Source organism: Anthonomus grandis, chromosome 2 (assembly GCF_022605725.1).
Source record: "Anthonomus grandis grandis chromosome 2, icAntGran1.3, whole genome shotgun sequence".
Lineage (NCBI taxonomy): Eukaryota > Metazoa > Arthropoda > Insecta > Coleoptera > Curculionidae > Anthonomus > Anthonomus grandis.
In genome coordinates, this window is record NC_065547.1 from 35,710,797 (window position 1) to 36,205,531 (window position 494,735).

A 494,735-nucleotide genomic window follows, 5' to 3' on the forward strand; every position below is an offset into this window, starting at 1 on the left:
TTTGAATAAAAGTTTCAAGAGTTTTTGAAACTTTTTTGAAAAAGATTTTCCTTCTGTAATAACTGTAAAATGGTATAGGCATCCATTGGAAGCACATTTAAAATCAAGACTATGGATCACATGGGCAATATGTCTTTCTATGGAAGACATATATAAGTCTTTCTATGGAAAAGGCACCAAACTGTCCAGAAACAGTTATTTATCTTCATTTATTTTATAATGGATTTTTCCGGCAAAACATTTACCTCACACAAAGACATACCGAACGCCCCCAGAAAGTTAATGTTTAGGCAAGTATATGCATTGAAATTTTATTATTGATTCTATTTATATTATAACCAAATATGTTTACAGATTTTCACCTTCAATGGACCTCAAAAAAGTTTGAAGTTGATGTTTTGAGAAATCGATCGCCGCAGTTCGTCGTAGGACAGCATGTATAACCTTTACCTAATAATAAAACTAATCTTTATTAGCAGCATTATAATACCATATTCGATTTTCTATTTCAATTCTTCTATTTTTTCTATATCTCCACTTTTTTTTACAATCAATCTTTATACCATCAGTAATGCTGGTATTCAATACTACTTATTATACTAATGTTCAATAGTATGCAAAAATCCAGTAGAGTATATTTAAACATATTTTACGGCCAAGTATTTTTTTTTTTTGCGGGTTATTGCTCCTAATAATTTCTTTTGTACCTCTATTTTTTAGCAATATTCACAACACCATATTCACTTTTATTTATTTACATATTCTTATTCTCACTCCTTCTCTTGATCACCTTCAAGCAGTGACACAAGTGTGTTAACTTTCTCGAACCAGACGATTCAATTGTTGTATTTCCTGCGCTTGAGTTTTTTGTGAATGGTGAAAATAACGTGGTATCAAGTTTTTATTTTATTTTTACTGATTTGTGTTGAAGCTTTGGATGACCGATGGAAAGGATATGTATATAAATAACTGATATGTTTCTAGAGTTTTCGTTTAAATTCGTAAAATGAAGTTTTTGTAAGTAAATTTCTTAAATTTAATATTTTTATATATATTAAGAATTCTATTTATTTATTCAAAATAGCAAAGTGCATATAGAAATTATGAATAAAATGATAAATTAAAACCACTTTAAAACTCGACAACCATTAGTAAATAATATATTCTATAACGTGTCAACTTATTAATTAGACAGTATTAAGAAGAGAAGGTTTGTAGCTGAAGCAAAATAAAACATATTGCCTTTAAGTTTAAAAAAATGGATTTCTATGAGTAACTAATTTTTTTCTTATTACAAGTATATAAAAGAAAGTACATGTAATGAACGTTACCGCTTAATATTAATTGGTAATACTTTCACCAAATATTACGTCAATATGTTGAAGATTTTTAGTAATATGCGAATGATGTAATTTTTAAAATCGATATATTGTGATAAGTATACTTTTTACAATATAGTATTTTTGACAATCAATATTATTGATATTAATTAAATCAGCTTATTAGATAATAGTTTCGTTAAATAATAGCTACACGGCAGGCCATATTAATCAATTCATAATAAATATTTTAACTGTTTTAAGATAAATCAAGATTTTTTAAGTCAAAACTTTATTGGAATTTATGTTGCTAAATTGTAACAAACATATTCGACAACATCTATGTCCAGTTATAGACTCCTGCAATATGAAGTCAGTTAGTTAATTAATCAGAAGTTAATTAATTACATATATATTTATAAATACATCAACATATTATTGAGGATATATTGGCATTTGGCGTGATTTTTCTTTTAGATATTTGATTAATCTGCTATTTTCTTCGCTTGATGCTATAGTTTTAATATTGTGTTTATTCATGGTTTTTCTGTTATATATTATTGGATTATTAAAAATCTTTTTTGATGTGGCCAATGTTTTTTATGACTCAGTTATGGGAGCCAAGACAATAACTGACGAACATTATAATCTTTGCTGAAGTCTATCAATAATAAAATTATCAATACTTAAACATAAAAAAATACTTAAATATATAACTTGTGAAGCAGGTTTTTAATGTTTTGATCTTAGGTCTTTTTTAGTGTGCAACAATATGATCTAAGACTGAGTAAGTGCTTTCCTACATTAGTTTGATTTTGTGCAGGTTTTTCTCTTAGAACATTGAAAGGCTTTCAATGTTCTAAGGTTTTTCTCGTCAGTCGCTAGTCTTCAAGTATTATTTACAGGCTGTGGGTCACCTTTGTCTTTTATAAAACCTGGCAGACCTCGCTAGGCTTTCATAAAATTATAGCGGGGTTTTCTTCTTAGTATTCCTGGGTCTTGTTATCAAACTCGTTGGAGAGCGATTACCTTCTGGGGTAGAAATTGTATATAGAATCGAAAATCTAGTCTGCCTCAGTGGTCGAAATTCCATATGATGATGATAAAGTCTTGAAAAACATTTAGAAAGATTTGTTCATTTACAGATAATTCTTAATGGACTTAAGTAGGCATATTATGACAGCAGAGAGAACACCGACTCGTTACCTCCTACGTTAACTGTCAATGGCCAATTTTTAAAACATATCGAACACTTCTCATATCTTTGAAGTTAATTCTCATCAAAGAATACACTTGCCTATCTGAAAAAATGTCAAATTGATAACTCTGACTGGGAAACAACGCCTCTCAATCATTGTTTATGGCGAGGACACGTAAGGAGGATCTTCGGTAATTTGAAGAAGCACCACGAAGACTTGAAAATGAAAAGCGGAATCTCAGAAAACTAAAAGACCAAAAGAATTTCTTGCCAACTGGTTTTGCCAGTTCTGCGTCCGTATTGGCGAATCCCGTATCGGACTTTTCAGCTATGAAAGAACCCAAAATTTCTTATCAACTATGAAAGAAAAATAAACTCGCTCGCGGGTATATTTGTCTTCGCGTAAACCTAATAATGGTGATAATTTCTTTGTGCTCCAAATCGAAATCCATTAGGTTGTCTCGGTCAACATAAACAATATATAAACAAATTCGGTCAACATAAACAATATAAAAAAAGAAAATCAAATTGATCATTAAATCAGTATATTGGTGGATAATTTCGTTCGACAAATATTGTAACGAAATTGTAAACGCCGAAAAAACTGCTGATTCTCCGTCATTCCGGAATGACACAAGTGGCACACCGCACGACGTCTCGAAAGTTTGCGAGAATCTTCTGAAAGGGCATTCTGCCGAGTATCGTAGTAGCATCGCCGATGAAAGTCGGTTGTCGGTTTAATGGAGTAAAGTTCGGAATATTGTGGTGCAAAATTGAAATCAAACATAAAACGTTGTAAACAAATATGAGAAAAATAAATATTTGAAGTAGTAGTAATTGAACGTGTTTCGTACTATAATTTAAAATTCATGTAAATAAAGTAAAAACGCTAAAATATAATGAGTAATTTGATTTCCTTTTATTTTCGTTTTTGTTAGGAATTTTTTATTTTATACAAGTAATGAAAATGTATTTTTTTTTTTAGAAATACGTTACAAATTATTTTAAGAAACCATCTTCTGGAAAGGAAATTTACCACTAAAGATGAAAGTAACGATAAAGGAAATAGAATAGTTCCTTGGTTTAGACAAGTAAGTATTTTCACAAAAAAATGCCTATAAATAAACGGACCAAATTCATCCTTTCTTTTTAATATTATTAATTTTAATTTAATAAGATGCGAGACTCACTACTTTTTTACGCATTAATGATTTGAACTAACTTATCCGTAATCGATTTCCCTTACTTGAGTGCATGTCCATATGCATATATATATTTGCATTTTTTGAGTTTTGGAGTCACACCTAATAAGAACGAACAACTTTAGCACTTATTATTTACTCTTATTTTGGGGCACTCCGTGAATCATTTTGTGACTTGATATTGTAACAGAAGTAAAAAAAAAATAAAGGGCTTAAATTTTCAGCATTATCTAGTTTGTAGATTGTTTGCTTGCACTTTGCTTTGTTTATAAAAATTAAAACTTATTTTAATTCATTTCATTCTTTAATTTTTTCAAGGCCTTGTTTCGTTTCTGAAACAATGTCGAACTTTGCTTAATTAGTAACCTTTTTATAGATTTAAAATAAGCTATTATTCGATAAGAGAATAAAAAAATATATATATTGTAAATATGATATAGGATGAGCAAAATTTTCTATACTCGTAGTGCTTCACATAGTATAATTATGCGTTTATTTCATAGGCTCGCACGTATTAATTGAACTTATTGGTCTGTAACTTTATAAGACTTTGTTTCCTAATGATAAGAATATTTTTTCTCTTTTTGTTCGATAGAATGTATCGTGTATCTTAAATTCATGGGTGTAGAGCATGCTATTTTTTTTAACTTTTTAAGTTCTTTTCCTTGTAATCCACTAAAACATATATATTTCGTTGGTTGTTATGTCATGTCTATATTTTGTTGTTGTACAACTTAACCATATCCAAGTGGCCTATGAAATGCGCAGACAAAAGGATGAAAGAGTCAGTGTGTAAGAGAGACAGAAAACGATAAACCTAATACAAAATTTTAATTTTCCAAGTATTGACTGAGTTTATACTACACATATTTTGGCTGTGAAATTTTCGTAATTTTCTAGCTTTTAAAAATATTTTAAAATAAATATAATATGTATGATAGTAAATAAAAATCAATTATTGAAGTCGATCGTTTTTAAAATGTTTGGCATTACATTCTTAATATATAATATTCATAATCAGAGGTGATGTTCTAGTTATAATTGTAATTTTATGTTATACTAAAATAAAGATTTTATATTTTTTTTTTGAAAATCTGACATCAAAACATGAAAAAACTACTTTTATTTTTTGGAATTAAACCGGTTACAATAACCCTATATATATACAAGTAACAGTAAAAATTTAAAAAAATTACTTAAAATACTTATTTCAAATAAAATCTCAAACATATAAAAAACCGGCGATGTTACATATTTTTTTTGTTTTATAAATAAACATGAAGATTTTTATTTTATAAAAATGTTTAAATTTTTTTCTTATCCTGTTTGTACTGGACTTTTTTAGGTTGAATTTTATAATATATTTATCTAATAAATACTATTAACAAATCCATATAATATTTTGAAGTAATAATAATATATAAGTCAAATAATAGTCAATAAAAGGCAATATAATACTATTTAGAGAGATAATATATATTTTAAAATCAATATACATTTATAAATTAAGCCAGGTTTTGTGCTCTTCGAGGGTTAATTTTTGTGGTTCATACTCCTCATGTAATTTCTCTATTCCAGACAATTTACTATTTTGTTCAAAATCTGTATCACTTTCTGATTCGCTATCAGTTTCAGCTACATTAATAGGAAGCTGATCCACAACAACATCTACTGATTTTTTTTTCTAATGTTATGTTTTTGTTTGGCACATATCCCTTTAATTCAGCCCAAACAAACTCAACTGTTTAGATCTGAATAATATGGTGGCAATCATAACATGTCACCCTTTATACTTTGGCTTGTGAAACTTTATTATTTCATATAATTTTTTCTTTAATATAGATTCATTATATCCAAATCCATTCTTGCATTCCGCTTTTCTTGACAAACTGATCGATTACAACCGCAGTTTTTGGTTTTAAATTTGGAATCAGATGCTCCGTAACCCACTTTTTATAATTTTCGTAGTTCATATCATGATGATAGTCGCCACCTGTCGTAATTGATTTTCAACTTACATATGCGTTTAAGAACCGCATTAAAAAAATGCTTCAGTTTAATTCAATACCAAGCGATCTGATGTTAGCACTTTTCGATTGTTTTTCGAAGTTTTTAACGAAAATTAATTTTGTGGCCTTCCTTACGAAGTTTATCAATATTTCTTATTTGTTTGGTCTTAAAATCCTATTTACAAGTATATTTGCGTTGATAAATTTAACGTGTTTCAAGTATCACCGTGTTTACGCTAGTGCAAATCTTGCGAGGTACATCTAGTTTATTTTCAATTTTATCCTTCATAAAAATGTATCCTCAAGTTTATGGCAATCCATTTGACTACCAGACATGAAGTCTTAATTCAGATGCTATATGAATATAATAAGACTTCATCCCGTAAGTTATCTCGAGTGATATGGCCTGCTTGCTTGTATGGTTTCTTATCAGACTTCGCCTTCCAACATATCTTTACTATGGTCTCACAATATAGAGCGTGTTTTAAATTATTAATCGCTTGGTGGAACCTACTTTAAGCTATAGAAGATCTATCCAGAAGTTCAAGATAGTCTTATATGCCTTTTACTTCTGAATTTAAAACATCAACCAGTGGTCGAAAATTTATTTAAGTTTTCCTATAATCATCTTTCAATCTATTTCCATGATTTTTAATAAGATATGACTCTCTTGTAAGATATACACAATATTCTCCCAATATCGTGTATTTGATACATCTTTTACCTTCCTGCTTTTGTCAGAAATATGATTTTGAGTAGAGCCACCTTATTCTTGAAATCCTCATATATCTCCGAACCTTCAGGAGCTTTTAATTTGCTCATCAGAGTATGGGGCTTCTTTTTGCTTATCAATCACTTTCTCTAACTTTGTTATACACTCCCTAATTTCTCTATCGATTTTCCATAAGTTAACCTAGAAGAAAATTCTGAAGAATTATTATTTATATAATATAGAAAAAAGAAAATGTAGAAAATACGACTAGTAAGCACAAAAATAACTTCACATGACCATTGATGAATTGCAATAGCAAAATTAAACCTTCTTTTTTAAAATAAACACCAATATAGTTACAGTATTACATTACAGTTACAGACGTAGTATAACTTGTGATCTTGAATTATAAGGTGCTAAACATAGTCTCGCTCTTCCTATCCTTTTTTTAAATTCACTTTTTTCTATTCTCTCTTCTCCTTTTTCACTGACAATATTAACAAATCTTCGATCCTTCAATAAGAAAATAATTGATTAACAAAGTGACAAAAATAAATAACTGGAAAAGAATGTTAAGCTTCTAACTCCGTGTCTATGAGGCTTCATTACTTTTGTCTTTCATATCGAAGGTATTAGAGCTGAATACGAAAGAGGGTTTGTTCAGTTTACGATGTTTTATGTATTTTTTCCTATTTTTTCTTTTTATTTGGTTTCTGGTTGCGTTGCCCTAAAGAAGTCAATAAACAGAAACGCACGCATGTATGCTTTCATATTTTTTCTGCTTCCTGACTTACAGAAACTTCTGGATTATTAATTGCTAAGATATTATACGTCGCTACACCCTATATTGTTTATGCATTTTCATACATATTTGCTTTATGTATTTTATCATTGCTGTGACCTATATTTCATTTATTTATTTACGTATTATTAAAATAATATGGTATCATGCTAACAAAATCCGCATTTATTTCGTAATATTTTATCAAAACTCTATGTTATAAATATGTTCTATTTGTCTGCTCACGATTCCGTATTTTTTCAAATGCAAAATTAAATTTTGTTTAATGCCATACAAGCTTTAGAAAGTGTTATTTAATTTTAAAAAATAGTTACATATACTAATTAAAGTGATATGATTTAAATGTTGTGTCAAGTGCATTTAAAAAATCGAAAGGTATAAAAAGCCCAAACATGGCAGAAACATGTATAAAAAATTGCGAAAATGTTACATTGTTGTTTGTATTTTCTTACACCTTTATAGAGTGTGGCAGCAATTGGGCCTCTACTCTGTTCGATGTGTGTTGGCCTGACAATGGGATATTCTACAGGACTCATTCCCCAACTTCAAGAATCCACCCATAATGGTGATTCAATTATGATTACTAAAGAAGATGCATCATGGGTAGGTAAGAATTTTCCTTTAGTTATATTAACAATTTTGAGGCAAATTTAGTTTTGTATGGAAACAAACTGACAGAACAAATAAAACATTCTTTAACTTATTATTCTGAACCAATAGTCTTGTAATATAATTTTAACAGCTGGCTTATATTACGCAGGGGAATGAAAATAGGGTCACTGCTTTTTTTTTCTATTTTAGTTTAAATATTAAATGAATACAATTTGACCACCTACATTGTATAAAAACAAAGTTTAATTTAAACGTAAATTTAATTATTTTTTAGCTTCCATGCCAGTGCTTCCAATGGCAGCTAGCACTTTTATTGGAGGTTTCTTTATACAACGATATGGAAGAAAAAGAACACATATAATTTCTTGTTTTCCGCAATTTGCTGGCTGGATTATAATGTATTTTGCCCTTAATTTGGAGATGATATTAATGGGACGGTTTTTAACAGGACTTGCTGCTGGCATTGTTAGTCCTGCCACTGGCGTTTATATTGGAGAAACCAGCGAACCTAAGTATCGAGGAGTACTTTTAGGTAAGGACACTAGTTACGGCCAAATAAACATAAATAAACAACATCTTAATAAATACTTTTTATTTGTTTTTAATTTTTAATGAAGGTTTTCGAATAACATATTAAAGAATTTACTACATACATAGTGATAGAACATACAACGTGAGTTTATTGAAAACTCCAGGTGATAACTTGATATACGTGATGTGATAAAAAAAAATAAGGTAAATTTTTATTTTTTCCAAAAAATATTTATTCATTCATCATTTTCTATTTTTTTCCCTTCAAGGTAATTCCTCTGGGATATAATACACTTGTGCCAACCCTTTTTCAATCCTCAAAGCATTTCAAAAAATAATTTTTTGTGATCTTGTTCAGCTCTTCCTTCGATACCGTCTTTATCACCTCAATCGTCGTAAACCGCCGTCCTTTCATTTTCTTCTTTTTCGGGAACAAGAAGAAATCATAGGAGGCCAGATCTGGAGAATACGGTGCCTGCAGTATCATTCCTGTGTTGGTTTGTATCATGGTGCAAAAGCCAGTTTTTGTTCTTCCACAATTCCAGGCGTTTCTGGCGAATGGCTTCACGCAAATTGCGCGTAACTTGCGGGTAATATTTCGTATTGACCGTTTTACCTTGTGGCAAAAACTTATAATGCACCACGCCTCTGCAATCGAAAAAAACTGTAAGCAAAACTTTCACATTTGATCGAACTTGGCGTGCTTTTTTTAGTCTTGGTGATCCAGAATGCCTCCACTGAGACGATTGACTCTTAGTTTCGACATCATAACCGTATGTTTTATCACCTGTTAAGACTCTTTGGAAGAAATCTGGATCGTTGTTAACGTCATTCAATAGCTCTTGAGCGATGCTCATGCGACGGTTCTTTTGCTCGAAATTAAGCAATTTCGGAACAAACTTCGCTGACACACGTCTAATGCCCAAAACACCCGTTTAAATTGCTTAGCATGAACCAAACGAGATGCAGATATTTAGTTGCATTTATTCAAATTTTTCTGTTCGGCCCAGTACTTCGAGTTACAGAAAAATAGACTTATGTCCATAACAATGTGTAAAACCAAGAAAGGCATATACGAGTTTTAATTGAAGGCAGAAAACACCATGCCGGGATGCATTTAGGCTTTCCACTATAGGATTCAGCACCATTCAGCTTATGATTCGGTCTAGCGTACTCGGTCATTACTTCTCGGCGTCAAGATTTATTCAAATCAACCAATCAGAACAAAGACGGGTGCTGAAATCTATAGAGGAATGTCTAAATGCTGGCGGGCTCTTAGTTACGAATTTTTTACTTACATAGAACATTTGTCATCCTTCTTTAATGATATAATAATAATATATTCAGCAGATAATACATTCATACATTAATACATTACAAAATAACAACTGCTTAACCACTAAGAATACCCAATGCACAATGGTATTTTAAAAATACTGTGTGTGCATTTCTTGTCTATCCAAATTAATTAATTAAAATAAAAACAATTTTTAAGAAAATAATATATAAACAAAAGTGATTCAAGAAATAAAATAGAATTAAATTAAATTAGGAGAAAGAAAGGGAAAAAACAGGAAGGAAAATAAACAGTACTACGTGTATCATACTAACCAAGTGACGTTATCATCTAATATCCAGTCGTGGTTCTACATTTAATTTTATTATAGGGTTTTTTTCTGAGTTCTACGGGAAGTTGATTATAGATTTTTGCTGAGGTATATGTTAAAGTTTTTTGACATTTAGTTTTTGTCTTGAATTTTAGTTTTTGGGATAGTTACATTCTTATTTAAAGCTTGTCTATTGTTCTGTTGATTTTGGTAATCATAAGACGTTTCAGGATAGTCTTACTTGTTCCGCCCCAAGCTGTTATGCAATAGTTTATAATTGATTCAACAAGAGCTTGATAAATGGTCGTAAGGGTCTTTTTTTGCATAAATTGTCTTAATTGACGAAATTTATAAACAAGTTTCTGAACTCGAGTGGAAATATACTCACTCAACATGGTGGTTCCACTTTAGATTTTCATCCAAAATAACACCTAAATATTTAACCTTGGTCTGCCTTTTTATTTTCTGGGTGCAAGAACATTCAGTTATGCCACAGTCGTTTTCGTATAATGTGATCTCTTTTTATGGTGTTCTTGAATCTACAGAAAAGCATAAAAAGCTTGACTTTTCTGAGATATCATATGCAGATATCATCAGCAATTTCTTCTAATAGTAATTCGACGATTCCTCAACACTATTTTCTTCTTTTCTTCTAGAGTGAGGTTCGTCAGTGTAAAAATTTTTTGGCTTAAAGTAAATTCACCGTATGTCACTTTTAAAATTTAAAGTGTTTTGGAGCCCTTGATTCCATTTTTTGTAGTCCGCTAAATTTTAAATTTGAAAAAGGTGAATTTTTAAAATTCACCTTACTTTTCGATCACACCTCGTATAATGGAGTAAGCATAAATAGTCATGACCGTACCGCAATATATGTTAAACAAAATTTGAAATACAATTTTGAAATTTTTAGTCATAATGTAGACAAACTTATACTAAGAATAACGATATTCAAGATAAAAATCAATAACGTCGCAACAATTGACTCAGGTTCCGAGTTTTAATAAATTATTAAAGACTCTTTTTAACTTGTCTCGAATATAAAAGAAGAGTATACAAACATCTTAAATACACATGATTTCGTGGCGGGTGTAGATAAGATAACTGGATCTGAGATTAACTCTTGCCTTGATCCTCTTTTTGTTAATCAAAACTATTTTTGAGTAGGCAAAAATCTTTTATTGTCAAGCAAATGATGACTGTACCTAAATATTCTACTACTACTACTACTTCCAGAGCACAGTCATTTTGGAATTTAAAGAAATAAGAAATAAGTTAAAGGTTACTAAGCTATACTTCATAAAAAGTATTGTAGTTGTGTTTTTAGAGTACTCAAACTAGATATTATCACAATTTACTACAACAATTACTTTTATTTCAAGCTTAATCAAAATGTTCTTTCCTTAGGTCTTATCAGCGGAAAAAAATAAATAAAAAATCATGGGTTAATATATACCAATATAAAAAAGCCAGATCTTCCTGCGAAATCAAAATTAAATAAAAATATGCATTGGTCAGGTGTTATTTAGAAAAATGTTAAACTAATACTAAATGATAGGAAAAAACCACAATCAATGAAATAGTCTAGTCCTTATAGAATGGTAAAGCTCTACATCTGGTTAGATTGAAAACTGATACTTTTAAGCAATTTTCTGATTTTCTTGATATAAGATAGATAAGAAAGTGATCTTAGCAACTATAGGCCGATATTGTTCTTAAGCATTGTAAGTAAAAAATTTAAAAAGGTATAGGATATTAACAGAAGATGCTTTGACAGATTTAATAGGTTAACCTTTAGATTAATAGTTTTTTATACCTTTAGTTTATCCAGTAAAATTACGTAATTCGCAAATGATTCGACCTGTCTAAAAAAGTACTTCTTGGAATGTTCTAAAAGAAAATGTCGAGTTAGATTTAATGAGCATATTTAAATGGTTTAATATTCAAAGACTAACCATTAATTTTAATAAGATATTCTTCATGTCTGCTGTTATGACTAATTTCCGAACTTTGATAAGCTTACCATTGACCTAAAACCTAATAAATGTCAACATTACTGGGAAAATCAAATATCTAGAACAAAATTTGTTCTTGATCCACATTGAACATGTGATTAATAAATTGAGATCAAACATTAATAAATTTAAGACACTGAAAAAGTATTTCGATATTGCATATATAAAAACCTTGTACATGGCTCTTTATAACCCCAATTAATATATGGGATTCTGGTATGGGGTGGTGGGCAAAAATTTAAATAAGAATAAATGTTAATCCTGGGACGCACTTTTTCAAGAATGGGGCATTAGGTCATTATACAGAGTGCCTCGGAATTTGACGTAAACATTTTAATCACGTTTTATGACACAAAATAAGGCTAAATTTTTTTTTAAAAGTAGGGTCTAAAGGTCTTAGTTGTTAAGATACAGGGTACTAAATATGAAAAAGTGATGGCGGTTTTTGTAAATATTTTAGAAACACATAAATATTTTTTTATTTAAATTTGGTACAGTTGCTAAACTGTTTATGTTCTAACGAACTAAAACTTATTATCTTTAAGGGTGAGTAATTCAAGAAGAGCGTGGAAAAAATTTGCCCTAAATTTGTTGTTTTGTTGTTTGTCGATTTGTCTTAATTTGGGCTACAGAATTTCAAAATCTAAAGTTTTTTTAAGTAAATAAGGTAGAAACTCTTGTCGCATCATAGAACTTTTTCACAGTTTCCGACAAAAATGCTTTTGAAAATTTCATTACAAATTATTTTTTTATATTAACGTTTACAATCGAGGTGCGGATAAATAGCTAGCCTTGGAAGTCAATGACGCGTTTTGTTTGTATATGTTGCTGAATAAACAATATCTAAATGTCAATAATTTTACAACTCTCAGTTTTGTTGAGTGGTGAAAAACAAGCTATTTAGATATTATGGAGTTGTTTTTAAATGAAGAATTGGCAGATATTCATTTTGTATACGGCTTTTGCAACGGCAGAGATGCAGAAAAGGTACAAGAATAACGTAGAAGCTTAGTCTTTCAATGTTTTTCAGTTTTTTCACAACTATGTCAAGCTTTATAGAAAAATGTACCATAAGACTATAAAAGCTGCAAAAGATATTTATTATAATAAAAGGATGATCGAATCAAGTAATGTTGCCAAAGAAACATGGTCTATTGCAAATGAATTAAGAAATAAGACTTCTTCATCTAGCACTATCCCTACTTCACCTGAGGACCTTATAATCACTACTTTGTTAATGTAGCTAAAAATCTAATGGCTACCATAACACAATCCTCGTTCATATCTCTCAAATAAAAATTTACACAGCTTCTTTTTTACCCCCATTGTATCAACAGAGCTTCAAACTACAATAAATGAAATAAAAAACAAATCATCATCTGGTACAGATGGGCTCACTTTCAAAATGTTTTCCAATCTGCCAAATTGCACCTTAATCCATCTAACAAACTTAATTAACAAGTCATTCCAAAATGGAGTCTTTCCTACCTGCCTTAAGACTGCAATAATTATTCCTTTGCATAAGGGAGGAGATAAACAACAAACTTCAAACTATCGCCCAATCGCACTCCTTCCCACTTTATCAAAGATCATTGAACGATTGGTTAAAAAAAGCTCTTATCGTTTCTGTTTAAATATAAAATTCTTACTCCTTACCAATTTGGATTCTTGAGTAACAAGTGCACAAATGATGCTATGTTTTTAATAGTGTTTACACCAGTATAAATAATAATCATACAACAGCAACAGTTTTTTGTGATTTCTCCAAGGCTTTTGATTGTGTAAACCATAATATCTTAATTGACAAATTGAATCACTATGGGTTCAGAGGAACGCCCCTTGAGTGGTTTAAATCGTATCTCAGTTACAGAAATCAGCTTGTAGAGGTTGATACGACGAAGTCTTCTTGCAAACCATTAGAATGTGGGGTGTTCAGTCCTGGGCCCTATTTTGTTTCTGATCTTTGTAAATGACATGACCAATCTTAACATCAGTGGCAAAATCTGTCTTTTTGCTGACGATACTAGCTTTACATGGAGCAATCCGGATGCTAGGGCACTACATGCTACTATTTCTAATGACCTAATTACCATTAAATCGTGTTGCGATTCTAATCTTCTGTATCTAAATGTCTCAAAAACTAAAGTCTTATCATATAAAACTACTATTCAACCTTTTGTACTTAACAACACCTGTTTGGACGTCGTTGAATCTGTGAAGTTCTTGGGACTTAATATTGACTACTCCCTAAAATGGGACTTGCATATTGATGCCTTATATAAAAAATTAGGTTCAGCATGTTTTGCCTTAAGATCAGTTTCCAGGGAATTAAGTTTTCAAACATCAAGAACAGTTTATTATGCCCTTTTTGAGTCACATCTACGTTATGCTCTTCCATTCTTGGGCACATGCGGTGTGACTCGATTTGAGCGCATCTTTAAACTCCAAAAGAGAGCAGTTCGGTATCTGCTTGGACTTAATAGCAGAGCTCACTGTCAAGAAATCTTTAAAAAATATAAGATACTTACTCTTCCCTCTTTATTCGTATTGGAATCTATTTGCTTAGTACGCAAACATAAGTCAGAAATGCCAAGTAGGCCGTCTCACAATTATTCACTTCGCAACGCAGCGCCATTGATCTTTATCTGCAAACCCCTCGGTCCGAGTTAGTAAAAAGCTCTATTCTATACAGAGCCAAAAAGATGCATAATCATTTGCCTTTGGAAATTAAATCAATTACTTCTTTTCCTCGATTTCATAATGCTTTGAAGGCGTACTTTCTGGAAAAAGCCTTGTACGCAGTGGAGGATTTTTTTCTAGGATAACTTTTTGGGTATCACACACACACTGGCTCTTTTTATATTTTAAAATAGAGAATATATTAGTTTTTTTTTAGTAAATAAATTGCACTTTCATTCTGTATTTAATTAATTTACTGTTATTGACTATTGTGTTTATTTTTATTGACATTTTATACATCATGATGTATATTGACCGGGTACATTGTTTTTGTACAGTTTTGCATGTATTTATTTTGTTTGTATATTTATTTTTTATTTTTTTATTGTGTGTGTTTTCTTTTGTTTTGTTCTTATATGTTTTTTTTTTATTAGCTTTGTCTACAAAATTTTGTAATTTTTTGACAATAAAGCATGTGATTGATTGATTGTTCTAAGCGTAGAAGGTTTCCTTACTGTCGAGTACCTGATCGTCGAGTTTTAGTGATAAACATAGACATTTAGCTGATCCTGTATCGTTTCAACGTGATCGTGGAATTCTGTATTTTTTTTTTTTTAGTTTTTGGTGAAAAAAAGACAAAGGTTGAGTCATTTGAGTGTTTTTGTGAATTGTTACGATAGTAAAAAGTTATGCCATTTGTGCTGCACCATGAGAAAAAGGCGATTCAAGCGTATCTTTTCACAAATAAAAACCGATATTGCCATAACATCATATCAAAGAACAATCGTCATCATAAACATAGAATAATAAAAACTTATTAAGACATCTATAATAATTATAAAATATTGAATTTCCATAAAAATGCTTTTTATAAAATAAGTACCTTCACTCTAATGGAGTACGTTAAAAAAACAAATAAAGAGTTTATAAACGGTAAAATTGTTTATAATTTAAAGCATAATCTACTAATAAGATTCCTTATGTCAGTGGAATCAATAAGGCGATCGAGGGGCCTTGCGATGTTATTCCTTTTTCTCTAATATACGTTATCTTCATTCATTTAACTTTGAATAATGACATCTTTATAGAGTATCTTATTATATTTTATGGAAAAAAAGACGCTTTATAGTTTGTTGAAGAGGAATAGTATTGTTTTGTGTCTGTCAAAATAATTGACAAATTTTTATGATATTATAAAGTATTTTCTTTGAGATTTCTACATAAGCATTCGGCATCATTGCATTAGAGATGTTGCAAGCAACCAAACTACTCATAGTTCCATGGCAATGCTAATTTGATTCTAGCCTTCAATGTTCTACGATTTATCAAAAAAGTCAATGTCAATAATTATATAGCAATGTGTCGTTTTTTGGAAGAATGTAAGGATTAGAAATATTTAATTATGTAGGTTTAGTATTTATATTTGGATAGTATTGAGAGTGCGAATAACATTATTATTAAATAATATGGTTATTATATTTTTTTTATTGAATCTATTCTCGTTTTATAAAATCGAATAATGAGGTGTATTTGTATGAATCATTGTGAACCCCTAATAGGGGTTTACCTTCTGGGCCAGTAAGTTTATTCAGACAATTGTATTACCTTATGTCTATATACGTATAAAATTTTGAAGAAACTTATAAATATTATTATTATTATTATTAACATTATTATTATAAAATGCTTGTTTAATATAAATCTAATAATTATTATTAGATTAATATTTTCATATTTTATAAATATCCTGTAACCAATATGCCTAAACTAGTAATACTAATATATGGTTCTTATTTTTAGGTGCTATTCCCCTTTGCGTCTCTATCGGCTTATTAGTAAGCCACCTGCTGGGAACCTTCTTACCGTGGCGATTGGGTGCTGTTATTATCAGTATAATTCCAGTTCTGGGTTGGGTATTAATGACATTTACTCCAGAATCTCCTACTTGGTTAGCACAAAAGGGTTTTATAGAAAAAGCTGAAAATTCGTTTCAATGGCTTAGAGGTTCTTCTGAGGATGCCCAACATGAACTGACACAAATGCTTGCAAAAATTAATGAAAATAGACAATGTAAGGATAAAACTATAATGGAAAAATTAAAGGAACTTCGATGTCCAGAATTCTGGAAGCCCATGGCTATTTTATTATTTTTCTTTATTACAAGTCAATGGGCAGGAATCAATGCAGTTAACTTTTACTCTGTGACATTTATGAAGGAAACGCTTGGCAATTCTTTTAATGAGTACTTAGCATCTTTTATAGTAGATTGCGTAAGAGTGGTTGCATCGATTATAGCTTGCATTTTAATGCGAAAGGTGGGACGCAGACCTCTAGGAATTGTGAGTGGAATTGGGACCTTTATACCATTGTTTCTTTTAAGTAGCTTTATTTACTTTACGAAGTCTTATGGAATTGAGGACTCTAAAAGCTTATCTGCAATACCTATAACTTCTTTACTTATGTACATATTTTTTATAACAGCGGGCTTTGTGACTTTACCTTGGAATCTTATAGGGGAACTACTGCCTCTCACGGGAAGAAGTTTGGGCAGTGCTATAGCTTCATGCACCGGGTATATGTCGATGTTTACAGTTGTGAAAACTATGCCTTTTTTATTTGAAAACTTAAGTCCTGAGGGTACATTTTTAGTTTATGGTGGTTGTGCTCTAATTGGCACAGTTTTCATAATTTTATATATGCCAGAAACCAAAAACAAAACACTGCATGAAATAGAAGAGTTTTTTAAGAAATAAAATATTTGAAGTCAAGCTTCGCAGATGATATTTTAGATATTTGGCTGTAATCGCTTATATAATAAATGACAAAAAAATTTATCTGTAGTTTTTATTTTGTAGTATAAATAGGCCTAATAATTTTATCGGTTACCCACTAGCTTTTACGCTTTTTCTAGAATGAAGGTTTGATAAACCGGACGCTGATCGCAGGCATTAAGCTTTTCTTACCCTATTATCGGTCCTATGGAAACTGATCAAGGTTTGTATACTGCGTCCCATATTCAAGGATGACCATTTGGGATCTCGGAAACTCTAAAAGATGTCGTTGAAAAAAGTTTAAGCTAGGGTAAAGTTGCGTAATGAAATGTTCAATAAAATGTTGTTTGAGAATTTGACAACATCCCAATATTTTCTGAGATAATGATGAATAATACTTTAATAACTGACACTTCGTCGACTGGTGGTTAATTTTTTCGCCTTACATGATTATGATATAAAATTGAAGATGCGTTGATTAATCTTTTATTACCCATCAAATATTTTTATAGGCACTATTTTAATGTCTCGTACTTGCAGATCCAAAAAAATATTTCGGACACCTTCTATGAGACCTTCATGAGAAATAAAGAAATGGATAGATAGACAACTTTGAAATTTCAATTAATTTTTACCTTTAAAATGTGCTTAATATGCAAGTGTGATATGGTTAAATATAGGTAATTCAAAAGTTTTTTTATCTGCTATATTCTTCAATAATGATAAAACTTGCATAACTAATAACCGAGGACCACTTTAGGATGAAAAAGTGGCCAATAAGTTTCATAAGGCTGTCATTTATTTTGCTGTATAACTTTCTAAATAACTTCAGAAAAAAATATACAGAACCGGATGGGCAAAATTAATGCTCCACAAAACAAAATAATAGCGTATTACAATTTCCGTGTTGTGGTATAATTAATTTAAATGTCTATATTCAAAACTTAAATAAAACAAAATATTTTTTCCGAAAATCGATAAGAAATAATAACATTTTTGACAACATATTTGAAAGAAAAAGTCAATATTTCCTCCAACTTGATTGTTGCCTGGCAACCGAAAATAACAGTAAGGAAATATTCATTTCTGTACTGTAAGGAAATGTTATTTCCATACAGTAAACTTTAGAACATAAATGCGAACAGGTTTTTTTCCTAAACAATTTTATTTTTAAAACTTTCAGCACAAACAAGGTTAACATTATATTTTAAAATTATTACTTATTATTTGTTATATTTACTGTTATTTGACAATTAGTACAAGTATTGAAAACTGGAAGAACTTGGGAACTAATAGCATTATTTTGTTGAATATTTTCCAAACTAATAATTTTATTTGTATGACGATAACTAATATTGGGCGTTACTGCAGTATTAGAAATATTAGATTTACTTTCTTAATTTTTTTCTGCTGTGAAAATTTTATTTGCCACTTCTTCCTTATTAGTAAGAGACTCTTCTATATATCCTTCAGCGACGTTTGTTGATTTCTATCCATCCAGTCTCTTTAAACTAGTAATATTTCCACCAGAATCAACAAGCATTGTGGCAGAAGACCGACGAAAACAGTGGCCGGTATATTCTTTCGAGTTTGGCAAATTCAAATAACTGGCCACTATTTTAGGCATGAATTAAAAATCGTGTTTTCGATTTTATGTTTTAAAAAAAATTATTTATTAGGCTACACAGCCAACATGTAAGTTTAGAATACAAAAATATATCAAAAATCAAATTAACATAGATCTTAGTTACAACAACTCTAAACTCTGACTAACTGTAAAAGCAATGGTAATACTAATATAACAAAGGCATAAAAATAATAAGTAAGCAATATACAAAATGCATCGTAAACAATATGCATGGTAAAGGGGTGTATAACTCCTCCCCTCAAAGATTCAACTCCACAGTTTGTCGAGGAAGTTGAACCGGTGTGTCGCTATCGGGTTGGCTTCTACCTGGGGTGGAGATGCATCTAGGCTTCAGCTTCTGGTAGACATAGTAGCTAATTGCAACTACTAGGCTTAAATACAAAAGGGTGGTCCAGACGCTGGGGTAGCGCGTCATTTCGTCTATTATCGGTTTGGGCTGATTGTGGAGGATTTGGCTCTTCAATCGGTCTAGTCCATCCAGTTTCAGGTCATCGACATGAGCAGTTAAATTAAGCGTGGGCAGGACAACGGGGGTTAACTTTAAATCAGGGAACAAAATTGGTTGGTGATTTGTTCCAATTGATTGATAGTTTGAGATAACAACTTCCTGGTTGTTTGTTATCTGACAGTTAATAGGTACATCGAAGATCAGTGAACCTTGAAGTTTCGCAAATTCTTCTTGAGATTGGCATTCCAAGTGAAGGGTGGCTTCTTCGGGAAGAATGGCAGCATATTTGTTAGAGGAGTCCAACTGGGTGAAAATGGGTTTAGACAGTTCGACTTCGACTTGTTGACAGGTGGTTGGTTGACCTTGACCTTCTAACAGCTGGACAGCACAGGGACTACTGCTACTGATTTCTTGCAGGTCCATTTTGTCACAGAAGTATAATTTTCCAAATATTTCTTGGCATTCATTCGTCCGGTATGAGAAGTGCAACTCGTTTTTGAGTAGAAATTTACTTTTTGGTATTATGACCTTAAACATGCTCTGTTTTTTAACTGGTATTGAGTACAGATGAAAGTAAGTAAAATCCTTCTGGTATGTTATTGGAATGCGTAAAAGAAATGTTATTCTGTTGTTTAGAATAAAACTTTCTAATTTAATTATTTGTTCATACAACAGAGTATTCTCTAAAGTAACTTCTAAAGGCATGCGCTTTGCGCCTACAAGTTTTTGAATTGTTTTTAATTCAGAAAACAAATCTTCGGTTTTTATTATACTAGGATGTAAAACTTTTAATTTCGAAAATGTCATAGCATTTTCTATGTCCTGCAAAATGGAGTCGATAATTTCATATAAATTGATTAATTGATTAACAGTATGCTTGATATAATTGGAACTTTGCAAAAAGTTCGACGCTTGTACTGCTAACTCAACCTTATGCAATTTTTCATCTAGAAGTTGTTCATTACGATTAATTTGATAAATGGTCGAATTAAACTTCTTCAGTAAACCAAGGGAAATTGAATTTTCTTTAACAATATTTGATGCTAAGGCTTTTTGATTGTCTTGTAGCTGTTTAATTAGTCGTTCATAACGTTCTCCATCGGAGGCGTCTAAATTACCAGTTATACTTTTAAATATTGAGCCAATGCCATTAATTAATCCGCGTTTTAATCTACGTGGGTGAGGCACAATATCTTTTATTTTCGTTTCGACTTGGTCTTGCGTTATCGTTAAAATTCGTAAGTAGTCAGCAACTTCCGAATGGTGGTTAACATTGTTATTTATTGTCGTCGTAAGGTTATTCACTTTAACATGAAGTTTATTTACTTCTGTAATTATTGGGTTAAGGTCGTAGTAGTGTATTAAAGTATGTGTGTATTCTTCAATTTTTGCTTGTCCTAATTTTATCGGTACAAGTCCAGGGTTATCAGTTAATTTTTCTATTGTTATTCTATTTTCAAATGCAAATGCCATTTGTAGCAATCTGAAAGGGATGAAACAAAGTCAAGAATTAGTCAAAACTATATTTTGTCTTTAAAGGACGTTTAATATTAGACATATGAACTTTTTCTTGATTTGAGGTTTTGACTGTTTTCTTATCAGGGTTAGTGCTAAGAATTTTTGTGGGAAAATCAAACTTATTTGCAAGTTTCTGTCGTACGTTTTTTCGGGGGTAAACTAATTGTTCTTCTTGGAAAATCTCAGGGCTATCTTTATTTACATTTAGTTTTTCCGCAAGACTTTCTTTTTGGTTAATTAGTTTATTATTTATTTGAGAATACAGAAGTTTACTTTTCTCCTTATGTGTATTTACGTAGTCACTTAAAAGCAATTGATCCAATTTTATATCAAATACATCATTAGTTGTTATATGACCTTTAATTACATCAATAGGCTTATATTTAGTGACAGAATGAATCGTATGATTATAAGCTAGAATAGCGTAAATCATTTTTTGACTTACTGGTGTTGTGGAAAATGATTGATTATTGAGTAATCTTATATGTTCAGATAGTGTCGAATGTAAACGTTCAATTACACCGTTTGATTGGGGGTGATGTGGTGAGCAAAAATGTACTTTTACTTTGTGTAAAGTTAAAAGTTCAGTTACTATTGTATTTTTAAATTCAGTTCCGTTGTCGACGATAATCTGTTGGGGAATACCGTGGTGAGAGAAATAGTTTAGCAAGTTATCTACTATCTCACTAGCAGCTAAAGACTTTAACGGATATGCTTGAGCATATTTAGAAAAACTATCTATTATGGTGAGAAACTTTGTCTGTTCGAGTGTGTACGTGTCTAAGTGTACAATCTCAAAGGGTTTAGTTGCTGTTGGGGTGACGTTCATTGGAACTTTAACGGGCTTTCTTTCATATTTACTTCGAGCGCATATTTCACATTCATTTATGTACGTTTGTACAGAACTTTTAAGATCGGGCCAATAATATTTTTCTCGTAATCTTTTTATCGTCTCTTCGATACCGCGATGATTTGTTTTACTTTCGTGGTAATTTTGAATTATTTCTTTGATGTCATTTTTGTCGGTCACGTCAATTAGTTTTATCAAACAACGTTTGAATTTAATTGAAGGCCATCTAAAATTTGTTCTAATCACTTCTGAAAAGGGTTCATAAATCTCAGGGTCTGAAAAATACAAATGGTATTGTTTTTCTGGGACTACTAATTCCTTCATAAAACTCAAAATATCTTCTTCGAAGTTATTTTTCGAAATTTGAACTAGTATCCTACGTTTTTTGTTAAAGAGTATTTTGATTATAGGTTTTGCAGGTGAATGCAGAACACTTTTTATAAAAATTTGATTAGCTCCATAATTAACCGCAGATTCTATAATGGGAATACCGACTATAGGATCTTGGTCGACGTTCGTGTGAATCGTCATATCGTCTGGTGGCAAGACTGGTGATTCATCGTCTGGTTGGGCGATAATGGATGCTCGATCTAGGTCAGGGTTTATGGTATTATTTTCGTTGTTTTGACTGGTACTTCCAGCCATTTCTTGGCCTAAATTTTTATTAAACTCTTCCATATAATTTTTAAGATTTACAAACTCAGGTGTTTCTTTTGTGTGAATTTCGATTCGCGAAAGGGCGTCTGCGTTGGTATTTAATTTACCCTTTTTATAGATTATAGTGTAATCAAATTCTTCCAATTTTATTCGCCATCGTAAAAGTTTAGAGGATGGGTCCTTAAGGGAAAAAAGCCATTGCAAGGGTTTATGATCGGTTATAATGTTGAACTTGCGACCAAAAAGATAGGGTCTAAAATATTTTGTTGCCCATACGAGGCAAAGACATTCTTTCTCAATGGTGGAGTAGTTTTGCTCAGAATCGTTAAGAGTACGAGAAGCATACGCTATAGGTAAATCTTGACCAATAGGGCCTTGAGACAAAACTGCGCCTAACGCAACATTGCCTGCATCGGTGGTTAAATTAAACGGCTTGGAAAAGTCAGGGTATTGCAAAATGGGTTCGTTTATCAGCAAATTTTTACAGGTTTCGAAACAATTTTTGAACTCGTCATTGTGTTCAATCTTTGCGCCTTTCTTTAAACATTTCGTCATAGGTTTTGTGAGTTTAGCGAAATTATTTATGAATCGTCTATAGTAGCCTAGGAGTCCTAAGAAACCTTTTATTTGTTTCGTCGTTTGTGGAATAGGGAATTTTTTTATGGCTACTATTTTGTCAGGATTGGGTTTCACACCTTCGGGGGTTACAACGTGTCCTAAGTAAGCGACTTCGTGTCTTAAAAATTCGCTTTTATCCAACTGAATTTTGAAATTAGTCTCTCTTAACCTTTTGAAGACGGCTTTAAGACTATCGATGTGTTCCTGAAGTGAAGTCGAAAAAACAATTATGTCATCAATGTAAACTAGACATTTTTCATTTTGAATTCCACGCAAGATGGAGTCCATTATTCTCTGAAAAGTTGCCGGAGCATTTTTCAGTCCAAATGGCATTCGGGTAAATTCAAAATGTCCGTTTTCAGTGCTGAAAGCTGTTTTGGGGATGTCTTCTTCGCTCATCTCAATCTGATGGAAACCTAAGGCTAAGTCCAATGTCGTAAAATATTGACATTTGCCTAATTTATCGAGTAAATCGGAAATATTGGGCAAAGGATATTTATCGTCAATCGTTTTTTCGTTTAATTTGCGGAAATCTACGACTACGCGCCATTTCTGTTTGTTCGAGGCGTCAAGTTTTTTTGGGACTACCCAGATTGGTGCAGACCAAGGGGAATTTGAGGGCCTAATGATTTTTTGGTCCAACATTTTTTTTATTTGGGATTCAACTTCGGTTTTATGGATGAATGGATACCTATACGATTTTGTATATACAGGTGTTTCGTCCGTTGTTCGAATGTGGTGTTTAATTTTGTTAGTGAAAGTCAAAGGCGTATTTTCTTGATAGAAAATGTCCGAAAATTCCTTACATAAATTTAAGATTGCATTCTTTTCTTCTGAATTTAAATGGTCAGTTCTTATTTGGTTTAAATTTAGTTCGCATTTACGGGAATCATCAAAATTATTATAATCTATGGTTTCCATAAATCTCCTATCAAATTTTTCTACTTCGATTGGTTGTGAAAAATCGAGAATTACTGGGTCACACGTATTATTTAAAATAGTGGTAATCGCTGAACCATTTTTTGCAATTGTAAGACATTCTGGAATTTCACAATTGTGAATTTTTTGATGGGGAATTATTATTTCGCCATTTTTTATTGTTGTTGGAATTTTAATTACTTGTTCTGTACGGGGTGCTATTGTTATGCAATTAAGTTCCTGTTTTGTTTGATGGTATTGGAGTTTAATTTTTGCGTGAGGGGTAATCAAATATCCTCGCTTGAAATCTAAATTTGCTTCCAAAGATTTTAGGTTATCTAGACCTAAAAGTCCTTTAAAAGTATTATGGAATTTAAACAAATGAAACTTTAAGTTTTTCGGGCGTGGCAATTTAAAAATTTTTGACGCGAGTATCTGCGCACTAAATTTATGAGCAGATTTCTGGAAAACCGTACTTACAATAAAAGGGTCGTTTTTTATACAATTAGGATAAAATTTGAATGCAAGTTGGGGATCTATAAATGATTTCGTAGATCCAGAATCAATTAAGATTTTGATGTTATGTTCCGGAAAGGTGACATACGGTAACTCGCTTACGCTATTTGTATTAAAAGACAAGATCGGTGGGGCTATGTTTGAGGGTTGACTTGATCGACATTTGGAAAATTTTCATAATTCTCTTCAAAATAGTCGTTCGGTTCCTCTTCTTCGTAGTATTCGTTTTGTGGGTCATTTTGGAAATTTTGTTCATAGTAATCTTCATCGCTATATGAATGAGGGTGCAAATTACCTGAAGGGTTAAGTTGTGTATTGTAAATCTCTTCAACAATAGGTTTTGGCCTATTTTGTTGATTTTGGTAATTATTATTTCTATAGTTAGAAGTAGAAGGGCGGTTTGTATTATTAGTACAAACAGACATGGGAGTAGGCTTGGGGAATTGCCTATTGGGATTTGGTTTAAAGACATTTTGTTGTCTACCAAAAACTTCTGAGTTTGTTGGCAAACGGGGTTGTTTATAATTCGGGTTAGGTCTTATATCAACTGGGCCTGTTGGGAAAAATCTATTGTTATTGTTATGACTATAATTATTTACATTATGTCTGTTAGGGTTTGTGTCTCTGTGAGTCTGGTAGTTAGGTTTTTGTTGAAATTTCTGTTTGTTTTGTGTTTGTGTATTATGCACATAATTACTTTGAAAATACTTTGTATTGTTTTCTTGCAAAACGAACTGTATGGCTTCGGCTAGATCTACCGGCCGCATGCAACGTATGGTATTGCCAAGTGGCTCTCTTAGTCCGGATATGAAAGTAGTTAAGGCTAATTTTTTATACATATCCCTCTTTATGGGGACAGCTTGAGCATTTTCATGAGCATCAACATAACTGCACAAAAGATTTAGGATTTCTAATACTCTATCATAGAAATTCTGCGGAGACTCATTGCCTTGTTGTCTTAACATTACTAAATCTCTATTTAAGCAAGTTTCATCTCTACGGTCAGCGAAATTTCTATATAGGGTATTTTTTAGATCGTCCCAAGTGGAGACATTTTGAACATTGACTACTAATTTTGCATTTCCCGCTAATTTACCTATTAAGCTATTTAAAATATAAATATTCTGAAAATTTGCGGGGTTGTTAGCATCGTAAAACGTATCAATAATTGATTTGCAAATTGCCAAATATCTATTCAGCTCTGATGGGTTACCATCAAAATTCGGCACACAATTTAAAAATTCTGGTTTAAATTGCGCCATTTTATTTTCTGAATTTATTTTATGACTAGTTTCTTTTTCTAAGTCTTTAAAAATTAATTTTTCAATTTCTTTAATATTAGAAAGATTTTCTTTCAATTGATCTAAATCAATAGTTAACTTATTATTTAACGCTTCCTCAATTATAGAAGCGGAGACAGAGCTAGTTGAAGGTTCTATTCTAAGGCTTTCAAGTGCGTTGCTTAATTCATTAATCGACATTAGCAAAATACAGTTGCACTAAACAAAAATCGACTTACATGAATATTATGACTGCGTTTTTAGCCATCTATGAAGTAGCGAACTCTAGGGTGGCGATTGTAGTCCAATCCAAGGTCCAACTCCTCGTGAAACTGGTCAATGTAGTACCAATCTCCCAATTTTTTTTGCGAAACAGTTCACACAAAGGTCACGATGTCCTCAGTTAACCGCACGCACTTAACTTGTGGTCTTAGCGAATATTTCGATGTCCTTTCGAAGCACTCTCGACCGTTCGATTGCCAATCAATCGTTGAACGAAAAGCCAATATTCGATATATCAGCTTTTGGCAATCCTACCGACTGCGCCAATTAAAAATCGTGTTTTCGATTTTATGTTTTAAAAAAAATTATTTATTAGGCTACACAGCCAACATGTAAGTTTAGAATACAAAAATATATCAAAAATCAAATTAACATAGATCTTAGTTACAACAACTCTAAACTCTGACTAACTGTAAAAGCAATGGTAATACTAATATAACAAAGGCATAAAAATAATAAGTAAGCAATATACAAAATGCATCGTAAACAATATGCATGGTAAAGGGGTGTATAACTCATGTTTCTAAATTGGTGAATTCCTACTACTTGTTTACAAACTTTTTCATTTTGGTACTTAAAAAAAACCGAGTGGTATTCATGTCTCTTGGTTTTAAAAAGACATACTTGAGGTATAGATTTAAGTACATTTCGTTTACTATAAATGATCTTGATGTATTGGTTTTTGAATCCGGTATGGTAACTAAAAGTTTAGATAGTAGGTCTTGTATATCTTGTATAGTCATTTTAACCAGCTCGTCCATTCTTCAAGCTCCGGAAATTCCAAATATTACAGCTACCTACAACAATAAATAAGCATGTAAAGAATCCAAATATAATTTGAAGTTTTGTAAGTTACCTTAATTATTAAATATTCCTTATCTAGAGCTTCCTGAATAAATTTATTTATTTCTTCTTTAGTTAAAATCTTGGATTTTTTTGGCTTATAGGCATGTGCTTGCCGTTTCAGGAATGCCCGAAGTTTTGAATATTTAGATATATCCACATCATGTCTAATTGCAAGGGTTGCCTTCAGCATTGAATAATTGGCGCATAAAGTTGAAGATTTCCTCTTGGAACCAAGCTCCAAGAAGTATGCCATTACAGCATTTTTTGAGAACGAAGTTACAGTTTTATTCGTACGGTAGTCCATGAAGCGGTTGTATGCATAGTTATACTTATTTCTAGATTTTACTGGTAACAATTCCAATGATGCAGCATTCACTGCCTCCGTGAGTTCTGGGGAGGTTCCAGAAATGGAACAGTCATCATCACTCATCATTTTACACGTTACTTTGGCTTTTTAAAACGTTAAAAAATCAACACTTTGGAAAGACGCCACAAATAAACTTTTCACTCGTCAAGTTTGACAATTTAAAATTATGTACTTCGTTTCCGTAGTTACGAAACAATGTTTCATGGCTTCTTTTATTTAAGGACAAAATAATAATGTTGATTTGAAATTACATGATTAGTAATAATTTACCGTAATTTTAATGATTTCCGATTTTCGGAAAAAATAGTATGTAGACCTCGTAGGAAAAGCCACATTCCCGGACTCCGTATTGCAAGTCTCGGCTTGCGCCTCGACTAGCAATTTTTACGATCGCCCGGGAATGTTAAGCTTTTCCTACTAGGTATACAATATACTATTTCGTTATTATGGTTTTTATTAATTTTTTGCTTTAGCAAGTATGTTCAACAATCATTTTTTAAAAAAAATCGGATTCTTTCTTAGATCAAATTCAATAATGTATTGTGATTCTATGACGTTTTTATCGAAAAAAATCGATCTTTAATCTCAATCCCTTCTTCATACCATGTCATTGGGCAGTGTGGATAAGAATTCAGTAAAAGCTAAAACTTACATTTTCTTAGCAAATGCTTAGTTTGCAATGAATAAAAGTAAGTAGTAACTTTTACTAATTAATACAATTAGCAAAAGCTAAAGTTGTTAGCATTGTCTAAAAATGGTGGGAATAAAAGTAAGTAATTACTAAGAATATTAAAAAAAGCTTACATTTTTGCAAGCTTGTTAGACCTTGGCTTAAAAATTTAGTATTGTTAAACAGTTTGATAGAAATGGCTGCATTTATGAATATACGATCTGTAAAATTTTATCCCGAAAGAAAAGAAAGTCGTGCCGAAGAATACCACGGTCTGTATAGATTTGGTGAAGAAAATGTTGAGTGGATAGCTAACCATTTTTTGGAGCCAAAAGTGGAGACTAGAGTTGGTGCATTGAGTCCAAAAAAAATGCAAATATTTTTGCGATTTCTAAGTGATCCTGGACTTCAAATAGGGATCGGAAAAGAAGGAGTTCATAGAACAACAATATGTAAAACGATATTTCACGTTTTACCAAACATAGTTGAAAAGCCAGGAATTTGGATTAAATTTCCTACAGAAAACTAGGTAATCAACGAATGGGTACAGTTGTATAGATTTCCTTGTGCTTTTGGTGCAATTGATTACACTCATGTACATTATCATTGGTACCAATAATAAAGCTATTGCTACATGGTGAAAAGTACAGGGTGTTTCACAACTAAGGGATCAAACTTCTAGGGGTTGTTCAGTGCCACAGTAGAATCCATTTGAGTATAGGAACCCATGTCCGGAAATGTGTCACTACGCCACTACGGCCCTAAGACGCATTTAAATTTAGAAAAAATATTAATTACCATATAGAATCTGATGCATTTATTTTTACCTTTTGTATATGATACAATCACAACAATTGTTCAAAATGTCTTCCTCCAACCTCAATACACCGATTTAAACGCCGCAAATGATTTCGGCGGACTACACTAAAAATTTGATCCTCGTTTTGAATGATTTCAAATGCTACTGTTATTCGTCTAATTAAGTCTAGCTCTGATTCTAGTCGAGTTTCATAGACTATACATACACGAAGACTTTACATGTCCCCACAAGAAAAAATCGAGCCACGTTAAATCGGGTGACCTAGGAGGCCAAGAAACTGCTCCACCTCTGGCAATCCAACGGTGCCCAAACTGCTGAGCCAAATACTCGCGTACTTGTATAGCAAAGTGAGCCGGCGCTCCATCATGCTGAAACCACATTTGCTGTCTAACGTTTAGTGGAACATTTTCAAGGAGTTCTGGGAGAACTTCCTCCAAGAAACGCAGATAGCATAACATAAGATAGCATAACACTATCAAAGGTCGAATAATCGTTTGTTCAGAGAGTTACATTTTACAGAGTTCCAAAGGTCATATTAATGCTATATATAAAAATAATTTATATTTAATAATAATTTTTAATAAATAATCAACATTTAATTTTTTTTCGCAACCTTATTAAATAAAACAGATTTTCGTAAAAAAATTTGTTTTTGCAAAAATGTAACAAATGGGTTAGATTGAAATGGTTGGGGTTAAATTAAAAGTTTAATTTAGCTAGAATTATCTCCTGATCAACATATAAAAAATTTATGTAATTATACAAATTATTTTGAAAGTTATTAAAAAGAACATTTGAAAAGAGTTTCAGATGCATTTAGGAGTGATGTATATGTTAAAACTGTATTTGGTGCAAAAAGAAACACTGAATATATAGGACCTGATTTTATAAAATAAAATAATTTTATTTAAATTTTTTATTTGTTTATATATTGTACCCTGGTAAGCTAGTTGTCCTTAACATATTTATACCAATCATGAAAGCAAAGAGATTTATAAGGAATACATAGCCAATTTAATTATTTTTTTACACTTAAAACTACCTAGCTATTTCTATTTACCTGTTTTAAAAACGGTATATCACAATCTAAGTTTTTTCTTAAAATATATACAAGACACATGATTTTATGGCATAATCATATACACAATACTATTAAACTAAACAAGTATTGTAGACACAACAAAGTACAGTAGATATTACCAATATGACAATAGATAAAAATATTTGTTACTTAAATTAGAATTAAATTAAATTAGAAATTTTATAACATTAAACATACTAAAAATTTTTTTAAACATTTTTTAAAATAAATTTTTATAAGAATCTTATACAGGTAGCATTTTAATTTAAGTTTTTTGCGTTACTTTTACTTTCGTTACTTTTGCTGCTGTTAAGGTTGATTTCAACATCTATTGTCTATTTTATGTTAAACTAACAGTCCCAATTTAAAGATAAAACCTGATACATAACACATTAAAATTAAGATAAAATTATAATATTTAAATACCCAAAATGCAATTATATAACCTTGAAATGCAGGAAATGAATATATAGCTTGTAAGGCAGACGAAGAAGATTGTCAAAATCTTATGGACAAGCATGAACCTGAAAGAAAATTTAAAAATTAAAATAACATTTAACTAGTTAACCATCTTTTATGGTTGATAGATAAGTGTACTTTTCTACATATTTGTGATTTTTAAGCATCTTAATTTATTTTGAAAATCATCCAGAATAAGAATTTTGTGATTTCGCATAAACCGTTTATACAGTATGTTGGAGTCAAAATAAGATTTTTTTCCTATAAACATGTGTCCTAAAATGCACTTCCTTAGAGCTGTAGCCCGTGCAATTTGCTTGAAGAAAAATGGATTATTCGGAATTGTGAGTACAGTTATACGTCAAATGTTGAGTGCTCTTTTTATTTTCCGTCCCAAAAATGGTGTAAATCCAATTTTAGAGTAGGATTCAGAGCGCCTTACCCTTCTGATGGTCCCTATCTTATGTTTGCAATAAGAAATTTAAAAATCTAGAAACGCCATCTCGTTAAACATGAAAAAATCTGAAATTTTTGTCCTTTGCATTTTTTCGAGACAATTAGCCGTTTTCGAGAAAATCGCTGGTAAACGAAACGGGAGCATTATTAAACCCTATTAACCTATCAAATTAGAAAAAACGAAGTAGGCTGTGACTGAATTTATTGTTTCGAAAAAATGCAAGAAACCATAAATTTAGATTTTTTCTAGATGGTTTTCTAGATTTTTAAAATTCTTATCGGAAACATAAGATATAGGCCATCATAAGGGTAGTCTATTCTAAATCTGTGTTTACACCATTTTTGAGACGGAAAATGTCAAGAGAACCCAAAAAAAACGGAGACTTATAAACTTTCAAAAGATTTAACGCATAACTATAGTTAGTGTTTCAAATCTATTTTCTTCAAGCAATTTGCGCGGGCTATAGCTCTGAGGGGTGCATTTTAGGACACAAGTTTATAGGAAAAAAGTCTTGACTTTAACAATATGCTCTTAAAATATTTGCACCGAATTTCGTAACACCCTGTATATTTAGATATATGAGTTTCCAAAATAGAAAATATGGCTCTCTCTAGGTACAAAAATTGTTCATCTATTAAAAATACTTCGGAAATTAATTAAAAAAACACGACTCTTATAGTTCCTTGTAGCAAAAAAAAAATACCAGGGACAAGGCAATTTTAAGAGCGCATTTATTAAAACAGCTCTATATTAAACCGCATATCGAATTTTGGTTGGATCGGAAAACAAAAATAATTCCTTAAAAAAACTAAAAATACGCTAGTAGCATCTGCTAATACAGTAAATGGTGAAAATTGTTGATCCATGGAGATTCTACAGTTTTTAGAACAAAAGTAGTACAAGGAAGTAGTATTAAACATTTAAATAAACGAAAGAGAGATACCGTTGGGTGAGTCCTTTAACATCTCGCAATAAGGTTTTAAAACATTATGTGTGGCCAAGTTATGGAGCAGAACGAGAGAGAACAACACCCTGAATATGTAGATATACAGGGTGTCCGAAAAGTCAACGATAATACTGAAGAGGCTGATGGAGCAACTCATAAGCACCCAGAAAAATATAAAATGACCTTAGTTAAAAAATCGATGGTTTTCGAGATATTGGCACTTTTGTGAAAGTCACCAAAATCCTACTCTTGGATCAGATTTTCGATTGTCACGCCTTAAAAATAGATATTTTTTAGAATCTCTTTTTAGGTATGCAACACTGAATAGCCATTTTACTGATCAAAGACAAACATTAAACTAAACGGCCAAAAAATTTAATAACAAATCTATTCTAAAATAAAGTATTACTTATTTTTATTTTTTAAACTTTGAATTTGACCGCTTATACTGGACCGAAAAATTGTACGGCAACCCGGCTAATACCTTAAAAAGTTTGCTTATTTAATCTACTTTTTAAAATTACCTAAATGTTTTTTTAACAGTTTACTATTATTGTGTTATAGTAAAAAATAACCCTAATTCACCTTAGGTATCATTGTAAAAAAATTAAACAAATTTTTAAGTTTTGTTTAAAATGTTTTTATTAAACTTAAAAATTAAAAAAATCAAGAGCGAAGGTAATTCTTATCACCATAGCAATAAACAACAAACATTTTTGGATATTAGTTTGTTTACAGTATTCCGTGAACTAACTACTTTTTTGCTTGCATCCTAACGTTTCTGTTACATTTTGCTTTGGATTTGTTTTTGAGTTCATTTTCCTGTGGACTGTGTTCTTTGAGCTGTTTGTTTTATTGGTTAATCATTTATTATGCCCTTGCCGTATACCGCCCAAGAATATGCAAACATGCATCTCATTTATGGTGAATGCAGAGGAAATGCTCTAGCAGCATCTAATCTTTATCAAGAAAGATATCCGAATTTGGCCCGATATCCTGACTATCGTGTATTTATTAATGTGCACCGCTTATATTCCGAAGGCAGAATGCCTCATGCTCCTGTTCGAGAGCGAAGACCTCGTATTGATTATGTTGATCAAGTTTTAGAAGAAATTGAAAATGATCCGACTACTTCGGCACGAGCAATCGAAAGAAGGACAGGGATACCGAAATCGGTATCCCTGACATCACTAGGCGATTTCAATATCACCCTTATCATGTTCAACGAGTGCAAAGCCTACTGCCTCGAGACAACGAACCACGCCTACAATTTTGCCGCAGAATGTTGCAAAAAAATCAAGAGGATCCGATTTTTTTTAATAATATACTGTGGTCGGATGAGAGTACATTCAAAAAGGATGGCTTTATGAACATGCACAATTTGCACACTTATGCGTTGGAAAATCCCCACTCTATTCGAGAAGAAAGGTCACAGTACCGATTTAAAGTAAACTTGTGGACCGGTATCTTGAACGGACGTGTAATTAGCCCATTCGAATTACCAGAAAATTTGAACTGGCAGGCTTATTTAGATTTTTGTCGAAACAATCTACCAATTCTTTTAGAAGATGTTCCTTTGGCCAGTCGCCGAATAATGTGATTCCAAAATGATGGTTGCCCGGCACTTTATGCCCATGAAGTTCTTCGGTATTTAAACCAAACATACCCCAACAGATGGATCGGCCGACTTGGTCTAATTTTATGGCCTCCCAGGTCTCCAGACCTAAACCCCGTTGATTTTTTTTACTGGGGTTGCATAAAAGAAAAGGTTTATGCAAGACCAATAAATAATATTGCTGAATTACGGCAGCGAATAAATGATGCAGCACAAGATCTTAACGCTGCCAGGAATGCAAGATGGATCAATAGGTCATTTATTAAAAGATGCCACGCCTGCATTCGCGTTGGTGGTAGACAGTTCGAACATATTGTTTGATTTTTAAATTTTTTTTTAAGTTAGATAAAAATATTTTTTGAACATAACATAGTTATAAATTTGTTTTATTTTTTTCATAAAGTAGATTAGATTTATCTTTCACTCTATCACAATAACAGTAAAGCTTTTTTTAAAATATATTGGGTAATTTTAAAATTAAATTAAATGAGCAAACTTTTTAAGGTATTAGCCGGGTTGCCGTACAATTTTTCGGTCCAGTATGAGCGGTCAAATTCAAAGTTTAAAAAATAAAAATAAGTAATACTTTATTTTAGAATAGATTTCTTATTAAATTTTTTGGCCGTTTAGTTTAATGTTTGTCTTTGATCAGTAAAATGGCTATTCAGTGTTGCATAGCTAAAAAAAGATTCTAAAAAATATCTATTTTTAAGGCGTGACAATCGAAAATCTGATCCAAGAGTAGGATTTTGGTGACTTCCACTAAAGTGCCAATATCTCGAAAACCATCGATTTTTTACTAAGGTCATTTTATGTTTTTCTGGGTGCTTATGAGTTGCTCCATCAGCCCCTTCAGTATTATCGTTGACTTTCCGGACGCCCTGTATATAAGCTTCCAAAATAGAAAATACGGCTCTCTCTAGGTAAAAAACTGTTCATCTTTTAAAAATACTTCGGAACTTAATTTAAAAAACACGACTCTCATAGTTCCTTGTAGCAAAAAAAAATACCAGGGACAAGACAATCTTAAGAGCGGATTTGTTAAACCACAGATCGAGTTTTGATTGGATCAGAACACAAAAATAATTCCTTAAAAATACGCTAGTAGTATCTGCTAATACAGTGTATGGTGAAAATTGTTGATCCATGGAGATTCTACAGTTTTTAGAAAAAAAAGTAGTACAAGGAAGTAGTATTAACATTTAAATCAATGAGAGAGAGATACCGTTGGGTGAGTCCTTCAACATCTCGCACTAAGGCTTTAAAACATGTGTGGGCAAGTTAAATAATGGAGCAAAAGAAGAGGCGGGCAGCACGATGTACAGATTACTGCGAATAACTTCATGTAAATAACAAATAATACGTCAGCTGTATTAAGCATATCAATAAAATATACAATCTTGGTAGTAGTGACTACCAAGTGTGTTAAGCCTCTTGTAAAACTCTTGATTTTTACAGAGATTTCTATCGAATTGCCCTTCACCGGCTGGTGGCAGTCAAGCGGCCATAGCAGCAATGAGCTCACATGTCATCAGTTCTAAAGTGGTAAGAGACTATTTAGGAAAACTTAAGCTAGAAAAATAGACAATGCCTATAAGTGAATAAAGATTCTTCGGGGAAGAGGAAGAGACCGCAGAACACACTAGTAACTGCATGCGAAAGATGCCGCGTCTGCTTAGATCTGAGCAAATGCATTTCGTGTGTTAAATCAGTTTTAATGGTAACAAAAATCAATGACATTTACAACAATCATAATTCTACAATCTATGATTTCACTGCATGTCGATAATGCCTAACCTGTACAGGGTGGGCCAATTTAGACGTTTTCTTATGGGAAGTCATGTCCCTGTTAGAGATAAAAAAATTTTGACCTCCATTCTCCGGGCTCAAATTTTAAAAGAAGTTTATTGAAGCAAATGAAATTTTACTATGGCAAACAGTTTGGCTGCTAGAGGGCGTTTCTGAAATTTGGTCATTTTCGTTTTTCGGCTATGGCTGCTGTGTTTTTAAAGATAAATGATTTCTGTAAAGACTTTCTTATAGCACTTTTAAGCGCTTAACATGCTCATGATATTTCAATTTATACAGGGTGCTTCATTATTAATTTTTTTTTTTTTTTTTTTAAATGGAATGCATATTTTTTTTTTCATTTTCTTGTAGCCCTTAAAATTCCCTTTTCAAATATATATAACACTTATAATCTAAATTCATTAGTTTAGGAGATATAAATAGATTTCTTAAGTATCAATAAATTATAATGCCGTGCCATTTAAAACGCCTAAAAAACAGAGTAGGCGGGTGACACAATTGCGGGTGAAACAATTGCGTAAAGGGTTGAGTAGGCGGTTGTCAAACTGCTTTGAGTAATATGTCATTTTGACATAAACAAGCTTATTTTCATAATCTGTTTTACTTTGTATTTCTTTTATGTGATAATCACAATGTATCAAAACTATGAAAAATTCGATATGATTAAATGTTTTATTGAATGTAATGAAAATGCAAGAGAGGCCTGTAATTTATATCAACGACGATATCCAGAACGCCAGCCACATAGTACGCTGTTTGAGAAATTAAAAAGAAACCTTATTAATTTTGGTTCTTTTGCTAAACCGCGAAGAAATGCTAATAATAATATAAATGACGATCAAGAACTATTGGATCTAACAGTTTTGGGCGCAATTGAAAATAACTCTAATCTATCCACCCGGAAATTGGAAGTAGAAACTGGTGTGCCAAGGACCTCTGCAAGACGGATTTAAAAAAAATATAGGTATAAAGCTTATCGAACCCGAAAAGTTCATCATCTCTTTCCTGCGGATCGTGATAGAAGATTGGAATTCTGTCGGTGGTATTTGCAAAAGTGTGGTCAAGATACAACATTTGGCTACAATTGTATTTGGACGGATGAAGCATCGATTAGTAGTGCAGGCATTTTTAATAGGTATAATAGGTATACCTGGGCTCGAGCAAATCCTCACGCAACGGTGGCTGTAAGAAATCAAGGCCGTTACAGTTTTAGTGTATGGGTAGGCATATTTCGTGGTAGATTTATTGATCCCTATATTTATGATGGACAGTTAAATTCAGAGCGATATTTACAAATTCTGCAAACGCAAGTTGAGCGCTTCCTAGAGGAATTGCCTCTAGCCCAGCAGAGGCATCCTATATTTTTCCAGCAGGATGGTGCGCCACCGCACAATTCTAGAGTGGTCAGTAATTATTTAAATGAGTAGTTTGGTGAGTAGTGGATAGGAAATCAAGGTCCAATACGTTGGCCGCCTAGATCCCCTGACTTAACACCCTTAGATTTTTATCTTTGGGGAAGAATAATAGACTTGGTATACCAACAGCCAATTACTTCAAGAGTAATGTTGGAAGAAGCTTTACATAATGCATTTGCAACAATAACAAATATTGAATTAAGAAACGCTGTTGATAATGTTGAAAAACGTAGCCGCTGGTGCATTGATCAGGAAGGAGCTCAGTTTGAACACTTGTTATAAGTACGTAATATATAGAGTTGCAGTTTTAGTTAAAATATCAATAAAAAAATAAAATCTGGTTTTTACTTTTTGTTTGTTAGTTCATATTCTAAGTTTAAAATAAATAAATAAATAAATAAATACTTTTATTTTTTTTTTACAGTATTATTTTGTTTTTATAACTGTATTTGTCCATTAATATAATTAATATTTAATAAAACAGGAGCTATTGTTTAATTTACTTTTGATTTTTAAAAGCGCTTACTATTTGCTTACTGAAGTATCACAAATAAAAAATACAGAACCTATAACGTCCTTTTTTAATCTTTGAGTGTCTTAAATAACTGCACTTATTTTTAATAAGGACGTTGATATCGCAGGCCCTTAAATTCTCATTATATTTGATAAAACATCTAATCATATGGAATTTTTTGAAAAATTGATACGTTTTTGGATTCTAATATCAAAATATAAATACAAAGGAAAACATAGATTATAAAAACAAGTTTGTTTATGTAAATATTAAGCTTCACTTATAGCAGTTTAAAACACGCCTACTCTTCCGTTTACGCGATTAAAATGGCGGGTCATTACCTACGTGTTTTTAATATTTAAGAAATTTATTTATATATCGTAAACTATTAAATTTAGATTATTAGTGTTATATATATTTGAAAAGGGAATTTTAAGGGCTACAAGAAAATGCAAAAAAATAATATGCATTCCATTAAAAAAAAAAAAAATTAATAATGAAGCACCCTGTATAAATTTAAATATCATGAGCATGTTAAGCGCTTAAAAGTGCTATAAGAAAGTCTTTACAGAAATCATTTATCTTTAAAAACACAACAGCCATAGCGGAAAAACGAAAATGACCAAATTTCAGAAACGCCCTCTAGCGGCCAAACTGTTTGCCATAGCAAAATTTCATTTGCTTCAATAAACTTTTTTTAAAATTTGAGCCCGGAGAATGGAGGTCAAAATTTTTTTATCTCTAACAGGGACATGACTTCCCATAAGAAAACGTCTAAATTGGCCCACCCTGTACATTAATGCCGGCGGAACTCCTACATACTATACATACAATCCAGATTTGGCTCCAGATTGCGATTTTTTTCGCATAGGAGCGATGTGATGATATGCGAAAAGAAGACAATTCAAGACCAAATACAAGATTTTGTATAGAAGTTTTTAAAATTCTTTAATGCGCAAAGCTTCAATTAAAGCAACTAGAAAGTATATACTAAAAAACGCATAAGAGATCTAAGGATTTTTTTGATTAAAGATAAGCACTAAGAAAACCAATAAAATACTAGTATTATATGATAATAAGAATCAGATACTATAATAAATTCGCACCAATAATTAAAATAGTAGTATGTAGTATGCATAACAATGTATTTTGTTTGAAATATTTACTAAACAGTACTGTTATAAATGTAATAAAAATCACAACAAATTAAATTTAAAAAAAAAATCTATTATTAGGTACCTTTTGTTTTTTATTCTTGACCTTTCTAAAGTAGAATCGTCGTCTTTTAGGAGGTACTTCCTCACACCCTTGACATATATTCTGAAATACATGGTCCAGTGCACGGTGGTCATGCTAAGTGGAAATAGATCCTGATCAGTCTTGTTTAGCTTCTTCCATAATTTTTGGGTATTTGAATTGGTGAAATTCCACTCCCTCATGCAGAAAAAGGCTACTAATTCACTAAACTTGTGAATTTTCTTATATACCTTTAATAACCTAGAATAAAGTTAGCATAGATAAATTAATTAGATAATGTATTATTAAAAATAGACTAATAATGTTGCAATGTGATGTTTCCAATTACACTTAACTCAAGATCCAAAATATTTCATGAGAAATATCTTGTTTATACTATAACATAAAATTTACTTACTTTGGTTTTCCTCCAATTGCATAGGTAACCAAATCAATGAAGAATGCAGGTAATGTATGTAAAAGAAGCCTTAATATCCAGTAAAGGTATACGTTTGTTGTTAATACTGCATATGGACACCAGATGGCACTAGAGGGGGTGTAATTTACTCCATGAAGAAAGTTTAACTTTAGGAATTCATCCCAAAGAATTGGATTTTCAGGCGAAGCAACATAGTTGTATACTGGGATATTATCAGGCTTTCTGTAAAATAAGAGTTAAATAATAATCAATGAATAAAGAAATTATCCAAAAATAAATGAGAAATTTATATCTTTGAAACAATTTTTCAAAAGATATGTAGGTATGTATGAACATACAGTAATGTATTTCAAAAGATATTACAGTAAGTAGAATACATTAGATGTAATATAAACGCTATATCATTTAAGACGTTGCTTGTAATTTAAAACGTTGATATGACGATATTTTAGCTAACCTAACAATAGTTAAAATAACACTGATTTATTGAACTAGAACTATAGAATAATAACATAAAATATTGGTAAAACGACTTTGGAAGACGTTAGGAGTTTCAAGTAAAATAGTTATATCTGTATCTCAGGCCCCAATCCCAATAATCGTAGAGCGTTGAAAAAAAAAATTAGTATAAAAGTGGCCCAAAAAAAATAGCTGGAAAATATTTTGAAGTTCATTGCTTAACCGCTAGAGAGCGTTCTAGCTACTTAAAAATTTTAAACTCTATTTTTTCCAAAAAACCTTTAATAACTTGCATCCCAAAATATTATCGAAATAATCTACAAAGTATTCCTGACAAAAATGTTTTGACAACCATTTCTGTCAAATAAAGTAGTAGGGAGAGTTTCTATCTTAAATGAGAAAAATGGTAAGAAGTAGGCTTTGGCTGCACCGATTTTTAAAACAACTTTTATTTAAAAGCTCTTTTATTGCTTTATTTTTCTACCAAAAATATATTATTGGAAAATTTTCCTAAAACCCGCTAGGGGGCGTCTCCTTCTAACTTACGCTATTCGACTGATTATTTTAAGAAACTCAAATGCAACCATGTGTGTTTTTTACGTTATTAAGAGCGGAGAACAAAGCTTAATAATTTAGTAAAAACCGCATTTTGATATCACGTCTCTAACTAAAGTTACAAAAAAAATGTGTTCATTAGAAAGTGAAAACATCAAATATGGTCGTTAAGTTCTATTTACCAGCCGGGTTAAAAAAACTGGTGTCTAAATGAATCTTTGTGTAGAGGAACAATCTTGGTATACCAGCTTTTTAAAAATTCCCGAAGGTAGCGTTTATGTATACACTTCTTTATAAAGGAGTTTCAGCGGGAATAAATCTATTCAGTATGGGAAAACTATGCATAGGAACGTTTTAAATTTTTGCACAACGTAGCAACAAATAATACTACATGATGTGCTAAACTAAGTTAAAAGAATAATATTGAAAAAAATACAGCAACATATTAGTTGTGTTCATAAAGGAACTAAAAATTAAAGTTTATATGAGACTATCGGTTAGCAGTTTATTCAAGTATAAATAAATAGGTAATTAAATTATGCCAATTTTAATAATAAGTTGGCTTTGCATTTGTTTAAAAAACAAAAAGGCAGGTGACAACTCTGTGACAGCTGCTTAAAAGTTTTCGGTGGTCCTATAAATTTAGTTATTTATTTCGATCAGAGTTTATTCTTTGACTTTAATTTAAATTGCGTCTGTCTTTGCAAGAGCCGGTAAATGTTATCAAAATTTTTTATGAATGTTTTGAAAATGCTACTTTAGCTGCAAGGCTGTATGCTCAACGTTTTCCTCAAAACCGGCGTCTGAGTAGAAACATATTTCTTCGTTTGGCCGTCGTTTTCGGACAACAGGTAGTGTAGTCCATCCAACTTACCGTAGACAAGGTCGCAGGAGAATGGAGGAAAACATAATAAATTGTTTGGTCTATGTAGAATTTGATCCGCACTTAAGCATCAGAACTATTTCAGGCGATTTAGGCATACCTCGTTCTGTAGTTCACAGAATTTTGCAGGAACACAGGTATAACATAATTTTTCAAAAATAAGTACCTAGATACTTACTTAATTTATTTTTTTTGCATATAGATTTCATTCATTCCATATAGTACTCCACCAGGCATTAAATCTAGAAGACTATGACAGAAGACTAGATTATTGTCATTGGATGGAGAATATGTTGCTCGAAAATCCAAATTTTCTCAACGAAATTTTATGGACAGACGAGGCAACGTTCAATAGTGGCGGAGGAGTTAACAGACATAATATGCACTATTGGTCTGAAACTAACCCTCCTTGGATGCGCGAGATCCAGCATCAGGGAAGGTGGAGTGTTAATGTCTGGTGCGGTGTAATAGGATCTCAGGTTATAGGTCCATTTTTATTTGATGAGAGCCTAACTGGAGAACGATATCTTGGATTCTTAAGAAATGAGCTCCCAGCATTATTAGAAGAGGTGCCTCTGTTTATAAGAGCCAACATGTTTTTACAACATGACGGATGCCCGGCTCATTTCGCGGTACAAATGCGAACGTTACTTAATCAGCGGTACCCTGATCGGTGGATTGGCAGAGGTAGCTTTTTCCCTTGGCCGGCAAGGTAATTTTATCGTTATAGAAACATTATTAGATTACACTGCATATACTTACAGATCGCCAGATTTAACCTGCCTTGACTTTTATTTATGGGGTAGAATAAAAGTCATTGTATTTTCTTCGATTCCTACCAATAGAGAAAATATGAAACAGCGAATAAGGGGCGCTATTCGGAGTTTACCAGCCGCAGAAATAGAGGCAGTCGTGGAATCAACCCGACGAAGAGTTCAAAATTGTATAAAAGAAGACGGAAGACAATTCGAACACCTCGGCAGGCATTAGATTAGTGTAGGAATTAAAATATTATTATTTTTTATTCCATTTAAAATAAGCAAGATTTTTATTTTTTTTCAGTTTAATCGGTACCAAGTGCCAAAACTATCAAAATATTTTTGTCGTGTTACAATGACGCGTCGACGTTGATAAATATTTAAAACGTTCCTATGCATAGTTTTCCTAGTTTTCCCATAAACATTGATTTATTACTTCATTTATTACCAATGAAACTTCCTGTATAAAGAAGTGTATAAATAAACGCCACCTTCCGGAATTTCTAAAACGCCGGTATACCAAGATTGTTTCTCTACACGAAAATTCATTTAGACACCAGTTTTTTTAACCCAGCTGGTAAATAGAACTTAACGACCAAATTTAATGTTTTCACTTTCTAATGAACAAATTTTTTTTTGTAACTTTAGTTAGAGACGTGATATCAAAATGCGGTTTTTACTAAATTATTAGGCTTTGTTCTCCACTCTTAATACCGTAAAAAAACACACATGGTGCATTTGAGTTTCTTAAAATAATCAGTCGAATAGCGTAAGTTAGAAGTAGACGCCCCCTAGCGGGTTTTACGAAAATTTTCCAATAATTTCTTTTTGGTAGAAAAATAAAGCAATAAAAGAGCTTTTAAAAAAATCGGTGCAGCCAAAGCCTACTTCTTACCATTTTTCTCATTTAAGATTGAAACTCTCCCCACTACTTTGTTTGACATTTGACAGAAATGGTTGTCAAAACATTTTTGTCAAGAATACTTTGTAGATTATTTCGGTAATATTTTGGGATGCAAGTTATTGAAGGTTTTTTGGAAAAAATAGACTTTAAAGTTTTTAAGTATAGCTAAAACGCCCTCTAGCGGTTGACCAATGAACTTCAAAATATTTTCCAGCTATTTTTTTTGGGCCACTTTTATACTAATTTTTTTTTTCAACGCTCTACGATTATTGGGGCCTGATATACAGCCGAGGAACATTCTTAATGGGACACCCTGTACAGCGGCAATTGTAAATATTTGATGTTAATAAAATGATTAAGCTAGGTTCATTTATACAATTTTATGATATATTTGTGTTTATTTAATTCAGATGGGGATCTAAAAAAATACATAAAAGAGAAGAAAGTAGCTTGAGTGTACGTTGAGTAAGAGTTTAATGTTAAAAATTATTAGGAAAACAAATATGCCAAATGTCAAACAACAATGCCAAATAATAAATGTGTTTCCATTTAATATCATTACATATACTAATGTTACTATTATTACTATCATTACTACTGTCAAAATCTTGCAAAATATATTTATTTTAAGCTCATCGAATAACATTTAAAATATTGTATCTATTTGTTACTTTTTTAACAATATTTCTTCAATCCCCATTTATCTTCCAACAAAAAACATTGAATAAATGTGTTTGTACCATATTCACGTACTCATTGCACATCCTTTTATACCATTAATAATTAAGTGATGATCTTGCCAAGTTTTACTCGAAAATACTAACATCGCAAGTGAAACACATGTAAGGAGTAAGTTTCAATCTGCTTAAAGAAGTTTTAACTTTCTCGAAGATGCTAAAGTCGTTAGCGAAACGTCGAGAATAAAATAAAGCTTTGGTTAGTGGCAACACTGTTTTGGGAGTTAAACAAATGGTTTTTAAGACAATGGCTAAACAATTCTCTATGCCTTCGTAGCATCATCCTTAACTGATTCAAAGTTAGATCTTATGAACATTTGCATTTAATAAAATCCATAGCATCATAAAATATTAGATAGCATTTGTTACATTTTTAATTCTGAGATTTTAGATTTATGACGCAAATTTATGAAGTAAAAGTATATCAGCAATAATAGTTTTCAAAATATCATAAAGTGGTATCTTGTTTTTTAAAAATGTGGTTGTTAAAGCAAACAAATCGGTTTTATTCATGGTTATACAATATTAAATATTATGTAGAGTAATACATTCTTTTAATATTGTTAGTAAACGACTGTACAAACTAGTCGAACATTACCGACACCCGAAGAGAGAGTTTTTCAAGAAACACTCGCTGACAGTAAGAGACTCAAATCAAAAGTAGGAAGCAACTAAAACAACTAAAAAATGAATTGGGTCTAATGTGAAGAAAACCACAAATCCAAAACCGAAAAAGAAAAAACACTGGACAAAAAGGGATAAGAACAACTGGCTCAATAGTTCTAATAGACTAATCCTGGCCAAAATTATTACCCCGGAGAATAGGAGGACTCTTGATAAAAAAATTGAAACGTCCTGCTAAAATGACAAAAAGATATATCAACTATACCTTTCTTCTTTCCTTTCAGCAACATCCCATGCTGATGCTATGAGTCCACAAACGCACGTATCGACTGGTACTAAATCCGCTCTTTTGCTCGTGTCACAAGGAGATACTCTTAGAACCCCTGATATAGTTCCAACTGCTACTCCAGTCGGTCCATATAAATTGTCTATCCAACCTGGAACTGGCTCTCGACATGTAGAAATAACTAAAAATATTATTATTGAAAATACAAATGAGAGAAAAGGAAGATTTTAAAATTTACTTACCTATTCCAGGCCTGAATACGCCTAAAGGCATAGTACCTGACATTTCTTTTACTAATGATTCGGCTAAGGCTTTTGTGAAGGTATATGTGTTGGGCCACTCTCCAAGAATTCTAAAAGTTAAAAGTTGCACTGTAACTAAACAAAAAAGTTTTTTTATTAAACTCTTACTTTGGCTCACAACTAGATACTTCTTCATCTGTCATTTTTTCTAGCAAAGCCTCAAGATCTGAACTTTTTACTGGATGATCGTATATTTCTTCATTAATTTGAATTCGTTGGCAGTTTGAATAAGCTGTTGATACGTGGATTATAGACTAAAAGTGAAATACATAAATATTGTTGCAACTTTTTCATTAACTATATAAAATCTATAAGGTTATGACGAAGTCATGTTACCTATATTATTGATTATTATTTACATCACTATTTAAATAAATTATCGATATTCCGTATATTAATTTTTTATTTTTCTGAGTTAAATGCATGTAGTTTTAGTCTCTTGTTACTAATAATATATTTCTAAATATTTCTGTTTTCCACTTTTATTAAAGATTTTTGTTACAAAATAATAATCTTTTTAAGAATTTAAACGTACTAACTCAAGAGGAGTAATTCAATAAAAACTCAATACACTTATTTTCAGTATCGTCTTCTGTATTCAATTATTTTTATATAGCTTCTTAGACTGTAATGCTAAAAAACTATGTTCTAAACCCCTTAACTTTTAACCTACATGTGTATTAAAATCTTAAGAAAAAAATCGTTTCTTTATCATAACTTTATTAACTTCCTGCATATGATTATGAAATTTAGCACACACTCTCTGAGTATCAACAGCCATTTTTTGTAAAGTTTAACCAGTGGCGTCTGCAAATGAACGAAGACTAAATATTTTTAAAAAAATTATGTACGCATCTTAGAGTAAATTTGATTTCTTGACTTTTTTTGCTCCGACAAGCCATTACCGTGGAAAAAAATTATACATTTTTATGCATGATTAATTTATTAGTAAAAAAAATTAATTTATTTAAAGATATGTAAACATATGTACATTATTTTACCATTACAGTATAACAACTTTAATTCTAGAAGTTTAGTGGTACTTTAATATTAGATAGTTAAAAAAAAAATCAAACAGGGTCTCCTAAATTTGGTTCTAAGGGTGACACCTTTCAACATTGTCTAGCTCAAAAGTTAAGGAGTTTAGGACATAGCTTAATCGATTAAAATGACCTAAGGATTCACACACTTAAGGATCAGCATTTTATTTTGTAGCATCCTGTATATAATAAGAAGACAGTCAAGCTATTAGCATTTTCCCTAAGACCAAAGTCATAAATCCACTCTATATAATATAAAATTTGGTAACTTGTTGAAATTAATAAAATTAGGAAACCGATTATAAAAGGCTTTTTCATATGATTTGCAAACAATTTTAGAATGTTGTTTAGAAAAAACTGCTTAGAATCTTAAATGGAGTTAAAAATTGGAGAGGCCATCTTTGGAAGGCTTATATGAGTTTGGAAATATAACATATAAAATTCCAAGATATCCGAAAGCTAGTAAACTAGCACCTTACGAAACAAAACCATCGCAAAATCTACAATATAAGGAATTAGTATTAGAATGAGATATACTGTAAAATTTCGGTGTTTAATGCAGATATAATTTGGAAGAAATAAATTGAAAGAAATGATTAAAATGATTAAATGAAATGATTTTGATTAAACCAAAAATAAGTAGTTACCCCACCTACTAAGGGGTACCTACTATACATAATAAATAGAAAAAAGTTGGTAGTATGCTAGAGCAGGCGCAGTATTCAATTTGTGAATTGTACTTGAAAACCGGGTTTACCGTAACTAAACCTTACGGTAGACTTAACAGAATCAAATTATATACAGTGCTTTCATTTCAATACGATCCACCCTTAATACCTTTCTTCAAAAAAAAAAAAAATACACGTCAAATTAGATATACAGGGGGACGTTTAATTATGCATTTACTGAAGTTCTGTCAATCACCTCCTCACCTCCAGCTAACCTCACTTAATATGTCAAATGGGAACCCCCCATCGTGTGATACATTATAGTAAGGAGCGTACAATTCTCTATTCAACGGTACCAAAAAAAATAAAATCAGTAAATGTGTAAGCAAATAGTTAGCGAAAATGTCTAGAAATAATGAATATTTTATTTACGCTAAACTTTGGTATTTTAAATGAATACTTTTAGTGTGGTACCTACATCATTTTAAAATTCTTACATTTTTTATAATAGATCATCAAAAAAAATACAAGCAATTTAGAAGTTAAAATGTGTGGTAACAAACAGTACATTTAGTTCAAGCAAATTATTTATTTTTTTAAGTAAAGAATGTGTACCGTTATTTGCGAGAAAGAAGAGTGTCTTCAATCTTTCTTTCTTTTGGTACCGTTGAATAGAGAATTTTACGCTCCTTACTATGATGTATCACACGATGGGGGTTCCCATTTGACATATTAAAGTGAGGTTAGCTGGAGGTGAGGAGGTGATTGACAGAACTTCAGTAAATGCATAATTAGACGTCCCCCAGTATATCTAATTTGACCTGTTTTTTTTTTTTTTTTTTTTTTTTTTTTTTTTTAAGAAAGTTATTAAGGGTGGATTGTTTTGAAATGAAAGCACTGTATATTCAAATCCTTCTCTAGCCTTACTGCATTACTGGTTACCAGTATACGGCACAACCAAACTGAAGAGGTTTTTGTTTGGGTTTGTCATTTATGGGTTTTGGAAATAGGTTACCATTTTCGGCACGAGATGGCTCTCACGAACGTATGTTTTTTTCTCCATTTCTAATGTTCTACCTGGGATTCCTGTGAATAAAGTCCTTTGGTAGTGTATTATTTTGGTATCATTGTTAATGATCAATGGGGACTACCTCCTGTAATTGTAACCTAGCAGGTTCGATTATCGACTATCTTGGTTTTTTTGAGGGCTCATGTGCTCTTAGTCAAGCCAGTTAAGTCTTTTGCTAAAACCAGTTAATCAAAGGTAAAGACCTGTTGTCGGGAATGTTTCCTGTTGCTAACGATTACTTGTGTAGTCTAGTCTTGGTGTAAAATTCTTCTAGGAGTACTGTAAGTAGTTTTTACACCAGTCTCCAGTTGTAGTAAGGACACTTGTCATTGATTTATTTTATTTATATAACTTTTAAAATTAATTCTTTAACTTTTATCAAAAATTAATTCTCTAAACATCTCTCAGAAGAGATTTAATTTCTTTAATTTTTATAAACTAGTATATAACTTTGGGCAAAGGTAGATATTCAGCAGGTATATTTTGTTAGTATATGTAATTGCAATTATTAGGTATAGTACGCTCCTAAGATCTTGAAATTCTCTACAGTTCCCTACGATTCCCTACCGTTCCATACATGTGGTATATGTGCTCTTAGTCAAGCCAGTTAAGTCTCTTAGTAAAATCAGTTAATAAATATAATAAATAAAATCAGGTACAGCCCTGTTGTGGTGAATGTTTCCTGTTGCTAACGATTACTCGTATATTCTGGCCTGTGTGTGAAATTCTTATAGAAGTACTGTGAGTACCTTATACACCAGTCTCCAATTGCAGTAAGGACATTTATCATTTATTTGCTTTATTTATTTAACTTCATTACTTTTAAAATAAATTTTTTATAACTTTCCAACAAAAATAGAACTTCTTTTAAAGGGATTTAATTTCTTTATATTTTATAATTAAGTATCTAACTTTAGCCAAAGGTAGATATTCAGCAGGTATATTTTGCATTTAAATGTTTTTAGAAGCTTCGATACATAAATCTATATTTTTTCTGAGAGTTGTAATATTATATATTTAAATTTATTGTATATAGAAAGCAGAATGGAAAAACTATTTTTTTGAAAAAGTTGATTGCTGATTGTTTATTTTTATAACAGTTATGTGTAATTATTAAAAGTAAGTGACTACTTATTCTTAAAACTATTTAAGTTTATTTTGTGTTATATTTCTGCAACAAACTTTTGCTAGTTATATGTTTCTGATAGACTTAAATATACTCCGACAATACTGGATAGCGCCCACAAGGTAAGCATCTCATTTAAACAATTCATGCCAAATTCATGACCAACTATATTGCTCAAAATCTAAAAGCTGCCGATAGCATAATTATGTACCTCTCTTTTTTTCACTTATTTCTTTTCTTTAACTATTACAAAATTTTAAAATAAAGGAGGTTATAATATTAAAGATATATTATATTCAGAGAAATAAAATACTAAAACAATTTTTTTGAAAATAAGAAAAAGTACAACGGCTTAACTTACCTTTAAGTTTTTCATTTCTCTGGCCAAATTTAATAAGTCTTTGGTGCCATTTAAGTTAATATTGTATGCCAATTTTAAATGTTCATTAAAATTGACTGTAGCGGCTACGTGAAAAACTACATCTATATTTGAGATAAGCTTTTGCCTATCTATGATCGATATACCCAAGCCTACAAAAAATAATTCATTATTAACACCATTACAAATATGAAAAAACTTCTCAGCGATTACCTGCTATAGTACAGTCTCCAGGAATTGCCTCTACTTTATTTCGACACTTTGGCTTTTCGATTTTAACTCGATCAAAAATCTGGAAAAAAAAATATTTTTTTTATATTCACTTTTTATATGAAGGTTTTGTTAATTTAGGAAACTTACCACATCGTCAAATAAGGAATCTATCCTCATATGCGGCGTCTTTCCTTTTTTTTCTCGTATTAAAACATAAATGGTTTCGACATCTGTTTCCCTAAGAAGCTTTTCTATTAAAGCTTTTCCCATAAATCCTGTCCCGCCTGTGATGAACACATTTCGCCCTTTATAGAATTTTTGAATTTGTGATTCTTCCATTGGTAAATACTGCAAAAATAATATACATTAACGATCATGTCTTTATATATAAAAGAACTTATATACTCGTATTCTTACAGTACGTAATAATTATGTCTTTAATATACCTTATTTTTTATTGGACCCTTAGGAAACTCAAAGAAAAATAGAGCAACTAATATAATTTAAACAACCCATTTAAATAAAATATTCAAATAAATTATAGATTTCGTCTGTAAATTTATGTTGATATTCAAGTTTTATTTAAGAAGAGAAATTGCATGTATGAATTTATCAGGATATAGTCGGCTCCAGTAAGGTGAGTTTATATTAAAGTCTGAAGATGACCAGGTGAGCGTTTTTTTTATTATACAATTTAAAAAGGTAGTCTTTTGAGGGTTGCTTTGGGGTAGAATGATAGTTCCTCGACAAGGAGCAATGGTGGCATAGAGGTTTATAAAAGTTCACACATTGTCTTATTTCCTAAAAATACAGGTACAGATATTATACTGCGTTATAAAGAGCAGTTATTTAAAGTGCTATTAAAGTCAACTTAAAAAGTTACGAGGTATACCATGGTAATATTAAGAATACCTTTAAACTAAATGAAATATGTTACTTTCAAATATTCAGAGATCGAGTAATTTTGACCCGAGTAGAGACATTGGGAGAATACTCGTATAATAAACTTAATCTCATCAACACGAAGATTGTCCCTTAATTAATTGTTCAATTGCTTATAGTAATTTCTGGAAATGAGGTCTATAATTGGAAGCACTATAATGTTCCTGATTAGTTTATACGCAAGTTCAGGACATAGTCAACGATTTATACAATTTGATTTTAAAATCCTTTTTATATTCGTGGCATAGTATGCTATACACTAAAGGATTATTCAAATAATTTCTAAAAATATTTTATTAATTTTAGAAAAAATCATTAATAGAAGAGCAAAATTGTTTATTGAGTAACACGCGCACAATAGAGTAAAACGAAAATCGGTCCTGGAACTTAATGTTAAATTTCGAGAATTTAACATTTAACGTCAAGAAAATAATAAAAAAAGGGAAGTTATGGTTTTGGGTAAAATATTATTATGTTTATTCGACATCAATTTAGCGGTATTTCAGTACTTAGAGAATTTTGAAAAATCCTTAAATACATGGAGCTATAATAAAGCTATACAAGTTGGGGAATTAAAGATTGTTCGCACTGTTGAGTTTTAAAGGGTTAGTTTTTTTTCCTCAACTTATTCTGCTGTTTATACTCCTTCAAAATGAGTGTTCAAAATACTAAATAGTTTAATGAAGGCAATTCGGTAGTACAATATAAGGATTCGTTTTCAATATTATTAAAAATAGATTGATTCTTTGCAAAAAAGAAACAATTTTAAAGGTTTCGAATTTTCAGAATACAGATTGTTATGAATGCCACACTAAAGTGCAGTACTAAAGTGAAAAAATCTTCTATCGAAAGGATTCAGTACCAATAAGGACTAAAAGAAATGGTTTTTAATGTCTTAGAAATGGATTTAACACGATCTCGATTAAAGGACCATAAACAGTATTTAGAAAAAAAACATGGGTAGAAATGTTTGAAATATTACAAAACTCAGGAGATATTTCCCGAAGAACAGTGGCAAAGAATGAAATTTCATGAAACTATCATAAAAAAGCAAATAAAAATATTTTTTTCGAAATATTCCATTTTCACCTGAATCTTCTATTCTATTACATGGGAAAAACAATCCTTCCATTGTTCGATATTGGTCTCGGGCGAGTTTGCATAGAAGTTTTCAATTCCATACTCAGCATTTTCAAAAATTGAATGTTTGAGTTGGTATTTTGGGCGATTTTATTATAGGGTCATTTTTTATTGATAGCACTTTAAACCAAGTTTTTTCCTAACTAGATTTTCACATTGGTCCTTAATTTGTACTTATTTTTAGGGTTATCTTAAGAAGGTCATTTATAAACACGAGGTTAGTAGGCCAACAAATTTAAAAGAGAAGCGAGAGAAAATTGCTAAATGTGCCAATTCCATTCACCAGAAACTCTCTTGAAAGTACGAAATGACTTTTATAAGTTATTCTTAGCTAATTGTTTACCCAAAGAAGGAAGCTGCTTGAGCCTTTTATTTAAAGAATTAAGTTTATTTTTATTGCCCTTTCTATGCGTAATTATCGATTCCCCAACCTGTATATAATTTCACAAAATTTATTGGAAAAACTTGCGACAAATAGTTGTGTTAGCCGATCTTTAAATTATCTTTTAAATATTGCGGAACGTGCATCAGAACGCCATAAGGTATAAAAAAGGTTAAGGTTTTAGAATCTTTAATTAATCAATTTAAAATTTTATAACACGCAAATTGATTTTACGTGCAAATTTTTATTTTCGGTACACTTCTCAAATTATAATAACTAGTACTGCACTAATTAGTACTGCAAGCGTCAGAAAAGTAGCTGAAGACCTTGGCCTTTCTAGATGGAAGGTGTGGACGACATGAAGAAAGATGGACAGTATCCCTTTCATTGTACGGGGATGCAGGGCTTACAAGAAGAAGACCCTGCAAGACGAATTCAGTTCTGCCGTTTTTTATTGAACATGGACATCGAGGACCCGTTATTCTTAAGAAGTATCTTGTGGACAGACGAGTCCAATTTTTTCCAGGGAGGGTATTACCAACTTCCACAACCTCCACGAATGGGCTGCCAAAGATGCAAATCCGCACTGGAAAAAACAAAAATCATTTCAGAACAGATTTTCGGTCAATGTGTGGGCCGGAGTAATAGGCAGGACTATTATTGGGCCACATTTTTTACCAGAGAATTTAAATGGAATTAGACGAAGCTGGATTATTGGCACGAGAAAGACCAATAATCTTTGAGCAAGATGGTTGTCCAGCGCATTGGTCCTTGGCTGTCAGGAATTACTTAGACGACTGTTTTCCGGACGGTTGGGTTCGTAGAGGCGGAACCTTTCCTTGGCCTCCTCGATCGCCTGACCTAACTCCGTTGGATTTTTTCATATGGGGCCGGGCAAAGGAGCTTGTATACACCACCGAAATAAGAACAAGAGAAGAGTTGATTCGCAAAATAAATGAAGCATTTGACAGGATGGAAGAAGATATGACTATAAGAGTAACCACCACCGAAGTAACAAAAAGGGCTCGTGCCTGTATTAGAAATAATGGAATGCATTTTGAACATGAACAATAAATAGTTTAAACAAAATTGTGTTTTATTTAACATTAAAACCTAAAATAACCCCACAATCGGGGCTCTAATGCTTAGTAGGCTATGAGAGGTCTCAGTCTAATAATTTTTGTTTACATGACCTGCCGCACAAAAGCGGCCATAATTCTGAGAATTGGCCAGGCATCAGCATGAGTGATATCTAAAAATAAAGGGCGTTTCAATGTCTCTATTTTTTCTATAAGTTTACACAGAAGCTTGGAATTGATCGTATTTTTATTAATACACATTAGACAAAACAAAATAAACTTTGAAACTCCGATAGTAATTGTAACTTGCGCTCTATTACCGTTTAAGTGTGAAATTTTGGTATTTCTTGAGAAAAAAGCAAAAATTGCCATAAAAAATTTATAAACAAATTTCGACCTACACATATAGCTTAAAATGTTTGAAATTAAGTCAGCTATCACCCCCTTAAAGGATTGCATCTAGCTTCCGGACACCCTGTAGTTAAGAGCCATTCTTGTTAAAAGGCAGATATATATTGACTTAGTTTAGATGGGTATATAAGCTATCTGCATATTATACAAACTTTGGGAGCACCGAATAATGGTTTCTGATGTAGATAACTAGATTTTTTACGAAATTATTATTTTTCGCATATTTATTTATTTATTTATTTACGGAATCCATTTACAAAAATGTTTCATAGCATACCCATACAAACATATATATACAGATATAAAACTATCTATAAATCAATGAAAGGTGTAGATGAATTAATTAATTAAAAACCCTATGTAATAATTTTTTAACTGCCACTTAAAAGATGTAATCTTAGAGTCAAAAAAGCTTATCTGTCTTGAGAGACCATTAGCACTTCGAGCCATTCGTGTAATTGGATCATTAATACCATAATTGGTATGGTGGAATGTGACTGAAAATATTTCTAATTGTCTATTCATTCTGGAAGGCACCCCACGTTTAAAAAGAGTCAATAGCTCAAGACAATCTATAGCAGCATTTAAAACTTTAGGCATAAAGCATATTTCGAGTAATGTTCTTCGTGACTCTAATGTGGGTATGTTTAGATTGTCCCTGACCCACTGATAGTAATACTCCTGTATCCTGTAACCACATCTAAAAGCCAGCCTTAAAAATAAATTTTGAGTCTTTTCAATCTGCTTAATGTAGCAGTTATATGAAGGGGACTAGAAAATTGAACGACACTCCAAGACGGGCCTAACAAGAGACCAATAAAGTAATCTAAAAGTAAACAAAGACAAATCAATGGTAGAACGCTGGATAAAACCCAGCATTTTTATTGCCCTACCGGTCACCTGATTTATGTGACTTTTAAAAGGCAACCTGGAGTCAATAAATATTCCTAAGTCAGAAACCTGTGTTTTGACACCAATTTTGTTTATTTTATAAAGAAAAGCAATAGGGTTTCTTTGCTTAGAAAAAGTAATCTTATGGCACTTATTGATATTAAGGGACATTCTATTCAAGTGGCACCAATCAAAAAACAAATTAAGGTCTTTTTACAGGAGCACAGCATCATAAAGGGATGTGATAAGCCTAAATAGCTTCACATCATCAGCGAACATTAGCACACGACAATTTTCAAGTTTCCAAACTAAATCAATCAAAAAGAGGCAAAACAAAATAGGGCCCGAGTGGGAGCCCTGTGGTACCCCAGATGGCACCAAAATTTCAGTGGAACATGTACCTCCAAGATTAACAATCAGGGTTCTACCTATGAATCCCGAGATCCACTGAAGAAGAGGCTCCACAATACCTAAAGCCCTAAGCTTCTGCAAGAGTACCCCATGGTTAACCCGATCAAAAGCTTTGGAAAAATCTCTATATATCGAGTCAACCTGAAGTCCCGTCTCCAAGCAGCGGGAGAGGTAGTTGACATACAGCACCAAATTAACATCAGTAGATCTGCCTTTTATAAATCCAAATTGCTCAGGATTAAATAAAGATTTAAAACTCCAGGCAATCCTACGACTGACCAGGCAATCAAGCAGTCAATTGTAACCAATCTAAGTTGCCAAACAACTTAGATTGGTTACATACTGCCCGGCACTTTGTGCCGTGTTATTGTTTTTTATTACAAAATATGTGGGTATTCTCATATTTAAATTATATTTGTCAGTACTTAGCAGGTCACCTAGCTATAAGGTAATTTTATCTAATTTTTAATATTTGATTTTGTTTTAGTGTAAGGTTTTATTGTAGTTACGTGTGTTTTTCTGTTTATTATAGGTCTGATGATGCTTCATTAGCGAAACATGTCACCTGAATAATTAAATAGACATTTTGAGACTGAGACTTGGAGTTTTCAATTTTTTCCCCGATAATTGGAAATGTCATTTCTACTACCAGATTTAAAAATGGATTTTAGAAAACTTCTTTTCCAGAGTGTGGGATAAGAACCAGTACCCAAAGATTTGTTAAAAATGACACGAGTAAGAACACAAACACATTTCTTTAGGAAGAATGCCGGAATCCCATCTGGTCCAGTTGAGCATACATAATTAATTTTTTCTTAGGTTTCGTTGCGCACAATTTTTAAATCACAAATCTGTTTGCCTTACACGTTGTCAAAAATTGTTTACTATCTAGAAAAGTTAAATTATTTAAATAGAAGACGATAAAAAATTAGTGCCTCATAAACATCCTGCAATCCGAAAACGGCGTTGAATTCGTAAATCACGTAATATACACGAGGTTGCCGATATGTGGCCGGAATTAAAAATCATCTGCGAAAAACTTGAACTAACTTCGATTAAAAATACAAATAATACTTACTGGGTTGCGGTTAAATACGAATGCGAAGCATTAAACAATAGAATTGTTTCTTTAAATAGAAGACCTGAAGTGGGCTGAAATTAATTTACAATTTTTTTATTGTAATAATAAGCAGACACTAGTATGGATTATTAGGATCTTAATAAAATGCATTCCACTAACTTTCAGTATGTAGGAATATTAAGCCTTAATAGACTTAAGCCATACTATAAATTTTATAGTTATTGAAATTTTTCAAAAGCATATCAGGGCGAAAAAATGTATATAGAGATTTGCAAATTCAAAAAGTCTAAGAAGTATGATAGATGTTTTAAAATTAGAAGATAATTTTTAGAAAGTTGCTGGCAAATAACTAAACAATTTCATTACAGATATTAATTGTACTATACCCAACAAGCAAAATTAGTGTAACGAGCTTTATCTACATATAAACATGTACTAAGTACGTAAGGATATACTAGGGTAAATAAGGTGCAAACTCAATAGATGACAAACAAGTTGTTCTAATAAATAAATCACCTATGATGTATTATAATCGCCGTTTATGCCTTACTTTAGTTTAATATTATTATCAGCCTAACCGCATAATTATTCATATACCAAGACCATTTCAAATATGAGCCAACTAGTTTGGTTTATTATGAGTGCAAAATATTTGCAAAAAGTTTTAATGCTGCATTTTTTCTTAATTAAAAGTATTTCATTAAATTCTATCAATATAGCAGGTAGTAAAATTGCCAATGAATTATGGTAAAGAAATATCATAAAATAAATAAGATATCAAAATATATTCAGATCTTAAGAGTGAATTTTAATTTAGACCAATCAAGTCAATGAAAGAGCTTGAACTAACAATTGTTTCCAAGTGCTTTATAGCATATCTCTAAAAATATGTATTATATTAAGTCACTAAATTAAAGACGTTGCAATATCTTTATAAAGAAAACAAAACACGTATTTTTTATTAATATTAAATAACGCTTAAACTATTCCTTCCATATAATGTTATTATTTATTTAGTTTTTTCGTAAATAAAAAAAACCGCAACAATAATTATAAATTATTACGAAATCGTTTAAAGTCAAGGTTTAATTTATTAAGTGTAAAAGTGTCGCATTTTAATTATAATATTTATATAAACAGTAGTGAATGTAAAAGAAAAAGTTTTAGGTACAGAAGTTAATATAGCCTTTATAATTAAATATTTTCAAAAAAAACATATGTTCCAAATTTATATTTTGATACAAATTGATCGTTTACTAAAAGTATGAGTTGTATATATAGGGAAATAAATAACACGTAATTTGGCAGGATTAAACACAGATATTAAAATTATCTCCATTTAGTTAACCACTAAGGAAACCAATAAATAATGTAAAAATATAAAGAAACTATTGATCTACAATCATCTTAAATTGAATTATTGTTTTAACTATAAGTTCCTTCCTTAATCGCTTAAGATTCTCTGAACCACCATCTAACCAGTGACGCATAATAGACTATTAATTTGTTCGGAATATAAGATAGTAGACAGTATTACCATAATTTTTGGTAATAAAACATTTGTTATCGAAAAAGTTACTAAAGGATCCTTTCGAGAAATTTCTTCATATTTGTAGACACCTTAGTCTTGACTATAAATTAAGTACGATAAACGTCGAACTGATTCATAAGTTTCAATAACCAATTAAATGATTCTAACCAAATATTTGCAGTAACACCTTCAATCACATTCAACATCTCTGGTTTCAACAGGATGCTGCTACGTACCAGCAGAAACGATAAAATTACTGTGCGACAACTTTTCAGGTCGCCTTATTTTACGTAACGACGTCATTATTTCACCAATTTCAATTCACCAAAGTTCAAAGGACTTTGAACAACAGAAACAACTTTGAGACAACTATGACAGCTTAGAACTTATTTAAAAAAATAAAACTCAACATAAATAATTGTGAAAAAATATTGCTATTTTTTAGGAAGAAGATATTAGATGAATTTTTGGCAGGCTAATATAAAATCTAATAGCAGGATGTTTTAACGAGGATAAATATTTAAATCCCATTCACCCCTAAAACCAACTAGATATTTTTCTGTGTCGATATCTAAGAATTTTTTTGTTATGACCTTGCAATATTATGAAATATACTTAAAATTCCCCAACATGCAGAAATCATACAAAATTTATTAGGAATACCGTTGGAAAAACATGGAAAATAACCCTCAATAGGTCCCGTCATATTCTATTAATAATTTAATTTATGTTCTATAATATACGCCCTAAATTTTTTTAGCTTTTGATAACAGAAATAATTATTATAATTATTATCTTATATTACACGTATTAAGGTAAGATCCAATTCTGAACCATTCCAGTTAAATTTAAATTTGCACATTACTATTACCTAAACGATTTCTGATTTAATTATTTTAAATTTTGTTCAGTTTTTCAAAAGAAATAGTTTAAGTTCATAAATAATGAAATGATATCAAAATCCTGTTATTTGCATTATTTTAAAGCGTTGAGTCAGAAGTGTGGATAATGACAGGAAATAGCTCAAACATATACATATGAGGCTCATGAGTATATCCACTTTATCAGAAAAGATATTATTTGAATATGGTTATTACATTTTTTTTATGCTTATGGTTACTCCGTACATACTTACAAAAGAGTTTCAAGAAATAAAAAGAAACAAATTTCAGTTCATTATCATAAATCAAATTAATAATATAGTTTTAGGAATTGATGAATTAAGGTCTATAGTAATATCTATACATAAAATAATCCTTTTCTGATAGTATACATATGATAAAAACTTACGTTTCAAAAGAAAAGAAAACTATTCAGTAGTAACACAAAACCATCACAATTATGATTTTAAGAAACTTAACACACCATTCACATTACATCAAAAATTGAGACCTCACTTTTGATTAGTGCCTGTGCGTAACAACAAATTTCGAAGAAAATATTATTATTGCGTTATGAAATAAAACTAACAAAATATACCCCAAGATTGTATTCTGATTGAGGGTAATAAAATTGGGTCAACCTTAGTGTTTCATTGCCAATGGTCACGTAATCACTCGATAATTTGTGCAACGATTTATAAATATTCAATCCGGTGTTGTTTTTTATTTAATATTCCCCGTGCAACTTTTGTTTTTCTATTCTGGTATCGGCGAGATCACTGTGGATTTTAATTAGCTTCTGATTGTGATCTGACAAGAATCGTAAAGTCAAATTCGGCTGGATGGAGTTAACAAATGAAAAAAATTAAATATGATTTAAGACACGTGAATTCACTTATGGCAACAAATGTTTGTATATTTGATATCTGTATTTTTTTTAATATACTTCATAATAATAAGAGTTTTTTATGTATAGGAAAATATGAAAAACCTCACTGGAAGCTAGGCATATTATAGATTTAAAAAAGTATTACTAAGTTTTAAAATACTTATAATCGAACTAACATTAATCGCATTTAACAAAAAATGAATTTACTTATGACCAATTGCATTTGATTAAATCTTAACAAACAATGTAAAACATTTTAAAAGTGGTAGATACGACGATTCATAAAGTATTCGATGCTGTAGGAATTTATAAAGCATTATTTCTTTTCATTCGGATCATCAACCATCAGAAATGATATATAAACATATTTTCTAAGATCTGAAATAAGTCTGCTAAACTATTATGTTCACATATTTTATATTTTGCTATATTATGTTCATATAATTTAGATCTCCATAAATAAGTTTTAGAGTTCAATATGCAAAATTTTTAATACGACTCTTAAGCTTGAGCCCCTCTTTAATAATACTAAACAAATGGAATTAGCTCATTATAAATTTTAAATTGAAGATCCTCCTAAGGAGAGTGGCAATTCTTATTATAGTTAAAGCACATCACATGGAAAGTAGGTAACAGATTATGAACCAAAGGTAATAACTTGAAGCGCGCAGTCTATGTTATGATAGCTTCTGATTCATAATGCATTTGCTATAATTAAAAAAATGAATGAAGCTGGGTATCATTTGCAAACGCTATAATACCACAAGTTCTGACTGTGTTATAATATTATTGTATAAATAAAAGAAGTAAAGAGTCCAGAGTAGATTATTAAAGAGCCCTAGAGTTTATTGAAATATGATGAAGAACTACTCAATAAGGAGTTTCAACTAAAGAGTATGTAGAAATTTTACAAAAAACTACTAAACTACCGCTTAATGGCATCGCAAGCAAATCATACTAAATTTTAGAAATTAAGAAAGAATCTTATTCTGGCCTTAGAACCTTCCAGCTTAATCCATACTGGAATAATTTAGTTACTGCCGAACTATAATAATATTTATAATTATTAGTGACTACAAAATTAATTAGTTATCGAGCGCTGAGGACAATAGTAAGATAGCAGTGGCATATTAAGTCGCTACAGCGCTCTCAAGTCAAAATCATATTTTTTAAGACAACTTAATTCGTTTATCATTATTTTAGCGATATTTATTTAAAAAATATGGGAAATTCTATATGCCCATTCTTCAAATATTCATGAATAATATAATTCAAATCAGTATTCTGTGAATATTAGTTAGTCATGTTTCATGAAACGTTTTTATTTGATATTCTTGGAATATACATGTATTGTGTTAATCTAACAAGTTTTGACTTCTCCAGTAAGTGAGTTCTAGACATATATGATGATGGCTTATAAAAAAAATAGTTTGTATTGATATATTTGCTTTCTATACACTTTCTTTTTCATGGTGCTGTTTTCAAACAGTAGTCCTATTGCCATCCTAGTCAATAATGTTTCCTATAATGCATTATCTCTAGTTTGACTCATTTTAACGATGAACTTAATATATTTTGGCTGTTGAGTTTTGACGTTTATTGGGTCAAGAAATGCCAAATATAGGTTCCGACTTACGAACTCTTTTTTATATCTAATCGAAACCCAATAATTATAATTCTTGTATATTTGCTTATGCGAGTAGCACCTTCTTAAATTTCCCTTAAAGATATCTGCATGGTATGTATTTCCATTTTGAGTATCATGATGGTAATTTTCCAGTGAAATACAATAATTGAATCTGCGGTTCAACATTTAGTTCAGCACCAATTCTGTCCATTTTTAATCTGTTATTGACGGATGTTCCTCAGGTATCAATTTTAGGAACTGCTTTTACTTTATATAGATCCTAAATAGCTACTAAACGTATTTCTTATTACATCCATGCATTATGTCTTCATCTTTATATCCAGAGCGCCATTTTCTTAATAATTTTTGAATCCGGCACTCAATCCTTAGAAACGTCGTGTTATGCGTTTTGGCTATGTTCAGAGCTAAGTTTATTTGAAATTGACTAAATGCCTTATAGAGGAAAGGAATAAACTCAGATATTTCAGAAGTTATATTCCATGTTATATTAGGCCCAATAAAACTTGAAACTAATGCTAGGAAATGATTAGTTGTTTGTAATTTGCACTGTTTGTTATTAGAAATGATATTATTATTAGTAATAAAACACTTTAAATACTTTACTACTGCATGGTATACTACTCCTGTAGCAGGGTTTTATCTGCTGCTTGACGTACATTTGACAATTCAGAGCATGTTTATTTATTTATTTAAGTACAAGGCTCTCCTACAGATAGACTAAGTAATTCAATAACAGGAAAGCACAAAGTATCTTATGAGTTTAAATACAAGTAAGCGCTTTGCCAAACATTACATTTTCACCAAACCTAACAAATATACCAGGCAATATAAACCTAACTAACTTATTTAATAGAAACTCTTATAAACAATAAAGAAGCATATATACATATGAATAATGGAAACAATAGGAAAAAAAGGACAATATTTATCGTTCTTTGCTAAATTGGGTAGAATTTCTTAAGTATCGTTTAAATGAAGCCATACTGGAGAAAAATATATCATTATTCAAATTAGTTTCTTGAAAATTATTAAAACTACGGGCGCATCTGAACAATGGAGAGTTAGACAAATAGTTTGAAGAATATCTTGACATGATAAAGGTCGATCTGTTATGCAAAATATAAGGATTAACGTTGATATGTAAATTTTCCAGACAGAAAGGGCAGTCTAATAAATTATTAAGAATTTTATAAATCAAAATTATTTCTATGACTCTCTAAGGGCTTCATACCATAAAACTTTAAATTATCATAGTAAGTAAAAAAATATCTTTGTCTATTAACGCGGAAATTTACTATATTTACAATTTTAAACCCTTTCAATTTGGTCAATACATGTGTGATACATCGGATTCCAAGCTACTGTTGCATATTCTATAGTAGGTTTAACGAATGCCTTGTATAATAATATTAATTATGTTTGATTACTAAAACCCTTTGTAATTCGAGATATAAAACCGAGATTTTTTAGAGCTTTCTAAACAATGGTTTCTATATGAACGTCGAAGAGCAGTCTGGAATCCAACGTCACACCTAAATCCTTAATAAACTCTACATACTTCAAGATAGTGCCCCCGAGATAGACATCACATTTGTTTTGTGTCTGAGATGGTTTTCTGCTAAAAAGTATAGAATGAAATTTTTCTGGATTAATAAATAATTTATTTAAGGTACAGTACCTTTCAAAATTTGCAAGATCAGATTGCAGGGCACGAAAATCTGATACCTTCTTAATTGTTGTAAAGATTTTTAGGTCATCTGCATATGCAAGATATTTACAGATAGAGAAACATTGACCAATGTCATTTAAAAAGATTGAGAACAAAATCGGTCCCAAATGAGAACTTTGCGGTACTCCTGAAGTTACGGTTGTACAAGAAGACTTTACCCCATTTATGACAGCGTACTGTGAGCGATTCGTTAGATAACTTTTAATGTTAAATAATACATCAAGAATTCATGTATGAACTTAAAGGAACAAAGAACTTTTTAAGGTATGATCCTGTATATTTAAGGCATTATTAAAAAATAGCTTAATTGTTATTAAAAAATTACGTTCAGACATTATCTAAATTCACGACATAAATATATAAGAATTACAGCTCGTCAATTTATAGATTTATAGGTCATGTTTAAATATCTTTAATATACATTTGATCATATTGTTTAATGTAAGAACTCTTATAATTATAGGAAATCATTAAAAAACTTGTTTTAATATCTAAAAATATATTTATAATGTTTTTCAATCATAAAACTTCATAAAATTTCCGTCAAAACTGTAAACTTCCTTTATGTTCGTAAATATTAAGATTCGGAAAGGTGTGAACAAAACAAAAAAATGTCCTTCTCACGTTTGATGTTTACCGTATGTAATCAAACTTACTCAGCTTTGACAATTACGAGTAAATATATGCACGTTTAAGTGAGTACTTCTGATACATACGAAAACAGCCATGTACGGTATTTATCAGACAAAGTCAACTCACGTATATTCTTGCAAACAATAAATCATTTTCGATTTGATGGAATGAATGTCTCAGACTATTATTTGCACGCATGCTTTTATGTATTTACATATGTTTGGAAAAACCAGATTACTGCTTAACTGGAGGCATTTGGTCAATGCCCTTTACAAAAAAGTAATATGTTTAAAAAAAAATTAAGAAATTATATTGCGATAAATAGAAGATTTTGCATAAATTGAAACTTAATAAAGTAATTGGTTTTTGAGCAGTTCTATAAAGCCCTACTTTTTTTCAAACGTTTCTACGTTTGAAATCTTGACCATTTTATTAATGCTGAATTTTTCTTTGAGCTTGCTGAACGAGGCCAATTAAAAGAATTTAACTTGCATACATGATAGCACATGCACACATTGCTATAATTTTTATTTAAATACTCCAACTATAATTCATTGGATCTATTTCATTAAAAATACTATAGGAATTTAATTTAGGTATAACTTTTGATAATACTATTTCCTTGGTCCCTAACAGAAAAAGAATGCTTTTGGATATGGCAACTCTTTTGTGATGCATGATGTGACGCATCAATTCTTATGGAAACTTGGTATGCATCAATTTTGTGGATGCTATTTGACAATACCTGACACAATTTTTTGTTACAATCATTTTTTTTTACAAGGCAGATGGTGTGTAACCGAAAATCAGAAATCCTAAGCAAACTTAATGTAAATTGATTTTATATATTTTAGCTTGAATAAAAGCAAAAGGTTAACTTTATTAAATGGAATTAAAAAAATATTGAAGTCAATCAAAAACAGATTATGAACTCCTATGAAATTTTTGATTGATTATTTAGTTTTAACTTTCTGTGTTTCTATTTCAAGAGATTTTTGAAGGCAGATAATACTTTTTATTGTTACTGGCTTTTTACCTAAATGTTGGTAATATTTATATTTGTAGTCAGACCTTTCGTTTTTTAGGATCATTATTAATTTCTTTGTTTTTAAATAGTGAACTGTTAATTTAATTTTATATTTAAAAAAACTTCGCCATTAGCTTACCATGAATGCCAACTTCATTTAATGTCAAAGTTATGTCCTCAAAAAAGCACTCAGAACTTCAAAAGCAAAGAAAATTAAGAGGCTTGGAATTTTATTTGATCCTATCTCCAACTAAGCTTTTCAAATTTATTTGCCGGAATTCGGTAAAGATTTATAATCAAAATTGGTTTTATTTTATTTATCGAAATAATCTCCTTGATGATCACTTTTGCATACATTTGAACCAATTTTCGAAGTACGCTGAATGAAGTAACTTCAATACATGCGTTTTGAATGAATCAACTGCTTCTTCGGGAATCGAAAATCGATGTCGACGATGTCGATCACGTAATTTATTCTTGACTTGACGGATGACCAGCTATCAATTCGATATTTTGGATGGTCAAAAATTTCTTTGCTTGGCCGATGTATGGGAATTCGTATTGTCATAGTGAATAATGAATCGTCTCTTCTTTTGCTTTTTCTTATTTTTACAATTACTTCTGGCAAACAAATGGTCATACAGTGTCTTACTGATGCTTGTCATACTATCCAAAGATGCCTCAATCTCACGGTATGTCGTATGACGATCTCCTTTTTATCAGTTCACGCACAGCAATGTTCCTTTCTGGCAGAACAACCAATTTTAGATGACATTCACGGAATTTGTCCTGGTGCGAACGTTAGCTACAATTAAGTTCATTATATCAGTTTTTTATAGTACTGTAGGATGGTGCTTTCTCACTGTATAAAGAATAAAGGTCGTCAATACACTCTTGTTTTGATGACCTACGTCAAAAGTTATATTAAATAATTACTGGAAAATGTTTACGGGTAAATTCTATATTTTTTAGTATAATTTTTCAAGTTACTGTAAACAGCGCAGCAACATTCACTGCTACGAAGGTCAGAAATATAAATACCGACCCTCGTATTTTTACATCTCCGAATGATTTTTTTAATTCCACTAATACCTTTACGCTAAGAATAGTCCCTAAGGTTCCATTAGACATTTCAAAAGATGGCTTTAATTCTGAAATTTATCAAGAAATTATATTAAAGAATTTTTTTGATAAGGATAATATCGAACTTCGAGAGAAAATATTCTGCATATAAATAATAAACATATTATTTTCGTTAATTTAAAGTGCTAATCCTAATTTCAGAAGTGATGCATTTCGGCAAGTGGTCTTGCCATAATCAGACTAAAAAATTACTTAACATATTCACAATTATTTGTTGATATTTTATGAAGTTGTTGCAGTAGCAAGGAAGCTAAGCGGCTCCACGATAAGCGCTTCGCTAATCGCCGACATCCTTCTCAAAAAACATTTTCTGCAGTCCATCGTCGATTACGGAAAACGCATAAAAACTTTTTAAACCATCAGGAGGTACAGGAAATCCACGGACTGCACGAACTACCATCATGAAGCTGCCCACCAAATAGAGTGGCGGGTGCCTCACGAGTAGCCATTGCCACCTTCAAAAAGTCCAGGCACTGGGTTCATTAGACTACCAGCCGTAAGTAGATTTTTGTGTATTGGTTTTGTAGCGTATCGCAATTCAACCAGATTTTGATTTGATCAATTCATTCACCGATGAGGACTGGTTTCACTAAGAATGGTGACTTTAATAGTCGCAACAGCCACATATGGTATGCTGAATCTTCATGCAGCATGAGAATTTGAGATTAACATGTGGGTTGGTATTATTGCCGACTTTTTAATTGGTCCGTACTTACTTCCACCTCGGCTAACTGGTAACATCTACTTACATTTACTACAAGATATAGGTTTTCAACTATTGGACAATAACCCACGTAATTTCCTGAGCGATGGATCGGAAGAGGAGGAGCCATCAGATGGCCCGCACGATGGCCCGCACGAAGTCCGGACTTAACCCTATCGGATTTTTTTCTGTAAACACCCTGTGTAAAACTCCTGTAAACACCCAAGAAGATTTATTAGAAAGAGTGATGGCGGCCTGTCATTACATACAGCAAAAGCCCTTTTATCAAGGGGTACGCGCCTCTATGAGTTATGTAGCCAGGGGTGATTATAACTTCTATATCATTATTATGTTAAGAATAAAGTACTAGGATATTAACGTTTCTTAAATTTAAAAAATAGCAAATTTTAAGCGCAAAGTGGTGGAAGAATTTTTGACTAAGAATTCCTATGCAAATATTGTTCACTAATCTCAATTCACTAATATCCCACACAACCCAAGTTTGGGATATTATAGTGCCCAAGTTTGCCACCACCAATATATGATATCAGGTCACGCGTGAAGCATTAGTTAGCAAAATTAAGTGTTTCAGTATCCTGGTAGTAGGGATCTCCAGATGCTGGAAATATTAATACTGGCCTGGCTTAAGACTCATTGGTTTTGTTGGATTTAAATTGCGTCCAGAATTTTTTTTTGTATTTATTATTTGTTGTGATCATTGGACCAAGCGTATTCTGCTCTTGCTAATCTGGAAACCTCTTCGTGTTAAGCATAAAGCTTTTACACGACTAAGTCAAAAATATAAGCCTAATGCTACTATTACTATTTTTTATATTACAGCTCTTTAAATAGTAGTTCATGGGATACAGCATCAAAACCTTTGCTAAGATCGCAAAACAAGGCAGAAGCAGCCAGTTCTTACAGCCTTTTTTGGCATTCGTTTAAATTAGTATAACTATAATTCCTAGAAATCTTAGAGAAAAAATCCTGTTATTTCTTAAGAAATTTTTAGGCTGGAAAATTGCCAAAATTGCTTATTTTCCAGTTAAGCAGAGCAGCATATTAATTTTGTTTTTTTAAGCATTGGAAAAGACAATGATTACAAACATGGACGTTTAAAAAACCAATGCTTAGAAAGGCGTAAAGACGCTACCCTATTACTGTGCAGAATTAGGAGAAAAACGTTGTTGAGAGAAAGACCGAGGAAGAAAGACATAAAGATTAGCACAGGTCAAGATATCAATGGATATATTTATTTTCATTAAATTCGATTAATTAAATAATTGAAATATAAATTATAATTTTCATTTATACACATTTTTTTAAAATATCACTATGATAGCATACCATTGTTATTCTAATTTTCAATTATAAAAAACGTGTGACGTTGTATTAAAAAAATGTAAATAAATCGTTGCGAAAATTGACATTGAATTTTTAATTGAGCCAGCAAAATCACAAATTTTATTTCTGATGCATAATATTTTTTTCATTTTTGTAATGCACTTTTAGATAGTAATTAATAATAACAGTAATCTTTTAGGATTTTTTACCTTTAAACATTTACATATGTATGGTTATTGTCCATTAAGGAAACAACATAACAATAACACCTGCTCCAATGACCTACTTTTTAATTATCATTAAAGATCTCATAAATATTAACACGAATAAAAATTACAAATTCACTAGATTATGCTATACCCAAATTATATAAGAGATTTTTATAAATTTAGATACTTTCTTATAGCCAACTAACTAAATTCGTAATAAATTTTTCGGTGATTTAATTAACCTAGTAAAGTTTCATAATATTTACATAGCAAAGTGATTCCTGCTTTTTATTCATTAAGAATAGATTTTTTTAGCGCAATCATCTGAGAAGTATATAAACTATTTATCTTGTTATGTAAAGGTGCCGAAATTTCTCGCTTTTACAGTTTCTCTAATATTGTTCAAGGCTAGACTTTTTCTGATTTAATATTTTGGTGATATAATAAGAGTTTACTATATTTAGGAGGTCAATGGACAGAATTTGGATTTATTTATCTGCTTTAAATTGGGATATTTGTAATTATTTGTCTCGTACATAGGGCGACATTTTCTTTTAATATTTAGTAAAGGAACTTCGAAAATTATAGTAAATAAAGAAAGGTTATAGTTTTAAAGTAAAAAAATTAAATAGTGTCCATCCATACAATAGGAAAAACAATAATTGTACAAAAGACATCCTATATCTAATCCTAGTTTGCTGAGTAAAACAAAAGCTGAACTTTAATCAAAGGTCTAACACAGTATTAGCTGATAAATGCCATTGCGACAAAGAATTATAAATTTGTTTTTCTTTTAAGTTAAAACTACCGCAGTGGTGTTAGTTTAGGTGTAGTTAACGAAAATATATTATATTTAGAGATACATAGGGCTTTATGCTTTATTATTATGAAATTGTAATTTAGATGTATTATATGTCTAATGCTGCTGCAACAGTGTCGTTTTTATATGTTTTGACCATTGATATTTTAAAAGTAGGAGGAAGAAGAGTTCCGTCATGCAGCTCTACTAATGTGGAAAGTGCAGATTTCTCTGAGTACAACTACTAACTATCAAGTTAATTGTGCAAGAGGAAGTTTTGCACAACCTAAGAAAAATTTAATTCACCAGTTGACCGGACCTCTGAAAACTGGATCACAATAAGTGTAGATTAGAAATAGATGCTTTCCAGAAAAATCCTCCAATGGCAGAGAAGATTAGCATTAATAGTTGCTTAATTTACTGAGATTTACTAAAGAAAAGTAAATCATTTAATAAGTAAAAAATGTGTATAAACGACACTGTAAATAGAATCTACATCACATCGTAGACTACATCATTTTATATAATACTTTTTGGTAACGTTTCATCAAAACCTCTTAGCTTAGCCAAAAATATTAATAATTGCAATAAATACGTAAAATAAATAATTGTATTCATACGCATTCCACGCTTTGCTCAAAGAAGCATGTTATGATACTGCGCATAGTTATGACGTCACAATGAGAGTAGTCGCCACTAAAACCTATAGGCTTATTTTAGAGCTCGATTTAAATTCTGTTAGGATAAAAAGTTTTAACAAATCAACCTAATAGGGCTGTTTTGGTAATATTTAGTGAGTAGATAATTAGACTTCTTATTTTATTTATAGTGCTTTCTAGAAGTAGGAGAGAGAAAGATACCTAAATAACATAAAAATCTCTTGAATTAGCACCGTGGTTTAAATAATCAGGGAAAAGGTGCTGATAAATCTACCAGATTTTATGGGTTTCCTATCATTTTATTGATTCCGTATGAATACTCTTTCATAGTTTTCTCAAACAATACATCGCCGAAAATTGTGCATTCCTGTCTGTTATCGTAAGGATCATTTCATTACATTATAGGATTTTATTCGAAACACTTTAAATAATACAAAATTTGCATACTAGATTGGAAAAGTATGAATCTAAAAAGACATTATAGTAACTTCTCTTAATATGCCAAAATCAAAAGGTTCATTAAAAAAATTAAGGTTTACAGAGAATTTTAGAACTAGAGAGACTCTAACTACTTTGATGTTACTACATTTTTTGCATTTGTTGATTCAATAACTAAAGTCCTAGGAATGATATATAAGAATGGTTCTGCTTGAAGATTATGATATTGGCTTTATCTGAATAATATAAACTAGAACTAGTTGATGTATTACGCGACATTGAAAACGTGATTAATGTCAGTTGTCTTGGATGAATCTGGATCAAAAATATTCATCTAGAGAATACATATTAGGTTTGGAAAATGTTTTTATACTAAAAAATAATTGAAAAATAATTATGCAGCAATTAATTGCTTATTAAGGGGATCTGCAGCTGATGTTTACAGAGCTTTCGAATTGTAGAGAAAGGCTACTTGAATCATCAGTAACATTTGAACATTTAAGGAGGTAGCAGAGTTGTAAGTCCTCAAAAATATTAATTCTTTCATCACCGAAACATTAAAAAAAATTCGTCGTAATAAATTAAAATACACAGAAGTATTACAGAGTTCATGATGATATTGTTACAACACCAGAAAGAAAGGCAACAATATGCCTGCGTATGAAAGAGTAAAGAGGTGCCTTGAATAGGCCAGTCGAAAAATAAAGAAAAATTTACATTTTTTGTATTTTAATGAACACCTAAATTACCAATTTTAATCATGTTTTATGTCAAAATTTCATAAATTTAGCTATATATTAGGTTTGATTGTAAATAAAACATTGCTTCAAACTCTTCCTTTTGAGTTTAAAATTATTAAAACTAACATATTCATCATTTGGATTTGATGAGACATCAATTAAATATAGTTTCTTTTTTTCTATAACTGGATAAAATTAGCATATTTCAATGTTTCTCAAAATTAACGTAAAATAAGGAAAATTTAAATTTTTTGATAAGTAAAAAACAAAATTACTAAAAATAATAACAATTTCCGGCAACTAATGCACTATTAATATAAAATAACTAACCATTTATTATAATTACTACTATACATGCATGTTTCTTTAATACAATGATTAATAATGCAGATCATTAATAATAACCAAAATACCCCAATAATTAAGAAACCTACTTATATAATAACTATTTAATTACTCAAAAACGTTTTTTTATTTGAATTTAGGAGAATATTAAGCAATACATTTTTAGTAAAAAAATAAATATTTAATTCGTTATTCTATTATATCTGCTAAAAGTGTAATTAATGGGTAAGAATATTAAAGCAATTATGTTCTAGTTAATTTGAATAGTTCAAAAAAAACATGAAACTGGAATCAATTTTTTACCTAAATTAAAATAATTAAGAAAATAAGACGTTGGCCAATTATCATTAAAATTTGATACCTCACTACTCTCATTTAGAATAAAATACGGCATTTACAAAGTTGGTTAATAAATGAAGTTTGAATCAATACCTTTGTTACACTGGTTTCTTCCGGACTAGCTGTTATTGCTCTTGCCGGTCTTCTCAGTTGCAAATGCGTGCTATGGTACTTTGATCTCCTATACAACTTTTCTCTGTAGCATCTAGGTGCTGAGGTTGGATTAAAGGATTTTTAACTTGTTTCATGATCGGGAAGAGTAATTAGGCTTCGGGGAAAGGTTGCCAGGTATCTTTGGGCGGAGCCAAACCCGAGCCCCACTCCTCGCAGAGAAAACAAAGCCTGAGTGAACCGGGCGGAGGACTGAACAATCTCAGTCTTTTGGTTTCAACTTAGATTGAATCAATAGTATACAATAGTAAAGTACAGATACTCCAAAAATACCTCCTTTTTTATAAAATTTAACAAAACAGCTTTGTCGACATTTTATTCCAGTTCTAATCTTTGAATAAGAGAAGTGAAATGCGTATGTGGAAGTACGACTCTAGAATACGACTCAATTTATAGAAAATAAGAAGTTACAAATGTCATCAAAATGTTCATATATGAACATTTTATAATTTTTTTCAAAAATATACAGATTCAATTTAGGGTTCATATTAAGCCTATAAAAAAAGGCCAACGATCTTGCATACAATTCCAGGAGCTACTGGAAGGAGAGTGATGGCAACAAACCAAAAACAAGAATTGCTTAAAGCTTAGGAAAATGTGCCACAGCATTTTATGCAGATGTTGCAGCCATACAGTATGTGGATTTTTTATTGCATCATAGAAAGAAGCATCTGGGCATATATGACACACCTGAAAAATTATGCAGAACTAGGTTCGAGGGGCTAGAAGATGCAACTTCGAAGGCAAATAGATATGCAGAGAAGCGGATGTGATGCCTCTAGAGTCTAATTAGAATATATATTTAAACAAACAGCTGTAAATACAGCTTGACTTACTACAATTTTTGGTATATTGCAGCAATTAACGGATATGCGAATAATTCCAATCAACAACTTTTATCTAATCTATCTTAAAATAAAATGTATCTCTAAAAGGTCTTGACGGAAGCACTTGCAGACTACAGGTAGATGAATAAATGTAGGTTTTTAACATATATTTTCTATTATCATGTGCAAAGAAACAGATTAATTTTAAGGGATTAGGAGAATATTATATTTCATGTCCAAGCTTTTTGACTGTGTACACGTAGATAAATGGTGACAATAATAAAATGCGAGAAGCCATTTGTATAACGTGTATATATATATTTTTTTCTCTTAAATAAGTTTTGTCACCATATTTTATGTTTTGACCCCTTTAGAGAGAGAGCTTTTGTTATTTTTGTTTTTATGTCGTAAGTGTGACAATTCTGCGTTTGAAGTTATATTCTTTACATCTTTTAGGTAGCACTGATGATGGCTATTTGTTAGCCGAAAGTGCTTTGCTATTGAAAAAATATAATATCGGTATAATATATTTAGGTATTATCAGTATTGTATGCATATCTTAAATAAACCTGAAGCATAGTTATGACTAAAAGTTTCAACAATAAAATTTACCTCAGTTTAAAATCGGAAATTAGTCAGTTACTTTTATAAAGTCTAAAACAAGAATTTAGTTTTCCTAAAAATATTATTGACTTAATTTTTTCAAATAGTGTTTACGTAAAAAAGCTTTTAAAATAAGTACTTCCTAAAGAAAGGTAATGTTGGGCCATCCCTGTAACTTAAATTTTGTATGATATTTTATATCAGTTTTGCGTTATAAGTTTTAGAAATGCGGGAATAAAAAACTTCACTTTTGGAATCTTAACAAGAACAACATTAACCACCTTATTAGGCACAACATTAAGGAGATACTTTTGGGTATTTTTTTAAATTAAATATAATTTATGAGATCTACATTTTTATCAGTGTAATATGTGCTATTTCAATTTAATGCAAGAAAACTACGACTTCGGTAAGTACTTTGATAGAATTCTGTCTCCCCCTTTTTGAATCTCTATGACATGCTCTAAGCTCTATATTATCAGCTACATATATAGGTTAACTTAAATTTTTTGAACAAATATTTGAAAAAAGTGTTTAAACACAATTTCTTTCTAAATCATTAGAGAGCCCTGAAGATAAATTTAATATTATTCGCAACGTTGATCAATTTATAATTTTAAACCACAACTTCTAATTCCCAATATTTAGTTACCAACTCATAGAAATATTTAGATAATACTATATAAGCGTTATATTTTGTCCAAAAATATATATTCTTCATAAAACTGTATTTATTAAATTAGCTAAATCGTACGAGTAAATTTACGTAAATCATGAAATTTTGTGAATCGCCTTTTTAAATGTAGCGTTTGTGTGAATTATAATTTGTAAATATTTTTTAATTTATTTTATATTTTATATTAGTAAATGAATGCGGTTTTATGAAAAACATTTAATTCTTTAAGAAAATTATATTAAAAATATAAATAAATTCAATTTTATTATTAACAAAGTTTCTTAAATTAAAAATTAGTAATATTTAAATAACTTGTAAAATTCAACCCAAATTAAACTTACCTTTTTAGGAATAAAATATTTAAAAATCCGTTCACGAAACCCAGGTGACGTAAGGTTTAAAATATTATGTCACTATATGGAATCACCAAATGAAAAAAAAATTAAAACCGAAAAATGTTGGGCTTCTTACTTTCTCGAAGTTGACCGCATAGTATAAGTTAAAAACTCAAAAGAACTAAATAAAGCAGACAATTAAATAGCATAAAATTTAGTGATTTTCATTCTCTATGAGCGTCGCGTAAGGTGGGGGAACACCTTAGATTTGACAAACAGCGAGTTTGTAGAATTGGAGAGTGACGAGTAACAATTATTGTTTGTGGAATTTACGATATACCTTTTTTCTGGTAAAATGTGTGATAATTTATTCAAAAAAAAATCAACAGGTTTAATTATGACAAGCAATATTTATTGAGCTTTTACAATTCGAGCAAATTAAAGGAGTTAACTTATAATAATGATTTAGATATACTAAAGTACTTACCCATACCACATACGTACTACGTACCCATACAAACCAAACAATAGGAAATTGGTGCATGGCTAGGTTTAATATTTAAATTCAACCTATCAAGTTATATCCTGAATTATTCAGCCGTTCGACAATACGTACAACGTTTAATTTTGCAATATTTTCTTTGCGGAAACAAAAAAATTAAATAAAAGTCTTGGTATTTAAAACTGACACACTTTAGTTTTTTCTCTAGATCTCTTGAAGTCAAATTGATTTCGTGAGGTAAAACCGAAGTCTACTTTCAGCAAAGATGATAAAGCGAAAGCGCTTTATTTAAATTTATAAATTTGTTTCAAATTTATCAAATCGAAAGTTCTTTTATATAGTTCCATCAATCAGTTTATGTTGAATGCGCGGTACATAGGTCAGAAAGTATATATTTCTTTTACGCTAGTAATTTGATCTAGTCAAGACATAAATCATCAATTTCGCGGTGCTCACAATATTTGGCCAAAAAGTAAATAATAAATAAAAAGCATTTGATGTAATAATATTATATCGAATTCCCATTCAAAATAATATTAAATACAGCCAACTAAACACCAATAGATATGTACATATATTTATATAGGTTGAAATGATATAATAGCAGCCATTTTAACAACAAAATAGCTATAACATACGGTTTGATTCCTCAGCTTTCTGGAATATTTATTTCATTGTTTCAAATATTTATCTCAGACGAATAAGCTAGCAAATCAGCACTCACCTGGCTTCTATGTCGGGCTTATTGTTTTGCAGCTTTACGGAGAAGATGGCAAAATTCCAGTAGATTTCATATTTCTAATGTTTACAAGTAAGAATCCATAATACAAGTATTGTAGTAAATTTTCTTTTTGTAATATTTTATAGGGGTGGAGGGGAGACCAGAGTAAGTTTATCTTTGATAAACCGTATTCATTGATTGTTTCGTACTCTTCTTTGATTCATTCCTGTTATTGCTAATTACAACTCATTTAAGGTATTATAAGGTATATAGTAAAACTATGCAGGTTTGGTACAAAAAGTGTTAATCAAATGCAAGTTTTTTCAGTATTAGACTATTACAAATTATCGCCAAAATATAACATAAGAACTCTTTTTCATGACCGACATTTTGGAAGGTATATAATATTGCTATATAGTGAAAAACGATTTTGTGATTTCAGTATCACCTCAAAGGTTCTAACCGTAGGACTGCTTCGCTGTAAAAAAAACAATTTCCAAAAGTCATAATAGCATAACAACAAACTATTATTAGTCCTTAATTTATACAGGGTGTCCCGAAATTACATCGCAATATTTTACCAGCCGCATCTTTGTCTAAAAGTAAGACAAAAAGTCCATATACAGTATGGTTCAAAAGTGCATCGTTTTTAAGTTACAGGGTGTTTTATGAATCATGTTAAAGATGGTTTTTTGTTAATATATCCAGAACGCCTAGTTGTAGTCTTTTGAAATTTTCAACATTTACTATTGGTTTTATTAAAAACTGATATTGCAACCATTTTTGCCAAAATGTATACAGGGTCGTGTAAGTGGTCGGTAAAGTTTAAATTGTTAAAACTTTTTTTCTAGCAACTCCGTGATAATTTTGGTATTAGAATTGAAAAGAACAAACATTTTTACATAAAAAAGGTGCTCTTGTCTAATTTCGATAGAAGCTTCCGTTTTCGAAAAAATTAGATGTAAATGTTTTGCAAAGAGAACGCGTAAGTTATTTTGGTAACAGTTAATAAAATTAAAAAGCATCTTAAAAATCCGTTGGGGATAAACATGACCTAAGCTATCACAAATACTTTATTTAAGTTTTTTTTTAATGTAATTGAATAGGTAAAAAAAAGAAACAATTAATTTATTACGTAAAAAAAAAAACATAAAAACTCCAAACAAAAAAACACAAATTACAACAAATGTTCAAAGTGGTTTCCATTTTGCTGAAGACACAATCTTGCCCTACGCGTTATTGCGCGTAGGGCAAGATTGTGTCGTCCGTCCATAAAATGGAAGGAATTAAGTTTGGATTATTAATTACCCATTGACAAAATTGGATCCTCAACGGAAAATCGTCTGGCTCTAAATCTTGGACCCGCTGGTAATGAAACGGATGTAACCCTTTTGATCTTAGCATTCTTCCAATCTAATAAAAATTAAATTACTATCGTAACAATAAGTATTTTTTTTTAATTACTTACTATAGAGCGAGGAATATGTGTGGCTCTTGACACATTTCTTATACTTGCCTCCGGATTTTCTTCAAAAACATTTAAAACATTTTCTAAATCATAATCTTCTTGTGGTCTTTCCACGCCTTGTCCACGAGCTCTTTGAAAACTTCCGTTATTGCATAAATTTCGGTGAGTGTTAATAAAAACTTGACGATCTGGAACATGTCTTAGGGGATTTCTTCGGCGATACTCACGGACAGCCGCTAAAGAACTGCCATTACACAAACCATAAACAAAATGCATGTCAGCTAACTCTTGATTTGTAAATCTATCCATAATTTTTGAAAAATGAATCACAAAAAAGAACATATTTACTTTGCCAAAGCAAATTTAAAAAATGTGAGATGTCAACAAAACGTTAAACAAAATTTAACAAATAAACTATTTGTCAACAAACACAGCCAACTATTATTTTACAAGATATTATTTGTAGTTACTTTTTGAAATACCAATTCATGATTTATTAATAATTGATTTTTTCGAAAACGGAAGCTCCTATCGAAATTAGACAAGAGCACCTTTTTATGTAAAAATGTTTGTTCTTTTCAATTCTAATACCAAAATTATCACGGAGTTGCTAGAAAAAAAGTTTTAACAATTTAAACTTTACCGACCACTTATTTTACACGACCCTGTATACATTTTGGCAAAAATGGTTGCAATATCAGTTTTTAATAAAACCAATAGTAAATGTTGAAAATTTCAAAAGATTACAACTAGGCGTTCCGGATATATTAACAAAAAACCATCTTTAACATTATTCATAAAACACCCTGTAACTTAAAAACGATGCACTATTGAACCATACTGTATATGGACTTTTTGAGCTATTTTTAGACAAAGATGCGGCTGGTAAGATATTGCGATGTAATTTCGGGATACCCTGTATAGTATCTAAAATTATAGAGTATCTAAAAAAGCGGCCAAATGATTAATAGCTTAATAATCGAGCATTATAGTTTTTTTTTCTAATTAATATTCCTATGCAGTACATACCAGTAACGCCGGACGCTTACCATCTTTTGAAGGTATATAGATAGTAAGAAATGTTCATATTATTTTGGCGTTGGATACTGACGTATATACGCGACGCCAAACGAGTTTGTAGATTGGAATGCATTATAGAGCAACATTAAAAATGGGTTTACCTACTCAAAAAGTTAGTTATAACCATCTAGAGCTTAACTTAAAAAATAAATATAACAAATTTGATATTTTTAGTAGATAAGTTTCTCATGTGAAGTTTTTTTCTGGAACTAAGAATTAAAAAAAGTAGATGAAAAAGAAGTAAATATAGTATAGAATCAATCTGGCATCAAAAAAGTGTCGAAATTTGAAAGTGTTTAAAAAATTAAAATCTGTATCCCCTCGTAGTTTTGTTGGAAAAGTTTGATTTTCAGGATAAAACGTAAGTCGTGCAGAAAAATGAACACAACAGAAAATAAGATAATTAAATTTTCCACAATTCAATTTTAGAAGGCAAAGCCGTAAAATGAACAGCGACAAAGTTATACAGGACCAAAATAATTTATTTCCAATTTTGCTTCATATTTTGGAGTCAATTAATTTCGGTGAATTTAGTATTAAATGCTATTTCTTGTAAAAAAATAAATCGAAAAGTTTTTTTATAACAACAGTATTATATCATAATCTTGTATGTGATACAAGCCCACATTCTGGGAATAAAATCATTAGTAAAAAAAATCCATACAAAAATTTGATAGGTCTCTTGACACTTAAGATATAAGTGTTTATTAATTGACAAAAAAAAGGAGCATGGATTTTTTTTAAATTTTAAATGCTAGAAACTGTTAATACCGGTTTCATTTTCTGATTTTTATTTCTATAGTTATTAAAACTAATACTAATAAATTAGAAAGAAAATTCTGTGGAGATATCTCCTCAACAACATGAGGAAGGTAAAGGACTTTATATCAAGTATGTAAATTTATTCCACTCAAGTTAAAAAATGATTAAATCTCCAGGGAACACACTATCAAACAACAGGTGAGAAATTGCAGCATTGGAAGTAAAGAAATCTACATGGAAACTAATTTTTCAATAAAGGTCAAAATATTTTCACATCCAATGTGTATCTTAATTTCTCAATCTTTACTTTTTACTCTATTTATATCCATTATTTCTATCTTTAATCTTAACTCCTTTTCAATTAATTTAGTCAACATCAATAAGAGTCGCAGTTTTTAAACAAACTTTCTTATCACATATAAAAATAAAATTTTACTATTGTAAAAAAAGATAATGTTTAATATCTTCAAATAAAATTCGGAAAATATTAATTCTTCTTCTATTTAAGGAACAAGTAAAAAGATGTTTATTAAAAGTATTCTACAGTATAGTGGAGTACTTTTCTGGAGAGTTATTTAAAAGTTAGGCTTATTTACGTTTTGAACTATTAACGTGTTTTAGTTTCGCTTTTGTGTATTGTTTAATAATTTTTTAGCTTGTAATTTTTTATTTAATTCATTTTAATTTATATTGTTTTAGCTAGTTTTCACTATATCTTAACTTAGTATGTGTACAGCATTACCAGATTATTTATATTCTTAAACCTTTAGCAACAGAACACTTTTTGACTGGGGCCTTTAACAGCTTATATTTCAACAGCATACGTTAAAAGACGAATATACCCAGCCAATGAGAATTGAAGACGGGACCAAAAACCGATTAATCCCTTCGTTTACGTCCGTAAAATTTCGCGCGCGATTGGCATTGGCACATTAATTTAGTTTTGTTTTCCCTAACCTAGATTGCAGATTTTATTTTATGTGTTTAGCGTTGACTTCGTTGTCTATAATATTCGGTTCTACGCTAATTTTAAGTTCAATGAATTATTATGTATTTTCCAGTCAACAAAATGCAATCTGTGAAGTCTGTGAGAAGGAATTTTCAAGCACATCCACGAGAAACAGACATCTTAAGAAGTTTCACCTAGAATTTTGTGACCAGGAATACAAGAAACACATTATATGTCCAATGTGTACCAACGATACCTAGACATTACTATATTTTCTTATTTTTATAGTTTAAACATACATTTTTGTTTAATATTCACAAAATAAAGATCAAAACATTCATTTTTATGTTTTAGGAATTTTGAAGAATATACCTCTTTTAGAGAACAAAGTAATAGGGAAGTCGATTATGATTGTCAGACCCAAAATAAATTTAAGAATGGAAAAGAACATATATTTTACAATTGTAACAGGAGCGACACCAGAGGTTGTATAAACTCTTAGTTATTAGACATAATTGTATATTTTGTTGTTTACTTTTAGGATTTAATACTCATGTAAAATGAGAAACATTAAGTCCGGGGAAAGCAAATGCATCAAGGAACATGCCCCTCAAAAATTTTAGTTAGGGTTCTAAGGAATAGTAATAATATTGCATTAATTTTTATATTCCTAGATTAATTCATAATTTTACTCCTTTGTAGGATCAGTTGTGATCAGAAGTGCTAGTTTACCGACCAAGCTTGATGGATTTAGTTTCTTCTCTTACATTTTAGTTTTAAGTTGTTGATATAATATAATATAACACATTTTATTATAGTATAATTTTAAAATGGTATAGAGTCCACAGTATAGTTTATTTTAAAAATTTTTATTATAAAATATGTTATTATAAAATTTAAAGTATATTTGCTAATAGTTAAAACATTTCAGTAAGCTAGTCGACATTAAGATATTTGATAAATATGATGGGAATTTTTTAATTTCAAAGTAATTTGTCATCATAATGATTTATATAATTTTCAAATTGTCTTTGAAAACTACTCAGCAAGTAAGCTGCCTCAAAATATTTATGGAATATTTACTTCTTATGGCGACCCATGGGATTTTATCAAAACAATACCTAAACAGTTATATAAAAATTAAAATAAATACACATATTTTTTACGATTATATGTTTTACATATTTTGATTTTAATTGTTGTTAAATAAAAGTTTATATGGTGTTTTTTCCTTAAAAATTCATATACTTTTAGTTGTTGATCGCCTGGCAATGTTTATCATCTACCCACTGGATATTCTCTGATCCACATATTTCAATCTCCTAAGTAATCTATAAGTGGCTATTTTAATAAACTAACAGAAGTTCATTGACAATTATTATATTATGAAAATTTTAAATTATCGATACCTGTTATAGGAATATGACATGTAAGAAGTAATTTGACACAAAATTTTACCACACTCACCGTACTCACTCATGCACTTGTACTTATTTACTAAAGAAACCTAGACTTAGTGTTCTGCGGATGACTGGTTTCTGTTTTTTATTTTTTAATTTTCTGACCCCATGCAACAACTGTCTATTTTCATGTTCTTAAAAATCTTAATCACGCTGTAAATATATATAAAAAAAATCATTAATTTACTAATCTATAATAGCTACAAATATTTCTTTATTGAGCGTCTTTTATATGCACATCGCATTTCTTTTTCCATCTAAAATATAAATGCCTAATAAAACAAAGTCCTATATTTGCAAATATATCGGTCAAAGATGCCTAATCTCGCTGTTCAACTACAGGTATCGAAAAATTCGTATTTTGAATTTTGGCGGCACGCAAGCTACAACTCTGTAATGCCGGAATGCTCTCATTGGTTGGGCATATTCGTCTCCTAACGTATGCTTATTTCAACTGCTGTCCTCTAACAGATAAATTTTAATATCCTCTCGTGATATATATTTTAAAATTAATAAGGTTTATTTTTTAAAAACAGCATTATTTTATCTGCCCTCCAACTTATAAAGTATCCTGATAAACTTATTCTTCTAATTTAACTCTCTATCATTTAAGTCTCTATGCTAACTTTCTTTTCAAATATACGTCCCATAAATAACAAATTTATAGTCAAATATATCTCCTACAGATGTAGATATACATGCTGTAGATTAATACTTCTTAGATAGGAAACTCCCATAAGAGCCAATAGAACACTGAATATCGATTGACTGTTGCGCCCTCTGAATATCAAGGAGTAGTACTAACCGGAGGTGAAAATGGGTTTGTCACGTCATAAAGGCGGATAATTTAAAATTCAAATATGGCACCAAATTTGAATTTCGCTCTATTATACCGTGCGTTTAAAATTAGTGAGAAATGCGAGGTTCTTTAAGAAATTATAGTACGCAAAAAGAAAAAATGACAAATCGAGGACTTTATTTAATATGGGGACCATATATATTATAAGTCCCAATTTTACACTTTTTCAGGCAGATTGAAAAGCGTCCGTGCAGCGTCGTAAAAAGCGGTGGCTTCAGTTGTTTTGAATTCTTAGCGCCATCTAAATGTCGAGGAGTAAAAGTTTTTTAGTGTTCCGCAAATCGCCCAAGCTTTTAAGGCCCTGATGCTGTTGGATTTTATGTTGGAGCTGCGAGAAACGATAAGAGTGGCAATCCTAGCAAAGCGAAAAAAATTATTTAATTATTTTATATGTACGTCTTTGTATTAGAGAAGAACAGTGATCATTGATCTCTAGACTTTCTTTGCTTTTATCGAGGATCAGTCGGTATAGATATCTATCTTTTATTAAGTGACTTGAACCAAATAAAAACTTAAACTTCGCGGAACAGGTGCTTGATTAGGAATTTTAATTATTTTAATTTATTGAAATATTGATTTTAACAACATGCCAACTTAAACTAAATTTGCAGATTTTATTTGTTCCGCACCCGCGAAAATTTCAAGTATATCAGTATTAGCTGGAACGTAAATAACAACAAATATGCACCCAATAACACACGGATTTAATTTAATTCATTATTATGTGTTCAACAGCTTGGTTTGGCCTTTCGATATAACCTCTTAATTAGATTCTTAAATGGATGCCTTCTATGTTAATAATATTATTACGCAACAAACAGATACTTTCAACAATGTCATTAACTACGTCTGAAAGCGTCTCTATGAGTTTTCCCAAATTCTCCACTTGGTCAAACGTACATTCCTTTGTTCTTTAAACTTAATAACATAACATTTAAATATTCTCTATCTGCATCTAGGTTTTGTCTTCTATATTGTTTTAATAAATTTAGGAGAAGTGGAGGCTTTGTCACCTATCATAACATATTGTACAGTAATGTCAGAGTTTGGTAAGGTGCCATCATCTGAAATGATAAGTCGGCCTTCTGATAAGAACAAAAATAAAGCTGCAGATCTAAAAGTTCTACCATTAACCTGTTTTTCGTAGCCTCCAACATCGATATTAATGAATCTATGATGGGCATCAACTAATCCTTGCAAAAGAATTGAAAGAAACTAGTTAGAGCTGTAGTACATTGTAACAGAATATGCGAGGCAATTTAATCTAATATGTTTCCCGTCGCTAGAGCCAATATAATTAGAAAAATTCCAATTATAATAAAAATCATCTGCTATTTTTTTAAATAGTCTTCTTTAGGAGCTTTCATTGCATTATTTCTCCGAAATCACCTTAAAAAATACTTTGACAGAATAAAAATACTTTAAAAGTCTATTGTTTTTAAAGCACCAATTTACTACAAGAAATTTCGAAGGCAATTTTCATAAAATTAATAGTAAAGTCGTGTTACCATCACAGAATGAAAGCGACGATGATCTAAGTGAACAGGCAGTAGAAGAGTAGGAGACAATACAATCTCCTATTTGATCTCCACCTAAGTAATTTGATCATTTGGACTTGGCACCATCTAGTGTTATATCACCTATAACCTCTGTTACCAAAAATCGTGGAATCGCGTTCAACAAAATATGATATGAGTATAGGCAGAGCTCTATTGCAGGTGGAACGACAGGAGTTACAATTATTGAAACAAAAAAAAAACTAAAATAAATGAAGAATATTTCCTTATATGAGGACGCTATCGCCACTTGAAAACACTTTAAACTTTAATGAGGCTTCTACATCTACTGCCGGGAAGCGAACTACATCCATGCGATTTTATAATAGTGTACTTTATCTTTTAAATTTATTGTCCAAAAATATTTAATATTAGAATTTGATCTACCTGCACGATTTTATTTATACAGATGATAAAATTCCCCAAAAAATACCGTCTTCTATTTAAAGGATGTGCACAGAATTTTCGTTTTTGTGTTGCTATTTTAGCAATAATTAATCAATATTTATTCGCATTTGAAGCTAAATATATTTCTTCTTCACAATCACTCATTTTAATAAATTGATTGGATCTTAATCTCTGAAAGGTTTCATGTCTACTTAGAATTTGTCTAGAGAAACAGCAATCGTCGCTAATATCAAAGGTCTAATATAAACGCCATATACGAGAAGAGCGTTGCTACGACGCTATGCTTTTGTCGCTCTCATTCTTCCTCGCAGCTTCGACATAAGCGTACCCTTAGAACATAGAAAAATAATATATATCCAAAAATCAATATTTATGCTTAAGGACATTTGTCAAAGCTGATAAAAATATCTACAAGATATAGCTTGAAAGTTAATAAATTTAAGTCAACCTATTTTCTTCGAATTATTCAAGAATTCTCCCCGTTAATAATTAGGATCCTATTTTGGCACACCCTATATATTTGGTCAAACCTCTTATGTTTGCATCTTTTGATTTCACTAAACAACCCTTCAAGTAAATTCAAATTAGATCAGACGCGTCATCCCCTATAAAAATATTATGCCGATTTGTTTTGGCCAGGGCGAATTAGCTGATATTAAAACTCACCCCTCCATATAAATCTGTTACACTTCTAACAATATGCACGTGTACAAAAGTTAATATCTCTCTAATAAGGAAGGGATGATCCCTATTTGTCATAACGCATATGCTACATTCCTTTTTGTAACATTTTATTTACTTACCAATCTAAATTTTATTTTGGAATAATCGTATTTTATAATTTACACAGACACTTTTACACGCTTACAGAAAACTGAGATTTTTGTTGGTATCTCTGAAGCGGTGCAAAAAGAATACATGAATAAAATGGGATTTATTAAAACTTACAAAGATTCAAATTCAGTTAGTATAGACATAATTTTACATGAGTGTGTGTGCCTAATTATTAAACTTCAAATGTAAAAAAAGCAAAATACCTAAGCTTGTCAAAATTATAGTTAACTAATAATTATAGTTAACAATAAGAACTAGTTACAATAGTAACTTAAGAAAAAAATCTACTAATAAAAAGACAAATTGCGGTAAATAATTTAAGAGTTGCAAAACTGGTAGAAGTCGTAAATTATGAAGATCTATCGATCAAAGTATGCATGAAATCTTTATTAAAAATCAAGAATTTTGGCTTGAAAAAAAATTGTAATGCAAATTCTCTCTACGTCACATAGAAATTGAAACATTAGAATGTAAGATTTTTTTTTCAAAAAATGTACCTGAAATAGTAGCTAAAATATTGTAGCATTTTCCCGTTCGTTAGGTGTTATTTAAAATAATCACACCTCACTACGAAAAGACGACTACTCACGAGTACTAGAGATATCTATTTTTACTTTATTTATTTACAACTATTTAAATCTCGCGCCATTATTCCAAGCTGTCACTGCATTGACAACTGAAATCTATAGGCGATGCGGCTCCTTATATACTCGGTAGAGATATGTTCCGGAAGATTGCCGCTAAAGTTGGAGACGTCGTGCGGTCTACAGCTTGTGTTATTCTGAAATATATTTTCTGTTATTCTGGAATATATTTCAGGGTGTTTACAATATCGTTACAGTATGAATATGTCTCAGTCAATGGTTCTGGGACAAGTGTTGTTTAAGTATCATATGTAAAAGTATATATACAAATCACTTTTTTTAACTTCACAGTTACTAAGGCCAACTCTTTATCAATCGCAAGAATAAAATTACTAGTATGAATGTTTGTGTGAATATGCCGTTTAAATTACATGCGGCACTAAGTATCTTGGTAGATAAATATCAACCGTAAATGACAAAGTCACTCTTGCTGTTTACTGAGCCACTATTCAGTCAATTCTATGTTTTTACGTTTTGGCATGGATTGCTTGCATCAATATACCTGGAACCTCTAATTGTGATTTAAAAATACAATTAATGAAATTTTTCATAAAGATATAAGTTTAATTTTCCATTAAGCTATTACTAAAGCAAAGGTATTGAATATCAATCAGATTTATATCAATTCAATCGTCAAATACATGTTAAAATCTATAATATACATATCTGCAAAAGAAAATATCATGGTTTTATTACGTGGTAAGTAAATACTATGGCGATTATTCCAAAAAACTGACTAAATATCAAGGAACTCTAAGCCACACATTGATTATGTAAGCATTGATCTTATATAAGCTTCATCATTGCCGAATACTTTTTTTTGTTATACAGTTTAGTTGTATCCGAGACAAAGCCGTCCACCCTAAAAATCTTGAAAAATAAATTTAGCTTAGCCGAACACGTCAAATTTAATATTAAGAATGACATTTATTGCCAAAAATTGCGTTTTTCTGACGTTATGTCCTCTTTTAATTCAAGGTCAACTTTATTCTCTACACAGCCCCATTTTTATTTTATTTAGGTTAGTTTTGTTTTTTAGGAGGTTAAAATACCATACCGGGAGAATTATGCTATTATTATATATAAAAATCCGTATATAATAATAAGCAACCTAGAAAAATTCGCAGAATTTCAAATGATTTACTGGGTTTTTAAAAATTAGACTTAAAAAGAAATTATGAATATAATTAAGACACTTAATGGGGTTATGGAAACAGACAAAAAATTAATTAGTAGATCAGGTTTAAAAGTAATCGAAAGCTTTTCCTTAAACTCATTAACTAAAAAAATATGCATTTTTTTCACTTTTTAAACCAACCAATTTAAAATTCATTATTGCACATTAGTACCAGAAATAATTTGGAGGTTTTTGAAATTTTGTTTTATAACTCTTATGACGATCCCATCAATAACCTAATCTATTCTTAATTAACTTAGATTGGGTTATTACAAATCAACTATCGAGTTATTAGTTATCAACTATCTTTCCAATTACGTGCCATAGTTGCAATTCAAATACATTTTTTGGAAACTTTTTTTGGAACTGGTTTTTAAAATAAAAATGTTATTGTTAAATTACCGGAAACTAATTAAGTTCTATTTAAATTAAAATAAAAGTACCAAGTTACAGGACAAAATAGTCTAATTTGGCGTACAGTTTTTCCTGATCGATAAAGTCGAAAGTACGAAAAAATCTACAGCATCAATAAGGTCGTCTTTTTATTAAAAAATTAAACAATTGTTGGTCCACAATTCTCTCCTATTAAAGATGGATCAAATATCTTTTAAAATATTTAACAAAAATTAAATTGATTTTCACAATAGATAATATTGTATCTAGCAATACAATTTAATATATACAGGGTGTCTCACGACGAATAGACGCGATCGATATTTCGGAAACTAATTTTTCAAAAATTTTGAAAATTTGGCAACATGGCACAGTCGGTGGGGGCTACACAACTAAAATATTTTGACAGTTGTGACGTTTCCGGTTATACCGGAAGTAGGTGTCAACTTCGTTATTTTAAATGGAACATCCTGTATATTTTTACGTTTTTGGCTTTTACGTGAAATTCTAAGTATATTTTGTGTATAATGTCCTATACCTAAGTGTAACCGTTTTTGACATATTTTTAATTTCATGTGAAAAACTATGTTTATAAGCCCTAACATAATTACCGATTACTCCCTTTTAGTAGCTTTTATTTATTGGTTAGTTTTGGTTTTATTTTAGAGGAAGGACCACTTTAAAAGACTATTTTAAAATTTGGCTAAAAAAAAGATACAGGGTGGTCAAAAACTAGCATTAAAAATTAAAATGAAAAAATCATTAAAAGTCAATTTTTTTAAATGGAAACCCCCTATTTTTATAATTTTTTCATAAAGATAATTAAAAATAAGGTTAACTTTGTATAAGGTTATCTAGTCCAAAAATTGATAGTTTCCGAAACATTGGCAGTTTAAATTTGGCCTAATATTAAAAGCCGTATAATAACACGGCTCAAGGATTGTTGATTAGTTGGGCATGACGGTTGTCATAGTAACCGCTAGAAGCGGCAGTAAGATAATGGATTATAACAGAAATGTACACTTTTTAATTAAATTACACTTTTACGAAGAAAACTTAAATAGCAAGTAACTTATAAATTTAATGCATATAATCCATTGTCTTACTGCCGCTTCTAGCGGTTACTATGACAACCGTCATGCCCAACTAATCAACAATCCTTGAGCCGTGTTATTATACGGCTTTTAATATTAGGCCAAATTTAAACTGCCAATATTTCGGAAACTATCAATTTTTGGACTAGATAACCTTATACAAAGTTAACCTTATTTTTAATTATCTTTATAAAAAAATTATAAAAATAGGGGGTTTCCATTTAAAAAAATTGACTTTTAATGATTTTTTTATTTTAATTTTTAATGCTAGTTTTTGACCACCCTGTATCTTTTTTTTAGCCAAATTTTAAAATAGTCTTTTAAAGTGGTCCTTCCTCTAAAATAAAACCAAAACTAACCAATAAATAAAAGCTACTAAAAGGGAGTAATCGGTAATTATGTTAGGGCTTATAAACATAGTTTTTCACATGAAATTAAAAATATGTCAAAAACGGTTACACTTAGGTATAGGACATTATACACAAAATATACTTAGAATTTCACGTAAAAGCCAAAAAAGTAAAAATATACAGGATGTTCCATTTAAAATAACGAAGTTGACACCTACTTCCGGTATAACCGGAAACGTCACAACTGTCAAAATATTTTAGTTGTGTAGCCCCCACCGACTGTGCCATGTTGCCAAATTTTCAAAATTTTTGAAAAATTAGTTTCCGAAATATCGATCGCGTCTATTCGTCGTGAGACACCCTGTATACACTTTCATTAAATAAAGCTGAGCGTAAAGCTGATAAATCATTTGAATGATATTAATTATTATTTTCAAGCTGACTTCTATGAAGACGTCAAACTATGCAATTTGTTATATGAGTTGACAGGGCGATGAAAAATCTGACAGAAATTCGGAAATGTTAGCACGTGGGTCCAACCGGACTGGATAATCAGATTACGTAAGTCGGAACAAAGAGGGAATAAAGGGATATTATCCACGGTAGGCCACACCCCAAGCCATAAGGGCTACGCCAAATTAAGCGCGTTATAGCGTGTAATACGATTAAAATGCGACTAAAATAATTTTTCGGGATATAGGAAACTTATACTTAGGGGATCTATTGTATTGTGTTTGAGACAGGTGTCAGCTTAACCCGACGGAAGACTATAACTTGTTTTTGTTTACTACAGGAGTTTCTTTGATTGATTTGAAATATATTCAGTTTTGGGTGCTTACAAATCTATAAGGGTCAGGTTTTCTCTCGCAATATATTGAAATTAATTAATGGTTAAATCTTATAAATTATTTTATTTAAATTTTTTTCTTGCTGATACTCATCCTTATAATCTCTTATATAATTTTATATAATTTTATTGTTTTCTATTAGGAACATTTTTTAAGTAAGCAATTAAAAGCTCAACTAACATAAAAGCGTTAGAAACAATGAAAATCCTGAAAGGTTTACTCCTAAGACGTAGCAATGTATTTTTTTATGTGATAGCAAATCCTTAATAAAATCCATTTTAATATAATGGTAGTTTGTGGGCTAATAGCACTTATTTTATCAACAAGAACTAATCTATAATTGCAGAAAATATGAAAATTATAAATAACTAAACCATTCGAAAAGTTTATTGAGAGGAAAACATTAGCAAAACATGGTGTAGAGGTCTAAACTCTGTCCTTCAGTAGCTACGTTTACAACGCGTGTACCAAATATTTAATACTTGGATCAAATGACGTGACGAGGACTATTTTTTTGGTGTAAATGGCAACGAGCTAAAATTTGATACGCTAATTTGTGGCTTCCTGAACAGGGTAGATTAATTTTTTTTTCGAAGACCTATTTTAAAGTATCAAAATGTAAATAAAAATAAAGAATAAGAGGAAGAGAAGAACAACCTTAAGCCTTGGAAAAAAATTATTAGTTTATTTTTTATTATTTTTAAGCAACAATAAAACTTTTAAGGATTTAGAGGTTATGTCCTATAACTCTTTGTCTAAACTAATAAATTCCCTTTAACTGACATTTTGATCCTAGAGATACTCCTACACTAGTTTAACCCTCAAAATCAATCCTTGTAAACAAAATAGCTTAAAAATGGGTCTCAAAATAGCTGAAAAAAATGGCATATATATTTCTGTCAGGTCTTGCCCCAGAGGTTGAGCCTGAAAACATAGTAAACTTCTTGCGGGACAATCACTTGGAAATAGGTTGCCGATGTGACAAAATGAAGACAAAGCTTTCCAGAAAAAGCTCTTTTAAACTGGAGATTCTCTATAAAAAGAAAAATGAGTATCTCAATGCCAACCTGTGGCCGACAGGCATTGTTGTGAACCATTTTTTGAATGTACAGCGCCGGAATGGAAATGCTCCTCTCCAGAATCGGGTAAACCAAATAAAAAATTAGATTGTAAATCAGAAATAAAGATTTTGCATGCAAATGTACAATGTATTCGTAACAAAATTTTAGAATTTGAGGTACTCTTCAAAGAAGGTAATTATAGTTGTATTTGTTTGAATGAACACTGGCTTGTATCTGCTGAACTATCCTCACTAACATTTACTAGGTATACAGGGTCTCTGCGGGTTTTTGCAGGACTGTGAGGCTTCTTGGCGGAGTTGCAGTGTTGTTGAGAGATGATGTTGAGGATGCCAAGCTTCAGGTGTCCTGGCTATCTGAGGAAATACATTGTGAAGTCTCTGGAGTCTTTCTAACATCTCTCAATACATATCTTGTCACTCTTTACAGGTCTCCCAGCGGTGATCAATAGATTTTTAGAGATTTTGACCAGTGTTTTTGATTTACTTGACATTTCAAAAAATGTGGACCTGCTACTTTCATATGGTTTGTATAAAACTGTACAGTTCAACACTAGACATAATTCCTGTCTTATAATATAATTGATTGATTGTCTTATTATATATTGATAATATTTTTACAAATATTAACGTAAATAGCTTTACCTCTGAGCCAATTGATCTTAATGCTTTATCGGACCATACAGCAATTGTTTCTACGTTTAAGTCATTGGGGCAGGTTAGGAGGGGTGGCGTTAGGGTGAATTACAGGCCAATCACTGACAAAGGTTTGTTCAATTTTTACAATGCTGTCGAATCAATTAACTTTAACTCTATTCTCAATACCAACCAAGATATAAACAGCAGATGTGAAACCTTCGCCAGTTGGTTGAGGGAAAGGTTACGAGCACTACATAGTATTCATTTGCAGCACCTTACTATGGTTTCTAAGCAAGAGTTAACTCAGTATAAAAAGTCCTATCGGGGAGAGCTGTGCAAAGCCAAAAAAGCTGCAAATGACAACTTTAATAAGAGCTCGGAAAATAAGCAGGCAGCAATGTGGAGTTTAATTAGTTCAAAAAATGCTACATCTATTTCTTCAAAAAATCAAATTGCTCAAACTTTTAACACCTTTTTTGTTAACATTGCAGAAAGTATAGTCTCAGATGTACCTACACCCACAAACAATTTTTCCACATTTTTAACTCCTGGTAGATTCACCCCTGACTCTTTTAAATTTCATGAGATGACTTTCAATGTGGTTAAAGATAAAATAAACTCTCTTAAAAATAAAAAGAGCAAAGACTGTTTTGATCTTAACGTTAAACTCATTAAAACAATTAAAAATATTATCATTTATCCATTGAAAAATCTCTTAAATGCCTGCATAAAAGAAAGCGTTTTTCCTACATCCTATAAGGTGGCTAAAGTGATACCAATATATAAAAACAAAGGTTCAGTTGATGATGTGTCAAACTATCGCCCAATATCACTGTTGCCAGTTTTCTCAAAGATTCTGGAATCACTCATGAAGAATCAAATGTACCAACATTTTAAAAATAACAATCTCCTTATGCAGGGTCAGTTTGGTTTCAGGAGTAACAGGTCAACTGCATTGGCTATTGAGAGTTTGGTGGATTTTTCATCAAGGGGTCTGGAAATGGGTTTCGACACCTATGCTTCATTCTTTGACCTGACAAAGGCCTTTGACTGTGTATCTTATGAAATTTTATTAAGCAAGCTCTGTTACTACAACTTTCATTCAGATTGCCTTTCAGCATTGCCTTTGTCAGGTCATACCTGTATGGCCGACTCCAATATGTGTCATACAATGCTAGTGTATCTGATAAACAGCAATTACATCATGGAGTACCACAAGGATCCGTTCTAGGCCCACTCTTATTCCTTATTTATGTAAATGACTTGCCTTATTTTACAGACCGGGCACATGAGCATAAGTTGATCCTGTTTGCTGATGACACTACTCTACTCCAGCATCATCACACGGCAAAACAGAAAATCGCCAGTACAGAGGAAATAGAGAGTAAAGTGAGGGAATGGTTTGTAGCAAACAAACTAAACCTTAATTCTTCAAAAACACAACATCTAAATTTTTCACTTTAGTTTCACTCAAACTCTCAAATAGATCTGCCACTACGGATGAATCTGTAAAGTTCTTGGGTGTACTTCTTGACTTTGGTCTCACTTGGGAAAACCACATTATTCAGCTGGCATCTAAGTTATCAAAAATAACCTTTCTAATAAGAAATCTATCCAGCTCTGTATCAAGGAAGCTTTGTTGTTGGCTTATCATGATTACTTTAGCTCCGTTATGTCATATGCTGTGCTGAACTGGGGTCACTCTACTCATGGGGAGAAGATATCTGGTTTACAACGCAGGTGCATAAAGGCTATGACTAGTTTGGGGCATCCTGATTGTTGTCGACACTGTTATTCTGAACTTGGCATCCTCGCTTTTCCATATGTATTCATCTTTCAATGTTTGACTTTTATAAAAAATAATCTACCATCATATTTAACACACGGTAATATACATCAGTATTCAACTCGAAACAATCTGAATATTTTGCCGGAATTTCGCAGGCTTGGGAGAACCCGCAGAGGAACTGTTTATCATGGGATTTGTTTCTATAATGTATTACCGTTGCAGGTTAGGGAACTTAATGAACAAGCTTTTATTAAAAAAAATTAAAAACTATTTATTAAAAAAGTCTTTTTATTCATTTGAAGAGTACCTAAATAACAATTTTAATGACCTAATTTAACTGTTTTATAAATATTGTGTGTCTATTATAAGTATTTTAAAATTGAGTGTCGAAATTGGCGATATTTTTTTTACAAAAAATCATCCAACTTAGCCCGTGGGCATGCCCCTGAAATTTCTAGGCCAGATGTGAGAATTCCAAAAGGTACCTTATAAAATGACTAACAAAATGTAAAGATTTCAACAAATTCGGTAAATGCGTTTATGAGATATTAATATAAAATCGATTTAAAAAAAAAAGTTTAACACCCTGTATCTCGAAAACGAAGCGTTTCCGGACATATGTTTATATGAACTTTTTTACTTCAAAAATGACAAGGAATCACCCCTTAAAATTAAAGTCATCACTTATGTTACACCTTGTATATAAATTTTAGAATCTTACTGTATATGTGCGTATATAATTTTTATTTATTAATTTTAGTTAATACTTAAGTTTTAAATCATAAAATTGCATTTTATTTATTACTGTTTATATTGACTTGTAAAAACACTATGTGTAATATTACGAATAATAAAAATAAAAAAATAAAAATAATCATTTGATCCTAATAGATCCGCGCGTTGTAAACGTTGCTAGTAATCATATGCTAAAATCAATCTCAAACTATCAACGAATCATTCACTTTTTCAATTTTAATTATTTTGTCTAATTGGTTTTTAGCATTTGGGTTCTTCCCCTCTAAGTCGGACCAGGATTAGACGGAATTTGTCCAGCAGCTAGAGAGATCTTCAAGATCATTTGTACAAAAAAATAATTTGTAGATTACTCAAGGTACCAAAGAACTGGGCCTTTAAAAAAAAAGTTTAAGACATAATGAAGTTTGTTGAGATTCAAAAGGCATACCATTTGATCTCAACTAATATATGATTTGGGTAGACAACATTTAAATATAATTAATAAATTCCTGAATCATCTTTTAATATTTGATTAACCATTGTTCAATTAACCATTTTGACCATCGTCTTTGACGTCAGACTGCAGACTGCTTTTGAATTCCCAATTTTTTTCCCACTGTTTTTAATTCATTATTTGTGACTAAACTGTTGACAAGTGGATGTCGTTATCTATTAGAATAATTGGTTTTTCTTTTACACGCGTTGGTAATATTTATTGCTAATTTGTGTAATATTGGCGCGTGGAAAAACTAAGGCAATTCATGGTTTAATTGATAACAGAATTATGTGAAAATTAATTATTTAAGAATATTTATGTGTATATCTTTCTATGTATGTCTTTATGAAAAATTAATTTCTGCGATATCAGACCAAAATTAACTACATATCTTCCAGATCTAGGTACAAATATGATTCAATTATTAGAATAATTTATGGTACATTCCTGTATATGTTCTTGAATAGATCACCATCAATTTTTGTTTTAAAATTTAGGTCATTTAAGAAACTTTTTATTCACTCCAAGGACTAATGACTTACCTAATAACATCTTTTGGGTAAATTTGTCTATTGGAATTGAAATTAAGATAATTTTATTCTAGATTTTTAACTTATTGCTTAGCAATAATCTGATGCTTAATTTTGTGTAATACTTGCTAACTCGGTATTTACATTGACGTGTGCTAAGATTTTAGGCAAAAATTTGTACGTACATACTTACAAAACTCCTAACTTTACATAATGTATAAGAAAATAAAGCTTTATTTATAGATATGTATTTTCCTGTTTCCTAAAGTAAAGGCTTTGTAATCCTAGGCGACAAATTACTCATATGGATTGTATAAGCAACTTAAAAAAAAATTGGCATTGATTGAAATTAACTATCATTAGAATTAACTATCTCTATGATAGATGAATTATCAGATAATTGAACCCAATTTTCTTCAAATAAATGTTAGATATCCTATTATAATAAAGCAGTGGAAGTCACAATTGTGGATTATATTGTAATTGGTCTGACTCTTATCACGAGAAAAGTGTCTAAACTATTAGGTGTTATTGAATTTTAATCTTTGCAGCATGACATATTTTTTGCAAAGTAAAGAAAAAAAGTCATATTCACCCTTCATCTGTCACGACTGGAATTTTACTTACAAATCTAAAATATATACAGCACAATTGAATTTATTAGAATATTTGCAATATAGAATAGTAAATCGCTAAGTAAAAAAATTAGCTAGACTCTTCGACCCTTTCAGGTCATCCTTCCTTTGCAGGAATGGAGACCCAAAATTGTCACCCTTCAGTCTAGTCCATGTTTCGCACTCTTCTATGTGGTGGTAAGGTGTTCCCAAGCCTACAGCAACCTATGATGATTCCAGTGAGATCCATTATAATTTATTTGGTATAGGCTGCTATGCTGTTACTGCTATCTTAAAGGAGATAGCCAGATCTCCTTATATCTTTGGCTTGTTTTTCTTTAGTCAATTTAACTTAGTTATTTTCTTGCTTTTTTTATTTAGTTAGTTAAAACCAATCAGATTTTAAATTAGAAACATTTGGATTGAAAATTGTTTGTAAAGAACATTTCCATCAGTGCCTTGCACGCAATTGGATGTGAGGGTTTTCAAAATTAATTTGATCAAAATAGCTAATAATAAATAATCCGATTTTTACATTATCACTTCTTCTTTTACTAGTATGAGTGTATTTTGAATTATTAAAATTTAGAAAAAACAAACTTGGAACCTCGTTCGTTTTTCAAGTAATCGAATTTAACTTCAATTCAGTAATCAAACTGACGAATCATAAGAGGATAAATCTTAAAACACTTTTTTTAAAGATTTTGGCAAGGTTAAAATCAAGTTAAGTATCTTAAAAATCAAGATCTATGAACTAATATATTTACGTTTTATTACGCGGTGCCTCATCTCGCAAATCTTCAGGACTGCAGCTCTCATTGGCTAGGGCAATCGGGAATACTACGCTGTCCGTCTTTATTGTTTTCTTTATAGCCCTTCCCAAACAGCATAGATACGTGCTAAAGACGTATTTTGTTCGTACTCCACGACATAATATACGTACAGCGTACGTACCCCAAAAGACGTATATGGTCGTATATAGGACGTCCACTTTCCGCAGGATTCTACGTCACATGTACGTACTTTAAGGACATTTTACGTCATGTATTGGTTATAATATGTCGTATCTAGGATCTCTACACGACTTCTTTTTTTGTGTGGCAAAATGTATTTGGGAGGAAAAAATAACTTATTTATAAAAACTGAAAATATATTGATTATACAAAAAATATATAAAAATATAAAACAAAATATGTAAATGTCTAAAAAGCAAAACAAAAAATGTACATTTAAGAAAATACAAAAAAACATCGCTTACAGTCTTCAATTTTCTTTGTGTTTCCAATTCCTGATTCTAAGCAGAAACATACACAAACTACATTGCACTTTAAAATTATGTTTTAACATAAGCAAAAATTATCAAATAAGTAATTCATTACAACTAAAATGGGGTCCGGTAAAGTTAAAGGGACATCTAAAAACCGATTTTTTAAGTAACAAAATTCTGTAAACTTCTAGGGGTTGTTCAGTGCAACAGTAGAATCCAGTTGAGTATAGGAATCCATATCCGGAAATGTGTCACTACACCACTACGGCCCTAAGACGCGTTTAAATTTAGAAAAAATATTAATTACCTAAATAGGATCTGATGCATTTATTTTTACCTTTTGTATATGATACCATCACAACAAATTGTTCAAAATATGTCTTCCTCCAACCTCAAGATTTAAACGGCGCACATGATTTCGGCGGACTACACTAAAAATTTGATCCTCGTTTTGAATGATTTCAAATACTGCTGTTATTCGTCCAATTAAGTCTTGCTCTGATTCTACTGGAGTTTCATAGACTAAAGAGTTTAGATGTCCCCACAAGAAAAAATCGAGCGACGTTAAATCGGGTGACCTAGGAGGCCAAGAAACTGCTCCACCTCTGGCAATCCAACGGTGCCCAAACCGCTGAGCCAAATACTCGCGTACTTGTACAGCAAAGTGAGCCGGCGCTCCATCATGCTGAAACCACATTTGCTTTCTAACGTTTAGTGGAACATTTTCAAGGAGTTTTGGGAGAACTTCCTCCAAGAAACGTAGATAAATAGGTCCTATTAACCGTTCCGGTAGAAGGTAAGGACCAATTAAATAATCATCAGTAATGCCTGCCCATACGTTGACAGACCAACGATTCTGATGTTTTCTTGGAAAAATTGCATAAGGATTTTCTTCGTCCCAAACACGGCTATTCCTACTATTAAAAATACCGTCTGTTATGAAAGAGTCTTCATCAGTCCACAAAACATATCGTAAAAAATTTGGTTGTGCAATGATGTGATCCAGAAGAGAAGCCATCGACAAAATTGAACTCTAGGATGATAATCGGCTGCAGTCATACCTTGAACTTTCTGGAAGGTGTAAGGATGGAGTTATGTTGCTCGTGTAGTACCCGCCAGACAGAAGCGTTACTCGTATTAATATTCTTAGCGACGGCACGTGTGCTATTTGATGGTTCATCGGCAACTCGCTGAAGCACCTTTTTTTCAAATTCGACCGTTCTTATGGTTCGAGTAACACCAGTATTAGCATCTTGGTCTTAAACATGCCTGTCTCAGCGAGCCACCGATGAACCGCAATAAACTTTTTGTATCCAGGATGCTATCGTTCGGGATAACGTTCTTGTCACAACCGCGATGCTGCTCGTGCATTGCAGTTTGTTGCTCCGTATGCCAAATGCATATCCGCCAATTCTTGATTGGTAAAGTTTTCCATTAGCAATAAATGTTTAATAATTGTAAGCTATAAAATGTTTAAACACGACATTGAGAATTGACATTGATAAGCGTTGATTTTAAACAATTGTTGTTATGGTATCATGTACAAAAGGTAAAAATAAATGCAGCAGATCCTATTTAGGTAATTAATGTTTTTTATAAATTTTAACTCGTCTTAGGGCCGTAGTGACGCATTTCTGGACATGGTTCCTATACTCAAATTGATTCTTCTGTTCCACTGAACAACCCCCAGAAGTTTGATCCCATAGTTCTGAAACACCCTGTATAATTATAATATATGCACACAAATATATATTCTTATGTCAAAAACGTCATTTTTTGAGATAAAAATAAAATATTTTAATGAAGTGTCATCCTTTTAAAGAAAAAAGATAATCTTTTTATATAAGCAAAAAATAAAAAATGGTCACCATAAGAAAAAAAGAAGTTGGTGATATCTCAACCAAAACAATCAATGTACGGTTGCATTGCTCTTAAAAAATTGTCCTAATATTATTTGCACAGATTTTAAAAAATATTCTGAAATAAAAAAAATACAGCACTTTTTCGAAAATATAACTTTTTGGTTTTTTTTAAAATATTTCAAAAGCAATTAAATCCCTACAACGTTCTTTATTTAACCAATTTTCTATCTCTTATAGTTTCCAAGATACCCATACATGTATAACAAATTTGGGACACACTGTATGCACACAAGAATATTTACCTCTTAATTCATTTTGAATCAGTATCAAATATCAAAAATACTTAATTTAAAAAAAAATCCGCGGGAACGAAAGTGCACAAAAACCTTTATTATTCCACTTGTTTATTCTTCTAATCGTTTTTTTTTCATTTAAGAGAATAATAGATTTTTCTAAGATCTACCTAAAAAACTATATTAGCACCAGCCTAGACTTTGGTAATTTAAATTGTTCCTCTTCAAGAAAAATAAAAGATTCTGCGTTTTTTGTTTTTTAGTGTTGCCATCAATATTTTAATACTGATAATAATCAGTTAACTTGCAACAGTTTTTAGTAACTAAATTTTACATGAATTAAATTTTACAGCCGTTAAATAAACGATTTATTTAGGAAGGAAATCCCGGTTATGAGTTGTTGATAGTTTACTAATACCATGTTAGTACGCGTACAAGATCTATACCGGCCATGCTCATTTTTTAAATATTGCTATTTTAATTTGTTTTAGTTTGACAAATACAATATCTTTGTTTGCTTTAATGGCAATAAATCTGATTTTAATTTTTTGACCTTTGGTGCTATTTGACTATCACTGAAAATAATCAACTTAGCTAGAATGTTACATTATCGGTATTAAAAAAAAAAAGGTTAATATTGCAAAATTGCAACATATTTTTAAAAAATGGGATATAATACGAAATATGAAAAAAAGAACGGGAAAAATATACGTTTAACATTTGTTTAAAGGATATACATCTATTTTTAATCTTCAACGGCTATCCTGTATTAAGTACTAGAATTTTTGGTTACTTTAATTGGTGCAAAATGAAAATTTCAGGATTCTAGAAAAAGCGCAGCTTTATTGTTAGATCATTTAAAATGGCTACGTTAATATAATATAATAATATGTTTAACTTCTAATCTGTTTTATCATTATTAGGAACTTTTTAAGAAAATAAAAATACGATTTGGAATTTAAAAAATATTGAATTATTGTTAAATAATTGAAACTTCCCACTAAAAATTCAATTGTGACATCTTATAAAAAACAATACATTTTAAGGTGTTAAGTGTAAAAAATCTGTTTAAATAAAGTCAAAAGAAATTAGAATTTGTTTTTATACATATATGTATAAATAAAAGTACTTAACATTTGCCTTTATTTGCTTTCCAAAAAAACCCAATGCCCAAAAGTGCAGTGATCATCACATGCATGATGCATCACAGCCAATTGATTGATGAAATTTTGCAGATTATCAATCGCGACTACCAAAATATTTTAATTACATCTACATTTTATTATAACCAAGTAGCCACAGTTTTCGTAGAACAAGAGTCATCAAAGTCTGCGGAAATCATATGTGGAGTAAGACAGGGGTGTGTGCTCTCATCACTATTGTTTAATGCATTTTTTGAGTAAATAATCTTAAAGGATTTAGATGGCGAGAAGGGAGGTATAAAGGTGAATGGCATACCAGTCGATAACAATCATAATCATAGCTTATTAAAAGTTGGAAGATTTGCACAGAATAATCAATAAATTGGTTCAATAAAGTGACAAGTTTGGTTTAACAAAAAACAAAACGCCAAAAATTAAAATATTCAAGTAAGGAAACAAGCACTCCAGTGAGTTAATAAGCACAATTACCTACGTTCACTAGTCACATCCAACAATAACAGCACGAGCAAAAAATAAAATTAAAGATAAAAAAAGCTAAATCCCCTTTCTTCAGATGCAAAAAATATGTGTAATAGAGAACCTAATTATTTTTTAAATTTAACTTGTTTGTACGGCGTTGAGGCTTGGACATTAAATGTGAACATAACCAAGAAATCAAGGCTTTTTAAATATTGAATTATATGGAAATATATATCCTGGATAAACTGAATTACAACCATTGACGCCTTAGGACTTTTAAATAAAGAAAAATCTCTACTAAATACAATTACAATCAAAAAGCTTCATTACCTAGGACATAACTTAAGAGGAACTAAGTACCCATTGTGGCAATTGGTTGAAGGCAACGTAAAACTCACTCAGAGATGGCTTCGAAGGTTCACAGTTGCTCGTTATACCTTAATTATCCTCGCAAATCTATTCCTATGAGAGAAATATTTAAAAGAAAATATATAGACAAATAGGAAGGACTGATACTATTTGATGAAGACCACAAGTCATAATTTTTCAGTAGAGTAACAGGGTATTTTTTATGCGTATTACAGAAGACTCTCAGCGTCTGAGTAAGCGTCGCTTGGAAGCTGTCTACTGGAGTAAGATAATAGCAGAAGCTATAAAGAAAGATAATTTGTATCCTTTTAATTTTAAAACATTTCCAAGGCAAACAAACATCGACCCAATAGTATGAACAAAGCAACATTTATTCTAGTGACGCATATATGTGTAATTAAAGAGAACGGTACATTATAGATATTTGGAGTAGTAGTATTGGTTATGAACTATCACTACTAATATTAGAGAAATTAATAATATTTAAGAACATTTTTAAAGGAAGGAGAGAACAAAGAACTCCTCCGTTAATGATTAAAAAGTCACGCAAGGATAATAATTAAGGAGGTCCATGATTTGTTTATAACAGACTTATTACAGCATTGAACTCTAACTGTTCCCAAAAATTTCAAAAGATACCTTTTTTGCTTATTAAATTAAATTACTTTCTCTAATTCAATTAATTGTTATTCAAAAAAGTACTAAATCCCGCATATTAAAGAAAACAGCGTGTTTTTATAGGAGCATATTCCCGTAACTAGTAAATATTAACGTCTCTGTCTGTCAAAAATACCTATGTAACAATTTTGGTTCGGATACCTTAAATAATGTTCAAATCATTAATGTTTTCGGAATTTAATTCTTACTTTTAACCCTCGAGGAGTTTCGCTGTTGCTATGTTCTTATAAAAGAAGATGTAACTTTCTTCAGGTAATCAATGACCTGTTAATTGGAGGAACATCTGTATATATTTCATAGGAGAGCTGCTATTTGTAGAAAATAATCGTTGCCATCTAACTGAAAACCTTAAAAGAAAAAGGTACAAATTTTGCTATTTACGGTGGTGATCGTAGAAAAATAATAAATAATAAACTTTTATAAATTATTTTATTACAACCTATACTACAACTATATACTTAAACACTATTGACTTCTATTTGGTTATATCGAATTACAATATTTAAAATTGGATTTTTTTCTAAAATTTTATAAAAATCTAATCGGTGATTGCATATCATAGATAGCTACAAATAATTGGAAGACAATAATTATTTTGGAAGACTTAATAGTAGCAATACTGACTATATTTATCATAGTAGCTCTATTCCTAGCTTTCTAATGAGGCGTTAATTATATGTATAAATATTTTCATATTGCACATTATTCGTAGTTTTATTGCTATACGTAAGAGATATAAATTAATGATTAGTTAATTATTCCATAAGGAATGTAATCTCTTGGCGGATAAACATCTCCACCCTTATGATCCAAGGGATGTCCATGCAGAAGTTCTGTCATAAAACTAATATAGGTAATGGCTAATCTAAGGGTCTCGATGCGAGATAGTCGTTTTTCATACGCAAAAGTCGGCACCTGAAATAATAAATGACATGTATATTAGAAAACAGTTTTAACTAATATTATGTAAATATACCTAAAATGAATTACCATTATTTTATCAGAGATTTTAAAAAACGTTTTATAATTATGTAACTCCTTACAACTAACGAGCACAATATACTTCTCCAATTACTCTAATTTCTGTTTAAAATGTGAGGTTTAATACTCTCGAATGCTTTTTATTCAAATAGTCTCCCTATTTCGTAAACTTTATTCTATTATTTTTCATTTGTAATTTTTGGAAAAAATTCATTTAGATAAGGATTAGCGAAGTAAAAATGATAATTAAATTTTAAAAATACAAAAAACTATAAATTAAAAACACCAAAGTATTTATTTATTAATGATACTGCATTTGTAATTTACAGAAAAACATTTAATGCGAGATCTTGGAAGAAAAAAATAAAACAAACCAGATAAAGAGATTTCAAAATAATAAAAAATTTTTTAAAACAAACATAAATTTAAAGTTTTAATATTCTTCAGAATAAGTTAACATCGTTGTCAAATCACGTGTCGAGAATAAAATAAACATGTAAAATTGGTTTGTGATTTGATATGAATTTAATAAATTAAAATTTAAGCTACATCATTCAGGATATATCTTCGGAAGCTACGATTGTAGGAAAATCTTTTGAAGGAACCATTAGCAAGTACCACTATCATGCACATCAGATATGAGAACCTTGATTTGCAGACTTATGTACCCTTCCTTAGTTAGAAAAATATGGATGCTTACAAGATTATCGTAAATATACCATGTAGGTATAGAATAACCTGTTTCACAATTAATGAAAGAAAGAGAAATTTGCGATATTGCTGTTTGTAGTTTGGCCAAAGTTAACTTTCCCTGTGATTACACAAAGATTACACTAGTACACAAATTCCTGAAGAACTTGATAAATAATAAATTTAAATAGAAATGGCATTGCATTTTAGTTAGAAATTGCAAACAAAAAACATTTTTTTTAGAAAGAATAAATGATGTGCGCGATAAAACATTCATAAATAACAGTTAACCACTGATGTGTGTGTGAAAAATGATTTCAATCATAGACATCACAGTATGTTATTACTTAACAGAAAACAAACATTTAAAACATTGCAATTAAAACACGGCAAGCCTTCAAAAGATTGACGTATGGGGACGGCATTTTAGGAAACTCACATATCAGTCTTTTTTTAATTGATAGCAACCTAAATGGAGAAAAATATCTGTCCTAATCTTTTGAGGTGACACATTTTTTCTTCTCTTCGGAGGCTGAATATCAATTTGCATAAAATTTGGTAGAAGCACAGTTGGCAACTTTTTACATGCTACGTTAATGGTTATTAAATTTCATTATTAGATAAATCTCATTATTAGATATCTAGTTGGAATTTGATTTTATACGTTTTAGTTAGTATTAGATTAAGTTGTTAGGCGTGGCAACGTTGGATCGGCTGTTAATGAGCCGTAGTGATAAGAACTAATCCGATGTTTCAAATTACTTTGATTTCTCTCCTCAGAAAATTATATGATTTCAAAAGTAAATACTAGTTACAACGAACTAAAAGACTTTCATTTTAGGAACTCGATGATCACACAAAAAGTAAAACAATTTTGGTATAATTTGGCTTATTATGTGCAGATTTATGAGACAAGTATAGAGTAAAATAGTTAAAATTTATAGTCTATTTACTTGCCTTTCTCCTAAGTTTATCAAAAGCTTCATTTAGATTAAACATTCTTCGTCGCTCTCGGATATTTGCTGCTCTCCTCTGAGCCAATGTAGCTACCCGGCGCCGTGGTTTCTTGCTAGAATGGCTTCCGTTTGAGCCTCCATTGCGCCCAATACGATTAGAGACTAAGGAACCACATTGCTGACGAGGCCAAACTTAAAATGCAATATTAAGTTTTACAAAAATAGAACTAAAATAAACAGTTTACGATTAAATATTTTCTAAAAGTCTCAACTAGAAAAGTGCAAACACTTTTTGCTGGACCCGAAAAATATAGGACTTTATTTTATTACTTGATACTGCTTTTATTGCATTAAACCTATATAATCACAAACTCTAGCTTTAAATCAAATGTAGCTCCCAAATCCCTAATCATCTCCTTAACTATCGGTGCCACAATCAACTGGTTCGCTTTTTATGAAATAAATCGTTAACTTTTTGGCCGAAATTAAGACAAACACCGATATTATTAGTTTTAGTTTAAAACCCATTCAAGGTACTCTAGATTGAAATTTAAATATTCTTCAGCATAGGCATTACAAAGTGACAATATTATTATTCTTAGCATTCCTATCAAAATAAGAAAAAATACAACGGTGGGTATCCTTAAACTAAGAAAATTAAACATATCTAAAAATACTTTCGTCTCTAAAATAGGATATCTCGGGTAATATGAGAGCTACGACTTTGCGGATGATCTTGTTGAATTCGGCAGAACGAAACTAAGATAAAGCCGTATCGGATTTTTCCACAAAAAATTGATTTTTTCGAAATCAAACGAACTATACTAGTGGTATTGCTTCCATGACCGACATCACGAATACACCGGGTTTGTGTTTGAAAATTCTGAAAAAAAGGCATTTTCGACTTCGTTTTTGAGCACAAAAATGCGATATCTCATCTAATATGAGGGCTACGACGTTGCGGATGGCCGAGAAGAAGAGAGAGAACGAGAACGAGAGTTCATTCAAATTAATATATAAATTTGTATAATAAATATATGTATAGTTAAAAGGGAAAACAGAGAAAAAATATCCAGCCCTTTATCAACTAAATTTTATCCTGTTTTACTTCTAGTACTTTTTTAATTAATTTTTTTGATTTTCATTAAATATTATAAATAGTGTATTGGTCAAATATTTATTAGATTAAAAAACCAAGACATGCTCAACTCCAGTAATTTATCAAGCCGAAATGTGAGACGATTGCAATGGTTTGATACACGTTATTTTTTCGACGTAAGTATTTATTGCTTAACTTAAATATTGATAAAACAATTATACAAGGTCTCTCGTATGGTTATATTCAAATTTTGGGAGCGTAGTACACTTCTTTTCAAATTAAAGAACGCAAAACTTTTATTTCCATTTTTATGTATTTCAAAGTTACACACCCATGATTGTTATTTGAAAATAATACTAGAAATAAATTCGTGAATTAAATAAATACTAGTACATTTTATTCAAACACAAATCACAAATACAAACGAAACTGTTTTTTCATAAATAAGACACCTATTCTCGCAACATATCTTTGCACATCATTAGTATAATGTTAAATAATATATAATAATACATAATTAATAATAATACCTAATATATTATAATTAATATTCATACCAATCAATAAACCACCAAAACAGGAACTAAGAATTATTGATATACAAGTGAGCAAGTTTAAGTGCAAGCCCAGCTTCTAAGTGAGTGACGCTTTCTTTATCAAAATTCCCTAACGATTTTCTTTTCAAGTATACGCAGACATGCGTTATGTGTATGGCTACTATAAGGTAGTGCTCGTCAAGCAGCCGAATATCGACATTGGTTTGCAAATAGATGCATTTATCATTACAGAACATTTCTGCAACATTCCTTTTTTACACAATTTCGGGAATGCGGTCTGCATGATTGTGTTTTCGATCAAGGAGTGAACTTGCTAGCAGATTTGGATCAACAAGTATTAAATACTGCTGTAATAGCTACGAAGGAATCTAACTATCAGTGAATCTGAAGACAAGTCGCAGTACAGCGAATGACTGCAAATTTTAAAACGTGAAGATTTGACCTGAAGACTGTATTATTATAGTAAGATACAAGATTTGTTTAAGGCCGATCACTATGTTCATCTGATTTATGCTACCTGAGTATTAGAACAGTCGCGCCATAATATTCAATTCTACAGAACAGTCCTCTGAACAGATGAAGCGACGTTCACAAGGCGTGGTAGAAATCTGAGAAACCTGCATAGGTGGAAATCACAAAATCCAAAAGCCAATTTTCAATATAAATTTTCTGTTAATGTTTGGGCTGTCCTAATCGATGACTAGTTGATTGATCCTGTTGTACAAAGTTGAATGCGCACACCTTTGAACTTATTGGACAAACTGCAAGGACATTTGGAGGATGTCCCACTGAATATTCGCCTACACATTTGGTTTCAAATGGATGGGTGCTTCACCACATTTCAGAAATGCTGTTCGAAATTGGATTACCGTCAACTATCCAAGATCTATTGGTCGAAATGATCCTGTTGCCTGGCTACCAAAATCACTCGATCACAATCTCCTTGATTGTTATTTATGGGGATACATGAAAAATGTTGTCTAGGCACAAGTTTCGAATACAGAGAAAAATTCATTGTAGTGGAGCGTATTCAGCAGGCTGCTCAACAAATAAGACAAAAGAGGATCCAAATACCGATAAATAAATCATCTGTTGACTTACGAGAACAAGCATGCATTCAACAATGACGTGGACTTTTTTAAAATATTATTATACAAAATCTATAGACAAGTCGCGGTACCGCAAATGACTGTAAATTTTAAAAAAAGAAGACTTACAACCGAATGTTGTTGATTGAGATCCTGTTGTACAAAGTGGTATGCGCACACCTTTGGACTTATTGGACAAACTGCAAGGACATTTGGAGGATGTCCCACTGAATATTCGCCTACACCTTTGGTTCCAAATGAATGGGCGCTTTATCACATTTCAAAAATGCTGTCCAAAATTGGATTACCGTCAACTATCCAGGACGCATAGTTCGAAATGATCCTGTTGCCTGGCCGCCAAGATCAATCGATCATAATCCCCTTGATTTTTGTTTATGGGGTTCATGAAAAATTTAGTACATGATAAATTTAATTTTAAATACAGGGAAAAATATATTGTAGTGAAGCGTATTCAGAAGGCTGCTGAGTAAATACGACAAAACAGATATGACAAATAATTTAGCAATACTTTGCTAAGAACTGCGTTATTGAGATGCATGCTCTTGAGGTATGCACTTCTTTTAGTCTTCGTTAAATTACTAAAGCTAAGTTTTATATTGCTGGCATTTTTTTAATTTTACAAATTATCTTCATATTAGTATGTACATTTCAAATGTACATACTAATTTGATTGTTTTTAAGGTTTAAGATGTTAGCTTTAAATAAAAATAATATTTGAAGAATAATATTTGAAACATTTTATATATACCTCGAAAATGAAACCTTTTTGGATCCTTATGTATATTTTTTTTATATAATGAGAGTAAATTTCCCCAGGCTTTTGTCACAACTCTAAAACACCCTGGTAATAAAACCGTTGAAATATAAAACTTACAATTAAGCCCATTTTTTAAATTTTCCTTTAAACATGTTATAAAATGCGTAATCTTTTCTTATATTAATTATGGTTAAAAAATTCGGTTTGCATGAGCTACTTTCGAATAAAAAAATATTAAAATGATTTGTTTATATTATTTTGTGAATCCAATTTTAACGTGTTTTTTAATGACTTAATTACATCGACAATTAATTTTAATTATGCAAAAAATTACGTTAAAATTCAGTGGAAAATATCGCATTATTTTTTTTTACCAATTTTTGTTTTTTAACAATAATTAAATATTTTTTTTAATATCACCAATTAAAATGCAATACACTTATCATTATATCAGTTATAATTGTTCAATTCATACATCACCACTGAAAGAACCTCTTTATATTTAGGAATCTTTAAAATGTTCTTTATAGCAATTGTGTTCATATTTAAATGTAAAATCGTTATCCATTAATGTTCTTAGCATAATTTTGTAGAATATTTATAAAATTTTATATAGTTGAAAAATAATTTGGGCAAATATAGTCTATCGAGCGCATAATTTAAGAATTGTATAACGTATATTTACCTAAATCTGAATTAAATGCTGTTAATATGTCCGGATAACCTCCAAGGGCTGGATTTTGTCCAGAGAAGTGGTGAGGATCCCATAGGCCTCCATAACCATTTATTTCATTAGGATAACCAGGAAACTCACCCTGCTGAAAAACGAATACTGAATAAAGAATAATACACAGAGGCTTTTCGTCGTATAAAATAGATTTTAACACAACTATGTTGTAAACTACTCTTTACATTGTTTGTTAGGTTCTTTGACAGATGATCAAAATAAATTATGCCTAAAAGCGACTATGTCTTCAACCAATATATAAATCAAGACTAAGACTAAAAGATGATTTAAATATAACTAATTCCGGGTAAAGCTGTAAAGGGGCGTTGGTGCTCAGTCTGAGATATCTATATCTTAGACTATCTATTTATCTATCTATATCTACCTATAACTTAGACGGATTAATAACAACTAAGCTCACTTAGAACTGTGAACTCCGAGAAGCATGCTTTCATGGGGAAACGATTAACTTCCACTAACTTTCTTGTTGCTTAAAGAAAGGAATTCAGGTCGGCTCGTTGTTTATCGAATTTGCAACTCTCCTTCAGAGGTATATAGAAGTGGTGGCATATATATCTAATAAGTTATAAATTCCTTTGGGAGAACCGCAAGAGTCAGACTTCGGCCCTCTTTTCTTAGTATTTTTGTTTGTTAGGGACATTGCGATGAGGACTGTAATATTTACAAAAAATTTTTCTTGCCTGACACTAGTGTGTGTCGAACAAACAAAATATTAATAAGTTTGAGTAAATGTGAAAATGTTACTTTCATCCGAATTCAGATCACTGGTGGTTGGATTGGGTGGGGTTTCTCAATGATGGTGTTCCCTTTAAGATCTCAATAATTATTCATAAATTTATGTGCAAATGAACAGCAAGTTGTCCCTTAGAGGTTATATTCAAATTTTTGTTTTAAAAGCTCAAAAAGTACTCGAATTTGTCTATCGCCATAAACTGAATTTTAAATTTCCACACTAAAAGTATTGTGCTATTCTCTTTTCAGATCGATGCTTAAATTCTATCCGATTGTTTAGTCACTTAGTTGTTTAGTTACATATAGCATTGATCAACATAAGGTTGTACAAAAACAAATTCTGCTTAGTTTAGTTTTTTTAAAGTATTTAGTAGTTTATCAATAGTATTATCCAATCTGATAATGCTGTTTCTATATTAAATATTTATATGTATATAAAATTATATTAAATTTAAATAAACAGTGTTATTAAAATAAATATTGCATATATATTTTCTGCAAAAACATTGTTTTTGATTAAGACAATCCTTACCCCCCCACCCACCCCAAACATTTGCCCAGTAAGAAATTCTTTTGAAAAATGACAGTTTTTCGTCCATAATATCCAATCTAATAGCACTATTTTTGTATTAAATAGTTACTAATATACACATATATAATTATATGAAATTTAAATAAACAAACTGTGTTATTAGATTAGATATTAACGACGAAACCACCTGTGATTTATGCGTATTATTTTGGAAAACAATAATTTTTAAAAACAACTTCTTACTGGTCGGTTGTGTGGGGTGGGTGGGGGGGGTAAGGGTAAGGTTAATGAAAAACTTTTTTTTATTTTGAAAAAAAAATCAGTTTTTTTTTGGTTTTAGACAATTTTTCATTATCTAGGTTCCAAAATACAGTTTTTAAATTAAAACTAATGGTATATTTATCAACCGTATATAATCAAGGTATATTTATTAAACTGTAATGTAATATATTTATTAAACTGTGAATATACGTATCTCATATACGATTCTGTTTACACAAGGGAGAAAATTTCGGGATTTAAAAAAAGTTTACAAGGGATTTACATAGCTAATGTTTACACTCGACCACTACACTTCAAATATGTGATAAAATGACCCCGATATCAAATATATGCCACTGTGTAGGATACGGTATATAAAATTGCCTCTAACTTAAAAAGTATTTAAGGTACAAGAAAAATTAAACTACCATTAAAAAGTATTTTTATTTTAAAATATTTTTCAAAAATGGGACAAATATATTTTTTCTTGTTTTTTAAGGTAAAATTGGTAATAATCTTGTATAATTAGTCTAAATGTGCCATCCAAGCATCTATGAACAAATTTAGTATATTGAAGTAAACTAGTCTTGTTATATCTGAGAAAGCGTGTGTGTTGTTTTAATATTATTTTATTATTATTTGATTTTTAACGATATCTGTGTATCCAAATATCTCAAAGATGTTAGCTATTGAGTCTCTTCAATTTATAATGAAGAATTTCAAAAGAAACATAATTAAAATAGCATTACAATTATTTATACTACATTATATTTATTTATAGTATTTTATGTTTTACCTATCTATTATTGATTTATAATACCTTAGAAACGGAATATGTTATGGTAGCAATAATACCTGCTATCACACCTAGGGCATTATAAGCGGGCATTATGATAATGCCCGGAAATTTTATTGCATATCCAATTTTATTTCTTTCATAATAAAGAATAAACATCCATTTTATACAAAAAAATGTTTCTTTAAATACTAAAAATTAAACTTAATTTCCAAAATAAAAATTACAATTTTGAAATGTCCCGGAAAATGTAGCTGATCCCACTATAGAATGGTCGGTGTTTTTTGTGATGGAAGAAGTGGCAGCACTAACGCTATTTTGTATAGTTTGTAAATTGTCCATTAAAGAATTTTCAATAGTCGATACGGAATTAACCTCGGAATTAACTGAATTGGCAATCATTTTGGCTACTTTATTTTTGGATGAAATACTTTTTTCTATATATCCTTCAGCTACTGAAGAGCTTTTCCATTTCCCATGTTGTTTTAGCATTTCAAACGAAGCACCTGCCTCAACAAGTAAAGTTGACGATGTGCGACGCAAACAGTGGCCGGTATAAGCTTCTGCATTATCCAGTTTTAAAAATTTTGCGATCAATGTTGGGACGCTTCCTATGGTATTTTTTTCAACAGGTTGTACTGTACAGCGACTCTTTCTATAGGTAAGAAAGAATCTTCGCTCCTTTATTCCAGCTGGTCTTACTGCTGCGAACTTTTTTATTAAATTTAAAGCGCCTAAATCTTCTTCAATGACTAAAACTTTTTGAAGTTGAAGTTTTAGTTTCTGGTACCTTTATAACCAAGACCGTTCCTCTATCTTCAATATCATCAATGGTCATTTTGACCAACTCATCTCGTCTTAAACCTCCAAAAACACACATTACCAATATGGCTTTGTGTACCAAGTAGATAGATATCATCAGGAGCCTTCTTAATAAAGTTTATTATTTGTTCTCCTTCCAAAACTTTAGACTTCTTCGGGACATATCCTTTCGACTTAACTTTTTAAAAAGATATGAGACGATGGTATTGCGAGATGTCTATATTTTTATAGACCTTAAACGTAGACCTTAGGGTAGAATACTTGGTCCAGAGAGTTCGGACTGTATTTTTCCGACTAAAAATATTAAAATTTGTTAAACAGATGTACCTATTAAAATAAAATCAATAACTTACCAGTTCCTGAAAATATGCCATTAGAACGGTTTCGGTTATTTGAACAATTGCGTTAATTGGCATCTTTCCAAATACCAAATATGCCATACTCTCGATAATACTGTTGCCTTGATTTAACTGGCAAAAGATTTTCGGTCGCTTTTATGGCCTTTTCTCTTATATTTTGTGGAATTTCTTCCATTTCAAGCAAATATTTAAACAAAGAATGCCAACTGACTAACTGACAGAAACATTAAAGTCAAACTTAAATAATCACTGCAAGTCACTTGATAAATTTCTGTAGGTAGGTATGCACGTATACCTACCTGTACAGGTAGACCCTATTTTTTAATTGATATTAAAATTATTTTTGTTCATAAAAATCAATTTTTAGGTAAAACATAAAGCATTGTATGCACCACGGGCATTGTTAGACTCTAATGCCCATCAGGCGAAAACCTACTATTTCCACCTTCCGGGCATTATCGTCCTTACAATGCCCTTGATACATAAATAGCTATTTCACTGACTTTTTCTTCTCTGGAGAAATTTATATTTCTCGATGATGACAGAAATGACATTTATACGAATGTCATCTTTCTGAAAATTCAAATCTATAAATATTATAAATTCTTCATAAATATGTTTCAATATCTTAAAATATAGTATGAAAAACATTTTTTTTATGAAAAAAATTACTTGTATGTAATGCTTCGTAATATACCAGTCTCACCATTTATTTTCGCTTTCTCATTATACGAATATAATAATTCTCAAAAAATACTCAAAATAATTCGTTTTACCTAAACTTAGTCTAAAAGTTATTTAGAATCATGATATTATGTGTCGAACATTAAAGAACGAACCACAAACACTATTTCCTAAAAAGAATAAAATTATATAAACTCAACTTAAAGATACTTTTTTAATTTTTTCATTTACTATAGAGTAAGAAAAGCATGAAAACTAAGGCTTAGATCGAAAAACCGTTTATTCGATTATTTATTTTTAATATAATTTCTTTGTTACAATAATGCTACTGATAATCAAAGGCATATTTATTTGTTTTATATATATTTTTTATGGTAATTCCTGAAAACGTACAAAGAGTATTAATTTTGTTTACATTGTCGATCATTATTATTTTAATAGCACATTATTTACATATTTCATTATCCAAGACTCAAAGTACTCCTAATTGTATTTATACCTTGGCCATTGATTACAAATAACTAAGCAAATACATGGAATAATAAAAAAACTATATTCATAAAATTAATATGCATAACTTAAATGAATGTAACTTATTACTTCACAGAAAGACATTTCATTAAACTTTCTATTATTATTAATATAATTATTTACTATTACAAATAACCTTCTTTTTACAAAAAATATTTGACCATTTTCCCGAATGTTATTTTTCCCGAACATCGTTTTATCGAACTAGTCATTTACCGAACAATTAATTTCCCGATCGATTACTTTCCTGAATACATTTTACCGAATATTATTTTTCTTGAACGACTATTTTTTTCAAGTAATAGTATTTTATTTAGTTATAAAATTTGTTCACGGTTTTGGGTTGGTTATTCAGTCCTTTTTCATAATTTTGGAAAAAAACGTTGGCAACAATTACAATTAGGGAAAGTGGTAATTCGGGAAAATTGACCTTCGGGAGCTGACATTCGGGAAATGATTGGAAATTGGATATAAATAGATTCAATGATTAGGCATTTATTAGCCTAGATAAAGTACTTAGTTAAAAAAGGGTTCGACAAAATAAATATTATATTAACAGGTACCATATAATTCACTCCTAAATTCCGGTTAGCTGCTTTAGCTTCTTAGATTTATTGAAAAACCTTTGAATACGTTAATAAAATTTTGCAATATTTCAAAGTGAGAAGAATATAGCAGTTGTTTAGTTGATCATAAACATAAATTCAAATCGGGTAAACGCGACGCCCATTAAGATCACTACTACATGTATTGTACTTTTAGTGACGTGCTTCTTGATTAGAGAATTGCTCATTAAAGTATTAATTAAAGTATTCTTAACCAAAAGACTAAGATGCTTAATATAAGCTTAAGATAATTACGTAAATAATATTAAGCCGTCTTAGCTATGATCTTGGTGACTTACATACATAAAATTCTCATAACATTTTAGAAGCAGATTTGATTTATAAATTTATCAACTCAATTCTATATTCCTTATAACTTAAATTCTGAAACATAGACATGCCGTTAAATTACAACAATATACTAGTAAAGGAATAATAAAATAAATAACTTATATATACCATCGTAAAAATTTGGACCAGTTTGATACGAATTTGAAAGTGAATTGTGATTATCTATAGTACAAAAATTCTCCATATAAGAATTAAAATAAAATAATGCTTGAATGACATTTCCGGAAATTATTATATTTCACTTTCATATTAAGTAACTTTAATAATCAATTAAAATTAATAGTTTTTTATTATTTTAATTGATTAGTTAATAATTAATGGTACTAAAAAACATCTTATTTATTCAAGAAAAGTAAATCATAATATTTGAAAAGAATATAGTTATTTTACATTTACTCACACTTCCAGCATCCCACGGACCGTGGTCACTAGAAAAGGACATTTTCATGAGTGAACCCTTTTTTTAATAACACTTCCACGCACAAAAATAATTATCACTTTCTAATCCGCACTTACTCCTTATTCAACGCGATATTACTGTTGAATAATCCTTAATATCAAAATATTTTCTACTGCTCTTCCTGCGTGGAATCCATCCCAGGAACATAATTAGTTAACAACGAGGTATTGGCCGAAACGTCTGTTATAGGGTGGTGCTACCCTGGATTGCTATCCAATGAGCGTAGTAAAACCTGACACCCTAAGGGAAGATCGATATACTTTTTGAAGGGAGAGAATAAGGTCCAATGTCTAGTGTTCTGGGATATCGACCGAGCCCAAAGATAAATAATTGCTGTTACATGTCGTAAAGATGAAATATTATATTTAATAAAGTAAATTTTGTTAGTGTAATAAGGAAAACCTATATTTTAATTTTAGATTACTATATAAGAATCTTTATTAAATAAAGTGATGTTTTGAAACAAATAAAAAAGGGTAATAAAAAAACAAAAAAAAACATGCAAATATTGTATTAAACAATAGTACTAATGGTACTAAACTAGCTTGCGTGTCAAATAAGAAAAGAAGGGAATTTTAAAATATTAGCAGCTAGTATATATAACGCAATATTAGTTAATTTTTTTTGTATTTTTAATATATTTGTTTGTCATAAAATAATATAATGAAAAATTCAACTTTTTTGGTATATAATAAAAAATATAGGGTCTAATAATAAATAAAGCTTGATAAAACATAAAAATAAGCAAATGTTAAATATAAAAACAGTTTGCTTGAAGTAAAAGATTAGCACTAGATAAATTTTAGTGCTTCTTAGATAAGCTTTGATGATTTTTTGAAGATTAAAACAATGAAAAATAAATCAAACATTCTTGTTAATTAAATTTAAATATAATTTGAAAGTGCTTAAAATAACAAAACATTTGAAGACAACCTTCTAATTTTCAATTACATAGTTGTGAGACCTTGACTTAAAGTTTCCGTTATTGTAACTATTGAAACGTAGGTCTCTTTGGGAATAATAGACTTTCAAGTTTGGAAAACTAAATCATTATATCCATACAACTGATATTTTACACATTATGCTTTTAAATAATTATTGAAACGTGACAGTATAAGTTTCGTTTTTTAATTTTACAATATTTTAGTAGTTTTTGATTACTCGTAAAATATTAATTATAATTTCAATTCTATATTAATAATAAATAGAAAATGCACAAAATGTACAATAAATATTATATTGTATCGTTTATATTATATTGTTTGTTAGGTGTGAGTTAAAACAATCAAAAAACGTAAGTTAATTTATTTAGACGCTTACACTACAAAAACACGATCATTTACGATTACCGGAAATATTTATTTACAACTATTTATAACTGATTTAAATCTCGCGCCAATATTTCGAACTTCGTTTCATTAAACTGGCAGTTGACTACTCTCGGTGATGCGGCGCCTTATATACTCGGCAGAACGCTGTTCCGAAAGATTCTCGGCAACTTTCAAGAAGTCGTGCAGTGTGCCTTTCGTGTCATATAGCAATGAAGGAGAATCAGCCGGTTTATCGACGCTTACAATATCGTTACAATATTTAAAATCTTCATCACATTAAAAAGCAAATATTAGGAAATAGTAAGCTTTTTTTAATTTATTTCTTGCATAGATACAGACAATCGGTAATGTTCCTTAAATACAGGGTGTTTCGGGAGAAAAGAAAAATATTTTGGGAACATGCTCAGAAGGTAAAAAAACCCATATGTTTTAATCCGATTCTCAACCGTTTCTGGAATAATTGGTTCTGAAGTTTTTTTGTAAGTTTTTTTATTTTAAAAGCAACACAAACAAATACTAGTAAAAAAACAAAATTCCACTAATTTAAAATGTTTTCGAAAATACCCCCACCAACTTCAAGGCAAGCTGCAGCACGTTTGTTAAGCGCTCGTGTTGCACGTTTAATTGCTTGGGGATTATTTTTAATAATATTTGAAGCATTTTAAATTTGACTGTGGAGTCCTTTTACGGTTTCTATTGGTATTTCGTGCACTACTCATTTCATTCACCTCCAGAGGCAATAATCTAGTGAATTTAAGTCTGGTGACCTCGGTGGCCAAACTTGAGGTCCTCCTCTGCCAATCCAACGATCAGGAAAACGATTGTTTAAGAAATTACGCACCCGGCGACTAAAATGAGGCGGGGCTCCATCATGTTGAGAATACATGTACGTATACGTGTCGAACAATAATTAGCGAAAAATCATCCAACATGTGTATTTCTTTTCGATTTGGAAAACGACGTCGGTATTCATTAACAGCACCTAATGCGCTACCATTACAGAAACCATACACGAATATAATATCAGCATACTCCCTATGGGTTAATGTGTGAGGTATTACGTAATGAAAACTTTGCTCTTTTCAAATTGAAACGCTCAGAATCAATCAAACTGACAACCATGCTTGTCAAAACTACCAGTTAATTAAAATAGGTATTAACAAACACTGATGAAATACCTGCAACGTGAGTTAGAAATACAGACAACGTAATTATTCCAAAAATTTACAAAAAAAAACCTTTAAAGCCGATTATTTCAGAAACGGTTAAGGATCGGATTAAAACATATGATTTAATTTATTTCATTTTTGAAGATCAACAACGATTAAGGGCAAATATCTTTCAGCTTCTCTATAAAACTACAAACGTATTTGTTATTTTAAATGCAACATTCAAGGCAAAGATTCTTCAATACAAATTATTGGGTTTCTGGAACAGAAAAAACTTATTTTGTGAACTGTTTCAATATCACAATTTTTTATTTAGTTATATTAACAAAAGCACATTGCATAAATGTTGGCGCCGGTTAAATCAACCTAAATAAAAAATATAATATTTATATTAATTACATGAAATTAAATTAACTTAAATTTATTTATATTTTAATATATTTTTTTTAAATTTGCACATTGCACTAACTATCTAACATTTCTCCCTATACCTGTAGTGACTAAAATAGACTATGTTTTACCATACGCTATGTCAAATATCCTAAGACAGCTGAATCAGGGTAATTAAGTAAAGAGAGGTTTCACAAAATAATTCATTTTTACCAAATTTGTAGTTTTAGCGGTTGTGTGTCTGAGAGCGTCATGCTTTTTCTTTTTCTTTTTCGTCAGAGATAAATTGCTCAATTACTCATCATCCAGAGTTTTTTAAATATTTAATTTGCCTAGAAACAATGTAAAATGTGGTAATCATTTGGATGGTATATTTTATTAATATCTTATTATTTAAATTTTTCTCGCAAAAAATTATTTTTACTATCCTGTCATTATTTGTAAGCAATATGAAAATTGTTTGAATTCTGACTGAAAATCACTTTTATCTAAAGAAAATTTAGAAAAAATTTGTAAGAAACCGGCAAATTATAAAAAATATTAGAAATTCGAAAATTAATTAAAAAAAGTCCAGATTATAAACTATGCAGATTTATTTTATAATATATTTTTGTCGGCATATACATTTTTATATTGTAAACATATATAGTTTATAAATTTTATAGAGTCTATGATTAAATAAATATTATTAGTGTACATTTGTTAAATACCAGAATAATAACCAGACTAACAAATCACAAGGACAAAAATGATAATTACCTACAAGCATGATCATCGAAGACGCCTTCTAAACACGAATTTTATCAGTAATTTATTTAAGGTTATAAGCATGTATGATCGCATTAATTTATGCCTTTGATATTGTAGGATGGACTAAGACTGACATGAAAGGAAGATCAGAATACTATAACAACCCTAGGCCTAAAAGACTTTCACCTTCCTAATTCATCTTCGAAGTGCCAGTTTCAAATCCATATCACAGGAAGTAATAGGACAAGGTAAAATATACCTGAACGATATTCGACACTAGTACACATCGATATCGCAGCATCCAAAACTATAACGTTTGTTGTAAATGACTAAGCAATATAGTCTGATAGATGTAGGTACGGATGGAAAACATATCAGTCCATAGAGCATATTATTATGGAAGGTTGCCAGACATTTACACAACACACAATATAAATCAAGAGCTAGCAAGAAAACTGAACCTTTTTCGAAGAGACAAGGTACTATATTACAGGTATGCCCCGGAACCGATACTTAGAAATGACGAACACGCAGATCAATGGGTAAGAAATAATAGACCTTTTCTTGTTTTTATAATTCTTGTAAAGTTTATAGAAAAACAACTTTTATTGATATTTGTATCCCGTACAACAACTTAATAGTAAAACCCGATAAAAATATCGTTAAATATTGAGATTTAGAGCACAAGATATGAAGAGTAATTCTGAGTAATCTGGTCAAGAATTTCAAGTATCTGCAATTCAATTCATTTACAAATTGATGCAAAGTTCAGCACTATTGTCTATACATCACGCATTATCGGAAACTTCATCGGAACCTCTATTCGGCGGAGAACTGCCGCCTGGCTTCTTTCCCAAATAGAGGGGGACACAATTGTTTAAGTGTGCCATTGGAGAGTACTTGTGAACTGTATTTATTTATTTTGTATATATATCGAAGAACCACAGTTTATATGGCGCTGAACGAATTAACTTAATAAATGAAACAAAACTTTTACAATACAAAATATCCTTATTCATTAAATCCGAAGACGGGAAAATGGAACAGTTATTCATTAAAGCAGTTGTAAACTATAAATTGTCTTTGCTGTCTTTCTGTATACCTAATTTAACCTTATTTACATTCACTTTGCTTCTTAGCAGGTAACTTCACTCACTTCTTACTAACTACAATGGTGCTAATACTCTAATCACAATGGGTTAAGTACTTTAACCTATAGTATCAACACACGACGACCGAACTGATAACTAACGACAATATTACAGGTAGTTTTAACTGGGTTCAGAGTACTTACAGACGTTCCTAGTCTTAAAGGTGTAAAGAGAGAGAGAGAGAGAGAACCCGTCTTGGGTATTAGGGGTAATAGGGAAAACTCCATGAGCAACTTCTCACTCCGATCGCGACTCGACTCATCCACTACTTCTCAGCGACAGGGCCTCAACTTGACTGTTTTAACTAAGCTTTGACCGTGTGAATTTTTTACCAGCTTGTTTCACTTAGTGAGTGCAAAAAATGCTCAATAAATGCATCTTTCATCAACAACGGATGTGAAAAGGGCTTAAGACCTAAGAGCCTAACAGTTTCATGGCAATTTATGGGTTAAATTTGTGGTTTTTAAAAGTTTGAAGCGTTTAAAAGTAACCACTTCAAAATGATTGTTTCCTGACCTGTGGAAACCTTCTAGGGATCGATGGTGTCCTTAAAATTAAGAACATAAATAAATACACCTCGATGACAGAAAAGGATGTTGTTGGGTTATTTCCCAACAACCTCTATCGAGGAATCTAGGTATTTTAGTTCCTGAACTAATTATATTTCATTCAAACAATATTATAGCGATGTAGCCGATGGGATGTACCAGCTTTAAAAACTGCAAAGAGCAGCTATTTGACTCTGTTGTCTTCAATCACGCCTACAAAAAACTTTCGCTGCATATATCAATTACAGCAAGGCCTTTAATGAGGGGTAACATTAAAGGTTTATCGATGTATCTAGGCTTTACAGAGACATCATCAAAAAAGAAGACAAACTATAAAAAGTACTATGAATAATAGTGGAAAATAATATATTTTGGTATACTGTCTGGAAACTCTGTAAAATTGTATATTTTCTCTTTTTTATTAAATTAAGTATCCGCAAACATAGATAAATGTGTTTTGTGTGGTAATGTTTTCACTTCTATATTCATAATAGGGAAGGGTTATTGCTTGTCCAACATTTTGTAGTTTTTTTCTCATAAATATTGGTTTTTTAAATGGTGTTACGAGAACATCGAAATCATTCTCACAATTCATATGTTCGAAATGATAAGATAATTTCCTAAAACTTCTTTGGAAATTTCCTAAAACTTTTCTTCCTGCGAATTGCCACTTTGTTCTGAAGTAATTTTCCAGACAATCCTGATTAACTCTTCGATTAACTCTTCTAGTTTTAGAATATTTAGATCCCACTTTAGGAAGCCGCTGCCATAGAATTTTTGTTGCCCCAATTATTACCAGACAAGATCTAAACAATTACATTTATTGGTTTACATTTTTATTCTCTAAATTATACTTATACATTTGTTCTTTAAAAATATTGTCATTTCTTCCAAAAAATTTAGCTAATAATCAAATCCCTGAAAATAATGTTTGAATTTATTTGATATTTGAATCACAGAAGACTTTAAAATATTAAATAATTTATTAAATTTCTCAATAACCTCTATAGTCGTTTGGGCGCCAGGTGGCAGCACATCCAAGCATCATTTAAGTCTGCATACTCATAAAAGTACTTAAGTAGCTTTACATTAATTTCTTTGAAAAATTGTAGGAGTAATATGAGCATCGGTTAAGTTTGGGTGCGCATCTATATAAATTAAGTAAAAATCACCTAAGTTAACTACAGAATTGTCTGGAATTACTTTTAGAAGATTATATAATTTGACGAAATTAAATCCCATATCGGTAACAAGTCCCTGGACAGTTAATTCCACATCGGATAAATTTTTTAACATATATATTTTAAAAAAAAGTACATCACAGAGCTGCTTGTTCAACAAGAGCCTTATTAAATTTGTCTTATTTCCTATTATGATTGGATTTCCTAGTCAGACAGCATTAATGATGTCATGATAAATTTTGTTAGGATTCTCATAAAGCCAATATAAAGCATCTCAAGCTACCACTAGCATTCACCAGAGATCATCTAATTTGGAACACAATACTTACTTCACTTTTTATTAATTTGTATTGACTTTATCATAATTCTTCATTTCCATGCCTGATAAAATATTTTTTTAGTGCGTTTCCCAGTCGCAATATCCAATGATCTTTTAGGGACACGAAAAATTAAATATAATCATTAAATAACCGTTACATTGCTGATGAAGAAACGGATAGTCATTTTCTTTCAAAATGATCCTCGCATATTTTATATTGTGAAATATCTTTTTCTAAAACCTTAAATCATAAATTTATTCTCGTTTTTAGTTGCTGTACAAAACAAATTCAACTATATTATTTGAAAATCGTCGAGGACCATATATGTCCACACATATTTTAATCAAACACTAGACTTCTTACTGTGTTCACCGCAACCATACTTTTGACATTTTGAATAAACTATGGTGATTTTTGCTAATTTATTGGTCTTTTCTTTTTTGGATTTTGCTAACTTGCAACATGAGTGACGTCGTCCTTTTTCAGATTGAGATAGTGTTGGAGCTACAGCTTGGATGAGTTTATGTTCAAGTATGTTTTCCATGGCACGCACTACAAAGTTCTGCAATCCATTTGAATTTGCAGCTCTTTTTTCAATAAAGGGAAGCGACATTGCAAGTCCCAATTCTTGCAAAAACATACGACAACGGTTGTTTTTACTATCATTCCAATGCGGATTATTCAGAAGAAATAGGAAGTAAGCATTGATAGATGCAATATCCAATAGAGTAAAAAACACAGAGTGGCCATCTTCGTGTTGATCGCTTGAACGCATATTTTTTTGCCATCTGATCTATGGTATCAGCACCTCTTTTGGTCTCATTATAAAAAAAGGTTGATATCTGATTTATTTTTATATTGACTGCTAATAGCATCATCAGAATGTTGCGTTGATAAAAATAAAAGTATCTTCGTAGGCTTCTCACGTGCTACATAAGAAAGAAGAGTAACTGGTGCGTTTCCAGACTTCGGATCGGAAAATGTAAACATATTTGTGTGAACACGCCTTCCTTCTATTTTCTTTAGTACTTCTGGAATATGTTTTCGATTCTGTTGGAGTGTACCGACTAAAGTCAGGCCATAATTTGTGTAAAGATCGTCTGCTAATTCCACAAAAGTATAATACCTATCTGTCCACGATACCTATACGTCCAGAATTTCGAATTGGACATACTAGTTTTACTATTCCTTGTGGACCCCTAAATGTGCTGTTTTCAGGATTTCCTGCATACACTTCCATGCGAAAAACGTAACGGGTTGAACATCTGTCCCGCAAGCATTCGTATAAGAACTCCATATTTACCAGGTTTTTCCTTCATAAAAACCTTAAAAGGACATCTGCCTCGAAACAAAGATTCGATCAACCACTCATCAACCACAACGTTCATTCCTGGTGTAAAATATCCTTAGAATGTATCATTCAGTGAATCAAAAATTTCACGTAATGGTGCAAATTTGTCCACCTTTTTTCTCTCTGCTCTCGTATTTTTATCATAAAACCTTAAATTTTTTATCAGTTGTTGGAACTTGTTTCGACTCATCGTAGCGATATACGGATTGGCCAAATTTTTTAGACCACAAATCGTGATAATTCAATTTCGTATCAACATTAGCTCCCATGAAAGTAAAGATACCAAGCAAAGCCAAAATCTCGGTATCATCTGTTTTTGGCAGATGTTTACGCCGAAAGGGGGAAAAGGTACTGATGGGCAGCAATAAATATCAGAATCAGATTGGACCAAGGGGGGTTATTTATTGTCCACCGTAAAGGTTTTTTTAAGATTAAGTGGAAATTATTTAAATTATCAAAGTGCCTACTGTGGCATATAACAAAGCAATAATAGTCTGACTACTAATTATTAAGTATTCTTAGGCAAAGGGTTTCCTAGAAAATTGGGTTAAATAAAATGTGGGTATTTTTTAACCCCCCCCCCCCTTAGTACTGCTAGGGTTAAAGATGTTTTGAAATCGGCGATTTCCCTTTAGTTTCGCATCTGGTTATAGTTAATCTATAGAACTATAGAAGTACTTTGAAAACGTTTTCAAAAGAAATACCTTCATAATTGATTATTTAAAAACCCTTTCATTTTCATTTTATTAGAATATTATGTACAACAAAACAATAAATATAAAGCAAAAGTAAAACAAAACTACTAACTAGCTTTAGCCACTGCATATCCATCAATTTCATGCAAATTTGATTCTTTAAAATCCAATACTATATCTCCCTTAATAAGATGCTTATAAGACTTTTTCGCGCCGGTCAAGTTCTGAAGGTATGGTGCACTTTTCCTAAAACTGGCATATTTAAACTTCAGCTTAACGCTACCATCCGATAATTTTTCATTGGTGCCGTCTGGATTACCCACTTCGCCAACCATTATATCTTCGACTTCTAATGCTTTTGCTTTGTTTTCGTTGATATCATTTTCGATTTCTGCTTGATAGCTATCTAAGGTTTTTGATATTGCGGTAATATTTTCTTCTATATTACTGGCTTGTTGGTCAAAAGCTTCATTATCAAGTCCTTTATTCTTTTTTGCTTTCTTTTTTTGGATGAACTTATCTATATAGGACAAATCTGCGCTATCATTTAACTTGCCTTCAAGTTCCACAATATTTCTGCTGTCATCCAAAGTTTCATTCTCAAGTTCTTCTTTACAGGGGATAATTCTCTCTCGTGTTACGTCACTAAATCTAACACTCTTCCGTCGCTCCACGGCAGTTTTTACTTTTTGTATGCTTCCTGGCTCTTCGGCCTTGGACATGTTAGGCTGTGCAGGTGTTGTACAGATATTAAGCATCAAATCACAATTTTCTAATAAAGAATCATTTAAATTAATAGCAAGATTACTAATGCCGCCCTCTTCCTTTGGCACTTGGGCCTTCTTATTTGATTTTGATTTTCGTTTTACTTCAAACTCTTCATTTTTTTTATCCTGCGGATCTGAAGTATCTATTCCGTTAAAAGTAGGATTTTCTATAGCAAAATTATCTTTACTTTTATCGCTTTTTTTTCTTTTATTCTTTTTTGGTTTCACTTGAATTTCATAAGGGTTTTCAATTGTCTCAGAAGCTAGTTGATCTTCTTCTACAAAGCTATCAAAAAAAGGGTTATCAATGCCTTCAGATTGTTTTGCTTTAGATTTCTTCTTTTTTGTATTTATTTCAGTTTCAGCGCTTTCTAGAGAATCATTTGTACCTTCCAAGGTACTTTCAGCTTTCAATTTTTTTTTCTTTTTCTTGCTTTCTTTAGATTCACTATTGGTGTTAACATTTTCTGTAGTGTCCATTTCTTCAACAACAACTTTCGATTTTTTCTTCTTTTTCCTTGGAGTTTCTTGGTCTTCTGACTGATCCATTATTGCATCTGAAGAAGTAACAGAAGGTTTATTGCTTTCAACTGTATCAGCGACATCTGAAATTAAAAAAAAAATCCATTCTAAAGGTGATTATAGTTTAATTACCATTTATATACGATATTTGTTATTAATATTATAGTAGGCCCAGAAATTAAAACAAATTGTTTTAACAACTACTATTGATATTATGATTTATAACTGAAATATCTTTGTTCATAAAATGGAATAGAGTGTTAATTTCTAAGTACTAATTTTTAAATACACAGTCAACAAAAACTTTACATTACTAATACTAAAAACATGAAATTCAAAGATCTGAAATTAATTGGTAGTCAAATTTGAACAAAAAAGTGAGACTGTTCATATCCATTCACCTTATTAATGCCACATTGAATAATAATTTATTACTTAATTTTAAGTTATTTAAATAGGGTTTTCACTAAAGAAGTTTAAGGTTCCCAAAGTAGTTTTTTAAAATGCATAATTAACAGATAATGAATTGTTAAATTATTAAAACTTAAAAAAATAGGTGACTTTGAATTCACTTTTACTTATAATAACATATTTACATCACTGATAAAGTGGCACTAACTTAGACCTCCAAAAGAATTAATTCAAAAAAGTTATCACAAATATCTCACTACTATGAATAGAAAGTATTATGTTAGTCAAATCTTGCATGAAGCCTGAAGTTCAATTAAAATATATTCTTATTCGTGATTATCTCAGTAAGATTCCTCTCACTGTGCAAGGTAATTTTTATGAATACAAATTTAAACTAATTAAAATATGAGATTATACTAGCAACAAACCTTTTCTCTTTTTTTTCTTCCTTCCACCTTCTGGTTCATGGCTGCTATGTTTTACTGGAGTAACTTCACTATTAATTTGTACTTGAACTTCAAACATTTTAGCTACCTGACTGGCTGTATCATTTAATGATTCATCCATGGTTTCCTCAATTGGTTCCAATACATGTTTTTCTATATTAGAAGGCGAAAACATTGGATCAAATGCTGGATTTGATAATCCACAATCTTCCTGATTTTTCTTTTTGGATTTATCTTTTTTATTTTTAATGGGCAACTCATCTGGTATATTTTCTATGCTTAACTTTTTCTTCTTAGGAGTGTCTTCAATATTCTCTTCAGAATCATCTAGTGCTCTTTTTTTCTTGTCTTTTTTCTTTTTGCTGATTGATTCTCCTTCGACTGAACTTCCATTTATATATGAAACAAAGGAGGTTTTAGTATGTGTTGTGGAACATTCGAGTCTATTGTTAAATCCAAATCCAAAATTTGTATTTAATTCACTTTCTGACTCAGATGATCGTTTTCTTCTATGTTTCAAGTCATTGTTTATATTTTTAATGTCAGAATTATCTTGTGTGAAACCAAAGCCAAAACTTGGCTTGTCTTCAGTATCTGATTCATCAGTCTTTGGTAAAACTCCATTGTTACTAACAACAAAACCATTAGTATTACCAAAGCCTGGCAGTTTCTTTTTAAAATATTCAGATATTAAACCACCATGTGAAAAGTTTCTATTATTACATTGCTCATCAGATTGGGTCTCTTTAGTTTCTTCAACTTCATTTTTCACCTGTTTGTTTGCCTCTTTTAAACATCTTTTGCCAAATATATTAGCCAAGTCTTTTTCAGAACATCTACTCAAGTCTTTACCCCTTGTAAATTTCTTATAGTGTACTCTTGCCTTGGAATTTTGAGACTTAATTTCCAAAGAGCTCAATTTAATTTCTGATTCTTTGGGTTTTGCACCTAGGGTTTCTAGAAGAGCAGTAAAGTTAGTTTGATGCTCTGTCCACTGGTCATCAGTTTCTTTGTAACCCATACCTGCAAAAGAGGAAATATATTTATTTATTTATTTATTTATTTATTTATTCATGCCAAAAAGTACAAAGCTTTTACACAAGTCAGTCAAAAATATAACTCCAAATAAAAGTATTAAACTGTAAAATTCGTTTTACCTAAGAACAAAAATAAAACACATATAAGCCTAAAAAGTAATGCTTAAAAACACTTAACACTAAAAGTCAAGAGACCCAGCCTATGCAATAGCACTGAAATTTGAGCTCAGGAATTCCTCAAATGAATAAAAAGCATTGGTGACTAAAAAATGTTTTACCTTTGTCTTATAAGCATTAAGAGGCAAATCCTTAACGGAGACCGGCAGGACATTAAAGAACTTAATTCCATAATAAGACACGCCATTACGGGTACGCTCGAGTCTCCTAAATGGTGCCACCAAGGAGCCGCTATTTCTGGTGTCATGACTGTGAGTGCTAGCATGAGTCGCAAACCTGGGTAGGTTTTCCCTAATGAATACAAGGCACAGAAGTATGAAGGCGCTTGGTAAGGTGAGAACTCTCAGAAGCCTGAAGTGGACCCTACAACAATCCCTGTATCCAATCTGCGCAATCACTCGCAGACATCGACGTTGCAATGCAAAAATCCTGGGCATATGCGCTGAATGACCCCAGTTTAGTAAGTTATACGTCATTAGAGAGTGAAAATATCCAAAGTAAGCTGTCCTGAGAGTACCTGCGGAGACAGACCCAGACAAATTGCGAATCAGGAAAGTACACCTTGATAATTTGGTTGACAATTCATCTATGTGACCTTGCCACGTCAAACCACTATCCAATCTAACACCCAGAAAATCCACAGACACACCTAAAGATTGTTGCTGGGAATCAACGTCCCGAAGGGAAAAAATTATATTTTGAGTTTTGGACTCATTTAAGCACAATCTATTGGAAACGGCCCAGTCTCTAAACTGAGAACAAGATTCTTGAGCCTTGAGCGAAATGTTTGCGCAACTCCTATTAGTACACAGGGATGTAGTATAATGTGAAATACCATATTCTAATGTTATCTATAAGAATAAATATATTTTCCTTAGTAAAAGTATTGAATAAATGTAATAGGTATACAAAAAAAAGCAGATGACTAGTTTAGATCCATCTTACAGTAGTGGCCATAATTATAGCAACTTTTGAAATTTTTTAAAATCTTATGGTTTATCAGTTCAACTCATTATTAGTTTATAATAATGTGTACTATATAAAGTTAATGTGTAAAAAGTGGAAGCTATGAAAAATCTGGGATGTATTTGGAAGACATAAAAAAAACTCATAACTACAGTCAGTCAAAATGAAACTCGTACACCTAAGGTTTCTTTTATATTCTGTACAAATAACGTGCAAAATATTTCCAACTATATATATCTGCAATCAGCATAAAATGTTGTAATAAAAGTTGTTGAGCAAAAATATGCAAAGAATGCATGCTGAGCATAAAAAAGTATAAGAGATAAGAAAATGTTATGGTCAACATGAAACCGGTACATCATATTTACTTTACAATAACATTAATATTATTTATAGTTAGCACTTGGTATTAAGAGCATCTGTTACTTTTAACACTCCTGTGTAATTTTTAATTGAGTTTAATTAATTTTTTGTCCTTCTTTTACTATATGGGGCGTCAGCGTGGACAAACATGCGTTGTAGAACGCAAATTAATTATACAACATTGGAAAGATGGAGAATCATTGTAACAAATTTCCAAAATGGTTTGTAGGCCTCACTCTACCGTGCAAGGAGTTGTGGATCATTATAAAAGTGAAAATATAATATCAAATAAAGTAAGGAAAAGCCCTCGAAAAATGTTTAATTCGTACGACGAACGTTGGATCCTCAGGAAAGTTGTGGAAAACCCGAAAATATCTGCACCGAAGTTGGCAAAAGAAATTGAGAAATATTTACGAAAAACAGTTCAAACAGTCAGAAATTTTCTAAAAAAAAATAATATTCATAGTAGAGTGGCTCGAAGAAAACCTTGGATCAGTAAGGTAAATAAAATCAAGAGGTTAAGCTTTGCTGAAGAACACAGAGACAAAGATTTTTTATTTTGGAAGGCCGTAATTTTTACAGATGAGAGTAAATTTTGTATTTTCGGATCAGATGGACAACAATGGGTGTGGAGAAAGCCCAATGAATCTCTCAAAGAACAAAATATATGAGCCACAGTAAAGCACGGAGGTGGTTCAGTCATGGTCTGGGGGTGTATGTCAGCTGCAGGTCCTGGAAATCTACATTTTATAGAGGGTATAATGGATCAGAACATTTTGGACATACTTAAGCAGAATTTAAAGGCAAGCGCCCGAAAATTCCGAATTGAAAAAAAATTTGAATTCTACCAGGACAAGGATCCAAAGCATAAGGCACAGAAAGTAAAGAATTGGTTGCTCCATAACTGTCCAAAAGTACTTGAAACTCCACGGCAAAGTCCAGATATTAAGGTCATTGAAAACTTATTGTCACATTTGAAAGTTGCTGTAAGAAACCATGAAATTTCAAACAAAGAGCAATTAAAAGTAGTGATTCAAGAAGAATGGTCTAAAATATCACCCCAAATATTGTGAAAAATTGGTGCGATCAATGCCCAATCCTTTGGCAGATGTTATAAAAAATAAAGGACTACTAACAAAATATTAATTCCTTTTTTATATTTTTTTCCTGTATATTTTTTAATGGTGTATGAGTTTCATTTTGAGTTGTAAAATCGAATGTAATTAATTATTATTAATTTTCTCATTTTTCTTAAAACTTCTTTTTGTGAAAAATATATTTTTACTTTTATTTTGTCTTTCAAAGGCCATCATATAAAATGTATATATTATTTTTTTTTTATGTAAGTAAAAAATATATTTTTGTAAACAAATAAAATGTAAGGGGTGTACCAGTTTCATTTTGACTGACCCTACATTATTATCCAGATGTCAAAAGAAAATCCTTTTTTATCATTGGCATAAATTAAAGCTAACCTGGCAGAAATTGGTCTTACTACACTAAGTTCAAGTGGGATCTTTTCATTGGATAGAAGGTCATGTGGACCATATCTCTATGCCTTTCAGAAATATTTTTTAACAATGTAACAACCCAGAATTCAAACTTATCACTGACTGGTTAATAAAATCAATGATTTGCCATGGCCTTCGCAGTCCCTAGATTTGAATCCCATTGAGAACCTCTGGGATTATGGAGATCATAAAACGAACACCAACCTCAATGAACTTTTCTCAGAACATAAGATGCCTGCAAAAATATAGATATGGCCTATATTCAAAAATTAATTGATTTTATGCCATGAAGGTGTGTGGAAGTTATTAAGTAGATAGGGTGCTACACCAAGTATTAGTTTTAAATTACTTTTTTTACTATTTTTTTAAAATAATTAAAAAGGTTTATTTTAAAAAGTAAGCAGAGTAAATAAAAATCAACGCAGAATAAAAATTATTTTTCCATGCGGCATTGCTTAAACGAAATTTAATATTTTTAACTTATTCATATAAAATTTTATTTTAAAACTAAAGATAATTTTTTTTTCATGAGATCATTGTTTTTCGAATATCATTTTCTATTAAATTTCTTCTTTTTATCATGGAAATTTCCCTTTAAACCAGAACTTATTTGGTTACATTATATACAGTTTAGCATTTAGTTTCCTAAGGTAGCATTAGCTACATTTACAACGCGCGGATCTATTAGGTCCATGGATCAAATATTTTTATTTAGTACAGGCCTGTTTACAAGGATTGATTTTGAGGGTTAAATTAGTGCAGGATTATCTCTACCCTGTTTGGAAAGCATCAAATTCGCATATCAAATTTTAGTGCGCTGCCATTTACACTGAAAAAATAGTAGTGAAAGAAGTTCAACAAGGCCATTTCTTCAAAATTATCAATTTAACTAATATTATGTGACTTACCTTGTGAATCATTTTTATAACTAACTTTGATATGTTCTGTACGTCCATCTTCTTTGGCTCCTAGACCTTTCCCATGAGACCAACCCATTTTTTCCAGCATTTTTTGGCCAAACTTGTTGGCATCTACAATAGAAAATGCCTTATTTACTTTACTATGCCGCGTTATAATGTATAATTTTTTTTTTAATGGATTATTAAGATTGTGAATATATATACCTTCAGACCAAAGTTTTCCTCTGGGATTTAGGGACCATTTCTGTTTCCGTTTTCTTTCAGCAAGTATCGACATTTTTTTAATATTTTCCTCTCGGAACTACTCGAAATAAAACAGAAAAGGAATAACTTTTCTATTTGTTTGTATTAAACTCTTGAAGGGAAAACTATAAAAACGGTTAAACCTTGACAAAAACATAACCCTAACCTTTAAACCGCGTGTAAAAAACAGCTGGTGGTCTGACGTCTGACAGTATTGACACATTGACAGTGACAGATATGGTTGACAGCGAGACTTTAATGCCTCATTTACATTGGGCGCTTTTCGGAATTCACCGGTGGATACACCGGGTTGCACCGGCAATAACCGACTCATTTCAGAATTAACCCGGTACAAAAAACGTTTCCAAATTAACCGGTGAAATCGACTGCTTGCCACCGACGAGGCATCGGATTAACCGGGATTTTAAAGCGGAATTTCGATCAAATAGATTCTTCCTAACCTTTTTTGCCGTTTAGTTTTTGTTGTTTAAATTTGTTGTTTATAATTTTTTCCTTCCTTATTTTTTGTGGATATTTTAATTTGGTAAGTTTATATAAGTTTATGTAATAAATTTTTTCATAAGTCAAAGGCGACCTGTGTCACAAAATTCTGGAGGGTTATAAGCGTAGTTTTCACTTTAACATTTGACGATTTGTCAAGAGGCTTCAATGGTGTTGAGAGTATACTTTTTCAAAATCTATGAAGATTTCACAATTCAAGTATTAACTTACTCCAGTTCTACTTAGCAAACAGGAGTCAATATATTTATTTTAAGAATGGTAGATCTCAGAGTTTATTAATGGCACATGGCGTACTGCGAGGCTCTATTTTTAGGCCCTTTACGTTTCTAATGTGAGTCAATTATTTTCCTAGCCCTTACACTGGGTCTGTATTTTATCTTTTTGCTGATGCCACAGACAACACTTCATGGATGAAGCTGCAACTTTTCTTGAAGTCACTCTGAATTCGGGTTTCACCTTGCGGTCATATGTTGAGCTTGTTTGTCAGAGAGAATCTCGAAAGGTTTATGACTCATGCTTTGCTATCGCAGTATCAGAGGCTTTATAGATCCCATAATATCACATCTCATTATAGAATTTTTTTTTTATGTTAGCAGCACATTAAGTCTTTATTAAGAACATGCACCTTGAAAATGCATATAAGGTTAAGAAGTAAATAGTTAAAAATGCCTTTCACATTTGAGGAGTACTTCCGTTCTAACTTTGCTGACTTCCTGCTTATTTTATGCCTGTTGTATATTATTTTTCATCGCATTATAAAAATATATAAATAATTTTTAGTTTAGTAATTATTTTTTTTATTAATTTTTAATTATGTTATTTGTTAATCTACTATTTTGCTTTTATATTGACTTTAAAGATGAGTACTATGTAACTGTTTTAAAAAGAAAAAGAACATGACTGATTTAAGAATCAAATTAAAGGTTATTTAGAGATTTTAGTATTGTTTAGTTATTTTTATTTATGTCATGTCATGAAACTGATAATACATGTTTTCGTATTGTTTTCTCTTTTTGAAATTTCATTATTAATAATTAAACAATTTATAACTTTGATTTAGTTTACCATGACTAACAAAAATAAGAGGAAAAGTTCATAAATTTTTTTATAAGGGAACAGAATCCACTATTTTCCATTGCAATCAAATATAAAAAGGTAATCGAAAACAAATAGATGAATGCAAATCCGAATTGTGAAAAGAATGACTGGTCACAAATTGCCAAATAATTTAATGCAGAATGTATCAGGTTTTGACTACTTGCATATAAGCGAAGTGTTAAAAGTATCTGGTTCAGTAGTAACAGATTGTTATTTCTAAAAATAGAACGTTTATATTTATCATTACCTATCTAGCTTGTAAGGAGCAGCATAGATTTGCGTATCATCAAGATATTCCAGTTCACCCTCTTCTAGTCCCAAAATATCAAGCATCCCACTATGCTTATGAACCTGAATTATCATATCGTCCCCTTAATACTACAACTAGGTAACTCGAAATTTCACGATTTTGAGTTATCTACTTTTTCCTTTATAACCTTTTACGCCTTTTTTAATGCTACAACTAGGTAAGTTTAACTCCAATCCAATTTACGGGAATCAAATGACAAAAACTATTTATGTTCACAGTTAAAAAAATACCTGCTGCTTAAAGTAGCTACCTTGAATTACCTAATTGTGCACCTGCGATTAAAAAAAATTGTAGGGCAACAAGTGTTTAATTTAAGTTACCTAGTTGTGCGCCCGGCTAACTTGACTTATTCGCTACCCCTTACAGATATTTTTCGAGATACCTATGTTTGCAGTAAATGTCGAGTGTGACATTATTAAGTATGTTCCTCCAGTTTTTCTAATATTTTTTGTGAAAAAAAGGCGAAAAAAAAGCAAAAATGTCTACAAGAGCCAAATACATATTAACTTTAGCACGTAGCCAGTTGACGGAGAATAAAGGTGAGTGAATTTAAATGCAATTAATGATGATGATGATGACATGTCGTCACCTGATAATGAGATAAATACTCGCATAAAATATACGACGGAAGGAAAGAATAAAGCGGAAGAACCTACAAGTAATTATTATTTAAGTTTATTTTATAAAATATTTTTGTATTATTATTGGGCAAGAGCCTTGTAAATACGTAGACTGATAAATACCTTTTATTTTTTAGAAAGTTCCTTTTTTACTTCATGTGATGATACTACTGTGGCATTTCAAGAATTTACTATTGGAAATGAAAGTTTAAACGGTGAGAAAAGTTTTTAAAAACTAATTTTTCTAGTGTTATTAATTTCTAATTTTTACAGTTGAAAATATTGAGCCGGTTCCGGGCACTTCAAAACAGCATTTATATGACTTAAATTCAGACTTTGAGCCATATTCTTCTGAACACTCGGAATATAATCCAGAGTCTGAAAATTCTGAAAAGCAGTGATTTGGATTCCCAAGTTGGCACATTACAAAGAAACAATATTGAATTACACGATATGGAAGAGTTGCCTGTTAGGACAGATAAGTCGAGAAAAAAAAAAGAAATGAACAAAACTGGAAAAGGAATGTTGCAAAATTAAAAAAACAACGTGGCGAGGCATACATATCATTAAAAGGGCAAACACAGCTACCTGCAGCAAAAGACAATGGAGTGAAGTTTTTTCTTATGATGAACGATTGTCGATTTTTCGGAGATATTATCACTTAGAATCATACGAAAGAAAGCGTGACTTTATTCACGGTCATACAGAAAAAAAAAATAAAAAATATCATACGAAAGAACAGTTCAGACGACAAAACACCATTTTTTTCTTTTTGCCAAAAAATTCTAACCGGATTCAGGTTTGCAAAACGATGTTTATCAATACCCTAGGAATTAGAAAGGGAGTTGTGGATATTGCAATGAAAGAGAGAACTGAACAAAACACAAGTTTGGAAGACAAGCGCAGAAAATTAAAAAAAAAGGTCACGACTCCTGAAATAATGAATAGTGTTAAAAGTCATATTGAGAAGTTTCCAGTAGTCGGCTCACACTATTGTCGTTCAAAACCGCAACGTAAATATTTGACCTCTGACTTAAACATAACAATTATGTACTCTCTTTATGAAAAAGAATGCAATGAAAAAAAACAAACACCAGCTAGCTCTGCCATTTATAGAAAGGTGTTCTCAGAGGAGTATAACCTTGGTTTTTATCGAGCTCGCAAAGATCAGTGTCGGATTTGTATGGCCTACAATTCTTCTTTAAGTGATAAACCATCTATGCAAATTGAGTATTTGGCTCATATAGCAGCTAAGGATAGAGCGCGCGATGAAAAGCGATTAAGCAGACAGTTGGCGGAAAATTCAAACGGAAAACTCATAAGTTGCAATTTTGATTTGCAACAAGTGCTTCTGGTGCCAAATGATCCAACTAATAATGCTTTATTTTATAAGCAAAGATTTAAAGTATTTAACTTTACCATTTATAATACTGTCTCCAAACAAGGTGATTGCTTTATGTGGACAGAAGTTGAAGGTAAACGAGGTAGCTGTGAGATTGCGACCTGTTTATATAAATATTTTGAATCTTTGCCAGAAACTACAAATCAGGTTCAGTGTTTTAGTTATGTGGTGGACAAAATTTAAACAAATTTGTATCTGTCATGTGCTTAACAGCCGTTCAAAATATTGCACATTTAGAAACGATTGAACTCAACTTCTTAGTGTCGGGACATAGTGAAATGGAATGCAATTCCATGCACTCTGGCATTTCAGCAGAATTTAAAAGAGTAGGCAAAACTTATTTAGCACAAGACTGGAAAACAATAGCTAGATGTTCCCGAAGAAAGGGTGATAAACCTTACATCGTTCATGATGTTACACACGAACAAATATTTGATTGGAAAAATCATGCAGATAAAGTTTTAATTTTCAGAACCAAGGACGAAAGTGGAAAGCAAGTTGCCTAGCAGAAAATGTGTTGTATGCGCTTTTCTAAATCAGAACCTTTTATATTAAAATTCAAAGAAAAAGTCGATGATGAATTTAGGAGTTTAAACTGCAAAAGGAAAACAAAACCATCTCAAATTAATAGAAAAATGCCCAAGTCTTTGTATAAAAGCAGAATACCTATAACTAAGGAAAAATATATTGATCTTTTGTCTTTATTTAACACTAAACCTCCCGCAATTCCCATTGAAAATAATTTTTTTTTTGAAAACCTTCCACTTAAGCAAACAGAAGAAGTTGTACCTGAATCAGATTTAAGTGACAGTGAGTGACGAAGTATAGTATTTAAGTAATCATGAGTTATGTATTTGGGTTTTTTTTACATTTGACAGAAATGTAAGTATTAATAAAAGTATTTTTGATATTAAAACTTGTTCTTACTGCTCAGTCAACAACTAGATATTTGCTTTTTTCTTTTTGATTTTTTTTGTTAAAACTAGATATCTTATTTTTTAATACCAAAAGAACTGAAAAAAAAGCTGACAATCTCTAAAAATATTAAGTATATATATTTATTCAATGTCCATGCGGACTAATTAAAAAGAAATTCAATTCGCTATTATACAACATTTTTAATTTTTAAAAACTTTAAACTGCTCTCCTGAAAAATTACAATTTTTGAGTTACCTAGTTGTAGTATTAAGGGGACGATATATTGATATTCATAATGGGCGCTTCTCAGATTTCACCGGTTGATACACCAGATTGCACCGGCAGGAATCGAGGCGTTTCAGAATTTACCCGGTACAAAAAAACCCGGGTTTCAAAATTAACCAGTGACGAGGTATCGGATTGACTGGGAATTTAAGGTAGAATCCCGGTCAAATACGTTGTTCCTAGGATTCCTAACCAAGTTTTGTATTTTTTGCAGCTTAGTTTTTGTAAACTTGTTATTGCTCAATTTTTATTTTGATTTTTTGTGGAGATTTTAAGTTTATTTTGATGGTCGAGTAAAAATAGTAGAAGAATAACATAAGATTTTAATACAATTTTTTAAAATTTTGTTTGTCTATAGGTACCGACTATAAAAGCCACAAACTGATTGCAACAAAAAATTATACCCTTGCAATGGAACAGGGTCGTTTTTGTTTGGCTTTTAGTTTCTTAAACATCAAAACAGTGTCAACTTTTAAATTTTTTCATGGAAAATGCTACCATAGTTTGTTTCGTTTGCTTTGAAAACTATAAACATCAACAGAAATCGATATTATTAAAGCTGCCAGCTGTCAAACAAATTCTAAGAAAATCAACCAAAGCATTTCCGAAAATTTAAGTAGCCGAACGTCAACCTGTATACCGACCGAAATACCGAAAATTTCTTGATTAACCGGTTAATTCAACCGGTGAATTCTGAAAAGTGCCCATTCTTAACTTCGGTGTGGCCAATGGAAAAAATTAACATTTTGACAGCTGCCAACAAACAAATAAATGTCAATCTATCAATTCCGTCAAAAGATATGACAAGCAGAATTTGCTATCGAATCAAAACCCAACTTTTATAATTTTTCAAATCATCCTACTAAAGAATTGTTCTTAAGTTTTCCCTGAAGTTTACTTGCTTTTATAACTAAACAGACCAAAAATGGTAAGAAAATGGTTTATTTGGCTAATTTTGTTTTCTTACATTTAATTTGGGATTAGTACCTACTTCACCTCTCCCAAATACAAAACACAGTGAAATACAAAAAGCATCTTTTAATTTTTATCCTTTTTTAGTCAATTCTAGCATATAATGGGGGTGCCATGGTAGCCATGAAGGGGGAAAATTGTGTGGCCATAGCTGCTGACAGGAGGTTTGGTATTCAAGCACAAACACTGGCCACTAATTTTGAAAAGATTTTTGAGATGGGACCTCATCTCTATGTAGGTCTCCCAGGCCTTGCTACTGACACTCAGACAGTCTTTGAGAAATTGCGCTTTAGAAAAAATCTCTATGAACTAAAAGAAAATCGTTCTATGTCCCCAAAAGTCTTTAGTGCTATGTTGTCTCATATGTTATATGAAAAACGTTTTGGCCCATTTTTTGTCGAGCCTGTTGTAGCTGGATTAGATCCCAAGACATATGAACCTTTTATTTGTAATATGGATCTAATAGGATGCATTAATCAGCCTAAAGACTTTGTCGTTGGAGGTACAGCATCTGCACAGTTGTATGGTATGTGTGAAGCATTGTGGGAACCAAACTTAGGACCAGATGATTTGTTTGAAACAACTTCTCAGGCTTTAATAAATGCATTTGATAGAGATGCTATATCTGGTTGGGGCGCAACTGTTTATGTTATGTAAGTATTATTTTAACAAGATAAAATAATCAATTTATTCATTCCTTTAAGAACACTCGTGTGAGAACAATGTAATTATTAAGTTTACATAAATAAACTTCTGAAAAAAGGGATAAGGTCTAATGATATATGTACTTAATGCTTGTACAGGTTATCTCATTTAAGGCACATTTTTTGACTATCTCTGTATTTTACAAGAAATGCAAAATAGCCAATCAATGTATTTTATATTGAAAGGATTTGAAAATCATAAAAAAGCAATTGTATGAAAAACAAATGACCTGTACATCTAGTGTTAACAGTATACGAGTAGTGCTAAAGAAACAATGGTGCAATAATTATTATACAATACTTACACTTTCCTTCTAATACCTATTACCAAAAAGTCCAAATTTCAGATTCATGAAATGCTCTTTCTTTGATGATCATGATTAAATGTTTTTATTTATTATTAGTTTATATATCTATAACAGATTGCACCCCATTGGTCATAGTTCTTTGCATTGACAATGGAGACAAAAAAAAGTGGATACTAAATATTTATAGGATTGAATGTGAATAAACAAATTATTTTTAGATCTCATTTAGACTTAATACCAAATAATATGTTTAAATAAAAAAAAATGGATCTTAGATGGTTGTAAATCTAATATTCATGTGATTTTACAATGCACTTTTTCCTCTTTTAATTTTACTGGAGTTTTTTATTTCAATTACATATTAAGTCACCAAAATATAACTTATATTTTTTGTTTCAGTGAAAAAGACAAGGTTACCATCAAGAACTTAAAGACCAGGATGGATTAAACAATATTAATTTCTATTTATACTTAAGTTAAATAACCTTACATTTGCTATTGTCAAAAATTGGTTTTTGTATTAAAGAAGATGAAAAACATGTTGTTACATTCAATTATTTTTATAAAAACTAAAAAAAATTAAATCTGATGCTTAGTGCCTTCTTCCCAGCTCATCCTGTACAACACTCATATTCATCATGGGTTCTTGAGTGGAGTTAGCAGTGTGGCCTTTAAGATATTAAATAGGAAGACAAATCAAGTGATATTTTTAAGATCCTGACCTTAGAACAAATGACCAATTTAATAATGACAATAAATATTTAATTTAATTGCATTAAATAAAAAATTATAGCCAACCCTACCTAGTAGAATAAGTTTATAAAACAAAAAAGAGTTTTGGTAAATCAACTCTATAGTATCATAGCCAATTCCAAACAAAATTAAATTAACTTTGACTCTTCATACGCGTTGGAAAAGTCGCAACTGAAAGCACGTACCACCACACCAAGAAGATCCAAGTTAAATGAGTTTAATGATTGTCCAATATTATATGAATAAGACCACTTTATTGTTTCTAGGAATGCATATATTTTCCTTCGTAAATTTGAACGATGTACATCAATGCGAAACGACGCAGAGTGGCTAGTGGCTTTTTAAGATTTCATAATACATATACCAGGAATATACATATCTATCAATTGAAATTGTCGCAGACTGTAATTTTATAGTTAACTGTTGAAAATGTCTACCTCCACCTACCATGTGCATCGCATGTATTCTGGCCAAGGAAAAAATTAATGGCTTTAAAATAAATTGCATTTTCTCGGATAGTCACAAATTCCAAACACCAATTGATGCAGTATGGCTGGATGTCCAGATATGTGAAGTAAATTTGTCTGTTGCTTGTTTATACAGATCGGGAACAACTACTAGCGAAGAGGTCAATACCCACATGATAGATACTATAAGTCCAACAATTGTTGTGGGAGACTTCAACTACCCCAACATTAACTGGAAAAGTCTCTCAATTGCACCACCAGACAAAAAGACGCAGGATTTTATGAACATGTATCAAGAAATAGGAGCCCAGCAGTTGATTGATTTCCCAACAAGATACAGAAAAGACCAAAGTTCCCTTTTGGACCTCTTCATAACCAACGATCCTAAAAGCATCTTTGATCTTTGCTCAGAACCGCCCATTGGCCGCAGCAACCATGTCGTAATAAAAGCAAAAACACAACTAAAAATTCTACCCAAACAAACACAACCAGTTGTAAGAAGGAACTTTTACACTGCAAACTATGAAGAAATCAACCACTTCATTCAACTACAACCGGTGCATGCGAACAACTCGATCTTCGAAAACTTTCAAAATGTTGTGAATGGTGCTATCGAACAATACATTCCTACCAGGCGTGTGAAAACAGACCCCCAAAAACCGTGGATAAATAAAAATATTTTCAAAGAAATTAACAAAAAACGGAAACTATGGGAAAAGTATATAACAAACAAAACTCAGGACAAATATCAAGCTTATATGTGCTAAAATAATATTACCAAACATAAGTTGGTCGACGCCAGAAAGAAATATGAAAATGGTCTTGCAAACTCGGCCTCGCCAAAGAAACTATTTAAATATGTAAATCGCAACTCGAAAATCTCAACCATAACCCTAAAAGATACAGCAACCCAGCAGTTTCTAGACAGCAAATCCATGGCGGAAACATTCGCAGCACAGTTTGATACAGCATTCATGAAGGATTCATATCCAATTCCATTATTGCCTAATCACAGCAGGGTGCAACCCTCAATTGTAACTATTCATTTTACAAAAGAGAAAGTCGAAGAAGCGCTTGAAAATATGAAAAGGGACTCAAGCCCAGGACCAGATAAAATCCCAATAGTTTTCCTTCAAAATTGCAGAAATTCCCTCAGTCCCTTGCTTTCGGGGGCAATGCAGGAATGCTTAGAACAAGGAAAGATAACAGAAGAATGAAAACATTCAATCGTGACACCACTGTTCAAGAAGGGAGACCGGAACAAACCGGAAAACTAAAGACCTATCAGCCTCACATGCAACCCACTGAAATGTATGGAGAAAGTAATAGTTAAGGAGCTCATAGCATTCTTTCTGGAGAATGGTTTAATACCTGCCTCTCAGCGTGGATTTTTGCCTAAACGTTCAACAACAACAAACCTTTTAGAGTGTTTGAATGACTGGACAAAAAATCACGGCAATGGCCAGCCAACAGACATAATACATCTTGACTATGAAAAGGCATTTGATAAAGTCCCGCACAAGCTCTTAATGGCAAAGCTGGAGCATTTTGGAGTCAGAGGAAAGCTGCTTGATCTGATCAAGGCATTACGGAATGAGAGATTCTACCAGGTTATAGTCAATGGGGAGCTGTCCAGTCCACATCGAGTGAGCAGCGGCGTTATCCAGGGATCGGTAGTTGGCCCAGTGCTTTTTACATCATATTTGTTTGATCTAGTTGGATTTATAAAGATGGACACAAGTCTGTTTGCAGATGACTGCAAAATATATGCTAATTCTCTAACCAGCGCAGCGCTGCTCCAGGCAGACCTGCAAAATGTTGAGATGTGGTCAAGGCAATGGGGTATGAAACTAAACACATCCAAATGCACAGTGTTGAGGATCGGTCCAGATAATCCTGATAATGAATATTTTCTGGATGGATGTGCCTTAAAATCAGTGAACGAACAAAATGATCTAGGAGTCCTAATAACATCAGACCTAAAATGGGAACGTCATATAACCAGAATTTGTAAAAAAGCAAACTCGCTAGTCTATCTGATAAAGCAAGCTTTTAGGGACCATTCTATTGAAATGATATCCACTCTATACAAAAGTTACATAAGACCAAAAATACAATATGCCTTTGTTGTATGGAACCCAAAAGAAGATATAGACCAATTGGAGAAATTACAGCGCAAAGTAACAAAAATCCCTTACGAATTAAGCGAGATGCCATATCCAGAAAAATTAATCAGGTTTGGGTTGACCACTCTCAGAGAGCGAAGACATAGAGGCGATCTCATCGAAACCTACAAGATTACCAGTGCAATTTGGCGAACCTTTTCCACTATAGTGAAAACCATCATCTCCGAGGACATACAAGGAAGCTTAAAAAAGAAAGAACGGCAAAACTTCCCAGAAAAAACTTTGTAACAAATCGTGCAGTATACTTGTGGAACTCGTTAAATCAGGAAACGGTGACGGCCCCAAATACGAATATCTTCAAGAATCGCGATGATGTTGAACTGGGACAAAATTCGGAGAGAATGATCCACTACTGCATGTGAGCAGGTCCACCTACTCAAGCCAGAAACATACGGAAGAAACAATAGCTTCATCGGTCTCACCGCCTGCTATTGTCAACATAATAATAATAAATAATAATAATAATAAAAATAATAATCGCACCTACATTTAAAATTTTAAATGCGCTCACAATAATACGTCTCATAGATGAGCGAGAGCTCATATTGTATAAGAATAAGAGCATATGAAGAGATCTTGCAGGCCATTCAATATGATCTCTTCAAATTCCAAACTTAATTATATCCGCGAATAGGGATGATGTTATAGGTAGATAACATCATCCCTATTCGATAGATGAAATTGTAATTATAATTTGTGACTTTGAAAACAAAAATCGATGCTAACAAGGTTTTCCGACAAAACACCCAAGAAAATCGGGATGGAACATTCTCATTGCGCTAGTAAGTATGAAAGTAAGCGAGTAGAATTTTTACGTCAAGTAATTATTGTTACTTTATGAACATACTTCTGCCTTTCACGTTAACAAAAACACATTTTTAGTGCTTGACTTACTGTCATCAACTGCTTTTCTGTAAATTAAAAAAAAAAATGACAAATTCACCCAAACATTTAACTATAGAAAGATACCTAGAGGATACTATTACTGAATATTTGAAAGATCAAAATGCTGCAGCCGAATATCCCTACAATTTTGATGCAATAAATGAATTAGGTTTGTAACAGCAGTGACCATGTATAGCTTTGCCACAGTACTTGCAGAAACTCATAATTAATACCTAAAAGGTACTTTGTTCCTAAAACGATTTTTTTAATGATTTATGTAGAACTACAAAATGCCAGAGAACGAGACAAAACCTATCATATTGTAGAGGAGGTACTTAATGATATACTGGAAGATGTTGAGAGAACAACTTTGTTTCAGGCAAAGTATAAAGAAGCTTATAAAGGACATCATCAGTATCCCTTGTTTGATCCTGATGATATTTTACCAGGATTTATTTTAGGTAAGTATTACAACAAAGCACACAACATAAATTATTGGAACTTCTGACGGAATATCATAAATTTAAAGTGTTTATATTGAGGAGAAGTGAGAGTAGTAACATAACGTAATGCCTCGTAATCGAATAGTTTTATGTAAATTTAAAAGTGTAGTTCAACCCCAAAAATATGAATAAAAAAATATCTTTTCATTTCTGATAATGGTTTCACCAAATTAACAATAAATAAAACAATTTCAGAATTTTGATAAATATTTTATTAATATACACAAACACACTTGATCTTTTCGTAATAAAATAAAACAAAATTATATAATTATTAAAGTATCACTTGTTGCTTGTACTAGAATCGATCTTAAAATTTAGGCATATAAATAAATACAGCGAGTACAAATAAATGAAAATTACATAGTTTAAAATGCGAAAAAATAAAAAGAGTCAAATTTTGCTAATTATAAAGGTTTTACATTTATAAAAATATTTGACATATTTTTCTTCGATACAGTTATGTTTCATGCATAATAAGATATAGGTACAATGTATGGTTTCATTTTTTTTAATTGATGCAAATTTCTTCTCCCTTAATTTTGGACTATGTGCTAATTTTTAATTTTACGAGATATTTTATACATTAGTGCAATTTAGATAGTTACCTAAGCATTTCAAGAAATTTTTTTGATAATGAATAATTCTCAGAGAAATATTGAAGCTTTAAAAATAAGGTTGTATTTGTTAATTTACGTTATAACATTCATTTATAACTCCTTCATTTCCAGTATGTTATTTATAATATGGTTTTATTATTACAAATATGAAATAATATAGTATGTATGTTACTGAAAAAGCGAGTATTGTTTGCTTCGATTTTAGACAATAAAATAAAAATATTAAAATACAATAAATTACCCTTGGATTGAAAGTAAGATAATTTTATTCTTAAGTTTACTTGAATCTGGCACCCAATGTTATTTTCGAATTCATTTCAAGTAACTGGTATAATTAGAGCGATTTTTGCTGAACTAAAATAAAGCTATAATATTGCACCTTACACGAATACATTTCTACGTCATAAATTAGTTATTTTCATTTAATTTTATGGTAAAGCAGGCCAAAGCCAATAAATTGCCAAGCTATGAAATAGGTATACATATTATTCAGATTTTGATTACGAGTTTGCCTTGGAATCTCTAGATTACGATGCGTTGACTTTCTACCATTTAATTTTAATATTTTATTAAATTTAAAGCCTTAATTTTGTTAAAACTTGTTTTTGTTTGATTTAGTTTCTGTAAATATTTTTGAAGGGACATTAAAATTGCTATATTATTTCCATTTATAACTGACCTCGTATCCCATAGCAACACCAACATTTCGAGGGCCGGAAGGCAGGACCTCGTAACCCGCAAAAATTATTAAAATGGGATTTTGATATATTTCTTTTCAGAATTAGTCTCGCCATCTATTAAAAAAATACTCAAATTATAAAAAAAATCCGTTAAGCAGAATTTAAAAGAAACCTCGTATCTATTTCGCGCCAAATTGTTGACACATTACCTCGTAACCACTCAGTTTCCCGTAAACGGTTGTGGTGTTCAGAGGTAAGTCCATAATAACTTCTTTTATATCATTAAATTTTTTTTTTATTTTACATGGTGTGATCTTATTTGGGTACATGTACGTTTAACTAATGTAATTTTAAATGTTAATGGCAATTTTAGTCAGTAATTTGCTAGTAATTAGTCACATTTTTTTGATGTTTTAGTTACGAGGTCCTGCCTATTATCTTCTATTGTGGTTACGAGGTACTGTGTTTCTGCACTTCAGAGGTAAGTAAAACTTTATATTATGCCTAAGACTACAGTTTTTTTAAAAGCCATTGTTAGTTATTTTTTTGCTAAGAAAAATTTTCTTCCATTTAATTTTTTGCCTGGCAACAGAAAATTACTGTTAGGATTTTATGAAAAATATTAAAATATTTTGAACAATAAATTAATTAAAAGAATAAGGAGAAACTAGTGTTTTTAAAATAGTATCTATTTTAAGAACTTTTAACGTTTTTTGGAAAAACAGTATGTATGTAGCTATACCCCGTAAGAAAAAGTACTTAATACATTTTCGAACTTTGTTAGCCTTGGCTTGTGCCTCGAAAGGCAATTTTAAAGATCGTGTGGGAATGTCCACGTTTTCCTACTAGATTTTCTACTACAATTTTACTAGATATACTAACACATGTGTATCTCTTATAGGCTGATTTCCCAACACGACAACTAAAGATGTCAAGCCGAACAAGAAAAATTATGATGAATGCACTGGCTCTTCAAAGCCCAAGCGAAGATCCAGAAAATCTCTCAGACAGAGTTAATTTAAGCGATTCTTTTAATAGTTTCAATATCTTTGCTGAAGCTTTAAGTCCCGAAGATGTAGCGGCAATGATCCAGGAGGCAGAGATAGTTCTTGCAGATAACTTTAGCATGTCCCAGCATCAACTCGAAAGCACTTTGGAAACCTCTGAGAAGTTCAATTATAAAGGAAAACCCAAAAGAACAAAAAAGTTGCCTGATGGAAGACGCAATTCAAGAAGGGATATTTCTTAGAGATTAGCTTTGTATTTCCCAGCAGCAACCAGAGAGCACTTTAGAGACTTCTGAGATCGAAACTTCAACGCCAAAAGAACGACAAAGTGATGAAATAAGTTTGATAGACGCAGAAATTCAATCAGATCCAGAATCAATGGCCACAGGAGACGCCATTGAAGATACGAACACGCCTGACGATAGTGTGCTAGAAAACAGCTCCAATTCAGAAGATGAAACGCAATTAGAAATAAAGAAACGGACCAAAGGCCAAAGAAAATGAGAAGTCAACAAAAAGATTTAGGAAACCAAAGGGTCAAAACAATACTTTTCATGATACTTCACGAGAAGAGATACGTCTAAAGCCTCGATGCAATTGCAAAGATCCCTCAAAACAGTGCCGAAAATTTACGGATGATGATAGAAAAAATATTTTTTCCAAATTTTGGTCAGAGATGTCCTGGGAACAAAGAAAAGTGTTTGTAGCAACCACAGTAAAGGTATGTGACAGGAAAAGGCCTGAAACAGAAAATTCAAGACGGTCCATAACATTGAAATACCATCTTATTTTAAGCAATGCTCACCTTCCAGTTTGTAAGTCAATGTATCTTAATACTTTAAGCTTAGGAGAATGGTCTGCAAGATCTTGGGCTTTATCGGCAAATCATGGGATACCCACGTGAAGCGTCTAGATATTTTTAAGGAAGATAGAGAATTTTTAGACACATTTTTAACTAAATTAAATAAATTACCATCCCATTACTGTAGGAAGGATACAGACAGGCTTTATCTAGAGCAAAATTTTCAGTCTTGGAACGATTTGTATAAAGTTTACCAACAGGAATGTCAGACTGAAAATCGCAAAGCTCTTTGTTTTAAGCTATTAAGGCAGGTTGCTACATCTCTACATATTGCAAGGTTGTAACGTTATTACAATGGATGTACAAGCTGTTAAGCTATCGCCTCAGATTGCAGCGAGTACACTGTATTACAAAACTAAATTGTGTTCTCACAATTTTACTATTTACAATTTGGCTACTAAAGAAGTAGTTTGCTATTGGTATAATGAAACTCAAGCAGATGGACAGGCCTCAACACACGCATCTTTTTTGCTTGATTTTCTTGAAGAAAAATTTCTTAGTGGTGGTGACAAAAAACCTATTATAATATACTCCGATGGGTGTACTGCTCAGAATAGAAATGCGATTTTGACCAATGCTTTATTATACCTGAGTGAAAAATATGATATCACCCAAAAAATCCTTGGAAAGGGTCATACTCAAATGGAGTGTGACTCAGTGCATAGCGCAATAGAAAAGCGACTTAAAAACAAAGAAATATACTTACCTAGTGATTATTTGAGAATTACATGCGAAGCCAGACATTCGACACCATACGTGGCAAAAACGAAAGATTTCGATTTTTTTAGGGATTTTAGTAGAAAAGACCTAATGAAATATAGGTTGATAAAACCATCAAAAACCTCGCTTGTGACGGATATTCGAGCATTAGAGTATCATGGAGGTCTTATCAAATTTAAACTGGATTTTAACGATGAATTATTTCATGAGATCTTCAATCGTCCAAATAAAATCAAAAATTTTGAGCTTATTGAATTTCCCGCCCGATATAAAATAACCAAAACGAAGTATGACCATTTTCAAGCAATAAAAAAATGTATACCTCAAGATTGTTGGCCATTTTTCGATAATCTGCCTTTTGATGCAAAATGATTATCTTGTTGTATCGACAATATTTTAACGAAGTTTCTATTTTCTGTGATTACAGTTTTTATTTAACAATAGAATATTTTTGGTTTTATTTAGAATTGAAGTTTATTTTATTTAATAATATTCTGTGTATTTTGTAAGCATAAAATTTGTTTTAGTTTCTATTATTTACTGGTTTTTCAATAAACAATGTTATGGATTAATGAATTTCGTGTTACTGTTCTTTGTGCATTACCTCGTAAGCAACACTTTTAAAAATGCAGTACCTTGTAACCGACATAAATGTTTCTGTAAATAAAAATTAATTCAAATTTGTATCGTATTATATTTTCGTATTAATTATAAATTTAATTTAAAAGCAAAAACGCGGAGAGTTTTTTTTTCTGTATTTTAATTGATTTTTCTTCTCTCCTGTAAAATTCTTACTTTAAGGGTTACGAGGTCCTGCCGTCCAGCCCTCGATTTGTTAAAATAAAAAGCCTTATGAAATTTAATGCTGAAATAGATTGAAAGACGTTCCCAAAATAGTATTTAATTATACATATGTAATTCCACTAAACAGGAAAAAAAGCAAATTTTTTACTTTTGCCAAATTTTAAAAAATATTTCAAGATAGCCATCAATGTATTTTAGTTCGGAGACTTTGAAAACTCTAACAAGAACAATTGCATGAAAAACTAAAGGTTTACGTCGTAAATGTTACGTGTTTTAAATGAAGAAACAATAGAACTCTGTCAACTGTTCTTGAGTTATCGACGCTCAAAAACTAACATTTTCTACTTATATTATTAAATTAAATATATTAATTTAAAATAAAGGTAATGCAGGTGATAATCTTATACTTTGAAAGTTTAAATAATATAAGACTAAAATGGTACTTTTTACGCGTAGATAACTCACAAACACTTTAGTTTTAATGTTAATGTTTTTATAAAAAAATTAAATTTGCAACAAGAATAAAAAAATATACCATCTGTCCTCTTTAATAGAATATCATGTGTTACTTAATCGATAGAAATTTTACATGGTTTAATGCCAAATATTAAGCCAAAGGAGAGTTTTAAAATGTTCAAAATTTCTATAAAAGATTATATAGGGTGTCTCCTTTTTCATAGGGACAGTATTGCTATCTCCTATACTATAAAAGATACGAGGGCGGTTAAATTAGAAAAAAGTGGCGGAATTTTATTCTGATTAAAAAAGTGTATTTAGATTTTTTATACGACGTTTCGTTTTTTAAATATCATCATCAACTTTTTTTTTTAATACGGACCTGGATTTTTTATTTTATAGTTAAAAAGAATTTTTATTTTCCTTTTCAACAATGTATAACTTAAATGTCTGTCTCGACGTTTCGGTATAAAAATAGCAGTTTTCAAGCTTTTTTCTTTAATACGGACCTGATTAGTATTTACAAAATTAAAATACCTTTTGAATGCATATTTACCTATTTATCTTCAATATCAAACATAAAATTTTAAAACTACAATGCCCTTTTTTTTGTGGGTAAGAAAAAGAAATTCGAAAATTTGGTATGGTTCTTTTAATTTACGAGTACTTGCTTTAGATTTAGAAGGGGAACAATAAATGTGTAAATAAAATAGAATTTTACACTTTTAATAAGAAATATTATATTTACTTTACAAACAAATGACAAACGTGTATTAACCAAAAAAATAACAAAACAATACGATTTAACTAAAGAAACAACATTCTTTTTACATACATTAGGCAATAAAAGTTGCTGTTTTTCTTTTAATTCCGGGGAGAGCAATGATGTACCATTTTCAAAAGGGAGTGATATCAAAATGTTGGTTATATCGAAGAAAAGATTGTGATGTAATTAAGTACTCAATTATAATATAACACATACCATATAGGACTGTATATATATATAAAATGTAGTAAGATGTTAAAGTGTTAATATATGCAGTAAATTTATATTACAGTTTTGTAGTAAAATTTACTGAATATTAAACACTCTTTTAAATAAAAGCTAGAAATTTCACATTTACTAAAAACTACTCTGACACTAAGTTATATAAAGATTTTAAAACAATGGCACATTTGATGTCTTTGGTTAATTTTTGTTATTATAGAGCTCCTCTAGAAAGAAGTATTATTAACTTTAAAAGTACCTTATTATTTATTTCCATTAATATTTAACTTAATTAATACTTTAAGGAAAAATTTACATGATGCAAATCTGAGATTTATAAATAAGTTGTCAATTCCTAGATATCGAACAGCCTTCTTTCGTCGTAGTTTTATGTATAATGCTGTGGCAATTTACAATGACCTTGTTCCGCATCCTATAAAAGAAATGTCAGTAGCGGGTTTCAAGAAAAAACTAAAGCTGCATTTTTTAACAAAACAGAATAGCTAAATTGTAAGTAGGTATTTCTTATTTTATAATTTTTTGATTTTTATGGACCAATGGGTGTATATGTGTTTATTTTTATATTAATATTAGTGTTACCATTACAAATGTTAATTTTTTTCTTTCTGTTGTGCTATCTAAAATAATTTTGCTTACTTTTTTTAAATAGGTTAAGTAGATTAGCCTTTGGCTAGACTTCGCCTATGTACACTATTGAAAAGTACAAATAAAGCCATTATTTATTTATTTATTTATATAAAAATACTGCCTGTTAATTTATTTTTTTAATATATAACATGCAATGTAATATAGAATTATTGTTGATTTATTGCATTACGATGTAGCTTTAATTAAATAAAACAGATTTTTTAGAGTATATTTTGCATGCTTTCTTACGTGGGAAGAAATTAATTTATTGACAGTATAGACTTAGTTATATAAAAATATTATTAGAAAAAGGTGATTAATAACAAGATTATTACTATAAAAACAAAATAAAAAGGTACAAAGAAATGCAATAAAAATTTACCTTTTTAGTAACTATACTCTTTAGCTACGAAAAAAAACACGTTCTACAAATGCTGATTGAAAAGTTGAGTAAAAGCTCAGATAATAATGCCAACATCATTTTTTTTAGATAAACAATTTATTTATTTAATCTATTGCATCAAATCAGAATAATCATTTGTCTATTTATTTACGTTTTTCTTAATTTTTGATTAATTACATATTAATAACTTAAAATTAACAGAAACCTTGCTCCGTCGGTACTTAATCTTAAGTGTCTAAAGTTATTATTAAATTTTTATTAGTTTTTAAAGCAGTTGACATCTATGTATGTATTTATTTAAAATTAAAACATTCTGCGGACTTTCCTATTGCATCAGAATAACAACCATATTTTTTGACCGACAAGAGTCACGCGTATCATAAACAGCAGAGAAATCACACGATACAATACACAGCAGAGAAATCTTACGAGTTTTATACTTAAGAAAATAAAGAGACTTATTGCTCGATACATAAAAGAAGCATCTTGAAAGACTACAGCTTGTGCAAAAATATTAAGGTTTTACCACCTTGTGAGAAGGGTAGAGGGCGCTTAAGAAAAAGGAAAGGCTTGCGCACCAAAATATCTCTGAACATCACTCAAAAACCATGAGGCTGTAGCAGCGCTATGTATCTTCCGAACTTAATAGTGAGGTTGTTACAACAATAGCGACTAGGGACTACCCATAGAGAGGAGATATGTCTTCAACTCGGTGTTACCTAGTAGCCAATCACCTAATTAAAAGTAAGCACGAAGTTACGCGACAATGTAATGCCCTATGATAAGGATCTTGCATATAGTGGATCAGAAGGTGTGTAGCTAAAATACTTAAGAACAAGACAATTGGTAGGCATTAGACAAAATTCTTTATTTCCGATAATCGCCAAGATAACCCTGGAGTTTACCACCATCATTAGCGACTGTCAGTATGGTTTTCGAAAACACAGGTCTGCGTCACGCATGTTTGAACTGAGGCTATCGAAAGATGTGAATCCGGTGCAATTTAAAGGTATTCGATAGGGTTTGGCATGAAACTTCTAAACAAACTGAATTGTGATGGTTTGCCACAAACTCTCGTTGCTTGGGTTTGAAGCTTTCTCGAAAACCCACCCATCTAGATTATTAGTAATAGACACACTTCGCAGATAATTTAAATGAACGGTGTTATTTCTTACGAATGCATTTTGTCCTTTACCACCTTTTTGTAATATATTAACTTCTAATCCAGTTTACAGCTTTGTTAATGGCTACATTGTCTTCCTTCAAGTCTCCTAACAAGATGACTTCAGCCTTCACTCAGTGCCATAGACGTGACTAGATAACAACTATTAATGCCGACCGAACAACATTTTTAGAGTGGGTGATTGCAATCTAATTAAGTTTAGTGCAGCTTAGACCCAGGCTGTTGTATTTACAAAGAAGGCTCTCGCTTCCTCCCCAAGCCTTATTGTGTCTGAGCTTACTTTGCCGCGTCTTCATCAGTTGGATTGTCAGGTGTGAAAGTTAAAAGTAATGTCTCTTGGCATCATTATATAATGGAAACAGCTGAAAATTTCAAAAACATGAGGCTGTCTTTAAAACGAAAAGGCGATATACACCGTAACAGCTTTTCACAGTTTACAAGATTCAGGTTTGTCCATCTCTTATGATCTAAGTATTGGCTCACTAATAAGCTCACATATAAGGCTCTACACCCAAACACATTTTGAAGCTGCTTAATTTCATCGAGAAGGGGGCATTTCTTGAATTGTTGACAACTCTTGCAGAAAATACTCTTATATTATGTTGCGGGAGGGGGGGGGGGGGGGATATCTGGGCTTTAATTGGAATAAGGCTGAACGGACCTAAAATTAAAGGAAATTTTATTTTAATTCCGGACCTAAAATAAAAGGACCTTAAATTCTTTCTATTTAATTTTTCCGGGTCTGCATTTAACATCTCTTGATACCAACGGCAGAAAATAAGTCTGCGTTCTGAATCACCTGGATGCAGTTTCTGAACCGGTTGGAACTTGTAGTCATGATACCTATGTTTCTTTAAAATTTTTCCGACCACTGAAGGATGTATCCCACATTCAGAACCTATAATTCTTAATGAAGACTCCGGATAAAGATGAATTTGAGTTAAAACATTAACATCGTTGTGTGTATTCTTGGCACGGTATTTTCCGCGTTTTTTTGATACACATCCAAATTCGGTGAGGTTTCTTGAAACCAAATAAAAAGTTTTTCGCGCTGGAGCAGTTCTGTTTGGATATAATCTAGCATACTCCCTTACTGCATCATCAACCTTTCGATAACATCTTATAAAAACATCGTACATGTCCTTTTTTTCACTATCACTATACCGTACCATTTTACAACTTGTATTTATTTTGTTAATATTGAACTACGAAATTGCTAAGGAAACAACCAAAGCTTTTAAACTAATTTAAGAAACTAACTTACGGCAAAACGTTAAAATATCAAAGTAATATTTTAATAATTTTGTTGTAATTAATAATAATAATATTTTTGTTTTCATGGCCTACCTAAATAAGTCACAGCCGTAATAAATCTGACATTGTTATAAAGTTTGAACCATTCGGCAAGCACGATTCCATTTTCATTAAAGGTGGCTCTCCATGCAGCTTTAAAAATAGATTTTCGTTATCGAATATTAATATCGAACTAATCACATATCGTAATTTTTTTCTTAACCACATAAAAAAATATCAGCCGCAATTGATGTTAGTGAATAATATTAGCAGCTAACCCAACTCAACCCAAATCTGCCGTATATTAATTTTGTAAATACTAATCAGGTCCGTATTAAAGAAAAAAGCTTGAAAACTGCTATTTTTATACCGAAACGTCGAGACAGACATTTAAGTTATACATTGTTGAAAAGGAAAATAAAAATTCTTTTTAACTATAAAATAAAAAATCCAGGTCCGTATTTAAAAAAAAAGTTGATGATATCTAAAGACGAAACGTCGCATAAAAAATCTAAATACACTTTTTTAATCAGAATAAAATGCCGCAACTTTTTTCTAATTTAACCGCCCTCGTATCTTTTATAGTATAGGAGATAGCAATACTGTCCGTATGAAAAAGGAGACACCCTGTATACACTTGCTAATTTAACGAACTTCCTAGCTATAACGTATATAGTATTGGCCGTAATAGTTGAAACTGTTAGGTTTCTACTCTTAGTATTTTAAATAATATATAACTATATCCAAACTAGTAATAAATCTACAAAATAAAATCCCCAACAATAATATCTGGCATCTCTTTTCTTGGTCAATAACAAATGTTTTCATTTCTTGTCTGGTCAAAATACTTAAAAACTCTTTAATTCAACTTTTTAGGTTAATTAAATTCATAGTAATAATCCATAATTTAATATTGTGTCAAAAATAGTTAAAATATACAAAGTGATTATGATTCCAGACCAGAGCACTGGAAAGCCTTACTGGATCTAGTTGACTAGCGCAGGGTTGAAAATGGTACTTTTCAGCGACGAATTCAAATACAATTGGTTCTTTCGGCAACCAAAGAGTCAGAGATTATAATAAAAATTCGTCCAACCATTTAATATGTAGGTGGGGTAACGTGATGGTATGGGGACCCTAGTCTTGGTACAGGACCTTTATAGAAAGTGGTAGGAAAAATGCATCGGTTTCAAAATCAAGTCGGGACAGTAAGTGTCAGTTAATTGTATGTTTTAACCCAATAATGATCCTAAGCACTAACCAGAGTTAATGAAGAAATGGTTTGGGCAAAAAAACATAATGTATTAAAGTCGCCAATACAAAGTTCAAATTTAAATCCAATCAAAAATATGTGGAAAGTGCTGGATCAAAATCAAAAGCAAAATCCGCGACTAAAAAATTTCAAAACAGAACAATTCCATGCCTAAAAGAATGCAAACGGTAGCTAAAGCTAGGTGTTATCATACTAACCAATATTATAAGAAATAGAGTTAATAAAGAAATAATTGTGTTCCACGTATTTTATCCCGCTTTTATGTAACTTCTTGATTTCAATAAACTTATTCTTTAAGTTTTAACCATTATGGCCAATACTGTAGCTAATAATAAGGGGAAAATGTTTTACATTAATGTTTAAAAAACACAATAACGTGACTGCACAAATAGCGTGTACTATTTTTTAGATGACGCTCTTATACACCAACTATGTTTTCGGGAAGCTCTTATCATAAGTAACATCGATGAACCAGCGGCTTCTGGAGATGGTAAAACAATGAAACCTAAGCCTGTTGGTGGGCTATGTCTTAAAATTGAAATTGCCAAAGGATTTCCTCCCTCTCAACAGAAAAGCGCCACAGAAAGTAATAAAAATCTTTTGGAGAGGATAAAAAAAATCAAACAAGGTATGGGTTCTTCAGTCAGATTTTTCACTTGCGAGCACTGGTTAATTTTTGGGTTATAGAGTGCTTGCAACAATCGATGTTGTCTCCTTCTGAACGGGAAAAGGGAGAAACAGAAGAAGAGAAGTTAAAAAATTATGAAATGTATCTTATGGAACAAAGCAAGTTGTTGCCAAAAAAATTCGTCGTACATTTGGCCTCCGAGTTTAACGTTGAAGGGAAAAACGCAGGTTCCAGGATCGTTTCATGGGTCGACACGTATCTGCATACTCTGGAAGAAAGAAGAACGGAGTTAAGTATTGATTCTACGCATAGAACAGATTCGATTTTTTAACATTTAAAATGTATAGTCAAAAGTGCACAAAAAATGCTTATCTTTAAAAAAAACAAACCTAGTTTAAAATCAAAACAAGACAAGTGGCAGAATCAAACTGAAAATCGCACACGAACTTTGAAATTCGAATGGTTTCAAAAATACGGCCCCTGATCCACCAGTTACTTTGTCAAGATATATCAATCTCATTCAGAAAAGCTATCAATTATAGTTTCCACTAATGGTCCTATTTTACAGATTTTTTTATCATGAATGATGCCGCTGGCGGAGCTTTTTAACGGCACCTTTGATGATAAAAGAATCCGTATAACTACAATATGAATTTGTAGACTACTACAATCTGATAAGTGACAACTATTAATCTTTAAAAATGTTGACAGGGTCTTAAGATATAGAAGTCAATAGTATGGATTGTAAATAAAAAATAAACCGTTTTAGGTAGTACTTTCTTATTAAGATTTTAAGTGACTGGGAAAAAATAATTGCGCTATCGATGGATGGCCATTATCAAGGCTAAGACTGTTAAAAAAACCTTCATTAAAAACATTAATTATTAAAAAAAAACTAGGATATAATATAGATTAGGCTGCTTATAAAACAACAGTCAAAGCACGCTATGTCTAATACCTATGCATGATCTCAGTTTAAATTAGGACTGGAACAACTTATAAGTATTTTGTTAATTAACCCTTTAATTAAAATACATACATTTTTTAAATAGCCATAGATAAATTACAAAAACAAAATTTATTAATACATTTATACCTCTTTTAATTAATTTTAGACATATCCTCCAAGATGAAAAAACCTTCGATGAACAGATCCTATACTACGCCCTTCAAGACAATAAATATTTTGTAAAACATCGGGAATCTTTTGAGGTAACAAGAGAAAACAGAAAATACTACCCTTTAATTAAAGCCAACAACCTGATAGGAGAAGGGGCAAATTTCATTTTAATGAGGTACTTGGCGATAAAGAAGTATAAGGGCACATTTGAGCTAAGTACGATGTACATTAATGGTGACTTATGCAGGAATATTTATGTAAGTAATGTGGTGCACAACTTGGTATCCTACTACACCTTTCGGCTGCTTTTTGAAAAATTATCTAAGGCTTAATTTTGTTCAAAGCAAAAATTTATTAGCTGCCTCAAAATTTAATTAGTTAAAATTTTGTAACATTATACTTATAAAATAGTGAGATTTTCTTGTTGTGTTTAAAACAGTAAGTCGCTTACGTTACACGTAATGAAAATTAAAATACTTTTTTGAGGTTATATAAGTCGTTCTTTCCAAAGAACGTATTGAACCTAAATATAAATAGCAAATAAAAAAAAAATAAACGAGTAAAATTTTTTTATAAACAAGTATTACTCATTTTAGGAATGTCGTGGTCCTAAACCCGGCTGGATTAATGGAATTCCTGTAGAAGTATGTAAAATATACCGAACCATTATAGAACAATGCGGAATAGTACACCAGTCAGTGACAGTTTTGACAGTTTATGGTATAAAAACAAAATAATTAAACATATACAGGGTGTTTTCATTAAGAAGTAATTAAAGTGGCGAAAAGAAATTGCTGGATATGAAATTTACGTTCCTAGCTCAAATATTATTAAAAATATTACGTATGGACAACAATTCTACATCTTTTTCTTTTGGCTTGATTTTTCGCTTTGTGCATGCAGCCACTACAATTAAGATAAGTTGTATAAACTAAATCGCTGGTATAGGCACAGGTGTATACCTGTGAACAAGAAGTTTTCTAGTTTAACACCCTTTGGTACAATATGTCAAATTAGGGCAGTATGGAAAGTCTATTTAATAAATAGATTTTATTAAATAGACTTTCTTAAATATATTTTTCCCCTTAATAAAGAATAAACTATTTATAACTTTATTTTAGTTCAACCGTAGCAAACTTGATCTCCATTAAGAAAAGATACAAAGAAACAATTGCTACATCACATTAAGTTCCATGGTCCTCGCTAGAGGGAAATTATTTGAAAAACGTAAAAATTAAAATATTGAATTAGATATCATTAACACAGGAAAATAAAAAAACTAAAAAAGGTGACTTATGTAATTGCGTAATTCTCTACTTTTTATTTCGCAGTAATGATTAGTTTTTATTTGTTATTCTGTGTCTTTATACCTTCCTTCAACCTTAGATCTGGTCCAAACCATATTAGATATAAGATTGCAAAACAACAATAAAAACAAAAAACTTGTAAAACAAACAAGACAAAAAACTTTACAACTGATTGAAATGACCTTTCTTGCAAAATGCAATTGTTTCTTTCTAACATATTAATGGCAGCAGCTTAAGTACAACTCGCGAATTTCTAGTTACGGCACCATGTATTCTCTCAATCAAGTTCGTGCATTGGTTAGGTTTGATAAGAAATATTTTTTGTTCAACACGTTTAAATACAGAGATCTAAATACGAAAATAAACTATCCCTTCCAATCTTAAGTGGCTAACTAACTAGAAACAGTATAAATAAATTAATGAAAATCATAAATCTTTTGTAAATAAAATACACATATTCATATATTTTGCCCATTGTCGTAATAAATTAGTGGATTTTTCTTCTCATATATACCTGTAAAAAAAGTTTTTTTTCAACAATAATAATGTTTTCAACATTAGTATAAAAAAATTTTTTATACTAATGTTGAATTGGACAACTCTAATTAAAAACTAAAAATTATAAATAAAAAAAACCAAATAAGTACCGTAAACCCAAATGAATCAATATTTTGTAGCAAATCCATTATTTTCAATGACCGTCAATCAGCTCATTGACTTCACCAGATGTTGACATCTCGCTAGTGGTATCGATTTCCACGCCTGCTCTGCTTCTTCCGCCAGACCTTTAAGGTTTTTAATATTTTATGGTCTAAAAGTTTTTTCAGGTCTCTCCAAAGATTCTCAATGGGATCCGGACTACAAGAGGGCCAATCGAGTACATCAACATGATTATCATCAATCCATTTTTTACAGACTAAGCTGACTGAAAAAGCCAAGACATCGGCAACGTTTCATCAGCAAACGGCAACACGTGGTTCTCCATAATACCTTTATATTTTTCTTGGTCCAGAATACCGTCAATTTTAACTAATGGACCAACACCACGCCAGGAAAAACATCCCCATAAGTTTATATTGCCACCTACATGTTTGACTATGCTGGTTGTATACTTCGGATTATTTTCCGCACCAAGATGTGCACATAATACTTTTTTCGACTCTTTTATCAAATATAGACTTTGCTTTTATGTTCCAATTAATATGGTCCATAACGAATTTTAATCTAGCTTGGTGGTTTCTTGCGAGATACTCGTCCAAATAGGTTGGCCTCATTAAGTCGTCACCTCATAGTTCGTGATGATATCGCGATAGCTGGAGAGGTTCTTCTTTAATCTGGTTGGAGGTTAGAAATGGAATCATTTTAGCCATTCGAACAATAGTTTTATCAGTTCGTTGTCTGGTTTTTTTAGATCTTCTTTTCCGTGGAATATTTTCGTACGTTTTATTTTCTTTTATTTGTTTGAGTGCATAGAAAACCATTTTTTTACACTTTAGGTGGTCAGCTGTTTAACTATGTCCATGTTACTAGTATTACTAAAGTATATTCATGGAGCAGCGGCCACTGAGATAAACAAATGCACGCACGATGCACGATGCTAACGCGTGATTAACGGGACATCGTCAGGTGGCCAGGGCCGTACTCCGCAGGGAGGCATATTTGAATTTAAATTAAAATATTAATTTAATTGAAAATGAAAACCATAAATTAAATTTAATTATTTTAGTACTTGGTAATTAGCTAAATTTTGTTGTATGTTTTTTTTTTAAATTCAGAATTAAGTAATAATTTTTTTTTAATTAAGATTTTTTTTGTTTTTCCAGGTATTTGCTGGCCTTAAAGCCTTGAAAAACGGTTGCAAGGCCAGCAATCAGCCACATCTCAAGAATTAAGTTAAGAGAATATTTTTATGATATGAAAAATATGTTATAATTTTTTTAATTTTCTTAATTACCTAGGCAGTTTTTAATGACTAAAAACAAATTTCAGTAGACTGGTTGACTAAGAGTAATGAAGTTATAGCATATACTAAAAAAGGTGCCACTTACGAAGTGAATTTTACATATGAAAAACGCCTTCAATAACAATCAATAAACACCTGATGCTATCAAAATAAACTGGGAAATGCAACCCCACTCTGTAAAAAAGCGTCATCAAACGGCCCGGATATCACATGGGCCATCTGACCAATAGCAAGTGGAGCACGTGTTTTGATGCCGCTGATCACGCGAACGAGCTTGTTTGGGTACTTGGACGCTACATAGTAACTATGTTAACTAAGTCCAACCTCTTTCGCAAAAATTATTTTACGCCTACTTTTCTACCTATTTTAAACTGTGGAAGACAAAGACAAGGCTTGTAGATATAAAAAAAAACTGTTACCACTACAAGGGTTTAAAATAAACAACGCGTGTTTATTTTCGTCGGTTCTAAGTAGATGGCTAACTATGTTATCTATAAATTTTCCTTCAAATTTCTTAGTGGAATGTTTACAACTAGTTGGTTTTTATTTATTTTAAAGAGCTGAAACGTTGAATAAATTATTTGTTTAATTCGTTTCTAATTAGTTGGCCACTAGTGTATATGCTCTCTCATTTTACGGTGCATCTCTCTAAATGTTACGGTGCGTTAACCAATTAGGTTTGTTTATATGTGTCCTCGGGGTTGAGAATGAAATTATTGACGTAATATTTTTTTGTGGAACTTTTGTGATAGAAATGTTCTTAAAAAATAACGCCTTTTTCGTAATTCTTAATGAAACACCTTGTATAATCAAAATGTATATTATCCTATATTTCTAGGATTGATTATAAGCCAAGAATGGGAAGGTTGTCCCTACATAATACACATTAATCCCTTACAAATTACTCAGGGACGTCCGGTGCCCTACGATTATTTAGCGTTAAAGAAAATGTGGGAAAGCAATATGGAACTGCTTTCCAAGTTTATGGATTGTAAGGTATCGATAACAATGACTTAGTAGGTAAATCTTTTAAATATATTTCCATCCTATTATCCCAGAGTGAAGCAGAGAAGAAGATGAAAACATATCTAAAAGATCATGAAGAGATCAAAGATATGTTGGCTGATTTTCTTCAGAGCGTTCTGCTATTGAAACCGGATAACATAATCCCTTTTACTATAGATTATTTTTCGAACTTTGAAACACTCAACTTGCCCAAAATGCCTTATTTTAACGAAATGGACGATAGCAGGGACAACGAGGATATTGAGATATTGTGGTGAAATGATACTCTTATTAACGGATAATAAACATAGTAATTGTGAAAAGCTAAAGGATTTTATTAAGTATATTTTTTACCAAAATGTTTGATTCTATACATCATTGTATTTAAAGCTATATTAAAAAATGCTATATAAAATTCCAGTAATTAACAATTATTATTAAAAATTAATAAATTATATAGAATTACCTTTATATTATCAAATTAATTCCTTTCATCACACGGATAGCACACTACACAGACATTTGAGTGGACTGCTAAGCAGGAAACATGGAAGGCGTGTTTGCAATTAAACATTTTTATGCCCCCTCTGGACTTTTCTGTAAAAATATATAAATTTTAAATAAATTAGTTAAGTTATAAAAGTTAATAAACTAAAATATTCAAATAAAGCTAGCGGATTGGTAATCGCCAGTAACGGACCAGCTTTGGCACCTAAACCTATCATATAAGAATATGAAAGTTATGTCAGTGTAAATAGTGTGTTGCAAAATTGGTGATAGTTATTTTTGCATCAACAAAAATTATATTCTATTGTTTTCTGAATATAAAATAACGTAAATACTTAATAGATTTTTGTACGTAACTTAATCATATTATTTATTGTTTTTCTTACATCTAATAATGTGATATCAATATGATCGTTTTGAATGTTTTATTATGCGACATAGCTACATCAACAATAAAATAATAGTTTTTGTGTTTTCAACAATTTAGTTACAAGATGAAAATCGGCTATATATAAATATAAAACTCTTATATGGCGTCCGTTAGAAAACAAATTAAAAATGCTTTCAAAGAAGCGAAACATTGTAAATAAAATAATATAATAATTATGGTTTAAGATAAACAAAAATGCTTTTTTTCGGAAATTACAGATATTTCGACGGATGTTGATATACAAACTACAAGAGATAAATTTAACCGAAGTACAGTTGGCACTTTTTAATAGCCACTTTTTTCATACTGCATGATAGTGACCCAAAATTCATGAAAAGACGTTTTATGGTTTAATAAAAATCATCAGATTCTTTTTAGTGCCAAATTGAAATTTAATTTACGTCGAAGTACGAATGCCATATATAACACACATAATAAATAACTGTATCGAGAAATCATACTTTCCCAAAAACTGGAAAATAGCTAACGTTTTGCCTCTGGCTAAAGTTAATAACCCTACTGAATTAAGTCAACTGAGATCAATATCAATTTTGGCAAATTTCTCAAAAATTTTAGAAAAAGCTATGGAATCTCAGATAGTCAATTATGTTGACAAGACTTAATATTATTCGTTCCAAACAGTCGGGATTTAGATCCCGCTATTTATTAGTTGTTCCACGCCACTGTGTGATATAGTGGACGATATTGTCACTTCTAAAGATTCTGGAAATGCAACTGTCTTGATACTATTAGATTATTCCAAAGCATTTGATATGATGGATCATAATATCTTGATTGCGATTTTAAAATATATAGGCTTTAAGGAGGCTTCGTCTTCTTTAATTAATTCATTTTTGTCAGACAGAAAACAGCGAGTTCGCCTAGAGGGAAAAAAATCAGAATTTTCAAGTGTCAAATCAGGAGTACCTCAGGGTAGTATACTTGGCCCACTTCTATATAGCACATATACCTTTAACATTGCAAATTCCTTAAAATATTGTAAATATCATCTCTATGCAGACGATAGTTTAGCTGCAATATCAACAGAACAAATAAATAATGACTTAGGGGAATCACTGAAATTACGGAAGATCATTTACTGAAAATAAATCCCGGCAAATCGACAGCCATTCTATTCTGCAATGAAACTTATAAAAACCACTTACAGAATAGTATAAAACTTAAACTAGACAACAATATAATAGAATTTAAAGACTCAGTTAAAAATCTAGGCTTAATATTGGATTATAAATTAAAAATTAAAGAACATATTACTTTTTGTTTAAAAAAAGCATATTCAATGTTGAAAGTAATTTATTCACATAGATATTATTTATCGCAAAAAACTAAAGCTATGCTCAGTGAAACAGTCGTTTTATCATCTTTCAACTTTGCTGATCACACATATGGGCCTTTTTTGGACAGCCTGGACATAAAAAGGGTTCAAACAGTGCAAAATTGCTGTCTGGGACTCATATTTGGCATAATACGTAGACAAAGAATATCCCACAAATTATCCGAAATAGAATGGCTTCAAATTATTCAATTTCAATGTCCTCCATATCTCAAAATTAAATATTGCACCGATGTACATAACATCAATATCCGAAAATTAAACCTTTTAACTATACCACCTCATAAAACTAAAACATTTAAGAAGCAATTTTACCTATCAAATTGCCTCTGTAATTAATAAATACAAGAGCATTAATTTGCACATCATCCCACTATGCTATCTCATTTCTATCTGATCTTACTTATATTGTTTTATTTTAATTAATCTCTGTCTTTCTCTTCTCTTTAATTTCTCGTAATTTTTAAACCGAAAACTTTATTGCTTTTTCTTCGTTGCTCACTGCTTTGCGGCCATGTATTTTTTTAATTCTTTTTTATATAATTTTTCCTTTGCTCTAGCAGCTGCCTCTTTTTGGAGGTAAGCTGATGTAGCTTTTTATTCCGAATAGTTCATAGTTTTATTATGTAATATTTCATTTATAACCATGTATATTTGGGAATAAATAAACCATAATTATTATTATTATTATTATTATTATTATTATTATTATTATAAGTAATAAACATCACATAGGATCAAAACTGTACAAACTTATCACCGTACTCTGAAACTTGGTGGGATTAATGATTGTTCCGATAGTATTATCGAAATGTTTCTTAGTATTCGGCATAGGTCCTGTTTAAATAAAACATTATATGGGTCCGATTTCTATTCATTAACATAATGAATTAGTCTTCTATTTGTTACAGTACGAATAATATGCCATGGTCGCTTAACTTTCTACTTAAGATTTTAAATAATAATTCTTTAAGACTTACCGCTTTGTAAAAGTTTATAATGGCAACCTCCGCATACAACGTCACTAGATATCGCTGTGCCCTTCTGATGCACATGCACCAGTTTTTTTTGTAGATTAAAATAATCTGAGACTAGAATTTTTTTACAACCTTCTTGTACTGAGACCTAATAAAAAAATATAATAATTGTAACTAATGCTATAAATAAACAGATACACATCAAAATGGTCTAAGGAACACTTAGAAAAATAGTTTTTTTCGCCTTATAAATTTTTATATATTTATATTTTCATACGGAATAGATACTACCTTTAATATTAAGATACCAACGAAATAAAATAAATATTTGGGTACAAAAAATCATGCCAGAACAGCGTTTTTTGCTACTTGCACATTTTGTCGAAATAACGCAGATTATAATTTTTAAATTCTAACGCAATATCGCATTTTCTGTGGTTCCAACCGACCAATTGTGATTTAGTTTTTATTCAATAAAAATGGAAAGACGACATTTAACTCGAGAGGAAATGCTAAGAGCAGTCGGAATGCTTGAGGCAGGAACAAGTCAAAGAGACGTTGCAAGAGCTTTGGATACATCTCCCAGTGTAATTAACCGTTTGTGGACAAGATATAGAGAGACAAATGATGTTAGAGAACGGCATCAAGGCCGGTCGCGAGTTACCACACCTGCCCAAGACCGTTTTATAACTTTGCAAGCTCAAAGAAATCCTACGGTAACAGCCTCTGTTTTGGTTCAGCAGCTCTCACGAGTGCATAACGTCGGGGTTTCAGGTCAAACTATTAGAAACCGTTTGCATGAGAGAGGACTTCATGCCAGAAGACCCCTAAGGGTTCCTCGGTTAACTTTAGGAAATCGAGGTGCAAGATTAACGTGGTGCCAAGAACATGTTAATTGGAATCAAGAAAGATGGGCCACAGTTCTTTTTACGGATGAGTCTCGATTTTCATTTTATCCTGATTCTGGTAGAATTCGTGTCTGGAGAGAGGAAGGAAATGAAAGTCGTTTGCGTCATGCCCGGGAATTAGTAAGGCAACGTGTTGTAAGGCACTAATGTTTTGGGGTGGCATTAGACTTGACGGAAAAACGAACCTCATTTTTGTGGAAAATACAATGACTGGAATAAGTTATAAGGATAATATACTACTGCCTGTAATTGTTCCATATTTACGCGAAATGGGCCCAAATTCGTTGTTTCAACAAGATAATGCCCCACCACATCGAGCACGGCTTGTACGAATCGCTATTGAGGAAAATCAAATCAATCTTCTACCCTGGCCGTCTACCTCACCGGACCTTAATCCAATTGAGCATGTTTGGGATTGGTTAAAAAGGCAACTTCTTCAATGATTTGACTTTTTTCAAAGCGCTCTGGAGCTTCGTCTTGCTGTGACACATGTTTGGGAGGAGTTGCCCCAAGAATTAATTAATAATTTAATTTTAAGAATGCCAAAGTGTTATTAATAATAGAGGTGGACCATCTGGCTACTAGTTTAATTTGTACTTGGTAAATTTTTATTTTTTTAATTTTTTTAATAAACGGTAATAAATGGGATTTTGTTCTTTATTTTTATTTGGGCCCTAAATTATGAGTAAATTATAATCTACAAAAAAAAGTTAATAATTATATTGTTATTTTATTGGAATAATGTAAAAAAATTGCAATAATTAACTTTTTTCCAATCTTCTCAAAAATATTAATATATTTGTATGTGTTCCCTAGACCATTTTGATGTGTGTATATAACTAAACAGTTTATAACTTTATTTACCTGTAAGTTATACTGGTTTAACATAGTAACTAAAGAGTTTTTAAGACCTAGTATTTCCATTCCTGGTGTAATTTTTTGTATTAACACTGTGGGATCTATGTAGTTTCCAATGCTTTGAAGTAAAAATGTGATGAATTCTAGAAAAAGTTGCAGCGATTTATAATTATTTCTAAAGAAATATATTTTTTATTTACCTGGTTTATCTATACAATGATTGATTAAGTCATCCCACAAATCCGAGTCGTCATGTTCATGGCAAAAAGAAATAGCATACTGCATGTCTTTCAGTTCGTTTATTATCAAGTCTAAGGCTTCTTTTGTGTCACCGATTCTACCTAAAAACATTACGGATCATTGATTTCGAAGGGATAGTTTTTTTAAGGTTGCAAACAAAACAAATGACGCTTTTGTAACTACAGAAAATTTTGTTGAAAAAATAGCTCCAAACATATTCTGCCGCGTTTAGTTTTATAGTAAATATTGTTTTCGATGCTGTTAAATGAACAATTTATTTAATTCTAATGAGAGCGCGTCGAGCTTATAGTCTTAATACTCTGGACAGATTTAAGGGTGTACAATTGAATCAGTGAGATGAAAAACAGTAAGTCCAAAAATTGGCGTTTTTAGTTGAGATAGCCAATCACTTTTAAATTTGGTTTCCTATCAACTGAGAATAAAAGCAGTACATCTTTCGTAGTATTTAATCATAAAAGCTTGCCACTGAGCGGCAAATATATACAATAATAATAAATAATATGCATAGACATTTTGTTCGTTTACGTTTGATACTTCGAACATCTTGTCCGCAAAACTGTTAGTGTTTTGCTTTAAGAAAAATGAGTTATAACATTTACTAAAATATTTTCTGATGAAAGTAGCTCTGATGTTGCTCAGGCAAATATTGGAAGCAAAGAAAAATAAACCCGGACACGTGGAAAGTAAACCAAAGAAAAATTGATAGACAAGAGGGTCGATCATATGTTACGGAAAAAGGCAAGCGAGTTGAGGCAAAAACTGTTGGACCTCCATGCAAGTAAGTTTAACTTATTATGACGTTTTAGTATTGATGAGGTTTTACAATGGATTTATGTGTAAGTGTGTAATCTTTCAATTTATTTCAAAAATTGTACACACGTGGAAGCTATTTTAATGCACGAGAGTAAAACATTATATTTTTACTTTATATTTTTAAGTGAGGTAGAATGTAGGGCAAAACGAACAGGACTGAGGAACTAGGACTAAGGAACTGAGGACTAAGGAATGTCCTTAAGGGTTTAAAGGTAAAGAAGTCAATTCAGAGATGTTATGAGCTTATATGCTATCTCACACTTTCGAATTCAACGCCTAAATAAGTTACTAGCCGCAGGAGAGGCGCCAAAAGACTTAAGAGGTGTACACAATATTAGACCCAGTGCGAGATGTGACGGCTGGCTTTAAAAATGAAAAGCCACATTTCCTGTAAAAACGGCTAATTATTCTTCTAAGACATAATCTCTATCTTGATGCAAGTGTAGATGTAAAAATTATTAACGACCTTTTTTTAAAAAAAATATCGAGGAAATGTTACATGGAAATGTAAAATATTAGTATTTTTTTAAAACATTTAAAGACAGTTTTAATCTGAAACTTGGACGTCCTGAAGTCGATGTATGCTCCGAATGTGAAGGCCTTAATGCTAGAGTAAAAGGTTCAAATCTTAATAACAATGCCAAACGAGTAGCCGTAGTGGAATTAATGGTGCATAAGAGGCGAGCCAAAAAGTTTTATACAAAGCTTAAAGAAGTTGAAGAGAAATGTAATAGTTAACAAGAAGTTATGGGACTAACATTTGACTAAATCCAAAACATGCCTTTTCCAAATATATCGACCATTATGAGTATATGGTTTTAAAGTACACAATTTTGAGGATCACACGGGACATTTTTACACATACCATGAAGGACAGGCATGCAAGGGCCCTAATGATGTTTGTTATTTTCTATATGATTGTATAGAAAATTATGTTCTATCTGAGATTACAGAGTTGCACTTGTTTTCCGACGGTTGCCCAGGTCAAAACCGTAACCGTACAGTAGAGCGATTTCTGCTTGCACTACAAGCAACTAAACATTTCAAAAAGATTTATCATTATTTTCCTGTGCTTGGGCATTCTTTTTCACCTTGCGACCGCGATTTTGGTACTGGTAAACGAGTTTTCAAAAAGTATGACAGGATATATACTCCTGAAGACTATAATAAGACGATCAAATCACCAAGAAAAAAATTACCATTTACTGTACAACAAATTCAGTCGTCTAACATTGTTTACTTTTAAAATTGGTGGTCTTAAAGCTACAAGAAAACTTGTACGGTTCGGTGCGCTACCGACCGCGCTAAACCAGAAAACTTTAGCATTTCAAACTACAGGCACTTTCTTTACGATAGTGACACTCCTGGATATGTTACAACATGAAAATATATAGATGGACTAAGATCATTCACTTTTAGGCGTCTAAAGCAGAATAAGGCCAGTCCAGCACTTCCGACTGCAAAGGCTTATAAAACACCTATTCCTATTAACAAGAAAAAACTTGACGGTATTAAAAAATACTTCAATATATTCTTGGTGACTTCATGGTGTACTACAGAGGCTGAACAAGATGAATAATAATGTTTCGCTCTAATGTTTATTATAGCTAATAAACACTCTAAAGTTTTTTCTTGGTATTATTTTTTTTTGCTACTTTTGACTTGAATTGAAAAACAGTACAAGTCCACTACTCTTTTTTGGTCATAACCAGGTTAATAAATATTGTTTAAATAAACAGGATCTATACCTTACAACAAGAATTACAACGTCCCTGTGCAAGCGAAAATCCTATCTAAAATAGTTTTTAAAAGTACACAATTTCTATTGAGAGTCCAAATTTGGACCTATACTGTTTTTTATCTTACCGATTCAATTAATTTATCAAATAAAAACGAGTAGCTTCGAAATTCATTTTTCACACTTTTTCGGATTTAAATGAAATTAGATGTAAAAGTTACTAGTATACAAGGTGTCTCACAAGAAATTTTATATTTGTTATATGTAAACGCAATGTGTCCGAGGGGCGCGGGGGATATGTCAATTGACAGCCTGATTCTTATAGAGCGTTTCAAGATTTTTATAAAAACCGTAATTCTGCGACCATTGCGCCAAAAAAAGATTTCTGAAATATTCGAGAACTACGTCGCTTAAACGATGCATCAAGCAGCATTCCCCTTATTCTTAACTGGTGAACAAGTTTCAGAAGACCGGTTCAACGCTAGATAAACCAAAATCCGGACGACCAAGGTAACGCGATGATACCGATCTCTCCATTTGAGACGTGCATAGATAATCTTATTTCGTATCTTGCCCAAAGAAATAACGCTGCATCCCCAAAAAATTGAATTGGTGCAAAAATTAGAGCCCCAAGCAATTAAATATTTACAAACATTTAGCAAGATCTTATTCTCGGATGAACCTTATTTCCAACTTAATGGACACGTAAACATCAGATATTCCTGCAATTCTCAAAAGTCCTTTTTTAAAGATGGGGGTATGTAAACAAACTAAGTGTGAGAATGTTAGATAAGTTTTTGTTGCCTGAACTGCAGGATTTATGTATCTATAACCAAAGAACATGGTTCCAGCAAAATGGAGCAACGTCCAATGCGTCTCTGCCACTTTTTTTCAGGCAGAATAATCTCGCGAAAAGTGATACAAATTGGCTCATACGCAGTACTAATTTGAGTCCTATAGATTTTTTCCTACGTGGTTTCCTCAAATATAAAGTCTATGTTAATAGGCCAACCTTCCTGGCACAGTTAAAGCAAAATATTCACCACGAAAAGCGAGCCATCACGGAGCCAATCCATCAGGAATTTTAACGTTAATTTAAGAGATTTTAAACAAACGAAGAAAAACAACCAAGTCACGGTCGTTTTATTATCGACGATACGTGTTTCGCTCTATTAAAGCATCATCAGGTCTAAGACTATAACACCAAAATACACATCACATTTTACACACACTTGTGTATGTTATTGTGTGTAAATAAATATTGTGATAATAAATGTTTGTGAGACCGTGACTTGGTTGTTTTTCATCGTTTGTTTATGTTGTACCTGGTCTCTTGGAGAAAACGGATGAAGCCTTTTTGTTAAGAGGTTTTATTTGATTTTTTATCGATTTTTGAAACATAAAATTTCTTTTAAGACAATATGTATTAAAAAAATAAAGTAGAAAAATAATCAGGTAGGTTTCATCTTAAAATTATTATTTGTGAAGTAATAAATTTGAAAAAAAAATTAAAAACTTCTAAATTAGCTCGTACATTCTTTCATATTACAGTAATGATTTTAAATTTAACAAAACAAACAAAAATGTTTATGCTGACACGTGTTTTTGATAATGGTTTTTCCGCGGCAAGGCAACCAGCAAACCAAAGGGAAAAAATATATATTTCTTAATAAAAATAAATACCTAACAAAAACACCATTTCAGGGTAGTACTTCTTTTTTTGGCAGATATCTAGTGCTTCCTGTATTGGATAATGGGCAGATCGTTTTAAAAACGGCAATAATTTCTGTCTGTCAAAAATTGCATATAATTCTACTAGCTCTTTGTGGTATTTTCCTTTGGCATTTTTTTTGTCATACTCATCTAAAAACTGCAAAATGATATTTCACAATAATTGATTTATAATAATTCGATTTGGTTTGGAGTCTTGTCTATAAAAGCCTGAAAAAGTAACTACTTAAAACAAAATTTACGTAGCTTGGTTAAAATTATTAAAATTAACTGTAGTTAAATGGAATTTTTTTTCACTTACTCTGTATAAGTGTAAAGAACTGGGTCTAAGTTTTTCAATAATCTTCTCGGTAGGTATATTATTTTTTTCTAGTAATAAAGCCACTGTTTTTTTATAATCTAAGTCCATCAGATCTATTAACATGTCTTGTATAACGCTGTGTAAATTATGTTTTTGGATAAGTTGAAACACGTCTTTATGTTTTAATCTACAAATGAACATATAGGTCAAATAATAACTGTTATTAAAAACTAAAAAAATATTACAAATTTTTAAGTAAAGAGTCAGATCACTTCTTAATTACTTCTTGGTTATTTAACATTTATAATATGTAAAAAACAAAATGCTTACTTGAGGTACATGGATAAACTCTTGTCATATTTCTTCACATAACTATACAGTATCGCCAAAGACTCCACAAATAAGTCGTGATTATTTTTATCATATAAAATATGGTCCAATACGGCATTTATTACAGCAGATACGTTATAAAGACCATAATCCCACTCCTTAATTAACTGCAAGAATCCCTAAAAATTCAATTTGAAACACTAAGATAAAATTATTTCAAGACGGAGTCTTACTTGGGGATCGAGTTTTAAATATTCGTATAAAATCATCTCGTAAATATGTGCATTTAATTTTGTTTCGAGAGTTCTTGGAATGTATGGACTAACCGCCCTAAAAATTACAATAAATTGTAATTAGATAAATTTTAGTTTTTTCAGGTTCTTTTTTTTGTTTTAAATATCTTGCTGTATTTGACTAAAATTAGTTTTATTGCGTAGCATTTATTGTTCAATGTTTTTGTATAAATAAGTTACATATTACAAATCATAGTTATTTATATTAGATGTACTATAACCGATATAATACAAGAAATTATTATATATTCCTAATGCATATTGTATTACTTTGTTCCTAAGAAGTACAGGGTGCGGCATAGCTGCCTCCCTATTTTTAACCTTCCATCGTAATGCCGTGCGGCGTCGCAGAATAGTGGGGGTACCGTCACTAAGAGCCGTATGGGAAACAGTTTTGTTTAAACATGTTTTAGTCTGAAGCATCATGTGGACCAACGCACAGCGCGCATTCGCCGTGGAAGTGTATCTCCGCGAAAATTGGTCAGTTATTGCTGCGCAACGAGCGTTCCGGATAAGGTTCCAAATTCCGCGAAATGAAGGAGTCCCGGACCGAAAATCAATTGTGTCAAGAACTTCAGAGAAACTGGACAGCTCGTACACCCGAAAACATCGAGACTGTGAGACGCTCATTTTTACGGTCACCTAGACGTTCTGCACGGAGACACGCAGCTGCCCTTCGTTTATCTGACCGCACTGTGCGAAGAATTCTTCACAAGGATCTTCGTTTTCATCCATACAAGATGGTTCTGGCACAGGAATTATCAGAAAGTGATTGGAACAATCGACGTGCTGCATGTGAAATTATGCTTCAAAATTTATCTCAGGGCGCAGTTTTTTTTAGTGGCGAGGCACATTTTTACTTGTCTGGCTGGGTAAACAAGCAAAACTTTCGGTATTGGGCCACTGATAATTCGAGAGAGATACAAGAGAAGCCTCTACATAGTGAGAAAGTGACAGTTTGGTGCGCCGTGTCTGAAATGGGGATAATCGGTCCTTACTTCTTTGAAGAAGAAAGTCACGCTGTTACTGTCAATTCGGAACGCTATATAGCGATGATTCACAATTTTTTCGCCCCAGCCTTTGCAGGACTCAATGTGCAAGATGCCAGGTTTCAGCAAGATGGGGCAACAGCTCACACATCTCGAGCTTCAATGCAAGTATTGAGAGAAATGTTCCCCGGACGTTTACTCTCCCTGAGAGGCGATATTTCTTGGCCTGCACGCTCGCCTGACCTAACGCCCTACGACTTCTTTCTGTGGGGTTACCTAAAAGCTGAAGTCTTCAAACATCGTCCAACGACTATTAGACAACTAAAGGATGCAATCCGACTGGAAATTCGCAGAATACCCCAAGAAATGCTTGCAAGAGTTATGCGAAACTTCAGAAGTCGCTTGCACCAGTGCTTCGATAATGGTGGACGGCACTTGCCAGATATTCTCTTCAAAACCACATAGGACAAAAATGTTTTAGTTGTACTTTTAAAATTAAAAAAAAATCTTTGTATTTTAAATAACATTTCTTTTATTAAGCCTTAAAAACAGAGAGACAATTATGCCGCACCCTGTATTATTACGTGTTAGGTGTAGTGAATCGAACTGTATTATATGAATATTAATTTAAAAACCCACGATTTTAGAAGTGAAGCGTATTATAGCGCACCGCCAAAGAAAATCCGAGAGAGCGGCCGGTTTGAAGGTTTCTGAAAAACTTCCTTGGGGGAGAGAAGAATTTTTTTTATGTTTTAAGGTTTTAAGCAGTAGAGTTTTCTGGGTCAAAGAAAAAAGTGCGTGGTTTTCAACGGGTTAACATCCCTGCGAACTATGATGATACAAATTTACAAATTCACCTTTACCTACGCGTAATTTACATAATAACGGCCGGTTCTTTTTGAATGCTTCTGGCAATCTATAATTTGTCTTTGTTTGAACCAGAATTAAATTTATTACAGTTCATTTAAAATGTGTTTGTAGTAGTGTTTTATTTGGGCATTTTTAATAAATGTATGAAATGACAAACTGTGTTATCTGCCCGAGGTTTATTATAACGCAAAAACGATGCTGCAGACGAGAAAATGATGTCAATTTTTTTGTCTTTACTTTAACATTAGAATTAATAGAAGCCAATTCAAAAAATATTTGAATATGATTTGTTTCTTAATCTAAAAATTATAATTAGGTATTATCAAATATACATATCTAAATTTTATTATTTTACGTAAAATTTTTTATATGCTTATTTTAAACGACAAAATAACCTAAAAAGATTATTTAAGATTGGAATTTTCTCAGTGTACCAAGTGTCTCAAATTCAAGAGTAACCTTTGATATTCGTAAAAGATAGAGGTTCAGTTAAATTATGGTTAACTATAAGTGTACTTCCATGGTTATTAAAATGACGTTTAAAATAACAAAATATCTTTCGCCCTATATAATGAAAGTCTTAATATTTCCGGCATTTTAATTAGTATCCAATTGATCATCGATCGATCGGAGTCCCTTACGTGCAAATACAAATACATTTACGTGCATGAAAATCGATCCAATGTAAACTTTTCAAATTTGTTTTTTTTTAATAATTTTTCGTATTAAAAAAAATGCTGCTAAAAGACAATTTAATATGCTTTAATGTGAGTATCAATTTATGCTTATATCGACTTCTTATGTTTAATATAGTGTAATTAATGCATTAAGCAAATTAAGTTTTTTATTATTAATATAAATAGGTTTATTAGGACAATTTAAAACTTACATTTTTAATAATAGGTATAACCTTCCCTTGTTCTAATAATATCTCTCATATGATTAGGTATAAACCTAATAAAGTTTGTTATTGTTTCTTGTAGGATATTAAGCCACTCTTCTTCTACTGTAAGCTCTGGAATCGAGTTTGGAGTATAAAGTCAAGCTCGAATTCTTTGTTTTAGTTCATTCTATAAATGTTTGATCGAATTTAGGTCAGGACTGTAAGCTGGCTACGCCATAACCTGAAAACCGACTTCTATAGTGTAATCTTGCATGATTCTTGTGAGATCTTGCATAAAGGTAAACTTGGCTCCAATGTAGTCAACGTAAGGTACCATATGTATTTATAAAATCTCCTTGATATATCTAGCCGCCGTTGAGCCTCTTATTCCGTAAACACGGTCACTTCTACCAATGAACTCAGGGTCGGTTCGTGCTCCTATAGAAATTGCACCCCCGGTCATGCAGCAACCACCTCCATAAGCACTCAGCTCTTCAAAGCAGAAATCTGCAAATGACACTCTTGGTCTTCGGTACACTCTCCTTTTTCAATCATTCCCATAGAGGCATATTCTGGCCTCATCAGAGAACAGAACCCCATCATTCTAACGTCTAATTCAGAAGATCCTGTGTAAAATGCAGGCATGTTTGTCGATGAGCTGGAGTAAGTTTTGTCAATTGCAGTCAATTTGTCAATTGTCAATGTCTTAGGGGTCAGGTTACTTTCCTGTAGTCTTTGTATTACTGTCCACTGACTAATAGCCAATAGAATTAAATTGACGATTTCTTAATGTTGACACATTAAAGCCCTTCATCAACAATGGTTGTAAATCGCCTTCTGGCTGTTCCAGGTTGCCTATAACAGGATCCGGTACGCATGTCAACCAAAATTAAATAAAATTTATTTTTTAAACGAATAATGAGCAATAATTTTATTATTTGATAAATTTGTTATTGTCGCTACAATCGTTACATAAACACCTTTAATTTGTTTACCGATTGCAACCCATATAAGCAATAAACCTTCTTGATAAAATGATAGTCTCATTAAAGCATATTAAATTGTCTTTTAAACGGCATATTTTTTTTATCTGATGACTAATTTAAAAAAAAAAGCTAAAGCTAAGTTTGCAGTGTACCGATTTTTATGCACGCAACTTTATTTCTGCAGAAAATCCGCCTTAAAAATTATAATAAGAAATAATATTACAATTTATAGTATAGTTCCGCTTTTTTATTTTAAAATAATCAATTACTGTATTGATCTATACCTATAGCCCTCTTAAAAATATTAAAAACATTAATATCTTTAAAACTAACTATAGAGAATTATTCAGAAATGTCTTAATAACTAATGTGCCACCCACGCTGGGAAACCAAGTCGAATTATCATTATAAGAACAGATTTAAATATTTTCTTATTGAGTAAACAAGATTATACTGAATAAAATTATTTATATCTAGCTCTAGTCAAATAATCTTTTCAGCAATTATTTATTACTTATAAATGTTTAAATAATTTATACTTTTCAGAAAATTTGAAAAAAAATTGAACATAAATGTACTTTTCATTTTCATTCAAAATTTCAAGATTGCTTATCAAAAATAACTAAGCTAACGAAATTTAAAAGTATTTAAATTGTAAGGTGATATAAAAATAAAAAGGAAAAATAAAAGGAAAATAGATTAAATCCAAAATGACATTTACATAGAATGTTTTTTTCCTATTTGGCATTTGATGGAGAGTTTAATATTCAAACAAGACGGAAAAATAAATGAGCTAAAACCTTTGTTATATTAGCATTAAATTTTAAAGCCACTCAATCTGCGTTTTCTATCCAACTAAAAGTAAGGGATTGAAATTTTCTATCCGTTTAAATAAAAGATTTAAATCCCACCATCTAAAATTTTAAGTAGCCTTTTTCATAGTTCTAATTTATGGGTCGAACTACTTTGATAATTACTATTATTTTTATATTTTAAATACATGGTATACCAATAAGATTACAATACCTGGGTATCTTTTAAAAAATGTGTATGTAATTGCCGATTAATCAGCAAATGTGAACGGAATGGAATCATTTTCAATTTGCAATTCATGTAAGGGTTTTTTTGTTATATTTTTCTAGTATCTGAAAATCTACCACTATGGCCCCTTATCTTATAAATAAGATTCTTTAAATACGGAATTTTATGAATTTTTTTGCCAGAAATTATATTCAACCCATATTTTTTAAAAGCTCAGTGGAAAATATTCACACTGTGCAACCATAGTATTAATCAAAGTTGTCTAGCCAACATGGCAATAGAATTAATGATATTCCTAATTAAGTAGCTTTATTTAAGATTATTTTTATAAAAAAGCCAATAAGTTTTTGCTAAGTTGCTTTTGAGTTTAAATTATGATGAATTATGCTCCACTAGTTCTGATTTTCAGAAAACGCAAAAGAAAATAAGCGGAAGGGTATACAAACCATGAAGGAGGCACCTTGCTGGTACATAACATTTAATTATATGGTATTATAGTAAAGCATAAAAGAAACATAAATAAAACAGTTGCAGTACAAATGTTGTTATAAATCTAATAAATTAATAAATTATGGTATATAAACCGGCTTCGGAAAAAGAACATTTTATGTAAATACCCGCAGCTTAATTTTTGGGTCAGAAGAATGTTTTTTCAATATTTAGCAAATAAACTTTGATAATATGCACGAAGCATATTATCAAATCGGAAATGAAGCAGAAAAAAATTGCGGTTTTGTACAATTAAATATAATTAATAATTATTTACTTTATTAGAGGATGTTGCATTAGCAATTTGGCTTGGAAATTTAGGAATGGTTCGCAGAGACCGTTTGATAGCAGCAGAGATCTAAGGCCTGGATGTGCGTCGATTAGTCAAAATGTTTTGGCGACAGGGGTAGACAGCGAAATTAACCGGCGCTTGAATTTATGTGTTGTAACCAACGTGGAAAATTTGAGCCAGATTTTTCAGGATGTTAATTGTATTATCGGTTTAAAGCCCTTCTTCTTTTATAATAAAATGGTTTCTTTTTAATGTTTATAGAGTTTTACCCACAATGCTGTGCCACTCCTGTACCTTAAATCTGAATATTTTAGCTCTCCGCATGACCTTATTCTGACGTCAGAGCAGTAATTTATTGATGCGAATGATTTATTAAGGCATATAATTCTAAGTGTATTAATTAAAAGTTATGCCGCCTTCTTACCTATTCATTTAAAATTAACATATAAACCAAGAATGTTAATTCACCGTGCGAAAAAACTCCTACGAAATGAAAATATTTAATGTATTTCAGCGAATTTCAGAAAAAAACTGAGAAAGCAAGTTTCAATAATTGCTTATCAATTTTAAAATTTTCAAAACACCTGTAATTTGATACTTGGTGTGAAAAATTATCTTAAAGATTTACTAAGTTATTGACCTGGGGACTTTTGAATACAAAACAGTAAATACATTATTATTATTCAGTATTTTCTTAAATAAATGTACAAAATATAAAATAATAGGATAGGAGAAAAAAAGGAAAAGTTTTTGTATATTGGTGATATAATTAAGAATAATTTTGTTCATGATTAAAACTCTAAACCAATAAATTTTAATCTTGTTTAATATCTTGCTTTGTAAGTATGTAAGTGAAAAACTACTAAATTATTAAGTTCTTACCTTAATTGGTGGACACTGGCAAATTTATAAATTTGGTCTTCCCACAAAGAAGGATTTTTACCAAATATTTTTAATCCTAATCTACCGGCTTCATCAAATGCACGTTTACTGAGCAAATGGTCTAAATAATCTATCCCTACTGACTGAATTGAGTGCTTGTGTACTTTTCTTGTATCATTGTGCATTAGTATCTCCAAAGCTTCCTCAAATTTACTGAAATGAAAATCAATGTGCATTTTTTTTAAGTAGTTGGGTATGAATGTTTAATTTTTAACGGTAATGGAAACAAATTAAAACATGTTAAAAGACCAAGAGCGCGATTTGACCTAGCAATCTTTGAATATCCTAATTAATTAATAAGACTCGCGCCAATTGGATTCACTAAATATGATTAATTTTGGTCAGAACTATTTAATAAAAATCACTTTTTTATATTTCGTTAAACGTTCGAACATACAAAGATAATATCTAGAAAAAACTAAAATTATATCATCAATATCTTATTGCATTACCAGAGACAACCATAAAAACCTTATGGTTTTGGCTTAAATTTTCAAAAATTTAAATGTTTTAAAATTTTGGTATAAGCTTAATATGTAAAATTTCACCTATTTAATTTAGATTTTTGAATGTAACAGGAGAAATAATAAGTCTTTATTACGGTCTATTACTAAAATAGGGATTTGAAGTACTTACTTGTGCTGAATAAACCATTGAATTCTGTCATCTAAATCATATGGACTAGCTATAACAACATCTTTTGGAGCAACAATAAAAAACACATTTTCTTCTAACAGAACTTCTAAATGGTAATCATTTACAGTATATTCTGCATATCCTAAAATATAATCGGAAGAACAAATAAAACTGAAGCTTAAAAAATAATTACAACAAGAATTTTTAGACAAAATATCTAACCGATACATAACTTGTTGCCGAGAAATATTGGTTAAGATTTTTTTTATTACATAAACATTGTCAATTGAAAATGGATGTTGTAAAAAATAGATCTCATTGGAGGCTAAATATGTATATAATGATCTACTTTTTTAACGTATATGCAATGTTTTTACATAACTCACCTCTTAAAGTTAAACTATCAGTACAAATATCACTATAATCATTATCCTTATATTCTACTATGTACAGTTGTGGACGTAAACTTTTATTGTTCTCATCTTGTTCTTTAGGAACACCCAATAAGACAAGTTGCTGGTCCAGGGGTGCTATTCCGCTTATGTAGAATTCAGTTTGAAATGTAGAAACTAAACATACAAATATTTATAAAGACACATAAATATAAATGTTCTTGTAAAATAATAAAATATAGTATCACCTGGATCAACTAAATACTCAGGGAAGGCCCGAACAGCTAGCTCTATATTGCTTCTCTTCCTTATAACACAAACTCTCACTGTATCTACCCAACCAATGAGAAGCGTTCTGCTATCGGCCCACCTTAGATTACACCGAAATTTGTCAATTGATATGCTAAAATTTTGACATACTGAATGCTAGAACTAAATATTTGCATTAAGATTCGTACCTTGGGTGTTCTTCCCATTTAATTAGTCCCAAAGAACACCTTGCATTCATATCATAGACTCTAACCCCAATATTGCTGGAAAAAGCTAAAAAATGCTCACCCCAGCAGAGACTTCTTACAAGGCCCTCACTTTCGCATAGAACTGTAGGTTTTAGGCCTCCAAGAAAGGCTTTTTCATAAAGTGTGAGTTTGTCATCCCCTAAAAATAAGTTAATAAGTATGATATACCTTGATGTAAATAGTGCTGAACTTCTATGTTGCTTCAAAGCAATGTATTCTATTCAAAATTACATTCACATATGTTTTTTTTTTAAACGATTTTTAGAATTAAAAAAGAATTTCAAGAAACTATTTGTTATTAAAATGTTTTTACCGTCCTTTTATTCCAAAAAAAAAAAAGAATCTGATATGCAACTGAATAATATTAAATATACATAATTAAAGACACAAAATTGGATAAGTAATTTTTTTTATATGGAACACAAATTAAAATTGTTTGTACGATTAAAAAAGACAAGAGAAGGTAACACAATGAATAAGCAGGATCTAGTTAGATTAGTACTAAAAACAAACATTCTATGCATTTTGAATATGCTTCTATCATGTGTCTGTCTTATATCGGATAGGAAAAGTAATATTAATATATTGGTGAAGATTCAGAAGCTGTTATGTATACTTATAGAAGCTAAAATAACACAAAACATTGGCCTAGTACTTTTTATTTATTGTATAAATATTAAGTGTAAATCATTTAACACTGCCATTTACATTTTTATAGTTATAAAATAAAGTAGGTTGGGAAGGGCGAGAAGACTTTTCTCCACAAATGAAAATGCCAATCTTTGGTCAAGAGTTATGCATTTCGATGAGTTCACTCATCATCTTGAGACTCTATCTAACACTACATAGCTGTGATTTTTACATCACAGTATCATGTAAACATCACAGCTATCAGTCAAAATTAAAGCAACTTTTATAATATTTGCATAAATTGTTTATATTGAATTCCCTACAAAATGGTTAATAAATATATGTTTGTTTGCCAGGCAAGAATACTGTTTGTTTACAGTTTTTCTTATGCTTCAAAGTCAAAAGATAAAAAAAGGATCATAAAAACAACTGCGAAAAAAATTTGAGTAACTTAAAAACAAACTGGATTTAGTATTGTATGGGAAACTATGCAGTTGTGAGTTTTTTATTTAAAATATGCCGCGTGGTGTGCATTATTCGCTAGACCCAAAACAAAAAATTATTGATGCCTATTCACCTGGGAAAAAAGCAAGTATAGGTGTCAACTACATTTAGAGTTGGAAAAGACGTTGTATCAAAAACTATTAAAAATTAACGAATCCGAGGTAGGGTTACGACCTTTAAGAGTGGTGATCGACCAAGAAAAACCACAAAAAAACTTGGACAGATTTTGGATTTTGGCAGTTGGTGACATAAATGTGCCTTCCAGGACTAAATCAAATCAAATAAAGCTTTATTCGTCTAAAACACCAAGGAGTTGTTAACGAAGCTGTGGTACAAAAATAAATATACAGGGTGTCCGGAAGCTAGATGCAATCCTTTAAGGAGGTGATAGCTGACTTAATTTCAAACATTTTAAGCTAAATATGTGTAGGTCGAAATTTGTTTATAAATTTTTGCATTTTTCTCAAGAAATACCAAAATTTCACACTAAAACGGTAATAGAGCGCAAGTTACAATTAGTATCGAAGTTTCAAAGTTTATTTTGTTTTGTCTAATGTGTATTAATAAAAATACGATCAATTCCAAGCTTCTGTGTAAACTTATAGAAAAAATAGAGACATTGAAACGCTCTTTATTTTTAGATATCACTCATGCCGATGCCTGGCCAATTCTCAGAATTATGGCCTCTTTTGTGCGGCAGGTCATGTAAACAAAAATTATTAGACTGAGACCTCTCATAAGCCTACTAAGCATTAGAGCCCCGATTGTGGGGTTATTTTAGGTTTTAATGTTAAATAAAACACAATTTTGTTTAAACTATTTATTGTTCATGTTCAAAACGCAATCCATTATTTCTAATACAGGCACGAGCCCTTTTTGTTACTTCGGTGGTGGTTACTTTTATGGTCATATCTTCTTTCATCCTGTCAAATGCTTCATTTATTTTCTTGGCTGTCAGGAATTATTAAGTTATTCCTGACAGCCAAGGACCAATGCGCTGGACAACCATCTTGCTGAAAGATTATTGGTCTTTCTCATTCCAAGAATCCAGCTTCGTCTAGAAGAATGGGAATATCATTTTGTAGAAAATCTAAATAGTTGGCACCATTTAAATTCTCTGGTAGAAAATGTGGCCCAATAATAGTCCTGCCTATTACTCCGGCCCACACATTGACCGAAAATCTGTTCTGAATTGATTTTTTTTGTTTTTTCCAGTGCGGATTTGCATCTTTGGCAGCCCATTCGTGGAGGTTGTGGAAGTTGGTAATACCCTCGCTGGAAAAATTGGACTCGTCTGTCCACAAGATACTTCTTAAGAATAACGGGTCCTCGATGTCCATGTTCAATAAAAAGCGGCAGAACTGAATTCGTCTTGCAGGGTCTTCTTTTTGTAAGCCCTGCACCCCCGTACCATGAAAGGGATACTGTCCATCTTTCTTCATGGTCGTCCAAACCTTCCATCTAGAAAGGCCAAGGTCTTCAGCTACTTTTCTGACGCTTGCAGTAGGGTCTGCGGTAAAAGCTTCCAGTATTTGCTCCTCAATCTCTACATTATTATGGCCAGGGTTGACTCCACGTGCCGGATTATTCACAATGCCAACTCCAGTAAGACGGCGAAAGGTGTTTTGAAACACCCTGAAGTTTGGTAACCTCCGATCTGGATAACGTTCCTGGTACAAGCGTCGTGCCAAAGCTCCATTACCGTTAGGGCGTCCATATGTGAAGACAATGTCAGCATACTCTTGGTTGGTAAATTCCATTTTACAATACTGTTTAATAAAACGGGTAGAAATTCGATTTAAAAAACAGTGGATGCAGTCAGTACGAAATTGATAATCTTACAAAATTAGAGGCGAGAGTGAAACTAAACAACAAGAGGCTAAAATCACTCGTTTTTATTTATTAAGCAAGTACCTAACTTGTAACCCCTACCCCAAAGTACCTACTAGGTACGCCTTACCCTACAGTATCTACTATTAGGTACCTCTGCTTAATTTTGTTTTTATTACTTTTTATTTACCTGAACTGTCCAATAATAGAAAACCAATCAAGTAAGTTTTGTTTACATGACCTGCCACACAAAGAGGCCATAATTCTGAGAATTGGCCAGGCATTGGCATGAGTGATATCTCAAAATAAAGGCAGAAGCTAGGTATATTTTTAGAGAGGTTTGAACGACGAAAGCATTTTCATAACAATTATTTAAACATAAAACAAAGCATTTTTATTTTAACTCCATATTTATTTTTTACATTTCGATATCTCTATTTTTTCTAATAAGTTTACACAGAAGCTTGAAATTGATCGCATTTTAATTAATACACATTAGACCAAACAAAATAAACTTTGAAACTCCGATACTAATTGTAACTTGCGCTCTATTACCGTTTAAGTGTGAAATTTTGGTATTTCTTGAGAAAAATGCAAAAATTGCCATAAAAAATTTATAAACAAATTTCGCCCTACATATAGTTAGCTTAAAATGTTTGAAATTAAGTCAGCTATCACCCCCTTAAAGGATTGCATCTAGCTTCCTGACACCCTGTATATATATTTCTCTTTTTGAAAACAATCAATACACTAAGACAATCAATCATTAGTCTAAAATATATTAATGTAACAACAAATAAAAAAAAAGAATAGCACAACACAAATATACCAGTAAGAAATTAAAATCTAAAATATTCAAAAGTTCAAAAATGCTCTATGAAGTATTCGTCCAAGCTATAAAATGCCTTATGAAGCAGGATTGTTTTTAGCTGCTATCGAAAACAATTATATGTTTGAATCTTCTTTAATGACTGGGGAACACAAGTTGTTTAGTGAAAGGATTTAGTGGATTTCAGATTGCCAACGAGAAAACCAGCCAAAAAAGCCTTCTCATCAAAGATAACTAGGGAAGCAAGAATGTTATTTGCTAGGTCTCCTCAAAACTGGATCACCCACAATTGGAAAAAGGGACTTTTTCCTGATGAATCTAAATTTCTTATATTTTCAAATGACAAAAAACAATTTGTAAGCGTCCTGGAGGAAAAAGGGTTGACCTAAAGTACATTGCTACATAATGCCTTATGCGGAATGGAAAATGCACCTAAAATTCACATTTCAACATGACAACAACCTAAATCACACTTCTAAAATTGTAAAAGAGTGGTTTAAGAAGCAAAAAATTATTGTTTTAAAGTGGCAACTGCAATCGCCAGACCTAAATCCTATCGAAAATCTCCAGTTTTCCACCATTTCCCATAGAAAATCTATGGGATCTAAAAAATGTGTTCATCAATCACAAATACAAATACTGATCATTTGTTTGAAGAAGCCAGTTTAGCATGGAATATAGATGAAGATGTAATAAACAATCTTTAGTAGCTTTAATGCCAAGGAAGATGGGTATTGGATAGGAATAATAGGTACTGGATAAAATATTAAGTTGCTCTAATTTTTTTAGGATGAAAAATCTTTATTTTATTAATTTTAATAATATAAATAGGATTGTATTGGAAATTAAATGTAAATATTATTTTACCTCTGTTTCAATTAAACTATTTACCAATTAATTTAAAACATATAAACCTAATATGCTACTTATTAATGATTTAAAAGTTGCTCTAATTTTGTCTGATACTGTATATCTATTTTGAAATAGAGCTTTAATAGTTTTAATAGTAGTTTATTATAGAAATATTTGAAAATAAAAATCATTTTTATTTTAGCATTGCTATTTTATTGTTATACATTTGATTTTTAATAAATTTGGACCAAGTGGTATCTTTTAGATTTATTCGCTAAAATAAATGAATCTCAGTCTCTTACCTGTAATAAATCTCTTATTTGTAGGACTTTTACAAAAATTAGGGTCTAAAGCCACAGTTTGAACCAGCCTACCAATATTTAAATTATAATTATTTTCTTTTGAAAACAGACCATGTACAAACACTCGACCATCATCTGAACAGCTCGCTATATACTCTCCACTTTGGTCTATAGATATTTGATTTACACTCACAGTATGGGATCTGAGCTTTTTACTAACTACATTATTCCCTTCATGATCCAACACATAAATATTGCCAGAATGGGATCCAAGACAAATAAACTACAAATAATTTAAATTAAATACTTGATTCTTTTGTGGTCAGTGTAAAAACTTATTCAGGGTATATTTTTAGTATCTGTAAAAATAGTGCTAACAAACCTTTGTGTGAACTGCAATGCATGTGGCTGAAGTAGTATTAAGAATCTTTAGTAAATCATTATTAAGGCGGACATATTTCAGTTTGGGTTCAATTTCATCTTCAGAACATTCAGAGTCACTCATGTAATCCTGGAGAAAAAAAAGGAGCTTTTTTTTCATTCTGGTACAATTTTACCAAATAGGATTAAAAATACTTACATTAGATTCTGACATCTTTAATGAGCAAAACGCAATAATTACATTTCAGGCACAACACAATTTAGATTATAGTTTGTAAATTAATTTGAATAGAATGAATCAGAAAAACACATAAACCAAACACAGAAAGACTTATTTTATTTTTATTTACTGATTACAAAACAGATGTTTTTGACATTTGAATTTGATGTAGTATTTTTGAGGGGCCTTCCAAAATAAACTGATGTGTACTGAACATACAAAAGGAAAACGGTTTCAGTATTTCACCAAAAAAATATTATACAAGGTGTTTCAGATTAAGATGCTAATCCTTTACTGGTGATTTTAAGTTTAAGAACAAAAGTTCTAATAACTATGTGTGTGAAGCTAGCGTCCGATCGATATCCAGCAACCAAAATCGAGAACGCAGCATATGCCGGTTGCCAGCGACCAATTTATAGTCCGCGCTCCCTGTTATTTAATCAATATAATGCCCCTATCTCCTGAAATTCCCAAGGGATTTTAATAATTTTTTGTCCAGATATTAATATTGAATACCTAAATCGACTGACGATGGTCTCAAACCTCTACAAACTAAGGTTTTGTTGTGAAAATTAATTAAAAAGTCAAGTAATAAAAAAATGAAAAAGGCTCTAACTCCCAAAATTCCCAAAGGATTTGGATAAAACTTTTTTTTATAAAAGATAATAAATATCTAAATTGATTTTAGATGGTTGTAAACCTCTACAAACGAAAGTTTTTTGGTAAAAAAATATTGAATTTTTAGATGTACAAAAAAAATTTAAAAGCTATAACATCCAAAACTCCCAAAGGATTTGAATGAAACTTTTTTATACAACTAATAATAAATATCTAAGTCGATTTAACATGGTTGCAAATTTCTACAAACGAAAGTTTTTTGGTAAAAAATTATTGAAGTGTTAGATGTAAAAAAATATAAATAACTATAACTTCCAAAACTGCCAAAGGATTCGAATGAACCTTTTTTATACAACTAATAATAAATATCTAAGTCGATTTAACATGGTTGCAAACCTAATATTTTTGGTAAAAACTTTTTTTTTTGAAGTTTTGGAAGTTATAGTCGTTTATATTTTTCTACATCTAACACTTCAATAATTTTTTTCCAAAAAACTTTCGTTTGTAGAGGTTTGCAACCATCTAAAATGAATTTAGATATTTATTATCTTTTATAAAAAAAAGTTTTATCCAAATCCTTGGGGAATTTTGGGAGTTAGAGCCTTTGTCATTTTTTTATAATTTGACTTTTTAATTAATTTTCACAACAAAACCTTAGTTTGTAGAGGCTTGAGACCATCGTCAGTCGATTTAGGTATTCATTGTTAATATCTGGACAAAAAATTATTAAAATCCCTTAGGAATTTCAGGAGATACGGGCATTATATTGATTAAATAACAGGGAGCGCGGACTATAAATTGGTCGCTGGCAACCGGCATATGCTGCGTTCTCGATTTTGGTTGCTGGATATCGATCGGACGCTAGCTTCACACACATCTAATAACTAATAACTCTCAACTTTTTTAGTGTTAAAGTTTTAAGAAAAAAAATATTTTTTATAATAACTTGAATAAGTCACTACCTTTTAAGATTCAATAGCAATTTTTTCATGTAGAAGATCTTTTCAAGTTTTAACTAGTGACGTTTGTACAGGGTGTGAATAATAATGTAACGACAAAACACCAAGAAACCAGCTGATTGTCCGTTATTTTGGAATGACGCAAGTGGTGCACCACACGACGTCTCGAACGGTAGCGGAAATCGGGTCCGGTGAAGTTAAAGGGACGCCTACAACCGATTTTTTTGAAAATTTTTACATAGAATGTTGAGTCTGGTCAAAATATTGATAAAAAAGTGAAGATGATTGGAAAAAATACGAAACTTTGGAAATTATGAAGGTTTTTCTATATACGTTAAATACGTAATTATTGCCGGCTTGCACAAGGTTTTTTAGCTCTTGATTTTGCTATAATTAAAAAATATATATATTAGGGCAATTTTGGAACTTGTTGGGAGCTATTATTGTAAATTTATAGCATTTTTTATCGCTTTGTACCCCTTTTAATTACATATTTTGTAATTTACACACAAGAAAAATAAAACAACAACCTTATTGATACAAATGTAAGTGGCTTCACTATGTCCCCAGTAGTATTTTTTGGTTTCTGTCTATGGTTTAGTTAGATGGGTTGGTTGTGGACTCAATTTTAGATAATAAAGGCATAATATAGTTAGATTTTACATTACATGAACAGGTGTTAAAAAATAGGTATTATTTATTTATTATTATTTATTTCTTTAAAATATTTGATATTTTATGTAATTTAATAAGTATAATAAGTATAAATTTTGAAAAAAAAACATAATTTAAGATATTTATCTTGTTTTATTGATTGCTCTGCTGCAAGGTGATTGTCAATTAAGATATTTAATTATTAATAGGTAAATAATAACGATGAGGTTTAATGTACAATAACTTATAGTCAAAACAATAAATATCTTTAAATTCTTGAGTATAACACGGGGCTGCCGCCCCGTGTTATACTCAAAACAATAAATATCTTTAAATTTATTATAGGCATTAGGAATAGGAATTATAGGCACTGGGGCTGCCGCCCCGTGTTTGTCCCTATAATTCCCATTTTCTAACTATTATCCCATTCCCTAAGTAGGGCTCAAACAGACGCCACTAAAAAGCACCCGATTCCCGCCGGTGATCGTGTATGTTCGGAGAAAAATTCGGTCGTTTGACGTGAATGACAAGAATAACGACACGAATGTTTCCGCTTTTTTTGCGTTTGTTGGTTGCTTCCTTTCGTAAAAAAGCTGTAACTAATTTGATGGATTATTGCAATTATACTGAATTTTCCTTTGTTTCTTTGTGAAATATTGACCATATTGTTGCTTATAGTGTTTTAAAATAATACCAGAAAAGCTGTATTAATTCCAATTTAGCGATTTTAGCTGTAAAGATGGACGGCCGTACTCAAAACCATCAGAATCAGGACCAAACTATCAACAAAAATATGTGCCACTTATGCAGTAAAATGACTTCCATTTCAGCTAAGAACAAACATATTAAGGTTATTCATAAGCAGCAGCTCCCAGATAACCTAAAGTCACACATTTCTTGTCCCTTGTACAAAAAGACTAAGTATTCCTGTGAGACTTTCACTCCTATGATCAAAAGCTCATTTACAGGTAAGTCATGATATCAAAATAGAGTCCTCAACTTTCCATTTTTCCAGCGAAGAAATATTTGAGGAATGGTTAAGATAGCATAAAATAAGCTCAAACTATGCACTTGTTTGCACAAGGAAAATTGAAGATAAGATTGAAAAAGTATATTGTTGCAATCGAAGCGATTTTAGAGGTAAATTTGTAGCAATTTCAATTCTAGCAAAATATTTATTACATACTGTACATATTCATTGTACTATTTAGTGAAAGATTGTTAAACATGTACTTAATGTATAGCTGTTTCTAGGATTTGAAAACAAATGTAGTAAGAGAACAATAAAATGTAGTGGTTCCATTAAAATGAATGCTGTATGTCCTTCTTGTTTAAATGTCAAGATTTATGGTGCAGGTAACATTATATAGTCCTTTAGGGTATCCACACAACGGGCCTGGATGATCACCAGTAGCATGGTTGTAAGCCTTATTTTTGTATTGTCTTCATGGTGTGTGAGTAAAGGAAGGGAAGCGATTCTGTTTTAGGTGAACTCCTTGGGGAATGTTCTTCCAATAATATTGAAGCTAGCCATAGTGTAGAAATTCAAACATTTGTTAATGAGAAGATGACTGAAAATCAACAAGTAGCAGTACAATGATTGAACAAGCATTTACCTTTTGCGGGTATTGAGTTCTCAATGGTACACTCAAATGTAGATTTTCCCGAGACCAATATCTCACAACTGAGGCATTATGTCGACCTAGTAGAGAAAAAGATGACTCGTCTGTAAATAAAATATTACTTGTGAAGTCGTCATTTTGATCAATTTATTCATATTTTTGGACATTTTGCTCATGTACTTTAAGGTCGAAATTGTTTATCGAATTAATTGGTTTTTATTTCATGCTGTCGTCCATGGATAATTTTTAGAATGAGTTAAAGATACTTTAAATTTTTTTTCTCGAAAACAAAGCCAAATATGAAGATAATAAGATAAGATACGAAAAAGTTGTATTTTTAGTTGCTTAAATACAAAAATAAATAAAAAGCTGCAAAACAATTAATTATTGTTCTTGTTTTTTTCTCAACAATAAGCATGTGGTGCCCACTGACACGCCACTGGACCTAATAATTTCAATCTAGTTACAGCTAAATAAGCGTCTTATAACTTCAAATAACGATTCACCCTGTATAGTTTCGTACCGTAGTTAGGAAACACCCTGTATAATCGCCTAAAATACCAGCCCAAATATCCAACTTTTGAGGCTACTGAATAAGGAACTTTGACGCTACTGAATAAGGAACTTCTGTGCTTTTGTATTTTCCTGAGATCAGTAACGAACAATGGAAGCATTGTATTTACCATGCAATGGAAAAGAGGACTCATCTGAAAACAATTTCTAAGTAATTTTCATTTTCATTGGCCTTTTCCATCATGGTATCACAAAATGCCATTGGTCTTCAGGAAACATCTCCTCTAACTTTTGGAATATTTAAAACATTTGTATACATGTTTTTTTTTCAAATCTTCATCACAGTTTTAAGGTACATATCCAGTTCTTCTCTAACACTTCTGCTCGATCGTGTTAAATCCAAAACTAAAGCACTACAAACCATTTCTTCCCGCCCTTCTATCTCATGGACCCTTTCAATAGATAGTTCTTGAGCTTTGGTGTGACAATTTCTACATTCTAGAAGGCAAAAATATGTCTCAAAATTTGACACGACATTTAAAATACTTTGAGCACAAGGAATTGCCTCCATAAAACCATTTAATCAATTGAACTTTTTCAGAAGGTGTATAAACAGCCATAATGATAAGTATTAAAAAAAAATAAAATAGCGCTTTAAGACTCAACGATACAGTATGCAATCACACAGCAAAAGCTGATTGTGCTGTGCCGAAAATAGCAAATCGGACGATTGGAATCCGCCGCCCCGTTTATCAACCATAAAGTAAGCGAGAAACGATATTGCCATTTATAATGTCTCTGCGTAGTCTTCTATTCGCCAACCTGTATATAATACTCAGCAGAACGTTGTTCCGGAAGATCCTCAATAACCTTCGAGATGTCGTGTGCAACTTGTGTCATTATGGAATGACGGAAAATCATCTGGTTTCTAGGTGTTTAGGTTATCGGTATAATAGACATTTCAAACATTGTTATACACCATGTTTTTCCTCATTCGGGACGATTTTCTCACTGTATGAAGTAAATGGGTTAACGGAGAAATCATTCCAATTTTTAAATTTAAAAATAGTTTTGCTATGTAGAGATACTACTTATTATTACGTAAACTAATTATCTATTTGTTAGAAACGTTATAAATCAAATGTTTTCATGCTTAACATGACTTAAATTCTTAAACTCCCGAAATTCCTTTTTAAAAAACTATTTATTAATTAAAATTACAATAAATATATGCTACATGAAAAACGGGCTACAATTGACTAAATGAAAAATGGCGGACACAATGGTTTTGTTTCGGGAGAACTGCAGGGTCAGCATCTTGGCTTCTGTGTAGTTGACAGGGTGGCTTGTCACATAACTCCTCCCCCCTAAGCTTCAACTTAACGGGCTAAAGTTGAAGTGGAACATCTCCTAGGTTGATCTGTTCTGGAATCTTGGGCTTATTTTGGCATTTAGTAGACTGGAACCTTTTATAGCAACAATAGCAATTAAACAATAAATACATATTGTCCATAAATTTGGGGGTTCAATAATCGACTGTTCTGGAAATAAAATGTAGGGTAATTTCCTAGCAGTAATTAAGTTGTAACTTATTATAGGTGCTGCTAACTGTTGATTTTCTATTGAGGCTCTATAGTAAAATTTTCTGATGAAGTTTCAGGCTCTGGTTGTATATTTTCAGGCTCGTAAACTTCGTATTGAGATTGAATATTATTTTCGCAAAATTGGGGGTCGTATTCTTCATCATAATAATTATCAGAATAATTATTATATTCGTCACAATAGGGGCTAAACTCAGTATTATACAATTCTTCTGATATAAAGTTTGGTGGTACTGTTTGTTTAAATATATTATTTGGTCTATTTTGAAATTTATTTTGGTAATTATTACCCTTATAAGTATTCATACTTTGATTATTTTGAGAATTATGAGATACTTGTCTAGAATTGATACTCATAGGTGTTGGTCGCGGGAGATCTCTATCTCGGATCTGATTAGGTCTAAATACGTTTAAATTTCTATTCTGCGGCTTACCAAAAACCTGAGAGTTTGTTGGTAATGGTCGTTGGGGTAAATTCCTAGGTCTAATTGGAACAGGTTGAGAAGGAAAAGTGTTTTGTCTTGTGAAAAAATCATTTGGGGTTGTAAAATTAAAATTACTATTGTTTAACTGGGGTTGTACATAATTATTATTTGGGTTATGGGTTTTAAAGTTTTGGTTATATTGAGGTTTATTTAATCTATTATTATTTTGAAAATACTGATTATTATTTTCCTGATTAACAAATTGAAACGCTTCTGCCAGAGTTTTAGGACGCATACAACATATATTGGTCCCTAACGGTTCCCTTAAACCGGACACAAAAGTTCTTAAAGCTAAATCTGAATACATATTTCTTTTTACATTTTTTGCAATATCTGTTTCTTTGTGACTATCTACATAAGAACAGAGTAAATTTAAAAGATGGAGTACTTTATCATAAAATTGGTTTGGATTTTCGTGACCAGTTTGCCTAAGAATTACCAAGTCGCGATTGAGACAAGCTTCGTCTCTTTGGTCAGCGAAATTTCGTTCTAAAGTGAGTTTTAGGTCATTCCATGTATTCACATTTTGAATGTTTACTACTATTTTTGCATTGCCAACCAATTTCCCTATTAAAGAATTAACTAAATAAGTATTTAGATTTAACTTAGTTGGATTTGTATAATCATAAAAGTGTTTTATAAGACTTTCACAATTTACAAGATATCGATTTAAATCGTTGGGGTTCCTATCAAAATTCTTGACACAGTTAAGATATTCTGGTTTAAAAGTAGGCATAGTTATTGGATTTGAATTAAGTACTAAATTACTAGAAGTATTATTTAATGTTGAGTCAACTGAAGCCGTATTAATATTTAAATTATTTAAAGTTACGCTCAAATCGTCCTCATACGAGATTTATATTTATATGAGCTGTACTTACATAAAAAAGGCGCCGGGCATCTCTATAAGGGACAACTTCAGCTATTGCCTCCTTGCGTGAATGGACGATACTTGTTCAATCACCGATGAACCTCCAATGGTGTGCTGCTAAGCCGTAGATCTGCGATAAATCCACACAACACCTCCACAGAATTTTCACCAAGTTTTAAATAGTCCGATAAATCGTTAAAACCAACGTCCCAATAGATAAATCCGTTAGCGCCGTTAATCAATTGGACTTCGGACTATCCTACCGACTGCGCTACTTAAATTCTTAAACTCCCGAACTTCCTTTTTAAAAAACAATTTATTAATTAAAATTACAATATGCTACATGAATAACGGGCTATAATTGACTAAATGAAAAATGGCGGACACAATGGTTTTGTTTCGGGAGAACTGCAGGGTCAGCATCTTGGCTTCTGTGTAGTTTACAGGGTGGCTCGTCACATAACTCATGCTTCTATACGCAGTGTATTAGAATATAATAATAATAATAATAATAATAATAATAATAATAATAATAATAAAAATAATAAAAAATCATTTTATTGTTCTAATTAATTATAACAATTTTGCAAATACAAAACAAATATATAAATGAAACAAATGGCCTTGATAGTTAGCTTCTCTCCAAAAGGAGAGGCTGTTAAAGCCGTAGACAAATTCTAAGCCGTACTTACATTTAGTTACCTAACCTAAGCCTAATAAAACCCAATATATTAATGAAGTTAGATGACTCGGTCCATTATGTTAAGCGGTACAAAGATAGTACATGGGAAAACTATTAAGCTGTGGTCAGAAAAAAAATTGAAATTTGTATGTATATAATATCTTATTTTCTCTGAAATGCATATAAACGCTCATAAAAACTCACTCACTGAGATATGCGTTCCGTTATTCCGCTGCGCATTTTGTTTGCATGTTAGGTGTATGCATCCGCTCTTTTTCGTGCTGTTGCTCAAAATTTGTCTCATAAAAACAATTTTAGCTTGCGTTATCAGTCGTTGCGCGGTTGCCAGGTTGCATAATCAACTTCTGAAAGACGAAAATGGCATTTCAAATCCGTCATTTCAAAAAATGTTTGCAAGTTTCTCCTCTAATTACAAAAGTAGGACGATATCTTAATGGTAAAACTATGCCCATTACTGAAGAACACATCAGAAATAAACTACAGAAGGAGTTAGAGGCCAGTCATGTGGTAAGTCCTTATAGATAAGAATTTCGTATTTCATAGTAGCTGTCAAACTAACTAACCCTCAAAAATCAATGCAATTAAAGGCGGTTTGATTCCGTCCCCTGTGCCACATCTGTATTTTGATGGAAATACTCGTGGATTTGTTATCATTTTAATATTTTTATTACCACTTTAGCTACGAAAAATTACTGTTGGGGTCAGTTATAGTTTTGACACAAAAAATGTCTGAAGTGTAGTTAAAATGACCATGTTAATGTACTGTAAAATTGGGAGTGAAAACTGGCTTGTGATATTTGGTACCTTAGTGGCCCTTTTGGTGAGATGTTGCACCAATCTTCACCCTTATTCCGGAGAAGGTACACCCCCAATGTATGGAGATTATGAGGCTCAAAGGCACTGGATGGAGATTACTTTCAATCTGCCAATTAAAGATTGGTATAGGAACACTACTGATAACAATCTTGAATACTGGGGATTAGACTACCCACCTTTAACAGCATACCACATGTATTTGTGTGGTATAGTTGCTCATTTTATAAATGAGAATTTTACCAAGCTACATGAATCACGAGGTTATGAAAGCGAGGAGCATAAGTTTTTTATGAGGACCACTGTCATTGTTGGAGATGTAATTGTGTATTTTCCTGCATTGATATTATACTATTATACCTGTGTTAAATTAGAACTGAAGAATGAAGATGAGAAGGTTAAGAATGTTAAAAAAAAGGCAAAAAGTGTGTTAGGATTGAAGATTTTGGATACCTCACTGTCAGTGATTCTTGGTTTACTTTATCCAGGATTAATATTAATAGATCATGGCCATTTTCAGTATAACACAATATCTTTAGGGTTTTTTATATTTGCTGTTATTGGCATATTGCATAAAAAACACATTTTTGCATCTATACTTTTTTGTTTAGCCCTTAACTATAAGCAGATGGAGTTGTATCACTCTTTACCATTTTTCTTGTATCTTTTAAGTACATGTGTACCAAAACCTGGCCAAACGGCTATTTCAGGCATTATCTCTCTATTTAAAATTTCTTTGACAGTTGTCTTAACATTTATGATAATATGGATCCCATTTATTTTTAATTTTGATGATTTGCTTCAAGTTTTACATAGACAATTTCCTTTAGCTAGAGGGGTTTTTGAAGACAAAGTGTCAAATATATGGTGCACTTTAAACATATTTTACAAATTCAAAAATCAATTTGACAACTATCAAATGATGAGGATATGCCTCTTTACAACATTGTCAGCTATACTTCCTTCTAGCGTAGATCTGTTTTTAAGACCTAGTCGAAGAAAGTTTGTACTTGCACTAATTAATTCTTCTCTAGCATTTTTCTTGTGCAGCTTTCAGGTTCATGAGAAAAGCATTTTGTTAGTGTCAGTTCCTGTTCTGTTATACTTTCCATATGCTCCATTTACTTGTTTTTGGTTTCTTTTTGTATCTATATTCAGTATGACACCATTATTGGTAAAAGATAACTTAATTGTGGCAACTATAGCACTCACATTGTTTTATGTGACATGCTTTAGAATTTCTATAGAGCATGCTTTTAAGAGCATGTTTAACACCAATGAGGGTCTGGTAGAATACTACAGAAGGCTAGCTACAGTCCTTTTTAATGTTGAAGCTTCAAAACTTATGAAATTTAATACCATATTTTTGCTTACATACCATAAAATGGTTCAAAATAAACATGCTTGGTTTGCTTTAATGCTACATGTTACTATAATGTTTTCAATGTTTGGTTGTATCATTTTATTTTTTATAAGTTTGTTATGGGAACCACCTCAAAGATATCCTGACTTCTTTCCTCTTATTATTTCTGTTTATTCTTGTGTTCATTTTGTAGGATTTTTTCTTTATTTTAATATAAAACAAATTTGCTTGCCCCAAGAGTTTGAGGATATTAAAAATGTAACTGTAAACAATTCATGCCTAAGTCCACTTATGGTCAAAGAGAGTAGGAAAGAGAAATAAAATTGTCCTATTAGATTTATGTAGAGTGTGAAAATCTTGGTTGTATAGATTTATTTAAATTTTGTACCTTAGTAAATAATACAAATTAAATTTGTTAAAATTTAAATAAATATGTGATATGTTTAAAAGATACCTATCTAATACTTTATTGTAGGTACAATTTTACCATATGTATCTTAAGGACTATATAAAACTGGTGTTGTGCCTTAAATTTAATAATATAGAATGCTAAAAAATTTGAAGATTAGAAGTAGTATTAATGAACATTTGTATGTATGTAAATACTGTTAGTAATGCAATAAATCTTTTGATTGTTTTTGTCATTGCAGTTTTATTTTATACAAAGTATTGTTCTTTTACTTATTTTTTTAACTGCAAGAACATAGCCTCTTACATTTCTGTGATCAAAAAGTTTGAAATTGACATAAATGCTGTTATATCTGTAAGTTTTTTTAAACATGTATTAAAAAGGCAAGGTCATATTTTTAGCTATTGTTTTTATTTCTTGATAAGCTCATTTTGACTAATGTAGACTTGGTTACATAGCTACATAATATTCTCCTATTATGTAACTACTTGTTACACCAGTGAAGCATGCTTTTGATGATTCAAATTCAAATTGATTATTCAGATGCAAAGCTGTATATATAATTTCTAAGATAAATAAATATTAAAAATATTGAATTTCTTTTAAAATAAAATTGGAAAGCAGATTATTAGAAAATCAATTTAAATATCTAATTTTCTTATTTATTATTCTATATATTGATCCAACACTCCCATGATTAATCAAAAATTTTATTTGTAGACACAACTAGTAATAATTATTGTGATGTGCAAAATCATAATTCAAGCGTTTTTTCAATAGAAGTTGCTGCTGGTAGCATTGGCCTACATTATCTCCATAACCCAAACGGATATGGATCTTGCTTTTACGAATTTATTTGGAAATATATTTCCACAATATATCACCTAAAATTATTTCTACAGACTACTCATATTACAGAAAGGAAAGTTCTATGAAAGAACTGGTTCATTACAAAATAACTTAGACAATTTGGACCTGGTTTAATTAAGCTTGAAATAGCCAGGAAGTGGCTCGATATACACTGAGTGATGTTTAAGCAGGAATTTATATTGCCTAAGATTTTAAATAATAGGAAACATAATGTATTGGTATCTTTTGCTAGAATTCACCCCTCACATGTTGGAAACCTGTGCTCAATGTATCAGACCCAAAGTATAATATTCATAGCTAAATGTTGGACTCATTTAATGCTTCCTTTTGTTGGTGAAATTAAGTCCAGAAAATCTTGGTTTACTAATGGGCTTAGAACATCTTTCCAGAATCTCCGCGCCCTTTATGCTATCAGGAAGTTTACAGATTCTCCAGTTTTTCATCGATATTTTAACTCGATATCATTCTTGAATACTTAATTTTTTGCAAGATACTCTTTTTTCTTAAAAATATTCAAACCTTACTTTTCTTTAGACTGATTTATTAATGTCTATAATGAATAAAAACTTGGCTGGAGAGGATGGTATTTCTATCAGGATCTTAAACTTACCAGAAATGACTTTTCTAGCATTACTTGACTATATCAAGGGCCTCTTGAGTTGTAGGTACTCTTTCACCTTATTTGAAGACTGTCAAGATGATTGTGCCCAATTCACAAGACTGACGTGCATTATCGACATTATCAAGACATATTGAGAAAATGTTAAAAACTCATCTTGTGTATTTTTTGAATCCCAAAAAATTTCTTTAGTATGTTTTAGTTTAAGTTTTAGGAAAACATGATTACGAATGATGTCATATGCAACTAGCTTTATGAACTGAATTATGAGATCAGTCAGGCTGGACCTTCCACCATCTCCCAAAAGTGTTTTGGGAGCTTTTGAAGGCTTTCTGCTAGTAGCCATGAGGTTCTGCTTCGGAAGCTATACCAGAAGCTGTGCTAAAGAAGTGATATCCTGGTTCTAGGGGCGCCACCTGGAGAAAAGGAACTGCAAAGAGGTCTTGCAACAGCGGCTTATAACGCATAACTGTTTTTACATTGAGATTGGTCATTGGTGAAATGTGCAAGGTTTGGAAGCTAACTTGCTGCAAAATTCTGCAAAACTGGAAGAAACACTTTGTCACACAAACAGAGAATTATGCCAGATTGGAAGAAATGATTTTTTTAAAAAATGCTAGTTTGAAGATAAATATTCTTCATTTGAAAAATGGATTCTTGCATTTGTAAAGGATAGGCTCCAGGAAGATCAAAAGAGAATCGCAACATTAAACGTCAACACTTTTGATAAGTTACTCTGTAGACCTTCAGCAGTGACAAAAAAACGAAGTTTGTTCTAATACGGAATCTGTTCGGCTGATGGGTTTCAAATCGCCTCAGTTGGATGGTACTACATGAAATATTTATTAGCGTCAGTTTGAAGCGACTGTAAAACCAAACGGTTGATGGTTACCTGGCAGCAATGAAAGTCCTTCGAAGAGAAAGTGTTCTACTACCACTTGGTGAGGCATTAGGAGATGCGTTATGTCCAGTCACACCTAGAACAGGTCTACCATATGCAGTTGAAAAATAGGTGCCAAAAGGCAGGAGAGTCAAGAGTTTTTCAGGAGTCAAGAAGTTGAAAAGAACATAGAACGTTTGGCAGTACACGCATTCCATGGACTTACTACTAGCAGATGCATCTAAGATAGTAGATACACTAACTCGTAACTTAAAAGTCAAAGTTTGAATGCTGCAAATATGGCAAAGCAGGTTACATAAGAAAACACTTTCCAGAGGGCGCTAGATAAGTGGCCAAGTATTTTTCCTCTGGTAAGTTAAGTAAGTGGCAAATACTTGACAACGTCGGTAGAGAGGCAAATCGTGCAAATGCGCGAAAATGACGGATTTTAGAGTTGCTAGAGGCAATCCATGCCGGTGTGTCAGAAGAACATCTTCTATCGGAGTAACAGAGACTTTGAAAAAAATGAGGGAAAGATTCTACTGAGTCAGTAGCAATGTAGACATAAGAGACCGATGAAGGAAATGTATTGTATGTCCGGCAAGTATATAAGCAATAAGTAAGTACATCATAGTCGTGTTAGACTACTTCAGCAAATGAGTACTCACCCTCTACTAAACCAGGAAGTCTCTGCTATCGCCGATGTTTTAATAAAAGTCGGTATGTGCCGTTTTGGTGTACCTTTGGAGCTATTTGCGAACCAAAGGCGAAATTTGTCATCCAATTTGTTCCAGAATATAAGACTCTTTCTTGGAATCAACAAAGCGATGACTATTATACTCTGAAACGAAATTATTACATTCCCAGTCAAATGGAATGCTAGAACGCATAAAGGGAATCATTAATCGGTAGTTGCCGAAATCAGTTTCTAACCATCAAAGAGACTGGAATAGCTTTCTTCGTCGACCATTGATGAAAGTCTCCGGCTCAAATAATGGGAAGAGAATTTCTGCCCAATTAATGTTTCCCAATTAATGTTGCCGGGTAGGACTCCGTCAGTGAGATGCATAGAATAATGTATGTCATTCTTAGTCAAACAAGTTTTAAAATCATTAAGGATCCTACGAACATGCTTCTCTCTAAAAACTACGTGATTTCTGATTGACTCATTTCAAATAAATATTTATTGAACGAGTAATGCGATGGACTAACAGATAATCGACTAGGGCCTATACAGGCTTTTATAGAAAAGAATTGTAGAGAATAGAGTTGACATTTTTAAATATCAGTAATTTATGTATGTACTCGTATGAGTGTCATAATGTCATGTGGCACGTATGTTTTTTAAATAAAACCTATTTTTTTTATTGAATGTTCACCTTGTGCTTTTTTTCGATTACAATCGCTTAAACAATAAAAACCAAATCTATTTTTAGGAAGTCATTGATCACTCAGATGGTTGTGGCGAGAAATTCTCTTGCTTGGTAGTTTCCGATAAGTTTAACGGAAAACCTCTCTTGCAGAGACATAGGTAATTATAATATAATATTAACAGGTTTGGTAACATAAGACTTTAAAAAAAATAGTTTACGAATGGTTTGGCTTAAAAGAAGGTGAACTTTATGGATTATTAACAATAACTCGTAAAGAGGCAATAAAACTTAAATTTTTATTAGTAATAGTGAATTTTAAACTATTTAATGTATTACGTATTTATTTGAATTTAACAGTTTCTAATTTTTAGGTTGGTTAATAATATTTTAAAAGAGGAACTTCAGAATATACACGCGTTTTCACAGCAAACGTTAACGCCGGATCAGTGGGCTGAGAAAAAGTAGTTTTTACCATGATCGGTTTATGTAAAAATTTTGGTGAGGAGATAGTTACAACAAAAGAAAACGGTAAGTTACTATTTTCATCAGATTTAAACATGTTGTTACTGCCATTTATTTTAAATTATATTAAAGTTAATTACGTATTAAACAAATATAATTCTACATATTATATGTCATAATCTTTGTTTGCCTTGAATGCAACCTGGTTTATATGCGTTTGTCCAAATTATTGACTGTGAGCTGAAAATTTAAAAGTTTGTAGACTTTTTGTTGATGATTTATGGGACACAGCTTTATTTGATCTTTTAAGTTGAAATAATGAGATGAACGTATTAGGTATACTCAACTTAAAAGTAAACAAAATACCAGAAACCCGTATTGCAATATTTAGTTAGATTAACATGAGAATCATATCCTAATGCTAAAAAAGAAGTTACTATAAAAAAACTTTTTTTAAAATGCTTTACTGTTTTATATTTTAGGGATAAATTTTACGGTATCAGCGCCAGGCAAGGTAATATTACATGGAGAACACTCAGTAGTCTACGGCAGGTTGGCCATTGCTGCCAGTTTGGGATTAAGAACTACAGTACAGTTAGAAGAAATTGAAAGGCCTAATAGTTTTATTTTAAAGATTTTATCATTAGGCTTTGAGCAGGAATTTGATTTAAGTGTAAGTATCTTCTAACTGGTATTATTACAATACTGTTACTACTAAAGTAGTAGCCGAATCATTAATATATTCACTTGTAGAACTGGGAAATGTAAATTTATTAAAAAAAAATTCAGTATATTCATAAATTACCTTTGTACAGGGCGTTACAAAAATTAAAACATATTTTTGAGGCATGTTGTTGGGGTTAAAATAAGATTTTTCCTATAATCATGTATCCTAAAATTAATTAATATTTTTTGGAAAGTCGATGTATTTCTTACTTTTGAAATAAGTTAACTCTAAGGAAACTCGGAGGTTGCTAAGGTTGTTACGCATTAAGATTTCGATTCGACAATGACTGAAGATTTGCAAATACTCGGTAGTCTTCGTAAATACAGCAAGTTTTAAACTCCTGGAGCTACAATGCAAAACACAGCAAGTGATGAAAATCTTGGATCTTCTGTTCTGGCATCTGGCGGGATTTGCACGGAAGTAGGTTACATTTATATATGCATAGTTGCTTAAAAAAGAAATGTAATTTTTTCTTGCGCCTCATTTTTTTCTGACGATGCTAAATTTAGAATGCACAAGTAATTTTGGTAGTAAAGTAGTAAAAACCGAGTTATTAGAATTGCCACATTTACTACCGATTTTATCGAAAATGTGTCTAGCTATATAAAAGACAATAGAAAATGTTGAAAAAAGTCGAAATAAGAAATAACTAGACCATCCAAAAAACTAATTATTCAAAAGATATTTTTAGCAACTTGCAGTGACTCTAGTTTGGAGGAAATTTTAAGGTTTATAGGGAAAAGTGGCCTATTTTAACCCCAGGAATATCTCCCTCAATTATTTCTGTATATACATCGTGGTTTAAATTCATAATAAATGTTTTTTTTTATAATAAATTAGATTATTGTTAAAAATATTTACTTTTCATTTTAAAAATTATCGAATATAAATTATTATTTACTTTTTTTGATTTGTGAGATTACAAAATATCACCTCATATTCCTGCTATCAAAATAGTTCGATTTAAAACAACTCACCTTAGTCCGAAATTGCTCCGATTCCGACCTACAGGACGGTAAAGTTAAAAAATGCATTTTTCTACTACCGTGCGTAAAGTGCTCACTTTTACCATAAAGTTGTTTAAGTGCGTAAAGTAATTTGATATTTTTGTTTTGTTCGGTAGTAGAAAAAAATTGTACGTTACACGTGTGTAAGATCCCCTTTTTTATTCATGGGAATTGACAAGTTTCCCATTCATCAAAAAAGGATCATTTTACACACTTGTTACATAAATAAATATTTTTTAAATTTGATGACATTTTTTTACGATATTATTTTAAAAATACAATCCAGGTGTTTTTTGAGATGGGAAATCCGAATATGCACATTCTTTCACGTAGCTATCAGAGAGCGCTTCACTGCATTTCTAATGGTCTAAAACTTTTTGCTTAGTGTAGTTTCATACTTTTTTGTGTTTATTTTTCTCGTCAATTATAAACGAAGAAGGCCCTTTTAGGAGGTAAAACCTCCTAAAGTTTGCTATAATTGAATTTTTAGATGTTGTTACTTTATTTAAGCACGAAATTAATTTATGAAACAATGTGGATTTTATAAAAGTGGTTCCTACAAAAAATATTGTTTAGTCGTTTCCATAGCTTCATAAATCACACTAATACGCTTTAAATTTTGAAAATATTTAAATTTTTATTGCTTTCTTGCATCATTTGGCATGTCCTCTGTACAATATACCAGTGAAGAATATACTGATATGTTACCATTAATTGGTTATTGTCAAGGCAATTGTCGGGAGTCTGTAAGGGTGAACTTTGAAATATTTCTAAATCATGTGCCATCTAACGTTTTCTGCAGTAGAAAGACGTCTTCGGGAGACTGGTCGCTTGGCTGCCAATACCGCCGACTATGCATTTTGTGAGGTCTCCTGAACCTATTATTGTTAAAACAAGAATATCTAGAACGTGTTGAAGAGGATCCGAGATAATAGAGTGATCAGAGAAGAGTTATTATATTCATACCATAAGACTGCAGTTCAAGATCTCTTACTCTAAGACCTTGAAATGCGCCTAAATTTTTCCAATTTTATTCATGTACAAAGAGAAACTTAAATTTTAGCAATAATATTCTGTTTACCGACGAAGCTTGTTTCACGAAGAGAGAGGTACATAATTTTCAACATGAATACGTATATGCCGAAGAAAATCCACATGCAGTAAGAAAACAAATTTTCAAGAGGAATTTAAAATTAATGTATGGGTTGGTGTAATGGTTAATTTCTTGATTAATCCTATAATTCTTCCTAGAAAATTAACGGGAAAGGTTTATCGGCAGGATCTACAAAACGCTTTGCCGGATTTATTGGAAGATTTACCTCTTTAACTTCGCAGAGATACGTTTTTCATTAAAGGTCGAAAATTATTTAGATGGTCGATATGCAAATAAGTGTCTCCCACGTTCTCTAGATTTTACTCTTCTGGATTTTTTTTTCTGGGGACATTAAGTCTGTGGAATACAAGATAAGGGTAAATAATAAAGAGGAGCTATAACAACTCATTTAAGATACCAACAAACAATTTCCGAGGAAATGCGGAGAGTTAATTTTAATTTTCTTAGACGTAGAAATCTTTGAATTAGTAAAAATGGGGAACACAATGAGAACTACAATGAGACCAAAGTTATGAACGTTTTAAACCATTAGAAGTGTAGTGTGAAGTGCCCTGATAACCATACTGAAAGGGAGTGCGTATTTCACATTACAAAAACCTCCCTGGATACAAATTTTTAAAGTAATATGTTAGAAAAGGTTCATAAATTAAAAAATATTTAAAATTTATTTCTTAACTTTATCTTTGCAATTTTGGTCTAAGGTAAGTTGCTTGTCGGCCTATTTTGATCTCAGGAATATGTGGTGAGACTTTGTAAAGGCCTTTTGGACACATCCTGTATATAAATAAATTATTTTTAGAAAATCCAAGAAAATCTTCTAGATAAACATCCATCTCTTTCCTCAAATATCTCGGAATTCAACTTGACCACTCCAAAATTAATTGACCACGAAACGTACCTAAGACAAGTAGAAACTGAATTAAACAAAATATGTAATAGTGTTAATGTCACTAACGTCAAAGCAGCTGAAGCGGTAAAATGTATTATTTTATTATTATCGGGCATTTTATGCTCGGCGAATATCAAACTGCAACCTGTCAGTATTAAGTTGGATTCTCATTTAGATGTTGGTGCTGGCATGGGTAGCTCTGCTAGTTTCGCTGTAGCATGTAAGTGATACTTTTATATTATTCCTATAAATTACAAAGAATAAATAAAAATCTGGTTATTCTTTTTAAGATTTATTAAAATCTTCATTTATGCTATTTGATAGTAAGATTTAAGATAAAAAGCTTTCCTTCCTTATAGATCTTTTTAAAGTTTCAGCTGTCTTTATGCATTACTTAAAAATAAAAACTCTTAAAATGGCTAATATATCAAAAGAGGGCTTTAGGCCTTTTAAATGGAATGAACTTGAGGTTGGAAAAGAACCGAATTTTAGTGAAAAGGAACTGGCTCTTATATCTGATTGGGCATTTTGTGGTGAGCAGATCTTTCATGGCACACCTTCGGGTAAGTAATTGAAATACCAGTTATTACCATCTTTAACATACTTGTGATAGTCCTATGGTTGGGACGTTTGGTGTGATGCTGAAATTACGAGATAGTTTTACCACAACTAAAACTCTTTATTTTTAATCTCGACACGTATTTCTCTAACGATGTTAGCACCTTCGGGAGAAAATTAAAACTAAACTTAAACTACTTACAAATTTCCTTATATACTAATGACGTAACTAATAGGACGGAAAAAGCAATGAAGCATGGCCAAACAAATCTTAAACACTCACTAAACTATATAATTGACTATAAGTGATTGGGCCTTTATCCCTGTTAAGAATACTTGTGATATTTAAAACTTCTATTTGATTCCGTGCAATTTTTTGTATTAGGAGTTTTAGTTACTATCTTTTCCTATTCATATGCCATATATTAATATATTTTTGGATTATTTTTGTGGGTGCGAAATGTTTGCGACATGTTTTCGTCTAAAATATTTGCGCAATTAAATATAAGCTAAGCTACCTGCTTTATCCCGGATGGATAACAAAATCCAATGACTATAGAAACAGGCACTGAAAGACCTGCAAAAACCTGAAAGAAAATCTCACAAGGAAACACAGAATAATAGAATATAAGAAACTTATAATTGCAATATATAATGTTAACCCAAAATATGTAGAATATAATTATATGGATAATATGTGCTTAATAGAATTAACTAACTAACAATAAAGTATACTCAAGCCCTTAAGGGTAAGGCTTAAGGGTGGGTGTCCTTGAAATTCCAATTTTATTGTAAGAACACCTAAAAACTTATGGACTTACCAGTCAATTTTAGAAAATTAGGTATCACAAGAAAAAAAGTAAGTTAGCTCTGAGATGGAATTATGTGGATTTATGTTAAAACAAAAGCTAAAAACCAAATGCATCAATTTAGAAATAGAAACTATGTTGCTCTTTTAAAGTCTTATATCTAGTATCAATAGTTACATCTCTTATCTATCCGGTTCTAGGGTTAAAAGTCCACGAGTTGAATTAGGCCTATTTACCTAGTTTATAAGTCTTCACGGTTTATTTTAATGAAATAACTAAATTAAACTCAATTATAAAGCAAAGTATTAACTGCAGATTAGTGAAGTCTTAAAATGATGGTGATAAAATGATTAGTCATTAGTTTCAATAATGCACTATAGTAAAACTGCTCCACTCCGAACTAAGGTGCACTAATTGGATATATCACAAACATAGATCGTACCTGGCTGCAGGGCTGAGACAGGATTGGACCTAGTTGGGTCTGCTTAAGAGTAGAAGTCTATGTAGACGTATACGCCAGGGCAGTTAGCAAAAATAGGAGAAGTTTTTGCAATCAAGCTGAATTTTGTACAGATGCTAGTACTCATCAAGAGTACTTTGTAAAAAAAAAGTTACACCTTCTCGGAGGCTTGCTTTTTCCGCCATGTTAAATAATTAAAGATGGCGGCTGGTGCTATTCTTAAAAAACTTTCTTATTTATTACCAGATTTTCGTCAAGTAAAAAACATTATCTTTATTTTTAACTAGAGAATAAGACAAAAATATAAAACTACTTTGACAGGTCATATTTCTGCCAAAATAAGTAAATAAAAAAATCGAAAAGCCTTTGTTCAACTTTTAGCCAACCGTACTCTTTACCAAAAAAAGTTAAAATATGTGGAGTCTTTTATGCGTTTTTGTTTTAATTTTAAAACAGTCGCCAAATTTATGATAGGTACTTTTAGAGAGTTAAAAAGCGCTTACAAAATACCAAAAAAAAATAATAAAACTTATGCAGGATGTAACTTTACTTCTTGTTTGATTTATGTACCAAAATATTTTGTAACAAATACACTAAAAACAAAAATATGTTTATAACAAAAACAGTTTGGTTTTAACTTATAAAAGAAATATAAACATTAAAAAAAAAAATAAAAAAAAACATTATTAAATTAAACATTAAACATTATTAAACATTATATATTGGTAGATATTCTTTTTTGTGCCAAAAAATTACAAACGAAGCTTTTAATAGCTTTCAACTAACAATAATATATAACTATTTATCGTTAAAAGTTATAACGACTTATTTGGTTACATTTTACTTAAACTTCATCATCTATTTCCACTTCATCCAAACCAATTCTGAGTGCATTCATACAAGCTAAATTGCATTTTTTACATAAAATGCCGCATTTTCGATTATACGAAGAACAAATACAGTTTGCTGTTCATAGATATTTGCATTTGCAAAAAAAAGTAGCCATTAGGTGTTCGGACCCCGGGGGTTTTGTGTATGTTACTGGGAAAAGCTTATTGCCATTGGAAAACCACCCCCACTCAAGTGGGTCCAACTCGTTTCCTCTCCAGCTTTGTAACTCTAAATACATGTTGCTTACAGGAGTCTTCTGTGGGAGGAAGATTTGCCAAATCAAAATTAGATCCTAAACCTTGTGTAGAGGTGATTTGTTTATAGTAATGAAGTCTTGACTGATTAAGATTTTCACAGTTTTGGACGGGAAAAAATTTTAATATAAGTTTTTGTCCAACTTCACTTAGGACAGCCTTATTCATATAAGGGGCATTAAAACTTTTGATAAAATCATACATTTCAGGATTATTTTTTAATACGTCAAATATTCTTTTTTTGCCCATTTTATATGGATACGAGGTAGTATAACATCCTGTAAATGAATGAATGAATAAAAGATTTTCACGGATCTGTTCTGAGAGCAAAGTTTGAATTTTAAAAATATTTAGAAATTTATCAATAGCTTTACTTGTGCTGGGTGCCCAAACATATAGCTGGTGGTTAGACTTATTTGCTAAGGAAATTAAAATTACAATTAGATCTGTGTCATTACCAAAGACTACTACATCTTGCGATTGACATTCTGTTATTGCGGTTAAGGCAACAACTCTGTCACAATCAGATTTCGTATGTGTGACTTTTATACACTTTTCATTCAACTTCTCGGCTAGGCAAGAAATAAACCTTTCTTTGTTCGAAGAATTTGATAGGAAGTCTGCTTGCGAGAAGACCAGCGATGTGTTTTCCTGTAGCTCAACCCTAGGCGTAATTTTTTATTGACGTCTACGATGTTCCTCGTCCTTGGTGGACTTTTCACTATAACCATCAAAAACTACCCAAGAGTTGAAACCAAAATTTTCAATAACATAATGGCAATAGATCTTAAATATATCGCCAAATGTTACTAGTTTGGGCCAGACAATTTTATGTAGTAAGCAACCACCATCAATGACTGAAAGTGGATTTTTTAGTGTGTCGGGTTTCTCAAATTCAAAATTATCTTTACAAAGATGGGAAATCAGAACAGACTTATTCCCTTTGCGGAGTTTTCCTTGGCTAAAAAAATACGGAGGATAGGTACTTACTTCATGTTCGAAAAACGTCTTCAAATCATTTTCGTTTCTCATAGTGAGCAATACTCTATTAAAGAACTGTTGGGGATTTACGTCAACTGGATTTTTTTACTTTGTATTTTGCTGTAGTTTTTTGCCACCTCAATTTTTGGAGAAAAATTTTGAGCCTGTAAAATAAGATGATAAAAGAAAAGTGTAAATTTTTTTTTTTTACTTTTTTTGACAGAAATATAACCTGTCAAAATAGTTTTATATTTATATTTCATTCTTTAGTGAGAAGCAAATATAATGTTTTTTACTTGACAAAAATCGGTTAATAAATAAGAAAGTTACGATATTTTAAAAAATAGTACCATCCACCATCTTTAATTCAACATGGCGGAAAAAGCAAGCCTCCTAGAAGGTGTAACTTTTTTTTACAAAGTACTATTGATGGGTGCTACCATCTGTGAAAAATTCAGCTTGATTGCAAAAACTTCTCCTAAAGGCCATTTTTTGAGCTAACTGCCCTGGCATAGTAGTAAAATAGTATTGAATACCTAGAATATCAGAAAATTTCTGCTTTTTGCAGTAATAGATCAGAGATAAAAACAAAAGGCCTAAAAGTTAAAGTATACCCAGATTGAGGGACGCCAATAAATTTAATCATGTATTGGGCGTATTTATATAACAATTTAGTATTTTAAACCAGCAAACAAAAACGAATAGGAAAAAATCTTAGGACTTACCAAAGGAATTGGCTTATCTCAAACACAAAAGGGCATCGTAAAAACTCTTTATTTCGTTAATTGCACTACCAGATTAACATAGAAAATGTTCTTCATTAAAACTTGGCAATCATTATTTGTATTTTTAATACATTTAAAGAAAATAAACCGCAACAGGTTATTAGCGAATACAATACCAATATACAATTGGTAAAACTTGCTATGTGTTTAGTCATAATATATTATCAACAATTATTTGTGATTATATAATATGTAAGGTGTTATTGAAAAAGGAAATGAGTTATTTTTGAACAATACTATTAGATGGAACTGTTTAAGAGAAAGCATCAACTTCATATGGATGATGAAACAATATGAAGCTTATTATGGCAATTTACTTTATTTTTATTATTTCTGTTATTTACATTGTTCTTTTTAGAATTTTAATGACATAAAGATAACATATCAGAAAATCTTATTTTTTTTTACAAATTTTATAATAATTACACACAAAATAATTGAAAATTACTTTAAATAATTTTGAAATGTCAATCAAATAATTTAATTGTCAGTTGATGTTTACTACTTTTCCTGTTCTACTAATCTGATGGTATCATTTAACAAATTTCGACAAGGGGTTAAGTAGAAATAGTCATGTTTTCTAAATTAAAAGAAAAGTGGTTTTATTATGATTTTAAAGATGTTTTTTTTAAGTAACTAATATTAATACTTAATAGATCTTGTGCAATAATTTATAAGTTTTTACCATAAATGATGATGACTATTATTTTTATATTAATTTGTTGAAAAGTACTAGATTATTCGTGCCGTACATGTACCGCACCGTAACGTACTTAAAAAGATTTTCGAAGTAAAAAAAAGTTACTAAGACAACCATAAGAAAAAAAAGGTTAATGTTAAATAACAAATGACTTCATAAAAAGATTAGCACCAATCATAATTAATTTTAGAATGGAATATGTACTGTTGGTAAATATGATGACTATTTAAAGAATATTTTAATCTGTTTTAAAGCTTTCAATTTTTGTTAAGGATTTTAGGTTAACCTATTAGAATTAGGCGTTAGAAGATTAAAACACTTACTGTACATTTTACACATATCATATGAAGACACCAGTCCTCGTTTTATGAAAGTAAATAAACTAAATTAATACTGAAAACATATTATAAAATCACCCTGAGATTGAGAGATTTGCCAAGAAAAGAGGTATTTCTACTATTTTTTGGTATCACCATATACAAAAGTACGCTTTTTCTATATTTTGTGTCTCCTATAGTTACGGAGATTTTTAGATTCTAATTCGTAAAGTTCCAAGAAATGTAAACCTTATCACACTACAAAATACATTTTGTGAGTTTTATAATTTTGTTCTGAAATAGTTTTTCCTCATTAACTTTCCAATAGATGCAAACGGTTCTTAACTGTCTTTATCTACATTCTTTTACTTACTTATCTACCTACCTTTACAAATATAGACTGTAACTATTTTTATTACAACATTTTTTAAATTTTACATTAACATTTTGACAATTATGTATGAATGTAAAATTTTTTTCGTAAATATTAGGTTTATAAAGTTTGCGTAGAATCTAGAAATATAATAATATATAGGGTTTCGATTTCTCGGCAATTTTGAGTTCAATATTCGACTGATAAAATCTTAGAATAGCCCTTAAGTTTAAATTTACATACACATTACATTAACATCTGATTTCCAAGATAAATTTTGATGAAAGATTAAGCTATGATACTTCATTTGACCAATATCTGGTAGTATTATTACAAACATTTAAGTGAGAAAACGAATATTAAACCTAAAATTAACGCAAGCAGAGAAGTTATATTATTTATTTGGGTTTATTGAAAATTTATTAATAAGAAACCACAGATTTAATCTGATGGACGTTCATCTTTTATATTCACTTTAAAAAGGGTCGCATCATTCGTAAATGAACATACATTTTGTACAAAGACAATTCTTATAGGTCATTTACATAAACTAAGAATAAAATATGCTCAAAATTAATTCTTGAGTAGCCCCTAATAGAAACATAATCATCGTAATTATCATTTCTCTTTTTGACTCTGTGTGACCTTCCTATCAGATAAGGCTTAAACTATATTAAATGCACTATTTGTAAGCAAAAAAATCTCTTGAGAGACGGAGAGAGGATCTAATGCTTATAGGGATAATAATAGCTTATTGTAGTAGTTAATGAAATGCCTGCCATTTTTTTCGACAAAGCTAGAATTTATTGCGGATATAAGTCTGGCTGATCTTTTTTCTATGGAATTTAATTTCAGCTCGATTATTATCAATATTCTTGGATATTAGGTAAAATGGTTTTGTTAAAATCTTATAATTTCTGACTTCTTTTCAATAACTGGATAGCTTAGATCTCAGTCTTCTAAAAAGCTTTATTTACTTTTTACTATAAATAATTTAAAAACAATTTACTTATAGCTAAATATACAAAATTTATAGGATTGGACAACACTATTTGCACATATGGAAACCTAGTTGAATTTAGAAAACATCATCCAACAGTTTATATAAAACTAACTGCACGCTTCAGGGTATTACTTATAAACTCTATGAAACCCAGACAAACCCATAAGATGGTAATGAAAGTCAAAGGACTCAAAAGTACTTTCCCTCAGCTGGTTGAACATATTTTGGACGCAATGGAAGTCTTGACTCTTGAAGCAGTTGATATTATGAGAAAAATTGATAGTAGCCCAGGTAAAACATTTAACTGTTTAAAAAATTGAAAACCCGATTTAATTTAATCAAATTTTCTTTCTTGTAGATGTAGATTCGAACAATTTCCTCGATGTTAAGAAGAATTATGATAATTGGGAGACCATAATATCAATTAATCACAGTTTATTGTGTTCTTTAGGAGTAACTGATTCTAAAATTGAAGAAGTTTTGACTATCTTAGGAACATTTGGGTAAGAGATTGCATATTGAATGCTTTCATATTCTGATGTAATTATATATGAATGTAGTAATTTAGATAAAATTAGAATTTTTTTTCTAATTTTGATAAATATTTATCGATAGTAATCTACAATTTACGAAAATATGAATTAGTTATTTTTCATCCACTAAATTAATTTTTACCTAAAAAATAAAAGATTAAGCTTTTCGTGGTAAAAAATGACTCCACATAGTTCAAAAGCCGTAACGTAAATAATGTAGAAGTTTAATTAATTAAAGAATTAAAAATAAACACTTTTTGATGCTTGATTTTTAAAACCTTGGGGGTTCCTTTTTACCTTGACGGCTTCTTCTGGATTTTAAAATTTCTTTATAGTTAGTTATTACACTTTGAATTTAAATAAAAATATAGGTTTTTTTTATTGTGAAGTTGAGTAAGGTCGGTCACTGATTTTAAATTCTATTTTTTTTGTTAGAAATCAACGGATTCGCGATTTTTGTCTAATAAAGTGAAATTAAATTTAAAGAATATACACTATATATTTATCTTAATATTATGTTTTTGTAAATATTTATTGACCAAATGTCTTAATCCTCCATTTGGTCTACCACTGCATTTATGTGTTGGCAGTTGCTATTTGTATTATTAAAAGCTATTTATGCAATAGAAATAAAATGTTGTCCTTCAAAGATGTGTTGCAAATTTACAGTGTGAATTCGTATTTAGAGCGAAATACACTGGGCAGCGAAATAACGCATCACTACTATATTTTGAAAAAAAATATATATACATTATAATATTTATCAAATATTTTTGTGTCTAAATTAAGTATATTCTTATTCTAACGTAATAAAAGTATTAATAATAGGAAAAGTGTCAAAAGAACGTAAAAAAAGTAGAAAAAACTAGAAAATTCAAAAATTAAAAAGCATACTAACATTAATAATAATAATTAATAACTGATTTTTCTCCTCTATTTTGAATAACAGCACGGCAGCGATTATTCATGCTTAAAATTAAGGGTCCTATCTCGTTTTGATCCAAGTTATTCCATATTTGGACAATATCGCCAGTGAGTCGTAAAGTAAATGTAGTAAAGTGTTAGGAGGGTTAGGAAGTTCTTGAAAAATTCTCAATTGGATTAAGATCAGGACTGTTTGCTGGCCAATCCATAGTTTCAATTCCAACATCATTAAAATAATTTTGAACAATCTGAGCAATATGCAGTGTGGCATTATCCTGCTGAAACAAAAAATTCTCACCAATGTAAGGGCCAAATGGTATCACATGTTTTTGCAGGATCTCACTTATGTACCTATCAGTTGTTGAGCAGTTAAAATAGGTCTCTTATACGTCTGAGTTGTAGAGACAAATTCTGGTTTCATCTGACCAAAAAACTCTTTCCCAGTCTTCATTAGCTCAATCGATGTGTTCCCTAGCAAAAGTTAACCGTGCTCTACGATGCTCTGGGGTCAAAGCTGGTCCTCGCGCTGGGATTCTTGGTCTCAGCTTAGATTCAGCTAGGCGTCGACGAACAGTATCAGTTAAAATTCTGAGTCCATCTGCTTCCTGTAGCTGTGTCTGCAGCAATCTTCCTGTCACAAACCTTTGTCTTAAAGCAGAGTCTTATGAAACGGTCTTAAACTTGTGTAGTACTTACAGGGACTATTCAAATTTTGTTTTCGTAGATTTTCTTAATGACATTTTAAAAATTAACTGGCAAAATATATATAACTTTACTGATATTGATGAAATGGTAACTTTTTCCAAAAAAACGTAATTGATGTATTTGATATTCATACGCCCTTTAAAACCTCCAAGTTCACTAAAAGTAAAGCTCCATGGATTACTGACAATATACGATTTATGATGAAACTTAGACAAAAAGCCCTCACGAAGTATAAAAAACTAAAAACTGATGCTGCGCTTAATGAATACAAACAAATTAGGAATTTTGTAACGGGTGCAGTACGTAGCGAGAAGAAAGCCTACTTGAATGAACAATTTAAATCAAACCCTACTTGTTTTTGGAAAACATTGAATTCTCTTAACATAACATCTAAAGTTTCTCCTTCCACAATTATTAGGGATTCTCGAAACGCACCTGATGGACTTAATTCTTTTTTTATTAATAGCATTCCCAAGGTAAATACGGTATGCACTAATAATGACCTTAAAACTAAGTATACCAATAAAGTACACCCTAATGTTAAGAAACTATTTCAATTTAAAGACATTTCTGAAAAGCAACTTGAAAAAATAATTTGTAGTATAAAATCTACTGCAACTGGTTCTGATGGCATGGGCATTAAAATGATTTCACTTTTAGTTCCTTATTTAACACCCTATATAACTTTTATAATTAATAAAGCACTTGTATTATCAAAATTTCCATCTGAATGGAAGAATGCTGATTTACTGCCCATCCCAAAAAATAATACCCCTACGGAATTTTCTCATTATCGACCTATAAGTATATTGCCAAACCTTTCTAAAATATTGGAAAAGGCCATGTATATGCAACTAAATGATTTTTTTAGACTTAATTCCATAATTCCTATTACTCAGTCAGGGTTTCGATCGCAGCATGGTACCACGACAGCACTATTGCATGTATGTGATGATATTTTTAGTGCTTTCGATAATAGAGAGGTTACTGCATTAGTGCTGCTGGATTATAGCAAAGCGTTTGATACTCTGGATCACTCTCTTCCTCTTACCAAATTAAAATATTTTGGATTACACGAGTCGGAGCTGAGTCTACTTTGTGATTACTTAAGTAATAGAAAGCAAAGAGTGCGCTTAAATTCCACCTTTTCAGAATATTTAAATATTAATCAGGGAGTTCCTCAAGGCAGCATTTTGGGGCCACTACTATTTTCGATTTATACTTGTGATTTTTCTGAATTCCTGCATAACTGCAAGTCTCACCAATATGCAGATGTCGTCCAACTCTACTCAGCTTTTCCGATAAATTAACTGAATACTGGCTTAGCACGCATTAATACCGATTTAAATCAAATTGTACAGGTGTCTAATTTTCATGGGCTGGCTCTCAACGGTACTAAATCTAAACTATTACTTTTTGGAATGCCTAAATCTTATCATTTGAATTTAAATGTTATTATCGATGGAAATATTATACAACCATCTGACTGCGAAAAAAACCTAGGCATTCTTCTTGATAATTAGCTTAATTTTGTAAAACATATTTTCAGTATTTTACAAAAAGCCTATTATAAATTAAAAATTCTATACATGCATAAAGATATTTTATCTTCTGATGTTAAACTCAAATTAAGTGATTCGTTGGTTTTCTCTTTGATTAGCTATGGTAGTGTACTCTTCTGGCCAGCTCTTGCTCAAAAGGACAAGTTAAGCCTACAAAAGCTACAAAATGCTTGCCTAAAGTTTTGCTACGATAGAAGAAAATATGATCACGTCACCCCGTTATTTCTTGCCTCTGGGTGGTTGAATTTGGATGAACGTTATAAAATTAATATGGCTGTTCTTGTTTATAAGATACTCCATAATAAACTTCCCCAATATCTATATGACAAATTATCCAGTCTATTAAAGTCATAACAGCATACATGGCCGTGAAATGCGCCACTCTGCAAACCTTTTGATACCAAATCATAGAACTTCCAAATTCCAAGGGTCTTTCAGTTAGAGTGCGGTTAAGGTATATAATTCATTGCCAAATAACCTTAAAGCTAAAACCTCGGCTGTCTTATTTCGAAAAGCTGTCAAATCTTACTTTTCTAACACTGCGAACTAATAACTAAAATATAAAAAATATATTTCATTTAATTTTAAGTTATATCACTAATTACTTACTTATTACTTTTTTCTTTCTTTTATAAACTAGATATAATTATAATTATTTTAATAATTAATTACGTCATGTGATGTAAGCAAAATTCTATTTTAGGCTTCTTATAATTTTAGGCTTGTCTTCTTATTTTTTTTTTTCTGTATGTTCTTCATAATGTTTAAAACTTATTCAGTTTATTTATTATTTACATTGTTATGCTTTCGTATGTTAAGTTAGCAGTGCGGTTAGATAGAGTAAAATCTCGCCGCATTTTTTGGTTAATAACTTTTGTAACTATTTTCGTAATATAAAGGCATTTATTATTATTATTATTATTATTATTATTATTATTATTATTATTATTATTATTATTATTATTATTATTATTATTAATTATTATTATTATAGTTATGCGATGTCTGCCTTGACCAGGTCTTCTTAAGTGCTGCTCTCTCTCCCTATAACGCTTAATCATACGGGAAACGGATGTATGCGATACACCAAATCTCTCTCCAATTCTTCGAAAGCTCCATCCCTCTTCCAGTAAAATGACTGCCTCCGCACATTCTTCGGCCGTCAAATTTTTTGATTGACGTTCCATAATAAACACTATGCTTCACTGTACCTCACAAATGTAAATTTTCAGTACAAATGATAAATTTTACCAATAAAACTTATAAGCAAAAAAAGATATGTTAATTCAAATTTTATCTGGAATTCCAACAAACACTGAATACAAAGTCAACCTTACGTACTGAATTTAACAATTCAATAAGCTTTATTTAAAAAAAAAAAGTTGCTCTTTAAAGATTTCTACAAATATGTCGATAATAATTAAATTGATTATTGCAGAATTAAGCAAAAAATATACAAAATTTACAGTTCCACATTTTAATGTTCGTTTTTATTCACAACTTTTCAAAAAATCTATAGACTTAAACATTACATTTAAATATAAGACAACCGTTTTTAGAAGGAACAAAGGATGTAAAGTAAAACATAATAATATTCATAAACGTAAAATGCTTACAAATTAACCGCTAATCTAAATAAAAGTCTAAGAAACACAGCGAATTTCAAGCCGAAAGCCTCTGTATTCGTAAATTGTTTGAAAGGTTTGAACGTCCGTAAAAATGCTATTATTGAACTCGCTTTTTGTTGGAAATGCTCTCAGAAGTTAAGCTGCTCATTGTTTCTATTGAAAACTTTTATACTATTATTTAAGTTTGAGCTGTAGGATCGTGCTTATTACTTTTTTTATCAGGGTTACATGGACAACCTTGAGCAAAGGTTTTTTGTCGTTTTGACTATGAAAATTATATTTTAATTAACACAAAAATGGAAACACGTCGCGGTGTCTTAAAAAGTTGTGTGAAAACATGTGTACATTGTGTCAGTACGTGTTTTATAGTTGTGGTACCCAGTTTAGATCTGATGAATATGAAATGAAATGCTTTGTTTAAAGTGATATATGTAATCTGTCAGTTTTGAATTTTACCCCTTTTATTATCAAGAGCTGCGAGATTTATTTTTATTTTGAAAAAGTCTTCTTGTGAATCAGGTACCACTTCTTTCAACGTTATTATAATTAATCAGAAATATTCAGAGGTCATTAAAAAAATATATGAAAAAAAATATCCGCGGTCACAAATAGTGTTATTCAGTACCTTTCTAATACTCCAATCTCCCACAATTTTTTAAATTTTTTTGTTGTTTTTTATATTATTTTACATATTATTTACTTTCAAGAGAATAATTTTATAAAAAACTTATATTTATCATAATATCATATTCTATTAGGATTTTCAATTAAAAATGAGAAATTTAACTCTTTTATTATTTTATTATCCCATTTATTGCAAGGCATTATTTTATTGTGTTTTTTTTTGAAGGTTAACGGGCAAACTTACTGGAGCAGGAGGAGGTGGATATGTCTTGTGCGTGTTACCACCTGCGTTTGACCCCACAGGCGTCATAAAAAAATTGAAGGAGGATAATTTTGTGGTTCATGATACTTATTTGGGCGGGGAAGGAGTTAAAGTAGATAAAGAGTGAGCTCTCTATAATGTTACTTTTTGCTAACATTTTATGATAGTTTTGTATTTTTTTTACCGTTTCTTGGTTTGTTTTATAGAATAATTGAAGTAATAATGTCCTCATCATTATTTTTTAGAAAATAAATCTGATCATTAATTAATTTGTAGCTATTTTTATACCTAGTAAGTTTTATAGTTATATAACCAATCGTTCTCTAATGAAAGAATGGCTGGCTTACATTATCCTACAATAACAGTTATGGAATTATTTTACCTATTATGTTCTTAACAAATCAGGATGATATTTCAATTTTAAAATATCGTAAAGGCAAAAAGATATTGATTTAGCAAATTAAAATTCTTTTTTATTAAAAGTTTAATATAGTATATGTTATGCCTACTACTAAAGGAGTTTTAACAGTTGCTTAACCTTTTTGAGAAATCACCGGTATATATGGAGTCCAAAAGAGGTTCTACAATAAGAAACGTAAGAGTTCCTAAAAGTGTATTCCTTAGAAACTCCCAAAAAGGTTTGTATGTTTGTTGTTTTCCAAAACCATTCAATCATTGTTTTAATAATAGAAATAAAAGTTTAATAATTTAATCCGTGTATATCTTATTATCCGGGTTCTCCCCTCGTTATTTTGGCAGTATCCTACTTTTTTTCAGCTTGCAACGTACTGTAGCGTTTTATTTTTCTACTCCTTATGTTCACTAACGCTCCATTAATATTTCATTAATTTCAATAAATACATTAATAATTTCAACTTCTTTTATTCATATTTCTTTAAATTCACACTGTCAATGACACATTACTACTGTAACGCATCACTCTCCTGGTTTAATTATCCATGCTTTCTGTTGACGGTCCGTCACTTTTCTGATTGGTCTTAATTAATGTTTTCTCTGATTGGCTGATATTGACAGCTCAGGCGAGAGATGGGGTCGTTACTGATTTAGTCGGTACTGGGTCCATTTTTCGACGACTTGTGCCCGTGTTGCAGGTAGGAGCACGTAAAAGGCCAGTTTTTTATTTCCGAAGTTTGTGAAGCAAGAAGTGGCCAATATGGTTTGTAATTTATAGTCTTTAATCTTGTTCGTTTAGGGAACCGTTTAATTAAAAACCGATGCCCAAGATTTTGATGGATAGAGAATGAAACTTAGCAAGGGTTTTACTTTTCCGTTTTCCTCTTTATTCTTCTTCAATTGTTGATGGCTACAGTCTTTTGATTTCCCCGGAAAATTGCTGAAAGCGGTGCAGCTGGAGCCAGAGTTAGACCTAGTATTAGAGATTCCCAGTCTGGATAGCTGAGCTACAAATGGCGTACATTCACAACCTCGGTTTTGAAGGCTAACCGTTCATTTCTTGGAGGAATATACAGGCCAGTTTATCCCATTTATTTAAATATTACTAACCATAGATTTGTCTCACTTATTTAAATTTTTGATAATATACCTTTAAGTTCAATTTATTGCTACAAATATTTAATCAATATCATAATTTATCTATAATTTTAGTTATTTTTTGTTCAGTATTTTTCAGTAACTTTTTTGGCAGTTAAGTAGATATAACTCGGTTAAGGCTGATATGCCTTAGGTAAAAAGGTTCATGAACTTTCCCCTGCGTAATACAAATATATACTAAAAATTTTAATAAATGCAATTTATTTTTCAAGTTCTGAAATCTACCTAGTAGTGAAATCATAATTTAAATGTTACTTTTGTCAAATTTATTTTAATCATATCAAAATTGTTCATATTTTAATTCATAGCAAATTATTAACATTTATCAGATTAGAACATGAGGTGTGTACATATCTTTGATGTAAATATAATTTGGTTGCATTGTTGAGATTTTTTTTGCCTCTTTAAATTTACCTTAACCAGGGTCATTTAATTGTTAATTGAAACCTATATACCAAGTCTTTTTCTTAGTTTCCTTTCATTTATAAAAAAAAAACTAAGTGGCGCCCTCTTATTTAATAGTTATCATCAAGTTTAGATTCTTTAATAGCCAGTCATAAGTAAACCTTCGAACAATCCCAAGCCTCCAATAATTCTGAGCTACCGTCTGCAAACTCTTGGCAAAATAGTAACACTGTAAAGTTAACGCCACAATACATTGTGCTTATATGTAATATGTTTTTCGCAATTCCGTACTACTACTTATTCAAAGACGTTAGGATAAAATTTGAACTCTAACTAGCTTTTTAATTTACCAAAATCATATAGTTAGATCAAGCACCTAAATTGTAAACAAGCTTTTTATAATATTTAATAATTTTTTAAAAACTAGCCGCCTGCAGATATCTGCTTCTAGAGTAAAGGTTCGAATTCGAGGAGAATGGTTCTAGATAGCAGAAATTCTCCCTGGATGGAAGAATCTATTCGTGGCTTGTGGTAGAAAATATCGGGATGATACCGAGGGCTCGATTAATGAAACTAGGATTAAGATTCGGAGTTTTTCCTTTCCTATTAAAACTTGCCGTATTTTTGTGTATACTTCTATTAATTGTACCAGTCGACACAACCAGAGTAGGTACCACTTGGCAGGCGATAATACCTGAGCATCATTGTATGTATGTTCGGCTATTACTTGCTTATAGGTCCCAGTCCCGAAAGTACCTTCGGTGTTGTCTATTAAGCATGTAGGGGCAGGATGATACCATACTTTGGATGCATTTGTTTGCAGGTTTGTCGAAAATAATCTCAATACGTCCAAGATACAGATGATCCATTTCTCTTTCTGAATTTGAGAGTAATTTTAGATACTGTGTGTAATGTAAACTTACGGATATACAGAAATGAAAGCGACAGGAAGTGTCTTTCCTTGGTAACTCTCTGGCAATTAAGATCAATAAGTATAGTTATGTCTCCCTACTTATCTATGTACATATGTTATTATGTACCAGGCGGCTCTTAGAAATCATGCTTATTCATATTCAATTTAGAATTAGCTATAGCAGTGCATTTCGGGGCGTTTGTTGACCGCAATACGACTTTTGTACTATAAGAAATGTGTCTCCATTGGATCAGGTATGGGATGTAGAACTTGCAAAAGAGTCTAGACAACAACCTCTAGTGAACGAGGTTTGTAAAATCATAACATGTTTGAAGGAAAAAGTGAAATGCTCTAAGCTTAAATATCTTTTTTAAGGATGGCAAGATGATCTTATCAAGTATTTTATAATATTTTATCTATTTTAACTTATAATAGCTGTTAATATTTTTTGTATCTATCTCTTCATATCTTCTTAGTTGGTTTAAATCGGTGTCAAGTTTTGATGTTTTGCATTCAGCTGGTCTAAGAATTAATTCAGCGTCTTTTTTTCCTATATTTCTAAACTTCAAACGTCTTGTCTACGTAACGCAACTAAAGGCTTATAAGGATGATTACAGATGATGTTAAAGCCTTTTTTTCATAACTTTCCATAAAGAGGTTGGCCATTACCGAGTTCAGTAGGATATCCATTGTTATATATTGAACATTAAAAAATCTGTTGATAGACATTGCCATAATTGCGTAAAGAAGATCCCAGATAGAAGTACCAGATAGGACTATTTGCGCAAAAGCAATATTTTCGGCATATGTTTAACAGATATGTAGAGAATATTTAATTTCCATTTCTGTTTAATATTTAAATAGCATAAGTTCTTTCAAATAAATGATTTTTTTTTTAATTTTATGTAATAGTAGTGTCTACATTTAGTCGAATATGTATTTCATTTTTGCTTTTAATATTCCATATAAATATAAATTGGGATTCTTAGGGATGACTCATCTCTTGACAAAAATATAGTAATTCCACTTTTTCTAACCTCTATCACTGTTATTCAATAACGCATATTTCTAACTCTTATGTTTTGCATGATATTTACATGAACCTAAATAGATTTTAAAAGATGAAAAAATATTGCAGGCGTAGAAATTAAATATATCCTACAGATACGCAAGTAGCATATATTATAGGAAACAAAAATGTATTGCTGGTACGTTTTATGGTGAGTTTATGGATACTCCTGAATATGCTCTGATATCCTGAATGGCTTATGCCAAGTGATATGAGATATTCTTGGCAATATAAATATATTAATTAGATGTCTTGGAGATATTCATGCAAATGCTGGGTTAATAAAAAATCATTTCAAATTCCTGGGAAATGTAAGAAAAAAACGTCAAATATGATAAAAAATATCCAAAAATTACCTAAGGTTCCTTGATGTCATAAAAACCAATAACGACAAATGCCTGGAATATTTCTTTAATATTATTTTTTTGGTAATTTTGGATTTTTAGAAATGTGAGAAAGTGGAAAAATATGTTTTATTTTCGAGAATGTTGACATTATTCTGTTCATTTTTAAAGGAATGTCTTGTAGAGATTTAAGTTTTTTTTTAATTCTTGGAAAATTTTAAAAATGGTGCCAACCAAGTACCTGGAAAATATTAGAGATTACTTATATTCCTTAAAAAATGCCTGAAATAAAATAGAAATGATTTCGATTTTCTGGTAAACATACATTCTGTTTTGAGTTTTTAGCTTGTGTTAATTTCTTTTATATTTTTTCTTTTGATTTTATTTTTTTGGAAACCGAAAAGGGCTGAAAATGTATTTTTGTCTTTTAAGAATTTGACGTTATTCTTTTAATGTACTTATTGTAATTTTGTATTTTCTCCAGGGATTTAAGGAAAAATTATTTTAAGTCCCGGCAAAATGTAAAAAATTACGCCAACCAAATACCTGAAAAACGTGTAATCTCATCTTGAATTCCTTAGAGATATGCAAGGGTCACGCCAACTGCCTGGAATAAAAGGAAAAATTATTTCGATTCCCGGGAAATATTTTTATATATTTGGAAAACTAAGCAGGTAGAAAATTAATTTGTATCTAAATAAAATGTCACTTTTTTAGGTCTTTTTTTGGAAGTTGTACCATAGGCACTTTTTTAATTTCTTTACGGCACTTTATGGCATTTCTTGTATCTTTCAGAAATTTCCCTGATAGCATCCAATATCCGTGGAATATGCAACAGCAATATTCCTGACATATGTTTAACATATATGCAGAGAACAATCAATTTTCATATCTATAAAATATGACAGTAGCCTACGTTAATTTAAAATAAATGACACTGTTTATTAATTTTACTTAAAGTATATATTTAATTTTCAAAATTTAGTTTGTGAACGGCAGTGTCACTATTTAATCGAATTTATATTTAATTTTTGCACTTAATATACCCTTTAAAAATATTGGGGTGGAGGTGCTTAGAATGATTCACCTCTTGACAGAAATATGGTAGTTTTTCCAACTTCTATGACTGATATTCCATACAGCATTTTTCCAATTGTTATAAATCTTATATATTAAATATGCCTAGCATATATTATAGATGATAAAAAGATATTGCTGGTAAACATACTTTATGTTTTATGAAGACCCCGGATATCTATTAAATATGTCTATTGATATATGAAATATTCTTCTTATCCTATCTTATAGACAATATCTTCGATAAAACTGTCTCTAAATACATCCATATACAGTGCATTCCAAAAGTTATGTCTACATTCATTTAAAATTCAGGGGTGTGTTCGAAAAAAAAACGCTCGGACCCGTCGATTTTTATTTCAAGTTGCGCATTTTTGTGCGTGAAGTTGTATATACAGGGTTAAATAAAATAAATTACGACCATCAACTTAATTTTTTCAAATGAAAGCACTTTTTTTTTAATTTCATTTTTGAATTTCGCGTGGAATTCTACGTATGTTTCATGCATCATGTCCTATACCTAAAGTCAACAGTTATCGAAAAAAAGACGACCAAATATTATTATTGAAGTTCACCTTACGAGTCACCTTATCTCTGAGAATTTTTATACAGAGCAAAATTCCATTCATTCGTGTTTTTTTATTGTTGGCTGGTGACCGTGTATTTTCATAGAAACTGTATGACAGTTGTACGCCAAACACATATTGTCAAGTGTGAAGTGTACGAGCAAAGTTGCGGTTTTCACAATGGTAAAGTTAACGGAACGAGAACAAATAGAAATTCTGTGCATGGTTGGGTTTGGTGATAGAACACGTACTCAAAGAGAAGCTGCTCAATTATTCAATGAAATCTATCCTGATCGTCCTCCGATATGTCAAAAGGTGGAGAGTACAATAGAGGCTAAATTTAGAGAATTCGGTCATGTTAGAGATCTGCCGAAATCTGGTCGTCCTGCTCGAGATGAAAATGAACAACTTGACGTTTTGCTTTCTTTGAAAGAAAACCCATGCACTCTTCTGTCGCAGATTGGGGCAAATTTACACATGGAATCTATCGAATATATGAAATCTATAGTTCACCGAATAGTTAAAAAGCACAAATATCACGATTTCGATGGGCGAAATGAGTTTTGTGAACGCTTACAAAACATGTGCAATCTAAATAATAATTTAGTAACAAATATTATTTTTTCCGATGAAGCCATTCTGTTTGAATGGTAGTGTGAACAGACAAAACTGTCGATATTGGGCAACAGAAAATCCGCATTGGATGATGGAGGTCAACACCCAGTACCTTCAAAAACTAAATGTGTGGTGTGGAATAGTGCGCGGAAGAGTAATAGGCCCCTTTTTCTTTGAACAGACTTTAACGGGACAAGTGTATCTCGATTTTCTCCAATTTGAATTAGTTCCAGCATTACTAGCTTTATTTCCAAATCCATTGTACCCAGACTATCCCGACGAAGAACTAATTTTCCAGCAAGATGGCGCTCCTCCGCACTATGCTGCCACTGTGTGTACATTTTTGGATGAAACCTTTCCCAATCGGTGGATAGGAAGGAGAGGACCCATCGAATGGCCTACTAGGTCGCCTGACCTAACACCAATGGACTTTTTTTTGTGGGGATACCTCACGTCGAAGGTATTTGTTAATAGGCCAAATAATCTAGACGACTTGAAAGAGAGAATTCGCAGAGAGGTACGCGCCATAACTCTTGAAAATGTGCGGAAATGATTGAAAATGTGCAACGAGACTTTATTGATCGCCTTGGATATCGTCAAGCCGTGAATGGCAACCATTTTGAACATTTAACTTAATTTTTGTTCTTTTTTTATTTGTTACATGAATCGTATTTTTTTCGATAACTGTTGACTTTAGGTATACTTAGGACATGATGCATGAAACATACGTAGAATTCCACGCGACATTCAAAGATGAAATAAAAAAAAAAGGTGATTTCATTTGAAAAAATTAAGTTGATGGTCGTAATTTATTTTTGAGCAACCCTGTATATACAAACTTCAGGTACAAAAATGCGAAACTTGAAATAAAAATCAACGGGTCCGATCGTTTTTTTTTAACACACCCCTGAATTTTAAATGAATTTAGACATAACTTTTTGGATGCACTGTATAGCCAGTTACTAGATCACTGACAAGTGATTCTTTTTAAAGATAAATGAAATTTACATTAAAAAAAATAACGCCGCGATGGCAACGCGACGTGACAAGGGCAGATCAGGTTCAAATTCTGAAAAGTCCTCAGAGCACAAATCAAATTTTTAATCAATGAATCGCAAAAAGGTCTGTAACCTTGTATAATCGTACTGTCAAATTTCAAGGCCATTTAAAGGTCAAAGTAATTTTATTTTGAGAACTCTTTTTTTACAGTGATGCTAAAGAGGGCGGTAAATCTTAGGTCCCAAGAGATATTGATCTCGGCAATAGAGGATAGAGTAGGTATTAATTTCGAAGCAGTAATATTTTTACTTTAAAAAATTTATAGATCGTTTATATTTATTAAATGAAAGAATCAATTTTAAAAGTATTTCGTCAGGCAGGATATCTAACAATAAATATTATCTTAAGACATTTAATTTAATGTAAACCGCAATTTCATCCGTTTTTGAAATTGGCAACAACGGGTAAATCCCCTGAATTAGGGACATCCTGTAGAGAACACGTGCATTGCTGATATGCTATTAGAAATTTAGCTACACTGCCGTTCGTAGGGTAAGGGTGAAATTTCCCATTTGACTCGAAAGCCTTTAAGGCAGACGTGAAACTTAAGCTCTAGCAGCACGGGCCTTGAATTTTTGGGGTCGTTTTCGTTTCTAATCACCGACACCCTTTGTTTCTGGGCCATGGAACACGGCCACGAAAGTGTCTGTTCTACTTTAACGCTTTGTCAAACCATATATCTAATGGTTTCCTCGATTTGTATCGCGAAGGGAAAAGTTTCATTATTATTATGACCATTTTATACGGAACGATGAAGTAGATTTAACATATAGATAATTATTATACTTATGGCATTATTTCTATTAGTATTAAATTTAGAAACAGCCCAACATTATAACGGGTGTTTCATGATTAGTAGGACAATCTTCGAGGGGTTGTAGAACCTCAAAATAAGCAAGTTTGCGCAATAAACTCCTATCCGAAAATCATTAGATTTTGAGATACACAGTGATAACATTTTAAGAAAAAATATTATTTGTCATACTCTCCAAACCCGTCGTAAACATCGTGTCATCTTCTATGACATTTTCCATTCTGGATCTTGCTTGCCGACCTGTCAGACATCCTCATTCCATATTCCACCGAACCAAATATGGAAATAATTCCTTTGTTACCAGGGCAGGCAAACTTGCTAACCAGTACTCGGATCAGTTGGATTGTTTACTTTTGAACTGTTTGTAAATATTTTAGAGTCTGATGATGGCAAGAACACTCGCCGAAATGCATAATTTTTGAAATTAGGATTAGCATTTCATTTGTGGAGAAAAACTTCCCCTACTAACTTTTCTAAGATATACCGGGTGACACAGAAAAGAGGGAACACTTTATTGAATTTTTTTTATTTCATTTTATATTTTGAATTTAATTTTTTTTTATTCTGAAAAGAGAGAATAACTTTTTTACTTTTCAAGATAAATAAATGAAATTTGGTATATCGATATAAGAGCATCTTTTGACATATGCTATTGTTTTCCATCAGTTCTGGTTCAACAGGAAATGACACTAACTTCCTTATTTTAAATGGGACACTTGGTATAATTACGTATTTCGATAGAAAATAATAAAGTAATGTATGACTATCGATATACCAAATTTCATTTATTTATCATGAAAAGTTATAAAGGTATTTAGTGTTCCCTTTTTTCTGTGTCACCCGGTATATTGATAAATAGTCGCCAACGTGGAAATTTTCTAGTTCTTGATACATATTTTAAGTCAATAATACAGTTCTGAAAGCAAAATTGTGGTATTACTTCTAAATTTAAATAAATAAAGTGTTAATTTTCCATTTCGATAAGTCACAATAATAAATACAAGCAATAAATCTATTGTTCTAAAACGACCAAATAAATTGATGCCAGAATATTGTTTAATAACCGGTAAGTTTAGAGTAAACCATATCTTGAAGTCAATACTATTTAACAAACCCTGGTATTGGCGTATAGTAAGAAACTGCACTGAAAATCTGACAAGCAGGCAGGCAGGAGCATTGCCAGCTCTAAATGGCTCTAACTGGCAGCGCTCCTAGGGACTTTCGCGTCTCCCCTTTTCCACTAGCGCTCGACAAAACTTATTGATTTCAGACCACCCCTTGCACGAACGGGTCGACTGCTGCCCTATCAGTGTTTCTCGGCCAAAATCTGTGAAAATGTGCGAGAAATTTACACTGTCGACCAAAGAAAACCCTCGGAAAAATAATGAGTGCCAAAAAAATTAAGAAAAAGGTTTCGGACATATTTTAAGGTTTGTGGTTCGCGAACATTTACTTTTTGTGCGGCGGTGAATTTTTGCTAGAATATACGAAATATTATTTATGCGGCTGGTGAGCTGGAGAAAAATTATTTAAAATTGTGGAATAAAAGAGCACAAATTAATTTTCGTAGGTTTTGAATATTTGAAAAAATGGACAGGCAATATTTTACAAAACATTTTTTGTGGCAGATGTTGGAACCTAAGGGACATCCAAGTAACGGTGGTAAAAAACTGTGATATTTTTAGTTTTCTAGTGTAAAAGCCAGTGTTAAAATGCAGAAGGAAAACGCAAATTCGGGTGAAATCCAACACCAATATGTTGGTCCTTATCGGCTGGAAAAGACTCTTGGCAAGGGACAAACTGGTAAGATTTAGACAAATTAAAAAAATATTTATTAAACCTTTTTAAAATAACCTAATTGCAAAGTAAATATATGTATATTTAATATTATTTGTTAGAAAGTCTGAATATATTTATATTGGTTTAACTTTTTATTTATAATAATTAATATATTTTTTAATATTATATTATCCATGAACTTAAAATCCTTATGGATATTTCTATCTGTTAACAAATTTTAAATGTTTTAAAAAATATTAAATATTTACTCTAACCTTTGTTTTATACGCCTCATTCTTCTTTTAATTAAGAGGTCAGAATCACAAAAACTGAGGGTTAATACTTTAATTCGATTTATTAGAATTTTGTTATAAAACTTGGATTTAAATCACTTTGTGATTTATTTATTACGTCGAGAAAGGCAATAGATACAACTTTGGCTAGAGTCTCATTATTAATATATTTTACAACGACATATATTATATGATATATTAATTAATAACTATACAAGGCATAACAAATTTATTAGATATACAGGTTTCAAAAAAATATGTATGAATAGTACATTTAATGTAAATTTTCTTTTTAAAAATTGGTGTATCTACAAAGTCTGTGTGGAAGATACATTTTGCCACATCTAACACTGATAGATGTCACCTGAACTATATGAAACCAAAAAACTCTTTTGTAAATCTTTGATCGATTCTGTATTAAGACACCATAAGACGTCAATTTCAAGCTGTTGGTATTGAAAGTCTCATAAATGTGTGAATTGCACTTCGAATGCCTATACAAAAATTGAAATGGTTTGAATTACAGTAAACTGATTGTCACCATTAAGTTAGTCCAACTTTGCCTTTATTAAATATACCGGGTATCCTGATTTCGCAGGGGTGCTTTTTTGAAATATGTGGTAAAAAAAGATTATGTTTTTTACGGCATATGGTAAACTATGACGGTTAACTATGATAGTCAACGGTTCTGATTGATTGACTGAACATTTTTGATTTTTTAACATCAAATTACCATAGATATAGAGTGTATACCTTCAGATATGCTTAAAAATGTAATATAAAATATGAATATTTTGGTAGGTGCGCAGATTTCTGAATTTTACGTTACGTGATCACGTTAAGCTGTCGACTGAATTATTTTAAAGAAATGTTTGTAGAAAATATCTCGGTCAAAAACCATTTCGTATAAATCAGAGCCTCTTACTTCATATTATTTAAATTTCTTCTTAAATTTTAAGAAATTAAAATTTTTAATTTTCTATTATATTAAAAACGATCTCACTTATTGTCAGATACTATTTCCAATTATAATAAATCGTATTAATTCGATATAAATCATTTGAGCTTACTTAACAATTTAATAAACATTAGTCACAAGGAGGTCAAAATACAATAAGATCACCCTAAGACACAACTTATTATCGAAGTCAGTCAGCGAAGAATTAAAAAAATAATTATAAGTACCAAATGTTAAATGACTCTTGGGGTTCCTAAACACTATAAAATCCGGTCTTAAAACATTAAGTTTTAAGCTTAAACTTAGATTTAATAAACTTATATAGACCATTAAATAAAATTGTTTATAATTAAAAAATATATAATCAACAGGACCAAGATAGAGTTAAAGAAACTGCTGTATAGTGAGGTTTAGATATCCATGTCGGATAACTAAAGGATCAGGAGAGGTTTGCAACATAACTAGCGAAATTTACTAATTACGCAACGAACTTTTTATTTTAAGATACCTTGCTGGAAAAAAAAATTTGCAACATCTTATCTACATTTCCTATCTATAAGTGATTATGTATTAATTATGCATAAATATATATGCCATAATTATTTAGCTACTTATTTTGTTGGGTACTACGGCACAATTAAAAAATTATTATTTCATATAATTCTTTTAAGTAGGTACGTAAAAGTCTATTTTTTATTTTTTAACAATTATGAATATGATTTGTTTGTTGGTGTTAAAGCGAAGTCATTTCGTTATATTGTGTTATGTTTATGTCGCAAAAATCGCTTGATGATGAACGTATCACTGCCTAAAATCAAATAAACTTGATTATAATAATATGTTCATATAATTATAAATATTGTTTTAAAAACTTTGGTACAAGAAAAAATCGAGGAAAACTTTCCAAACTCCTTTGAAAACATTTATACAGAATGAAATATCAATTCATACAAATAAATACAATAATATAAAAAACTAAAATTAAATTACAAAGAGCTTTAGTCAAAGCCATAGTAACCCACAGTGAAATAAAGAGCTTTGGTTAGTAGTAAAACTGTTTTATGATTTGAATGTCACACCAAAGGTGCCAACCATAGGAATACACGAATGTTCCTGTGTAAAATGATTAAATGGTTGTGATGGGCTTAATATTATATTAATTCAAATTTGTTGTCCATTTATTGTCCCCTTTGTGCTTCACATAATAAACGAATGTTTGAAAAATTCAGCTTTTCCAAATATGTGGAAACACGCCTTAGTCACGCCTTTAGCCAAAATAGCTGAACCAAAGGAACTTAAAGATCTCCGATCAATAAGCATCCTTCCTGTTCTTTCCAAAATTCTCGTTGCAAAGTTGCAAATAATCAAGCTCGAGTATTTTTAAACAGTCATAAAATTTTGCCACTCAAACAATCAGGGTTTCGTCAAGGATATAGCTGTGCTACGGCTATAGCTGACGTGACAGATGATATTTTCCGAGCGTGGGATCAAGGGGAGTTTACTGCTTTAATCTTACTTGACTACACAAAGGCATTCGACTTAATTAATCATAGGATTTTATTATCAATTTTAAGTTATATAGGATTTTCAAGAGATACAATAAAATTTTTTAAATCATTTTTGGGTAATCGCAGCCAGCAGATCGTCTTGAATGGTATAAAATCTAACTCAGCACCTTTATCAGTAGGTGTTCCTCAGGGAAGTATCATGGGGCCCTTGTTGTACACAATTTGTACATGTCGATTTAAAGACCATTTAAAATTTTGTAGCTACCATTTGTATGCGGACACCCAACTCAATCTTCACTTTCACCCAAATAATACAGAAATTGCCAATATAAATTTGGATTTAAAAAGTATATGAATAAAGGGGAGGAGAAAGTAAACTCAAAGTCCAAGTCTCATAATCTCATGGATTATGAGACTTGGACTTTGAGTTTACTTTCTCCTCCCCTTTATTCATATACTTAAGTCTCTTTGGGAATGATGGATGATTATTTTGAATTTAAAAAGTATCATAGAAATCTCAACGTGTCACGATCTAAAGATAAACCCTTCAAAATCATCCGTTACTGTATTCGGAGAAGATAAAAATAAAAGATTGAGAGTTAGCAACGAGCTTAATATACAAATTAACTAACACGTCCAAATCATTGGAACTTGTTATTGATTCTGATCTTTGGTTTCATGAGCATGTTACAGAAAAGCTCCGAAAAGCCTATGGTACTCTTAAACTTATTTATAATCAAAGAAAATGAAAATTTTTAAATCAAAAATTAAAAGAACATCTATGTGACTCCTTAGTGCTATCCAACTTTAACCACTGTGACACAGTATATGGCCCATGTTTGGATCAGTTTGATTCTCGTAGAATTCAGAAAGTACAAAATGCGTGCCTTCGCCTTATTTTTGGGATACGCCGCAGAAATCGGATCTCTTATAAGCTTATAGACATTGGCTGGCTTAATTTGTATAACCGCAGAAAACCACTTCATTTCGTTGGGCTACAAGGTAATAAAATTTAAATCTCCCCAATACTTGTATGATAGATTTTGGAATTAATAACAATAATCGTAACTTACGCAATTTACATCTTCTTACTATTCCTCGACACAGAAAAGAACTTTGGACGAAGGTCACGAACTTTGGACGAAGGACGAAGCTTTTCATATAATTTGGCTTCCAGTTTGAATTCCTCAAAGATTACATCATTTGATGTGGCCTGTTCTACTTTTCAAAGAAAAACTAAAAACATTCTGTTTTTACGTCAGTAAATAAAGTTAGTCTTTTATTTTGATTTCGATTTTTTATGTGATGTCGCTGAATGTGTTTTTCTATTTTATAGTTTTTATTTCTATTTTTAAGTTTCAACTGTTATGATCTGTAATTTAAAATATTGGTACTGGTTGCAGAGCAAATTTTTTAAATGTTATATTTTTTAAATTTTTTTAGAGAGCGCCTAAACATTATCTGGTCTGCGTACCAGAATACTGACGTAACACGGCCTTTTATTTTTAATAGACATTGTGTATTTCTTAATTTTTATATTGTATTTTGTACTTGTTTATGAAAAGTAATAAACTTTATTTATTCTTATTATTATTATTATTAAAAGCTGACATAGTAAAGATAATAAGGTAAAGTTTTTATTTTAGACAAAGCAGAATGGTTTGAACGAATGTTCCATAAAAAAGTTTTCCAAGTGCCCTTTATCAAAAATGACCCCGCAAGTTAAGACAAAATTAAACGAAAAAACCTTGTTTGCTCTTCAAATAAATTCAAGTTATATCTTTCGAATCCAACAATTCCAAAATTATATTCTTTACCAAAAATCCATAAACCAGGCAATAAAATTAAACCAATTGATGCGCACTTACAACATTACAAAGTTTTCGGTAAAGCAATTTGAGACATTAAAACTAGTTTATGGATGTTTTTCAGTTAAAAGAATTCATCACCGTCAACAATTTATTTCAAGGGTCAATAATTTAATTTTAATCTCCTTTGTTTCCAAGCATTTCTGTACCAAATACTTTAAAATATCTAAATGCACTTTTGGAAAGTAAGGGCTTCATTATTATACGAGGAATAAGTGAATTAACAAAACTTTATATGACAAAAAATATTTTTTAAATAAAAAAATTCGTATTATGAATAGCTTGAGGGGACAGTCATGGGCCTGTCTCTTTTCATGAAGAGTTTTGCGTTAAATCCAAATATTAATGATGTGTTTGCCGTATTCAATAAAAGCAAATGCAGTATTAATAATTTTATAGAACAACTCAATAACTGCTTTTTATTCATTAAGTTTACCTTCGAACAAAAAAAACAAATAACTTGCCTTCTTAAATACTCTTGTATTCAAATATAGTAATAGCTTTAAATTTGATATTTATAGAAAAGAAACAAATATTTTTAAATACACGACTAGTGTCTGTAACCATTGTTTTCAATACAAAATGGCTAACATTCATTTATTAGTACATGGTTTACTGTCATTTTCTCTAAGTAGTAATAGATTTAATAGAGAAAAAGAAACTATAAAATAATTGATAGTGCAATGGCTATGACAAGGAAGCAAACTTTCGTTACAATACCTTGAGATTCTATTTTGACAAAAAGCTTTGATAGGGTTTTTAAATATTTAGGTCTAAGAATAGTCTGTCAAAAGCTTAGCCAATCAAAAAATAGGTTCTTAATAGAGATAAAGGTCCAATCTGTTAGAGTCAATTGTATTATCCCTTACTGTAACTCCCGTTTTGTTAGTGTTCAAACTTTGTTCAGCCATGCTTCATTGGATTTTCTGTTCTATTAATTACATCTTTTTATAAAAAACTTTTGAAAATAGTTTTAGTTTAGTATCATTCTCCTCCCAAAGACAACATACTCAATTTATTTAAATAACCGACATCGTGTACTTTCCCCGAGTGTCTTCCAAGAATAGTCTTATTAAAGAATTAATTAAAAATAATAGCACACTCATTATTATCAAATTTAATTATAATATAAGGAATATACACGAGGAATAATATACTTGTATTAGGCGTACTCTTATTTTTTTACCCTTATACGTTAATGACCTGGGACGTGAGTGTGCATTTGATGTGTGTCTTTGATCGTGTTTTGCACATAATACTGGCATAATCCATGAGGGAGAATCATGGCAGGAGATACAAAAGATGAAGAAAATGTGATTATAATGTGATATTGGGAAAATATATGTTTCGTTTGCACTGTTTTTGTACTGCCAACACATGAAATGACCATCTTATAACTATGAATATTGATTAATACACAACAAGAAGATTCATTACAAGATACATTCGAAGAAGATTACTAAAATATGATAAAAATGCATAAGATCTATATTGTCACAGTAATTTTCATTTTTTATTTATAAGGTTATATGTTTTGTTTTATAAAGACATTAACACATCTGATTAGACTGCACAAAACAAACAATAACGATCATATGATATAAAAGATTTCAAAATTGAAATAATTTATTTTGTTATTGTGGTACATCGTTTGCCTACTACCATTATCTGATAATGCTATAGAATGTGATGCATGTGGTCTTATAATATAAAAGGCCCTTATTTGAGCACTATAGATTTTCTTATTCTCATTTTGCAATTAGACCTTTGTAATAAAGCTTGAATTTATGGCCTAAAATTATTAAATAATTTTATAGAAAAAAACGTAATATATTTGGAATATAAAAGAAAATATTCTTTTTATTTAAATGCAGGGCCAAAACAATTATAAAAATAATTTTATAACAAATATTCCTTATTAAATATTATTAAAATAAGAATATTCTTTTTGTGCTAAGTGTAAGGATGCTAAATAAGGTTCGTGTCATAGCCATAGAAATCATTTATTGCTCCATTTGCATTGAAGATACGCTAACGAATAATTATCAGATGGTGACATTATTTATAATTGTGTCTACCATGTCTTGCACGCAACGAAAGATAGCCAGGTTTGCCATTGCGGGTTAGATTTTTATTTAGTTAGAGCTCGATGTCAATTTACATACTTGAAAGTTTTAATAGAATATTAAATTAAAAAAAAATCTAAACATAGTCTAACTTATTATTAACAACATGGAACCAAGTAGTGAGTTTTTATAACATTTTTGTATGTTCTAATTTACATACCAATGTTATTAAATATTAATGACTTCATTTCAGTTTAATTTGTATCAATCGTGTGCATATCTCGTTAATGCCTTCTTTGACTTTCGCTTACAATTATTAATAAAGAAATATGCTAATTAACTTAATTAAAAGTTTGAAAATCAATTTAATCGTAAATAATCTTGTCGTAAAATTAAGGGTCTACCCTTTTGATACGTTTTTTTAAAATTGGTATTAATTTAAATTTTTTACATTTATGTGCGTATTAATTGACTTTCATACTCTTATGATATCTCTTTTACACCATGTTAATTAATGGCTCTTTTCCTATATACTCCGGGAATATTTATTTATAAGGGGTGGCATTTCTCACTCTTTACGGCGATAAGTAGCACTAAATATCTAGGTGATAAGCCTGAGAAATGTCTAATTTTGTAATAAAATGTCATAATGAATATTTGGTGTAATAATAATAATAATAATGATAATCGTTCAATTATTAGAACCAAAGCAAAGTATAAAAAATACAGATATTTAAATTATTTGTCAAACAAACAAAAAAGATTAAATCAAGTTAAAACGATTTCTTAGGTTCACATCCTTAAAAGGTAATAACTAACACTAAAAGTATGAACTTATTAGGTACACTTACAAGCTAATAGTGCAGGAAAAGATAAATAAATTACAGAAATTATTAAAGTTAGTGTGCATATTAAAATAAAATTTAAAAATCTTACAATAAAAATAATTGCTATTCAAAGTAAATAAATTTTGTTTTTAAACACAGAGCAAACATAGGTAATTAAGTGACAGAGCTGAAAAAAGTACTTCGTATGTTAATATAAAAATATTTAAAAAATTGAAATTTTTTTTCGGTTATACAGACTAAGCCATTTTAATTTATGTAAATATGTTCGTATCTACGGAAGCCATAAATTAAATGTCAACATGAATTCTGTACTTTTTGAATTCTTCCAGATTCAAAACTATCCAGACAAGGCCCGTAAACAACATCAATGTTTAAAATGGCTTAGGACAAAAAATCGCAAAGTAATAATTTGATATCCTTCTGCCAAAAATGACGACTGGAATATATGAGCCGAAGAGTTAAAGAGCCCCTCTTTAACTTTGAAGTTATATGTTCTTGAAACCGCAAATCACTATCAATTTCCAGTCCCAAACTCTTGGCATGTGTTACACAAGGTAATTGCACATTATCAATTTTAAAATTAAACCTGTGCCACTTTTTTTTGACATTTTATTACTTTTTTTGAAGGATTCATTTTTAAATGAGATAAAATTTTATGTACACCTTAAACTTATTAGATACTAAACTGTTTTAAATCCAAACTTGTTCTCGAAAAAGTCTGCCCAAATTCACTGCCTTGAAGAAGCTTAACATGAAACTTTCATATAATGCATCCTGCTATTTTTTCACGTTGCATTAATTTGTAAATAAGTTTATGATAATTAGAAATAATAAATTGTTTAGTTTTAGTTTTTATATCAAGAATAATAATTTAAATAATATAGTTCTTATACTTTTGTTCCCAAAACACAAATATTGAGAAATGCAAGTTGCCTTGTTAACGGGAAAAAATTGTAGCCTATAAATGTAATCCTTTAATGAACTGACCTATATTAATGCTTTCTTTAATATGAAGTTTATATCAAATGTGCAAAAACGTTTATTTTTATAAGTGGTTTAACAAATTTATAATGTTGATATCCTTACACAAGGAATATTTACAAATTTTTAAATAAAAAACATTTTTTTATGTTTTTCTGCAGTAGTAAGATGGACGAAAAAAGTCAATAAATCAAGTTTGCCATAAAATCAATGGGGATTATAAAAATAGTTTTTAGTTTATGGAAAAACAGTGGTAACATATGATTAATAATACTTTCAAAAATATTTAGTCTACCTTTCTGTACGGACACCACTAGTTAAACTTTTAAAAAATCTTTTTCATCAAAAAAATGCCGTTGATAAAAAAGTGCTCAGGGGGTGTGTGCTAAATTTCATAAATATATCTAAGTTATTAAGGTTATGATAAAAAAACTATTTTTCTCTTAAGATTTTAATACCCTCCCTATAGCTTAAAGGTTTAGGAGTTTAGGACATTAACATTTCTTCTTAAAATTTAAAAGATTAACACCTTCATCTTTTCTCCATTCATTTAGCCCATGTTGTCTCCACCAAGAAACCCTAACTCTAAAAAACTTACCCCATTCCAAATTTTACGCCTTTTTGCGTCCAATATAATTTCTCAAGAAATAAAACTTGTAACTAAAATTTACGATAAATAGAAAGCAATTAATTTCAGCAAATTATTCTTGACCCACCAGGCTACGCCTTCCCAAAACTAAAAATAAAAAAGTCAAAACTGTTACTGTGTCACTAACATTAGTACTGTCCAATTTTCCTAATGTCAATTCACTCTAAGATTGCCGTCGTTGGAAATTCCGCTTTGGCCAATCAAGTTTCACGGGGCTGCTTTTATCATTAAATCCTAAATTATTTCTTTTCCTCTTTTCGCGAATTTGATAAGCGATAAATAATCAGCATAGTTTAAACCATTGTAAACCGCTAATAAGCCCTTATTTAATGGGGCAGCGTGTTTATTTAGATAATTGTTTTTACTTTTTGCTTTTTTTTTTGAAAATGTTTTAAGTATTCTTAACGAGTAGATTAATTTTTATCATTCATTTGCAAAAAGCAGCAAAAAAGAGGCTGAACACTTTGGACGTGTACATATAACCTAAATAACTACCTCATCGATCTATAATTTAAAGCTCGCACTTTTATTTTCGTAAAACTAAACAAGTGATGGTATTTATTATATTAAGGTTTATTTATTTTTTTTTATATTTGTTTAATTTATATTATAAAAATAATTTTACAATGTAAGCCACAGTCGGAATTTTAAAATAAAAAATCTAACTTCTCTTGTAGAAGTTAAGAATTTAAGTAAAAAATGACTTTTTTCCAAGCTGCGGATAAAATATAATATACACTTGCTCGTGATCGACATAATCAAATTACTATAATTTATAGTATTAATCACGCAAGGTGACCATAATAGTATATCCAGGAATTGTTGGTTGTTATGTTGTGTTAGAAACTAGAATTATTTAAAAAAATAGTTATAATTATTTTTTTCTAAGCACTGTTTTTAAATAAGTTAAATATTTAAAAAAAATATGCTTCATGTATAAAATAAATCTTTATTTGAGACACTTTGTGTAACAAACAAATTAAGCAATTAGGATAACATTTCCTAATTTTAAGGAACATCCTTAAAATAACAAACCTTGATTTCTTTTATCATATCAAATAAAATTAAATGATGGTTGAATATTTCGAAAACTACAAATTACCTTATACAAACTCTAAGATATAGTTCATTTTTGCTCAAAAAGACCTGCTTAAATTACATAGTAATAAATTATATTTCAAGTCACAGGACTCAAATATATTGGAATAAAAAGTCAAAGTTTGTTTGTTTTTAACTTACGTATTTCGTTCCTACTAGGCATCATCAGATCTACTTGTGTGGTTACTAATAAAAAAGCAAAAACCGCAAAAACAATACTACATGATACAAGGTATGATAAAATTGGTAGAACTAAAATTTCAAATTTTATTTTGTACTTCATAGTCCTCGCGTACTATTCATTCATTATTATGGAAATATGACGATGTAATAGAATACTAGATATTAGATAAGTCAATCCTCTTTCTGGAGAATTCAAAACCAAATTAAATACTAGGAAGTGCATATTAAGAAATTCTTTTCATTTTTTAATCGACTGCAAGGGTAATTTCTTAAATAATATGTAGGATATGTGAAACTTCATTTAATATAGGTATTTCAGGATATTATATTTAAAATGTGCTTGTATTGTTACGTAAAATCTGAAAAATATATAGGGTTTTCTATTTAAATTAACAAAATGGAATCTGTACTTTTGATATAACCGGAAATGCCAAAAGGATTAATATTTTAGTTATGGCTATATAAAATTATTTTTGGTCTTTTATACTTCTCTTGAAAATCTTCTAGGCCGACAGTGATTCTCAATAGTGTTCCATTGCATAGGGATATTATTGCGACTGAGTAATTTATAAAACTAATCTATTCTACGATAATTATTTTAGATACTATAATAGAATATTATTCTCTTATGTGTATATATCCTTTAACTAACAATTTCATATCTTTTACATGTGAAGGAAATTCCATTTTCCTTTTCCTAATTCCTAACTATAATGTTCACCCTCACAAAATGATTTTTTGATAAAAAATGCCATTTTATCAAAAAAAAAAAACGATGCTTTATAAACTACCTTTTCTCACAAAAAAAGCCAAATAAAAACATTACACTTTGGTATAACAATTCTTTGGTGATAAATATTATTGAATATAAAATTATTGAATACTCGTAAAATAAATATTGTTCATTATTACACGAATTTGTATATATATGACTTATTTATCGACAATCCACCCGTGCGTTAATTAATTAAATATGTGGTCTTTATATGCAATTTAATAATCATTCGATTCATGTTGTGAAAGAATATAAATTAAGAGATTACAAAATATAATTTTTTAATTAACTCATTAAAATAAAATAACTGTATGGATAATATATAGGTCCTATATTCGTACTTCTTTGTCTCATTAGATATTTTCTTTAAAACTGTGATTGCAAAAAAATGCAACATCATTCATTATTGCAATTTATTAGAACGTCTGAATCAGGTTTATATTTATATAATTTTTTTTCTGTGAAGCATTCCATGGTCATAAATTGACACATATTTATTAAACGTCTCCTAAACTTTTTCATATCTGTTTTAAATTATTTTTGAATAGCACTATTAAGTAACACTTTTATATTAACATGACTTTCCTCAACTTAAAAATTTGTATGAAATTTAAAGATTCTATTATGCAAAACTTTAAAAGATTGAAAGCTATCGAGCACTAGGTAAGATGTAAAAATCTTTTTCAATTGCTAAAAAATTTTTTTTACCCAGTCTATTTTTTACTAATTTTAATATTACAGCCTCAAATAAAAGAAACAAGAAAATTCAAAAAAGTTTGTAAGATACTAGTTACTACTACTAATGAATTAATTTTTTAAGATTTTTTACCATTTCATTCCCAAAATTCCCAAATCAGTCTGCCAAGAAAAAATACACTATATAATTTGACTGACGGGACGCAAGTTTAGAAGATTCTTCAGAATATTAAAACCAATGTGTATATATAAAAACTTAGCAACATTATTATATTTAATATAATTATACTTATTGTATACACTACCGCTCAAAAGTATTTGCCCATGTATTCTTTTTAATATTTTAAATTAGATACAAAAATCTTATCTTTATACCTATATTTAGATTGTATCTCTTTCGTAAATTGCATATACAGATCGTGTTTTCGTTCGTTACTTATAGGAAACCGCATAGAGGCGAAATTTTGCAACGTCGCGCGTGTACGAGTGCCTGCGACAGAGCACCGCCCCGGCCGGCCCGAGGACGGGATTAGTAAACATCTGACTTTCGAGGGAGCTGCGTCGTTTGGCGACAAAATGTCCCAAAATATTACGCGAAAATCCAGGCATTATTTAAATATTTATTCTAATGCAGGTTTTACAGACATGACAATATGTAAAAAGGCTCAAAAAAACCGCTTTTTTTCGCTAAACAAAAACTTAACCTATCGTAAAAGCTATTTCGCACCTCAAAGAGTTTCAGGTAAAATGGAATTGGCACCTTCGACAATTTTATTTCGTAACTCCTCTAAATTTGTTGGCCTACTAAGTTCATGCTTGTAAATGGTCTGCTTAAGGTAACCCCACAGATAAAAGTCATTTGAAGACAAATCTGGAGATCTAGGAGACCATTTAATATCGCCAGTAGTCCCACTAATAGGGCGGTTAGGAAAAGTATAAAATTCTTTTACCCTAGCCGCGTTAAGAGCAGGACAGCCATCTTGCTAAAAATAAACCGATCCTAGGTCTACATAAGGTAGGATTTGAATGGCAGCAAGAACTTGGTTTTGCAGCAACTCAAGGTACTTTTGGGCGTTTAATTGCCCTATAACATTGTCGCCCAAAATACCTGCCCAAACATTCAATTTCTGAGGATACTGGGTACGAAACTGAAAACTTCTGTGCTCGTTTTCCTGAGACCAATAACGAACAATGAAAACATTGTGTTTGCCATGTAATAGAAAAGAAGATTCATTCATTCATTCATTCATTCCAAGCACGGGTCGAAATTTTGCAAGCAATATTTAGGTCAATTACAAAGGCAACATCTTCTGAAAGTTATGGTATGGCCCCCACAATCACCGGACCTCAATCCTATCGAATTACTGTGGGATGAACCGGATAGACAAGTGCGAAAATCATGCCCCACATCAAAAGAAGACTTGTGGAGGATCATCCAAGAAGAGTGGCACAAGATACCTCAGGAAACTTTGGACAAATTAATTAGAAGACTACCGAAACTCTGTGAAGCTGTTATTAAAAATCGAGGCGGACATGTAGATGAATCCAAAATTTTATTTTCTTAAATTTATTTAATTGAAAAATCTATTATTTATATTCATTTTGTTATAAATAAACCGTTTTATAAGAATAACTGATGGGTTTATTATTTTTAGTTATAACTTTAAAACAGTCATATGTGGGCAAATACTTTTGAGCGGTAGTGTATATGTATATATTTCTAGATATTAGTAATTATCTGGAAATTACTAACTTTGCAAACCAAAAATCTTTTTGATTAAACAAAAAATTTCTATTTTATTATCAATGCTTTTTTTAATTTACACAACAGATATATTATAGTCATTAACACATTATGTTACAAAGAGTATGCTTATATTATGCAGGCTTATGTTATTTCTGTCTTAGTCAATCTCAGTTAAAATGCTTAAACAATAATTAAAGTTACAGCAGCAAACTATTTTGTAATAAATATAAGATTTCCAGTATGGCAAACAACCTAGAGATTTTTATGGACAGACGGTGTTTAGAGAATATAAAAAGCATATAATATGCTATAACTTTATTCCTGACCTTAAAACAATAATCTGACGCTATAATAATTATAGGGTCTATACCGTTAAAGACTAAATACTAATTTTGAATTCCTAGTTTTATAAGCATAGTAATCATTTTGTGGATTTTTTAGCTACATGCCTTTTACCTATAGTTGAGATGCACTTTTTAATATACTAAATATATCTTCGAAAAGACTTACTCTATCATAAAAGATCTTTACTACTAAATTGACTCTCCTTCTAAAACGCTTTTTTAAGCTTTTTAAAATGAATCAAAACTCATAGTACTCTTGTTTGACGTTATCAATATTGTTGATAATATAGCAGTTATTTTTTTGCTTTGTTTGGCGCGATCAAAACTATCATTTTAACCTTAATGTTTTCTCAGAGATCAAACACTCTGTTAAAAATGCGGTTGCCTTGTCATAATTCTTACAAAAATTACATTCATATTAACTAATGATAAAGTCAATAGACCCACCCATAATTTTTGCCCAATAAAATTATATAATAATATAATTTTTCTTCTTTAAAGCTAACTTCTTAAGCATTGACCTTACTTCCCATTTTCCTTGTTTTTTCCTGAAGAATGTGAGGTTTCTTTTACCTAAAATGATTTGTTATAGCAGAACTTCGATGTATTATTTTTCTTCGTCTTTTAGCTATTAGAAAATCTGAATAGCAAGGACATGTGAGCCGCTCAGAGGAAAAGTGGTATATGTCAGTATTTTTTAATTTTTGAGTTATACCATTAATTATGTTTCTACTGGTCTAATATATTCAGTCGAAAACTGGTATTAGTCAAAATTTTAACTTAGCTAAGATAACAGCTTCCTAACGTTATTCCTCTCAACATAATGGATTCGTTCGCTGGAATAGTGGTATAAGTCAGGGCACCACGCTGTTCCGATGTCGCGCCAGGTCCTATTAAACTCGCTTTTTCTTGTTTAGTCAGGTTTTTTTAGTGTTATGGTACATAGTGTGTAGATCAGTTATTGTAGCTAAGAAAAAAGATATGATAGAACTTCTTCAGTGGATTCCCCCGATTCAGCATCAGTTCTTCCTGGACTTACTGACAAAAGAAGATGCTGTTGACAGTGGTCCATTATTCGATTCTGATGAAGATTAATTTGTTTAATAACTTGTTCTTACTCTCCTTACTGTAGGTTTAGTATGTAAGATAAGTAATAGTAATGTTTTGCTCTTCAAGCTCTATATTTTTTGAACACTTTTATCAGTAATAGATATCATAGTAAACATACTACAGCTATTATTTTTCTTTGGTTCATCAGTTTTGTGAAATTTGGTTAACTTTTACGGGAAAAGTGATATAACTCTCCAAGTTATACCACTTTTCCGCTATGTTTTTGAAAAAAACTTACTGGAAGAATGACATTGGGCATATGAATGACATATGAAATTTTAGTACAGGGTTATTATAAATATGTACAAAAAAGTAAAGAATATGTTACTGTGATTTTTTATTTCATCCAGATGCAAAATATCAATTTTCTAAATTTCTACTTTAAGGGAGTTAGACCACTTTTCCGCTGAACGGCTCATGTATTTTACTTTACATAAATTATAATAAGTTACAATATCTAGTAAAAATTGTTTTAGTATTTTACTAAATACGTAAGCAAAGTCTTTATACTTGGCTTAAATCTGAGATGAGAAAATCGCTTCTTAGTAAGCCATATATATATACACCAAACAATTCGCTTGAAATTCAGAAAGAGTCTCGTAGTTTACGAGTAGTAATTTAATTTTAAAAAAGTCTGCGGTAACTTTCTAAATGCAACTTTAAAAATATAAGACAATATAAATGCAAGGCAGCAGCGTCTCCCAAAATTTTACACAATAAACTTTTCTTGTGCTTTCTTTTATGAAAGGATGAGTCAGGGATTACCCTTAGTAAATAAATAGGAAGGGTGATATTAAGAAGGGTCGACTGAAAGAAATTGACACATTATTTTGATAAGATATTGAGTTTGCCAGAATATAATAGATTGGTTTAGGGAGAATGTTGTTATAACGATATGCTTCCATAATTAAAGTGTATTCCATTTGTTAAGTGCTTTTAATTTATTTTTGTACTATTATAATTATAATTTAAGTTTTTTAATTTGGGAATCATCGTCTATTTTGACTTATAATAAGTAAAAAAATATATTTACTTAGAGAAAACTTTCGAGATAAATAGTCATCTCTATATTCGTCTTTATCTTCTATATCAGGTACTCCAAACATCTTTATATTTCCATAAAACTTTTATCGACCCATAGCATTTACTTCCTCTTATAACACCAATGGTTAAGAAGTCCATATATTTTATCTTTGATTCTCATGTTATTGCAAAACAATTAAAATAACACGTAGATTATTATGAACTATGTGAATATAGCAACCACTCAAAAATATATTTCTAAGCCAATGCATTTTTAAAGTATTTATTCATGCACTCTTTTCTTTAACAACAGGCTACCAAATAATTTCATTAATTTATACTTTGAAGATAATCGGTCTTAAAAATTAAAGATAGTGAAATCTAACCTTTCTACAACTTCTTCTTCGTAACATGGAAGTAAAAAATATTTGGGAGTAATTAAGAATAACGTAGAATAACGCAAGAAAAAAAACTACTGGAAAGACAGCATATATTTGCTGTTTTCCTTTGGTGCCTTTTCTTTTCTTTTCCTTTGGTGCCCTGAAAAAGCCAAAAAGTAGAAACACGTGTCGGCAGATACCACCTTTACGTTTTCTGATTTCTCTCTAACGGAGTATCCCGATAAACTTGTTCTTTTGTATTTATAGTGAAATCCAGTCCTTAAATCGTTCATTACTTACATCGGACAAATATTAAAAATTATCGAGCTACTGCAACTCATATTTCATGAAATGTTTATACATCCTCTGATTGATAATTTCGTACAATCCAATAGACAGTTAGCTTATCTGAAGTTAAGGGCTGCGCAGACGATATCTTTTTACTGACACGGTAACTCGAGAAGGCAACCAAGGTCATGTATTTAAAAAAATGCAAAGAGCTGTGAACGTTGTCGGGTACTGGTGCATAAAATCAAAATCAAAAATCAAAATCAAAGCTTTTATTTTCCAAAAAAAAATAGACATAAAGTGTATGTATTTCGTCACAGTTGCTTGCTAGGTTATTGGCTCTGCTCCTAGGCAATCTGCCAGCACGATTTGGAGATTCGGGAAAACCGTCGGGTATGTACCCTGTTTCCCGAATCGATAACTTTCACAAAATTTAATACTTAAATGCACGTTATAGAAAACGGCAATGGGTAGGAAAGGGTTTAGGAAAGGAATCTGAAGGATAGGAAAGGAAAATGAACGACCACGTGTTGACTGGGTGAAGGATGATGCGGAAGTGTTCGTCACAGTTTTACATGTTATAATCTTGGCCTAAAAAAAAATATTACTAACTACCTAGATAACTAAAATTCAAAAATATCCACCTATACTATATATTACAAAAAAAGTTAAAATAGTCAAAAGTAAAGTAACTTTACATCGTTAAAAAGGTTATAATACTTAACTGCCTAATCGGCTAGATAGCTATCTACATCATAAAAACATTTATTGGCTAGGAATTCCTTTAACATTCTTTTAAATATCGAAACGGTTGTGCACATCTTTATATCATTCGGTAATTTGTTGTATAGTTTTGGACCTATTCTTAATACAAATTTTTTAGAAATAAGTAGCCTGCTATGAGGCATGGACAAGTCATTTCTAGAACGAGTTGGGTAATTATGAAAACTACCATGAACAGTAAAGGAATTAAAATTCTTAAAAACATATAAGCAAACTTTAAATATAGAAAAACAGGTTCGGGTAAACCTTCGACTCGAAGATGAGGTCAAATATCTAGGGGTGACCCTGGATAAGAAATTTTAGTAAATTGGTATTAAACTCTAGTATTTGGTAATAGATTACACACAAAAATGGTGAGACACATCATTACATATGCAGCACCAATATGGTGGCATGCGGCAGAAAGGAGGACTATTATTCAACAAGACACAAAGAATAGTTTGTTTATGTATAGCAGGCTGCGCTGGAAAACCTGATCCTTATCAGCCTATATCCACACACCTTGTAATAGGGGCTGAAGCAATATCAGGGGCAAAAAAGGCTCTTGTCAAATGGCGCAACGATCATAACGAAAGTTAGACACAGTGCCTTATCCGAAAAGATAAAGGACTTTGGGCGTATGGCATTAAGAACGGACAAAACCAAGGTTATGCAGCTAAAAAGGGACCCCTGGAACAAAGAGCCAAGGGACCGACTCTAGCAATCATTACAGGAGGCCAGGCAGCAGAAAACGCTCTAGGACAGTTTGATACTAGGTCTAACACTATACAAAACTGCTGGGAGGATCTCGCAGACCTAGCCAAAGATCAAAACAGGCCAGAGATAATCCTAGCACAGAACATGGGCAGCCATGGAGCTGCAAGAAGGGCAATCCAATTTGCAATGAAAGAAGCAAGCAATAGATTCATAGGCCCAGAACCAGCATGCTGTGTCAGCGATAAAACTTGGAAAAGGGATATCAGACACTGGTTGGAACTAGAGCATAAAAACTATTGGGAATAACTGCCCAAGCTGGACCTCTTTCAACAACTTTTGAGCAGCCCGCCCTTCAAAAAAGCGGAAAAACATACTGGACCACACCAGGCAACAATTGCGAAAGGTAACAGAGCTGCTCACAGGCCGTGCACCCTGCAGAGGCTGTGGAAAAGAAGAACGATCTACTCTTCTGCATTCAACCAGAGTAAGGCGACAACCCTGGGCGAAGCCAAACTCCCACCAGAGAGGATAAGGTATAATAATAAAACTTCATTTATAAATTAATAACTACACCATTGGGCAAAATACTGCATTTCCTAGAAGCAACAGACCTGAACAAGTAGGAGTAAATCTATGGAGCGCAATAGGACTGCAATAGAGTCGACCGCAGTACAAGTTTTGGTGGGTAACCGGTCACGGAATCCCACACTACCGGGGATTTAAGAACTACCGGTGTTCATAAAGAATTTCTTCGCCAACAACCAATCTCAGAATATTAGCAGCTAGCATTGGTCTTAAAAAAACAGCCTTAGATCCTTGGCAAGTATCCACGGAGCCCATACTACCTCTGTATTATAGTTAGCGTCCACACTCCACAAGATTGAGCCTAATGATGAATTTTGGTATCGAAAATCTTTGTGCCGACAGAACTAAGTCATATCAAATCTACATAATGAAGTTTAGTGACAAATCAGAAGATCTTGTATTTAAGTTAATAGAACCTTTTTTGATGTGAATTCTTATTCAAAAATTACCTTCTTACAAATTAGATATTATCGCCAGCAACGGTAATATGTTTCAATTGCATTAAAGAAAGTGACCGATACTTCAAATAAACAAATAAATAACATTATTTGTATAGAATATTATAGTACAATTATTGTTGGTAGAATGGTTTAGTATAACTTTGAAACATTTATAAATTTTTTAATTTGGTCTAGTTATTTTGTGATTTTCTTGCAGTTTGCGTTAAAACTACTCAAAGGAAGAAAAGTAAAGGGTTTGAACATTTAATCTTATATATGTCTTAAGTTTGAAATAGCTATTACATAATTAAAGCCTCATATATATTTTTAAACATTTTGGCAATCAAAGGAAAAAATAGTAGTAGCCGTTTTAAAATAAGGTGGAAGTTATAATAAGGATGAAAGGATTTTTGAATTAAATAACTTTTTCTTTTTATATTTTTAATAAAATATGAATAAATTTTAAATATAGATTACTATACTAGAATTATTTTTTGTATACCCATAAAGAAAAAACTTCACAAAAACCAGCAGTATTTATTTATATAATATTTATATAATAGTAGGAACAATATTTCGATTGTTTTTATTTTATTTATTAATTTTAGTTTTGTCAGAAAATGTTTAATTGTTAATGGACTGTCATGATAATATATATATATATATATATATATATATATATATATATATATATATATATATATATATATATATATATTCACTTTAATATAATAATGCCTTTCTACTTTCAATAAAATAACCTATAAAAGAGGGTCGCATATGTAAATAAAGGTGTAGCTTTGTTTAAGGAAAATGGGATCAATATGAGTTACGAAAAGAGAGTTCTTAATTATAGTGTACTGAACAGTAATAAAACTGATAATATACTTAGTTAAAATAATGCAGATATAATTAAAACTTTAATATGTCCCTTAATTAAACTAGACCCAAAAATATTTAAAATACCATCTTATCAGTGGAAGCTTCTCCATTTGGTATTAAAAATTAATTTCTTTAAATATGTATCATATAAAGCTAGCATTTAATAAGAACACACTTAAAATAAATAAAAATAATTATTCAAAACTGTGAGAAAAAATGCTATAGAAGCTTGGAATAAAAATGGCTTCAATATTAACATCAAATTCATGAAAAAGATATGATATGACACCAAAAAGTTAAAAAATTAGTTTACACCATTGATATAAAAAATTAAGTTACATGCCTAAAAATGAGGAATTATTTCAAATGCCTCGGTGATATAAAGAGTTATTACAAAGTCTGAAATTACTGCAAACCTAAAAGATGAACCCTGATAGTTTTTCAGGGTTCAAATCAAAAGCAGAAAATATTTCAAGAATTTTAAAAAATGTAATTAATCAAAAATTATTATGTTTATTAAGTTTTTAAAAACATAAAGAATTATTTATCATCCATAAAAAAAAGAACAAGACGTAAAAAATTACTTCACTATTTTGAAATTTGGAAATTGAATCGCTTATAGTAGACATGAAGCTCAATTTATTTTGGAAATTAAGTCGAGCGTCTAATTTTTATTAGTATAATTCAGTCGATAGAGAGGTTAAAAAACGAGTGACACAAAATAAAAGAAAAACAAAAACATTTGAATAATTTATATTCCTTATCAAATTGCTTGTTATGAATCATTTTACTTTTTGAAACTTTACATTATGATGGCTTAGAGTGTAGTCCCATATTCAAACTACCAAAAAATAATTTGAATAAAAGAGCGTTTAAAAATTTATTAAAATTAAATAATAATATATTAAAATACATTGAAGTTAAAAGTTCAAAATTACAACTGAGTAGCAAGCTATACAACCTAGAAATTAATGCATTAAACATCATCCAAACACCAGTTGAAAAATATATCCATTATATTTCATCTAAGTGCATCAGAAATCGTCAGACCATAAAAGTAATGAATCTGTCATGTTTTCCCGGCAGATACATCAGCTGTTGACTGGATACAAATTGAAAATAATCTATTATGAAAGATGAAAGTAATGGACCGGAGACATTCATGCTGAGGGCTCAATGGTTATTATTGAGAGTGTTGAACTTTGAACTTATTTTTCGTATGTGTTGTTATTTAGTTTTATTTTCTAGAATAATCATATTTAGTTTTTTATGTATTCTAAATTTGTTAACTTTGAAGATACAAGGAGGGTTAAATTAGCAAAGTTTGTGAATTCTTTCTGGTTATTAACGTAGTTATTAACAATAGAAAATAATTGAACATGGCACTTTTACGTTATAAAAAATATATTTCTTTTCAAATGAAATCGATGTATTATTAAATCGGTTGATAGCAAATCGTTTTATCATTATTAAAGGCTGAATGCCTTATTATGTCGATCTAAAAATAAGAGGGCTTTGACAATTATTTACTATAGATCACGTTTTTGGAAAAACTATTTTTATAGTAATTATTTGGAATAGTTATAATCACTAGGACAAGGATGGTACTTACCGATACGTTTTTCTGCTTATTGGCTTCTTCAGAGCAAGGCAACTACAAAACTAAAGGAAAAGATGACAAAATATATAAGAAAGCCTATTACAAAACAAAATTACGCAAATCAGTTGTTCGCTTCTGCTTTTTTGTATTGTTTCCCTTCATCTCTGATTGCCGTATCTTAAACAAACATAGAAGAAACACATTTTGGGTAGTATCATCCTCCTTTTTTTGCTTCCTAACCAGAACTTCCCGACAAACCCCGTCCTTATTTCATTTAACTGTCCTACTTTTTCCCACTTTTTTTAAGCTATAATTATAATAATTATAACTTCGTACGTTCGTAACTTTATAATTATAATTGTAAAGTCGTCCCGCGATGCACAAGGATACTTTAGTAAATTATTTTAAATTATAAATATTATCTCCTACTAGCCGAAGGTATATTTTAAAATTATACAAAAAAGGTCTTATGCGTAGCCAGAACTAGGTTGTCTCCATTTCAATAAAAAAAAGTGGAAATGGAAAGAGAATGTATGCTTGAATATGATGAATGTATGCTTATATGAGGCACTTTGCAAGCGATATTAATGTTATCGTAAATTTCTAAATACCCAAGAACCCTAAAATTGCTATTATAATAAACTTATAATGTTCCAGAAGCTCAAAAGTTCACGTGTTTACCCAATGAAAATAAAATAAGTATAATGTGTAGTTATGTATACTTATCTTAAGCATTCGATACGGTTTCATATATAATTTTTTTAGAAAAACTTTTTGATGCAGGTATAAGGGGAAAAGGATAATTATAAATCTGAGAACTTGTGCAGTTGTAGAGGAAAATTGTAGGAGTGCAGTTATACGTCAGGGCACTGTCCTAAATTTTTCAATTGGTGGAAAAGATATATCATATGGGAATAACAACAGTAGGATTTTCTGATAGTAAATAGGAATATATTGTAAAATGAAATAGTGCAGTACAACTTAAACTTAAAAAGTCTGAATATAGATAAAACGAACTATATTTTCTTTTCTTTAACTTCTGTTAATCAATCAATGAGCAACTTAATTAATATAAATGAAATAAGACTTACTAAAGAATTGTTTCCACCTGGTTAGATATTGTATAAAATGCTTCAATAAAATGATTTAAATATTGTTGTAAAATTCTTAAAATGCCAGGAAATATTTGAATAAAAGTAAAAATGTTTTTTAATAAAAAACGAATATGTACATAAGAATTACTCTATAAGGAAATAGAAATAAAGGATTTAAAGTTTACTTCTTTATAGCTATTTTTATTATTTTCAAAAAATTAATGACTATAAACACTAATGTTTGTACAAGAAGAGGCTTAAAATGTTATTTACAAAAAAAAAAGTTATTGATTAGAAAATGTTATTTACGCACACATTTTCTAATATTTTTTTATTTATTGCAGACATCTTAAAATAATATAAATTATTTTAAGATGAACAAATTAATATCGAATATACCTAGTTTTTATTTTTCTTTTATGCCAGCAGAAGTTTATTCACCATCTCCCATGTCTTGCGATTTAATTTATGTAGAAAGTATTGGCTCGTTTAAGCATGGATTACAATTTATTTTTAAGTTCGGATAAATCATTAATGTTTCTCAAAATATAAATTGGTTAATTGTGACTAGCTCAATTTATTTTATTTATTATATACTATAATTTAGATATATATAAATTATAACAGTACTTACAATTTCACATACGTATATTGTCTTGAATTTAAAATCAAACTGGACATCTTCTATAAGAAACGGACAAACTTGAAGTTGAAAAGTATTAATTAGACTTTAATATGGGGGCGATGATAAATATATTTTTAAAAAATGTCTTTATCTCATATCTAATAATTAAACTATCACCAGCTATTTTTGTTATATTTAGTTATAGTTGTTATATTATTTATGGATAGGGCTATTGAAGCGTTTGACGCAAAAATATCGACATTTCAACCAGTATTATCAGTATTATTAATCAAGAATTATATAATGTCACCTTAGATGTAATATAAATACCATTGCATCAAAAAAAGAATTTAAATCTTTGCCATCCCGTCAATTTAAAAAAATAAAAAGTTCTAGCTATTCTAATAAAAAATAACTTTACTTCTCTATAATAAAATATAAAAGGAAGAAAATAAGTGCTGTATAAATGGCACGTTGACAAATGTTCTTCAACGTGACTTCCTGAAAACAAAAGATTTAATAGTTCTCATTGCAATTACGTTATGATGAAGAATGTGCTGTTTTAATAAAAATACTAAAGGTTTGTCTTTTTTTAAACCCTAATAACAAGCTCTAAAGATATTTTTAAAAAGAGTTTAAATATTTCTTGACAGTTTTTTCTGGTTAAATCTAAATATTCTGTACATATGTATATTCCTAGACACTTACATATATGTACAGGGTGATTCATGAGGAAATGTCAATACTTCAGATATGTATTTAAGGCTAAAAAATAAATATAAAAGTCTATACTTACAAGTATGGTTCGGCAATGATTTCGTTTTTGAAATACAAAATGCTAAAGTTTTGATAAAGTTACCTATTTATAATTCTTTAAGTAAAATCTATGATAATAAAAATACAAGAGAAAAAAATAATATCCGGGATTTTTTGGCTTATATAATTCTATAATAATTTTTACGTCAAAAAGGTATACCCATCGTCTATCTATACCATATATATCTATAGATATAGTATACCTGTTAAAAGTTGATACGAGCAACCGTTTCCGAGAAATTTGGATTTACCAAAATTACGACGGCTCTGTTTTTATTATAGCAAAATTTAAAACAAATTATGCAAAATGTTTAAATAATTATGTATTTTAATTTTCAATAAAAATATTGTTCTTAAATTATGTTTAACAAAAAATCATCTGTTTTATAATTTTCAAGAATTCCAGCGAATTTGGGTAAGCGGGTAAGTTCTGGCGATCTAGGTGGCCAATTATCCGAACCAACACCACTAATCCATCAGTTTGGAAAGTTTTGGCTTAAAAAAATCTCTTAAGGTGCGTCCAGACCGGGCGCGCCGACCCGCGCAAAACGTTTTGCAACGTTGCATTGCATTCAGTGTGGACGGGAAAGTGCATACAAACTCGTACTAACGATCTTCTTTGCGCGTGTTTATTGTTGTTCCGTTGAGGCTCATGCGTGTCTTCTTTGGACGAAGTTTTTGCAGTGAACTGTTACACGTAAATCTAGTGTGCAGGAGCCACATTATGTCTTACATTAAAGAGAACACTTTCGAAGTGATTTTTAAGAAAGTCTAAATATTTTTATTCTGTAAGACCATATATAAATCGACCAATTAAAGGACATTTAATATTTCACATCAAACATTAATGCTAGAATTATGTTGGAAATTATGTTCTTCCATACCTAAAGGGTTTTCATAAGACCACTGGTGTTCATTGTGAAGATTATATAGGTATACAACCACGCGTGAACTGTGTTTCATCAATGAACAAAATATACCTACAAGCCTTCAATTTTCATTAATCAAATTACAAAATTGCTTTCTTAACTGAAAATCACTCTCTTGCAAATTATAAACCCGTTGTAAATGAAATGGGTATAAACAATTGATTTCTCTAAACAAGCAATTGCGTAACTTCATAAGTATCTGCAATTCATCTAGTGCTTATGCTTGGATTATTTTCGATGGCACTGAGACCTTTTACACTTGGAAACATGCCAGATTTTCCAGCAGTAGCGAATTGAGAACCCACTGTAGAAGTTATATACGAATAAATATTCATGATGTGAGAATTTTGCAGGCATAATAACGTACTTGTAATGTTACTGTACATGTAATGTTTCTCAAATGATAAGATAATAAAAGTTATGAACAGAATTTTAGAGTGACAAAATTTTATCTTATTTATTGTGACCTATCTTATTATTTCTAAGTAAAGAAGGCCTTGCAGACCCATATTTGTATAAACTTTCATGTTTATAGGTATTCAACTAATGTAGAAGGATTCAGGGCAAAATAGGGTTATTTTACATAAGTTGATTAACATATGCACATATGCATATAGGTAAGCTAAAATTTGAAAGTACAATAATTTTCAAGTTGATGTAGTAGATGAATTAGGTTTTTAGACTAAGTTTATAAATAAGTTATTATATTAGGTGATCCAGCAATTCAAATCTTTATACTCCACGGAAAAAATACATCTTAGGGTGAGTACCAATTAAGAAGGACCGAAGTCCTCAAAACAAATCCAAATTAAAGAGTCTTAAAGACTTAAAGAATCTGAAAAAACTGAAAAAATGGATTGTCCGCAAGTCTTTATGCACTTATCTTACATAATAATAAATCTGATAATCAAACTCAAAATATATACTTAAAATTATCTTCAAATATCACCTAGATATTGGCGGCACTTTGTTGAAAAGAGGAAATATTTGGGTACTAAGTAGACCATAGCTGCATAACCTTTTTTAACAAAATATCCAAATAATGTTCCGTCCAATAATGACTTTTTTACCCAAATTTTTTTCACAAAAGACTCAGGCTATACTTTGGTAGACCAAAGATTACCAATTGATGTTTAAAATTAAAGACAAGCGTCCAAATAATATTTCTATAAGAGCAGCAGAAATTGAACTAAAATTTTACTCAACATTGAAAAGCGGAAGTATAGAATACGAGGTCTGGCTATTAAATAACGAGATTGGTTACGAAAAAGGGTTTTATTATAAAAATTATTATACATTCGAATGCTCCCCTTCAATATACTCCCCTCCCCTCACCACACATCTTTCCATACTTTCCATACGTTTTTTCGAAGCAGTGCTGGAAGTCTTCTTTGGTGAGGGCCTTTAGGAGCTCTCAAATCGGGTCTCTTTCAAAGCAGATTTTATCTTCGGAAACAAAAAATAGTCGCATGGGGCCAAATCTGGCGAATACAGCGCGTGTTCGAGCACTGTAGTGCGTTTACCGGCCAAATACTGCTTCACAGATAGCGCGTTATGGGCAGGTGCGTTGTCCTGGTACAAAATCCACGACTTGTTTTTCCACAACTCGGGCCGTATCTTAGGAACTCGTTCTCGCAGTGTTACCAAAACTGACAAATAGTAATTCTGGTTGACAGTCTGACCCTCTGGAACCCATTCAGTCATCACGATATCGTTAATGTCGAAAAAAACGATCAACATTGCCTTGAATTTTGATTTGGACATCCTTGCTTTTTTTATTCTGGGCGATTCAGGCGTCTTCCAATGCATCGATTGCCGCTTGGTTTCAACATCGTATTGAAAAATCCACGTTTCGTCGCAAGTAATAATGTTTTTCATCAGTCCGGGATCTTTTTCTAACCTTTCAAGGAAATCTGAGCAGACCTGTTGACGCAAGAGCTTTTGGTCAGGAGTCAGGTTTTTTGGCACCAACTTCGCACAGACTTTTGTCACGTGTAATTCCCCGTGTAAATTTTTTCTTACCGTTTCTTTATCGGCCTTTACAGCCTCGGCAATCATCCGGGTGCTCATTCGACTATCTGCACGCACAATTTGGTTGATTTTGGTCACTGTTTCCGGAGTTGAAACAGTGACAGGGCGACCTAAGCGCTGGTCATCTTCAGTGCTCTCTCGGCCCTCACTAAAGCGCTTACACCACTCAAAAACACGCGCACGAGAGAGAGAATTTGCGCCATAGGCCTCTTGCAACAATCTATAGCCACAGCATAAAGAAACCAGCAGTCGCACTTCAATAAAAATACATTGGCTTGAATAAGCGAGTTCGGTGCATGTGTACTAACGCAGGCGAGGAATTTTTGCTTGTAGTAGGGATGCCGCTGACACTCGCTACGGTCCACGCGGCTTTTGCCTTGGCTAGAGCCGGACTTAAACATTTTTTTAGATGTTATTATCTTGTAAAATAAAAATACCTACATAGTACAAATATTGATTTTTTAATATAAATAAAGTTCATACATTAACAAAATATTTAAACAAAAATAAACATCGCATTTCTACATCTAACAACGACGATATAGAAGAATACGTGCAGGAAGTTAATTAGGTATGAACCATAACTTTAAGAGACCATTCTTTGAGTAATTTTAAAACAAAAGGTTCATATAAACATATGTCCAGAAATTCTTCGTTCTCAATATACAGGGTGTTAAAATTTAACAACAACTAAAATATATGCCACTGACTTTTGTGCAATTTTTATTATGTTCTGTGGATTATACAAATAAAACTTTTCTGTCTCTTAAATTTTTTTCGTATCTTGCTTAGTTAATAATAAATTCCAAATGAAACTTTTCCCCAAATTCCTTGTGTGATCCAGGGATATGCAATTAAGTGGACTTTTTTTTCTCGAAAAATAAGCGAGATACGAAAAAGTTGGATTTGTATTTGAGTAAATCAAATAAGATATTAAAAATGGCACAAAATTCAGGTGCCCCAATTTTTTTGCCACAAATATTTCTTCAGGTCCCGTACGAGATTACACTGAACCTAATAAATTTAATCATGTTAGGGGTAAATTAGCCTGTTAAATAATTTATGGTACATACTTAATTAACACCCTGTATAGTAACGCTTTTAGATTAACATCTGACCACATAGTAGTTTAAGGATAACTAATTATACAAATAAAGTAATATTTCAAAACAAATAGAAACTCTTAGGCCAATAAATAAAGACAAATAGTTGGCAACAATTCAAAACAATTCTTACATCTGCGAATTTTTGTTATATTATTAAGTACCAACTAAAGTAAAAGTATACCATTTTGCAACTCTTTTAAATATGGCAATACTGTTAAAATGGCAGAAATATAAATAATGTCCTTAAAAATCTAAAAAAAAAAAAATATTACATTGCTGCAACTTTAACTGATGCTTAATTATGTTATTTAAGCCATACAGCCAAATTTGCAGCTATTAAAAACTTTGGCAAAGTCAATTATTTTGCTTCATTAATAATTTTTGACATACCCCTCTTTTAATACAAAAGTTTTTATAAAAAACGCTACGCTTTGTAAAAACGCTATCAGAATAGTCACTAAGTACGGCGCTGAACTAGGCGATACACCTATGAACACAGTTCGATAAACAGTGAGCTCGGCATCCGGAGAACATGGCTGCGGCATGGCTAAGGATGCTATTAGTTCGCTTACATTTTCGAGCGGAGTGAGACTGCTGGTTTCTTTATGCTGTGCTATAGCACTCAGTCGGAGTTTTTTTTTAATTTAACGAGAAATTTAAGATTGATGCGTTGCTCTTGTTTTTCGTCACACATGGTTTTCCTCACGAGAAAAAAACACGTTCGTTTCAAACCGCTACTGCACGAATACTATAATAGTGACGAAAACGTGTTTTGGTACATGCATAGACAAGATACCCAACGCACTACTTGTTTTTTTCCCCACCCGTCTAGGGCGCCCTCTAGGCACCCAGTCTCGTTATTTAATAGCTAGACCTCGTATGTCTTGAGGTTCCCACGGTGGTTTTACCAATATACTAGTTTGTAATTAGCATTTATTTACTAAATTAATCACATAACTTATCTACTTATTGATGTGCTAATTTAACATATAAATATAAATTACTTCAAAAATTGTAAAAGAATGGTACTGATCGACGAAATGATTCTAAATTCTCCCAAGTAACTAATGTTTTGTTCTTATACCAGTGTTAATTTTTACTAAATGGCACATAATCGTCGTTACTAGTCTAACAAAAATCAAAGAATATACCATAAAGTTCATATATAATATCCTCAGAAATTATAAGTTTCGGTTGGTATTTTCAATGAGCATAAAATAAGACCACTGTTCTTACCGAGAAATTTAAAACTAGATTTTTACTTAGACTTGTCGAAGATCCTGTTGAGACAGCTCTCATCAAAATTATGGAAAACGACCAACTTTACCATGAGGAAAATCCCATATTTCCGCAAAACGCATTCTCAATGAATCGTTTTTTGGTAGATGAAATGGTAGAAAGCGAACTATCGATTGGCTCGGGAGATCGATCACCCGATTGGTTTACCCTTGAGTACCTTTTGTAGAGACACAAGAAATCTACAATTAATTCCACCCATCTTTAGAATGAACGGAACGGTATCATGTTATTAAGTGCTCTTAAATTACATTGGACGTTAGAAAAAACAAAAAGCCAAACCAACCCAAACCATCACAGGTTCAGAATGCCAGCTAAACGTTATCTTCAAAAGTAATAAATATATGTGGTTTTTAGAATGTTGCTATTGCTATTGACCCATTGCATCTAAAAGAACAAGACCCGCTTTAAATATTTGTTTTTCATAGACAGAAATCTTCTTCATGACATCCTGGAATGATAACATAGAGTAAAATATTTTATTCGATATTTTAATAATATACCTAAAATGTTACGATTATTTAAAGATTTGCCATGTTTAATTTAAAAAAAAACATAGCGTATGCCTTTACATTAAAAATTATCCGTTACTTACATTTCATCTCACTAGATTAACTTAATAAACCTTTATAAATCAGTGGCGTTAATAATAATACATACATTTTATATTTATGGTAATTTCAAAAGCTTCCGGTTCTTTTAGCTACAAAGTTATACGCATTCCCGCACCTTGTTTCCATTATGTTTGGATCAAAGCTTTTTAATTTGGGTAAAAACTTCAGAATAGTGTCGTCAAAGGACAAGATAATCGAATATTCGGCAATGTTTGCTCTTTATAAATATTCAGAAGATCCGAGACTGTTTTTCCTAAGGGGAAAGCATAAAATAAAGTCTGGTATTTTCAGAAGATAAATTAGATTATATCAAATTCAAAAAAAAATATGCTAGGGTCCAAGAGTATTTGATAGACCTTTTTTTTTGTAAGGGATGATTCAAGGGTTTTTAAGAATGACAATGATAAAACGAAAAGGTCTGAAAAATAAATGGCCACTTGTTTAAGTATAGGTATTTTGCTTAAAAATACGGCCGATTTTTTGCTGCTCTTACATTTAATAACGGCTTTATACAAGCATAACCCAAGTGCATTTGACTGACATTTTGCATATTAAAGAAATATTTTTCAGAATAATAGAAAGAAGAAAGATTTTTGTTTAGACCCTTATAGTAACTTAATGCATATAATGTGGTTAAATTTATTATCTCTTAAAGTATTTTCTAAAAGAACTATAATACAAAATTATAAAAACTGATATATTACAAATTATTATTATATTAATCCGTAAGAAAGATATTTTTTATTGAGTTACAATGAACTTAATTTACCTAATAGTATTAATGTTATCAATATTGAAAAAAAACCACCTTCAAAAACAGTTATCAATATTGGCACACTATATGTAAAAAGAAATCTTTTGCCGTGGAATTTTACTCTCGACAGCTAATATAAAGTACATACATGTGTAAGCATACATATAATTAGTTTTTTAAAAATCTTTAAAGGTTTAATTCATATTCTGTGAATGGTAGCTCAATGAAAACTTTACGACCTTATAATATAAAAGATCCTCCGAATATAAAAAAAACCGTTTGATTTTAGGGAAACAAATAAATTTTCCACGTCAAAGTAATATCAGCCTGTATGCATAGCTAGTAACTATTATAATGTTAAAATGAAAAATAAGTGACCCGCTTAAAATTAGAATAAAAGTCGTTTTATTCTTATTATCTCTTCTCTTTTCGTCTTAGTAATAAATCAATATTTTAATAACCTTTTTAATAATTTTAATATCAATATTTTAATAATAATAAATTACTTTGTTAGAAAAGATTAGAGCCCAATTTCAGAAAAATTAAAGTTAGCAATGGTAAAATAGAAAACATAATATTACAAAAAAAAAACAAAATGTGGACCAAATTATTCTAAATAATATTTAATAAAAAGATATAACAAAACAAAAAGAAAAAAATTGAAAGAGCTTGAAAGATATCACAAGTAAAAGCCAAATTGTTCCAGTTCTTGCACATGATAAAAATGGGGTTTTAAGTAATATTTGTTGTAGAGAAAGGGCGCGGCATCTGCAAGGAAAACCAAGAAGAGTTACAGAATCTACATGACCATTGAGAAATATCCACAAGAATGCTATAGAGTGAGTCCCTCTCCTCAAAACAAGAATCTTTAAAAGGCAAAATCACAAAATCTACAGCATCACAGAAACATTTAATAAAACGACAAAGGTTACACGTTTCGCCCGACTAGAGTATTATCAGACCATAACATACACAAAACACCTAACATATTATCAGCTTATCATCTAAAATAATCCCTAGATCCCTAAATAATTTTGTTCTGGATAAACTGAACTTGGCAATGGTATATTTAAATATTATTGAGCTTTTGATTCTATGAAAAGACAGAACGCATCATTTGGCGATTCCTAACCAGGTCAAGATTGCTTTGCAGCAATAAGCAATCCATCTTATCCGTGATACGCCAGAAGATTTTCAGATCGTCAGCATAGGCTAGTTTGCAACAACTTGAAATCAGATCATTGACATGCAGGTTATAATAGCAGTCACAATTGAATACTAGATCGGACTCCTGTGTAATTCCAGAGGTAGGTATCGATGATTTTAATTTAAAGCCTTGTATATATTCTTATATGCAATTATCTGACGTTTTAAGAAAATAGCGATACATAAGACGAAATGATGGGTTTATTTAGTTCTTTGTAGCAATGAAGGGCCTACTAGGCTCATACGTAGTTATTTAATTTGCTTCACCATTGGACCCGGTATTCCAACTTGATTACTTCGGTGACTTGCATTTACTTACGACTAATTTCGCTTAATAAGTTAGATCCTTGAGTAGCTTTAGATTCGTTGGGCAATAATTTCATGTTAAATAGCAGAACATTGTTCATACGTTTATACATTTATATACAGAGTATATAATGTATGAACCGTATTTGAAAACTTCTCACCACGGATTTATCGAAAACCATTGTTTAAAAAAAACGGCGAAATACGTCAAAAGGTTTGTCAAGGGAGAGAACCTAAAATTACTTCACCTCCTCTTACCCTCTGCCCCCCCAGGATCATCCCCTCAAAAATTTTAAATGGCAAGGGGTATCGAGTAATAGCTTGTTTAAAAGGTTTTTCGAAGTCTTTTATTTTGACGTTTGATTTTTTTAAATCGGTCGATTCGTTTTCGAGAAAATTAGAAAAATCTTTGTTTATCTTAATTTGTTCAGATAGAAAACAAAAACATGAAAATATCAGTTTTTATTTCAATAAGTGTTCAAAATGTTGCCCGTTTTTGGCCAAACAATGATATAGGCGATGTTCAAATTCCTGACGGACATTTTCGAAAACATGTTGTGGGATATCATGGCAGCTGTCGATGATGCGTTGACGAAGTTCATCCAAACTTTCAGGTTGGGGAGTAAGCACAATAGTTTTCAAATGACCCCATATCCATATCCCCATATCCATTTATCTGGAAACTCGTCGTCTAGCCGTTGCCGAACGGAAAGAACATAGTGAGGAGGAGCGCCGTCTTGCTGGGAATATATTTTAGCCTCATCATGTATAGGGTTTCCATCATCATCGATTTGGTTTTCAATGGATTTAGTGATAAGCGGATTGATGTTATTTTTCAACATATCCAAATAAATGTCTCCATTTAAATTTCCGTTAATAAATAATGGTCCAATCACTTTATTTCCTAAAATGCCTGCCCATACATTAATTTTTTGAGGGTACTAGGGTAGAGTACCCTCAAAAGAGGGAGGGTTTTAGGTATGCCCTTCTACAAATGCATGAGGATTTTCATTGCACCAATATCTACAGTTATGCTTATTAACAAATCCATTTAGATAAAAATGTGCATTCATCGCTGAAGCAGATATTCTTTACATGAATAGTATTATCATTAATCGCTTCAGTTATTTTTTCACAAAACTCAACTCGCCTATCGAAATCGTCTTCGGTTAACTCTTGCAATATTTTCATTTTGAATGGATGAAATTTATGAAGTTTGGTAACTGTGTGAACAGAGCCTAATGAAATACCAGTAGCAGCAACAATTTTGCGTAATGAAGTATTAGGATTTATTCCGAGAGGACCCAAAACTTCAACTTGAGCGGCTTCATCCAAAATTCGCCGATGATCACGTTTTTTATTTGCAACAGATCCAGTTTCAGTAAACTTAGTAACAAGGTCCAAAACATACCTATGCAAAGTTATCTTCTCCAGGTGTCTGGCGGTAAACGTGACGGCAGTTTGCCGAGCACATTGATTTTGGGCACCATAAATTAGAATAATTTCGACTCTTTCGGCTAGTGTGTAAACCATTTTGGAAGTAAAATCTTCAATTCAACAAATCAATTTTCAGTATTCCAAGACTGTCACAAATGTAACTGACGGCAAAATAAATTCTTTATTTTCCTTAGCAACTATAAATAACTAACCAGGTATAACAATAAATACAGTTCGCCCAGGATATCTGTGTTGATGAAAAGAATGCGGAAAAAAATTCAGGTTGTTATTTAGTTTTTTCCACGTCTATTCTTCGGAATTGCTGTTTATGTTGGTAGTTTCCGTTTTAAATTATAAACGAATTGTAGATTTGGCAAACCCTAACGGGCAAAATTTTGAACACTTATTGAAATAAAAACTGATATTTTCATGTTTTAGGTTAGAAAGTGTCCCCCTTAACAAACCTTTTGACGTATTTCGGCGTTTTTTTTTAAACAGTGGTTTTCGATAAATCCGTGGTGGGAAGTTTTCAAATGAATACCCTGTATATTGTACGTCATAAGACACAACACACAAACGAATGTTTCAATGTTAAAATATAAAGTACCATTTACGAGTTCTGTGTGATCAAATTAGGCGAACTCTTTGATTATTAAATATCCCTTAAAATTAAAAGCAAATCAAATTAAGCAAGAAAGATATCTTTGTTTTAGCTCAATAGTGCAGCTTTTACTTTGCCTTAGTCTTTTAACTTCTGCAAAACATAACTTAAGACCTTGAACATTAGAGGATACCTCGGCGACATGGAACTCTTTATTGAGGCATCATGTCACACATTAGCTTTCACATATTAGAATTCTGAACTTGTCCAGGACTGTTACCACGAACAAAGCTATTTTATTTTAAAATTTAAGTGATAAGGACTTGGAGAACCTCTTAGAAGTTACCGATGTTCCCGAAAATGTTGGATATTTGATTTATAAGATAGCACTGACACTGACGAATGAACTGTGAACTGGTAGACGATTTGCTGCATCCCCATATAAAGATGAGAAAGGAGACTCAGAAAAAATAACTCCATTAAAATATATTACAGTATTTATAATCCATTTCTCTGGTTTAATTCCTTACTGTTTAAAAAAAAGTCCTTTCTTAACAAATCAATCGAAAAACATAACGTATACTAACCCAAACCAATTTAGATGTTGACAGTCCATGAATCGTTCACGGTTGAAATAAATTCCGAACCGGTTATGAATCACGCATGCGCATATCCTGTCACCGCGAACAAAGCTAATGAAATAAGCTCCACTTATCAGAAAATAAACACAAAAAGAGTCGACATACATTAAATATGTCATTAAAAATCTACTGCGCAAGTCCAGAACTCAAAATTCTAATGAGAGTCCAAGGATTGATTGAACTAGTTACAGATTGATCCCGAACAAGTAACAAAACATCCGCGAACGGCAGGATTTCGAATTAAAAGTTCAAGACTGGTCACCGCGAACGCTCTTTTTAACAATGCGCATGCGAAGTAATTCTGAACTTGTCCAGAACTGTCACCGCGAACAAAGCTATTAATTCAAGTCAATGAAATAGTATACATTAAAACATTTTACGTCAAAAGCGCCTCACCAATCATCACCAATTTTTATTTTTGACACTGCACTATGTACTTGTGTATACTAGAGCTTTAATACAAAGAAAAGTATTTTTATCAAGCAAAACAATTTAATAGGAATATATCCCATGAGTTTAAAAAATTAGTGTAAATTGCACGTAAAGTGTTTTAGATTATTGTATTTGATTGTAACTGCAATTTCATGATTTTATAATTAAATAACTTTCTTAAATATTTGCAAATTAATAACTCTTGACATTATGAGCTGCTTAAAGTCTGCTTAAAATTTTATTGACTGCGGTATTTCGGTATTCTTGGAGCACATTCGCTAATATGAACAGTAATGATATATAATCCGCTTTATTGCCGTTAAGGGATAAGATCTGTGCGCTTATTGAGTCTGTCGGCGAAAGCCTTTTCCCTTAAATATCCCCATAATATATAAAATCGGAATTGATAGATACAACGTGTCGAGACTTATGAAGTAGGGCCGGGTAATGCCAGAGAGATATTTTAATAAAATGGTTTATTGTTTTCCGATTTAATAAGGAGCAATAGTAATAATAATATAAGTAGAATATGGTGTAAAGACTGGTTAAGAGGAAAGGAAAAAATTTACACCTATATTGATTTACAGAACTTACGAGCTATTTATATAATTTTTTCCTATAATGCACAATATCTAGATTCAATAAATTAATTAAGGAATTCAGGATCTAATATTTTATAAGTACTTCATAGGTTTACTTGTGTTCACAATTACCACTTAAAGGCTACTAATTTGTACAAAGTTGGTACTAGGGGCATGCGGTGCATTTTTTAAAGATGGGTCAGCGATTCAATAAAGGTTTGACCACTTTTTTTTACTTGTTTATGAGGGGAGTCTATAATATATAGTAATCAGAATATATACGTAAATTCAAAATACATCAACTTGCTTTTAAACGAAGAAATTCTTTAGTTGTCCGAGCATGTTAACAATGTTTTTGAGTCAATTATTAATCTCAAGACAGTTAACTTTTACGAGTTTGCATTAAAATATACCTCGACAAGTCATAAGGATTATGCAAGAATAGTTTGCTATTCATAATTCATTCTACATCGTGGGTAGTAGAAAACGGGTTTGGCAAAGTGATGTGTTTTGTTGAAATAATTCCAAAGAGATATGCGTGATGCTTTGGGAGTTCCAGTATCGGTCTTTATATTGCGAAGGTGAATACTGAAGTGGGTTTGAGATGTCGCCAAACATTTTATATAAGAGTACCTTGACTATAACTTGAGCACAAAATCCGTCGACTACAGTGGGCATAAAAACACATGGCTTTATCTGCAGAATTTTGGAACTCGGTGTTTTTTTCTGAAAACACCAGACTTTCTTTGGTGCAGGATAGTTACTGGATATGAAAATGAACAGAGCCAACAAGAGCTGCCCAGCGTGCTCATACACACTTCGTACCACGCTTTGCAGAAGGTAGTGCTATGTTCTGGGCTTATACTATGTTTAATGGTCGCACCGAATTAAATTATATTCAAGAGAGATTGTAGATCCTTACGTCAGGAGTAGTAGGGTTCAACTTTCTTTTATGGATGACCTCACTGCACCAGAGCTAATGTAAATGAGTACCTGTAATCGGAAGATCAATCGTTTGGACTGGCCAGCACTATCGCCAGACATGCATTCTATAGATCATGCTTAAGACATTCTTTTCAAGGTATTAATAGCACGCAGAAATCCACCTATACAAGAGCTTGTTCATGCTGCATTCCGGAAGAATGACAAAATTTTTCTCAATAGCATATCTCCAATCTTCATGATAATTGAATTAAGAAATTAAATAAGCCTATTACCAAAATTTCTTATTAAAAAAATGCATTCCTTACATTAATAAGAAAGGATTGTTTTGACAGTCACTAATGCGTTGCCGTAGTTGCTTTTCTGAATTGAGCTGGTACACCATCATGCATAAAATAAAAGATCTGCTTCCTAAAGTACTGGTAGATCATGTATTAGAAAATTAATTTAACTTTGATCATTTAGCCTAAAATGTTTACTATTAAAAAAAATAAGTGAAAAATGGTCTTCAACAAGAAAAAAATTAAGTCTATCAACAAGAATTATCGCCCAAATTTTAACTAAGAATCGAATTTGGTGTCGACTTTTTAAAACAGTATAAAGCAAATTTCATTCTCTTTACTAACCTCCCATTAGGTATCAGACTCGCCTAACTTTGAGGCAGTAGGTCAAATACTTGGGAGTCATTTTAGACAGCAAGCTCACGTTTAAAACTCACGTAGAGCAGGCAGTAAATAAGGCAACGTCCCTAATATGGCAATTACGGCGAACAATTGGTACAAGATGGGGGCTAAAACCCCACGTTCTCCAGTGGGTTTATACCGCAGTCATACGACCCCGGACCTCCCAAATTCAACCTCCCAATTCTGACATCCAGATGCACTACAGAAAGTGGAAAACTAAGGTTAAAGAAGGGGTTTCAAGTAGAAATCCCGACAAAGGAAGAATGGTCGGCGAACCAAATTAGAGAGCCAGTAGTTTCCAGGCCTGGTACACAGATGGATAATATATGAAAAACACCAAGTCAGCCGGAGCTGGAGTGTACAGGATGGAAACGAACACAGGGGAATCCTTCCCGCTAGGGAAACACACCACAGTTTTCAGAGAGGCATTGGAAGGTAACGGGGGGATTTGCATCTACTCCGATAGTCAAGCTGCCCTCAAGACGATTTAGAAACCCAGGGCCAGCTCAGCGCTAGTCCAGGAATGTAGAGACGCATTGGAAAGGCTTGCAGCACTCAAGGAAGTGAGACTGAGGTGGGTCCCACGACACCAAGGTGTTGAGGGCAATGAGCCGGCCGACGAACTGGCAAGACAGGGTTCCATTAACCCCTTCGTAGGCCCCGAACCTTGTCTCGGTCTTAGCAAAAAACAAATCTCCCAGGCACTTAATAATTGGGACTGGGAAAAAACAAGGAATAATTGGAGAAGGACAGAAGGATGTAGACAGGCCAAGGAAATGATACCAGACCATGATGGCTCTAAAGCAAGGCGACTGCTAACAAAAGCCCGACAAAGTATCAAAGATTTGTTGGGAAAACTGACCGGGCACGACAGTCTAAACAGGCATCTACACCTTTTTGGTATAAGAGAAGGCCCACACTGTCCGAATTGCGGTACAGGGGAGGAAACTTCATACCACATACTAGGTATCTGTGATAGGTGGAGTCGCCTGAGAGGGAAAATTTTCCGAGCAACGACACTCCAACGGGAAGATCTTAAAGATCTGGACTAAGACAACGTGCAAGCCTTTATTAAAAGGACGGGCCGACTCAGTGAAGACCGCGCATTGGAAGTGGAGGCGTATGGATGGCGGTGGGTGATTCTGGGGTTAGCGAAAAGGGACTGTTCAGGCCTACTTGCCGAGCTCTAACACCCTTACTACTACTACTACGAAGAAGAAGAGAAGAAAGAAGTACCAGATTTCTTAATAACCAACAACAGAAGATGACTCGAACGGGATAGTCCGCCGGAGCTAGAGCTTGTTTACTTAAGATGTCATATTAATACAGGATATGAGTATGAAGATTTATTTACATAGAATGGCAACTCACGTTTTTCCGCGCTGCAATTCTTCTTACAGATATCCCCGGATCTTGCTCTACATGTGCAAAAATGCAATCTTACGGCCACGGTCTTGGTTTCTGGAATGAAATGAATCTGTGATTCTTAGACGCTGATGAAGTCACGCAAATATCTGGTGAGAAGGTGTCCTACCATTGGGATATTTTTAAAAAATTATAAATTTATAAAGTGATAAAATTATTAATATTGACGCAAAAATAATACAAATATTGACGCAATTACATGCATTTTTGAAATAAGTATTCGAATTACTTAACACTTTAATCCACCAGCTGCGCCTCATTTTATTGGTCTTAGTGAGTCTTATGTAGTAACGCGCCTGCGTAATTTTTTAACTAAGAGTTTTATGGCTTAAAAAAGTCATATACGAAATTATGTATTTCAACTAGTAATACTACTGACCACAATAACCACGAGCCACAAGGTCGTTTTATTATTAGTGTACGAGGTTATCAAGAACGGTAACAAATTCAAACAAATTTGTCCATGCATATTTAATAAAATAAGTAACTTTCTATTCATTTTTTGTTTTATAATTTTCAAGTTTCTGCAATAGGAGTAGCTACCTCAGCTTTATAATCATAAACTTAATGCCCTTGTTTGTGATCAGCCTGTTTTTCAATGTAAACCGTAAACGTATAATAAAGTGTCTACACACGTAGCGGCAAGTTGGACAAGCAGGAATTATTCATTTCTATAATCATGCTAGAATGTGTGTAGGACAAGCATTGTAATAGTACATATAGCTTGAGGATTGATTGAATATAAGTTATGCAGGCTTGAATGCATGCGCAAGCACAACAGAGCGTGTGTACCAATCAATGGCGTGCGGTTCATGAAAGCAGGGAAATCATCCTTATATTTCAACATGAAATAAACGCAAGATTATCAGAATTTTTACGAAGCGCTTTTAATTAGCCAAACTCGTCCTCTATAAAAATCGTTTGATGTTTTTGACCCTTCCGCGCCACTAGAGAACGCAAGCATTGAAATACGCGAGAATTTTGTCGAAAGGCAGCGCTCGTTTGGCCGTCCTCCGTGTGTTAATTTGTGCTGTGACACCGGCGAGGGTTAGTTTTCGTGGAAAGGAAAATTTAAATATTTTTCCATTAGACTATTTTAGCCACAACGGCTTCAATTAAATAAACCTTTCTAGTATTAATTCGCATTAACAGTCTTATGAAAAATTCAATAAATGAAGACTAGTTTAGCCTTATTTATAAAAAAAAAAAAGAACTTTAAATGATATTATAGGCAAAATTTCCTCTTTTATTTATATTAATAGACCTCAAGTATAAATGTGGCAAAATGTTGAAAGTCGGGCATAACAGACAATCCCTCTGAAGATACTACGGTTATTTTGAAATTGTAGGTTTTGAAAAATTAAATTAAATTTCAAAAAAACTCCTCTGCAATCAATTTTGATCCTAAATCAAATAATGATACTGAAACATTATTTGTAAAATTGGTAACGGTTGTTTCTGCAAGTAGGGGGTTGTTTTCTGAATAACTTTTTTAAAGTTTTTTTTTTGCAAACGTTTTGAAAAATTGAAGGTAAAGAGTTTGCTCTATGGGTTGCTAACTGGTTAATCAACATAAATTTATGAAAGGTATGACGTTTCAATAGTAATCAAGTAGTCATTAAATAATTAATTAAAAAAAAAATTCATGATTTTTTATAGCTTTAAGAAATGAAATAAACCAAGTACCAGAATTCTTTATTAAATGCATACTTATTTGATTCATTAAAGATACGGTTTAATCACTTTATTTATTTTGCATGTACGCAAAAAAAGTTCTGGTTCATAAGTATTTTTCTCAGTTTGTTGTTGTTGAAGTATGCGTAAACGTAAAATTTGACAAATTATGGAATACACTGTGCGTGAACTGGCAGATATGTATTTTATTTATGAAAGAGCGAACGCAAACGGTCTTCTCGCTATATAATAATTTTATTTGCGTCAGTATTAATATTTGTAATAGCATCAATAAACTTCATAACACAATAGCTGCGTATGTTACAGCAGCGACCGTGCGTCAAGACAAAGCGTCGAAAACTTTCAATAAAGCCATCTCAAGACAGATCCGATACTAACTTGATGTCCCCCTTCTTTAGCAGCACAACACATAAAAATGCAAATATAAGCTTTTGAAAACTTAGCACCGCGATAACGCCCTAAAGATATATTAATAGGCCCTGAAGTGTCGGATAGGAAAAATATTTTAATTGCGAAAAGCGGCGCAAGAGAAGACATTCCATGTATATGGAGTATACGATTTGGGTTCAAGACCGTAACAACGAATGCATTTGGATAAAACGGACTGAATAGCTCGGCGAGCTAAAAGTATCCAGAATTTTCGACGTAATAAGTATAAAACAGTATTAAATCCTTAATGAAACTGTTCTCTATGGGTACATTCAATTAGGAGCTCTGTAATTCTATGAATCCGTGAAATCAAAATAGGATATTTAGTGTCAAAGCGTTTCCCCACGAAACCTTTATAAAAAAACGGGGCGAGTTTGCGAAAGGGCTTAGGTTAAAGCGAGTTATATCTTATATTAAATCATGTTATAAAATTGATGTCGTAAAGTTAGTAAGTTTAGTGTAATTCCTAGCACCTTTTTACTAGTTTTAATAGAGAGACTTGCATTTGGTGTGGGGAATCCCACTGCTATAGGGTAGATTCGGGTAGATTTATTGCGACAAAGGCGCGTGGAATAAAGTTTCCGAAATGGTCTTTATATTCATTCTCTGATAAAAAAAAAGTAACATAACAGAATATAAAGAAGGTAACTTCCGATTTTCTCAACGATTAATCTTAATAAATATCCTGAACATTTTTTTAAAATACAATTCTATTTAAAGTTGTAAAAATTAAAATTAAGGAGAGAAGATGAAAATAATAAATACAATTTTTAACAAAAAAAAAACACTTTATTGTAAGCTTTGTTTACTTATATGTCGGGTGTTTTGTGTAAGTTATGGTAAGTTTTTCTTTTTTCGGGTTACATAATTTTAATTATTGCTTAGGTCTGATGATGCTCTAGTCGAGCGAAATATGTAACCTTTGTAATTTTATTAAATGTATTTGTGGTGCTGTAGATTTTGTGTTTTTACCTTTTATAAAAGTGTATGACCAACATCTTTGGGATAATGGATGAATTTTTCGAGTTACAAAAAAATGCTTATCTTGAACTAATTTACCGACAGAGGTTAGGTTTGTTGTAAGTGGGATATAGGTTTGTTTTGTCCATCCACTGCGACCCTAAGTCTATTGTGGCTCACTCCTAGGTATTTATACTTCCCCAAACCCTCCGACGCTCTCTTTGAGATTTCGAAAATTTAACTGGTTGGGTAATTTAACTGGACTTTTTAAAAAGCATTCTTAATATCTTCCGCCGAAGATGGGCTGCATTTTCTGTAGTGCCGGTTTTAGGTGCTTCCTGCTGAGTTTCCTTATGGTATCTGTTACCTTCCTTAATACCGGTATGAAAGCCTTCGCATGGTTTTGTCCTGGTAATCCCTCCTAGTAGCATTTTGTTTTGGTGTACATCAGGTTTAAGATTGTGTGTTTTGCCTTATTGTAGGCAATGCTTAATGCTGCTTCTGGACCTATCAGGTTGGATTCTGCTCCTTTTTTGACTAGCTTGTCAGCCGCCTCGTTTCCTGTAAGCCCATCATGTCCCGGAATCCATGTTAGGGTAAATTTGTTCCCTTCCCCAACAAGTATGAGCTCATTTTTGCAGCTCCATATTGCTCTAGATGTGCAGATAGGGGATTCTAGCGCTTTTAGATCTGCCTGACTGTCACTATAGATTTTGATGGTTATGTTTGTAAGTTGCATCCAGTTAAGCATTCTTGCACAGATTTCAATGACGTATACATCTGCTTGAAAAACTTATGAGTGTTTCCCAAGGCAAATAGATCTTTCTGTCCTTCGATTAGTGCAGTATATTATAGCTCCTACTCCAAAATTGATTTTGGAGCCGTCTGAATATACTCGCTTTCACTAGTTCCATCCGTTTCTGTTCCCAGTCCGGTATGTTGACCGAGTATAAACTCGTGTTTAGTGTTTTTCTTGATATTAGGTCTGATGGCATACCAAGGCAGTGTGTTATGATTGCACATCTTTTTAACCAGTTCAATTAATTCGATCCAGACTTTGCTTGCCGTGCAGCCTGTAAGTAGTTCTTATGGCTTCCCCTGCAGGTATATGTGGAGAGGGAAGTAATACTTCCATGGCGGCTGTCGGAGCAAGTAGGCCTGCCTTTGAAGGCTGTTAAGTTTTGTTTTGGCCAGTTGTTGCGTTGCTTTGCTCCACCATACCACAGAGCCATAGGATATCGTCAGTCTGATGACCTGTGTGTATACCCACTGCATCTGTTTTGAGTTCATTCTCAATGTTTTGGCCCATATCCTGTGACAGTTCCATAGGGACAATTTTGCTTTCTTGATTGTCTTGTCAAGATGTGAGTTCCAATTAGGCGTCCTATATAAGGTTATCCCAATATATTTCACCTTCGTCGCAAATTGGATGGCTTCACCTCTCAGAATTGGCGGTTTGAGTTCGCCCATATTCCTTTTTCTGGTGAAGGGCACTATTACCATTTTATGTGGATTAATGGACATTTCTTTCTTTTCACACCATTTTAAAATGATGTTTAGCACTTCTTGTAGTGCTGTTGAGATTGCTTTCTCATTTTTTCCTTTTAACAGGATCACCAGGTCATCTGCGTAAGCTTGGACTTCGACCTCCCACAGTCGAACTATGGCCAACAGGTCGTCAACGAATAGCGACCACAGGAGAGGAGATAGTACCTCTCCCTGTGGGCAAACTCGCCTGGCCCTCAAGTGCACACGTTCGCCCTGTGCCAAATCTAATCAATCCCCTGTCGGTAGGGGACATTAGATTTTGCTTAGGTCTATTCGAATGCATACGCTGGTGCTGGATCAATTGCCACCGGGAAAGATGATTTAATTTGATATCAGTGACATGTCAGGTGTTAATGTAACAATTTTTGGAATCAGAATTTTGCGAACAAGCGGAGGAGAGTCTGGTAGTGATTTTATTTATGTGAGCAAAATAGTTAGCTAGGCCTAAGTTAATATTTGATTCCCAATTACACGAAATAAATAAAATTAGACGCAGCTGGTGACTAAAAATGCTAAGTAACATGTAATTGTACAGATACTTATTTTAAAAATTCATGTAATTGCGTATTAGCGTCAATAAAATTCGTGCCACAATCGCTGTGTATGTTAGCGACCTCGCCTCAAGACAAAGCATCGAAAATGCATCACAAGACAGGCCTGCTTTTGCAGCACAACACCCAAAACTCCAAATTTGGCTTCTGAAAAGGTGACTGCAGATAAGAAACCTACGCGATCAAAAATTCTTGATAAAATTTGCTTTTTTGTATAAAGTTTATCAGATGGTTGAGTTTGAAAAGGTATAAGTATAAATGAATAAATTCCACTAAAGACCAAGTACGTTTATATGTAAAGAATTCTCTTTATTAAGATTTAGAGAAACTTATCACTCATTTTTGCAAAAAAGATGATAAAACTTTTTGATTATTTATAATAATAATCAGATTAATTGATTTGGATTTTTGATTCAGAGAAATTGCTTTATCTACCTATTGGGCTCCTGAGCAGATATCATCAACAAGGGTTTCATTACGTAAAATCTCAAATGCAGGAAGATATTTGTTTGACTAACGAAAGACCAAATCTGTAATTTTACGAATAACTAAAAAGGGATTTGAACTTATGACAATGTTACGGTATTCAAGGTATAATCTTAAAGAAGTTCTGAAAAATCAAAACGCCAAATCAATCTTTGAAAATCTATATGCTCAGAGTTAATAAAATTTGTAGATAGATGTGCTTTATATAAGCTTCCACAGGATAATAGCGAAATTAAAAGAATTTTAAATTGAATTGAATGAATTTTAATTAATTTAAACTTGAATCTTCGAACCTTAGATTCTCGCTTCTTGCCGAGGCATTGAAAACCACTCGAAATTTTTAATAGAATTTTCTGACATGTGAAGGCAATGATGGGAAGTATAAATTAAAAATACCAATTTTTATTTATTTGATGAAATGAAAGTCATGGGATCATTATTCATATATTGCTGCACAAACTTTTCATACTGTTTATAGAGTTCAGCATTGTTTAAAATGCCATTTATAAGAGAATAAAAATATATTCGAGCCATTGATTATATATCTTCTAAACCAGAGTCAGTATACTGAATAGAAACCGATACAACAAAAGGATTGATTTATTTATGCAGACTGCGGTTTACTAAATTCTTTCCCTTTTTGATCATCTAACGAGTTCTATTGGGAATAGATTCCAGGTCCTCAAACTTATGAAGAATCTGATCAAGAAATGGCATTATAGAAGAAAAATTAGACTCTATTTGATAAGAAATATATATCGTCGTTGAATATTTTCCTAAGTAGTACCCAGCCAAAAACAGTTTTAATGACGATAGAGCAACAATTTACTCCTAGAACATAACCTCACTTTAACACTTATGAAAACACATCAGCTCTGAGAAGCCACTAGAGCAGGAATATTAAAATCACTGTCACCCAAATTTGGACTATTTTTATTTTGAATAATTAAATTGCAAGAAGGCATATCAGAGTAAATTTTCTTTATTACAAGATCATTAATGTTAAAGATTGCTATTGGAAAATTAACTGGGTTTACTGTACCATTAGAAAAACCCTTTGTAATTCCTGCTGATTGACTTATACCCACAATTGGTATGACGTAGCTATTTCTCTATAACTTCGGAAATCTAATCGGTTCAAGCTAGATTCTGTTATAAAAACCACGCAATCCTTTTGAAAATTTCCTCAAACATCTAAAATCTTAACATAAGTTCTTCAAAGAAGTAATGTACCTTGAAACACAAACGATTTAAAGAATGCACTTTAATTTATAAATTTTAATTGGAAATTGAGGTATGTTGCAAACTAGTTTGAGAAATATTAGTACTTTAGCATTGACTGTGAACTCGAAAAAGAAAAGAAAAGAAAGATTTTTTGTGAACTATTTTGGGTAGATATTAGCTATTATGCTCAACAAATGGCAAAAAGTGAACTAAAATATGATGATGAGGGCGACAGTTAAAAGTCAAAGTACAATCAAATCAAGCAAATATATGAGTAAATCATAAAAAGCTTATATATGCATTGTTTTGTTGAAATAAGAGAAATGTTTCTAGGGTGACTATGGCCCAACTATTCAAAAATAAAGAACATTGAGGCAAAATATACGATAAATTGGTAAAAAGAGGACATTTATGTAATTGTAAAATTAACTTCTCTCTGATTAAGATCTCTCTAATTTTAATTTTATTTAAAGTATTAGTCTAGGTTGATGCTATTAAGTATATTTACGACAAAGAGTATTGTGCAATTTGAGAAGACTAAGATTTAGAATTGGAAAAAGAGAGATGAATTTATTTATAAATTTAAAATGGTTTGGAGATAAGGGTATCTTTTGTGATTTATATGAAGGCGTATTACGAAAAGGGATAATATACATTAATCACAATGATTTACTATTATTTTGAAGTTTTTGTAAGTTGGTAGTTCAACTTTACTAAACTCCATTTTGAAAGTAGTTCTGGTTTAATTAATAAGCCATTGAAACAGTACAGCAGTCACAAGACAAAACACTACTGATTAGTTGGAAACTTTAAGATATGCTAAACAGCTTTATTCTCATTAAAGCAATCTAGTAAATTGAATCTAGTAAACTGAAACAATTTTGATTTAAAAAATAGAGCAGCTTTTAATGAATTCCAGTGATTTTTTTTTAGTTTCTTAAAAGTTTGCAAATCATCAACCTCTGTATTTCCAAACTATAATAGATTTATTAATGTCTTGTGACCCTATTTAAATTTTCCTTCAAAACCAAAACCAAGAAAAAATTCAATAAATTTTTCAATTTCCATGCAATTGGAAATTGAAAAATTTATTGGTAATTTTTTTAAAAGTTTCGAATTACATTTTCCCGCTTCGAGAAATATTTTCAAGAATTGACTGTTTCTTGAAATGAAAACAATGTAATTTTATATATTATGATATTATAACATCTATTTCTGATTTTGACTACTTATTTTTTATGTTATTTATTAATATAAATACAAATGACGGGGTATATTTTTACTTCTCTTATTCGTTATTTTTTCTTACAGGTCTCGTCAAACTTGGCGTGCATTGTGTGACAGGAAAGAAGGTGGCTATTAAAATAATCAATAGAGAAAAACTAAGCGAAAGTGTTCTTATGAAGGTAAGAATTTATTTAAATTGCTTTCCTCCTATAGTTTTATTATTGTTTATATTATGAAATAGAATAAAAATATCTTCATGGGTTAATAAATAAACGAATTTTACCTTCTTTTATTAACAAAAAAATTATAAATTTGTAAGACTATCTTATAAATTTGCATATCTGTATTATTAAGTTTTATAACAGACAGATTAGAAATATTCATTTTAATCACAAACTTCTGTAGATTTATTCCATAGCATTTCTATTCCGCAGTATTGATTATAATTAAGAAGGTAATATACCCATTTAAGTTATGCACACAAACCGTTGTTTTAGTGCCTCGCACTATAGGTCAGTCACATTTTTTAAGCAAATATATAAAATAATATTTGCCATATCCATTAAAGTTATGCCTAAGCCATTTTGCCGTTACGAAAAGTATATTTAAACAGGTTAATAATTCATATTACGACATTTACTTTGGTTAAATGAGAAGTTATGTAAAATCTATATAAAAAAAACAATTTCGAAATATTTACACGTATATTGTTTGTTAAGCCTTATTAGTTTTGGCATACATATCTCCAATAGGAATACAAATTTCTATTCTAGATCTATTGAGTACCACGGCATTAAGATTTTTTTATAATAAGATATTCGTAATATTTTGTCAAGATAAGTGAGTTAGTTAGTTAAATTTAGTACATTTTCATTATCCCTTTAACTCACACAAACAGGTTTCACTGATAATTTTATTAACATATTTTCATATAGATATTTTAGATTCAGTGCCTCATTCTTTAGATCTAAGTAGGAGGTCTATCTTTCTAACCTCACTTCTAAGTTTTAGAAGGTGTTTGAGGTAATTCTATAGTCTACCATTTTATACCTGCTTTAATTTTTGACATAATATAGTTTTTATCGAGTCCTTTTTAAGTGTCAAGTTTTCTGTATTAGATTAATTCCTTTTCATATTCGCCATAGGCCACATCTCTGTTATATGAATTTATGCTTGGATAAATATAGTGTATTTGTTCAGTGAAAAAAGAATTTGGTGTTGGCCGATACAGTGCTTGATTAAAAGTGACGAGGTTCCATATCTCAGTAATGCATATTCAAGAAGTTTTGCGACATAATTAATTTATAAAAGTGACCAAAAGAAATTACTGGACATTTTCAAGTCCTGAACTGTACTGTAGGGGGTGTTATTTGTATTTTCCAGAAAAATCCGTTTTCCAAAGTCCCTATAAACGGTACAAAATCATCTTACTTTTTACTTTATATAAAACTTTTTACTTTTCCACTATTCTATGTTCTATCTTTATGGCTTTACACTTTTTGCGTCATAAAATGTCAAATCAGGGCAGGAAGGGGGAGAAAAAGTGCGCTGATAAAAGTATTTAAAATTTTATAGGCTCAGTAAAATTTGATAAACTTGGCTTCGCTTCGACCAAAACAACCCCCCAAGTAAGTGAGATCAGTGAGATTTATTCACTATTAAAGAAAAGGTAAAATATTCTCCATCATTCCATCCTAGTATAGAAAGATGATGATAACTACGAGGCTTGATGAGATACAGCTTAAGCCTTAGTATCTGAAACCCTAAAATTCTTAATCCACAACTCGGTACAGGTTCAATCCGACTAACAGATCTATTCAACGATATCTATAGAACTGGAAAAATACCCTCGGAATTTAAGATTCAAAAAATGCGAACAGGAAGTTGACTATACTCAATTCGGCTTCAGAAACGGATTAAGAACTCGTAAGACCTAACGTACTTACCCAGAGGGCACGCGATATGACCGTAGAAATCTACGCCTGTTTTATAGATTACCGCAAAGCCTTTGACTGCGCGCAACATCAATAAATAGGAGAAATACTAAGGTTACTTACGAATCTTTACAGAACTCAGACAATCAAGTAAGGGTGGGAAACAAACTGTCGTAAGACAAGGATGCATATTATCCCCGCAACTCTTTAAACTATATCCGGAAGACATTTTGGTAGAACCTCTCAAAAACTCTAGCAAAATCAAAATTAATGGTAAAACATTAAACAATATAAGATTCAGCATACCTTATCTTATCGATACAATCATTACCTCCAACAACCTACTTAAACTACAGCAACTTGTTGATGGCATTGTTAAGTACCGCAATACTTACCGCCTACATATAAATATCCCTCAAACGAAATTTATGATATATATATATATATATATATATAATATTTTCTCGAAAGTGCAAATACAAGCTGCCCTCCAAATACATACTGTGATTTGTTTAACAAAATCGTTGAACAAGTATCATCCTTCAGATATATGGGGGCACTAATGAGTAATAGTATTGACGACTTGACGAAGGAAGTGCTATCAAGAATTGAACAGTGCAGGAAGATATTGAAAAATGTATATTTATTGCAGAATGCTACGCTATTCTGGATCGAATGAATAAGATATACCGAAATTGCCAATATAATGCAAGCAAGGAGCTGGTGTTAATAATTAGAGAGGAGATATATATGAAATACTTCGGTTGATCAAGGAGAAAAGGTTAATAGGAAGAAGACACTACTCATGGCTCAAGGACCTATGCCGATGGATCACGAATAATTATTGCTAGTTTGAAGAAAAATGCTTTACTTCAGAAAAAATAATCTTGAAAGTTAAAAGGAAATTATTGCTATATTATCTTTATTTCGCTGGCGTTATTTAAAAAACATTCTTTTTTCAATTTTTCTTTGAAAATTTTAGTGGCCTTACCATAAAACTTTAAAAGTCTCAATTTGATATCTTCATTAGTTTTAGAGTTATAGCGAAAAGAATTATTAATTATTAAAAAATCAATTGTTGAAAAAAGCGATCAGGCAAGTTATAAAAGATCACATAACGACAGTTTTATTTGTTGTTTTGTTTATGTGCAGCGTTCTTCAGTTTTATTCGGGGTTAGGACTAAACCTAAAACCTAATATTCGAACCGCTTTTAAAGAACATATGACAAAATAACAACAATAATTATAATATTAATAAAATTATCACTGAAACCTGTTAGTGTGAGTTAAAGGGAAAATGAAAATTTATTTTATAGAGTGAAAAGATGCATAAATAAACGTTCCCACTTGAGTCGATCGATAAAATGGGTTATGTTCGTATAATAGTACTAGTAGCTAGTTATAATGCAATGCAAGGTGGATTGAAGTTTATATGCCGCCATTTCCGATTAAAAAATCCTTATTTATCTTAAAGTACATAATGCTTTTTATTTTATGTTTTATATTAGCAATCTCCTCATGAAGAACTGTAGTTATACTTCAGTCATACTGAATATGAAATAATTTTTCTTATTAATTAATTAAATACCCTGACATGATCACTCAGCAATTTAATCAGAATGTCCGAAACAGCTTATAGCTGGCCACAGAACATGTTTGAGCGGTCTAGTATTATTAACAATTTACATTTAACAGGACCAGGGGGAATTACATAAACACTGCGTCTGCATAACATTAATGCCAGGACTCCCCATTGTATTTGTTTGTGTCCGGACGGAATATTTCAACCTACCCCCATTTGTTGTCACGCAAAATCAGTGACAAAGAGTTAACATTTTTTTACTTATATCTACTTTATATCTTATTCTAGAATTTAAACTGGTTTTTAATTTTCAGCTACTAAGGTAATAATGCAATTTTAATAAATTGTAGTTTTCTCTAAAATGTTGGGAACTAAAAGTTCTTTTTAAAAAAAATTAGTAGTAGTCACGTAAAACTTATGGAACAATAATATGAAATGAAAGTATCCAACATGTATAATTCATTACCATTTAGAGTATTGTTAAAGTGAAATCTAATAAAAGTCTAATAAAAATATAAAATGTTGGCAATTTTTTTTAATAAAAAATTACAGATTTCAATAGTTAATAGCGCTGACTGCGCATCTGATGATATTAATAGTAAAAACCATAAGAGGTCAACAGAACCTATAAAGCGGTAACCTTAGCGGGAGCATTAGTTGAACTTTGGATCGAGGAATTTTCGCAGCAAATTAAATATCTGCACTGAAAGCTTAAATAATCGCAAATGGTGGTTACTCGATCGATAAACCAACACACTGGCTGGTATTACAGAAATTCCTACAAATTTCTTGTCATTGTATTCCTTGATATTTTCTTAATATTCATCTAAATAAATAAGATTTGCATATATATTGCATGGCATTAATTACATAATACTTGGTAGATTATTAATTTCATTAGGACTAAACTCGCGTAGTCTAACTAAGATCAGTGAGCTTATAGAAAGACATGAGATTTATTAGAGGTAGTAAGACATTTTAAGCCATTGATATTTATATTGAAACACAGAGTTTGATAAGCCCGATGCGTACACTACTATAAGCCGAATTTTCCAGATAAAAAATGGGCATTTGTATTAAGTTCATATTTGCACTAGTAACGCTGGAAATAAACAGTAATTATCGTCATAATTTTTTCAGTCTATGATTAATTACAAACATAATAAAAAATCAAGTGTTACTTATTTTTTGAACATTTACTTCTTTAAGAAGAGATATACTGAAAGTTCGATTATTTAATAAGTATTAAGGAAAAAGTCCATTCTGAAGTGGAGTCAATATAATATTGAAAAGTTAGTAGGGGAAGTCTTTTCTCCACAAATAAAATGCTAATCCCTTAGAACATTGAAAGGCCTTTCAATGTTCTAAGGCTAATCCTCTAATTTCAGGAGTGATCCATTTCGGCAAGTGTTCTTGCCATCATCAGACTCTAAAATATATTACAAACAGTTCAAAAACATATACAAAAATTTTTTTCTTGAGAGGTGACATAAAAAAATACAGAAAAAATGATGAAATTGTAAAATACTTACTGAGTTACTTAACACATACACTAATTCTAAACAAACAATACTTGAATGGTACATTGCACGACATCTAGTGAACAGTTAAAGTTATAACAAAATTGAACAATATGAGATTAGCAGATTTCTACTGAGTACTGGGAACGAGTAAGAGAGAACCATCGGACTGTAGTGTTATAGGGTGTAATTAAATAAATAAATAAATTGTGCTAATAAGTCAGATCAAATCAAATGTCAGTGTTACTGTTAGGACCCAAGAAATTAGAGAAAGTGTTGCTCTCAAATTGAGTTTGCTCATTAATGCAAGTGTAAACCGGTTGACATCTAACACGAGATAAGGAATAACTACAGCAACTTAAATGACACTAACCAGAGACTAAAATTTATTTATTTTTTACTGACCGAGAAGCTTCATAATATAGAGCTCCTTACCCTCATTAACTATATTGAAGACTTTGTAAACCGAGAGAGCGAGAAACATCGTACTGTATTAAACAAGAAACTCTATTACTTAAAATTAAAACAAAAAACTTTAGACGACAGTGGCTACTCTGTTACATCTGATAGAACTTCAAAAAGTTCTCTACATCAATTTCATCCCCGTTTTATAAATTTAAGTACAGCTTTCCAAAAACGATGAAGAAATATTAAATTTAGGACTTAAATTCAACTTTGACCATTCTGATAGACTAGCGGTGTCTGAGCAAACTCTGGTAGACTGTGAAAAAGTGTTGAAGTCCACCAACTTACCTAATCCAGATCTAGTTAGAGCAGACATCTCTTTGAAGGTTAACAAATTTCTAAATTCAAAAGGAATAACTGAAAATCGTAAAAACTCCCCAGGTCAACTCATAAACAAACTCAATGATCTTAAAGTTAAAATCAGCCAAAATGACCTTATTTTAACAAAAGCCGATAAGTGTAACTGAATCGTACTTATGCCCAGAACTGGATATTACAAAAAAGTCAGTGACTCTCTTAACAGTGATGATTTTCCGATTTTGCCTTATAATCCTACTTCTAGATTTATTCTTCACCTCAAAAAATTATTTAAAAGCTTTACAGCTACCTTCGATCATTTTTCTATTTCACCCTACAAAGTCCTCCCAATGAATCCGGTTACTCCACCTCTTTATTGTCTACCTAAAATACATAAACAAAACTATCCTGTGAGACCCGTAGTGTCCTATATCGATTCTCCCGCCTCAAAACTTTTCTCACGGTTAACGTCGATCCTCCCTCAAGTCACCAATTTCTCTAACCCACTCTCAATAAAAAACTCATATGAACTTACCAAAAATTTAATAAAAACAGAAATACCCCCTAACTTCTTTCTTGTTTCCTTCGATGTTTCTAACCTATTTCCAAGCATCCCACCAGAAGATTGTTTATTATACACCCGAGAACTTCTCTTTTCACAAAGCAATCTACCTACTCATATCATATTAGAAATTTGTTCTCTTATCGACAGTGTACTGAAGCAAAACTTCTTTCAAGTTGATATTACATTATATTGTCAAAAGTCTGATCTTGCAATGGGTTCCAACTTGTCACCTTTTCTGGCAGAAGTGTTTATGTTTTTCCTTGAAAGAGAAATCTCAAATTGCGAGATTTATAACAAACATATAAGATGTTGGTATAGGTACGTCGATGACATATTTACAGTTTTCACTGGTTACACGGAGGACTTACTGGAATTTCAGGCATTTTTAAACTCTATCAATTCTTCTGTTCCTTTCACTCTCGAACAGGAATAATCAGGCAATCTACCTTTTTTAGACCTCTTAATTTAAAGAACAAACAACATAAAACTCGAATTTGAAATTTATAGAAAACTAACTGCTACGGATAACGTTATACCCTTCTTTAAAACCATCCAGTTAATCAAAAGCTTTCCGCATTTAACTCACTTCTCCACCGTCTTTTTAATATCCCTCTTCTCAAAAACATTTAAAAAAGGAACTCAATATAATTTTTCAAATTGCTCGGAACAATAGTTATCCTGACAAGATTATAAATTCTCTTTATTTTAAACATGTTTACAGACTAAAATCATAGGCTAACGAGAGAATTTGTTTGGTGAAGAAATAGGTGAATGAATTTGTTTCTTTTTGAAGAGTGAAAGAATTTGTCTGGTTATTCTATGCTAAAATGTTCTCATCCTGACTGCAATGTGTGCTACATCGGACAAAGCGGAAGGAGAATCGAGACGAGAGTCAAAGAACATAATAAACTCATTGAAAAGAATATAAACCAATTTATAACCAATACCTCTTTTCCTTTCGCCAATCATATTATTGAGACATGGGTTCGAACCTGGGGCGGATACCGAGGTCCTCCATGTTTGTCAGAAGGGGTTAAGGTTGGATCTTTTAGAAACCCTGGAAATAAATAAAGCATTTGCACCGGTTTACACTTGCATTAAAGAGCAAACTCAGGGTCCTAACAGTAACACTGACATTTGATCTGACTTATTAACACACATTTATTTGTTTATTTATTCACACCCTATAACACTACAGTCTGATGGTTCTCTCTTACTCGCTCCCAGTACTCAGTAGAAATCTGCTAATCTCATATTGTTCAATTTTGTTATAATTTTAACTGTTCACTAGATGTCGTGCAATGTACCATTCAAGTATTGTTTGTTATTGTTTAGAATTAGTGTATGTGTTAAGTATGGTCCTTTTATTCTTACTTGAAGAAGCTAAATATTAAGCGACCGCAAAAAAATATATTGAACTCTGCCGCCCTCAGAGGCGTGCCATTAAAATGAAACGGGTGGGTAATATAATAAAGTTATCTTCATAGTTTCAATTAAGTTTTTTTTATAATAGTTTTACTAACAGAATTAACAATTGCTTTGATCTGACGGAATTTTTATCAATTCTAAATATGTTTTTGGTTTTGAACAGATTTAGAATTGCTACTATTAAAATGTATTATTGTAAAGCTTACATGAGTTGTTTAAACGTTATACAATATTTTAAGTTAGGCAGATAAGGTTTCATTTAAAATAATATATGGTTTAAAAATTCACCTATTATACAATACCTTTTTATATTAAATTGCCTACTTTTTCGGAATGGATCAAGCAATCCGAAATTTATTGTCGGAATTGACAGATGCAATAATAAATCGATTTGATACCCAACAACGTGCGTTTTATGTCCATAGCTTTTATAAATTAAATCATTCCTACATCGCAGTTTTACGTCAGTTGGGTGCTCGTTATACTCTTCACAACGTCAGTGAAGCACCTATTACCAATCTCATCAATTCTTGGATAAATAAATTTGAAGAAAGGGATTGAAATTATTCATCCTTCTGGAATTGTACGAAATGTGCGTTTTCATAAAAGTTATATGTATATTGTTTTTGAAACTAGTATTTTGTATTTTATTTAGCATTCTTGAATGGTTAGATGCATTATCCATAACAATTACTGAATTTGGATAAATGTTAGATAATGTTGCTGATTAGAAAACCATTTTTCAAATAATGCCGCAGTCATATCTTCAAGGCAATCAGCTGAAGATTGAAAAATATTTTAGGCAGATAAAAGTAACGCATTTTTCAACAAATCCTTCTGTACTTTCCGCATGAAGTATAATGACTCGTTTGCCTATTGAGCATGGCGTATTCAAAACACAATACCTGGAACTATCAACCCAACGGTATTTAATTACGCCATGCGTAAAACCATGTTTCATCTAAATATATTATATTATTAAGTTTATTTAATAATAATAATAATAATAATATGTCTTTATTAAAAAGAAGCAATATTAATCTTACAATATTACTTAATACTACATTGCCAAGAAAGCGAAGATTAGCTTAAAGCTACTCTTTAATTCTTAACCTTCCTAACATTCACAGTTTAAATGGAGAAAACGAGAAAAAAAAAACAAAAAAAGAAACAAGTATATATAAAGTATTTATCTTCTAGAACACTAGACTATATTTTTGATTGATTTAAAAACAAAAGTTATAATATTGCCTATACACATTTAACGAAGTATTAAATATTGGTTTATAAGTATTAAAGAACTTAACGGCATTATAAGTAAAAGATCGCTCGAATAGAGCCGTGGAATGGTGCGGCATGGTCAAGATATTGTATCTAATATTTCGAGTGTGAACATGGTTTCTTGGTATTAACTTTTCAAAAAGATATTCAGGTCTTTGACTAACATATAATCGATAAAGAAAAGTAGAAGTGAAGAATTTGAATAGGTAAGGTAGCGTTAACCACCTCAACTGAAGTATAGAGTCTGATACAGGATCAAACTTTCCGAGGTTAAAAATAAATCTACAGCAAGTATTCTGCACGCGTTACAGGCGGTAACGATTTATTTGGTCTAAACAAGGATAATAAACTATAAGGCAGTAATTTAGAATAGATAAAACAAGAGCCACTACAAGTTTTTTCCTAGTTTTAAAATTTAAAATGTGTTTATTGGTATAAAGCATACGCATGCGTAAATAACACCTCTGCAGAAGAGTATTAACATGTTCCTTAAACCTTAAAGAATTGTCTATTGTAAGTCCCAGAACCTTCACAGTATCAGAGAACAAACTAGTTTCGTTATCCAATTGAATGTGAACAGTTTCCATTATATTTTTATGCGATCCTCGGTTTGAAAACAAAACCATTTTTGTTTTATTAGGATTAATGACAAGGTTATGCTCTTTTGAAAATTGATTTATTACGTTCAGATCAGCGTTAATAGTATCAGCCACGTTATCAAAATTAGCAGAGTCAAAATAATGTATGTATTGAGTATCATCAGCATACTGATGTATTTCAGAATGTTCAACTAGACCGGGTAAATCTGAAGTATATATAAGAAATAATAATGGGCCTAGGATCGACCCTTGTGGGACACCAGAAATAATGTTTTTCGAAGCAGAATATTCATTATTCACCCTCACTTTCTGGGTTCTACGCCATAAGTAAGTTTTAAAAAAGGACAAAACAACCTCACTACGGCCTAATATTTCAGTTTCGCTACAAGCAAATCATGATCGATGACATCAAATGCTTTCGAGAAATCAAGGGCTATCATAATGGCTGAAATCTTTTTGTCAAGAGCTCGCATGATATTATCGGTGACGTTTAGAAGTGAACTAGCTGTACTATGATGTTTCCTAAAACCAGATAGTATTTACGATATAACTTAATACTACGCCAATGCTTTAAAATAATCCAATTCAAATAAATGAATTTTTTTGCTGCGGCATGGGCATTGATCTGCTATTGAGGACCGATGCTGACGCTGACCTGCATCGGGCGGTCTCTTTGCAAATCCGCCGCGGCATAGTATGCTGCCAGTGTACCGCCATCTTAAGACAATTCTGGGAAAAGAAGTAGGTTTAAAACTGGCCTCGGTCTATCGGTCTTTTCGTCGGCAGGCTTTCATCGTTTTTATCGTCATTCAAGTGAGATTAAAAAGACTATAACTCAGTAAGTATTTTACAATTTTATAATTTTATCTGTATTTTCTGTTCGTATATGTTTTTGAACTGTTTGTAATATATTTTAGAGTCTGATGATGGCAAGAACACTTGCCAAAATGCATCAATCCTGAAATTAGAGGATTAGCATTTTATTTGTGGAGAAAAGACTTTCCCTACTAACTTTTCAATATTTAATAAGTATTCGAGTAATAAATTCTTATCTTTTAAGCTAGATACCTGTGTATGGTGTATAGGTTTTAAATAGTCGAAGATTACTCTAAATAATAAAGCATTTATTTAGCATAAAAAAGCTACATATAAGTACAAGTTTACCTTATTAGTCTTATTACAATAGTAGAAATAGAAAAAAGAAACAACATTTGTAAATATGTGAAAATTAAATAAAAATAAAAAGTGTAATGTATGTACAGGACACAAACAAAAAGAAACAAGAATAAACCTACAGTACCTAATTTAACAAAAACATTATTAATACAAATACAAATTTAATACAAATACAAATACCAGGGGGCAACAATAAAATTAAACAAAGATAAAATTTAACTTATTTAATATAATACGAACAAACAAGTGAATAGTAGAATGGTTTTATGTAATCTTTATGCGTATGAGTAAAGTCAATGGAGACCCTTACCCAGTAAAGTGAATGAAGACCGTATGTCTAGATATTTATTTAGAAATGTATTTGTAATATTGTTAATATAATCACTAAAAGAAAGAAATGTATCAAATACCATACAGATTTCAGAACTGCCCCAATTTCCAAGATTTTTAAATTGCACATTTAATGTTTCTTTTGAAGAAATCGAAAGTGAAATTGTCTGTTTTGTCATCAGGCACATCGTACTAAAGATTAGAAAAAGGCAGAAAATAACACTAGATTTTGCAAAGAATTTTTTCATTTTACTATACATCCCATTTTAACTGACAGTAATAGCTATGTCAATGGAGCTATAGATCTTCTTTGAGTGCATTAATAAAACAATGTAATATTATAAAACAAATTACACTTTCCATCATATTAATCCCGATTTAGTTAATAAGAGTTATACTTAAGAAATTACTTTTATATATATTACTGTTAAATATATTAGAAACATCAACAAAAAATACTTTTTTTACTTATAATAGGCTGTATCATAAAGAATTTTCTAAATGTTCATAATTGTTAATAATTAATACAATATTATTAAATCTATAGCCTTAAAGTAAAATGATACTCTGAGATTTATTTTTATAATGAATTTTGACTTTTGAGCAAAAATTACGCAAGTTTATATTACTTTTCATTACTGAACTACTCCAAAATAGATAACTTGGAGCAGTTTCTTTTAAATACATACTCATTATTTACTAAAATATAAAGTTTAGCATGGCAAAAAAATATATTTTCGGATATGAGATCTATTGCCTGATTTTTAGATTCGGCTGATATGGCGCGGAAAACGTCAGGTTCAAAAGAAGTATTAAATAAGAGGTGGTTCCAGACCGTTTGAAAATCTTTTGAGGAAAAAGTTTATTAGGTTCTGGTCCCTTTTACACTGGCAAAGCTGCTTCAGATAATTTTAATTGTTAAGATGTCTAACTTGAAAGAATTTATTGTACTCATTTCACTATTGACCTCGTTATTTTAAGATTAGGTAAGATACTACATGCTGATGAAAAAAATGTTGCCAGCAGATCTGCTCTACTTTATTTGTCAAGTTTGACCATCAAACGTCATTTTAGTATACATTGCTAAAGTAAACGAATATGAATATAATTTCACCTCTAATTCTTAATTTTGCGATGACGTGAATGCTGGTTTGCATTAGAGTTTGAGGGCGGGAAATCAGTATTCAAATTTTTCCTCATTACTTGGGCATACATATACGTCATGATTCGGTTCTCGCTTATTCGGTTTATTCTTGGAAAATATGGCATTTTTAGGATATTTTCAGAGGGAAGCGATACTTTGATTAGCTCTATAGTTGTGTTTTAACATTTCTGCATAAATTTCACCATTAAGAGTTCCATTTATGAAGAGGGGACCGATAATGGGACTACCTAATATACTCGCCCAAACATTTATTTTTTGGGGGTGTTGCGTATGTCCCTCTCTAATATTGTGAGAATTGAAGTCGCTTCAATCATGACAGATTTGTTTGTTGACTTTGCTATTTAAATAAAAAGTGCATTCGTCACTGAAATATATATTCTTTATTAATATGGGCTAAGTGTCTGTCAGTCATAATCTTGCAAACCTTAATACGTTGGTCTGGGTCATAATCCCCTAATTCTTGAGTAATTAGAAGTTTGTATTGATGAAATTCGCAGCTTCAATACTTTTTTTGACTCACGTGACAGCCCAGTTTGACTGCAACTTTACGAAGGGACGTAGTGGGAGTCATAGCAACTTCACCAAGAACCTCAATCTAAGCGGCCTCATTGAGCATTCTAGATAGCATTCTAGCATATTGTGAGTTTTTTTCGATATTATCAAATCTTTTGTTAATTAGGCGGTTTAAACCATTGCAGATATTTATGTCACCCGTTCAGTCAATGGCTGAATGTAAATCAAAATCTTTTGAAACCATATTATTCTTTAGAGATACAATTTCAAAGATTCTAACCTCAAGAGCTTTAATAGGCTTTCTAAGAGAATCTTTTATTTATTCTTTTGCAGTTTTACAGAATATACAGGGTTTAGGAGGGCCTCAAAATAAGCAAGTTTGCGCCATAAACCCCTATCCAAAAGTGAAATTTTGAGATAGAGGGTGATAAAATGTTAAGAAAAAATATTATTTTTAACATTAATAATGGCAAAAAATCACTTTCTGGTACCGAATTCCACATTAAAGGCTAGTAATTTATTTCCTTACAATAAATACCATAAGTTATATTTATATTATTTATTACAACGGATGATACTAAAAATCTTCAGTTATAGCGAGAACTAAATTTCGAACAATGGATTTTTTTATGCGAAAACAGTACGTCGGAGTAAACAAAGCCAGAAAACGAAATATACTCTAAATTAAATGAGATGAATGAATATCTACAATATTGTTTAAGTTATTATTCAAAAACTGATATATAATTTTTTTTGAAAAATTTAACACTCTGTATCTCAAAACTTTCTCAACATTTAGGACATATATTCATAAACTTTTTTTCATAAAATGGGTCCAGAAATTACTCCCTTAAATATTAGCACGCCTTTAAGGAACACTCTGTATTTGTGTGCGCAACGTTTATTGCAGAAAATTAAATGATCTTTAAATTTGTCTGCTGCTTTAAACCGCGCTCTAGGCACCTGACTGAAGTCAGCTATAATAATAGTAAGTTAAAGGTAATTGGTTCTAATATACCAACTTGTTTTGGTTTTTGAGAAAAGATCTGAAAATATGCAGTTATTTTGTAATTAGATCTAGCGAGATACGTCAAATAATGACTCAAATAAACTGTCCTCATTATGTAATCAAGAATAACGTTTGGAACTATTTCAGTCAAAATGCCTGAAACCCCTTTATCAGTACTAATATCATTAGGATTTAACTTGAATAATGCTTTGGGGTTACGCTTCGCCGAGTTTGCTTTCACATGAGTTTAGAGTTTGTCGCTGTGAACGTCTGAAAGCTTGAAATATGTTAAGAGTTTTCAGTTTAAATTACAAGTATTTAGTCACAATGTCACATTATGACTAAATATTTGATAACGTGATAATCTAAATTTGTAGACAAACATGCTTTAATAAATTGCACTGTTAGGTATATCTAATGCCAACAGTTTATCCAAATGTTTGCTTATGAACCTTTATGCATATTAGTATGCATCTTATAAGTATATAGTGGTTAGGAAGGACGGGAAGACTTGTTTTCATAAATGAAAGTGCTAATCTTTTGTTATGTACATGAGTTCACTTATCACCATCAGACTCTAAAATGTATTTCTTCTTAAAAAATATATAAAATCTTTTTAAACTATTAAAATTTTTTTCAACTTTTATAGAATTTGGCATATCCCCACCAATAAGCACCAATTGCATTTTTCAAATTTTAATCCGTAGTGTCTAGTGATATGTACTAGATATTTTTTGTATATTGGGCAATGAGCCATATTTGATTTTTTACTTTCGTGATTTCTTTATTTCGGATTTTAAAACGACGAGATTACAAAAGCTAGTGGAAAATTACTATAGTACAGTAAAAGTCGCGAATAGCGACGTCGGTTATAAACACAAGTCGCTTAGTACGATGAAATCTGCGAAGTTTGGTTGGTTCACATAGCAATCATTTGTAACCAATAACTACAAGTTTTTCTTGGGGGAATTACCGGAACCGGAGGTCGGGAAAATACCTGTTTGTCGATCTCATAAATGCTTTTCTTTGATTATGTACTTTTTATTTAGTGCCGGGATTTTGTGCATACGTATAGACGTAGCGTATTATGTAGTATTAAAATTAATTAAAAAAAATGAAAAGTTTAGTCCATTGAGGAAAAAGGCTTAATAATTTGCAGACTTGAGGAAGGTGAATCCAATATTGCTATTGCAAGGGAGTTATACTTATCGCATTCACGTGTTTTTACAATTTGGAAGAACCGAAGATGCAATAAGAATTGCATTTAATGAGAATTTGCTTTCAAAGAAGAAACTTAGGTTATCCAATCATGCAGATATAGATAAAGCATTATTTAACTGGTTTAAAGATGAAAGAAGTAGAGGATCGCTAATTAGTGGTCCTATACTACAGGAAAAGTGAAACATTTCGGCAGGGTACTGAATAAACGACCGGAATACACCTGCACAGAAAGTTGGATAAAACGTTTTCGAAAATGGCATAATATTGGTTATGGAAAAATAAGTGGTGAATCTGCTAGTGTACCTCCTGGAGTGACAGAAAACTGGCTTAAAACTGTATGGCCTGAAATAGGAAAAGGGTATACAAGTGACCAGATTTTTAACGCAGATGAGACAGGTCTATTCTACAAAATGCTTCAAGACATGACACTGAAATTTAATGGCGAAAAGTGCAAGAAGGAGTGAAAACCATTCATACTTTTTACTTTTGTATAAATGCATTTATCACCTACTTTTACGTAGTATTATTTCTTATTTTATTTATTTATTTAATGTTTTACATCCTTTACAATTTTTAGTTACTACTACTATTTCTATTTGAAATTAATACTTAATTTTATTATTTCTATAACATCTATAAGATTCTAGTTATTGTAAAGAAAACGACACTTTATCAGTGATTTATTAGATAGAAGTTAGTGTCGTTTTAAATATTACATCTTAAAATTTGATGTCGAAAGCTTTGATTTACTAGAATTGTTATATAAACCATTTTTAAATTTTTGGATAAAGAATAAATTTATATAGTAAAAAATAGTAGTCCTTCTAAACCAAACTCTTAATTTAAAGCGAGTGATACTCTTCGTAATCTTAATGGTAATAAATCAAAATCCATTTATCCCACCCTGACGTTAAAAGTTTTCCTTCTTTTTATCATTAAGATGCGGATTTTAAATTTACGATTTATAATTATCGTAACTAAATATAATCCTTATTACTAAACAGCAAATTAACTTAATCTATATTGCCCATCATCATACGTGTTAAGACAATGAGCTTAAGGAGGCTTTATGCAGCATTAGTTATAAATTTGATTTTAATCTGAGCTTAATAATTAATCATGGTGGAAAGAATAAAGTAATTATAAATCCTACTTGTATTTAATATATTAATTTAAGTAATATCTTTGGCAATGGCTATTATTGCCTTATTATTGTATAAGGATGATTATATAATGTGTTTAAAAAATAAAAACGTATTTACATTATTCTTAGCTGATAAAATGTTAAAATCGTAAAACACTCGAACCAAATGCTAATATCTGTCATCTAAGAATCCCCCTACTATTTCCAATGTCAAACATTTAAATTTTTTAATTTTTTTTTATTTTAAGAATTTATTTATAGAAATTTTCATAGATATATCAAGAATATTAAATTACAGCAACAGTTTTTTTAGTCTCAAAGAGAATCTGTTAAGATCATATTTTTTTTATTATAGAAAAACACAAAATATTTTATCCCAAAAAGGTCCAAGTTGGTCAAAATTATAAACTTAATATAATAAATATTCAAATTAGGAGTTTGACCACTAACCAAAACTCTTTATTTTTAATATCGACACGTGTTTCGCTAACAATGTTATCATCTTCGGGAGAAGATTAAAACTTAAACTAATTTAAAAATAAAGAGTTTTGGTTAGTAGTAAAACTGTCTCGTAATTTGAGCATCACACGAAGGGTTCCAACCATAGGACTAATAAATATTCGTTTATAAAACCATTAAAGACCTTAATAATCCAACTAGCAGGCTAATTTAATATTAAACTATAGTAAATTAAATTACTTATTTCGACCTTAATATAAGAGCCGCTATATGGTAAAAATTTTCTTGAAGCTTAATGATGAGCCTAATATAAATGTAATTTTATTCAAGAGAATAGACGGAAAGGTACACGTTCTTGACTACTATTGGTAGCAGTAATGAGTCAAATAATTTTAAATTCCTTTATATTATTTTATAGCATATTTTAACTTTGGTTAAAAAAAATATATATTAAATTTAATATGCTGTAAGGGCTTTCTATTTTATAAAAGCTTTTTCTTTATAAATGGTAAGTTCTTATTAAATGATGATCGAATGTGTTCCTAAATTAGATGGGCTATTTAATTAATAAAAAGAAGACACAAATAAATAATTTCTTGGTTACGAGGCTTTTCTAATAATTATATTTGATTTTTTTAATGAATGTTGAAACTGTGTGGTGAACTAATAAATTTCGAATTTCTTAAATCATTGGACAGAACCAAATGTGAGTCTTACTAAACAGGAATTATTTAAGATGAAAATATTCCAAATAAAATGTTTATTATATTTATAAAATTTAATTTTTTATTCTACATAAAGCGCAAGCAGCTCTTCTTCCTAGCAATAATATAGTGGTTTCATGTACAGTTTCAGATGACAGAATATATCTGAGATTTGTTCTTTTTTTTTTTTAGTGACTGTAGAATCTTTATTTAGTTTTATATAGTTGCTACTTGCTTCGATCTAATAAAAGTGTGCTACTTTTTTGGAGGTATTTATTTCTTTTCATTGCTACATAGTAATATTGTCCTTACATGCCTTTAAAATTAATAAAATTTCCGGAATTTTGTTTGATTTTTTACAAATTATTTGTTCGTTTTTCAACGCAACAAATGTCTCTTTAAATCATCATAATTTTACTGTGCTTAATATAATTTGTAAATGTATTAACCAACCTAATCCATTTCTCTATTGTCAGATTTTTATCAGGCTTTTGACCTATAACATATTCTGCATCTATTATAACACTATACGGTATTGGTAAGTTTAATAAATCATTTTGTTTTTGAATCAGAATCATCGTTTTCTTGGCCAGTTTGTTGCGATATATACCTATTTAATTTTGATTACACTATTTTTCTTTACACTATTATTTTACAATTCGTTATACCTAAATTTTAAATTGAAGTTGCTTAAACATTTTAGCAAATTTATAATCTTGAATAATCTTAATGTTTTCTAATTATGAAGAAAATATTGGCCGGCTTTTTATTGCATAATACCACTAATAAATAAAAAGACAAACAAGATGTTTTTTGTTCCGTTTAACATTAAACACCTATAATTTTTATTAACTTCTTAAGAAATAATAAGAAAATATGGTTTTAGGATAATATAAACTTAATATTGCAAGCAGTTAACTTTTAGAAATAAAAAATACTTAACTCTACATCATTTCATAGATATGATATGGTCGATTTTTGAAACCAAAATGTCGAATTCAAAAATCTACTGGCAGTGTTCATAAATAAATCTAGAAATAAATAAATAAAACTAATTGAAGATAATATGCGAAATATCATTGTTTAAACAAGCATATATTATTCTTACATTAAATATTATATTAGATTTTTTTAATTAATTAGCTTTACTTAAAACACTGAAGTGATTGCTTTTCCTTTACCTAAAAAATTATTAAAAAAAGATTTTCTTAAAACTAAATAGCACTGCGGCCTTAAACTACGCCCGCTTTAAAAATGTATATTTTTGAAAACATGTGGCAAAGAATAAAAACCCCACATTGAATAAAACATGCATCGGAACACACCTGTAAAATATTTTTATTGAAAATCTCTTATAGACCGAGAAAATAAAACTTTTTGCCGAAAAACTTGGCGCATAAAAATGCAAATAATTTCTTCTCGTGTCAATCAACTGAAGCTTTTTCCATTTTCTGTTCCCGATTATATTACAAGAGGGATTTTTCTTTATTTTTGACTGCTTGAGTTCAAGAAGCGGCGATGCTACGAAATGGCGTTCTTAAAATGGGATTTGACCTCAAATTATAATGTAAGTAGTGCTAATATCGATCTTCTTTCGGTTTTTTTCTAAGCATGATGGCGATTATCTTTAACAATCGTAAATAACTTAAGCGGACAACTTAAATTTTCAGTATTTTCACAGACAAAATATTATCGCCATATTTACTTTTTACTTACTTCCAAGTTATAGTAATATTTTCAATCATTTTCATTTAATCAAATAATTTTCTCTTAAATAGACATTTTTAAAAGATTTTGCAAAGACAAACTTTATGCAAAATATACTGAATATATAAGATATTGTAGCGATTTTACCCGTTCGTTAGGTGTAAATTAAGACAATCGAAAATAGTCAGCTAATTTATTTAGCTACACTTATACTACTATCGAAACACGATCACTTACGACTACTACATAGAGTAATTAAAAGTATTTAATATTCATTTCTATATGGACTACTACAAATCACAAAACAGAAGATATAGAAGAGGTGGTTGCATAAAAACTGAGAGGAATTCTTCTGATAAGTCTACCAGCGTCCTCTTGCTTGGCAACGGAAACTGTTGTAACTAACTCGACAGTTGACGTGCCTAATTGGACCAATCAAAATGGTAGAAAGGCCATTTAAGGCGTGGCCAAATTAAGGCGCGAAAATCAAATTTAATTTAATAAGGAGTCTCGTAATTTTGTTATTTAATCACAACATATAAAACAAATGCCTAATCGAAAAGGTTACTGATAGAACATAGGGTCGTTTTGATTAGATGAAAATATTGATCAGGACAAAATAAAACTCATCAGCTCTATTTTTTATATCCATATAAATGAAATATACCGCAATAATCAGTTAACAATAGTGGACTACATGACACCAATTTTATAATGGACATTAAACAATGTTTTTCTTTAATACATTTATTATTTAATTTTCCTGAAAAATAATTCCTTAAAATTATATACAAAATATACAATAGTTTATTAAAATAGACATTATATAAATTAGAATTAATATAAAAATGTTTAAAAGAATTTGTTAGCACTAAACTACCATATTGGAAAAGATTGTGAAGATTTGTGTGCAATTTTCTTATCATACTTCTAAAGACTTTACCTACCGTTAGGTTAATAATATCCCTATTTTACTAACACAGACATATACACAAATAAAAGGCCGACAAATTCAGATTTCTGCACTGCAGATTCTGGAACATTGTGACCCGAAAAAAAGAAGGCAATTAAGATAATGTTTTCGGATAATAAAAACTAATGACACAACTCTTTGAAAATGATAACAGCTCATAGCATAGCATATATCACTTCCATATTATGTATTATTATGTATTTGTTGGTCTCTCATAATTTGGTCTTGGTCTAACATAACTTGGAACTATAATATTAAAAAAAATACTTAATTAAAAAACAAATATCTACAGAAAGTAGAAATAAACTTAAAAAAAAAACAAGTTATAACAATCACTCTGATTCATTCTGGCTGCTCAGCTCTCTTGGAATCTAAACCTCTGTCTCGTCTTAGTGAACATAGGAAATGGTATGATATGAGCATGAAAGAAAATTAAAAACTATTAGTTAGTGCAAAACCTCTAAATAAATTTGCTAAATGAAGCCTGCCAACAGTATCACCGTTCTCAACATTTGTTAAAGATACGTGATCAGAACAAATTCTTTTAAATCTATATATGAAATGTGAACCGTCTTGATTAAAACCAACTGAATTTGTCTAAGACTAAAAATTGACAATACAAAAAGATAACTAAAAAATAAAAATATTTTCTTACCGGAACCCCAGAGCTGCTGCAAATCAATTAAAACATTACTCCTGATATTTATATGGTATTTAGACACTTTTGAGGGAAAGTAATTAATTTAGAATGCCATCTTTAAAACAAACCCAACCCACGATTACCACAAACATTGAAAAACAAACTCAAATGATATGACAAATAATGTCAATTTCAACGTCATTTTTATCAATTTTGCTAAGAAGGATGGCGGACATACGATTCCGATATAAAATTCATACATGTTCTAGAAATATTTATTTTCACTATATTTATTTACAACTATTTATGTCTGATTTAAATCTCGCGCCAATATATCGAACTCTACTTCTGCACTGCATTGAATTGACAATTGCCTCCCAGCGGCGACGCGGCTCTTTATATACTCGGCTGACAATTCCGGAAAATTCTGTGACCTTCGAGACATCGTGCGGTATGCCGCTTATGTTATTCCGAAATGACGAAGAATCAGCTGGTTTCTGGGTGTTCACAATATCGTTACTATATGTAATAAAAGACGAAATATTATATTTATATTTTTCTATATAAGTATTTAGCAACATCTTTAAACTAATATCTTTGAAAATAGCATGGAACTGGTAACCTTTCTAATCCTATTTTACACTACTGATTTGATTTTGATTTACACTATTGTACACTACTATACTCGACAATAATTTCAAAACATTCTGAACCATTTTTTTTTAATTATTCATATCTTGGGAATAAATTATTCGCAGTAGAGAGTTGGCAGTAGTCAACTAGACCAGACAACTTTTTTGTTTTTATGAGCGTTCAAAAAATACATGTTCAAAACGGTTTTTTTTGGCTTAGAATTTGAGCATGTGTTTTTTTTTAAGTTAATATTACATTTTCTTACGTAAGTTATAATTTCAAATCAATATTTAAAACTGAAAAAATTAATTTGTGGAATTATAACTTCCGAACCGTCTTTTCGTTGTAAGAATGTTATGGTGAACCCAGTAGGCTAGATGATTCAGCAATCTTGGCTTTTTAATATTAAACGTGTGGTTTATATCCTATATGTGACAGCTTCAGCAATATAAAGTTGACTGACATTTTTGTCAATTTTCCGGTCAAATTTTCAACAAAGTCCTTAAGAAGTCTTGGAAGTCGGAGGTTTTTTGCGTGGCTGTCTTTGAACTTCTTATTTTAAATTTGTAGTCTTGTAATCTTATGTTAGTCTGTAATATAATGTTAGTTTTTAGTTTTAGTCTCCATTTAAATATATCGCGTTCGCGGTTTTATGCCTTTAGAATTTTGACAGATAAAACATTGGTGAGTGAGTAGAAAGAAAACAACCTTAGCCTAATTTTATTCATATACAATAGGTTATTTATCCTGCCCTAACTTTCAGTGTTGGTACTAATTGTTGATCTGAAGGGCTGAAAGCGCAATAGTCTGACCCTGTGATCCTTTGTATGCCGAGTAACATACCTAGGCCAATTCTTCTGAAATAAATTTCCCAAAACTTTCCATTTTTTAGACATAAATAATAATCTCTATCTAGTGATAATTATCCATGCGATTCTCCAACTGACCTAGTATTGACCACATCTAGCTTGCAAGCTATCTAGTGCATTGTATGTAATTGGGCATTATTATGAAATTATCAAAGAATGGACCAAAAAGGATAACATACTATTGCGTAATGTCTGTAATTAGTTTCTCTCAAAATTCAATTGACAGGAAACCAGGACAATCACCAAAGCTTATTCTTTTTTAAACTGTAATACCTCATCAACCAAAAACATCGAAGTAATTAATGGAATGACTATATTCTTACGCGTTTTATTGAGAGAGTAAAACTCATCAGAAAACACTATAGTGGTTCAGTTATTACCAGTCCAATTGAGATATTCCCTGAGAAAAAGCTTCATTATATCGGAGTTTGTTTCAAACTGTCTGATTGGTAATCCATATCGCGAGCTCGTATCAGTTCATTTTCCAGCTGTTACATGGTTTTTCAAAATATACATATGCAGAAATTTATTTTGTGCCGCTTTTGTTGCTCTAGCACAACCTTGACTAGTGTCTAGAATCGGGCAAATGCATGGTTTTCGAATGTATACAAAGGCAAAAATTGAGTCTGTACTGCTTTTGTTGCTCTACCACGGCTTTAACTAGGATGTAGAATCAAGGGAACGCATCGTAGCATCCCTATAGCATCTTAAGATCCTAGTAATTAATTTCTCTAACAAGGTACTCCTCTATTTTCCTTTAAGTGATGGGTGATTTGCAATCATTGTTTATGTAACTGATAACCAAAAAAAAGTATATAAAGGTCCGTATGAGCAACATATTTTTATGTTCTATGATGGTTTTATTCGGAAAATGATATTATTTTTTTCATACTAAAATAGTATATCTGTGAAAGGTCTTTACTAGAACCTAGCACATATTTCTCAAAATTAAAATTAGCAGATTTAGGTAAACCTATCTTAAAGTAGACAAAGCACAATATCTATATGGGATGACTTCCTATCCCTAAGTAAATTTTACTCAAACGTGAAACTGAGGTTGCAAGGGGACAATCAGTAATTTCCTTGTAATAAAGTATTGTTCTAAATTAATAATAGTAACAAAAATTAAGTGCTTACGAGTGGAAAAGATAAGATGTTTCTTGTGCTTACACATATAAAGAAACACGTAACGGGCTTACTAAAGAAAATGGGGTAAATCATAAAAATGTCTGGTTTCTTGCTTAAGAATATAACTTTTTTCCCAATTTGTTGATAGGCACCAGATGAATTTTAAAACTAATTTTTTTAGTCAAATATCATTCAGTCGAGTCTTTCAATAAATGTAATGGTTTCTTATTAACTGACGATGTTAAGGATGAAATAATGGTTTAATTTTCTTAAAATTTATAATCCAGAAAAATAAAAGTCCAGAAAAATATTCCTAAAACCATAATCAGTGGAATTTTTACGAATAAACCTGTTTTTATCGAGAGAAATATGTACCGAAAACTATGAAAAGGAAGCATAGATATCGAATATAGTTGATACTATAAATCATTAAGCTAATTAAACAGAAATATACCGCATTATTAACAAAATATCTATAGTTCGACCCTATCTGCATTTCTCTGTACATCCTTTTTCCAAGCCTCTTATAAAATTATTCTTTCAATATGAAAACCTTCCTGCATCTCTGGAAAAAATTATTACTCTACTTAAAAAATATACAAAAATTTATTTCTCGAGTGCCTTCGGTTGCCTTGAAGACTGTGGCTTCGTACCTAAAATTTTCCTCTCCATTTTGATTTCTTTTTGTAGAGATTATAATCCATAGCTTCCATGTTTTTGTAGAAGAAATTACTTTTAAAATCATATCATAGTTTTGACGTTTATATACCTCCTTATATCGATCACTTTTACGTAGCAGTTTTAGTTATTACAATCCCCTCTCAAGGAGGAGCTTCATTACAAATAAACCGGATCGGGGCCAAAATATAAAGAGGAGGCGAGAGTTATTTTACACAGTTCTTTCTTTATCAAGAACAGGGAGAGGGAAAAAATACAATAGTTAGCGAATGAAAGTAAAACTTTTTTGCGACTGTGAGAGCGACAAATAAAAACTATTAATAAATAGTGCGAATCAAAATGTTTAAATTAGAAGAAAAACTTTATTATCTTCAACATGCATATTTTATTTTGGTCACCAGGCAAAGAACCTACCTGAACTTAGCAAAAAATGTAAATAGCAGCTAGCAACATAGTTTAAATATACATAGAGGTATAGACGTATATATACAGATTGTGTTATCGTGAGCTACGTATTACCCAAAATACTGGCCACACCGCTTGGTTTCGGCTTGCAGGCGGCGGAATTTTTCGTTTTTATTTTTTAAACCGGGAGTCAGCAGACCTCACTTTGCTGTGTTGCTGCAACGTTGCATTAATAATTTTTGAGCGTTATTCTCGTGTTTTTTTCACTATGACTGTTTATACCCCTTCCGAAAGAGTTCAACTAATTAAATGGTTTTATGGAGGCAATTCGGCAGTACAATGTAGAGATTTGTTTTCAGTGACATTTGAGAATAGACCGATTCCTTGTGCAAAAACGGTTTTAAGTGTGGTTACAAATTTTGAGACATCTTTTTGTCTTCAAGATTGTAAAAAATGCCACACAAAACGTTAAGAACCACCTGTTGAAGTGGTCCAAGATATAGAACAGCGGGAAGAAATGGTTTACAGTACCCTAGAACTTGATTCGACACGGTCCACTAGAAGTGTTGGAGAGGAACTGGGAATGAGCAATAAAACTGTTGCTCGTATCTAGGAAAAATATGGGTACAAATGTTTCAAGTATTTAAAAACTCAGGAAATATTTCCTGAAGACCAGTGGCTAAGAATGGAATTTTGTGAAACCATGATGGAAAAGGCAAATGAAAACGAATATTTTGTTTTTTGATGAATCTTATTTTCCATTACATGGCAAACACAATCCTTCCATTGTTCGTTATTGGTCTCAGGAAAACGAGCACAGAAGTTTTCAGTTTCGTACTTAGTATCCTCAGAAATTGAATGTTTGGGCAGGTATTTTGGGCGACAATGTTATAGGGCCACTTTTATTGATGGAACTTTAAACGCCCAAAAGTACCTTGAGTTGCTGCAAAACCAAGTTCTTCCTGCCATTCAAATCCTACCTGATGTAGACCTGGGATCGGTTTATTTTCAGCAAGATGGCTAGGGTAAAAGAATTTTTAACAAATACTTTTCCTAACCGTCTTATTAGTGGGACTGGCGATAATAAATGGCCTCCTAGATCTCCAGATTTGTCTCCAAATGACTTTTATCTGTGGGGTTACCTTAAGCAGACTATTTACAAGCATGAATTTAGTAAACCAACAAATTTAGAGGAGGTGCGAAATAAAATTGTCGAAGGTGCCAATTCCATTTTACCTGAAACTCTTTTGGAGGTGCGAAATAGCTTTTACGATAGGTTAAGTTTTTGTTTAGCGAAAGAAGGCGGTTTATTTGAGCCTTTTATTTAAAAAATGATATGTTGTTAAGTTTGTTTATTAGAGTTTTATTTCTGATTTTTTATTATATTTTTATCAGAGTTGATATTTTATTTTTTATTAGAATAACGCTTTAGTTTTCATTATGCAAAACACAGCATATTAAACATTTTAAGATTACAATTCTATGCGGGTTTTACACATTGTCATGTCTGTAAAACCCGCATTAGAATAAATATTTTAAAAATGCCTGGATTTTCGCGTAAAATTTTGTCGCCAAACGACGCAGCTGCCACGAAAGTGTTTCCTAATCCCGTCCTCGGGCCGGCCGGGGCGGTGCTCTGTCGCAGGCACTCGTACACGCGCGACGTTGCAAAATTTCGCCTCTATGCGGTTTCCTATAAGTAACGAACGAAAACACGATCTGTATATAGACGAAGTTGTGTGGTAAACACATTTAGGAGTTTTATACGACTTTTTCATGCAATTCTCAAACTTAATATCATATTAGTTATAACATCTTTACATCAAAAAGTAACTTTCTTACCATTATTAAATTAGGGTTAACTAACAAATATAAAATCAGGGTTAGGTTTGTTGTGAGTGGGATACCTTGTGTCCCTCCACTGCGACCCTAGGTCTATTGTGGCTAAAATTAGGGTTAACTAATCCGACAGATTTTTCAGATACTAAAATGACATACCGCTCGTCTATCCACTTTTGTCTTTTTTCTGGCAAGACCTAGAATCAACTTTAAGTTCAACTTAATTATTTTTTTATTTATATTTATTTAAAGTTTTACCAAATACCTTACAAAGGTAATTAAAATATAAGACTACAAAAATATACCTAATCAACAAGTCTAAGCAATACAGTTAGAAAGTAAAAAATTTAAAATACCTATCATATTATTTAATAAATAGTAAATGAAAATCACAGGGTTTTTTCCTCTATCACCAAGTTTTGAGAAGTTGTACGAGTCTAACATACTTTGATAAGAAACCAGGTAAGGATAAGAGTTGTTTTCTCTCATGTAAACGAATCTGAGAAATTTCTTTTGAATGCGCTCAATTCGCTCACTCTAACATTGCTTCCCAGGTAGCCATATTACTGACGCATAAGTGAGGCTTTACAAGAGCATTGTATAGTTTCACTCTTGTTGTTAATTGTGTAAAGTTTCTGGAGTTGCATATAATGAAGCCCAGTGTTTAATAAGCTCTGCCAACCATAAAGTCATAGTGTGAGTTAAATTTTAAGTTACTTTGCATATAAACACCCAGATCTTTAATTTCCTACTTTTTTAGTAAGTATGTTTTCTAGTATACCAGTAACACATTTGTCAGTATTTAAGCGCATATTATTCTGAGAGAACCAGTCCGCAACAGAGTTTAAATCCTCTTGGAGTTGCAAAGAATCAGTCAAAGTAATGATTTCCTTAAATAGTTTAAAATCATCCGCGAAGAATAAACCAGATGAGTATTTTAAGCAATTCACAAGAGAATTGATAAAAACTATAAATAAAAGGGGACCCAAATTGCTTCCCTGCGGAACCTCCGAAGTTGCAACATATGAATTTGAGTAAGATCTATCAATTTTTACTCTGTGTATTCGATCAGAAAGATAAGAAATAAAACATAAACACGTTTCCTTGGAAAAGCCCAAATCAGCCAATTGTTATAAGGGTCCCGTGATCAACGAGATCAAATGCTTTTGCACAGTCGGTATAGATTGTGTCAAGCTGTCTTTGATTGTTTATGGCTTTAAATACCTGTGTGGTAAATTTGCATAGATTGAAAACTGTCGATTACTGGAAAATCCATGCCGTTTTTCAGTGATAATTTCAAACATTTTGAAGAGAGTTTAATATGCTTATAGGCTTGTAATTTTTTATGTCTCTTTGAGACTTATTTTTGAAAATAGGGATAATAAGTTCTGCCTTAACCTTTTCAGGAAACATTTAGCTAATTTAGATATATCTATGTTTATTTTTGAGGATATTTTTTAAATCTTATCAATGCAGTTTTAATTTAGTTGTTTTTCCTACTTTAAAATTGGATAGTCCGTAAATAAATAAATATTAAATTGATAATACTATATTTTTTATTTCATATACCTTTACTTATGGTTAAAATATAGTTATTATTTAAAGATAGTTTCCCATACTCCTGCAAAGTTTTTCTATTAATTAATTAACTTTTTTTATTCACATCAAATAGACAAAATGCATAAGAGTTCTTTAAAAATTAATTCAAAAAACTCAGTAAACATATTAAAGCTAATTATAATGCTACAAAACCGCAGGACAATATTAATATTCATGCATCAAAAGCAACAAAGCAAAAATACCATGTTTTAAAAAGTACCTTTAAAAAAAGATTCTTTATCCGTCTTTGTTCTTTTGTATAAAGCTCGTTAATTACACAAGAAAAACTCGTTGAAAGTTACATTAGTTTTCTCTTTTTATCTCTTTTTTTATTTTCCTTACAGGTTGAACGTGAGATAGCCATAATGAAGCTTATAGATCACCCGCATGTGTTAGGGCTAACGGACGTCTACGAAAATAAAAAATATCTGTGAGTATTAATTGTCTCTAATATTAATTATAGTTGAAAGGTAAAATTGCAATGTATATATTTTTGAGAAGATCCTTTAAATGTTAAAGTAGTTAAATGAACGCTGAAGATACCAATTTAGATAAACATATTGAATACCTAATATTGATAAAATCCGATATACCTATAATTAGTTCTATGGATTACTATCACATTTTGTTTATATTTTAAAATAATACCTATTCTAAGAGAATCCATCATCATCTCATTCCTTTTACTGATTCTTTTAAACGGAATTAAGCATACTTCTTTGCTGTTAGCCAATTTGATTCTCGAAACGAAAAAATATCTATTAGCTTAACAATAAACTACCTGACAAATATTATTTTGAATAGTTTTAAAAATACTCTGGAATCATCTCTCTCAACATCTATTTTGTTGAAAGAACTAGGAACTCATAATTTTCGTAGTAATGCAGTCTTATTTATTGAAAATTATCATTCAAATTAGATTTCAACACAGAATAAACGATGAGATCGTTTATTCTGTGATTTCAATGCATCGTATCCTGAATGCAATTAAAGTGTGGAGTACCGCAATGTTCTATAATGATACCCACACTTTTCATATATATATAAAGTGTATATACATATAGTCAGCCCATAGTACCACAGCAACTATGCATCTGAAATACAAAAAAATGGATATTAAACATTGTGTTATGCTTTGTTGTATATTTTTTGACACTTTTTTAAAGCAAAGTAAAACCACGTTATTACAAAACAGCCTATTAAGACTGTTTTTAGAACTATCAGTATAAGTATAATATTATAGTTATAGTATATTCACTTGCAATACTTCATAGTGGTACTGATCTGCTGCGCAGAAATTTCGGTTCTTTCACTGGTGGTTGACTGACTGTTACCATCACTTATCAAGATTTAGAATGAAAAACGTTGAATTTGAAATATTAAAAATTAAAATAGCAACTTAAAAAAGATAAAAAATAAAAACGTGTAATGAGCCGGTGCCGGTGAAGATAATGAAAAATGTATTGTAAGCGAAATTAATAAAATTGACGTTATAACATATTTTTTGTGGGTGAAATCATTTAGTCGTATTATAAACATTAATAAGATATTTAACGGTAAATTGATGTTTTCTACCACAATAAAAAATTTAAAATTATCTTTTCACCTACCATACTTCAGGCACTTAATTTACACCTTTTCCATGGGTTATACGGTTCCGCTTTAAGAAATAGGTAGCATTACTACTATCAACTTAGAGTCTAATGAAACTTAAGTTAAAAATGAAAGACTTATCAAATGAAGTAAAGAGTGAAGAATATTATATTGTACGTACATTCTGTATAAAAAAATATAATATATGAGCCGCTCAGGAGCAGAGTGGCCCAAGTGCAAAAAAGGAGTTTTGAGATAATTGACATTAAATTTTTTTATAAAAAGTCAAACGGAAATTTGTATCGTAAAAGAATTACTTATTATAAGTTTACAACTTTCATAATAATAATATGGCACATAACATTATATTGGAACAAAATAATTTCAAAAAACATTGTTTGTCTGTAAAAAAACCAGTTGGGCCACTCTGCCCTTTAAAATTATTAAAAAAAAAAACAAATTATAGCACTTAAGCCTCAAGGTCTTGTTCTTGTGTCGCAATATCTTCATCAACAGCATTCTCACTGGTTGTCAAATTATTATAAAATACATGGGCGATTGGGAGTATATAGCACAGAAGTCCTTGAAGGTCTTTATACTTCAATTTTTCGATAGGTCGGCCTCTGGGATACAAAACATCTAACTGGAAGGCATCCTGTCTCATCTGTTGAAGCTCTGTGCGTTTTTTAGTGACATTCACATTGTAGAAAAGAGCGGCATCATTATTAGAATATTTGAAATAAATATTAAAAGGTTCCTCGGATTTAAACTTTAGCCACTGAATTTTTAGCCATTCGACTTTTATATTTTCTTCTCCTTATACTATCTCCTTTTTTTTCGATTGGTTAAAAGTTTTTCCAAATTCACTGTACTTCTAAAGTCACCACTTGTCATCTTTACTACTTTAAATTTATTGGTCTTTTTGGCACTTAAAATTACTTTAATTCAATCATCTAGCAAAAAAATGTCTTGGAAGTAGCGTTTTTGCTTTTCAATCAGGCCAAAATCTTGGTCACATGGCAAGTAGGAATGGCCGGACACAAGAAATTTGTGATCGATAACTTTTGGACTGAAGTTATCAGAATAAGTCATGTACGCACAAATTGCAGCCATTTTTATGTTTCTATTCTGGCCTCCGCACTGGTCGCTGTACATAATTAAATTGGGAGTTTGTACATAATTTTTGACATAATGCATGATACATGAGCCTATTTCTTGAGGTTCACGTGATGCTCATGCCAGAGGTACATGTGTGCCTGGTTTGTAGTTAGGTTATGGATACCTAAACAATATGTCCATAACTGCCTCTTGTAGTAGGCTACCCCTGTAGAAATATTAGGCGTAGGTAATGTCTTCATAAGATCAAATGCAATGGTCATTGTGGAATTTGGATCTTGTTTTGGATCTTCTCGCATTCCATTTCGAGCTGCTTCTGCCTTGCGTAAATGAAGTTCTTTTTCCATTTCCACTTTTCTTTTATCTTCGCCAGTTAAACTATTTATTTTTACCTTCATAGAATCACATTTTTTGCACGTGTCAGTTGCAGGATACCGGAAATGAAGATTCAACTTTTCGTTAAAAATTTTTGAAAACACAAATTTTGACACTTTCTGTTCACACTCATCACTTTGTAAATACAAGTTGTATAATTTGCTTATGTTTAAATCTGGTGAAAGATATTCCCGGTTTGGATTTTAAACCCTGCTGTAGTGCGATTTATACTTGGCAAATTTGTTGACAAAATGTTTAACATTATCAATATCCACCTGATTAGTTTTGTTTTAGGGGGGGATGCTTACCTTTTCTATCTATAGGCGGTGTAGTATGCTCGCCACCCCTCGTTTTATTAATTAGAGCTCTGGTCAAGCGACCATCCGAAACCCTCAAAGCATTTTTAAAAAAAAGTTTACAGACAATAACTTTATCTCCAGTTTCTTTGGGCAGTTTATAAATATGTGTCTTACTACGTTTGTTTAGATCTTGAGAATGCGTGAAACGACCCTTATTAGATACTGTTACTGGGCCATTGATATAAGATGTCTGTAAATTAAAGTTTGATAAACTGTAAAAATTCTCGAAGATGCGTTTTCTCTCTTGGATACTTAGTAACAAGTGGCATTGTCTGGAACAATTGCATTCTCCGTTAAAAAAAGTTTTTTCTGCAACTTCGTTTCCCTTGTAGTTGAGGTAAGATTTTCCGGAGTTTCTTGGAACTTTCCTTTTTTGCCTTTTCCAACCTTCATGTTTTGTCTTTCTTTTTCTACCTTTTTTTTCCTCCACGATGTTGGCATTAGGTACAATGTTCTGAATCGACTCTCCAGAATCACTTTCGGACTCGTCATCTATGGCGGGTGAAAATCCGAACCAAAGTCTATATCAAATTCACTGGGTTCGGCTATGCTAGAAATATCTGACATTCTCCCCTGTTACGATAAGGCGAAGCCAAGTCACTCCCTGTAATTTGTTTTTATTTTTAGATTATGTTTTTTTAAAATATTATTCTTAGCTTATTATATGCATGCCATGCGTAAACTTAATATTTCTAACTTACCTGTGCTAGCACATCAACAGATTTGCAAAAATTGTTATAATAAAATATTTATTTCCCGTTTACACTCGACAAAATAGAAAAAACACTGACAACGAAAACGACAACTTTTGAAAAGTCAAACTGGCCCAACTGCTAGGCCAACTGTCACTTAGGCCACTTTTCTGCTACATGTTATGTAAATCTGTGCCGGCCCAAGTCTAGTAAGAGCGCCATTTCTGAGTAGCGATTTCTGAGTAGAGAGAAATTTTACATTTAGAAACTCCCCTGTTCCGATAAAAAATGATAAACCTTATAACTTTTAAGGTCTTCATCCGTTAATTATATATTATTTAATTTAATGTGATACGTATTTGAGATTTTTTTTTGGATTTGTTGCTACGTTTATAACTTAGCAAACCACAGGGGAGGTGTTTGACTTCACCATCACTCAGACAATGATGTCAACGGGATTTTCTAATTTTTCATGCAATATATAATATATAATATATTTCTTAATCCACTAAATATTTTTTAATGTGTTGTATTTTGTAACAGCCAAAAAATGAATTGAAAAATATTCCTTACAAAAAAGGTAATGAAAAAAAGCCTTCGAATACCTCGTTTATTTACAATGCAGGTATCCGTTGTGCCCACTTTGTGTTGTCTTTGTACTTTCTAGAATTTATTATTTTAGCATGTATGTGAAGCTAGCGTCTCGTCGATATCCAGCGACCAAATCGAGAACGCAGCATACGTTGTTTGTCAGCAAACTATTCATAGTGCGTGTCCGCTGTTATTTAATTGATCTAATGCCCAATGCCCACTAAACTGATTTATGGTTATAAACTAAGGTGTTTTTGTGAAAATGTATGAAAAAGTCAAATGTTAAAGAAATGAGAAAGGCTCTAACTCTCAAAGGAAGTTTGATCCAATTCTTTTGGAAGTGGTAGCCGTTTATATTTTTTAACATCTAATTCAATAATTTTTGACCAAAAAACTTTCGTTTGTACAGGTTTGCAACTATCTCAAATCTGTTAAATCTTTCACAAAAAATCCTTAGTCTGTAGAAGTTTGTTACCACCATAAATTCTATTTAGTTTCGCATTGTTAATATGCGAATAAAAATTATTAAAATTCCTTGAGAAATCCAGGCAATATGTCGATTAAATAACAGCGGATGCGGACTAAAAATCGGCTTCTGCCAGCCGACATATGCTGCGTTCATATTAGTTCTGTATATCGATATTTTGTATTTTTATATTCTTTCGTACAGTCTTGGTATTGAAAGGACGTTTTAAGTGGTTTGAGTGCGTTTTTTAATTAATATTAAAACTAAAAAAAGGTCGATTTGACATCATTGTCTAAGAGATGGTGAACTTAAACAACCTCGCTTATGGTTTGCAGCTAGGCTAGCAGGTGTTCTAAGTTTACATTGCAAGCATCCAATGTTGCCACGTGTTTTTTTCTAGATATTTTTGCATGCGTGTGAAGTTAACTTCCAATCGATTTGTAGCGACCAAATCTAGAATGCAGCCTATGCCGTTTGCCAGCAACCAAGGGCTGCTATTTAATTGTCCATAATAGATATAATGTCTTGTTGTAAGATATAATGATTTGTTCAAGGCGATCTTTTCAGTAATCGATCTAGTTTTTTCAAAATCGAAGATCGATTGTCTAAATGATGGTACAAGTTTATTTGTTAAAATAAATGGAAGGAAGCGCGATTTTACAGTGGATAATTTAGTTTTAATTTTACTACCTAGATATCGATCGCACTTCATTTAAAATTAGAAGCGCCATCTATCATTGAACATTGAGTAGTAAAATGGGGAGTTTCAGGTTTCAGACCGTTATATTTTGTAAAGTGTAAATAAAGGCATAGATTAATACTACTGAAATAAAGGTGAACTAGTGGTATATTTATATTAATTTTATTTATTTAGTATTTGAATCGTCTAATTTCAAAAGCGGCCATCTCCAAAATTTTCATTTTTAATTTTTAAGTATCACGTTACATTCTAAAACATAAACCGTATTATATTATGAAATCATTTCCTAACAAAAACGGCCACATGCAAGCTAAATTGTCGTGTGTTCTTTGTTGTTAATTTCAAAATCGGCCATCTCCAATGCCGCATTGCGTTCAAAACCGGCCATCTCCGGCTGACCAATAGGAAGCCTCAGATTTTGTCTTTTCGCGATTTTTATTTACGAGTCGATTCCACGTGTTTCATTTAGTATTAGATTTGTTTTGTTTACGATCGGTCCTTTTGAAAACAATTAGGTTTTTATATTTAAAAGTTAGTTTTTAAGTGTGTTTTTATTGTGTATACAAAGCATTAGAATGAACGATAGTATCGGAAGCATAATTTCCCCCATTTCTCCGAAGCTGGCGAGGAAGAAAACGACGAAATATCGCTAAATGAAAAAATAATAAACTAAAAACGTTAAGGTAATCCCATTTAAAATGTTTTTTAATTAACAAAGTACCTGATAAGTTTGTTTTTATTTTAGATATTCGAGTGATCATTTCCCTGCATATCCGAAGTGTTACCATAATACTAATGCCTATCAATGTAGATATTTAAAAATGCAAGATATTTTAAAGTTCCATTCAAATTTCTATTTCTCCAAGGATAAAATTGTTAAGAATAATTTCATAATAAATTATACAAGCGTACAGAAACCAGAACGACATCGTCCAACACAATCTAATCGTCCAGAAAAGTCGTACACATTTAAATACTTTGTAAGAAGGCAATCTGATGGCAAAAAAGTTCCAGTTTGTAGGACAGCTTTCCTTAACATTTTAGTTATTAAAAAACATCGTGTTCAAGGGGTTATAACACGTTCTTTTAAATCCGGCGGTAGCGTAGCAAAAGAAACAAGAGGAGGAGATCGAAAAAGTTCAAAAAATATACCGAAAAAGTTGTCAGCTATGAAATTTATTGTTTCCTATACAGCCCAGGAACCCCATTACTGTCGCTCGAAAACTTTTGTCAATTTATACTTACCGTCCGAGCTAAGCATAAAATCTATGTGGAAAATGTACAATAAAGTTGTTGAATCAAATCTTAAAGTGAAAGAATCTTTTTTCCGCAACATTTTTAACAAAAAATATAACTTGGGATTTGGCAGTCCCAGAGTAGATGTGTGCTCCAAATGCTTGGAACTTGCGAAAAAATCAAAACAGAAAAGGAACCAACTAAAAAACAAAATTTAATAACACAGAAAAGAATTCATAAATTAAAGGCCAAGGCATTTTTTTAAATGTTGCAGCAGGAAAGAGATGGATTGCTGACCATGTCTTTTGACTGCCAGAAGAATATGAGCTTACCAAAGGTACCAGATCAACGAGCTAATTTCAGTCGTCAATGGAATTTCTATAACTTCACTATTGTAGAAGGCAACTCACATGCTGCATAAACTGCAAGCAATGTTCATATTTATTATTGGAATGAAATAGAAAGGCCAAAAAGCTTAAATGAAATTGCAAGTGCCGTTTTCCACATATTATGCCACTCAGACTTACAAGATATTGACACTGTCCCATTATTTGCTGATGGTGGACAAAACAAAAATACAACTTTGATGGGAATGTTGTCAAAATGGCTTGTAACATCAGCTCCACAAAACGTTAAAACTGTTGAAGTTATCTTTCTCATTGTAGGTCATTCGTATATACCACCAGATAGGGTATTTGCGCAAATCGAAAAAAAAATATCGAAATTATCATTAAAATTCAAAAAACTCATTAATTTACATAAGTAAAAAAATTTACAATCATGTTCCTCTGTGTGTTAGACATATATCGGATGTTAAGAAATTTAAAAGAGAATTAAAGTCGCTATTATTGGCTAAGGCATATTATAACCTGGATGACTTTTATAATGATAGGTTTTAACCTTGGACATGTTGGAAAGTTTTCTTTTTTTTCCTTTTTTCTTCTCTAGTTTTGTCAACAAGTTTACCTTTATTTAGTAATTGATAGTTTTATTTAGTTATCTTTAATTTAAGTATGTTCAAAAAGTTTTGTCATCTTGTGTTTAATTTTGTTCATTGTTTTGTCAATTTTTGAAATTGTATTTGTGTTTTGTTTTTTTAGCTTGTAGGATGCTTGTACACAAGATTATTCTTACGTAATATAGCACATTTTCTTTCTTTCTTTCTTTCATAAAACCAGAAGAATACATAAATATTCTAAATTCTAATTCTATATATTCTAAATTCTAAAAGGGCATGGCTTTGTTTGGCAAATGAAAGATATTGAAATCAATGAATGAAAAGTGGTACATTAGAAACTATGAAACCACCTGGACAGTGGCACTTCAAATTCAACCCTTCTAAAAGGTTTTTATTGAAGAAGACCTTAAAAGGTAATGTAACTATTCGTGGAGAGGAGTCTTACCGTTCGGATTTAGGAGGTGATAAGTTGGTGGTAAAAAAGGAAAAGACACTTAATAATCTAGTCCTTGGTCTTCTAACAACTGGCATGGCTCCAAATGCCAAAAAGATCAAGGATTTTAGCGTTAATTTCTCCAAGCTCACTACGGGGAAAACTGGCAAGAGTTGGAAAATTTAAACTTTTACACTACTGTTGAACAATCCATAGGTCAACCTCCTGAAGATGACCTGGTGTGTGAAGAAATTGAAGAAAGAGAAAATATTGTATAAATTTAAATCTCGAGTAGAACATTTAAGATTTAAGAAATGACTAAACAGATATTGATACACTGTTTTGTTTTTTGTTTCATTTCGTTTTTTTAATTTTTATAAGTATTACTTTGTAGAATTTTGTTTTTGTTTTGTTAAGATTTTTTTAATAAAGTCGGAAAAAATACATCACAAAGGTGGAACATTTTATTTTTTATAAATGTTGATGAAAGTATGTATGGCTCATTAATATAATAAATTTGGGCCAAAAGCAGTTAATCAATAGGTAATTTCAAAACCAGCCATATCCATATAGATAAGTTTTAAAACCGGCCATCTACTAACTATTTTAATCATATAGATATAAGTAACTAAAACTCGTTGTTTATTTTATTAAGAGTATGTTATTTTAGTACATTTATAGATATAAAAGACAAATAATACAATATTTTACAAGGTATTTTTTTATAGCAGTTTTTTGCATTTTTCTTAAAATTAGCTTCAGTGGAGATGGCCGCTTTTGAAATTAGACGATTCATTTGTCAGTTTCTTATCTTAAGCATAAGTATGTGTATGTACTGAACATAATATCTTAACCTATCTACCCTTTTACACCCAAGGTTTAAGAAAGTTCACTTTGGTAATCCAAATGCTTGTGCAAGAGCAATGAAGTTTAGTAAACATGTTATTAAAATATATCACCCAACATACTACTTCTAAACAAGATGTGGATTCTCAAACGCACATCTATAGCAACTTTTGTTTTTGCATTCCTTATAATATTAAGTAAATAAAAATAAACGATTTCTACGTCAACTACTTTAAACCCACACGAAGGTCTAAAAGTGGAAAAAAAGCAAAAACATCAATTCTAAACTTACAGCTCAGAACTCCGAGGCTAGGTATTATGAATTTAGCCCCAGTAGCGGATTTTCGCTTTTCCATTTTACACTGGACAAGGCAATTATAATATTTCCGTCCGACCGACGCGACGCTTTAAACGAGAGATAAAAAGTTTTCGGCAAATTAAAACATTTACTAGGGTTTACATTATCTCGACTTGCTTCGTTATTTTTTAAAAATAATTTTACTTCATCAAATTATCAAAAACTTTAAAATTGTATTGCAAAATTGCTTTAAAAAACTTAAATTCTAATTAAATGGTTAATAGGTGGAGTTCTTTCTATATTTATCCAATACACGGAATTGTTTTGTAATATTTATATAACCTGCAAGTACATATATTCTTTTAGTATACTCTCATAATTGCAATTTATTTATTAGTTTCTAATAAAATTAAATAAAATTAGTTTTGTTTTGTGTAGATATCAGTAATGCAATCTTTTTGCTATTATATGCTGTTAGAACTTTTTGTCAATTTGATTACTTAATAATATTATATTGAATTATTGGAATTTTAAGTGTGCTGATAATCCAGGGCACAAAAAGTGCTGTACCAACTTCAATTCCAAATCAAGAAACCTATATATTTTTAGATTTTTAGACTCCTTGGGTAAAATAACCATCTGAGATTTCAATTTTGCAGGTTGTCTTGGAACTGATTGTCATACAAGGCATAAATAAAACTGCATAAAATAACAAAATGTAAGGCTTACAGATATTTACACTTTCAATATTAGGAAAAATTGAAACCGAATTAAACTTTTTTATCTGTTGAATGGATATGCATTTAACTAAAAAAATTATTTATGATATTGCTTGAACTAATTAGTCGTTAATTTTTTATACACCATTACTAAGTTTGAATAAAAAAATTAAAAAAGTTCTTGTTATTGAAGTAAAGGAAATTAAAAAAAAGGAAAAAAGGCATGGAAGACGATTTTTAAAGTTGTGGTGGAGATTATCCATCAAGGATTGATTATAGAAGCGTTTTTAGTGAGTTTTTTTCATATGCTGGGGAATAAAACCGCTATTAGAAAATGAAGTGCAGTCTCGCGATTGTAATATGGAGATTTTTTATCATAAGAGGAGTAATATAAATGAGTTTAAATCAAATATTGATATCTTAGCTAGCTGGAAGCTTAGATCTCATCAGATCTTTTCTAGTGACCCTACCACGGTGAACAAACTGCAAATAAAAGTTAGGGAAACTGTGGCATACTTAAATGAAACCAATGTAATATAGCTATAAAGTATTTAAGACGGAGAAATTTGTTGTGTGTTTGTGAAATTTATTTTTTGAAAGTTATTTTATATCGGCAAAATAATCTATTAATTGTTGGTTTAATCTGCCTATTGTTTGTAAAATATAAGGTAAATATTGAACATATATACATCAGTGGATAGATCTTTTAAACATCTCTAATAAAAACCTATTATATACAGGATCCATATAAAAAATTGAATATTGCGAATTCAAAATGTACAAAAATGTGCAATGATGATATACATCCTATATACGTTTATAATTATTGTAGGTCGTTATGAGAGTATAGTCGTTTTAGGTTACGTCACAAATATAATAACCAGTAATATCAATAACTAATATCACAGAGAAGACACTGTTTGCTAAAGCCATATATTTACTTAAAAAAAATTAACCCTAATCTGTGACTTATTAAGACTGATAATAGAGTGAATTTAGATCAATGCTGACATTGACTTTGCTTAAAAGCAATCTAAAAATGTTTAAATATACAGGGAGATATTTAAAATTTGGACATAAGTTCCTCTATTCATAAAAATTCAATAATTAAAAGACAACTTGTAGATTCAGAAAAGGTATATGCCTCTAATAAGATGCCCACCTTGTACACGTAAACCTTTCGGTTCATTAAGTAGTCTTTACATGTACACCACACACTGCACACATGTACCTTAAGATTAGCGCATCTGTCAGAACCATGGTATGGTATGGATAGAGGCCAACAGGAGGCAAGTTCAAATCAAAATATTAAAACAAGTTTTAAATCGAACATAATTAGAACGAAATATTAGTATATAAATAATAATTTCTAGTAACCTTAGGTGATCGTGTTTAGTATGTACCTACCTATCAAATAAATCAGTTAACATTTTTTGTGCATCAACTGTTTCAATTGATAATTTTTAATCGAGTTAATTCACAACTTAATGAACGATAAAATCATTGGTGGCAGGGGTGTAAAACATTATTTGGATCTCAGTCAACAGGATATTGGTGAAAAATAAATAATAGTAAACTGAAATAAATCAGACTAAATGTGCGAAAACGCCAAAGCTGATGGATTTAAAAGTTGCTCAGCTAAAAAAAGAGCTGAAGAAAAGGGACGACAGAAATACAAGTCAGACTTGCAGAAGCAGCTTCGTAACGTATTACTTGAGAAAGGCGATAACCCGAACAACTTTGTTTAAGCAACTGGTGCATGCTGCAAGGATGCAAGAAAATTTCGTCAATATGGAACTGAGATTGCATGAAAATACTTCTATTCTGTAAAGATGACAGAAATTTGGTAAAACTAAAAGAAAAATGTGCCATACTAAACTTGGCAGAGTTTTAAGATTAGATTTAAAAGTTGCTCGGCTAAAAAGGGAGCTGAAGGAAAGGGACAACAGAAATACAAGTCTGACTTGCAGAAGCAGCTTCGTAACGCATTACTTGAGAAAGGCGATCACCCGAACAACTTTGTTTATGATGGTGCAAGCAATCATTCAGTTTAATATTGCAAAGTCTGACAGCTAAATTGCAAGAAAATACTGCATCGATGCAAGAAAATTTCGTCTATATGGAACTGAGATTGCACGAAAATATTTCCGTTCTGTAAAGATGACAGAAATTTGGTAAAACTAAAAGAAAAATGTGCCACACTAAACCTGGCGGAATTCTCTCGGCTAGGTTGGAAGAAAAAATTTTGTAATACAAAAACAATTTAAAAAAGGAATTAAAAAAAGACATTACTGAAAAGGCAGCAGAATCTCTCATTATTTATGGAGGACAGATTCCAGCAAACTCAAAACAAAATCGGACGTCAACACTTTCGATCACTTACTAGACCTTCAACAGTGGCTCACAAGAACGAAGTTTGTGTCAATATTGAATCTGTTATGCTAATGCATCTTAAAGAGCCTCAATTTGATGGTACAACATTATGGAATATTTATAAGCATCAGTTTGAATAGTTATTGTCAGTCAGACCTAAAACGTGTCTACCACACGTAGTTGGAAAAGCAGTGCAAAAAATCAGGGAAGTTCTTACAAGAATTTGAAGCCGTTTATTCCACGTTTGGTTAGACTGTTATATCCAGATGTCCAGAAACAATCATGGAATATTTACCAGTTCAAGCATTTCTGCGGTTTTGCGATGGTAAAAATGAGGCAGTACTTACTAGTAGCACATCCACCTAAGCTAGTGGACTTGATTGACAGTATCACAGCTTTTGACATTCGCAGGTATAAGTTATTAAATTCTATCAAGCATACGTTAAGAATAAAGCAAGACTTTGGGTTATATTACATCTATTGACTTAAAATTCGCACAGTGTCTAGCATAATAATTATATTCATTTGATAAAGCTTTCGATCTGGTGTTTCAATTTAAAAATAAACAGATCTTATGGTTAATTTTATTGTTTTACGTAAATCATACCTAGGATATGTCATAAAACGTTTGTGTTAACGATTTGTTAGTTGCTGTATGCTGCATTTTCAAGTCAAACAACCGTGTGCCGTGGCAAATTATATAACAAAATTGAGCAGAAATATAGATGGGAAAGAGCGATAGCATTGTGAAGCAACTACGGAATTAGTCATATATTTGTCCCGCAAGTTCTAAAGTCCCATTCCCACAAGACTAAGTTGGATTAAGATAAAATGATTATGACTTTTAAGGGTACTCAGAATCATGGGTAACTGAATAATAAACAATGATAATTTTCATTTTAATTACAGGCTCCTTGTAGTTTTGAGACGAGTTTTAATTTTTTTTGTAATTATTTTTTTTATAACAATTGTCTAAATCTTAAATTAGATTTTCAATCAAGTGATTCTAAAAGATTCAGTTAAAAAAAAATAAAAAGCAATGGGACATTAAAAAGCCTATTTAGGTAAAAAGTTGTCTCTGTATGAAACAAATTTGATGTTTTTCCAGTTTTTCTCTAATAAAACTAATAAAAATTACATGGTACTCTGTATTTATCAGTAAAAGCAGTCTACTCGCCCCTATCCACTATATAAATAAATTAATATGTTCATTATTAATATTAATACGTTATCGTGATGTTAGCGTCAAATACAATAACAATACCCTTCAATTCTTCAACCTTTTGAAATACATTAATAACGTCAATATTTTGTTTCAATAAATTTTCGTGTAAAAGGGAGTTTATAAATTTTAATATTTCATTTTTACTAAAATATTTTTATACTATTTTGCTGGTCAGCTTTATAAAAAAGTGATTCATATAAAAACAGATTTTTGCCGTTTCTTTAATTAAATCACATTAAACTTTATTTAAATTCTTTTTTTAGACAGAATTTTGTTTTAATTATAGCTACCTCAAAGAGATAAGTATTCCTTAATATACAGTATTAAAATAACAATATATAATAACAACAATATATAGTAAAAATAATATCGTAACAATAAAATAATATATACAACTTCAACCACCGTAGCTGGGGTTGAAGTTATATTAATGGAGTTTATGCGTATATAAAGATTTTTTAAAAAACCCTGCTTGGCTGCTTTCGATATATCTCAGTGTATAAGATAGGTTCAAGTATATAAGAACCAAACTGTAATTTCTCAAATAAGTGGTTCCAAAATCAATGAGCTCATTATATACATTATTAAAATAATTTTGGTTGGTGACCTCCAACTTTATTAAATTTATTTTAAATTTTATTTTACCGTTTAAACATAAGATAAAATTAACATTAAATATAAGATAATAATATAGCTTATTGCCCAATGAATGTATACATTTCTTAAGAACTTATCCTATTTTTATCTAAATTTTCAACTAGTTCAGTAGTAGACTGTTGTACTCTTGATTAACCTATAATATATAAAATCGATCCAAAAATACATTCCGAAAATCCAAAAGGTTTTAAAAAATCGTAACTTAATCAATATTTGATAGATTTGTCACAAAATACCTAAATTCGAAATGCCTAAATTCCAACGAATGCATCAGAATTTAAGTGTGAACTTTTATATCAAGAGCACATATATTAGACTGAAACACAACTTAAATTTAATGACTTTGATGTTTAATGGTTTACCCTTCAGATATTTAATAATTTTCCCAATACTCGTTCATATTTTTAATTGATGCATAAAACAAAGCCCTGTTCCGACTCAATGGAAAAGGGCCGATGTTTTACAATTACCTAAAATGAGTACTCCTGTTACTGCTAGTGCTTTCTAACTTATTTAAAAATCTTATTTACAGGCAAATAATTATGCTACTGAAATACGAAACCAAAAGAATTCTTTTATATGTTATATTTACCAGCTCAAACGTAGTGATAATGACAGTCAAAAACCCCCTCGATGTTAAATGGTTAAACTTTTCACATTGATAAAAGTTTCATTTTGCTTGTTTTCTACATAAACTGTGTATTGTTTTTTCTCAATTTTCTTAATATATTTTTCTGCCCTTGTTTATTTAAAATGTAATTATAGTGTTTCACTTTTATTGTTGAATTATCTCGTAACTTATTTTAAAGGCTTATATTCCAAATATATTGAAACTAGTTGAAATATCTAGACTTTACTTATATGTTCGGTTAAGTTAAACGGATCCCTTTCCTTTGCGAATCTAAAAGTAAAGGCAATTTTATTTATTTGTTATATCTCTAAACTGGTTAAAATTCTACATGGTATTAATACAGTTAAATGTAGAGGAAACATATATCCATTAGGGAACGAGAGGAGAGCATAATTAAAGAAATATTTGTCTTCGTCTAAACGTACGGCGTATCAGCAGAAGCACGTTTAAAGAAATTAAAGCCCAAGGCTTTGAAATTAACGTTCCAATATATTACAGTTAATCCAAATATGCTAATAGTCAATATCTTAACTCCCCCAACCCTTAATCCAGCTGTAATAACTGTTAGCTTAAGTTACAGGCGACAGCATTGAAAGCTTTTCATCAACCCCTCCCTTATTTCTTATCTTAGCTTTGCGGTTAGTATACTGTAGGGAAAGCAAACAAAGACTTAAATATTATAGTGATACAGCATCTTTTACATGAGTAACTACTTGTCTAATATGCGTAAGCGCTGCGTAACGAAAGAGGTTGTATAGAGTTTCGAAAAGAATGATTCATTCTTATGTCTTCTTGATTAATCAAATATTTCTTCGAGAATTACATATAATAATGTACAAGTAATAATTTTCAACAGACGATTGTCAAAACAAATAATATATATAGCCCTTCCAACCTATTTATGTATGAACAGCGAAAAGAACTTTGGCATAAGTAATCTAGATTAAATATTAAAATCCAGTCAAGTGAAAGGTGCAAAGTGGGAGTGACAAGGGTTTAAAAGGGACGTTCTCGAAGCATTCAAAAAAGGATAGAAAAAATTGGTATAACAAAATTTACATTTATTTATCTACTTTTTAAATGTTCATATATTTTCAGTTATATATGAACCTATTTTAAAAAATGTATTTAAAAAGCAATAACAATGACAAAAGTAAGAAAAACGAGTAGTTTATTATTGGGCGGTGTCGCTATGACTATCTGTATGTAATAGAGTGCTTTGGCTAAATACCTACTTTTAGAAGTTTTTGTTTAATACATTTATCTATACATATTAAAATATAGTCAAAAGTATTTTCCGAGATAATTGTATCACAAATACGATTAAATAGGTGCGTTATTAATCATTCTACATGTTTGCCAGATTTGCATTTTTATTGCTCTTTCGATATTTTAATATTGTTGCTGTTGTCATTGTTATTTGTTATTCACCTGTTATATCATTAATATTTGTTATTTCTTTGCATCGTGTTTTACTTCAATCGTAAATGCTACGTACGAGTTTAATATTGGATTGTTGAAGTAATAAGCAACACAATGCTAAATATGTACCTATAGGATCAATAATTGTAATATAAGCGACAGAGATTATATCACCTCACTATTTATTTTGACCTATAAATATTTGTGCTCACTTTTGATAAATACCTACTTAAGTATTTTTAATATTATTACATTACTCTTTTAATTTTTAATACAGTTAAAAAAAATTGGTAGAATTTTTAAATCTTTCCTATTGATATTAGTAATGATATTTACTTCTGTAAGTCATCACATTAAGTACCTACAACATATTTTTTCAAGCTTTTAATTCTTTAACCTTTTATTTCTTTAAAAAGTATTACATAATAATATGTATAATAATAATATATATCTGATCCGATAAAGACAAATTTTATTAAACTATAATAGAAAATACATATTTTTTCAATGCCTGAATTTAAAAAATCGGGTATACATTATTACATATTCTCTTTTGTTTTTAAACAATTAGGATTTAAAATGTTTAAGTCAACTATTTTTTCTTAAATCTATTTTTACTCTCGTCTCACTCCCCTAGATAGATGCCTTAGTCTACATATTTTGCTTTCCAAAGGCATCATCACACCTACAACTAAAATATTATTAAAAGTTATTAAACTTTCTGGTAATAAATAAATAATAATAAAAAGTTTTATCAGCATGCACTTACTAAATCATTATCTTAAAACTAGCCCTGCGGTACACTCATATTAGAACATTCAATTATATCAGAACTAACCTTGTCAATAACAACCGTTTTAATTTCTAATGATTCAAATCTAATTAATTCAAAAGTCAAAAATATTTAAAATGTATTATGTACATTTTTAGATATATAATTTTATTTAACTGGGAACCTCTTCATCAATGACTAAATCGTTAATCAAATAGAAAATGGGATAACATCAAATCGTTCTCTTTAATGCGCTCTTGTGATTCATTAGCCTTAGTGGATCTCCTTTTCAAGAGACTGACGTCTATGGAAAAACTAGATGAATTACGTAATTTTTTAGTTTGGAATTCTAAGGAAATGTTTTTTAAAAGGAATTTAACAAGTTCATGTATCTGATGTCTTAAACGACAACGTCTTTATCAAAATTAATCTTTTTAATTATTACGATTTTCATTTATGATTTTCAAGCTTTCACAGGAAAAAAGTTATATTATACTCACTCTGTTCCATATAAGTTAAATATGGAACAGAGTGAGTCTTTATATTTGATACAAGTGTTTTATTTAAGAAGTTTTTCCATAAACATCATATCACATAGAAAATTGTAAATTGTAATAATAGAGTAATGTTCAAAAGCTCGTAACATGTTTAGTTCAATTCCCTTCAATTGCAAAAGCTTTTTATTAGCAAAAAATATATATATTAAATACGTAAATCATTTTTACTACTTAATGGCAGTTTGATGAGATTTTATGTAAGTATTATATGGTATTATGTAAATATTGTAGGTTATATGTTTGGAACGCATTATAGGAGATAGACCTCTGAAAAGCTGCGGTGTAATATTGCAGAATGGTGTAAAGATTACGGTTTCTTGTATGTACACATATATTCAAAAGTTTAGCATCACCCTAAATTTCCGAAAGTTTGTTTTGTATTAGCAAAAATAGATTAGCACCCGCATTGATTAGTTTTAATTAAAAAAAGTACTAAAATAGCTATAAAAACGCTTTGGAAAGTTTAGAAGGGAAAGTCTTTTCTCCACAAATAAAATACATCCCTTATATTGTTAATGTTATATTGACTCAACTTAATAGGAAATTTTCCTTAATAAAAAAAATGTATTACTCTTAAGATTTTTTTAAATATAGCAATATTTTTTAATATTAAAATTAATAAATTGATAGTTTTTCTTAATTAAGGTACTGAAAAACTTTTCAATACCCTGTATTTCCACCCTTGGTTTAAGGCAAGCTTAGATATTAGAAATATGCTGTTGAGTGTAAATATTGTGCTATTCTTCCCGAGCAGCATGAATAAGCTTTTGTGTAGTCTTAGGTAGATTTATGCGTACTGGCTAATCAAGAATAGAATCGCATTTCCTTCCTTTTCTTTTCACTCAACTATCCGCACCCAAGAATAGAAACCCAACTAGGGAATACCACCACTCCAAAGAGATATGCGTGAAGCTTTGGAAGTTCAAGTATCGGTCCATAAATTGCGGAGGCGAATACGCAATAGGTTGCCAATTATTAGGAGTGCTGCCACAACAACCTAGGAACAAAGTTCGTCAACTACAGTGGGTACAAGAGCACATGCAGAATTTTGAAACTTGCTTATATACACTCCTTATGGCCCTCTGCAGGAGGAACTGCTATGTTCTGCACTGTAATCATGTCTAATGGTTGTATAGAATTAATTTATATTTAAGACGTATGTACATACATACTATATGATCGCCATTTGACATACCAAAGTATGACGTCAAAAAATATTAATTACTACCATATATTTTTGGTCATTGCTCACATAAACTAGTTTTATTATTGACAATCTTCACAGGCCAATAAAAACTCCGCATATGCAAGACATGAAAGAATAAAGCTGTTGCACAGTTGTAATCTGACCAGAGTTGTAAACAAATCTTTATATATATAAAGTATTTATAAAACACATTTTTAGTTTATAGAAAGAGACTTGTAGGGAGGCAAATGGCCTTTAAAAAGCATAAATCTACAAATTCTTACATGCATTTAAATAGAATATAACATTATTACTAGCAATGTCCTATGGTTGAAACCTTTGCTGTCACACTCAAATTATGAGACACTTTTACCACAAACCAAAACTCTTGTGTTTCACTAACGATGATAGCATCTTCAGAAGAAGATTAAAACTAAACTAAAACTGCTTATAAATATCTTTATATACTACTACTATTATGTAACTAATAAAGCAATGAAGCATCAAACAAATCTTACACACTATAAGGGATTAGACCTTTATCCCTGTTAAGAAATGTTTTTTTGATTTTTGAATATTGCTAAGTTTCGTATGCATCTAATTTTCTATTGTTATTAACTGGTTTAAGCAATTTTAAGTTGTCTATCCCTACAAAAAGACCAGTATTTAAAACATGTTCAGCCCCACTTGACTTTTCAGCTCTTCCATATTTCACATGAGCTACATGCTCTTTAAATCTGACATTAATTGATCTGTTAGTTTTTCCTATATACTTTTTATCACAATCGTTGCAATTAATCTCATAGATCCCAGACTTTTCATTGGTCTTTCTTTTTTTTTGGGTTTCCTGAAATGATTTCGTAAGATTCTAAGATTTCGTAACTTGGCCGAACTTTGATAGACCATTCTTAGACCTAAGTCTTTAAAAACCCTATCAAAGGCTCTCGTCAAGATAGGATCGTATGGTATTGCAACAAAAGTTTGCTTATTTTCATCTTTTTGAAATGTGGTAAAGTTATTAAGATTAACTTTAAACCTATGTCTTCTAATCAGCTTACCAATTATTTTATCGTCATAACCATTGACCCTAGCAATTGTTTTAATTGTTGCTTTTTCTTTATTAAATCTGCTATTACAGGAAATGAGACCGAACGATGTACCAAGAAATGCATGCTAGCCATTTTATGTTGAAAACAATGGTTAGAGTCACTAGTTATGTATCTAAAAGTATTTGTTTCTTTTCTATAGATATCAAACTTATTATTATTTTGGATGACGAGAGTATCTAAGAATGGAAGTTGGTTCGAAGTTGAATATGGAAAAAATGAAAAACAGTTATTGAATTGTTCTACAAAATAATCAATATTGCATTTGCTTTTGTCGAACACAATAAACACATCATCAACATATCTTAACCAAATTCGTAGAAAGTATCGGAATGTATTTTTTGCATTTAACTCAAAACGGTTCATAAAAAGCTCTGCTAGGAAGAGAGAGGCAATTACCCATGGTTGTTTCTTCTGGTTGTTCATAGTATGAGTTGTTATATTGAAAAATATTTTGCGATATACAAAGTTTTGTTAATTTAATTATTTCTTGGATATTATAGAAACCATTACTTTCCAGAAGTTCAATCAGATATTCCAAAGTTTCTGGTATAGGAATGCTTGGGAACAAAGAAGATATATCAAAAGAAACAAGAACTTCATTTTCACTTAAAATTAAATTATTGAGTTTTGAAATAAACTGTTGGCTGTTTTTGACTGAAAAACATTCATAAAGTAATTTGAATGTCTCAAATTGCTTTACTAAAAACTTTGAAATGTGGTGAGTTGGAGATCCTATAGTGGAGACAATTGGTCTCATTTTATTGCCAGGTTTATGGATTTTTGGTAAATAATATAATTTTGGAATTGTTGGGTTCGAAAGTTGTAACTTGAATTTTTCTGAAGAGGAAACAAGGTTTTTGCAGTCATTTAATACTGTCTTAACCTGCGAAATCATTTTTGATAAAGGGTTTTTAGAAATTTTTTCATATGGGCCATTTTCTTATGATCATCAACTCGTTTAAAATATTCTGCTTTGTCTAAAATCATAACTTTGTTTCCCTTGTCAACTTTTAAATAGTAACAATCTTTTTCTCTAAGTCGTTTAACAATATTAGAACCCGATTAATTTTTTGATTTGGTAAGATTCTTTGTAATTTGGTTGCGAATCGTTTTTCTAGCAAAACCTTTCGAAGATTCTGGCAAGTACTGAATTAATGATTCAACACTTACTATAATCTCCTCCAGGTGGTTTTTGCAATTTGAAACTGGTGCAAAGTTAAGTCCCTTATTAAGAACATCAAGTTCTTTCTCATTAAAAGACTGAGAGGATTGATTTTTAGCGATATTAATAGGTTTTTCCTTTTGTGTTATTCTTCGCACTCACTAACTTTTTTAGTTTTTTGTTTAGTGAAGAAAATTTGCTAATGTATTTGTGGTTAATAACCTCAAACATGTTTCTTTGAAAATTGATTTATCCTAGAGTATCAATCTAAATCTTCTTAACAGGGATAAAGGTCCAGTCCCTTATAGTCGATTATATAGTTTAGTTAGTGTTTAAGATTTGTTTGGCCATGCTTAATTGCTTTGTAGGTAGTTTTAGTTTAGTTGTTAAACTGAACATGCTAACATCGTTAGCGAAACACGTGTCGAGAGTAAAAATAAAGAGTTTTGGTTTGTGGTATAACTGTCTCATAATTTGAAGTACTAGCAATATTTACATAATTTTATGTTTAGCTTGACCTAAGGATCATTATATTAGTCTTTTGTTCTTTGTCTTTTCTATTACCTTTTTTCAATGTTATGTACTAAACCATTAATTTCAGAGATGTTGGTTATACTCAGAAGGTGAATATTAAATATGATCAATGCATTTGGTCATATTAATATTAACCTATCTTGGAGCAGGTTCTTTTGTTCTCAGTTCTTGTTTAGATAACAATTATCGTAGTGTTGTTATCATGTGATTTTAATGTTTGTGTAGATCCAGTTTTAGTCCTTTTCTAATGCATCTTAATATGCCATTTTTATTCATTGTTAGTTGTTTTAACCTTTTGACCTTACCGGAGGCAAACCCTCAATTTGTATCCCTGATGATGGACATGTTATATGTCTGAAACATGTAGGATTATTAACTTTTAAATAAATTTAGTGGAGGATGACCGCAGCATTTTTAGTTTTTAGCCAAATTACCCATTGACATATTAACTCCACTGCAAGTATGGACTACTTCTTCAACACTATGTTAAGGTTATAATACGAGCTATAAATAAATAGTTTTAGCTGGGATGTATACATAAGGTTTTATATTTTCAGCAAAAAATATTAAACTAAAAAAAAGGTTCTTAATCGCGAATTATCTTATAAACGTACAATATTTTATAGGTTAGATAAATATTTAACAATTTTTTCTATATAAAAAATAATTATTTCTAATAAAAAATACAAAGAAAACATTTATTTTACTAACAGTAATTTAGAACCTTTAATGGGACTAAAATGGATAACCCAAAAACGCCAAATTGACGTGGAATCATTAATTTTGTTCTTAATGGGAGCAAAAAAAGATTTCGGCAGGGTCTTTTTGTCAGTTCCTAAAGATGCATATCACTGCTGACAATATATTTAAGAAGTGTAGAATAATGAACCTTATAATAATAAAAAATCCTACAATATAAACGTAGATTTTTTTTCAACTTTTGGGGTAATTATGTGATAATTTACATATATTCCTTATTCCTTATCCTTTATCCTATTTATTTTTTACCTGCAGTTTAGTATTTTATTTAATTAAAGGTCTAAAATTTAACCTTTTTATTTTAAAGATATTAAATGGAAAATTGAAGATAACGCATTAATATTTAAATTGTATTTTGTTCCTTTACGTTTATTTCACCAATGTTTTGCGTTTTTATAAATCAATAAATGTTCGAAATAACGTAATAATCTAACAGTAAATTATACTAGGCCAAAGTTCACGAATCCCCACATAAAATGCATGAAAAATGTGTACCACATTAAAAACGATACACCACGTTAAAAACGAAACTTAGTCGGTGTATCTTTTTGGATACACAATGTTTGATACCATGTCTACCTAAAAAGATAGACTGACGCTGAACGTGTTAATAAATCATTACGTAATGTAATGCGATAACTATGTTTCTTTTTTAATCCTTACGTAATCCTTTAGTACCTTACTTTAAACTGGATATTCAGTGAATCTTTATATATTTTGATAGAAAATAATGTCCTAAAAGCAATGATATCCTTCTTGTAACTTCTGCATAACGTAAAAAAAAATTACTTTTGAAATGGAATGATATAAAAATGTTAAATGTATGTTCAGTAACTATGGAAATACAATGTTGATAATGTTTTAGTAAACATGCACTTTTAATTTGACATAGTAAGTAAACATCTAAAAATATTGAAAAACATACATACGTATGTCCATACCAAATTTCATTTCTTGTGCTTTGCATACGGAAAATCTTATTTGGTAATAGTTTCTTTAAATCCCTATTTTAAATAATTTTAATGCTTTTAACTAAGTCACCTTTAAACATATACATAATATTAAATTTTAATAATGAACGTCGGTTTGCCATTAACAGTAAATGAATTATTGACAGAGGATTGATGGGCTACAATAATTAACAAATTATTCTGTCTTTGATTTCAGGTATTTAGTACTAGAGCATGTCTCCGGAGGAGAATTATTTGACTATTTAGTGAAAAAAGGAAGACTGACGCCGAAAGAGGCTAGGAGATTTTTCAGACAGATTATTTCAGCCTTAGATTTTTGTCATAGCCATTCAATTTGGTAAGTAAATTAAATAAAACATCTTTTTTAATATATTATTTGTGTGTGAGATGAAATGTCAAATTAAATTTATGTCCACTAATTTAGGTATTACATATTTTAACTTAGCATTACTATATTTAATATTTTCTCCTCTTTCAACAATGTAATTCTATTTTACCATTACATTTAGCTTATATCTGAATCGTAATGTTTAAACAACTCATGAATGCAATCGGAGGTCTTTATAAAAATCCGTTTAAGTGCTTGAAACTTATATGTCTAACTAAACACTTTATGCCGATCACGATAATTAACATAACATCTTAAATCTTGGCTACTATCACAAGGTGGTCAAAAGTGGCTAATTCCATTCCTAATGTGACTTTGTAGTTCACCATGTACTTTTGCTCTTCACATAGGCGTTATTACCTATTATCGAAAAGACAGAATAACAATTTATAAAGATTAGAAAACAGTCAAATATGAGTTATCACGTCCTAACGTATAATTTATATTCAGTTAATCAAGCCAACGTAACTCAATTAATTTCAACAAAAAAAATTAATTTGTCCAAATGCTTCTAAAAGTGTAGATTGTTTTGTTTATTGTGTGTTTTCTTTGAAGTATTACTTGGTAAATTCCTTCTGGACTGATTGATGGTCTAAGCTTGAAATTATTGACATGCATATTTAATATTGCTGTAGCCTTTTATTTAGGTAGTTTTATTCGAATCACTTTTGACGTGGTTTCTGTGTAGATTATCTTGATTACATACTGGTAATTTTGCAATGGTACTAAAGCATTTTTTAATTAAGTTAATACTATTTACTTCTAGCTTGTAATATTAGTCGCAGATCGCAGGAAGGCTAAAGGAGAGAATATGATGATAGTATTCGTTTTTATATATTTTAGGTTTGTTGCGAAATAAACGATTTTTGTCATTTTGATTTAACTCTGTTGATGAACCTTCTTCCAATAATTTTGTCTAGGTGATTATTTTACTGCAATAGGAATTTTTATATACTGTTTTACCTCTTTTGAAGTTTTATAGTTCTCGTGTTTTGTTTATTTGGCCAGATAATTACTAACTACTATATCGTTTCAAATTATGTGTTTGAACCGAAGAATACTGATACTTGTAATTTGTAGAAACCTAAACACAATAATCTTGCGTTACTTAATAACAATTTATTAGAGCAAAAGAATTATTCAGATTTGCTAAATTATCATGACCCTAAATAAATTTCGCTTTAAACAGAACGATACAGAAGCTTTGGCTTAAAATTCAACATTTCCAAAATATATTCTACTTAAAATAAGTCGTTTGGTCTGTCAAAATTAAAACAACATAGTAATTATATAATAATATGAATAATAAGTAACTGCACTACTACCAATAAAAATTTCTTAAAATATCTTATCAAAAACTAATATAAAATGTGGTATGAAAAAATATAAAAATTTGATATACATACCTATAAAAAAATTTCTATACAGCTACATTATCAAAATAAAATTATATAACTCAGATTAAGTTGGACGATACGTTGTAATAAAAAAAACAAAAATAGAAAGTTCATTAACTCCAAATTCTTCTAATCTTATTTTCTTTTCTCTTTTTTTCTGAAAAAATGCTTTTAATATCTGGATTCAGACGGAATAAAACTGATATATTTTTCTCTTATTTCACTTGGCGAAGAACTTGAAAGTTTAGAACAGCTGTTCATAACTGCCGAATTTCTTAGTTAAGAATAATAGCTTGTAATGTTTGGTTAAAGCGTTTGCTTTAACTTTCGCCATTGCGTAAACGACTTTAATTACAAAGTACACAAGTCGTCTAGTGAACTTTTGTCGTAAGTATTAACCATCAATAAAGGAAATAATGACTATAACGATATTAAGTATATATTTTTTTAAGCATAAAAATGTATGGATGACAAAGTTTGAAAAATATTTATGTTTTGATTATTGACATTATTTTTTTACAAAAGTTAGTTTTAAAACCAAAAATTTAATTAGACGACAAATAAAAAAAAATTGAATAAGAAATTTATAATTTATATAAATGAACGGGTCGAAAAATTATTGGGAATCTATATAGGTAGACGAACGGTTGTTTCAGAGTGGTATAGAAGAGTAGTATACATATGTAGATAAAATTACCATATATGTAGATAAAGATTAAAAAAATTATACGATTAAACAAATTATTGTTCTATTCTTAAAGTGCATCATCAAATTATTTTACGCTAGTAACGGTAATCTATATAAATTCAAATTAAGTATCCGATTGAGCCGTAACTTCTATGTTAAATTTTATTATATCAATCTTTTGTAAAATTGATTTCGATATTTACTAACTAAATCCAAATCAGAACAAGAGCTTAACAAACTTATTACATATATAAAAAGGTAATACCAGCTTACAGCGCTTAGATTTAGTTGAACTAAAAGTGTTTTAGTTTGTTTCTTAAATCATGTTTATTCTATTAATATTTTGACTGACTTTTAAAAAAAATAAGTCATACAAAAAATCGTAAATAATACAAATAACTCGTTTTTTAGAAGTAAATATATTATTAATCATACTATCTAAGATGAAAAGATTTTACTATATTAAAGGATCGTGAAATTTTTATTATATGTTACACAATTTGTATTATATGTTCATTCACAAATTACCTAGACCCAAATAGAAAAATCCCGCAAAATTAAAAATCGTTTTCTGTTACGTTGAGAAAACGGTCTTGTATCAAATCATTCGAGTTACATGCTTAGTGCAAAATTTTACGTTTTAAGAAAGTTTTCTTTTATTAAAAGTCACTATAGGTCAGGTAGGCCCTTGACGACCAACCCACCGATTAGGGTAAGCATTAGTCAAATATTCTCTAACATTTCTCCTAAAGTGAGGCGGTGCCCCATCTGATTGAAAAACTGTTTCCAAATCAAATTTATACGGATTGTCTTGAATAATGTCAAGGATCAGCGGTTCTACTGCATGTTTCAACACGTTTAAGTAAAGATCCCCTGTCAAATTCAAACAACATCTACAAGCAACATCACACCTACAAAGAAATTACACCTGAACAGGTGTAGTAAAAAAAATAAAAATGCGAAAAATAAGATTTTGAAAAGCTGCCATTCTGAAATTTTGCAAAATGATCTAGGGACCAAAAAGTAGTATTTAGGTTGCTAATGATATGTGCCAAATTTCAACTTTTTATATAGAAGCATTCAAGAGATAAAGAGGGAGGGGGGAGGAAAATTAAGAGCCATTAGGAAGATTAAGAGTATATCAAGTCAGCAGATTTAAGGTAATGAGTGGTTTGGAGTCATCATTTTTCCATCCTTAGATTTTTCAACGTCCTCGTTGATTAGTTTTTGCAGCAGAATTTTTAGTGGAATTGCTTTCTGACAATATTTCCAATAAAAATATGACAAATGCTAGGACTCATAAAAATTACAGAATAACATATAACATCATACTATACGTTATTCTGCAAGAATAGTCCTATAATTGAAGTGGTTCCATTAGATCTTCTTGGATGCTGTAAACGCCTTACTTGTAGATTTATTGATCAGCTCGTTTCACCTTATGACAATTTTTCAAAAAAACTTCTTTCAAAAAGGTTATTAAAAATACTGCGTAATAATCAAAATATGTTAGAGTTAAGTAAACAATTATGCGAATCTCTTGCTTTGTCGTATATTAATTATAATAATTTAGTTTGTGGATTATCTCTAGATTTGGAAAGCAGGGTACGCATTCAAAGAGTTTAAAATGCTTGTGTGAAATTTGTAACGGGACATTGTATGGCTAAAAACGGGTATGCACAGAGTCTTACATTTTGCCATATTCTTAATAAAAATAGTTAGGTATCCATCTTCTGCTGTCTGCCTTAAAGAGAGAATAATTTTTTGTACAAAATATTAAACCTGACATTCGTGAATGTTAGGTTTAATAATAAGATTTCAATTCCACCTCATCACACCGCCATATTTCAGAGATCTTTTTCTTATAACGCATTAAGACTTTATAATAAACTACCAATAAAACTGATTAATCTATCACCACAAATTTTTAAGATGTATTTCGAAAAATTTTGCAATATAATTGGAACTAAGTAAAATATGTATTGTTGTGACGAATTCATGAGTTACTTATTTTATTAGGTATTACGTCACTTATAGTAAAAATCAATTTAGAAAATAGTATCTCACACGCTCACTATCTCACTCGTCCTCGTTATGATATTGAAAAGAAGAAACGAGCTCCTGGGTATATGAAAAAAACTATTATATCTCAAGTAAATTATTGTATTTAAAACTTATTGAACTTAAATTAAATTAAATATAACGAAAGGTATTGTTAAAGATTTAAGATCATATTTCTTTAAATACGTGAATAAGTCTATTTTCTTCTTCTTTTCAATTTGTGAGCGTGCGAGATAGTATTTTCTAAATGGATTTTTACTATAAGTGACGTAATTCCCAATAAAATAAGTACTAAAAATGGGACTGTTTTTAAATAGGTACATATTTATAATAATTTAACTAGTGTAAAAGCAAAGTTATGTTAGCTTTGTAGTAACTTGAATGTTATAAATCAAGTGTTAAATTAAAATAATGTGTGACTTCAGGGTTAGTAAAGCTTTATATATTTGGTATTCAAAATAAAAGGCATTTTTTTCATATTTATTTATTTATTACTAAAGAGTATTTTTGTTGGTTAATCATGATGTCAAGCGTTTCAGGAGCTTCTAGAACAGACATTTTTCATTAATATTGAACAAACAATTTTCATTAATACTGTCTGAAGCTTTGGTGCAGAGAAGAGGAGATTTTTATAAATACGATTTTAATAATTATTTTGAACTTTGACATACTGACAATCATGGGACAAGCTATTAGTTATAGTTAGACCCATTTATACTAAAAATTATTACAATAGTATTTGCTAGGACTAATTAATGTTTTTAACGCATTATTTGGCATAGGGTACACCAAACTTAAATTACAAACATTATTTTCAATATAGGTATCTGAACTGTTCCATATCTGTAAACATTAAAAGCCGCGTTTTATAAATTAACATAAGTTCTGACAAATGTTTTAAGTCCCATAATGAATTTTTGAGATGAATTTCTAAATATTCCTAAATTTCTTGTATATCTCTTAAATGAAATAGATTAGATTTAGAGATAAATCTAGTGTTTTCAGATATGCAGATTATTTTGCAAGATTAGTATAAAATCTACTTCTATTTTTTAATTTATAAAATCTAAATCAAATATTATTATTATTTTGTTCAAAACTATTAAAATTACATTTTTTTAACAAGTCATTATTATTAAGACGCTATAAGAATTTAATACCCCATCCAACAAAGGTTATTAGGTCACGCTTGTTGCGATGAGAACTACTTATTTCGTAGACATTTAATTTTGCAAATGTGTCGGTCAGTGCCTTAAAAATTAAATTAAAATATGTCAGCGTTAAATTACTATTCTGGTTAACTTCTTATATTATAAAATTGCCAAATTACTAAGAAGCTGAGATAATGTAGAATTGATTTTTGAGAAACTAAAAGGTATATACAGAGCATCCATTTAATATCGCGGTGCTCTATTGCGGCTAAACCTTGAAACGGAAAAAACCTTAAATAGGGGAAATGTTAATTATTTGACTCATTTGACTCTCTCTTTAACCCTAAAACAGTTTTTCCCTAAAATGATTACCGTACATGCGAAACGTTACCTAATTATTAACCATTTAAAGAAATTTTCTCGAAAATGTATGTTTCACTTAAATCTTAATATCTACCACCGGCGTTTTTTATATTTTTGAAAAATCTATGTAGAATCCTTGGCTAAGTTTATTTTATCTTTCGAAATTCCAAAATTTATTTTTTTTATACAGGGTGATCAAAATCGTTACTCAAATAATAATAATTTCAATTTAATTTTGCGCTATTTTTTTAAACGTAGCACCCTGTATGTAACGCTTTTTGATGGAACATTCTTTTATCATTAATTTGATACCAACTAGTTTACCTTCATCTCTAACCGTTTTCTCTAGATTTATTCTTAAGGGAAGAATGGCATATTTTTTTCACAGGCATTACGACAGAAAACAATTAATAGATATTTTAGGAAATCAGTGTGACAACCGCTTTGTCACTCTGTTCAATTCTATTTCGAATACTTTTTAGTGAGAAAAAAGGTCAATAGTTATAATAAAGATAATAAAATAATAGTAGTAAAGACAACTAATATTAGTCCCTAATACAAATCTCATTTAAAAATAAGAAATTTTTTTTTAGTAAAAAGTTGACCATTGTTCATTTATTCATTGTTGTGTGACGTATGCCAATTATAATGTTTACTTATCATTCATGTTAAGTAAATTTGTGTAAAAATGAATTACTCTCAGGCAGAATTAGTAAATATGATTTGCGTTATCGGCGAATGCCTTGGGAACTGTTTTTTACTTTCAAGAGTTCATTAGGAAAAATTTCCTAATAACCGACAACCTGATGATAGAGTGCTGAAGAAATCAAAAAAAACTTAGAAATATCGAAATCGTCCGTGGGAAAATGTTAAGTGAAGTTTTTCTAAATTTCTTAAGAGAGGATTTTCCACGCATGACCAAAGATCTTCCGACTTTGTAAGGCATCAGATGTGGCTACAGTTGAATGGTGCACCAGCTCACTTCAGTGCAAATGTCAGGGAACATATGACACACCAATTTGGTAATAGATGTATTGGAAGGCTATGTTAGTTATTAAAATTAACTTTTATATACATATTAAACTTTATACCGGATAGGTCCCACTGGATGGCCTCCTAGGTCACCGGAATTAACGCCTCTGAATTTCTTCTTGTGTTAAAGTGTTAAATTCGTTATTATATATTTCGTATTAAGTTTATCGTATTGCACCCACAACTAGGGAAAATATAGTGGAGCGCATACAGTACGGAGTCTTTTAGATGTATTACGCTTGGTGCAGTGAGAAGATCTTTTGCACGTAGGGCTGATTTGTGTTTAGAGCAAAACAGTAGACATTTTGAGCAATTTTTGTGATAGAACTTTTTTTTTTAATGTTTTTAATTAACGTTGTTAATGTTTTTGGTGAATTCTTGATGTAACTGAATTTGATGGGAATGATATTATTTTTCTTGTGGTATTTTCCTATGGACGATTTCTGTGTTTGTAAGTCCCCTTTTATCTTATTCTAATTTTCGGATTTTCTACAACCGATTTGATTTTTTCATTTAAAACTGTTTCTATTCTAGTTTGTTTTTTGTACTTCATCCCTCCAGTATGCTCTAATCATTCTTAAGTAAAAATAAACGTTGTAATGTTAAGAACAAATTTTGAGAAAACGGTAAGAGATAAAGGCAAACTTATTGGTATTAAATTGAAGATAAGAGAATTCTTTATCAAAACGCGTTACTAGATACAGGGTGTTTCATTTAAAAAATCAGCGCAAAATTGAATTGAAATTATTATTATCACAATGTATAAAAAAAAAATACATTTTGGAATTTCGAAAGATAAAATGAACTTAGCCAAGGACTCTACATAGATTTTTCAAAAAGATATAAAACGTCGGTGGTAAATATTAAAATTTAAGAAAAACATTAATTTTCATGAAAATTTCTTTAAATGGTTAATAACTAGGCAACGTCGCATTTTAGGGAAAAACTGTTTTAGGGTTAAAAAGTCAAATGAGACTCCTATTTTGGAAAAAAATATAGGTAGTTCCATTTAAAAAAATTCATATTATGCACCACGCTTTTTTGGGACACTTCGTATTAACCAAACTAATTTTAAAAAGTAGCCTCTCTAACATAATTAACATTCCCTCTATTAAAGTTTTTTCCGTTTCAAGATTTAGCCGCAATCGACCACCGCTGTATTAAATGGACACCCTGTATATTATATGTAAGTAACTAATTACTAAAGAAGGCGAAATATCTCCTTTAAAATTTCCATGATTCTGGCTCTTGTGCACCTGAAGTGCTAAGGCAAGAGCTCTGGAGGGTTAGTGTTAGTTTCTAGTGTAATGAATTGGCTCATGCGTTTTCCGTCTTGGCATCCAAAATTCCATGCTTCGCAAAATATTTTCTGAGAGTTGTGGAATATTTGATACATTTGTACCGATGTTTTTTCCAGGCAGCCGCACATTGACGAGAGGAAGCGGTGTCGCCATTATTTTTAATCTCAATTCTCCAACCTGTATACAATTTGGTCAGATTCCAATTGAAGGGGATTTTTTAATATTGCTTTTTATTTTTGCATATTTTGAGATTGTTTCTGAAAATTTTTTTGTAAATAATCCAAAGAAAGGGTAGTAGTTCGTTTTTCCGCCTTTCATATATTCACAATACAATGAAGGATTGATCTGAGAGATTTTGTTATAGGAATCATAGCCAAAGGGATTCCAAAAGGTCAAAATAATGATTTTCTATTTTTCCCATTTTATGTGTAGAATATGAAGAACAACTTTTAAAAATGCAATAATGTCTCAAAGGTTCTTATTGAGGATAATACACAAAGAGCAGCTTTGACACTATATTAAATGGTACACAAATATAATAAACACTTGCTTAAATGCCAATACATATATCAAGTTAGCAGATTTAGGGTAATGAGTGGTTTGGGGTCATTAGTTGTGTATAAACCGCGAGTTATATATTTCTGTTGCGAGTGTAAATGAAATAATGATACTTATTGTACATGAGATCGCATACTAAATTGATTATTTGTATTGACGACCTGATTGAAATTCAAAATAAATATCGGGTCAGAACTATCGCATCTGGATTAGAGTAATTTGTGGTTCATTATGTATATTCATTATTTGTTAAAACTAATATGAAAACTTATTCACATGCAAATATATAAACCTGACAATGGTAATTGTACAGCTTCGGCAGTTGAATATTCCTGTGACTGGGCTCCTGATTATTTTCTATGGTAAGTACCAGGACATCTTTATTGATGCCACCTCTTGGAGAAGGCTCTTACTTTATATTTTATACCTACTATTAAATCAGGATCATTAGCAAAACGGATAATTCTATAACTGAATTTATCTATTGTCGACTACACATCGTTAATAAAAAATATAAGAAGGATGAGTCCCAAAATGCTCTCTTATATTTTCGGTATATACCTCTTATTATTTTTATCAATTTAGAGTTACTATTTACCTCATTATCCGTTATGCTTATTAGCCGGGTCCTGTTGTTTAAATATGAGAATAGCAAAGAACATTTCAAAGAACACAGATGCTCAAAACTCTGGTTATCTAATAATCTTGTCGATAAGTTAACAAAGTTATGAACAAAATAGATATAAGCCTCCTAAAAATACATACAATAGTAATATAGTTAATATTACTATTGTACTTATTTTTAGGATGATAATTATAAACAATTAAAGATGGTAAAAATAAAGTATTTCGTTTTTCGCCGATATCTCATAAATTTTAAATATATAAGAAATTTCCAAAACAGGTCCTTAAAGACCAGGAAATTTCTGATGAAAAAACTTGACTCCCGGAATTCTCCATTATCTATAATTTAATTTTAACGCTGCAACCTCGTTAAAGTTCGAGTATGTATTTAATAATAATTTTTTATAAGCAAAGTAGTAGGTAAAAATATAAAATTTGATTTAAGCAGTTAAAATCGAACTAAATTTGCTTTTAAAAGTTTACTAAAACTACTTGCTCTATCGACTAAGAAAAATATTTTGATGTAAGTTGCCATGAGAAAACTTTAGATATGGCTTACTGGTTCAGAAAAAATCTTATTTCATACTATTAATATCTAAATATTTCGTATAAAATCAATAAAAAAATGTTTATTATATTTATTGTAGTTTCTATATCGATATGTCAAACTATCCTATTAAAGGCATTCTGTTTCCTACAACAGGCATGAAGAGCGAAAAATAAGAAAGAAATTTCAACGTAAACTTCCTTCATTTCGGTATAAAATTAAACCCTAAAGCCCATTACCCAAAAAAAAAACATAGTCAATGTAATTACTCATGATGTCAATCAAATATCCGAGACATGCGAGGCCGAAAATTGTCATTTCCACGAGATAATTTGCATATTTCGTTTAAACCTCATACTGATTTTCGATTAAATTTGACTTAATAATAGTCATATGTGGTATTGTTATTTACTATTATAAGTTTTATAAAGTAAATTTGAAGAAATTTTAAATTGGGGTATGGTCATAACAACCACGCATTAAAATAATCGGCTGTCATAAAAAATATATGTAAAGTCTTGTCTTAAAAAAATATGTGTGTGTTTTGCGCGGCACTATCAACCTGGACTTTTGTAACACGTTGTATAGGTTGTCTGTTATAAAAGAATAAATTAAGTGTTTACCTAAAAAACTACGCTATATACACAATATTACACTGTATTTTAAGCCAAATTATAGTATATAAATTACATATGAATTCATTCAGCGGAAATAAAGATGTATTAGATAAGCTTAGCATTTCTATTTGTCGTCGTTGTATTTCCAACCACAAATCCATATAAAAAGAATATATCAACGTCAACATCAAGCGATAAAGCGAAAAACTAACCCTTAATGCTTTTGGGATATTTGTCATTAATTTATGTTGGAGCCACTAATTCAGTTTACAAATGAATTCGAGAGTCCATTGCAAAATAGTATAGTATAGTTAACTTTCATTACTCATAAAACCAGTTTGCTAATTGCATATTGTTTTTGCATTTATTTTCGTATTCTGTAAGATTTAAATAATTAAGCAGAATTAAAATTTCCACTTTCAGCTTTTAAAGTGAACAAGAAAACAATTTTTTAAACACGTATTTAAACTGGTAACTAGAGTTAAAAGTTCCTTTCCAGAGAAACAGTTTATGACTTATCTCATAAATATCCATTTCAATATTTGAAAATTCTATATGCGAACTCAGTGATAACCATATAACATAACATATAACATATATAAAATATAAGCCATGAACAAAAATATTCTCCTAATTATTTTACATATTAGTGGTTACAAGCGTTGATTTTTTTGCATTATATAATATTAACTTAATCTATTAATCTATTCTACTTAAAAGTATTTTGCCAAATTTTTTATAAGTTTGCTATTATACTGACTGATGTAATAAATAATACTGACCGCTCCTACCATGTAAACACATATCTATAACGTACTATAAAATGAAATAAAAATGTTTCTTTTAATTTACAGTCATAGAGACCTAAAACCTGAAAATCTCCTACTAGATGAAAAGAATAATATAAAAATAGCAGATTTTGGAATGGCATCTCTTCAGCCCATGGGTTCGATGTTGGAGACTAGTTGCGGATCGCCTCATTACGCATGTCCAGAAGTTATTAGGGTAAGTACACAAACATATTATTGTTTTGGATAAGTTACAAATATTAGTTTATTAAATAATATTTTTCGAATTTTCAAAAAACCATTTTTTTTTTAATATTCGGAAGAGCGGAGAGGTAAAGGCGGAAAAGGAGAACGTCTTAATAATAGTTTGCCAGTATAAATATATATATTTTGATATGATACTTATACGAAAATACAGGTTGTGAAGTTTATTTTGATTTTTTTTTCTTATAAAATCGGTTTATGTAATTAAGTATCGTCATCGAAGAAAAACTTCGGATTGGGACCACTATTCACGGTGCCTAAGGCTTTTAAATAATTAGGAATAAAATCGATTCCTATATATTCTTGGGTGGTTTAATTGGTAACAATACAACAACATATTATTATTACAATTAACACCTTAAGTCTTATGCTTCGGGATTCGCCGTTTTTCACACATATCTTTAATCAGTGGATACGTGCCTCAAAATTGTTTTACCAGTTTCCAATTTACTGCCTATTATATCGAAGCTGTAAGAAAATATTACTGTCGCCTCTGATTGCCATAGCATAATCCAAATTGTTTGTATTGAAATTTAAAGTCGAAATTATACCCATTTGTAATGACGTCATTTTTGTTTATCTTTGTTTAGCATATTCCAAACAGCGGCGACAACAAACTTTTGAAAAAAAAATGGTATCTGATGATTATTCATCTTTTATATACTAGGCTATGTGAAATATCCGTCACTGTCAATCAAAAATATTGGTTTGTCAACTTGTTCTTGAAAGTTATATCGAAAAGTGTTAGATAATGCCTAAAAAAAGATATAATAGGTATAATGAACAATCGCAGCTGATGATTTTAAATATATTGGCTTTTTTTCAACTGGAAAAGGAACAAGTCCGAAACGGAGTTGCACTTCCAATTGAGAATGTGATACAGCGAGCCGCAGATGCAACAAAATTGAGCACAACAACGATCGCAAATATAAAGAAGAATGGGATAAAATCAGATCAGGATTACGCTGCCCGTATATCTTCCAAGCAAAAGGCAGCAAAAACCAAAATTACAACATATTTGAAACATAGAATTCGGGACACAACTTATTCTATGTACGCCAGAAAAGAATATGTAATATTGGCAACAATAAGAGAACAGTTCAGGGAAGAAATTGAATATTTTGAGTTTTCCATTGACTCCTTAAGAAGGTGGATCAATAGTATAGGCTTCAAGTGGAAAAAATCACATAACAGAAAATATTTGATGGACTTGCCGAATATTGTTCATAAAAGAATCATTTTTTTAAGGGAGTATATCAAAAATAGAAATGTAGGTCCGGAAGGTTGTACTCCAGTTTTCATTGACGAGACGTGAATTTTTAGCAAGGGATCATTTCGTAGTATCTGGCAAGATGACACCAAGCACACGGATTCAAGGAAAAAACAGTGAGGGTAAAAATTATCTAGTCATCTTTGTAGATTTTTTTTGAATAAAAACTATTGCCCTTGTAAGGGCCCTCTAACTTCATAATTTCATTTGTTTCATATAATTTCTCTCTAAGACAATATGGGGGAATTTAACTCCGTACACTTCTCGTATGTGCATGGAACATTACTTATTAATTATATTAAATTTATGTTCTGGAAGAATGATTTCTAAAAGAAGAGAATTAAATTATCTTTTATTTTTAAGGTCATCATTATATCGTGGTCCACGCCGGAACCAAAGATGGCTTCATCAAGGGTGCAAATTTAATATTCAAGACTGGATTAAAGACGGGAGATTATCATGACAATATTAACAGGAAAAACTTCGAAAACTGGTTTAAAACTCAGCTGGTTCCAAATCTTCCCCCAAAGTGATTTATAGTCATAAACAATGCAAGTTACCATTCTGGTTTATTAGAAGAAATCCTGAGAAAATCTTGGACAAAGCAGAGACTGACCGAATGGTTGAAGAAAAAGAATATTGGCTTTCCAGAAAAAGCCATGAAAGATAAAATATGGTACTCCATATTGCACGCAGAAACTGCCCTAGTGAAAAAAGTACTTCCTTGATGAATATGTTAAACCTTTAGGACACAAAATTTTGCGACTACCACCATATCATTGCCAGTTTAATGCAATTGAAATGGTATGGTCGGAATGTAAACGAAAATATGATCAATATATTTCCAATTTTAAGGGGTCAGAAGTTCAGACTACATGGGAAAGGGTAATAAACGAAATTTCTATAGATCATTGGCAAAAATATGTTTTTCATACAGAAAAGGTAATTGAAAAGGCTTGGGAGGCAATTGTGTGATACTTATGACATTCTGCCACTTGTGATTACGGCTGACAAAGACGACGATGACGAAGAAAATATCTCTAATTTCAGTTCTGACTCTGACAGTACTGACGAGATTGATTAAGCTTTTTTTGTTCTAGCAAATTTTATTTTATGATCGTCGTTTAAGTATTCAATCATATCGTTGCAATTTCATTAACTTGGTAATGCAATATGGCGTGTTTTTTTTGAGTCTGTATGTTTTATTTTTTGGAATGGTATTTTCATTTTAATGGGTTAACATATTCCTTCAAGCAGCATTTTTTTTATGAACAAGTAAATTAAATTGTCAGTATTTAAATTTTTCCTAGTGAGTTAAAATAAGTTTATACCATTATTCACAATTTTTGTAAGGTCGGTTTTGTTACGTCTACTGCTCGTGCCGAATTCTACCTTTCAAATATGTTGTAGATTTGGGTTTTGCGGTGTTTTGCTTGGAAAATATATGAGCAGCGTAATCCTGATCTGATTTTATCCCATTCTTCTTTATATTTGCGATCGTTGTTGTGCTCAATTTTGTTGCATCTGCAGCTCGCTCTATCACATTCTCAATTTGAAGTGCAATTCCGTTTCGGACTTGTTGTTTATGTTCCTTTATTTATGATTAATTATAATAATATTTGTTAATAGTTAAGTTTGTTAATAATACAATAAATACTACAAGATTTTGTTAATTTTTTTGGGAATAAAAGTATATACACGAATATAAAAATATAATAAAATGCTGCTAAAATAAATCATTTGTTAATTTCTGAACATTTAAAAATACATAGCAGACTATTAATTTCTGAAGGCGATGGTAAAGTTTCTAACCTAATATTGATTGGCAAAAATATCTATGCCATACGTTTTTTCTCACCTGGATGACGTAACTACAAATGGGTATAATTTCGACTTTAAATAATCAGGTAAAAAGTTTTCTTAGTTTTAGTAAAACTAAGTGACGCTTATTTGGTTCTCTTTATTATTATTTTATTAATTTGCAAACTGTGACTTATATTGAATCCTTACCTACGAACGCGCCAGCATTGTGCGACAATAAATTAATACAATCAATTTATAAAAAATAAAATACATAGCTGTGTTAGCCACATAAGATTAAAAAGGAAGTATTTTAATTGTTAAATATTAGGAACATCCCATATAGTTTTGTAATATTGATATGTTATTTCTGAGTCGTACTCGTATTAGTAGTGTCGTATTTCTCGCAGAGGAATTTATAAGGCTTCACAAATTTTTAAGCAAACTTGTTAAATCAAACCCTTGTTTACGCAATTATGCGTTTTTGATTCCTTTCAACGTAGTAGGCAACATAGTAGAATAACGTAATTGATGCCCCGGTAGTAGGCAATAAATATAGTATTAATAAATATTTCTAGTAATCTTTACTCACATCTTTTATGTGTAATAAATCAGCTGATCATTTCTGTGCTTCGAGTGCTTCAATACATCTAAACGAATGATCAAAACGCTACCGTATAGACTGTTTCCAAAGTCTATATATTTGCTACCCCTTATTATTCATTTTTTTATTTCATTTATCTTTTTTTATTATTACAAAATTCTTATGGTAAAAAACAATGAAAAATTGAAATATTAATACAAATTTAAACGACATTCTTACTTATTACCAAATTTCTGCCATAGTAACCGAAATTTGAGAAGCAATAATGGGAAATTGCAGCAACATAATTACCTTATTGTCGACGAATTCAGTCGATAGACAGTTATTGCATTTAGTTCCGCATTACGGGTTTACGCCGCGTCACATGAAATTGCTCATGGTTAAATAGGGTATAGTGTCAACACCATGTTAAATAAGGTATTAACCGTTAATGAAAATTTGACAATTTAGAAATAATCGCACCTGAATTTAAGCAAATTTTGCGATACCAAATAATGTGTACTTAAAATATATTGTAGCGTTTTTCCCGTTCGTTAGGTGAATTAAAACAATCGACAATGGCCAACTAATTTTTTTACACTTTATTACAAAAAACGCGATCATTACGACAACGCGTAATATGTATTTTTCCTGTATTTAATTACAACTATTTAAATATCGCGCCAATATTCCGAATTTTACTTCATTGAACTCACAACTGACAATTATTGGTGATGCGGCGCCTTATATACTCGGTAGAACGCTGTTCCGGAAGATTCCTGCTTAACCTTCAAGATGTCATGCGGTGTACACTCGTGTCATTCCCAAATGATGGAGAATCAGTTGGTTTTTCGGTGTTTAAAAAATCGTTACAATATGATAGTAGAGATAGAAAGATAAATCTAAATAGCTGTTTATCCAAAAATGTGGTGTTATTTGGATTACCATAGAACAGACATACGTGCCTACTACCGTAATAAGTAATGTAGGGCTGTCCAATCTGTGACTGCATAAAGAATGTAGACAACAATTTTCGATGTTGCCGAGGGCTAAATTGCAAAAAACGAATTGAGTTGGACGGAAAGTTTTTAATTGAAAATTAAATGTTGTACAATCATAAAAAAGTATAGGAAAATAATTTAAGGATAATAACATGATTTGTAAAGTTATTTTTGGATTTAATGACTTCCAAAGATCCTGCAACTGGCAACGTCACGCGAAAGGATTGTGCTGATCGTGCGGCCTAATCGCACCGAATTGTTTCCTCCGACTCACGATTGGAGATAGATGGCATATGTCCTTACATATTACAATCGCTTGGGTTTTAAAGTATTCAGACATATAATTCGGTGGTAGAGGTTGAAGTTTGAATTTGTATGTTTATTGTTTATGATCAACTTTATATTAAATTTGGCCATTTTATGAATCAAATCAGACATGTTTTATTAACAATTTTTTCATTACCGATGCCTCGTGGCCGTCGATTGGATTGCCACACATTGCTTAAAACTTAAATAAAATATAAAAATCCAATATACAACATGCAACGTTAATTAGGAGGGTCTCATTCTGAGTTATGCGATTTTATTTGAAGTTTCTTTTATTGAAATTTACAAAAGATAAAAAGAAATTTATATAATAGGGATTCTGCCATTACTCCTATAGATCTGAACTAAAACCCTCTGGTTTTCAAATAAATTATATCAATTGGAAAGCGTCCAGATAAAAACAACACACGCTGTTTAATACGTTTTATTTCTTTTGTTCTTCCATCCTTGACACATGTTTTTAAAAGATTTAAAACAAAATATAGATACGTTATATTTTTGCTACAGCCGCATACCCACATATAAATACTTGTCAGATTTATGTGTTGGATAACTAAACCTAAAAGAAAAAATATATGATATATGAAATATATTTCCTTCACAAATAAATTTGAAGCTGAAATCTAGCCCATAAATTTTATGGGCTTTACGTGAGGTTTACTGGAAAAGTTCCAACATATCACACTTGCAATAACGGTTCAGTTTCGGGTGATGAAGACTGTATTATAGCACAATCTGAGAAGACACCCACAAATGAAAATCGTCGATGGCGGCAACTCAGCTAAAATATTTCTAAAATAGCCACACTTCCAATTATACCGAAATATGTGTAATCAAAGTTTAACCGATTTTGACATATATTAGTTTTGTTGTGAAAAATGACGTTTACAGACCTTAAAATAATTCTAAATTTTCCCTACAAGGAAGCCTTTACCATAACGTTTTCTTAGATTTCTTTTCAGAAGAGAATCAATTTGTAATAGACTATATGATATTTTGATAATTATTAATACTGCGTGGTCAAAAATATCTATTCCGAAAATTTGTAGTTTTTATAATATTTGCAATTTAATATTTTAGACTACCGCTCAAAAGTATTTGCCCACATATATGACTGTTTCAAAGTTATAACTAAAAATAATAATCCCATCAGTTATTCTTATGAAACGGTTTATTTATAACAAAATGAATATAAACAATACATTTTTCAACTAATTAAATTTAAGAAAATCAAATTTTGGATTCATCTACATGTCCGCCTCGATTTTTAATAACAGCTTCACAGAGTATCTGTAGTCTTCTAATTAATTTGTCCAAAGTTTCCTGAGGTATCTTGTGCCACTCTTCTTGGATGATCCTCCACAAGTCTTTTTTTGATGTGGGGCATGATTTTCGCACTTGTCTATCCAGTTCATCCCACAGTAATTCGATAGGATTGAGGTCCGGTGATTGTGGGGCTCATACCATAACTTTCAGAAGATGTTGCCTTTGTAATTGACCTAAATATTGCTTGCACAATTTCGACGTGTGCTTGGGGTCATTGTCATGTTGAAAGATGAAGTTTTCCCCAATTATTCGAGTACCAGAAGGAAGTACATTGTCACTTAAAATATTTTGTAACCCTCTGTTCGAAGAATTCCCTCCATTCTAATTAGGTCGCCCACTGCAGATCCTCCGAAACAACCCCACACCGTTACCCAACCACCATCGTGTTTTGAGGCCACCAACTGTACGGTGGCAGCGACCCTTTCACTGGCATAACGGCGAACCAAAACTCGAATCAAAACTCTTCGTTCCAAAAACTTCGAATTTCGACTCGTCACTTCAGAGAACTTTCTTCCAGTCATCAATGGTCCATTCTTTGTGTGATTGGGCCCACTCAAGTCTTTTCTTCTTAATAACATACTTCAGTAGCGGTTTTGATACAGCTAAACGTCCTTTAAGAACAGCATTATAAAGTCGCCGTTTTACTGTCGAAACACTGACCGCTTATTTACGCTCCTTGTTGATTTTTGCTGTAATTTCAGGGGCGGTAAGGCGTCTATTGCGTTTGCTTATAATTATAATATTTAAATCCTCCTTTAAGCTTGTTGCCTTTGGCCTTCCCGATCGAGGTTTGTTGCTAATAGTCCCTTCTCTGGTGAATTTCCTAACATTATAATCGACAGTCTGCGTTGGAATTCCCAAATCCCTCGAAATTTGACGGTTAGTCTTTCCAGTCTTAAGAAGTCCAAATGATAATACCTTTTGCTTCTACCGATAACTCTTTTGTTTTAGCCTTTTTAAATTATGTTGAAAAACCAGCAAAGAAACGGTGACAATTATTGTCAATAAGCAAGCGAAATTATTTACCAATGTTACACAAAATCAATTCTTGAAGACTAAACACCTTTAAATGTTTCAAATTTCATCGGAAACGAGTTGTAAACAGATTAGGTTTTTAGAAGAAGTGCATATTTTTACTACATTGTTTGTTATTTGCAAGACTATTTTTAAATACTCAGTGTTTTTCAATGAACCATAGTTAATAGGTACGCTGTTTAAGCATATATGCAATTTACAAAAGAGATACAATCTAAATATAGATATAAAGATAAGATTTTTGTATCTAATTTAAAATATTAAAAAGAATACATGGTGGGCAAATGCTTTTGAGCGGTAGTGTATCTATCATAAGAATACTTTACAGTTGCTAAGTATATAGACGAGGCGGCGTTAGAAAATAATTAATCCATATAATAATAAATTGTTATTTGCAAATTGTCAATAATAAATCATGCGGGGACGATCAGGTATTTCTTTAATTCATTACTTAAATTGATTTATTATTTACGAAGAATGTAACAGACTTATTCCAAGTTAAAAATTATACAAAATAATAAAATCTACAACCCTTGTAGAATTGTAATCTCAAAATCCTGTTATCCAAAGTTAAACTGTCATAAAACCCATTTCGTACTTTCAAAAGAGTTTCTGGTGAAATGGAATTGGCACATTCAAGAATTTTCTCTCCCAACTCTTCTAAATTTGTTGGCCTACTAAATTCTTGTTTGTAGTTAGTCTTTTTAGGATAATCTTAAAAATAAAAGTAATTTAAGGGCTTAATCTAGGAAGCCATTTAATATCGCCAGTGGTAGTAAGGCGGTTAGGAAAAGAATTGGTTAAAATTTCTTTGTAATATCCGTCTTAAGAGCAGGATAGACATCTTGTTGATTATTGAAATTGACCAAAAATTTAAACATTTAAATCAGGGAGAATTTGAATGGCAGCAAGAACTTAGCTTGGCAGCAACTTAAGGTATTTTTGGATGTTTAAAGTATCATCCATATAAACCTGATCTATAATATGGTCGTCCAAAATGCCAGGCCAACTATTAAATTTTTCATAAATACGGAAAATAAAACTTCTATGCTCATTTTCCCGAGACTAATATTAAACAACGGAAGAATTATATTGCCCATGTTAAAAATATTTATCTGAAAATAATATATTTTATAAAAAAAAATTATTTTCAATTGCTATTTACATTATGGTTTCACAAGGTTCCATTCTTGACCAGTGGACTTTGGGAAATACCTCCTAATTTTTGGAATATTTGATTCATTTGTACCCACTTTTTTCCAAATAATGGCTTTATGGTCCATACCCAGTTTCTTTCCAACACTTCTACTAGATCGTATTGAATCCCTTCTTAGGGCATTACAAACTATTTCTTCCAGTCGTTCTTACTCCTGGACCTTTCGATAGAAGATTTTTGCAGTTTAATGTGGCATTTATGACAATCTTGAAGACAAAGGATGTCTCGAGAAAAATAACTAAATTCGAAACTACATTTAAAAAAGGTTGTTCGCAAGGAATCAGTCTATTTTCAAATAAAATTAAAAACAAATCCCTACATTATACTGCCGAACTGCCTCCAAAAAACCCATTATTAATTTGAATTCCTTCAGATCGAGTATACACAGATATAATAAACTGAGAAAAAAAATGGCGCTTTTCAATTCAACAGTGTAGCGTACACTCATACCGCAAAATTACTAGAATTACTATATTGTTATTCTTTAAAAAATAAAAAAAACAGTTACCTAGTGCATATCCGTTTTCAACGCAGTATGTATCGCGTATATCCCATGCGGTAGAAAACCGGATTGTGTATACCCGCACTTAGACGACCGGAGGCGGTGACGAAAGCAAGCGGTGTTGTCCTTATTTATGATAAGAATGTCATTTAATGAATGAATTCATGAATGAATATCATTTAAAAATATCATTTATTGGAAACATAAGAATGTCGCCGAACAAATTTGACAAATTCGCGCTTCAAAAACTAACGATAACTATTCTGGATATAATAGTCAGACAAGTACAAAACTTCTAAAGAAAAAAATCATAATATACAAAGCATGATTTTTTATTTTCTTAATCTTTAGAATAATCTTAAGTTCAACCATTAAGCTAAAAATCTTAAATCCAAACTTAAAAATTCAAAAGTATTATTAGCAGTCGAGACACTGTAAATGGAAAAAAAGAGTAATAAAGTACCTACCCATTTTTAAAAATCCTAGTTTTACCTACTTTTACAAATTGCCTTGTACGGGACTGTTCTCTTAAAGATAAGGAAAAATGGTTAAACTTTTTCTTCCTTTTTTTTTACTCCGGCGTTGCCAAGGGCAATGTATCTTTTGCCGACAAATCATACCGTCTTGAAAATGAAAATGATATACAGCATTAGTATAGAGAAAGACAAGAGCAAAGGCCGAGAAGGCTCAAAATGAAACAATGCACCGATGCCTGATGTCAAAGCAATATCACCCATGTCACATTTAAGTTTAAGATATTGGTCTTGGGCTTTGAAAAGTGCTAGACTTTTGGAATAACTCCCTACTAAAAGTTGAACATCGTAAATAATATAATGTTGTAAACTTTAAGTAAATCTATTATGTCAAAACATAGTTGTGTCGCCTACAACAATAGAAACTAAGGGATACAACTAAGCCCAGAGGGACACCAAAAGGTACAAATAATTCAGAAACCTCAAATTCTTAAATAAAACTGTTTTATATTATGTTAAATTGGATGTGGGGTCAAGTAAAATCCTGTTTAAATCTTTTTTCCTTTATTGCCAACTTTTCGGCCTTGATTTTTTCTATTTCCCCTGAAGAAGGCGTAATATAACCCAAAACGTTAACAATAAAAAAAGATTTAAACGGCTTGGCTTTTACCTGACACCACGTCCAACTTAAAACTCAAAAAAACTGTATAGGATTAGGAAAATGTAAGCAAATTCTCGAAAGCCAGAGATCTTTAGGATAGATAGATATATGCAGTCAATCAAAGCGCCATACAGCATACAGCTCTCAAAGAAAGCCAAATATGGCAATATCGTGCTCCTAGAATTAAACGAGTCAAACTTGCCGGGATCAAAAAATTTAGGATTATTTAAAAACGATACAATTTGAATTTTACCAAAAAAATAGGCTGCCGACACGTGTTTCTGCTTTTTGGCTTCTTTAGGGCAGGGCAGCCAGAAAACCAAAGGAAAAGGTGCAAAAAAAACATAAGGGGTCACAAAAAGGAGCAAACAACCAATTTGTGTATTCAGCTCTATTAACTCCGGTTTTGGAGCAAAAATATCGTCAATACAGTTTTAAAGAATGAAAGCTAGCACGGACAGTAAAATTGCAAAAGAATAGGTTAATCGGGATACTCTGTAACATGAAGCAGAACAAGTAAAGATGGTACCTGCCGATACGTGTTTCTGCTTTTTGGCTTCTTTAGGGCAGGGCAAAGCAACCTATTTCTTTGCCATTTTACTGCCCATCTCTCATTCTTTTGAACTTTAACTACCTTCTCAACTAGGCCAGCGCAGAAAATAACTTGGGCTTTAAATACAAGGTTTATTTATTTATTTTTTATTGATGGGCACAATGTTTCCATTCGAGGACTGGAGTGAAAATCCTAATTAATGAAGACTAATTATTCCCATGAACCAATGAATACAAAATTTGTAAAAATAGAACTTAAATTCCTTTTAATGGTAACATTGTGGAACTTGAGAAAGATTTTTGGTAAATTTGTTTCCGGGAAACTTATGTAAATTAATTTCGACAGTCACAAGCTAAAAAATGATGAAAAAAGAATCGCCATTTCTATCTGTATTGCCCCATAAGCGAACATGCAAGTGGCACATGCGCCTACCACGTCAGTCCCACGCCACCGCTATACGCCCGTTCTGTGTGAATTGCGCCTAACTTATTGTATACCCAGTGACATAAATTAAGTCTAAAGCCAGACTGCATCATTAATTTTTCCAAGGCTATTGGGCTGCAGTAACCCTCAGTGGGGCATGACGGGTCTCTTACCAGACCTATGTGCATAACAGCCCCTTTAGTTGTTCACTGCCCTATAATTCAAAACTGTTTTGATTCTCGTTATTTTTGTTTCAATGCTTTGATTCTTAAAATTTATATTCTAAATTGCCAATTGGACTTTAATTGTATTAGACATTCACTGCAAGAGATAAAAAAGAAGGGTAACTTTAATTTAATTGAAATATCGCGTATTTTAAGAAGTTTTTTCATTTTTTTGTCATAATATATCCTTTGTAATCTAAAAAGCAAAAGGCTTTTCAACCACAAAAGAATGTATTGTTCAAAAAACTCTTGTTCATAAAATTTGGAGTAACCTAGTTTTGCTACACGATATGATATATTTTGCAAACATGGAATGCTGAACCCCAAAGGCTGCCTTGCTTGAGCTGGCTGCGTTCCAACTAATACATTTTGTTTCCCGAAATAAACCGAGCACCATTTATATGAACTTGGCATTAAGATTGAGTAATTACTTTGAAAAATATAATTTAGAGCTCGACGCGTTAAGAATTGATCATCGCGAATAAACAGTAAATTCAGAATAAGTATAATAGTATATGCGAACACGTACCATGAATATTTTTAAATTATCATTAATAAAAATTGATGATAATATATGTTAAATACAATAGGCAATAGGAATAAGTATTTTATATAATCGTTGACAAAACAGTTTTATTGCGGGGTTAGTAGTGACATATTAATACTATAAAAATGAGCTTTTGACTTAATTTCAACTTTTATTACAATGCCAAAGCGGTGTGTACGTGGTAAACAATACTACCCTTCTCTTTTGGACTTTCGATCAAATTTTGAATTTTGCTGATATTAAATTCGTATAATTTAGGCCTTAAATATTTCAAAAATATACTTATACACTACATACACTAGAAATTATACACTTGAAAATTAAAAAAAACTGGAGCGGCAGTAAACTTACTGTAATAACTGTTAGTTCAAATTTTATTATGAAACTTCTTGTCTCCTATCTTTCAATTGATTTTTTTTAATATAGAAAATGATATAAAAATAGTAAATATATATGTATATCTCGGTGAAAAATAGAAAAAGTAAAGGATCTTGAATCTGATGCTATTAAGTTTAACTTTATCAGTATCATAACAGAGTTAAAATTTAATAAATTCATATATAATTAGAAAAGTCTGTGGTCTTGGTTGATCTAAATCGACTATTTTCACAATCATTTAATGATAAAAAAAATCAGTATGATTATACATATGATTCAATAATATTCTAATAACACTTAGTTATTGGAATAATTAGAAGTTACGGACAATTTTAGCCACTCTTCGTAAAATTCTTTGCAAATTTAGGTAAAGACACAGTGGAACCATACGGGGACCACAGCCCTCAGTGAGGTGTTTTGTAGTTCAAGTCATATATTTTGGAGTCATATTTCTTCACAAAGTTACGTGTAGACGACGTATCAAATAAGCAATCCCGAAGGCAAAATCCGCAGTGAGCAGATTCAGAAAACTACGTGGACGAAACTTAGGGCCAGTTTGTAAAAGAAGGATGCAAAATCGTTGCCCAAAAATGTGCTATACATCTCGGCTGCTATGCAGTTTAAGAAGGAATTATCCCGTCACTAAAGCCGTCACAATTACTAGCCTTTATCAAAGCAATAGGATTCTACGAAGTACTTTGACTTGAGGCTAACATCAAGCAGCAATTAGGAAGGGGCACACAATAGATCCTTTAGGTCGCAGTGTAACTTTACCCTTATTTTAATCTAATCTAATCTAGGGCCAGTTTCTTCATAGTTTCTCAATAGTAGTAAGCTATTTTAATATACCGTTTAATTGCATTGAATAGAAAAGTTATTTAATGAAAACAAGTTAAGCACTCACGAGGAGTTTAAAGGCTAGTACGTCCGTGCATTACTAAAGTTATTAGGACAACTCCAACACCAGCAGTGGCGGTCCTAGATTTACTGTTGATATTCACAAACGCAGAATTAAAGGTGGCCAATATATGCTGAAACAAATAGAAAATCTTATTGAAAAACAAGAAAAGAGGACGATTAAGTAGTCAAATCAATGTATGATATTCCATTAGATAAAATGACTTCTGTTCTGTAAAAATAACTTAAGACAGTAAATACAATATAGCTGGTCTAATATAATGACATAAATTACTTTAACACATATGCACACGTCCGATAAAAACACAAATCGATATCTGTGACCTCCAGAAAGTGGTTCCAGACAAACCGCATAAATGTTAAGTATTGGTTTTCTTTAAATTTAATAAACCTAACATATACTCACTGACGTTGAAGTGTTATTCCTAGAAGGAATAATTTCTTCAACTTAATTTTTTGACAGATATGATAACAATTGACACTATGATAACAACGGCAACGTTTTCATTGTGTTGTTATTCGTCATTCTTAAAATGTTATCTCGTTATTTTTGTGAACATTGCATTTTCTGAAAGCTGATTAGTACATAAATTTTTAGTTGCTGCTCGTGCGTTTATTAGTGTCAAACAAAATTCCTCGAGGTCGAGTTCGAAGACTTCAAAATTATCACTATGTTAGAAATTTTGACAGGGGTAGAATTATTAGCGTAGTAGAGATTTTGGTTTGTCCTATCACGAAATGCGATGACGGTAATACGTGTGTTTCGAAAAGGATAGAAGAAGGTAGAGGAATACGAATAAGGCAAACTGGTCAACCGAGACGAACAACAGAGTATCAAGATAGGCACTTCAGAAACTGTCCCTACTAGACCGTTTTGCTACTACGCATCAGATCGCTGATCAATGGTTAGGAGCACAAGACAGACCTCTTACTATGCGTATACTCTATCGTCGCATTAGAGCCTCTGGCCTTTTTTCATACCTGCCACGGTTAGTGATTACTCTGACTGCGGACCACTATCGTCAATCTTTGAGATGCAGAATATAATAATATCATCTTAAGCAACGAATCGCGATTCTGTTTGCGTATGTACGAAAGCCGTAAGTAGAAGTATAAGAAGCCACACTGGTCCTCACCGTGACAGTGCATTTGCTGTTAAGGAACAGAGGCAACAAAGGACTGTTGAAGTCATAGTTTGGGGAACTATTGCCTATGGTAGCCGATCACCTCTTCACTTTGTTCGAGGAAATGACTACTTCGCGTTATGTTGATGATGTCCTACAAACCACTTTACTGCCTTATCTAGAAAGCCGTCCATACGACCTTTTTCAGCAAGACAACGCATGTCCTCATATAACTCATCATACTACGAACTTTCTTCAAGAAAGACTCTTGGCATCATCTGCTACATCAGCTGTGTCAGAGAGCTAAATAATTTTTTTTTCTTATTATTTGCCTATATCAATTCTTGCAAATGTTATCAAAATGTCATTCTTGATGTAAAACTACCTCATTGCATAAAAAATTAAGTTGAAGAAATTATTCCTTCTGGTTAAAACCCTTCTTACGTCAGCGAGTTATTAATGCAATTCTTGTGTGATGGCAAACTTTTTTTTAATAATTATATACGAGGCCTATTCAAAAAGTAAGGGTTGCTAAAAGATCGTCGGCTGGTGAAATTCATCGCCAATTATGCCTATCTTATGGATTTAAAGTTATGAGTGAAGGAAAAGTTGGAAAATGGCTCTGTGATTGTAAAAATGAACGAACGAAGAGCGAAGTAGTAGGGCCAGTATTCTGATCAATGAATTCGTTTCGCAAGTGACCCAAAAATTGTGATGTGATCGTTGGATTAACGATTAATGAGCTGGCTGAATAAAAACAGTGGCTCGGTGGACAACATTTTGAATCTGAAGAAGAACTCAAGAACGGCGTGATCAACTGTTCCAACTCTCAGGCGACAAGTTTCTATGCAGAGGGGTTAAAAAAACTGTGCAGCCCTACGAAAAAGGCTTAGAAGTAAACGCCAATTATGTCGAGAAGTAAAGTAGCTTTGTAGCTAACTAAAAATGTCAATAAAATGTCTTCCATGCGAGTATATTTTTTCCTATAGCCAAATGGCTCTTAGTTGCCTCGTACTTAGATTCAACCAATCTAAACTATAGAACGAACAAAATAGTAAATGGCATGCGAATAAATTAAAACAGAATAATTGAGAAGCCAAGAATACAAATTTCCTAAGCTTAGGAAAATATGACAGACTGGAGTTTAGTGGAGCAAATTAATAAGCTCATTCTGTGGCGTTGCTAGCTGACTTGAGGTCTACGGAGGAGAACTGAGTCAACAACAAAAGGTTTAAGGATATTAAGTAGTCATTGTAAGCTAAGCAAGCTACGAAAACCGTTTAAGAAAAGGCCGAAAAGAAAGTCAGCATTCAAAAATTTAATTTTTAAGGAAAATATCACTCTTTACTTTTTTCCAGAAAATTTAATTGTTCTGTTTATTCTCTCTCTCTCTTGTCTACTACGTCACCGAATATACTGTATATTTTCTCTTTTGCTGGCATATTTATTTATTTATATTTTATAAGAAAAAAATATATTTTTGTAATACTTACATATACGTTTGCTTGGTACATAACTTAAATTAAAACCTAATTAACCCTAAACGTTTTTAGAAATACCTGCCAATTTCAGTAATAACTAACGAACGATTCGTACATTTTCAGGGTGAGAAGTACGATGGCCGCAGGGCGGACGTGTGGTCTTGCGGTGTAATTTTGTACGCCCTCTTGGTAGGAGCCCTGCCGTTTGATGACGACAATTTGAGACAATTACTCGAAAAAGTTAAGCGAGGAGTATTTCACATACCTCACTTTGTGCCTCCTGATTGTCAGAGCCTGCTTAGAGGAATGATTGAAGTTAATCCTGAAAAAAGATTAACGGTAAGTTTTTTTTTAATTTATTTAGTTAAAACGTTATTAAATTAACTTAAACATAATTAAATTTGAATTAATAATAAGTTTGACTTAGATATATTTGAATTGAGTGCTAAAAAGACCCAAGTGGTATTTAACTAACGTTTTCTGTGAAAAAGGTAAATTTTTATGGTCCAGGTAAACTGTTATTTATTTTTAATTTTTTCTTGTGTCACATTTTCTCTACGTGTATAACCCTTTATGTGTATAATTTATATTATAAGAATATAGTTAGTGTGATTGATTTTGGCCTTCTAGACTTAATAAATTTGGGAGTTACGGGCCGCTTACTAATGGCAGTTAGTCGTTAGACTTACATATATTTTAATGTCTAATGAAGACAGACTAATATAGCAAAGCTGTAATAAAATAGGGTAAATATTAGGAATTGGCATCTTCACAATCTTCGGCAATAATGACGTAGAGATTGTCAAAGTAAAAGAGGGAATTAACCCCCAGAATTTCATCTCCCTGTCGTCTATTGTTAAGAGATGCCCTATTGTGAGCTGCTTTTGTGAGAAATAGCAACAAACATAAAAATTACTTTAGCATATATATGTGCTTTGGCCCTCGTTGTTACAGAATTGAATGTTTACTTATGCAGTCATTTCTAAAATAATTTATAAACTAATATCTAGTGGATCTGCTATTTTATAATGATCAAACTGACATTTTTATTTAATTACACCATAGTAATAATGGGACTTATATGTTACTAGTATCTTAATATGATCCTATAAAAATCTAAGCTTCTGGCAACCGTTGTGGTCACTTTTCTGGCTGACTATGCTTAATCCAAGAATCTGAAAAATTAATCTAGTCTAAATTGTTTTTTGATTGCTAATAGAATAAGCTCCAGTAGGAAAAGTGGAGAATGTTCTTAAAGGAGAATCGATAAATATTGTCGTTTAAGTCATAATAAAAATATCGGTATAGTAAAATGATTGCCAATAATTTCTCCTCTTACTTTAACCGAAAATTGATATGATAGTATTGATGGAAATTTATCTTGAATGTCATTTCTTCCTAAATACTTAGACTTCTCGTATCATCCTTTCTTCATCTTAAGATGATCTTGCGATATATATAAAATAGCTATTAAAGCAGTTTTTCAATGAAAGTACTATGGGCCTACTTAAACTATTTTTGACACTGAAAATTGTGTAGCAGTTTAACAAATAGTACAATGGTTCAACTACAGGAAACTAATATGATGCTAATAATTTAAGTGCAGTAATTTTAGTATAAAATTAAATCTGCGATAATTTTTTTGGTTCTTATTCTTCATTTTCGTTTTTTTCTTATTCATATCCTTTATTTAATTTAATGAAGTTGCGTGTGAAATTAAACTACACGCATGAGAAATACCCATTGCCTCCTACTGTTAGGAATGAACCATTCGCAGTTTATCTGATCCTAAGACGACACCATTCTTAATAAATCGGTAGCCTGTTCTTTTAGGGATAACTTAAGATTTACCACCTTTTCTTTATTATCTTTCTCCTTTATGATTTTTTATAATTTTTTTCTTCTTTCACCACGTATTTTTTCTTTTCTGTGCTTTTTATCTCGTGCTTCTGTCTCTTATCCTACTCCGCAATAAACTTCTTTAACAGTAACTCTAATATTGCGGAGGGTTGTTGGGTGGGGTCAGAAATAAAACAGAAACCTGTTTATCTAAATGTCGACGTTTCGACTTATATTAAGTCACCCTCAGGACACTGAAATGGATTCAAGTAACTACAGAGATAAAACAAAGTAATTTCAAGTACATAAAAAACACTATTAAAATAAAAGTTCTTTAAGTTACAAAAATTAAAACAACAAAAAACAAAAACCACGGCGCAGTTAAAATTACATTCAGGTACAATCCGTTAAATTTTTTTTTTTTATAAAGAAAAAACAGTATAAAATTATTTTTTTTTTTTTTTTTTTTTTTTTTTTTTTATATATATACATTACACCTCTTACCTAAGTCTAGGTTTCTTAAGTTATAATTAAAACACATTAATAATAGGACCGTAGAATTATTTTTAACATGGGTTAAATTGTAGGTGTCATTGTGGGCAAACTAGAATCAACAATAAGTCAATAAACAAATGTTTTTATTCTGTTTTATTTCTGATGATGAAGTCAGAATAGCGTTCAAAAATGAAAATACCATCAACAAATACTCTCTAATCTCTCAAAACTCAAAGATAAAACACCAAATGAGTTACAAAGTGGCGTGGTTTATAAAATACCCTGTTCTGATTGTCAAGGTCTGTATGTGGGTCAAACGGGCAGGTACTTAAAAACCAGAATTAGCGAACACGAAAGAAGCGTAAAACCAACGAACTACGCAGCATCTGGGAACACTGCTCTAGCAGAACACTCCTTCAATCAACAACACCAATTTGATTTTAACAGCACTCGGATCATTGGCAGAGAATCAAATTATAAAAAAAGAATTTTACTAGAAATTGTTAATATAAAAAAATATAAAGAAAGCATTAATAAAAAACAAGACACCGATGATCTAAATGCAAGTTACTATAATTTAATTAATTTACTACCAAAAAGATAAAACTAAAACATAAAATTTATTTTTGTCAAAGAGTGTATGTCCCAAATTTAGATCACACAGTGTATTAACAAATTAAACTTCTGGTTTTGAACGTATAGATCCATACATCTTCCTTATCTACTAATCCTTAACTTATCAACATAACATTGAATCATAAAAATTAAATAAATAAACGCTCGGAAGAATAAAAACATTTGTTTCTTGACTTATTGTTGATTCTAGTTTGCCCACAATGACACCTACAATTTAACCCATGTTAAAAATAATTCTACGCTCCTATTATAAATGTGTTTTAATTATAACTTAAGAAACCTAGACTTAGGTATGAGGTGTAATGTATATATATATAAAAAAAAAAATAATTTTATACTGTTTTTTTTTATAAAAAAAAAAAAAATTTTAACGGATTGTACCTGAATGTAATTTTAACTGCGCCGTGGTTTTTGTTTTTTGTTGTTTTAATTTTTGTAACTTAAAGAACATTTATTTTAATAGTGTTTTTTATGTACTTGAAATTACTTTGTTTTATCTCTGTAATTACTTGAATCCATTCCAGTGTCCTGAGGATGACTTAATATAAGTCGAAACGTCGGCATTTAGGTAAACAGGTTTCTGTTTTATTTCTGACCCCACCCAACAACCCTCCGCAATATTGAAGATATTGGGTCACAAACACGAAATTGAAAGTAACTCTAATATTTATTAGCTTGTCTATGTTTACCTCGACTTGACGTAAAGATGCTTAATGTAACGGAACAAAATGTAAGTCATATTTTAAGTTATGTTACAGAATAAAACATAACAATACACTTTTTAGGTAGATGATGTATTTCTTTTGCCAGATAGAACATTTTTCAAATTGCGTATTATATTTCTATTATCCTGGATAAATTAAGTAGTTATAGTTACCGAGCTACGTAGGAAATACGTTGATAAAGAAAGAAGTTTTACATAATTAAAAAAAATATATAAAAATTAGAGTATGGATTAATTTAGTTTATATGGTATGAGCCAGATTAAGCAGAGTGGTAAATCGATTATCAATATCTGTTTCGGTCACTTAAAAAAGCTATTAAAACTTGTTAAATAGTTTTCAAAGTTCATTAAATATTTAATGTTTGGCAAACAAAAAACTTAATTTGGGTTCATTAGATGGCTAAATTGAATTTTCAATTTTAAAGCTCCATTAACTAGGTAAAAGATTTATAAACATGAATTCATCACCACCATACATACTCTCTTTAGACCATAACAAAATCTGCAGCAACTGAAATATGTAAACAAAAAAATTTTTAATTATTTTTAACACAGACATTAAGGTTTGTGATAAAAGCTAAGGATTGCCAGAATGACATGGAAGAGATAAAGATATAGTTATGAGTACAGTAATTTTTTATTTTATGCCGTGGCATAACTCAGTCTTTATAAGATAAATAAAACGTACTTATAGATTTTAAAAAAATGAAATGTGATTCATTACTCTTTAGGACAACGAAGAATAGAACAAAAATGATAGTTTTCCAAGCAGTTATTCAGTGGTTTATCTACGAGTTTTATGAGAAAAATTTCCAAATGATGTCTATAATAAAAGGATGAGTTAGTTAAGATATTCCGTGATATTTTTCTCTCTAATAAGGACGGTACTTGCTAATTAAATTAAGGTACTTGCTTGTTAATTAGTTTTTTCAGGATCGGATAACCACAAAAACAAATTAAAAATTTGGAAGAAAAAACGTAAGAAATCAGTTTTCAAAAAAAAAAAGGAAATTAAGCATGAAAGCTTAAAAAATCTATTGATTCGGGTTAAACTTTTATCATAGAGGCTTATTCTTCCTTAGTGTAGATGTAGTATTTTTAGCTGAGTACACTAATTAATTATTCGCTCCTGTCAGTGATCCCACAGATATTTTTTATTATTTTTCCTGTATCTTTCGCAATACGTATCGGCAAATGCCGTTTTTTTTCTACTTCCTGACTATTTTTATCATTTCACTCCACATGTTAACTTTCTTTCTTCATTAACTACTAAACTACAAAATTTGGCAGCAATTAGTTTAAAGCATCTCTGGAATGTGTTAAATATCTGATCGTAGCGGTCTTCCAGTTTAGAAAGAAAATGGTGAAAATGCATAAAACATTAGAAAATATTTCTTTAGACAGCAATTGACAGTATGTGAGCATCCCGATTAAAAATTTTTTCATTTATTTTAAATTTTAGATGTACACCAAATACACATGAAAAGTTTAAAATAAAATGACAAATTAAAAATTTAGTTATTCATTTTATATATATATGTACATAGATATTTCATTTAACTTAATAGAAATTTGACATAGAGAAAGTTGCCTTGCGTCTAAATAAAGTAGAACTTTGCTATAAATAAACGTATATCTGACAAACAAAAATGAGGCCATATTGACGTTAAAATGAACCGTAGCTGTGCAGGAACTAGGCAACGAGAATGAGATAACGATGAAAGCATCACGTACTCGTCGTTATTTCGAAAACCTAGTTTCGCTGTTATGAAAATAAAGCAAATATGTACATAAAAATATGTATAAAATTTTACACCTTGTACTTTATTGTTTCTTTTTTAATTTATTTTTAGAAAATGTGAGTTTAAATAAAACTTTTTTAGCTGTCGGAAATTAACAAACATCCATGGGTGACCGCCGGTGGCAAAGGAGAACTAGAATTAGAACAGCCAATGATGGAAGTAGTCCAAACTCACGTGTTACCGTCCATTGATGCTGTAGATCCGGATGTTTTGCAAGCTATTTGCAGTTTAGGCTGTTTTAAAGAAAAAGAGAAGTTAATTCAGCACCTTCTTAGTCCCAGGTCAGTTATTTAATTTCATATTATAAACAGAATTACGTAGGATATATGAGAACATATGTTTTAAAAAAATAATATATATTTTGACAATATTATAGTATACCAATTTTCTTATAACAATTAATTTTTTTATCTCAAGTAAACTAAACTTGAAACCAGTGAATGCGTACACTTTACTTTTATTATTAAATATATTTAAAAGCAAATAACGACAAAATGAGCCGAAAAGGGAATAACGAATAAAAAGCGTAGTTTTTTAATGCTGGGAGGTATCTTCTTAGGGTATATCATCCCAATAAACATTTAACTTTAAAAAGCTGCTAGTGGAGCGGGATATGATTTGTGAAGGATGACGTAAAAAAAGTCACCGTTTGTCTTATGATATCCTATATATATTTAATTGCAACTAGAGGTCAACCGTTTCAGGCAAAACCCCTAAACCTTAAATCTTACGGTATAGTGTATATAACTTTCCACTAAAAACTGTCAATTCCATCATTTTTCACGAAGTTTTTTAACCCGTGTCCTTTCATCAGGCAGTTATCTACATTCATCATTTCAATTTTCTGGTTCTCTATAATATTCAAGTCGATGATAATACCCGTCTGCAACTGTTTTATAGTTTTAATTCCATTAAACTGAACATTTTAAAATTTGGTTAGTATTTAGAATGTTTGTAGACGAAAATTATATTTTTTGGCCTATATGATGGTGAAAATAAAACACAGGTTATGGGTTAATTTAACTGTTTAAACATATGTATGTATAGTCTATTTGTAAGATGTCAATATTGCAGTGTGGAAATATTTCGTATTTCTTATAAAGTGGTGAATGCAATTTTCATTTAGCTGTCTTTTTTCAAATGCAACAATGCCTTTCAGATATTTCATAGGAGCTTGCCTCATAAATACATATACAGGGTGTTACAAAATTCGGTGCAAATATTTTAACAGCGTATTGTTGGGATCAACATAAGATTTTTTCCTATTAACATGTATGCTAAAATGCACCCTCTTAGAATTCCAGCCCTCGCGAATTGCTCCTAGAAAATCTATTATTTGGAATACTTATTAAAATTATGCTTCAGATCTTTTGAAAATTTGCGAGGTCCCGTTTTTCTGGGTGCTCTTTCTTGACATTTATCGTCACGAAAATTGGGCTTACGTCATTTTTCTTAAAGAATTCAGGGAGACTTACCCTTATGATGGCCCATATCTTATGTTTCCGATAAAAAATGTGAAAATCTGGAACACCATGAGAAAATCTAAAATTATCGTTTCTTATATTTTTTCGATACAGTTAATTTGATCTTACAAAAATGAAAGCAGTTACAGTCCACTCTGTTTTTTTCGAATTTGATAGTTAATCGAGTTTATTAATGCTCCTCATTCGTTTACCTGCGATTTTTTCGAAAAGGTTAATTGTATCGAAAAAATGCAATAAACACAAATTTAAGATTTCTTTATGGCTAACTAAATGGTTTCAAATTCAAAATATGCTTTATAGTTCTAAACATTTTTCGTTGTGAACAAAGCTCTATAAAACAAAAAAAAGTAGATGAGAACGTTAGAACATTGAAAGCTTTCAATGTAAGTGCTTCAAATAAAGTGCTGATAAAACCTAAATCTAAAAAAAACACAATTAGACTTATACCAGTAGGAACTAAATATATTAAAAGGTATCATTATAATTCTTTAACATCATAATAAAGTCTTACAACAAGCAATTGTAAAGTAGGTTATTAAAACACACCGTTTAGTTTGATTGTCATCTATTAATTAATTCGTGTTTGATTATAATAATCGTTACATGTATTCAATATTGCTGTGGTAGCAATGTTCCACTTAAGCTATTGCCTAAACATTCAACAAATATTAGAATAACTAATAATGTACAGTGTGTTCCCTACACAATTTTCTGACTTCCTTTTTAAATTTATGAGCCTGAAAAATCTGTTTTATTCTGCAAATGGTTAAAAAGTTGACGACTATTATACGCAACAGAGTCATGTATCTGCCTTGTGGAGTAAAAATACAAATTCTGACTCAAACTACCACCATATTTCTTATGTATTTAAAGATACTGTTTCAAGTATAAAGAGACAGGACAATGTTAAAATTTTGTCCGCAACAAAGATAGGCTTACATGAATCTGTAGCTTTTGCTCTATTCATGTACCTAATTTCCCTTTTATGCAACACAAATATTATTATTATAGAACAAAAAGCTCAAAAATATATGCCATACCGTAAATGGGATTCAATTAATGCAAAATATACCTGTTTAGTCTTACCTTTTTCTAACTCATTGGAGATTATTCTTGCAAATTGCAAACCAGTTTGATGCAAGTTTTCTACCCAGTTTTTCAATATGTTGTTGAAATTTTAGTATATTATCTATTTGAATACCTAAGAATTTAATATCTGATGTAGTGCTTAACAACTGATTAAACCAAAGTTTAATTGAGTCGCACTAAGTTTTAATTAGAGGCAAGTCATATTGATTATAATATTATACAGCTATATCACTCCACAGTACAGTGGCATCATCCGCGAACAAAGTATACATCCCCGAAATCTTTAGGCTCATAAAATCGTTAACATAAAACAAAAATAAAATTGGGCCAAGAACCGAACCCTGAGATCACCTGTGATCATTCAAGGTTTGCTGGGTAGAGGAAGCACTATCAAAACACACAGACTAAGGTCTATTACTCAAATATGAACGGAACCATTCCACTGCCTTACCCTTGAAACTATAGATATCCAACTTACGCAACAATATTCTGTGACTAACACAATCAAAAGCTTTCGTTAAGTCACTGAACAGTGCCGTCATTAAACTTCAGATAAAGCCTTTCTGCTAGTGCTGCTAGATTTTTAAATTTCGTATCGGAAATATAAGATAGGAGTTATCTGAAGAGTAAGCCCTTCTGAATCCTTTCCTAAAAGTGGATTTTCACCATTTTTGGGACGGAAAATGAAAAGAGCACAAAAAATGGGGATTTGTAATTTATGTAAGGATTAGTAACTGAGGAAGCCTAGGACTACCCTAGGTTTTAATTGTGTCTATTAGATGTAGCCCATCCTTTCAAGGCATCCAAAAAAAGCATCGACAAAAGCACGAATTTTAATAAATATATGAAATATATGGTACCCAATTTATGGTCAGATAAAATAATTTCTTTTCTTATACAATTAGAATTAACTCTGATATGTCTCAGCTATGTTAAAATCATGTAAATTTTGGAGGGTTCTAGCATAGTGTTGAATATTCATTTCAGCTCTGTCAATAGGGTATTTAAAGCCATACTGCTCTATTTAAGATCTTTCTAAATATGAAAATTATTTGTACGTTTTAAATTATTGAATAAAAAAAAATTACAATTCATAGCTACTAAAACAGATATACGTATGCCAGAGGCCCATATTTATCTATATATTTCATACCTTTTATCGAAATTGAGGTCACAGCATTCATGACATAATTTAAAACTAGGGTGACCTCTTTTTTAATAGTTTAATATTAAATTGAGGACCTTGCATATCTTGACATTTTCGAGCCAACAAGATGTTTTCTGAACTACGTTTGAAGAATGCACTTCTGATGCTCGCAAATGACTTATGTATAAGGTATTGTGACACTTGTAGCGTTAAATTCATAGCTTAGTAAGCGATTACTACTTATTAAAATGGTATAGAGTATTGATGGAGCATTTGTTAACGAATGTAATAAAAGAAATATTTACTTTAAATTTAACAAGCATAGGTATATAAGTGGTTTGTTTGTATACTAAATTACTAGTAAGTTTCTAGAGGTCCTTCAAGAATCACTACGGCGTTTTTAATTTTCAATATTCTTCGATGATATCAGTGATAATTACTGTGATATGTTATCTTTACTTTATTGTAATATGACCTAAGCAACAGGATGAATACATAGTTTTCAACCAACTAAGAGAGCTTATAAAATTGTTAAAACAATAATTTTCTTAATCAGTGGAAATCTACAGAAAAAATTATGTGTATTTCAGAGAATATGTTATAATATCGTTATCGCTTTTCCGGTTAATTATTTCAGATGGTGTCTGGTTATGAAACTAAGAGCCTAATGTAATACAATTGGGCTTTGAGGTGTGAACCTTTATTATAACTGACATCAGCAGGTTAAATTTTTTTTTAAATGCTTTCTGAAGAACAAAACATTAACAAAGTGCGTTTAGTTTTGTTAATGTGGCTTTTACGGCAGCTTCTCAAATTCGTCTTGGTCAGAAAAATATCTAGTATTATAAAATATGATATTTTAAATATATTAACCCATAACTGCCATGGCCAAAAATAATAGACTGCACTGTTTTTTATAGAAAAAGTCTAATTTTTTATTTTGTTTTAAAGTCATTTGTTTATAACCATTTTCACATTTTTATAAGAAAAAGAAACGAGTTTGGTTAATTGTTATCACTTTATTAAGAAAAATTTTGGTATCCACTTAAATTGACATAGAAATGCACTTTCTAAAATCATAATAAAAATATGCAGTTTTTTTGTGTCCAATGGTGAATTTTAGGCATCCTAACTGCTACCTAAAATAAAAGAAATTTATTTAGATTCCGTATCTAAAAAATGACAAGTATGTTTTTGATCTTACTTTTCAACGCTACTTCGTGCGGGCATGATTTTTGCAACGAAATTGTTAACAGTTATTGCACGTTGAGCTCTCCTTACATATACTTTACATCTTTCCCTGTTTTTTCCTCGTTATGGATCTGGATTTGCAGCAGGCATTGAAACAATATTTATTCCGGAAACTTTAAAAATTACGTCACGAAGTTCTCTCGGTAAATATGTTTACTAAGTTCTGCGAGTCATAAGTTCTTGACTTTAAGTAGTTAGAGATGGGCTTGTTTCCATTATTTGATTTTGTTGAACTCCATTAAAAATTAGATTAGCATGTATTTCTTCAATATCCAAAATGTGATCCATGATTGGATGTGAATATCCAATCGTATTACTTAAGGCTATTACAAGTTCTTGTGCCAGTTTTGTACCATGCACATTTCTGATCCAATGAGTCCACCCATTTTTTGCCTCATTTTAAAAATTTTCAATCTCTGGCTTTTCATTAACCATTGTATTAGATTGATGCATACATGCATACCAACAACATCACACGATTTTTCTTAGGAACAAAAGATACAAGACTTTCGCTTCCTGTAAATCTAAAATAGTGCAGAATTAGGTGGCCTGTCCTTTTGGATTTGAAATGCAGAAGGGGCCTTCTTTTTATCACTGACAATTATTTATAAACATACTAAAAATGATGATAAAAGACAAAGTGACTCGAAATATATCATGGCCAGTACCATTAGTAGCAAATAACGACCTTAGAGTTTCATTATTGGATTTAAATACCACAACTAAGTATAAGAACAAAGGGGAGGAGAAAGTAAACTCAAAGACAATAACGATACACGATGGTATAAACTTATTTTATTTTATTTTTATTTATGTTAGTGTGAGTCAGTGTACAGTTTTTTGTATTTAGATAGGTCTGATGATGCCCTAATGCGGCGAAACGCGTAACCTTTAAATAGACGCTTGATTTATGAGACTTGGACTTTGAGTTTACTTTCTCCTCCCCTTTGTGCATATACTTAAGTCTCTTTGAGAATAATGGATGATTATTTTAAATTAAGTATAAGAAGCCTAAAAATGTCTAAATTATTGGTATTGGTACTGGTATTGGTACTGGTATTGGTATTGGTACATGATAAATTTTGTAAATTATATTTAGAGGGTATATTAGTTATTCTTTCATTGGTTTTCTCAGGAATTTCTAATAACATTTATTCACTAATAATATATTCGCAAGCATCAGCCGGCTTTTTTGCCATAGCAGCTTGAGCTTTTCCAATAATACCAAGTAAATGACTATTTAAATTATGCTTACGTGTACGGGAAGAAGTAGGAGTTTTAGCCCACTTTTACCTATTTTTGCTATAAAACGCATCTCTGGAGTAAGCCATATCATTTTCCCTATCCGAAGATTCACTACCACTTTCGGAATTACTAGTAAGCTAATTATTTTTATCCTCATCGTCCCGTTCCACTTTGCTGTCTATTTTGTGATCATTGAACACAGTGAGTTTTTAGGGTAGTGAACACACTAGCCTCGTCTAAAAACTCACTGTCACTATCTAGTCCTTTGTCTATAATTTTTTCTGCCTCCGTTTTTTTCTGTGTAAGAGCTTTTGTATTGCCACTACATATAGCCATTTCAAATTACTCGCTAATCGCACTAGAAACACTTATGCTATAAGCGAACGAAATTTTCGCTGATTGATAAATCACCCGCCGCGTCAGTCGAAGATTAGCAGAACGCATACAGCGCACCATCTATATTTTGGTAGCGAAACTCGGCATTAAAATGGTGGAGGGTCAAATGTGACCCGGCCATTTAAGGGTTAAGATTCTCTGCCCAGCTATAAGTATATAAAATAGTCGTATTTGTGAAATCAACCTTTGATGAGACCAAAAGTAAGTGTAGGCATTATTGACACTATTACTGATGAGGACTATAAATTGTAACCTTACAAAAATAAGAACAAAACTTTAATTCTTGGAAACCCTCAAGTACTGCCGCGTCATCCTTCACCAAGTCAACACGTGGTCGTTCTTTCCTTTCCTATCCTTGGGATTCCTTTCCTAAACCCTTTCCTACCCCTTGCCGTTGGATATAACGTGTCTTTAAGAATTAAATTTAGTGAAAATATCAAACCTACTTCCGCGTCATTATTCACCCAGTTCACACGTGGTCGTTCTTTCCTTTCCTATCCTTTGGAACCCTTTCTTAGACCCTTTCCTTCCCTTTGCCATTGGTAGCTGAACCTATTCAGGCCGGTAGCCAGGCCGGATGATGTCGGATGCATTGTAGGAGAAGCGTCACCGTGCATTTCAGTATTAACAATTGTGAAAATTATCGATTCGTGGAACAGAGTACTCACCCGACGGTGTTCCCGAATCTCCAAGTCGTGCTGGCAGATTGTTTCGTAGCAGAGCCGTTAAACTAGCAAGTCCAATTCTTCGAAAGTACGCACTATTAAGGGACTTCGAAGAGCACGCTTACAGGTTTAATTGCAGAAGTCGTTACAGATGTATTGTTTTAAATCCTATTAATTTTCTAAATGATTTTAGTTCGTTTAACTGATTTTAATATGTTGTCAAATCCAGTTTTCTTCGTGTGATCTTTGACTCGTCTTAGTAGTGCCTTCTGATTTTTATTATGTTAGACAAAATATGCTAATATTTTTTATGGGATTGGTGATGGCAATCAAGCCATGGAACTGGTCTAGGTGAAGCGATTTAAGCAAAAGTTGTTGAGGGAATTTCGATTGAAATGTTTGGTTTTCAACAGGTTTACTCAACAGACCTCCAGTCTTTTCTCTTATGTTGATTCGAATTTACTAGTTTTCCTATAATGCTTTTGGTTTTGATCTAGTTGACTATTACTAGCACTGGCATAAATACATCAGTAAACTTTTGAGAATAATTCAAATATTTGAAATTAACTATTAATCGAACTTTCGGCATACATTGCCATTCTACATGTCATATTTATTTGCATGACAAAAAAGTGGCACAAAAGTTTTTGTAAAATATCTGGATATGTGACTATTATGGACCAATTAAAGTCAAGTGAGTAGAATGTTTATCTTAAATATCTAGGACAGTCTTCAAGCGAGCTTCTGCTAAAGAAGCTCTTTTTTTTCAATTCAGCCTTAGGAAAACTGAGTTTAGGGAAACAAGTTGTCTAACCGCTACAATACAACGAACTGTCAATATTAATTGTCCTCTTACATCTGAAACAATTTTATAATAATTATATAATATATTCATATTACCTCTATTAACATTAAAAGTATTATTAACAAAGTTCCAAAACACACAGCAAACAATATTTAGCCCGAAACGACCAGGATTCTGAAGAATCCTATAGTTTCAAACCCAAACTGTTAAAAAATATAACTGCATTGTTTTTCTTTTAAAAAAATATATTTAAATATTTAATAACTTATAAATATTTTGTCATGTTTAAATTTATTTCCATACTTCCCTTTTTAGTCATAACACCGAAAAAGTGATCTATTTCCTTCTTCTGGAAAGGAAGCGAAGAAGACCAGCCTGCGAAGATGAGGCAGATTCTGTGTTACGAATACGACCTACCGAGACTGCAGATCCACCAAAAAAACGTATCGATACGTGTAGAGTCAACGGGTCTAGCGGTATTCAATTTGCTCAGATCAGTGAAGGTTCACCCTTAACACCTAGAAGATCACATTATAAGTAAGCAGTTAATAGATAAATATTTTCCAATAAAAAATATAACTACTCCTTATGTAGCGGTTGAAATATATTGATTTGTTTTTAGTATAAAAATAGTAGTTTTAACAAATTGAATAAAAAAAAAGGAATACAACATTTTTATTCTATTTATTAGACGTCATCATGCTAGAAGAAGCCCGTCAACTGGAAGTACTCACAGCAGCCTTAGTATCCATTCGCCTACAAGGTCGTCCGGGTCATCAAGTCCGATCATGTTTAATAGTACTCCTTCGAATACACATTGTAAGTACTAAATAAACACCAATTTTCTTAATAGACGTGAATAATTTTAACACATTGTCTCCTCTATAGCTTCATGATTGCTGATGGCCTTATTGTTATAAAATTAGTTTAAAGTTCTGATGAAACATCCAGTGGTGTTTAAAAAAAAATAATAAAAAAATACTTATCTTTAAAAAATGTAGCACCAAACACATGCGGGTCTTGATATATTTCAGGTTTTAAAAGTGCATCAAGTGGTCATAGACATGCCTTACAATGCTGGACTTTAGTAAAGCATTTGACACCAGATCATAGAATGATGTAAAAATAATCTTGAATGATCATATTTTTAACACCAAAGTAAAACCTCATAATTAATTAATAAACAAGGAAGGAAGCACCAGCACTATGTCAATTATCAAAAATTACGCAACCATTCCTTTTAAGTGGAAAGCAAAACTTGGGCATAATTATCGATAAAACAACAAATCTTGAAACAGTCAAAAATAAATTCAAAGCAGCTTTAAAAACGTATATCATCTAATAAACTCTATCTACCTTCAAAAATAAATACTTGCAGGATTTTTAAATAACAATAATATAGATATTGCACTTGTACAGGAAACCTTTTTCAAAGCACGCATGAAGCTAAGAATTAAAAATTAGCAAATATTCTATGCAACAGACTTAATGTAGTGGGCGGAGACACTGCAACCCTTATTAAAACTGACATAACATTAGATATTATGAAGAACCACAATTGGAGACAAATCAGGTAATCGAAAATACAACAATAAAAATGTATTTTGACACCAGAGAAGTTGTGCTGAAACTTAGTATACAAATCCCCATAATAAGTACTAAAATTTGAACACTTAAGTACACTTTTTGCTAACAACGTTCCAACAATCACTGTAGGAGATTGGAACCCAAAAAACTGGGATTGTGGAAGAATCAGAGCTGTAGCGCCCACAGAATCAACATATTATTATAATATTTCAGATATCTTAGATAACTGCATCAAGAACTGTAGCCACAATATTGCGGCTCAAAATTGTGAAGTTCCTTAGAACATACTCCTATCTTTATAACAATAACCCAGACATATATTAAAAAACTAGTAAGTTAATAGCAAGCTGGGAAGTTTTTACCTAAATCCCGCAAATTCCACTGCAGATCCCGACTTAAAAACAATAGCAAATAGTCTGACAAGAAGAAAAAAATATGTTGTGTTCGATTTTAGAAACGAAAGATTTCCTTAACCAAATAATAGCAAATAATGTAAGACACATCACCTTAATAAACCTTAATAAAAGAATACAAATCAATAAAATGATTTAATAGAAAATAAAAATAACATAAAAAGCCCTTGATATACACCCCAAAGGTCATAATAAATATAAGAAGGCTAGCAAGAATAAGATAAGCCAAGCTAAAAAAGGCATATCTCAATTTCAAAAATTGCAAAACCTTAATTATGGCATGATAAATTGTCTTAATCTTGTTCTCCAGTGTCTGTCGACTGGTCGTGGTCCTTATATCTGGAGATCCTGGTAGCTACCATTCCATATTAAACTCTTTGGGAATTCTCTGAAATGTAATCCACGTCACGCATTCAACAGGCTTTGTTTTATCACCAGTACATTATACTAGCTTATCTTTACTGCAACTAAAAAATTCTCATCCATTTTAATGCTATAAATCGAAAAGGAAAAAATATCTCGAGTTGAATCTTTTAAATTTCTATTGCAAATTAATTTTACTGTAACATAATATAATAACTATGTCATTGGATTTAAATTTCCTTAATGAACGCGTTCTAAAAGCATATAAACTAGTCTGACGTAGCATTCGCTTTTAATTACCAAAACTTCTTTTTTTTAATCAAAGTTTCTCTCTCCTCCTATCCTAATTTGACACTTCATAACAAACAGAGTTTACCCAAAAAGTTATGAAATTGTAGAGAGCGTTCTTTAGAATGATGCTTTTAATATATTTTTATTGTTGTTATAAAAATTGCGAGTTTATGGTTGTTTAAGAGTTTTCTTACAATACATTTCATATAATATAATTTATTACAGCCGGAATGTCTTCTCCAGTAAACCAACGTACCACACCGTCCCACCACTCGCCCATTACTAGTACGCCAACTCACCGTGCGTCGTCTCACGTAACGTCAAATACTCACGTGACAGTCACACCTCCGCCCACCCATAATACCCCGACCCACCATAGGGCGAATAGTAGCGGCGGAACATCGCTCTCGCTAACTTCGCCCGAAAATGATACTAGTAGTTTAGTTACAGGTAAATAGCTATTTATTAAGTGTTATTCTTTTATCATATGGTGTACTTTCTTTATGCCACGGGTTCAAGGGAGAAAGTTGTATTGTATGTGTAAAAAATATAATTAGAAAAACAATCAGGTTTTTCTTAGTCTACCTAATAAACTTACTTAATAAAATCAATGGATTTATAAGGATAAATTAAAATTATCGGCCCCACTTATTTTTGGTTAAATTCCGTTATCTGTAGGAAACATTTCCTAACAAATTAAAACTAGAATTCACCTATCAATTTTTAATCCCGCATGTCAAAGATTTGTTAATTGCATTTGAACGATCAGTCAAAGCTAAATACTCATAACGTAACCTAAACTAGCTTTCGCTAAACTGCCAAATAGTGATGAAAATCTAAGACATTTCTGGAGGTTGCGCAGCAAAAATCGTTTTGCATATTGTCGTTTTGCACCTATGCCGACAAAACTTTAGTTTCAAGAGCTGTATATTTGATATATCTCTGAACTCATTATATCTCTGTAATTTTTTCATTGGTTAAAATATTTTTTTTAATTCATTAATTTCATATATAATAATTAGTAATTTAACAAAAATTAGGAACAATTTAAATATTTATGCTTAAATACTATAAAAACAAAATTTGCACGTCCATTTTACTGAGTTTCTTTTTTATTAAGGTCATTATTATCTTACAGCTACATAGTAAAAGGAAAATTTTTTTCTTTATCGATTGGTATACACAAAAATATTTTCGGAATAAAATTATAGGTTGACCTTATTACGGTTATGCCTTTAAATGTAACTTTAGGGTGATTATGGCTCTCAACTAATAGTTCTTTAAAATCCGACCTTGCTACAATTCTTGTACAATGATTCTGATACCTACAATCATATCGGTCGTAGATCGGCCACTCAAAATAATGAAAGAGCTTTTATAGAATGATGCAAATACGATTTAATAAAACCATGAAAATAATAACTGAAAAAAACCATCTAATTTAATAACACTATCCACAGCTTTGTGCTTAACTCACGGTTTTTAGAATACAGTTAGATTCTTTAGAGCGATTAGATTCATACGAAAGTAATATCGGATAGCGCAATTATATTTATCTAGAATTAGCTGCGATAGTCTTCAGACTCGATAAATCAAAGTAAGTTGCATGGAAACTTTGCATTTGGATGAAAGCCTCTAATTATATCCTGCACAATCCCCTTCAAAATGTTTCACTTTTACATTTTGGACATACTGTAGCGCTGTACTTTGCTTCTATTTCGTGAGAAGTAGAACTGTTATCTAAGAAGTCTAATTCATATTATTTAAACCACCCAAGCTAAAGAAACAAAAATTAAGAGTAAAAAGTTAACAAAAATGATTGAATAGACTAATGTAAAGAAAATTTTTAGGTCTTTTTGATTCTTTCTGCTCGATAAAGGCTAACGATTACGTACTGAACAGAAAGCCTCATTAATGCACATTCTAATTTTACCTAGAACCAGTCCTAAGTCTGGTTGTATCTCTAAGTTGTATCTGTCTTACACATAAATTGTAAATATGGACAATGAGGTTGAATATTATTATTTTATTTTTCACAAACGTAGTACATAGCCTGTCATCAAAGTCCTATGCATAATTGAAATTAGAGCACATTAATTTCCTGATCATCTTAAGGTAATTAGCAAACCGCTGAAGAGAGGAAATTACTGTGGTTATCGAAGATACCGAAACATTCATTGATTTGACTGGTTTGACTATTAAATATCTTTAAGAAATCGGTGTACATGGAATCAATCTCCTCTGTATGCAATGCATTGCATATTAATGTGAACAATCATATGTATACACGTTGTTCCGAAAATTACGTAACATTATTTTACCAACCCCATCTATAACTAAAAATAAGATAAACACTTTTTGTATAAAGTTCGAAACTTTATTTGAAAAAAAAAATAGGTAAATAAAAAAAATGTTTATTTATTAAAGTTAAAGTTAAAAGCTAATAAAAAGGTTAGAATATCAATCAAAATAAATTCAAATTACAGCAAATATTTAAAGTAGAGTTGCCATTTTGCTGGAGATATAATTGGTGTCCGAGTAGCCAAAACGGATTTATAGTTTTTGACTGCAATCTGTGTGAATATACACCATTTTGTCAGTTACATTACTGCTGATCAGTTATTTTGCCTTCAGGGTTATGCCATATATTTCTGTTTAAAAAACACTTGGTATAGTCCTTAATAAAGTTGCATTATGCTTAATTCAAGATCTCTGGATTGTACGCCTGAGCTCTAACCTGTCTTCGGCTTGGAATCATCTGAGCGATCATACATACTGCCATTCGATGGTGCCAATGCCCGTTATATTAATTGTATAGCGTTTTTTAAATGCAAGTTGGCGAAGCAGAGGAAGAGCGTTTGTTACGTTCTGCCAGAATCGAGCCATTCATTGATTTGAACAGAGCGAACGCGAGTCATTGTAAGCAAGACGACCTCTCTAGTAACGTCAGGCAGAGCACTTCCAATGCTTTTGTTTCTGTTGTTATGCCGTTATATTGACGTCTGTCATGCTTTGAATAAATTACCGATAAATTGAGACCTGTTATACTTTATGGTTAGCATAGTTCTTATTATACCGTGTAGATCCATATAACTACTCTTGGGAAGAAGACATAGTTCCTACAAATTGTCCGCGTACACTGTTCATATGGCAGGTATTCTCTATAAAATTTTTATTGGCACGATATATAAGTCATCTACATCAGCTATTGTGTAGTCGAAATTATTATTTAAGCGAACCATGAAACTATCAGAAACCATTTTCACAGTAAACTGATAATACCCTACTTGCGGTCATCTGAGTCTGGATCACCATGCCCTTTGTTTTATCATCCTGATCCATAATTTTAATTAATGCTACTCGAGTGCTTCTTATTTTAAACAAGTAAGCATTTTTCGCCCTACCACTTAACAGACGGTTGAATTTGTTGATACTATCATGGATACTGATGAATACAGATTAAGGTAAATCGGGTTTGTTACCAAAACTTTATCCCCTATATATCCTTATTCTTTAGCATAATTTGTCCAAAGATTTTAAGTAAAAGAATATTAGGTAATAGGCTTTTGGAGTACTATTGTACGCCTATACACGGAAATTAGACTTCCTCAGCCCTGTAGGTCTCAATACTTTTTGAGACATGCTTCACTCTTGCAAGGAAATGAGGATCAAAATAGACTACTTGGCCTCCTAATTATATTGTCCCTTATTAAAAATACTAAGAAAAAAAGTTTTGACATTTGCATCTATGTCTACCACTAACTTTATGCGAATCTTTATAATTTTAGCACAAAATTGACAAATCATTACATTTTTTGATATATGAATTTTTTGTCTTATTTTTAGCTACAGATGCAATTGGTAAAAATATTGCGATACAATTTCATGACACACAAGTTTTGTTTAACAGTGTTGCCAAGTTTCAAAATTTACCTGAAATAGGAGGAAAAAAATTGATGATTTTCAAAGACCGATTTCTCAAAAATTTTAAATGTAACACCCTGTACTTTTTAATTTCACATGAAAGCCTGTTAAATCCCCTTTCCGAAAATGTATAAATTGTCTTAAATTCATTATTTTTTTTACAGAGCCAATTTTAGTAAATGACACCTTTTTGAAAATTGTCCTAGAATACATATTCGGTGATTGATGAACATTTTCTGGTAATTGCCTATGTATCGCTTTAGCATGATCATAATTAAATAATTTGCGCTATTGTCATGTCTATAAAAAGTATTTATTCTATGTATTAAATAAATTACAACTATTTACAACAATTTTAACAACAAACAATTGAAGAAATTAGTTTTAATTTATAACTAATAAATTAGCTGCTGAATTTTACCCTTATTTTGGTCGGAACACAAATGTAGACGGAGAAATAAGTTGCCGAAGGCGTTTTGTAGCATTCGCGGTGTAATTTGGTTGAAAACGTTTACTATGTTGTTTGTGTCATTTTAAGTGTGTGTCCATTTAAGACAATTTATACATTTTCGGAAAGGGGATTTAACAGGCTTTCATGTGAAATTAAAAAGTACAGGGTGTTACATTTAAAATTTTTGAGAAATCGGCCTTTGAAAATCATCAATTTTTTTCCTCCTATTTCAGGTAAATTTTGAAACTTCACTGTCAAAAAAAACTTTAAAATTATTGATGAAGTTCTGTGAAAACCGCACATTGTTGTCATTTTACGTTCTCGACTTATAAGCAGTTAAAATGTCTCAGGTTATAGATGGAAACCCTGTATTGACGCTATATGACAAAAGCAGTTATATTACAAAATAAAAAAGGTTACCTAAAATTTAATAAATTTAATATTTGTTTAAAAAGCCATAACATTTTTTTATACCTACAAAATAATAAGATATTGCTTTGGGCTTACAGGTACTAATATTTTAGCTCCAATGACACCGCCTGGTTCTCCACATTTAAGTAGTACAAGTCACCACTGGCGATCCAGGCTTACTACTATTAAAAACAGCTTTTTAGGATCACCTAGATTTCATAGACGAAAATTGCAAGGTAAGTTCATTTACGCTCGGTAAATTTAGAACGGAAACTGAAGAAATAGTTATTACTGATATTAAATCCATTTAACAAATTATACCTGACGTTATTAAAAATAATTAATATTTTATAGCATCTTCAGAAGAAGTTCATCTTACACCAGAATCGTCTCCGGAATTAACTAAAAAGTCATGGTTTGGAAGTCTGATGACTACGGAAAAAGATGAAACGTTTACTATATTAGTTAAAGGAAAACCATTAGCCACAGTAAAAGCCGATTTGATTCATGCATTCCTATCAGTAAGTATTAATAAATTTATTATTAATTTTACTCTTATATTAACTTTAAATCGAAAAATTCATCCATTATTACATGAAGATGCTGGTCATACTTTTTCATAAAAACCACAAAACACAAATCTACAGCATCACATCAATATTTAATAAAAAGACGAAGGTTATTGCTGCTCATTACTGCTCCTTATTTTTGTTTCAAAGTTATTAAGAAAGAAAGAAAGAAAGAAAATGTGCTATATTACGTAAGAATAATCTTGTGTACAAGCATCCTACAAGCTAAAAAAACAAAACACAAATACAATTTTAAAAATTGACAAAACAATGAACAAAATTAAACACAAAAAGACAAAACTTTTTGAACATACTTAAATTAAAGATAACTAAATAAAACAATCAATTACTAAATAAAGGTAAACTTGTTGACAAAACTAGAGAAGAAAAAAGGAAAAAAAAAGAAAACTTTCCAACATGTCCAAGGTTAAAACCTATCATTAAAAAAGTCATCCAGGTTATAATATGCCTTAGACAATAAAAGCGACTTTAATTCTCTTTTAAATTTCTTAATATCCGATATATGTCTAACACACAGAGGAACATGATTGTAAATTTTTTTACTTATGTAAATTATTGAGTTTTTGGTAAGGGAAGACGTAGGAATAGGTAGAGGAACATCATTTACACGACGAGTCAAATGGCCAGTGTCAGAGGGTTAAGAAATATTTCACTAAGAAATTGCGATAAGCAAGAGCTGTCCTTTTTTTTGTTTAAAAAAACGGTTGTTAAGTTGGAAAAAAATTTGATCTAACACAGTGGAAGGAAGTAAAAGTAGGTTTTATACTGACTTTATCCTTATTTTATAGATAGCGGAGTTAAGTCATTCCGTGTCCAGTCCAATGTCTTTTAGAGTCGAATATAAGCGAGGGACAACAGGCCCCGCAATGTTTCAACGACATGTTAGATTCCAAGTGGATATTTCTATTATAACAAAACAAACTGAGAATTCAAAAGAGCATCTCTTTGCCATCACTTTTACTTTATTATCTGGTAAGCATTAAACTTGTATCTGTAAAATTTTTCGTTTTTATTTTAAAATGGAGGAAATATAATTGCAATTACGTTTTTAGGTAATATTCGACGCTTTAGAAGAGTTTGCGAACACATTCAAGCACAAGTGTGTACGAGACGACCTCCACCAAGTCCAAGAGCGCAAAGAAAATTCACAACTGAGCTTAGCGAAAGTTCCAGCTGTGGTTCGGATTCTAGCGAATTGTATTTAAGTACAAGACAAGTAAGTGTACCATAATTAAAAAAATAGCAGGAAAATCTAAACACTCGTTAAGTAGTGAGTAATAATTCAATCTGTTTTTTCAAATTTTTAGTAGTACCCAGTACATAATATACATATATTAACATATTAAGATTTGAGACAGATACCGTACTAGCATTGATGGTTTCCAGCTTTATTAATAATTATTATAAATAATAGACGATGACCTTCTTTGGTGCTCGAGATTTAATGAATAGTAACAAAGAGATAAATGAAACTACAGTACAATACAAAAAAAAACTTGCATGATATCTTAGATGCTAGAAAACAATGTAAAGATTATCTCTAAATAAAACCTACATTGAAGTGCTCCATATTTATAGAAATGCAGAATAGTTTTTAAATGTTTTCTTAAGTCACTGTCCTTATTTGTATATTTTAATAAAACAGATCTTACATCTTGTAACCTTATCTTTTTTTGCAAAGGTAAAATTTTTTTTTGCGACTATAATAAATCAACTCATTATAATAAATTAACTCCCCTATTTAAATAGGGGATGGAGATGGAGAAAATGAAAATGGGTAATTTATTATTGTAACTTTTAGCACGAACAACAGAAATCAATATGACATTTAGTTTAGGTTCTATAAATTACTAATCTTAATAACATTTCAGATAGCTTTTTTTATGATTATAACAATTACGCCTCCCTAGATGTAGAATTATTTCTAGACTATTTTATGTTAAAACGAACTTAAAATTTCCTGCAAGCGTTACTTGGCGTTACCCGTGGCGTAGCTAATTTCTTATAAGGATGTATAAGTTGTTTGAGAAAAAAAATCATAATTTCAGGTAGGGCATGGATATTGCATACGTCGATTTTTTATCTGTGACTTATAAGTCTGCTAAAAAAAATGTAAAATAAACTGCGGTATGTTAGTTTCTAATAAAGCTGTCTAACGAAAAGTCACGACTTGCTTCTTATTTAGCCAGAAGACTTTTACGGGGCGGTTATATTCATTGGATCTTTTAAAACATGTCATCTTTTTTAAGTGTGTTTTTGCTTTTTCGAAATGTGTTTTACAAAATCATCTTATTTGAGAAAAAAAATTTTGCTTTTAAATGTGTATAATATGTTTCATTAAAAGGCGCCTAATGACGCATTATTGCGGCTTTCGATCGCACAAAATAGATTATCATTATTGCCGGCAACAATTCATTTATTTTTATATAGGTAGGTCATTGCGAAGTATGCAACACTGTATATTTTTATAGGTAAATGTTCTTCAACTAGAAGGAAGCGACCTAGAAAGCGAATGCTCTGTTTTCGACGTACGTACGGCATCACGCGAAGTATCTCGCCGGGCATCTACAAACAACAACACAGAGACATTAGAACAGAATCCACCGGGTACTCCAAAGGCAGTTCGTTCCAATTCAGAAAATACGGACTCGTGCGAGAAAACCTGCATTACTACAATGTCAGGAAGTTCTATTGCGTAATATTCGTTGGTTTTATTTTATAGGGTATGTAATTTTTTTGGAATTTATTTTGAACTATTTGTTGATTGGTACTGTGTTGTGTTTAGGGGAAGTTTGACCAGGAAGCAGGTTTAATTGGCTATATAGGAGGCACACAGATATTTTTAATTTGGGTTTTTAATGTAGATTAAGTGCTACATTAAAAAAAAGCTCACTGAAAATGCATAATTGACATTTACAAACATGTTTCAAATCAATACAAACAATATCCAATAAAACGAGTTAATAATGAGTTATTGAATAACGAGTATTACATTTTGATGTAACTACTCGTTTTATGTCGTCTAAATAGTTTTCTAAATTATTGAGTATATCGTTTAAAGCATATTTTGATTAAATTGTCATATTTTTTAAACTTCTATTATACTGGGTGTTAAGTTGAAAACTTTCAATGGAAATATGTCTAAAACTAAGTTAGAAAAGCGCAATTTGGTGCAAATAGAGGAACTACAACCACCATATTTTGGTTATAGGGTGAGTCACTCCTTGGGCCCGACCCAACCCCAAAATTTTAAATGACACTACCTTTTTTGTGCTACCTTAAATTAAAACTCTCCTGGAATAGTATTCATATGCATAAGAATTTTTCCTAAATTTTATACAGGGTCAGAGAAAGATATCAGAGGTAAGTTAAATAAAATAAAATCTGTTTTATAAAGTGGCGAAAAACAAAAAGTTCAGCATATAGTACTTGTTGAAGCGGCATAAGTAAAAGTATTATGATATTTTGCTATGAATTCTAGATTGTCTCTACGCCAAGTTTCACAGATAACAGTAATTTGTCATGAATCTATACCCCAGGTGTAGTAATTTTAACCTCACTTGAAGAAGCAAAAATTTAAAGACCCATAAAAATCATAAAGGATTCTGCCGTCGCGCCGTCAGAGGCGTGCAGGTATTTATAAAAATCTCTTGGTGAATAATAAAATAAAATAAAAATTTTTAAGTTAAAGTTAGAGTTTTACTGACTATTATTTCGTTGATCTGGTTATTTTTGAGATGAGAACTTATTTTTATATTGCCTACTTAGGTACATTTTTATAACGCAGTAAAGTCGACTAGGATTATTCACTCAAAAACTTATTTATATTATGGCAAAGTACTCACCAATGCTTAACTAACGTTCTGAAAGACTATCCTCAGAAATAGAATCATCAAGGCCAGGTTGAATTATTATTTGGGGTATGGGTGGCAAAACGGTATACTTTCTTTCAGTTTTAATTACGTGCTCAACACAATTTTTCCATCTATTAGTTTAGAATTCTGACACAATTTTGCGGATATTTTCAATAACTACCGCACTTAATGTTGGTGAACTGTTGCACTTTTTTAATGCGAGTTGTTTTTTTAATGTGCCCCATACTAGTTCAATGAGGTTAAAAATACAATAATATGGAGGCAACCTTAAAACGGTGTGTCCATTGTTCTTAGCAATGTTATCAATAACATACTCATTTTTAAAGTTATAACCTTTAATGGTATTAAGCAACTCCTTATTTAAGGGGATTTTGTTAGGGACTGGAATGTTCTTAATTTTCATAAAAGTTATGATATCTTGTTTTTTAGAGCTGTTGTTTGGTATTTTATTTAATATCCTGGAATGGTAAGATGCATTGTCCATAACGATTACTGAGTTTGGACGAATGTTTGGTAGGAGCTGCTCAGAGAACCACTTTTTAAATAATGCCGCAGTCATGTCTTCGTGGTAATCAGCCAACGATTCAGAAATATTTTTAGCAGATAAAAATAAAGCATTTTTAACAAATCCTTCTGTACTGCCAGCATGAAGTGTAATGATTCGCTTTCGCATTTTGTTGAACTATCAACCCAACCGTATTTAACTACGTCATGCGTATCAAACCAAGTTTCATCTATATAAATAATATGTATATTTAGGTCCCGATACAACTTAATACTACGTAAATATTCTCTCTTAAGATACACCGGAGTGTTGCTTAGCACTTATAGTCATAATCAGGGTACTCGACAAGTTTTTCTCTAATCATTTCCAATGTTGGAACCAAGTTAGCCTTATAAAAGTCGTATACTATACGCCGGATAACGTCTGACTCTTTTTCTTTTCACAGAATGGTCTGTAACATCTCCCACTTTTAAAACGCGATAAATTGTCGACGACGGAATTAAAGTTAATTTATGAATACGTTTAATTATGGCATTTTCTGACATATATGAGGACTTTCTTGTCTAAGGCAATTACAAATATTTAAGATTACTCTTTGACACTGAACATGTAAGTCTTTATGTCCAAACTCGCTGGATTCCTCACCAGCTACACTACTTGTCGATACTGTATCGGCTACCTCAAAAGGTCTCCAGAAAGCCATATTAATAAACAAAAAAAAACAATAATAACACTAAAATAACCATAGGAATTAACAAGGAAATAAAAACTATTTAATTATATCAAAAAAGAAATAAACAACAATGTAACTCCACAAACTTTAACAAATCGCAAATTAAAAAACAAAGAAATATTATAATATTCATACAACACTCTCATTAAACATCAGAGCAAGTCTAAAAGAGCCGCCTGCCTCGATTCGTCCTGCCACCTGCCACTGTCCTAAAACTTTAAAATAGTCGGCTTGTCATAGGCGACTTTTTTTTTAAGGCGGCAGGGGCTCTGGGCGCTGCATCCGGTTTTGATAACCGATTTCTATGAATCGCTGCACGAAGCGGTATGCTTTAACATCGACGCCTGCATTAGTACGCTGCCGCTGTTCCATAATCCACGCGGATTTGGCGATCTTTTAATGCAAAGCAATGTGTTTAAAACAGGCCCCAGTCTATAAGTCTTCCCGCCGCGCCGGAACGCTTTTAATAGTTTTTATGGTCATTCAAGTGACTTTAAAACCACTATACTTAAATTAAGTCATTTTCATTGATATCCAGGGATTGCGCGAGGATGATTCTAACCGAAGAATAGCATTTTGCGATAAAATGACAGAAAAATTACCTATTTCTCCTGAGTTGCTAAAAAATATTTGTTTTAGCGATAAATGTACGTTTTTTTTAATGGTTCTGTAAATAAACACAACTGTAGATACTGAAATGATAAAAAGCCGCATGTTTTTAGGAGGAATCGCACACACAGTATCCAAAAAAAATCAATGTGTTGCCGGAAATATTGGGTGACACTATTGTCGAGCCTCCATTTATTTATTGTAACCTTAATGACGAAATTTACTTGGAAATGTAGGAAACCATTATTCAACCTAAAATTGTTACAGAAATAGAAAATCAGTTGGAAATTCATGGAGGTAGAAACCTAAACGAAGATTTATTACATTTTCAACAAGATAGAGCGCCACCCCTTTACCACAACACCTGTTCTTCCTGTGAGGCAATTTTTACAAAATACGTTTCCAGATCAGTGCCGCCGAGATCACCAGATCTAATACCCCTCACTTAAAAACTGTTGTGTTTAAAACGCAACTAGCTTCACTCGATGATCTTCGGCAACCGATTATTACATAACGTGCATCTATTCGAAGAGAAGTGTTTTAAAATTTGAGAAATGAGTTTGAAAATAGGTTACACTTTTATTTAGTTCAAAATTGAATGCATTTTGAGCATCTAATTAAATTAAATAATACTTCATAACAACAGAGTTTACTTTATTTAACTTATACCTTTCTTTGACTCTGTACAAAATTTAGGAAAAATTCTTGTGCAAGTGAATACTACTGCAAAAGACTTTTAATTTAAAGTCTTTTGCAATTTCTTGGGCTGCATCGAGCCCAAGGGGTGACTTACCATATAACTAAAATATGGTGGTTGTATAACACCTGTATAACATTTGTACCAAATTGTGCTTTTCTAACTTTTTTAGTTTTAGAAATATTTGCGTTGAAAGTTTTCAAATTGATACCCTCTGTAAAGTAGGCTATTTGGTTGTTATATATATTTAATTTGAATAACCAGTACTGTTGGTCAATCTGACCACCTAGTTTTAGCAAAGCTATAAAAAATATTATATATTATTATAATAGGTAAAAAAAGCAGTAAATCTTTTTATAATCGTTTTTCATCGTCTTTTGCGGGCGACTATTAATTTTAATTATTTTCAACTTCAGCTTCATTCAATACATTTTATCAGTGTTCATATATTTGAATAAATTTCTCTTCTTCCCGTTCTCCCATCATTGTTTTATTCGATTTTTTTGTTCACACTCTTTGAGTCTCATTATTTTATGTTATATGTGCTAGTAGGTTATTTTTATATTGATGATGTTCATCATAGCATCATGGTTGGTATTTGTTGTTCTACAGTATATGTATTTTATAATGAGCATTCAGTGGTATATTCTTTAGGCGCTTTTCCTACTTAAAATTTTATAAGTTGTATAGGCTTGATTTATTTTTATATTACACTTATAAGCACCGCGCAATATTACTTATTCGTTTTTACCAGATTTTAGCATTGTGGAGGTGTTTTTTATTTTTTTTATTATCCAAAGCTCTGAGCCATATCTAGCAATACTTTCTATGATACTTTTGTATATTCTAATTTTCATATTCTGAGGGACGTGGTTACTTCAGAGTATATTATTTAGTTGTATTACTGAATTACCTTGTGCAGTTCTAATTGCTATTTCCTTTGTATTCTGACCATTGTTTATAATGATTATTCGGAGATATTTATAGCTCTTAATATTTTTGATTTGTGGGTCTCTTAGTTCTAAATATCTTCCTTTAGCTCCCACTCTTATATACTGTGTTTTTAATGGTTTGATTGATAAACCTTACTTGGTGTATTATTCGCTTAATTTTCGTATCGTATAGTGGATCATTCTGATCGTCTGCAAGTATTACTTGGTCATCCGCAAAATTCAAGCTGTACGGTTGATAATCTATAATTGGAATACTCGTAGCTTTTAATTTTTTCCATGTTTCCAAAATCCCCTTCAAATAAATTTCGAGTGTGGATGCAATGCAGCAGCCTTGTCGAAAAATACGCATATTTTATTATTAAGGATTTTTAAAATTAAATATTTTTACAGTCTATTTAAGGGAATTTTTTTATGATACTGGAGAGCCACACACATAGACAGTTACAGGTAATAATCATCCAAGAATCTATACCAATAATGAATATGATACTGGAAACATACAGATCAAGAAAATTACTATTAAAAGGGTATTGAAAATATGTTTGCATTGTAAATAATTAAACAGTGGGTTTATAAAAGATGCAGACCTGAAATTAAAATATCCATTCAAAAAGTTAAGACTTTTAAGGGGTATATAAAAGTTGCTTTAATAAGATAATAGTTTTTTTCTTTTAAATTTCTCATGGTAATTTTCATTTTGCTATTAATCTGCTTTATATATTAAAATATCTGTGCGCTTCTTTAGGTTTATAGGTCGTTTTAAAGTACGGTCAGTATGAAACGAGAAAGAGACTGCTTTGATGTTATATTAGTTATTTATATAGTGTCTTATTTCCATGTTAAATAATATATTGTATTCGTTTTAAGTTGGGTTGTCTAACAAAACTTTAATTTTTTGTCGACTGGTTGTTATAAATTCCTAGATTCCTAATATAATTATAAACCTAATTATATGATATCGATGCAATAATCGTGGTTGAATTAATTGATACCAGCATGTCATTTTTATAACAACCAGTACATAGCTAAAAAACTCGAGCTTTATGGAATGTGTGTCATTAATTTTATTATTAGTTAAATTTAATTATTCTTACTAATATTAAGTTTTACTGGTTTATACATTTGTTAATATTTATGTGTAAGCTATGTATATATTAGTCAAAAAGTTGCCTCATAGCCATAAAAAAAAGCAATGTTTTGCGGGTTTAAAATAAAATAATCAAAACTTATGCCAAAGTTATAACCCTAATTATAAAGTCGTTTTTGTTTGCAAGATTTAGATCAAATAAAATGAAAACGCAGTAATAAAAACGGTATTCTATATTAACAGGTATTAACTCTTTAAATATGCATATTATGAATTGTACTTGTTAAACATGTATTTGAAAGTAATTGAGTTAGAATATGGAGATATATCTTAATGTAGAATACCATGTGTGTCTCGACCTGCACAACTAACTTCACTTATGGTAAAATAATGGTTATAGTTCAAGTAAACTATGACCTCTATTTTCTGGTTATTACATTATACATTTTTAACTTAAGCTTTCGAAAACGTAACCATTCGGTTTGATCATTTTTATTTTGGCGATATTAATTATTGTGGGGATAATATTAATTTTTAAAATATTAATATTAACAATTAATGAAAAATAATATATTAGTCATTGGAGGAAATAAAGAATGCCTGTGGATTGTATGTAATTAGACACTGTGTCGAACAGTTAATGTTTGATTCATTAAATCCAATTTTTAATACTATTATAAGGCAAAATTCTAAAATACTACTATTTTTACTTTACATACCTTTTACTTCTACACAATCTTGACGCAGTAAACGTCATACGAAATTCATACGAAAATTCGTTCCTAAACCCTTTAAGGGACGATTCTTAGAGGCTATTCACGGCATTAATGGCTGGATGAAATCGGATACCATATGGGAGAAATAGAAAAATATGCATAAAGTTAAGGAAACCAAACTTCGTTATATAGTAATAGGATTAAGAAAAAAACTACGAGTGATTTTTATATGCATAGGCATATGTATGACATAGATATTAAAAAAATAAAATATCATTACTGTCTTCCTTAGGAAAAGTTCAGGAGACAAGAGAAAGTTGAAAAAAAAACATATATAGCGGATTTTCTGATTTGGAAATGATATGTCATACCAGAATAACATAGCGAGGATCATAAAGAACAAATGAATAATCCTTAAATGTTTAGTATACCGGCTTACACAGAAAACAGAGAAGACGTAATAACTTTTTTACTTTTCAAGATAAACAAATGAAATTTGGTATATCGATAGAATAGTTATAAGAGCATTTTTTGACATATTCTATTGTAGGACATTTTGGGTAAATCTCTCAGACAATTAAAACAATAAATTTTGGTCAGAATGGTTTATTTAAAATTAAATGAGAGTTATATATATGAAGAGTGGTCGAGCTAAGTGCCAAAATTAAAAATTGCTAGAAACCAAAGAAAACTTGACAAATAAGAACTTGAAAATAAAACAAATGTAATTTTTTTATGGACAATTGGCTTTATTAACAAACACAGAGATAAACTAAAACAAATGTTCTGTGGTAAGACATCCAAGAAACTTCATAAAGCAAAATAAGTGAAGAAATAACGGAAAAAATCTAAGTCCACAAAAATAATAAATGATTAAAAATCTAAAATAGTGGTAAAAAATGCCCTATTGTCCTGACCAATGTACTTTAGCATTGCGCGAAGGTCTTTTTTCTTACTTTCCTTTATTTGCTCAACACCAGGCAAGGCTAATAGCTCAACCGACTTTAAATTTTGCACAGTCACACCCTTTTTTAATACACGGCATCCTCCCATCCTATTAAGTCACTGAAATTTTTCTTGTACAATACTATGCCGGGCTCTTCTTTCGTCACACGTAACCACGACGCTTGTGTAATGCCTAGTTTAGTTGTATTTATAAGTTTTGATGATAGTTTATCAAAATCAAAAAAAGTACATTCACCCATATCTAAGAGTCTGTATGGCCTGGAAGATCTAGCAGCCGCAATTGCCGTTTTGACATCGTTTACTGTCTGAAGCTTAGAACGTTTTGCTTGTTTCTCGATAAGGGCAAAATCTCTATCTGAAGACGAAAAACTATGGCCGGAAACTAAAAATTTATGGTCGATGGTGTCAAAATGTCCATTGGCTACTAATAAAATGTATAAGAAAATGAACATTCGGTTTTTTATTTGCCCTGCGCAGTTGTCACTCCATATACATAGTTTTCGCTTATAAGTTGAAAGCTGACCTGTGTTCAAGGCTTGTAGAAGACATGATGCCATTTGGTTACCACCTCGGCCCGACAGTCCTTCATGCCAGATGCACATTATCCCACCTGACGTATCTTGCACATGTATTCCAAAATTGTAGCATGACAACTGGCGGCTGTAATACATACTACTATGCGTTAATTTTGGTAGGAAAAAAACTTTTTGTAGATCCATGGTACAGGTATCGCTACCTGGAAGAGTACTACTCGCACTGTCTTCTGGAATGACCTTTAGAGCTTTATCTGTTCTTCTATGATGCAACTTCAGCCCGTTTTTAGCTTTTCTTGATACATTAAGGTCTATGTCCTTGCTTCTTAAAAAAAAGTAAATCACAAGTTTTGCACGTATCAACTCTAGGTCTTCTAAAAGAAAGATTTGAAAAATCCTTTATAAAAACTCTTCTATAGAAATTGTATGTTATAGTGCAACCAGGATGTTTTATTTTAAAAGCGTTGAATAGCTTATAGACATTAAGGTCCGGACTGAGATATTCTTTTTCACTTTTTGAAAGGCTGTAGTGGCTCTCGTCCCTCGGAAAGCTGTTGATGTGGTCTTTTACCATCTGTCTATCATGAAGAGTGTACTTGAATTTTTACAACCTCCTCGTTTATCCTTGAAGGTTGTATGCCCCTCCTTTTTACGCCTAACAAGCATGGTAATCTTTTACGGACTGATATCAAATATTTCCAAAAACGTTTTTTTACCTTGCCTATCTGGAACAGCAAAAGCTATGGTACATTGTCGTCTGCTTTGGCGACGTTGGACTGGTAAAATTTGCAATAATCCCATGAGATAGCTGCCTTGCTCGTTGAGTTTAAGGCCATGGTATAGATCGAAAAGCTTAACTTTCATATCAATCACATCCCTACAGCTAAATTTACATTTACAGGTGATCTGAAATTAAAAAAATCTCAGGGTAATGTAACTATCGGCTACAAAGATTTGCGCCGCGAGCGGTCTAAAATTTCAAGTGAAATAACGTTAAAAATCTCGTACTAACCTCATTTTTGGGAACGGCTTTTCCAGGTTTTTGCAGCTTTGATTTTTGTGTAACATAAGATTTTCCACTCAATCTAGTTTCACTCTTTTTTTTTCTTCTTGATTTCGTATTTGTATTATCGCCAAACGCAATAGAGTTCATTGTAATTACTTTAACATATAAATACACAGACAATAACAATCGAATCTAACGACGAACCAACCAAGAATATCGACCTGCATACCGGCACTTAGATCAATTAGCAAAGAATATGATGCCGGACATAAAGGTGGCCCCATCTTTGGACTTCGTTTGCAAGCCCTAGGGTAAAATTGGCACTTAGATCTCATAGTAGGATATTGGCGGTGGCACATAGAATATATTGAGAGAAAAAAAACGAAAATGTATATTTAGATCATTTAGCTCGACCACTCTTCATATATAAAACGGATTACAAATTTAAGTAGGTATAACAACTTGCCGAGCGAATAGACGGTTTTAAAATTATTTCAACTACCAACTATAGTGAAATAAAAAGAACAACTAACTCAATCTTTCCAATTAAAACGGTCGAGACGGTTTTCTCTCAAAGCTCAGCCGGGATGTTGACGCCTTGGCATTTTCCGCGAACACAGCCATATCAAATTATTGAGAAAAAGAAACCGCATTTCAAAAGCGGTTGTTCCCAATAATGTGCTATTTAAAAAAATTAAGTAAATGCCAAAATTAATAGTTTGGACATTTTAAATAGGCGTGTAAAAGATTTAAGTCATAAAATGCAATGAAAACTATATTTCCGTGATTACTTGATTAAAAATTAAAACTTTCAATGCATTCTTGGCATCCTATTTTAAAATTTAAAAAAATGATTTTTTCTATGAGTATAAAACAAAAGGTAGCAAATATAATATCATTGCTTTTAGAATATTATTTTCTATCGAAATACGTAATAATATACCAAGTGTCCCATTTAAAATAAGAAAGTTGGTGTCACTTCTTGTTAAACCGGAAGTGGTGGAAAACATTAGAATATGTCAAAAAACGCTCTTATAACTATTCTATTGATATACCAAATTTCATTTGTTTATCTTGAAAAGTAAAAAAGTTATTAAGTGTTCCCTTTTTTCTGTGTCACCCGGCATATTTAAGAGACCGCGAAGAAAATCGAGTTTAACCATTTCACCAAAGCAGAGTTGTCGACTGTTTAGCTTTAGATGTTGAATTTACTGCTTAGCTTTTGTTTTCTCTTTAAATAAATCTTAAAATTTAGCGGGCTTTGTCCAGTATTTTAAAAAAAATGCGTCTACGTTTCACTACATAGAAAACAAAGAACAAGTTACCTATTTTGTTGGGTCTAACGTCACTCTTTAAATAAATATCAATTTAGAAAATATGATCTTATATGCTCCATATTGAAAAGAAGATAAAAATAAACTTATTCGCGTATTTATGACGCATCGAAGAATTCTATAGAACCTGAATTCTAATCTTACTCATCTAATCAAATTTAAAAAACGGGAGATCTGGCTTGCCAATGCCGGTAAGCCTTTATCGAACTTTTGCAGATCATTGATATAAATTATGAAGTTTCGGAAATGCATCTTAAGTAATATTCAGTATTTATATTCGATCGTCTAGTTTGGCTATTTCAGTGAATTGTGTTTCTGATATTTTTAATCAATGATTCCGATGAGACTTGAGTTCTGACAGAAACTAAGGGTAAGGACTCGCATTACATATAAACAAAAATAGATTTTTAATCTAATATCTATCCCGCCTTTAAGGCTTAAGTTAGATTTTCATATGAAAAGTAATTTTTCTTTTGAAATCATTGTTACTTTACTTAACTTTTAAACATTAGATTTCATTCAACATAATGGTTACGTTTTCTAAAATTTAAGGGTTAAAAATGACAGGTCTTGCAGTTTAAATATCTTGCTTAATCTTAACTATTGTGCAATAATTATTTTGAATATATGCGAACTTAGACGTTAATGTTGATATATTATCATACACTTAGACTCAGCAACCTTTATTAACAGGATAATAAGAATCGCATCACGATTAAAAACCAAATCGTTATTTAAAAAAAAAAACTATTTTTGGTAATTGTGAAAATAACATGGTAGTTGGCGGAGTTACTGTTAAAACAAGAAACACCAAATATAAAGTATTATTTAGAAACAGTAGTAAAAAGTAGGATATGTTAAACAAAATATACATATACTAAAGTAAACTAAATCAGTGAGGTTGATTTCAGTAAATCCAGTATTTGGAAGAAATGTGTCCTTACCTTTAAGTAATGCTGTAAAGTATTTTAAATCATTAGGCTGTAGAGCAAAGAGAATGATTTACAAAAGGGTAACTAGTTCATATAAAGTATTATCAAATATTTAATTTTTCCCATTAATCCTTTAAGAAGAACCTTTATTTGTAAATCCGTTCTTTTTTCATTTTATAGGCATAAATTTAAGTAACTGCAAGATCGAAAAACGTTTTAAAACCATAAAAGCAGCTCGTATGGGCAAAAGTTCATATACCGAGCATGTCACAGAATACATTATCGCTCTTCATTTTCAACAAGACGGTGGTTTTAAACCCGATGTTTTATCTTCCAGATCACTGTCATTATGATTTATTTTTTTTAAATACTACTCGAGGTTTCTAATTCTGTTATTTGCCACAAATTCACTCTCATTGTGTCGAAAAAGTTAAATTAAGTTTAATTGGAACTAAGAAGTGAAAGAAGCCTCTAATATTATGTTAATAAAGTTTTTAATATATTACGGTATTCAAAGACTAAACATAATACGGTTAAACAGTTGCAAGGATTTTGATCCGTTACAATGATTTTAGTATACATTTAATATATAATTGATATGTCCGTATGTTTCGCCCACATTATTTAATAAATAATTAAGTAATATATAAAGGTCCGAGATGAACTAATAATGAAAGGTATAGCTTCTTAAGATGCCTAAAACTTAGGTGACAACGTGGCAGACTGAACCCATAATTGACTCAGCAAAATGTGTTGCATCGCTAAGGAGTTTACTCAATAGCATGTCTGTTTGGCGATGGTTAAAGCAGTACGGTATATGAGATAGGATAACCCAGACATAGATAAAGCTGTGTTACCAACTAAATACTGCGCCAAAACAGAGTAAAATATTTCTTTATTATTAGGTATTGTGAATGACCCAGAGAGTCGTTAATGTTTATAGGAGAAACAAGCATTTAATACCTCGACAACCTCTACTGGTTATTCTGTGACGGTAAATTTTTCAAACCAGAGTATCTTAATGAGTTTTCCTCTGATTTTTTCATTGAGCGCAACAGCCTATAGCTGCCCACAAAATTATTTTTTAAATGTTACTTTACGAAGTACAAGGTTCCTTTCATACACATTCTCTAAATGAAGGCAATAAAATTGTATAAATTGAGTAAAGATAATAATTTTATATTTTAGATTTACAAGTGGTGATTCTATTAATTTCATATCAAAAAGCATGGAAGAGTTAATTTGACATATTTGATTATTTTATTCCGTTTATCGGTTCATGATAGGTAAGGAACTGTTCGTTAAAGACGTAAAAGCAAAAAAATTTAATGTAGTGTAGCGTTTTTTCCATTCGTTTCGGTCTGTATTAAAACAATTAAGAAACATCAACTAATTTACACACCATCAAACCTAGATCAAAACAAGAGCCTACTACTCGAAATATATATTTACAATGATTTATGTTTTATTTAAATCTTGCGCCAATATTCCAAACTTTTCTTCACTGAACTGACAGCTATTGGCTTTACAGCTCCTTAAATACTCGACAGAACGCTGTTCCAAAAGATTATCGGCAACCTTCGAGGCGTCGTGCGGTGTGCCACTTTATCATTCTGGAATGACGCAGAATCAGCTGGTTTTTTTGGTCTTTACAATATTCTTATACTGCCCCCTCCCTAAGCTCATTTTTTTCCGAAGTGATTCCAAAGATGGTAGATGTCGATACCGGCAAAAGGTTATCCTCTTGCAACTGGACCTCTTGTAGAAATAACCATCAATGGTTTTCTTCAGAGAATAATATTGGGGAGTATAACAGCACACCAGAACTTCCACACTTATACACCTAGCACTTCTAACATGCTGCGAATCACCCTTCGGTCCAGGTTCAGTTCGAACGCGAGGTAAAGAATTGCTAGGCTTCTCTTCGGCAAGCAACACCTCCTTTAAAGAACACAAAGCGTCCTTAAAGGTTGGCTTCTGGTATGACGCCTCCTTGGTAACCAGGTAGAAGATCTTTCTACGAATCTCCTTATCGATTATCTTCCGACGCAGCTCTTGAATTTTTTTTCTCGAATTTTCTACGGAAAACGGTAGTAGGTCTTCAGTATTTTTTTAAAACATAAATTCTTAGAACTACATCCATAATGTCTTAGAATTGGTTGCAATATCATAATTAAAACCTAATTTTTTAACTGGTTTATATACGTCCATTCCTCGATAATAAAATTATTAGTAAAAAAATAAAGCCAATAACTATGGGTTAATGATTAACTAGTTAGTGTTCTATATTATCATACATGCTTCTTCCGTTTTGTATTGTAACAATAAATCATAATTATATAGTCTTGAAAATTCCTACAAAGGAATATCATTACACACAAACTGCAAATATAAGCCATTAGGCAGTTTTAAACACTAAATAACATGCCAACACTATTATTAGAGAGACATACGACTTATTTCTTTTATATCTAATAAGAGAGATCTGATTTTACCAAAAGTCGATGTTTTCGTAAGACTAATCTCATAAAATCCCAGTAAAAAAATATGAATTAGTATCAAAACTTAAAGGCACAAAATTAAATAAGAAATTGTAAAATTGTAACGGAGTCAGACTTGAGTAATTTTAGTTAATTCTTAGTCTACACTAGGATAGTAATAAATTTATTATTATAAAAATGTTACCACCCAACTTCTGACTTCTTCTGGGTATTCACCAACCCAGAAAAAGAAATCCATCGCTCTACTGGTGCTTTTAATAGAAATGTTGTGTTAAAAAATATGGTTTAATTGTAGGATAATCTTTAAACATTTTAAAATCCTTTCAGACACTAAGTTGAAATTTTTTCTTAAAATTTTGATGATCAATATAATCATATAATATATATAAATATGAAATTACAAAAGATAGAACTTCATATAAAAAAGTAATGAATACTCGAATACACAAATTGATTAAAATACCACTGAAAGTATTATGAATAGGATTTAGAATACCAAATAATCGAGTACTACCTAAGTCTGATAAAGGATTGTGCATTAATAAGCTGACATCTGCTTTTTAATAGTTGAAAATTTGTGAAGATATACGTATATAAATTTATTTAAAACAGGTTAATTTATTAAAATCGGAATATCAAATATGATACTACTTTTTGCTATAAGCGGCAGTGACGCGTCCCTAAAAATTATGTACAGCATTGTGCATAAATATAGTAACAAGTGATGTTTTCAAAAATATTATTTGCTCCTTTATTTATTCCATATTATTTCTTTACTTTTAAGTACACGCCTCTGGATTATTTATAAATATACCGAGATATCATAAGAATGCCAATGCAGAGTAAGGAACTCCATGTTTGTTTATTTAGACAATGTGCATAAATATAGCAACATTCTTGTTTCGCATTTATTTTATCAGTTAAATATCGATTTACCTGCTGTAAAGTTGTTATTTTTGAATCTCAAAATTAACTTAAAATGGGTCGCTCAAAAACCGTCTCTGGTGATGTAAAAGAAATTATTGTGGAGCATTACGAAAATGGTGTTAGGCAGAGTGACATTGCAAGTAGCTTACGGCTTCACAGGTCAATCGTATCCAGAATTTGCAAAAAATTTCGCCTAACTGGAACAGCTGCACCGGCGCATATTCCTGGTAGACCCAGAAAAACAAATTTGAGGATGGATTGGCAGCTGCTACGAATTTCCAAAGAAAATCCTTTTTTGTCTTCTTCCCAAATTTTGGCAAAATTAAAAGAGGGTGGAGGAGTAAACCTCAGTTCCAGTACCGTAAGGAGAAGATTACTTGATGACAACTTACCTGCTCGTCGCCCCGCCAAAAAACCGTTACTCTCAAAGAAGAACGTCAAGGCTCATTCTCACTTTGCCCAATCTCATGTTCACTGGTCTGTAGCTGATTGGAAGAAAGTCGTATTTAGTGATGAATCTAAATATAATTTATTCAGGACTGATGGAGTAATGTACGTCAGACGCCCCAGTGAACAAAGATTAAACAATGTTTCTCGGCTCATGGCATGGGACCCATAGAAAGAATAGTGGGCAAAATGGATCGTTTCATGTACAAAGACATTCTGCAAACACATGTAGTGCCATATATGAATAAAGTCATGCCAGTAACAGCCATATTTCAGCATGATAGCTATCCGATGAAAAAATAAATGTAATAGTCTGGCCATCTCAATCGCCAGACCTAAACCCTATAGAAAATTTATGGCATTACATTGACGCCAAAATCAGGCACCTAACATGCTCTAATACAAATATTCTTTTGAAATAGTGGAAAAGGCTTGGAAAGAACTGAACAATGACTATATTATGAAATTAATTGAGTCCATGCCAAGACGATGTGCAGATGTTATAAAGGAGAAGGGGTACTACACAAAATATTGAATTTATTTTAATTTAGTTGGTTAAATTTTTTTTAGAATCAAAACTATTTTTTGTTGCTATATTTTTGAATAATAAATTTGCATAAAACAATTTGGTGTTTTATTTATTATGATACAAAAAATATGATAATATGAAAATATAAACAGGCTCTAACTATTCTTGTAAATAATATATAAACCTTACTTATAAAATAGATACTAAAATATATATAACAGAAAATGTTGCTATCTTTTTGCACAATACTGTATGTTGCTAAATTTTCCAAATAGTCTAACCTAACATTGACCATGATACACCCTGTTTATACCGCATGTTCTTTATGCATTAGACTCTCTTCATATTAGATATAATATTTTAAAATTTGTCTACTAGTTTTCCATATTTTTTTTGAAGTTCTGTGGTTTAGAATGCAATTTTTTAAAACTAGTTCGGTGTTTAATTTTCTTTATGCATTGATGCCCCTACAATGTAGTTTTAAATTTTGCAGTTACTTTAAAACAATATTCGATTAAGTTGTACTTAATGAGCTATATACCTTATATTAATTAAGCTTAAGCCATTACAAGGTAAAAACCAAGTTGCAATTTTTTAACGGTAGGTTTCTATTTCCAATTACATGCCTACAAGAAAAAAATTATTTGGTATATGGTAAATCGGTATTTTAATAATATATGTATGTAACAGATTTTTTTAAATACTGGTTTATTAAATAAACCAGACTTTATAAATAGAATTACAGAAATACTAAAAAACAGCTACAAACACCTCACAGAAAAACGATACTAATTTAAGTAATAAACTTACGGAAATTTACAAAATGTCTTATATCATGATGGACCATTTTGGTGATAAATTACAAAATATGGCAAGATAAAAAATTTGAAGTCTTTCAATGTTCTTGACCTTTCAATATTCTAAAGGTTAAATTGAGTTTTAGAGAATTTTTTTATAATTTAAAGACGTTATAGGCGTAATTTTAATTTCTTAGATAAGTAGTATTTGAAAATTAATGTTTCTGTCAACCCAATCGAATTCTTTTTTCCAAATTTTTGTGTAGGTCTTTTCTCAATTTATTTCAGACAAGGACCTTATTGTAACTACGGACTGGCGCTCTCACTTTGTGATATAAATAGGTTAGTAACCTTATTTATATCACATTATTACTTACTATTACTATAGTAAGTTATAGTTACGAATGAATAATTAAACAAATATTTTAATATAATATAATAAAATATAATTTTTTTACAGGTTTACACGTATCAATTTACATAATTATTAACATATTTTTTTCGGTTTACGACGGTTATGTCCCTTTAAATTTTTTAATTTTCCACTAAAAATATTCTTTATTTCTTGGCAACTGAGGCATCAAATTTCGCCCTCCAAACTTAATTTATGTTAATATTAGCAATTACTTCTCCAAGTTTCTCTTAAGTTAAAATTCAAAGATATAAAAAAATCATTGCAGCACGAAATATCAGGCAAATAATATAAATATTACAAACAGGGTATTAATTAATTAAGTACCGATAATACAAGGTCTTAATCCTCGGTAAGAAGAAAAGTTTATATCAAAGGCGTACAGTTTTTTTATTAAATCAAAAGATTCAATATTAGGCCTACGTGAACATCACTGGTGAAAGTAGAAAACTTAGTTTTGTATACAAAAAAATGTGTTCAAATTCATAATGGCAATTGTTGACTAAATATGATCTAAAATAAATGAAGATTTTAAAAATAGATATGTTTTTAAGAAGTTTATACAAAATTATTTAAAAGGGATAAAAAGTTATAATATTTTTTTTTTCTAAAAGTTTGTAGCTAAAAAACTAAGAAGTTTAGGACATATGTTGATATAGAAACGTTTCTTCTTAAAATCACCCAAGAATTCACACCCTGTATTATCGGCACTCAATTAACTAACACCTCTTTAGAGAGCGTCTAATTTTTGTGTGGGAATCTAGTTTATAGATATTTTAGTAACACTTATAACGCCTTTTTTTGGGAAAAATCAGCTGTTTCCTTTTATGTATCTCACCATTTGGAATATCTCAATGTTGACCACAATAGGATATTCGTATTTTATTTTTATCGTTTTTCTGTGAATTGTTTTCACTGACATTAATAATATATCCAAGAAATTTCCGCAAGAGAGCATTATAAAACTTACAGTTTCTTAAATTGGCTGAACATGGTTTTACAAAACATTCTTCGTTTGACTAAAAAAGTAAATCTATAACAAAGCTTTATGTAAATATGCAAAAACGTGCTTATGTACTTAAATTATTGTTATTCAGTGTAAGTGTCCGAATATTCTTAGTTATCAGTAATTCTATTTCCTATTATTATAAACTCATTTCTCGAATTATACATATGAAAAACCCCATCCGATTTTAGAATAAAATCATCAGTAGATAGGGAGAATTACTTATGTACATATAAAATTTATCCTTAAAATGTATTAATAATATGTTGACTTTATTATTGTAAAACAAAAGTTTTTACATTTAAAAATATTACTTTGATTACTTAAATTTAATGAAAGGCCTTTATTCTGAAAAATGTTATGGCAGTTATCGCTTCTATGATAAAGAGTAGCTGATAATATTACATATTTGTGAAGCCAAACTAAAAAGAATATATAAAATCAGTAAAAACCATAATTTTATCGATAACATAATATATTATAATATGCAAGGTGTGCGTTTTTCGAGCTTAACCATGAGAAGATCGATGAAGAGATACTAGGTCAGCGGTAAATTTTTGCTGTTTGCAAACTGCAGCGGTAAAAATTGCTATTTGTAAGAAAAGATTCAAAAAAGGTTAGGTTTATTATAAGTGGTCTATTGTGGCTCACACATACTTGGCAGTATTGGCATGATCAAATGATCCCACACAAATGTGTGTATTCGATTTAATTTTAAGTTGACTTTGTTGACTAGGCACAGCAAAGCCAATCAACAGACAAATTTTTAAAAATATCTGTCCAAGTATTATTTAGATTTTTCTTACGTTCTGATGCTTCGACTTTGCTGTCTATCTTGTAATTCCCTTGAAGTCTATTAGGTCCCGGTATTCTTAATAATGAGATCATATTAATCAATAATAGAGTTTTTCAAAGACGCACTACCTACTTTATGCTTGTAGATTCCAGCCCTGATACCTGCATCCTTCTTGAAGCCGTCATTAGAATGTCAGCTTTTCCATCAACACTCTAGTGTATGTTGTCTTTCTTAGTATAATATCACAGTGCTAAACCCAATCCTTCTAAAAACACCCGCAGTTATTAGGCCATTTTTTAATGGTTCTGCTGTTTTGTTCTAGTAAGTTGATAAGAGACCAATCTACATTACGCTAGAGAGCCATAGACTATCATATCTCCTATGACTTATATAAACAGCCAGGATTTTGGGTTCATTCCTGAAAAGTTGTTTTCTGGCTATTATGTAAAAGTATTCGGTTTTTGCAATTATCTTAGTTTCTGCTTTTTCAGTAGTAAATGTACACTTTTCTAACACACCCAATATGTATATCTCCATGGTTAAGCTCACAAACTCAAGAACACTAATGACTTTTGAAAAAGTAATTACTTGCTAGCTTATTTAATTCATTGCAAATAAAATCAAAAACCGTTTTAGTCTTGATAATTAATATAGCGCTAAATAGGTTCAAAGACTAAGACTATCGAGAACTATCCGATTATTATATCACCTCTTTACGAATTCTTACGTCACTTGTAATGAAAATGCTTAACCTATTATTGCTTTAGGATTAGAAAAATCAGTAATTACTTTTAAAAAGTCTATATAATTTATCTTAAAAGCCTATATAATTTTTGTAAACATATCATACCTACAGCTACTTTTTTTTGTAACTATTCACTAAAATATCTATGGCTTAAACTTAAGACAACTTGTACAATTCGGTAACAAAAAGTGTAAATAGTGGTGGCCTATTAATGGTTAAGTTTCATGATCAAGCATATCTATGTTCTGATGTTTGAAACAGGATACATTTGTTGCCGAATTATCAAAATTCTTATAGTATTAGTATTGTTAAACTTATAAAAACTACCAGAGAAAAAGCAGATAAAAATTGTTTTTATTTCACTGGTAAAAAAAAACTATTTTCTTGTTTATGATTTTAGCTCCAAATATTGTCGTTGACGTTCGCATAATCTAAGTTCTTAATTATTTATTAAATGAATATAAAAAAAACGTGTAAGTGCTTGTAAATAATATTGTGATAATAAATCAATTTGCACAATAAATTAATAAGATATTTTATTTATGTTTGAATTTAATATGTTTGATTTTTTTAATATTCTAAGCCCTAGATAACTTTCGAAACCTTATTTACTTTCTAATAATATCATTTTGTATTGTGTTTTATTAAAAATGTGTATTATGATTAGCTCTCGGAAAAACATATGCCTTTTAAAAAGCACTGAGATGATACCTATTGCAGCAATTTATATAAAGACCTTCTCACCTACCCAAACAAATACAATTTAATAATTGGGCGCCTCTAAAGTAAGCCTAACAAAGACAGGGCATTTGAGGCGGAAATCGTAACTGGCAAAAACTGTCTAAACAGGCATCTACATCTTCTTGGTATAAGAGAAAGGCACACATTTCATACCACATATTAGAAATTTGCTATAGGTGGAGTCGCCGGAGAAGGAAAATGTTTAAAGCAGCGACACTCCAACAAGAAGATCTTAAAGATCTTGACTGGGATAACGTGCAAGGCTAAGAACACGGGTCCTTCATTCTTACTACTTCTACTACTAGTACCGGGACAAATTGATAGTAATTCGCAAATTGTCTCTGCCAGAAGGAAACTATGCCCGGTAACAATAATTCCGACTATACACTGTCAATTATATGGCCATTTGTTGAATTAAAACTAAGTAGCACGGGCTCAATATACAGGGTATGCAACCACGAAGTAATGAAGACAGTGTAATTGTTCTGCTCACTCTTCAATACGCGGCAGATTTCTCAAAAACGCCATTATCCAAAAATCCATCACTTCAGAAAAATCAGAGGATTTCCGCTGGGTCGCCCTCTTGTCGTCACCCTTATTGATTCTGTCGGATAAATGAGTTAAGGCTGGCTTCTGAATACAATAGGCCTATATAGGCTTTAGTGTAGTGGTGATTGCACTACCTCCTGCACGTTACATATGTATTATTATTTTGAATGATTACACTGCGGAATAAAAAAAATAAAAAAATCTGCGGTATTAATTTTGTTAATTATTTTTATAAACACTTAAATTAGTCATGCAAAGTATGCATTTACTTTTTTTAGATTGGCTTTCGTTCCGGAGATAAAGGAGACAAGATAAGAAATAATTAGAATTTTTTTTTAATTCGAGTATTCATAAATAAATTTTGTTATCACTTCACATATTTTTGTTGAACCTTGAAGTGATCAGTTGAGGAGTTCGCGTGCATAACCGAATATATCCACTTTCATAAAATTTTCAAGAAACATGAAAAACACCTTGTATATTTATTTTTAAAAATAGTAATATTTTAATATTAAATATTAAATAGTTAATATTAAATAATAGCTTTAATTAAGCGGGGTTGACCAATTTATTAACATAAAAAGAAACAAAAAAAATTAACAATTCGTCATTATTAGTAGCAATAAAAGTTTGTATATATCCATTTTTGCACACAAATGAGACATAGTAAGCAAAAATATATATTTATTTCTCTTTAAACAAACTGGATCAAGTTTAATTAATTTGACAAAAGTAATAAAAAGAAAATTAAATATGTATTGCATTTTTTTTGTACCACAAAAAATCTTCCCTGTTTCGCCAATCATCTTAAAAATGTCCCATCAAATGATTTAAACTTTTTTTCTGGTATGGAATTACCTTGTGGTAGCGTGCTAAGCTGTATGTTGTCTTCTGATTTTCCCTTCTTAAGAAGTGATTCCCAAACTGTGCCACCCAATAATGTAAACCGATAAAATTGAGACACATTAATTTTAACAGTGGTTTTGTTATGTTCATTCTCATTTTTTTTAAGTGAATTCTTTTGCATTCTGAAATTTCCTTTATTTTTTGATATACCTTTTCAGTTCTTTAACATTATACATTTGCCAGTGAAGGCCCAGTGTTTTCACCAAACCCACTTCCGAATATATTTCAACGTATTTTTCTTTTGTTGTAATGACTTGATATCTTATGAATTTAAAACACTAAAAGAACAATTTTATTTGACTGGTTTTACAGGAGTTAAAAGCGCGTGGAATCACAACTCAACGTCCAAACAACAACTACTAGAATATATAATAAAAAGTGCAATAGAATACGCACAACTTATTTATTTGAATATATCCGCTTTTGTTATCATAATTTTGAAATTTTGCTTCCAAACAATTATATGAACCTATAGAAATGATAACAAAGACCCAAAAACCGTCAAAAAACGATTTTCGGTCAAAAGTGGATATATCCGGTTTTGCACCCAAACTTCTCAGTTTATGTCTTATTTTAAGTATAAAAGTTCTTTCTGTCATGAAAAATATAAGTTTGCCACGTAAACCTTGTGTTAACGACCCTAACAGTTTTTATTATATATGTGGCAAATATTGTTTTAAGGCAAAGAAAAAATATCACAGAATTTGTTGAAAAGACCTACCAAGCATACTTTGGGATAAACCTTACACAGAAGAATAAATATTGGGTGCCCAATATCGTGTCTAAGTCTTGTGTAGAATCTTTGCGAGACTGAAGTCAAGGAGGACATAAAGGGCTTGAATTGGGTGCCGATGATATGGACTGAGCCAACTAATCATTTTAATGATTGTTATGTTTGTGCATGTGAAAGGTAATAACCGGTATAAAAAACGTACTTGGGCTTATCCTAATGTGGAATCGGCTACATCCGCAGTATTGCACAGCGATGATTTGCCAATTCCACTGTTTTCCGGATCATCTACTACAAACTGTGATGACGTTGAAATGTTAGAGATGTCAGACAATCGACAGTGCAAGTGAGTTCGAAGAAAGTAAATTTACAAAACAATGATTTTCTCAAAAGGAGCTCAATGACTTAGTTTGTGATTTGAATTTATCAAAAAAATCGACCAAAATGCCTTGCCTCCAGATTAAAACAAAAACACTGTCTTAATATGGGCCTTCACAAATATAAGCCAGAATATTGGAGGCTTTTTATAGATAGCTCAAAAATAAGTCTAAAATGTATACTGCTGCACAATGGAAATATATTTGCTTCGGTTCTAATCGGTCATACTACCAAACTAAAAGAAGAATACCAAAATATAAAAATTGTTTTAGAAAAGATTTTATATGCACAACATCAGTGGTCAGTTTGCGTCGATTTGAAAATGGTAAATATTTTATTAGGCCAGCAAGGTGGATATACTAAATACCCCTGTTTCATTTGTTCATGGAATAGTGGAGCAAAAAATTAACATTGGAATAGAAAAGTTTGACCTTTGAGAGAAGCTATGGAGGTAGGAAAAAATGTGGTTCATGAACCACTAATGATAAGGCGAGACAATATATAGACAATATATCCTTCTTCCATTACTTTACATCAAGCTTGGCCTAATGAATCAATTTATCAAAGCTTTTGATAAGGCTGTTTTAAATATGTGTGTCAAAAATGTACAGCTCTCAGTATGGAAAATTTAAAGCAGGTATTTTCGATGGACCTCAAATACGTACTGTTATAAAAGACACTAAATTCATAAACTATATGACAGAACTTGAATCTGAATCATGACTAAAAGCTTTGTTTTAGTGGTCAAATATTTATTGGGAAATTTCCGAATAACCTGAGCGATTACAGTGAAGAACAAGGAGAACGGTTCCACCAGGACATTAGGATAATGGAAGAAAGATACCAAGGTCGATGGGACACCCACATGATGTCAGACTACTGCTGGTCCTTCGTCCTAAGCAAAAACCTGCTAGAAAATCCTACAGGAAAAGTTTTTTGTATTTTTTTTTATGTTTTGAATAAACAAAATACATATTTTTAGTTTTTGTATCATTCTTAAAAAAGAGTTCAATATTTTTTTTTCTAAATATATTGGCATTTTTATTTAGGTTTCTTCAGTAAAATAGTTATTAGTCTCTATCTCAAAAATTAGAGCCTATTTTCCAAATCTGATATTGATTTAGTATTTAGCACACTACTCTTATAAAAAAATTGACTTTAACCTTTTAGGCCGCAGAATCACTGTTGCCCATTGCTATTAATTAATTATTGATGAAGTTGTTATGGTGAAGAAAAAATTATTTAAACAACGAGTGTTTATGATCGAGAAATATATGTTTTATAATATTTTTTAAATTAATAACTCTCACTCAAGATTAAATTACGAGACAGTTTTACCACTAACTTTCCTTAATATTATTTCATATTTGAATTCTATGTGAAATTATAAGGATCTTGAGGCATATTTTTTATCAAAAAGTTATATGCAATGAAATTTTTTTTTAGTTGTTTTTGAGCACAATCATTTTTTTTAAATTAATTACTTAGTTAACATTCTTTTTATGTATTTAATTTGATTACTACTATTCTCGTATTTATTGTTTTGTATCCTCATAAAAACCGATCACTTTCAATGTCCTGTATATTTATAATGAAATATTGAAATAGGTATTCAGTCAATTTACTTGAGAAGAGTGAAATCAATTTTTTACTATCATTGTTTTTTCTCGAACTTCCGAGTCATCGACATTTTTAAAAAATAATTTTTTTTGCAAATATTTTATTTATTATTTATTTCTTTATTTTTACTCTCATGAGAGAGTAAAAATCTTTTATCTAAAATCTCGTAATGTGAGCGTCACTCCAAAGGTTTCAACCATAGGACTATCTCACTCAAGAGATTACGAGAAAGGCATATATTATATCAAGTAGACAGCCTACAGCCTTTAAAGGAAGAGCCCTAATATCCGAAAATGTATGGCCTCAAACAAAGGGAATGTAAAGATATTGTAAATACCGAAAAACCAGCTTATTCTCCGTCATTCTCAATGACACAACTGGCACACCGCACGATGTCTCTAAGGTTGGCGTGAATCTTCCGGAACAGCATCCCACCAAGTATATAAGAAGCCGCATCGCCGATGTAAGTCAGTTTAGTGAAATAAAGTTCGGAATATTGGCGCGAGATTTGAATCGGACATAAATCATTGTAAATTAAAACCGTGAAAATAAATATTTCGAGTAGTAGGAAGTGATCGTGTTTTGTAGTGTAAATAGATAAATAAATTAGTTGACTATTTTTTTGATTGTTTAAATTCACACCTAACGACATCGGGTAAAAACGCTACAGTAGTTTTGAACTATCGGGTACTTTCTCGAAGCTCCCTTTATTTAATGCAGATCTTTATATTGTTTGTATCGTGCATTCAGTATTAATTTTCTCCAAGATCTTGGTAGGTTTCGCTTTCTGCTAAGTATACTTGTCAGTAAATTACCTATAGAGTAGTCCGCGCCTCGGCCCTTAGGAAGTTTTAAAAATGGAATACTTTAATTGTAAATTTATGTTGCTCCTAACGTAGATCAATGCCTCTGCTTTAAAATCTTACTAATCCTGCAACTAATACGGTGCATAACAATTCGTATTAATGTCACTTTATAATTTCGTTTTTTTTTACAAATCCTATTTACAAAAAAAAAGTGGTCATAAGTGGACTGCACTAATCTAAAATGGCGTCCCGCCGCCATGTTGAAGTTTTGCAAAATCAGCTAGGGACCAAAAAGTAGTATTTAGGTTGCTAATGATGTGTGCCAAATTTCAAATGTTTATATAAACGCATTCAAAAGATAAGAGGGGGAGGACAATTAAGAGTGGAGGACTAAGAAAATTATCATGAAAGAATCCTGTTTTAAGTAAACTCATTCATTTATTTTTCAGTCACATGCCATTTAGTCTCTTAATCCAGACCCACAATTTTCTTTTATTATCCATTAGCATTTGTCCAATTACTTATTCTTTTGCCGATCACATTAAAATTTGTCATTGTGATGATACTTCCATTTATATGAATATTAGTTCACAGAACTCTAGGTAATTTCTATAATTTTTCATGAACTACCAACTCGATTTAGAGCCAAATATGGGTTGCTCATATGATAAACCCTTACCATACCTCTTAATGTCACTATGTTACTTATATTATACATATAGCCTTAGTTAAGCATGTTGTACAACCCTATTATCTTATCATTAAACTATTATTATAATCTGATTAAAAGTTTTATTACGGTAAGTAACAAACATTATTTTTAAAATGTTAATTTCAAATACATACAATATTGAAAAAAACTAACAAAAACATAGTATTTTTATAAATAGAACACTAACAAATAAAAAAAACTATTCTGATCGTATATTTTATACCTGATAGATAGTTTATAAATATTGTATATTATTTCATAGTTAATTACAGATGTAAAGTCTACCACCTGCCCCTGAACATCTACTTGCATTTCCCCAAGGGTAAATATAATTATAAACACTAAAGCCAACCAAGCATAAAACTCGCTTAAGGTTACCACCGTATCAAATTAAAGAAAGTCGTATAACATCATTAAATGATGGTAAATAATTTTTTTCTTTATGTAATAACCTAACTAAGTTAAAAATGGTATTAGCAATAATTGTAAACTTACATTGCATAAAAGAACAGATAAGTTAACACATTTAAGTTGAGAAAATAAATATATTTAATAACGATTTTTCATGAGAGTGCTATGGCGAAAATCCACGAATTGTGATTTGAATTGCTTGATGATCTTTTAAGCACCAAATGACTTCTTATAATTCCTTATCTAAAAATCGTGCTTAGAAGTCTGGAGGAAACTTAAAAGGAGACGGGGCTATTTTTATGCAAACAAAATTAAATAAATTTAAAGAATAAATATTTAAGAAATACGACGTCAATTTAAGACCTCAAGAACATAGCTCTGAGGCCTTAAAATGTACAGGGCCTGCAATATACAGGGTGTTATTTAAGTACGTGGACAAACTCCAGGAGGTGATTCTATGAGTAATTTCAAGATGAAAAGTTCACATAAACATCGGTCCAGAATTTGGTCCCTTGCTTAATTTTCAAGATACAGGTTGTGAAACTTTTTTTAAAAATCGGTTTTTCCTAAATATCTTAATAAGCTTTCAGTCGATTTTGTTCAAATTTAAACAAACCTATTTTTACATCTATCCTTAAACTTTTATTTCAATAAAAAAAATTTAATAATAAATAACACCAGACTTATAATAATAGTTGCTGAAAATGCCCTCCTTCAACCACAATGCAAACATTAGCTCGTCTTAACATTGATTGCCGAACTCACTGAAATATTCCCGGCGTATGTTTTTGCTATGCTATCTGATCACATGAATCCCGTATCCGTTGGGTTAATTCTTCTTCAGTGTTTACTGGAGTTTTGTAAACGAGGGACTTTAAATGCCCCCAAAGAAAAAAATCTAACGGATTTAAATCCGGTGGCCTGGGTGGCCATGACTGTGGACCTGCGCGCCCGATCCAGTTTTCGCCAAAAGTTGTAACCAAAAATTGGTGAGATACTATGCTAAAGTGAGGTGACAGCAGGACATTTTCTAATAGTCCAGGTAAAATAAACTCCAAAAATTACGATATTCTTGACCATTTATTCTCGGGGGTAAAAAATGAGGTTCAATGAGATAACCATCTACAATATCAAATATTCACAGAAAACGGTTGCTGAAAATTAACTTTTGTAACCACATGGGGACTTTCTTCAGCCCAGATATGATTATTGTGAAAATTGAATTTCAGGAAAAACACGCTTCATTGGTAAATAAAATACGGGATAGAAATTTTGGAAACGCTACCTGTTGTTGAACACGTTTTATGTGGTAAGTTATGTAGTAAGGATACAGTTGATAATCTCTTAATATCTGCCATACAGTAAAGTGAGAAATATCTAACTGTTCTACAATTTTGCGTGTACTTGTATCGGGGCTACGCTCAACTTCATGTAAAACCGCTTCCTCAATCTCCACTGTTCTTACTGTGGCAGGTCTCCCAATTACAGCAGACGACCTTTGAAATGTATCTGATTCGCACAGCCTTTGATGTATTCTGACAAATGGTTGTCTATTTGGTATAATGCGATGAGGGTATCTTTCTTGATAAATGCGCCTAGCAGCTCTAGAATTGCCTTCAGCCATTCCATAAACAAAATGCATATCGGCCATTTCTGTGTTTGTAAATTGAACCGTTTTCCAATATTTGTAATTTTATTAGCTTAATACTCTTTGAAATAGTTCAAATAACTTCAATCGTTAAGTACGCACTGTTTTAAGTATGTTGTGTCATATGTCAGTCAGATTTGTTTGAATATTAATTGTTTTTCCTTCCATGGCACTCTTATTTTTTGTTACTTTTAAAACATTGCTGTTATAAATTATTTATAATTTGTCTTATCGAAATTAGTTTTAGTCTGTGCGAAAACATTCAATCGACGACTTTCGTCTAATTTTTATTGCTTAATTAGTTTGCTGGTTCTAATATTTTATTATGTTATTTTCCCGGGGACATGCTATAAAGTGATTTTAATTTTTTATCTCGCAAACGAAGAGAGATATGTAAGAAACTCAGGAGACAAAAAAGTTGTATTTTTAGCTGCTTAATTCAAAACAAATAAAAACATTAAAAAAAGTCTCTGGACATAATAATTTTAATCTAATTGGGGCTAAATTAGCCTCTTACTGCCCTTAATATCACTGTTAATTTTGAACAAAATGAAAGCTTATTACGATATTTAGGAAAAAACGATTTTTAAAAAAAGTTTAACACTCTGTATCTTGAAAATGAAGCATTTCTGGACCTATGTTTATGTGAACTTTTCATCTTGAAATTACTCATAGAATCACCTCCTGGAGTTTGGCCACGTACTTAAATAACACCCTGTGCATGTAAGCGCTGGATAATCTTATATGGATAAAATGGTTTCGAACTCTCAAATAAACTTATAACAACTGAGCCTGCATGATGTGACTTTAGAATTCCCAAGGTCACCTCATTAAAAACAAGCAAACTAGAAAGAGTAAACTGATAATTTTGTTTTTAAAAATCTCTAACAAAATGAATATATTTCCTGAAAAAAAGAGTGAAAGCGTACTCAAATGGGCGTTTTAAAATTTTGATTGATTCTGGATATTTCAAAAGCGAAATTAAATCTCTCAACCATTCCATCAGACTTAGGGTGTAGGGGAGTTATACGGGTCTTATAGATTCCCAACAACTATATAGTATTATATACGGTACTATATACAGTATATAACTTAATGGGTAAATTACTAAAGTAATTTGTAGCAACTACAGCATATCGATTTGCGAGGCTGCTAGTAAAAATAAGTCCAACATTTATGGCAATTTTTTTAAAGGATAATCTTGTATGTATACTGTATCATTTTCCCTCTGGTCCCGGTTCTTGGCCCATGGTTGATGAGCAGTGCTCTCACTGTCGGCACCAGCGTATAATATCTTTATAAGTGTTCAGCCAGTAACACTTTTCTTACACTATTACAAAGTCTTACCAACTCCAAAATGTCCTACGCCAACACCACCATGGACAGCTTTAAGAACTTCTGAAATTCCTTTTCAAAGAAGGACTGTCATATATGTCTTTTTTTTCATCTACAGTCTCCCAAATTCTTTTTGACAATCCATCTTGTATAACCAGCGAATTTCATTGAGCCCAATAAGCTTTTAGTTCTGGAGATTTGTTAAAAATATGTTTTTATTATGGCTTTAAAATTTCTTGGGACTTCTAGGTCATAAATAAGATGTTTTATACTAATGGCCTCTCACTTTTCAGAAGTGTTAGTGCCAATACGATGACAAATAAAAAAGCTGAAGCGTTTTTTTGAATTCCTTTTTAAGACAATGCTGACATGTCTTCTGGATAATTATCGGAATTTTGGTGATGTTCATCTTTCCTATGTTCTAGTATAATCAAACCAGATATATTCGGAGCAAAATATTTATTAATGTCTTAGCAGAGCGCTTTCGGTCTATGAGCCATCATCAGTGCTAATTGTTAGTTACACGCAATTACGCAGCAAGTTCCAAATAGTGAGAAATACAATGTCACAAATTAAGATATTTAAGATACAAATAACACACCACTAAATGTAAAAGGACGTACAATATTTAAAAAAGGGCAGAACCTATCATGTTTATGTCTAAATTGATTTTCATATTAGACCTTTAGGGTTGTTTAATTGAAAGAGCCATTTCCGAGAAGCATGGTCAATCCTAGGGATGAATCATTGACCATAAAAAAATTTATGGAAATGTTCAATAGGTTTTTCTGCTACCTACCAATAGCTCTCATCTGGTCACAGAATAGTTTCTTTCTGGCATTGATAGCGTTTTACTGAAATAAGCTCTCACTTCCTCGCCATCTTCATATTTTTGTGAAAGAACGGCTTCCCATATTGCTGGTATATGTATCTAAAATAAACGTTTGTCACAGTGTGCTGACCAATTAAATATTATTCTGTTGTTTGTCAGCTTATGTAGAGATTTTGCAACGTTGTAGAGATTTTGCAACAGTGAAGTTTTTTACAAATCTTCTGTAATATGTACAGAGGGCCTAAAGAGAGCTTCTTAACTGGTGTTTGTCAGTTGGTTGTCGAAAATTCTTGATTGCTTCTACTTTATGTGGATCAGTCTTGACACCATTTTTTGATATTACATGGCCGAGGTATGAAACTCCTTTTTGAACGAAACGACAATTTTTAGAAGTGTCAGATTGTTCTTTTAGAGCTGAAATGATTTTAAAATATTTTTCCAATATAATTATGTCATCCAGATAAGCTAAGCATGATTCCCAAGTTATTCCATGTAAAGCAGTTTCCATAAGCCCTTCAAAAATTAGCTGGAGCTCTTTAGGATTAAAAGTGAATGACTGTAATCTGCCAAAAGAAGTAAGAATAAAGTTTTTTTCTTATCTTTTAGATGCATTGTACTTGCCAGTATGGACTATTCAGATCCAGCGTTAAAAAATTGTACACCTGCTACCGTCTCCAAGATATCATCATTATCGTGCTAGGAGAACCAATCTTATTTTTTTTAAAAGACATCGCAATTTAATACTCTCGTCTATGTTCAAATCGGCAACAGATTCTTCAAAAATATTTTGTAGTTATACAGGAAAAAGTTGGGGAATGGCGAATGCTATCATCATTTTCACGACTTCCACTACTTCAGAGTATACATCGATGTTCTCTCCTTGTTTCATGTTTATCCATATCCTTTAAAGTTTACCATTCGAACCAAAATAGTAGATTTCTTCTGGGTAGAAAACGTGTTTTCTGGAAGAATTTCTTACGAGATACAAAGAAGATAAATAATTTTATATACAGGGTCCTGCAACAGTGCGTCGGTCTTCCATAAAGCCTAAAAAAAATGAGGTTAAAAATTTCTAACCTCTTAAAAAAATGTTGGGACCTGATAGCGCATATCTGGAAAATATTTTGAAGTATACAGGGTGCTTCAACAAAGTAGGGCGATATAAGCAGCATTTTTTTTAAATGGAATGCCATTCTTTTTATTTTATTTTTAAGACCGCCTTAGGCTACCTAGTATATGCGCTAAATATGGCTGCTTTGTCATGCGCAGTTTGACTGCAATAATTTTTTTTATAAAACAAATCTAAAAATCATTACATCATTTCAACATTCGAGCGACTTCGGTACAGTAAACACGTAAAATGTTGTGCTCCGTAAAACACAAAAATTTTAGTGGTCAAACTAAACTTAAGTATTTTTGATTGGTGTTACTGGATATTGAATGAAGTGTTTTAAGAGAAGTGACGGATTAGTTGTTCATTGAAGGCATACCGTAGCTAAAAACATAAAAAGCTTTATAATAAACAATAATTTATCTGGTGTTGCTGGACTAAGTCACTGAATTCCGCAGGAAAAAAACTGCGATTCTAACGTGGCCAGATACATACGTTGTCGAGGCTGTGCAGGAAACAGAATTGTACTATGATTTGTACAATTAGCGAATTTGGTTATTTGAGATATTACAAATAGCAGTAAGATGGAGTGCACTGTTTGCCTGGAGGTGGGCGGAAGAAGGAACCCCCTTTTTTCATGTGATATATGCAAGAAAAAATACTGTAAACAATGCAGTCATCTATCACAGGCTGAAACTTCGATTCTAGAATTAAAAGAACATCGAATATTGAGATTTTATTGTGAAAAATGTCTACAATTCGAGACGCACACTCTACTTCAAAACTCAATAGAAGACAAAATAAAAATTATTGAATCCAAGGATGAAATAATAACGTTACTTAAACAAAAACTAACGGAGTCCGAATCATCACGTATACCAATAACAACATCATCATATAGTCAAATAGCACAAACTGAAATAAAAAAATCACCAAAAATAAACATAAATCTTCCCGGAATCATTATTAAACCAAAGCAAAAACAAACTGCCGAAAAAACTGAAAAGGATATAAAGGAAGCTATAGTTTCAAAAGATCTTCGAATTGCCGTAAAAAATACTAAAAAAATAAAAGATAGTAGTATTCTTATTCAATGCTGCAATAAGGAACATGTTGACATTCTAAAAAAAGAAGCAGAATCCAAATTAAAGAACTATGAAGTACAAGTAACAAAATTAAGGCTACCGAGGTTCAAAATAATAGGATGTACCACCAATCTTAGCGAAAAGGAGATAGAGAACTCTATAAGAAAGCAAAACAATTTTATCACCGAGCAAAATAAACTTAAAATAACATATAATAAAAAAGCTAGAAATGACAAAGGTAAATCCATAGTTTTTGGTGAATGTGACCCCATTTTATTTAGTAAACTGATATATGAAAAGAAAATTTTCTTTGGTTGGCAAAGGTATCCAGTATACGAGGATTTGAGTATACAGCGATGTTTTAAGTGTCAACAATTTTACCACAAAATTGAAAATTGTCCTAATGAAGCTGTATGTGAATTTTGCTCCAACAAACATGATGTATCTGAATGTCCGAAATTACAAAAAAAATGCGTCAACTGCATTTCAGCAAACATGAAATACAAAAGTAATTACAACACAGTTCATGAAGCAAACAACCCAGAATGTCCATCTTATCAGTACCAGTTGAATCTTCTGCGAACGAAAATAGATTATCATGGGTAATCTTAATGGTATGTGAACAACCTGAAATAGTACTATTACAAAACCTAGAAGTTCTGGATAATGTATTGCATCAGGAGACTGTCGACAGTGAATCAATTACAAGTAAAATTAATCTCAATAATATTTTTTTTAATATTTTACATTTTAATATTAGATCTATACATAAGAATTTTAATGAACTAGTAGCATACTTGCAAGCTTATGAGTTAAATTTTAGCGATATAATTGTTTTAGGAGAATCTTTTGAAAGTTATGACAATCAATATAATATTGACGGCTATAAGATGTTTTATAATGGAGCAAAATATAATAGAAATGATGGTGTTGTCATTTTTGTAAAATCCGATATAACTTTTGATATTAATCACGTTTTACTTAAAAATTCAAATGTTACACTGAGTCAGATCAATCTAAAAAAAGATGCCACTACTATCAGCGTGATTTGCACTTACAGAACCCCTAATACAGATAAACGCCTTTTTTTGAATGACCTTGGAATTTATTTACAAGAATGTAAAAAAAGTGAATTTAATATTTTTTTGGGTGATATTAACATAAATATTTTAAACAAGGATGATGACTGCGTAAACTCATATCTTTCCCTTTTAAATCACTTCGGCTTTTTATCATGTGTAAACTCTCCGACAAGAATTACCCCAGAAACAAGTACATGTCTTGATCACATTTTCTTTAACAAAAAAAATAATAATACGATGCAGGTCAACTCATATTTACTACATGCTGATGTGACAGATCACTATCCCGTTATGTTAAACATATCTAAAAAAAATTTAAATTGCAATAAAAATAAACATATAATTAAAAAAATAAATAGACTAAATGAACAAATTTTCTATAATCTTTTACAAGAAGAAAGCTGGAACACTGTCCTATCTGAAACGGATTCAGCCAGAGCAACAGATAGTTTTTATAAAATTTTAGTAACCTATCGCGACCAGGCCAGTTACACAAAGACGATTCACATAAAAGAATATGAAAAACGTAAACCTTGGATAACCAATGGTATAATAACCAGTATAAAGAAAAGAGACAAAATGAAAAAACTACTTTTGCAAACTTTTAATGAAAATGATAATCTGATTTACAAAAATTATAGAAATAACCTAAATAAACTAATAAATAAAACTAAACACACATATTATAAAACGGAAATTGAAAATGCTGGCAGTAATCTTAAAAGAGTTTACAAATTAATAACAGAAGCGACTAATGGTCAGTCAAAAATTAAAAAAAACATACTTCCCATTGTAAATAATAAAACTAACATCCCCTTTACGAATATCAAGAGTTTGGCCGATTATTGTAACAATTACTTTACTAACATTGGACTGGAAATGTATAACAAAATTAAAACTAGCCAGAATGAAATAGATGTAAATACAACCTTGTTGAATTCATTTTATTTAAGTCCAGTTGATAATAATGATATAATTAAACAGATTAACAATCTTAAGAACAATAGCTCTCCAGGGATAGATAACTTTACCTCTTCTTTAATAAAAAAGACACATTTATTTTTAGTTCGCCCCCTCGCCCATATTATTAATTTAATATTCACTACGGGAAAAGTCCCTGAACAATTTAAAATATCAATTGTGTCACCTATTTTTAAATCCGGAGAAAAAAGTAATATAAATAATTATCGACCAATCAGTGTAATAAATAATTTTGCTAAAGTTTTTGAGAAGTGCCTGAAAGATAGGTTAATGACATTTTTGCAAAGTAAAAACTTAATATCGAAACGACAATACGGTTTTCTTAGTGGGTCAAGTACAACAGATGCCCTATATCAACTTACTAAACAAATAACAGATAAACTGGAAAAGAACAAGAAATGTATTACAGTATTCCTGGATTTGGCAAAGGCCTTTGATACTGTGCCCTATGATCTTCTCTTGGATGTTTTATCTTCAAATGGAGTTAGGGGCCCAGTATTGGAGGTTTTTCAAAGTTGTTTAACTGGAAGGCAGCAATATTTAAAAATTGAGGATACATTAAGTGAACCATTAGAAATAAAAATAGGAATACCTCAGGGAACCGTGTTAGGACCTTTACTGTTCATTACATATATTAACTCACTAACAGAATTAAAAATTAAAGATGGTGCTGTTATATCATACGCAGATGATACGGCAATAATTTTCTCTGGAACAACATGGGAAAATGTGAAAGACAGTGCAATAATCGGAATACGTAAGATAAAAAACTGGCTAGACACTTTTAAATTATCACTTAACATATCAAAAACTCACTATATTGCATTTTCATTAACTGAAGCAAACCGCCCATCATTTAATTCTCTTGATATAGAAAACAATACACAACAGGATAATATTATTAAAGAAGTTTACTTCACTAAATATTTGGGTGTTACTATTGATAAGCATCTAAAATGGAATCACCACATTTTAAATCTAACCAAAAATATTCGAAAACTCTTACACAAATTTTACATTCTAAAACAAATCTTAAGCCGGAAATTGTTGGTTGCAGTTTATAGGGCATTGGTTGAGTCATTGATTAGATACGGTATTGTTGCATGGGGTGGACTGTACCAAACTTCTTTGAAACCCTTAAATGTGGTACAAAATTATATTTTAAAAATCATGTTTGGGAAAAATAAACTATATTCAACCAATTTATTGTACTCATGTGATATATTTGATGTCCGATCACTTTATGTTTTGGAAGTTTGTTGCTTTGTTCATAAAAATCCTGAACTGAATATTGCTGTAACACATACCTTTAATACTCGCAATAAGATGAATGAACACTTAAAAACTCCCAAAAGTAATACAAATTTAAATAAGCGTTTTATAAATTATTTTGCACCAAAAATATTTAATTTAGTTCCAAAAGATATAAGAAAAATAGCGAATAAAAAAAAATTTAAGAAATCTTGCAGACATTATATTTATACAAATAATAAAAAAGTTAAAGAACTATTTAACAGCAGTTAAAATTATAAATTGGAATTTATATAGGTTAGGTTTAAGTAACCGAATATGTAGTTTAGGTCTTAAGTGAATATAAATTAGCATCAGATGGATTTATTGATATTTTGTAATATAAAAAATCTTGTAAACAGGCTCATTCAGGTTTTAAGTTACCTAGGTGCCTATGAGTATGTTCCTACATTCCTACATTCATGTAATTTATATTATTATGTATTGATGTATGAATAAATTAAACAAATATAAAAAAAATATATATAAAATATAAATATTTAATTTCTTCTTGATACTAGAAATGTTAATTCAATGTCAATATTGGACTTAATTGGGATTCTAGAAGAATGGAGAATTACTTTGACTTAAATTGTTTCCTTCTGTCATATACAGGGTGTTAGCAATCATATTTTACGAATTTTAAAGCTCCATTTCTCGATTTTTTTTAAATGGAACACCCTGTATATTTTTTATCCATTTAATGAAGATTTAATACATGAACATTTTTTATTATGTAAAAATATTAGCTATCTTTAGTCGTTTTTAAAATATTCACGATAATTATCCGAAGATAATAAAATGTTTAAATAAGAACCAGGAAATCTGCATTCTTAACAAAATAGGTATTTTAATACCTTTTTTGTTGTCAAGCAAAATATTACATCATATATATCAGGTCCCAACATTTTTTTAAGAGATTAGAAATGTTTAACCTTATTTTTTTTAGTCTTTATGGAAGACCGACGCACTGTTGCAGGACCCTGTATTTATTTAACTTTTACCTTAATAACGATAATAGATTCAACTACGGAAAGGTTGGTTCAAATTATTTTTTTTAATTCTTTAAATAGAATATATTCTTTAATCGAATAAATATTTTTCTTTCGTTTTAGTTTTAATAAATAATAAAATTATGTAGGATATTGAGAAGAAGAAATGAGGTCAGAGGTCGATAATTGCTGGGTATATAACCAATCTATTATACCTTAATTTTTGGATTTAGATTAAATCTAAAACGTCCTATACAAATGCATTTCAATTTAAAGGATCAACAACAACTATTTAATATTATTTATTTAGAGTAGTCGTAAATTCCTGAAAAAAATCTATACCAAGATAGAGATACATTTAGATGTTAATGAATATTCTATAGGTATTCTAATACCAAATACTGAGCTTATATTAATAATATATTTTAAGTTTATACAGCCACTATGTATTTTCTTGTAAAAATATAAAATGCAATATAATCCACCCTTTAGATTCCCATAGTTAATTACAGCCCCGAAAGCCCTTCATTACCTTATTTGTTAACCCTAACCTTTATATACGTCATTAAAACCGGCTGATACAATAGTCAATAGTCACGTGCCAGTCTTTTGCCGGTCTCCCACAATTTTATTTTGTGCTATGGTCCGACGAACACCCCGATGTCTACTTATATTATAACCATCGTGTTCAATGTTTGTATTGAAAAAAACTACAATTTCCTTTTAAAAACATATTTTGTTTAGTACGATGCGAGAAGTTGTAATAGGACATTCATTTATTGGACTAAAATAGCAACGAAAGTTTAGTTTTAAAGTGATGGCGTTTAAAACCTTAAAGTATACAGGTGAAAAGTGCTAATGTAAAAGAAATATAGCAATCTAATACAACCTGAGAAAACATAAATTTTGGTATGTTTCTAAAATTTAAAAGTTAACGATGATTCTTCAACCATGCAACGTGGAGCTTACAAAGGTGCATTATTACGATCAAACTAAAAGGTACGTAGAACATTTACGTATAAAAGTAAAAATAATACATTAATGAATTTATTGCTTATATCGGCTTTAGCTATAAAAAGTCAAATAAAATATTATCATAATTCGAAGATGAATCGATGAAAATATATCCCCAAGGCACCTATGGTAATTGGTTTAGACGTTTTACAGTTTGCTCTCCTAAATTGCGAATTTTATTCAGACATTTTCTTAGTACTATCTTTTAGAGGGAGTGTGATTATACAGATTTTTTTAAATTTATGCAATAGCAAAAGATTCTGGAAATCTTATTGCTACGTTAGTTTTTAAAGTCTAGGATTCTCATAGAGATCCTTAATAGATATAGTCAATGCATTCAGATTCTCCAGATTCTTTTAAAATTTTCTCTGTTGCTCTTAATATTTTATTCATGTCAGGTTTAATTTTGTCAACTTCTTTTTGCAATCTTAAGTAGTTTTCTCAGATGGAATATGTGTATATGAACAAGCAATAACAAATACGCCACAGTAACAAAAATAGACCTTATTTGAGTAACCTAAAAATTCAAACTCAAACTCGGCTCTATATACAAAACAACAAAACAATAGCCCCAAAATTGTCATAATCCATAAAAAATCATAATTTTTTTTGAATAGAAATACAGGCATATAACACATATATACGCTGGCACCATGAATGGAAATGCGCACGTAATTATGAATGGGAGCCATTTGTCTGCCACCGACTCTTTGGTGGCTAGAAACTACTTTGGCCAAATATCAATTAATGGTCCTATTTATTCGTTCCACCATGCCATCTGACTGCATGGGTAATATAGCCGTTCCCCTTTTATTTGATTCCAAGCCTCTTACAGATGCTCTGATATAATCTGGATTCAAAATTTTATCCTTGGTCTAAGCTCTAAGGGAACACCAAATGGGAAGATCTATTATTTTAATAACACGTCGACAAAGTAGAGGCTTCCTGCTTTGGTAAAGGGTTTGCCATTTGCTGAAGTAGTCCAAAACAACCACGATATATTTATTTCCTGCTTCTGATTCCGGAAACACGCTAGCAACGTCAATAGCAATCCTTTTAAAGGGACTTCTTAAATTGCACTAACGTATGAAAGCCTTCTGCTTTCTCTGCGGCCCATTACATGCTCCAAATACAAAGCATTTCCTACACCAGTCCCTTATGTCTGCCTTGCTATTGAGTAAAATATTTTTCTCACTTTTCCCGGGGTCTTTATTACTCCAAAGTGTCCACCTGACTCACTGGCATCGATGTCCTTTAGCAACTCTGGCATTGAGGCACAACAATTTGTCTTCTTTCCCCTTTGCCGTCGTGCTCAACCATTTTTCACGTCAAGAATCCATCTTCCAAAATTAGGGAGTTCCATTGTGCCCAATATGACTTGACATTGAAAGAATACTTGGCAGCTTCTTCCTAAGTTGGCTTTTTTTACCCTGTTTTATCTAGGTTAAAAATGTCTGGATATCGGGATCTTCCTCTTGGTCTCTTATAAGATCCTCATTTTGCCAAGTATCATCAATGATGGTGGTTTTTAACAACAAAGCATCTTTTCCCGCTGACAATGTTTGAAATCCTCTGGACAGGATCTTCTTGATAAGGCATCTGCATTTTCAGGGTAGAAGTCAAACTCCTGTAGCCTCTCTATCGATCTTGCTACTTGACTCTCTCGATTTTTTAACTAAAGTAGCTATTTTAAAGCTGGTCAGTTCGCAGAGGAGCTTCCTCCCATAGATGTATTTGTAAAAGTGATCCATCGCTTTGACAATAGCTAGCAACTTTCGACGAGTGACACAATATATATTGAGACTTTGGATTTTGAAAGTAAATCTTCATACTTCTTTGACACGTTCTCCAGTTTATTTAATATGAGCTTTCCTTATATAAACAAATCGAAGCCATATCACAGAAAGTCTCATCAGTGGATAACACCATCGATAATTAATAAGGGCAAGCAGTTAAGACTGCTTCATACTCAACTAAAGACCGTTCATGACCATGAGTTACTGACATCCTATAGAAGGAGATTGAAGATACATAGAGGAAATATCATAAATGCTAAAAAAACCTATAATTCAACAAAGTTGCTTACTTCTAACAATATAACTCGAGCCTCATGGGAAATTATGAACTCAATCACGAACTTTTCAAATCACGGCACAAAGTGTGTTCCTAATTTGGTTACTGATAATGGAGAGAAAGTTACTGGCAACCTCAATATTGCTAATACATTTAATAATTTTTTTGTAGAGTCAGTGCGAAAGATCACAGGTAATTTTCAGGCACGCATGGGAATGAATGTGCCTTTCAACAGTTTATTCCAATCTGTTTCTCTATTCCCTCTCACTGATGGAGAAACACTTGAGATTATAAAATCTTCTTCTAGGAAAAAGTCATCCGGTGTAGACGAGGTACCTTGTTACTTATTGCTAGCATGTGCTGAGCATATTATCTCTTTACTTACCTATCTTCTGAATTTATCATGTCAGTTTGGCTATTTTCCTAAAGAGCTAAAATCAGTTGTTGTCATACCTATTCATAAAAAGGGGGAGACAGCAGAAGTGAGTAACTATAGGCCTATTACTCTCCTCTCTGTATTCTCAATGATCTTTGAAAAATCTTTTAAAAGAAAACTTATTGCATTTTTAGATTGTTTTGCTATACTGTCATGTCATCAGTTTGGATTCAGGTCTGGACTCTCTACATCAGATGCTATAATATCTCTTTATACAAATATATTGAATAATTTTGAATTAAAATTAAAATCTGTTGGTATCTTTTTTGATCTTACTAAAGCATTTGATACCATTAATCATGCTTTACTATTAAATAAGATCTTTCATTATGGTATAAGAGGTCCGGCTTATAAATGGCTTGAATCATATTTGATAGGGAGAACCGAGGCGGTTAGATTGAGAATTAGTGGTCAGGTGACCATATCTGATTAGGCAACTGTCGTCACTGGGGTTCTCCTGGTTAATGACAGCTACATAACACTTTTTGCCGACGATACATCGGCAGTTGTCTAGGGTACTATCAGTCTATCCACTCAAAAGCCACCAAGTGTATAGCTGATATTGGTGCCAGAAAAATGGTAATTGTTTAAATAGTTTGAAAACCAATTTCATTGTTTACACTCCGATTTGAGCTATTCAGGACTGGAGCTTACTCCTTAGAGAGCAGTCATCAAGTAGCCTCATCCAACAACACTCCACCAAGTTCTTGGGAATTGTAATTGATAGACATCTATCGTGGGATCCTCAGGTGGAATCTGTGTGCAATAGATTATCCCGCAGCAATTATGCTATCTTGCAACTTCGAGACTAAATGGATGCATAGACACTTAAAAGCTTTTATTATGCCTCAGTGCATTCCATTCTATCCTATGCCTTATTAGCTTGGGGTAATTCCTCCAGTATTGGGAGAGTGCTAATAAATCAAAAGCGCATTGTACGTACAATGTTTAGACTTTCCTTCAGAGAAACTTGCCGTGGTACTTTTAAAAAAGAAAAAATCCTAACTATAATTAACATCTATATCTAGGAGTGCGCATGTCAAGTACATAAAAATCTTTCAAACTACATGAGATCTGGAGATCTTAATTTTTATAAAACTCGAAATGCAGATAAATTATATATCCCTTTTACCCGGTTGTCGCAGGTACAGGATGATCCGGAAATTACATCTCTCAAAATTTTTAATCATCTCCCATGTAGAATAAAAAGAGCTAAGACTTTTCCAACTTTTAAAAGGGCTCTTAGGACCATGTTAGCTGACTATCCTTTTGACTCGTTGACCCGAGTTTTTTAACTATAGATTTATTGACTAAATTAAGTTAAATTTGTTTCCTTTCGTATCTTTGTAATTTTATACTATTTTTATTAGCATTGTAGTTTTTTATTGACAATTCCTATACATTGTTATGATGTCGATGGAAATAAAATGATTTGATTTTGATTTGATTAATAGTTACGCTATCTTGGACAACATCTTACTAAAATAGCTAATGAATTTTTCTTCTTGGCCATCCTGAATTTTGGAAAGCACGGCTCCTATGCCATTGGTAGCATCAGTGTCCTCTACAAATTTTCCTTCAGATTTCCTGAGTTTTTTGAGATATCCCCCACTCAGGATAGGTGCACTTGTCAGAGCCTTTTTTAGGTTGAATAAAGGCTTCCTAATATTCTTGAGACCATTGGAAATTTCGTTTTTCTTCCGTCAGCCTGGTCAATAGTTTTGCGAAGTGGACAAATGCCTCTACATAGCATGGTAGTAAGTGCATAATCTCAAAAAGCTGCATAGCTCAAGCATAATTTTACAAAAATTCTATCATCACTAAAACTTTAACCCTGGGAGCATTTGAATAGGAAGAAGTATGTTAAAATAAATCAGTAAATTTTGTTTTAAATGGCGCTTATTATTTTTTAATGGAACTTCATTTTATTGATTAGTACTTACGTTTTATCACACTGGTTATTTAAGCTGCCCACCGGCGCCGTTCTCCTCCATACAAACCACTATAGCAGTGTTCCCGGGTATTGTGAAGAATATCAGTTGAAGTAATAAATCTTGATGGTGTTGATACGCGATTTCAGAAATATTCTAAGGATTCAGGCTGGGTAGTATAAATGTTAGATGTTCCCACAAAAAGAAAGCAAGAAGAGATTAATTTTGCAAGTAACTTGATCGCGCTCCTCCTCACAATCTTTCAACAAGAAAACGTTTGAGAAATTGCTATACAGGTAACAGAAAATAGGGAGGAGCTCGGTTTTGGTGACATATCGGATTTTATTCATGGTGTTGTTTATAATTCTGCTTAGCATTGAGTTGAGGGATGGAATTTCCTGGTCCAGCATGTGACCAACAAAAATAACACCTCAAAATTTTTAAATTCAAAGCTGGAAACCCTACTGCTCTGTTTTTAACAAGCTGCTTAACATAGGATGACACATAAGTTAATATTTTTAATGAGTATGAATTCTATGACTAAAGAATAATAAATTCTATGATTATGAATACCATCTATTAGAATAATATTTTTTATCGCTCTTCGAATAACAGGTTGTCCTTATGTACACTTTTTATATAGTGATGAGCATGAGAAATGGGCTATTACGATAACGACATTCAAACATAAACAATGATGTTTTTTAGACATTATTACGAAGATAAAAGAATCATATTACAACTACATTCATAATTACATTTTATAGATTTTTAAGAGATACCTTTGTAGTACTCGTAGTTTAAATATATTCAAAGTTTCATCATTGGATTCCTAAAATTTTTCCAATGAATCATAATAATTAATAAACAATCATTTCTTGATATGAATTTAAATAATTTTGATCATTTAAATACGCATACCAATCTAAATTAATATATTTTTTATTTATTTAGATCTCATAACATGGGAATTTCTACAATATCTAGAGAAATGCATGAAAACGATTTCAACAAAAACATGATGATCAAAAAAAATATATTTGGACACAGATGGGTGCTTAAAATCAACGAACAACAAAATAATGATCTCAAGAGTAAAATACAAAGAAAATATCTAACATTGTATATTATTGTAGTTTTTTGTATTATTGTAGCTGTAAGCTTTGGAATTATATTTTCAATTGGTAAGTTTTGAATTTTTCAACCTATAATTAGTTTATGAATTTTACGTATTACCTATTTTTTAGATCACGATATTTTTAAACACATAAATAATACTCATATACGAAACATCTTGGTGAATGATTCTATTGATATTAGAACAAAAATATTTCTATCAGATGTGAATGATGACTTAACTAGTAAAGAAAGCCTTCAAACTAAACAGATTTTACCATTTAGCGATAAATATTCTATAGAAAGAAGAAATAGAATTGTAAGTTAATATAATAATCTGATAAGAATTAGTACATCATTATAAAGATGATAATTAGTTTCTTGGCAATACTAATTCATCACTTTGGTGTGTACTTTTAGGAATTATTGAATATTGCTAGATCGAAATACTGTCCAGATTGTAGCACTGAAGATGTTTGCTTAAAAATTGAAGAAGTGGAAAGACCAAGGTGCTTGCCAAAAGTCGATAAAAAGGATCCTACAGGTAAAAAAATTTACAGGTAATCGAAAACGTACCGCACGGAATTACAGGGTGGCAAATACCTTTTTGTTTTTCTCTGAGTGGCGCAGAAAACATTCCAACCATTCGCGCAAAACCTTCAAGCCTCTAAGTAGATCCCCACTTTGTTCCTAATTTTTTTCAAATGAAAATGGAGCACAAATCGATTTAATTTTACTGAAAAAAAAAATTAAGCATTGGCCGCCAATTTAAACCGTTGTCGAACATTCTAAAACATTTGCAGTGTGATTTCGCGACATTCGTTAATGATTTGCGCTTGCATATCTTCAAATATGTCAAATACTGCAAACTTTGCTTTTTGTATTGAGTCGCTCAAAATCTGGGAAAAGCTACATTAAGAAGATTAAGTGATTCCGAATAAGAGTTCTTACTAGCTCGACCCTGGTTTCCGAGTTTATTTGGATAATATGTGTTCGGAAGTTAAAAAACACGTTTTTTGGGGTTAAAGCAGCTTACTATATGAGTCAATAGAAAACTGCTAATAAAGCAATTAATGGAAACTTGGCCATTTATGTAGAAGCAAGATGGTTTACTAACATATTCCCACATAGCTCTCACACACATAAAATCACAACCCCACTTTTGTAATCTGACTTTGTTTCTAAAAAGAGTTTGTTCCTGACAGAAAAGTCTGCCGTAAGTGTGTTCCGAAAAGGAGGGGGTTTCTGAATTACGCAACAATACGTATATTCACACAGTCGCAGACATAGATACACACACACAATTATCCATATACATACAACTAACACACACTTCTAAAATATCTAAATATTTGTTTTTATCTTAATGTCATATATTGTGTTTTGGAAGATACCAATACCCTATATCCATATATGACGGTAATTGATAGGGATAGAGATAGCAATATGAGAAAGTTATTTGTTTGTCCCGTTCTTGTTTGTGATTGTTGAAGTGTTTGATGCCTTCCATCTTTGGAAAGCTCGAAGGTTCTTTGGTTTAAACGATTGTGTTTATATGGTGTTTATGTTTGTGTGTATTTAGTGTTGATCGTCTAGCTCTATATATGCGGCAGTATACAAGTGTGTGTTTGTGTGCGAGTGTATGTATTTTGACACGTTTTACCCTCGATTTAAATCTTATGTTTAATCATTTGTACTCAGAGTCATCAAAAAGTATCAACAAAGATATTTTAGGCAAAAGGTTCAAGGTTTTGGGCGAGTACATAAATTTCCGTAATGCATATCTGAACATAAAATCTTCTGCTTGTTCGATTGGCGATATCAAACATAATCACACAAATGACAAATAAAAGTTGATCTTGAATGTAAATGTAAAAATTAATCTCAAGCTCACTAGTCTTCATACAAAACCCCGAAACTTTCATCTTTTTCTGATGAAGATTTCTCTTGAAAAAGCATGTTATATAAATTATTGATTTATAAACAGAATTCCATTGACTCATGTAGTCAACTACTTTACCCTTAATCAGTTTGAGGATAAAGCAACAGACGGGGAGTCCTTTACATTTTTAGAGATCTTTGGATTCGAAAATGCTAAAATAATTTTACAATAATTTTAGGTTGTGGAGGCTATTGTAAAATAAACAAAGAATATTGCAAGCTGCTCGATAAAGGTTTAGCAGTTTTTCAATGTCTACCCCTAAAAAATTTGCTAAAATGTCCTGAAAGCACGTTTAACTGTGGAAATATGTGCATTTCCGTTACCAAACGTTGTGATGGAAGAATCGACTGTTTAAACATGGAAGATGAAATAAATTGTGGTATGTATTTTCTATATTAAAACAATTTTTTAAATTTATAATAAATATAATTTTATAACACATATTTAAACTGTTCCAATAAGCTTGGCAAAATACTGTAGATCTTAACAATATTGCAATAAGAAAGAATTTAGTGTACAATGTATAAGTAATCAGCTTCCTTACTTCATGGTTTTTTTGGTAAAAGAAGGTTTAACAAGTTTACCAATTACATATACTTGTATAATATTACTTATACAAGTTTTTACTTTGGATTATTTTCAATTAAATTTAAATAATTTTATCAAATTTTAATTCTAAATAGCTCTTATGAGTTGCTTGAAAGTACAATAATACTGATATAAATTAGATCTGGATAGTTCTAACGATTTCTTAATATAAAAATTGTTTTTAACAACACTCCTGTAGTAGCCCTATAATATACGTAACTTTGGAAGACCCTTCAAATAAATTTTTAATTTTTTTTGTACTACAGATTGCAATTTGGATGACAATTTTCAATGTGGAAATAAGACTTCCTGCTTGCATAAATCAAAAGTCTGCAATGGCAAAGTTGACTGTTGGGATAAATCTGATGAAATACATTGTCAAACAGGCAAGTTAAAAAATATGAAAGTTAATTTTGTGTTTTTCTTAGTTAAACGTATTTAAGGGTAAGTTCCGTAACTTAACCGGCTCCTCCGGTTGTGCCGGTTACCGTTCCATAACTATACAATTTCTGAAATTTGGTTCGGTTATGAGACGCGGTTCCTGAAAAATTGGTTGCAAATGTCAACCGAAACGACAGATCTTTTTTTTCAGTACCTTCGGTTTTTCCTACGGATGTCGTGGATTAAACGTATTTATATTCTGAGTTTAATTTACAACATCCGGAAATCCTGTGTTTATAGATTATGTTATGAAGTTTTGGTTTGATTTTTTCGTGGTTTTTTCCGGTTTATGAAATTTGATCATTGGATTGTTTCAATTCATTACATTCAATACACTTGTATTGATTGCAATTTAAATCCAGGACTTCATGTTGATATAATGGAGGTATGTATTTATATAATATTTTTTTCATCACTGCTTAGGAGCAGGAGCTCAAATAGACCAACAGCATTTGCATTAATTATGGGTATTATAAATAATAATAGGTACCTACAATACAATAATGGAATTTATAACCTAATATCAACAAACGAAAACAAGACCAACGACCAACAAGAAACCAGCGTTCCATTTCAAACCGACATTTTCAGGAACCGTAAAAATACCGCTTCTAACCGATGATTCACCAAAGTTAGGTTACGGAACTTACCCTAAATGTTAAGTATTTTGAATTCATGTGAAGCGTGTGAAAGGACGGTGGCTTATTTGCAAACCTAATATAATCCTAAAATTGCTTATCCGTCGTTACTCAATACTACACGTCAATACTATTTTAAAGTAATAGAAAAAATATACCATGAAATCTTAATTTTATTAACTTTACCTATTGATCTTGACCGAACATAAACATGTTTTATACATAGTTTTATAGCATTTTTAAAGTGGAATTTGAAAATGCAAAAATTCAATATGACTCAATATTATAAAAAATATTATAGTTTAGAATAAAAGTTGATTTCAGTCTGATTTAACATAGTGGGTCTAGATTATTTTTTACTTTATTGTCAAAAACCGGCTCATTTCTTACCCGCACCCTAAAAATTTTGTTATTATATCTTTAAAAAAAAACATGATGTAACCGATTGAATAAAACGCACTTATTTCTTTTTTACATGTACTCGTATATCCGTTGAGATTCCGTGTTCAAAAAAATAGATGACGAAATATTTATAGGCACTTGAATCCACGATTTTGTCCCCATTGGGTCCACCCGCTATCTTTAACGGTTTTCAATATTCCCATGTATATCATTTTAAACCGGACACCCTGTATATTTATATTGTTACCTTTCCTTCAGATACATGTTTTCTATTTCAGATATATTCTGTGAAGCAAATCACGTGCCTTGCCTTAATGGACAATGTATCCCAAAAGAGAAAATGTGTGACAGAGTATTTGACTGCGTGGACAAAACGGATGAACCCATCTGGTGCCAAGAGATAAAACATTAAATTAAAAAATTATTGTCGAAACTGCTTATATTTTTGTATAATATAAAATTTTTGCATAAAATATTTTTTCTTTAATTTTAAGTTGAGGGTGTCCTAGAAATGAGTATTTAAATAAGCATAAAGGTGCTGAAAAAACAAACAGTAGATATTCCAGAATTGTAACAGTAGCTGAAACCTCCCAATAATTATGTTAGTCTAGAGAACGAAATGACATTATGGAAATAATGGCGATTTATGATAGAGTGACTAAAGCAGAGTCGCAACATGATTTTCTCACATAGCCGATGGAATGACTGATATCGAGGAATGTGGGGAGTTTTGAATAAGTCTGAGTTTCGCCGAGCCAAAACTTTCGATCCTTCAGACACAACGAAAGTAAATTGTTAACAAAATATTGATTGTTACTATGATGGTTGTAATTATTATTACATTGATGATTCTTATGATTCTTGGCAATTTATAAAGAAGAGAACACTGAAGACCCTATATCATGTTTAAATAAACTTTTCGACTTGAAATTATTATAAGAATGGCTTCCTCAAATTACAACATAACTTTAATTAACATTCTGTGTAAGTATCTAAAAAACAAGAATGAGCTTGTATTATAAATTAAAAGGAAAACAATTCAAAATATTATAAGTAATACACATTTACAGCAGTAAAAACACAATAAAATAAAGAATTAAATCATAAAAGATAAATCATTTTTATATCTTTACATCAAAAAATATGATTGTTAACTCATGATAGTGTATAATAAGGTCTTTCAACCAAGAACAATAAATAAATTCCTTCTATGTGGTTGCCCCTTTGATTGGTCTTGGAAGTTAACTAAGGATCTTAAAACTCTTAAAAAATACAGATACTCTTATACAGGGTGGCCCATAGGAAACGTACCGCAAGTACAAGTATGGAAAAAACTTTTAACATGTAACACGTACAGGATGGGAAAAAACTTTTCGGCAAAATCCCAGAACACGTCAAGTATGTTTGTCAGGGAGACAACTTTTGACATAAAAACCATTTCAAAAAACTCAACACCCTAAGCGGGAGTGGCGGCAAGCATCCCCTCATTTTTTTCAAATGGGACGGGGGGTCAAGTGATACCTCCTTAAAAAAGGTCTTGCTCTTGCCTATACAACGCTGCTTAGTTTTTAAAAATCGAGTTCCAGAAATATGGGCTCTTGAAAGTTGAACAATAATGGGTGACGATATCATTAAAATTTATTGAAAGAGTGAGACTGAACCCAGAGTGAACATAGAACACATCTTTAAGTCGAAACACTAATTTAATCATTTCAAGTAAACAAACGATAAGGATGCGAGAAACAATTTTTTGTCTTTTAAATGAACTTGTCGTTTTTGCGGAAAATTCTTTCTTTCACATTTAGTGTATAAAGATATCCAGTTTCTTTCTTCCCCTTTAAATTAGGTCAAGTAGTTTTGGTAAATACCTGTTTTGTGGTTAAAGTGTTTAAAAATTGTTGAACCTTTAAATTTATCATCAATTATGGTGTACTCAATTGCAAAAAGAGTAGAGATTATTGAGTTTTTTTTTTTAAACAATGAGTGTGGAACTCGGGTCGGTTGCAAAGTTTCGCGAAACACGTTCAGTTCATAACAAAAAGAGGGATATTGAAAATACAGGGTTTCATGAACCTATGGAGATTGCAGTATTGGGGGAAGTTGCAATCGCCACAATTGCCGTTATTTGGCTGACAACAATCCGAGGATTTTCCATGAAACACACACACAACCCTCTAGAAGTTGTATGGGCTGGTATTTTTGGAAATTTCATTGTGGGCCCTTTCTTCCTCCCTGGAAATTTAACAGGCGATATGTACTTGTTATAAAGATTTGATATAAAATGCCATCGACCCAGCTCTAACAGATATCATAGAAGAGGACCGCGCATACAATGATCAGGAATTGATTTTCCAACAAGACGGAGCTGAGCTCCTCCACATTTCTCACTAAATGTACGCAACTATTTAAATGACAGATTTCCAGGACGCTGGATAGGACGAAGGGGCGCAATTGAGTGGCTACCTCGGTTCTTTAGGTTTTTTCTTATAGGGACACATAAAAACTGTAATTTCCAAAACTCCACCTGCTACATTAGAATAGTTGCGAAGAATTATTTATGTATGTCGCGAAGTGACACTGCAAATGCTTCTGAGCGTTCGGCAACGGTTTGAAGATAATTTGAATCACTGTATGAACGTTGGCGGATAGTACTTCGAGCATTTACTTGATTAAAATGGTAAGCATTAAATCGCTTTTTGCATTTTTCGTCACAAATTTTTGTTTAACTTTCAAGAGCCCATATTTCTTGAACGAGTGACTCGATTTTTAAAAACTAAGCAGCGTTGTATAAGGAATGGCAAGGCTCTTTTAAAGAGATACCACTTGACCTCCGGTCCCATTTGGAAAAAATTAGGGGTTGTCACCCTCGCTTAGAGGGTTGAGTTTTTTGAAATGGTTTTTATGTAAAAAGTTGTCCCCCTGAGAAACATACTTGACGTATTTTTTGATTTTGTCGAAAATTTATTTCCCACCCTCTAATGCCTTCCGGTACATTTTCAATGGGCCACCCTGTATAAGAGTGGATATAGGAAAAAGAAAATTCAAATTGTTTCTTTGTCCTAGTTGCACCCTCGATGTTCATTAATAAATTGTTGTCTATTTTTTTAAATATAAATATTGATATTAGATCTGCCTGATGAGCAAAACGTGGCAAGATAGTTGTACTCGAAGTTCGCTATCTATTTTGTTTCAAAGCTCTCACAAAATAGTGTGGGATCTGGGTATGTTTAATCTTCCCGGTAAGACAAATACTTAAAGAGATCTTTTCTGGATCCCCTCTTAAGCACTAATATAACATTGATATTGAGGATTCCGAACAAGAAAACTATAATATTTTTTATAATAACACACCAAATAATGTTTTAGGGTTAGTAATATTGTTGGCTTTATCGATCACAAAATAAGAGTCCAATCTTGTTTAAATTGGCTTCTATTTAACAAAACTATAAAAGAAAGTTTTTTATTGGCAGATCATTAGGTAAAAAGAGACAACTTCTTCGATATTGTGGGACAAATATGAGTTCGTTATCAAGCATTACACCAACATCTGAAATTTTAGGCTTTCTTCAAGTAAATCATCCCCGATTTTATAGAAGTAAATCACAAGAACATTTTAAAGAAGAGAATTCTTCAGAATATTCTAGACATATTTCGTGTTCAATGTCCTATATCAATTTTCAACTGTTTTGGAGATATTACGCGATGATTACTGTATCAATATAAATATAACTTCTAGTAGTGTAAAATGAGAATGAATAAATTGTATAGAGCTCACGCACATTACCTTATACTGCCATAGTGATCTTAAACTACGAGGAATAAAAAATACTATTGAGTTAAAAAAAAAAACTTTTTTATTGATGTTATCTATATTGTGGAATACAATTTAAGTTCTTATTATTTAGTATTATTGTTACTGAACTATTTCTTAATTAAATAAATACGTACAAGAAAAATATGTACAAAATGCAAAGCTATTTAACCCCAAATCAGTGGTGGTGGAGGAGGTGGTGGCGGTCCATAAAATCCACCGCCATAGTAAGGAGGCGGTGGCGGTGGAGGTCTATGGTAAAGTCCTGGATCCAAACCTATATAAAATAAAGACATGGGGGCCGATAATACAAGATTGGATGCCAAAAGAGTCAGGGCGAAGAAAACGTATTTCTAGAAAAAAAAACACTTGTAAATAATAAATAAATGTGAGAAATATAAAATAAAATTTACTCACCAATGGTAGGCGAAAGTCCATATTTGAATTGCCAACTAAAAATCTGAATAGATAATGATATTTTTTCTATGTCTCACACATCTTATATATATATCCACCATATACCATCAATGTATTTAAACTATGTTAATTAATTCAAGTTCATTGTAGTAAATATTCGAAAAACCCATACATATTAAGGTACTAATAAGGATGTGAAAATATTTACGGTTTTTGGGGGACCCCAATAAAGCAATGTTGTCTTATGAAAAAAAATTCGTATTTACCGAAATACACATATAATGTGTTCAAGATATGGATTTTTGCAGTGGGATCTTGGTAAGCCTTGAAAAGACATCGGGTGATATACACGTGTAATCAAGATATTTTAAAGTATCATTGACATATATTTTTTTAAATGACTTCACATAAAGATATAGAAAAAAACTAGTAACTCACTTTCTAATTGGCAGTTTTAAAGGTATAGATAAAACTTCTACTATATTTTATCGCGCACGTTTCATTCTTATTTCTTCATTCTTATTTTTCCATATGAACCAGGAAAATATATGAAAATAAATAAAGAAAAAACAAAACAGAAATAAAAATTGCTTTTCTTTTTTTGTAACGTTGAATAACGACGATATCGGGTAGAATCATATCATTATATAATTCGACCCGATATCAAAATTTGTTTTTTGCAAAACACGAATATGATTTTTTGTAAGTAAAGGCATTGTTTTACAGTTAATAAATACATAACCTTTCCTCCTTTCAATATGTTCCACCTTTTTTTCAAAGAGCTACAATAAATAGTACAAACTATGTAACTTTTTGAGCTAAATGTACATAATATTTTTATTTTTGTATAATGTTTTTATTTTTATTTTATTTTTACATCAATGAAAATATTACATTTTAGATGGCATGAGGTATTAACTATTTTACGAGAAATTTTTAATTTAATCAAGTAAAAACCTTGAAGTAAAGAACATTGAAGGAATAGAATTAGTAAACATCTTTGTTTGGGTTCAAGGCAAGGGGATGTTTTGTTTACAAAATAATTCACTTATTTTCAAGTTGCCTTCTCCGTTGTCAAGTTTACACACATTTTCAAAAGAGGAAATTTTAAGATATACAGATCGTGTTTTCGTTCGTTACTTATAGGAAACCGCATAGAGGCGAAATTTTGCAACGTCGCGCGTGTACGAGTGCCTGCGACAGAGTACCGCCCCGGCCGGCCCGAGGAGTCCGAGGACGGGATTAGTAAATATCTGACTTTCGTGGGAGCTGCACAAAATGTCCCAAAATATTACGCGAAAATCCAGGCATTTTGAAAATATTTATTCTAAAGCGGGTTTTACAGACATGACAATGTGTAAGACCCGCATAGAATTGTAATCTTAAAATGTTTAATATGCTATGTTTTGCATAATGAAAATTAAAGCGTTATTCTAATAAAAAATAAACTATCAACTATGACAAAAATATAATAAAAAAATCAGAAATAAAACCCTAATAAACAAACTTAACAGCATATAATTTTTTAAATAAAAGGCTCAAATAAACCGCCTTCTTTCGCTAAACAAAAACTTAACCTATCGTGAAAGCTATTTCGCACCTCCAAAAGAGTTTCAGGTAAAATGCAATTGGCACCTTCGACAATTTTATTTCGCAACTCCTCTAAATTTGTTGGCCTACTAAATTCATGCTTGTAAATGGTCTGCTTAAGGTAACCCCACAGATAAAAGTCATTTGGAGACAAATTTGGAGATCTAGGAGGCCATTTAATATCGCCAGTCCCACTAATAAGTCGGTTAGGAAAAGTATTTGTTAAAAATTCTTTTACCCTAGCTGCGTTATGAGCAGGACAGCCATCTTGCTAAAATTCCTGAGGATACTGGGTACGAAACTGAAAACTTCTGTGCTCGTTTTCCTGAGACCAATAACGAACAATGGAAGGATTGTGTTTGCCTTGTAATGGAAAAGAAGATTCATCAGAAAACAAAAAATTTTTTTTTCAAAAATTATTCGTTTTTATTTGCCTTTTCCATCATGGTTTCACAAAATTCCATTCTTCGCCACTGGTCTTCAGGAAATATTTCCTGAGTTTTTGAATACTTGAAACATTTGTACCCATATTTTTTCCAGATACGCGAGCAACAGTTTTATTGCTCATTCCCAGTTCCTCTCCAACACTTCTAGTGGACCGTGTCGAATCGGGTTCTAGGGTACTGCAAACCATTTCTTCCCGCCGTTCTATATCCTGGACCACTTCAACAGGTGGTTCTTGACGTTTTGTGTGGCATTTTTTACAATCTTGAAGACAAAATTTTTCCCAAAAGTTGTGATGCCATTGCCAAAGGTAAATAATCCAACAGATTTTAATCAGTTTAGATCCATTAGTATTCTGTCTACAGTTTTAAAAATTCTTGAAAGAATCTTAGACACTCAAATTCGAAATTTTTTAAATGCTAATGATATTTTGCCCCCTAAACAGTCTGGGTTTAGAAAGAACTTCAGTTGTGCTTTAGCAATGGCGGATGTTATTGATGACATCATAAGATCTAGGGATGATGGTATGATTTCTGCCCTTGTTCTATTAGACTATACGAAAGCCTTTGATTTTATTAATCACGAAATTTTAAAGTCTATATTTCGCTATATAGGTTTTTCTGATAAAGCTATTAATTTCATTTTAATTCTTATTTAAGCGGTAGGGTGCAGCGAGTCAAGATAGAGGAAAATGTATCTGAACCCTTGGAAGTTGATAATAGCGTGCCTCAGGGTGGTATCTTAGGAGCCTTATTTTTTATTATTTTTACTTTTAGATTTTATTTTTATTTAAAAAACTGCCTTTACCATTTTTATGCCGACGATACTCAGTTGTATTACTCTTTTCTGCAAGAAGATGATAAAAATGCGGAAGCAAAAATTATTCAAGACTTACAAGCCATATGTGATATTTCTTCAAAACATTTTCTAAAATTAAATCCTTCTAAGTCGTCTGTAATGTTTATTGGTAATAAGAAAAAAATTAACCATATTTTAAACAGCAACACTATTAATATTAAGATGGGTGATGCTAATATTCCTGTTATAGATAATTGCAAAAGTTTGGGCTTAATAGTGGATAGTGATTTGCGATGTCATCAACACGTTTCTAATGTTCTAAAAAAGGGTATTTTGCTTTAAAATTAATTTACTTGCATAGGCATTATCTAAGTGAAGATATTAAAAAAATTTTGTGTGACTCTTTAGTGCTGTCACAATGCAATTATTGCGATGTTGTTTACGATTGGAGCCTAGACTTTAATGACAGGTGCCGATTGCAAAAGCTTCATAACTCATGTATTCGCCTAATTTTTGGCATACGCAGACATAATCGCGTCTCCCATAGACTTTCCCAGCTGGGGTGGTTAAATATGCAAAATCGTAGGGTTGCTCATTCACTTACTTTTTTTATAAAATTCTTAAATACCGTAGTCCACCTTACCTATACCTTAAGATAACTTTTAGAAATGATATGTTCACCATTTGGGCTTGAGAAGAAACACAATTCATATTCCAAGACATAAGACTCAATTATTTAAAAGGTCCTTTTCCTATAATTTTGCATATCAGATGAACTCTTTGGGCATAAATTTTGAGTTGGGTTTGGTGTCTGTTCAGACTTTTCGCAGGGGAATGATGGTGCGTCTGATGAGTCAGCAGCTATCTGCGTAAAATATTGAAGGGTCAATATTGTTAGTTTGGGTATGGGTGGAGAGTGGAGACTGAAAATTTGTGTTTAGTGTGGGTAACTAATGTGCGTGTTTTTCTTTTTTTTTTGTGAAAGGTACTATGTTAATGTTAATGTTCTAAATTTTTTGGGGTATAATTAAACTTAGTCTGTTACAAGCGTTTCTACTTTTTTTTTCTAGTTAGTTTTTAAGTTTTGGCCACAATGTTAAAGACCAGAATCTGCCTTGGCAGAATTCTGAATTTGTCGGCCTTTTATTTGCATAAAATAATAAATGTATATTTCTTTCTCTTTTTTTTATGTAGTTATGTTGAGTTTGCAATTTTTTTTATATATTTTGCAAATAAAAAATAAATTATTATTATTTATTATTAATTAAAATATGCCTCAAAATTTGTAGCCACATTTAAAACCGTTTTTGCACAAGGAATCGGTCTATTCTCAAATTTCACTTAAAACAAATCTCTACATTGTACTGCCGAATTGCCTCCATAAAACCATTTAATTAGTTGAACTCTTTCGGAAGGGTATAAACAGCCATAGTGAAAAAAACACGAAAATAACGCTCAAAAATTATTAATGCAACATGCAGTAACACAGCAAAGTGAGGTCTGCTGACTCCCGGTTCAAAAAATAAAAACGAAAAATTCCGCCGCCTGCAAGCCGCAACCAAGCGGTGTTGCCATTATTTTGGGTAATACGTAGCTCACGATAACACGATCTGTATATTAACACATATAATAATGTTAATTTAACTTATTGGTGTTAAATTCTGGATTAAAAATTAAGAGTAGAAATAGATACGTCTTATTCTAAGCGCAAAAATAACATCTTCAAAGTAAAATTTTAATTATTAACATTTTTATTCCTAAAACCCCTTCTAAAAAAATTGGAATGGCAGCCCCGCAAGCAAAAACTGGTGTCATCTTGACAAACGGCTTTTTCACATTTGTGAAGTTCTGAGTTTTTTCTTTAATTTTTGGTTAAAAAAGGAAAAAAGTCTCATTTGAGTGTTTTTATGAACTGTTACGATGGTAAAAACTTGTGCCGTTTGTGCCGCGCCATGAGAAAAAGGCGATCTTTTCACAAGTAAATACTGTCATAACATCATATTAAGGGAGAACTAAACACCCAACAACGATTCGGTATTCGGTTCCATTGTAAGGGTCTCAGTTTTTGTTGCGGTCAGTTTGTGGCTTTTATAGTCGGTACCTAAACAAATTATAATAACCATAATAAAAATAAATTGTATTAAAGTTTTATGTTATTCTTCTACTATTACCACTCGACCATCAAAATAAAGTTACCAATTTAAAATATCCACAAAAAATCTTAATGAAAATTGAGCAACAACAAATTTACTAAAACTAAGCCGCAAAAAATACTAAATTAGGTTAGGTAGGAATCCTAGGAAGAATTTATTTGACCGAGATTAACCCGGATTTTAAGGTGGTTTAAAATCCCGGTTAATCCGATGCCTCGTCGGTTGCAACCAGCTGATTTCACCGGTTAATTTTGAAACGTGTACTGGGAAACTAAAATTACGATTCGAAAGTATTACTGGATATGATTGATTCTAAATTAAATTTTCAATCTTGAGTGTCTTGCGGATTGCCTAGTGTTTAACCAACCATTTGTCGACGACACGCTTGGGTATATCGTATGCACCAGACCTATATATTTGTGTTCTGTGCACCAGACGATATAGCTTCTTCCTTATTTAATACGTGCACAGTGTGTCAGCATCATTTTTTAAACGAATTTGTTTCATTTATTGTTTACTGTTTCATTGCGATGTCCCAACCCAACACTAGACCATACAAATAGCTGCCATGGTCATTAGACAATCAACGCAGGTATTGGTCATTTACCCTTTCTCTATTTCTATGCCTGAGATCTACCAAAATTTTGTTGATTAACAGGTTAATTCAACCGATGAATTCTGAAAAATGCCCTTTGATTCTTCTGAATAGCTTGGGGGTCAAATGTCAATAATTTGACAGTTAATTATAAACGTCAACGTTCCTAACTAAAAGAGGTTAAGCGGAGAACACATATACGCGATCACGACCACGATCGCGATCACGATCACGATGGCGATCAGACGCGTCCAAAGTAAAGAAATGTAGCCGCACATACTTGTCGCGACCTGTTAGCGATACGGTGGCGTTCTGCAGCGTTTGATCGCGCGTTCCTCGCCAGAAAGCGAGCAGCGGCGATCAAACGCAGCACGTTACGTTGATCGCGGATCGTAAGTTAAAAAATGGCCGATTTCACGGAAGAATTTATTGAACATGTAAAGAAATATGATGTTTTATTCGATATGGCACATCGTGATTATAAGAATGTTCGTATTAAAAATAAAGTATGGGACGACATTGCCAAGGATATGGGAAATCATCATACTGGTAAGTAATAAACTATTGTTTTGTATACACATAATTTATTTGTTAATTTATACTTAGCTACACATATAAATAAATTAATTAATTTATTGTACAGGGTGTCTCAAATTTGTGGCTCAACATAAGGAACTCCGTAACTATGGGAGCTTGGTTAAATTATAGAAAAGTTGCGAAATTTTGAGCCTGATAATATGACATTTAAAAAATTAATAAAACCCGAACGGTTCCGAAGATAATTGAAAATTGAAAACTATCGTCGTATTTTAAAATTAGATCACAAAGAAGCTTAGAAAAACATTAAATCAAATTTTCAACATTTTGTTTTTTTTTATTTTTATCTTCGGGACCGTTCGGGTTTTATTAATCTTTTAAATGGCAAATATGCCGGCAATGGCAATATGCCTAACGATAGTTAGGCCTAAAAATGCGCAACTTTTGTCTAATTTAACCAACCATGTTATGGAGATCACCCATAGTTACGGAGTTCCCCATGTTGAGGCACGAATTGGAGACACCCTGTACACTGTTCAAGTCGTGTTGTAAAGTAATTAAAGTATGTTTAAATAAACCAAGAAGTAAAATCTTAAATATCAAGAAAAATACTTAACAATTCCATACTTTTGGACATAATATGTGTAAGTTTATTATGAGTGACATACTTTTACAAATTACTGAAATGGGAAACAAATTTTTCACGTATCCCAAACGCTCCGTCTTTTTATCCTAAAAAAACAGAATAACCTAAGTGGATTCTTGTCTAATGGACGAGAAGTAATTAGACAATCTGAGATTACCTTCGCCTATCATTATTGCAATTTTCATCTTCATCCAATAATATTGCAAGAAGTAGTGCCTCTTCCTCAAAATCCTCCATTGACACTTTTAACCCGCCCTCAGATTTAAAATAAGCTGTTTATGTATGCGTGCACTTCGACTGAGCCTAATCGCGATCGCGGATATGTGTCCACCCCTTCTGAACGCAAGGATTGCCATCGCGATCGTGATCGCGATCGTGGTCGTGATCGCGTATATGTGTTCTCCGCTTTAAGGAGGTAATTTGGTAAACAACCATACTAACGTCTGGCGACAGAACATACATCAGCCAGTCAGAAGCCTTGAATTCACTTTGAGCTTCCATGGTGTGTTATTGGTTAAAATTGAGTTTTCTTCTTGACCGTTTTGACATTTCGCGAGTAAAGAGGTTAGGTTTCTTCATAGTATTTTTATTTTGATTATTGAGAGAAGATAGATAGAAAGCAACTTTTGATTGATCATTGTCTTCAAAAATATATCGCAAATTTAAGTCGGAAAGTGTGATCGTTTATTGATATCTAATTTAATTCTTCTGTGGTAAATTATTTATGTTTTTACGTGATGGAAATTAATACAAATCTATCATGTCATATTTGCCAAAAACACTTCTCTTCTGCATGGAATTTTAGAAGACATTTAAAGGCCCAACATAGTTATAATGAGTGTAGTAAGTATTTGAAAGAAAAGTATGAGCCTATGTATAAAATTTTATTCTAGTACCGACTGAAGTAAGTTTACAAGTTGTTCCATTGAATGATAAAGAAACTAATACTCACAACAATATCCAATGTCATTTATGTGCAAAAAAATTTGCCACAGGTTTTAGCCTCAGAAGGCACTTAAAAAGTCAACATGTAAACATTGAAGAAGATAAACCCACCAAAAAGCAAAGCATTAAAGTTAGTCATGAAAGTCAAGGTTAGTAACCCTAATACAGACCAGCATGGATCATGGAAGTTGAAAGTGCTTCCATAAAACTGGTAAATGTGTTTCTTTACCAGTCTAAATGTGACAAGGTATATTAATTATCTGATAAAAAATAAATTTTCAGGAAATGAAGAAAAAAAAAATTGTTCAAACAAAAATAAGGGGCATAAAGTATTAGGAATTGTCAAAACTTCAGTGAAACATGTGGAATTCATTCCAAAACCAGATCAAATTGTTGAAGTTTTATTACAGAGCAATAACCAAGGTCGTGAAAGTGGAAACAAAAGTCAAGGTTTGAATTTTTTTAATCAAATAAAAGCTCTTTTGGTAAATTATTTTTTTATATGTTATTTATTAAGACTTAAGTATAATGTTTTATACTTAAGATAATGTTTTTTTTTAGAATATGGCTGCTTACAGGATAAAACATCATCAGCTACACAAAAACATATGAAAAAACATCAGAAAAAACAAAGAAATAATGGAAAAAAAAGGTTAAATCAATTGAGATGCTTGGAAGAAATGTGCCATTTTAACTGTACTAGATTAAAAAGCCTTCGTTATCATTTAGAGTTGAAACATAATATTTTGCAAGAAGTGGAAGTACTACAGTTTGAAAGCATTGAAGGTTTGTATATATATTCTGATATATATATATTCCTTAAATTATTTTTTATAGAATTTAAAAAATGGAAAAATCAGGAGGAAAGCAAATGTGTGGCAGTATGGGTAAAAGCATGTGGTATTAAAAAAAATAGACAAGGTGCACCTATTTATTACTATTGTAATCGAACTGGTAAAAGGAAAGTTTTGGCAGCAGCAAAAAGGAAACGTGCCCTAAAAGGGCAAGGCTCATGCAAAATTAATGCTTCCTGTACTTCAGCCCTGATAATTAAGCATATTTCTCAAGGTGTAAAAGTAACCTATTTTAAAAATCATTATGGGCATGAAAAAAAAATGGCCTATATTTCATTATCCATAAATGATAAAAATAAGATAGCACAACAATTGATACAAGGTAATTAAAATATTATCTAAAACTTAATTAAACCTAAGTGATGTTTATGTTTATTTATTTTTAGGCATTCCTTACACACAAATATTAAATAATATTCGGGAAAGTGTGGATGAAACTTTTGAAAGGATTCACTTGACCACTAAGAATGACATCCATAATATTGCCCAAGCTTACAATTTACATGATACATCCATAAAGGATCCCAATGATGCCATAAGCATTGCCATGTGGGTTGATGAAATGCAAAAATCAGAAAAAAATCCTGTAATTTTATATAAGAAGCAAGGAGAATTGGACTCAGGATTGTCTTTAAAAAAAGAGGATTTTTTGTTGGGAATCATGACAAGATGCCAAGGTCAGATGCTACAAAAATTTGGGTCTGGAGGCATTATTTGTATGGATGCAACGCATGGAACTAATCCTTATGATTTTAATTTAATTACTGTTTTGGTGGTCGATGATTATGGTGAAGGCTTTCCTGTTGGATTTTTGTTTGCTAATAGGGAGGATTATGTAGTATTAAAATATTTTATTTTGGCTTTAAAAAGTAGCATAGGAAATATAAGAGCAACTACATTTATGAGTGACGATGCCGACCAATATTTTGCTGCATGGAGTTCTGTAATGGATGTTTCTGATACCAAAAAGCTTTTATGCATATGGCATATCGACAGAGCTTGGCGTTCCAAAATATCATTAATTAAAGATAAATCAAAACAAATTGAGGTATAATATATAGTCCATGTTTTCTCGTTGCCAAAAATAGTTTAACGGGATAATTTTTAGTCTCATTCTGATTGTTATTTTAAGGTTTATAAGATGTTGTGTTTCCTTCGGCAAGAACCAAATGCAAATAATTTTAAAGCATCATTAGGAAGCTTTATTGAAATGTTACAAATGGATCAAGATCTAAAAGTTTTTGGTGAATACTTCCTGGTCAATTATGCAAGAAGATCCTCAACATGGGCTATGTGTTTCCGAGCTGGCTTATCTATTAACACGAATATGTATTTGGAATCCATGCACAAAGTGCTGAAATACATATATCTAAAAGGTAAAAATGTATTAGTATTAATTTTCGTGAAGTAGTCCATCTCTCAGTGGAACGAATAGTTAGGAAACAAAGGTTGCGGTCTGATCCACTTTATTTAAAGAACTGTTGAATTTTAATTACATAAAGTTGTACTCAACAGTTATTAGTATTAACTGATAAGTGTCTTGTTAAACACAATTTCTTTTAGGGACAACTTGCAGGAGATTGGACAAAACTGTGCATGTACTATTAAAGTATATCAGAGACAAGCAATTCGGTAGGATTATAAAGCTGGAAAAAGGAAAAATAACACACAAAATCAGCAAAATTAACAAAAGTCATATTGCAGCAGTAAAAGCAGATAATATACATATAATAAGTGTTGAAGATGGTTGGAAAATTCAATCTGGGAATAATTTCTATCTTGTGAAATTGAATGAATTAGGTGATCATCAGTGCAATTTAAAATGTTCTTCATGTATGTCATGTGTTCATTCTTACACCTGTAACTGTATGGATTACGTAATACACAACAACATGTGCAAACATATACATAAATTGTGCATGAGCGAAACTTGTAATAATAGCCCAATGAAGATAACTCATCATGATAATACAACAAACAATAATGATGAACTGCAAAGCCACCTTCTTAGTTTAAAACAATGTAATAGTTCTGAAACCATCAAGAAAATAAGGGAAGATATCAGTTTTATGTCTACTTTTGACTGGCCATCAGTTGATGATGCTGCGTTAAGAAAAATTAGTGGCCTCCTAACATCAGTTAAGCATAATATGATAAATAGTCAAGAATCATCAGCTCTAATAACAGAATCTAGTAAACACAAAGTTTGTCCTGCTAACAAGAAAATCACTACACAACCTCGGTGGGTTTTAGTTATAAAAAATACAGAATTACTTATCACTTATATTTAACATTTTATAGGTTCTTTTCTACAAAACTAAAGAAAAAGCCGATGGCTCCCAAACTGGCAAAGCCTTCACAAGAAGAAATTACAGAAATATGCTCAAGATTCAAAGAGTTGCAAGAGAATAAATGATTTACTACACACACACTTTATGTAACTTTTTGATTAAATTAAATCTGACAAAATTGCACTTTTTTTCAATGGATTATTCATTTTTAAAAAGTATTACAAATACAGAGCGCGATTTGTAAACTTTTCAGCTCCCGTTGCCGCTCTCGTAGTCACTTAAAATATTCAGAACTGTACTTAGGTACCCAATTTACAAAACTTCATTAAAACTAGAGATCACATCTGGATCATAATGCTTTTATTAATGTAATCATTTTTTAAATAAAAATGTAAAGGTAAACAAAATATTCTTTTTATTTAAGATAATTACTTCCCTAGCCTTCTGCTCTAGCAAAAATTATCACAGCACCTCATCTGACATCTCTAAAGAATTTAAATTCCAAACAAACTATACATACACCTACCCTAATTATTACTATTAATCTTGTGCATTATTAGATCTGGTAAAAAAAGTTACATTTTATTATAATGTAACTTAATTCCTATTAAATTTTCATTCAAACTATTCTAATTCAATGAAAAAGGCAAAAAGCCACAACCGAAATGTTCGAAACGGACCTGAAACACGAGATTTATTATATTAATAGGAACAGGGGTCTTTAAATTTGCCGCTAAATTTACGACCAATAGAAATACGTCAAGCCTCTGTGTGCGATACAGCTACGTGATTGGTCATCGACTGTTCTGTCGCCAGACGTTAGTAACAACCATAGAGTAATTAAAAGTATGTAACCATAGAGTAATTTAATATTTATTTCTCTATGTAAACAACCAAACCAAGAAGCAAGAAGTATTAATCCATGGTAAACAACTTTAAAAGAGTGTTGTGACTAGTTGGTTTTTAATATTTATATTTTTTTTATTTAATATAGGAATAAAGTGAAAATATTTTGGATCAATATAAAAGTGTGTAGTCGGAGATAATATAGTATATTTTTATTACTTGTGTCCATAAATAAATAGAAGCATAGGAGTGGTCCATATACAACAAATATTTTCTTTTTTTTTTGTTAAAAAATGGCTCATCCAAAAATTTGTTTGTTTTAATTTAATGGACTCAAGGTAGGCTTCCTAAATAACAAAAGAAATCAAAGAATCTTTGAGTTCTCAATTGCTCAATCACTGTTATTTGTTGCATTATCTTATGTTCTGTCTTCCATAAAAATTATGAAATTTAGATGCAAGGGGATTAACCTCACAAGCCTGATAATAATAGACAAGTTTAAAGATATGTTTGATGCATCTTTAATTTATATCATCATTCCTGTTAATTTGCTAATTCATCAGTCTTTGTGCTTACCAGGGTATAAAACTACCAAAAATTACTAGGGTGTAACTTCTAAAGGTCTTAAACTGTAAAACAGATTTATTTCACTTTTTATATATTTTTTGCCTTATACTTTTTTTAGTATCTTTTTTAAAATTGTTTAGTCTATTTTTATGCCTAATACTGATTTGATTGATTACTATATTCATAAAATTATACAAAATTTTTATCTTACAGCAATTACTAGATATATGTTTTAAAATAAAATATTTTAGCCTTATATGTTGGGCTTAAACTCATATTAGGCTATTTGGGTAAAAACTCAATAAACTAAAGACTGTTTTTGTTTTACATTAATTAGCAACCACTTCCCTTTTTGTACTTACTATCATAGATTTTTTGAACTGTTTAATTTTTTTTATAACACCCTGCATAAGTCTTTACCGCAGATACTATGTCTCTCAAAAAGGCAAACATATCTGGTATATTTGTTTTTCTACAGAATATTGATAATTAATGAAGTTGAATCTGAAAATATGAAATAGTAAATTGTTACTGAACAAAATTGATTTTGTTGGTAAATCCAAATTGAAATATCATGCTCATTTTTTCTCAAATATTAGAATAACTTAAAGCAACAAACCACTTGTTTGAAGCATTCAGTAGGTGTATCATAGTATCTTTTGACTTAAATTTACAATTTATCCTGTTAAATGAGGCCTTATAATTAAAAGTTTAATTAAAAAAAATTATAAGTTTAAATGACCTAAATATAAATTACAATATGTACATTTTTAAGATTAAGAAGTTGTAAGCTTGTAGAATGATACAATTTCCTAATATTATTTATTGTTTTAGTTACACATTTGTTCAGACAATATAAATATGTAAACCTTAGCAAGACTTAGTCATATCTTAAGACAATATGCCGAAAATAATTTCAAGACATCATATTTGGAAAAAAACTGCCATTTCTTATAAAAAATCTATTGAAAAATTGAAACAGTAATAAATAATTCTGAAAAAACAGTTACTACATCAACTTTTGTTGAAAAACCATTAAATTGTGTAAATGATTGGGGTTGTAGCGAAGCTAAAACAATGATTAGTAAATTTGAAAATCACATTCCTTTGAACACAATATGTAATAATGATACAATCCTTTCAACAACTTTTCACACAGCACATTTGAGATTGAAAAAAATAAAAAAAATATATTTCATTTTTATGATCATCATACAGCTTCAAGATTTGTTTAAATCAGCTTATAGAAATTATAAAACCAAAATTAGCATTTTTGAAAAATGGAAATCTCAGAAGTAAAAATAATTCTATCAAATTACCAAATGGGAAAATGGTTTATTTTGGAATAAAAAATAATTTAATTAATAAATTGTCAGCTAGATACTGCTCTGAATTGTACGAGCTATATTTGTATGTAAATATAGATGAAATTCTATTTTCAAAAGCAGTGGAGTTGAATTTTGAATATTAATATATTCCATTAAGAGTTTAGAAAAGAATGATCCTTTTGGTGTCTTGATTTTTTCTAATGAAGGCAAGATTCGAAATTGAAACCATTTATTAATGAGTGTCAGTTGTTGATGGCTAAAGATTTTGCCCACAATGGTCAAATGTACTCAATAAAAATTAATTAATTTTGCTGTGATGCGCCAGTCAGAGCTTATCTTAACCAAATTATTGTATAATGGTAAAGAGGGATGTGAAAGATGCCATATAAAAAGCATCTGATCTCCACAAGAAAAAGAAACATTTTATCTCACACATTTTAATGCAAAAGTAAGAACAGATGAAGAGTTTAATACTAATGGATGTGATTAACCCATTAAGGGCCATTCTCCTTTATTAGGGCTTAATATAGGTTTAGTTTCAAACTTCCCTCAAAATCTCTTCAAGTTTGGAAAATTATTTAGGCAAACTAAAAAAAGCATTAGCGGAGCAAGTTGGACCCTTGCACAAGCATACAATCGAGTTATTGAATTGTCAAAAATAATCAATAAAATACCAAATTCCCTAAGAACATTAAAAGGCTTTCAATGTTCTAAGAAAATCCCCCTCTGAAAGAATTTACTTCCATGTAGGATTCAAATTATTATTTTTTCTGTAAGAAATTATTAATTTCATGTATATTAACAGTATCCATTCATCAGCCACATAATTATTGTTATTGTATTAAATATTATTCAAGTTGGTAGGAAAATTTTTATAATTAAAACAATTTGTTTTGTTACTTGATAGATTAGCAAAATTTTCAATATAGAGAAGATTTTTACTTATCTTTAGTTAATTTAATAATTTCAGTTTTTTAAATACATCATAGAATGTTTGCTGTGGTGGAATTTGATAATAAAAGAAAAGAGTTTTCTGTGGTTCCATTAACATGGCTAACAGATGACAAAACAGTGTGTTTTTGGCCTAAAATCATAAGATCAGAGGATCACCTTCAATCCATGATTCAAAAATGCTTTTATCCAACAGCTTCTTGGGACAACTATGCCATTAAAAAAATTCATTGTACAACAGGTATGATACGACCCTGTTATCAGTCTTAATTTTTATACATTTGTGTTTTTTTTAGAATCATTTCATATAGCTAATTGTATGTTGAAAATGATATTGGAAGAAAGTAGTTCTGCAAATGAGGAGCCACAAGCTACACAGAAAAAGGGTGAAGAAATTGACAGAAAGGACATAAAAAGAGTTTTGCCGGAAAACAGTGACGTTGTTATATCATACTCATCAGACTCAGATACATTTATAAGTGCTCCAAAGAAAAAAAAAAGAAAAAAATTCCTATGTCCCCTGCCTACAACCCATAATAATGACAGTAATGAGATTGAAGTGTTTTTAAGTGATTCTGAGCAAAAAGGCACAGCTTTATTGACATCAGTGGAATCAGTCCCATCAGTGTAATATTTATTATTAAACCTGCAAATTTTACATGAAATAAATATAATTAAATATGAAATATGGCTTAAGATAAAAAATTTGAATATGACAACAGTAAAAAAATACTTTATTAATTTTTAATAGGATTAACTATTATATACATATTTTTTATTGCAGTGGGTCAGTGCTTTCAATTCCTGATGAATTGGATAGACAACAGCAAGCAAGTCATAAGTATGTTTTCTGTACTTTTTTCAATATTGAAATTCAGTTAGTAATAAGACCCTATATAATTAATCTCTTATTTCTACTATTTTAGTGAACATAATTCAACAAGAAGAATACAATCTAATGTTAACAACAATTCTCCAACATCAGATTTTTTAAGTAACAATCACTTAAACGAGTGGCAACACAGTATTTCTCAGGAACTGGAACATATCAAAGCAGTTCAAGAGCGACAGGCAACAATGTTAAGACAAATATGGCAAGCATTGCAAGTTAAAAATATTCAGGCGCTACATCGTCCAGCTGATGTCCCTGATTTGCCCCTTAATAAATTGAGGGAATTTGGAAATTTTGAGCAATGGCTCAAAATTGAACACAATTTTATTTATATGGTGAAATGTTTATAAGATTAAATTTGCTCAACTTGATTTCTATCCTTAATGTCCTCTTGCAGAGAACTCGTATTGCTTCAATTGGTGGAACCACTGTTAGAGCAGCAGTAATGAACATGATGAAATGTCTGCTTACTAATAAATTAGGAATGGCCTTTAATTGGGCTGGAAGTGCTCCAAAATCGACAAATCAGAAAAGAAAATATGCGTTTAAAGATACGCGTACCTACCAGATAATTAATGGTAAGTGCGACAAAATAATGCTCCGGCTCTATTACACTAATTATAATATCAATTGGCTAATCCTACAAAATCTTTTCTTCAAAATTTTATTTTTAATTCAAAATTCACTGCGTAATATTAGAACTATGTCTCCATATAGTTTGGATAGATCTCCAGAAAAGTTTATTTTTAAATACAGAATAAAGAAACAAATCAAGTTTTGAGTAATCCCGCAGGGAACCAAATTTTTAAATCATACAATCACTCAAAATTTTAGTTGTTTCTTTATTCCGTATTTAATTTAATGCCCTATTAAAAAAAATAATTTAATTTTTTCTACTAGTAATTTTAACGAATTTATGAATATTTTCTTCTTAATATATATTAATTACTATAACTTATTTTCTTTTCTAGAGGCATCAAAAATTCGTTTCTCTGGGGAAAAACTCTCCCCAATTGTCGGCGAATCCACTGACAAGGCAATAGGTCAAGCATGCCAAGCCTGGTTAAAACAGTCTAAGCATCGATTTTTATATTCTGAAAATCATTAGCAACTTAGATTCAAAATTCGCTTAAAACGTCCGTTTTTAGGCTCCGAAATCCAATATTAAAAAGGATGTGTTTCCAAAAAAGGTAATTTTATACTTAAACTCCTCTCAAAAAAGCTACCTTGCGAATCCGAATTTCAACAGAACTTATAAAACATAGTAGCTAATGGAGATATTTTGCCTGTGTTCGCCATTGATCTACACTTTTGTCTTAAATGTTAATGTTGAACAAAAGTAAGGTTAACCAGGGTTACCGGAAGATTTGTTGGAGTGTACCTAAAATTACCCAAACATCTTTGATTATTTTTAGTTAACACTATAGAACATCTTAATGCTCTTAACTTTTTAAGGCCTTTCATGTTTGCTTTCCTCCTTAATTATTTTTCTGCATATGTTTTTTGGAAACATATTGTCACTTCACTGAGTTCATCCATTTTTTTAAAATTAACATTGTGGTCTGCTTGGTTACTACTACGTAACAACTTAAAATGTGTCTTAAAAATAAGAATATTTGAGTACAAAATTTAAGGGCACCGCTTATATGCGCCATCAAAAAACAACGGTCGTAAACATGTGCTTGTTAAATTGTTTCAAACCATAGAATTTTTTAGTGCAGATTTACTATACTAAAAAGTAAGTTTTGCTCATAATTTTGCTCACCTTATTATATTAAGCATATCTAGCATATTAAGAAAATATCAAAGAAGTTTTTTTATCATGTTTTGTTTATCGCGTTTTTATATTTAAATATTATATTTTGTTATTATGTTCTTTATTCCACTGAGGATGGTAGGTAGATAGGAATAAAAAATGTATATAGTGTAAATAAAAACTACAAGTTAAATAAAAAAAGTAAATATGTATTATGTTTTATTTTCTAGTAGATTGACTTAGATTTTTAAAGAAGAACAAAATGACTATTTTAACGTAAACTTTGTGCTTACAAAATGAATAAAGGTTTTAACACCAAGACTGGTAACTGTTATCAAAAAAATCCCATTTAAGTTTTTTGAATTTAATTTTTTGGAAGTTTTTTGATTTGGCAACAGCTGTCAATCTTAACGAATAATAAATTGTGAAGTAAATCCTTCATGTAAAGGACTTGAATTTTTTTAAAATAGAACCACCTATATTTTTTTTCCGAAATTGGAGTCATTTGACTGACCCTCTTTAACACTAAAAGAGTTTTTCCCTAAAATGCGACTTTGCCTAGTTATTAACAATTTAAAGAAATTTTCGCGAAAATCTGTTTCCCCTAAATATTAATATTTACCACCGACGTTTTTTATCTTTTTGAAAAATTTATTTAGAGTCCTTGGCTAAGTTCATATTTATTTTATCTTTCGAAATTCCAACATTTATTTTTTTTATACAAGGTGATCAAAATTGTTACTTAAATATTGATATTTTCAATTCAATTTTACGCTTTTCTTTCCTTAAATGGAACACCCTGTATCTAGTAACGCGTTTTGATAGAATATTTGTTGATCTTCAATTTAAGTTTGCCTTTATCTCTAAAGCCGGCCCTAGACGATGTGTGTATTCGGCGAATGTACCTTCGTACTGCGGCTTCGGCTACCCTCCCACACGCTGCGGCATTCGGTATATATTCCACATCGCATCTTTGTTGGCCAACGTTCGCCACAGGCCACAGGGCCTCAGTTATAGAACAGTAGCGGAGAGGAGTAGTAGTGGTTTCTTTAAATAAAAATATGGATAGTGACAATGAGCAAGCGGCTGCGGTTGCGGCCTATATGGTTATTTTAGGAAGCTGCGAACTGCTGCAAGCTGCCTAAAATAACCAAAATTTTCTACAAAATGTCGAAAATTCAAACCACTATAAAACACAAATCTACACACACACAATTATATTTACTTACCTCTGAGTTTAGGGTTCTTCCTAACTGGTATACTGGTAGAAGAAAATTTTGCATTTTTTCAAATGCAAACCAGTTTGGTTTAAAAATGTCATTTGTGCCAGCACCAGATTTGTTACTTGCTTTAACTTTGTTAAGCAGGGTTCTAAATATAGACATTAAAGAATCTTTCTTCTTTTTTAGATCTGCGACACTTATTTGGTCCTTCTTTGAAAAAGATTAATGTATTTACACCCAGGCGTCGCCAACTTTGTTCCTATTTTTGTGGTCTAGGTATGTTGGGTCCCATATTATGGGATATAATTCGAACAGATCAAAGAATTCAATCACCAAATCATTAGACCATTCCATGATAACTTAAATAAATAACACCAATAAATATTAAAAATAATATTAATTTTAATTTTCAAGTAAACTTCAAAAGGCAACTCACCAAAAATATTATACAAAAACACCCGCTGCTAAGCTTGTCACGACTCTGACTGAAGACAAAATAGTCAAATAAGTGTGCGTAGCTAAGCACACCGTTTGGGAGCTAACGCGAATGAGCGCCACCTCCTTTGATGCGTGCCCTAAAACCGACAGCAGTTCGGATAGCGGCCGAAACCGCCGAATGCCGAATGATACACGCACTTGATCTCCCACACGCTTCGCGAAATACCGCGAATGCCGAACGTTCGCCACATACACACATCGTCTGGGGCCGGCTTAACCGTTTTTTCAAAATTTGTTGGAATATCATGATTTTTTTATAATCTATGTATACATTTAAGCAAGACAGTGAGAGAACTACCACTAGACGCCTTCGAATATGTACCAGGTCTAAGGACAGATACTCAGATTATCAATTCTCATCAAAAATATAATATAGAGGAAATAATTGCTGATATCCACCAAAATACCATTTCAGATAAAGAGCAGGTTACATTATGAAACTTCTCTAAATATTACACTATTAACTTAATATAATCATTTTACCTATATGTATAAATAAGACTGAGTAACTTTAGTATATTAATTGCATTCGTTTTTTTAACAGCAAAAGGGCCAAAGCAATATGCAGCAAATATAATGCATCTCTCCGTTACCCATATTTTATTTTATTAACTTCAAACTTATTTTGTCGCACTCACTATTTCCGGAATATTGCAATATAGGATAATTATAATATTGCAAATAGGCATATATAGGATAATTCTCAAGATTAAATTAAAACAAACATTAAATAACAGAAGAGTAATAACTGGGCGTGGGCATGCCGTAATTCGGCACGATTCAAAAAAGTTTGCAACTTGCAAACAATTTTGTCCACTCCAGTACACAAGCTAAAATTGAATTTTATTGTGAATGGTCCTATTACTTATAACATAGCATGCGTGTCCAAAGTCACTTTACCCACAAATGATTGTGAACGCACCTTAACCAAGCATACAGTGGCGTGTACAACAATTTAATGATTATAATGGAGATAGGTTTTGAATGTTTTACATATTATACGGGGTTTTAAAATAAATACACATTTTTAATATATAGAGGGTTTATTTAGGATGCAATTAATAAATATTGACAGATTATTGACATTTTAGTTTTTGGTCACGTGACTTCCGTAACTCTTTTGCTATTGGTCCGATTATGTTGAAATTTGGTATTTGGCGTTTATTTAGGATGCAATTAATAAATTTTGACAAATATTTGACATTTCAGTTTTTAGTCACGTGATCTATATAACTTCTTCTTCTAACTTTTAAGGTTATTATTCCGAAACTCTTTTTTAATAGGTACGTAAAGCGACTATACAGCGTGTGTCAGCCAAATGGAATAAATTACCTAATAAATAGACGGAAGCGTATTAGAAAAAAACGCTCGAACACGTCGATTGGTTTTTATAGTTGCGCATTTTTTTTCATAAAAACTTTTTATACAGGGAGTATCAGATAACGGTGGCCAATACCAACTTGCTTAGTTTAAACATAACACCCTGTATGTTAATTATTTTTTAGATTCCTCAGATCATTTTAGACATATTTTGTATACAATGTCCTATACCTATCTTTGACTGTTTCGGAAATATTAAGTAAAACTCAAAAAATAACATTTAGAAAAGAAAATTATTTATTTGCGGAAAATAGTTACAACATATTCAAAAACTTATACATAATACAAATCTAAACAATAAAGTCAATGTAGGAGATGTTCAAAATGCTCGCCACGAACGTCTTGGCAACACCCTACCCGTAAATAGAAATTTCTTCTAACGTTACTCAACATCTCAGGTGTGATCGATCTAATTGCCAGGGTTATTCGTCTTCGTAAGTCAGCTAAGTCAGTGGGTTTAGTTTTGTATACAATAGTTTTCACATATCCCCATAAGAAAAAGTCTAATGGCGTCAGATCGGGAGACCGTGCTGGCCATTCCATCGATCCTCGCCTCCCTATCCATCGATCTGCATTTGGTTGAGGTCCTGCCGCACATTTATTTGGTAGTGGGGTGGTGCTCCATCTTGTTGAACCCATATCATATTCGTTGGAACTTGTGGGTTTCCTGGATCAGGATACAAGTTGGCCAACGTTGGCACTACATTATTTTGAAGCAATTCTAAATAATTATCGCCATTCAAATTGCCCTCAATAAAAAAGGGACCTATGATCTGATCTTCAATAATTCCTGCCCACACGTTAACCTTTTCAGGGTATTGAGTATTGTCTTCTCTCGTCCAGCGAGGATTTTCCCTGGACCAATAGCGGCAATTTTGAAGATTGGCATGACCGTGAAGAGTAAAGGTGCACTCATCAGAAAACATAACATGTTCTAATTGGATCACATTGTTGTCTAACATTGCCATCATTTGTTCACAAAAATTGATTCTCCTGTCAAAATCGTCTTCCGTGAGCTCCTGGGTGGGTATAATTTTATAGGGTTGCATTTTGTTTTCTTTTTATATTCTAATAACTGATGAATAGCTAGTATCGAGTACTGGGGCTGCTTCCCGAGTAGAAGTATGTGGGTGTTCCTCAAACTCAAGCATAACAGCCAATTTAGTATCCTCACTTATTGCATTGGCAGCTGCTTTTTTTATCTGCCTAACATGGCCCAGCTCGCTGAATTGCTTTTCTATTGTACTAATAGTCCCTTGGGTTAAAGGCGACAAATTCGGAAATTTTTCGTGAAAGGAGCTACTTCCATTTGCGTCCGTGTATTATCTCCATAGCCAATCATCTGTAGAATTGTGATTTTGTGCATTTCTGTTAATTAAACCATTTTTCTGGCTTGTAGTTAATGAAATTCAAACGACTACTTCTGTCATGCAACATAAATCAACATTGAAACCAAAGTAAACAACAATTTTTAGTTTTTTTTATTCTCATATCAATAAAAAGGAATGCTGAAATAGTTTTTGCTTGCTTTATCATTACCAAGACCTAAATGGGCAAGAAGTATTAAGTGAGTTGAAGAGAATCTTAAAAAATAAATAATTTTCTTTTCTAAATGTTATTTTTTGAATTTTACTTAATATTTCCGAAACAGTCAAAGGTATAGGACATAGGACATTGTATACAAAATATGTCTAAAATGATCTGAGGAATCTAAAAATTAATTAACATACAGGGTGTTATGTTTAAACTAAGCAAGTTGGTATTGTCCACCGTTATCTGATACATCTATTTATTAGCTAATTTATTCCATTTGGCTGACACACACTGTAATATAAACATAAGCGACTATATAACCACATTATGGTTCCTTGCAGCATGATACCCCAACAACTCATCCTCTATTTCTCTTTTAAACTTTGGCTCTTCGATACTAACCAGAACTCATAATTGGAACTACCTACTACACCTGATAATTTGTAGTTTTTTTTAAGAATTCCTTTAAAGCTCTTCACTGACAAGACCTAAAGGTTCCAAACTGATCATCACTATAGTCCATGTTAAAAATATGAAATTGAAGTAAATTTACTACGCACTAATATTTTGACAGAGAAAATAATGATAATTTGTATTCAACTAGGTAAGAAAACATCGTTTTCGCATTGGCATTAAAAGGTAACAAAAGCTAATTTTTTTAATGTACAAACTTTATTGTTGAATGAAATGTAAACCTTTTAGCAACATAAGTTACGTGTTAGCCAGATGACTTAATATAAAACAGATAACTTAAGTTAAAATCTATATTGTTGTGAGGAATTTATAATTTGTTGCATTGCTATTTTATTGGGTGTTACTATTTAAGTAAATATTAAATTTGGAAAATACCAGACTTATTTACATATTTAGAAAAATCATGAACTTAAAACTTTTACGATATCTTTTCTTAATTAAATTAATATTAAGTCCAAAATTTTATTTGCTTTCCTTCCAGCTTTCTTTCTTCTAATTAAAATAAGATCAACTTAATTTTTGGTTGTAATTATTCCCAATTACCTAAGTTAAAACAAAATTTACAACTTAAAAGTTGATTTGTAAAAAGAAGGTTGGTAACCATTATTTTTGAACCAGAATTAGAGGAGTGAACAAATTCTTATTGAAGAAATTGTCCATTTCCCTCAAAGAGGCCCCAATATGATTTTAAATAGGTGAAAAAATACAACTCTCGGTCTCAAAAGTCATCAGCATAAACAAGTTCTGTTTTGTTCATTAAAACTCTAAAAAGACTGAGACACAAAAAACTGTGACCTAATTAATTACGAAAAAGGTCAACATTATAAATGAACTTTCACTTCGTGTTATTCCAAAATTGTTTACTTTGGTAATTGAAGAAGTACTCGAGTTTAATGTATAGTTATTGTGAAATGGAGATGGTGTGTTATTTCTTATTTACGTTTCCAATTCTTCCAATACTTGAATATATCTGTTTTCTTCCTTTCAGTAATTTCTCTTCCGTCATTATGGAAGCATAGTTTTGTGGTACCAATATTTAAATCAGATGATAATGACCAAATAGGCAACTATAGGGGCATTTGCATCCAGTCGGCCATTCCAAAACTGTTGGACAGTTTTATCTACGACCAAATTTATTTCTATTGCAAGGAGCTGTTGTTCAATCAGCAGCATGGGTTTAGTTCGGGCAGATCTACTATCACTAGCTTGTTGATCTATCAGCAGGATCTGTTGGATGCCTTGGAGAGGGGATGTCAGATAGATGTGATTTATACAGACTTCTCCAAGGCTTTTGATAGAGTCGATCACAGAATCTTGCAGGAGAAACTTAGAGTGTTTGGTTTCTCCAATCATATAGTTGCCTGGTTCACAAGCTTCTTGTCAGGCCGGACCCAGCAGGTTAGATTGGGTAGTGCTAGATCCAGCAATATCAATGTATGTTCTGGTGTACCTCAGGGTGGACACTGCTCACCATTGCTCTTTAACATTTTCATTAATGATATAGCTATATGTTTTGAAAATAGTGCCTTTTTATTGTTTGCAGATGACCTGAAATTTTATAGAGTAATCCAGACTCCCAAAGACCAAATTTTGTTACAGAATGACCTGAATAGGCTAAATGATTGGTGTGTCAACAATATCTTATTCTTAAACATAAAGAAATGTAATTATATTAGTTTTCACAAAAGAAGTAAAAAAGTTGTAACATCATACAATATAGAGGGAAGCCCTGTTCAGTATTCTGATACAATCAAGGATCTTGGCATTTATTTTGACGATCATTTAAATTTTAATATACACATAAATAATATAGTGGTTAGGTCCTCCAGGGTTCTGGGTTTTGTTCTGCGTAACTGTAGAGAGCTATCAGTCGAGACCTGTAAGAGAGTGTACATGTCTTTGGTGGTTTCTTTATTGGAGTATGGCTCAATGATATGGTCCCCCTATTACATGAACAGCTGTCTGGCCCTTGAAAGGATTCAGAATAAGTTTTTAAGATTTTGTCTATTTAAATTAAATTTGGAAATACCGAACGATCATGTTTATGATGATGCACGGGAAGTGCTGGCTATGACAACATTGAAAGAAAGACGTATTCGTGGTGATTTAACCTTTGTATTTGAGCTTCTTAATGGTCTGATTGTATGCCCCGACCTTCTCGGTAGAATTAGCTTTAATGTCCCCTCAAGACTCTTGAGACGAAACCGACTATTTGCTTTGCCTTTTCACAGTACCAACTATGCCACTCACTCCCCTATCGAAAGAACCTTAAATATTATCAACCATGAGGATATTGAGGTTGTGGGCATTGGCTTGTCTAGTTTTAGGAATCAAATTAGAGAGATTGTGTAAACTCTTCTGTTGATTTTATGTTGGTTTGCCCGTAAAAACATATTTGTATTTTAGCTATTTTAAGTTATGGTTAGGTGTAACTATTGAACTTTGTAATATTTTTTTTTGTAATGGAGTTGATCCCGTCTATTAAATAAATAAATAAATAAATAAGTAATTGAGCATATCAGATTTTCTAAATTATAATATTTATTTAAGTAGGCGTAATATTTAATAAAATAGGTACCAGATGACTTAGAATGAAATGATTCTTTTATTTGTTTGTACTTTAGCCTTAGGAATAAGGTAATAATAGAAAAATAAATTAATAAAAACTAAACACTGTCAATTTATTTAAAATATTATACATCTTGAGATTTTATATCACATTTGCCAATTAGGTTATTTTAAAATAAGTTAAATGCAACACTTTTATTTTATAAAACTACAGGAGTGAATAAGCACAAAAACATTAAACCTTTATGTCAATAACATGAATGCACTGAATCTATGCCTTAAGGTAGGAACATATTTTTATAAAACGTAAAAATACATCGTTTGACTTATACACATAATATGAATAAAACGAATAATAAATAAATAAAAAATATTGAATATAAACATAAATACGGTTGCGTCAGTCAATTACAAAGTATGAAAAAAATTAACAAAATGATTAAATAAATCTAAATTTACAACTAAAGATCTGAGCAGAAATCGGACAGAAAATCTAAAAGGGTGACTAAGCTGCAGTCAATGTTATCATAGTAACTTACCAGTTGTTTTAACAAATATGAAAAATCTTCCAGTGTGACCTAAAATAAAAAATAGCGTTTATTAGTAAGTTTAATTGTAAACCATTTAATAAATAAAACTAAAATTGATCTTTTTGAATATAAGAAGTCATAAGACAGTTAATTAGAAATTTTCCGTATAACTCTAAATTAGCGATGTTATATGCAGTGATTTCATTTTGAAACGAACCACCCTATAACTTTTTTAAAAAAAGTATAATTGTATAATAAGTTAGTTGCCTTAATTTGTTGCTTCTTTTCAATTAAATAATTTAATTCTTCGTTTATGTCAATTTTTTTTTAACTTTTTATTTATTAAGGAAGCTTTAAGTGACCAAATTCGGCAATTTAACTAAAAGAGGTTTAAGGGATACATTAGCTTAAGGGTCCCATAAGAAAAAGTGCAAACAGCTGTTAATGTCTTACATTTTTCAACTGAAGTGTCTTAAAGTTGTGAGAAAAAATGATACTCTCGTAGATATTTTCTCATAATTGGTACGCATTTTCTATGTATCGATGCAGATGCCACCGATTTTTCTTATAATAAAAAATATTTTTTAATTATTTATTTATTTATTTTATAGCATATGTAAGAAATATGTCCCTACATTTTTTTCCAATATAAAAAAAACATGGCGTATACATATTTCGCTTTTAAAATGCGCAAAATTAACTATATACCTAAAAAGTTTCTTTATTAAAACATGATAAGATATTTATATGCATAAATAAAAATATACAACAATGTAATAAAATAAACCCTCGTTTGAAGCTAAAGAGGTTCGGACATTTGTTTGAAGTAGAGTTTTTCGTTTTCTTCATCTAATGTTGGTCACCCTGTACCTTAATCATGGATTAGGCATATTAGAAAACTTAAAGCTGCGACAATTTCTCTAGATAAAAATAATCTAAAGTGACTAACTAAATTGTTATCAATCTTACTGTAATAAAAAAACTAAAACACCTAATTCTGATCTAAAATCAGGGCGTATCATGAAAAGACGCGTGAAATTCCATATTTTGCTAATAATTTGTCTACTCTTACTGTTCTTATTTTTTTTAAAACAAAATATTAATTTAGTTATAACAGATAAAAATCAGCAATTGGTGGATCTAAATAATTTTCAATATGTGATTAAAAAAGATCGTTTATGTGACAATTCTGATCCCTTATTGTTATTGGTAATAATATCTTCAGCTGCAGGAAACGTCGAGAAAAGAGATACGATTAGGCAAACCTGGGGGCAAAAGCGAGACAACATTAGGTTAGTTTTTAATTTAGGCCTTAGTGATCAAAATACCAATGCCGCCATTAAAATAGAAGATTCCCAACATCAGGACATCATCCAAGGAAACTTCATGGACAGTTACAAAAATATGACGTACAAAAGCACTTTAGCGGTTAAATATGCGGCCGAATGCTGTCCTTCTGCCAAATTCGTCCTGAAATGCGACGATGATGTTTTCGTCAATACACCGTTATTATTGAACTTTTTGAAATATGATATAATCCCTTTCAATGTGACTAATTCGATTTTTTGCAATGTAAACGGCATAATGCCGGTAATAAGGGATGCTGAAGGCCGTTATGGTAAATGGTACGTTTCATACGAACAATATCCAGAGCAGTTTTACCCGGAATATTGTTCTGGAATGTTCGCAATAATGACATCGGATGTGGCCCTAAATCTCTACCGAAATGCACAAAAAACTACATTTTTTTGGATCGAGGACGTGTTTCTTACAGGAATCGTGGCCAAAAAAATTTGGGGCTTAAGATTTGTAAATATCATAAATTTTACGTTAGTAAAGACTGATGTGATGTCGATTGGAACGAGCGATTTGACATTCTTGTTTGGAGGTGTCGATATGAGCAATTGGCAAATTAATTTTTTGTGGGAATATGTCAGTTCTAGGTCGGTGAAAAGGAGTGTTTTCAATATTTTAATTACATGAGTCTTGGTATATGGTGCGTTCAAACTGTTAGAAAAAGAAAGAGCTGTTAAATGTATTCGCATAAATGCCGTTTAAGTTGAAGTTTTGTTTGACATTTGTCTTTTGTATATTTTGATTAATGCTGTTTTTGTGTATTTTTATTAATTCTGTAGTTATTATTAAAATCAATTTAAGTTAGTGGGACTTTTTTATAAAGTGATTTTTTTTGAAAAGTGGTGGAAGAAACATGTTTAAGTATTTTTATCGTAATTTTTTTTCTAGAATCCCTGGAAGTCACTCTTAGTTCATCCAAGATTTATTCAAAATAACATTTTGGCCATGATTTTTCTCATATTATTCTGGTAAAACAATTATGATTTATGCCATGGCTCTTTATGTTGTTTTGTATTTAATAATCCTGTAGTATATTTGGATTTCGGTCATAGTACCTCATATTTTGGTACTCTCATCTGATTTTTGTCCAGTTAAATATAATATATCGCCACAAACACTAAAAGTTGTATTGTGGCCCAGGCTCCCCATTTTTAAGTTTTTATATCAATTTTTCAAATGCCCATTATTGAGTTTTTTCTTCTTAAATGCTTGAAAATCTGAACTTCGTAAATGTCAAATTTATATATTTCGTATTTAGGTATACAATAAGAATTGTTTACAGATTGTAGGTTTTAAAACAATAAAGATAAATCTTGACACATAAAGCATCTTATCTAAACTGTTAAAACTTTTACTATCTAATCTATGTATCTTATATTAATGAAATATTAACACATATTAGAGAGTCACAACATACAAGGTGGCCGTTGGGAGCAGGCAGTTTTGATTAAGATTTCAACGGTAATTTAATTTATATAAAATACAGTAAAATAATAAAAGCTTAAGACGTTATATGTCATTTTATATTTCTTAAAAATAATTCAAATTAAATGGCTTCCCTTTCTTTTAATACAATCTTGTAGCCTTTCGTAGGAATTCTCCATAACCGTATGCAACATATCAACGGGAATATTAGCAATTTCTTCAATAATTTTCGTTTTAAGCCTCTGAATGTTTCTTGCTTTAATACTGAAGACCTTTTACTGTAGGTAGCCACACAAAAAGTAATCGCAAGCCGTTAGATCTGACGACCTTGTGGGCCAGTCGCTAGCTCCTCCTCTGGAAATAATGTGTGTCAGAAACGACCTTTGCAAAGGGTTTAAGGCCGGTCTTATGGTGTGTGAAATAGAACCATGTTGCTGAAACCACGATTGGTTGTTCTGTGGAAATCTGTTTAATTGCTGACTTGAAAAAATGGGATATTACACACTCCTGCGGATTTTCTGAACTCTAGTAACGACAATTTTGTTTGTTGATGTAGCCGGATAAATGGAAGTGCGCTTCACCAGACATCCATAAATTGTGAATATCGATAATATTAATAACTCCTTTACTAAAGTTGGTAAATTCTTAAACACCCATTTACGCATATAAAAATGGAGTTATGAGTATTATCCGGACTTGTAAACGTAAAAAGCGCTTAAAAGCATAATGAATTTATAGAAAAAAGCACCTTAATATATTAAAAAAATATAAAAAACATATATAAATTGCAAAATCTACGATGAGTCCGCCATTAAAATCATTCCTAACATTCTTTGGAAAAAAACATAAGTGAGCTGAAATTCGTATTATTCCGTAGCCCAGTTTAGGTGTAATAGTCAAACCCTCAGACAGACATTCAGACTTATATATAGATGTATAAATAGAAAATACCCCTACATCATATTTAGCGGCTAGTACACCTTTCATGAAACTAAGTAAACTAAAAAATTCCACTCTTGAAACCAACTTTAAATTTATGTACCTTTCAAAAAAAAACATTATTTTTTCAAATTAACATTAAGTATTTAGTAACTAATGTTTTCCATCATTAAATTATTTGCATATTTTGTCATAATAATAATATAAATAATAATAATAATAATAATAATAATAATAATAATAATAATAATGACATTGATAGTAATAATACTGTCTTTATTAAAATTTACAATGTGTATATTATAAAAGGCGAAGTTGAAGCTCACTTCCTAGGTTAACCATGTAAATCAAAATTAGGATAATTACAAAAAAAAAAATGAAAAATATATCACAGAGCTAAAAAAAAATAATTAATTTCATTGCTTTAAGTCTACAGGCTGACATTGTCTAGGTATGTAAACAGTGCATCCACAATGAAAGAAACAAATTCATTTAAAATTCAGGTATTTTTTGGACACATCGATTAATCTTGTCACTTGCGCGTTTTTTGAAATAAAACTTCTATACAAAGTGCCTCAATTAGAAACTATGACGTTTTACAATTCTATGAAATATTCTGAATATCCTTTGTATAGCAAACCATATGCCTAAAGTCAACGGTTTGTCAAATATGACGTAACAGAGACTAACGAAACAGATGAAATTAAAACATACAAATTTATTCTACATTTATTGCTACTAATGTCACCAGATTTTATAATAAGATTTTTGCTTATGGGGCTATTTGAAGTCAAGGTTTATATGAATAGATCAAATAATGTTGATTATTTAAAACAAAGAATTCGACAAGAAATTAATTGCGTGATTGCAATTAGAAGTTATTTACCGTGCAATTGAAAGTTGTTTACCGACTTCAAAAATGCATTGATATAAATGGACAACAAATTGAACATCAGTTGCCACAAATAGTGTAAAAGGTTTTTATTTTTTAATATTGTATGTTTCATTAGTGTATTTCTCCAAGTTTGACAAACCGCTGACTTTAGACATATAATATGCCATAAAAAAAGTATTCACAATAAATAGGAGAATTGTAAAATGCCATGATATAAAAAAACTTATGTTGACCCCATAGTTTCTACTTACCTGTATAAAAAAAATGTATTGCAGAAAACGCGCAATTGACAATGCTAATCAACTAATCCGAAAAAAAAAAACAGAAAATCATCATTAATGCACTATATACAGATCGTGTTATCGTGAGCTACGTATTACCCAAAATAAAGGCAACACCGCTTGGTTGCGGCTTGCAGGCGGCGGAATTTTTCGTTTTTATTTTTTGAACCGGGAGTCAGCAGACCTCACTTTGCTGTGTTACTGCACGTTGCATTAATAATTTTTGAGCGTTATTTTCGTGTTTTCTTCACTATGGCTGTTTATACCCCTTCCGAAAGAGTTCAACTAATTAAATGGTTTTATGGAGGCAATTCGGCAGTACAATGTAGAGATTTGTTTTCAGTGACATTTGAGAATAGACCGATTCCTTGTGCAAAAACGGTTTTAAATGTGGTTACAAATTTTGAGAGATCTTTTTGTCTTCAAAATTGTAAAAAATGCCACACAAAACGTCAAGAACCACCTGTTGAAGTGGTCCAGGATATAGAACGGCGGGAAGAAATGGTTTGCAGTACCCTAGAACTTGATTCGACACGGTCCACTATGTTGCTAGTATCTGGAAAAAATATGGGTACCAATGTTGAAATGTTTCAAGTATTCAAAAACTCAGGAAATATTTCCTAAAGACCAGTGGCGAAGAATGGAATTTTGTGAAACCATGATGGAAAAGGCAAATGAAAACGAATATTTTTTAAAAAATATTTTGTTTTCTGATGAATCTTCTTTTCCATCACATGGCAAACACAATGTTTGGGCAGGTATTTTGGGCGACAATGTTATAGGGCCATTTTTTAATGATGGCACTTTAAACGCCCAAAAGTACCTTAAGTTGCTGCAAAACCAAGTTCTTCCTGCCATTCAAATCCTACCTGATGTAGACCTGGGATCGGTTTATTCTCAGCAAGATGGCTGTCCTGCTCATAACGCGGCTAGGGTAAAAGAATTTTTAACAAATACTTTTCCTAACCGCCTTATTAGTGGGACTGGCGATATTAAATGGCCTCCTAAATCTCCAGATTTGTCTCCAAATGACTTTTATCTGTGGGGTTACCTTAAGCAGACCATTTACAAGCATGAATTTAGTAGGCCAACAAATTTAGAGGAGTTGCGAAATAAAATTGTCGAAGGTGCCAATTCCATTTTACCTGAAACTCTTTTGGAGGTGCGAAATAGCTTTTACGATAGGTTAAGTTTTTGTTTAGCGAAAGAATGCGGTTTATTTGAGCCTGAAAACATCTAGTCGAACTTGCATTGTCTTATTTATTTAATGTACACCAGTTGACAGTAAAACTGGTTTACATTACCAGTTTACACTTGATAACGGTTGGAGATACTTACCAACCGAAACGTCGTGTTACATTAAATAAATAAGACAATGCAAGTTCGACAAGATGTTTTCACTGTACCATCGTCTACCACCTTCAAAAACATTATTTGAGCCTTTTATTTAAAAAATGATATGTTGTTAAGTTTGTTTATTAGAGTTTTATTTCTGATTTTTTATTATATTTTTATCAGAGTTAATATTTTATTTTTTATTAGAATAACGCTTTAATTTTCATTATGCAAAACACAGCATATTAAACGTTTTAAGATTACAATTCTATGCGGGTTTTACACATTGTCATGTCTGTAAAACCATAAACTTATTTTTTTTAACACAGACTAAAACATGAGCAGGTAGACCAAAATGCTCAGTCAGTCTATGCCAGATCTGGTGAATACGGTGACGAGCTTATCTTCAAAACTAAATTACTCGATTAAAGTCATTGAACCGCGTACGTATGTTATCCTGAAGGGAAATAACTTCTTTAAATCAAAATATTCAGTTCTTGCAGATATTATTTTCACTTTCAATTTATTACTCAATACAGAAATTGTATTTATTTTTCAAGACAGAAATGATTGTACCTTTTGAAACACTCGTGGCCTCAACGATTTCGCGTAACGATTATAGTGAGCGATAAATTAATTAGATCACGAAAATCATTAAACTTTTGATAAATACTGAGTAGATGTGTCATAAACTGTTCCAATATATTTTTTTTTGCTTTTAGGCCTTTAAATATAAATATTTAATCACGACGGTACATGATTTTCAATTTTTTTAACAAATACAAGTTGTTTTGACTATAATATCAAAACCAATGATTCGATAAATATGGAGGCAGCTTTGCCAGGCAAATAGGAAGAATTAACAATGCTTACTAAAAACAGCCCATTTGAAGTGCGAAAAATTGATAAATAGGAAATACGACAGTATTATTAATCTTGTCCTATATTTCAGATATTTCCTAATAACTTGAGACTGATTTTAAGATTTTCTTACCTTATCCCAATCCCTACTATAAAATCCAGTACATTGAGATTCAAGATCTTGAACATTAATTAGTTTCTTTTCCAAAAGCGCTGATATTACTCGCGCATATAAATCCAGGCTTTGCGATTTACTAGACGAACTTTGCAACATCAAGAGGTTGCGTGGACAAAATAGAGTTTTAAAAAGCATCAGAGGTTTAGGATCCATGGTCCATATGTTAAGACAGTGAGGTAGAAAAATATTAATTCCACTGGATAATAGCGAAGGAGATCTTACAACTAAAAAAACCAACAAAGAAATAATTTGAAAAATTGTATCATATTAATGTAACATACTCAGGAGTAAAGAAAATTCAAACACAGTCGAAGTTAGAGATGCGGCAATAGTGTCATTGATGTCATTCCTTTCAGTCAAACATTTATGAGTTTCTTGAAGAATATTGACTATATAATCTATTGTAATTGCATTCCTTTCATTTACTCGGCAACATACGTCCTATAATTAAAAATATATTAATTCATTCGAAATTTTGAAAATATTAGATAACTTACTGTAAGAGCATTTAAAGCATGAAATCCACTTAAAGCGTCTTCATTGTGGTTGCAATTTTTACCTCCAGGAGGAAGAACAAATGGTATTTTTTCTTTATCGGTTCTTCGTCCATTAAGTATTCTCTTAAAAAATACAAAATTAGTATTATAACCAAAGTAAATTACATTTTATCTTAAGTAAACATCAATATATTAGATATATATTGCAGTTACATAATAGATTGAGTTTTCCAAAATAAGTTATTCATAATAGGTAGTCAAAGTTTTAAATAAAAAGGTATTATTGGGTTAATCTGATGATGCCTTGGGCAAAATACATATTGCAAATGATGTTTTTCTTAACCGCAATATATGATAAATAAGTATCACTGCAGACTAAGAAATAACTTTTTCATTTCTGTACTTTATATGTTTTAAAAATATTTGCCAAATATTAAATTATGCACTAATTTTTAATAGCATTTACAATGACAAATAGAACTGTTTCTCGATTATAAATCAAACCGTTAGTCTGAACCTACATGGTACAAATGAGACAACATAAAATATTAATATATGGAGTTTTATCTTTGGGTTTTAGTTAATATGTATACATGGTGGCCCTTTTAGTGTTAACAGTTAAATGAGAAAAAAATCCGTTTGCTTTTAGGGGAATATATTTGCAAATAAACTCCACCATTATGACTTCCATCCATTAGCAAGGGCGGTATTTCCCATTTTTTTTTCAAATAAGGTTATTTGAAAAAAGTAGAAATATTAGAAGGTATGTTGTGATAGATGTTTTGAAATAGCATTGGATTCGTTTTTTAACTTTAAGCTACGCATCGCAGTGCAATCAAATTTAAAACATTTTACTTGGCCTCTTATAATAGGTTCGTTAGAATTTTTTTTTAAATCAATAAGACAATTCCACCAGTTACCTTGAGTAAAGTAAGTAAAGAATTTGTCTGGTATTTTTTATTCTTCTATTATTATTTTCTATTGCTTTGAGCAAAAATTCATTATTCCGTTGCGTATTGTAAATTGTTGAATGGTATTTTATAAACAATTAATGTGCAAGCATATTGGCAACTTTGTTTAATCATAAATCACGCTGTTCTGGGTCAAGTGACAGTGAATACTATATTAATCAATCATATAAAATTCAAGCTTATTTAAGAATTGCATGCTGATGAACATCATTTAAAATTTTATGAAATAATTCTACATACTTAATTTACCTAATACCTTAATCAAAAAAAAACAGATATTTTAACACGACAAAGATTCCTTCTCATTATCTGTACGGCAGATCCTAGATGAAACGTTTCCTGGTATTTGGATTTTGAAAAAATTTACTATTCAATAGCCTGTGAGATTACCCGATTTGTCTCTCTTTGGTTCCTTTTTGTGGGATCATTTGAAATTGGAAATTTTTGCCACGCAGATTGAATCGTTCAAAGACTTATGATAGTTCAAGTGTAAAGAAGGACCATTTTAAGGAAAATATATTACTGGATGATGGAATGTACGTGTAAATATTTCCCATTGGTCCAAGGATTTTTTAAATTTTACATTCTTGCTGACTGATCGATAAGCCACCTTATGTGTCACAATATCTAAAATTTCATTAAAATCGAAAGAGCTACTAAGCAAGTAAATATTTATTTTCGTAAAAAGTATCTCTGAATCTATTGCATTTTTATATCTATGATACTACTAGTATAAATGCAGAAAAAGTTTGAAAAAAATATCAGAAAGTAATTTATAGCTAATTCAACCTTTTACTACTAAGAACCAATTACCTTTTGAACTTCATTTTCAAAGTCTTTTGTCAATAAGTCCAAAGTAACATGACTGTCAATCCACTGCTTTACTCGTTCTGTATACATTTTATTTGTTATTCTAATGCATATATTCTTTGTTATTTCTAGAGTGTCCACCGGTAATAAACTGTCAATGGCAGAAGGTATCTTTTTACAAGATATTTTTTCAGTTTCTTCCTGTAGGGTCTTTAGAAAACCTGATAATTGGATTTCAGTTACAGCTAACCCTTGATTTTTTAAAGTAGTCTAAAATATAACAAATATATATAAGAAGTAGTAATAAAAAAGACTATTTAAAATTAATAATTACCTTTCTCTGATTATCATCCAAAAATCTGTCGCCCGTATCATTTTTTAAGAAAATCTCTTTTAATTCCGTAAGAATAGAAGTTTTAAAATTGGGAACTACATCATGACATATATGTTTTACGGCAGCCGATGCTATTCTTTCGCTAACAAATTCAACAGTTTTTCTTACAGATGACGGGTGTGAGTTGAAAAATGCATCTTCTACTTGTTGCTAAGAAAAAATGGTTTACACCTTTTGTTAATCTTTCTTTAACCGAAATTAATAACTTCTATATTTTTTTAGAATAAATGAATAAATCCGATAAATAATTTTAAGGATAAACTAAATGGGAAGCATCGAAAATTACATATCATTATGATCAGATTTAACATCAGACCGCCTTCGGCTTTAAAGCCAGTCATTAATGCGAATTGTGAGTATCGGAAATCAAAATACATCTTGCACAAAAGCCCTAAAATTTGTTGTCTACTAAGGTTGAGTGAAATCTCCGTTTAATTGCTTAGACTTTTCATTAGGGATCTTCTAAATGCTGCTGATCTGAGCATATCAAAAAATGCCAAAGATGGTGGACCGTCGATGGTACAAATATACACATTACACAGCAGACGATCAGAATCCGGATTAAGCCACACACCATTGGCTTGAAGAGGGAAATAGCAACTGTGAACCACAAGAGTGATGAATATGATATGTGAATGCGTAGTTAAGCTAAAAACCTAGCAGACCAGGTATGTAAAATTTATGGATGCTGGTACAAAGCGGAAATTAAAAATGTGCAAGTGAACTTATAGCATAGAACTACAAACACAAAACAGAAGCAGTGAATAGCAGCAAAAGACCTATGCCATAATATTCGTCTCAAAAATAGATAATTCTACTTAGAAGTCTCTTTAGTTTAAATACATATTTATATGATGAGCATATAAAATTAAGTCCATAGTAAATTAGGAACTAATTGTCATTCCAATATTCGGCACTTTACTTCACTGAACTGACAAGTGACTACTATCGGCCATGCGGCTCCTTATATACTCGGCAGAACACTATTCCAGAAGATTCTCGATTTACCTTCGAAATGTCGTGCGGTGTACTTATGTCAATGTCAAGCGGAATGACGGAAAATCAGCTGGTGTCTCGGTGTTTACAATATCATTACAATACTATCAACAGAAAGTGCCAATTTATCAATGTTGTCTCTTACAGACTGTACGTTTAGTAACAAAATTTTAACCTGATCAGGCGGACTTTTAATATTTGTCGAATTGTCACCGGTTACTCAAAAAAATAATTGCTAATCAAAAAAGTCTAACTATCTCAGTCTCAAAATCAGTAATCAGTTTAAATTTGGGTGTCAAAAGTTGGTAGCAATATGTAGAAGTACGCGTTTATATAATCTAAAAAAACTAAAGCAAGGCCACTAGCAGATAGTTGTTTGTCCAAAATAAATACAGTTTGAAGAATATCATTAAATACATATAATAATTGAAAACTGTCTAAATAAGGTATCGATTCATTGATAATCTGTGTCTAACATTGGTCCTAAAATTGTGTCCAAATTATCTTCGGGAAATGTATATAAATGTATTTTTATTGAGATTTATCTAAATCATTTAAACAAGATCCACTCAGAAAATTAAAAAAAAAAACAAAGAGCAAGACAAAGCAGCATAGGAGCATTCACAAAAAAATTAAATTATTGGGAAACTTGCATACCTTACCAACAGCGATTGTATCAGAAATACTTGATGCTAAAAATCTGAGGCAACTTAGATTTTCAGCACAAAGGACGTTAAGCTTATATGAGTTTCAGGACACAACTCTGTACCCTGAAACTCACATAAGTCTATTTTTGTTTAACGACATGGTGAAGTTTCAGGAAATGAGAAAGACGAGCTAGAAAAAAATTGGTGAACTATTGCACTCTCAAGTAGATAACAGCCTATCATGGGACAGTCAAAGGTATCACTCGTGGGTATTAAGTAGAAACAAAAAACGATTTAGGATATTTTACTTTAGTTGTCACATTTCCATTGTAAAATATCAGATCGGTCAATCCAATTTGATGTTTCACTGCCGATGATTAAAAAAATACAAATACTTGCCGAAACTGCATAATTTTGTTTTGCCGAAACGAAAGGATTTTTTTTTTAAATTAGTGGATTATTTGTTAAAGTTTATATTCAACGCCAAATTGTGTTACTGGAAAATCGATGTGCTGCAGATATAGATAGATTGCACGATATTTACTAAGAACACGGTTTTCTGAAACCAAAATTCGTTCTTTTAAACCACATTACGACGCTCTGAAAAAATGGCATCTTAAAATCCAGGAATTAATTCACCATGGCCATTTAGTTTAATTTTTTCTTTATTTTGTAATACTATCCCTTCTCGCAATATTAAAACGGACATTTCTAATCCTATAGGGCGAACTTTTTCGGTAAAAATGAACGATATAAACGACTAAAACTTGTAAACCTGGTTATTTTAAGATTGAAAAAGCCAAGATCAAGAAAATACTGTATAAAGCAAAAATAAATTGTTATTATCACCTATGATTTTTCGAATTTGTGGCCCTTGGGATAATTTGTCTTCATTTCTGATTATTTAAAGTCATTATTATTGTCATTTCAATTCTATATTTCTAATTTCCGTTTATATCGTCCAAGATTATAATTAATTAATTCATTTAAACTCAGCTCAAATTTCTTTAAAAGGGGATTTAAATTGAATATTCCATCCGCTCTAAAATCTCATAAAAAATGCAAGTATTTTTATTTTGTTTTCGATTGAAGGAATTGAATGAATTGGAGCTAAAAGTTAAATGAAAACGTAGTAAATACAAAAAACATTTAACGCTTTGACTAGTAATAAACAAAAAAGAATAAAGATCCAAACTTAAGTTAGTTAAGGGACATCAATACAATTAGATTTTTCACAGAGAAATGCAGGTGATATAGAATGAAACCTGAAAAACTATGGCGGAAACAGAATTGGTATATAGCCACAGCACACAAAATTAATAAAATATGTATAAAAGACAAATTGGTATCTAAGTCTAAGCGGACTTCAACAAATAAAAAAAGAGAACCAAAAACTGGTATAGTCATGTATAGTAAACCTCAGACTAAGATGTGTTGGGAGTATGGACAAGATCCGAAGAAACAAATTATCTAGTATCACTTTTCTGTAAATATACATCTTAGAAATTTCGAATGCTAAAAACTTGCTTAAAGATATTAGTTATACTACTTACATTTCTAAAAAATCCTTAATATACTTACTTCTATCTTTTTCCTAGCCACCTCTATATTACTTTCGACGGCCGTGACAGGAGTAATATATTTCACGGCAACTTTACTCCCTGGTGCATTCGTCGCTAAAATTTTTTTAATCTCCTCCAAATAGGGGCAACATAAATACAATACATTTTGATTTATTATATCTGCACTATCTAGGTTTGCCATTTTTAATTTTGCTGGTTGCGTTTTTTCTGTATAAACATATTTTTCTTGTCTATTTTGTAAATAAAAATTGAAGTACTCCGCGTCAGGAAAATGGGGTAACTCGAAAAGCCAACCCAGGCAAAAACGTACAGCGATGGCATTTCCAAATGACGTGTTCATCTTTTCGTAGTTTCGATAGAGGTCAAATAGAATATTGTGTAGTGAGAGGAAGTAAGGTAGGCGAAGACTGACGTAGTCTAGCATAGCCAAATAATTGATTAGCCATGGTATTATAAATATTACGGAATTGGCAGAAATTGACTGCTGAAGCAAATGTTTAACGTCTAACTGAGGAACGTGCTGGAAAATAAAATGATATTATTTGTAAGTAATATAATTTTCGCTAATTTGTGTTTTATACCTGCTTCCGAATTTTAATTTGTATCTCTATAACATTTTTTGGGAGATTGGTTAGTTCCGATTTATAAGGTAAAGATTCGAGAAATCCCAAAAATTTCGCTAATATTCTAAGGTTTTGTATGCAGTCTATGTAAAGATTTCTAGAGTTTTGGTCAACTTCATTTCCTAGATAAAAAGTATATCAGTAATATCTATTTAAAAACCACAAGTCATTTAGTCACCTTTATCTTCCAGTTCTGCGGTTGAAAACTTTATATCATTTAGTTCAATGATTTCAGATGTAAATGAATCACAAATGTGCCTATTGAATAAAGGATTGGACGATACTATTATAAAGTCTTTAAAAAATTCTTGGTAGCCTGAAAATACCGGCAAGGAATTTATGCCATTGGAAGATTGTTTTGTAACCAATCTGTTTGTCAGTCTTTTAAGTTTGTCAGCATCTATATCCAGTGAAGGTACAAAAGGCAGGTTAGTTTCAGAGAGGCCTTTTTCCTAAAAACATTAATTTTATTTATAAAAATGTTATATTTGAATGAACATAAGTGAAATATTATATTTACTACATTAATTTTGAGCAGATTTTTAATATTATTTAGCTTACGGAATTGTTTTTCGAAAGAATCAGATAATCTGGTAAATATTTATTTAGAAGTGGATGCAGGAAGGAATCTCTGTAGGCCGCCACATTAAACATGTTCCATTTATAATATTATAAAAACAATTTAAATACACGAGGCAGGAATGTCTCAAATACCTTCGACATACTCAGTATGCTTTAATCCAATTAGTTGTCTGATTGTTCACACTCTACCACATTCAAAAATGAAATATTCTACAAGAATATTCTAGTATGCGTCAAAGATATTACTTCTTCTTATGGTCCTTTGTTTACAATTAATATTTCTTAATCAGGACCATTTTGAATTGTCTGTTCGTCCCTCGATAATCCATTGTTTTACAAGATGGAGTAGCGGGACTTAATAGTTAAGGAAAAACTGATTTTAAGACAGGGCAAGTAAAATGAAGTGTCAGTAAGATCAAACTTGACACTTAATTTAGCAGTACCTGTCATGGCTAGGCTTTTCATGTTTTACGCCAATTTTATACAATATAATTAATGTAACAATAATCAAGTAATTAACAATAATAATAAAACGATTTTGTCATTTAGATGAAATTTTTAATAATACCAGTTATAAGCCATATATTTCAGAATTTTTAATTTAAATTTTTATATTTCAGTATTCAATCAATATATTTAAATAACATATCTCTTGTGAACATTTTGAGAATTCTTATTATTTTCAAAATAGATGCAAATTTTAATGAAAATAAACCTCATAAACTAAATTCCTCGTACTAAAGATTTGATTATATTTTTTTAATACTTCAATAAACCATATTATAAATAAATAGGCGACGCAGAGTAATAATTTTTTTTTAATCCAATTACAATATCGTTTAAAAATTATAAAGCAATGCCCATTTTTTAATTGGATTCTTATACTAAAGAGAAAAATAATAAATCATACCTTTGCTCCTTTTGCACAACTTCTTAATAACTGGTTTTTAAAAAGCCTAGCTAGATGTGTGTAGTTCATAGGGTCATTATGAAAGCTAAACAAACTTCTAATTTTTCCTCCGAGTCCTAAAGAAAAACTCCAATCTTTTGATAAGTGGTTGGTCTCCCATATCCTCAATATTTCATAAAACATGTCCCTCTGCTTTTTGAATGCTTGAAAACCTAATCGGTCAGGAAAATTATCTGCATTATCAGTATCTATATTAAAGCAAACATTCCCAGCTTGTACTGTTGGAGTTATTATATCTAGACATAATTTGTCAGTTTTTTTATCGCAAGTTAACAGCAGCTCTTTCGAAAACTTCGGGGAAAATTCCTTAATTCTCTCATTATCAGCTAACAATCTTAAGGTAGTCTTGTCATAAACTTGTATTATTTCAAACTGAGACTCTAAACATTTCACTGCAAAATACACAACATTATGGATGCTACCAAAAATTTCTGAATTATATAGACTAGCTTGACTATTATTTTTAGTTCTATCTTCTAAGTTTAATAAGCTATTGTGATCCAGGACTTCTACCCCTAAATTTGACTCTGTACTGTCATTTACTTCATTATTGTCAATAAATTTATGCTTATATCTGCAACTGTCGCTTTGATTGCTCAAAATTAATGAAATAAGAAAATATAATTCACTAGTAATATTTAACACTAGCTTATGAGCCAATATCACTTTATAAATAGAAGCAACATTATCTAAATTCTTTTGAAATGTCACTAGATTAAGCAAAGGGGTAATATTAGTCTTAGGCAAACTGTTCTGCCTTTTTAACAAAATCTGATGATTTGTAGTTTCTAAAGAATCTTTTCTAGACAAAATTTTTGTTCTTTCTTTTACTAATATACCTCTTATATCGGAAACAGTCGTTACAGGCACCTCTGCAGCTTTGTCCTGAAAATTAAAGCTATTTTCGGATTTTTCGAAGCTAGAATTTGCCGGCTTGATAGATATATTAGTAGGGTTTATTCTTCTGATTGATTCTTTTTTTGAACTATTTGAATCTAAAGACTGTCGTTTCTTTTTAGCTGAAGTTTTTGTTGAAGTGACTAAAAAATCGCCCAGACAAAGTGACGGTTTTTCTGTTGAGTTTTTGAAACTCTTGTTTTGAAAAGAAAGGTTGGGGTTTTGGTACAAGGGCGACACTGGGCTAAAATAACTTTCATGTTTGTTAATTCCAGATGCTTTTGGAGTACTGAATTTACTGACTGATGTATCTATGATAGAATTCTTCTGAACTGATGCATAATTATCTGCATTTGCTTTAGGAGTATTACTTGATTGTTGAACATTTGTTGCATCATTTTCATTTAATTTCTTTGGTGTGTTATAGGCTTTAGGTATTTCTGTACTATCATTGCTAAAAAAAAATGTTTCATAAGATCATAAATATTTATTGACCATAGTCTTCATAGTTATAGCCACAATCATAATATTTCATTTTTAAGTTACCTTAAATATTTACCTGCAGTGATCACAATCAGAAGTATAATTAGCTATTGTCATTGAAAATACTTGAAAGTTGTATCAAATATTAGTACATATTGGTTGACACAAGATTTTAAATACTTTAAATAATACATTTGTATGTATTATTTAAAGTGGTGACGGAAGGGGTTGTCCTGAAAAGTGCACCATTTGCATATTCTTAAGTCTATAATATAAAGTTGTATTCACCTTTTCCTTGATAACAAATTATTACAAAAATACTTTTTTGTGACACAAAACTCAAACAAATGTCCTTAATTATCATAGTCATAGCCAGGTGGGCACTGTCCTAAGGAGAGTGTTTATGAAAATCTTTGACCACTTTTTTTATTTTCATCAAACTGGAATGCGTTATTACATATAAGCCTATATACCCAAAAGTTAGAAAAACAGCAGCGGCCATTCTATTATAATAAAATTTGCAATTCAAAAAATAAATCAAAAGAAATTTTGCAATTACTTAACAACTTAAGAGTAAGCTATTGTGGAAAAATTGGGGCATAATGTAAGTTCTAATATTAATCCAATGTTCAAGAGTTTAAGAGTATTTTAGGAAAAATTAAACACGGGAATTCAGCAGGTATTGACGGTATTTCTGTGTGACTATTTTGTAACCGTCCTGACCCAGTTCTTGGAGAGTTCTGTGAAATTATAAATATCTCCTTTGATAAAAGTCTCTTTCCTGAGAGCTTGCGTACGGCTTTGGTAAAACCACTTCTTAAAGGAGGAAACCTTACCGATCCTTCAAGTTTCCCACCCATCCCAATGCTGTCAACACTTTTAAAGGTTGTCGAAAAATTAATAAAATTAGATGTCTATTTTCTAGAAAAACATGATTTATTAATTAAAAATCAATTTAGCTTTAGGGATAAGAGCTGAAGCTTTCTCTTTATGGATTTAGAAGATATGCTCTTGAATGGATTGAATCATATCATCCTATTAATTAAAAAACAAGTAGTTGGTGGGCAACACGCAGTTTCATCTGTGCGCAGGATTGATTCTGGGGTTCAACAGGAGTCAGTTCTTGGACCTCTTCTGTTTCTTATTTACATAAATGACCTTAGCTCATCAGCATGAATGGATCCATAACATTGTTTACACACAGCGCAATATTGTGGCTAGGAACAAATAACACTACATTGCCAGAAACAGTTTAGAAGTATATAAGCAAAAAAACAAGCTTGCATACATTGAACATCAGCGAGACAAATTTATTTATGTTTCGAGCGGATATTGCTCCTTCATTAAATAGAGAACAAATCGCAAATAAAGACTGGACCAACTTTTTAGGCAATTCTATTGATTCTGCCTTTAAGTTTAATCTCCATATTGCGATGCTTAGAAAGAGGTTGGCCTCTGCTTTTTATGCCATAAAACTGGTTTTCAGTAAACTAGATGGAGATTCAGCAAAAAATGTTTATTTGGCATTAATTGAGATACATCTGAGATATGGTATCCAGATTTGGAATGTTGCAAGTCTGTAACTCTTGCAGTCTGTTTTTGTTTTGCAGAAGCGGGCTGTAAGATTTTTATGTGGGGCAAGTTTTGGAGACCACTGTAAGTCACTTTTTAGTCAAGACTAACACTGACCTGTATTTTTATTTTATTAACAAGATTTAATTCCAATAACTTGGATCTGTGCATCCCCAAGAATGGTCTTATGAAACATTTAATCATCTATGAGGGGATCAAAATATGCAACCACTTGCCTTTAGTAATGATAGACATTTTTATTGAGCAAAGGACTAGAAATGACTGTGATGAAATACTTGTTTTGTTGTCTATGGCAGTTATGTATTATATTAACTATTTTACTGCCAACAACTCTGTTTTATTATTTTATCATTATCAGTATTAATATTTATTTGCCTTGGAAAATTGACTTTATTTATTTTTTGGTCTGTTTTTGTATTAGTTTTATTATTTTGACATGTTTTGTTATGTATTTTTTTTTCTTTAGCTTTGTAAATGAGGGTGTAATATGCTCTTTATACAATAAAGTCAAAAAAAAAACTTTATTTGCTAAGTTTATAAACTTGTGCTAAAAGCTTCCTAATCCTAGAATTTATAATACTAGTATTTATTTGGTTATACAGGATACAGGACAAAAACAGAATACAGAATCGATTTTGATTGTACATAGAAGCATATTTTATATAATCAAAGAAAAAACCAGAAAAGAAGAAAAGAAAAGGCGAGAACCAACATAAAACAAGAATAATAAAAAAAAAAAATAATAAATCTGATCAACAGATATGTAATTAATTTTAAATGTTAAAATGAGTCGTTAAAATACTCTTCAATGCTGTAGTAAGCTTTTCGTAAGATTAATTTCTTTACTTCTCTCCTAAACTTTTTAAGGTCTGTAACAGCCCTAATCGAAAATGGAACATGATTAAATATTTTACGACTTAGAGAGTTTCTCGTAAGTGAGGAGGTGGAGATTAGAAGAGATAAGTTGCCCACTTGATGAGTATTATGACTGGTGCAAGATGGTGGACTTACGGACTTATGTATGAGTGTTGCAGTTTCCAATATAAAGAGTGAGAAAACTGTTAAAATTCTTTCAGCTTCAAAAAGAGGTTTACAAGAGACTCTCAGACCAACACCACACAGATCTTTACCTTAATGCTTTTTTCTGAATAGTAAATATTATGTTAAGGAGTCCCTTAGAGCACAAACCCCAAAATGGCAACCCTTAAGGGATATGAGAGTCTATTAAGGCGAAATATACTGAACGAGCAAACAACCCCCCCAACTCATGCCTGGCAACCCTGGCTGCAAAACAACCAGAAGAAAGTTTAGCAGTGAGGCCCAAAACGTGGTTGTCAAACCTTAAACTCTCATCAATGAAGAGGCCGAGAAATCGACAATAATCCCCACCATGTAGTGGGCTCTGCTCATCAAATAAAAAATCCTCTACATTACACTTAAAGTCCAGAACAAAAGTCTTATCTATATTGAATACAAGCTGATTGCAGATGCACCACTTAAAGAGTGTCCTGTGAAGGTCCGGGAATTTTGTGAAGGTCCTCTACTATGAGAGATCTGACTACTTTTTGATCTTTGTTATGTCACAGAATTGTAGTATCATCGGCAAACTGAACCACATGCAGTGATAGAGAGCTCAAGTCATTAACGTATAATAAAAATAAAATAGGACCTAACACTGACCCTTGAGGTACACCACATTTAAGGTGTGCTATCCCTGACGAAAATCCAGATGCAACCACCCTCTGGGTGCGGCCAGACAGGTATGACTTCAACCACCCCAAAGCCACTCCCCTAAATCCGTAAAAATCAAGCTTTGATAGCAGTATTCCATGATCCACACAATCGAAGGCCTTAGACAGATCACAGAACACTGTTGCTGCAGCCTCTTTGGAGTTCATAGATAAATACACACTCTCCAAGAATCTGAAAATGGCATCCTGCGTGCCCTTAGATGACTGAAATCCATACTGATTAGGGGACAGCACATTGTATTTGGTCAAAAAAGAGACAATTCTCTTTTTTCCAAGCCGCTCAAGAACCTTGGAGAGGGTAGACAAAATTGATATGGGACGAATTGCAAAGTTAGAGAGTCGGTCCAAGCTACCACCTTTATGAAGAGGGATAATTATAGCTTCCTTTAAACAGGATGGGAACTCGCCCTAAAGAAATGACTGATTGATTGCCCCAACCAAAGCACCTAAAGCGCTTGCAGGCAGAAGTGACAGCAGACATGAAGAGATACCATCGGAACCCGAAGACCTATGATTCTTCAAGCACTGAATTGTTTCAAGGACCTCGGTGGCATCTACAGGGTGGAAAAAGAATGATTAGTTGATAGCATTCCGATTAAGATACTGCAATGGATCGCCGTCACTGGGAACTGCTTCCAGTAACTTCTCAGCAATATTAGAAAAATAGTCATTGAAATCATCGGGCCCCAAGTCCGATTCAACCAACCGCCGACGAGAAGACTGCCTACATTCGTTAATGATTAACCAACTTTCCCTCTGTCTGTTACCGGACGAATCTAAGCGCTCATTGTAATACAGTTCCTTTCTGAATTTTATCAGACGCCTATAAATTTTCCGATAATCTTGAAAATAAGATTTGATGAATTGATTGTGAATAGAAAGCATTTTTAAATTTGAATATTTTTAACTAGTTGAGGTTCTGTCATAATTCTATCTGTCATTATTTCACAAAACTGGAATTTTCTTCCCGGATCGCCTTTACCAAGTCCTTGCAGTATTTGCAATTTATAGGGATAAAACTTATGAAATTTAAGTACCTTTCTTAATGATTCAAGAGATAATCCATTTGCTATAGCTGCTCGATAAGTTGATAAAGTTCAATTAATTGCAAACTCCAAGAAAATCCAGAATTTCAACTTGAGCAGTTTTTTTTGACTAATTTCACCCTTTATGACAGGACCAGTTTCTGCAAATTTGGCTACTAGTTGGCAAACTTCTTGGGGCTTACATTTTGACCTAAATGCCTTTCATTAAAACATTAAACTATCCTTAAGAAACATTTATCCTCGGAACCATAAACAAAAATAAGGTCTACACAATCAGGTATACTGTACACAATTGCTACAGATAAGAAGAACTGCAAATAAGAAGAACTACAGAAACTGAAAGACAACTGTTCTTAAAATAACAATATTAGTACAAGTTACTAATTTGACAGGACTAAATTGTGATAATTTAAAACCAAAACTTTTTTGGTCAAAAAAATCATAGCACATAAACCAGTACAAAATACTTGCTGGCTTGACATGGTTAGAACTCTTTAGAGACATGCCAGTATATTGGTAGCCATCATTTTGAACATTTAATAAATAATAAAAATATTCAAAAATGAGTTTTGATTTATTGTTTTCCTTGATAGACAAAAAAGAATTTTCTGAAATATAAGCATTAAGATAATAAATCACACAACACCCCTTTCTATTTAAAATTCTAGGGATGTATAGGACCCTGTCCAAGGGGTTGCAGATAAGAAGATAAGAAATAGTTGTTCCTAATATATGACCATTTCAAGTTTGAAATTGTCAACCTGCATATTTACTACAATAAACTTTTAATACAAATTTTGTTTAATAATTTATCCACATTATCGAGGGATTCTGAAAAGCTTCTAGCGAGCCCCTGAGTGACAATCCTGACTATGGTCCCACCCATGCATGTTTATTCATGAAATACCTAATCCTTATTAAAATATAATTGAAATGGAGTTTTTGATAAGATTTAGACTAATAAAAAAATTATCTATTATATTATACTACCATCTAGGTGTTTATATATCACCTATTATCAATATGCTTCATGGTGTCAATAGATAAACCCACTTAGGTGTACTACAAAAATTCTATTATACCTCAAGTAAATTATATTATTTAAAATTTATTGAGTTGAGATTCAATTAAATAATAAGAAATATTATTTATAATATCAGGATGGATTTCTGATCAGCAATTATCAAGTCACAAAAAATTTAATTATGATAAGACTTGAATATGTCTTCTAGCTGTACTGCAGAAACTATGACTATGACTAGAATTATGATTACTATGTACAGTAACTGCTAATAGCAATTTGTGAATATTGTACCTTGTAAAAAAATCATTTTAGCTTCATTTAGCTGTAGCAAAGATAAATGAAATCATATTTTGCAAGCAAAAGCAAAATTGGAACAAAACTATTGTGACTTGGGTTTACTCACAGCTGAACTTAACATTTCTGAACATTAAGCTTTATATTCTTATGCTATGGATAACATTATTAGTTTTTAGTATTGTGGACAGGTTTAAATACTATTAAGCAGCCACTATAAAAGTAGTACATATATTTGAGACAAAAATAGTTTTCCTGTAATATTGTGACTTCAACTTACCAAGGCAGTTCTTCATGTAAAAAGTTTAGAAAATAAGTAATAAAATCTATTTGGCTAACTTTACAATCAGAAATACTTTGGAATTCTTTATTTTCCTAAAAAAAAAAATGATTTTTCAAAAACTAGGTTATGTATAATAATACACTGATTATTACATCACTGTTTGGCTCTAGTAGCCATTTAGTCAATAAACTGGGTTCAACTTCGTCGTTTATAAGTTTATTAAGTAATATATCAGACATATTTTCGTAAAAAATTAAAACCAAATCTTCACATTTTCAAAAACAAAAACAAATAACTGACATTTAATAAAATCGTCGACAGCTCTAAAGCAGCTTTTACATATAGCGATAATCGCAATCAGCTACGAGTCTGCGATTATCGACAGATCGGTTAATCGAAAATCATGACAAGTTAACTTTAACTAATTTTCACTTATGGAAGAATTTATTGGCTTAAATGAGTTTAAATGAAATGAAAAATTATTAGAAACTACAATGCTGGTTTCGTATTTCGTTACTTTTATCTTAACTTCATATCTAATCTAAATTATTGGAAATAACTTTTACACTTTGTTGATTTTTGCGAAACTCAATATGATATGATATAGCAAGTAATTTATTTTTCTCCTAACTAAAGGTTCTATAATCAATAATTAGTATTTTATTTTTCTTATGATACATATTATACTGTTTTGGTTTATGTATTTATTTATTGTTGTATAATTAGGTTAGTGATTAGTTCATATACTAACATATTGTAGGTTATAACTATAGCCAATTTTTTACGTTACTGTTCTTAGTGTATTATATTAAATAATTCTGCCTCGCTACCTATTTTTTAACTGTAATTTTTGTAAACGGTGCTTTATGATTCAGCAGATTTCTTTATTTTGTTTTTGTTTAGAGATATTTTCCTTGTAATGCCTGTACTCTATTGCTATAAGTATAGTGTATTACTTTAGAAGCAATAAAATTCTATTGTCTATTGTGTATAGTCTAATTATTTAATATGAAGAATTAGGCCAATTTAGTTTTTTCCACAGATTCACGTTAGTAGGCAAAAAGCCAATGTACTGCAAAAAACACCCCAGGCTGATTGGTTAAATCTATTAAATCATTATAGCTATTTATGTATCAAGGGCATTGTAAGGACGATAATACCCGGAAGGTGGAAATAGTAGCCTTTGGCCCGAGGGCTAGGTTTCCGCCTGATGGGCATTAGAGTCTAACAATGCCCGTGGTGCATACAATGCTTTATGTTTTACCTAAAAATTGATTTTTATGAACAAAAATATTTTAATATTAATTAAAAAATAGGGTCTACCTGTACAGGTACTATACGTACATACCTACCTACAGAAATTTATCAAGTGACTTGCAGTGATTATTTAAGTTTGACTTTGATGTTTCTGTCAGTTAGTCAGTTGGCATTTTTTGTTTAACTATTTGCTTAAAATGGAAGAAATTCCACAAAATATAAGAGAAAAGGCCATAAAAGCGACCGAAAATCTTTTGCTAGTTAAATCAAGGCAACAGTATGATCGGGAGTATGGCATATTTGGTATTTGGAAAGATGCCAACGTAATTGTTCAAATAACCGAAACCGTTCTAATGGCATATTTTTAGGAACTGGTAAGTTATTGATTTTATTTTAATAGGTACATATGTTTAACAAATTTTAATATTTTTAGTCGGAAAAATACAGTCCGAACTCTCTCTGGACCAAGTATTCTACCCTAAAGTCTACGTTAATTGTCTATAAAAATATAGACATCTCGCAATACCATCGTCTCATATCTTTTTTAAAAGTTAAGTCGAAAGGATATGTCCCGAAGAAGTCTAAAGTTTTGGAAGGAGAACAAATAATAAAATTTATTAAGAAGGCTCCTGATGGTATCTACTTGGTACACAAAGTCATATTGGTAATGGGTGTTTTTGGACGTTTAAGACGAGATGAGTTGGTCAAAATGACCATTGATGATATTGAAGATAGAGGAACGGTCTTGGTTATAAAGGTACCATAAACTAAAATTTCAACTTCAAAAAATTTTACTATCATTGAAGAAGATTTAGGCGCTTTAAATTTAATAAAAAAATACGCAGCATTAAGACTAGCTGGAATAAAGGAGGGAAGATTCTTTCTTACCTATAGAAAGAGTCGCTATACAGTACAACCTGTAGGAAAAAATACCATAGAAAGCGTCCCAACATTGATCGCAAAATTTTTAAAACTGGATAATGCAGAAGCTTATACCGGCCACTGTTTGCGTCGCCCATCGTCAACTTTACTTGTTGAGGCAGAAGTTAAGAAGAGAGTCTAGCTTCGTTTGAAATGCTAAAACAACATGGGAAATGGAAAAGCTCTTCAGTAGCTGAAGGATATATAGAAGAAAGTATTTCATCCAAAAATAAAGTAGCAAAAATGATTGCCAATTCAGTTAATTCCGAGGTTAATTCCGTATCGACTATTGAAAATTCTTTAATGGACAATTTACAAACTATACAAAATAGCGTTAGTGCTGCCACCTCTACCATCACAAAAAACACCGACCATTCTATAGTGGGATCTATATTTGTGTGGGAAGCTATATTTTCCGGGACATTTCAAAATTGTAATTTTTATTTTGGAAATAAAGTTTAATTTTTAGTATTTAAAGAAATATTATTTTTTGTATAAAATGGATGTTTATTCTTTATTATGAGAGAAATAAAATTGGATAAGCAATAAAATTTCCGGGCATTATCATAATGCCCGCTTATAATGCCCTAGGTGTGATAGCAGGTATTATTACTACCATAACATATTCCGTTTCTAAGGTATTATAAATCAATAATAGATAGGTAAAACATAAAATTTTTAACAAACAGCTAATTATATTATAATGGGACCATCGAATTTATTTTCTTTGGTTACGAATAGTATAGAGTTCAATGAATGGGACGTGCCCACAGACTGAGGTACTTATTCCTAAAGAATGGTTGTGTATACAGGTTGGGGAATCAATCATTACGCATAAAGAGTTGCTTAAACGGGAAGTATGGTAAAGCGCAGACATGCATGCGCTCTGCCACTTCGCTATTGTTTTTCAATACGTTACATAGAGAAAGTAAAATAAGTTGCTCAAAATGACTTTGTCCCCAATTACTTTTATTTTTGGGGTTATCTTAAGGAGATCATTTACAAGCACGATTTTAGTAGCCCAACAAATTTAAAGGAGTTGCAAGAGAAAATTATTGATTGCGTCAATTCCATTTTACCCCTATTTCTCCAACAAACACTAGTTGTCTAGGTTTCTTCCATAACGACGTAAAAATAAGATTAATAAATAAGCGATGTCTCTAACATACCGTTATGATAGATTAACTTATTATTTAGCCGAATAAGGTCTGTTTGAACCGTTTTTTTTAAAGAACTACTATTTGTTAAGTATATTTTTAAGAGTATTCATTTTTCTTTCTATATTTCAATTTTCCTACTTTTACCAGAGTACTTATGTTTTATTTTTATTAGTATAACGCTTTTATTGGGAATGCGAGTGGATTAGATCAAGGCTGAATTTACATTCTTTGGAGGCAAGGAGAACCCTGATTGACTTAAGTTTCTTTCATCGTGTTGTCAATGCTAACATTGACTACCCCCAATTGTTGGCCTGGTTAAGTTAAAGATACCCTCTAGAAATAGACGAAGCGAACTTTTTTCTGTTCCATTTCATCGGACTAGCTGTGGCATCAATCCAGTGTTTTATAAATAATGGCAGATAGAATTACGGCAGAACCTTGACTAGTTCAAAATAATTGTTTCAATGATGAGTCTACCTTTTATGTATATGGGCATGTTATTAACCAAAACTGTCAATACTGGAATGACGTACGGTAATCCCCACGTATCTAAATAAGGACATACCCAGTACGACCGGAAAATTAATGTTGGAGCCGGTATATGGTATTCACCAAGATGCCAATTTTTAAAGAGGTGGTTAGTTATTTTTATAAATTATTTTTGGGTATTATTTGGGAGTGTGTTCCATTTAAAAAACACAGTAAAAAACAGTATCCCTCTGGGTTTAGCCGTAGTATCATTAAAGATTTACGACGTAAAAAATATTATCAAAGAATTAAAAAAATTAACAATGATTTGGATATACAATAATTTTCGCATCTTAGACCAAAAATAAAAACAAAAATTAAACTTGCATATAAAAATTTAATTTTAAGTATTGAAAATGGTATAAATTCTGATATAAACAATTTTTGGAAATATGTAAAAATATTTAAAAAACTCTGATAAATTATCGGACTGTATGACCTTTGAGGACAAGGGTCTAACATAGCCTAAGCATGTACAACTTATTTCCAAAGTGTATACTCTAACCAGTCGGCTCAATATAGTATTCCTAAAATTAATTTAAAATTTTCAAACATAGTAGACAACACATTTTAGAAGCAATTTCCATGTTACAACCTTAAAGATCGTGCGGACCTGCTAAGCCGTATTCCACCGCATGCATTTCATTTTTGCATGTCGGGAGTTTTTGATGAGGCACCTGGAAATAATGTTTAAAGTAATAATAAATACTAAATTTATCCAGATTTTTGGAAAATATCAAAAATAGGTCCTATACAAAAAAGCACAAATCATAAGTAATTTTTGATCGCGAGCTAAAATTTAACAAACACATTAAATTTATAACTTCAAAGGATACAAAATGCAAGTCAAAAAAGTATTTAAGTCTGTTCAGCTTGGAACGGAGAAAATCGACGAAAACGATTTTCTTCCAAATACATATTAAAATTTCATATTTTCATACCGGATAAAATGATCATAATGATCACCATTGATAAAATGATAATGATAATAATGATAAAATGATCACCATTTACAATCATACCGGATTGTAAATGGTGACGTATCACACGTGATACGTCACCATTTACAACTTTTTCTATACTTACGTCTTTTTTCCTTGGAAAAGTTCAAGTAATAGTCCCATAAAACATGCATTTTTACTTTTAGCAGATAGATATGGAATCCACTTGGCTATTGAGTGATATAAAAAACACATTTTCGTAAAAAAAAAGTACTTTTTTGACTTGTACGGCAGTCTAGTTTAAAACTCTCGTGGTTTTCAAAATGAAACAACCTCAAAAATTCTTTATAATGTTATTTAAACTATTGTGCTATTATATGGAGTCCCTTTTATGGAAGGTATTAAAATACACCATTGAAAAAATACAATCAAATTTTTGAGGTACTTTTATTATAAAAAAACTGACTGTATCCTATTTTGATATCTCATACATTCTTTTAATCAATTTATTACATTAAAAAAAGAAGAAAAATGGCAGGAGTAGTATTTTTATATAAATTAATTTGTTAATTACTTTTTATTTATTTTTATTTTTATTAATTTGTCAGTTAAACTTTCGTGATGCGTCTTACCCGACAAGGCACCATTTCACCTTTGAGGTTCCCAGAATGTGTTCGTTGGTTAATAATGAGTTAAGAAAAATAGATATATTTGAAATGGATTTAAGCAAAATTTGCTCAATAGTCTTAAGTTGTAGTGATTAGTATTACTATTATCAATATTAATTTTTGTTAATATTTTGTAAGTGGCTTCAATAAATTATATCTTATCGTTATCGCTCTGTGCCTTATGCATACATTTTTGTTAATATGTAAATTTTTTAATAATTGTAATCTATTGTTTAGCGAAAACTTCTTGATTGCCTAATGAATAAAAAAAGTATTATCGGCCCAATATTTATACCAGGAAACTTAAATGACGACATGTATGCTGAACGGCCATAGATGTCAATCGAACCACTAATATACGGGAATTAGAAAATCAGAGGGACATATATGGACATTTATTTTTAGAAGCCTTAGCTTACTACAATTCCAAAAGGATGTCGGACCTCCTTGTTATGTAGTTTCTGTTAGATAATGGTTGGATTATCATTATCCTAACCACTGAAGTGAAAAAAGAGAATCTAAATCACCGATTCTAATTTGTATTGACTTTTTATTGCGGGGTCACCTAAAATCTATGCTTTTTGGAACGCAACCTGAGTTACTGAACAACTCCAGCATAGAATAGTTCAGGAATACCGTACTATACCGGAGTCTATTATTGTTGTCTTCAATGTAATGGAAATCACCTTCAAGTTTTTAAACTGTCACCATGTATAATTATGTATATAGCTGAAGTTAATGTTTTAAAACTGTGGCTACTATTAAATACATGCTTTATGTTTAAAATTTAATTTTACGGGAATATAAAAATTATCACCATAAAACTTGCGAATACTGTTTTTTTGAATTCAGGAATCTCAAGAAAATTTTAAGGAAGAATGTAGCGACTAGTGAATGTGCGTGAAGTCGAGCCTTAATCATAGCGACCTACCTAACCTATATAACCTAAATTTAAAAAAAATTACTGTATACCGCCAAAATAAATTAGGTTTCTGTTATTGTTGTATTTATATTGTTCCCTTTCTTACACTGTGCTATTCTTACCTATAAAAAGAGGGGTTTTTTGCGATTAAAAATAAACACTCAAAATAATTGCTTCTGTTGCCTACATAAATATACAGTTATACAAAATGACGGACATAGAAGTAATGGATGTAGATGATGCTCAACCAGGGCCTTCGAAAATAAGGGAGGAACCTATATCAAAAAAAACAAGCAACTTGCCCTGGTAAATGCGTAATGTTGCTTAATTAAATACATCTAACTTAATTGCAATAAACATTTTAGGATAGAGAAGTATAGGCCTCAAACATTTGAAGAAATTGTGGGCAATGAGGATACTATTACACGACTATCAGTATTTGCAACACAAGGAAATGTACCTAACGTCATTATTGCTGTAAGTTGTATTGTTAAACCTATAGCATTTTGAAGGATTATAATATCCCATACTTCAGGGTCCTCCTGGTGTTGGTAAAACCACCACCATTCTTTGCTTGGCTAAAATTATGTTGGGCCCAGCATTTAAAGATGCAGTTTTAGAATTAAATGCCTCAAATGATAGAGGGATTGATGTTGTAAGAAACAAAGTCAAAATGTTTGCGCAGCAAAAAGTCACTTTGCCTCAAGGAAAACACAAGATTATTATTTTGGATGAGGTTGACAGGTAAACATTTCCTAATTTTAATCTTTGGTTTATAATTCCCATCATAATAACACAAATAACAATTTTTTGAACATATTGCTATTACATTATTCTTATTTTGAAATTGATTGATAGTTTCAAGAGTGCTATTCTTAACAGGAAAAGAAATTGTGCTAATCCTGGTATTCATCTGTCTAAAGTAATAATAAACATCAAAACAAAAACTTATTTTTATTTTTATATTCAAATTCTGTAATATAAAATAAAGTCACCTATACACATGAATATGGATCCAAAATGCAAATAAAGCAATCTATACATAATCTTCCTTGGCAGCCTACACCCATCACATTACTTCTTTTTTGATTTCCTCATCTGGTATATTGATGATTGGTGTTGAAAAACTCGAAAAAAGAAGATTTTAATGGCTTAGGCACTTGTACCAACATTTTTACAAATTTTCAGGAGATAAAGAAAAACTATAAAAAAAAGAATGGGTTGCAATTCGTTGTGTCTTTTAACATTGAATGTGATAAAAAAGATACATAATGCCAAGAAGATCTTTCTATAATTAATATGTACAAACACTATCATTCATATCTAGAGCAACAAAATTAAAAATCAAATTTTGAAAAAGTTAAAAGAAGCAAGTAAAAAATTTTACTATAAAACATTTATATTTGGTCTCGGTTATACATTCCTTAGCATTAATATAATTAATTAATTATTAAATATAATTCCTTAGCATAACTAAATATAATTATACCCATGCTTTTCATAAACAACATTCTTATTTTACAAATTTTTTGCTATGAGGTTTATAAATAGAGCAAGTATTTTTTAAGTCCATTTTAAAATTAGATTTCAAACAGTCCAGTTTACCTATAGTTGCAATAAAACAGCCAAGATGTATTAATTTTTCTATACAAATAAAACAAAAAATCTTAGAAAAGTTTAGGCAAGGAGAAAAATTTTGTAAAATTGCAAAATATTTAAATTTGAATAAATCAATGAGTATCAAGGACAATTTCCAATTTTAACAGAAGAAATACTTTAGAAGCAGTCTCCATGAATGGTAGGAGATGCAAAACTACTAGTGCCGTTCACAGAAATATTAAAATGCTTTCTGCTTGTGATCCCTTTATGAGTGCATCTTGTATAAAAGATGAAATTTCTGATGTGTCTGTGTCTATAAGTACCATAAAATGAAGATTAAGAGAAGCTGGTTTATTTGCGAGAAAGTCCTCTAAAAAGCCCTAAAAAAAATAGAAAGCCTAGACTTTGCTTTACTAAAAAACATGTGAATTGGTCTTTTCAGAAATTGAAAATGGTACTATTTTTCAATGAAACTAGTTTTAAACTTTCGAAATCTGATGGAATGTCAAAGTCAAAAGTTTATTGTGCATTAATATAGCATAGTTTCAACCCCAACTATACAAGAGCTACTGTTAAGCATGGAGGAGGTGGACTTATGATTTGGGGGGCGTTTTTGGGGTTTGGCATTGGTTCACCAGTAAAAATAGAGGGGATAATGGACCATTTTGTATATTGTAGCATTTATGAAGACCACATGGTTCTATTTACCGAGGATAATATTAGTTTAAGGTGGCCATTTCTGTGTGATAATGACCCAAAACACACCTCCAAATTAATAAAAGATTGGTTTGTTCCAAATAACATCCATGTAATGCTTTGACCAGCACAGAGTCCCGATGCTAACCCAGGAACATGTGAGATGAAATTGACAATTCTATGAAAAATTGATGTGTAGAAGTTATTAAGAATAAAAGATATGGCACCAAATATTAAATAAAATTACCAAATTATGAACAATTTGTTTTTTTTAGTTAGTTGCTCTATATTTGACAAAAATGGTTAAATATGACAAATTGAAGGCTATTACATCTTGGAATCTTTTTTCATGAACTTATAAATAAACGCAAATATATTTCAACGTGCTTCATAGAAAAAATCAAGACCAATGACAGTGTACACTCTAAAAATACTAGAAATAAAACAAAGTTCGTGATTCCTAAACATAAAACAGCATTTTTTCAAAAAAGTTCTTTGTATATCCCTGTTCATCTTTATAATTCTTTGCCAGATTATATGAAAGAATTTACAACAAATAAATTTAAATCTGTGTTAATGTCTATAATAATGAGTAAGCAAGTACAGGACTATAATTTGACCCACCAGCTAGTCTGTCGCCTGCTGCCCGGAGCGTGAAATTTTCTCAGTAAAGTGACTATTTCTTCTTGAAGTTATTGTTTATTTATTTATTTTTTGTTGGGTATATTACGGAAAAATTTTCAGGTTCCTTTATATTTCCTTTTTTGTACATTTTTTTTCTTTAATTACTGTTAACTATAAGTTAAGACTACATTATTTAAAGTGCCTTTCAAGTGCATAATTATTTGGCACATGGGTGTTATTTAGCATTTAATGAAATCTGTTAGAGGGTTGAGTTTGAATAGCACTAGGCTAGACTTCGCCAACTGATAGGTTAAGAAACATACATTATAATACAAATATTATGTAATGAATTTTTGCAAATAAAAGTCGTTTATTATTATTATTATTATTATATGAGTGATAGTGTACATACTTAAACCAAAATCTATAGAGTCAAATAAAATCTCACCATACCACTCAAAAAGTTAGTTGCATTAATTTGCTCCTTTTCCCATTAAAAGTCAATTACCAGAATCTACAGTCACTTGAATAGAACCTTGTTAATTATTTCACCTCAAAAAAATGGTGAGACTTTTGAACCAAAAATTTAAATGTAAATCACTATAGTGATTTACATATTGCATATTGTTGGAATTGTTTAAGTTTCATACATCATTACATCAAAGCAGCTTTATATTAATTTAATTCTGACAAAATAAATTTTAGTATGACTGAAGGTGCGCAACAAGCTTTAAGGAGAACCATGGAAATCTATAGTAACACGACGAGATTTGCCCTAGCTTGTAACTATAGTGAAAAAGTTATAGAACCTATACAATCCAGATGCGCCATTCTAAGATATTCTCGTTTAACAGATGCTCAAGTTTTGGCAAGAGTTATACAGATTTGTGAAAAAGAAAATGTAAGAACAAATGTTTTTAGGTGGCTATATACTAGTAAACATATTGTTTTTATAATTTATTCTTTTTTCATAAAAAGGTAAAATACACAGAGGATGGTCTAGAAGCGATAGTTTTTACTGCACAAGGTGATATGAGACAGGCTCTAAATAATCTACAGTCAACTCACAATGGTTTTGGGGAAGTCAACTCAGTAAATGTTTTTAAAGTGTGTGATGAACCTCATCCGATGCTTATTAAAGATATGCTTAGATCATGTGTGGAAGGAGACATTAGGAAGGCTTATAAGGTAAGTAATAGAGAAAAATATTCATATTATATCTTTCTTGTGAATGGTTTGACTGAATCTTTTCACAATTTTTATATTTATTTTATTAAAACAGGCTTTAATTTACTAAAGCTTAATTTACATTTAAGTTAATGAAGTTATCTTAAATAGAATATCCTATACATTAGATTATTACACTTTTAATTCTACATGTAAATCTAAGAACATTCGATCTGTAATATCTTACACCTAACAAAGAGGGTGTATGAGTATTAAATTTTATGTAAAAAATGACATTTGCAGGAAAAAAATTATATTTCTTTCTTATTTATATAATAATTAAATATTCTATTTCGAGTTTCGACTTAAGTCGGTAGTTAACTACTAGCTCTTCGCACGTAAAAATATATTGTTATGTGTAACGTGATGTCAAGCAAATGTAATGTGCTTCGTCATATTTGGAGGACCTCATATTTGGTTTGTATATTACACTTGCCTGTCTGAAGAATTTTGGTTTCTGTGTGGTGTAGATTGCCTGTAGAAATTTCCTCTTTCTTCGATGTGACTAATATGAAGACCTTCGGTTTTTCACAGTTTTCGATGCTTATTTTCCTCACAGATTTAAAGGCACAGCAGCTATAGGATTGTGATAAGTCCTGTACGTTTTGAAGATATTTTTGGGTTGATTTATTTCGCCTGAATCTCGCCATTCTGAGAGTATTTTCGATAAGTTCCTCAGAAAACCTTTTTTTCTGTAATTCCCTGTTAATATTTTCTAGTTCCACATTGAGATCAATATCAATACGAAACTAGAAAATAAAAGAATAATGAAGAGACGAGACCTTCCAATATGAGTGGGCTTCCTGTAGACAAATGTTCTTATGTGCCTGTTGACTTCGAAGACAAAAAATGGGGCTTAATGTTTACACAAAATGTAATTTCCCCTTAATATTGTTCAGGTGTTACATAGTTTTCAAATAAAAAGTTTGAAATACAGTAATCGAAATATTTACTGATAATAGTAAATTTAAAATTCTAATTTTTATTTCTGTTTATTAAGAATATTATAAAGTGCATACCATCTCTCTTGCAGATGGCTAGCTAGAGTTTTCTTTGAAGCCAGAAGAATAAATAAGATTTATTATCGCTAAAAAAGCGATAAAAAGTATCAAAATTTACGAGCAGTATAGGAATGAGACACTCACAATTCTAAAAAGAATATTCATATTTTTATAAAGTACTTGCTATAATCTGCTGTATCTACATTAATTCCCCAGAAGGAAAGGAAATAAAAAAATCTTATAAATATTTGAAACCTACATTCTGATGGAACAAATGCTGGGTGCAAAATCGTTTAATAATGTAGCCCTTTGTCAATTTTTCAGGACGTACGAATACTCTTTTCCATTTGATATAATAAAGTTGCATAATATATGTTACTGACATTCGTGTGGCGCTCTATTTAAATTTAATTAAGAATAGCCAGAAAAAGAAGAACCATTATTCATTCACACAATCACCGAAATGTTGACTGTACGGATATTTTAAATCTTTAGAAATTAGCCTGTCAGTTTCAGAATTTACGCAACTACCTATTATTTATTTACTGGTATGCTATTTTCCACCCCTCTCATACAAAAATTACTGGGGTCAATTAAATTATTTGTATAGTCTATACTATATCTATTGTAGGTTGTTGAGCATCTGTGGAACCTAGGATATGCTGCTGAAGATATAATCAAAAATATTTTCAAAGTATGTAAAAACATGGATTTGAACGAGAGCATTAAATTAGCTTTTATAAAGGTAAAATTATGATTTTTATGCAACTAGTTATTAAAATAAATCTTTAATAGTTTTTGTTATAATAGCATACTTGTACTGTTTGTAATAAGTGAATAAAATAATTGAATTCCAGGAGATCGGAATAACACATCAAAGAATTATCGAAGGCCTCACAACATTATTGCAAATGTCTGGCCTACTATCACGAATGTGCATGGCTGCTCAAGGATTAAAGCAAAATTGATTAGTTTTAAGATGCAAATTTGTTTTTTTATAATTATTTAGTTTTAGTAACTTTTTTAAATATTACAATTTTTGAATACAAATATCACAATTAAATTATTTATTTCCTGTTATTCTAAAGAAATCTCGGTGTATCCTTGATTTAATATGTCATAACTGTCTGGACATAATAGTTAATCAAATTTCATCAAAATTGATCCCCAAAATCTTAGGCTTATTGAAATAACTTACTTTTATCTGAAGTTTATTAATTTCCTAATTAACTTATAATAATAAGGATTTAATAAGTTAAACTGTTTATTTAATTTTTTAATGTTAAACTCGACCAAATAGGATCTTAAAATGTTTTCCTGGCAAAAGGATAAGAAATTACTATACTGATATAATTAAAAAGAATTTCACTTGACTTGGGCCTAAAGATGACAAAGATCTGCATTCACTCAGCGAACATGGAGATCTTTTTGTTATTTAAAATGAATATTAATTAAGCCTTGATACAGTTTCTTAAAAAAATATATGATTTCTGGTATGATCTGGTTAACTGAGCTATTAAGATAGAGCGTCATTATTTTACTACAAGTCATGACTTCTTAATGGTAACACTTTAAATAATATATTAATATGGTGCGGAATTGTTACAAGGAAAGGAGAAACGTCTATAGTTATTTACCCGTCACAAGTCTGAATGCTTTGTTAGAGCGTTTACTGAATTTTTATTAATTTATCCGTTTTATCGGTAAACATAATAATAATTCATTTATTTTATGTAGTTGTGCAAACGTGCCGCGCGCGCTGAACAGCAATAAACCTTCTTGCGCAGAAGGTTTGATCTTCTTGGAGAATTTAAGGTCTACGATGTGCTCCCATCGCAGATGATGTGACAGTAACTGCGAAGTTACCATAAATGCTAAATTGGACAAAAACTAATCTCTTCCTGTTTTCCTCTTTTTTTTCAATAGTTCGTTTAGCGAAAACACCATATTGTCAGAAATTCTCACCCTTGCATCAAACATCGTTTTTTAATTTTGTTGAATTACAATCCCTTTGTAATCGAAATTGTTTCCGTTAAATAATAATTCCGAAAAATCCCTTTGAAATTGATACAAATGTGTTTGTCGCGTTTTCTGAAAAACCTCGGAAAATGTTCGGCGTGTTCTGTTCCGTTTGGTTCGTTCGTTCCAGGATTTTGTTTCAAATCATTATGCACACCTACACATTACGTAAACAAAAAAACTTACAATTTCGCATCCATATAAAACGGTCAAAAATTAAGTTCAAGTTTTGTATTTGTAGCGAGAAAAATTCCATTAAAAAACATTTTAAAGAAAAAGTTAAATTTTAAAGAATGATTTATGTATACAGGGTGTCCCGGAAAATGTGGGAAAACTTTTTCCCATAAAAAATTTCCTATAGGCCCTCCCTACGAAGATACGGCCCCTTAAATACGACGCTGAAAATCGGTTTTTCTTGAATGACTTTTGAAGTATTTGGTATAATTTAATACAAATTTTACGTGATCAACACTACTAAGGACCTTGTTTATTTTACCAGGGGCCGTCTAGGTTGTACATAGTATAGTAGGCAGGATTAATTGTACGTCGATAATATAAACAGTTCAATTGACGAAGATTTTGGACATCGATTATGACTCACACTTTGTAGTGTATTCTTAAATTTTTTGTATGTATCGATTTTAATATTTTTTAAAGAAAAAGGATGCTGATAACTATTTGAATAAGTGGGCAAATGTCCTTGTATTCTCTTGAAAAATTTCCAGTAGTGCTGCGAAACTACGTATTCTCAAACATTACTTCTTAGATTTACATACATTCTTCATGAGGTCATGGCATTAGCTATCATATTCCCAAATTGTTAGGCTTATCAAAATAACATACTTTTATGTGAAGTTTATTAATTTCCTGAATAACTTATAATAATAAGGATTTAATAAGTTAAACTATTAATTTTTTAATGTTAAACTCGATCAAATAGGATCTTAAAATGTTTTCCTGGCAAAAGGATAAGAAATTACTATACTGATATAATTAAATAGAATTTCACTTGACTTGGGCCTAAAGATGACAAAGATCTGCATTCACTCAGCGAGCTTTTTATTATTTAAAATGAATTAATAAAGCCCTGAAACAGTTTCTTTAAAAAAATATACGATTTCTGGTATGATCTGGTTAACTGAGCTATTAAGATAGAGCGTCATTATTTTACTACAAGTCATGACTTCTTAATGGTTACACTTTAAATAATATATTGATATGGTGCGGAATTGTTACAAGGAAAGGAGAAACGTCTACAGTTATTTACCGTCACAAGTCTGAGAGCGTTTACTGAATTTTTATTAATTTATCCGGTAAACATAATAATAATTCAATAAACGTTCAATAAGCAAATAAACGTTCTTGCGAGGAAGGTTTGGTCTTTTTGGAGAATTTGAGGTCTACGATGTGCTCCTATCGCAAATGATGTGACAGTAACTGCAAAGTTACCATAAATGCCAAATAAGATGAAAGAAAATGTTCGTCGTCTTCTGTTCCGTTTGGTTCGTTCGTTCCAGGATTTTGTTTCAAATCATTATGCACACCTACACATTACGTAAACAAAAAAACTGTGTTACAATTTCGCATCTACATAAAACGGTCAAATTAAGTTCAAGTTTTGTATTTGTAGCGAGAAAAATTCCATTAAAAAAATATAAAAGAAAAAACTAAATTTTAAAGAATGATTTATGTATGGGGTGTCCCGGAAAATGTGGGAAAACTTTTTCCCATAAAAAATTCTTATAGGCCCTCCCTACGAAGATACGGCCCCTTAACTCTTTTCGACAGTGTAGTACATAAATCGTACCACGAATAAATAGCTAAAAGATGCATAGTAGCAAAGATAATACTACTTACTTAATTAATGAACATGGATGCGGATTTTTACTATACTGCATAAATATTTCATGTCTTGACTGGTCAAACGCATTAGATGTTGCAAGAAGCAAGTGTTTTTGTTTATAAATACTTAGTGTTGGTTTTATTTTGATAAGGTACGCATTTCGGATTATTCTGTATTTTATTTGCGTTTTATGATGTATATATTTATGTAAAAAACATAAATGCAATAAAAATTAAGGATTATGGTTTGAAAAAAACAAAATTTTAATGAGTCCCTAATTTGTACCACTATGCAATAAGGGTATTTTCTTTTTTCTTTCAGGCTATGGCTTTCGCTGGCAGCAGTAAATATCCTATGGACTTAAAATTGGTTGATATGACTGAAAAAGAATTCTACGACGAATTAGAAATGATAGATAAAGTTCCAAGTGATCAGGAAACAATTATTTCAGAACAGTCCGACAATGAAAATGATTTCTGTGAAATACAGCCTAATGATATTATGATCAGTAGTGATGATGACTCCAGCGATGATGACGTCCCACTTTCAAGGTATTTACAAAAATCAAATAATCAACCACCTAAAGTTTCATGGCCTACTCAAAATTTACATCTAATAAACCCGGCCCAGCCGTTTACTGAGACTGAGAATCAAGGTTTATGTCTTGAGTTACTACAAAAGGAAGATCACCTGTTGTCACCTTACTTTTTTTTAATCTGTTTATAAGTGACGAGCTTATAGAAGACATTGTTTTTCAAACAAACCTCTATGCTGAACAAGAATTTAAAAGAAATAACAAAAAATATAATCCTACAAATACAAAAGACATGAAGGTTTTCCTTGGTCTTAATATTCTCATGGGAAACCACTACCTAGTTATAGAGACTATTGGAGTGTCGACATGCACGATAATTACATTTCCCAGTTTATGGCTGTAAATAGATTCGGTTGGTTGCTTAGCCACGTTCACCTCAATGACAATAGCGTAATGCCGAAAATAGGAGATGCAGGATTCGATAAACTGTAGAAAGTTAGGCCCTTTATAGATAAAATTAAGGAGAATTTTAAAAATATTATGATTGCACAAAAAACATCGCAATCGATGTATCAATGGTAAAATTTAAGGAGCGAAGTACGTTGAAGCAATATATGACGAAAAAGCCTATAAAACGAGGCTACAAAATTTGGACTTTGGCTGACTCAAATGCATATTTATATGACTGTGATATTTATACCGGTAAAACCGATGAGGGAAAGGTGATACTTAGACTTACCGAGGATCTTCAACAAAAAAATCACCTGCTTTTCTTCGATAACTTTTTCAACTCGTATATGTTATTGAAAATTCTCAAAGAACGGGGCATTCATGCATGTGGTACAATTTAGTCGAACAGAAAACATCTTCCAAAAATGACTGAAGATAAACTTTTGAAGCAAGGTGAATATGATTATTCAATAAGTTCTGATGGGATCAGTTTGATTAAATGGAAAGACAAAAAAGCAGTCCATATTTTGACCAATTATCATGTTCCAACGGTAAAAAGCTCTATGCAACGAAAACAAAAGGATGGTAGTAAAATCCGTTTCTTGTCCTATGGTACTGGTGGACTACAATAGTAACATGAACTTTGTGGACCGTTTCGACCAAATGAAATCATCTTATGAGCTAGATCGTAAAAGTAAAAAATGGTGGATGAGAATTTTTTTCCATTTCATTGATTGCTGCGTCGTCAATTCGTTCACTCTCTATCGACTAAGAGGTCTAGAAAGGTTACCCCTAAAAGATTTTCGTCGAAGAGTTGTTGATGGGTTATTGGCAGAACGATACGTCCAAATTAGTGCAGATCATAAAAGGCAATCGGAAGCTTTCAAGAAAATAAAAAGAGTAGTACCAGACAAAGTGCGTTTCACGTCATCAGGTCATCAGCCTGTAAGGATTACAAGACGAAGATGTGCCAGATGTAGTACCAGAATCCACTAAGTTCGTACTGAATGGTCTTGTACAGTGTGTAAAGTTCCGTTATGCTTGGGCAAATCTAAAGACTGTTTTCAAGAATATCACAAAACAAAGTAGATATTGTTAATTTTGATTATCAATTAGTAAAATACTTCTGGTTTTCTGTAGAATAATCGTTTTTTTATTTTTCATAATTCCTCCTAGCCTTAGTTCAAGTTGCACGGTGGTACACATTTCGTACTGTTACACCAATTATCTGTCAAACTGACATTTCATTTAAAAAAAAAATATATAAGAATCTTTAAATTTTTATGAATTAGTTCAATTATGATTGAGAAAATTAAAAAAATCAGAACTTTTAGTATCTGTGCAACATAAAACTAGAAACGGGGAAAAATCTTGTGCCTGAAAGAGTTAAATACGACGCTGGAAATCGGTTTTTCTTGAATAACTTTTGAAGTATTTGGTATAATTTAATACAAATTTTACGTGGTCAACACTACTAAGGACCTCTTAAAACGGAGTCCTTAAATCATATTTACCTTGTTTATATTACCAGGGGCGGACTAGGTTGTACATAGTATAGTAGGCAGACTTAATTATACGTCCATAATATAAAAAGGGAAATATAATAAAATTATTAAAAAATAATATAAACGCGGAGAAGACCGCGTTACCGCTGAGATGCTAAAAATGGGAGGAGCAGCGCTTGAGCATGCCCTTTGTCTCCTTTTAAACAAATGTATTAGCGAAGAGAAAATACCGGAATCTTGGCAAAATGCCTAGGTTGTTTTAATCTTCAAAAAAGGGGACAACACCAATATTGCAAACTATCGACCGATCAGTTTTTTTTCACACTTGTACAAGCTTCTCACAAAAGTTTTGACCAACCGGCTGACAAATAAACTTGACTTCTATTAACCAGTCGAGCAAGCAGGATTCAGGAAGGAATTTAGTACAAATGACCATCTACAAACCGTCCGTACTCTAATAGAGAAATGCTCCGAGTATAACATAACTCTGCACATGGCGTTCGTCGATTACGAGAAGGCGTTGGATTCTGTCGAGACCTGGGCTGTCCTGAACGCAATGGACGAGGCAAGAATTGACACAAGATACTCCAAACTTATAAAACACATCTACGACAACGCAACACTACAAGTGACCATCAACGAAGAAGCATCAACAAATAAGATCAAGATAGAAAAGGGGGTCCGCCAAGGAGATACCATATCCCCTAAGCTCTTCACGATGGCACTGGAAAGCTCGTTTAAAAAGCTGCCATGGGGAAATAAAGGTATCAACGTAGATAGAGCTCGACTAAGTCACCTTCGATTTGCTGATGATATTGTTGTCATTAGTGATGACATCAACGAACTAAAAGATATGTTGGAAGAACTGCAAGAAACATCAAAACAAATCGGACTCAAGATGAATCTAAACAAAACCAAAATAACGAACAAACAGTAATAACCATAGAAGGCCACGCTCTCGAAAACGTCGAGAAATACATATATACCTGGGCCACGCTGTCAGACTGGGAAAACAAAATCAAACAGCCGAAATATCCCGGAGAACAAGACTTAGCTGCGCAGCATTCGGAAGACTAGGATACGTTTTAAAATCCCAATTAATGTTAAGCGGAAAGTCTACGAGGCTTGCATATTACCCGTTACAACGTATGGACTCGAGACGATGACACTGACAAAGAGGAGCGCAGAAAGACTCAGAACAACCCAGAGAGCCATGGAGCGCGCCATGCTGGGAACTAGCTTAAGAGACCACATTAGAAACGATGAGATTCGAAGAAGGACAAAGGTAACGGATGTTATGAGAAGAGTAGCCGAACTAAAATGGAGATGGGCAGGTCACGTTGCAAGGCAAGACCCATCTAGATGGACTAACAAAATCATGCAATGGCGCCCAAGAGCCACAAAAAGAAATGCGGGAAGACCACCAACGCGGTGGCGGGACGACATCCAACGAATAACAGGGAGAAACTGGCTCCAAACTGCCCTAGATAGACAAACATGGAAAGCACTGGAAGAGGCCTACATTCAGGAGTGGATAGATACAGGCTAGAGAAGAAGAAGAATATAAAAATCTTTATGAGGTTCATGGCATTAGCTATCATATTCAGTGTCTTTTTAAATGATTTCCATTATTAGAATTTCCAATTTGTTGATAAAAAAATGGAACTATCGGAAACATTATTCTTAGTGTTGGCCAATAATGAGGTATTTAAAATTCAACCGTATTTTGAGAAAAACTACGCCTTTAATACGCATATTTAAATTTGCACTAGGAGGGCAATAAAAAAATCAAAAGCAACACTTTTTTTCTTTATTTTTACGCAGTTTCAAAAGGCTATGATGAGTAAAAGAAACTAGTAATTCAAATTTTAAAGTATCACTAATGAAGCGTGGTCCATTTAAGAAACGCAACATTTACGGTAGTTTAGGTATTTTGTTTTGAATGCAATAATTAAAATTTTTGTATCACAATTTTCAAATTCTGCGAT

The 494,735-nt window shown here is 31.2% G+C and overlaps 18 protein-coding genes and 6 long non-coding RNA genes across 38 annotated transcripts; 15 read left to right on the forward strand and 9 right to left on the reverse strand.

The window, feature by feature from the left end:
• Positions 1-815: 815 nt before the first annotated feature.
• LOC126750659 (facilitated trehalose transporter Tret1-2 homolog) lies at positions 816-17,517 on the forward strand. Of its 4 annotated transcripts, XM_050460333.1 has the most exons (5): positions 830-1,017; positions 3,503-3,608; positions 7,705-7,849; positions 8,129-8,386; positions 16,484-17,517. In XM_050460333.1, the coding sequence occupies exons 1-5, from the start codon at positions 1,007-1,009 to the stop codon at positions 17,434-17,436; spliced, it is 1,473 nt and encodes a 490-aa protein (XP_050316290.1). In that variant the 5' UTR covers positions 830-1,006; the 3' UTR covers positions 17,437-17,517. The 4 variants fall into 4 exon arrangements, with proteins under 4 accessions (XP_050316293.1, XP_050316290.1, XP_050316291.1 ...); XM_050460336.1 differs by lacking the exon at positions 16,484-17,517 and having other exon boundaries at positions 816-1,017; positions 7,705-7,845; positions 8,129-8,358; XM_050460334.1 differs by lacking the exons at positions 830-1,017; positions 3,503-3,608 and adding an exon at positions 7,407-7,617.
• A 12,418-nt stretch (positions 17,518-29,935) lies between these two features.
• LOC126750657 (fatty acyl-CoA reductase wat-like) lies at positions 29,936-73,060 on the reverse strand. 3 transcript variants are annotated; one of them, XM_050460327.1, is made up of 10 exons: positions 63,681-63,713; positions 49,014-49,214; positions 48,867-48,945; positions 48,636-48,805; positions 44,480-44,625; positions 44,312-44,421; positions 44,049-44,250; positions 38,843-39,085; positions 38,428-38,685; positions 29,936-30,497 (listed from the first exon to the last, which is right to left on the reverse strand). In XM_050460327.1, the coding sequence occupies exons 1-10, from the start codon at positions 63,696-63,698 to the stop codon at positions 30,392-30,394; spliced, it is 1,533 nt and encodes a 510-aa protein (XP_050316284.1). In that variant the 5' UTR covers positions 63,699-63,713; the 3' UTR covers positions 29,936-30,391. The 3 variants fall into 3 exon arrangements, with proteins under 3 accessions (XP_050316284.1, XP_050316286.1, XP_050316285.1); XM_050460329.1 differs by lacking the exon at positions 63,681-63,713 and adding an exon at positions 58,025-58,293 and having other exon boundaries at positions 29,938-30,497; XM_050460328.1 differs by lacking the exon at positions 63,681-63,713 and adding an exon at positions 72,879-73,060 and having other exon boundaries at positions 29,939-30,497.
• On the forward strand, positions 40,549-42,934 carry LOC126750668 (uncharacterized). The gene is made up of 3 exons (XR_007665784.1): positions 40,549-40,897; positions 40,963-41,472; positions 41,525-42,934. It is a non-coding gene; the product is annotated as an uncharacterized LOC126750668 (long non-coding RNA).
• A 27,439-nt stretch (positions 73,061-100,499) lies between the features above and the next one.
• On the reverse strand, positions 100,500-113,063 carry LOC126750293 (protein Fer3-like). Of its 2 annotated transcripts, none has more exons than XM_050459865.1 (4): positions 112,920-113,063; positions 106,784-106,916; positions 102,578-102,768; positions 100,500-100,864 (listed from the first exon to the last, which is right to left on the reverse strand). In XM_050459865.1, the coding sequence occupies exons 1-4, from the start codon at positions 112,965-112,967 to the stop codon at positions 100,697-100,699; spliced, it is 540 nt and encodes a 179-aa protein (XP_050315822.1). In that variant the 5' UTR covers positions 112,968-113,063; the 3' UTR covers positions 100,500-100,696. The 2 variants fall into 2 exon arrangements, with proteins under 2 accessions (XP_050315822.1, XP_050315823.1); XM_050459866.1 differs by having other exon boundaries at positions 106,784-106,913; positions 112,920-113,060.
• LOC126750294 (uncharacterized) lies at positions 109,123-110,795 on the reverse strand. Its single transcript, XR_007665671.1, has 2 exons — positions 110,343-110,795; positions 109,123-110,283 (listed from the first exon to the last, which is right to left on the reverse strand). It is a non-coding gene; the product is annotated as an uncharacterized LOC126750294 (long non-coding RNA).
• An 8,819-nt stretch (positions 113,064-121,882) lies between the features above and the next one.
• Positions 121,883-129,410, reverse strand: LOC126750467 (uncharacterized). Its single transcript, XM_050460093.1, has 4 exons — positions 129,190-129,410; positions 128,974-129,096; positions 123,994-125,034; positions 121,883-123,237 (listed from the first exon to the last, which is right to left on the reverse strand). The coding sequence occupies exons 1-4, from the start codon at positions 129,260-129,262 to the stop codon at positions 121,973-121,975; spliced, it is 2,502 nt and encodes an 833-aa protein (XP_050316050.1). The 5' UTR covers positions 129,263-129,410; the 3' UTR covers positions 121,883-121,972.
• Positions 129,411-135,147: 5,737 nt separating this feature from the next.
• LOC126750717 (proteasome subunit beta type-3) lies at positions 135,148-136,906 on the forward strand. The gene is made up of 3 exons (XM_050460428.1): positions 135,148-135,311; positions 135,443-136,008; positions 136,767-136,906. Exons 1-3 carry the CDS (start codon positions 135,309-135,311, stop codon positions 136,813-136,815), a joined length of 618 nt encoding a protein of 205 aa, XP_050316385.1. The 5' UTR covers positions 135,148-135,308; the 3' UTR covers positions 136,816-136,906.
• A 2,210-nt stretch (positions 136,907-139,116) lies between these two features.
• LOC126750168 (uncharacterized) lies at positions 139,117-140,001 on the forward strand. Its single transcript, XM_050459692.1, has one exon. The coding sequence runs from the start codon at positions 139,117-139,119 to the stop codon at positions 139,999-140,001; it is 885 nt and encodes a 294-aa protein (XP_050315649.1).
• Positions 140,002-140,657: 656 nt separating this feature from the next.
• Positions 140,658-158,444, forward strand: LOC126750064 (ciliogenesis-associated TTC17-interacting protein-like). Its single transcript, XM_050459560.1, has 8 exons — positions 140,658-140,827; positions 140,940-141,119; positions 152,508-152,726; positions 152,786-153,014; positions 153,842-154,103; positions 154,443-154,566; positions 157,955-158,112; positions 158,175-158,444. The coding sequence occupies exons 1-8, from the start codon at positions 140,704-140,706 to the stop codon at positions 158,397-158,399; spliced, it is 1,521 nt and encodes a 506-aa protein (XP_050315517.1). The 5' UTR covers positions 140,658-140,703; the 3' UTR covers positions 158,400-158,444.
• LOC126750063 (vacuolar protein sorting-associated protein 41 homolog) lies at positions 148,480-182,438 on the reverse strand. Its single transcript, XM_050459559.1, has 17 exons — positions 182,188-182,438; positions 181,990-182,118; positions 181,608-181,890; positions 176,601-176,799; positions 176,391-176,545; positions 176,137-176,319; positions 175,751-175,892; positions 175,055-175,267; positions 168,563-168,659; positions 168,330-168,508; positions 168,000-168,186; positions 167,651-167,837; positions 163,356-163,496; positions 163,162-163,298; positions 161,393-161,537; positions 158,588-158,718; positions 148,480-152,994 (listed from the first exon to the last, which is right to left on the reverse strand). Exons 1-16 carry the CDS (start codon positions 182,200-182,202, stop codon positions 158,603-158,605), a joined length of 2,508 nt encoding a protein of 835 aa, XP_050315516.1. The 5' UTR covers positions 182,203-182,438; the 3' UTR covers positions 148,480-152,994; positions 158,588-158,602.
• An 8,135-nt stretch (positions 182,439-190,573) lies between these two features.
• On the forward strand, positions 190,574-214,398 carry LOC126750321 (uncharacterized). Its single transcript, XM_050459892.1, has 9 exons — positions 190,574-190,741; positions 196,625-196,719; positions 196,933-197,089; positions 197,506-197,696; positions 200,671-200,980; positions 201,132-201,323; positions 207,925-208,182; positions 208,250-208,394; positions 214,094-214,398. Exons 3-9 carry the CDS (start codon positions 197,035-197,037, stop codon positions 214,254-214,256), a joined length of 1,314 nt encoding a protein of 437 aa, XP_050315849.1. The 5' UTR covers positions 190,574-190,741; positions 196,625-196,719; positions 196,933-197,034; the 3' UTR covers positions 214,257-214,398.
• LOC126750320 (dolichyl pyrophosphate Man9GlcNAc2 alpha-1,3-glucosyltransferase) lies at positions 190,781-193,054 on the forward strand. Its single transcript, XM_050459890.1, has one exon. It carries the CDS (start codon positions 190,980-190,982, stop codon positions 192,729-192,731), a length of 1,752 nt encoding a protein of 583 aa, XP_050315847.1. The 5' UTR covers positions 190,781-190,979; the 3' UTR covers positions 192,732-193,054.
• A 9,451-nt stretch (positions 214,399-223,849) lies between the features above and the next one.
• Positions 223,850-379,483, forward strand: LOC126747606 (serine/threonine-protein kinase BRSK2). Of its 3 annotated transcripts, XM_050456354.1 has the most exons (16): positions 223,850-224,366; positions 271,867-271,961; positions 299,990-300,075; positions 323,582-323,722; positions 334,967-335,117; positions 351,130-351,345; positions 356,584-356,783; positions 364,900-365,121; positions 365,276-365,403; positions 367,464-367,688; positions 372,123-372,260; positions 372,379-372,545; positions 373,403-373,586; positions 373,667-373,830; positions 375,086-375,337; positions 375,400-379,482. In XM_050456354.1, exons 1-15 carry the CDS (start codon positions 224,276-224,278, stop codon positions 375,311-375,313), a joined length of 2,436 nt encoding a protein of 811 aa, XP_050312311.1. In that variant the 5' UTR covers positions 223,850-224,275; the 3' UTR covers positions 375,314-375,337; positions 375,400-379,482. The 3 variants fall into 3 exon arrangements, with proteins under 3 accessions (XP_050312311.1, XP_050312319.1, XP_050312302.1); XM_050456362.1 differs by having other exon boundaries at positions 372,138-372,260; positions 375,086-379,483; XM_050456345.1 differs by having other exon boundaries at positions 375,086-379,482.
• Positions 379,484-406,718: 27,235 nt separating this feature from the next.
• On the forward strand, positions 406,719-411,254 carry LOC126747633 (uncharacterized). The gene is made up of 2 exons (XM_050456385.1): positions 406,719-407,095; positions 407,189-411,254. Exons 1-2 carry the CDS (start codon positions 407,084-407,086, stop codon positions 408,188-408,190), a joined length of 1,014 nt encoding a protein of 337 aa, XP_050312342.1. The 5' UTR covers positions 406,719-407,083; the 3' UTR covers positions 408,191-411,254.
• A 1,243-nt stretch (positions 411,255-412,497) lies between these two features.
• LOC126747627 (uncharacterized) lies at positions 412,498-422,983 on the forward strand. The gene is made up of 7 exons (XM_050456372.1): positions 412,498-412,928; positions 418,338-418,567; positions 418,631-418,818; positions 418,920-419,043; positions 420,620-420,820; positions 421,296-421,415; positions 422,789-422,983. Exons 1-7 carry the CDS (start codon positions 412,867-412,869, stop codon positions 422,920-422,922), a joined length of 1,059 nt encoding a protein of 352 aa, XP_050312329.1. The 5' UTR covers positions 412,498-412,866; the 3' UTR covers positions 422,923-422,983.
• A 3,363-nt stretch (positions 422,984-426,346) lies between these two features.
• LOC126733488 (uncharacterized) lies at positions 426,347-427,205 on the reverse strand. Its single transcript, XR_007659733.1, has 2 exons — positions 426,739-427,205; positions 426,347-426,674 (listed from the first exon to the last, which is right to left on the reverse strand). It is a non-coding gene; the product is annotated as an uncharacterized LOC126733488 (long non-coding RNA).
• Positions 427,206-433,940: 6,735 nt separating this feature from the next.
• LOC126750365 (uncharacterized) lies at positions 433,941-437,774 on the forward strand. Of its 3 annotated transcripts, none has more exons than XM_050459955.1 (9): positions 433,941-434,344; positions 434,395-434,595; positions 434,729-434,896; positions 435,008-435,232; positions 435,284-435,622; positions 435,687-436,348; positions 436,409-436,676; positions 436,864-437,542; positions 437,602-437,774. In XM_050459955.1, the coding sequence occupies exons 1-9, from the start codon at positions 434,239-434,241 to the stop codon at positions 437,714-437,716; spliced, it is 2,763 nt and encodes a 920-aa protein (XP_050315912.1). In that variant the 5' UTR covers positions 433,941-434,238; the 3' UTR covers positions 437,717-437,774. The 3 variants fall into 3 exon arrangements, with proteins under 3 accessions (XP_050315912.1, XP_050315913.1, XP_050315914.1); XM_050459956.1 differs by having other exon boundaries at positions 436,433-436,676; XM_050459957.1 differs by lacking the exon at positions 433,941-434,344 and having other exon boundaries at positions 434,365-434,657.
• A 641-nt stretch (positions 437,775-438,415) lies between these two features.
• On the forward strand, positions 438,416-444,141 carry LOC126750366 (uncharacterized). Of its 5 annotated transcripts, none has more exons than XM_050459960.1 (7): positions 438,416-438,516; positions 441,303-441,524; positions 441,580-441,910; positions 442,068-442,124; positions 442,210-442,510; positions 442,573-442,753; positions 443,147-444,141. In XM_050459960.1, exons 2-7 carry the CDS (start codon positions 441,323-441,325, stop codon positions 443,281-443,283), a joined length of 1,209 nt encoding a protein of 402 aa, XP_050315917.1. In that variant the 5' UTR covers positions 438,416-438,516; positions 441,303-441,322; the 3' UTR covers positions 443,284-444,141. The 5 variants fall into 5 exon arrangements, with proteins under 5 accessions (XP_050315917.1, XP_050315920.1, XP_050315919.1 ...); XM_050459963.1 differs by having other exon boundaries at positions 438,418-438,516; positions 441,322-441,524; XM_050459962.1 differs by having other exon boundaries at positions 438,451-438,546.
• Positions 444,142-450,435: 6,294 nt separating this feature from the next.
• LOC126750283 (uncharacterized) lies at positions 450,436-451,510 on the reverse strand. The gene is made up of 2 exons (XR_007665662.1): positions 451,069-451,510; positions 450,436-451,007 (listed from the first exon to the last, which is right to left on the reverse strand). It is a non-coding gene; the product is annotated as an uncharacterized LOC126750283 (long non-coding RNA).
• Positions 451,511-451,695: 185 nt separating this feature from the next.
• On the reverse strand, positions 451,696-475,186 carry LOC126750232 (codanin-1). Its single transcript, XM_050459780.1, has 12 exons — positions 475,004-475,186; positions 474,849-474,943; positions 467,421-468,831; positions 466,107-466,380; positions 465,887-466,050; positions 465,304-465,825; positions 462,020-462,229; positions 461,689-461,955; positions 459,905-460,027; positions 459,689-459,848; positions 459,363-459,631; positions 451,696-452,185 (listed from the first exon to the last, which is right to left on the reverse strand). Exons 1-12 carry the CDS (start codon positions 475,088-475,090, stop codon positions 452,069-452,071), a joined length of 3,699 nt encoding a protein of 1,232 aa, XP_050315737.1. The 5' UTR covers positions 475,091-475,186; the 3' UTR covers positions 451,696-452,068.
• Positions 452,823-454,487, forward strand: LOC126750233 (lactosylceramide 1,3-N-acetyl-beta-D-glucosaminyltransferase-like). Its single transcript, XM_050459781.1, has one exon. It carries the CDS (start codon positions 453,158-453,160, stop codon positions 454,118-454,120), a length of 963 nt encoding a protein of 320 aa, XP_050315738.1. The 5' UTR covers positions 452,823-453,157; the 3' UTR covers positions 454,121-454,487.
• A 1,058-nt stretch (positions 475,187-476,244) lies between the features above and the next one.
• LOC126750383 (uncharacterized) lies at positions 476,245-477,500 on the forward strand. The gene is made up of 2 exons (XR_007665699.1): positions 476,245-476,482; positions 476,542-477,500. It is a non-coding gene; the product is annotated as an uncharacterized LOC126750383 (long non-coding RNA).
• A 1,629-nt stretch (positions 477,501-479,129) lies between these two features.
• Positions 479,130-479,946, reverse strand: LOC126746559 (uncharacterized). Its single transcript, XR_007663928.1, has 3 exons — positions 479,804-479,946; positions 479,313-479,394; positions 479,130-479,244 (listed from the first exon to the last, which is right to left on the reverse strand). It is a non-coding gene; the product is annotated as an uncharacterized LOC126746559 (long non-coding RNA).
• A 1,326-nt stretch (positions 479,947-481,272) lies between these two features.
• Positions 481,273-487,445, forward strand: LOC126750672 (replication factor C subunit 2). Its single transcript, XM_050460343.1, has 7 exons — positions 481,273-481,554; positions 481,614-481,725; positions 481,784-481,992; positions 484,873-485,068; positions 485,146-485,355; positions 487,027-487,140; positions 487,253-487,445. The coding sequence occupies exons 1-7, from the start codon at positions 481,457-481,459 to the stop codon at positions 487,361-487,363; spliced, it is 1,050 nt and encodes a 349-aa protein (XP_050316300.1). The 5' UTR covers positions 481,273-481,456; the 3' UTR covers positions 487,364-487,445.
• The last annotated feature ends 7,290 nt before the right edge of the window (positions 487,446-494,735 follow it).

Bases quoted from the DNA above. Each gene is read 5' to 3' on its own strand.
- LOC126750717 (XM_050460428.1), top strand. The intron at 136,009-136,766 runs GTAAGTATTATT...TTTTTGTTTCAG, and splicing joins GGCGCAACTGTTTATGTTAT to TGAAAAAGACAAGGTTACCA.
- LOC126750168 (XM_050459692.1), top strand. From the start codon at position 139,117: ATGGCAAAGCTGGAGCATTTTGGAGTCAGAGGAAAGCTGCTTGATCTG.
- LOC126750233 (XM_050459781.1), top strand. From the start codon at position 453,158: ATGAAAAGACGCGTGAAATTCCATATTTTGCTAATAATTTGTCTACTC.
- LOC126750467 (XM_050460093.1), bottom strand. From the start codon at position 129,262: ATGTCGATACTTGCTGAAAGAAAACGGAAACAGAAATGGTCCCTAAAT. The intron at 129,097-129,189 runs GTATATATATTC...TTTCTATTGTAG, and splicing joins AGGAAAACTTTGGTCTGAAG to ATGCCAACAAGTTTGGCCAA. The intron at 125,035-128,973 runs GTAAGTCACATA...CCTCTTTTGCAG, and splicing joins TTATAAAAATGATTCACAAG to GTATGGGTTACAAAGAAACT.
- LOC126750321 (XM_050459892.1), top strand. From the start codon at position 197,035: ATGATCGGTTTATGTAAAAATTTTGGTGAGGAGATAGTTACAACAAAA. The intron at 197,090-197,505 runs GTAAGTTACTAT...TTTATATTTTAG, and splicing joins AGTTACAACAAAAGAAAACG to GGATAAATTTTACGGTATCA. The intron at 200,981-201,131 runs GTAAGTGATACT...ATCTTTTTAAAG, and splicing joins TGCTAGTTTCGCTGTAGCAT to TTTCAGCTGTCTTTATGCAT.
- LOC126747627 (XM_050456372.1), top strand. From the start codon at position 412,867: ATGATTCTTCAACCATGCAACGTGGAGCTTACAAAGGTGCATTATTAC. The intron at 412,929-418,337 runs GTACGTAGAACA...TTATTTATTTAG, and splicing joins TATTACGATCAAACTAAAAG to ATCTCATAACATGGGAATTT. The intron at 419,044-420,619 runs GTAAAAAAATTT...CAATAATTTTAG, and splicing joins CGATAAAAAGGATCCTACAG to GTTGTGGAGGCTATTGTAAA.
- LOC126750320 (XM_050459890.1), top strand. From the start codon at position 190,980: ATGACCATGTTAATGTACTGTAAAATTGGGAGTGAAAACTGGCTTGTG.
- LOC126750657 (XM_050460327.1), bottom strand. The intron at 44,251-44,311 runs GTAAGTAAATTT...TAATATTTTTAG, and splicing joins CGTATTCAGGCCTGGAATAG to TTATTTCTACATGTCGAGAG. The intron at 38,686-38,842 runs GTAAGTAAATTT...ACTTTATTCTAG, and splicing joins GCAATTGGAGGAAAACCAAA to GTTATTAAAGGTATATAAGA.
- LOC126750366 (XM_050459958.1), top strand. The intron at 441,911-442,067 runs GTAATATTTATT...TTTTTATTGCAG, and splicing joins GTGGAATCAGTCCCATCAGT to TGGGTCAGTGCTTTCAATTC. The intron at 442,511-442,572 runs GTGAAATGTTTA...GTCCTCTTGCAG, and splicing joins AACACAATTTTATTTATATG to AGAACTCGTATTGCTTCAAT.
- LOC126750293 (XM_050459865.1), bottom strand. From the start codon at position 112,967: ATGAAAATGTCCTTTTCTAGTGACCACGGTCCGTGGGATGCTGGAAGT. The intron at 106,917-112,919 runs GTGAGTAAATGT...TTCGTTTTTCAG, and splicing joins GTCCGTGGGATGCTGGAAGT to CAGGGTGAGTTTCCTGGTTA. The intron at 102,769-106,783 runs GTAAATATACGT...TTGCATTTTAAG, and splicing joins AGCATTTAATTCAGATTTAG to TTTGGCCTCGTCAGCAATGT.
- LOC126750672 (XM_050460343.1), top strand. From the start codon at position 481,457: ATGACGGACATAGAAGTAATGGATGTAGATGATGCTCAACCAGGGCCT. The intron at 485,069-485,145 runs GTAAGAACAAAT...TTTCATAAAAAG, and splicing joins AGATTTGTGAAAAAGAAAAT to GTAAAATACACAGAGGATGG. The intron at 485,356-487,026 runs GTAAGTAATAGA...TATCTATTGTAG, and splicing joins ACATTAGGAAGGCTTATAAG to GTTGTTGAGCATCTGTGGAA.
- LOC126750365 (XM_050459955.1), top strand. From the start codon at position 434,239: ATGGAAATTAATACAAATCTATCATGTCATATTTGCCAAAAACACTTC. The intron at 435,233-435,283 runs GTTTGTATATAT...TATTTTTTATAG, and splicing joins ACAGTTTGAAAGCATTGAAG to AATTTAAAAAATGGAAAAAT. The intron at 436,677-436,863 runs GTAAAAATGTAT...AATTTCTTTTAG, and splicing joins GAAATACATATATCTAAAAG to GGACAACTTGCAGGAGATTG.
- LOC126750064 (XM_050459560.1), top strand. From the start codon at position 140,704: ATGACAAATTCACCCAAACATTTAACTATAGAAAGATACCTAGAGGAT. The intron at 140,828-140,939 runs GTTTGTAACAGC...TGATTTATGTAG, and splicing joins TGATGCAATAAATGAATTAG to AACTACAAAATGCCAGAGAA. The intron at 158,113-158,174 runs GTATCGATAACA...CTATTATCCCAG, and splicing joins CCAAGTTTATGGATTGTAAG to AGTGAAGCAGAGAAGAAGAT.
- LOC126747606 (XM_050456345.1), top strand. From the start codon at position 224,276: ATGCAGAAGGAAAACGCAAATTCGGGTGAAATCCAACACCAATATGTT. The intron at 323,723-334,966 runs GTAAGTAAATTA...TTTAATTTACAG, and splicing joins TGTCATAGCCATTCAATTTG to TCATAGAGACCTAAAACCTG. The intron at 335,118-351,129 runs GTAAGTACACAA...GTACATTTTCAG, and splicing joins CATGTCCAGAAGTTATTAGG to GGTGAGAAGTACGATGGCCG.
- LOC126750063 (XM_050459559.1), bottom strand. The intron at 176,800-181,607 runs GTAAGAGACTGA...ACTTATTTTTAG, and splicing joins AAATAAGAGATTTATTACAG to GGGATGACAAACTCACACTT. The intron at 158,719-161,392 runs GTAAGTCTTAAA...ATATTTTTACAG, and splicing joins TTATAAACTTTTACAAAGCG to AAAAGTCCAGAGGGGGCATA.
- LOC126750232 (XM_050459780.1), bottom strand. From the start codon at position 475,090: ATGTCTGATATATTACTTAATAAACTTATAAACGACGAAGTTGAACCC. The intron at 465,826-465,886 runs GTATAAAACACA...TTTATTTTCCAG, and splicing joins AAATTAAAATTCGGAAGCAG to CACGTTCCTCAGTTAGACGT. The intron at 459,632-459,688 runs GTATGTTACATT...TGGTTTTTTTAG, and splicing joins TGAATTTTCTTTACTCCTGA to TTGTAAGATCTCCTTCGCTA.
- LOC126750659 (XM_050460333.1), top strand. The intron at 3,609-7,704 runs GTAAGTATTTTC...ACACCTTTATAG, and splicing joins TAGTTCCTTGGTTTAGACAA to AGTGTGGCAGCAATTGGGCC. The intron at 8,387-16,483 runs GTAAGGACACTA...TCTTATTTTTAG, and splicing joins GTATCGAGGAGTACTTTTAG to GTGCTATTCCCCTTTGCGTC.